The sequence below is a fragment of the Myotis nattereri genome (assembly GCF_964212035.1).
Source record: "Myotis nattereri genome assembly, chromosome: 6".
In the NCBI taxonomy this organism is placed as follows: domain Eukaryota; kingdom Metazoa; phylum Chordata; class Mammalia; order Chiroptera; family Vespertilionidae; genus Myotis; species Myotis nattereri.
This window is the reverse complement of record NC_138081.1, coordinates 33,776,036-34,275,109: the sequence shown is the minus strand read 5'-3', so window position 1 is coordinate 34,275,109 and position 499,074 is coordinate 33,776,036. Positions and strand designations below refer to the sequence as shown.

The 499,074-nt window shown below is 38.7% G+C and overlaps 2 protein-coding genes, 1 long non-coding RNA gene and 1 pseudogene across 5 annotated transcripts; 2 read left to right on the top strand and 2 right to left on the bottom strand.

Moving 5' to 3' along the window:
• Positions 1-13,893: 13,893 nt before the first annotated feature.
• On the bottom strand, positions 13,894-14,388 carry LOC308521804 (cytochrome c oxidase subunit 7B, mitochondrial-like; annotated as a pseudogene). Its single transcript has one exon. The product of its transcript is annotated as a cytochrome c oxidase subunit 7B, mitochondrial-like (transcript).
• A 68,029-nt stretch (positions 14,389-82,417) lies between these two features.
• On the top strand, positions 82,418-169,978 carry COL9A1 (collagen type IX alpha 1 chain). Of its 2 annotated transcripts, XM_081094482.1 has the most exons (34): positions 82,418-82,835; positions 94,437-94,520; positions 95,248-95,268; positions 96,723-96,797; positions 97,110-97,145; positions 97,270-97,332; positions 104,447-104,500; positions 104,764-104,799; positions 107,055-107,078; positions 108,740-108,793; positions 110,061-110,114; positions 110,741-110,773; positions 111,485-111,541; positions 113,277-113,330; positions 118,208-118,261; positions 120,951-121,004; positions 125,844-125,897; positions 127,237-127,290; positions 127,430-127,483; positions 127,615-127,668; positions 128,369-128,422; positions 129,649-129,693; positions 130,731-130,784; positions 130,888-130,941; positions 141,791-141,844; positions 142,452-142,523; positions 143,041-143,076; positions 144,296-144,340; positions 145,945-145,977; positions 149,886-150,032; positions 150,254-150,308; positions 152,004-152,192; positions 160,045-160,122; positions 168,980-169,978. In XM_081094482.1, the coding sequence occupies exons 1-34, from the start codon at positions 82,494-82,496 to the stop codon at positions 169,162-169,164; spliced, it is 2,412 nt and encodes an 803-aa protein (XP_080950608.1). In that variant the 5' UTR covers positions 82,418-82,493; the 3' UTR covers positions 169,165-169,978. The 2 variants fall into 2 exon arrangements, with proteins under 2 accessions (XP_080950608.1, XP_080950609.1); XM_081094483.1 differs by lacking the exons at positions 82,418-82,835; positions 94,437-94,520; positions 95,248-95,268 and adding an exon at positions 95,001-95,176.
• Positions 169,979-180,710: 10,732 nt separating this feature from the next.
• Positions 180,711-481,961, bottom strand: COL19A1 (collagen type XIX alpha 1 chain). The gene is made up of 52 exons (XM_081094481.1): positions 481,809-481,961; positions 466,631-466,757; positions 456,907-456,981; positions 456,113-456,212; positions 431,135-431,258; positions 429,043-429,318; positions 424,975-425,055; positions 421,661-421,786; positions 420,286-420,348; positions 416,675-416,728; positions 401,967-402,011; positions 397,385-397,429; positions 351,304-351,357; positions 342,006-342,059; positions 340,245-340,280; positions 316,064-316,117; positions 281,659-281,712; positions 259,263-259,316; positions 250,876-250,920; positions 245,614-245,676; positions 241,417-241,452; positions 240,233-240,268; positions 240,084-240,137; positions 239,367-239,420; positions 237,641-237,694; positions 236,875-236,964; positions 236,063-236,107; positions 235,877-235,954; positions 234,277-234,312; positions 234,126-234,170; positions 233,980-234,033; positions 232,644-232,685; positions 228,892-228,996; positions 228,757-228,810; positions 228,447-228,500; positions 225,503-225,556; positions 223,582-223,635; positions 220,745-220,789; positions 218,722-218,772; positions 218,602-218,646; positions 218,122-218,148; positions 215,543-215,596; positions 209,651-209,695; positions 206,284-206,328; positions 206,131-206,193; positions 201,671-201,706; positions 201,115-201,159; positions 197,876-198,046; positions 196,126-196,192; positions 188,084-188,212; positions 181,044-181,121; positions 180,711-180,871 (listed from the first exon to the last, which is right to left on the bottom strand). Exons 2-52 carry the CDS (start codon positions 466,719-466,721, stop codon positions 180,744-180,746), a joined length of 3,468 nt encoding a protein of 1,155 aa, XP_080950607.1. The 5' UTR covers positions 466,722-466,757; positions 481,809-481,961; the 3' UTR covers positions 180,711-180,743.
• LOC308521449 lies at positions 481,473-485,362 on the top strand. Its single transcript, XR_013996178.1, has 2 exons — positions 481,473-482,061; positions 483,655-485,362. It is a non-coding gene; the product is annotated as an uncharacterized lncRNA (long non-coding RNA).
• The last annotated feature ends 13,712 nt before the right edge of the window (positions 485,363-499,074 follow it).

Here is a 499,074-nt window from a genome sequence, read left to right as displayed (position 1 = left end):
CAATCTTGGTTGCTTGTGAGAGGGAAACTTGGAGGCTGGGCGTTCGGTGAGGGGAGGGAAAGGAGACTTTTATTGTATATTTTTCTGAGTGTACAATAGTAAGTGTATTAAAGAAAAATATTTGATTCCCTGACCAGTTTGGCTCAGTGGATAGAGCGTCGGCCTGCGGACTCAAGGGTCCCAGGTTCTATTCCGGTCAGGGGCATGTACCTTGGTTGCGGGCACATCCCCAGTGGGAGGTGTGCAGGAGGCAGCTGCTCGATGTTTCTCTCTCATTGATGTTTCTAGCTCTCTATCCCTCTCCCTTCCTCTCTGTAAAAAATCAATAAAGTATATTTAAAAAATAAAAATATTTGAATCTATGTAAAATGAATACAGTTTTAAAACTGTGTATACCATAGTCTTTAATAATGACATTATAGAAAAACCCTGATAGCTACATAATTGATTAAAAGGCAAATGAGTTTTTTCTATATAATGTGAAAGGGGCACTAAAGGAGTGACTTCTTGATTGCAGCTCAGGTTACCTGGATTTCCCAAAGGACAGAGTGTCTGCTCAGATCATTCTGAGAGAATCTATAAGACAGAAGGTATTTCTCCTACCACCATTCTACTGAATCATTCCTGTGAAGGATAATTATCTAGTACCAAATGACAGTAATGAAATAATTTCTGAATATGCTCTTCCTTATATGCTTGAAGCTTACCATGGTTGTTTTTAAAGTAATATTTATACTTGATTCTATTTGATGTGTGATAGCAAACATGTTAGGGCAATTATCTCTCTCTTCTAATTATCTTGATTCCTGATCTTTAAACCAACTCCAGGCACATAGCAACTGCTTCATATTAGACGCTGTTACTTAGTTTACCTGTTGACTCTTAGTCTATCCCAAATACAATTCATCCTGCTCTTCTTACCCCATTACACACAACTCCATCTCCCTCCCAACCTTCTAGTTTCTATTAATGATCCCCTCCACCCATTTACCTAAGCCCAGAAACACACAGTCATATTAGCACATAATCAAAACTTCAAAATATCTTTCTGTATCTGTGACCCTATACATTTACATAACTTTCTTTTCTAGCTTCCTGATCTGTAATGTGGATATAAAAAGAAGCTACTTCATCCAGATGTTGTGAAATTGATTATTACAAAGATCCTTTACCAAAAAAAAAGGTATTTCTGATTATTCCTGTCACTGGCAGAAGTAGTGAAAAGTAATGAGAGATTAACATAGCAATTGAACTTAGAATAAAAGACAACTATAATTAGTGCTTAAGTTCCTCTTAACAAACAAGACATACAACTCTAAATTCCTACAATTTGCAGGACTCCATAGGGAATGCAAAATTAACTTCATGTTTTAAAATCTCTTTAGCAGAAAAACTCTTCTTTAGTTTCTGCTTTGGGAATATTGATGGGAATGAAGTTAAAGGAATAAAAAACTACAATGAAGTTATTTTTCTATATTACAATTATTATCAAGCTTTATTTCTTTCAGGGTCAACTACCAAATTAATTTATACTTAGTTTTATTTGAAATGTGTAAGAGTTGCCAAATTTATCTTGGGTACAGGAAAAGAAAAACTTCTCTGTATTAGGAAATATGAATTGCATTTACTATTTCCATTATGTTTTTAAAAGCTACTTAAACCACACTTTTTTTTCAATTTACTCAGCAAAAAAAGCAATTTAAAGTGATCTTGGGGATGAGTAAATAGCTTTTGGGTGACTCTATTTGTAGGAATCTCTCCTTGAAGAGAATATATGCCTATGTGCTTGCTTTTACAAATTAAGGGAAAATATTATTGGTAGTTGCTTTTTCTGTTTTGTTACTCCATCACCATGGAGAATGTAAGAATTAGGAGTTGACAGGAGATTTTAAGTTACTACTTTAAAAATATCTTTACTATTTTTATCTTGGTTTAAATGATCATATAAATACTATATTGTCAAGATTAAAATTTGCAGATAAAAATTGTACAATGCTTTAAGCAAAACTTCATTAGATTTTAAAATAATTTGTTGAGATACAATTAACATAAGCTACACTTACTTAACATGTACAATTTGATATATTGATGCTTGTAAAATCATCACCATAATTAAGATAAGGAACATATCCATGACCATAAAAAGTTTCCTTGAGCCTCTTTGTAATCCCTATATCTTACCCCCTTCCCTACCTATGCCCATACCTAGGCAAGCACTGAACTGATTTACTTAATTATAGGTTAGATTGAGTTTTCTAGAATTTATATGAATGGAATTATACAGTACATACTCTTTTGTCTGACTACTTTCACTTAGCACAATTGTTTGGAGATTCATCTATGTTGTTGCACATACCAGTAGTTGGCTCCTTTTTATTGTTGAATAGTAAATAGTTCTTTGTATTAGTCAGCTCTGGCTACCATAACAAAACACCACAGACTCGGTGGCTTAAACAACAGAAATTTATTTCTCACAGGTTTGGAGGCTGGAAGTCCAAGATCAAGGTGCTGGCCTATTCAGTTCCTGGTCAGAGTTTTGTTCCTGGCTCTTGGACAGCTACCTTCTTGCTATGAATTCACATGATGGACAAAGGGAAAAAAGATATCGCTTTCTTCCTCTTTATAAGACCACCAATCCTATTGGATTAGGGTCCCACACTTAAGATCCAATTTAACCTTAATTACCTCATAAAAGACCTATCTTCAAATATAGTCACACTGAGGGCTAGGGCTTTAGTTTGGTCCGTGAGGGTTAGAGAAAAGGCTCAATTCAGTCTATAGCATTCATTATGTATATTACTTATTTATCCATTCACCTGATTATGGATCTTTGGGTTGTTTCCAGTTCTGGACTATTACAATTAAAGCTACCATGAACATTTTTACATGTATTTATATGGACATATGCCTTAATTTCTCTTGGATAAATACTGCCATAGCTATAGGCTATATTAAAAATGTTGATATTCTTGTTTTAATTTTCATTCTGTTCAAAATATCTTTTAATTTCCTGTTTCACTCTATCTTTGCCCCACAAGATACTTAAAAGTATGGCATTTAGCTTCAAAATATTTGAGGATATTTTAGAGATTTTTTTTATTGATTTATAATTTTATTCTATTGTGATTAGAGAATATACTTTGTATGGATGGATCCTTTTAAATTTATTATACTTTTTAAATGGATCCTATTATGAACTATTTTTGTAAATATTCTATGTGCACTTGAAAAGTCCGTATTCTGCCATTATTTCATGAAGCATTCCAGACATGTCATTTTTGTCAATTTGATTAATAGTATGTTGTTCAAATATTCTATACCCTTACTGGTTTTCTGTCCACTGTTTCTATAAATTATCAAGAATCAGATGTTGAAATTTCTAATTATAATTGTAGATTTTCTATTTCTGCCTGGGGTTTTATCAGCTTTTGTTTCATGTATTTTAGAACCCTTTTATTAAGTGTATATGTATTTAGGGTTATTGGATTTTCTACATGAATTTATCCCTTTATCATTGTGAAATGACCTTCAATTATCCCTGGTGGTATATTTTTTTGCCCTGAATCTACTTTGTCTCATTAATATAATCATTCCTACTTTCTTTTAATTCATGTTAGCATGATATATAACTTTTTATCCTTTTACTTTTAACCTATTTGTGTCGTTATAATTTAAAGTGGATTTCTTGTAAGTATCATGTAGATATGTATTGCTTTTTTATCCAAACTGACAATCTGCCTTTTAATTGGGGTGTTTACACCATTTTCATATAGTGTAATTATTGACATTGCTTGGTTTGATTAAACTTATCATTGTTCTGTTCATTTTTTATTTTTGCTATCTCTTCTTTGTCCATGACTTTTTTGTACAACCCATGCACTAGGAATAGTTTTCTCATTTTTAAATGCTTCGTTTTGTTTTTTAAATAGTATGTGATGGAAATTTTAAGTGGCCTATAAAGCCTAAAACATTTAATATCTGGCCCTTTATAGAAAAAGTTTGCTGATCCCTGTTCTAAAATTTTGTTACTGATTTTTTATATATTGCCCATATCTCTATTTAACATGTTCACTATTTCCTCTGGTTTTATGAATATATGAATATGGTTATAACTCTTTCTTTTAATCCTCACCTGAGGATATGTTTATTGCTTTTAGACAGAGATAGAGAGAGAGAGAGAATCATTGATGTGAGAGAGAAACATCAGTTGTTGTTTTCCAAATGTGCCCTGACCAAGGATCAAATCCAAAACATTTTGGTGTAGGGGATGACACTCCAAACAACTGAGCTGCCCTGCCAGGGCCAGTAGTAACTCTTTTAATACCCTGTATATTAATCTGTATCTTATCATCTGTATCATTTCTGGGTTAATTTCAATGAATTGAATTTTCTTATGATGGTTTGCATTTTCCTGCTTATTTGAATGCCTACTATTTATTTGATTGCCAATACTGTAAATTTTACCTTGTTGGGTTTGAAAATTTTTTTGTTCCTTGAACTTGTCCTGGTATGCAACTAAGTTACTTGGAAACGGTATGATTTTTTTAGGTCTTGCTTTTATGTTTTGACAGGTGGAATAAGAGCAGAATTTAGTCTAGGATTAACTTACCCTAATACGAGGTACAACCCTTTGAGTACTCTATGAAATACTGCAGATTGTGATGTGTCTACTCCGTCTGATAGGAAGAAGCATCATTCTCAGCCTTGTATTAGTTCTGGGGATTGTTAACGCTAATCTTTTTCAAGGGTTTCTTTCCCCAGCTTCAGGTGGTATTTTCACACACAAGCACTGTTCAGTACTCAGATGAAGATTTGTGAGGGACTCTCTGAAGATCCCTGGAATTCGCTATGCAGCTCTCACCTCTCCTGTACTCTACTCTGTGAGTTCTACCTACCACAGCTTCTTCGGACTCTCTATCTCCTCACTCAAGAAGCTCCCCAGGCTTTGCCTGGGGTCCTCTCCCTGATTTGCACTCTGAATACTCTCTCCATGAAATAAATTAGAGCAATTGTGGGGCTCATCTCATTTATTTCTTGTCTCTCAGGGATTATTGTCCTTTCTTGTTTGATATTCTTTTTCTTGAAAATTGTTATATATATATATACTAGAGGCCCGGTGCACGAAATTCATGCAAGGGGCTTGGCCCTCACAGCCCTGGCCGGCCCTCGCAGCCCCAGTGTTGTCCGGAAGTTTGTTCTGCTGTTCAGTCTAATTAGCATATTAGCTCTTTATTATATAGGATATTTACTTAATTGCTTTATACAGGAAGTTTTGGGTGGGCAAGGGAGTAGTAATTCCAGTCCTTGTTATCCCATTCTAGCCTAAGCAGATGTTCACTAGATATTTTAACAATATTTTTAAACTGATTTTAGAGAGAGAGGAAAGGAGAGGGAGAGAGAGCTAAAAACACTGATGAGAGAGAAATATCAACATCAATTGGCTGCTTCCTGTACACCCCTTGCTGGAGATAGAGTCCAAAACCAGGGTGTGTGCCCTGGCTGGGAATTGAACTGGTGACCTCTTGGTGCATGGGTCAATGCTCAGCCACTGAGCCACACTGGCGGGGCTCATTAGATTTTTTTAAGGCCCTTCACAATTAACATCTACTTACCTTTCCAACTTAGCCTTTGTTTTAGCTAAACTGGAGGTATTTCAGTCTTGGCATTTTGTTCACTTTCTTATCTCTGCCTGAGTTTCCTTCCACCTTTTCTAAATTCGATACAACAAGACTGCTATGGTTGAATGCTTATGTCTCCCCCTCCCCACCAACTCTTATGTTGAAACCTAACTCCCAAGATGATGTCATTAGAAGGTGGAAGTTGATTTGGTCATGCAGGCTCTATTCTCATGAATAGCATTAGTGCCCTTATAAAAACAGCCAAAGAAAGCTCCTTTGCCCCTTCTAAGTGAGAACACAATGGAACACATCTATAACCAGAACGTGGGCTCTCACCAGACATTGAATGTACCAGTGCCTTGGTCTTGGACTTTCAGCCTCTAGAACTATGAGAAATAAATTTATATTGTTTATAAGCTACCCAGTTTATGGTATTTTGTTACAGCATCCCAAACAGACTAAGACAAGAACTAGATACCACAGGGTTTTCTAGTCTGTTAGCATTAGGGGTCTTCTAGTTTCCCAGAGAACTTTTACTTTAGATTGTCCTTGCCATACCATCAGCATAGGAAAATGAAAGGCATTAAAAGTTGAAGACATTCTCTCTGAAACTCCTTTCAAAAATACTTTGCATAAAGCAGAAAAAGTTTGAGCTGGACTACACCTAAATGTAAATAATTTACTTTTTAGGTTTTTCCAAGGAGAACTATTCTACCTGTTGATTTGACACAGTGAAAAGACTATTATTGAATTACTCATCTGGAAAACTAGATTCAAACCCTAGTGTGTCACTAACTGTGTTAATCTGGACAAGCCATGTAACCACCTGCACTCTCGGTTTCTTCTGTATTGTGAGCAGAACACTAATGTCATGGGCTCTATTAGTCTGTGGTTCCCCTGTGTATGTAATCTTGTCAGTTCTGTTCAACTTGTTGTTTTCATTTCTTTCATGTTGCCTTTGACGTTTTTACAGGATATTTCACTGAACATGAAGAGGGATGAGTAAGGTAGATTTAGTGCTTATTTTGTCTGCTCAATTATTTACAAGCTCTCAGTTATAATCTGAAAAAAAATTTCTTTTGCTATAATGATTGCATTTATGGGGTAATCAGAAATGTTTCATATGTACTGTCCTGGAATAGAAATAAATTCATTTTACATTGAGTTTTTCTGGTATATATAAAAGTTTCTTTTAGGTAGAGAACATGTTTAGTTCTTATTTCTGTCTGGCATAGTACTTTATAAAGCAGACTTCAATAAATGTTGTGCGTTATATTTATACTTTTACATACTTTATCTCATTCTATGAAAAAATGATTAAGAATGCATGTTAAGATAATATTTAATTTAAAATTCTGGACCTTTGAGAAAAAAATCAAATATAACTAACATACCTTTTTTTCAATCCTTAAAGAGTTAATCTCTTATTTTTAGACTTGCTAGACATCTCTCTATATAAAAACCAAAGCGACTAATACCACCAAACGACTAGAACGACGGGGTCGACCAGTCGCTATGACGCGCTCCCACAGCCAACCTCCCGCAGCACTCCCCCTCCCCCCTGAGCTGGCCAACCTCCTGGGGTCTCTCTCCCTGGCCAGCTGGCCCCCCCCCCCATAGGCCTCGATCACCAGCCAAGCCAAGGGACCCCACCAGTGCATGAATTCATGCACTGGGCCTCTAGTAGTATAATAATAAAGTAATGAAATTAGTAATGCTTGAAATCAGTTAATGAGTTCTTTGTAAACAAATTAATAGTGCTTTTCTTACATGCAGTCAGAAAACATAAAATTGACTCTTGGATGATTTTAAATTTTAAATGAAGATATTTAGCTCATATCCTCTATCTCTGCTCTGTCTTCACGAGACAAAAACTTTGACATTGCTGAACTATGTTCAAGGCCCCTTGAACACTGTCATTTCTCATTCACTGATAGTAACGAGGCTGCTCCTCCTCCTCCTCCTCCTCCTTCTTCTTCTTCTTCTTCTTCTTCTTCTTCTTCTTCTTCTTCTTCTTCTTTCTCTCTCTCTCTCTCTCTCTCTCTCTCTCTCTCTCTCTCTCTCTCTCCTTACTCTGAATGTCTTCTGCTTTTAGTTTATGCCCCTCCAAACTACCCTCCACATTGCTGAGTAATTTTTCTAAAATGCAAAATTTATTGTTTCCATGCTTATAATGAAAATTCTTTGGCAGTTATCTAGGGTCAAGTGCAGGTTTCTTAGCAAGACTTATAAAGTCTGTATATGGGATAAGAATAATACTGGCAGAAGGAGCAAAAGGGTGCCTGGAGCAAATCAAATAGAACCAGGAAGAGTGTTCAACTAAGGTGGTCTGAGGCAGCTTTTGCAGAGTGAGAACTACTACTTGTTATCCAGTGGAGATCAAGGTTGTTATTTGGATAAGAGTATTTCCAAATTATCAAAATAATAGGATGAAGATAAAAGACAAAAAGGAGTTACATATATAAGAGAAATAGGATGCCTATTATGTAGTGATGTGTGTGTATGTTTAGGGGAGGGAGATAGACAGATATTAATCTTTGTAGTTCATAGGTTGCATGTTAAGGTAATATTTAATTAAAAATTCTGGGCCTTTGAGAAAAAATTTGAATCAAGTGTACACTAGACTATTAGGCCACATCCTTACCAGATGGAGCAAGGACATTACTTGAAGATCCCACCCATGTAGGAGGAATTCATGCACTGAGCCTCTAGTTCTATGTATAAACCACAAACTAATTCTAAGCTGTGATGTGTAACTACATGCTAGTCATGTTAGTTTTTTAAAAATTGATTTGAGAGAGAGAGAGAGATTGACCAACTCCCCCCCCCCCCCCCCCACACACACACACTGGGGAATGAGCCTGCAACCAGGGCATGTGCCCTGATCAGGAATCAAACTGGCAACTTTTTGGTGCATGGGATGACACTCAACCAAATGAGTCACACTGGTCAGGGCTAGTCACATTAGTTTTATTTAGTTAATTGCCATATAGGCAATATAATTTACTTGTCAATAATTCTGGCTCTTAAAAACAAACAAACAAACGAAACTTTGGTTTAAATTTTGGCTCAGCTGTCCTAAGCTTCTTCACCTGAAAAATGGTGAAACAATGCAATTTTATGGAGTTGTGAGCAAAAACGTGTAAGGCACTTGGCTCAGCACCTACTGTATGATAAGTTTTTAATACAGAATTAACTCATTTGATTTTAGGAGATTTTTTTTTTCCTAAAAAAGTTTAAATTTCCTGTATGTCCTTACATTTAGGAAATTAAATTCTGTTCATGGTGGTTTATAAATTAAGAGTGTCCTCAGCTCCCAAGTAGATGGGAACTGATTTTATTTGCTCCTATGAAAAAGGGGAGGTGCCCATCCTGTTGTGTCTCTTCAAATCCTCCCCTTCTCTCCTCCTCTCCAAGTTCTCTTTGAATCCGGTGTATACTGGGCTGGAGGGAGGGTGTCGCAGAAGCTGTGTCATTTGGCATTGTCCCACGACAGGCTGTGCATGGAAAACATAGCAGGGGTCTAGTGTTTCGTTTAGTGGAGAGAAGGGCATATGCTTCCAGGGCAGTTTGTCTTCCAGGTGGAGAAGGAACTGTTGAGTTTTCAGTTTTATTTCATCACCATAGACTCTCACTTTCTATTTCGTACTTCCACACTCCCCAGGTTAGGATGTGCTTTGTGTAACAGCTCACAGCTTCATCAAAGTCAAAATGAACAAATATTTCTTGCTCTTTTATAGCAAACAAGGCAACATAATTTGAAAGAACAAAAAATGATGATGTGGACAATGCATCTTTTTATCTGTTAGCCACAGTGCTTGTGTAGAACTAGAGATGACGTTCAGCCTTCAGCAGCAGTACTTAGGGCAGATGAGTGGTTTGCTGAAATATGATTATAAGAACACCTGACTCAACAAATTATTTCCGACAATAGTTAGCTGGGTGGAGGCTCACCAAGTTAATAACTAAACCCAACCCTCAAGTCTATTGGCAAAGAGCATATTTCAGCTTAATGACTCTGTATCCACCCAGAAAGATAAAGTTGACTGTGAAGAGGAACATGACTCATTAGGTGCCTGGGGCACTGAATGAGTGGCCTGTATTGGAAATATTCTGAAAGGTGAGTTGAAGTACGAAACCAGTCTTTTGGAGACTGCACCGCATCAAGCCTGAGGCAGATGATGATTCAAAAAGAGAGACAATCTTGTGCAAGAGAAACATAGGACAGAACAAATAACCTTTGCATCATGAACATTTGAGTCAAGAGTTAGAAAAAGAAAACTAAATAATGTACCCCACAAGTTTAGAACATTTCCTATCTAATTATATTATTAAATCACCTAATGTATTTAAAGCATGTAGTCCAGTGTCTGGCTGGCATATAGTGTCACTCAATATATATTTCTTCCCTTCATCTCTCATCTTTGCTTTTTTTTTTTTTTTTTTTTTTTTTTTTTTTTTTTTTTTTTTTTTTTTTAGAGAAAGAGCATTTCAAGATAATATCTCTAACAGTTTCTAAGATATTAGTGTCTAAAATCTGGCTCTCTCCAGTAGTTTTACTATTAACAGTAACCAAACATGATAGTAAGTATAGTTATCTGTATCAGATTTTTGCCATATGGCTGAGCAACTATTTGGGGGAACATTTTGGAATGAAGAACATTAGTTTACTTTGGTATACTTACTGTGATTTTGCCCCCCAAAACTACCCATGGCCAGAAAGTGAATTTTTATTTTTTTAAAAATATATTTTATTGATTTTTTACAGAGAGGAAGGGAGAGAGATAGAGAGTTAGAAACATCGATGAGAGAGAAACATCGATCAGCTGCCTCCTGCACATCTCCCACTGGGGATATGCCTGCAACCAAGGTATATGCCCTTGACCGGAATCGAACCTGGGACCTTTCAGTCCGCAGACCGACGCTCTATCCACTGAGCCAAACCGGTTTTGGCCAGAAAGTGAATTTTTAAATATCACTGGTAACTCCATGTAGATACTCATTTTTGAATGCTCAACTACTGGTGTTGACATTTTAAATTTGGAACCAATCTTTCTAGTTCTTTCCCTGAGAAAATAAATGATGCTTTGAAATAATAACAAAAAAGAGCACCTTTTCAGCTCTTCTACGATAAATTATTCCACAAGTACCATTAAAAGGCCTTGCATTCTGGCCCTGGCCCTGGCTCAGTTGGTTGGAGCATCATCTTGTATACCAAAAGGTTGTGGGTTTGATTCCCAGTCAGGGCACATACCTGGGTTAATTAAAAAGACAATATATCCTCAGGTGAGGATTAAGAAAAATGTCCTTGCATTCTGAATCAGGATGACAAACACTTTCATACATAAAAAAAAAATGTTTATAAGAAATAGACAATCTAAAATACTTGCCTCTTTTTCAACTCTACCCAGTTACTAGTTTACTTAATGTGTACAGCTACTGATTCTATATATTTAGAACTTCGTTAAATTTAAGTTTATGAAATAACCTCAAAATAATTTTTGTCAATGGTATTTAATCATATATCTCTCACTTAATGATGTTTTACTGAAGTTTTCTTTCTAGAAAATGCTAACATTGCTCTCTTCTAGAGCAAAATAGCAGGAAAAAATATCACGAGGATTTACTTGACTGAGTGTATATAGGCTGGGTTCTAACTCTCTTGAGAATCCACTTTCCTATTTCAATTCCCCCTTTTCCCTAAGTCCCTCTGATCCAACACACCCTTTTGGGCAAGTTTCACTTTACAGATACAACCTTGTTGCTGGGCCAGTCTGTCTATGGACAGGATGTAACTTGTAAGAAGCAGCCGAAGCAATAGTGTGCCAGAAAGACTGAGGCGGCCAGCAGAGGGGCAAGGCTGCCTCTTCTCTTTACTTTGCTGCCCAGTATCTGGGTTCCTGCAGAAGTCGGCCGCTGTAACTCAGGAGCATGAGGAGCTGTGACTGATAACAGGCTCTGTGTAAGGAAGAGGGGAGAATGCAGGATGCAGGATCATTGAAGGGCAGGAGGTGCTTCCAAAAGGAGAAAACAGCTATGAAAGGTGGTTTGAAGACTTCAAAGATTTGGCAACTTCTTACCTAGGGCCAGTGTGGGGTGTGTGTGTGTGTGTGTGTGTGTGTGTGTGTGTGTGTGCGTGTGCGGTGTGTGTGTGTGTGTACTTGCGCATGGGAATGAGTATACAGGATGAACTAGCATTGTGAAATATCCTTAAGCACCATTGATCACCTTGCCTGTTTTTGAAAAACAACAATAAAAAACAAATTACTTTGAATAATTTCGTAACAGGAAGTAACACACTGAAAACTGGAGAATGGTGATGTGGAAAAATCTAACAACCTAGAACAATAGGAGCTAAATAATTTATTAACATACTATATATAATTGAGGTTGAGAGTAAATAGAAAGGGAGTTTTAGGCATCCAGTTTAGTTTACTAGGCCTCAAATGAGGCAATGAAAGCAACTAAGAGTCAACCACGTGCCAGGCTCTCAAATATATTAATAGACTTTTAATATCTCCTCTTCAAATATAATTTTAACCCATGTTCTTTTTGCATTGCTGCTGTCTTAAATTCAAATAACAGTAGTAAAAATTACCAAAAGAATTGACAAAAACAAGTGTTGGTAATTAGAAAAATCTAGCTAGTAAACATGAGTGAGCTATTATAGAATAAAAAAGGCATATTTCATATTTCACTTTAGTCAAATTAGAGCAAGTTTTCCTTCTGATTATGAGCAGAGATGCCATGTGTGGCTAGTTATTTGACAACCATTGGTTTTTGTCATATAAGAATTACCAAAAATACAGTTCTAAAAATCACTTATACCCACATCTAATTTAGATGATTATAAGAGGATACTGGAAGTAATACTATACACACAAACAATATCATGATGAAGAGTGTTAAGGGATATGGTTCTTTGCCTACCAATTCTAATTCATTTATTATTTCCACAGTCTACCTCATTTCAAGACCTGTATTTTCATTTTCTTCTTTTAGACACAGAATACCTCTGTTGTCTTATCATGAATTCCTTCTTACGTGACCTTTAACTTTTCATTGACAGAATGTCAAACAAGGGAGGAAGTGGAAAGAAGGGACTTAAAGATGTGCTTCTGGTGAAAACAAATTTTATCTATTTTCCAATTCTACTAGTGAGAAGGCTCCTAATTATCATTTGCACTACACTTCCAAAGTTAGTGGATGAGGAACTAAAGTTCAGGGGCAGCTTTTCATAGGCTTATTGTTTAGAGTTGGTTTATTCTGAAGAATTTGCCTTACAGATGTTGTTTATAAAATGCACTTTACTATTCTTATATTAATTCTTTCCTTACCACTACTCTTTATCCTCACTTTTCTTATTCACCTCAGTTTGATTTATTATCCTTCAGTAAATTGTCTTGTCCCTCATTCACTGACCTATTTCAAGATGTTGTATTTTTTATATGACAATGGATTCCTTGGGAAGAGGGAAAGTAGTGATTCTATGTATTGGGAAGCTTCACTATTACTTCTATAACATAATGTTTTGTGAATAATGTTTGAGGTATTAAACAAATTCTATCTTTAAAATGATCATTGAAAAGATTGCCTATTTACACTAAAAAAAATTTACAACAAAGTACTGAATACTAAAATTGAACAAAAATGCATTTATCTACACGAACTATTCAAAATAATTAATTCTAAAATGTCTGTCATGCTGGTAGTGCACTCTATGAGAGGTTTAAACCATTCAGATGGAAGAGAAAAAGTCTTCCAGACTTACATACTAACCATGAATACTCAGGAATGAGACTAAGCCTTGTACTTTGTGTAGCTTGTTACATAATCAGTTATAATCATTTAGAGTAGTTGAAATTAAAACAATAATCTTTCCTTTCCCAATAGCTAGCTTACATGTTAACAAGTTAATTCAACCTTCCTTCTCATTAGTTTAAAAAAAATCCAGGAAATTCTTTCTATTCTATGCTATGAGAGATTTTGTTATTGGATTTAAATCTTTTCAGTAGATAATAGGGACATGAGGTAGGGTATAGGTATTCTCTATCATAAGCCAATACTACACTGCCAGGTAAATCTTAAAATGGACTAAATTTAATTATTTCTGCTTTGTTTTATAGTAAAAGTAGCCATGTTTAAATTTTGCACACACATTTCAAATTCTCCATTCTGAATCAATCTAACCACCTTGTTCTCACATTCAGGACACTGGGCAAGTTCCTTGGGGGGAAATTTCATACTTTTCTTTCTTTTTTTTTTTTCTTTTGAAGGTTTCAAATGTACTTTATTTCTCCAATCATGCCATATTTTAATGGGCACACAGTGCTTTCACTTGCCATCAATTATGAGTTGGTTTTGAAATAATTCATTATCACACCAACTGGGATGATTACTAATCTCTCCATTCCTTTGGGGTGACTCTGCCAACAGGGGACAGGTTCCATTCTATTCCAATTTGTGTTGCTGTATATGTCCATGTAGCAACACAAAAAGTGGCTCCACTAGCTAAAATAGCGTTGCCACATTTGTCATGGAAATCAGGTGTCCTTTTCTAGTCGATCTGCCTTGCCATTGTTTGCTGGATGCTTTGAACTGGGAGACGACTTAGCGCGTTTTTGGCAAATGGAAACATCGTGAAGCTGGACAACACCGCAGCAACTGCAGATGCCGGTTGCTGGAACTTTGAGTCAGGTACCCTTGCGAGGACACCTGAAAAACCCATACTTTTCATTAAATGTCTGCTGGTCTAGCCGTAACCAGTTTGGCTCAGTGGATAGAGCATCGGCCTGCGGACTGAAAGGTCCCAGGTTCGATTCCGGTCAAGGGCATGTACCTTGGTTGTGCGCACATCCCCAGTAGGAGGTGTGCAGGAGGCGGATGATTGATGTTTCTAACTATCTCCATTCCTCTCTGTAAAAAATCAATAAAATATATATTTAAAAAAATAAAATAAATGTCTGCTGGTTCTCATGTGTTTCTTTTGTTTTTTGTTTTTGAGAAGGCGCATCTCTGGCTGTCCTCCTATCATTCACTATTCCTAACCCTCGCTGCTGCACCGACTGCCCACATTTGGCAGCAGATGGCCTTGCTCTTACTTCATAGAGAAAACTGAAACACCAGTCGGGAACTTTTTCAGCTTTGCTACCATTTACAAACTTATGTGCTTCTATGCACATTCTATAGTTCCTTTTTCTGTAAGTGGAAGGGGTGTCCTCCTTTTGAGGAAGGCTAACCCATTCATCTGTGTTCTAGATCACAGGCCCTCCAAAGTCCTTGTGTCTTTGCTCCATCACTTATCCCCTCCCTCTTCTTCTTTATTTTTTACTGGTCCCTTGTCACAGACCTTGGTCCTCTGCCCGTCTACAAATGAGGATGTTCCACAGGTTCAGTTCTCACCCCTTTTCTTCTCTCATGTGTAACATCACACAGGAAATCTTACCCACATTAAAGGCATCTGCAACTGCCTCTAGCCAGACTTCTCTCCTAAGTTCTAGGTGTTCACAGAATATCTCTATCTGCCCAAAGATACTGCAATCTTCACATGTTCAAAATGAACCCTTTACAACTGGAAAATTTTATAACCTTCTCTGCTGTATTGTCCTTGTTAATGAATGGCACTACAGTTGTCTAATTTTGAAACCTAGAAATCATTTTTGTATCTTCCCTCTCTCTGATTCCTTCATATTCAGAGAATTACCAAGCTCTGTTGAATTTATTTATTTAATTTTTAATATATTTTTATTGTCTTTTGAAATTAATAATAATTAATACTTCTTAATATGGACCAGGCATTTTTCCAGGAGGATTATGTGTGCCATCTCATTTCATCTTCAGTCGCCATATTATGTGGGTGGCTATTATCTCCATTTTAAAGGTAAGAAAACTAGGCACAGTGAGGCAAAATAATTAACCCAGGTCACTGGGTAGTAAAAGATAGAGCTGGGATCTATGCCCAGGCTTAACTACAGAGCTGGTCTTTTAATAACTACACAATGCTGCCTTCCAACATGTCAGGATCCCAAATATCTCTTAAATTCATTTCCTCCTATTCTTTCTCATTTTGGTGACTTGATTCATGGTTTCCTTAGTTCTTGCTGGTGTAACTTCCTACAAATTCCTGCCCAAAATCCACTATCTAGAATGTCTGATTAATCAGTCTTAATCCAATTTTCTGGGGGTGTTGGCTAAGCTATGTCTTTTTAATCTATAGTTTTGAATCTTAATTTTAGGAACATTTTTATTCAATTATATATTGGATTTTCTTCCCATTCCATGTATTTTCTTCCAGAACAGTGGTTATTTGTATGTTGTCTATATTTATCATCTTTTTATAATTCTATCTCTTTGTTCTTATCCATTTCATTTTGTTATTCCTCAAGCCTGTCCTCTTTGTCTTTGATTATATTTTTATTCATATCTATTTTACCTTTTTTAAAAAAATACATTTTATTGATTTTTTACAGAGAGGAAGGGAGAGAGATAGAGAGTTAGAAACATCGATGAGAGAGAAACATTGATCAGCTGCCTCCTGCACATCTCCTACCGGGGATATGCCCACAACCCAGGTACATGCCCTTGACCGGAATCGAACCTGGGACCTTTCAGTCCGCAGGCCGACGCTCTATCCACTGAGCCAAACCAGTTTCGGCTATTTTACCTTTTGTTGATTCTAATGAGACGCTCACATCTGTAATAGTTTCATTTTATTCTTCTATTAATTCATTTTTCATCTTTTATTTTCTTTTCATCTTTTTAAAAAATCTCTTATTAGTCTTTCAGGCTCATTAATTTAGAAAGGCCAAATTGCTTTTAGCTTCTTTGAATCTTGGGAAAACTATTTGTTTAAAATTGACCCATTTTTCTAGGAAAGGTTCTGCAATTCTGTGTTCTTTATTTAACTTTTGTTTTTGTCTCTGCATTGTGTTTTTCTTCAATATCTATGTTTCCATCAGCAAAATGATGTTTTAGAAAGAATAAAATGTAAAGACAATTGATAACTTGGCAGATGGAAGTCAGGCTGGTATACATGGAAATGGTAAGTGTGAGGGAATATGAGGTATGCCTGGTTTTTAGTTCCCAGGTGGCAAGGATGCTGACTTCACATGACTTTTGGTTATGTGAGCCAATCAATTCCTCTGGTGGTAGGGCTCTGTGACATAAAAGCGGAGGCAGAGAGAGGACCAAGCAGAGATGTGAAGGGCTGCAGCCAGAAGGGGCAGAAAAGAGGTTGTGTCAGCAATGCCTAAGCCAGAAGAAAAAAGCGGGAATTTAAAAGCCATATCGTGTTACACCACAGCTCAGTTATGCTGAGCATATGCAATTTATTCATTTCTGTCTATAACAAATCTGGTCTTTTGCGAAGCTTCCAGCTTCTGATTAGTAGAAAAATATTAACATTTTAAGCCTATGACATTTAAAATTTGCTGTAGCATTATAACCTTCCTTTCAGATAAAGTTCAATCTCAGGGAAGCTCTTAGGTACCTTCCATTCCCTCATCTCCTACTTGTGACTCCTCCACAGGTCATGTCTAGGTACTTGGAGAGAGGTGTGCCTTACTTGACCTCCTAATGGTGAAAGAGTCACAGTCCTCAGATGTGATATTCCCTTGGCCCTCTGGTTCCCAAGTGTTTTCCTTTATATCTACGTAAGGTTAAACTAAGATACATTTTATTTAGCCACAATCCACAAGTCACAATTAGTTATAATTCTTTACTGGTTTTGCATATACTAGTGCATTATTCTCTTCTCTGGCAACAAAGTCTCTTATTCTTTGGCCACATAAGTGGTCATGGGACCTAATCAGAGTGCCTCACCTCCTAATCATAGTGATTATTTACCTAAGGAATGGTCTTGTACCTCAATTGGCCCATTCAGAGTTCTTGTCTGGAGTGTTCAATCTGGAGCTGAGAAGAAATTGGGAAGAGGTGAAGCTGGAACTACAGGCAACAATGCCCCTTCCCTGATGGAGAAGCGGCTCTGAGAGAATGAGACCAGCATTCATTGAGAAGCAGAAATGAGCACTAGAGAGAAAATCCTAATGAAATTCAAATTTTTGCTTCCAATCAACCCCCAAGGCCAAGTCTACCTTTCCCCCGTCTATTGTTTGGTTATGTGAGCCAATTATTTTCTCTTTTTAGAATTTGCTTTAATACTTGTAACTGACAATCAACAAGGGAAAGTTAAAATTGTTGCCTTATTTTAACTGTGGGAATGAAAAGTGAATTTCATACATTCAAGAATGTAAACTGTACAGCCACTTTGGAGAAACAATTTGTTATTATCCACTAAAGTTAAAGATATCCATACCTATGACCTAAGAATTCCACACCTAGATATTCACTTCTAAGAAATGTGTGCACAGGAATACCAAGAGACATGACTAAGAATGTTTACAGCATCATTAGCTCTCAAACTGGAAACAATCCAAGAGCCTTCTGCATGTATGAATATAAGAATGGATACTTTATGATATATATTAATACAATTGAATATACATTGAGAACAGATAGATTTATCAATATGGTAAGTAAAAAATACAATGGTAAAGAAAATTTATTAAAGAAAATTATTACATGATTTCAATTATTTAATTCTTAAAATGTGTAAAACTGAACAATAGGCATAATTATATGTACTGCATACATGTGGTAAAACTGCAAAGGAAAGCATGGTGTGAGATTGATGAAATTCAGGATAGTGTTTGTCTCTTAAAAAGGAGAAAGGGAACAAAGATTTGGGTTATGTGTTTTTTCTTAAGTTGTGTTGTATGTAAATGCATGTTTATCTTATTATTCTTTAAATTGTATGTATAAATTATACTCTCTTGTATGTATGATATATTTTATTAAAGAAAAACCAATTAATTAATTTGGAAGTAACACATATAGCAGGTTGGGTCCATTTTCCGTCTTCTGGTAATAAATCACAGGAAATTAGAAACATTATAAGAATTCAATGGAAGGAGTTGTTACCAACTCTGATACAAAATTGTTTTTTTAAAAATTTCTAATTATTTTATAACAAAACCAATAATAACAATACACATGGACACACTATTCAAAGCAGTCTTATCTAGATGTTAAAATAGTGCTAGCTAATTAAAATAATGAAATGGTAAAAAAAAATGATATACCATAGCTATTAACTATATTTTCATCCTTGAATATCTTGGTTTAAGTTTTAGTTTAGTCTCTGGTGAAAGACACCAAAAGCAAAATAAATGCAGGAATATTTCAAAGTGGCAAAATGTCAATGTTTGCCTTTGTAAAACTCAGAAAATGACTCATCTTCCATTTTAGGCCATATATTATTTCTTCATTTGTGGTTGGGAACCATAGAAACTATGGCTACAAACAGTGTTGGAACAAGTGAAAACAGCTATTTTTAAGACTATGATGAATTTGAATATAATCAGCACTGAACTAATAAATCATATGGAATTAGATTGGTTATATATTTAGTGTTAAGTGGATCCTGGCAACCTCTAGTCAAATGCTTTGCAATTAAACATCACAATACCTGCAGGTGTGAGTCCCCTGGGCCAGTACACAGATAAATATTAACTTAACCTGCTGCACAGCAGCTCTCTATTATCCTCATAGTCCATGTGGAGAGACAACTCAAACATCAGTAATAGGAATGTCTAGTGCCTCCTTTGGGTTTTATTTACTAAATTTATCTTTTAAAAAACCTTTTAGCCCTAACCGGTTTGGCTCAGTGGATAGAGCGTTGGCCTGTGGACTGAAAGGTCCCAGGTTCGATTCTGATCAAGGGCATGTACCTTGGTTGCGGGCACATCCCCAGTAGGAGGTGTGCAGGAGGCCGCTGATCGATGTTTCTCTCTCATTGATGTTTCTAACTCTCTATCCCTCTCCCTTTCTCTCTGTGAAAAATCAATAAAATATATATATATAAAAAACCTTTTAAAATTTGATTTTGAAATATACAGACACAGAAACGTGTAAAACAAAAATAGACAAGAATTTTAAAGGGAAGACCAATGCAACCACCACCCAGACCAAGAAATAGAAACTGGCCAGCACTGCAGAGGCCAGCAATGCGCCTTTCCGAATGGCAACCCCCTCAGTGCCTTTTACAGGGAACCACTATCTTCATGTTTTTGCTAATTCCTTGTTTTGTTCTAGTTTGGCTTCCTAACGATGTATTCCCAAACTACATAGTTTAGTCGTGTCTGTTCTTAATCTTTACAAATGGAATCATAGTGTTTATGATACTGTGTCTAGCTTCTTTTGTTTATTATTATGTTCCATTAGCTCCATCCCTGTGATTATATAGAGTTGCTCTCATAAAACTCCTTAATCTTTCTTATATCCTCTGCCATGCTTTGTAATTTCTATAGCATTCTAGTGATGAGAGGTACCAATAATTCTACTTTGGTATGTGTATAATTATAATCTCCCTGGCTCTCCAAGCATATAATAATACATATTTTAAATTATAACTTTTATTCACCATGTGCTAAGACTACATAAAACACTGTTCATATAGTATTACTATACTCAGAATAATTCTGTGTGGCATGTAGGTTTAGCCTACTGTTTTTAGATAAGAAACTGAAATTCAGAAAGGTAAGTTCTGGGCGTAGCCTTTCTGATATTTAGGTATCAGCAGCACAAATCTAGTTTTTATTATTATTGTTATTATTTGTGATTTTAGTGACATTAAGTGAATAAATGAGTAAACTTGCCATTTCATAGCAGTCTTTGTCTATCTCACCAAGCCCTTGGCATTTTGCCCTACTGTTCCATTGGTGCTTGCATTTTTTGTACTCCCTTTAACAGCTTTTTTTCTACTATTCACACAGGGGTCACTTCTTTCTGGCCTATGACACCTACAGAATATCTCTATAAACTTACTTTTGTGGCAGTACTAGAGAGGGGACTGCCTTCTTGTAGGAGTCCAGGAGGAGGTCCGTGTAAATAGGCAGGGTGTCAGGGTGGGAAGAGCACAGAGCTGAGAGGCTACACCAGTTCTACATGGGATTGTCATTAGCCGGCTGTGTGACCTTGGGTCAGTCACTTAACCACTATTGGGCTCAGTTTCATCACGTATAAGTGAGGAGGTTGGTCAGTAATTTTCAAACTGGAGTTCAAGGACCATCCTGAGTTCTGATTTTAAATGCAGATTTCTAGACCTCATAAAAACCCTCCAATGTGGGAATCCATGTATGTAACAAGCTCCCAGGTGATTCAGACACCCACCAAGAGTGAAAGCCAATGAAGCAAGAGATGTCTGTCCCAAGTCTCCTCTAATTTTAAAATTCTGGGATAGAATTTGAACTTTTGGTACCTTAGTATTTTTCATTAGTGCTAGGTGCCTACTTATTGCAAAGTGTTCTGTTTGCTTTTGTTAACAAAAATAAATACAAAGCCTTTAAAATTTAAGGTGCTAAATAAATACTGGCTATAATTGCTACGAGTAAACAATGATAGCACAGGTCTAAGGTATTAGTCATCAAATCAGCTTGGGGCTGTTTGGTATTCATAAACTGAAAAAAAAAAAGATTGCTCTGATGGAATTCTATTATATCATTAAGAACTATTAATACAGTGTAGCAGGAAAAGCAATATCGCCTGTCTATAGGACACAGCAGAGTCAAAGTGATTAACAATGAATAATATTTAGAGTGCTATATAGTCATTAAGAAAACCTAAATAGTCATTTAGACTCTCAAAACAACTTTAAGCCCAGAGGCGTGGCTCAGTGGTTGAGCGTGGACCTATGAACCAGGATGTTACAGTTCAATTCCAGGTCAGGGCACATGTCTGGATTGCAGGTTCAGTCCCTCATGTGGGATGTGCAAGAGGCAACTGATCAATGATTCTCTCTCATTGATGCTTCCATCGCCCTCTCCCTTATTCTCTCTGAAATCAATAAAAATATATTTAAAAAAACCAACAACTTTAAAAGTCAGCTTACTTAATTGTGAAATATGCTAAATATATCACTCAGCAGATTGCAGACAGTCTGTTGGCTGATTTATTTTTACTTTGATATTACATTCCTTACATATTTTTCAAATTCCCTTGCGATTACTTAGGGGAGAGGGATCTCCTTATACTAATTAATTGCTTTCATTTTTTTGTGATTTCTTTTTCACTGGGAATAACTAACCTGAAATTTCTGTCTTTTCACACCCAAAATAGTCTGCAGTCATTCTCAAACCCAAGACTCACAAACCACGGTTTCTCAGGTAGGGGGCTTAGTCCCTGAAGGAGGTGATAATGGAATCTCCAGGAATGTGTGTAATTTGGAAAAGCTCCCCGGGTATTTTTCTCTAATGCTTGAATTTCAAAGCTGGATCCCAAACCTGCCACATAGCAATTGCTCATATATTCAGTAGCAGTCTAGAAACCTTTAACACAGGAGTTGCTGTGCTGCTGTAAAAACAACATATTACTAATTGAAGTGAATAGAAAACTTCAATATCAAATGTATATAAATGCATGGACAGGAATAACACTTTTCAAAATCGTATGGTTACTGATCTCTACATTAATCTAGACATTGTTAGTTATTTTCTTAACCAATTCCCCATATCTTTCCCCCCTTTCCTTCCTTCTAGTTCACCAGAAAGGTAAAATAGACAAAATTGTTTAGTAATTATTACCACTCTTTTTTTTTTTTTCTCCCAGAAAACTTGTAAATTCATTTGGCCTTGAAGGATGGGTAGGCTTGATTACCTGAGAAAACGCAGACAGTGTATCAGTCAAAAGGAAGATGAGCGTGCTCAATGACTTGGAATTTAAGAATAGTGAAAACTCCGTTTTGTATACGGAAGACCAATCCCGGCCAAATGTCAAATTTCAGGCTAAGGAGAGTATAAGAGAGAGTGAGGAACTGTTGAAGTTTTCTTTCTTTTTTATTTTTTACTGTGTGATTCCATTTTATTTAAAAAAAAAAAATCTTTATTGTTGAAAGTATTACGTATGTTCCCCTTTTACCCCCATTGATCCCTTCTAGCCCTCCCCCTGTCCGCCTCCCATCCCAGGCCTTCACCACTCTGTTGTCTGTCTCCATGGGATATGCAGCTATGCATACAAGTTCTTTGGTTGATCTCTTCTCACTCACCTGAAGTTTTTATTAAGTGCAAAAGCAAATTTTTATTTTTCATTTATTTTTTTTCAAATTGAGATATAATTGATGTTTAACATTACATTAGCTTCAGGTGTACAACATAATGATTTAATATTTGTATATATTGCAAAATAAGCACTATGATAAATCTAGTTGATATTCATTATCACACATAGTTGCAATTTTTTTGGGCGATGAGAACTTTTAAGATCTAGTTTCCTGCTGAAGCTTTTTGAATGGGAACTCACATGAAGCAACTGATGTTCTAGAACAGTGGTTCTCAACCTTCCTAATGCCGCAACCCTTTAATACAGTTCCTCATGTTGTGGTGACCCCCAATTTCATTGTTAAAAATTGAACATAATTAAAGCATAGTGATTAATCACAAAAACAATATGTAATTATATATGTGTTTTCCGATGGTCTTAGGCGACCCCTGTGAAAGGGTCGTTCGACCCCCAAAGGGGTCGCGACCCACAGGTTGAGAACCACTGGTCTAGAAGATTAATTTGGCAGCTGGGTGGAGTATGGCTTGGAGAGAGCAGAAGCAGGGGGAGTCGTTGGGAGGGCTGAAAGCAGGTCAGAGACAAAGAAGTCTTGACAAGTAACTGCAGGAAAGAGAGGAAGAGTAAGTCTTGAACAGAATTTGAATGAAATACCAATAGTACATGTTTGTTTGCCAGACTGAGAATAAAGAAGAAACAGACGCAAGGACTTCAGTCTGGGGGCTTTCTGGGATCCTGCTTCCTTCAGAGTTGCCACTTTATTTCTTTTTTTAACTGTCAAACTTCTTTTGTTGGTGTTGTTTATTTATTTTATTATTTTTAAAAAGATTTATTCTTGAAAGAGTTATGCCCAAATGCTGTCTTTGCAAGTGACTTCTGCTCCCACGCCTCCACTGAAATTATTCTGGCAAAGATCACCGATGACTTGGCTGCTAAATGGCGCGGCCTCTTTTCAGCTCTTATTCTCTTAGCCCACTCTGGAGCATTTGGTAATGCTGACTTGTTTCTAGATTCTAAAATATTCATTTTCATTGGCTTTTATAACATTGTATTTGACTCCCCAGATTTTTTATTACTTTTCAAAATCTTTTAATGGCTCCTCTTACTCTGTCAACCAGAATTTAATTCTTAATCTTATCACCATATTCCCTGAAAACCACCCACACTACTGCCAAATTCTAACTTATCAACTTCTATAACTTGGCTTATCATCTATAACAATTCCCAATAAGTTATAACTTATGCCCATATGGCTCTCCTAAACCACAGAATTGTGTTTCCATTGCCTTCTGGATATCTCCACTTGGATGAAGCATAGATATTTCAAAATTAATGTGTTCAAAACTTAACTCAATATATTCCACTCTAAAACCTGCTTCTCCATCTCTATTTCCATCTCAGTTAATGATCTTGTTCTCCAATTATGTGGCTAAGCTAAATCTATGCATGCTTCTCCATTAATGTTTACATATGGTCTGTTTTGCATTGTCTTGTTCATTCTTTATCCTCCCTGCCACTGCCCCTGACTTTGTTCAGGTTCATGCACTTTCCCACTGAGACCCTTCCTAACTCACTCCAGTTCCTCCAGTCTCTGTCCACTCCAGTCCGTGCTCCACAGCATCACCAGAGACATTTGTCTAAAACCAATCTCTAGTCTTCTTCTGTGTACAAATAGCTCTCACTCTCTCTGGCCTTAAGATAGAGTCCAAGTTTTTCATTATGGCATTCAGGAAATGATCTGACCACAAACAGCTTTTCCAAACTTATCTCCCATCATAGCGCAAATGCTCAGTTTCTGCTTCATTTAGGTTAAAGAACTATGTGAACAAAATACTTCATTTCCTGCCTCTGTGGTTTTCACACTTTGTTCTTTCAGGTTTCCTTCTGAATTCTTCACCAGGTAAACTCTTATTCCCTTGTCAAAATCCAACTCAAATCACCTCAGAGACTGGTCTGTGACTTATGCTGGTCCCCTCTTTGCCATGGATTCAGAGCCTGTTCCTCCACTTAGCAAGAAAGAAACCTGAAGTTTTCTGAGAGGTAAGATGCAAGAGGATTGATTTATATCAGTTAGACTCATGGAATTCACATAAATACATCTTTGAACCAATTTATTAATTTTCAATGAAAATCGTAACTATCAAGCAAATTTTAAAGTTTATGATCACTAGTGTGGAACTCACTTATAGGAAAATCTTCATAGGAAGCTACATTATAATTAGGTTGCTAGTTGAGCATGAAATCAGTGCGAGAAGGCTACGGTGGGTGATACTAATGGCCGTTGACACCAACACAGCCTGATGCATCCATCTGTGTTATAAGGGTCTATGTGCCAGATGGACTAAATGTGAAAGCATGGCAGGAATTTGCCTACCTGGGATAATGTTAGAGGCAGACTAGAGAAGCCATTGCTCCCTTTTCTTAGACAGCAGTGTACACTATGTGCCTTCTGGTCCTACATCCTTTCTCTATAGCCGTGAAACTTGAACATCTCAGGCTTTTCAAGCTGTGATTATAAATGTAGTCATCGTGATTGCAAAGTCTCTGATAGATCCTTCTGTCTGTCCCCCTCAGGGACTTCTAAGAATGCTTACTTGGGTTCATGGATAAGCTTTGGTCAACCCTCTTTGGCATAAACACTGTAGCCTCAGCACTGGTATTTCCAAAGAGTAGCAGCTCCAGTTTAGAATTCTGCTGCCTATCTATAATAATAAAAGCGTAATATGCTAATTAGACCGGACAGCTGAATGACCTTCTGGAAGTCCTTCCAGATGACCTTTTGGACAAAGCCACCGTGGTGGGGGTGAGGCAGTGGTGGTTAGGGGTGATCAGGTAAGTGGGAGATCAGGCAGGCAGGTGAGTGGTTAGGGGTGACCAGACAGGTGGGCAGGTGAGCGGTTAGGAGCCAGCAGTCCAGGATTGCAAAATGGATGTCCGATGGGTCATGGATTGTGAGAGGGTACAGGCTGGGCTGAGAGACCCCACCCCTCCCATGCACAAATTTCATGCACCGGACCTCTAGTGCATTAATGAAATTGCATATCTATCACCTGGTGACTATAATTACCATCATTTCTTCCCTGAGATATAGCATCTTAGAGGTCTCTCTTAGCCCTCCTATAATCTATTTTCCATATAGTGGCCAGAGTATAGGCATAACTCAGAGATATTACAGGTTTGATTGCAGACTACCTCAATAAAGCAAATAAAAATTTTTGGTTTCCCAGTGCATATAGAAATTATTTTTATGCTACATGGTAGTCTATTAAGTATGCAAAAGCATTATGTCTAAAAAAATTTACATATGTTAATTAAAAAATACTATATTGCTAAAAAATGATAACCATCATCTGTGCCTTCAGTGAGTTGTAATCTTTTTGCTGGTGGAGGGTCTTGCCTTGATGATGATGGCTGCTGACTGATCAGGGTGGTGCTTACTGAAGGCTGGGGTGACTGCTGCAATTTCTTAAACTAAGACAGCAACGAGATTTGTCATACCAATAGACACTTACTTTCACAGCAATTTCTCCATTGCATTAATGCTGTTCTAGAGCATTTTGCACAAAGAACTTCTTTCGAGATTGGAATTAATTCTTTCAAACACAGTTGCTGCTTTATCACCTAAGTTTATGTAATATTCCAAGTTATTTGTTGTCATGTCAACAGTCTTCCCAGCATCTTCATCAGGAGTAGAGTCCATCTCCAGAAACCACTTTCTCTGCTCATCCATAAGAAGAAGCTCCTCATCCATTAGAATATTATCAGGAGATTGGAGCAATTCAATCACATCTTCAGGCTCCACTTCTAATTCTGGTTCTCTTGCTATTTCCATCACATGTACAGTTACTTTATCCACAGAAGACTTGAACCCCTCAAAGTCATCTGTGAGGGTTGGAATCAACTTCTTCTTCCTGATAATGTTGGCATTTTGACCTCTTCCCATGAATCATGAATGTTCTTAATAGCATCTAGAATGATGAATCCTTCCAGAGGATTTCAATTTACTTTGCCTAGATCCATCAGGAATTCACTCTCTCGCAGCTATAGCCTTACGAAGTGTATTTCTTAAATAATAAAACTTGAAATTAGAAAGTACTCCTTGATCCATGGGCTGCAGAATGGATGTTGTATAAGCAGCATGAAAACATTGATCTCGCCTGGCCCACATCGCTCAGTGGATGAGCGTTGACCTATGAACCAAGAGGTCAGGGTTCTATTCCCTGTCAGGGCACATGTCTGGGTTGTGGGCTCGATCCTCAGTGCGGGGCGTGCAGGAGGCAGCCAATCAATGATTCTCTCTCATCATTGATATTTCTATCTTTCTCTCCCTCTCCCTTCCTCTCTGAAATCAATAAAAATATATTTTTTTAAAAAAAAGAAAACATTAATCTTGTACATCTTTATCAGACCTCTTGGGCAGTAATATTTTGAAAGGAATATTTTATTTTTTTCCTGAGCAGTAGGTCTCAATAGTGAGCTTAAAATATTCAACAAACTATGTTGTAAACAGATGTACTGTCATCCAGGCTTTGTTGTTCCATTCATAGACCACAGGCAGAGGAGAGTTAGCATTATTCTTTAGGGCCTGAGGATTTTCAACTGGAAAATGAGCACTGGCTTCCACTTAAAGTCACCAACTGCATTAGCCCTTAAAAAGAGTCAGCCTGTCCTTTGAAGCTTTGAAGCCAGGCATCGACTTCTCCTCTCGAGCTCTGAAAATCCTAAATAGCATCTTCTTCCAATATAAGGCTGTTTCATCTACATTGAAAAATCTGACGTTGAGTGTCGCCACCTTCATTAATGATCTTAGCCAGACCTTCTGGATAACTTGCTGCAGCTTCTACATCAGCCCTTGCTGCTTCACCTTGCATTTTTATGTTATGGAACCTGCTTCTTTCCTTAAACCTCATGAACCGACCTCTGCTAGCTTCAAACTTTTCTTCTGCAGGTTCCTCACCTGTCAGCCTTCATAGAACTGGAGAGATTTAGGGCCTTGGTCTGGGTTAGATTTAGGTTTAAGGGAATGTTGTGGCTGGTGTGATCTTCTATCCAGACCCTAAAACTTTCTCAGCAATAGGGCAATTTCACCTTCTTATCATTCCTGTGTTCACTAGAGTAGCACTTTTAATTTCCTACAAGAACTTTTCCTTTGCATTCACAATTTGGCTGTTTGGCACAAGAGGCCTAGCTTTCCACCTTATCTCCGCTTTCCACATGCCTTCCTAACTAAGCTTAATCATTTCTAGCTTTTGATTTAAAGTGAGAGATATGTGACTCTCCCTTTCACTTGAACACTTAGAGACCATTTTAAGATTATTAATTGGCCTAATTTCAATATTGTGTGTCTCAGGGAATAGGGAGGCTCCAGGAGAAGGAGAGAGACAGGGAAATGACAGGTCGGCGGAGCAGTCAGAACGCACACATTTATTAAGTCAGCATCTTTCACGGTTGACTGTGCCCTAACACAATTACAATGGTAATATCAAAGATCACTGACCACAGACCACCGCAACAAATATAATAATAATGAGACAATTTGAAATATTGTGAGAATTACCAACATGTGACACAAACACACGAAGTGAGCAAATGCTGTTGTAAAAATGGCACCAATAAGCTTGCTCAATACAGGGTTCCCACAAACCTTCAATTTGTAAAAAATACAATATCTGCAAATTGAAGCACAATGAAATGAGGCGTGGTGGTAATTGTTCAAAATCATGTCAGCTTATGTTATTCCTTTGCTCAAAACCTTCTGATGGTTTTCCACGTCACTCAGAGAAGGGTTTTGTCTCCTTTCATTCTCTCCCTGGATAAGTCTGCTCCGGCCACCCTGGCCTCCTTGATATTCTATGAACACACTGGCACACCCTGACCTTGGACCTTTTGCACTTGCTGTTTCCTTGGCCTGGTATTCTTTTCCCTTGATATTCTCTTGGCCTTCCCTCTCACTAAATTTAAAAAGCAACCTTCTTTACTTATCTCCAGTTTTGGCTTTATTCTTCTTCATAGCACTTACACCATTTAGTCCACTGTGTATTTGTCTATTATCTGTGTCTGGCTACTAGATGATAAACTCCATGAGTTCTGAGGTTTTGTTTTCTTAAAATATATATATATTTTTATTGGTTTCAGAGAGGAAGGGAGAGGGAGGGAGAGAACTAGGAACATCCATGATGAGAGAGAATCATTGATTGGCTGCCTTCTGCATGCCCCCTCCTGGGAATAGAGTTTGCAACCCATGCATGTGCCCCAACGGGAAGAAAACCATGACACAAGGTCTGAGGTTTTGTCTCTTTTGTTCTCTGCTACATTCCCCCTGAGAACTGGGACAGTGCAGGGTCTGCCATGTAGCAGGTGCTCTGTAAACATCTTCTGAATAAGTGAATCCAGTCTTTGCTTTCACTCCTTTCATGAAGATACAGGTATGTAAAAGCAATAAAAGGACAGTATTTCTACTTATGTCTTTTTTTTGGTTTGTTTTCTAGGAGAAAGTGTTTCTTTTTGGCTCATTCATTAGGGTTTTTCAGAGAAACAGAACCAATAGGATGTGTATGTGTATAAAAAGATCTCTCTATCATCTATCTATCTATCTATCTATCTATCTATCTATCTATCTATCATCTATCTATTGAGATAGAGATTTGGAGGAATTTGCTCATGTGATTGTGGGGCCTGACAACTCCAAGTCTGAAAGGCTGGGCAGCAGGTGGGAGACCCAGGCAAGAGTTGATGTTGTAGCTTGAGTCCAAAGGCACACTGCACACAGAATTACGTCCTTCTCTGGGGAGCCTCAGTCTGTTTTCTCTTAAAGGCCTTCAGCTGACTGCATGAGGCCTATCCACATTATGGAGGGTAATCTGCTTTACTCCAAGTCTACTGGTTTAAATGTTAATAGCCTCTAAAAAATACTTTCACAGGAATATCCAGATGGGCACTTGTGCCATGGCCTAGCCAAGTTAGTACATAAAATTAACCATCCAGTTTCCTAGGTTTTTTTTTTCTGGCTCTTGCATTCAGCAGGGATCTACTGATAGCCATTGTTCATGCAGCCGAATATTCCTGGTAGTTTGTTGAACCTTATGGTTCTTTTATTTTTCTGTATCAGCAGAAAATTTAGTAATTTACCAGATTATTGGTTTATTCATTACTAACTTGCTCTGACCTTAGCTTACCCAATCTTTTCTTACCAATAGCTTATTATTACAGTTCCCATAGCAATGAATTCTTAACTTAGTGTCTTCTAAGCTGATTTTAATACAGATCACTTTTTGAAAGAATAAACTTTTAAAATACACATAAATAAAATTTTAGGTTTAAAAAATACATTCAAAATGATTTCATAAAAGCTATCTGAGGTTTAATGGACACAGACACCAGGGGGGTGAGAGCATGAGTAAGGGGGGGTAGTGGGGGGGGGCAATGGGGGGATAAGGACACATATGTAATACTTTAATCAATAAAGAAAAAAAATTAAAAAAACACACAAAAATACACACTTAAAAAAAAGCTATCTGAGGTTTGAAAATAACAACAAAAATGTATTTTGGACATGATGTGAAATCAGGAATTTATTTTATACTATATTTTCTTCAATAATATACTTTTGTTTTCTGAAATACTGTTCATCTCATCATTATTCTTACAAACTGCTTTTATCTGAGCAGTTACTGTTTGATTATTAACCCTCTGACTATAGCTTAGCAGATGCCAGGGTCATGGGTTCAATTCTTACATAGTCCAATTAGCCAACTTGTGTTGAGGTCTGCTGCCACACTCCTAAGGCCGCCTCCAGCCATTGTGTAAATGAATGTTTTTGGACCTACGGGAAACTGTCTAAAATAATGCATTGATGTTTGCAAAGCTGTAGTTATTCATGGAAAATCAGTTGGAAGTCCATCACCCTAGTAGTGTACACAAAAGCACTTTGGAAAAAAGGGTGCTTTATTAAATGTCTTCACAATTATTTATTTGTGTTTTCCTCCTTAAGAACAGCAGAAAAGAATTCCCAGGGAAATTCCCTTTTATATTCCTTCTCCTCGATATTCTGACGCTTTCGCTAACATTTCATGTGTTTTGTTTTTTGGGTTTTTTTTTTGCAGAGTGACCTTTTATAGTCATGTGAAATCATGATCTCACAGATTTTCCTTCTGAACATCTTCAGTGAGGTAGGTAGGACGTCTGTAAGGTATTTGGAAATAAACACAACTTTATCTTGTGCTTCCAGAACATTGTTAGATTAGATAGAAAAGCTTTTGGAAAGCTTTGAGATATCTGGCACACAAGTAAGTAAATTTCTCACCTTTTTTTCTTTTTAAAAAATAATGTTTGCAATTGTGACTAATAATACGATAGATGATTGGGGGAAATTTAGGTGGATGTTAGGCATAACATGTTAGAAATAACTTAAAGTGTTTTGAAAGGGGTGATTAAGAAATTAAAAAATGGATAATTACTTGATATTTGAACTTTAGGCTGTGCTCTTAACAGTAATTCTTAGAGAACAGATCACCAGTCATCTATCATGTCCTGTTTGTCCTCTGCTAACTTAGTACAGGTCCCTCTGACTTTAAGGGTTTGAAGTGAGGCTGCGTCATTAGTCCTAACACTTCAGCTAATCTCTGACAGAGACCTCTTTTCAGATTTTATCAAGGTCAGGTGAGAAACTGCTCAAAACGGTTTTTTTGCTGAGAACTAAAACTCCGTGGAATCTAGGATGCAGCTTTTTCATTTAGCAGTATTTAGATCTTATCCCTTCCCACGTCAGTGAAACAACTGACTTGTAGAGACTTGCAGAAAATTTGTGTCAGAATTTGGTAGCATGAATTTGTAGGCCTGTAGCCATGGTTTCCATAGATTCCCGGGTTGACAAATGGGGAACATTAGACCCCTGTCTTTTGCAACTATTTTCACATTAACACAGTTGCTTAAGATGTAGTTTTTTCTTTTCTTTTTCAAGCTTTTCTTCATATAGTAGTATTCCTTAAATAATTTAAAAACATGTTTAATTATGAATTCACAAATATACTCTTGTTGTAAGACAACAAATTCAAACACTATAGCTGAAGTCCAGGTGCCCTGTGACCACTCCTGCTCCCTGGTGCCTTATCAGCTGGGGTGTTTTTTTACAGCCCCTTCTGTATGGGGTTATATACATATATGTAGAGGATATACATACTTAGGGATGCCGTATGTGTGGAATTATGCAGTTTAAAATGTATCTTATGGTCCTTGTTTCTATTTTAGATTTTTTGCTGCCCACAATATTTATTATTCAAGGTTTTGCTGCACTTGATTAAATTTATCTGTGGACTTTGTCACATTCCAGACTTCCTTGTCCTTATCAGGGTCCCACACATTTCTAGTGATAGCCCTTTTCGTTTTCTTTTTATTTTAGCCCCATGATATAGCACAATGTGCTAACGCACTTGTAACGTTCATATACTGTATCTTATCACCAAACATATTTTAATCTCAGCGAGCAAATTAGGGCTAGAACAAATAAAATTGGCCAGGAAAAAAACTCCTTTTCTTATAGTCTTTCACTCTTAGTTTGCAGAACATGAGAGAGGTTTTGAGTGGCATGGAATATCAGTTAGGGGCTTTTTGGAAAAAGGAGTTGTAATTTTTAAACATCTTCCCTTTTCTGGAGTCACAGAGGGTTTTATGACCTTGGCAGTCCGAATCTATCTAGAAAGACTCATACTCTGAGACAGGATCGTTGTTTCATTGAAATGGAAAAGGTAGCTCAGTTAGTCAACAATATCCAACAGTGGCCACCCTACAGCCAGGACTTAGAGATTTGTTCCTCATAAAAGTTAAGGCCGAGTATTTGTACATAGCATCATAGTTTAAATCGAGTAGGAGATTCTTAGCCAGGAATTCTTGTTGCAAGATCCCAACCCAAATCACTAGAGTCTTAAATTAGGAGTCTGTACAGTCCCTTGTTTCTACTTTTTGGTCTGCAATTTTCTCCTGTCTTCAGACTGTCCTCGCCTCCGCCTTCCCCAACCGTGCCCACTACTTGCAGTTTCTGTTCCCTATAACTATAGCATGTACTCGGTTTGGTTTTGCTGTGGTATAAATTTGCTGGTTCACTTCCAGAAACGAACATAAGGGGGCTTGCTTTGTTTTTGCTCTATCAGCCTTATGGTCAGCCAATAAATTAGCCAGCCATGGGCAATCTTGGTCCAATCACGTGTGCCTTGGGGTGAGGAATGAAATTACATACTACAAACAAGGATATCCTTGGGTGGGTTATAGGTAAAGGTAGTTTGCAGAGACAGAGGCTGTGGATGGGGCAGACAGGGCTGCCACTAGGAGCAATCACAACTATTTAAATGAAAAGCCCTTTGTTGATTCTTTTTTTTTTTTTTTTTTACATAGTACATTGTTACAATAAAGTATGTATCGTTGCCAGCAAAGGCATAGTGTGATTAAAATGGTTGGAATACACAATGTGGTGGTGGTAAAATTCACCACAGGAGGAAAGAGAAAAACAGTTTCTTTTATTTTCATTTCAATCCTGTTAGGAAATTTACATTTTCTCTTCTGTTTTATAAAAATACAAGTAAAATGTTATTTTAGAATTTAAGATCTTATTTCACAAAATTAACTTTTCTGTTACCTGTACTATCTGGTACTTCAGCAAGAACTTCTGATTCTCTCCTAAAATGTATCCTGAATCTGACTGTACCCCCAGCCTTTGTTATTTCTTTGCTTAAAACCATCTAATGTCTGCTCACTAAAATTAAACTAACACCCAAACTTTTTATCATGTTTGACAAGAGCCTATATAATCTCACCTCAGCCTACTTTCCAGACTTCATCTCCTATCGCTCTCACCCATCTACTATCTCCCATTCTTTATAGCCATCTACCTCTTCCTCCAACAGCTAAGCTTATTCTCATTTCTGCATGTTTTCACTTGCTTTGTTTGTTCCCTTTGCCTGGAACTCTCTTTCCCCAGATCTTGACACAGTTTGCTCCTTCTTATCTTTTTGGCATAAGTGCAAATGCCACCTTCACATACAGACCTTTTCTGACTCTCTGAGCCAAAGCAGCCTTTCCCCATCATGACTATTTATTTCATCATCCTTTTGAATTTTCTTCATAGATTTTTTCACCATCAAAAATGAGCTGATTTTATTTTAGGTATCTGTGTTTCTTATCTGTATCTACCCACTACAAGGCAGATAGGTCCATGAGTGTAAGAATTTTGTATTGTTTATTGATGCATTTCAGTGTCTAGGATAAAGACTAATATACAGTCATTACTATCCAAATATTTGCTGAATGAATAAATAAAAGGAAGAACAAATGAATGAATACTGTCATGTTTCACATTCTGTTATATCTCTTAACTGTGTTAAGATATTAGGTGGGGCACACACTTTGAAAAAGGCAGTTTGTCTGTCCCTGGGCCTCCTTCATGTTATAACTATAAATCTAAATTCTATCTGTATGTCTACAGATACAAGTATTAAGTGTTCATTGGAAATTTCATAAATGATTACTCTCTCTAGAGGACACAATAAAGAAGCCAGAAAATTGTTCTTAGAGACAGACAGATCTGGGTTTGAATCTGGGCAAGGTTATTAGCTTACTAACTTTGCCACCTTAGGCCAGTGGTTTATCAGATGTAAAATGCCTGGTACAATGCTCAGTGTGGGTGGCAATTGCTCTCATTACATTGCACACCACTTTTATTAAATGAGTTTATGAGGCATTTTGTGTGTCATCTGCAGTTGTTATTGGCAGATTGGGGGTAAGTTTGAGAAACAGCACTCACGAGAAATAAAATTAATCTCATGCAAACTTGACCATTTGGTCAGATACTATTTCAATATAGGTAGTCTTCTAAGTAAGTTTCTTAATAGTAATGCTTTTTATCAAGAGGCAAAATAAATAGATAGAAATAAGAATTTAGTATACTTTATAGTGTCATGTCTTATGAAATTTACAAATTTTATAATTCATAAGTAAAATTTACAAAGAGAAAATGAAGGTAGAGCTACATAAACTGGTTTTTGAAAATGAAAATAATCAAGTAGATTTGTTTGTTTATTCATTAGTTTATCAAAAAAAATTTTGAGTGTCTATTTAAGCTAGGCTTGGAGTGCTATATTGAAATCACAAACTCATTTGAAATGTATAAATGAATAACCTTTGTCTGAGTTTCAATAAAGCACCTGGAGCAATACTTCTTGTTTTTACTTTAAAACATATTTAAATTATATAAAATATAATATGTTACCTGGACCAAGGCAATTCAACAATTGGGCAATAATAGTCTTTCGAACAAATAGTGCTGGGACAACTGGATAGCCACATGCAAAAGAATGACATTGGACTCCTACTTCACACATAGAAATTCATTCAAGATGGATCATTGACCTAATATAAGAACTACAACTGTCAAACTCTCAGAAGAAAACATAGGAGTAAATCTTTGTGACCTTACGTTAGACAATGGCTTTTTAGATATAACCCAAAAAGCAAAGTGACAAAAGAAAAAAGTAGAAAATTAAGTTAATTTTAAAAAACCCCCACCCTTTTGTGCTACAAAGAATGCCATTGAGAAAGTGAAAAGAAAACCTTCAATATGGGAAAAATATTTGTAAATTATATATCAGAAAAGGAACTTAAATAGAAAAAAATGTATAAAGACTTCATGGAACTCAATAATTATAAGACAACCCAATTACAAATGAGCAAAGAATTCAAATAGACATTTCATCAAAGAAAACATACAAATGGCCAGTAACTACATGAAAAAATGTTTAACATCATTAGGCATTAGGGAAGTGCAAATGAAAGCCACAATGAAATACCACTTCACACTATAACTCTATGATTGTATTAAAAAAACACAAAAACTGTACAACCTCCAGAAAATAGCACTTGGAACACTTGTGTATTGCTAGTGGGAATGTAAAATGGTGCAACCACTGTGGAAAATGGTTTGGTGGTTCTTCAGTACGTTAAACAAAGAATTATATGGCTTGCAATTACATTGCTAGGTATATATCCCCAAATTTGAAAATAGAGATTCAAACAAATGCTTGTATGCCAATGTTCATTATTTCAAGTATGCCAAGTAGCATTATTCATAATAGCCAAAAGGTGTAAACAAGTCCATAAATTGATGGAGAGAGATAAAAATGTGGTTTATACTAATAATATCTAATAATGCCAATATGGTATACAAAACATATATTTTCAGCTATAAAATGGAATAAAGTTACCATTGGGGAAACTGGTTATAGGGGTACATGAGGTCCCTTTGAATTATTTCTTTAACTGCATGGAAACCTACAATTACCTTAAATGAAAAGTTTAATTTTTTTATAAAAAGCAATGCGGTCTGATATATGCTTCTATGTGAATGGACCTTGAAAATATTATGCTAAGTGTGTGAAGCCAGTCACAAAAGAGCACATATTGTGTGATTCCATTTGCATGAAATATCCTGAATAGGCAAATCTATAGAAACACAAAGTAGATTGATGCTTGCTGAGGGGACTGGTTAAAGGGGGTGGGTGTTGATAGCCAATGGGGACAAGCTTTATTTTAAGGGAGACAAATTGTTCTACAATTAGATGGTGGTGATGGTTGTATACATTTGTGACTATTCTGGAAAATATTGAATTGTATGTACACTTTCAATGGTTGAATTGTAGAGTATGTGAATTTTATCTCAATAAAGCTGTTAAAAGTGTTGTTTGGAGTGAAAATTACCGCTGGGATTGGAAAATAAGGAGCTACATTTAAAGGCATTTAAATTACTGAATATGCCACCAGCTGGTTTCACTTAAAATTAAACTAATTTATTAATCTTTAAGTATATGTTTCTAATAGTTGCATACATATATTTATCTGAGTTGTACCAAAGTAGATGGAGGAGAGAATCATGGGTTTTAATCCCTATAGTTCTCTCTTATTGTTTTTTCATTATAATATTTATCATAGTGAAAATTAGACAAATATCAGGAAAGACATTTTTTCATTTCACCAAATTTCTTTCCTACTCTCATGTGTGCCAAATTATAAAATTCTAGTAGCTTAAATTTTCATACGGGAAACCTAAATCTAGTATAAGTAAAGACTCATTAATTCTTCTTTTCTGCTTTGACCCAAAGTAATATAAACTTTTTTTCTTTGTGCCTACCGTGTTATTTTTGTTTGCTTGCTTTTGTTAATCCTCACCGGAGGATACCTTTTCAATTGATTTTTAGAGAGAGTGGAAGGAAGGGGCAGCGGGTGAGAGGAGAGAGAGATGGGGAGGAACATCCATTAGAGAGAGATACATTGATATGTTGCTGGCCAGGTATCTAACCTGCAACCTAGGTACATACTGTTGACCAGGAATCAAACCTGTAACTTGTTGGTGTGAGGACCAACGCTCTAACCATTCAGCACACTGGTCAGGGCTGTGCCTACCATTTTTATAGGATTTTGTATTTTATGTTTTAACTTGTACTGTTAGGCCAAGACTGAGTCTCCACGTCTCTGCCATCTAGTGGCAATATTGAAGAAATACAGGCTTTCTACAAGCTTAAATGTACAAATGTTGGTAGATGTCCAACAAATGTTAAGGACCATCAACAAATTAATCACTAATCTTTATGGTTACTCTTTAATTCAAAGCACAGAACTATGTGTTTACATAAAATTTTTATGACTTTATCTGTCTTTGATCTTTTTTTGATGTTGACTGCCTGAAATACAAAACCTGGGAATTTAAGACATACTAATTTATCACTAGTTTCTAATCACTTATTATTGAGGCAGACTGGATTTCACAAAAACATTTCAGTTTGTAGTGTAAACATAAAATAATTGAAAAATTTGCTAATTTTTAAAATGTATTTTATTGATTTTTTACAGAGAGGAAGGGAGAGGGATAGAGAGTTAGAAACATCGATCAGCTGCCTCCTGCACACTCCCTATTGGGGATGTGCCCGCAACCAAGGTACATGCTCTTGACTAGAATCGAACCTGGGACCTTTTAGTCCGCAGGCCGACGCTCTATCCACTGAGCCAAACCAGTCAAGGCTAATTTTTGTTAATAATATTATCTACCTTCAATCTTAAATTCTGATATGTACACATATTAAATGTCGTTATATTCTGTTTTAAATGAAGCTTTAATTGATTGAATTTGCACACATGTGCATAGTGATAGGTCTCTACATCATGAGTGATTTACATGGTGGATAAAATTGCATTCTTTATGTTAATAGTCAAGAGTAGGATGTCTCTGCCTGGCTGGTGTTGCTCAGGGGTTGAGTGCTGACCCAGGAACCAAGAGGTCACCGGCTAGATTCCTGGTCAGGGCACAGGCCTGGGTTGTGGGCTGGTCCCCATTAGGGGGTGTGCAGGAGGTAGCTCATCGATGATGTTTCTCTTTCATGGATCTTTCTATCTCTCTATCCCTCTAAAAATCAATAAAGACATATTTTTTAAAAATCCCCTTAGAGAAATATTTAAATGAGTTTTAAACGAAAAAAGAATAGGATGTCTCATTCCTTAGAATGTATATAGTGCACTGTTGGTAATGGCTTTATCTACTGGTAACACTCTAATGAAGCTATTTTAAAGCTGTCTTATAATATGTATATTAAATTCTTATAATAATTTATCTTCAGAGGGATCAACTTTTATAAAATTTGCTTGGATCAGCTAATTGTATTCAACGACAGAAAAATACTTCTTTATTAAACGTGGAAAATGCTCATGGTTAGTTTAAAAAGTAAAATAAAGTACAATTATTTAAAATAGACATTGTTTACACTGTGGACTCATTTTAGCTCACTTCTGAATAAATGTTAATTTACTTTTAGAAAAGACGTGTCAGACATGTGGGCTACATATTCAGAAATAACTTGGGTAGGGACTTTAATAAATCCTCCTTCCAGATACTCAGCTGTAGCATTTATATTCAAATGAACCAAAATCTTATTATTATGGATGAATTTAGAGAGAATAAGCTTAGAACTTAATCCTCAATAGATCATCCCATTTGGAACTGACACTGGCAGACTGTGAATCTTTCCATCTCTTTAGGAAATAGAATAATTAACATGTGCATGTGTTCGTGAAGTATAAAGTTGTTCATTCTTAATAGGGTTGCACAGGGGAGGGAGTGCAGAGGCTGGTGAAAACAACACGGCCAGTGCATTCTCCTTTTGCCTAAGTGCATTAAGTGCTGCCATGTTCTACTGTAACATGTTTTCCACAATCCTAAAATTACGGACTGCTAGAGTTTTAAAACCGGAAGGGAACTTAACTAAGTCACCAATCAGCCCACAATATTTCTGGGCACAGCAGCATTCTGGGATGTGAGATCATCTTTTTTTGTTGACACACCCTGACTCATGGCTACATGAACTAGGATGGCAACTGCCATAGCAAACCCTTTGCCAGCACCCACGCAGAGATAATACTCCTACTTTCCATTTCGGCTTGGTTTGTCTATCTATATACTTGCCTACTTTTGGGGTGTGACTAATCATCATTTTTTTTTTTCAGTTTTGATGAATTTCCAGCAGACATTTGCTGGATGTACACATGGGAATAATTTGTTTTTTTCAGAAAGATTATACAATTTGCCACTTAGAGGCCTGGATCTTATGCTCTGGTCATTTGATGCCAGGGCCAGACAGCCAGTTAAACTACTAACTCCAGCCCAGAAATCTGTATAAGTTAGGACTATGAAATGGAAAACAGTGACTAATGTAGAAGTATAGAAAAAAAGAAGAGAGAAATGTTAGGTCTTGTAGTGGACACCTATAACTTTCATTGAAGCTGTTTGAAAAATTTCTCTTAGGAATGAATATAGGGTGTCCCAAAAATGTATACACACACTTTGAATAAGTATAAAGGCAGTATTTATTAAAATACATGTCATTTTCAAAATTGAATATATATACATTTTTTGGGACACATTATATATGAGAAAACAAGCAGCTGTCCTTACGGGAAAAGAAGCAGGTTGTCTCTTTGAAGATGCTTATTATTAATAAGAAAGAAGAGGAAATTCAGGAAAGGACTCCGGTGTCAACAGAGAAGTTATGGAAGAATCCAGAAGAGAAAGCTGTCTCTGAAGCCAGACCAGAGTACACAGCAGTTCACAGAAACACACACAGCCGGAAGGAGAAGAACAGAGCATAAAGGATTTTGAGCAAGAGAAGACTCCTGATGACTTCGGATTCCTGTCCAAAGGATGGGGCTGCCAGTCATTTCCATCACTTGATGACAGAAGGGGGCAGCAGAGAGCTGCTAGGGTGACCTGGTTGTATTAAAGTCAATTTAGAACATGAGAAATGCAAAGAAGCTGGAAGGAGAGCCAGAAAGCCTTCCCCTGATTGTTAAAGAAGTGCTGGCTATGCTGATTAGGTCAAGCATGTCAAACTCAAAGGCTAACACAGGCCAAATACACAAGGTTTAAAAGTTTATGTGGGCCGCACGAAAACGAAAGCTTCAATTTTCATAGAAACACAGGTTTATTTCGATAGAGACATGCTGAATACAAAGGGCTGAAATAAATGAGTAATCGTTATAAAATAATGGAACGTCTTAATAACAATTAATATTTTTTTCTTGAACATCAACTTACCAGACACTAAATAAATTTATAAGCGTAACGCAAATAAACCTATTTTTCTTTTTCTCTGAAAGCAAAATATTTCCTGTTGCCCACAAGTCAGTCCAAGACTAATGATGTGGCAATCAACTGCTAGTATTAGTGGACAGAAATGGTGCGACTGCGTGTAAGGCACGTAAGAGAAATGAATGCAACACGATTATAGTAATCAGTCATTAGCAGACATTGTAGTTTGTTATTAATAATTATGTATAACTGGATATTGTAAAAATTAAGTTATGAAATTTTTATTAAAATGTTTCTTACATACCGTTATATTGGCTGGGCCACAAAAATATTCATTGTGGGTCGCATGTGGCCCGCGGGGTCGGGAGTTTGACATGCTTGGATTATGTGGTTAAGGCCTATAAAGGAAGCTACCAGCACAATTCCCTAGCCCCAGAATGCCTTTTTTTAAAGGCCATTCAAATCCCCACTTTGTCATGGCTGGGTAATGAATGGCTCTGGTCCTAAGAGAGATACCAGACTGCAGCACTTTATCCAGAGCCTATTATTCGCATTTAGCCACATGAAGGGTACAATACCAGTAGTGATATTAATAGTGGTGAGTCTCTGCCTTCCTATCAGTTGCTTCCACATAGGTTCCTCTTATTACTCGGTATTGTCTCTGGTGTCACACTTGACATTGATTTCTGTGTTACTGCTGCTGAACTTCCACCTGCCTGATCTCAACATAATTTCAGAAGCAAGGCTGGACAGTTTGAGTACTCCAAAACAAATCTCTCCATTGGTTCAGGGCAATGCTTTTGTCACACCTGTTCCTGGAAAAGTGTAATGAGCAACATCACTGTTAGGACCGAGGTCAAGCTCAAGCTTGCGAGCCAAGGTAGGGAGGAGCAGGCTAGTGCTGTGCTAGGAAGGCACAATAGTTTAGTCTTCTCATAAATATATTTTTTAAGAAGTGGAGCACTTGTGAGGAAGATACGATCTGTCTTCCATAAATGGGCAGCCCTGGCTCAACCACTGACTAAAGCCAGAAGGGGGTTGAAGGCCCCATAGGTGGTGGTTGGTTGGTTGTTGATGCATTCATTAGGTGCTTATTGAGGACTAATAGAAGTGGTGCGTTTGAACCAGCTTGTACTGAGTCCTGAGAGCTAATTGTTAGCGTCTCAATAATATCACATTGGTGGCCTGAAATAGGTCATGAAGGGAATAATTACACCACAGAAATAGAAAAGCCCAACAAATGAACCTCCCACATCCTGTTGTGAAAACTGGGTGTTGGACCTTTGCCAGGACACTACTGACTAGGCACTAGGCCCAGCGTTATGTCCTAATTCAGGTATGGACAGAAATGATAGGATTAGCTCACTCTTTTCATGTCTTCTCTACTTTTTTTCTTATTAGAATCTCCAAAGCTGCTCAATATTATAAACTATTAAGTGAAAGATGACAATTTTCCCACTTACCTCTGACTTCGTAGTTGTGGATGTCTACCCATCCCCCTCCCAAATATCCCATTTCCGGTATGAGGTCAAATGGTTTGGATCAGGTCACGAGGTCATGGAGCTGGCTGTGTGGCAGAGGAGCAACATGAAATAAAGCATAGACCAGCAGACAAGAAAAGTAGTGTTCCCTTTACCATTCATTAACTTGAGTGAGACAAATATCCTCCCCAAACCTGAGTTTTATGGTCTATAAAATAGAGGGGCTTGGTCTAGTTATTTCTGCTCTGACCTTCTGCATTACAAACCTAATTTTCTTTTAAATGTCAAGTATCTATGTACTTAGAGAGGGTTATCCATCATCATCTCTAAATAATTTGCTCAGAGCCTCTATTTGTACTAAACCATCTTTTTATTCCACAAAATATGCTGTGTCAAGTCTCTCTGGGTCTTTGTATTTAATGTTCCCTTTTATGAAATGTCCTACCTTCTCCTCTGTCCATCTGACAAAACCTTGGTCCTCTCTGAATGGTCCGCTTGTGTGACCACTGCTGGAAAGCATTCCGGGACTTGTTCAGCACACTTTAATGCCTATTTTGTTGTTTCTTATCGCACCAGCAGCGCTCTTTCCCTGCACAGCTGGAGGCTGCCTATATGTGTGGGTCCTCCTGACTGTCTCCTGGCTCCATCTCCTGTTTATCCTCTTGAGTTTATTTGCTCCATTTGGCTTGGCTGAGTTTTGGATTCCATTACTGCTTGATTTTCACTTCTCTGTCCACCACTCCCCTTTGGACTTGATGTGTTAGAGGATGCCTTTTTTGCTTTTTGTTTCGTTTTGTTTTGTTTTATTAATCCTCACCCGAGGATATTTTTTCATTGATTTTTTAGAGAGAGTGGAAGGGAGAGGGAGAGACAGAAAGAAACATCGATGTGAGAGAGCACATTGGTTGGTTGCCTCCTGCACACACCCCAATCAGGGCCAGAGAACCTGCAACCAAGGACGTGCCCTTGCTCAGAATCGAACCCAGGGCCCTTCAGTCCAAGGGCCGGCACTCTATGCAGTAAGCCAAATCAGCTAGGGCTAGAGAATGCCTTTGATATAACTTCCGTTCTCCTTTTGTTCCTGACCCCTACCAGCCATTTCTCTTACCCCATACCCATGCCTTATTCCAATTCCCGAAATACTAAGCCTGGCCAGATACTTAATTCCCTACATGCCTGAGAAGGCAGTTTTGATAAGAACTTGGAAATTCTTTAGGGAAGGAACTATTCTTTCACCTATCTGTCCTCAATGCTTATAATCATGTCTGAAGCATAGAAGTGTTCAATGGATGTTTATTAAATACATGAATATGTGAATGAATATGGTGAGGAGAACTAATCTTGAAGAAGCTCCTACTTAGGGGACACTAGTGAAAAGCAGGCTTCATCTCACTTCTTGAACGTTGACCACGGAGTTTGGATTTTTCCCTGTGTGATTCTCAACCTTTTAGGAGCCTCCGGGAGGATTTTACAAAACCTGGATATTTCTACCAGCGAAATAATTTTCTACAACGTACAAAATTTGCACAGAATTTCACTGTCTTCAGAAATCCCCTTGAAGCCCATCCGTGAATGTCCAGTAAATAACCTCAGTTATACACAATGGAAAGTTTTATAGTTTTCATCATGTCTGGATATGACAAGATGAAATGATGCTTGAAGGAGGTGTTCAGAATAGACTAGAAGGCTGGGCACTCTGAAGAGCTAAAGGATCTGGGTGTAAGGTGATGAGGGGCTGAGATAATGTGAATGAAAGAAATGGGCACATATAAGAGACATTGGAAAGAAAAAACAGAGGAGCTCAATTATCAATTTAATGGAGGAACCAAATAATAATTACTCTGTGCTCTTGAAAAAAGGTCCTTAAAGAAGTTAAAGTCTGAGACAATTGATTCAACAATCATCACTTTTTAAAATGAGTGATACTGACGCATGTAAAATAAACTAATATTTCCAGATATATTGACTCATTTGTTGGGAACAGTAAATTTACCTGCCCAATGATCTGATGACCTGATCATTATTGGCTTAGAAATTTAGTGGGAGAGAGCAGAAATGGGAGGGAGGTGTAGCTTACAACTTACCAAAGTTTTAAAACTGGCACCTTTCCTTCCCTCCCTCTTTCCCTTCTTTCCTTTCTTTCTGTCTATTTCATATAAAGCAGAACGCACTTTTCTGGAAGTTAAATTTTCCCAACCATTTAAAAAAGTGAAATATACCTATTCTGTTGTTTGGTGCTCAATTAAAACAAAATGCCTTCCTGTAAAGTCTGCGCAGACTGCCGTTGGTTGTACTTGTGCATTCAGGTTGGTAAAGTCTCTCATACCTCAGCAATTGCCAGTTGTAATTTATGATGTTGCTTGTGTGCATGGAGCATGAGTAACTCTGCCTAGAAATGCGTTAAAAGCATGTAAGATTTAGAAGATATCAGGCTTAGCATAAATTAAAACTAGGTATAAAGTGTGGTCTGTGGGGATAAACCTGAATTCATGCAAGTATGTGAAAAAGATTAATACAAGCTCAGTCATTTGGAAATTCCTTTGATTACACTTCTATCAGAAGATGGGAAAAGGTGGTCATTTTGCTATTACTAGGTTTTCTACAACTTTTAATAATTTCTCCTCTAATTTCTTTTTTTTTCTTCTCCCATTTTACTTTCCTTTGCTCTTGTTTGTGAGCAAACACTGCTTTTGAGATTTATGTCTTTGTGTCTTTAATTTTAGTCTTCCGTTTCTTTTTATAAAAATGGATCCATCTATTATGTCATTTCTTCTTTGCCTCCAGTTTCTTCATTGCCTCCTCACCTATGTGCAAACAAGCTCAAATGGACTCAAATAGGCTCACTATCATTTTATGTAATTATCTTCTCTCTCTCCTTCCTTTGTCACATCCTGTGTAGCCTACTCTTTTTGCCTCACCTCCCACTATATTTTTTGCATTAATGAAGATGCATGGTAGGTTATGCTATGATAACAAATAAATGCTGAACTCTCAGAGGCTGAGCAAAACAGACATGTGTATCCCTTTACATCACAGTCTGATACAGGCTGGGAAGGCGGCTTCTCTCCCAGTGGCAACCCTGAGGCCTGGGCTATATCCAGCTCAACACTGCCCTGTTAGAGTTGAGTCCTTTGGTTCAGCCACACAGACGAGGGGGAGAATGTGCATGTAAATGAAACACTTGACTTTAACTGCCTAGACCAGAAGAACCAGCTCATTTTCCCTTTGTTACTTTGATGAGATATAGTCATATTTGGTGCATGAAGGGGGAAAATGTTGAGGAACACATGGATTTTTGATGAGCAATATGGTCTTGTCCCTTTCCCCATCCCCTCAGTATCATGTTTCTCACCTCTTCGAAGGAGTAAAAGAACAGATCGCGGCTTGATTATACCCCACGTCCCTCAGGCTGCACCTGGGCACACTCCGTGTCCTTCAGGCTGCATCTGGCCAATGCTTTGGAAGGCGAGGTTATGAATACTAAACTGAATATACGATTTGAAATGTTATACTGGCCTAGACTGGACTGGATTTTTAAAATATTCAAACTGACCGGAAAGCTATGGGGTCTGCCTGAGATGCTGTCAGGAGTCAGGAAAGGGAGATTTGACCAAACATATTAGAAAGTGGTGACTGAGAAAAATAAAATTGTTTTATGTTTGTACCTTATCAGGTTTAAGACTGTCCAATATAAAGCCTGTGTTTAGTTTAGAGAGCAATATAATTAGATAGAAATAAAACTATGCAACATTTTATTGTTAATTGTAAGCTACATGAAACAAAGTCGTTTTTTGTCTTTGAACAAGCTTAAACAATGATTTCACTTCAATTTAGATAACAAAAAAGGAAACTTAATCACATTTTAAATTAAATTCAAGGCTAGATCTTCTAAAAATAATTGAAGTTTGGTGAATGCCTTTCTGCTAAGAGTGCTGTGAAACTCTCATAATTAGATTACTGTTCAATGCCCTTGGAGCGTAGCAGCGAGTGTGAATCAGCCCTAATTGTAAAGTGCATCCCTTGTAAACAAAGCAAATGCTCTGCAATGTCCTCACAATGACCTCCTGAGTGGAGTTTTCAAATGCTAATAAATCCTCACACATGTTTTTAACTTCTAGGGACTTTAGTGTGAATTATAATTTAAAGATAGAGTTTGATTAATAAAGTATGCCCATGGGTAATGAAAAAGAACTCTTCTGTTATGGCAAATAAAATACTTTAGGTATGAAGCAAAGGACTCAGATGATATTCAGAGGGCTGGAACAGGCCTGATATGTTATCTCAACCTTCTTCTTCCTTAAGCCATCCCACCACAATCGGCTTTGTTTCTAAGGATCTCCAGAGAAAAAGATTTCCACATCACACAGCTCAGCCATCCTTCTGGTCACTCAACTAAATCTGTATATTATTGATTAAACTGAATGTTCTTAATTATAGATTTCTTAAAGCCAGGCCTATTATGTTCTTACAAGTTTTTCTTATTATTGTATCAATTCTTTGCACTTTCAAGTGCCTTTCCCCTCCTGGAAGACAAGGCATTTATTTGTTATGATATAGCAAATTGTTGGGATCCAAAATAATGTTGGGATTGAAAAGAAATTTGTTGCTTGATTTAAAAATTGGAAGGATCCTACCAGGACATCTATGGCACATATGGACATCTATTTAATTTGCAGAGTCCAAAGAACTCTGCAAGTTCATTTGATTGGTGGCAGAGCTGGGACTCAACTGATTTTTCATGCTGGTGCTTTGCGCCTTATATAATAATTTCTCCGTTCTGTGTACCTCTTTACGGACATAGAGTGGATGGAAAGATTGAGTTGGGGTCTATGCAAGCAAGATTAGTATCAATAACTAAAAATCACTATGGACAAATTGCTTAAAGGCCATAGACAAAATAAAATCAAAATTATTGTTTGTAATTATACACTAATTTGTTTGATTAATTACTATCTGCCTGACCCATTAAATTGTAAGCTCAAAAACAGCAGTAATATTTTAAATTATATCTTAAGAACAGGCATATGGTTGCCATTTCTTAAAGAGATATTTAATTTGGCAATTTGTCATTTCTCTTTAAGTATTTTCTCTAATATTATATTAGCAGTTCCACAGGTGATTTCCAAGGTCTGAAATTTGTGAATTTTATGATCCCATCTTTTTTCACAAAGTCATCCTTTAAAGTAATTGCTAAAATACTTTATATATATCTATATATATATATAAGCCTAAGCGACCAAACGACCGAATGACTGAACGACCCGTCGACTGGTCACTATGACACACACTGACCACCAGGGGACAGACACTCAACACACAGGATCAGGTTCCCTCCTGTCTGGATGGGGCCTGCAGGGATTGGGCTCTCTCCTGTCTGGATAGGGCCTGCGGGGATTGGGCTCTCCTGTCTGGATAGGGCCTGCGGGGATTGGGCCAAAACTTCTATCCAACATCCCCTGAGGGATCCTGGATTGTGAGAGGGCACAGGCCAGGCTGAGGGACCCCACAAGTGCACGAATCCGTGAACCAGGCCTCTAGTATATACATGTTTCCAAATATATATACATACATATACATACATATATATGTACTAGTATATATACATACATACATACATATTTCTAAATGTCATCAGAAAAGCCATGGTGTAGGGCTCTCTGGGAATTTTTGATATTGCTCTAAAGGATCTTTCTACTGCAATACTTGTTAATTGCATCACTTTAAAGTAGACAAATGGATCAATGAGATACCTTACAAATTGAGAGTGACTATTGATGAAGCTATCCATTGATGTCTTTCACTGATGGCTCATTCACCCTGCAGTTGGTCCAATTCTGAAGGTTAGGAGATAACTGGAAGTGTCCCTTCAAATGAATTATAGATCTCCCCCCCGCCTCTTTTTTTAAAATATATTTTATTGATTTTTTACAGAGAGGAAGGGAGAGAGATAGAGAGTTAGAAACATCGACGAGAGAGAAACATCGATCAGCTGCCTCCTGCACATCTCCCACTGGGGCTGTGCCCGCAACCAAGGTACATGCCCCTGACCGGAATCGAACCCGGGACCCTTCAGTCCGCAGGCTGACGCTCTATCCACTGAGCCAAACCGGTTTCGGCCCCCCCGCCTCTTGATTTGACTTTATTTTAAACTGTCAAAGAATACATTGATATATTCTCATACAAAAGTTAAATAAAATAGCAGTTACAGAGCAGAAACTAAAATTTTTCCTTAATAATTTTATTAGTATTTTCAGGCTGCCATAAAAACAAAACACCATAGACTGAGATGGCTTAAACAACAGAAATTCATTTTCCCACAGTTCTGTAGGCTGGAAGTCTGAGGTTATGGTGACAGCATGGCCAGGTTCTGGTGCGAGCTTTCTTACTGGCTGTGGATGGTTGCCTTCTCACTGTGTGCTCACATGGTGGACAGAGAGAGCAAGCTCTCTGGTGTCTCTTCTTGTAAGGCCACTAATCCCATGAAGAGGGTACCATAGTCTTGATCTACTGGGGCCCAATTACCTCCCAAAGGCCCCATCTTTAAATACTTATCATCTTGTGGGTAGGGCTTCAACATATAGATTTAGGAAGGATACAAGACAGTCCAGGGCAGTAATATTGATGAACATTTGTGTAATGTTTGCTAATTTATATAATGTGGATTCTGTGCCAAGCTCTGTCCTAAGCAATACTTGCATGTTATATACATTTTACAGATGAGGAAACAGGGATCTAGAGAAAACACTCAGCTAATAAGTGGTGGAGCCAGGTCTCAAATTAGGAGGTTTGACCATAAAGTCTATGCCTTAAATACTACTCCACAAGATTCTCTAAGCCCTCACTCTTTCCATATAACCCCTTCAGCAGTCGCCAACCTTTCGGACCTCACGGACCACCAGTGGTCCGCAGACCACCAGGTGGCGACTGCTGGATGGTGCTTATTTTAATTTTTTTTTGTCACTGAGTTCATGAGGAGAGTAATATAGCACGTGGCATATAGAACAGAATATGCTAAGCCTTTGGGCTGCTCTTCTTCCTGCATGCACCCTACCCCACTTACCTCATTAATGCCTAGCGGTCCTTCGGATTTCAACCTAGCAGCACTTCACTATGGAGGCTTCCCTGATTTCCCACCCCATTTATTCTAGAGAAAGAAAATGAGATCCAGAGAGGTAAAGTGATTTCCAAGAGGCTGCCTTGCTACTTGGTATTAGAGCTAGGACTAGAATTCATGCCCCTGATTTAAGAGAACTCTCTTTCAGCCTACCACTTTGATTTTCTGAAACTCAAACTCACCACTATGACTCAAGGGAGAAATTCATAAGAGTACTATAGTCCTGTGCTTTGGCGTATTTTGGAGAGGCACACTTTAGAAGTTGAATCTATAAACTGATTTTTTTTTAAAAAAAGCAGCTGCAAGATAATAGAAACCACTCTAGATTTCAGCACAAGGCACAAAATAAAAACTTGAAATTAGTCCTGTGAAAGACAAGGTCATTTAAAAAGATTTTTTTGATTATAATTTACATGAAGATATGGAGGCAGTACTACTATTTATTAGAAAAACGGAGGGGATCCAATTCTTATAAGAATTTAAATCTAACTGTATAAGTGAATATGTATTAGTTGCCTATTGTTACCAGCAAATTATAACAAATTCAGCAGCTTAAAACAAAACATTTATTATTTTACAATTGCGTAGGTCAGGAGTCTGATAAGCTTCGCCGGTTTCTTTGCTATGGGTGCCACACGGCTGAAATCAAGGTGTTGGCCAGGCTACAGGCTCTGAAGGAGAATCCACTTGCAGGCTCATTCGGATTGTTGGCTAAGGGTTATTCTCTGTTTTTAGAAGCTGCCTGCATTCCCTGGCTTGTGGGCTTCTTTCTCCATCCTTAAAGCCAGCAAAAGTAGGTTCAGTCCTTCTCATACGTATCTCTTTGATGTCATTCTCCTTTTTGCCTCAACTTTCCTGCCTTCTTTTCCGCTGCAACTCTCTGGTTAACTCTTCCATTTTCTTCTCCTACTTTTAGGCACCTTGCTTAATAATATATTGGGCCCAGCTGAATACTCCAGGATAATATCACTATTTTAATGTCCAAAATCATAATCACATTGATATCTTGCCTTATAAAGTAACATTATTCTGGGAAGTAGGGTGTGGAAATCTTTGGGAGCTCATTATTCTGCTTGCAACAGTCTATCTTCTGGCCCCGAAAGAGTCACATCCATTCCACATAACCAAATACATTCATCTCATCACAAGATCCCCACTGATCTCATCCCATTACCACATCAACTTAAATTCAAAATCGTATCAAAATTTCTTCACTACTTAAAGTCCCAGATCTAATCACCTAATTTATCTAAATCAGATATGAGTAAATCTCTGGGTATAATCCTTCTTGAAGCACAACTCCTCTCCTTTAGGCCTGTGAAACTAAAGAAATAAGTTATTTACTCCAAACATATGATGATGTGACAGGCATTGGATAATAGTTATAGACATTCTGGTTCAGAAGGGAGAAAATGAAAAGATGAAAGGAGTCACTGGTGCCAAGTAATTTTGGAATCCAGCCATGCAAATTTCATTAGATTTCAAGTTTTTTTTGGGTGGGGGGGAAATCCTCTGGGTTCTTGGCTACATCCTCTTGGGCTCTTATTTCCTTTCTCAGAGTCACACCTCCTTTTTCAAGAAAAGTAGCACAGTTTGCAACTGAGTAGTTTTGTCGGTCTGTTTTCTGCAGGTAGAATGGTGAGGGTCTGACAGCCTCTTTCAGTTCTGGCTGGCCCGGTTTCCACTGTCATAATATCCTCAAGAATTTGGTGAGTCTCCCATGTGTGCCATGGGGGTTCACCTTGTACACAGATCTTTCTTAGATAACCGTAAGCTGTTATGGCTTCTGCCAACATGACTGAACGTCTTCATGAATCACACCCATGGTCTCTCTGAATAGCCCCTGTGCAACGGAATGTTCTGAACTTCTGAACTTTCTGAGGCATCAGCAGAAGGTGTTATAGACACATGTGCCCTTTTCCTCTACAACATGGCTTCTTGACAAAGGATCTCTTCAAAGGCAGCGATGGTGGGTCAAGCCCTTCTCAAGTTCTGAATCTCTGAATTCTCCTTCTGCTTCATCTCTCCTCTGCCTCTTTTGTTTTCTTTATACCTTTCTGACTGAATCCAGCCATAGAAATTTCCCTACTTTTAAGTGCTCACATCTTCCTAATCTTCCTATTTTGGGATCCATAACGTTAGTCACATTTTCAAAGTCTGTTTTGCCCCATGACATAACATTCACAGGTTCTGTGGATAAGCATGTGGCAATCATTGGTGGGCCTTCCCCCCGCACCCCACCTACAACAGAATATAATTCCACAGATCTATCAGGTCATGGGTAGGAACATGAGAGGGGAGGTGGGAACTGAAGAGAGAATAGCTCCTGAGAGCCAAAGGAAATTGGAAAACATTCAATGTTTTATGGACCTCAGGTTTCAGAGTAGCTACATTGGTTGGTGGCTGAGATTACCAAGGAGCTGCTCAGTAGCCTGACAAACCTAGAAAAGCCTGTCTGGTTTGAACAGGAAGGTAAACTAGGCAGCAAGGAAGCCCAAGTAGAAAAAAAAATCACCTTTATCTTTAGTCATCATGAACAAGTCTGGTCATGAGTTGTACAGTGTGAGAGTAGAGAGATAGGAGAGCCTCACAGACCAACACTGAACTATGCTATTGTATGCTAAGTGTTTTTAATTTACTTCTGTGGTAAGAGTACTAGCATGCTGGTCTCATATTGCAGAGATTCTCATGAATTGGAGAGCCTGGGTGGATAACAAACCAATAACATCTAATTCCTGGAAACCCTTCGCTTGGAGCCCTCCTGTGAGGACACAGAGGCATAATCGCTTCTGTCGCTTCTCCGAGTAACGGTTTGGTAATTGTCTGTTTATTTTTTCCTGCAGTAGAATTACTCCTCTGGATCACAGGAGTCACACTCCCTCTAACCTGGCAGCTCAGCAGCAGTAGCAGATCTTCACCAGTAAATCATATTAAGATCGGCTGTGGCACTTCACTAAGAGACTCCTAAATCCTGGAAGAGTGTGCAGGCATCTATTTAAGGACTCTGCCATTTCCATCTGCTGCAATTTCAATTACATTGCCAGTGTGATGTTTAAACTGCCGCGTACTAGAAAATTAATCAGAGAACCTCATTCATTTCAGTTTGCTTTTCTGCGGTGTTGGCTCACAAGCACAGATATGTGATGAGATAACCGTATTTAGCTTAGCACTTAAATCAAGGTTACAAGTATACACAGTGACTTTAGTGTGTTAATATTCCTATCCTCGCCCTGATGGCTTGCTTTCTAAAAGGGATTCTTTCCAAATCCTCTCCATAGGGGAAGATAAAAGTAATTTAGAATACAAGCCAGTATTTAGTAGTTCACACAACATGTTTAATATGGAAGCTAAATTTTAAATTAAAATTTTATTCCAAGCATCAAGAAATTGGACGTAAGCCAGAGTAATAACTGAAAGTTCTTCCTTCCTTCTTTCCAGTTTTTTTTTTTTTGGTGGTGAAATAGAGACCATGATCAGGGAGTAACGTTGTGTGCATGTGTTTATTGTTTTTCTCATTTATATCTTTCTTAAAGACATAGTGCTTAATACTTGTATATGCTGGTACTTAAATCTTGGGATATTGCTTTTGAACTCCATCCCAGAGCACCATTCAGTCTTATGTGGAAGTGACTTTTCTTCATGTGCCACAATCACTTGGGACGGTGTGGATGGGGCAGGGGAGTTGGTGTGAGTTTGTCTTTTTGCTTACCTAAATTTATGGCCATTTACTTTTGTTTCTTCTTATCATTCTCACAGGGTGGCATACCTGCATTTCCTATCCTGTGCCACAAATAATTTGGGCCCAAAGTCCAGTTTTATTCCAAGGTGAAGGAATTTAAGGTATAGGCTTCAGAGATTTAAGAGTCATGATCAGCCCTAGCTGGTTTGGCTCTGTGGATAGAACTTCGGTCTGTGGACTGAAGGGTCCCGGGTTCAATTCCAGGTCAGGGAACATGTCTGGGTTGTGGGCTCGATCCCCAGTAGGCAGGAGGCAGCCGATCAATGATTCTCTCTCATCATTGATGTTTCTATCTCTCTCTCCCTCTCCCTTTCTCTCTGAAATCAATAAAAATATATTAAAAAAATTTATACATAAAAGTCATGATCATTGTTTAGAACTCTGTTGATGTCAAAAAGTTTCACCTGGTATCACTGGCCATCTCAGCTTGTGGCAGTGGCCTCTCCAGTAAATGTCCCCCAGTCACCTCAGGCTCACAGCCCACATCACCTTATGGCAGGAGCCAGAGACGACTTGAAAGAACAAGAAGGTAATGATAGATTTTTAAAGTTATTTGTGGAATGATGTGAGAGGTGACCTTTTCTCACCCAACCAACTCCCCACCCCTGCTACTGAAACCTTCAGTCAGTTCTATTAACCACATGAAAAATTTATTTTTCTGTCCGAATTGATGCCTAGCGAAGTAGAGACACATTTCTGGGGGCAGACACCCAAGAGCAGAGGAGGCTTTGAGAATAAATCACCAGAAATTTAGCAAAGTCCTAGGAAGGGCTTTGGACTTGCACAGACCAGGGCAATTTCATTTAGAACTCAAGGAGCAGGGAAGACCCCAGGTACTATCTGTATTGTGCATGTTAACACAATAAGGTGTTTAAATGTCACTGTCAAAACTTTTATTAGCAAATACCAGTGTTGACTGAAGAAAGTTCAGCTCAATAGGAGAATTTTTCCTTGCAAAATGACATAGTACAAGTGTGATCTTTGCCCTCCTGATATTACTCAATCTGGAAAGACTTGAAAAAGTCAGATTCGGGTCATCTTCCTAACCATCTGTATAAATCTAATTCTAACCGTCATACCGTTTATTTCCTTCCTAGACTTACTCTAATCTTACTTGAAAATGACACAAAGCCATATTACTTTGTCTCCCAGAGATGTACCCTTAATTAGAATTATCTGCTCATTAAGGGGAGGCTGCTGGTTGGACAGTCATGGTGAAATAGAAATATACTTTGCCATGTCTTTGATATTGAATTGGCAATTTCGCAAACATATTTTTTCATATGAGCAACAAAGTCAAAAATATTTCAGGAAATCTGCAAATCCAACACTGAAGGTCGGCTGTCTCTTCAAATATGTGAGCACAAGTCTGGAAGCAAGGGCTCTGCTACTTGTTTGCTTTGAGGCAGCTGTACAGTGAAAGTCATTTTAAATATAAAGGGGGCTCTGAGTTTTTAATTTCTCACTGAAAGAAACGCTTTTTGCCTCTTGCCCTGACCTACTTAGACTTTCTCAAGGAGACATTGCTGGACCAACAAGAAGTTTCCTTGTCTGCTGCTGGGATGCCAGAAATCTATGAGAAGAGCACACCAGGTCCACTTATAAAGTAAAACTGTTTTAAGCCACAAGAGCAGCATTCCTATTCCAATTTGCCACACTGCCTTCTGTAACATTTGAAGAAACATCTTTCTAACGTGTTAACAATTTCTTTAAACTCTTACATTTTAGATGTTTTATCATTTGGTACTATATTTGAGATATAAATAGAGAGGGAGTTATTTTGTGTGTGGGCATTACCAGTTTATTTGAGTATCACATTAAAAAATCTTTTGAAATGTGTAAAGCTGTGGCTATAAATATGTTGTTTTGGGAGCTGGGTATGTCATTGATGGGCTCTGCACATCTTGAAATAATTTGAAACAGGATTTCCTACAGTGATATATTTGTTCTACCTAACTTTCCTGTGCTGCCAGGTACTGAAAATAAGGAAAGAGTAGCACCATCTTAAGAAAGATAAGGTGAATACACAGTTAATTTTTTTGCTTTTGAATTTCAGTGGAATCATTCTGGGTTAAGTTTTGATGATGAGCAAATTTGATTTGGCTCAATATTATTGGATCACCCAGTACAAATCATTATAACCACACCCTGTTTAGTATTTCCTACAAGTTACAAAAATTTCTCTTGTTCAGCAAGAACTTTACTAATACTTTAGTAATAACATCTAACATGTATGTATTGAGTGCTTCCATGTGATGGGCATGTGCTCAGCACTTTAATGCATTATTTCATTTAATCCTCAGAACAACTCCATGCTGTGGTATTATTAACCCTATTTTGCAGATGAAATTGTTCAGGTTCCACGAGGTTAGGTAACTTGACCATGGGGCTGGTAAATTGTGGAACTAGGATATAATAATAATTTCTAAGATTATATAACATACAGTGTAAAACATTTCATCTTCACATTAACCCAACAATGAGGGAAAGAAGAATAACAGAATAAGTTGCGAAGCCAGAGTTTGAACCTTCTCAGTTTGACTCCAACTCTGGAGATTAAGTATTAAAACTATGAATACTAAATTATAAAGGCCTGCTGTCCATTATGATAGCCACAATTCAAATGTACATTAACATTTTTAGGAAGTTCAGCTGTTTAGTTGAACTAGCTATATTCAAGTGCTCAATAGCCATATATGGCTAGTCAGTGGCTACCATATTGGACAGCACAGATTACAGCACACTTCCATCATTGAAGAAACTTTTATTAAACAGCACTGGTCTATAGCATTTTCCCGATGAAATTTTAGTGAAATAGTGTGGACTCCAGGAAGAGATTTGGGAAACACTTTAAGTTTTATTGCCAACACATGAACTAATCATCATTTGGGGTGGACTAATTTTACTAATAACTCATCACATTTTATTTTTATTATTTTCATCATAAAATCCATGGGAGAAAAATTTCTAATCTTGCCCCTAAATTCTAGAAATTTTGTATCTGTGACTCCCTTTTCATGGGCTACATAACTCCTAATAACTCCATTTGGGAATATTTTCAAGGAGACAAGAGGTGCAGGGAGTATTGAAAATACACTCCAAAATTGGAATTCTTCCAATACATAAATTTACAGATTTCTTTGCTAAGAGAAATAATGATATTTAAAATAACCATTCCCCCCTGCCCCCATACACACATTCTCTGTTTAGTCATTTCCTCCACATTGTATTCTGCTTAGACATATGAAACATACCTTGTCTTTTCTGAATGGTGTACTTTACTCTATTTTAATGCTGTTTCAAAAGTAAAATAATTGAGAAGTAATTTCTTACTTTGAATATCTTTGTATTTTTATATATATCTAAGTTGGATTCTTCTCTTTTCATTTATTTTAAAATAATTAAATAAAATAAGAAAATGCAGCTTACTGCCTAAATGCTGACATTCTGGGTACCTTCTGGATTCATTCCAATTTATAAAGTTATTCTGAATGATAATTTCAGAACTGATTGGATGCATTTCTGATGGAGACCTGTTTCTATGGCAACACATTGGGTTTACATACTAAAAGACTATTCCAAACATCATTAAGCAAAATTGCATATGCATAGGATGAGTCCCCTCATTCCCTAGAAAAATTTATTAAAAGAAAAAAATGCCAGACCCAATTATCCAGTCACCTATAGGTTGTCTACCCAGCCCTAGAAATAGTTAATTTTATAGCCAATATCCTCTGAGGGGAGAGGGTTCCTTATCAGGGCAGTAGTAGAGTGCCAGTACTGGCAGGTGAGGAAATTGTTACTGATAGGTTACTTGTGAGGGTATCTTGCCAGGCACATAGGTCAAAGGTGAAGCTAAGAATGAGCAGTTCAGGTACCAAAGCAAAAACAAAACTGAAGTGGCCCTAACAGGTTTGGCTCAGTGGATAGAGCGTCGGCCTGTGGACTGAAAGGTCCCAGGTTCGATTCCGGTCAAGGGCATGTACCGTGGTTGCGGGCACATCCCCAGTGGGGAGTGTGCAGGAGGCAGCTGATTGATGTTTCTCTCTCATCGATGTTTCTAACTCTCTATCCTTCTCCCTTCCTCTCTGTAAAAAAATCAATAAAATATTGAAAAAAACAACAACAAACTGAAGTGAAGTACTAGACTCACTATGGAAAAACCCCTGGAGAGCAAAAAGGAGAAAATAGGGCAATTTGAGACCGGGGTAGTGAATGTAGAGTTTCTGAGGAGCATAGTGCTGTGCTGCCCTAAATAGCAACTAGAGGTCTTTATAGAAAGAACTGTGAGCTATATTTCAGCATGAAGTTTTAGTACCTAGTCAGTGCTGAGAGATAATTCTCCATGGGTCTCTGTATATCTCATAAGCAGAGGCCATAACTATGTTTATTCCAGATTTTCTTTTCAAAGACTTTTGTATAGTGAACAGCCTTGGAAGATATAGTGTCTCTGGAACAAAGTCAAGTTTGTTTACTCACCAATATAGTAAATATGTCTCCCTAAACGGCAAGGCCTGACAGGCTTACTGCCCATTATAAAAGATTAGGGTTTCCTACGCACTTCTGCAATGGGTCCCACTATGTATACAGGGATCACCTGGCCTTCTTCACATCCCCCTGTGGGCACTGGGGTTCAGGGAACATGCACACATGCTGATACTGTTTACAACTATGAATAGTAACCTGTCTTTTGTCTCTGACCCAGAAATCTCATGTCTTTTGCCAGCATCTGTGAATCTCTGCTAGCTTATCTTGTTAGCTTGCAATTAGGGTAAATTTTTAGATCCTTCCCAGTTCTCAACAATCAGTATGGTTTAGAAATGATCTTCATCTTCCTCAGCTTGAGCTCTGAAGCAACGTAAAACATACTATTATCACCTAAGGCACCAACCAATATTGGGCTTCTGCTTCCTCATGCTCTCTTCACTGAAGGGCTGGGGTGAGTAGAGAGCCCTTGGCCCTTTGACTAGGTTTCTGGCATTTCTTGCTGCCTGTTTCCAAAGGTCCTGAGTGTAAAGGGTAGAGAAATATACTCTGTCATCACACACATGTGTTGGCTGGCCCTGGATTTTGTATTTAGCAATAGTGCCTAGTTTTAACCTTACTTATCACATTTGAACATTTATGCAAAATCATTAAATAATCATTTTGTCCTTTTGTTTAGATTGCTTACTTTTTTTCTTTTATCATCTGTGGTCTCTACTATCTCACATGGATACTGACACCTACTTTGAATTGGGTTTTCACTCTTCCTTAGATTTGGCTGCTGGGAACCGCTGTTCAATACATATTATACGGCTTGCCTGGGTGTGGCAATGGTTTGATGAGTCCCTCCTAGGAGATTGCTATGATACAACTAATGTTCAGGATATGGCGAAAATATTTACATGACAAATGAGAAACATTAGAATTTTAACCATAAAGTCAAAACTCTCTTAGTAACAGGGAAGAAACATTATTAGATTCAAAAATTATTTCCTGTTTTGTACTCTTGCAGAGGATAAAAAAATAAATGTAACTCACAGTTTGCTACTGGTGGATATAAGATGCTTTTGAGAAGCTTTCAACCTGGTTTTGATTTGGTGAAAATTCCAAAAACACTTGATTGAGGATTCTTCCAGATCATCCCCTCCCCTACTTCACGCCATTACAGCTTCACACAAGGTCTAAGTTTCTGGAGAGAAAAAAAAAAAAAAGATTTGTGTAAAAGTTTCTACAAAATGAAGACTGTAAAAGCCAACTTCCCCACTCAACAACCAGCTTGAGAGTTATTTCTGTTCTTGTCACATTCAATTTCCTGTGTAACAAGGTGACCTTTTAAAAAATGCACAAATTAGTTGTTTTAATTTCATTCACACTACAGAAATTTGGGAATTCTAATGGCACTGGCAATTAACTTGTCCATTTGTGCCCAATCTTGTCACGCTAATGTATAATGATTGGTGCAGAAAAGAGCAGAGCATAGGTAAATAGGAAACATGACCTATGATTTATAATTACACATGGCTTACATTGACTTGGTATTTAGAAACAGTGCTGAGCTTTTAACCCTTTGAACTGAGTTTTTGTGCAAAAGCATTAATTATTTTAGAGACTTTTATGACTCAATTTGTATTGCTATTCAGAGTGTCCATCTGGTCTTCATGAGTTCTGGGAATTAGTGAAGCTTACGTGTTTATTTTCCCCCCAGTGGTAAAGAAGCAGAATATAACCATAGAAGGAATACATCTGCATATTTATTAGCCAAATAAAAAATACAGTACAACCATTAAGATTTTCAAGAACTTAAAGGTATTACAATGATAAAATTTGGTTTGCTTTTATTGCAGGTAATTTTTTCCCATTTTTTCCTGGTAGTACAGATGAAGCAGTTATGAGAATTAAAAAAAAAAAATTCTGGCCGAAACCGGTTTGGCTCAGTGGATGGAGCGTCGGCCTGAGGACTGAAGGGTCCCAGGTTCGATTCCGGTCAAGGGCATGTACCTGGGTTGCGGGCACATCCCCACTGGGGGATGTGCAGGAGGCAGCTGATCGATGTATCTCTCTCATCGATGTTTCTGTCTCTCTATCCCTCTCCCTTCCTCTCTCTAAAAAATCAATAAAATATATTAAAAAAAAATTCTGGCAATACTATTACTGTAGATTTTTACTAAATCCAGATAGTACTTAAAGTAAAAAGAACTAAACTGTTCTCTCTCACTCTTGATTCTTTTATGTTCCTCATCAGCTGGTTGGAGAGTTCCCAGCCCTGTCTCCTCCTGCTCATGAATATGAGCTTCAGATGCTGTGAGAACCTGTTTTAGTTTGGGCTACTATTACAAATTACCATAGACAGGATGGCTTACAAACAACAGAAATTTGTTACAGTCTGAATGCTGGGAAGTCCAAGATCAAGGCTCTAGAAGATTGGGTGTGTGACGAGGACCCGATTTCTGGTTCATAGGTGATCATCTTCTCCATATATCCTCACAAGGTGGAAGAGGAAAGAGAGCTCTCTGTGTCTATTTTATGATCCCATCTGTAAAGACTCCACACTTACGACTTAGTGACCTCCCAAAGGCCCTACCTCCTAATATTATCCCATCCAGTATAGGAATTTGGGGTAGAGGCACACAAAATTCAGTCCATAGCAGAGTCCATTTAACTTAAACATAAAGTTCAGAGGAAGTCATCCTTGTTATCAGGGACTACTGCACATCTCTTAGAGAACATCTAATCCAGAGAGAGACTACATTACATCTATTACAATGTACCAAGGCCAGTTAGTAAAAGCTGCCAGAAGATACTTGAGTCTCTAAGACATTTTATGAAACGTTTCCAGATGTCAGCAGTGTTTAGTAAATCACAACATTAGATACTTTGGAAATAATTGAGACCGTGACAACTTTAGTGCTTGCTGCTGATTCTGCCACTTGTAAATCTGATTGTCTGACCACATTTAAGAGATTTGAACCTTTTAAAATTTGCTGAACAACGTTAAGGTGGTGTGATATAAGAGCACAAATTCTAAAAAATTAGTTTAAGGTCAGCACCAAAATGGCTACCCTTCTGTCATGAGAGATTCACATTGGAGCCTGATCTCAGTTGTCACACATTGTCAAGACTCACCCTCATTAACACTGACAGATGTCAATTCTTTTTCTCCAAATGTAGCTAATAGAAGGAAATCTCCTTTGGTATGCACTTTCCCAAAGAACTAGTGCCAGGGGGCAGATGATAGGATTGACATGTAGGAAAAAATTAGGAGTATACAAGAATGTCAAGTAAAAAAACAGCAGACAAGAATTGCTTTAGGGGTATCCTTGCAATTATGTTGGTTCAAAACTATGTGCCAATTTAACTCAGATTTGTATATATGCTGAGGACAAATCCTCATAATTAATATTTAAATATAAATCAATAGTTTCTTGTCCTTTTAAGACAGTTCTTAAATAGCAGCTTTATGATTCTGTTTTTCTTTATAAGAGTGTAGGGTATGTCAAAATACAAAAATTTAAGCAAATCATATTACAGTAAACATGATTATTCACTGCGGGGAGAAATAATTAGGAACAAAATATTTACACACATGAATAGATTTTTTTTAACCTAAGGCCATAATATTTTATTTGAACACTTGAAAGAATGTTATAAAAAATCTTATGCATTTGACTTTGAGCAATTTGTAATCCATCAATTAGCTGCTGGTTGTCTTATTTATGTCCTACATTTGATTGAATTTACACAGATTGTGATATTTTGTTTATTTCCACTCTTTCTCTATTTTATTACTTGATTTTACTTTGGCTTTTATAAAATCTCCTCTATGTAGGTCTTCTTAAAATGTATTATGGTTGATGGACTTCAGAATGCAAGAGGCAGAGAGTGAAAGAGACTGAGCCTGAGCTTTGAAGTCAGAAGAACTAGGCCTGAATCTCAGCTCTACCATGTATTTCTAGTGTGGTCCTGGGCAGGTCACTTCATTTATCAGAGCCTAATTTCTTTACCTTGTAATATTGGAACAATGATGGTCATCTTCCACAATGGTTGGGAGGATTCCAGGTAATACAGATAGAGCACCGTAGTGGTTCTCACGTGGTGGCTGGTAGTATCAATCCAGCCTTCTTTGGCACACATTGTTACTATTACCAGGAAAGATGATCTGGCCCGAAAGATGGGTCCAATAGCTCAAAGTGTACTTCTGACTGGATTCTGATTCTGGTTGTTTATGGGGTAACCAACCATCTCAATTTGCCTGGATCTGAGGTGGAACGGTGGCTCTCTACACTGGGCACCAGACTTCCAGCGCTAAAACTGGGACAGTCCTGGGCAAACTGGGATGAGTTGGTCATCCCAGATCTTTGGTTTATGTATTATAGAGGCTAAAATGTGAATTCTTTGCAAAGACAATGTGTGTGTGTGTGAGTGTGTGAGTGACATGAACCTAAGCCTAGAGGTTTTATAAAACAAAGAACCACTCATACTGAGTGTCATGAGAATTAGGTCTCACTGCATATTGTATATGGCAGGGAAAAATTCTTGCACTTTGAGAAAAGGGTCTGAATCTAGTTGCCTAATCTGAAAATAAAACCAACCAGGAATGAAAGGTAACTGCAAACAAGGCCAAGCAATTGAGTTGAGGCCATTGCTGCTGTTAGCCCATTATCAAAACTTTGAAGCCTGATTTATCTTAGTTGATGCCCTCTACACTGGGGCGTGATTCTTCAACTTTCACTAGTAATCGAAGGGTGAAAGGTTTTTGTTGTTCTATATATAAACATACTGCATTTGGACTACCTGAATATCGATTTATTTTCATACTTGGAAACTAGGAATTGAAGCAAGGAATGGCTTTCCATATTCCAAAGTTCCCCCTATATCCTGGACTTCAAAGCCAGAGTTATACAATCTCTTTGACTAGATGATTGTTTTTTACAGTTCTATGTCTTGTCCTAATTACTATCAATAGTCTATGCTTCTTTGTTTTCTTGGCTCAGAGTCTTATTAGCATGTAAATATAATTTCCCCTCCCAAACAACTTTGCTGCCTCATTAGCAAGTTCAGCGAGGTCACATACAGCTGATATAAAGATAACTAAGTTATATTGCTTGGTTAGTCCCTTGAGCAGTACTGGGAGTATTTTAATTTAATATTTGTATCCATGTTTGTAGGAAAAAAAGGAGATAATTTGGTGAATAGATTTGATTCTATTTTAACCTTAGATACAATCTTTTTTTTGTTTTTGTTTTTTTGTTAATCCTCACCCAAGGATATTTTCCCACTCATTTTTAGAGAGAATGGAAGAGAGGGGGAGGGAGAGGAGAGGAGAGGAGAAGAGAGGAGAGAGAGAGAGAAGGAGGGAGAGAGAGAGAGAGAGAGAGAGAGAGAGAGAAACATTGATGTGGGAGAAACACATTGATTGGTTGCTTCCTGCATGAGCCCCAAGGAGGACTGGGGATTGAACCTGCAACCCTGGTACACTCTCTTGACTGGGAATAGAACCTGCAACCCTTCAGTGCATGGGCCAATGCTCTAACCATTTAGCACACTGGTCGTGGCACATCTTTACCATAATTAAAAAGAAACTAGCTCTAGAATGTATTCCAAATCCAGTGAGGATACATATACATTTAACAGTCCCTAAAGTTTTCAGGTTTCGGAATGGCTCTATATCAGTGGTTCTCAACCTGGCTACACTTTAGAATAACTGGAGATGAGGGTAGAGGTTGGGATGTTGGGGTGGGGAAGAGGTATTTAAGACATACAGAAGTTTCCTAACTTACGATAGTTTGACTTAGGATTTTTTGACTTTAAAATGGTGTAAAATTTCTACATATTCAGTAGAAACTGTACTTTGATTTTGAATTTTGATCTTTCCACAGGCTAGTGATATATGGAAAAACAATTAAAAGCAGGCCCTTAAAGTACTTAAGGACTGTAATGTAGAGTAGTTAGAATACAGAAAGCTAAATTTGGGGCAAAATTATCAAGATTCTGGGTTTGGTTTGGTTTAATTTTGTTTCCTGTAAACGCGCGCGCATGCGCGCGCACACACACACACACACACACACACACACACCCCAGGTGCTAGATGATAGAGGGGACAGAGAAATATGGCACCATTCCTACTTTCTGGGAGCTAACTCTCTTGGAAAGCGTATTTTTATATAGCAGAGATAAAGAAAGATTTAAAGACAGAATATAGATCACTAAAGTGACTGCCTGCTTTTATATTTAGTTTTCTGACTCTATAGGTGATAACGCCTATTGTAAAGAAGTTAGGAGTTAAAGAAAACTGTAGAAAGAAAAATGATGATCACCCCCAATCCCTGAGCACTTCCTCTTTTGAATTCCAATAGCATCTTCCTTCAGTTTCTCTCTCTGCTCTGGCTCCCTTTTCTCAGCCCACACCCTTGGTCAGCTCTCTCAGTTCCTCCTCACCACAGTGGATCATTGTACCTACCACTTAGGGCTGCTGTGCGATGAAATGAGATAATAGAGGTAAAATTCTTAAAACAGCAGTATCTGGTAAACACCATTCAATTGTTTTAAAACTTATTTTAAAACAAACAAAGAAAAAAACCTTTTGCTAAATCCTGTCCTCTCTAACTGCTGGCTTAGCCTTTCCCGTTCTTTGGTTCCCTGACCTCTGTTGACATATCCTCTCCCCGCTGTGATTCGGATTCTGAGGAGGCTTGCAGAAATTGCTAACCTTACCATCAGCTCTTACTAGGGTGTTTTCCCAGCTCTGCTGAATCTCCACGGTCACCCCTTCTTCTCATATCCATCTGCCTTATAGCACTGGTCAATCCAAAGCCAGATTTGGTCTTTTTTACCTTTTTCTGGAAAGAAAAACCCAGTCTTTGAAAACAGATTCTAAGCTCTGGTATCTTCTGTCAAACTTATCCTTGAGCATCTAGTCCTAAGCCTTCCCACGTGTCCATCTCTATAGACCTAACTCATTCCCAGGAAGCACTTTCTTTACTGTGTTTATCATCATCTACTTTGTGCTGACATTGTTGTCACGGGTCTGTCCTTCGTGCTGGGTAGGTGACAGTGACCCACCATGTTTACCTTTGTGTCTCAAAAGCCTGTCTTATGGATACTTGTTAAATTGAGTTGAAGTCCTGGGGGTATTGCTTAAGGAACTTACTATTTACTACCCTGTATTTTATGTACTAAGGTTTATGTCTTTCGTTTTTTACTATATTTTAGAAAGTCCTTGAGAATTGAGACTTTGCTTTCTTCGGTGTTCAAAACTGTGCCCTGCATGAAATAGGTACTTTCTAAATATTTCTGAAACGACAATTACCTTTGCAGAGGACTTTATACTTTACAAAGGTTTCCCGCCTATGAGTCTCTCCGTGAGCTCTCAGAAAGTCCCCGTCTGGCAGAAAAGGAAACAGACTCAGTGCTGTTACAAGACTAGTGAATGGAAGGGCACACACGGGTGGAACAAGGAAGGTCTCAAGGCCACACCTTCGGACTTAAGGTGCCCCTGCTTTCTCGACTATACTCTCCTGCCTGTGACACTTAAATGCGGCATCATTCCGTGTAAGCAGCTTTTCCTATGAGTGACCAGAATGGAGACCATCTGGCTGGAGGCCCTGGAGAGCTTTGTGGAAGAGGTGGGCCTGCTTGAGAGGGGCTGGCAAGTCTGCCTGGAAAGGGCATGCAGTATGGCCAACAGAGAGAAGAGGAATGATGTTTCAGAAGACACAGTACATGAAGACAAAGGTCCTGTATTTGAATAACTTTCACTATTCCTCACTTGAGAAAATAGCAGTACTTAGTTTTGGCAGAAAAGCATGTTTTTAAAGGAAACACATGAGTTACAACTATACAAATTACAGCTGAATTTGTCACGAGTGTAACTGGACACAGAGCAGTAGGAATGAATACGGTGGGCTCTGTAGGCAACACAGCAAAACCCTGAGGCTTTTTATAAGCTTTCAATTTCTTAAATAAGCCTTTTTATGGTTATTTATAATCCAATGAGGGTCAACTAACTTGGTGTGTGTGTTATTTTTTTTTTCTTTTTAAATAACTGCTCACAATAATGCACCAAGGGTCTGTCATTTAGCCTTGGGATATAACATCAACGTTATTTATTTCTTGCCTTCTGTGTTTATAGTGTATATTTATGGACAGCTTTATTATGGTACAAATCTGTAGCCAAATGACATTTCCTGAAGAGACAGGTTTCTACTGGTTACTCCTGTGATTCTTGTAATAACATTTTATACATTCTCTGGCTTTCTAACAGTGTCCTGCCAGATAACAAAGCTTAAAAGAACATACAGCGACGAGAGCCTTGGGAGGCCACAATTTCTCTACATCTACTTCTGAAAGCAACCCTGTGTAGCAAGTTATGCTTGGTGAGGCCAATAATTCTAGGTCATTTATTCTTTGATTGCTTCTTTACTATGTTGTTCTACTTGACTGAATAGGTCTTAGGAAACACACCACGGGCATGCTGATTTCCATTTGAGTTGCTCCAGCTACACTCTGCATTTTTCCCTGTCTTCCTTTTGAGCTCCACGCAAGAGCTCATTTCACTGTTCAGAGCAACTTCCATTTCAAATCTTTTTCTCTGCACATAACACATCTCCCATTCTTGGCTCTGTGCCTTCCTTCTTGCGGTCTGAAACGATTGCTTAGTATGTAAGCAGAATTCTCTTGGACCTTTCTTTTTGGAAGTAGTGTTATCTTTGTTTATTGATCAGCTTTCCCCCAAGGACATGAAAGCATTGCTAGCTGCTTATGCCAGTGACCCTTCCTAGCACCCGACTTTAGCCAAGCTTAGTAGCCTATTACTAGTATTGATGGAAAAAATGAATTGTAACTTAAGTGGTAGCAAATAACTTGTTTTGTCCTAGAGAAGACATCTTGTCTCTTTTACCCCTGCGGCTGCTAACAGGGCCACCTGATGTTTCCTAAGTCTTGATGGAATCCCCAAACTGAGAATCCTTTGCAGACAACAAAAAGGTTCTGCTAGAACTTGCCCCTCTATAGCTGAAGCTCTTATTTACATTTTCCACTCTGGCAAATGGATTGCTGATTTATTTTTCAGTGACAAAATACTAATGTGATAGGCAGCCCAATCAATATAAGGTAGTCATAAACATCGTGGGACTATTTATTTACTAAATGTACCTTAATGATACTATTTTTCTCCATCTCTGAGTTCACAGTGACATACAAATAATATTTTCAAAAAGTTAAATCATGCCTTTAACATAATTAAGTACATTCCACACATTATCATGCCTCTGAGGTTTTGTTCTTATTATCTCAACTGCCTTGTAACCCTTTCTGCCCTTTTCTGCCTGTCAAATAGGATTTATTCCTCAAGGTCAAGTTAAAATGTCACTTTCTCTGTGAAATGCTTTTGAATACTTCTGGACAGTATCAATTACTTTTGGTTTTCCTGTCTCTAGGACAATTTGTTTATGATCGTAAACAACTTGTTTTCTTTGGGGGTTCCTTTTAGGCCAAAGTGTCCTTTTTCCTTGAGGGCAAATAAGGCATTATTTGGCTCTGAAAATTTTCTTAGTACCCAGTACTGTGCTTTAAATATAGTGTTGGTTGAGCATTTGACTCCCAAAGAATATACAAAATAATGTCTGCAGTAGGTAATAAAAGGAAGTATGGGAGAGGGAATGAATAATTGATGTCCTTAACCGGTGAGAATTTAGAACCTGAGACAAATTTTGATATACACAGAACCACAGGAAAATATAGAAATGAACTTTCCTACTGCCTTTACTTACAAAAAGCACCACTAAGGTAAATCTTTGGACACAGCTTGCTCACTGAGGGCACCAAGTTGGTGACCAGTACAACGGTCAAAACTAATCAGCTCTTGCAGGACAGCTTGGTGGTTTATGAAAAAGAGAAAATAAGAGTGGAGGATTAGGTGCCCAGTGAAGTGGAAAACATACTTAAGCAAACTGCATTTTGGTGTGTGTATGTGTATGTGCGTGTGTGTGTGTGTGTGTGCGCGCGCGCGCGCATGAGTGTGTGCTCGCATGTGTGTATGTATGTGTGTACTCAGAAACAACACATTAGCAGCGGTTCTCAACCTGTGGGTCGCGACCTCTTTGGGGGTCGAATGACCCTTTCACAGGGGTCGCCTAAGACCATCGGAAAACACATATATAATTACATACTGCTTTTGTGATTAATCACTATGCTTTAATTATGTTCAATCTGTAACAATGAAATTGGGGGTCACCACAACATGAGGAACTGTATTAAAGGGCCGCGGCATTAGGAAGGTTGAGAACCACTGCTTTAGAGGAAGAACATTGGCTTTGATGTCAGATAAACTCAAGTTTAGCTTTGGCCTGTCATCTGCGATTCCCCTAGCAAGTTATCAAACATCTTGAAACCTCACTTACCTCACCTATAAAATGACAATGACTGTGCTAATGGTAGGGCCCTTTCAGCTTGTAAGGGCTCTAAGTTCAACCTTGAAGAACAAAGGCTCTTTATCACTTGCCCATGTGCCAGGCGCTATTGCTATTTCTGGCAGTAATCATGGTTTAGGGGGGATGTGAAATGCAGGAATGGCAGGAGACGGCACGCCTCTGTGGCTGCCCTGCCTCTGGAATGTCTACTCAGACCTCTGCTGCTTTGTGGTGAGTCAGTTCGTTGGGAGTTGACAGTCCCACGTGACTTTGGGTGAGAAAAAGAGAAGCATCTCCCCCAGTTACTCAAACATTTCTCTGGAGCTGCTTCTTTTTCAAGGTTACAGTAGTTATAGTTAAAACCCATCATCGTCACTTCAAGACAAAGTTCTTACACCGGGGCTTTGGTATTTGTGCTATATGATTGCATTTAATTTTTGTGAAAGAAAATGTGTAAGTACTTTAAGTGATGAGCATTTATGCAAGCTGTAAAACTATGAAGAGTATGACCACAACGTGTGCATAGAAAAAGGACTAGGAGAAAACGTTCTAAAATGTTAATGGTGAGCTGTCTTGCTGAGTGATCTTTTTCTTTTCTCTATGTTTACATTTTCTATAATTTCACATATTACTTCTCAAATGAAGAAAACAATTACATATGTATATATATTTATAAACAGCTGTTTCACTGTTGCTACAAAGGTTAGTAGGGTTGCCTTTTTTTTGTATCAGTTCAAGATTCAGTCAATAGACTGGAGTACCTTTTTTTGTCACCAAGTAACTATGGATTTTATACTTTTTTCCCCTCTTTCACCTAAGTTTCTTCACCAGGAAAACAGAATGATCACAACTATATTGTTGGATTGTTGTGAGGTACAAAGGAGATTATAATGATAAACATTCTTGAAAAATCATAGCATGTTATGAAAGAGAAGGTCTCATTGATGCTGAGGTAAACTTAAAGGATTTACGAGTCACAGTTTTGCAGGAGGAAAAATCAAAAGTGAAGCCAATCACCAAAGATCTGAGTATTAAAGGGAGGAGGGGGCTTTGAATTGATTGACTTTGATGTCTATAGGTGAATTTTTTCAGTAGTTTTATATTTTCTAAGAGTTTTGAGCTTCTAGCACCACCACATTATTTCTTACTAAGAAGAAATAAATACAGCACCATTTACTGCAGCAGAGTTGGGTTGAGTGGGAGAATTAAGGAGAGAGCGTTAAAATAACAAGAACATTTGTAGCTAAAATTTATTGAGTTCCAGGCACCATTTTAAGCTCCAGTTTAATTCTTATAATATACCTATCACATGGGTACTTTTATTATTCACATTTACAGGTGAGGAAACTGGGTCACAGTGAGTTTTATTATCTCTCCAGGGTCTCCCAGCTACAAAGTGTTGGTGCTGAGATTTGAACCTAAGCAGTCTGGCTCCAGAGCCCACAACATTACCCTTGGAGATAGATGCCTTAAGGCTCAAAATTGGTGGTGGTGAGGGAGGGCAGAGAGCATGGCTCATATATATCTATGAAAAACAACCAAGAATGGAATATTTGCATAAAAATCAAAGTTATCTACCTAAAGACTGGAAATCAAATTCTAGTCAGATTTCTTTGCCTACGTTTCAAATATCAGGATTACACTGCCACCTAGTGTAGACAAAACATTTCACAGAGTGTGAAAGCTAGTGAAAGCATATAGAATTTCATAGGATGCAACATAAAACAACATTTATTTTAGGGTTCTTTCATAAAAGAGAAGGAACAATTCAGAATCAAGGTTCTCTTTTACCGATAAAGGGTAGCATAGAATTCAGGAGCACACATATTTTTTGGTTGATAAATGATAATAGTGTAGAAGGGAATCCTTGGGTTTCTGCAGTTAATTCTGCCAAATAAATTTCTTAAAAAAATGTTTTTATTTATTTTAGAGAGAGAGAGGAAGGGAGAGGAAGAGAGAGATAGAAACATCAATTAGCTTCCTCTTGCACATCCCCAGCTGGGATCCAGTCAGTAACGCAGACATGTACCCTAATCGGGAATGGAACCGTGACCTCCTGGTTCATAGGTTCAAGCTCAACCACTGAGCCTCACAGGACGGGCTCCCAAGTAAATTTCTTAATACACATCCAATAATAAAATTAGTACAAGTTTTCTCATGAGCTCAAAAGTTACCAGCGGTTCTTATGAGTTCAATGGGTAATTATTTTAAAAATTAAACAAAAAGCAACAGATGAACAACAACAAAAATAAACAAACTCAGAGATACAGACCAGAGAATGAAGATTATCAGAAGAGGAGGGTGGGGGGAGGATAAAGAAGATAAAGGGGGATACATGGTGAAGGAAGGGGGCTAGACTTTGGGTGGTGAGCTCATAACAGTGTATACAAGTGTCATATATTTAAGTTGTACACCTGAAATTTATATGTTATTAACCTATGTTACTCCAATAAATATAATAAAAAATTATCCAGCAAATACTTATTAAACACTCACAGTCAGCAAGTCAATATCAGTTGTAACAAAGGAGAGGCAGCTTAACGGAGTTGAAAAGGTGACCATATGAGCAGCATTTCTCACTGGACCGCAGCACCAGGGAGCTTGTTGGAAATGTAAATTCTCAGACCCACTTTAAATCTCCTGAATCAGAAACTCCTGGGTGGAGCCAGTGCTATGTTTTTAACAAGCCATTCAGGTGATTCGGGTGAAGCTTTGGGGAGCCCTGTTGGAAAGGAAGGCTGCCTGGCCGGCGTGGCTCGGTGGCTGAGTATTGACCTATGAACAATGCCTGGGTTGCGGGCTTGAGCCCCAGTGAGGGGTGTGCAGGAGGCAGCCAATCAATGCTTCTCTCTCATCGTTGATGTTTCTGTTTCTATCTCTACCTCTCCCTTCCCCTCTGAAATCAATAAAAAAATATTATAAAAGAAAGAAAGACTTTCCACTGTGCAGAGAAACATTCAGATGGGCCAGCATGTGAAGTTTATTGGAAGAAACCAAAGAGGCTTAGGACATACATCAGTTGCTACAAACGGAAGATTCACAAAGCAGCAAATATATAGCAACAGCTCCTAGACGCACATGTGCCATGAAGGGAATTGATTTCTCTCTTCCTTGGGGAAAATGGAAAAGCTCATATTTTAGAGAAAGCACAAGTAATATGGGGGGTAGGGGGTGGTTTGTGTTAAATAACACATTCTAGTTTTAACGGTCCATGGCGAGAACACATTTATGTGTGAGTGATTTCAGAGAGAAATGGCTATCATCATGGGGCTCTATTTGCTCGCTATGTATGATTAGGCTACAATTACAAGGATAGAACCAAAATAAGCAGATTAAAAATAGAGCTTTGATTGTGGTGAAATTTCTTTACAGTAAGATTGAACCCAATGCAAAACTGTGGGAGTCCTAGTTTTAGCAACTCTCTGATTGTTAATCAGCTTCGCAGCCGGAGATTTCCATGATACATTTCAGGCTCTAGCTGTGGCTGATTTGCAGCATCCTCACACAACTGATGTGCTCCACCAGGCACTTCAGGCCTTTTATTTTTAAAACCAAGCTAGACAGAAGAAAGCTTAAAACTAGGTACTCGTAGGAAGCTAGTTTTTAGTGCCTGTTTGTTAAGCTATAAAGTAAGTCAAAATAGTACTCATGCATCTTTAATTAATGTTATTAGTTTTTGGTAACTTCCCTTCAAGAGAATACTTGCAAAATAAAATAGTCATATTAAAGCTAAGGAACTGGTCCTCCTATTTTGCGAATTCTTTGAGGCATTTCAATGGTTGTGCACTGCAAATAAAGAACTTCAGTGGAGAGGGTCCCTTTGCAAAATGCCTTTTTTCCTGTGGATCAAGGGCTGGCTTATCTTGTGTGATTTTAGGATGTCAGGGAGGACCCTGCTGCACAATTTCTCCTCTGAAGTCCCACCCTTAGAGGTTCGGTTCTTTGGGTTAATAAACTGCTCCATTTAAATAGGCCCCAGTCGACTTACAAGAATGAGCAAGACTATGACCACTTGTGACTTGGCCGAAAGGCTGCCCTCGGGAATTGGAATTCTGACAGGCGGAAGCAGAATTGAAGCATAGTGGTCCCTTCTTTGGAAAAACTGCTGATTGAAATTACTGTTCGAACGACTCTGCTGTTCTTAGTCTCTTATTCTGTAGGACAACTCTGTTATTTTTAGACTGTAGAATAACTTTGTTTTTAGCTTGAATAATAGAAAAGATAAACTTAACTGTCTGACCTTGCAAGCTAGCCATCTAAAGGGGCTGATACACTGATACTGATAATAATTCCCATATTCTCATGCCAAGTGTTCGTTCATCCAAGGTTACAGGTGTCCATATAGATATGTACTCAAGGTTACAAATTGTCTGTAAAAATAACTTACACAAGGCCCTAAAAAAGATATAAAAAGAGAATGCTTCCTCCTTTGGGTGTTCAGAATTTGACAGAGGTAATCTGCTCTGAACCTGCGTGCAATAAAGATGACTCCTAACTAATTGGCTCATTAGGTGTCTTGTCCAGCTCACTGATTAGCGATATAACAGAATGACAGGGCCTCGTGGAAAGCTCCAAATGATGTGAGGAACTGGATGTCCCTATGCCATGGAGACAGGGCCCCAACAGGTAGTTCACGACTAGTAAAAGGATGCCGAACAAATGGCACAGATGGTTCCAAGCTAATCAGGGCAAACTCCCCATCGAGCTGAGGGAGGCAGAGGAGGAAATAACATTTATGAAAATAAAAAAATAAAAAATAAGAAACAATGCTATTTATTTTTCAATTAATTTAAAAATAAAAATAATGTTCAAGGAAGCAAAACTACCTTATGCTAGATACCACAATTTATTAAGATAACTGGACCTTCTGAACCTAAATGTCCCTGTTATAGGACAGGACTCTCATATCCCCTAAGATGGAGCCAGAAGCAGGTTATCCTGAGAGGGTAGGGTGGGGTCTCTCTCTCTCTCTCTCTCTCTCTCTCTCTCTCTCTCTCTCTCTCCTTGGTTCTGGACAGAGAATGTGTATGTGTGACATGGTCCTGACAAAATCTCTCTCTACAGGTCTGTGCTCCCTGTAACCTGCTCTCAACTTCGTTATAGAGGATAATGTACTGCTTATTTCCAAAGATATTCTGCTCGGCTCTGGTAATTACCGAGTTTAAGAAGAAATAAGAACTAGGGGCCTGATGTTACATTTATCAAGCACTAAGAAGGAGCTAATATGTATTGAGTAATTAACTGTGCAACTTTGGACAAGTTACAAGTTACTTCATTTTCTGTGCCCCAGTTTTCTCATCGATAGATTAGGAAACATTTTAGTCTCACCTTATAGGGTGAGAATTAAACTCATTAAGCTTCAGGCATTTTCCACCGAGAGGCACTTAGTGAAGTATTAGCTATAATGACAGTAATATGAGGAGTAATGATTGTCCTCCTGAGGCAAGCATTCGATTCTCTGAGTTGCTATCTTGCTTAATTCTCAAAACAATTGTTTTAGGAACTACTTTCAACCTGTTTTTCAATGGAGGCAACGCCTGTGACAGGCAGATTAACTAACTTGCCAAAGGATATGTAACTAGTAAACTTCAGAACAAACGGGGATTCAAACCTAGGTTGGATGGGCGCCAAGGCTCCCAAGAGTTCCCACATCTTCCTGTGAGCTCCCCGTACCCCAGTCCTCTAAAAGGCTCACTGTGCTCGTATAGCAGTTCTAAAAGCATCCACTGTGTTCCTGTAGCAGTTTGCCTGGGTTTTTCTAGTGAATTTCTCCACATCCTGATTTTTTTTTTTTTTTTTACTTTTCAGCAAATTTTCCCTTGCAAATCCCTCCTTCAATGTAACCTTGTTAGCTTTGGGGCCACACCCCCCACCTTTCCCCACCCCTTCCTTCTCCTTTGGTTTAAAGTGTCACCAGATGGCTCTGGTTCACTCTTTTGCTTGTAGCCCTGACAGGGGCAGGAGGAACCAAGGCTGGGTCCAGAACGCCTCAGTCCTGGGGTGACAGTGAAGGGGTCTTTGGGGAGTACTGACTCCCCTATAATCCCTTCTTCATTGGGACGACTGGCAACAACAAATTGGGAAAATGAAGACCTTCTGGTAAGACCTTGACACTGGAAAGAGTGGTGGGGAGATGGCCAGGGGTGACAAGATGAGAGGAGGTAAGGGGAGAGATGAGAGGAGAGAGACAGGAACAGAGACAGAATTAGAGGGAGGCAGATGAGAAAGTGAGACATAAAAAATTAGCAAGCATGGGAGACAGAAGAGAGAGACAGAGAAAGAGGGAAAGGCAGCCACCAAAATGGAGAGGCAGAAAAACTAAGATGAAAGAGAACAGAGTCAAGGAAATAAACAGGGAGGTAGGTAGAAATGGAGACAGTGAGGTAGGAAAAACAATAAGTTAATGACTGTTTTAGAGTAGCAGCTGAAAATGTGAGAATTCATTAAATTTCTCAATAAGACCCCGAAGTCAAAATAAAAAAAATAAACTATACTGAGATTTGATCACCTACATTAATTAGGTTTTTACCATGTTTAAAAATACTAAAGTAGTCCCCAGCTGGAGGGACTTCTGTATGAGTCATTTTCTTTTCTCCTTTTCAGGAAAATTTCAGTTTTCTTCTTTGTATGCGGTTTCCTGGAACCCTGTGCATCTGCAACTGCCGTCAAGCGTCGCCCAAGTAAGGGCCACAGTGTCTAGATTTTGAAATATCACTTGTTCCCAGAAGGGATCAGGCAGGGCGGTGGCTAAGTGAGGACTGAGTGAGGCACCCATGGTCCCTCATACCCTCTCTCCAATTCTGCTTTGGCCATGGATACTCTATGGGTTTTCTGGGGTAAATGCTGGGTACAAAGCAGAAGTCGTGCTGTGATCCAAGTTGGCAGGAAAGCCAGTTTGTTCAGATGGCTAGGTGGATGGACGGATGGATGGATGTACAGAAGCCATTAAACGGGGGTCACCGGGGGATTTGTTTGATGTACTGGGATGCCTGGGCCAAAGCTTTGCAGCTGTAAGATGCTTTCGAAGTGTAGGAAGTTTCTACCATCAGGCGAGTCCCAGGGCACAAGGGTTGTATAGTTACAAAAGGCCTTCTGTGGCGGCAAAAAACACTCCTTCGCCACAACCCCCCACTTGTGTAAGGAGCACCTCATTTCATTCTAGGATTCCCTATCAAATTAAGTATTTAACCCTTTTAATTTTCTTCTTATTACTCTTCCTCATTTTAGGATCCTCAATTTAGGATCCTTATTAGATCTCTTAGAATGAGCTTCTGAAATTAAATGTGTTCTCTATATTTTATTTAAGATCAGTGAACCAGAGACTCCACCAAATCCCTCCTCTATTTGACAAAGATTCCTAAGAACTCCCCTATTCAGAACTCTCATTGAACTGGCTCAGACCGGCTTTGGATTCTCTTGGGAATTCTAAAATTTGTGGTTTTTAAGGAATATTTTCTAGCCCAAACCACCAAAAGTTTTCCAAACAGGCCTCTGACACTGTGCCATTCAGAACGCTGTGCAGCTCCACGTCCAAAAGGAACAAATTCCTAACTTCCCCCAAAGGAGCATTTTCCCAGCACAAATTATTAAAGCACCTTTGTGCCTTGCTTCCCTTCCAGGATGAGTCTAAATGAATGAGTTATAATCAGTCATAGCGTTAAAGCCAAACACACTACTTACAAGCAAGCTGCTTGGTATACTATACTGTAGTGCTTTAAATAATTGCTCAGCTCTTGTTATTATTGACACATTCCCCATGATCCCGGTAAGAGGTGAGGTAGGATGACATGTGATCTCTTTTGCAGGATTTCCTATCAATTCAGTTCCTAATGGTGAAAATGAGCTCTGTCCAAAAGTGAGAATTGGCCAAGATGATTTACCAGGTGAGTAGCAATGTTTATATTGAAAATGCATGCTTTCTGTAAACCTATCTAAAATATTATTTTATTTGGGTAGGCTGTGGAAAAGAACAAAACCAATCTCAATGTGGACTTTTAATTTTTTGTTCCCTTTTTATAGGGTTTGACTTGATTTCTCAGTTCCAGGTAGATAAAGCAGCATCTAGAAGAGCTATACAAAGGATAGTGGGATCAACTGCATTACAAGTGGCTTACAAATTGGGAACTAATGTAGACTTCAGGATTCCAACCAGGTAATATTAAAAAAAAATTAATCTACTAATCTGCCTCAAATGCATTTTTTTAAAAAAATATATTTTTATTGATTTCAGAGAGGAAGGGAGAGGGAGAGAGAGATAGAAACATCAACAATGAGAGAGAATCATTGATTCTCTAATGGGGATCAAGCCTGCAACCCAGGCATGTGCCCTTGACTGGAATCGAACCCGGGACCTTTCAGTCTGCAGGCTCTATCCACCGAGCCAAACCAGCTAGGGCCCTCCAATGCATTTTTTAAAATAAAAAGCTAGCCAATGTTAGAGAACTTTCTTGCTCAATGTTTCTTGAATTATGATTTTATTTAAATATGAATGAATTATTTACTTATCTATCTTCAGTGCCTAAATATATGAGTGCCTTTCATGTTTTCAGTATGTAATTTCCCATTCCAGGGGTGAGCGTTGTGGGTGGAGGTGGATCACTGAGACTATTATTGACTCAGGACAAGTTCTTATTACTAATGCACTGTTTTTCTATAATTTGTCTGCTTTTGACTGAAAGAAGCCTCTGTGAAAAGTGCCAGAGGTTAAGCATAAATTTAACTAGGAGCCCCTGAGTGGTTAGAGAACTCACAATGGTGCTGTTCAAACGTCCTGGTGCTGAAATGGAAACACACATGCAGTGCAGGAACCAAAGTAGATCTAAGGCCCTGAAGGAGTAGCTCAGTTGGTTAGACATAATTCTGATATACCAATGTTGTGGCTTCAATCCCTGGCCAGGGGAAATACAAGAATAAACCAATGAATGCATAAATAAGTAGAACAACAAATCAGTGTTTTTCTCTCTCTCTGAAAATCAATTTTAAAAAAATCAAAATGAAAGCAATGATACCCAGAATAATGGTAGTGATAATAATAATAAAAAAATCCCCCACTTCATTTATCTCTTTCTCTGGAACTCTTTTATCCTTCAAATCACTCATTACTGAGATGCTTTTGTGTATATGTAAGTGTTGAGTCATCCCACTGTTATAAATGAGCTTCGGGGCTTTCAGTTCGATGTCACCTAGTACCTTATATGTGACTATTATGACTATGTCTCAGTGCACTGAAAAAAAATTAAGATTCCTTTGGTAGATGAACAAGCAATTTAGGGCTTTGATAGAAATTATGGTGTAAAGGTAAATAATGATTAATTAGAACAGTAAAGAATATTATAGAAACTCTAAATGTTTATAATAATGAAAAATTTGGTCAAATTAGAATATTCTGATATAGTGCCAGATGCAGATAGAAATTTATGTTTTGAACATACTATATTTTATAAAATAACTAGAGGCCCAGTGCATGAAAATTCATGTACGGAGGGGGGTCCCTCAGCCCGACCTGCCCCTCTCACAGTCCAGGAGCCCTTAGGGGCAGGAGGCAACCTGGTGATCAGGGGAAGGCGATGCCCCCATCATACCTCTGCTGCTGCCACTGCTAGCAGCACAAGCCTCGGCTGGCCCTGGTTACCTGAGCCTTGGGCTGGCCCTGGGCAACTGGGCAGCTGCCATCTGAGGCTTTCCTGCACCTCAGGCCGGCCCTGGAGGGCTGAGGGTGGGTCCAGCTGCACTGTGTGCCTGCCACCCTCTCCCCCCCCCCCCCACGGGACTGAAAGGACTGGGGGACTCTGGTGGGGCTGAGGGGACTGGGCGCTGCCATCTTGTGGTTATGGGTGCCGCCATCTTTGTGATGGCATGACAGTCAATTTGTATATTCCCTCTTTATTAGACAGGATAACAGTGTGCTGTATACTTACTTTGATAAATTTCCCAATTAACATTAAACCTCATCCTCATCACAAACCTATGGGGAGGACATTACTATCCATATCTTATGGAGGAGGAAACTGAAGTTAAAGAGTTTAAGTTACTTGCATAAGGTCACAGGTTGGGAGGTGCTGGGAAGACTGAAACCTCAGGCAGAATGGCCCCAGAGGCTGTGCTTCTAGCCATGATTTGATACTGACCCTGGAAAACCATTCACATTTGGAAAGGTTAAAGGCATAATAACAGCAATTACGCTTTTTCTCTTATGTTTTCTTTTCATGCACAGACATGTTAGTTGTCTTCCTAAACAATTTTTTAAAATGTTCATATATTTTAATTTCTTTAATAAAATAGTAAAACATGACAAAAACCCCAATGCTGACTTAATTTTCTCTTCTACAATTTAAGGTACAATCACTGACTTTAAATACAGAGATTGAAGGGCACACAGACCCGCTGCCCCCATGCACCTTTTTTGTTGTTCCTCTCTAAGTGCCTAGAATTACTCCAAATACTTTTTAACAGGTCATAGTCAACGTCCCATATTCTCTATCTCCGTGACTCTCTGTATCCCCACAAATACTAAAAACTCCCGCTTTACTGGCAAGGCTTACTAAGTTGCAAAAAAAAAGAAAGGACATAGAAAAAAAAAGAAAGGATGAAGAAGGAAGTAGGAGAAAGAAATACAAAGAGAAAGGGGAGAGCCAAAGGCCTAAGATAGATGGAGTCCCAAATAGGTAATAACGTCCATTCTTGGGCAAGTTACTTAGATAAACTGAGCTTCAATGCCCTCAGACTGAAATTGGGAATAATAATAACTGTGTCAAGAGCTCCAGTGAGGAGCAAATGTAAACCAATGGAGAGAGCTTGGATAGAGCCCGGGACCCGGTGGTGGTTGCCGTAAGTGGTGGAGGGCACCAGAGCGGGAGAGTGTCCGCGGGTGCAAGTCTTTCCTCCTGAGTGAATGCTTTCTTTCCAGGCTGCCCTCCATGCCCTAATCATGAAAAAACCAGGTGGCAAGACAGAGGCTGGAATTGCTCTCAGGTCATGCAGGGGGTAGACTGCTTGGTGTAAAGGGAATTTCTATGCTGGAGAATATAGGCTCTGAGTGGGCAAAATAGAAGCGTAGTAGTGGGAGGGAGAGGTGAATATGGCATTTGGGATGAATGAGATAGGGTCACAGATTATTCTTACTTTTCTTTTTCAATTTTTTTGAAAGAGCATGAGACAATATTTTGCTGTTTGCATTCTTTATTTTGGGCACTATAGTTCCTCATTCTCAACTCATACTTACAAACACGCCATGTTTGTGTGCCTTAACAAATACAATCTGTACCTTTTCCTTGGGTTAAGGTCATAAACAAATGTTTCAAGGTCTAAAGACTTCTTATCTTTTATTCAAACCCTTATGGTTCTCCTTTTAAGATACTCTGTGCAGATTGTAACATAATGAAGTAAATGATTTATAGACCCAGTTTCTTTTAAATTATGTATGCTGTCAAGTTTACTTACCCATGTGCATAGCGTATTTGCAAGAACCGAATCCTAGGTGTTCAAAAAAAGACAGTGGCACTGACTGTTCTATAAATTAGTGAGGACTTCTAAAATGCTCTTAGGTCTATACAAATACATATGTATTTCATTAATTTGAAACAAAGAAATTTTCTTTTATCATATTGACATACTATTTTAGCCTACTTTAAAATATTTAATAACATTATAATCTTGATTATGTTTGTATATATAAGCATGCACAAATTATATATGTGTATATATGTATGTATGTAATCTTAATGGACGTAAAGGAAGACAGATAAATATTTTTGGTTTAACAATATGTCTATAAATGAATTGTTCTTCTAGCAAACTCACCACGACTCCATTTTTAAAAAGTTTTTGGTATAACATAACCAAGTTAGAAGTAAATGGGGACATCATGCCCTATGCTACTTTCAACATAATCCCTTTGCTCACGAAGCAGGAAAGATTGGGTGAAGCACAAATTGGGAGGATTCTTCCCTTAACCTCATGTCTTTGCAAAAGAGTTGCTCAAGCAAGTTACCATGACTTCTAAATTCAAATCAAATACATTTGTATTTTTTTTTTCTGGGACTGACGAAATTCTACATCCTCGCTCAGTACATGTGTAAGCACATAAATAGGTAATGTAGATTTTTTAAAAGCCTATAACAGTGGTTCTCAACCTTCCTAATGCCGCGGCCCTTTAATACAGTTCCTCATGTTGTGGTGACCCCCAATTTCATTGTTACAAATTGAACATAATTAAAGCATAGTGATTAATCACAAAACAATATGTAATTATATATGTGTTTTCCGATGGTCTAAGGTGACCCCTGTGAAAGGGTCGTTCAACCCCCAAAGGGGTCGCGACCCACAGGTTGAGAACCACTGGCCTATAAGAAGAATGCTTTAAGGAAGAGAAGAGGACAAAGCATTAGGATTTATCTTCCTTCTATAAAAACCTCAGACCTCAACAGTAACTGTCTTGGGCAAAAAAGAAAAACAAATTCTTTAAGCATCTAGTTAAATCCAGATTTTTAAGTGAAAATAATATTAAATAACCTATTTGTAATTTAAATGGATACTAGTCAAATTTCACCATTGAATAAATCTTTTTTTTATTTATTTTTTTATCTTGTTAATCCTCATCCCAGGATATTTTCCCATTGATTTTAAAAGAGATTGAAAGGGTGGGGAAGAGACATAGAAGAGACACATTAATTGATTGCCTCCTGCAGGGCCCAGGGCTCCAAATTGAATCTTTTAAAAATGTACTTGTTAAAACCTCCTGCACACTTCACAGACATAAAAGATATGTAGTGAGCAGAATCGAACCTGGGAACCTTCAGTCCGTGGGCTGAGGCTTTACCCACTGAGCCAAACTGGTTAGGTCTGAATAAAACTTTTAAAATTTATCTTCCAGCTCCAAATTGAGGTCAGTTAAATGAAAGGTAAAAACTTCTATGAGGTTTTATAATTATACAACAGGCAATATAGTATGTTGTCATTAATGAGTCTTAGTTTCTTTCCGAGAAGTTATTCTGAAATATGTATATTCTGAAAAATCTAAAGTTCAAGGGAAATATGACAAACAATCAATATTGAAAATATCAAAATAGATGTCGTAGACATTTTCATTCTGGGGGAATGTTTCTTATATACATGTTTTTTTCTTTAGCTCCAAATTGAATCTTTTAAAAATGTACTTGTTAAAACCTCCTGCATACTTCACAGACATAAAAGATATTTAGTGAATTGAAAGGTTTGAAATCATTTAAGAATGTGTACTGACAAAAAAATTCACCCAATATTATAAATAAAAGCCAGTTATTTTAGAAAAGAATATCTAAAAGAAGTACTTGGATGATAAAAGAGTATTCAGATGAAAAGTTTCACATTTTTATAAAACTAACACAGCAATGAAATTTGTTGACATAGTTGACCCATTTTATTGAAGGCTTGCAAAAATGTTTGCAATTAAGAGTTATATATTTGTTTATTGCTATTATTATAAGGGATGACAAAGTTTTATAATTAGAGTAAAGGTAAAAGTAAAGGCAGAAAATCTTAGCAAGTTGAGTTATTTTATGTATTGCTAAACATGCTTAGAACAGAGGAATTTTTTGGTTTAGAAATCCTTGACCCCAACAATATGTTTTGATGTAACTGGCAACAACACATATGCCAATACAATAAATTTATGTTATGAATTTTAGTTTGCAACACATTAAATCAGCATCCATTTAGATATTTATTTTTGCCTTTCTCTTTTTATTCCTCATAAGAAGCGGGCTACTAGATATACCAGGAGTTTGACTTGGAGAGAGGTTATGTGGGACTTTGGGTCTTGGTCCATAACTGTTATCAGAAATGTCAAATTTCATTATTTAGTTAGAAAAATTAATTGGCATCTATTTTTATTAGCATTTCTTCCTTACTTAGGAATATTTCTATACTTAGAAGGAAGAAGGTAGAAGGATAAAACCTTCAAGCCCTTGAAGGTGAAGTTTACATTTAATATGTCTTGATTTTTTACAAATTTGGTCCTCAGGTTCTAGCAGTTTGGTTCAACCGAAGATGATCCAGGTAGTTGTTGCAGCTACAGATCACAGTTCCCACACAGACTGGAGATGCCTTAGGGCCACTGATAGTCTTAGGCTGTCATTTAAAGCAATAAAGTAGCAATGATATAGATTCAGTTGTCAGATGGAGGAACAACTAGGTTGGAGCAGAGAATTAAGAGCTGGTCACCTTTCCCTTGTCTCACATATAGTGACAAACAACAGCTGCTAATTTAACATCACACTTCGAACTCCCTGAAAATGAAAATCAGGCTCAGGGTGAAAGAATTATTCAAGTCTGCACAATTACTGATTTTCAAAATGCTTATATGGGTGTAGGATATAATCATGGAGGGAAATACCCAGGCAATTATGAAAATAGCAAATAATCCTAACATGTTATATTAAAATAAAAAAAATTAAAAGCTGCTTTAATTAAGTGGTCTCATAAACTAGCAGAGCTGATTTGGATTCCAAATGATCTCTTCTTTCATATGTAGGAGAAATGGTGCCAAGAACTTTGTAAGAATGTGTTTCTTGGCTGAGATGAAATTGCTGAACAGTAGCTCTTTAGGCAGCATAAATAGGAATATTGTTGGGATTGTGTGGCATTGGGAACTCTCTTTAGCTTTGAGGGAGGGTTATTTTTTTTAATGTGTGTGTTAGGATGGAGCATAAATGTACATGAATAATTGAACTTCTGTGAAGGCCTTTATGGACAGTCATGAAAGAACAAATAGCGCATCGTTTTCCACACTGTAGCTTTTCTGTAGAGCTAGAACCCAAAATAGCATAAGAGAAGATGGTATTATGCATGGGTACAGAAAACAAGATTTATGTTCACTGTTTTAAAATTTACACAGGCATTTATATCCCGGTGGACTGCCTGAAGAATACTCCTTTTTAACTACTTTTCGGATGACTGGAAGCACACTTGAAAAGCACTGGAGCATTTGGCAGATTCAGGACTCCTCGGGGAAGGAGCAAGTTGGCGTGAAGATTAATGGCCAAACAAAATCTGTTGCATTTTCATACAAGGGACTGGATGGAAGTCTCCAGTCTGCAGCCTTTTCAAATTTGCCCTCCTTGTTTGACTCCCAGTGGCATAAGATTATGATTGGTGTGGAAAGGAGCAGTGCTACTCTTTTTGTTGACTGCAACAGGATTGAATCCTTGCCTATAAAGCCGAGAGGCCAAATCAATGTGGATGGCTTTGCCGTGCTGGGAAAACTTGTAGATAATCCTCAAGTTTCTGTTCCGGTAAGTATAAAATCATACACTATGGTAGATTAAATCAAAGCCAGATTGCTAAAAATGAATACCTCAGAGATCTTTAGTGATCATCTGCATGTCTTAAACAATGAACAGTTACTCATCTTCTTTTATTCACTCAAGCACTTATTAGAAAAGCCCTCGGTACTATTTTGAGTATAGCATGTACCAGATAAAATGGGGATTCAGAGGAATTTAAGTAGATGGCTCCTGGTCTTAGGAGCTTAAAGTCTACTTGGAAGTTGCTACATGTCCACCTGGAGTACCCAGAATCATTTGGAGGGGACTTAAAAGAAACCAATACTCATGTGGTATATATTGTGTATAAATAATTAATGCGAAGATTCAAAGTAAGGTTAAGATGAATGATGGATTCAGTTAGTCAAGAATTCTATGCTTCTTGAAAGCAATGAACCTTGAAATGGAAGGATTTCAATTGGCAAAAGAAGAGGAGAAAATGCATTCTAGCTTAGGGAAGAGCATTAAAGAAAAAAGAAGCAGAGAATAAGTAGACCACATTCAAAGATCTGAAGTGTGGTTGGTTTGAATGAAATGCATTTGAGAAAATGTGTGTGTGTGTGTGTGTGTGTGTGTTTGTGTGCGCGCGCGCGTGGGGGATGGAAGGGTGAGAGATACTAACAGCAGAATGTGAAAGATGTGGTTAGGCAGCCATATGGTGTCTGCTAAGCAAGAATAAAAATTGTATAGAGGACAAAATAATTGTTTATTCAGAAGTAGGTCTTGCATGGAGTATTATAAAAGTAAAGAATTTTAGAGCTCTCTTCATAATTTTATTATAGAGATCCATGGACATAAAGGTAAGAAATTATATAATGACACAATTGTTCCAACAAGTACCATATAATTCTGTCATTTTGAATTGTTAAACTCTCACTGAATAATTATTTAAAAAGATATTTTATAGCATTATGACATGAATTTAAACATATATATATATATATATATATATATATATATATATATATTAGGGGACAAGTGCTCTTTGGGGGAAACTAAAGAATTTATGGCTCAATAAAGAAATTATTGATGCCAATCTCTCCTCTCTCTCTCTCTCTCTCTCTCTCTCTCTCTCTCTCTCTCTTTCTCTCTCTCCTATTAAATTCTAGTTACCTAACTCATGTCATGGAATGTAGCAGCGGTGATACAATGATTTTGAATTGTTTCTCTACCCTTCTCCAAAGGGAGGAAAAAGGTTATCAGACATCTCAGTAATGGAATAGTTCAAATAACTTATTTCCAAGGGAAGAATTGTGATTAGTGTGAAGGGTAGTGTGAAATTTCTATATTCTGTGATGGACAGGAAACAATTTGTAACTGCCACATTGCTGGTCTGGCTTGTAGACACTTGAGAAAGTATTTCTTCAATGAATGAGTTATCACACCTCAAGTGTGCTGGGTCAGAAAGCCCATGGGACCACTGTTGTGCCATTTTGAAAGTTAGGCAGTCTAATCTTTGCAGAGGCACTGGAGTGCTTTTCAGACAACACTGAACTTCTGCAATACCAGGGATGAGGGGGAAAAAAGACCTAAGGGGACTCCCTCACTGTGATGTCTATTGATCAAGTACTTGTAAAATTAATTTATTGATTCATTAGCCTTGAAAACAGTACAAGTAATTATAATTCTGAATCCTGTTGCTAGCATGCTATTAAATTACCTGATTGCCAGAACAGTAAAGTCACAATGTTATTTCATCATATTATAGTACAGCCAATAATGTTATAGCTGTTTGTAAGTTTTCAGAGAAGTCTGGTTTTACATCACCATGGAGACCAGTTAGGACCAGTTATCTTCTACTTTATTCTTTCAAGTTCAGGAAGGCAGCAAAGAACCTGGAGGCTGCTGTTACATTTTGCTGCTGGTTCACCAAGGAGTTTGTCAGTCAGTACACTGCAGCCGTGGGCAAACTACGGCCCGCAGGCCACATCCGGCCCATTTGAAATGAATAAAACTAAAAAAAAAAGACCGTACCCTTTTATGTAATGATGTTTACTTTGAATTTATATTAGTTCACACAAACACTCCATCCATGCTTTTGTTCCGGGCCTCTGGTCTAGTTTAAGAACCCATTGTGGCCCTCGAGTCAAAAAGTTTGCCCACCCCTGGTAGCCAATGTTAAAGGTACTTGAAACAGACCTGAACAATTGTTTCTTTTGTACTCACTCTGACTCTCCAACAAGGAAACACAAGAGACTTAGTATATTAAGGGTATAAACATTTCCGTATTTGATGATACGGTGGTGGTGATGGTAGTGGCAAAAACTAAAATAGAACAGGGATATAGGCCAAAAAACTTTTACTTATATCTAAGGACTGACAGTGACAATGTCAAATTCAAACTCATCACCAAAATGTATTCCTCAACTATCACTCTGTTTAAGAAAAAGTAGAAATCTCTATGTAAGAAAAGCCCACTTATGCTTTAAAAAAACATTTTATTACCCTTAATATACCCATGTAGTGTTTTCAAAATTCTTTCATTCCCATTAACTTATTTGATCCTTGCAATACTTTTATAAGTTAACAAGCACAGATTGGATTATCTCCATTTCTCAGCCGAAGAAGTAATCTCAAGCAGGTTTCTGAGCTTGCAAGAAACAGGGTTAGGTATAAGATTTCTAATCTACCTCATTTTCTGCTATGGCAACTAACTTTCCTCTGATAAAAAACATAAATATGTGCAACAATATATACTTCCTTATAAAACTCAACATTTTTATTTTGGAAGACATTTGTGATCTGCATAGATTTTTTTCGAATTTACTTTGTAGGACAAACTTTTTTTTTTTTTTAAAGAAGGAACATGTCCTCAGACATTAAACCTACTTGTTTATTTACTTAGTGAACGTGAATGTCATCATGTGCTTATATACTGGGTGTACAAAGTTAATCTCAGCCTTTATAGTCTTCAGTCTATAGAGGGTGAGGAGTTGAGATGGTAAACAATTTCAATATAACACAATAAGGACCATGATAGTCAATGGAAGCACATGGGAAAAACTCCTCACTCAAATTAGGGCAAGGAGGCTGAGAGTGGAATTCAAGGATGTTTCCTAAAGGAGATGATGTCTAAGAGGAACCCTGGGGATGAATAAGAGTTATCCAGAAGAAGATAAGGTCTGATATTCTAGGCAAAGGGACTCTCATTTGTGAATTCTCATGTTTACCAATTCTTCCCTTTTCAAACTTTATTAGTTTTCTACACCTCTCCTCACTTTTCCAGACTAATAATCAGGGGTCCTCAAACTACAGCCCGCAAGCCACATGCAAATACAAATATCGTATTTGTTCCCGTTTTGTTTTTTTACGTCAAAATAAGATATGTGCAGTGTGCATAGGAATTTGTTCATAGTTTTTTTTTTAAACTATAGTCTGGCCCTCCAATGGTCTGAGGGACAGTGAACTGGCCCCCTGTTTTTTAGAAAGTTTGAGGACCCCTGCTAAGAATGGTCAAATACCCATACAAGTTCCCAGACAAAGCCCAGATGCCCACACGTTGTCCCTTTGCCCTCTTTTATGTCCTATGATATCACCAAACTTGGCTGAAACTGAAGTTGCTGACAATTACTGAAGATTAAGTGACTACATGTCCCTTAGAAGACTTAGAGAGTGATGAGTATTGGTATCCATCTGTTCTGGGAGGTAGAAGTACATTGATAGGGCACCCATTTCTCAATTTGCAGACAGCAAATAGTATCACTATGTGAGAAATTTAAAATTAAAATGAAATGTGCCAATAGCATGAAAACAACAAGGAACAGTGTATTTTTCAATTTTCTTTTATGAAATTGGATTCATTCTAATCTTTGACACTGCATTAATTGAACACTTTTTTCAGGATCAAAAAAAAGCAAATATTCCTTCTATAGGCAATTACAGATATCAAGAGGTAGCCCTAGGAACTACTTAATAAAAAAGGCAATTGAAAACAACATTTGATGGAGCACCAATGCTAAACGACTCATTTATATTGTACTTGTTTGTGACTTTCCCCTATCTATTGTATCTTTTGTCTCTTTCCCAGTTTTAAATTGGAAAAAGAAACCAGTTTCAGGAGGTTTTCCTAAGGCTTGCAATGCAGCTGCTCACGTGGTCTACAACTCAAACACCTTCTCATCCTTCATGGTTATTTAGTGGCCTCAGAGCATTTTATATTTTTTCCCAATGTACTGCTGTAAGACATTGTTAGTTTTATTTTAAAGCAATAAATCCCGTATTTCCTATTCTCCATTGTGCTCATATTTTAGGATGGTGCCATTTATCCCACTGCAAAGCTCAGTTTCCTGGCAGCATATCATAAAAAACATGTTACTTTATGACAGGTTCTTTATTGTTCGTTGTCAGCATGATTGCCTGGGAGAGTTATTTGGTACAGCTCTATTAGAAAACAAAGTTAGCCTTTTTCCCTTTTCAGGGATGTACACTGGGGGTTTGGGCTTGTTTGAGGGAGGATAAAAGTTTATGTGGCATTACAAATCCTGTGCATATTCCAAATAAAACAATGCGGAACAGGATTAATCAGACAGATAAGTGCTTTTAAAAGTATATTTCAAGTGTGTCACTCTATGTTATTTTTGTTAAATTAAGAGAAAATATGAAAGTAACTAGAAAGAATAAAATAAAAAACCCCACCCAAAAAAGTTGATGGAGGAGCTATCTGTCCTTTTTTCTACTCCATAGAATTAAATCATACTAACCTCCAAATGTAAAAACAGGGTAAGTGTCATAGATGATAATATAGAAAAATCAATTATGAAGTTGTGATTAATATTGTTTCTGGTATTTAAGAAACATTGCAGGAAAGTTATTAGTGATTTAGGAAATGCATAATACCTACTATGCATAGTATCTAAACTATTAAGTTTGCTTATGAAATTGTTTTTGACAAGTACACCTTTTACAAATATGCTTTCACTTGGAAGTAATAAATAAATCCAAAGAAATGGCAATGTTATTTGAACCATATTTATAGAAAATACTTTTTAAAACACTTTGATGAGACTTGATTGGAATACTTTTGAATGCTGACTGTCAGAACAATTTTTTTGGAGATAAAACCTCGCCTGCTGCATTGTAGACTATATCAACAACATCAGCTGGATTTTCCACTAGGTGGCAATGAAAGGGGAAGAACACACAGTAAAAGAGATGCCAACATAGGAGAAGCCTGACTGGGGGAAAGGACTACAGATAACTAGAATAAAAAGAAAATAATGGTCAAACTTGTTTTTAATGGAAAATTGAAAACAGTAAATATTGTTATTGGCCGTACCTGTGCCCATACTGTTGCAATTTTTTAAAATATCAGTGCTATTAGTTTTTCTATTTCTATTAAAATGTGTGTGGACTCAGGGCATAAAGAAATCTTTGTTATGTAGATTGGGCAGCTAGAAGGCAAGAAGTTAAATCAGTGGTGGTTTTCCTTCTCTTCATGTTGATTTCTGCATGGTTAGTGGTTTCGGTTACAATGTGTTGGTGTCAATAGAATCATGGGCTCTCACAGCTGGAGGAAACTGAGTGCATCTAATCCAAACCTCTCATTTTACAGGTGAGAAATTGAAACCCAGGCAGGGGAGGGGGCTTGCCCCAACTCTTCATCAAACCAGAGGAAAAATACGATTAATTCTTTTTTCACTATATTTCTTACCCACTATGCATTCACTTATTAACACTAAACAACTGTTTATTAAATATCTGCTATAAGTTATAGGCAGAAATTAAAGCTCAGATGGAGCTTACATTCATTCTGGGGAGAAGAGATGGATACAAATGAACGAATGAGTAAATGTATAGTATGCCAGGTGGTCACAAATGCTATGGAGAAAAATGAAGCAGGAAATTGTGCCTGGAGAGAGGTCCTTATTGAGAAAAATTTTTTTAGGAGAAACCTGAAAGAGTTAAGGGAATTAGCATGTGGATATCTCAGAAAGGAGAATTAAAGGAGTAGGGAACATGAGTGAAGAGAGACTGGTGTTCGAGCTGTCTGTTATGTTTGAGGACAGCATGGAGACCAGTGTGGCTAGAATGAGACTGAGAGCAGTAGGCAGTGAGGTAACAAGATAGAGTGAGGATGGAAATATTGTGTTAGTATTTTGGATCTCCTTCTGTGTAAGATGGGAAGCTATCAGATGGTTTTGGATAGATAATCAGAATGCTCTCATTTATAAAAAGGCATTTTTTTCATTGCTGTTTGACAATATACTGTAGAGGGAGAGAAGTACAGAACATTTAAGGGATCCTTAAGAGAAGAGGGTGGTAGTGGTGGATGTGGTGCACAGTGGGCAGATGCTGGTATATTTTGAGGGTATAGAAAACAGGATTTGAAGTAAATGAGAGAAAGCAGAATCAAGGATGACATCAATACTTTTGGCATGACTCGTTACGAATACAGAGTTGTCATTTACTGAGATGGGAAAGGCTGTGGTGACAGCAGGCATCAATGAGAATATTAGGAGTTAGTTTGGAACATCTAAGTTGATCACAATTTTAGACATCTAAGTGAGGACACTGAGCAGGCAGTTTGCTATGTTCTTCTGGAGTTCAAGAGACAGGTCCTGCTGGGAATAGAACTCTGGGACTTGTCAGCATGCATGTGGTATTAAGAGCTATGGAACAAGATTAAATTACTGAGAGATGAGTGTGATAGAGAAGTCCTAGCATTGAACCCTGAAACAGCCAACATTTAGAAGTTGCTGAGATGAGGAAGATTCATCTAGAGACTGAGGAAAGCAGCCTATGATATAGGAGAGAACTAGCAGATTATGGTTCTCTGAAAGTCAAGGGAAAATAGTACTTCAAGGAAGATGGAATGGCCAACCCACTCCAGTGTTGTTCATGGATAAATTAAGATGAGGACTAAGAGTGGACCATTGGATTAAAAACCAATGAGGGTAAAATTGAGAAAAGACCGATTGGAGTAATGGGAGAAAAAGCTGAGTTGGAAAGAATTCAAGAGAGAATGGAAGGGAAAGGAATTGGAGTCAATGGATATAGACAACTCTTTTGAATTTTATATGAAGAGGAGCAGAAAACACATGGCAGCTGAAGAGGGATGTGGCATGAGGAAGGGTGTTTTTGTTGTTGTTGTTTTAAGTAGGCAAATAACTCAGGATGCTTCAGCATAGTTCAGAGGATAACACTTCTTGATGCTATACTAGAGCAGCCTTCTTCTGCCTCAAAAGATCAGGCCCTTATTACCACATGAATCTCCTTGAAATGCCCTTTTCAATTAGGCTGCCTTTCCCCATTCCTATCTCTGTTGCAGACACATTTTAATAGACATCCAATAATCAGCTACCCAACAATGTTAAAATTCCTTAGCTTAGAATTCAAGGGGCAAAAATCTGTTTACTCTTTGCAACAGCAAATTTGATCTTTTTTTCTACATCACTTTCCACCCTGGTGCCTTGTTAGTGTCACCTCTCTTCAGAACTGTGTTACCCTCCTCTTCTTTGCTTATGAAAATCTCAATTGTTTCTGGACCCTACTCACATATGACATGTTATATGATGCCCTTGTTGATATCACATGTCAACTGCAATAGTATTTATTGTCAAAAACACTTTTTTTTTGGCTTAGATACTGGCTTATATACTAAATATTTTGTGTCTTCCATTGATATCAAAGTACATGAATGTATTACATAAAGATATGTTGACAAAAATGAATAAATCACTACACTCCAGGTCTGCTACCTTCAAGTCATCTGTTCTTTTGCCTTTTATCATTCTGCCTCTGCCTTTGATATGATTCAGATGATTGTCACCTATTCATATTTAACTACAATTCCTAGCACTGTGTGTGAAACTACATGGCCTAGTCTACCTAGAGTTGGGGAAATTTCTCATTTCAAGGCAGCTGAGAGCTTCCAGGAAGCTTCACTTGAAGGAGGTCCCTTATGATGGTAGAAACAAACATTTTGACATAAACTGAAAAGAAGGATGAGATCTAAGAATTCAAGTATTTCTTCAAATATATGTTGCCACTGAGTAGACAGAGGCTTAATGAAACAGCTCTCTGGTTAAAAAAATATTTGAAGAGCTAGTTGTTAGGTATTTTATACTTGCAAAATTTAATCATAATTCAGTTTGCAAACACACACACACACACAAACAAACAAACAAACACCCAAGCTTTGTGTCATTCTCATTAATATTGAGTGAAGTTCCATAGTCTGTCAATAGAATTCTCTCAGAAAGAAAAGATAGTTGTCTGCTATTAGTTTTTGTTTAGTTTTTATGAAGGAATTAAATACCTCATTAATTTTTCTCAACAACCTAGCAAAATAAGTAGAAATCACTCGTCCTATTAAAAGAGTAGAGAGTTGGGGCCAAAATTATTACTTGCTTTAATGAGTTGTCAGCTGGACACTACTTTGTCTTAGGGGCTGGAATTATACCTTAGTTTCCTAAAGAAAATAATTGGATAATGCCAAGCTGGGCATATATAAGGCACCTTACACACACACAAGTCCCTGAGACATGGCAAAGTATATAACATAAAGTATTTTATGTTGAGAAGGATGGACTGTTTTAGGGCATTTTATGTCCTATTGAACACATTTAAAAAAATCTTTTAAAATTTCTTTGCTTGGATTTTTCAAATCTTACAAACTGTAAACTCCTTGTGGGGGTGGGGGAGAATATGTCTGGTTTCCCTGGAATGTTTCCTTTGTGCCTGGCTTATACTGGGGCTTAAAGATGTTGTCTGAAGGACTAAATTAAAATATTTGTCAGATATATTTTGTCAGTGTGCATTCAAAGAGAAGAATGATTCCAGGTATGAAAATGAGAAACGTGTGGAAATCAGCATTTTAGATGTATAATGAAAGTGACTTTTACCAAGGAACTCTGCCAATCTTCCTTCAAAATAATTAACATGCAAATTGGAATTCATATTGCATGCCAAAAAATGGTTGTTGTAGAGATGATTATTAGTTCGTAGGTGGTGTTTATGTGGATGCACAGATGTGTTCAGAAACTTCTGATCTATGTCGCACTCTGAAAAACCCAGCCTGTATTCACAGATGAATTACATTTCATTCCCCCATTATCCTGTGCCACAATTGCATCTCACATATTTAAACAGGTGTGCCAATTTATCCAGAGAGAATTACATTTTTTGAGAAAACAGCTTAATGAATCATTTTGCATTTGCAATAACTATAATTAAAGCTTCTCAAGGTGATTAAGGTATAAATTATTTTTGAGAATTAAAATGTTACACATACACTCTCCATTCTAAGTCTGAGTTACCAGTTCACAAAGGATTTAGTGAATAAAATTATGTGTGGTATCTCTTATTTTGAGAGGTAGGGAATGGAAATATATCTTTTCTTATTCTGGTAATATTTTTAAAACTGCATATAGAAATAGCTGTCAGTTTTTGGAAGAACAGTAGAAATTTTGCTTCTGGATATATTTCCGTTACCAGCATGCAAATAGGAAAAGGTTTGAATTCTTATGAAAGTGTCTTAGTCTAGTTCTGAAGTTTTCTAGCAGATGTTGAAAACTAGCTTACATAGTTTTAATTTCTAGATAATTCTTCTCTATTCATCTTTAATAAATACAAATATTCAACTACCACATGCCTTGGTTACCTCCTTACAAAATTATAACTCATTCTGCATTATTTGGGGAGGCTGAGTAGAGAAAAGTCTTATTTTAGAGTCAGGCACATTTGGAATGCTAGCTCTGCTTTTTACTAGCTGTGTGACCTGTGGCAAATGATTTAACCTCTCTGCTCCACTTCACCCCAGGTGTGATCTGCTTCAAAGAGTTGTTTGAGGCAATGCCAGGTAATTATTATTCATTAATTAAGGAAAAGGTTTGCTCCATTCTTTCTTTTATCTTCCTTTTAAAATTCCCACTGCAATTTAGAATAAAACAAAACAAAATCTCTCCCAAACAAACAAAATTATTCCAATAAAAAGAGTGTTTGATGAAAGTAATTTTCTTACCTGCAAGACATTGTGTCTTTGGAAAGCCGTTCTTTTGAAGGATGCTAGTATATTATTAAATAATTCAAACCATGAAGAAACAGATAATTATCATACAATACACAGACAAATTTCCATCTTAAGACATGTCTTGATTTAGCAGCTCACTTTCTTTTCATCCTACCTAACTCATTTTTCCAGATGTCCACATTTTCTGGAGAAAAGGCATGGTAAGGTTGAGAGAAACAAGAATAATGGAGAAAGAGGACTCTAGGACATTAGAATCATGTAAGAAGAGGGATCAATGCAAAAATGTGAAAGTTTAATGCCTCATTTTGACCTTTTATAAGGGAAAACTTCATTTTGTTGAACTTTCCATTCATTGTGGGTAGAAAGGAAAGACTTTATCCTTCATCCTCTCCAATTCTGGTCTCCCATCCAGTAACTTCAACTCTGGAAGATCCGTAACAGTGAAAAAAATGTATCCAAGTTAATTCTAGGTCCAGCAGCTCTAGAGTCAACTTGGCAGGTGGGATGGAGCACAATTCATGATTGAATTAAAAAAGAGATCATGTTTAGATTTGGAACGTGGACACTTAACTAGACATCAACATAATGCTAGAAGAATCAACTGACCAAGAAATATGGGTCTGACTTGAAATGCCTAGCAAGGAACTGTCTCAGTTTAAGAGAAGCCAGCAAGGCACAGAGTGGCATGCTTCTTGTGGAATACACCTGTGTGTGTGTGTGTGTGTGTGTGTGTGTGTGTGTGTGTGTGTGTGTTTCCCTCTTGTCTCCCGAGGCTCTCAGATTCAGCTCTGGCCACTCTTCCTTTGGCCTGTGTCTTTTCTGTTCCACTCTGTTTTCTCCCTTAGCACCTGCTAAAATGTAAGAAGTTGGATTTCAAGTGCTTAGAATTTTATATCTCTGCAACCAATGACTAAAATTATACCAAACCTGAATATTTTTTTCATTTTGTTGCTTTCCCCCTGAGTCCTAGATTTCCCTCTCATTCGCACCATTTCTGGTCCTTCCTATTTCTATTTCAACCTGTGACCACTCCATGGAGGATGTCTTCTCTAGCATGCATATTTCTTCGAGGATCTGATTTTCTTTCCTCAGCGTTATTCCTGAGTGCCACCTCGTTGGCTGCCTGTCCTTAATCTTTTCCCATATTAACTCTTAGCACATATGTTCTCTGTGGAGTTCAGTAGGCCTGGGTTCCAATTCAGCCTCTAAGTCTTACTGGCTTGTGACTAGGACATTCCTTTGTTCTCTCCAGTCTCATTTTAATAGAATGGACTTCTTGGGGGAGGGGGGGGGGTTGTGGTGAGAACAGAAATAGAAAATCAGTGCCCAGCAATCGGTTTCCTGCCTAGGCTATGCTGGAGTAATGCAGAGCTAAAGACATCTGCATCCAATGATCAGAGATATTTGGGATTCCAGCCCATTTCCAGTGGAAATTTATGTTCAAGGGACAAGGAAAGTCCTGGTGCACCGAGATCAACCAGTTCAAGTTGGTCCCCAGTCACTTTGCAATTGGACCACACTTACCAACTCACCTTTCTCTTAAATGACCTGTTTCTGTTCTCCAAAAGAGCCTGCACTGACTGTCTGCTGTCTTTGTTCAGTTTGAACTTCAATGGATGCTGATCCATTGTGACCCACTTCGACCCAGCAGAGAAACTTGCCATGAGCTCCCAGTCAGGATAACGGTGAGTCCCCTTGACCATCTGCCCCTTCCACCCTGCTGATGCCTCTCCATCCTGCCTCCCATACTCTTTCTCCAAAAAGTCTGGGCTTTGCTGTACCCATCGGATAGATACTAAGGAAGCACAGCCTGGAGGGTAGAAACCAACCAGGGGTATCTGATTCTACCTTTGGTCGCTTAGTCCCTCCCAAAACGCTCCTGCAAGAAAGCTGAAAGTCTACTCGCCGCCCACCAAGGCGCACAGGCCAGCCGAGGAGGCTCTGAGGACAGCCAGTGGCAGCAGTGGGCCCGGTGGGCGGGGGCAGAGCCTGTGTGGTTGGGGAAAGGGTTAAGGGGACTGTTGTCATTTTATCCGTCCCCCGGGCCGGGCCGCAAGCTCTCCTCCAATCCCCAGGACCCTCTCCAGGGCCATTCATAAACCGGAGGAACGTACGCCTCCCCCGCCCAGGCACCTTTGCAAACGCTAATCCCGGGGGCGCTTTTTGCGGGGAAGAAGTACCACTCTGTGCGGTGGCGGGTCCCGAACCCGAGCCGGGCGGCGGAGGCACAATCGGTCTCGGGGATTAGTAGAGGGTGGTGGGCATGGCATGGACGACGCGGGACCACGGGGCCCTAGGGCTGCGACTGCTGCTGTCAGGGCTCTGCTTGTGCGCGGCTCAAGTAAGTTGTGCGAGAGTTCGGGGCGGGGGCGGGGCGCCTTCTCACTTTCTCCCCGTCTTTTTCTCCACCAGCCCAGCCAGGCTCCGGATCAGGTAAGCTGGGGGCGAAAAGTGTTTGCATTTTCCCAGCGCACACGGGGGAAGGTGGGGGCGCAGCTTTGAGGGAGCGGTAGGGAGGGCTCGAAGCATCCCCAGGGCTGAGGGCAGCGCATTAACTCCAGCCCGGAGCACCTGCAGCAAGTACCATGGGAATCGGGGACCCCAGATGACCCATCGGTCCGGGAAAGGACACCTCCTCCCACTTGGGACCTAACGCTGCGGGCTCAGACCCTAAAGGCCCTCGGTGTCTCCAGACTCGGCTTTAATTTTTAGCTTGGTTTCCTCTTACCTGCCCTTCTCTCCCCTCCCCTCTCCTGGACACAGCCAAAAGGGAGCCGGGGAAGATGGGGATTCAGGCCAGCGCCCCTAAACCACCTTCTCCCGCTCCTGCAGCCCGCGGGGGCAGCTCTAAGCCGTGCGTCCTGCGAGTGGTGCCCGTGGCCCGGGGTTTGGCACTGGGCAGCCTTGGCGCCCATAAACATTTCAGCAACTTCCCAAAGGCACCGGCGTGGCCTCCCTCCCGCGCCGGGGGCGGAGGAGTCCAGCCGAGGTTTGAGGTTTCACTTACAAAGACCCCATTGTAACCTGTCTGCTCATTGGAGTTTAGAAAAACAAAGTTTTCCTTGATGAAAGAAGCTCTTTTTTTTTCTTTTTTTAAATTTAGAAGGGTGGAACAGTCCCCCACATTCCCTAAGCAACATGCTCACACTATTTCAAACGCCACCCGTCCCTCGTCCCTCCAGCGCCCTCAAAACTTAGCTGCTTGCAAGCGATAAGCCGGGTCACTCCGTAGGGTCAGTCTGAAATTTGGTGTCATTTTGAAGCAAGGTGCAAAGACCTCATGCAAGAGGGTGTCCCTGCAGGTGAATCTGAAATGAGGCCAGGCGCTCGCTGGGTTTCAGGGACCTTCTGCCCACTCCTCCCCAATCTTTTCCTCAAGAGTATTGCCCTCAGATTTCTACGGGGCTAGAGAGATTTACAAAACGATATTGTAATCCATCTGATATAGAGTACCGCCAGTCTTAGCTGTTCCATTTTAGTCCAAACACTGACTTGCAATTGCTGATTCAATCAAGGTATCCAGTGACCACCATTTTCATGATTGAATCCTTAAAAAAAAAAAAAATAGGCATCAGGCCCTGCTTTCCTCCAGACCCCCTTTTGGTTTAGTGCACTTTTTAGGGGTGAGGCCCTAGGAACCCTCTCCCCACTTTGGGACTTCCATGCTGCTCCGACCCCACTGTTCAGCCTCGTTCAGAACGTGGCAGAGCCCAAGCAACCTGCGCAGCTTGGAAGTCTGATACATTTTGTTATATTGGGTTTCAAAACCCGGCCTCCATAGGGGGGGTGTCCCTTGCCCTGCGGAGGTGGGGGCCTCAGGACATGGCCCGGTTTCTCCTTGTTGCCTAATGTGTCCCCTGACCCGTGGTGTGTGCTGTTTTTGTCAGAGAGGTCCCCCAGGCGAGCAGGGTCCCCCGGGGCCTCCGGGCCCCCCTGGAGTTCCTGGCATCGATGGCATCGACGTAAGTTTCTATCTCCAGCCCCTCTGTCTTCCAGTCCTGCCCTTTCCTACCCTTTCTCCAGCGGCTCCCAGGTTGTGTTTTGAGGGGCAAGTTGCTCCCCAGCCAAAGGCGGGATGGGACATGGGCGACAGTTGGGGGTTGGATCGTAGAAGACTCCAGGTTTCCGGAGGGAGGAGGCAGTTGTCCCGGTGGTCACGAGCCGCCATCATTTACCTTGTTTCTGTCCCCATCTGTGTGGTGAACGTGGTGGGATTCTCTCAGAGGGTCCCAGCATCTCAGTGACGGCTCTTTCCTTCTCTCCTACCCCTCCAGGGTGACCGAGGTCCAAAGGGTCCCCCAGGCCCCCCGGTAAGTTGATCAGCGTTTGCACTCCACCCGGTCCCTTTAGATGTGGTCCAAAGGGTCTCAACGTTGCACCTTTTTCTCTCCCTGCCTCCCCCGCTCGCCCCCCCCCCCCCCCCCCCCCACGCAGGGTCCTCCTGGAGAACCTGGAAAACCGGGAGCTTCTGGCAAGCCTGGCACGCCTGGCGCTGACGTGAGTAGGCGTGTGTGTGTGTGTGTGTGTGTGTGTGTGGTGTGTGTGTGTGGTGTGTGTGTGGTGTGTGTGTGTGTGTGTGTGTGTGTGTGGTGTGTAGGGGAGGAAGGAGGAGGGAAGGAGGAAGGGGGAGACTTAGTGCTGGGGGGCGGTAGACCTAGTTGGAACAGGGCTGTGGCCCTGTATTGCCTGGCTGACTTGGAGGCAGCAGCTTTCTGCAAAGAGGCCTGCGCGGGTGGAGCTCCCGCATACCTGGAGGCTCTCTGGGGACTGCACGCAGCGCTGGCATTTCCAACTTTCAGAAAACGGCAGTGGTCCCGGGTTCCTGGCTCAGACAGTCCATTCTCGGCTCACCTTCTGCACTCTCGGCCCCACTTGAGGGCACAAGGGGTGCTGGGGGAGATGGACGCCTACTGGTCTCTGCTGTGGCTTCGCAGCACGCTGTAATTGCTCTTGTCCTTTTACTGCCACTCCCTAGATTAATTCAGAAAAACAACCGCAGGCAGGGAAAGGGGCAGAGAGAAAAAAGAAACTGGGGTTGCGGGGAGGGCCGGAAGTGCGTGGGGGTGTCTGGGGGTGGGGCAGGGGCAGGGGAATGGCCAGCACACATGGAATAGGAAATTCAAAACTAGTTATCTCTCTTTCCATGGGGGTTTCTTCGATAAAAATATGCTGGCTAGGGTCGCTTGAAGAGAAACCAGCAACCCTTCCCCAATATACCCATCTCCATACTCCCTTCCCCCATCTGCAGGAAACTCAGATACTGAGTTGTATGGTGAACCCAACCCTGAATAATATCTCTTCAGAGAAAGATTACTTCAGGACTGTCAGCTTCTTCCGTCTTTGGGCACTCAGTTCATGCTGACTGAGTTCCCAGTGCAGGCCAGTCCTGGGCTTTGTGATTGAGACACCAAGTGGAGAAGGAGATGGCATCTCTTCTCAGAGGACAGACAGTGGTGCATCCCAGTTATCCTTCAAGTTATCACTTTAGGTCGTTTCCCCAAACTAAAGACTTTCCTGACTCACAGAAAGCACCTGAAAACCTATGATTGCAATTTTCAAGAATGTTTGATTTGATTTTAAGACAAATCCTTCATTTTGAGAAAAGCATAATAGGAAGATTTCAAGTTAGTAAGATGTGCTTTCTTTATCCAGATTATCACAATGAGGACCTTTGTCTATGGCATTTATGCTTTAGGAGATAGACTTTGTTTTACATTTCAAAGCCTCTAGTTTGAACTTTCTATGTATGTAGGCAAAGTGATAGTGTGTGAGGCCCCCAAGGACGAATATTTGGAGAATGCAAACTGAATATCAAATTAATATTTGCATAATATACTAACACTCTGAATGACTTGAAATAGTCTCATAATAAAAAAGTCTAATACATATAAGACCACTAAAAAACTAGCAGCCCAATATAGGTTGGATTTATTTCTGCATTTCTTTGAAACTTTGATTTGACTTTTGTGTGAAAAGAAATTTTATGATTGAATTATTATTATTATTGCTGTTAGTATTATCATTATTAATTTTTGTGGTAGTTGAAGCACCTGAAATCTTGTCTTACTATTGAGTTGCAATAATCTCAGACAGAGGGCTAGACTTCTCTGTACCTTAGTTTTATGGTCTTATGTAGCATGCTCAACAAATTATTTTTTACCATAATGTCAGGAAGACAATACCTAGTTTTGCTTTATAATTTCCCTACATAAATAGACATTTTGGATAAACAAATGGAAGTGCTTTAAAATCTTCAAAAGTAAATGTAAATAACAATTACAAGTATATTTTTTCTGTGTCTATAATTGCAGTACTATAGTACAGAACAAACCAGATTTCCAAAGTTAAAAAATTGAAGAGTAAGGCTTCTTAGTGCCTTACTTCGCTCCTGGAAGGCCCTCAGGGAGAGTCTGATGAGGGCATTGGGTCAGTCTTCTGGGAGTGAGAAGGAAAGCAAGAGAAAAAGAGAAAGGAAGAAGAAAAAAGTAAGAAATCCATCTATGTGCCAGTATTTTAGGCATTTCTTAGAACTAAGCAAAATATTAACTATACTAATTCGCATTTTTCTCAAGCACCCTTGCAAACTTTATTTCCTTTAACGTCACAACAATCTGGAAAGCAGGTTTGGCTAATATTATTCTCCATAGATAAGGAAATTGAATTATTATGAGGACACTAGGTTCCTTAGAGACCTAGAGTTCTTTGGTGGCTAAGAAAGAAACCAGATTTCTTGAGTTTTAGACTTACTCTCTTTCTAGATAGTTTTGCTTTATTCAGATACAAATGAGGTTCTTAAATAGATGAATAATCAGAGAAAAAGAGTAACAGTGAATTTTTAGAATCTGAATTACTAATGAAAAGTGATATGGATAATAAAAATAATTTATAATTGATATTTTGTAATTATTTATAAATATTTCTATGGTTCTTATTTACCACTTTTTGAAATGGAGCCACATGAGACTTTTAAGATTCTTAGCCAAAAAATTTTCTTACTCACCCTTTGTCTCATTTGACATTTTAAACAGGTCTTTTTACTCTAAATTTTTTCTTTACATTGAGAATAAAGAAATATCAATAACTAGATCAGAGTTTGATGTTTGTTTGTCCCTGGACATAGGGGAGTAGGAAAGCGTCAATAATGTTTTCGTGATAGGTGAACCTGAGTGTAGTTGTAGGACTGTAAACTTCCAATCTCTGTCTTCTGCTGTTTGGTTCATTGCAAAGTTGTATTTTTTTTTTGCATTTAGTTAACATTACCACATGTTAACATTACCAGATGATGTTTAGAAGAATTTGAAAGGAACATGGTTAAAGGTAATGATCCTAAATTAAGTGGATTTTTAAAAATATATTTTACTGATTTTTTACAGAGAGGAAGAGAGAGGGATAGAGGGTTAGAAACATTGATGAGAGAGAAACATCGATCAGCTGCCCCCTGCACACCCCCTACTGGGGATGTGCCTGCAACCAAGGTACATGCCCTGACTGGAATCGAACCCAGGACCCTTCAGTCCGCAGGCTGACGCTCTATCCACTGAGCCAAACCGGTTAGGGCTTAAATGGATTTTTGACAGAAAAAAATAAAAAGTCATGGCAACTATTATGTCTGGAGTCTCCAGACCTGAGTCATTGGAATTCTGGAGGAAATATAATCCAGGGCTGATATTCCTTGTGCTTCCTGCCAAACAGCAGCGTGGAAGTTCAGAACATAGTCATCTTCACTGTCATCCTATATAGAACTTTATCTTTATAAACATTCATATAAAAGCAATTCTTTCTGCCACTGGTAATGTTGTTCTCTCTTATTTCTTTAATAAGTAAAAATTATTGCAAATTAAAATTGTGTGTGTGTGCATGTATGTGTGTAAATGCAAATGTGGGGGAAATATATATCTAACCGTTTTTAAAAAATATATTTTTATTGATTTCAGAGAGGAAGGGAGAAGGAGAGAGAGATAGAAACATCAATGATGAGAGAGAATCATTGATCATCTGCCTCCTGCACGCCCCCCGGGATTGAGCTGGCAACATGGGCACATGCCTCTAACCAGAATCAAACCTGGGACCCTTCAGTCCATGGGCTGATACTTTCTCCACTGAGCCAAACCTGCTAGGCTTATATATAAAATTATTTCCTTCCTGCTATGACTTTAAGTTATTTGCCCTTATAGACATGTAAAATTAGAGAAGTTGGAGCTTGGTTATAAGCTTGCACCCAAAGGACAACTATGTTATTATCTATCTTCTATATATATAAAAGGCTAAGTGACCAGCCGACTGGCCGGTAGGTATGATGTGCACTGACCACCAGGGGGCAGACACTCAACGCAGGAACTGCCGAGCGACAGCAACTTTGCAGAGTGCAGAGTGCCCTCTCGCACTCTGGGACCCCTCTGGGGATGTCTGAGAGCTTGTTTTGGCCAATCCCTGCAGGCCAGGCCGAGGGAGCCCACCTGCCGGAGGGACCCCGCTCACTCCACAGACACACTTCAAGCCCCACACCACCCCAGGTGCAGCCAGCCGGGGAGGGACCGCAGGAGGTTGGCTCCAGGGCATGTCTGGCCCATCTTGCCCAGTCCCACCCCGCCTGCCACCTTCTAATTAATTTTCTTTCAATGTGCACGGATCCATGCACCAGGCCTCTAGTCATTAATAATATTGCTAGAGACATTCTTATAGGCACTATTTGCTGTGACATGCTCAGTGAACTCTGTAAAACAGTATTTTATTTATTCTTCTAGCATACATCTATGATAGGAAGAATAATAATTATAATTAATTATAGGAATTATAGTTAAACCATGCCCTTTCTACAGGGAAGAGGTTAGAACATACTCTCAATGTATACAACTATTGTCCCTGGAAGATGTTATATGTTTAGCACAGTGAGTTATTAAGAAATTATTCTGAAAAGTCAGTATAAGTAGAACTAGTAAGGCATTGAAGAAATGTGAGAGGTCTGTGAAGTACAGTGCCTGAGGTTAGTATCTGTATTTGTTTGCAGAACCTTTTCCCAGAGAGCAGGAGACATGTCTTATGATTCATGTGAACCCTTCCCAGCATCTAGAACAGGGCTGATGATATAATAATGATGACATTAAGAGTAGCTAACATTTATTCAGATCCCACTCTGCCAGGCACTGGTGTAAGCAGTTTGTGTGTTATATCCCATTTAATCTTCAAAATTGCCACATGAGGTAGACATTATGATTACATCTATTTTACAGATTAGGACACCGAGGCACTATATAGTTAAGTAACTTGTGAATGGTCGCATAGCTAATAAGTGGCAGAGCTGGGATTTCAACAAAAATAAAGATGATGTGAAAGGGACAGGTGTAATATCCTCCCACCTACCAGGCTGACCTAAATTAATTGTACTCCATCGTCAGGTATTGGGTATGTATTAGATGCTCAAGGCAATGTTCTAGGATTGAATGGACACACAGCCCTTGTCCTCATGGAGTCTTTCTTTTTGCATTTCTAAAAATTTCAGTTACAGCTCATGGAGTTTTGTGCCTTTCTACATGGCTATTTCATAACAGAGTACACTGTAACATCTGACACCAGAATATATTTTCAGTTTAATTCAGAGAACTTCCTAGGGATAGACATCTTTATTAGGTCCTGTAGAGGATCCTAAGGAAGAAGTGGCCAGGAGGCAACCTCCAGGTTATCCAACCCTTTACTTGGTTCTGCTTTATAATTGTGCAGCTGGAATTCTCCCATAAATAGAAGCCAATGTCTTCTAATCTTATCAGTTATTCAAGTCACAGATTCAAGATGGTTAGTGGGCCGTGTGTGTGAAAATTGACCAGGATTGGACATATACACAAAGTGGGAATTAGAGGTTCCGTTAGTTAAACATGCCCTGAGGTTTAGAAAACCTATGTGCCATCTATGCTTCCAGAGAGGGTTCCGGATGTATGGTTTACTTGCTGAAGTACAAAAGCCAACGTTCCGTTACCATAGGTGCTCAGCAACTAAGATATTGGGGCTTGTTCCCAGGTTAGAGTGTTGTAATTAGACGAGGGCAATTGAAAATTAGAGACAGTCTGTCAAAAATTCTTTTGTGTGGGTTTAATATATAGTTTTCTTCATTGGCATACTTCCAGTAATTAATATTTTCAACTCATTTTTTTCTACTTCCTTTTATTCACTCTATGGAGTTATGAGGGAAATTAATTAATGTAGAGAAATGTAAAAATGGTGACCAGTGAACAAACTTTCTCTATAAATTACATGAAAGCATTTTATTGATAATTATGTAGACTATGACAGATTAAAAATGGGATTTTGGTGATCCATTTTTAAGTAGGGTTTTTATAATTTCAAGAAATCCTTCCCTCAATTAATATCACTTGAATATTTTTCAAAATCTTAATAATAGGTAGGTTTTATAAGATATTTATGTAATCATGCATATATGAGGATACACATATATAAAATTATCTTTAGCAAGGCATAATTTCCAGATTACATTATAAATGTCATCTAAAAAAGTCAGAGTAAATAAAAAATTAAAAATATAAAAATGTATCTTCACCAAATATGGAAATTCAAATAACACATAGTGTTGTCTTGCTTTAATATCTATTTTATGTTGAGAATGACAATAAAATAAGTACTGGTAAAAAATGAGCATGCTTTGGAGACATGCTTTAATAACTGCTTTAGTATTAAATATGAGAGTTATAAAGTGTTTTATAGTAAGTGGCTTAAATTTTATATACATAGTTGCACACATGAAAATATATACTTAATTATAGCTATGTTATTAAGGAAGATAATATAGAAACATTCATGCTCTCAAATGTTTCAACTTTAAAAGTTGATGTTCTTAAATAAGCAGTATTGCTAGAAGATGGCTAGAGGGCTTTAGTTTTTAATCCTCACTCGAGGATATTTTTTTTTCCCCATTGATTTTCAGAGAGAGGGAAAGAGAGAAACACCAATGTGAGAGAAACACATCAATTGGTTGCCTCCTGCACGAGCCCGGGCCTGGGCCAGGGAGGAGCCTGCAACTTAGGTACATGCCCTTAGCCGAATCGAACCTGGGACCCTCCATCCACTGAGCCAAATTGGCCAGGGCTAGAGGGCTTTATTTAGGTGGCTGCAAGGCAATAAGGAGATTGATTATTTTAAATTCCTATTGAAGAAACATTTTATTAATTCTCAAGACATTATTAGAGAGTTATAGAGACACATAGTGCTTTTATTTTATAAATGAAGTAAAGGAGGTATTAAAACATGGATAAGTCACAGAGCCAAGACCTGTTGTTCCATCAGATTTAGCTATTAGAATACTGTAGGTGCTATGTTGCATTTTTTCAAAGCAATGGCAAAAAACATTAAGTTATTGAACTCTGTGATAAACAATGTAGTTAGCAGGAAGTTAGAATGTAATAACATTTATCAATATGAAGTAACTAACAGATGGCATGTTAAACATTACCTTTGAGTAAGAATATAGAAATATATTTTTATGAATATTTGCATTATACATAGGTAACCATTCTGTACATAATTAATAAATAAAATGAAATTATCAGCTTGATGGTTTGACTAAGGATGCTATAACAATTTGAATATCATCTTGCTTTGTTAGGGATTAACAGGACCTGATGGATCTCCTGGCTCTGTGGGACCAAGAGGACAAAAAGTAAGTTTGCCATCTGGTATTACTTGTTGGTTTTAATTAAATGCTGAAGTATAATTTGATTGTAATGACTGCAAATCAACTAACAGATAAGTTGTGAAGCAGCTGAAATACATGGTTCAACTAAAATTGTGTTTTAGCTGAATTAAATTAAATTAAAAACACCCAGGTGGAGTGTTTTAATGATTTTGCTATTTATGCAGTTTGCATATTTACATATTTATGCTATAAAAAGCTAAGTACAATGAAGCTATTCTTATTTTTAGGGAGAACCTGGTGTGCCGGGATCCCGTGGATTTCCAGTAAGTGCATGTGAAGCAATACAATTGCAAATCTATCTTTAGGTAAAATTTTGCCATTGTGGAAATTTTAAATGCAGTTTTCTACATAATATACATTACAAAAAACGTGATGACTTACCTGGCATGGTAAGTATTCTGAATATGAGTGGAAACACCTTAGAGAACTGTGAATGTGCAGTAAAATACATATGTTTGTTTGCAGGTGGTATTTCCCAATGGAAAACTACCCCTCTGTCCTCATTGATAGAAACCATTTCTCGCTTAACATTGAAGTATTAAGTGTTTAGCCCATGGCATCACACTACTTTCTTCATAGCTGGTTTTTATCTCTTACTAGAAGCCCAATGCATGAAATTTTTGCAAGAGTAGGCCTTCCTTCCCCTGGCTGCCGGCACTGGCTTCCTCCCGGCTGCTGGTACCCGGGACCCAGGCTTCCCTCGCAGAGGGCAGCCTGCCGGCCAGTGGCCAGGGTCTCCCTCTGCAGGGAAATCATGGGGCAATGGCTGGGCCCCCGACCAATCATATCGCACCCGCCTTGGCTGGCCTGGCACCAGTGGGTGTCATAGTGTGGTCCTGAATGGTCATCTGGATGGTCGTCCAGATGGTCATCCGGATGGTCATCTGGATGGTTGTTCTGCTATTCGGCTGTTTGGTTGATTTGCATATTATGCTTTTATTATATAGGGTGAAATACCAGCCATCAGATGTTCTCACCTGCCTGATTCTCTGTCTATCTTTTCCTACATTGCACAATCTGGCAGATTTGCATTATTTCTATTTATAAGAGGAATAAGTTCTCAGGCTGCTTTTCCTTTATATTTTGCTCTTCATTCCTCTTTTGTTTTTGTCATTAATCTATATTTTTCCTCCTTGTTTTTTATTTGCACTGTTTTCTTTGCCATATTTCAGCAAGTGTCAGCTCTTCCAGTAAAACCTATTTTCAGAAGTGAATAGCTCACTGGTCTTCCTCCCATATTTTTCAACCAAGAGTGCAACATCTTTTAGTGATGCCTTTAAAAAATTTAGTGGAATTTATCAATCACCTAGGTCTCCGATAATGAAATAACTTATTGATTACTTTGGTATTTTAAAGCATAACACATTCCCCAAAATTGATCCACATATTAAAATGTTCAAGTAGGAGCAATTTTTCAAAGAATGCCTTGAAAAAGTTCCACTTATCATTAAACATACTGCTCGGGTGAAATTATTTTTTATTTTGGCTGCCTAAATAATTAGAAATAATAGTATCACTATCAGAGGGTATATATTGATACCATTGGATGCTTCATATATGGATTTTTTAGAAAAGGAAGTCTAGGATGAAAAGCTAACATGAATATGGTATCAGACAGAGATAGCTGTGAATAAAAGCGATTCAAGCCCGTGTAGGCGAGAAAAGAGTTATGAGGAACCCCAAGAGAGGAAAGGTGAACCTGGAAAGCAAAGAGAGAAATAAGGGATTTTAGGCAGCTGATGTGCAGTTTATTAATAAAGTTCAACATGCATATAGTTAGGGTTTATTATATACTAAGCCTTGTGCTGGGAATTGAGGCTTGGAGGATGAATATGATGTGGCTTCTACCCCTAATTTTACACAGTTTGGTGTTGCTAAAGAGATATAAAGTGTAAAGGAGAGGGGGATGGAATGCTAGTTTTAAAATCAAATGCAGCCTATTAAATTAGGATCCCATCATAGGTCATTTCAGGAGTGGCACCATTTTACTTTTAATATCTACTGGATTTGGTGTCTGGGAATGGAGTCCTGCCTGTCAAAGAGCGTGTGTTTGGACCCTTTTTCCTCCCTTGCCTCCCTGTGCTGAATATTTGCCTAGGGGAACATCCAAACGTCACATTATAAATTATAAAACATTACACTGTGTTGCTTTTAATGTAGGTTTCATATAAAACACGACAAATGAAAAGCTCTTTAAACTGTCAGGTTGTGATGTGTCTCTTTGTGAGTGATGGTAAGTTCTCTTGAGGGCAAGCATGGGTGACTTCTTTACTCTGATTTTCTTTAAAAAATTTGGAAAGAAATATTACTGGTTCGCTTAGGCATCAGAGGAGCTGGCAACAAGCTTCCACTTCCTTAGAAGCAGAGCCATGTTTGTTTTTCTTTATCCAGTGCTTTCTTTAGAATGAGCATCATATATTTATTTAGTGATATTATTTTTGAACTGGGTTAGGCCTGTGTCTGTCTTTATACTAAATATAAATCACACATCATAGTAATTTTTATTTTAATCTTTTAGGGCCGTGGTATTCCTGGGCCCCCTGTGAGTATCATCTTTTGGTTTATTTTTACACTAGGGGCCCGGTGCACGAAATTCGTGCACTGGGTGTGTGTGTGTGGGGGGGGGGGGAGTGTCCCTCAGCCCAGCCTGCCCCCTCTCACATACTGGGAGCCCTCAGGCGTTGACCCCCATCACCCTCCAATCGCAGGATCGGCCCCTTGCCCAGGCCTGATGCCTCTGACAGAGGCGTCAGGCCTGGGCAGGGGACCCTCATTTCCCCCCATCACTGGTTCTGCCTCCAGCCCAGGCCTGATGCCTCTGGCCCAGGCATCAGGCCTGGGCAGGGGACCCCCAGACCCCTCCGATTGCTGGCTCTGCCCCTTGCCCAGGCCTGATGCCTCAGCCAGAGGCGTAGACCCCCACCACCCTCTGATCACCTGATCGGCCTCTTGCCCAGGCCGGACGCCTCCGCCAGAGGTGTCAGGCTTGGACAGGGGACCCCCATCACCCCCCGATCACTGGCTCCGGCCCCCGCCCAGGCCTGAGGCCTCTGGCCCAGGAATCATGCCTGGGCAGGGGACCCCCATCTCCCTCTGATCGCTTGCTCCACCCCCCGCCCAAGCCTGACGCCTCTGACGCAGGCTTCAGGCCTGGGCAAGGGGACCATCATATCCCCCCAATCCCCGGCTCCGCCCCCCACCCAGGCCTGATGCCTCGGCCAGAGGAGTTGACCCTCATCACCCTCCGATCACCAATTACCGGATCGGCCCCTTGACCAGATCGGCCCCTTGACCAGGCCTGAGACCTCCGGCAGAGGTGTCAGGCCTGGGCAGGGGACCCCCAGCTCCCCGCGGTTGCAGGCTCCGCCCCTGCCCAGGCCTAACGCCTCTGGCCTAGGCGTCCGGCCTGGGCAGCGGGGACCCGCAGCTGCAGTGGCCCCGCGATCGTGGGCTCCGCTTTAGGCCCAGGCAAGGGACCCCTAGCTCCCGGGACTGCCAGCTTCGACCGTGTCCAGCTCCCATCGCTGGCTCCACCCCTACTTCCTGCTATCACTGGCCAGGGCGGCAAAGGTGCCTGATTCTCCGATCATGGTTGGGGGGCAGGGCAAAGGCGGCCCCAGGGCTGCCTTTGCCCTGCTCCCCAGCTCTTAGAGCCCCCTTGGGTTTCCAATCACTGTCAGTGGCAGGGGGCTTCTTCCTGCTTTCCCTTTCACCTCCCTGCATTGTGCCTACATATGGAAATTAGCCGCCATCTTGTTGGCAGTTAACTGCCAATCTTAGTTGGCAGTTAATTTGCATATAGCCCTGATTAGCCAATGAAAAGGGTATCGTCGTTCGCCAATTACCATTTTTCTCTTTTATTAGTGTAGATAGTCTATAAAAATGGCCTAGTTCTCAGATCTCAACCTTACTCTCCAACGAACATTCTACCTACTGGTGTTCATAGTGGCCCACCCACATGATCTTAGGTGGCTACTATGACAGCATCTCTATTATGCTAAACAAAATATTTTATTAACTTGAGAAATTTCTGTTCTACTTTAAGTAATTGAAATTTGGTCGGATGGCTTACTGTTTCACTGGAAACCAAAGCTAGCACAGGCACATAATTCGAAGTCAGTAGTTTATCATACTGGATATCAATTGTGCTGGATTGTTAAAATTTGCACCAATGACCATGTCCCTTTAATTTGTTGTCTTCAGGGTCCTCCTGGGGGAGCAGGTCTCCCTGGAGAGCTTGGCCGTGTTGGACCAATTGTGAGTACTACAACATCTTTTGATAGACATTTGCTGATTTAAAAGATGATGTTACTAGGGAAGGCAAATTACCCAAACTGTATATTATTCCCTGGCACATCCAAAAAAATGACAGATGAATTTCATTCAGTTCATACTATTGACGGGGACCAAAGATAATAATGCTACCTTGTTTTTGTACAGTGATTTAAAATTTTCCCCAAAGTTTTCAGCTAAAATTTTCTTCCCAACTTTCAGAATAAGTGATCAAGTCAGGAAGTTGTCACCTCTATTTTACAGACTCAGTTAGGATTGGGGCCCAATGTTTTTTCATGAAATGATAAGTGAATAGGCTACAATCATTACCGCGGGTATTTATGTTAGGGCCATTACAGTCTAATCAAATTAACAGAACAGCTTTAGGCAAGAAAGGGCTGAACTTCATAGAAGAAATTACTGGTCATAAGTGTTTGATGTTAATATTCAACACATATTTTAAACATGAAATACTGATGTTATGTAAACTCCTTGAGAGTAGGAAATCACTCTCAAAGTGTGATTATATACCTTTCTTGTTTACTGTTTGACAAATTTACTTACTGAACAACTGAATGAATATGAAATGATTATACTAGCAAAGTTAAATTAAATCTAAGATGCTTTTGACTTCTTATAGTAGAAGATTATGAAGGAAAACAGATGCCAGGAGTAAACTCTGGATATTAAATAAACTCTGGATATAATTGGAATCCATTTTCCCTGAGTGGCTTGTTTGAATTTAGCCATATTTGATCTTCTGTCTCAATTGCAAGAGAGTGCAGTGACAGAGCAAGTGATGGCTGTGGGTGACCAGCACCAGGGAGAGTCTGGCTTTGCAGAGATTAACCTTCCATTTTGTGCTTCAGGCTGGGTGCAGGCCTTCTTTTGCTGCCATTAGATGGATGGCACTAGCAGTATTGTCTGTTCAGTTCTTTTGCAAATCAGCTAGAAAAATACGTAGTGTTTCCGGAATAGAGAAAGTGATCATTCTATAGAGAATTGTCTTGCTTTCCCCCCAAGTCTTACTCTGCCCTGTTTTATTATGTTGGTGAGATTGGAACCCCTTTATTCTTCTGGTTTTGTGGAGCTGATTGGATTATGGGCAACCCATTGATTTTGGTGACAGGTCTATGCATGGCTGAGCTCTGTAGGGGTTTCTAGTAATATCATTTTCTCATGCCTCACCAGTTTTCTGCACTGTGTTTTGACATGTATGTAACCACTGTGTCACAATTTTCAAATAACTTAGGGTGACCCTGGGAAAAGAGGACCACCTGGCCCCCCTGGACCCCCAGGACCCAGTGTAAGTTATCTGTAGCTTAAATTTCTCTGTGACTGAAATTCGGGATTAAAGAAACCTAAGAACCAAAAATGGAAGTACCTGTTAATTATTCATTGTCCTAGAATTCCAAAATAGCTACCAACTTTTTGCACCCATTCAGAACACCGTTCTTTTTAGGCAAGAAAAGTAGAGGAATCACAATAAGTTTAAACGTGGTTTTCACAGGGAATGGCTAACTCATTATATTTGAAGTCCTTTGATGTTTGTGATTCTCAAGTGTTCAGAATTTGAACATATGAAAGAACATTTTCAAATGAACTAGTTTTTGCAAAGGATTTACACAGTAAGCAATTAAAAAATGGAAGCTCAAGTAGGAGATAATCCATATTTTAAGTGTATGATTCCAAGTTCCCCATATTCCCTATTCCTCTCATTTCATCTCCTTTCAATCCCCTAAAAGAAATAATCTATGCAATTTAGGGTTCTCCAAAAGATATACACCCATGAGGCAAGTTTTTAGAATAGTATATGCTCTTTGTTTCTTACATTTTTATTGAACAACTATATTTTGTCTAGTGAACTTTCTATTATTAGTAGGTTTAAGTATATTTAAGTATATTCTTAACTCTAACATTTTGTTACTTTAGGGAACAATTGGCTTTCATGATGGAGATCCGTTGGTAAGATGTTTTCCTCTGAACAAAATAGTTTGAAGTCAAAGACCATGCAATCTTCAGATGAATTCTCTTTAAACTTATCTCACTGGAACATGTTGTATTTCTGTGCTTTACTCCGATGACAGAGCAAGCTGTAGCATTAGTGGACTGGTAGCTTATATACACTCAGACTGTAACTGTTTTTCATTACAGAAATATCTTTGTTTTCTATAATCTTTTTACTTTATGTCTAAGGCATTTTTTCCCTACCAGATCACCCCCATTTTAAAAGATAGAAGTCAAAGACTTGTGTTACTTATAGACTAATTTGCAAATGATGTTGGTAAACTGCACTAAATGCAATTTTGGCACATTTGATGAGGGGATGTGACCCTCAGGCTAGAGCTAGTCCAGTGGAAGGGGGAGGGGAAAAGGATCCAGTCATGGTATTATGGGTTATCTGAAAACATTTTTTTAAAATAAATTAAATCTTAAATAAGCTTGGCAAAATATTAGCATTTATTAAATCTGGATGGTGGATACATGGGGGACAGGGTTTGCTACACTCTCTGTACTTTTCTGATTAAAAATGAAATAATAAAAAAGGAACAGGTTATTCCAAGTTATTTAATGAATTGCACTGGGGTTCTGTGGCTGGAATTCCTAAAAAAATGCCATTTTGCCACGAAGCGGGAACTCTAGTTTATGCATTGTCTGTCTCTGTCTCTCCGGCAGTGTCCCAATGCCTGCCCACCAGGTCGCTCAGGATACCCAGGCATTCCCGGCATGAGGGTAAGAGAGTAATTTCAGTGTTTTACTTTCAAGAGTGTTATCCATAGAACAAATAGAGCCTTTCCGTTAAGCACTGGACTTTCTGGTGCACAGACCCCACTTGATGGGTCAGGCAAGGCTGTGTTTGCTCATTCTGTGGCTCAGTCTGTGTCCTTATTCATCCTAGAAATTCCTGCTGGTGCCCCTACAGGTCTTCCTACTGAGACACAGATGTGTGATTATTCAGTGCTTTTGTTGTTCAGGGAAGAAATACTAATATTGTATTTCTTTGACTGAGACACTTTAGACACAAAATTAAAATTTAGAAGTTTGCCTTCTATGGATGGTGAGGGGAATTGTGAACATCATGTAGTTGAAACTATTTTAGTTTGAAAAAAGAGAAAAAAAGGAAGAAAAACAGAAAAATAGGCAAGAAAAGGGACATTCCAAAAGCATTTTTCTCTCACTCTGCCATTATAATTCAAATTTTCCATTAAAAAATAAAAAGACAAAACCAAATACTACGGTCATTTGGTTTTCTATCTCTGGTCTATGAGTCTGAAGTGATTTTGAAAAATGTCAGACCAATGGAGTTCTGCTATGATCTGAAATGCCCCCCAATTATGGTTTTCTCTAAGTTTACTTTTGGTGGATTCCCACAGCTGCCTGGATCGGTGTCTTATTACTCACAAAGGCCTGCACTCTCAGAACAAGAAAGGCTTTGAGAGTCAAAGCTCTGATACACTTACTGCTGGAATGTTCATTTCATACTTGCCTCATGTAACTGCCCAAAGCACATGCATGCGTAGAACAGCTGTCCTAACAAGAAAAGATGGGGATCTTTCCTCATGCTATGCAGCCCTCACTGACGGCTTTTTAGAGATTTCCTTTTGCATTTAAAATTGTGTATTAGAAGAGGCAGAGAGTTGTGCGTCTAGGGAAGTCCACACTTTTTTTTTTTAATTTCAGAGAGGGGGGGGGAGGGGGAGGAAGAGAGAGAGAGATAGGAGAGAGGGAGGGAGGGAGAGAGAGAGAAAGAGAGAGAGAGAGAGAGAGAGAGAGAGAGAGAGAGAGAGAGAGGAAATATCAATGATGAGAGAGAATCTTTGATCGGCTACCTACTCCACAACCTCACTTGGGATTGAGTCTGAAACTTGGGCCTGTGCCCTGACTAGGAATCGAACTGTGACCTCCTGGTTCATAGGTCGATGCTCCACCACTGAGCTACACTGGATGGAAGTCCACTTCTTATACCAGCCCTTCTTCACCTCCAGGAAGGAGATGGGTATGGAAGAGGCAGAAGGGTTTTCAGAGTAGCCCCCAGAGAGCATAGGACCCCAGTTGAGTTGGATCAGAGCTGTCACATTGGAAAGTAACTTACTGGGAAAGACAATACTCGTAACCCAACTGTGAGAGAAAGTTTGGGGTGGAGGGATCTAGGGGTCTATAGTCATTGAACCATGTTGCTGAACCAGGTTATGGAGCTTTTATTACTCTAGAACAGTGTTTTCCTATTAACTAAGACTGATACTTATCTTATGTAGCAGCCATGTAATACATGTGGCATTACTGAGGTCATTTAAGATAGTTACATAACCTTTTTCTTAGCAGCACATTGACACAGAATTGGGGAAGCAAGATCATTCAATCAGCCTTCTGACCACTTTCTGTGCCAATTCCAGTACAAGTATTCTTTTTATTTGTTTGTTTGTTTATTTTATTTATGTGTTTGTTTATTTATTTTTGCATTTGTTAGGGACATAAAGGGGCTAAAGGAGAAATTGGTGAACCTGGAAGACAAGGCCACAAGGTAAGGAAAATGAGTATTTAGTGGGTAAGTTGTAATTTGGAGGTAGTGACCATTTATTATAAGGAATTATAAGGAATGATAAAGTGTGATATTTTACTCTTCTTTTCAAGTGATAATTGACAAGTTCTCAGTAGATGTATCAATTATAAGGAATTATAAGGAATGATAAAGTGTGATATTTTACTCTTCTTTTCAAGTGATAATTGACAAGTTCTCAGTAGATGTATCAATAGTCTGGCTAAGCATAATATTCTAATGTTGTTCAATTATAAAAAAACAAAGAAAGCCAGATACTTTTTATTCTTTCCTGTATTGCTACCTCTTGGTTTTTCTTTTCAAATCAATCACACTCAGCTTTTTTTCTTGATGTTTTTAATAGTCAAATGTTATTCAGCTAGATTTTGCACTCCACTACACAAAATTTTATGACAAGTGTTTTTGAGACTATCAAATAGAGAAGTTGGTTTGATATTTCTCATCTTAAGTTCTGCAATAATTTATCTACTTTTTACCTTATTTTTTATTTCATATATATATATTATTGATTTCAGAGAGGATGGGAGAGAGAGAGAGATAGAAACAACAATAATGAAAGAGAGTCATTGATTGGCTGCCTCCCACATGCCCCCCTACTGGGGGGAATCTAGCCTGAAATCCGGGACCCTTTAGTCTGCAGGCTGACTCTACCCACTGAGCAAACCGGCTAGGGCTATTTTTTACCTTATTTTACTATAACTCAGATTTTAACTCATCTGAAAGTTAGCAATAGCAGTTATGATATTATCTGGATAAAAACATGGAATCCACAGCACAACTTGCATTGGGGCTGGCATGCTTTCCCTAAAAAATTAGGCTAAAATTTAAACAAAGGGGCTTATTTGCCCTTTTATTATCCACTAGTGTAAATCTCCTTTAAGAGTCTAAGTATTTGACTTTCTGTATAGTAGAATTTTTGTCTCTGTTAGTTCTATAATATTTTCTAAAGTCCAACTGTTATTATTAATGCAGGTTCTCTAGACTTTGTTGACTATGTCCTTCTATATTTTTATTGGGTAATAGCAAAAGATTAGTCCTTTGTTTGAATATTAAGAGCTAGAGAGACAATTTATTAGTATCTTCAAGAATTAATATCCTTGAACTCCTTGAAAATAAGAGTCTGTTGAACAACCTCAAGTAATTAGGATAAATAAGCCAAATTTCTGTACCTTATTACAGTTTGGACACTTACTTTAAAAATATTTTATTACTTAGGCTTTGACTAATTAAGGTATTTTATTTAAATGGACTATCACAGCTGGGTTCTTAATGTCTAATTGTGGAAAATATAAAAAAATGAGTACTCTGCATGCCCATTTCTCCATGGAATGTTAAAATCATAATTTAATAATTTCAACAAATATTTATTAAGTACTTGCTATGTGCCAGGGTTTATTCTGTCTGCTAGGGTCACAGAAGTAAAAAAATATGTCCAATCATGAAGGACTGGATAAATTAAGCATGACATAGCCATATAATAGAATATTATCTAAGCACAAAAAAATAGTGTGTATGAACATTAAATTGCTCCAAAAGATATTCATAAGGTAATACTCATAATAAAGCAGATGTAGACCTCTGGTATTTTTGTTGCCATGCATCCCTTCATTCTTCTTTTGGTGACTCCATTTCTCTGGGAAAATTCTAATCCCCAATCCCATGGGACTTGGGAATGGAGTTGTCAATCAGAATATCTCTCTACTCTCCCTATGAAACCAGTAATTTTGATACCTATGCAAGTTAGTTATTTGAACCCTCAAGTTTGGTTTGGCCTTCAGTGAGGAAACTTCAAATTGTTTTGGTGCATGAGGGTCAAAATTGGCCAAAATTTTCATTGGAATTGTTGAAAACTCCTCTAATTTATACATGTTTGTGTTACTTAAAACTTTCAGTGGTGTCTTTGAAAATTGACATATGAAAATAGGATGACAATTGCTCATTGAAGAATGAGCCTCAAAAGGGCTAATAGAATCATGTAACTGTAAACAGAGAGCAGAATGAAGAAGAATTGAGACTAAAGGCCTGGAGCTTGAATTCAGATTCACCATACTGCCTTGAATTTACTCAACAAATTAGTTAAAGATTTTAAAAATTGTTTATGAATATCAGATTGAATAGTCAAAATTTTTTCAGTGAAATGTTATTAAATTTCTACTTCTAAATTTGCCATTAACTTTGTGGTTATTGATTAGTTGTGTGCTATTCTTCTGCTGGTAAATATTTAAATCAACTACATTACTCTGAGGTTTATCAAAATTCCATGGGAAATACCCCAAACCCTGTTAATGAAAACTTGCTATGAACATATCAATCACTGTTGTTTTTGTAGTTAGTTAGGGAAAGACAAGCAGCATTGAAATATACCCATCTGTTGATTATCCACTCCATGAACCAGCTAATTCACTAGCTTTCCCATTGGGACTTCCTTTTCCTGCTGTCAATCATATATTCTTATGGAATATAATCCTGTCTAATAAAGAGGGAATATGCTAATTGACCCTCACGCCATTGCAGGCAGCGCCCACAGCCAATAAGGAGGGAATATGCTAATTGAATGTCCTGCCCTCAAAGATGGCAGCACCCACAGCCAATAAGGAGGGAATATGCTGACTGCCCCACCCTCAAAGATGGCAGTGCCCACAGCCACAAGATGGCGGTGCCCAGTCCCCTTATCCTCAGATGGTGGCTGCCCAGCCGCCCAGGGCCGCCCGAGGCTCAGGTAACCAGGGCCGGCCGAGACTTGCACTGCCGGCAGTGGCAGCAGCAGAGGTGTGATGGGGCATCGCCTTCCCCTGATCGCCGGGTCGCCTCCCACTCCTGAGGGCTCCCAGACTGTGAGAGGGGGCAGTCTGGGCTGAGGGACACCCCCCCCCCTCCAGTGCATGAATTTTCATGCACTGGGTCTCTAGTCTAAATATAATAATGATACTAAAATTACTATGTAAGATTCTCTTAACTCATTAAAAAATCAAGTATAAGTGATTTAGGTATATACTAATTCTTTGCATTATATGTCCAAGTTTTCTGTTAATATTTCCGTTAAATTTTTTGTATTTTCTTTTGTGTGTGTGTGTGTGTGTGTGTGTGTGTGTGTGTGTGTCTAAATATAAGGTACAGTATGTGGAGCAAGAACATTGTGAATAGAAACATGAAATAAAGAATAATAGAAATATTTACATAATATTAAAAATGAAGAATTTTTCTCATCATTAACTTAATTAATGATATCCATTACCAAAGTATTGTAAGGCAGTATACTTATTGCATAAAATAAAACTTTTTCCCCTGGAGTCAATAAAGTAATCTTTCTGTAAGAAACAGCAGTTGGATTTTCTTTTAGAATATATTAACATTTAAAAGTGCACAAGAGGTTATAAAATTAATATTTAAAAATCAAAACAATAATTAGTTAGAAAACATAATGGAAGAAGACTCCATTGATAATAGCTACCAAGACTAATATGAAGAAAAGAGCAAAACTTTATAGATGGAAAGAAAGAGAACTGGCTAAATAGGAAGATAAACTGAGTTCCAATATAGAAAGAGTCAATATTGTAAAGATTTCAATTTTCTACATATTAATCTATTAATTTAATGCAATCCTAATATGAAGCAAGTAGTATTTTTGTGAAGATTTGCCCAACAATTTCTAAAGTTCATCTGGAAGAGTACACATTTAGGAAAACTGAAAAATAAGAGTAACTATAAGCGAAAATAAGGTAAATGAATTCTCTCTACCCGAGATTGAGGTGTATTATAAAATTTCAATAATTAAAATGCTGTGGTATTGACAACATCATACAACAGATCAGTATAGCAGAATAAGAAGCCTACAAACAAGTATATTTAACAATTTAGTATATATTAAAGATGAATTATCCAACGTGTGTGGAGAGAATGTACTAGTCAATAAGTGGTATTAGAGTAAGTGGCCCATTACCAGGAAAAAGATAGATAGATTTATACCTTATATTTTACATCAACATAAATTACTGATAATTAAAGATTTCTATTATAAAATTACTAAGTGAAATATATGGATGAAATACTTATATTTTGGGGGTGGAGAAAGTTTTTTTACCACTGACATCAAAGGTATAAGCCATGAAAAGAAAGACTGATTTAAATACATTAAAAATTTGTATATGGTATCAAAATGATAATAAGAAAAGTTAAAAATAAAAATCATAATTAAATAATATTGTAGTTTATGGAAAAGTTTTCACAGTGTGATCTTATTTTTCTAGTAATACCCCCCCCCAACATATGCACATTTGAAGTATATATGCATACATGTTCTCGCTCTGTCTCTCTCCTCTCTCCCTCTCTTTTCCTCCTGCCCTCCTTTCTTTATAAAAGCATCTAAAAAGTTACTGGTATTTATAGTTGAAAGGTGAAATTTGGGTGGCTTTATTTGTATACTTCTTTGTATTTTCTTAATGTTTTATAATTAATATGGATTACTCATGTAAAATAATGGTTTAAGGCATAGTAGAGTAAGTCAGAGGATGCCTAGTAAATTTAAAGTATGCCAATTTACAGGGGCATAGAAAGGGAATGGACTGACTATTCTTGGGGGTGGAAAGGGGTGTGGGGGATGCGGGAAGAGACTGGACAAAAATTGTGCACCTATGAATGAGGACAGTGGGTGGGGAGTAAGGGCGGAGGGTGGGGTGGGAACTGGGTGGAGGGGAGTTGTGGGGGGAAAAAAGAGGAACAGATGTAATAATCTGAACAATAAAGATTTAATTAAAAAAATAAAGTATGCTGATTTAGATCAAGCCTATTTCTATGCTCATTTGCTAGAATAACAGCAGGTGTGCTTTTCGGTTGCTTTTTAGGGTGAAGAAGGTGACCAGGGAGAACCAGGAGAAGTCGGAGCTCAAGGACCTCCAGTAAAGTATTTTTAAAAAATTTAACTAGGACATGCGAATATTCTTTTTAGGATATTTGGAATATTTTCTATTTGGCATTTGGATTAATAGTGTTACAGTAACATCATATTCTCTATTTTTTTGCCAAGCCAGTCTTAGGAAATTATTATTTTTTTTCAAAATAGGAAAGATCCCCATTGTATATTCAAGCACCATTTTAACAAGAAAATTCTACATATAGCTACATATGTTCATTTACTAAATTTCAGGGCTAGGCAATCTGAAAAAAATGTTGAACACAGAGGATGATATATATTTTCTGTGTTCCATGGTACTATTTATTACATAATATAGTGAGAAAATTTTGTGTATCCTGAATATTCAGCAGGTATATCATCTGGATTTAATGTATCTTATGCCAGCATGCAATTATTTTAATTAGAACATTCTCCTCGCCCCCCTGCCCAATCCTCACCTGAGGACATGCTTAGAGAGAAAAGAGGAGAGAGAGAGAGAGAGAGAGAGAGAGAGAGAGAGAGAGAGAGAGAGAGAGATTGCCTTCCCTATGCTCCCTAACTAGGGATCAAACCTGAAACCTGGGTATGTGCTCAACCAGGAATGGAACTGGCAACCTTTTGGTGCACAGGATGACACTCAACCAACTGAGCCACACTCCGACTGGGCTAATTAGAACATCCTTAATTGCTTGTATTCATCTTTTAATAAAAAGTTGATCCCTTGTGCTTTGGCAAATTGCTGCAGTAATATGCACAGTGAGGAAATTGGGGCTATCAGCATACTTCATTTAAAAATGTTTGTTAAATCAGAATTTACATTACTTTCATATATGAAAATGGAATTGTGCCACTTTTTGGTCACAATGAATAATAACAATTATGGAAATAATAATTTCAAGATACACACTGAACATTGTAGCTAGCTAGAAAAGGCTGGGTCTTGTTCTCAGACACTAAAGAGTTAAGAAGAACAAACACGGGGCCACCCTTCATGCCCTTGCTCTGTTCTCCCTGCACAACTGGCTTTTATAAAGGGTGCAGGGAGCGTGCAGGGTAATGCTTACCAGAGCTGATGGGAAATCAAGCTAAAGGAAACGAGTCAGAGAATCTGTAAGAAATAGACTCTGCTTTTAAGCCATGTGAAAACTTTAAGGAAATCTGAGGAGTCCAAGGGTGTTTGTTCCAGAAGCTCGCCTTCCTCTAGCCTTGATATGAAACACTATTTTGTGAGTGGAAAATAGAGGTAAATAGTGTGAGAGACTTATGCTTTATTTTTTACCTGATGAAAATTTGATAGGTCTTAAAAAGTTATTTAAAAAAACCATTCCCAAAGATGCTATGAACAGGATTTTGCAAGGAGCATTTAAAAAAGTGCTCATGGATTAAGGATCTCTGTTGGCTGCTTCATGGCTCAAGCGGTGCATGGGGGCTATCATTAGTGCGTGCTGACCTTCTGGGGTTTGGGAGTGGATATGGAAAGATGTTTTTGTAAAAGTACAGATTTTCACTTTTTAAACATGTCTCTATAAAGTTATGTACAGATTTAAAAAAAAATACATTTTGGAACATTTATAAACAAGCTCTGCCCTTCAAAGTAGTCACCCTGAGGGATGATACATGGCATTGTCATGACATCGCTATGACTCAAAATTACCTTCGAAAAGAGCAATTTTAATCTGTTATGGCCACATCTCACATTATATCCTAAGCAGCTATCCTAACCTGGATCAGCCTGCATATTTGTATTTCAGGTCAATCCTAACTGATCTACATAGACTTTGTGACTGACCTGGATGCAGAGTTGGCCATGGAATTGCTCCATTTTTTCCATGTGAGAGTACAAGGGGAATAACTGGCCTTGAGCTACTTTATCTTAAGCCAGTTACAGTGGACAGTCAGCAAGTTGTTCATAAGTAGCTACCCTACTTCTTGCTGAAGCATCTACCCACTGTTGCTCCCTGGGGATTATGCTCACTCTTTACAGGATTCATTTTTGGGGCCCTCCTGCTGTGGGATCAGAGAGCCAAGAGGTAACATTTTAGTAGTGAAAGGGATACCAGAAATCACACTCCACACCCTCATTTTTAGGATTACCCACTCTGGTGCCTGGGATTGGGTGAGATGGGTTTCTACTGGACCAAACTGGAATTCAGAATGCACTTATCATGGAAATGGGTTAATGAATAGTGACTATAGGTGGCTAATGGAGACTTGAGCAGCTGCATTTATAGGTCATAAGCTTTAGTGGGTTAGCTTGGGAACCTACTTGCCTTTGATGGCATATAATGGGGAGAATAAATTATCCCAAGGTCTAAAATCAGAAGCATGTTACACGTAACCAATTTATAAACCATGAAGGAGGTGAGATGGGCAGTGTATTCTGTATATATTAAAAGCTAAGCCATATGCTTTACCATAATTCTCTTGTGCCAGTGATAGTTACTTTTGTCATCAGTAATTGTTCAAACTCCAGGGTATGTAAATCTTCAACATTTTAAATAAGGATTTACCATCAGAAGAATTCTCCTTGGATTTTTCTTTCTAAACTAGAAAAGTTCATCCATATGATGTCACTATTTGTTAATGTTACCTTAGGTTGTGATAACATCCTTCTTCTGGATCAGTTTTTATGATGAGATAAATGAGTATGTGCTTCAACTACAATAATTCACTTTTCTTTTTTACATTTCTAGGGCTCTCAAGGACTGAGAGGCATCACCGGCATAGTTGGGGAAAAGGGAGAAAAAGTAAGAATATGATGATTATCTATATATATAAAAGCCTAATAAGCAAATTGTCCCTTTGGGAGTTCGGCCAGGAGACCAGGAGTTCGATGCTCACTATGATGTGTGCTGAACACCAGGGGGCAGCACGGAATGAAGGAAGGCCTGGGCCAGCAGCTGGGAAAGGGAGGCCCTGGCCAGCAGCCAGAAGGAAGGCCCCACCTGGCAGCCGAAAGGCCCCAATAGACCCTGATTGCCAGCCAGGTCTAGGGACCATACCTGTGCACGAATTTATAATATAAAAATGTATAAATGTTTACATTTTTGGCCATTTAAAAATATCTTATCTTCAACATCACGTTTTTAATTATTATTTTTAAAATATATTTTTATTGGTTTCAGAGAGGAAGGGAGAGGGAGAGAGAGAAAGAAACATTAATGATGAGAGAGAATCATTGATTAGCTGCCTCCTGCACGTACCCTACTAGGGATCGAGCCCGCAACCTGGGGATGTGCCCTGATTGGGAATTTAACCGGGACTTCTTGGTTCCTATGTTGATGTTCAACCAATGAGGCACACCAGCTGGCCACTTTTTATTTTTTGTTTGGTGCTTTGTAGATGTTTGGTTAGAGTTTCACATTTCTGTTTATCACTTAGCTGATAAAAATGAGTAGTATGCATAATATTTGTCATATATTTTATATTTTAAATAGGCAAATAGCAATAAAGAGGGCCATTATATTTTACCTCTTAATCATTAACTAGAGGCCCGGTGCACAAAAATTTGTGCACTGGAGGGGGGGGGTCCCTCAGCCCAGCTTGCCCCCTATCACATACTGGAAGCCCTCAGGGATGTCCTACTCCCTGCTCCCTGCTCCCTGCTCCCTGCTCCCCTTGGGGAGTGGGCCTAAGCCACAGTCTGGCCTCCCTTTGTGGGAGGCGACCCAGCTGATCAGGGGAAGGCACCAGCCCCATCACTCCACTATTGCAGCCACTGCCAGCCACTGCAGCCGCCAAGGTGTTTTCATCAACACGGACTCCAGTCCCTTCAACATGAAAAAAATGACAACTTTCTTTAGGCATTTTCAAGATGTGTCTTTCATAGGATATGACATTTCTTTCTTTCTTTCTTTCTTTTTTTATCCTCACCTGAGGATATGTTTCCATTGATTTTTAGAGAATGTGGAAGAGAAAGGGAAAGACAGAGAGAAACATCACAGTGAGAGGCACACTTTGATTGGTTGCCTCCTGCATGGGCCCTGACCTGGGCCCCGGCCAGGGAGGAGCCTGCAACCTAGGTACATGCCCTTGGTCAGAACTGAACCCAGACCCTCTGGTAGGCCGAGGCATTACCCACTGAGCCAAACCAGCTAGGGCAGGATATGACATTTCTTAATCCTCCAGCAGCAGACCTTCCTTTTTGTCTCCAGGAGTGTAGTAAAAAAACCCTAGATCACCTATTTGGACTCTCATTACCCAAGTTACTAAGGATATTACCAGTGGCATACAGGGAGCTAAGCCAATGAGCAGTCAGAAAAGGTGTTTCCTCTGTAGTTCACACCAATTGCCGGCTTGGCCCCTGCCCAGTCCTAATGCCTCTGGCCGAGTCATTGGCCCTGGGCAGGGGACCCCCAGCTCCCACCATGGCCAGCTCTGCCCCTGCTATCCATGATCGCTGGCACCGCCCCTTGTGCAGTCCCACCCCCAGCTCCCACCCCCAGCTCACCGCCACCCCTGTGCAGGCACAAGGCCTCTGGCCGAGGACTTGGGCCTGGGCAGCACACCTTTAGCTCCCCGCCACTATCAACATCGCTGGGCCTAATGCCTCAGTCTGTGGCTTGGTGCCTACGTATGCAAATTAATCGCCATCTTTGTTGGTGGTTAACCACCATCTTTGTTGGCAGTTAATTTGCATATCTCCCTGATTAGCCAATGGGAAGCGTAGTGGAGGTATGGTTAATTACCCTTTTTGTCTTTTATTAGATAGGATAGTAGTTAACACTGGTAACACTGATGCAGTACTTGGAGAGGAAGGCAAGGACAGGGGAAGATGGAAAGGGAGAGTGAGAGAAGGCAAGATGCACTCAAGGACACTGGGGCCCTCAGTGGCTGTGCTGCCACGTTGATCACTAAGCTCTGTTCTTAGCAGGGATCATATCCTTGTGTCCGGAGTTCACCAACTTGTTCTTATCCTGGTCTCAGAGCCCAGGTTCTCCTAGCATTTCCATTGTAAGGTGCTCTGCGAGATGCTGGGGAGATTCAAAGAGGAATAAGGACTTCTGCAAGTTAGTTATTTATTGGGAGAAAATAGCTAATTATAATGCAAACAAGAGATATATCAACTTGAGGACAAGTGGTATGAGGGAGTGAAGACGGAATAGCTAACCTTGATGGGGAACTGGGAGGCTCCTGAAGGCGTTGGCGTCAGAAGACTGTCAGGCCTAGAAGGATGAGATATTTCTGCTGGCGGAGGATAGAGGTCAAGGGATGCCTGGCTGAGTGAATATCTTAAGCAAAAACCATGGAAACCTGAAAGTTCATGATGTTCTCAGAAGTGTCTGTCTTGCTCTGTGTGTGTGCATGTGTGTGTGTCTAGCTCAGCCATGGGCAAACTACGGCCCGCGGGCCGGATCTGGCCCGTTCGGCTGTTCTATCCGGCCCGCGGAGCCGAAAGAGCGGAGGGTTCTCTTGCTCTCCCCTCCGCTCCTTCACCAGCAGCAGTGTTAACATGTATTAGTTCACACAAACACTCCATCCATTCTTTTGTTTCGGCCCTCCCGTCCAGTTTAAGAACCCATTGTGGCCCTCGAGTCAAAAAGTTTGCCCACCCCTGGTCTAGCTTCTTTACCAGACTTTAAGAAAAACAGTTACTCCTTCTTAGAAAGTATGTTAGGAAATGCAATTTGTAGGATCCAGAAAAAAAAAAAAAAGCACTCTTGCCCCATTTTCTTTAGAACGTCTGTGGCTAATGGCTAATTTATATCATTCTACAAAGAAGCATATAGCCTTCCATTAACAACTAAACAAGAATAATTTGTACACTGTCAGTTCTCAATAAATGAAATTAAATATATTTTTAAAGAGATGCACATTATTGTGTATTGGAAGAAATGATTTTGTGAATACTTTCTTCAACTTCATTTTTTTTAGCCTCTTTTAGGTATTCTCAGTCTGGCTGATTTCCTCTTTCATTTCTTTAAAAAACAACAACACACTGCACTTTAAAAAATATTTTACATTTCTATATTCATGTTACCTTAAGTAGTATTTTGTGTGTATCTTTTCTGTTATTAAATAATAAATCCCATTTATTTCACAGTTGCTGATACCAGGCCTTTGCTTTATCTGGATTTAAATCATTTCTAGTATATGTGATCCCTCACTTTGAAACCAATTACCGATCTTGATATGCTTTTTATTTGAGGCATTTTTCTAGTTGCTATTTTTCAAAATTTCTCATTTCCTCTGGTTTCTGTCAAATTCCTACCAATTAAAAAAAAAGCCCTTCTTGTGAACTCAGGCCCATCGAGCGGTTACCTAGTAACAGCAGTTTGGGTCTGAGCTCTCCCTGAACAGCATGAAAGAGAAAGTGCATCAAAGTCATTTCTATAATGCAAGGCTGGGCGTCGCTCTCACAACACAGGCCGGATGATGAATGCAAGTTTTTCTCAGGTCTTCCAAGCCCCTTCTTCCCCGGTGAATGTAGAATGCCTACTGCTTTGTTCTGGTTTTTAGGGATCAAAGAATTTCAAGGCTCTCTGGTATTTTCTCTGTGGTGTTCTTTCTCCGATTCTACCTGTGTCTGAACCTTCTATCACAGGTTTTCTAATTTTTAATTCTTACTATGGGCACTGTCCACCTGGGTTTCTTGGCCTGACATCTATTCAATACTCTTTTGGCTGCTTTCCATTTATTTTATCGTCTCCCCATCTCAACCCTGTTCATTAGAAGATGGCCTGTTCACTTCAATTGCCTTCTCATTCACTTAATAGAAGAAAAAAAGACTTAAAGAAGGGGATTGTATTTTGTCATGCAGTGTATGTAGACAGCATTAAAAAGCACCATATTTTTGTTTTAAAATCACCTCTTGATTTTTATAATGAAAAAGAGATTATATATATATATATGTATATATATATATATATATATATATATATATATATATATATATAATATAACCAAGTGAGAGATAATTCAAGATATTAGATTTATAAAGCTTCATAGTTTTTATGCCACATCACTTGGCAGGGTGAATCTATTGTTGAGAGAATAATCAATTGCTTTATGCAAACAGAACCTAACATCTACCCAGGATGGGAGAGGGACTGCTCAAATCCATATTACAATTTATTCTTCCAAATCACATGGCTGGACTTCTGATTCTAAATCTATTTCTTTCTTGGTGGAAATCCAGAATCCCAGACACCCTCCCACAGAGTTCCTGGCAGCTATTTTTTGGGTGGCTCTTTGGTCTTCACCATTAATGAGTTCCCATAGGTATTCTGAGTGTCCTGGAGGGGGACTACCAAATCTCTTCCAATACATCTGCCAAGTTCTCTAAGTAGGTGCCAGGCTATTTATTCATGTCATCAATCAAGAATGGGTGCAGTGTTAACTTCTAATATCCAGAGTGCTATCAAAATTTTGCTGTAAGTACTTTGGTGGGATGAGAAGATGTAGACTAGAGTTTTCATATTTCAGGTGTCATATCTACTTTTTGGGGTTCACTAATGAATAGGATATATATTACACACATAAAACATCCTTTTTTTAGTGTCTATTAAAGTTGTTTAGAAAGACTGATATGCCCTTTAACATATATGACTAAACTCATTTTCATTTCTTTGTCTTGTTTTTTGCAGGGTGCTCGGGGCTTTGATGGAGAACCTGGGCCGCGAGGAATTCCTGGTGCATTTGTAAGTAGTTTTCCTTAACAAGACCCCATGATTTATTTTATTTTATTTTTTTAGCAATGATCAATGATAGATTTTTTCTATATGCATGTGTATCTGCAAGTATCCCCTACATGTGAATAATTAAAGTGGAAAAATGGGCAATAGTTTTTATACTTATTTAAAATATTTTAATTAAGATAAACATCTCATTCTTGGGTTGAGATAGGATTTTTTTTAATAGGTGAAGTAAAATTGTTACGTGTTTATCTTTACTATGTTTTCCTTTTGTTTTGGTTGTCAGCATGCTTAGAATTATAGTGACTATCTCATGTCAAGTTCTTGGGTAGTTCTATTCTTTTCTTTCTCTATGACTTCTGACCTCATTATTCCATATTTTGACTGCCATAGATGTAAGTAACAATATTGTAGGCTGCCTCACACCTTTTCCCCTTTCTGGAAGCAAATAAAAAAGGCATTTATTAATGATAACCTATACACATAGAAAGTAGAAAAGGTATAAGTAAAATAGAATTTCCAACTACAAGGTCCTCTGGTGCAGTGTGAAAGACAGAATGTAACTAAACCATTCATTATAAGATCAAACACTGGAGCATGTGGTAAAGGTAATCCAAGCAAGAGGGCCTTAGAGGAGGCGTGGTCTAGAGAGCAGCAGAGTACAGCTGAGAGGAAGCACCTTTAATGGGTGGGGTTGCTGTTGCAGACACTGCCACTGTCTGGGGTTGAGAAGATGACACTGCATAGATAAGGCAGAACCACATTGTGGAGAGTGTTTAATGCCAATCTTAGCAATAGGAACTGATCCAGTAGCAATAGGAAGCCCTTTGAAGTTTTAGAGGAGGTCAACCATCCCACAAAAGCTGTATTTTAGGAAGACACATCCTCCATCTGTTGCCACCTATACCCTACATCAACAGGAGCCTGATAATTTCTATAGAAACCATTATTATTAACTGGGGGATTAAATAATAGGGAGAAAGGTTGGCAACTAATACAAACCTTAACCCACCAGGATAATCAATGGGAGTAGCTGATATGTACACATAGTTACAAATGTCAAAGTTACTTGCAGTATGGACCTTAATTTTATTTTACCTGTACATGCAAAGAGCAAAGAAGCATATGCATTTAAAATAAAAGTAAAAGATAAGTAAGTCTCCATAATCCCAATGGAAAATCATTTTTTAAAGACAATTTTTATAAAAAGATTTCTCGAGCTACGCATCCATAATAGAGCAAAGCCATTGGGATGAAAGAGGTAAGGTGGATGGTATCTTATAATTTTAGAAGTCTATCGATAAGTAACTTTTGCTTAGAGTAACAACATTTTATTTTCTTACAGGGTGATCAAGGACAGCGAGGGCCTCCAGGAGAAGCAGGTCCCAAGGGAGACAGAGTGAGTTCAAAAGAGTGTTCATCACGACAGGCAGCGTGATTTCCAGTGTTGTCTGCTGACTGTGCTCCCCTCTTTGACATGTCCTAAGTATTGTGATAATTGAGCATGACTTGTCTGCCCTTTCCCTTTTGCCCTGCAGGGGCCTCAAGGTTCTAGAGGAATTCCCGGCCTCCCTGGGTCCAAAGGAGACACGGTATGTCTTGAGCAGTAGTCACCGAGCACATTTTTCAAAGTGATTATTAACTCAGAATAAAACTTTAGGAAATAATGAAGGGAAGGAGAATGTGTTTCTAAGAGACAGTGTGTTTCTTTGTGTGTCTTTAGGGCTTGCCAGGTGTGGATGGCCGTGACGGGATCCCTGGAATGCCCGGAACAAAGGTAGCTGTGTGATTTAGTCCAAGAGTGAATAGGGCCATCTCTGCCCTGGCCAACCAAGCATAGCATTTCCATTACTCCATTACTGGGAGATTATTTAGCTGGTTTTGACTTCTTTCCTCCTTTTAATTTTGTAATCAAGTGTCAATTCAAAATGGTTATTAGAATAGGATGCTTATTTGCTTGGTTTCAGAAACTCAGTAAAATTGTCCCATTGAGGAAAGTAGGCTGAAGGAAATTGTATATTTTGATTGAATTTATATCCCAAGTCTTATCCCACACCAACCTCTGCCCCTTATTGGGTCACATTATAAAAATGCATGTAAGGTCAGCTGCTGGAATAATCCTTTTACTCTGAGTCCTTCCTTTTCTTAAAAGTAATACAGCAGTTCGGACAAGTTCAAAGATGCAATAAAAACTTTTGCCAAAGCCGGTTTGGCTCAGCGGATAGAGCGTCGGCCTGCGGACTGAAGGGTCCCAGGTTCGATTCCGGTCAAGGGCATGTACCTGGGTTGCGGGCACTTCCCCAGTGGGGGATGTGCAGGAGGCAGCTGATTGATGTTTCTCTCTCATCGATGTTTCTAGCTCTCTATCTCTCTCCCTTCCTCTCTGTAAAAAATCAATAAAATATATTAAAAAAAAAAAGAATTAAAAAAAAAACACACAAAAAAACAAAACCAAAAAACTTTTTTTCCCTCCCCAGGGGGAACCGGGGAAACCTGGGCCTCCAGGTGATGCAGGACTGCAGGGGTTACCTGTGAGTATTTAGTTCTTTAAATGCTTATTTGTTTACATACATATATTGATTCGCATGTATAGATATGAATTTTGGGGAGAAACATATTAAGTAAATTGCTAAGTCCTGGGGGAAGATACGATGCTTTAATTTATCTTTTTTTATATTTACATGTTTATACTTTTTCTCTGAGTAGCTAGTTCTTTTTCTAATAATATACTAAGCTTTAATTTTACATTTTACATTCCTCTTTAGTTCAATCTTCCCTATATCTTTTTCCTAACCCTGAGCTGTGGGCCAGGATCATATACTTTCTCCTACTTTTTTTTTCTTTCCTTCATTGATAAGGTATTACAAATGTGTCCTTACCCCCCCAACACCCCCACTCATGCCCTCACCACCCCCCCCCCCCGTGTCTGTACCGTTGGTTATGCTCATATGCATGCATACAAGTCCTTTGGTGGATCTCTCCCCCTCAGCCCCACCCTCCCCTGTCTTCCCTCTGAGGTTTGAGCATCTGATCGATGCTTTTCTGTCTCTAGATCTATTACTTTCTCCTACTTTTAACCAGTTCTGAAGTTTTTGTTAGCAGCATTGAGCTATAAGACAGTAGAGGATAAGCTCAAGAACAATGTGAGACATAAGATATCATTTCTGAGTATGTGCTATTTTGAATGATTCAAATTGGTGTTTCCCTGCATTAATGTGGCTAGAATTTCATGTGGATTATACCAGGTGTATTCTTGGCTCTTTGGAAACAAATGTTTCAAGTTAATAAGGGATAGTTGGTAATACTGAGGACTGGCCTCGAACTTATTTTCTGACACTTTAAAAATAATCAGAGAATAAATATTAGGACTCCCAATAGTATCAAATCTTAATTAGACCCAGCATTCTCCTGCCATTCTTTTTTTAACTTAAGCTTAACTTTTTTTCAATCAGTCTTTGTTTTGTTATTCTGTACATGAAATCATGCTGATAAGAGTTCCCCTTGACAAAATGGAAGTTACAAATAACTAGTGTGGAGGTAGGCTTTGCTTTATGGGTGTTCAGACTTAACAAGACAGATACAGTAAAGCCATACCTTCTAAATTGTTCAGAGTTGGAGAACTAGGAGAATCTTCCTCGTGCGAAATCTTCGAGGTTGTCATGATTCCCTCGGTCCCTGGGCAGTGTGCAGTAGGCTGGGCACGTCACCGATTCTCAGATAAGGTGATTAAAACTATGTTCTGCCTGCATTCTTTTAGGGTGTGCCTGGAATTCCTGGTGCAAAGGGTACTGCGGGTGAAAAGGTAAAAGAGTGAGCCTTTTAAATTAATGCTTTTTTATTTTATTTTTTTTAAAAAAACTTCTTTATTTTATTAATACATTTAGTTATAATTTTTAATATTTACAACCTGCCTTTTATTTTATATTTGACCGTAAGGAGACATTAAAAAAGCTTTAAGTCTTCAAATGCTAATCTCTTTGCCAGCTGCAGAGAGAATACTTTGACAAAGTGTTGCTGATCAGATTGCCTTCTTGACAGTGTCATCTTTTGCTACAGAAAGTTTTACACAAGTAACAAAAGGAAGACATTATTAAGCCATACAAATTATACCAGAGAATATTATTATGATGGTTAAGCTTACACTGAAAAGATGTTAGGCATCTTGTTCACATACTGATCAACTAGTGCTTATATTCATGTATTATTTTTAATAGGTGAAAGAAAAAATAGATAAAATGTGAATAATGTAGAAATTGGATACTATTAGATCACATAGCTACAGCCCTCCAATCATATTGGTCCACAGTGTGCTGACCAGAGATGTGCCTTGAAAGCGGATGGTGAGAGATGGATGGGGAGATGGCGTCCCCAGAACTGTGCCTTCCTTAGAGCTTGCTGGGAGAGTTCTCAACAGCACATTCTCTCATATTTCCTCATGTTGACATAAGTGTTTATAATTATTCAAATGTCATTGTCAGGTAAAGGGCTCAAAAAGGTATATTGGAGGTTAAAATGGTAGAAGAAAGACATGTAGTTAATACAGTAAATAAAGAAAAATGCTCTCATATTCTTGTCAGGCTAAAGACATTTGACATTTGAACTTCATTTTTTTGGGACATTTTTGACACCTTCCCTACACTTCTGGGAATAACAAAACACTATCCTGCATCTAAAGAGCTGTGATGTATCCACCAAGAAGGAGACTGTACAACCTCCCACGTTCTCAATGTAAAACTGAGAAATTAATGCTGTTGAAGTGTAAGACATACCTGGACCTGGTGAGACAGATGGATGATTATGCTTACTTACTGTCTGAATTATGCTGCATTTTACCTTTAGGGCAACACAGGTGCTCCAGGGAAACCTGGCCAATTGGGGAATTCAGGCAAACCGGTAAGATGCCATAAGTTCTTCCCACACATTATAACCTGTTGTAATCACTAAACAAAGGATTGAGGAATGTTAACTTTTTCTCTACCTGCTTTCCTCATAACAGGGCCAACAGGGGCCGCCAGGAGAGGTGGGACCCCGAGGACCCCGGGGGCTTCCTGTGAGTATTCCTTTCCTAAAGACCCTCCCAAAGTGCCTTCTCAGGGCTTTGCTGGGCCCTCATTCACTCATTCATTCTTTCATCCATCCATCCATCCATCCATCCATCCATCCATCCATCCATCCATCCACCAATGCCTCCTGATGTTTGAGCATGTGCTAGTTTATATGGACAATGAAATGGGAAAGCTATTTAGAACTACAATGTGCTTGTGTTTTGAGAAAGTGGAAACAAAAAGGAACTATTTTAAAAAAGCATGACAACCTTTTCTGCTCTCATCTCATGTTAAGGAAATATTTTAGGGTGATAAAAAACTAAATCAAGAGAGAATTAATATACTATATAATTCACCCAGTTAAAGCATATAATTTATTTTTAGTATACTTATAGAATTGTGCAGCCATTGTCACAGTAAATTTCAAGACATTTTTATCACCCCCCCCAAAAGAAACTGTATTCACTTGTAGTCATTCAACTTTCCCCCTAATCCTCTCAGCCCTAGGCAATTGCTAATCTAGTTTCTACCTCTAAAGATTTGCCTGTTCTGGAAATTTCATATAAATAGAATTATGCAACATGTGGGTTTTTAAATGATTGGCTTCTCTCATTTTGCATGTTTTAAAGCTCAGTTATGTTGCACGATGTATCAATACTTCATTTTTATTGTTAAGTATTATTCAATTGTATGGCTATACCAAATTTTATTCATCCATTCATTCATTGATGGACATTTGGGTTAGTTCCACTTTTTGGCCATTACGAATAATGCTGCTATGAATATTTTTCTACAAGTTTTTGTTTAGATATTTTTTCATTTCTCTTGAGTACATACCTAGGATTAGAATTGCTGGGTCATGTGGTCACTCTGTTTAATCTTTTGAGAAACTGGCAGACTTCTTTCAGTGTGAGTTTGCAAATACCTATGTTGCAGCAAATATAGCAATGTATATATTCTCAATAGACACAAGTTAACCCTCGGAGAGAAACTGATTAAGAAATTAAACGTTATGCACTTCAATTTAACTTTAAAAAATTCTCTCTGACCTTCTAAGTCAGGGGTGGGCAACCTTTTTGTGAGTGCGTGCCAAAACCAGCAAAATCTCTGACTCAAAATTCTTCTGTGTGCCAATCCTAATTTTTTGAGAACATGTTACACCTACTTGATATCTCTTAAGGTGTATGTATGTGAAGAACCTTGAAGAAATAATAAAATTCATTCGAGCGACAAAAACACAGTATATGATGATGAAAAATACATTTATATTTAGTGTATACATGTACACTGATAAGTCTGACGAAAACTTCATGACTCCGTTTGATATTATCAGTGGGACTTTTGCTGCTGCATCACTGATGATAGAGATTTTATATCAGGTTTATATTTCGTGACCTTCAGAGATACGCACGAGCTACTTAACACAATTCATCACTGAGAACAAAGATTCACAAGCGTATGTTGGTGAAATAAAAACACTGGTTGGATCTAGGAAGGCAGGGAGAGTTAAGGCAGAGGCATAGAAATTGCTCTTCCCCTCTCTCGTCAATCCATGTCTATGGTTTTTAAGATAACTTGTTATATAAAATTATTTATTTATCTAAGATGCACTTACACTGAATTTATCTGAAAAATAAAAAAAGTCGATATTAAGAAAAAATTGTAAATGGAAGATTGTAAGAGAGGGTTTTGCGTGCCAGCAAAAGTTACTGGCGTGCCATGTTTGGCACGCATGCCAGGGGTTGCCCACCCCTGTTCTAAGTTCTTTATTTTTTTGAAAGCCTGCTGGGCAAGAAAAAGAACTCCAACTGGGAAAACAGAAACATTTTCAATCATTGTTACTTATTTCTGTTAAAGCATTTCTTGAGCATGATGAATTAGGATTTTCATGCTTTAGGAAAGTGAAATATTCCGGGAGTCTTGTGACATGCGAGTGCTCTCCCTTCTCACAGATACCTGTCAACTGACCTCTACCAGGTGGTTTCCATTAGTTCCTCTGCAGCCGCAGAAACCAGCTCCTGCTCCTCACTGTGCTCCTTGCTCTCCCACTCCTCACTTACCCTTTCCTTCTCTCTTGCTCGGAGCCTGTGAATGTCTAGTTAAAATACTTCCATTAGACTGTCAAAGCAATGAAGTTGCAGCTAGGTCACACTTCCACAGCGATGAAGATGCTATGTGACTGGTTTGGAAAGACTTAACAGTGTGGGAGAGGGCACGAGAACTTGGAGAATATTGACTCTTATGTCTAGTTTTCACTTGATAGAACGGAAAACTGTATCGAGGAACATCTGCTGTGTGCCAGCACCATGTACTGACACAAAAACTGATACAGGGAGAGAGGGCCTGGCCCATCACCAGTAAAGTGCCACAGGATGTATAAAGCAAGGAATGAGAGGCGGAACTGCAGGAGGCGGCAAGGTGGTGTGTGTGTTTAATATTCTCATGTGAGGAGCGGCAGATCCCAGAGGAAATCATGCCTGTGCAAGGTTTAAGGTTTTGATTTTTGAGTTTCTGTGAGTCCAAATTGTTCCTGTCACTGAGGCTCAAAGCTTTGGTATTCGTCTTCACATTTCCTATGTCCAGTAGGACCTTTTGCTTCTACTGCCTCCTTTTCTGAGCTCTCTTATATTCCACTCTTCCTTTCTTAGCCCTCCTTTTCCACCCTGGCTCAGATCATTCCCTGCTGGTGGGATTATTTCCATCGTCTCCTGATTGGCCTTCTCAGCTCCAGTCTTCGTCTCCCAGTGTCTCCCAACAGGGTCCTTGGTATTATGGCTGGGATGGGTCTTCGTTCTCCAGGACTCTTGCACATTGCAGGGTGTCTGCATCTCTGACCTCCACCGTACAGTTCTAGTAGTGTCCCCACAGTCATGGAACAAACAAAAGTGCCAAACACAATTCCGAAGGCCCGGGGAATGGCAGCACTCCAAGTCTGCATGCACCACCCAGCTGCTGGTCTTCCCAAAGCGCAGCCTCCATCATCCCTTCACTTAAAAGTCGGTAATGCATCTCCCCTGAAAGTAACAGAAAGTACAGCAGCCAAACCATCTGCTTATGCCTGGGTTTTACTTGCATGTCTGCCTTGCTCACAGCCTGTGCTCAAGTCCATGCTCATTGCCCTGTACTCTCTGCACTTCGCCACCCTGCCTGCTTTCTTCTGTTACACCTTTCTTCTCCATTCCTCTGGCTCAACTTCCCATGTGCCTCCTGAGGTGTAGCTGAAATGTGAATCCCACAATGAGATGATCTCTGACTGTTTCCTGCCCCCCAGAGAGAAGTGACCTCTTCTTATCCTGAACCCCGTCACCCTCGGCCATTTCCACCCCACGCTGTGGAAACTGCCGGAAGGCAGGGACGCGTCTGACCCACCTTCTGTATCTTACATCTCTTTACTCAGGGTCTGCCATAAAATAGTAAATGTTTCTTGAAAAGAGCCGAATTGGAGGTATCATAAATCTTGCTATGCTGCTTATGCAATAATTGACTTCTCACCTGCTATAAATTTTTCAGGAGTGTCATGAGAGGTTATAAATATTCCAGTTCTGGAGCAGAGCTTCTACACCAAATCTCCTTGCTGAAAGATACATTTGTTCTTTCATTTTAAATCATTAAATTCAGTTTCATAGACAAGTTCACACATTTTCAACTAGTCCTCACAAGTCTGATCAGTCTTTCTTGCAAATCTCACACCGAGAAGCTGAGTAGAAGGAATGAAAACCCATTTCTAATGTGCTCTGCTAATGGATCAGAGCTCATTGGAACCTGTCTTTGAAATTAAGTGGTATTCCCCCGTTTCCCCATCATTGTTCCATTAGTTTTGCCAATACAACAGCAAAAGATATTGAGGTTTTTTGGCATCTCCTGTGGTTATATGTGAACATATACCTTTACCACTTGGACCAAGCTTCTGGCTCTTACCACGGCACGTCACTTGGTTTATAACTGGGTCTGGGTGGCTCCTGGTTTGGAGCAGGCAAATGGTTGGGGCCTCTGGTTTGGTCCTACCATGATGTGGTTCCTGGTCCCTTCCCTCTTCCAGGCTGCTCGGAACGAGCCAGGGCCAGTTCTAATCTCATGATTCTCATGGTTCTTAATGGGAGGAGTGCCATGCTGGTCTCCTTCCAGTTTTCTAAAGATTTATATACTCCCGGGGAAGCCTGAATCATGTTTCTTTTTTTCTTTATTGATTAAGGTGTTACATAAGTGTCCTTATCCCCCCATTTTCCCCCTTTGCTCCTGCCCTCACCACCCTGGTGTCTGTGTCCATTGGTTAGGCTTATATGCATGCATACAAGTCCTTTGGTTGACCTCTTCCCCTTACCCCCACCCTCCCCTGCCTTCCCTCTGAGGTCTGATTGATGCTTCTCTGTCTCAGGATCTGTTTTTGTTCACCAGTTTATGTTGTTCATTATATTCCACAAATGAGTGAGATCATGTAATATTTATCTTTCTCTGATTAACTTATATCACTTAGCATAATGCTCTCCAGTTCCATCCACGCTGTTGCAAATGGTAAGAATTCCTTCTTTTTTACCGCAGCATAGTATTCTATTGTGTAGATGTACCACCGTTTTTTTAATCCACTCATCTGCTAATGGGCACTTAGGCTGTTTCCAAATCTTAGCTATGGTGAATTGTGCTGCTACGAACATAGGGGTGCATATATCCAATGCACCATAGGGGTGCATTGGTGTTTCTAGTTTCTTGGGATATATTCCTAGAAGTGGGATCGCTGGGTTAAATGGGAGTTCCATTTTTAGTTTTTTGAGGAAACTCCATACTGTTCTCCACAGTCGCTGCACAGTCTGCATTCCCACCAGCAGTGCACAAGGGTTCCTTTTTCTCCACAACCTCTCCAGCACTTGTCATTTGTTGATTTGTTGATGATAGCCAGTCTGACAGGTGTGAGATGGCACCTCATTGTTGTTTTGATTTGCATCTCTTGGATGATTAGTGACTTTGAGCAAGTTTTCATATGTCTCTTGGCTTTCTGTATGTCCTCTTTTGAAAAGTATCTATTTAGGTCTGTTGCCCATTTTTTGATTGGATTGTTTATCTTCCTTTTGTTAAGTTGTATGAGTTACCCTTAATGGTGGTAACATTGGCAAATATGTTCTCCCATGCAGTGGGCTTTCTTGTTGTTTAGTTGATGGTTTCTTTTGCCGTGCAGAAGCTTTTTATTTTGATACTAAAGGCCTGATTCATGAAATTTGTGCAAAAGTAGGCCTTCCTCCAACCTCCCCCCCCCCCCCACACACACACACACTGGCACCGGCTTCCTTCTGGCATCGGCTTTGTCTGAAAGGTCATTCAGAAGGATGTCCAGTCTAATTAGCATATTACACTTTTATTATTATAGATAGTCCCATTTTTTAATTTTCTCTTTAGTTTCTATTGCCCTAGGACAGTGATGGCGAACCTTTTGAGCTCGGCGTGTCAGCATTTTGAAAAACCCTAACTTAACTCTGGTGCCGTGTCACATATAGAAATTTCTTGATATTTGCAACCATAGTAAAACAAAGACTTATAATTTTGATATTTATTTTATATATTTAAATGCCATTTAACAAAGAAAAATCAACCAAAAAAATGAGTTCGCATGTCATCTCTGACATGTGTGTTATAGGTTCACCATCACTGCCCTAGGAGCTGTATCAGTGAAGATACTGCTTTGGCATAGCCGAGATTTTGCTGCCTGTGGATTCCTCTAAGATTCTTATGGTTTCCCATCTTATGTTTAAGTCCTTTATCCATTTTGAGTTTATTTTTGTGTATGGTACAAGTTAGTGGTCTAGTTTCATTTTTTTGCATGTATCTGTCCAGTTTTCCCAACACCATTTATTGAAGAGACTGTTTTGATCCCATTGTATGTTCATGCCTCCTTTGTCAAATATTAACAGAGCATAGTGGTTTGGGTTGATTTCTGGGTTCTCTATTGTATTCCATTGGTCTATATGTCTGTTTTTGTGCCAGTACCAGGCAGTTTTGAGAACAGTGGCTTTGTAATACATCTTGATATCTGGCATTGAGATCCCTCCTACTATGTTCTTCTTTCTTAGGTGAATTATGTTTCTTAAAGTGCCTCCTCTACCCTATTATCAACAGTCTCAAGCACAGAGGTCCCCATAGGGTATGTTGTTGAGTGATTTCAGCTGTCTTCCTATCCTACCCAGGCCCTGGAATATTACCCCGTCAATAATTTATGAAACAACGGTGATAGTTATAGTTTAGACAGATTTTTATCTACCTCTGTGCATGAGGGGATATTTAAACCTACACCAGAGAAAAACAGAAACTATATAATTTTGTGGAATTGAATAGATTTAAAAATATCATAGTGGCAAACCTAAAAAGTATTATTGTGGTAGGACTAATGTGAAATGAAATTTTTTTGAAGTTAATGTGTAAATGGTATGTAAAAGCAACAATTGATAGAAATTATAATTGGTCTTCTGGCTTAATCAGCATTCTTTTTGCCAAAGAGAAGCACTTAGTATAGTAATTTATATATTCCATTTCTAAAATTGGCAAGGTACTAAGGATAATGTTTATCCTTCAGCTAGTTAGCATTTTGGGTAATCAGGCAAATACAATCACCATCACAGTCTAGAATACAATGAAATAAAAATCCATTTTTTGGGGGGGGTAAAATAATTATGACAGTGCAAGTATTTTTCTGCATTATTTTAAAAGTCTAGTAGTTGCATTTTTTTTAAAGGGAGACTTCCAAATAGAATTATTTTTCTGTATTTATTGAAATGAGTATTTCTGAGTAGCTTCCACTATAGCGAGTCTTCAAATAACATCAGTTTATTCAACATCATTTCCTCATAACGTTGATGAGATGCCGTAGGAACTTAACTCTCATTCATATCAATTAGCCTATTGTAAATATCCTTTTATTATACATTGCTTCACCTAAAATTGCAGAACCTATTGATGATGTTAAGTGAGGATCTTCTGTGCTTGCTTCTAAAGAAAGTGCCCTCCTACTAATCCATGATCTTAACAGAAACTCGAGAAATGAGGACCAGAGACTCGTTTTGTGGAAGCACAACTTGTGCTTTTAAAGAAACATGGGAGAGTTGAAAGGCAAAACACATGTAATCAAACACGCAATTAAAAAACAATTTGAATGTTTTTTAAAAAAATATATTTTACTGATTTTTTACAGAGAGGAAAGGAGACGGATAGAGAGTTAGAAACATCGATGAGAGAGAAACATCGATCAGCTGCCTCCTGCACACTCCCTACTGGGGATGTGCCCACAACCAAAGTACATACCCTTGACTGGAATCGAACCTGGGACCCTTCAGTCCACAGGCCGACGCTCTATCCACTGAGAACAAACTGGTTAGGGCTTGACTGTTTTTTTAGTCTTTGGATAAAAACATAGATAAAAGTAGTAACACTTCTGTAAACCTCCTATGAGCCAGACACTGTTCTAAGTGCTCCATGCATCTAATCAATCCTCTCAGATAGGTACTGCTTTTAATCCCCACTTTCTAGATGAGGAAACCCAGGCACAAAGAGACTGCGCTGTGTGCCGGGCACTAGCTGATGCCGGGGAGCCGGACTTCAGGCCTGGCAATGTCCGCACCTCACCTCTACCTTCAAATGCCTCCCTGCTCAAATCAAGGCTCCACAGGATGGTTGTTATTGGAAGTTAGCTTGCCAGATTCCAGTGGTACAAGACATATTTAACAAATTTTAGTATTTATAGAACTTTTGTAAGTGAGCATTTATCAAAAGTCTAAGTAAAGCCTTGTAAAGACAGACAAACACAATGTAAGCCCAAACAGATTCTTAAGTCTTACCCCAAGCCTACAGGATCAGAATCTGGGGGAGAAGGGTGGAATATGAGGGGGAACGGGGAGAGGAACTGGTGGAAGATATCCAGTGAAATACATTTCTAAAAAGCCCTCCGGATTCTGATGCAGAGCCCAAGTCAGGAATCACTGATTGAGGGTCTGAATCTTTTTTTTACAGCCTTGCTTGGCTTCTTAAGGAGGGATGAACTGGCTGATGTGTCTGAACATGTCAGAGATATACTAGGATGTGGTGGCACAGAACATCCAAGAGCAAATTATAGCCTTTTATTATGGTGCTTACATTTTTAATGGTAGGATTTTGCTTTTTCCCTCCTGGTTTCTTCAATTCTCTTATAAAAAAGGTTATAACTCTTACTGTCATGGGGTGTGTAGATATTAGCCGCTGGCAGAATAACCATTTCCCTACCAGCCTCCCTCAGCCTCATCTGAGAATGTGTTTATCATCACAGCTGTTGAAATGTAGGAGATTTAGCATTTATTTAGCACACTTGTGGTTACCAGGTCAAGGTCAATTGCTCTCTGCAGAATGTGTTTAGTTTACTCTATCTTTTTAGAGATTACTGTGTATATCTTGATTATTCATGTTCATCTTAGTTACAGGTTAAATTCCAGAACTTGGAGAAAGATCATGCATGTTTTTGGAATACCTAGAAATGTTAAGAATGGCCATTAGAAAATCTTGCCCTAACACTTTGTTTGTAGCTGTTTGGTCATTGTTGTAAAAACGATCACTACTTTTTTCCCCCACAGTGAGATGATTTGCATAGAAATAAGTATGTTTAGAATGGCCAAGGATTTATAGGATGGAAGTGAAATACAAAAGAGGAACCATCTGCTATATATGTGCAGTAACAGAGGAATAAATGCCCATAATCTCACTGATCCTTACCCTGGTCCTAATTGTGTTGGGCTTTCGTGTGTACACAAGTTCAGCAGAGCAGGCTGTCTACACTAGCGTTCTGAGCCACTCATATGTATTACTAAGGGCCTGCCAGTGGTTGAAAATATTTATGAACTGACTAATAAGAGCTCACCAAAGATAGAGAAAGTAAGATTCCAGCAGAGAAAATCCTTGTCTTTGATTGGAAAGATAATTAATCTCTCCAAAAATAAATGGAAGGTTATACAATCCTTTATTTTGATTTAGCCCTTTCATTGTGAAAGAGAAAAAAGGTATTATATTCATCATCTTTATTTTGGGTAAGATGGCATAATGGCTCATTTATTTAGAAGTGAATGCTTGAGGTTGTGTCAAGAGCTGAGTTCTCCCCTTCTGATATGATTAATTATTTTCCCCACCAATGACTGCTAATTGTCCTGTGAATTAAAGTCATGTTAGCCCAGTGACATTTAGGATATCATGATACAGTTCAGAAATTATTTGAAAATGCCAAAAGAGCAGATATACTGAAGAAAATCTGTCTTAAACTTTGAAGTGCCGGGCCAAATTAATGGCTGGAACCTAATTTTCTATTTATAGATGAACAGAAGAATCTATCACAGTGACTGGTTTTCGTTTAGACTTATATCATAGGCACTGTTTCTGGCTTCCAAGCTTCTTACATGGCTAAGGACCAATGTGTTATCCAAACTCATACACTAGTCAGGTTGCTTATATAAAAGGTTTGGAAAGTATTTGCCCTGGCAGGATGGCTAAATTGGTTGGAGTGTCGTCCTGTACACCAAAAGGTGCTGGGTTCAATTCCTGGTCAGGGCACATATCTAGGTTGTGGGTTTGATCCATGGTAGGGGCTTGTACAGAGGCAACTAATTGATGTCTGTCTGTCTGTCTGTCTGTCTCTCTCTCTATATATATCTCCCCCCCCCCCCAAAAAAAATCAATAAAAAGATTGATTTTATCCTCGGGTAAGGATTAAAGAAAAGAAAAAATTTTGGAAAGTATTTAAGAGGATTTCATTTAAATCACCTATAAGTCATATGAAATTGCTGCCACAAAATAATACCTCACAGCTAGAAACCTGTAATTTGGCAAATATTTCTTAACTCCTTTAGAGAAATTGAAAATTCAGTAGGTTTATGGATCCTGACACCTTGTTCAACTTATAGATGAATGACTAGCATATGGGTCAGATCGGGATAATCTTATCAGAAGCATTTACAAATATTAAACATTAATATGAAATTGTCATGCCATTTTAAAGAAAAACAAACTTTCATTTTTAAAACACTGTCCATTGATTATCTAATTACTTCAGTGTTCAGCTTAGTTGAACATGCTTAGAAATAAAACAAGCTTTTATCAGACTGCATAAAACTGTATGAAGTTCTCAGGGAAAGAAATCGAAGAGTTCCTGTGTCTCCTCAAAGTTCTTAATGTTTCAAATAAAAATCTAAATTGGCTCAGAAAATGAAATTAGTGTGCTGCTTTTGGTGTATCTTCATTATAAATTGTACTTTTCAAAGTGTTTAATCTTTTAAGACACATTTCAGACATGAGTAGAGCAAAGAATTTTCAATTCCAGAAACTATAAATTTCTACGATCTATGTCTTTTCAAAGTTGCAATAGTAATTTAAAGGCAAACTTTTCTGTCTTTGTCTCTTTTTCACTCTTTTTAGGTTCAAGGTCATTTGCCAGATATTGCTTTAAAATGGACTGTTTACTCTGAGTTTTAGGCATTGTGTGGGATTCAAAAGTAAAGTACCTACATCTCAGGAACACATCATCTAAACGAGGGGATAAAACATGAATATCAAGATCCATAGTGTAAGTTAGGTGGTGATTTAGCTGCTGACAATGACTGAGTGCATCTCATGTCGATGGATCAGTTATTTCTAATGGTCTGTAAGCACAATGAACAGCATTGATGACGTTCGAGAGGGATGAACACCGATGAGGCGGAGGCATTTTATACAAAGGTGTCTGCCTTCAGTCGAAGATGTGAATACTTTAATGACGTATTTAAACAGAACCCTTGGTAGGATACTGTTTTATCGGCGTGGTAATTAAGCATTTGAATGTTGGCGAACGATCCAGCAGACAATCTCCTTGTGCTTTTCCAGGGCAGCCGAGGAGAGGTAGGACCCATGGGACCCCCAGGCCTGCCAGGTAAACTGGTAAGTCATGTTTTCAGCCTCCAGCAGTTCATTTGCTTCGTACAAAACACGATGCGTTTCAAAAACTAAGCAAGGAGAGAAAAACGATTTACAAAGGGCAATTTAACCATCCTTTCTTGATTTTCATTGTTATGTGAAGATGTGAAAAAAGTAAATGGGTAATTTCAAACTAGATTTGAAATACCCTCCGAGGGCGTTTTAATCAGTGTGGTTGGAAGCATACATTTTAAAACCGGGAGAGACATCAGTTGCTACGTTTGGCCCCTGGTTGTTCTTGGAATGGAAGAGAACTGTGCTGAATGCGGCCTTTTCCTCCTCCAGCTGTGCTTGTTTACACAGCGAGAGGAGCAGTGCCCTGTCAGGGCTAGACTCAAAGAGCCCACTGTTGGGAAGGAGTGCAAACTGGGGAATGAGGAGCTCAGAGGTGGGACAGAGGGGGTGGGGGAGCTGGTCTCTCTTCTCCCGCGAATGTGGGAGAGGGGCAAATGTGAGGAAGAGAATGAAACCACACAGCTCATTAATTTTAGACAGGCGTCAACACACCCAGGGCCTGTGTGCTTTCCGTGTTACAGTAACAGTGATCTGGGGACATGTGTTTGCTTTTCAGGGTTCTCCTGGCAGCCCTGGCCTCCCTGGCTTGCCTGGCCCCCCTGGACTTCCTGGAATGAAAGGTGACAGGGTAAGCTTTCTAGTCCTCCAAAAGGCCCCTTATTTGGAAGGGATTCCTACTATGCCGAGAAACCAGTCTTGCTTTTAGAAAGTTCTAAATTTTCTAGAATTTATCACAGAGAGCTATCAAGAAAAGTATTTGAAATTACTGAGAGTTGAGATTAAGAAGCCAAAAAAACCTATTAATATGATAATTTATCAGGAGGGGGGAAAAAAGGAGGAAAGTAAAAATTTCTGTTGTAATCATGCTCTCTATTTAGTTCTGAATTTGTATTCTTACTAGTCAAGTTGTACATAAATGGGATCAAAGAATGCCCCACGTTGCCCCAATGCCCTGGGTAGGACAGTTGTGTGTTTCTCTAGGTCTTACATGACTCTTGTTAGGTGGTGAGAGAGAGAGATGTTTTCTTTCACAATATTTGTATTTGTGCTTATCCACTAGCCCAATAAAGGGGGTTGATTCATTTCAAATTATATAGATAAAAATCTTAAAATACTGAAAAAGTATTATATTTTATGCATTACAGGGTGTAGTCGGTGAACCTGGTCCAAAGGGTGAACAGGTAGGTCCTATTTGAATGGTATAAAATGCAGGGTTGAATGTGCATGACTATGCTCGACCAGCAGGGGGCGCCCGCTGGTTTATGGGTGTAATTAAAACGTTGGGGGCCCGTAGTTTTTCTCAATGTGTTTTACTGTGAGTGAAACCCACAGAGTTTAGTTTGGCCTGTAGCCTTATTCACTGTTTTAATAAGCTGGAGCTAAGGATGGCTCTGCCTCCAGGGCTACACATTCTCCTTCCTTTGAAAAAAGTGGCCCTGCCTCTCTCCTTCACCGAATTGGTTTATTCTGATGAAGCTTTCCATAGCCACGTTATAATGTTTTAAGTTTCTCTGTGTCAAGGAATTAGCAAATAAACTATGCATATGAATTAGAACCAGTCCTTTCTCTGGAGATCTTTTCGTACTGTAAGAGCCCTTTGTCAAAGATTACCTAATTATAAGATTGCTGAATACACTCAGTAACCCTTAATTTTAGCAGAAACTTGGCCTCACCTTCTGGCTTTTCTCTAGGCCACTTTCTTTTTGTTTTCTTCTCACATATGGATTCTTATAAATTTTATTTTTCAATTACAGTTTACATTCAATATTATTTTGTGTTAGTTTTAGGTGTACAGCATAGTGGGTAGATAATCATATACTTTACAAAATGCTCCCCTCAATATTTTCAGTGCCCACCTGTCTAGGCCATTAAATTAAATTAATTCATTAACTAACTAATTTTTAATCTTTACCCAAGGACATGCTTAGAGAGAGGAAGGGGGAGGCAGGGAGGGAGGGAGAGAGAAAGAGAGAGAGAGGGAGGGAGGGAGAGAGAGAGAGAGAGAGAGAGAGAGAGAGAGAGAGAGAGAGAGAGAGAGAGAGAGAGAGAGAGAGAGATCAGTGTGAGAGAGAAACATCAATCAGTTGTCTTCCGTACATGCCCTATCAGGGTATTAAACCCCCAACCTAGGTATGTGCCCTGACTGGGAATCCAACTAGCAACATTTTGGTGCATAGGATGACACTCAAACAACTGAGCCACTCTGGCCAGGCTAGGCCATTTTCTGATCTGGCTTGGCCACTGACAGCTAGATTGGAAAGCCACTGAGAGCATTTTGTATTTCTGCATGACCCTGGAAGCAGTGTGGCCATTTATGAATGCTCATCAATGTTGACTGAGCCGGGGGGCTAAGAATTTTCAAATGTGACTTTTGAATTTCAAATGTGACTTAATTTTTAGGGTGCCTCTGGTGAAGAAGGTGAAGCAGGAGAAAGGGGTGAACTTGTAAGACATTTTTTTTTTCTGGTTAATGATGGAGACTTACTGATTTCAAACTGTATTACAACATACATTTTTCCTTTTCTCTGCCCATCTTATCTTTTTTGTCTTCTTGAAAAGTAAAGATGTTTCTTATACATTGTAACAAATGACTTTCTAAGATTACAGCCAAGATCAAGTAAGGCAGAGGGGAAACACCTAGATGGTGATAGACCGAACCTTAAACCTTTGGAGAACAAAGTGTTCCTGTTCCCTTAGACATGGTGAATTCTCCTGTGGGTTTACATAGACATTCAGGAGATATCTATATCTATATCTATATCTATATCTATATCTATATCTATATCTATATCTATATCTATCTATATCTAATTGATTTCAGAGAAGAAGGGAGAGGGAGAGAGATAGAAGCATCAATGATGAGAGAGAATAATTGATTGGCTGCCTCCTGCACGCTCCACACTCGGGATCAAGCCCATAACCTGGGCACATGCCCTGACCGGGAATCGAACCGTGACTTCCTGGTTCTTAGGTTGACCCTCAAGTGCTGAGCCACACTGGCCGGGATTCTTATGTGGCTATAGAAAGTCTGTGAATATTGCCTTTCATGAAAAAAACAACAACATTAAAGTTTTAGTATAGTTAGAAAGCTGTGGCTCACAAGTGTGACCATGGGCATTCTCTGCACTCTAACACCCTCCAAAGAAGTGACCTCCATCTTCACCTGCGGCTAAATCCACAGGGAGACAAGCACAAGTAATTGTTACTGCCAGGACAGCTAGATCCCTTGGCTCATCCTTACAGTTTTGATGATGTCTAGCATGATCTAGTGTGGAAGCTAAAATGTTTGGTCCTTGGGGTGGGGGTGATGGATTCCTCGTCAATTAGTTTTGGAGAGCTTTTAATGCAGGAAAAAATTCTGGTAATGTTTTTATTCAGATTTTAAGGCTTTAGAGTTAGTATAAATGTAACATCTGAATTAGGCAAAGCTTCCTAACTATTAAACAAGCTCCACAAATAATTGTTTCTGTTTTAGTTTTCTGTTAAAATTGTTCATTTTATGTACTAAGAGGATGTTTTAAATCATCTGTTTGGTAGTGGAGATGAACTTATGTGCTAAAACTTGAGTTGCATTCATATCTAGACTTGGTGGTGGGAGATGATTTTTAAGGTTGTTTTTTTTTTTTTTTTGCCTAAAATATGCATTTTTGGCTTGATAGACTTTTGGGATACATTTTAAAATATTGTTAGAGTTTGAAAAACAAAGTAATCAGGTTTAAATGACTATTAGGTTTTATAACAGAATGCTAGTTTAATATCTTTTAACATTTTAATTCTCACCACCTTGCATTTTAGATCTGGATGGGGCCTTGGATAGCTCTGATTCAACCCTGTTACTTAACAGATAAGTGAGCCAAGTTTGGGAGATTATCTGGCTCACACAGGGTTGCAAAGTTAAGTAGCAAAACTGGGAGTAGAATCCAACTTTTGAGTCTAATGGCTTTCTGTGGTGTCAGGATTCATCTCTGTTCACGGTTTTCTGTAGATTTCGGCAGCATAATATCTTTGCGAATACATTGTTCTAATATAATTTTGTTTTATTGATTTAGGGAGATATAGGATTACCTGGCCCAAAGGGAACTGTAAGTATAATGAACAGTAATGGTAAAAAATATAAAAATATCAATAATGCTGAAGAAAATGCCATGTTTTGCTTTATGAAATCATTCTGTAAATTCAATTCTTAATGGACTTATCTTCAAGGAAATGAATGTTTAAATGTATTCGTTAAGTAGTGGATTAATTCAAAGAACAAAACAACAGAGCAAATAGATCTGCTTATTGAACTAACTATTCTAAAGGATTTTTTTTTCATATGGCAAGTGGCTCAATGAATATATTACATGGTAATTTCTTCCCCAAATGGGCCATGTTTAAAGAACTGACTTGTGCTTCACGGTGATAAGAGTATAATTGAGTTTTGTTGGCAGTTGTACAATTTGTTGGCAAATATTTCAGTAATTTTCTTGATCTCCAGTGTATTCTATTTGGGGAAGTAAGATAGAGGCATAATGCATAAGAAAATGTAATAGAGAATTATTACAGCTGGAAAATGATTATCTTGTTTAATTCATCATTTTATAGAAACTAAACTAATGTCCTTAGAGATTAGATGAATTCAGAATTATAGAACCGATTAGTGGCAACCCTGGGATGATGTGTAATTTGAAAGGAATACACTAGGGCAGTGGTCGGCAAACTGCGGCTCGGCAAACCATGGCTCGCGAGCCACATGCTGCTCTTTGGCCCTTGAGTGTGGCTCTTCCACAAAATACCGACTTATGCGCATGGGCCACGAAGTTTCAATCGCACTGTGTGCCGCACGCGGTATTTTGTGGAAGAGCCACACTCAAAGGGCCAAAGAGCCGCTTGTGGCTTGCGAGCCGCGGTTTGCCGACCACGGCACCAGGGCAATAAAAATTCAGTGTAAGGAGAAAAGATGAAGCTCAGATCTCAATCTCAGATGTCACTAACCACCAGCTGCCAGCTAGTCTCCAAGTCCTTCCTGTTTCAAGAATCTCCCCCACTCCTCTCCATCCCTGTCCAACATATGATCCTGTGGCAGCCATGGACATCTAGACAGAGAAGATAGAACACACTATCCCTGCTCTGCTTAAAATCCTTCAGGAATAACATTTCATGGAGTAAAATCGGATTCTTAGCAAGGTGTGCACAGCTTCTGACAAAGTGTCTGCCTTGCCTGTCTCCTCTCTCCTCCTCCATGTCTGGAACTGCATCTGTTTGCAGTTCTTACACGGCGTGCTGTCGCCGAGCCTGCTGCCTTCTGTTTCTTTCCTTAAAACAGCTGCCTCCGCCTATGCATTCAGCCCCACTTTCTCTGGGAAGACTCCCCCAGACGTGGTCACAAAGCCCAGCCCGGGGCTCTTTACACACCACCGAGGGGGAAATTATGACTAAGTTGTATTGACTTAGCTGTTTACATACTGCCTCTAAACGCCATGGGACAGTCTCAAGCTCCAAGTAACATCTTTCTGCCTAAGACTCTTAGACGGAAATGGTTTGGGATTGAGAACCTGTAAACGAGAAACCATCTTAGAATTTGGTAATAAAGATGCTATTTCATAGTGTAGCAATAATTGCTAATGTTCAAGCCATAAAAGAAAAATGAACAATGCAGTGATCACTTCATTTAAATTTGGATGTAATACTAGGAATTAGCTCTTGATTCCTCACCTCCCTTCCTACCCCCGTCTTCTCCAACATGACCCAGGTGATACTGATGAAATTAAAGTGCACTGTTCTCGAATCAGGGGAAATAGTTACTAACAGGAAGACTGTTGCTGTCCTCAGTGATTTCAGCGTAGACAAACTTGATAGCAGGTGAAGGCTGTTTCTACTTTAGAATACCTCTCCTCACCCAAGGAATTTCCCCCCAGAGATCCAGGGTCCTTATCATGTCCTGGCGCCTTGATCTCTTCATCAAAAATTTCTTGTCTCTTATTCCAGCAATATTTTAGCATTGTCGGCAGAACCTGCACTGATTTGGCCTCCTTTGTTTTCTGCCAGTTCGCTAATGCATTTCTGCATTCACGTTGGCTTCTCCTCGGGCTTGCTTCAGAAGCTGTTACAGTTCTGCACGCCAGTCACCTGACAACTCCCCAGCAATGTCCCATTGCACATCCTTCGCTCTCCCTGTTGACACTGCCTTTCGGGAAGTCTTTTAAGCCGTAATTTCTTCCTGGGAGCAATTTTGACAGGTTGACTTAGATGAATATAATTTTTTTTTGTTTTTTTGCATAAAGAGAGATTGGAAAAAGCACACTTGCTGAGCTTTCTTTAGATGTGTCTGGTGAACGCATTGCTTCATTGCCTTCTTCCCTTCGGTTTGAGACATTTGAGTGTTTCAAAGAGCTTTTTCTAGAGAAATGTTTCATATGAAAAGGAAGCAGGATTAAGTTGCTTTATGAACATTCGTATCTTGAACTTTAGCATCCCTTGCTGCCTTCTGTTCTTTTATCTTCTCACTAGGGGCCCGGTGCACGAAATTCGTGCACTGGGTGTGTGTGTGGGGGGAGTGTCCCTCAGCCCAGCCTGCCCCCTCTCACATACTGGGAGCCCTCAGGCGTTGACCCCCATCACCCTCCAATCACAGGATCGGCCCCTTGCCCAGGCCTGATGCCTCTGGCCTAGGTGTCCAGCCCGGGCAGGGGGGACCTGCAGTGGCAGCGGGGGGGTGGGGGGGGCCGCGTCCGGCCCGGGCAGCAGGGACCCACAGCTGCAGCGGCCCCGCAATCGTGGGCTTCGCTTTAGGTTCAGGCAAGGGGCCCCTAGCTCCTGGGACTGCCAGCTTCGACCGTGCCCAGCTCCCATTGCTGGCTCCACCCCTACTTCCTGCTATCACTGGCCAGGGCAGAAAAGGCGCCTGATTCTCTGATCATGGCTGGGGGGCAGGGCAAAGGCAGCCCCAGGGCTGCCTTTGCCCTGCCCCCCAGCTCTTAGCTACCCCCTGGGTTTCAGATCACTGTCAGTGGCAGGGGGCTTCTTCCTGCTTTCCCTTTCGCCTCCCTGCATTGTGCCTACATATGCAAATTAGCCGCCATCTTGTTGGCAGTTAACTGCCAATCTTAGTTGGCAGTTAATTTGCATATCGCCCTGATTAGCCAATGAAAAGGGTATCGTCGTACGCCAATTACCATTTTTCTCTTTTATTAGTGTAGATTCTTATTCTATAAACAACAGCACATTGTAACTACTGCACCACACATTCTACCCGAGGTAGTTTAACAAAAAGTGAATTTATTCAGTCTCTTTCTAAAGCAGTTATTGTACTCGAGGACTCCATTAAATGCTTTCAGTAGTCTGCTTCCAGAAAACAAAAATCTAATGTGATTATGCTTTTGTGCCAAGGAAACAGTTTATTTCGAACTTTGTCAATATTTAGATTTTTAACTTTTCAATACTTAAATTATGGACTTAGTCTTTTTGTTTCAGTATTTTAAATGCAATGTTGTAAATGTGATGTTTTACCTGTATTGATTTAGTTCATGTTAGTATTTTATAATTGCTGGATATATCTGGCATCTTCAAATTCTCCAAAGAATCTTATAAAAGCTAAATGCCTTCTGTTCTTAGAGATATCTTTGTTTTATGCTTTCTGTATTGGTGATATACAAAGTAACATGTAAGAACTCGGTGGCCTTTTTGTGGAAAGAAAAAGTTAACAAGCCTTATTAACAGCTAACTTGCTCTTTGGAAGTGGCTTAAAGTATTAAGAATGTGGTTTTAAAGATGCATTATTTCAATTACCAATTTGAAATGGTAACTATGCAAAAAGGGAAGATTCTTTAAAAGTTCGCTTGAACTGGAATTCAGAGACGGGTGGGTGGTGCGGCACTGTGTGTCTACGCTGAGAAATTTTCACCTCGGAATGAACAGAATGTAGTAAACCTCCAAGTTTGAATATTAATATTGTATCAACCCTAAGCAGACTTGTGTTTAGTCCTGGTGTCACCCTGTGCCTTTGTTCTAGGTGGGTAACCCCGGGGAGCCGGGCCTGAGGGGGCCTGAAGGCGGTCGGGGGCTTCCCGGAGTGGAGGGACCAAAAGGACCACCGGGACCCCGAGGTGTGCAGGGAGAACAGGGCGCCACCGGCCTGCCTGGCATCGAGGGCCCTCCGGTGAGTGGCCGGCAGTGTCCACCCTTTCTCTGTGGGGACTCCATCCCACAGCACGAGGGGTCGGGGCTGCCTGGCTAGTCCGGACACCCGCTCCTGGGCAGTGTGGGCAGTTGTCCTGTTGTAAGTCCCGCCACCTGTCCCTGCCGCGTCTGTCCGTTTACCCTGTGACAGAGCCCTGTCTATGGTTCCGTGCATAACTGCCTTCTCCTTTCCTGCCGCAGGGGAGAGCACCGACAGATCAGCACATTAAGCAGGTGTGCATGAGGGTCATGCAAGGTAAATAAATCATAATGCTTGATTTTTTGTATGCTCTAAAGGAGGGACTTTTTAAATAATACTCATGTCAGTTCTGTTTTATCCAATCGGTCGTTATCACAATAGCTTATAGCTTCAAAGAAAAAAAATATTGCCTTTCTGGATTAGCCTGGGACTTCTTTTGGCCAAAGGTATTAATTTATAAGAAAACACACACACACACACACACACACACACACACACACACACTTTTCCCTGTTGAAACTACAATTCTCAGGTATCTTTCCCTTCTTCAACACCCTGCCACTCAGTGAGTGCCTAGCTCTGACCCAGGCTCTCTCTGTAGATCACGTGAGGAGTATTTGACAGACTCCAGCCGTAAGAAGCAGGAGGACAGTATGGCTACTCATGCACCACCTTTACTGAAAACCAAGAACTGGTATTTTACCAAAATGGTGACATATGTTCACATTAGTTAACCTTTACCTTAACTGCCCTGTAGCTATGGCAATTGCTGTTTGCCACAGCTGTTTCAGAATCTGCCTAGTTCTGAAATCACACTGAAAACGAGGTGTGCAAATCCTCCTGTAGCCGGAGACCTGGCCACCCTGGGGCTTTCGGGCAAGTGACTGTCTTATTCTGTTTGGAACTACTCCTAGCAGAAAGGAATACTCTTCTTTGTATGCTCATGAGATGGTCTAATTTGTCTCATAGACTTGTAGAGTTTTCCAGAACAAAACCGTCACCTCTGTATTTGAAAACCATATAATCTCTTCACTGCAGACATCTTGAAAGGATACTTCCATTTTAAACATCATGTATCCTGAAAATTGTGACTTTATACTAGCTCTTTCTTATGTAAGGCACACTTAGCATACTCAATACATTGAAACAGTTTTAAAATATTGGTTAGAAATGTGTTTCCAAATCCTATTCTCCTTTACACCCTAAAGCATGAAAACATATTCCATTAGAATTTGTTCCTTAGAGTGTTATACTGGGAACATTGCCTTGTTCTCTATGGTTTTAGTGGATGATTCTTAATCTATTTAATGGTTCCTGAAAAAGCCCACAAAGTTATTAATGTTTAAGACAGACTGTGACCATTCCCAGGAAGCGGGCTATTTTTAATGTTCGTTGTCTACTCCAAGCATGAAAAAAACTTTTGAGAAGAAGGATTCTTAAGAAGTCATGAATTCGCAAAGTATTTCAAATTACTTAGTATCTTCAAGCTAAACCTGTGAGGCGAGGCCTCAAATGGTGTCTCAATACTCATTCTGGATGCTGTCCTTGGCTTTTAAAAAGCTCTGGACATCATTCTACCTCTGCGAAGAAACTCATTTTGTGCCCATCCTGGGATTTCCGATAACAAGTCAGGATGCAGGTGACACCCTCATTCTTTTAGAGCACCACTCACCCCAGGGCCCTGCAGTTTAGTTTTTTATTTTTTATTCCCATCCCTTTGTCCCTGGTCTCACACCAGCAGGACCAAATATATCCAGGCAGAGCTGAATAGAACAGCCCCACGAAGCTTCCTGGCAGGGAGCCCCTGGGAAAATGATCCAACTTGATTCACTTCTCCCCACCAATTTTGAAGTTCTGGTGACACATTTCTTTTTTTTTTTTTATTTAAAGGCACTTGAAATACCTCTCTTTTCGTTTGTATTCCTGTCATGTCTCTGACTTCTCTGGGCTGTTTTGTTTATTATCTTTTAGAGCATCTTGCTGAGATGGCTGCTAGTCTCAAGCGTCCAGACTCAGGAGCTTCCGGCCTCCCCGGGAGGCCTGGACTCCCTGGTCCCCCGGGGCCCCCTGGAGAGAATGGCTTCCCGGGCCAGATGGGACTTCGTGGCCTCCCAGGCATGAAAGGGCCCCCTGGTGCTCTTGGTTTGAGGGGGCCTAAAGGTAAGCCTTTTTGCCCAGGTGGAACCAAGGAACACACACAGTCCCTTTTCAGGTGTATTCGCATGTCCTACCGGGCTCCAGTATTCTGTGAGCTATGATATGTTATTCTCTTTTGCGATGCTGATGGTGAGGATTAGAAAACTGTTACCTGGTATTCCCTTGACCTTGCTCTACGACAACAGCAGAGTAAACACCAGCATTGAGGTCCCTTGCCTTCCAGCACTGACCTTTTCCAATTATACGCTGCCTCAACGCCATCGTTCAAACTAAACAACAGAACCTAGAACAGGATCACCCAGCTGTTTATTACTTTTCTCAGACTCTAAAATTAGTGTAGAGGTCTCCTAAGATGACAACCAGCCTTAGGATGTTTGCATCGGTTACTGAAACGAACAAACTTGGTTGGCAGGACATAAGAAAAATTACATTATGAGTTGAAGCTGCCTCTCCCTTCTTCTAAAATGTGACCTTGGATGTTTGGTTTTGATGGACTTTTTTCCCCAGCTCTGAAGTACAATCTAACTTCATTCCTCCTTTAACGTGTGAGGGAGCATGAGAGAGTCTGTTTCTTCCCCTTCTACTTAAAGCACGTTAAGCTCTGGTATCCAGTATTTTTTTTTTTTTTTTTTCAGAAAAATAGGGTTGTGTGTTAGGTATTAAATAGGACTTGCAGAAGGACTGGTTGCCTCAAATGGCATTTGCTAGTTGAGGTGAGTATGCCATCTTGGGGTGTGTGTGTGCCCTGGATCATGTACAGAGACGACTAGATAAAATGAGGAGTTTCTATATCAGCGGTTCTCAACCTGTGGGTCGAGACCCCTTTGGTGGTCAAACAGCCCTTTCACAGGGGTCGCCTAAGACCATCCTGCATATCAGGTATTTACATTATGATTCATAACAGTAGCAACATTACAGTGATGAAGTAGCAACGAAAATAAGTTTATGGTTGGGTCACAATATGAGGAACTGTATTTAAAGGGCCAGAAGGTTGAGAACTACTGCTCTATATCATGATGAGTGACTGACAGCTCTCCGGGGAACTTCAGAAAGGTGTGGCATAAAATAAACGAGAGAAAGACTTATTTTTAAAATGGTGGTGCTCCAATTAGGATTAAATATTATGGTGTGAATGGTCAGAGGGCAAGCAAGCTGCCTTTTTGGATCTATAAATGAATTGCTGATGCATTTGGCTAACTATACCCTCAGCTGGAATAATTTCCTTAATTACATTTTTTTTGGAGTGTTCATGTTAATAGATGAGCCCTGACTGGGGCCTCTTGTAAGCCTGGCACCATTTCAGAGTTTTCAGAGGCTAGACAAAACCAGATATAGAGAGAGCTCAGAGTTTATCTTAAAGAGAACTGGAGAAAAAATTTATCTGAGAAAATCGCATCGGCAGTCATTGCTGTCCTGCTTTTAGCTGTTAGTTTAGAAACTCATGCCGTAGGTGCTTTACGGTTAGTTCGCCTTCATTCTGTAAACCATTTTAAGAAGCTCCATTACCTTGGGCGATGGCTGACTTAGTTGGCTCCGTTGTGTCGGCGCGCCTAGAATGTCTTCTTAGCTCTCGGGGGTTCACTCGGGAGCTGTGGTTGTGAAAGAGTGGCCCCAGGAGCATCGCAGCACCAGGGAGAGACCTTGTTAAGAGTGCAGGCTCTCCAGCCCACCAGACCCACTGGTCAGAACTGGAGGTGGGGCCCAGCAGTCTGCGTTCTAACAAGAGGCCGGCTTCCCATGCAGCTAAGTGCACGAGGCCCATTTTCCTGCTTTTCTGAAAAGGGACACCTGCAGGGCCTATAGAAGCCACAGCCCTGTGGTCCTTGGCTAAAAGGAAGTCTCCCTATTTGGGTAGAGCCTAACTTTGAGTTAGTAACAGAACTCTCCTCAAATCCCATCTGATTCCTTTAAAATCGCAAAGTGTAGACTTGCTCCGTTAGGAGAGGCGGCCCAGAGCTGCCCTCCACAGGCCGGGCTGCGTGCTGGGACCACCTGAGGAGCTTTAGGAATGACTCGCGTCTGGGTCCCATTCCCAGAGATTCTGATGTAATTGGTCTGGGCGTTGGAATTTAAAAATACACCGCAGGTGATTTCAATGTGCAACTAGGGCTGAGGACCACAGAAACAAAGATGAAATGTTTGAAAACGGTCCAGAAAGCCCTTTTAAAAAATATTTTTATTGATTTCAGAGAGGAAGGAAGAGAGAGAGAGTTAGAAGCATCAATGATGAGAGAGAGAGAAACATTGATTGGCTGCCTCTTGCACGACCCACACTGGGGACTGAGCTCACAACGTAGGCATTGCCCTGACTGGGAATCAAATGAACCGTGACCTCCTGGTTCATAGGTCGACTCTGAACCACTAAGCCACATTGGCCAGGCTGGAAATCTCTTAACAGCACTGACTTGTGGCTGGGCTGATTTGGCCCTAGGAGGTAAACCTAATTTTGAGGGGGAGAAAGGTACATTTCTATATTTGGAACGTGGGCAATGTCTTCCCACCACTAAGTCCATTTGTCAAGCACAGCTTGATCATATAAGGAATTTCCCCCTAATTTTCCTTCAGGATTCATGACGCAGTCTATAGTCTAGAAGTGATGCAGTCCTTTTCTTTTTTTCTAAAAGACTTTCTCTCCCAGCGCCCTCCATCTCTTTCTTGTCATTGGATTCCTTTAAAGCAGCACCTTTTCATGTTTCATTTCTTAAAACTTGGGGTGTATGCGGAAAAAGTAATCAGATTTTCTTTATCAGTCAATGCTGTCACACACTTGGGAATGTATGATTCTAGGTCACTGGCCTTGACCTCTCTTGTCCCCCCACATTCATTAACAATGGCATGTAATAGAAAGCATAGTGTTTCACCATCCAAAGGTTACAGAGCACCTTTTCCGTGAGAAGAAGCACTTCCCATTTGAGACATCAATGTTCAGCCAATTAGAGAAGAGAGATGCATTTCATATTCCGCTGTTGCCTTTCCCCATCCCTCATAAAGGTATGGAGCCTTGCTCTGCCATGTTGTCACTTTGAGATGGTTTTCCTAGAGAAATTTTCATGTAAGTAAGAAGTAAGTTTTACTAAAGCTCTTAGTAGTTCAGGCTATGTCTTAAGTAAATCACTATTTTCCTCCTAAAAATTACTCTGAAAAACACAGTAGCACACTTTCAATAGGAGCCAGTAGAAAAGGCCTCAAGTGATTCTCAGAGCTTAAGTCTTTTATACATATGTTATGTTTTTGTTTTTTATCAACATGTTTCATATAATATTATGCAAAAATCTTAGGGCCAAAGCCCATGCAAGGTGCACATTTTATGTGTGTACTCAAGCAGGAGCAAGAGAGACATCTAACGGCCTATGTTCACTTTCCTTAGTATTAAGTCAGTCTTTGGTGACATAAATACCATTTTTGAATGTTCACAGTGTGGATTCATTTTAAGTTCTTATGAGTAAAGCTGCATATTTTTCCAGATATTTCAGTGTGAGTCAGACAGGCATGTCAGTATGTGAGTGAAGGTTTGAGAAAGTACAGTCATACTGTGACCAACACTTTTTAAAATATTAAGCTGTCCCATGACGATGGGCCTTCAATAATAACTTTCAAACAAATTAAATAAAGAGCAACGATGGAATGATGAAAATTTATTTAGTTTTAGCCACTCTGTTCATAATAAGCTGTTTTTCTCTTCAAACTGTGTTCTTTGCTTCATACCTTATGTAAAGCTGATTTTATAAGCTTTTTATATGTATTTTATGACACAATAGGCTAACAAAGGTGGACCGTTAGTTCTTTAAGCTGCTCTTTGAACATCTCAGAAGAAGGCGGGCTCAGGCCTTGAAGAAGTAGATTAACCCTGGTGACAAACAGAACCAGGCTGTGGAACAGCAGTCTGCAGCATGGCTGTCTTGGAGCCCATCTGAAATTTGTTTCCTTATGACCAGTACCAGAATACAGCATCACAACTAAGACAGCAGTCTTCCTCCTTGCAAGCAACATTTTCAAGTTGTCATGGCTTCATGCTGAATGTGTTTAGCTTTCACTATCTGTGTGAAAGTTGCATTTTAATTTATAATTTCATCTCATGTATGAAAAAATACGGCACCTTTAAAGATTCTCTTCTCATTGCCAGTCTCCAGAAATGCAGTGATATGACATTTAAATTGCTAAGTTAACAAGAGTGCTTCAGCTGTTAGTTTTAAAAATGCCAATTGTCATATTTTCCTAATACAGGAAGACTAGATTAATGATGAGTGTGAAAAAAGTAGCTTATGTGAATATGAGTCCGTCCTGAGCTCTGTTCCTTACACAGTATTTACATAAATTTAAATTGCTTTGAAAATGTAGTTGTTTCAGCATAAAAATATCCACACAAGGACATTCACAGTTAAAATCAAAGTATGATAACTAAACATTCCTTCATAATGAGAGATGGTTGACTATTTACTAATATATCAATGGTTGTACATATATGCTTCCCATTTTTGTTTTATACATGCCTTTGTTTTTAAGTCATTACAGAGACTCAGTATTAAATGAGGTTGGGCTGATACAGATGTTTGGGGAAAATGATTTTGTATAGAATTCATTACAAAATACCATTGCATTTTCTAGTAGAAAATAATATAATACAATACTAATGAGAGAGTAGGATAATGCCTGCTTGTACTGGGAGCACTAGAAGTCATTCAGGACCAGTTGAGTAAGGCATCGGAACACTTTGTTAATGAGGCCGAGTTTCTGGGTTTAGTCTCTGCAGGCACCAGGATATTAAAGCAGCTTTGTTCTGTGACTGCCGATTCCCTGAATGTAATCAACTGTCATACAAATACACATGGTTGGTACCAATCCAAACCCCATTCTCTGTAAATAATGAGTCCATAGTAAAATGTAGGCACTTTTGATAGCACACTTTAACATTTGGAAATTCATTAATTTATTTTTTGGTAATACTAAACTTACATTATTTAAGAAATTTAAAATATATAGAAAATATTTAGCAGAGAGTTTTTTCTATCACTCATGTCTCCCATTTGCTGAGGTTTCTTTATTCTTCCCTTGAAGTCATCACTATTGTTAATTTCTTCTACATCCTTACTAACTATGATATGCAAGGATATATGAATATAGTGTATTTGCCCTAGATTCTTTAAAAAACAAGCCATATGGTCTTGTAGTAAGTGATCTGGACCGTGTGTTTTTCATTTAACAACGTCTTGAAGATCATTTCAAAGAGCTTCCTGATTCTTCTTCACAGCTGCGTAGTATTCCATTCTGTGGAATTACCAAAATGTATATCACTCTTTCATGGACATTCAGAGTGTTTTCAGTCTTCTGCTATTATAGTAAGGCTTCAGTGAGCACCACTGCCTATGTTTCCTTTTTGTACAAATATCAACATAGGCTCTATATCTCTAGAGTAAATTCCTAGAAGTGGACTTGCTGGGTAAAATGGTAGTTCTATTTATAATTTTGATAGATATTGTTAAGTTACCCTCCAAGAGACTGTACCAATTCACACTCTTATCAGCAATGCATGATAGAGTATTTTTCAACAGCTAGCATATATTTAATTAAACTTTGGAATTTTTGCTGATCATGTAGGTTAAAATAGCATCCTTATTTATCCTAAGTTTACATTAATTCTGTTATGAGAGTGAAGTCAGGGAATGTTTTTATATAGGTAAGAGCCTTTTATTTCATTTTACAGACTTTTTTTTTTTTTTATTGCTTAAAGTATTACAAAGGGTATTACATATGTGTCCATTTTATCACCCCGCCCTAGACAGTCCCCTAGCCTCCCCTATCCCCCAGTGTCTTATGTCCACTGGTTATGCTTATATGCATGCATACGAGTCCTTTAGTTGATCTCTTACCCCCCTACCTCCTGCCCCCCAACCCTCCCCGGCCTTCCTGCTGCAGTTTGACAATCTGTTTGAGGCAGCTCTGCCTCTGTATCTATTATTGTTCAAAAGTTTATAATGGTCTCTATTATCCATGAATGAGTGAGATCATGTGGTATGTTTCCTTCATTGACTGGCTTATTTCACTTAGCATAATGCTCTCCAGTTCCATCCATGACGTTGCAAATGGTAAGAGTTCCTTCCTTTTTAGAGCAGCATAGTATTCCATCATGTAGATGTACCACAGTTTTCTAATCCATTCATCTACTGATGGACACTTAGGCTGTTTCCAGATCTTAGCTATGGTGAATTGTGCTGCTATGAACATAGGGGTGCATATATCCTTTCTGATTGGTGTTTCTGGTTTCTTGGGATATATTCCTAGGAGTGGGATCACAGGGTCAAATGGGAGTTCCATTTTCAGTTTTTTAAGGAAAATCCATACTGTCTTCCATAGTGGCTGCACCAGTCTGCATTCCCACCAGCAGTGCACAAGTGATCCTTTTTCTCCACATCCTCTCCAGCACTTGTCGTTTGTTGATTTGTTGATGATAGCCAGTCTCATTTTACAGACTTTTTTTACTCGTGTATTTTGTTTATTATTTATTGTGTTGTTGGCCTTTTTGTATTGATTTTAGGAACTCCTCATGTTAGAGTTAGAACTCTTCATATCATACAAGAAAGGCCAACTCGAATCTGAGGTGGTAAAATAATTCTCCCTTGTTTTCTTTTGGTTCTTAAATTGCATTTAAAATATTTGACACATTAGCCATTTATTCCGGCTTGTGGTGTGAGAAATAGATCCAACATGTTTTATTTCAAGTAGGCTACTCACTTTTGCAAGACTACTTATCAAATTATTCAACTTTTTCCCACTCTGAGATGACACCTTTAAAACAACCAAATTCCTATGTGTATTTGGGCCTGTTTTTAGATTTTCTATTCTGTTTCACTGGTCTGTCTACTCATGTACCAGTCCCACAATATTTAACAGTTTAATATTTGGTAGGATTAATTCCCTTCAAGTTGCTTTTCTTTTGGGAATTCTTATGGCTATTCTGTTTTATGTGTTTTTTCTATACAAACTTCAGAATCACCTCTCTGGTTTAAAAAATCTGTATTTTTATTGGGCTCATGATGAAAATTCAGCGTAGGGTGAACTGACGACTGTTATGATGATGTCATTCCAGATGAGAACATTCCTCAGTCTTTTCACATCCTTTAGAAATATCAAGTGTTTTCATGTTGTATTTGCATATTTCTGATTAAACTTATTCCTAGTATTTACTACTTTAATTGCTATTACAGATGGTATCATTTTTCACTACCAATTACTGATTTTTTATATATGAAAATTATTGATTTATATATTCACTTTGTATCATGCCATTTTACTGAATTATCTTATTATTTGTAGTATATCTGGAGTTGATTTTCTAGGGTTTTATATATATATATATATATATATATATATATATATATATACACACACACACACACACACACACACACACAGCACCTGGAAACAGATAGTCTTAACTTGGCAAACCAAATGATAAGTTAATAGTGATACAGGAGGAATCTTTATAATGTTCTGATTGTAGTGGGGCTGCTTACCATGTTTCCCACTAAGCATCAGGCTAGCTTTTGGGTTGAGAGAAGAGAGTAGGTTTTTTTCATGTTAAGGAGGTAGACATTGATTATTATTTTATTGACTGTTGCATCAGGAATATGTGTTCAGTTTTTTCAAATGTCTTTTCAGCATCTATGACTATGGTTATTTGATTTCCCCCCTTAGATCCATTATTATAATTAACTTGATTTTTGCCTTGCTACAATCTAGTTGTGGCAATTTTATGACCTTTTGGTTTTAGAATTTGGGCTTTGATTAAAGTTTAAAATTACAGAGCTTTATTTTTTATAGATATATAGAAATATAACATTTCTCTAACACTGTGCAGGTGACCTGGGAGAAAAGGGAGAACGTGGCCCTCCAGGAAGAGGTCCCAAGGGTTTGCCCGGAGCTACAGGCCTACCAGGTAAGTGTGATGTATGGCAGGATGAGGTCGAGAAGTTGGTAGCAAATGGGATAATATTTTAAAGAATTGTTCTTTAATTAAGCATATCATGTGATACTTGAGAATGGCTGGCATCAATTTTTTCCAGACCAACTTTAATGAAGAGTTAAATGATCTCTAAAGCACATTTGTATTCTTTGTGAGGAAATACATGTCAGAACTTGAATTATTAACTTTTTAATGGATATTTTAAAAATTGTTGGTCCAGCCACATGCACTTAGTATGAAATTCTGAAGGAATGGGGTCCTCTCCATTTCAATCCCAGTGGATAGTTTCCTGTTTTGTTTTTTTTCAATTTTAACTAAAAAGTCAGAGCAACAGGAAAATTCATCCAAGTCTTCAAACGATTGCACAGAGAATAACTAAAATTTTATTTTAAAAGCTCCTATTTCAAACATCCTGACCTTCTAGCAACTCATATCCCCAAAATAAATATATAAACCTGAATATCCCTACTCATAGCCACAAAGAGCCACACACCAGCCACATATCACTGCTGTGTCAACTGAGGCCACAGAGCAGCCTGTGTGCGAGCCTGGATTCTCTCACTGGGCGTCTGCTCTCTCCTTACACACTGGTGACTCTGTCCCCCAGAGTTCAGGCTGCAGCACACTCGTCCACTGGGAAATGACTTACAGGCCCAGCCACAAAAGCCTCATAGCAGGATCGAAAACCAGCCAGTTTAAGAGCAAGAGTGAGGTGCTGTTGTACAACACACTCTCTTATCGCTGCTCAGTAAGGCTCACCAGCCCTGGAGCGGAGGGGAGGTGAGGTCAGAGGAGCTGTGCAGATAAAAGGGTGGCTCATATTTCCACAGTAGATTTGCAAAACTTGTTTAAAGGAAATTTAGAAAAAGAAATAATCATGTTCTAATTCTGCCACAGGCTTATGTATTCAATCATGGCTATAATTGCGGCCCCAAACACCATTGCTTTCTAATTATACATTTCATTGCTCCTGGGGATTGCTTTCTCATTAAAACACCTTTAAAAAATATGAATACATTTGGAGATAGCTCCAACACCGCTTCTCTAAAACTGTGGGTCCGTCAAGATATTTTCATAAATTGTTTTTGTGTGTGTGTGTGATTGGAAAAGGAAAGAATCTGCTTGGAGCTAAATGGGACCAAGAGAAGAGTATTTTAGATGAGCCTGGATTCATTGATAGGTGTTTAGAAGAGAGAAAAAAGAAATAGAATTTACTGAGTGCTTTTCTCCTTTATCAATGGCAGCAATAGGAGGCTTTAAAGCTGATAAAATACCATCATTACAAAGTACTTAATTATCTATATACATAGGATAACCTTACAATTTCTCCTCCCATTTTGTTGACAAATCACTTAACAGTTCTTGGAACAGCCACTTGCACTATTGGCAAGATTCTCCTCTAACAAAAATATATTATGGTTTCTGGTGACTCTTTCAAAAAGTCTGTTGATAAACAAAATTTTAAGCTTAAAAATGGGAAGACTGAGGAAGACTAGCTCTGTATAGGCAGTATATTAGGCTGCCACCTGGGGCGCATGATCCCCCACATGCAGTAGCCCACTGGGGTGGGGGGTGAGGGGGTGTCCCTGAGTCTGACTGGAAGGGGTTTACAAGTGTTCCCTCCCGTTGTTCTGCCAAAATAGGACTTGGCTGAATTGCTTTTTAGTACATGAGACATCCACGTATGGGCACAATGGTAAGGTAGGACAAGCTCACCATTGGCCGCTGTACCTGGCTGTCATCTTTTCTCCCTTACGAGAAACAAGTAAATTTGTTGAAGCTGGTCTTGGATCTCACACTTAAATTTGATTTGTTAAAAAATGTTATGAGCTCCCTTTTTCAGGACTCCTGAGACCCACCCTTCTCCTTTCTGCCTTTGCCAGTCCTTCCCCTGCCTTCCTGGTACCACTGAAATTCCGGTCTTTCATTTTCTGAGCTTCTCTTATATTTTCATTGAGAGGATATTTGACATTGTTTTTTAAAAACTAAGGCTAACTTTCAAAAGCACACAGGCACCAGGGGCCTTTGTTACCGCACTCTTTGAGGCGCAGGCCCTGGGCTTAGGGTTTTAGGTCATTCTCGGGTCTGCACATAATTGCACAGCTGACAGTTTCCCAAATCCATCAAGTTCCTGAACGAGAGCATTTTGGGGTATCCCTACTCTAAAGCTAGTTCCTTTTTTCTTTTTTCTTTATTGATTAAGGTATCACACATGTGTCCTTACCCTCCCTTTACCACTACCCCCCTCATGCCCTCACCCCCCTGGTGTCTATGTCCATTGGTTAGGCTTATATGCATGCATACAAGTCCTTTGGTTGATATCTCCCCTTTACCCTCACCCTCCCCTACCTTCCGTCTGCGGTTTGACAATCTGATCAATGCTTCTCTGTCTGGATCTGTTTTTGTTCATCAGTTTATGTTGTTCATTTTGTTCCACAAATGAGTGAGATCATGTGATATTTATCTTTCTCTGACTGACTCAATTTGCTTATCGTAATGCTCTCCAGGTCCATCCATGCTGTTGCAAATGGTAGGAGTTCCTTCCTTGATACAGCAGCATGGTATTCCATTGTGTAGATGTACCACAGGTTTTTAATCCACTCGTCTGCTGATGGGCACTTAGGCTAGTTCCCTGAAAGTGGGCTGTTGGGAATGTGGGCCCCATGGTTCAGACATGCTAGATTCAAGAACTGACTCGGTCACTCACTGGCTTTATGACACTGGGCAAGTTACTTAATTGCTCTGTGGCCCCATTTCTCCATTTATAAGATAGTGATAATAATATATTTGAGAAATCCCTCCATATAAAGGGATTAGGAATGTTTCTGGCCATCATAGGTGCTCAGGAAATGTTGGTTATTGTTATTCTCATGACATAACAAATCCACTTCTGTTTTCTGAGATGAAAGAGAGCTGGGCACAGCTGGGCCCAACTAGGCCCCTGCAGCCTTTTGCTCCTGCTCTCAATGGGCAGCAATCAGCTATCTCTTCCATCATGGATTTTATTTCTTCTCTCAGCCAGCACCGCCCTTACACCTCAGCCTAGCCCCCACAAAACCCTCTTCAACTCCATGTCACAAATGCAAAGCACTGGCTGGCAGTAAATTACTTCACTGATGAATTGTCCACTGAGAGGCTGGGCCATTTTAAATTTCCCTGGTGGAGCTTGGAATGTGATTAGAAATGTGATTTCTGGTCTCTCACAAAGATAATGGTAATAGGACTTTAGGGCCCTGGGGAACCTTCACATTACTCTATGCAGGAGCTCTCTGGAACCTTCTAGGTAAATACACATCTTACCTAAAAGAAAGAACCTGCAGAACCAGGTATTCTACAACCTTCTCTGTTGTCCCTTCTGTTAAATTTGGAACACAAATCCTCCTAAATGGAATAAAGGTCATTTTGGTCATTCTTCTTTCTGCTAATCTATCAGATATATTTGAAAAAAAATGCAGCCAAGGCCTTTGTTACCTATCAGTTATCAGAATTCCTTTATTCTCTATGCACAGTCTTAGCTCCGACTCCCCTTCATATCTGTCATTTTGTTCAGGGTTAAGAATTACACAGCCCTTTGGGCTGTAATGCTACATCACCTAATATGGACCATAGGTGATTATTACAACATCACATCGACTCTCATTTTGGCTGCAGCGCTCTCCTGTTCAAGAGTACACAGATATCATGTAGTTTGTTTCTTCTCACAGTCAGTAGTTGGGGCAGATTTGTAAGAAGTCCGGGCTCTGGGACCAGGCTGCCAGGTGTATGCACTGCTCTCTTACTTATTTTCAGCTCCTCTACCTCTCAGTGCTTCAGTCTCTCCCCTGCATGATGGCAATAATAACCACACCTACCCTATGGAGTTATTTAGGGGGACCTATGTATGTGTTACCGCATGTAAAACACTGAGCGTAGTGCCTGGCATATGGCACACATTCTGCGAATTTAGCTGTTATTATGACTATTTCTCTTTTTATTTTTGAGGAAATAGGGACTTTCGAAGGCCACATCTCCTGACAAAGTCCTCTCGGTAATAGATGATAGAGGCAGATCTTTATGCTTCTGCATTCAGGTGCACTTAGTAGGCAAAATGATGGGCTGGCTGTTTAGTAATAAGATGAGTTTGTTCCCGCCACCCCAGCCACCTGGCTTCGGCATGTCCCCTAACCACTTAGTGCCTTGCTTCCCTTTCTGCCTCGTTCGCATGGCTGTGTGGATCACATTAGAGACCCCTGGGACTCTAGAGCCCCCTCAATCCCTGGCCCCACCTCCAGTTTCTCACCAGAGGCCTTTAGAGGCATTACTTGATTGGGTCATCTCATTAAGTGGAACTTCCTATGCCTTCTGACATCAAACTTTGCAGTGAGTTCCTTGGCACTCTGAGGAGTTCAAAAACTATTTAATAAGGGGTCCTGGCCTCCTTCATGTGCATTCAAACTCATGAGGGAAAGGAGTTGAATGAGGACTCATAGGTATGTGGCCACCAGGCCTGTGACTTGTGAGCTGAGACTCTTTTCCCTTCTTGGATGGGGAGGGTAGAGCTGGCTATACCCTGGATGAATGGGTATTCAGGATTCTCCCAACATCTGCACATAGATGAGCTCTGCTGGTGACTATTGAGTGGGGAAAACAAAAAGCAAACCAAGGACATACTTAGTTTAGCAGTACATTTAGCAGTAGTCATTGATCTGATTTCCATTGCTGCAGTGATATTATTTGGTTGTGGGGATCTTACGCAAACAAACCACTATATACCTCCTTCTTAAACATATGTGCATAAAAAAAAGTATGCTTAGCATAAGGTGAGAAATAGAAGAAAGCCCCTGGCACATAAAACATTTTACATAAGCAGTGGATTAATATCGAACACCCTACTTAATACTTTAAATTATTTTCAGGTTTGTGTGTTTTTCCCCTTTTAAAGTCTGCATAAACAGTCCTTTCATTCTGTAGCTTGCATTAGAGTCTTCAGAATGTCCTGGCGTGGCTTGGCCTCCATCAATGTGACATGACTGCCCTCTAGTGTTTGCACAGAGAATGACAGACATTCAGTTTTAAAAACCATGAATGTTTGGCAACAGCATTTTCATAGGTCCTTGAAATTTCAGAACACTGTGTAGTCATCAGGCAGTTGGAGCTAACACATATCAGGCAGGCAGAGCAGAATGGCAACACTTTAGATCTGTGCTGTCTCTTCTTAAGACTTGAAAAGTAGTTTATACATATTTGTTCATGCAGCTCCTGGACTTTTTGAATGACTTGGACTGTGACATTGTTTTATTCCCAAATAAGCTCTTACTCAATAATTTTAGAGCACCTTTGAGAGCGAATGCCCAGTATCAGGGCTCACCAGAAACTGGCAGTCTGTTATGTGAAGGCTGGTTTATTTTTCCTCTGACCATTTCTACAGGGTAAAACCTCAGAAAAATAGCGTTAGTTTCTTATGATAGATGGAGCTCTAGAAAAATTAATACCATCTTTTGGCTATTGTGCCACTTTCTACTTTGTGGGCAATTCAGGCCCAATGAATTAAACAAAATACACTACAGTACACTACACACACACACACACACACACACACACACACACACACTCTCAGCAGAGTTAGCAAATCAGTAGGTATGGAAATACAGTTAGGTAAGGCTAGTAGGCCCTTGTTTCTAACTCCAACACTTTCTAGCTATATAATTATGGACAATTGTTTAATCTTCCTAACTCTCAGGTTGCACATGAGGAAAATGGATCAATAATGAGCCCAGTGCATGGGCAGGGTAAAGGGAAAGCACTTTGTGATGGTGATGATTGATGACGATGATGATAACATCACCCAAAGCTCTGCAGGGTGAATTGCTGTTTTTGCCAGAGGGAGAATTGGGCTGGATGAGCTTTTTATAAACTAAATCAAGGCTAGACAGGATGGCTTTGTCAACTCCTTCCTCAAAGGACAAGCAGGAATCTGAAATGAACTCAGTGAGTGGAAAGGAAAAGCCTCTCCTAGAACGTGTTGAAATGGGGAGCTAAGCATGAAAATCCATAATGCACTCCTTCTGCTTTTTAATAGTTTGAGTATTAGAGAGTTACTTTCCTTAAATTGAAGGTTTTAGGCAGGAGGCTGGCTCTGCCAATGTTAAATAAAATTTTGAATTAGTTGCTAACATTTTCAGAGCTATTTATTTAAAAACCCAGCTTCCTACCTTCTCTTGAAAATCATCAGAGGTCCTGGCAGTGCTGCTCCATGCTCCCTCCTGGCAGCTGAGCGCCGGAGCAGAGCCGCTGCCGACATCCGCTCTCCAGGTTCCCACAGGCCTCAGGCTCCCCTCAGTCCTCCCTGCTGCCTCCCAAAGCTGATCTGGAGTATCGTTATCCACTCCAGTGTTCGTCACTCGTGCCATCAGTTTTCTTCCAGAAAAGACAGTGAGGACTTTCTTAATCCAGGGCTCTTTCTTTATGACACTGGGAGTGAGCAAACTCCTTTTGTAGAGAGCATGTGCTTTGGCTTTAGGGCCATGTGTTTTCTGTTGAAGCTCCTCAGCTCTACCCTTGTCTTGCGAAAGCAGCCATAAGCAAGATATCAATGAATGGCCTTGGCTGTGCTCTAATTAGGCCACTTACAAAAATAGGACTTGGCTCATGGGCTGCCATTTGCCCAGCATGACCTACATGCCGGCCTTGTCCCTGTGGACATTTGGTTTGCAACCTTTCCCTTGGGCATTTTCTGCTCCTAATCATGATTGATTTTAGCCTAGACCTGGTATTGCTACTAATAAGGTGCATGAAAATCTCCTTTTATATGCACTGTTGTCTGGCCTATATCTTAAACCTTAAAATATCACCTTTAAGTGGCCCCAGTGTGAGGAGATGTGAACAGGCTCTGCTAAAGGCACGGTTGGGCTGGAGTCTCATTCATAGGGGCTCTGGAACTGTCTCAGGGGCCTCATCTTTGGAGGAAAACACAATCACTGGCTTCATCACAACTTAATGTAGTCAAATGAAAGCTTATGGGATAAACGAGGGGAAATTATACCGCTGCTTACCTACAGCCTTGAGATGGACATTGTCAAAGATAATTATTCTCTTGAAACTTACTAATGTTTTGTCCCATAACATTGCTTTATGTGGATCTACTTTGTAAGCTTCTTGGGGAGAGTGAGATGTTAAATGTAAAGTAGGATTTCTAACCTACTTGCCTTCTTAAAGTATATGCGTTTATGTAATAAGAGCATGTAATAAGACCAAGGAGACACATATAATAGCACCACTAAAATAGAAAAGGAAAACGAAACACCATTGAGAAGGAAGCAAATGTGTAATTGAACATGAAGATTTGGCTTTCACCTTTTGGCCGAATGGACAAATTAAGATGGCTGAGGTAGAAGGAGGGTGTCTGTAGAACTAGATAATCATCACAGATACAAGTTGTTTAACACTGATTTCTTACTGCCACCTTTGCAATAAGAGCACGAAAGCACTGCTGGTGTGATGCGGCAAACATCCGGCAGAAATCTCTCTTTAACTTCCAACACACAAAGTGAAGATATGCCCTCAGGAAGTGAGACTTGGGTGAAGTGCCCTTGGGGTTGGCCCCTGAGAAGACTGTCAGGGAGCTCTGTAGGGTGCATTGCACAGTTCTCTGAAGATATTAATCAATAATATCCTCATAATTATAGTAATAGGCCCCACTTATCAGATGCTTTCAGGCATAGAATTTAATTATAAGGAAGGCATCATCCCATGAGAAAGTGAGAAATTAGTGACTTGCTAATGACACCCTGTCTGTAAATAGCAGAGCTAGACTTAGAGCCATGTGTCTGTCTGCAGAGCCTGTTCTCCTCACCACTGTGCAATTCTTATCCTTGTCTGCATACTGACCACCTATTAGAAGTAAGGGTGCCACTACTGGAGTGCTGTGCCAAAGAAATGTGCTGGGAGCCCCCAGTGCCAGTTGCACCTGTGTGTAATTTTAAATCTTTGAAATAACTCAGATGGAAAAAGCATGTGGGTTATAAAACTGAAAGCAACAAATGAACAAATAAGACAAACAAATAAAAACTCATAGGCATGGACAACATTATGGTGGTTACCAGAGGGAAGGGTGGTGTGTGTGTGTGTGTGTGTGTGTGTGTGTGTGTGTGTAGGGGGGGGGTAGTAAAGGGTAAAAGGGGTCAAATATATGGCGACAGAAGGAGATCTGACTTGGGTGGTAAACAAACAATGCAACATACAGATGATGCATTACAGAATTATACATTTGAAGCCTGTTTAATTTTATTAACCAATGTCATCTCAATAAATTTAATAAAATAAACAATAAATAGTTTTGGGATTATGAAAAACAAACTTTAAGTAGCCACATTAAAAAAGTCTAAAGAATCAGGTGTAATTAATTTTAATAATATAGTTTCTTTAACCCGTGGTGTTCAAAATATCATACCATGTAATAAATACAAACATTATTCAAAAAATATTTTACATTTTTTTCAGCCTAAGTGAGCTTATAGTTCATTTTGTTTTGACTTAGCCTCATTTCAGTGCTCAATAGACATATGTGGCTAGAGGCTACCAACTCAGACAGCACAGCTCTACAAATGGAAATGTGGGTTCGAGTTGCTGAGATCTTACACTTTTAATTTCTAAGAAACCTAAGTCCAGAGAGGAATTTTATCATTGTCATCATCATCATCATCATCATCATCATCATCATCATCATCATCACCCATCATTTCCCAAAGCTCCTATGTACACATGCCAGGTTGCAGGGTCTGGTGCCTATGGCCAGTTTGCAGCCTTGAGTGTTCTCATGTTCACATTGCAAATTGTTTTGTGTGTGTTTCAGGTGATCCAGGTCCTGCCAGCTTTGGGAGGAATGGCCGGGATGGTGAGCGAGGCCCTCCAGGGGTGGCAGGCATCCCTGGTGTGCCCGGTCCCCCAGGACCTGCTGGCCCTCCCGGTTTCTGCGAGCCAGCCTCCTGCACCATGCAGGCTGGTCAGCGAGCCTTTAGCAAAGGGCCAGTCCAGTGAGAGGCTTAGTGCTGCATGGCTGTCTGCATAAACCACCCCTGGCAAAGGAGCTGGGAGGACAAACACCACCTGAAGCTGGGGCAAGGGACGGCAGTGTATTAACTTCAACATTATTGCAGAAGTCCTACTTGACAATCAGATTTAGATCGATGGTGCTATTCAATAAATCCTCTTTCTTTCCCTTGGAGGAGAGACAGCAGAGTCATTGGTTAAAAACAAACAAGCAAAACCTCCCTTTGAATACATTTATAATCCTGTTCCCAGGATCTTGAACCTTAGTGTGCTATACATATGTGACATATTGTGGGCCACAGTGCCAATAAACAGAAACAACTGTTTGGTTTACCTCAGTTGCAGTAGTTATTTTCATTTGTAATGAGATGTTCGCAGATTACTGTGCAGCCATATAGAGGATCTGCAGACTAGTTATGAAGAAACCCCTCTGCAGTCAATAGAATGGGTGCCTAAAATGCCCATCAGTGTGCTCTCTGGGGTGACAAGGAAGCGCTGTGCTATGAGGAATGATTTCTCCACGGCACGTGTTGGTTTCCATGGTCAGCCTGAATTTTTGTGGAATTGTACTGTATCCCAAACCTGTTAACATTTTGAGCTCTTTTATGTGAAAGTAAAGAAGGACTTTCAATATCCTGTCGTGCGCAAGACTTATTGATGAGATTATTTATTTTTAAGGTGTGAGGCAACATCTCTGGTTGTACCCAAGAAGAAATAAAAATGGTTTCTTAATCTCTTGCATGTTTTCTTGTAAATAATCATGTTCAATAAAAAGGAGTCACTGAACTTATTTAGGTGCATTAAAAATGTAAATTACTGCTATTTCTCTAAGTTTATGTTAGTGCTTTTTTTGCACAGAAAAATTAAAAAGCCCTTACTGTTCCCTTGAAGGTGCTACCCAGTGACAGAAATCCATTGTATATGGGTGTGTGGTGTAGGGCGGGCAGCTTCATAGAGCTTTTGGAAATTCTAATGAAAGCTATGGACCCAAACCCAGGAAAAATGCACAAATGCTTATGCACAAACATGTCTGCAGACTATTTCAGAGACTTGATCGACCCCTTAAGTCTAGCCTTGCATAGTCCCTTGCCTTCATTGCAATGGCTTGTTAGCTCCCGCCTAATCAGAACGTCACTGTTGCAAAATGACTACTTCACAATTTTTCTTATACATTTTATAAAGGCAGCTCCGCTAAAGCACTGGATTCTTATCAATAAGCTAGGTATTTCCTGACCAACTCAAGCACTTGATTATCATTTACGTAATCACATTGGTTTGCTATTTTATCAACATCTACATAAATGATCGATGAGACTTAATGCATTCATTCTGTGTCACAGTGCATACGAATGACTTGTCCATGGGCCCAGCACAGTGCACAAAATAGTCAATGCCTTCAGTTAGTTTATGGGACTCAATTCTCTCAAGTCAAGGGGAATGGGCCCTAATAGGATTTTTTTCTTTTGTGTACGCTCTATACATTTAAAAATGTTAGCCCTATTTATTTGGCCAAATCAATCATTGTGTAACCTGCCTTTGGGATTCTTTCACACTGCTTACAGCATCTATTCTGCACCTCCAGCACAGACTGTGCGTAAGAAGAGAGACTTCAACTTGGCTCCATAGATCATGCTCTTTACACCCACTGAGAAGGCCATCATTCCTTCCTGTGGAGTAGATATGTTTTGGAAATAGAGATACCTGTTCGAGCTACTTGAAATGATCTTTATATAAGTGGCAAACCTTTTCAGGGTCTGTGACATATAATCAAATAAATGCAAAGAAATTGCCTTGTCTTTTCACCAAGTGGTTTTATTTTAACTGGAGTGACATAATTAAATACAATAAAAGAAAAATTAGAATCCCAAATAAATATGTTTCTCAGTTCGGTAATATAATCTTCATAAGAAGATATAGGGAAAACTAAGATGGCGGCATAGATAAACACCGGGAAATAGTCGCCTCCCACAGCAATTGAAAATTATCCCAAAGGACGGAGCAAACATCGTCCAGAACAACAGGAAGGCTGGCTGAGTGTAATTTCTACAACTAGAAGACAAGAAAAGCACGCTGAGAGCCAGAGGAGCTGCGGAGGCTGAGTGCAGAGGTACGGCGGCGGCTCGGCGCGGAAAGGGGGTGGCACCTGAGGACGCGGCTGTCTTTTTGAATCACAAGCTCCCGACTGCTCTGATCTCCGGTTCTGGGAAGTCTCTGGGGACCCAGGACTCATACGGGAGAGGCTGCTCTCTCAGGCGGCAGCGGGCGAACTTGAGGGCGGATTTCCCTCAGAGGTGCTTGCAGCCATTACCGGGACACTGAGACTGAGACGCGCGACTCCGGGCGCGGAGAATCAGCCATTGCTTCTTTCTCCGGCCTTTTGACTCCCTGAGACCCCGCCCCACCCAGGCTGCAGCAGAGGCTTTTGCATGTGAATGCCCCGGCCCTTTGCAACCTGATAATTACCTAACTGCAGCCGGGCCAGCCAGACCCGGAACTTCCAAGAGAAGGCCCAAGGCCCCGCAGCGGCTTGCATTGCTTCACAGCTGAGCCTCTTCGTGGCCCGGCTGTGAAGCCTCAGGCAGGGGCTGAATTAGCACCTCCTTAGATCCAGGAGCCACTGTACCCAGTGGTCAGAGGGGGACCATTCTCCCACTTCAGACACAGCTGCTTCCCACAGCCAATTGGCCTGGAGGTCAATTCCTCCCAGTGATCCTACATCAACCAAGGCACCAAGAGTGCACCAAGAGTGTCCACCCCAGGTAACTGGGGAGGCTGAGCTACTGGGCCCTACAGGACACCTGGCGCGCAGGGACACTCTATCAACACAGGGAAGCAGCCAAAATGCGGAGACAGAGAAACAGGTCACAATTGTCAGAAACGGAGGAGGACAGATGACTGGATATAGAGTTCAAGGCCACGTTTATAAGGTTTGTCAAGAATTTTATGGAAACCGCCGATAAATTTAATGAATCCCTCAAGGAGTATAGTGAGACCATGGAGGACATGAAAAAGGACCAACTAGAAATTAAGCATACACTGACTGAAATAAAGAATATTTTACAGAGATCCAACAGCAGACAAGAGGATCCCAAGAATCAAGTCAAAGATTTGAAACACAAAGAAACAAAAAATACCCAACCGAAAAAGAAAAAAGAAAAGAGATTCAAAAAGTATGAAGATAGTGTAAGGAACCTCTGGGACAACTTCAAGCGTACCAACATCAGAATTATAGGGGTACCAGAAGGAGAGAGAGGGCAAGATATTGAAAACCTTTTTGAAGAAATAATGACAGAAAACTTCCCCCACCTGGTGAAAGAAATGGACCTACAAGTCCAAGAAGCGCAGAGAACCCCAAACAAAAGGAATCCAAAGAGGACCACACCAAGACACATCATAATTAAAATGCCAAGAGCAAAAGATAAGGAGAGAATCTTAAAAGCAGCAAGAGAAAGACAGTCAATTACCTACAAGGGAGTACCCATCCGACTGTCAGCTGATTTCTCAACAGAAACCATGCAGGCCAGAAGAGAGTGGCAAGAAATATTCAAAGTGATGAATACCAAGAACCTACAACCAAGATTACTTTATCCAGCAAAGTTATCATTCAGAATTGAAGGTCAGATAAAGAGCTTCACAGATAAGGAAAAGCTAAAGGAGTTCATCACTACCAAACCAGCATTATATGAAATGCTGAAAGGTATTCTTTAAGAAGAGGAAGAAGAAAAAGGAACTCTTACCATTTGCCACAGCATCGATGGAACTGGAGAGCAGATAAATACCACAAGATCTCACTTATTTGTGGAATATAATGAACAACATAAACTGATGAACAAGGACTGATCCAGAGACGGAGAGGCTTTGATTGGACTGTCGGGCCTTGGAGGGAAGGTAGGGGAGGGTGGGGGCAAGGGGGAAGGATCAACCAAAGGACTTATATGCAAGCATATAGGACTAACCAATGGACACGGACAACGGGGGGGGGGGGGGGTGAGGGGATGAGCGGGGGGGGGGGGTAGAGCGTACACATATGTAATATCTTAATCAATAAAAAAAAAAAGAAAAAAAAATAAGAAGATATACTGCAATGTATTTTTTTATTTCCTTACAAATAAAGGTTTAGGTTGATTAAAAAAAAAGATTGGAGGCTATGTTAAGTTGAGAACAAAATGGAGAAGAAAATATATTTCTAATTTGTTACAAATTAAATATTCAAACTTCAGTTTAAAAAAAATAATTTCATAAGAAAACAACAAAATTTCATAATAAAACAACAACAAAAAACCCTCAAAAGAACAGTTCATTCAAAGGTTTTACAAACTCGATATATAAAAGGCTACCCACCAAGCTCCACAGACATCATAAGCAATATTGGAAACAACTACACACAAATAGATTAGGTAAAACTAGCAGATCCCCAGTGGTGGGAACAATCCATGTTCAACTCAGTTAAGTGAAATAGTTTACAGAAGCAGTAAATACTTGACTGAGAAATTGCAAAGAAAACCGTCCAGCAATGCCTCTCTGTGAAAGAGTTGATAAATATTGAATTAGACCAAATATCTTTCTGTAGCAAAACAGAAATCTTCAAAACCTCTCAGATACTTTTTAAAGGTTGGATGAAGTGTTGCCTGGAGCACTTGCTGAGACAGGAGTGTGTGACTAAGGTTGGTCAGAAACTGGCATGTTATTCGGGGCAACTGATTTCCGATTTTTTTCTAGCCAGGGCTTCTGTGGCATTTTCATCTCAAATCTCAGTTTGGGTAAGAACTACGGAAATCACTTCCCCATCTGACGGAACACATAACCTCACTGGCATGGTTTGGCATAACTGGCCTCTGTCTACCAGAAGAGTATGATGAGTAGTCCTATCAGTTATGTAATTGACTTGGTTATCTACGGACACTTAATATTTCAATCTGCCTAAACACATATTGCTATTCTTAAACATCATTAGTTAAGTCTGATTTATTTATTTGCGATCTGAAATCAGCTTAATGTAAATCCCTACTTCAGAAGATCACCTCTTATTGTATTATTTAATTTTGGGATATTATGGTGTCTCTGACTTACAATAATCTTGGAATAAACCAATATAAGGGGAAGGACACTAGAGATATATAAAATCATACCAAGTATCAAGGGAATTGCTTTTAGACATGTCCTAGAAGCTAAAATAAAAGTGAAAAAGCAATAAGAACAATAATACTAGTGAACTAGTAGTTTTTCTGTTTACAAATGGGCAATGGATATAAATGATTTTGAATATATATATTTTAAAAAGGAATATTTGTGCTCAATAAATATAGGTCAAGTCTTTTCTTTCCATAGAATAAAATAAATAAATTTCAGTTGCATACTTCATCCTTTTTAATTAGCTTGTGCTCTAGGACATGGCAGTATTAAGTCCATATGCTCAGTAAACATTAAGTCAAAAGTGGTGACAATATAAATGTATGACTATGAATACACATGCTCAAATGCTCCTTAAATGATTAAGTAGAGGAAGTGCACCATATTCATTAGATTATCAGAAAGTGGATGCTGACTGCTTTATGTTTAGTCTTAATAATATTACTATTAATAGTCTTAATAAATGACAATCCATGCTAACTTTCCCTTAACATGCCTTCACATTTTGCTCTTGAGACAAGTTTTCTAAGAATAAGTAGAGAGAGAACAAATGAGAGAAATTGGCTCCAAAGAAGTAACTTTCTTTTTGAGATTCATTTGAATTTGTTTTGCCCTCCAAGTTGAAATTTTGTGTGTGAAAAGGCTTAAGAATATTTCTGAGAGAGCTCCTGGTTGGTTTTCTACATGGAAGGGGATGAGAATAGTGTCAGCAATTTATAAGTAAACATGTAAACCTATTGACATGTTTTAATGTAATTAGTTTCTGTTAAGGAAACATGGTGTGTATTAACTTTTTATTGCCTATTATCACTAATGATGATGTTTATGAGTAAGTTACTAGTAATTGTGATATTCCTGATCTTGCACCGGCCCCTCTACACCAAGGAGTCCCAAGTGACTTTAGTGAGATCACTTTGTGGGACAGAAGTTGCAAAGGCCTGCCTGCTCTCTGACTTTTGCTTCTGCTTCTAATTCTCATCTCAATCATTAGACCAGACCTTTTATGAGCTACCATGGAGATGAATTATACATGTAAGTAGCATGAACCAAGCATTGATTCGTGTGACAAACAAAACTATAATGACCAGCACAGTATAAACAAGAACTCTGCAATAGACCAATTGACAGGTATCTTGGCACCTGTGTGGCTCATGCTTGGTATGGGAGTGCTCTCAGGGCATTCCTGTCATTGCGGCCTAACAATGCAACGCAAGTGTGGCTCTTTGGCCACAAGAGGTGGTGACGAGTAGACATGGTATTGATAACTGCACCTCAGAATTCCTGGATTTAGGGTCAAATTCTTTATTGCTGAGATAAGCGACAAGCTCATTATGCATCATGAGTATATTTAGGAATCAAGGTCTCAAAGCATTACATCCACATGAAACTTAGAATAAAATTAGTGCCATTCCACTTAACATGAGTATATTGAATTCAACCTTAAACAGTTTGATGAGGTAAGAGAGAGAACAAACAAAATGGGAAAATGTTATTTTTGGCACTATTAGTTATAAAATATGCCATAAAACAATCTGAACTTAAATACAATAATACACTGACAAGTATTTAACCCTAAAATATACTTTAAATAATATAGCAAAATAAAAAGTTGTAATCACCATCTTTACACCCACAAGCTTATTATAGTCAAACAATTGGCAACCCTTTTGACACTCCTACTGACCTACCCCCTAAGTTCAGTGAAGTCTCCTATTTTACTGGTAGTACTGACTTTTGACAAATTCATGAAGTTAAGTAGCTAACTCCTTGAGTTGTACCACTCACTATGGGACCTGAACATGATTTTTTTTTTTTCCCAATGAGATTTTTCTTAGACTTGCCTTTGGTTTTATAAGCCTTTCTAATCTTTGAGGTAAATTTTTGCTGTTCTGGGTCTGTTTGTCTGAATGAGTTTTCTCTGTGTTCATCTTGTTCTTTATTCAATTTAACTAAAGTGACCAGATATTCTGGCATGATTTTATTGAGAAAAATGTCGGGGTACACCACATAATGAAAATGAAGACATCCATTTGCCTTGTTTCTTGAGACTCCTACTGGTTAAATGAATTTAATGTAATTAATACTACGTATACCAGCCAACTAATAAATAAATATAATTCAAAGGCTAAGTCACTTTGAAGTATCCAGGCATAAAACATACAAATTCAATTCTTTTCTGCATCTCCTCCTCTTAGAAGTCTGTGTAATCTCTGAGAGGAAGTCATATAAAAGGGGGGTACGTTCTTCAACACTAGAATGTTAAGAAAGAACATTGGGAAACAATAACAATACACACTGTGTCTTAAGAAGGTGAACATGAACAAATATGAAAAATAACTTAGGAACAAGAGCAATGAGCAAATCTACAAAACCTTTATGAGAATTCATTGAAAAACTTAAGCATATAACAATCTAGAAATTCTCAGTCTCAGGATAATATTACCAATGTTAGGAAAAATTAAAATGGCATTTTGAAAAATGGTGTTCCTTATTTTACTTTTGTAAATAGTGGTATAGTTCTAGAAAAAACAAAAATATTATACAAATCTAATTGTAAAATTTTAAGTACCTTGAATAATATGAAGATTTAGACAGTGTGCAATTTTATAAATGGTCAACATCTTATATTAAGCTAAATGCATTTTGCTTGTCTGTCAAAAGCAAGTATATATCCTGTATAAAAGGTAGGATGACTTCTTAGGTGTTTTCATGTTAATCACTAAAATATGAGGGTAGTGTACAAACAAATAGTAAGTCTTCAAGTTAACTAAGGTATATAAATCCACTGAAGAAATAAAATTGAAAGAGCTAACAAATCAAAGGTTATTTTGTCTGCTTCAAAGAGATACTTACAATGAGAAAATATATAAATTAACAAAAAGATTAATAAAACGCATGTTAACAAGAAATTATTTACAAAAGTAAAAAGAAAAGTGCAAAGGCAAAGGTCTGATTTAGTTGTCCACTAAATGGTTTCTACCCTTGTATTTCTGCAAGTCTGTTCAGTTATGATACAAATTGCTTTAAAACACCATCTTGTGGACAAAAGGAGGTATATCAGAGCTTCTCAACAGATGTGAGAGACTGCAGAAAGGCTAAATCTTATTTAACTCCTAAAACATACTCAAAAAAATTATTTTAAAATCTAAACATCAAATGACAATTCTTATAGAGAACATATGTTAAGATAATTATTTAAGCTCCATAATATAAGTCACTAAAATTTTAAAGTTTCAACAATGTCATGAAATATAGAAATAAGCATGTGGATTAGAATAATTGACTAAGTTAATCTGACCACAAGATGACAAATTTCAAAGGTTAAGACTGCCCGTGTTTCTGTTATGCTTAGGGAAAAAAGGTTCATGTCTTCAGTAGGAAAGAACAATGAACAAACTCATGAATGATTTTTCCTTTTTTCTTTAAATTACAGAGGCCATAAATATTAATTGATGTCATACCTTGTTTTTTGCATAGAAAGGTTTCTATTTGAAGTGCTAATTTATCTTGTTGTAAATGTTTCACTGGAATTTAAAATATGTATGTATGGCAAACACAAATTTAATTATTAATCGTCCTCATGGCCTATAATTACTTTGTATTTCAACATTTATGTTGTCTGGAGTCCAAACAAGAGATAAATTAGGAAATTTGATAATTCTTCTTCCCTGCTGTGGACATTACTGACATCTATGTGAAAGTAAACAAATATTTTGGAATGGAGTAAAATGATACAAGAGAGTTGGCAACCACCAAGTTATTTAGGAGAGAATTTTCCACCCTACTTTGGTGCCTAAATTATCCATTTTCTTTTTTATTAAAAAAATTAGACAAATGCCAAATATTCACTTTATCTGGTGTTTACATTAGCTGGACCCAGCCTTGGGTATCATTTGTCCAGAATGAGGCAGGAACAGTGTTGGAAGGTAATGCAGTAGGGTGAGAAAGGCTCATCCCATGGGGACACAGCCCCGTTTCTGTGGTTTTGCCAAAGGTATATTTAGTCATATGTGTCAGTTATAAAAAATGAGCTTGATAGCTCTACTTTGTAATACACATCATATACCATTATATACCCGCCATACTTAAATCATCTGAATAAATACAAATTCTTGAGACAGGAATAAACCAGCCCAGTATTAATGGAATTTAGAAAAAAAAAGAAGGTTCCTAAATATGCAATTCGTAAGAAAGGATGCATGACATAGTCTGTGGAATTAAAATGAACAGAAGTTATGAAACAAGGAAATGAATCGAGTCTTTTGATGTAGATGAACGGATCAATTCAAAGAAAACAAAGGAAAATACATTGATCACCATCAGCAAAAAAATTCATGAAAACATTAAAATGCTAAAATAAATACTTCTGGATTAGTAAAGAGGTATAAGGATAAACAACCTATTAATATGAAAAAATAATTTCTGAAAACAAAATATTTAGCTTCATGACAAATTCAAATAAATTAATGAAAGGCAGATGAGCTGTAAGCTTTCAGAAAAGTCAACAAATTAAAAGCTCAAGATATACACATAGCACCAGATTTAGATCTTTGTATATATATTTGGGATAAATTATCATTGTACTAAAAATGCATATGTATATTCCAATTATATAATTTTAAAACACAGCACCATTGTAAGTATTGCACAAGAAAGAGAATAAAGAACAAAATCAATTTAAAGTTAAAACCACTTGAAATAAATAAAATAACCTTGGAAAAAATAAATAAACTTGGAATTGAAATATACAACATAATTCAATATGAAATAACCAAAAGGTTGTATGTATGCACAACCATGTAGATATCCCTGACCAGCAGTTTATTAATCTACAATAAAAATTAGTTCAACTCATGGGTGCATTTGAACAAGGCCTATCTTAATCTAGGCACGCTCCCAACGCAACTCTGTTCACAGCTTTTCCAATTTCAGTGGGTTTGCCTTTCTAAACTCATTTTTCAATTAACAGCTGAAAGCTATCATCCCAGCCTGATTTGGCTAAGCTGGAATCGGCCCTGTTTCTTGAAGAGGTGAGGCCTCTTGGTTTCTGTGTCAGGAGGGCTCTGGGCAGCAAGCTCTCAGCATCGGTGGAACCCAATACTTAGATTTCAGCAACATCCTCATGCTCAACGTTCTAGAAAATGAGTTGCTTTCCACCCACAGTCTCTCAAAATAATGTATAGTTAGGCAAGCAAATATCATTTAGTGATGTGGTTGGCGATCACTGCATTTTCGTTTCCTGCCAGAAGACGTAGTGTTTTGCAGCCCCTGTGGTTCCCCCTGCAATGAGTGTTAGCTGTTTGGTCTGAGCGCTAGTTGTAGCTCCAAGTCCCATGGCTTTTTGTCGCTGCCTGTACCTCTTGCTGCAGCTTTTAGGGAAAACAGCTTCCTGGAGAAACATGATTCTCCCTAAGAGCTTCTGGGCTTCACCTTGCCCATGCGCATCTGTCACACCACAGGGAAGGGGTTTCTTTTCCAGCCGCTACTCATCTCGTCATTTGTTCTGATGGCTGGGTCTCCTCCTACAGTCTGAGAGTGATGAGGCCAGAAGGATAATGGATACAGGGGTCCGAAGTTCTTGCCAGTACCAAAGACAGCTTGGTGCCTTCACCACCGAAGACCTCTTAGGGGAAACAACTTTCTGTTTCCCAACGGAGAAACTCAGCAAAGGGACTACGGTGCTAGGCTTTTCTTGTGGAACTCACACACAATTGGACTTCATTTCTTCCTTTTCATGCCATACATATTCATGCCGGCTTTGAATTTGGCTCATTATACAGAATTAAGAAAATAATTTCAATACTTGGCTATGTTGGGTTTTTTGGGCTCCCTGATAAAACAGCCTCCTGGTAACCCCTCAAAAATATGTTATAAAGTGAAACTCTTATTGCCTATCTATGTCTCTGCATAAGTAGGATGGATATAGGATGGTAGAAGAATTCTTAAGCTATAAAAAGTAGTCAAAAAACATTCAGCAGGAGCAATGCACTATATCAAAAAAGATGACATTTTTAGCAATGACAGCAAATTTAACCACCAAGAAAACCTCAATGTAACTCTGAAACTTTAAAATTGAGAAGTCAAAGGCCAAATACAAGTTGATGAGACTACAAAAAGGACCTCACCATCAGTCTACTAAATCATAAAATGTAATTTTCTCTTGAAGAAGAGCTAATGATAAGATTTGCTTATGTATTTCAAGAAAACCCTGAATAAAAATCAGTAATGCTAAAGCAAAACATATGGAATGAATTTGGGAAAATGTCTAAAAATGCTGATATCGCAATTGCTATAGGAATAGGATTCAAATTGTTGCATTTAATGTCTGCCTACACCAAAAAAAAAAAAGCCACCCACATATCATGAGGGTTTGACCGTATTCAGATAGCTCAACAGCAAGGGGCTATCACCCCAAATCAAGTCCTCCTTACGTGTGCTTATTTTCCACCTGTCCGCTGACGGGCATGAGATACAGGATAGAGGCAATCTTCTGGGTTACATCTTCCACTAGGTCCTGGGGGTCCCTGAGGACCTGGGGCACCCGGTGAGCCTGGCGAACCCGGAGCTAGTGAAATAAAAGACGCCATCAGAATGCAGATCACGTATGGCTCTTTCTTCCTCACTCCAACCAACATTATTCAACCTCTCCTGTAGCAACACATAAGGGCATCGGGGAAAAGGCATGGCTCCTTATTTTAGAAGCTTGCTTGTGTTGTGCAGATAAATATCACTATTACCTGAAGTCCCAGGGAGACCTGGACTCCCTGGGAGCCCAATTCCAGGTTCCCCTCTTTCTCCTTTCTGTCCTCGGTAGCCTAAGGGAGAGATATATAAAAAGAGAGACACAGAAGTAAGAGCATTCTATGGTAGCACAGTATAAATAAAAGCCATGTTTCTAGTCTAGAGTATTTCTGTAATTTGTCCACTTAACACAGAGCTAATATACTACTTTAACTGTCTGTTTTGCATTAACCACATATCAAACTTACATACCAAACAGATTAGATGCGATAGGCAATGAGGAGCTTAGAAATATGCAACTACTGGCATAAAAAGTACAACTAGTCAAATGTTTGATAGTGAGACTTTGGGTACTGAAAATGATACCTAAGTAACTGAAATCAATCATTCCAATCTTCCGTCAAATAGCTATGACAAGGTGTGTGAGAGTCTTCAATAGGAATTATGACTGGAGGGTAGGTTCAGGCTAAATATAAATATACTGAGAGTTCTGCTTACTACAAGGACAAAATAATATGACAGCAAGACGCTGGACCTTAGTCTAAGAATTAAAGGAAACAAAAGGAACAAAAACTCATCATTTTAATAAATGACAGTAAGAGCGTGACCATATGCGAATTCACCCATCTCGGAGTCAGGAGAGGACAACATCGCGGGACTTGGTTCAAATGACTGTCTGTAGCAACATGATATCCTTTCTGGTAATGTTCAAACAGCAACCTCCTGTTTAACATGGCAGTTCGTAACTCCAAAGAGGAGGAACTTCAGCAGTTCCAGAACGCAAGGGAAGACTGAGGGATCCTTCTAAACTCACTTCATCAATTTAAGATACTTTAACCAAAATAAATTAGGCCTAGGATCTCTGTACATTTTAAGACAAAATCATTCTTGTTACTGAATATGCTTATTGTTACCTCAGGTAGAAAGGTACAGAGCAATCTGTGCCTCTTATCCCTGCTTTAAGAAAGCATAAAACATTTCAATCTGGGTTTTATATAATGTCTTCATCCATGTAAGACATTGAAGAGAAGGGTCTGTGGCTATAAGTTTCACAGTGATGGTAAGTAGAGTTTTAATTTCCAACTTTCTCATACTTAAACCATGGCTCCTGGTCCTGAAGGAACAGAGTGGTCATGCAGAATCATGTGGACACACAGCAAGGCTAACAGGTAGGACAGTTTCTCAGTAGGAAACAATAGGTCCTAACTCAGTTGTGCCTGTCCATAAAGGTGTGTTATTACAGCTGAACATGATAGGAGGAGAACATTTAATATTCTCTATGAACAGTATATAGGACAGATTATTTCACATTATTGCTCAGAATTAGACATCAGTTTGGGAGCAACAGTCTTGACTTGACCATACAGCGTATACATTATTATCCAAATAACATTAGCAATGTAATCAACACATCATTATTTCTTGGTTTTGGAGGTGTGACCTGACCATAAATGTGAAAATATTCAAAAAAAGGATTACATTTACGATATATCTTGAGGTGCATACTAGAAATATACCCAATGGGAAGTCTTCACACATTTATATCTGAAAACTATGTTATAGACACTCAATACAATCCTAGATCCTAGAGAGAGCAGTGGCTTGAACATGTGGCCCAGTACCCCAAGTTGATACATATGCAACTTTAAAATATTCCCAGGATTTCTTGTATATAAGTGACTTTCATTTAGTACATGTAAACAACAAGAAACGATGTTTGTACTTGGGGTCATTTTGAAAGCACCCTTTTAAATGCATTATTTAAACTTTCCTGCAGTAAAATAATATTTCATGCCTGAGGTATATTTGATAGTTCAACCTAGGTTTTACTGTTATAGAAAGATTATAAAGTTGACCCTCAAGCTACGTCTAGCCTTAAGATCATAGGCTAAAAAAAAATGAGGAAGAAAAAAATATGACTAAAGATATACAAACTTTTGATTAACAAAAGAATTAACAAGATTGTAACACAATTTCAAATGATGAATATTTCTGTTAAAATCTATATATTTAAATTCAGTTTTCAGATTTTAACTAAGGCAAAAATATATTATTCCACATGAACTTGGTGAACATGGTATCACAAAACAAGAGTTAATAATTTGTATATTTGTATAAGAGGGTGACATATACACTTCTCCTCTCAAATGTACTAATTTATTTGTACAAATCTCTCAGTTCTTTGGTTAATAACAACCTACGATTAATAGACAAAGCTGTTGAATTGCACAAGGTCCCAAACTCATCATGGATGAAGGCTGCCATAAAGTTATAGGGTCTCATTTTATAATTGCTTCACAACAAAGTTTCAGATTAGAATACTAATAAAGTCAATAACAACTTACTTTTTAGAATTAAGCTTTTCACCCACTTAAGGTAGGCCTCCCCTGAAATTTGGAAAAGACTAAAAGGTGTGTCTATTTGCAATGCACATGTATTTTCATGGCCTGGAAGTATGCAGGGTGATAGTCTGACATCACTGTAGCTTATGTAAGAAAACAGAAACCCAACAACAGCAGTGTCCTAATCTAAAGCACCGAGAGGTGTTAAGTGAAGAAATCAGGTGCTGCTGTAGTTTTTTAGGTGACAGACTTCATTTATTTCCGGTAGGGAGAATTCCATCTTAACGCCAGAGATATGCTCCCAAAGTTATAAATCTGTGCATCTATACACCCACTGTGCACATGAGATCAGCAAGGGAGTGTTCCTGGCGTTTCTCCATGTGGGGACCTGCCTCAAGCTTTATAAGCTGTTCGGCTCCCTGGTTTCGTCTACTAATGGACCGCAGCACCCTTCCGTCATTTCGACACGCACATGCCTCCCATTACTTAAGCTCCCTACTGCTGACAAATTTTAAAGGTCAAATCTATATCCGTCACATGAACTACTCTATGGGCCACTGGCTTACAAATAACAGCAAGTTTCCTTCCTATAAACCAATAACAGGTAAACTTTGAAAGTTTAAAAGTAAGAGAAATCATTCCCAACAGTGTCTTTTCAAAACCGATGGAGGTTATGTGAAATGGCTGGCCCTGTTTTCTCCTGACCCCACATCCACACAGTGGGGGGCTCGGTGGGGTTGTTTCTCCTGAATGGACAGGGCTTTCAACTGTGGCATCTGATCGTCCCAGTTTTCATAGAGGTGGAGAAATAACTGTGCTTTGGAAAAAGTTGAAATAAAGTTCTTCCTCTTGAACTCGTTCAGGAGGCTAAGGTCTGTTAGGAAAATGCGCCTCTCTTGCTTACACAGGAGAAGCCAGCTGGATGGAGGCTTCTTTGATCCTAACGTGGCACAGTCTTGCTCATCCCAGGCAGGACAAACGAGGAGGCCCCGCGCTGCAGACTGAGGTGAGAACGCACACCAAGGAAGGTGCTCTCAGTGGGCATCGGGAAGGCAACAATCAGAAACCCACGGGCTGGTTAAAATATAAGACCGTTTGGAAATGCTTCTGAATTTTAAAAAGATGCCAACAATCACCCACTTTGAGAATTTAGAAAAAACGTAAATGAGGTGACCCAACCTGAATCAGAATGATTCACTATTTTCACTGAGAGATCAGGGGGCTTCAGGAGGGTCCCCAGTTCCCACGATCACAACCTCGGCAGGAGCAGTACCTCCCTTTTCCAAGTTGGATCACGTGCTTCTAATACTCTTTCTTGTATGGATTTTATCCTTGCTTTTTACATATTTACTGCTTTTCAAAATAAACACAGGAAACTAACGAGGCAGACCCCTTCAAATTCGTGTCCTTCCCTACACATCTATAATAATAAAAGTGTAATATGCTAATTAGACCGGATGCCCTTCTGGAGGAAGCTATGGCTGCCAGGGAAACCTGGGTCCCAGGTGCCAGAGGGAAGCCGGGGGACAGAGGCCTACTCTTGCACAAATTTCCTGCATCGGGCCTCTAGTAGTAATATAATAAGGGACTCATTCTATATTGCATATTTCAAACCAAATCACTTTATTTCAAATGAAAATGGATTTATTTTCTGAAAAAACACCGAAAAGCTAATTCTTTCAGAAATTCCAGGAGAGCCACCATCAAACAGAATTCATAACTGGGCAGACACACTGCTGCTCAGCACCCACATTTCCTTTCCCTCTCTGGGCTGCGTCCTCACTGCAACCTTGTCTCAAACTCAACCATGCCCTGTGTTACGAGGACAAACTCAGCCAGCAGCACCTGAGGTTTACATAGTCACTAGGGTAGCAGTTTTACATGCATTTTTTCCTTTCCTTTTTGAGAAAACTTTTACATTGAGTGGAGCAAAGCTTTGAAGTTACATGTAAAACTTCATCTTCTGAGCACTTCATTCTATTTGTCTACCAGAGAGTAGCAATTCCTTGTGAACGCCTGGGAAGGCACCAAAAACCAAGCGGTAGCCTCTTGGTTTTCTTTTTCCAGTCAGGGTTCTCTGTGGCTTTATTTTTTAATATTTATTTATTTATTTATTTATTTATTTATTTATTTTTAGTTAATCTTCACCCGAGGATATTTTTCCATTGATTTTTAGGGAGAGTGGAAGAGAGAGAGAGAAAGACAAGAGAGAAACATTGATGTGAGAGAAACACATTGATTGGTTGCCTCCTGCATGGGTTTGGGTTGGGGAGGAACCTGCAACTAAGGTATGTGCCCTTGACCGGAATGGAACCCAGGATGCTTTGGTCTGCAGGTTGATGCTCTATCCACTGAGAAAAACTGGCTAGGGCTTCTCTGTGACTTTAGAGAGAATTATCAATATAGCTTGATGATAGGCAAATATTCCTTCAGAAATGAATCCCATAGTTTGCAAGTTTTATTTTTTCTGCTGCATTTCTGGCATTTAATAAGTACTGCAAATGAGATATCAGGTAAACCCTGGGGTGTCACCAAGCTGAATTATACTCAAGACATGTCTATTGTCAAAAACCATCAGCTGAGACCAAAGTTTTATCAACTTCACTAAACCTCGGTTTTAAAAAAATTGAAAATCATTTGGGCAAGGCTTTCAAATTCAAGAATTGCATCCGAATCATATATCAGGAGTGGAAGCAGGCTGTAAGATCTCCTCAGCAGAACTGCAGGTAGAACCCATAGAAATCCATCACAAAAGGGAAGGTAAGTCACATGGTGAATGGAAGTCTGGTTTCCAAAAGCTTTGCTGACACTGTGGACTTAGCCTTGCCTTTGAGATCCTTCCAGATGGGCCTCCCCTACACGGGAAGGGAGCCCGGAGACAGGTGCTGTGTGGACAGGTGACTCCAGTTCCAGAACGGTTCTCCTCGATGTCCTGACTTTCCACTGTCCTTGTCCTCTTAGACTGCCACTGTTTGAGGCATCTGCCCAAGGCTTTTCTCCTACAAGTGTTAACAGTCCATACTCTTCAGGTCTTTTGAGGCATCATGCATCTTCAGATGGGTTTTCAAGCTCTTTGTTCCAGTCTCATAAATTCTAACTTCAGAACAGACCCAACTAGCAAAAGATAATAATTAACCACCCTCTGGACAACAGTGTACACACAGAAGGCTGCATCTGATTCTACACTTTTCCTCCGACTACCTGCCAAACCTCTCTATTAAATAAGGGAAGGACAGAATGTACTCCAGGTAACTACAGTGATTTTACTATTGTTGTTTTACACTGGGCTCATGAAGCCAGTAGCCTTGTCACTCTGGATTGTAACTTAGGGCCCTAACAAACCCTGCAGCTGGGGACAGTTCTTGCTCTTTTCATTGAGAGAGGGCATGTCAATCTCCCTGGGGCACTTCCTGCTGAAAATGAGGCTTGATGTTACAGAGGAGCAGTAGGAAGGAAAGTGAACTAGTGGATGAAAAGTAATTCTCTGCATATATGGTATTGTGGACTATATCCCTAGGTAATTCTGTTGTGAGCTTTCTCTTTTCTCCTAAACAAACTTTCGATTATTTAACAAGGAGAGTGCTTGAGCTCCTCCATGGTAACACATGCAATATAGTTTCCCTGGTCTTATCTTTCATGGTACATACCCATTGGATTTATTGTTTTCTTGTCGGAGTTGTGAATCTTCTAAACCTGGGCCTATGTGGCCCCTTGCCTGATCGCTAATGTAATTCTAGAAAATGGCCTTCCCAGATCAATCTGGTTGAGCTACATCCAAGATCTGGTCTGTCATTTTTTTGCCAATTTAAGAAAAGTCTTGCTTTAAAATTTTTAGAAACCCTAAAAGAAATTCTTTAAAATTCAGAGTTACCATCTACAAGCTCTATTAGAGGGAGAAGGATTCTAAAATTTTTCAAAAAATATTCTGGCCCCAAATCACTACTTATAGTAATAGCTTTTTCCCCCTCAGTTTAAGATAGTAAGATGATGATTCTTATTGTCTACATACATCAACACGGTGGCAAAAACAACTCTGAGATTCTCAGATAATAATCTATACTAATAAAAGAGCAATATGCTAATTAGACCGGGTCAACTGACATCTTCCGGTTGTCCAGTCCTCCTTCCAGACAAAGCCACAGTGGTGCAGGCCAAGGCAGAGGCGGTTAGGGGCAATCAGGCCAGCAGGGGAGGGCAGTTAGGGGTGATTAGGCTCGCAGGCAGAGGGGTTAGGGGTGATCAGGCAGGCAGGCAGAGTGGTTAGGGGCAATTAGGCAGGCAGGCTGGTGAGTGGTTATGATCCAGCAGTCCTGGATTGCGAGAGGGATGTCCGACTGCCGGTTTAGGGATCAGGCCTAAACCAGCAGTCAGACATCCCCTGAAGAGTCCCAGATTGAAGAGGGTGCAGGCCAGGCTGAGGGACCCGCCCCCCTCCATACACAAATTTCGTGCACCAGGCCTCTAGTGATATATAAACACCTGTTATTACTGTTATTAGCACAACAAATATTAATTTGAAGAAGTAATAGTTAAAAATATATTTCTAGAATATCAAATATTAACAAGATATTATATACGAAATCATTTTATATATACATATATAATGAATAAATATATTGCCTAACTGTGATTAGCATGTTATAAATAGTGAGCATTAAAGAACTGGTAAACAAATATTATACCTGATGACTTACCTTGAGGTCCGGGGTCTCCTGGTGGCCCAGGTAATCCATCCTTTCCTGGTGGCCCAGGCCTCCCATGAGCTTGAGCAGCCAACATTGCCGCTGGTAGCTTGAGTTGGGAGAGGAACACAGCCATCCTCTCTGCATTTGTGAAAGGAAAAATAATACATCATGCTATAAGAATACTTTTAGGTAAAAAAAAAATGCCAAATATTTTTTACATGAAAGTCAATGAAAAAAAGATTTGGCTTTCAATTTAAGAACATCTAATTTACCAAATGGTCTGATTGCTGAGAGAGGTTTTTGATTGGTCAAATAAAATGGGTTGCACAAAGTTGTTTGAATATAGATGAGGACCAGCTGTGCTGATCACAGGATCTGAGAGAGTTCGGTGCTTCAGAGATACAGCCGATCTAGTGGACAGAACAATAACGTAGAATCTAACTAACCTCTGGCAATGACTTGTGGAGAGAATTTAGGTTCATATTAAAAAATGGTTTTAAATAAATCTAAGCTACTTTCCAATAATCTTGTGAATGTGCAGTGATTTAAAATAGGTTTACAAATTCCTTGACATGCCCTTTCAAATAGAATCAGGTGAAGTCTAATTCCTCCATTCTCCAGTGTGGCCTGGAACTTGCTTTTCATTTCTAATAAGTAGAAAAAAGCAGAATTGACAGTGTGTAACAAGGGAGACTAAGTCACCCAAGGCACTGAAGACACTCAAGATGTTCTGTGGAGAGACCCACATGGGGACGAACGAAGCCACCTGCCAGCAGCCATGTAAGTACACCTGAAAGTGGGTCTTCCAGTCCGTCAAGCTTTTAGACGACTTCCACTCTGCCTCATATCCTGACTGACTTTGTTGTAGACAGAACCACACAATAAGCAACCTTTCAAGTCTCTGACCCACAGAAAATGTGAGATAATAAAACTTTTTAAGCCACTAAAGTTTTGAGTTGTTTTTTGTTTGTTTTTTTTAAATACTCATCAGAGGATACCTTTTATTGATTTTAGAGGGAGAAAAAGAGAGAGACATCGATGTGAGAGAGAAACATCGATTAGCTGCCTCTTGTATGTGCCCCAACCAGGGATCAAACCTGCAACCTAGGTATGTGCCCTGACTGGGATTCGAACCTGCAGCCTTTCAGTGTACTGGACAATGTTCCAACCAACTGAGGCAAACCAGCCAGGGCTTGAGTTATTTTCTTATGCAGCAATAGATAACACATGTAGTATTTGAAAATTTATATCCTTGAGTGAAACTACATTATTAATAACAGATAAAACACATTTGTAATTAATATACAGTTATAATTTTGCAAATCTATACATTGAATGTAGTTATATATATTAGTATATTAAATTATAAACTGGGTATTTTATAAACAAATATGAAATTCAATTATTATAGCTTGAAACTTTGCAAACTATTTGTTGTTTTGAATTTAAAACATATATATATAAATATATGTGCATTTCAGTATAATTTTTCTTAATTTAAGACATATCTCATTGAATACCTTCAATGTCTAAGTGCAAGTATTCACAGTACTAATTTTTCCTCTCTCATGTATGAATTAAGTTTACAAGTAATTTGCTTGGGGTGGTTTTTAATATTTTCAGTAAAACAGAGAAAATTTTAGAATAATTGCTTCTAGCTGTAAATTATCTAGCGTTAAGCTATGCTCAGAAATAGCCATTTAAGTATAAGGTAATGACTTCTTCAGAACCCTACTCTAATGCTCTATTATGTAAAATAGCATGTTTCTGAGCCTCTAAATAAATTGTAAAGACCTGTATTTTTTATTGCCTTTCCTATGTTTTCAGCGATTTTTCATTAATGAAACTGTTTTTGGCTATGCTTTCTAATGAGGCAGGAAATTGAAGACTTCAGACAGGAGCTTGCACAAGCCAAACTCACATATTCCACCTGCCAAGGCAAACCCCCAGCAATCACTCTAACAAACAAGACTGATGGTTTGCTTTCCTTGGAGAAGGAGTTCAGCAATGCAATGCAGACATTCATATAAAGTAATGAGAAATTACCTATATGAAGAAGGGACACTCAGATGTCATCTAGCCCACGTTTATCTTCTATTTCACAGATAGAATTTGTAAATATTTTCAAAGAGAGAAATTCATCTTTTCCTCCTAACGCTCATTCAAATGTTTAATCGCCCATTTTCTTGGTACAGCTTCAACTTATTTTCTTTTGCTGCTCCATAATGGAAGCAGAGGGTAGCTAATGAGTATTTCTCTTAGGAAATCAGTCACATACTCAAAAATATTGTTACCTCTTAGCCTTCAGCTTAAACAACTTTTACTCGTAGGCTTGGTAATCTGTTTTGTAAATCACTTTTTGGCTCCCCTATCCCAGGGCTTTTCCATACATTGCTTAAATGTGGAAACCAAAACTAGATGCAGTTCTCTCCCGAGGGGCAAACATATCAACAGGGTAATTTCCTCTCATATTGTAGTAATTATTTTCTGATTTCATTTTAACTGCAAATTCAATAGCATTGTTTAATGAATTCATATTCATTTTTGGTTTATCATCACCCAAAGGTTGTTCCTGCTGCACTTAACTCTGGCCCAGTCCTTTGCCACCTTTGTAAACTTGTTGCTTTGAAATGTTATTGTGGGTAAAGATGGTGGGTTGAACACATGCCTCTGTTTTAACTCTTTCCTGAATCCCCGAAAAACAAGTAAGATCTTTTTAAAGGCATAAAACCAGAGGAATAGAGAGACTGTGAAAGGAGAGAGTATAACAAAATGTTGGAAACTGAGAACCAGAAAGAGGGGAATTGGGGGAATCTGGAAATGGGGGTAATGGATGGAACTAAAATAAGGAGAATTGGTTCAAAGCCTGTTTAAGAAATAGTCAGAAATCTCTGTCTCTGCTCTACACAGCTGGGCTTGCCCCTGCCCAAGCCTAGCAAATGACAGAGGTTTATTATCTGAAAAGGCTAAACAGACTGTCTCTGCACTGGGGGCCACAGACTCCATCCACTGAGACGTGGGCTTTCCTTCTGAAAGCAAGGAGAATAAATGAGCATTTACAGGTTCTGTGCTAAAGCCCCAGCTCAGCTCTCGGACGTTGCTCCCCAAATGCTGGCAGCTGGGAGGAAATGGAAGTGTTTTCGTTGGGGGATCTGATCATACTAAGAGGAAAGACTTAAAGACACTGAAATATGAGGATCCCTCAATGCAAAAGCCCAGCTAGACTGCCTTAAAGTGAAGCTCACGCTGCCATGGTGTATCAGCGGTTGAGCGTTGACCTATGAACCAAGAGTTTACCAGGTTCAGTTCCAATCAGGGCACCTGACTGGTTTGCAGGCTCTATCCCCAGTGGGGGGCCTTCAGGAAAAAGCAGATCTCTCTCTCTCTCTCTCTCTCTCTCTCTCTCTCTCTCTCTCTCTCTCAAATTAATAAAAATATATTTAAAATAAAAAAATGAAGCTCGCGATTGGCAAGCCTCTCCATTCACTCATTCACTCACAACTCTCAATTTGCTAGAACCCAGTTCGTATGCAGGAGCGGACAGCCATGGAAATCCTGAGGAAATCCTATGAACTGAATGACAGATCCAAACAAAAAAACAGGAAGAAGTAAATTGGATGAAATAGAGATTGGACTATGGAAAATATTTTTAACTGTAACTGTTTTAACATGTAAAAGTTACTCTTTGCTTTTACAGAGAAAGCTTTCTTGAAAAGGAGAACCATGACCTTGGAGCTCTATGATTTGTGAAAATGGAGTTTTCCTTTTTTCGTTTTGTAAGTAGTGTTCAGAAGCCATGGGGAAGAGACTTCTAAATGGAAAAGTAAACGGACTGAATTGGATAATCTTGAGATAAGTGAACTAAAGTGCTAAATAACTAAATTCTGGGTTTCAGGAACAATTCTGTTTGGGCGAAGAGAGTTTTGTGGGACTGGTGCCGACAGAGGTAAAAGGAGAGGGGGTATCACACATGGAGTCTGCGAGTCAAGATGTCTCAGGAAAGAATTTCCTTGCGGGCCATTTGAGAATATTGTCTTGAGGCTGAGACACCTGGGGCTTGTGAGGGAGCTGGGCTCAGGCTGGAGAGGCTGGGAGAGGTGGTGGGAGAGATGTGGTGAAGCCAGAGGAGAGCTGGGGAGACTGCACCCTGCAGATTCCAGTAGACAGGGGGGACCCTGAGAGAGGAAGAAGGGGTGGAAATGCAGAGGGGGAGCTGGAGGACTGAGAGGAGTTGACAAGCAAGTGCAAGCCAGGCAAGGCTGCCCCAAGACAGCCAAGAGTGACCAACGCCCCCTGGCCTCCTCTGCAGGAGGCAGACAGCCTCTCCTGGGAGTAACCACAGAATGATCTGGGAGTGGGCAACATGGGAGCCCGCCCAGGAAGAAGGAGCCACGTCTCCACTGCTCAAGGCACAGGGCAGGCCACCGGGGGCCAGGCCTTCCTCCAGCGTCCACAGGACTCGAAAATAAATATCTCGCAGATCTCAACACGAAACAGTTCCCTGGTAGTGCTTGGTTATATTTTCTGACATTCTTAACCAGCTTTTAAGAAAATGAGACTAATGAACTGCTGAAGTATTTCATATATATTTTTATCTAAAGTCTTTTACAAAATCGAAGTTCAACCTTAAAGCTGCTTGAGATGAAAAATAAAATAGAGATGGGCAAAGGCCAGGAGGAGATGGGGGATGTCTGTAACAGTGTCAACAATAAAAAAAATTTTTTCAGTGATCTCTTTACATTATCTATGCAGTGTGGTTTGTTTGAGTCCACACCTCCATGCCCAACAATAAAACATTAAAACCCATCATCTCAGAAATGGAACCCACTATATTTACCATCATATATAGGTATCCTGCAATGTTGAGACTTTTTTTTTTACATTGAATCTAGAAAGTATTATCAACCACCACTGCTATTTCAATAAAATACCCGTGGGCCCACCAGCCCTCATAAGAAAAAAAAAAAAAGAAGATAATTGACATGAGAAGTCATGGAAATTGAGAATTAAAGGAAAATTTTAGATTGCAATCCAAAAGCATGTATTTGCTGGCTCTCCCTCTTCTACTAAAGATGCAATGCTGAGATCCTAGCTGCCGTGCACCTGGGGCAGCTTCATGGACAGGCTACTTGTGAGTCACACAAGGCCCCATGCTCAGAAGGGCCCTATGCTTGCTATAATGTTCTGCCGCTGCTGTCTTGTAGTTATTAATGAAATGTGAACAAGCGCACTTGGGGATTTCCTTGTGCACTGCATCCTGCACATGCCTCTATGTTCTGCAGTGTCCCCCGGAGAGCCACTGTGTCTTTTCTTTGTCAGGCAGAGATACTTGAGAGATGATTGTTGAGGTGGAATGTCTGAATTGCAAAGTTTGGAGCCTAATCCATAATGCCTGATTCAAAGGTCAATAAGGGAAAATAAAAGGGGATTTTCAAATGCGGGGGCAACATTAAAATTAGAAAGAGAAAACTGGTAGCTTAAAAAAGAATGAATAGACAGTTATGTCAATAGACTATCATGTAAAGCACTGTCCAGATACTTAGTAGAGATCAACAGCATGAATTCATGAAAACATTTTTTTCCCCTTTTTTGTCACTGAAGTGGCTAAAAGTCCCCATGTTCCTCTGCTCTGTGTCCAGTGTTCATGTGAAATAAGATAATGTGCTCTCAAGCACTGAGATTTTGGTCTCTGATGCTAATTACTGCTTAAAATAACAAGAGCTTCTTGGAGAGTAGCTAACGCCATGTTTGCAGTAGAAATGTTAATAGATGAACTTGGGGCATTTTGTAATCTTATTCCTTGTAAATTCAACAATGTATTTTTAGCTTAGCAAGGGCAGGACACTCTGCAAAAGAAGCAGAAACCGTGAGAGCCAATGTGGATTTATGTTCTGACAAATAACTCCCACTTTATTAAGTTCACAGTTGAGGGGAGTGATTTTGATTTTAGCAAATCACCTGGAAAAATCATGTCATATCCTGTGGATAGATTAAAAAAATGCAGAGTAGATTTTAGGACAACTACATGGATTCAGCACTCACAAAAACAAAAGACTAACAGGGGTCCTCAAACTTTTTAAACAGGGGTCCAGGTCACTGTCCCTCAGACCGTTGGAGGGCCAGACTATAGTTTAAAAAAAAAACTATGAACAAATTCCTATGCATACTGCACATATCTTATTTTGAAGTAAAAAAACAAAACGGGAACAAATACAATATTTGTATTTGCATGTGGCCTGCGGGCGGTAGTTTGAGGACCCCTGGACTAACAGATGGCATACAAATGAGCAGGAGGGATGCAATGGAATTTAGAAAGGCCTAATCCTTGACTCTTTTTCAAATTTAAAATGTCTATCAATAATTAGAATGATAATACACTGTCCCCCCAGGAAGCATACCCGTGACATTCCTTTCCCCCTCTATTTCCCTCAAAGGAACCTATTACCCTAACCTCTAAAAGACCCCAGAAGACTTGCAACCAGGGGAACAATGGGCAGTGGCAGCTTGTCCCAGGCAACCCCGTGAACCGGTCTGCAAGGTCCTCTTTTCTCTGACTTCCTAGTGAGCCACAGCAGCCAAGCCTAGGCTCTCCTGTTGCTTCTGCTATGACTTTCTTTATTTCACCACCCTAAGTGTCAAAGTTCTGGCTGTGGTCAATGAATTCTTGCTTGCTTTTCTAAAAAACTTAGAATGATGAGATGTTTATAATTTAGAGATAACACAAAGTTATGAAGGTCGGCCAACCTGCCTTATGAGACAACATTCCAAAAGGTATCTTCAGGTTGGAACAATGTGTGAACACTAATCATTTGAAATTTAATAAGAAGCAACATAAAATAGCACACCTATATTTTAAATATGAAAACAGTGCATAATGAGAAACAGATAATTTTAAAAACTTTGTACAAGGAAGATCCAAAGTTGCTAGTTAATTAAAAACTCAATATGAATCAACAATGTGATAAGGATGCTTACCCAAAAAATGCTATCTTAGGCTGTGTCATTGAAGTGTCTCTATCAGGGGTCAGAAAACTTTCTCTGCAAAAGTAAATATTTAAGGCTTTGCAGGCTATACTATCCCTGTTACAACTACTCAATTCTGCTGCCCTAGCATGAAACTAGCCAGAGAAAATACATAAAGAAATGAGTGTGACTGTGTTTCAATAAAACTTTATTTATGGACACAAATTTGAATTTTAGGTCATTTTCACTAGTCATGAAATATTCTTTTGATTAAAAAAAAACTATTAAAAAATGTACTCCCCTGCATCTCCCCTTCAAAGTAAAACCCATTCTCATTTGGGCCGTACTAAAACAGGTGGTCGGTGGATTTGGCTGGTGGGCCATAGTTTGCTGACCCTGGCCTATGTCAAAAGACACTGCCCTGTTCAAATACTCCTGGGTGAATGAAGGACATTTAAAGATTAAGTATTTCTAAAGGGCAATGATCACGGAGCAGCTGGGCACACTCCACTGAAGAGAAAACGAAGGAGGATATTGAAAAATCCATGGGCCCTGGCTGGGTAGTTCAATTTGATTAGAGCATCGTCTGGATATGCCAAGGAAGTGAGTTTGGTCCCTGGTCAGGGCACATACAAGAAGCAACCGATGAATGCATAAATAAATGCAATTTGATTAGAGCATCGTCTGGATATGCCAAGGAAGTGAGTTTGGTCCCTGGTCAGGGCACATACAAGAAGCAACCGATGAATGCATAAATAAGCTCAACAACAATGTTTCTCTCTCTATCTCTCAAATCAATAAATAAAAAAGAGAAAATAAAAATACCCAAAGGGTGGTCACACTTGAATAGAGAAAGATATTTTACCTGTGTTGTTGCAGCAGACCAAGAATGATGATAGGAAGTTATAGTGAGGCGACTTTAACTTAGCATAAGGAAAATTTTCCTATCAAATAGAGCTTCCCATCACAAAGTGGGTTGCCTCTTAGACTTGTTTAATGACCATCTTTTGAGAATGTTGCTGCAGGGATTTTCCACAGTGGATGAGAATTGGTAAAGGATTCAGAAATGTTCATTAAGCAAATCTAACCTTCAAAAATCCTTTGTACCTCTTGATTAATATACTTCTTTATTTCTTCAAATGAAACAGCATCAGCCTAAAGAAGAAGAAGAAAAAAAGGTCTGTTAAAATAGAGCACAGGAGAAGTGAATAGAGACTAGAAATATTGGGTTGGCACGCATACTTGAAGCTTCTGTAGAGATACATTTATCAGGCAAAATGCTTTTGGCCACTGACTATATTAAGCAATACATTTCTTTTGTTTTGATCAAATGCTAGAAAGAAGTTGAAGTGCCTAATTGCTTTAAAAGCTGTGGGCTGAAATCATAACCAGTGATGTGAACATATTTCCTATTGAATGGAGAGACATGGTTTCATATAGTCAGGAAAGAAATTTCATATTACTTCATTTTCTGAAGTTACAGAATTTGAGCAGTGTTATCATGATGTTAAATATCCCAGGCACAACTAAAGTTCTAACTAATCACTGGACACTGGTACAGTTATTACCTCACTGATATTATGTATTTTCAAAGGAAGATAAGTTGGAAAAGAATTTGAAGTATTCCAGATTATTTTTTAAATGTTTTGTGCCTGGGATCAAGCTTACTAAGTTTTCCCATTTCATGGTAAAGTTTATTCTGTAATTTATACTTTGCAGGTCTATTTCCATTAAGCAGTTTTCTTTTTTAAGAGGAAATGCAAGTAGGTAAATGATGTCAGTTGAGTTTTTAACTTCTTCACATATAAATTTATGACTTTGACAAAGAATCTACCAGTATAATAGTAATGTTTTACTATAGAGCTTGATATTTCAAAAGGGAGCTATCATTTTTTCATGATGGATAGGATTTCAAAGTATTTTATTACTCTTCTTTGTATTTGGTGGTTACTATCCAGGGGTATAAAATTAAAGGCAATGTGTTGGGTTCAGATGATAATTGCTGTTAGGACTCAGTAGTTCCAAGAATGCCCTATTTCAACATTTTATTTTCACTGCAGATGGGACAAATAAATTTGAATTAATGCATCAAATACCAATTATTGACACAGAGAAGCCATTCTACAGGTTTTATTCAAGTAGAGCTCAGGGGAAGTGGGTAAAAATAAAGAAGTCTGAAAATTCTGGGGATGCTCAATTTGGCCCTCTGTCTGGCAATGACATCTGAGGACAGCATGTCCTGAACTCCCTGAGCTTATTCCCAAACTCTCCTTTCTTCCTGACATGGACATTTTCAGATGAAGTTCCTCTGTGGAATGACACCCACCATGCCTTCTGAGGATATTAATAAAGACATGGGCTTTTTAACCAAACACTCTTGGCTCAAATGGTCTCCAGTTCAGAGCACTACTCTGAGCAGATCTGCTGTTCTGATATTCATCAAAGGGAAGTTTTAATATGAAACAGACATAGTATATATTTTCTGTGTAGTGGGAGGAGGCATTATAGATAGTACTCAAGAGGAAGGCTTTGGAGTCAGTCGAACCTGGGTTTGATCCACTAAACAACTGTGACCTTGGACAAGCTGACTCCAAGTTTTTGCTTTTGTTAAGTCGGATGGAAAGGACAGCCATCCTCCCAGGCTCATTGTGAGAATGGTGTCGGGAGTGCTTAGCAGAAGGTCTGGTACATAACTTGAAACAAATGACAGCAATGTACCCTTGCAGAGGCCACTTTAGGCTCATTTCATTTATTTTGAAAGAACTATTGTTGCTTTCATGGGAAAGGGATATGTGGTCAGGACCAGCCAGGAGCTCTGGAGCTCTCAGTACCACTTACTGGAGTGCCGGGGACGCCTGGAATGCCAGGAGGGCCTTGGTGCCCGGGGGATCCCACAGAGCCTTTGTCTCCAGGCGGCCCCACAGGACCTACGGCTCCCTTCATGCCTGGAAGGCCTGGCTTTCCCTGTTCACCTTGTGGGCCTCGGTCTCCGGGAATTCCCTGATCACCCTGTTAAGGAAAAAATTAATTGTAAAGAATGATCTCTTTTACAACAGCAACAGCTATGGTTCAGACAAAGGATCGGGATAGACAATGGCACTCCCTAGCTGTGGGACCTTGGGTGAGTGAATTAAATTCTCTGTGTCCAACTTCCTCTCCCAAAAAGTGAGGGTATTAATAGTGTCCACTAAGCAGGGTGATGCTGAGAAATGAATGAGTTAACTCAAGTGATGTGCTTAGAATAATGCCTGGTATGCTGAAAGCACTCAGTGAACAGTAATGACAATGTCAGGTGTACTCAGTTTCCAGTCAAGAATAATGACAGTTTTGAAAGTCAGTAGCAGCTGTCACTTTAGGCCTGGGTCTCCTTTGCAATAATAAAGGATGATTACTCAGAGGATTTCATCACTGAGATTTTTCACTCAGAAAAACTTCAAGACACTCAAAATACCTCCTAAATCACATGCTTTTCTTTTTTCCTGCTTGCTATTATATGTTTGGTCTTTATTAGATTCTGTGAGTTGATTTCTATACAGGTGTTTGTGTGTGTGTGAGAGAGAGAGAGAGAGAGAGAGAGAGAGAGAGAGAGAGAGAGAGAGAGAGAGAGAGATTGAGGTAGATAGATAGATCATGGCAGGTGTTTCAGTTATAGATATTTCAAATATTCACTTCCACTACTCCATGAGGTAATGACCAAACCAAATATGATGAAATGGTGCACTGAGGCTGCCCTATATTTCACTGTATTATTCTTTTATTTGTTGTGGCTCCACTGCAAAAGTCCAAAGTCTATTTCTCCTTATTAAAAAACTAGAGACCTGGTGCATAAATTCATACATGAGTGGGGTTCCTCGGCCTGGCCCCTTGGCCTGGCCAGTGACCGGGTCCGGCCAGGGGAAGAGACTTCGGGAGGTCGGCTGGCTGGCTGTAGGAGGTTGGCTGTGGGATCGCAATGACCACCAGGGGGCAGCTCTTGTGTTGAGCATCTGACCCTGGTGGTCAGTGCATGTCATAGTGACTAGTTGGGTTGACTGGTCTTTTGGTTGTTTAGTTGCCATAAAGAGGTGTAGAAAGAAGCCATGTAGATCAAACATGTCAAACTCAGCCCGTGGGCCACATGTAGCTCACAAGAAATATTTTTGTGGCCCAGCCAATATAACGGTATGTAAGAAACATTTTTTTTAAAATATATTTTATTGATTTTTTACAGAGAAGAAGGGAGAGAGATAGAGAGTTAGAAACATCGATGAGAGAGAAACATCGATCAGCTGCCTCCTGCACATCTCCTATTGGGGATACGCCCGCAAACCAGGTACATGCCCTTGACCGGAATTGAACCTGGGACCTTTCAGTCTGCAGGCTGACGCTCTATCCACTGAGCCAAACCGGTTTTGGCGTAAGAAACATTTTAATAAAAATCTCGTAACTTAATTTTTATAATACCCTGTTATACATAATTATTAATAACGAACTACAATGTTCGCTAATGACTGATTACTATAATCGTGTTACATTCATTCCCTTACGCGCCTTACATGCAGGCTCACAATTTCTTTCCACTAATATAGCAGTGAATATTTTAGCATCTGATTGCCACCTCATTAGTCTTGGACTGACTTGTTTGGTGTGTGCAACATGAAATATTTCACTTTCGGAGAATAAGAAAAATAGATTTGCATTATGTTTATTTGTGCAGTTATTCAGTGTCTGGGAAGTTAGTGTTCAAGAAAAAATAGTATTTTTTATAAAAATGTTCTATTATTTTATGTTAATAATTTCTCATTTATTTCAGCTTTTTGTATTCAGAATGTCTCTATCAAAATAACCCTACATTTCTATGAAAATTGAAGCGTTTGTTTTTTTGCGGCCCACCTAAACTTAAACCTTGCTTATTTGTCCTGTGTTAGCCTTTGAGTGTGACATGCTTGATGTAGACAGACGTAATTTCAGTGCTACTGTCTTAGTTATAAAAGTGTATTTGTGCTCAACTGGCATGGCTCAGTGGGTGAGCGTCGACCTATATAACCAGGAGGTCATGGTTCAATTCCCAGTCAGGGCATATGCCCAGATTGCAGACTTGATCCCCAGTGTGGGGGTATGTGGGAGGCAGCCCATCGGTGATTCTCTTCATCATTGATGTTTCAATCTCTCTTTCTCTCTTCCTTCCTCTCTGAAATCAATAAAAATATTTTTAAAAAAGAAAAAATATATCTGCATGCAAGTATATCATTTGGAGAAATATCAGAGACTGCTAACATAAAAAAAATAAATGAAAGAAATACTAGCACACTTTGATCAATACCCTGATCATGTGCAAAATAAACACAATCTTTAATGTATTAAAATTACTTTATGATCTAGGGACAAAGATGCTCATTATAGTGATGTTTATAATATGAAAACTGGGAGAAACCTAAATACCCCCAAAAGGGGGACTGGGTAAGTGAAATAAGGTGTATCCAAACAGTGGAATAACATGTCGCCACTAACAGGTAGCTGCAACTCTATATTTACTGACATGGAAAGGAAGTCATTATATGTTATTAGGCAAAAAAAGACATTTACAAAAAATTATGAGTTCACTTTTGAAAAAAGTATATATTCTTTTGTATTGATTCATTAAATATATGTGTATGTTATGTATAAGAGTGAGAGAGATGGAAATTGGGCCAAAATATCAATAGTGCTGGTCTATAGTGGGGTAAGGTAGACTTTTTTACTATCTTCATGTTATGTCCTCTATTTTCATATTTCCTTCAGTTATTATGAATGATGTGTGGAATAATAAGTAAAAGCTATTATTCCACAAATCCTCCTATGTCTGAGACAAGAGGATGATAAAGCTTTCCAAACCAACAAGACTTAGCTGTTTAGAAAAGCCAGCCATGCAGGTGTACCTACCACGTGGCCTGCTTCTGGGTCTTCAACATTCTTGCTTTAGCAAGATCTGGGATCACATACGCCCTACCCTTTTCATGCTGAGAGATTTGCAGGGGGTCTACATTCATAACTGTGGTGTCAAATGATAGCACAGGTGTAGCAGACAGACTTAACAATCAAAATAGTAATATACATACACGTTCTCCTTTGGGGCCTCTGTCTCCAGGTTTACCCATGATTCCCTGAAAAACAGATGTCAGCATGAAAAGTCACTGCATGTCAAGATTTCCCCTCAGTCTGCTCCTCCAGGTATTCTGCTGTCGGGTATTCCACGGTTGTGCATCAGAACACTTATTTTAAAGTAGAGGCCTGGTGCATGAAATTTGTGCACTCGGGGGGGGGGGGTCCCTCAGCCCAGATTTTGAGAGGGTGCAGGCCAGCCAAGGGACCCCACCGGTGCACTATCAGGGCCAGGGAGGGATGCAGGAGGTTGGCCAGCCTGGGAGGGACCGTGGGAAGGCTCCAGGGCATGTCCAGCCTGTCTCCCTCAGTCCTGATTGGCCAGACTGTAGAAGCAAGCTAACCTATTGGTCAGAGCATCTGCCCCCTGGTGGTCAGTGCACATCATAGCGAACAGTTGAGTAACCTTAGCATATCATTAGCATATTACACTTTCATTGGTTGAATGGATGACCAGACAACTGGACATTTAGCATATTAGGCTTTTATTATATAGGATGGTATTTTCCATACCTGAGCACCTGGTAATCCATCTTTTCCATTTATTCCCTGTAAAGACAAAAAATTGACTAATATTTCTAATTCTGCGCTGACAGACATGGTTTAATACAACAAAAGGTTAGAGACCCAAGGACTCCATCATATTCCTGCAGAGATTTTGGTGATGCAGTGTGGTGAAATGGAAAACAAAATTGATAGAACCAGATAGCTCCACGTTTACATTCTGATTCTGCCACTGAAAAGTTCCATTTACTTTAGGCAATTTGCTTAACCTTAATAGCACTGGCTTCTTCACTTAGAAAGTCACGATAAAATCATGGCCTTAAAATGAAAGATTTAGTGAAAGAGCTGAAAATGCCAAGCTCACTGTGAACAGGCAACAGGGTGATTTTCCTTACTTATTCTATCAGGTACATTCTGAGAAATAAGAAGGTGCCCCATAGCGCCAGATGGCTGGTGTATGGCATTTACTGCTACCTCCTCACAATTTTTCCAGCACGAGGAGTCATTCTCAGTAAATGGTCTCCATTGCTGCTGGGGAAATTTCATAACATGGCCAGAGCTGGATCTTAATATGAAATAAACTGTCAGCCAGAGAAGGAATGTTATTTTTCAGTTGGAAAATATGAAGGGAAAGCAAGGAATCTGTAATCACGGTTTCTGAGAGTATCAAATAGTGGCTTTTTATTAGTAAACTGCAAGTTCCCTGAACTTTATAAGGGAGTTCTGGAGGTGGTAATAAAAGCTCGGGGATTTATAAGACGGTGAGAACTATCGGCCGGGAAATGTGAGAAGGAAAAGCACTTGGGGGTCAAATGAAATACCTAGAGTCCAAGAGCAGATGTGTTTTTGAGATGTGATTTGAAGAGGGAGATCAAGGTGAGGAAAATGATTTCGTAGCCAGCAGGCGATTTCATGGACATGCTCCTTTGAAAAGCCGAGGAGACTTTTATTGTGCACCTGGGAATGGATTCTATGCTGAACTGCAGACAACCCCATGTGCCCAGTGCCGTAAATTACACTAAAGTCTGTCACAGCTGAGAGCCCAGTCAAAGTCCCCCAACCTCTCTGAAAGACCCTGGGAATTGTCCAGAATATTTTTACTAAGAACATGTTACCTGAAGGGTATGGTTCAAAGAATTTATGACATCCAGAAACACAAGCAACAAAGCTAAAGCTGATTGAGCAGAGGATGTGAAAGAAACAACTGTGTCACTTGATTGAAAGAAGATAAATGTAGTGTAAACGTGTACTTCATGTCTTCGGTAGCAGTATAAGAAAGGAAATAACCCTTATAGTCTTTTGGGAGAGGCCTCATTATTCACCGAAGACTGTCCTGTGTGTTCTCTTTGGCATATGAAGGTGTTCCTAACTAGCTTTCCAAAGCAGATCCTGCTCTCAGAGATGTTTACAATAACCTAAGTGTACTGGACTTGCCGCTCCCTCCCCTCATCTCACTTCTCTGGAAGAATCCATTTCTGGTAGAGCCAACTTTCTGTCGATTGTATGTCTCATCTGAGCGTCAGACGGTGGTTGAAGAAGACCAGGAGTTCTGGCTCGCTTGTTCCAATCTAAGTGAAGGATGGCCGAGGGCAAGCAGCCCGCCTGCGTTGCCAGATCACCCTTCTGTGTTTCCTGATTTGACTCCCTTCCCTTCTCTCCAAAAATACTCTTTCACATATTTCCTATCTCTTCAAAAGTCCGGCATCATCACCCCACTCCCCATGGCCAGCTGATGACCCCGATTCTTCTTTCACTGAGGCAATAAACAGGAGAGCACCACCTTCCCTCCCCTCCGCCTGACCCACCAGCTACATGCATTTGTATTTTGACTTCTGTCCCCTGTTAAAGAGGAATGAACTGCCCCATTCTTTGTTAAGACCAATTTCCATTTGTGAGTGGAATACTAGTCTTCTCCCCCTCCCCAAAGTTATCTGCACTCTCTTATATCACCCAAATTTCCTCTCTCAATTGGACCATTCTTATCACGATGCTAGCATGCTGGAGTCTCTCCCACCATGACCTCCTCATTGCAAAATCCTGTGGCGAATGATCAGCTCTCATGTCACTTGCCAGTATGTTTATCACTCCTTTCTTTTAAAGCACTTAGTTCTCTTGACATCCAGGAAGCCTCATTCACCTGGTTCTTCTTCCCATCTGATGGGCTGCACTTTCTCAATCTTTCCGCTAGGTCCTCCTCTGCCTCACCACCGTGACTCCGTTTCATCCAGGCTCGGCTTTAAGTACCCAGACTGGTCTCTGCAGACCCAGCCTCGCCATTAACTCCAGATGCTTTCTCCACTGCTTACTTGGCATTTCCCCTTGGGTAGCTACTAGTGCTTCAAGATGAATGTGTCTAAAATAGACAATTCTTGGTTTTCCCTCCCCAAACCACCCATCTCCAGTCTTTCCCATCTCACCGAACACACCACTCTGACACGGTGGCTCATGCCCCAAACCACAGCTTTCATTTGTCTCCCTCACACTCCACAGCTGGTGCTGGTCCCTCAGCAAATCTTGTTGGCTGTCCCTTCAACCCCAACTCTTCCTCCTCATGATTTCCCTGTTCTCTCCATCTTTCTCTCTCACGGGGGCTATGGCAGTTCCTCCTCACTGCTCTGTCTGCTTTCACCCTACAGTCTGCTCTCCATACACTAGTCAGAGTGATCATTTAAAATGTAGTCCAATCATTTTACCTCCCTTCTACAAAAACCCCAGTGAGTTTCTATCAGAGCTGCAAGTGAATTTCAAGCTCTGTTCAGGACCAAGAAGTTCCTTGTGGTCTGGCCACTGCCTACCTCTACCTCAGGATCTTTTCCACTTTTCTTTAGCTTAGTTCACTCTGAACTTCATGCCTTTTGCTGTTTTTTTAAACATACCATGCTCTGCTAGCCATTTCTTTTTCTTGAAACAATGCCCCCACCCCCAAACTCCCTAGGACTTGATCTCTCACTCTGTGCAGGTCTTGATCAAATGGCATGCCTTTTGTGACCACCCTATTAAATGCTACTCTAGTACTTCACCCTGCTTAGGTCTTCTTCTACCTGAAATTGCGTGTGTTTGTTGTCTGTGTCCCTATCATAGCATGTAAATCCCGTGAGTTGCTAGCTCTCAGAACGGTGCCTAGCATATAGTAGGTGCTTAAGAAATACTTGCTGAATAAACAAATTTCTTTTTGCCTCATCCCCTAGGCACCTCTTGGTAAGCATTCAAATAAGATGGTGTTCAGGGGTTAGAAATGGGAAGTTGGTAAGAGAAAGCGAAGGGGGAGGCAGAGAATTAAACTAATATTTATTGAGCACCTCCCACGGGCAGGCACTGGAAATGCTTTCCTCATGTCATGCTACTTAAGTGACTCACAATACCCTTGGAGTTGTAATTCAAACCCAGATCTTCCTAATGCTAGACTGCAGATGCTTCCCGTTTTTTCACATTGCCTTCTCTGGGGAGGTGGCAGTCAGGGAGTGCGCCAACCCTGAATGTTTCACGAAGATACTAAGCGGCCTCATGAATTCTGTGCCGCTTGTTTACACTCAGTACCCGCTCTTCCTTATGCACACAGAGCAAATAAACAAGCAAAGGGAACGGTGACCTTCTTTGTTGTTTCTTTTTAAATGTATTTTTTTAAAAATTGATTTCAGAGAGGAAGAGAGAGGGAGAGAGAGATAGAAACATCCATGATGAGAGAGAATCATTGATTGGCTGCCTCCTGCATGCCCCCTACTGGAGATGGAGCCTGCAACCGGGCATGTGCCCTGATTGGTAATTGAACCTTGACCTCCTGGTTCATAGGTCGACGCTCAACCACTGAGTCACTGTGGCACGGCAGTAGTGACCTTCTATAAAGAAAAATACCTGAAACCGGGGTATGTCTTATTCATCTTTATATCCCCGCTCAGGGCTCAGCACATCCTTCGCAAACAGCATGAATATATGTTGAATTGAATTAGTAGGAATGACTGTTACAGTACCACAGCGGTACTATATATCAGTAGCCCAGAGCTCTTTAGGACACAGGGGGATGATATATTTGGCAGCAGTGATTTATGAAAGTGTAAGGACAAGGCCCATAGCTAAGGAAGGGATCCTGAGAAAGCAGCTTCTACTTTAATCTTTAGCTTCACACACAGGTGTTCTAACTGTGAGTCTTCAGTTTCTTTATATTTAGGATGTGAAGGGCCATTTTATTTTTAAGTCCACTGAGAACATTAGACTTAAGAAACAATGAGTCTAATTCGCTGACACTTAAAACGAAAAGAATTTCAGCTTTCTCTCTTGTGTAAGACATAAAGATACCTCATAGAGAGCCAGGACACTCAGCGAGAGCCACACCCCAGAATCCATTTGCAGAACCTCACTTACTTCCTCAGAAACGACTTACTTAAATCTCAGGTGTTCTGAGGAGATAGGAGAAGAGTCAATGCTTAGAATATTTCTCAAGCTGGCAAATTTTAAACCATGGAAGTTCTTACCGGCTTTCCTGAGGGTCCTTCCGGTCCAGGGAAACCAATGTCTCCAACAGGTCCTCTCTCCCCCTGTGGAAATGTCCACAAATATTAGTCACCAAGAAAGCTTTAAAACTGCACGCGGTGCAACACAAGTACAACTGTTAGTAACAAACTCACCGGTTCCCCTGGAACTCCTGGAGGCCCCGGGGTGCCGGGTTTCCCCTGGGAAATCAAACCAAGGAGAACTGTTAGGAGCCAAATTACTGAATGATGCCACGTGCTCAACCCCCACACTCTGCGCTTAATGTGCTGCCAGGCTGTGGTTCTGCACTCAGATGGCACTCCTGGTGGGACAGACTCCCGGAAGCCCCTACTCAACCCTGCAGGCTCCTAGGGACAGGCTGGGGAACAGTTCCCTGAAAGTGCACCCGTGTGTATGTTGGGTGGGTGAGCGGGAAGGATAGTAAGTTTTGAAAATATGAAGCAAGTGCATTTTCATTTCTGGAAATCCCTCTGGTGCCTATTTGACTGGCAGTTCGTCTTTACTTTAGGGCAGTGGTCGGCAAACTGCGGCCCCTTGAGTGTGGCTCTTCCACAAAATACCATGTGCGGGCGCACACGTACAGTGCGATTGAAATTTCGTGGCCACACTCAAGGGGCCAAAGAGCCGCATGTGGCTCGCGAGCCGCAGTTTGCCGACCACTGCTTTAGGGGGTGGGAAGGCACAGAGGGTAAACGAAATCTTTCCTACTCTTTGAGTTTCACAAGAAGGTTTCTAAGTATGTACTAGGATAGCCTGGCAAAGAGTATGTTTGATTTGAAAAGCTGTGTTTTGTTGAAAGGGCGAGGACAAGATCGATTTGTTCCAATACACATCAATAGAGGTGCCCTGGAACAGTGACAACAGAAGAATCCTGGGGTGGGGAGACCATAGGGATGATACATGTGAGGAGGATGGTCCCACAGAGTCTGGAAGTGGGAAAATGCAAGTGTCCAGAGTGGCCATAAAGATGTTGCCTTTGAGAAGGAACTGCCCTCAATCCCTTGGACCTAATGTGGTTGGGAAACACCAACTAAGTGGGGATGTAGGTGTATGGCTGAGACCGCAGAAACCACAGTAGGTTACGAGGGAATCTGAAAAGGGAGGGCTTTCCCCCTATTTGCTATCTGGAGTTTTGGGAGGAAACCCCCTCCCAGGTGAAGATATGGCTGAGCAGTGAAGATGGGCAGACGCCAGGCCTGAGAGGGCACCCTGGCTCTCCACGGCCTGTGTGGGCAAGTAGAGACTCCTGAGGTTCCTGTGGGCCCGAGTGGGGGAGCCGAGGGGTGGAGGGGAGTGTGCTGACCAGAGGCCACACCCACTGCCCATGCATACAGATACTCCCTTCTGTGTCCCCACATTCCATTCTGGCAGGGCTGGGGAGAAAGAAGGCCTGGAGAAACCCCTGGACAGGCCTGAATATGCCAGAAAGGGATAGACTGGTCTGCTCTAGGAAGGGCAGGGGTGGATTCCCTCGGTGCTCAGCAGAATGGCAGTGATGTGTCTGTCCAAGTAGGTCTCAACCAGAACAATCACCTTACATAGTTTTTTTCTTACTGTGGTTAAGATACACATGACAAAATCTACCATTGTAAACATTTTAAAGTGTAAAATTCAGGGGTATTAAGTATATTCCCACCACTGTGTAACCATCACCACTGTTTCCAGAATGTTTTAACTGTTTTATTTTCTGAGCCACCGTCAGGTCCAGTTATAAAGAACTGTCGTGTATTTACACTGCTCTATCTTTGCAGGGTGTAAAATTTCTACCCCTTCTCGATTTTTGTAATTGTCAGTTCATTCTCTTAATTATGAGGTAACAAAACTGCAATTACCCCTTATTTCAATCATGCTGCAGCCTTCAAAAACGTTTTAGGAATTCTTCATTTGGATTGAGTCTGTCACTCATTTTTTATCTTTATTTAAAAATATTTTTATTGATTTCAGAGAGGAAGGGAGAAGGAGGGAGAAATAGAAACACCAAGATGAAAATCATGGATTGGTTGCATCCTGCATGCTCCCCACTGGGGACTGAGCTGCAACCTGGGCATTCGCTCTGATTGGGAATCAAACAATGACCTCCTGGTTCATAGGCTGCCGCTCAACCACTGAGCAACACTGGCCCGGCACTCATCTTTTAAATACCTTCAGTGGTTGCCAATGTTTTTTCTCTGATGAGAGATTTAATTTTTAGGGTAATAGCCAAAAGTGATCTGTAGCACACTTGGGTGAATACAGTGGGGCATTAAGTTGCATTATACCATGTGGAAATGAAAACAGGGTGTGAGAGAATGTAAGTGGTGTAGGTTGTCAGGGGACTATGGGCAGTTCTGCAATTCTGGAAACAAAGTTCCAAATACATTTCTAGGATGGTAGTGAGGGGAGGGGAAAGGAATGGGATAAAGTGTGAACCAACTTTTAAGAAGAATACTTTCCTGTATAAAAAATTCTGTAGTGTTGCTAAAGAAAATATTTCCATGTCACTTTTCAATCACACTAATATTTTAACTTGATCTAGAACAGCTGAATAAGGAGATATCCTCTGTAAAGGATGGTTTTGTGTAGACTGTGGACAGAATTAATTGTTGTTCTTAGATTTAGCAATAAAACAGTGTGAAGTAGAGTGGCTACTGACCTTTTAAGGGACAGGGGTGGTGGGAGGTGGTGATGGAGAGCAGAGGGGTTCTGTGGCTGGTGGTAGGGGGTTCTGGGTGGTGTTGGGTAGTGGTGGGTGGTGCTGGTAGGGCTGTTTGTATCTTTCTCATGTTCAAGTGTGTGGTTTCCATTGACTTTCCTACCCTGTGCCTGCCCTGCAGGGGCACTGAGCAGGAGGATAAATGGGCTGTTATTCATAAAGCATGACCACAAAATTTTAATTAGAGATTCATGAATGAAGATCAGAACGACACCTGGGGCTCAGAGAAATGATTTCAACCTTTCCTGCAGCACTTTCTATTCATCTGAAAAGACCTTGATGAGATTAAAATATTTGACATCAGAGAGCAACAAAAATGATTGATATGATTGAAGGGCTAGTTTATGAGGAAACATTAGCAGCAGTAAAGCTGTGCTAATAATTCTGGGCTGAGGAAAATCTCGGGCAGATTGCAGTTTAATGCAAAGAACCTGAACCACATGCCTGAGGATGAAAACTTTACCTTTTGAAACCTTGACATATGACAAAAGTAGAGCAACAAAACAAACTTCTCAAAGCTGTGCTTGTACATTAATGTACCATCACGGGTAACTGGCCAGCCCTTACCCCGTCAGTGAGTTGGGAAGAAAGAAATACAACAAAAAATAAGAGAGAGGTAGAAATGAAGAAGCATTCTTCAAATGGGAGAGGGACAGGTAGTTTTATTTTTTAAACTGGAGTTTTCAGGAACCTCGTATCATAGGAGTTGCCACATTCTCCCCAGTCCTTCTCACAATCCTCAGCTGTAGGTTTACTGTCGGGACAGAACTGTTCACCTGAGAAAATAATGAGAGATAATTTGGACTCACCAAAATGCCAGCTATTCCTGGGGGACCTGCTGGGCCTCGATCTCCCTGTTGGGATTAAAGAAAAATGGTACGTATAATGATATCTATAAAATCTTTACCTATAAAATTAGTGCTCAAAAATCATTTGAATTTTGTAAAGTTTTTCTTTGAAAATGATAAGCATTATTAATGTTAGCTGGTGTGAAGCTAGAGGGTAGATGGAAAAATAACAAAATAAGTAGTCAATTGAATGTGTTAGTAAAACTAAATCAAATAATCTTAATGAAAAAAAGTATTCATCTGATCATTTCTATTGTTAATAGGACTCTATACATGCCGCTAAAATTAGTCGATATTTTTATTCCACATATTTAAAAGTAATTCATTACAGTACTTGAATTCTACTTAAAAAGCTTTCCCGGAGAACCAAGATGGCGGCATAGGTTAACGCCGGAGTTTGCTGCTTTGAACAACTACTTCAAAAGTGAAACTATAAGACTGAACGGACATCACCCAGAACCACTGGAACGCTGGCTGAGTGGAAGTCCTACAACTAGGAGGAAAGAGAAACGCATACGGACACCCAGAGGAGGCGCAGTGCTGAAGTCAAATTCTGAGGTGCGGAGTGCGCGGAGCAGGCTGGCGGCAGAGGGCGCGGTTGGCGTTTTCAATCGGGAGGGAGTCGCAGACTCTGAGCTCCAGATACGGGCGAGTCTTTAGGGACCCAGACTCAAACGGGAGAAGCGGGACTGTCTGGCTTCGGTCAGAGCGAGTGCAGCTTTCTCTCCGAGCTTTGCAGCGGGTGCTGGGACTCAGAGAGGCAGAGCCCCTGGGGACAGGACTGAGAGCCGCCATAACTGCTCTCTCCGGCCCACCCTGTTGATCCTGTGCGACCCGCCCCGCCCAAGCCCTGCACAGAGGCATTTGCCGGATAGCCTCAGGCAAACGCCAGATTAGCACCCCCCCTAGAGGACAGAAGTTCTCTCACTGCTGACACAGCTGATTCTCATAGCCACTTGGCCTGGAGGTCAAACCCTCCCTGGAATTAGCTACAACAATCAAGATTTAACTATAAGACCACGAACAAAGACCACTAGGGGGTGCACCAAGGAAGCATAACAAAATGCGGAGACAAAGAAACGGGACAAAATTGTCAATGGAAGATATAGAGTTCAGAACCACACTTTTAAGGTCTCTTAAGAACTCTCTAGAAGCCGCAGATAAATGTAGTGAGATCCTCAAGAAAACTAATGAGACCCTCGATGTTATGATAAAGAACCAACTAGAAATTAAGCATACACGGACTGAAATAAGGAATATTATACAGACTCCCGACAGCAGACCAGAGGAGCGCAAGAATCAAGTCAATGATTTGAAATGCGAGGAAGCAAAAAACACCCAACCGGAAAAGCAAAATGAAAAAAGAATCCAAAAATGCGAGGATAGTGTAAGGAGCCTCTGGGACAGCTTCAAGCGTACCAACATCAGAATTATAGGGGTGCCAGAAGATGAGAGAGAGCAAGATATTAAAAACCTATTTGAAGTAATAATGACAGAAAACTTCCCCCACCTGGTGAAAGAAATGGACTTACAGGTCCAAGAAGTGAGGAGAACCCCAAACAAAAGGAATCCAAAGAGGACCACACCAAGACACATCATAATTAAAATGCCAAGAGCAAAAGATAAAGAGAGAATCTTAAAAACAGCAAGAGAAAGAAACTCAGTTACCTACAAGGGAATACCCATACGACTGTCAGCTGATTTCTCAACAGAAACTTTGCAGGCCAGAAGGGAGTGGCAAGAAATATTCAAAGTGATGAATACCAAAAACCTACAACCAAGATTACTTTATCCAGCAAAGCTATCATTCAGAATTGAAGGTCAGATAAAGAGCTTCACAGATAAGGAAAAGCTAAAGGAGTTCATCACCACCAAACCAGGATTATATGAAATGCTGAAAGGTATCCTTTAAGAAGAGGAAGAGGAAGAAAAAGGTAAAGATACAAATTATGAACAACAAATATGCATCTATCAACAAGTGAATCTAAGAATCAAGTGAATAAATAATCTGATGAACAGAATAAACTGTTGATTATAATAGAATCAGGGACATAGAAAGGGAATGGACTGACTATTCTTGGGGGGGAAAGGGGTGTGGGAGATGCGGGAAGAGACTGGACAAAAATCGTGCACCTATGGATGAGGACAGTGGGTGGGGAGTGAGGGCGGAGGGTGGGGCGGGAACTGGGAGGAGGGGAGTTATGGGGGGGGGGAAGAGGAACAAATGTAATAATCTGAACAATAAAGATTTAATTAAAAAAATTAAAAAAAAAAAAGCTTTCCCTACACTTGTCTTGTTGGATGTAGGGTTGGAATAAAAATATTTAGAACAAGGGATTATGTAGTTCTCATTAGGCCAATCAGAAGATCCCTTTAATTGCTTTGAACAGTAGAGTGACTCATCATTTTATCCAAAGGCAATGTGGTATTTTAGATAAAGCTGACCATGCTAAAAATACTAATGATTATATATGGGATAATAAGATGGCAATTTTATTGAGCAGAACCTACATTATAAACTTCCTAACTTCCTTCAGGGACATAAAAGAAGACCTGATTAAATGGAGAGATATGTTTTGTTCTTGGAGGGCAAGACAATGTTGTAAAGGTGTCACTGCTACCCAAACTAATTTATCAATTTAATACAATTCTTAGGAAATTGAAGCTTAAACAAATAATAGTATAGTTCACTCAGGATAATAAATAGAAGAGAAGATAAAAAATATTAAAAGAAGATTAACAATACCAATATTTAAACACATATGAAAGCCTTAACAATAAAAATAATGAAATGTGGGCATAAGATTAGGCAGTATATCAATGCAAAATAACAGAAACCTCAGAAAGAGACCAATAATTATAACAGTATTTTTTTTTTTAAAAGAAAGGGATGCATTATTCAACAAATAGTGCCAATGATGGAATAATTTCTTTGAAAAAAGGTTCATTCCTCTTTTTATATTATACTCCATATAAATTTCATGTATATTATGTAAAAATACAATAAAGCATAACTAGAAGTAACTAGAAGAAAATATAAATGACTACCTGTAGTTGAGTCTAAGAACAAAAGTCATTTAGGGCATATAAGCAAAATAAGAAATCATAAAGCAAAATAGTTTTATATTTGACTATATAAAAGTTTTATTTCCATATGCAATAAGATTAAACATAAAAATAAAGGCAAAGACAAACTAGATAAAAACTCCAACATATAAGAAAGAAGTAATGTCTTTAATATATAAAGCATAACTAGAGTCAAATAGAAAAAGAACTAAGAAACATGGGCAAATAATGGAAACAGGAAATTCTTGTCAGTTTCACTGCTCTTTTTAAAATTTAGGATTTTACCCTTTTAATGAATATACTAGAACCTTTCATTCAATGGAAACATTTTCATATCAGATAAAGATGAATGTTAAGAGAACTCTCTGACAAGATGGTCCTTCGAACCATCAGGTCTTTGAACTACTCTCCTCAGTGATCTGGCTTCTTTCCTATTTCCAAAGTTATACCTGAGACCTTGTCAATAACAATCACTGCATCCCCTCCATCATCTCAATTTTGTGTATTTCAACCTTGGACCACCATCTCTTATTGTCATAATCTATTCCCTTGAGTATTTGAACTCCTGATACTGTTGATGCCACCAAGACCTCTAATCCATTAATGTACAAGTTTTCCATTATCTTTCACTCCCTAGATGCCTATTTATCTAGTTTAAACTCCATGGTCACTTGTTATAACCATTCCCTTGTGTATACTGGTAACTCTTTTGACCCATTGCTACTTCTAGTGCTCGGTTGTCAAAACTGGAACCTTGTTTAAATACAGCTCCCCTCCTATTCGGTACTTTTACCTGAGAGTCTGTACATGGCTGGAAAAGCACTCATGATTTTGCTGACTAGTCTCACTTCAGTTCATGACCATGAGTCTTAAAGGAGCCATCACTCAGCGGTCCCTGAACTCTTCCTCTCTCCTAGAAGATCTTCTCCTTAAATCTCCAACCTCTTCTCTCTACCCCACTCTCAGATGATCACCTTGCTCTCTCCATCTTAGAAAATTTAAGAAATCAGAAAAGAACTTCTATAGACTCCAACCAATTCATCTCTCTACATATCAACATGTGTACCACTATGCTTCTGCTTTCCCACCTGTTACCATAGATGAACTCTGAAGCCAAACCCTCCATTTAGGCACTAGGTCCCCAACCCTCTTAGCTATTTAGGGACAACATTTCAGCAGTTCTTCCCTTTACTCCTATATCATTCACCAAACCTTTCTACTGGGTCATTCCTTTAACATACAAAACATTCTGGTATTTCTATAGTCTTAAAATCCATTTTAGCCGACCAGCATGGCCAACGGTTGAGTGTCCACATATGAACCAGGAGGTCAGGGTTCAATTTCCAGTCATGCCACATGCCTGAGTTTCAGGCTCAATCCCTAGTGTGGGGAGTGCAGGAGGCAGCCAATCAATGATTCTCTCTCATCATTGATGTTTCTCTCTCTCTCTCTCTCTCTCTCTCTCTCTCTCTCTCTCTCTTTCTCTCTCTCTCTCTCTCTCTCTTCGTCTCTGGAATCAATAAAACCATATTTTAAAAAAGACCCCATCATTTTAAAAAATAGTTAAAAAAATCCATTTTATAAAATCTTGTCTTATTTCCTTCAGCAACCACTGGCCCATTTCTTTGCCTTTCTTTGTAGAAAAATTACTTGAGCATTGCTTATACTGTCCCTAAATCTTTTTTTCTCATTCTCTCTTAAGTCAATTCCAGTCCAGCAGTTGTTCCTAGCAATATAGTAAATTAGTAATAGTTATTCTGGTGATATATGGCCTCTATATTGCTAAAGGCAATGGTCAATATTTGGCCCCATCCCCATCACCCTTGACCTATTTGCAGTATTTGAGAAAGGTGATCACTGCCATCTCCTTGGCACCTCTGCATTGGTTTATAGGACACCAAATTGTCCTTCTTCCTCCCTGGTGACTTCATCTTAGTCCCTCTCGCTGGTTCTTCCTTTTCTTCCATATCTCCTAATGTCAGAGGGCTCAGCTCAGTCCTTGATCCTCTTCCCTTTTAAAAAAGCTTACTGTCATTCCTTTGGTGATCTTATCCCCCACACTCCCCTCACTCACTTCTTTGGGCTTCTTGGATGGAACAAGAATGCTCATGTCATTTAGACCTACTGTTCCCCCCCCCCCTTTTTAAAAAATGTATACATTTAACATGTACAACTTGATGACTTGATATATGTATATACTGTGAAATAATCACCACAGTCAAGCTAATTAACATCTCTATCACCTCACATAGCCACCACTTTCTGTGTGTGTGTGTGTGTGTGTGTGTGTGTGTGTGTGTGTGTGTGGTTGAGAACACTTAGCAAATTTCAAGTACACAGTATAGTATTGTTATCTATTGTCTCCAAGACATACAACAGATCTCTAGAACTTACTTATCTTGCCTGGGACATTCTTCCTGCAGAAGACTTGGCTAGTTCCCCCTCACCTGTTTCAAGTCTTTGATCAGCTCTTGCTATTTGATCAGACTACCCTATTAAAAAAATCACCTTGTTCCCCTTCAGCACTCCTCGATCCCTTTAACCTGCTCTTTTTTCTTCCCATTAGCACTGACCAACAATATTATTTAGTTATTTGTGCTTACTCATTTAATTTCTGTATCCTCTTCTTGGAATATAAGTTCCATGAGGGCAGGGATTTTTGCCTGTTCTGTTCCCTCATGTATTCCCAAACCTAAAATAGTTCCTGGTACAATAGTAGGTGCACAGTAAACATTAAACATGTTTGAGTGTTGAATCAGTGAATGCATTTCTAAGCCCTGTACTTACCTTTATGCCTGGAAATCCTTCCAGCCCTGGCAAACCCATTGCACCAGGTTCTCCCTGTTAAACATGAACACAAGGAACTCAGGAGCAATGATTAAATGAATTTCAAACATTGGTTTTCAAAAGCAAAGATATATTTTGCCTAAAACTACTCCCTCTAACATTGATTGGTAATCTAGCAAGTAAATGGAATGCTCTATTTTCAAGCATTTGTATTCTTGCATTTGGTGTTTGAAAACAGTTTGAGAATAAGGCCATTCCCTGGAGAAGTATGAATCTATTTTCTGATTAGTTGCTTTATTCTGATTAGGAATCTAATCAGAATGAATCCCTCTAGTCGGTGGTAATGCCAATTACAATAAGAATTAGGAGGAAAGGCTGTCTTAATAAAGTCGGCCAATTTGGGAGGTTCCTGGGCTGCTAGATTACCAGGGAGTGAGACTATGTCCTTTAAGAGCAGAAGAAGATGAGCTCTCACAGCAGAGTTTGTCATCCTCCAGTTTTCTCTGAACCTGTAGCGGGACATGAATTGTGACCCAGGGGCAGCATTCCAATGATTTTAAAAGTTGCTGATCAGCCTCAGTGATTGAGTATTGACCTAGGAACCAGGAGGTCATGGTTAGATTCCTGGTCAAGGCACATGTGCAGGTTGCTGGCTCGATCCCCAGTGTGGGGCATGCAGGAGGCTGCTGATCAATGATTTTCTCTCCCTCTGCCTTCCTCTCTGAAATCAATAAAAATATATTTAAAAAATGTTACTGATCAAGCTGATGGGTCACTGATAGAAGATGGGTAACCATTTCCATTAAAAAATCTTTTACACATTCTAGTGTGTGGTCTCAAGCTCACTAGAGACTTCCGGTCCAAAAGGAACACATTTAGAAAAGTTAAAGTGAAGGAAACTGCTCACTTTGAACACATAACCTTTAAACAATTTTTTTTCTCTAATCCTCACGTGAGGATATCTTTTCCCCCATTGATTTTAGGGAGAGTGGAGGAGAGAGGAAAAGACAGAAATATCAATTTGAGAGGAACACATTAATTGGCTGCCTCCTGCATGAGACCCAACCAGGACCCAGGCTGGGGAGGAGCCTACAAGCAAGGTACATGCCCTTGACTGGAATAGATCCTGGGACCGTTCAGTCTGACACTCTATCCACTGAGCCAAACTGGCTAGGGTGAACAAATAAACTTTTTAATCAAGAGAAATAAAGTGGGTAGCATAGGACTTGATAATATTTTTTTCTTTTCTTTTTTCAGTTTTTTTAAAAGTAATTATTTTTTTAATTAGAATTGATATTCAATATTATTTTATATTAGTTTCAGGTGTACAACATAACAGATGTTACAGATAAAGCCCTGGCTGGTGTGGCTCAGTTGGTTGAGTGTCTTCCCATGCACCAAGGGGTTGCTGGTTCAATTCCTGGTCAGGGCACATGCCAAGGTTGCTATTGCTCAATCCCCAGTAGGAGGAATAAGGAGGGAGCCAAACTATGATTCTCTCTCCTCCATATTAAAAAAAAAGTTACAGATAAAGCAAGGGCAGAATGAGTAGCAAAAGAATGTCTTGATGACATATTTAGGGCTTGAAAATGCTGGTCAAAATCATGCTTTCAGGGGAAAACAAATTGGCTTTTAATATTCAGTGCCCCATAACAAAATACACACTTTAATCCATTTTCTTTGAAAATACATTTAGATGTGAAAAGGTTACTTTTTATGGTTTGTTCTTTTGCTCATTTAAAATTTGTTCATCTAATTTTACCAAACTGTAAGGAAAGGGCCTTACATTTTCTCACATAACGATGGAAAGTGGTTTGAAAGTTTACTTCTTCAATTTTAGAGACATTTGAGTTCAAGTATATACCCTGAAGTTAAAAGGATATACAAATGGAATATAAAAGATGGAACATATGCTTATAAAGGACATGAAGGGAAAAACTGCCATCAAAGAAAGGTGATGTACCATAATTCAATTTGGCAGAACTTTCACAGTGACGCCCCCTGGTTGAGAAGGATGCTTGAGAACAATGCCCATCCTTTGGGCAGCTGAGGACAGGATCTCTTTCTGTGCTGAGTGTTAACCGCCTGATACATTACTCCTAAGAAGTGGGTTTATGACGGCACACCGCATCTCCTACAGAACAATTGCCTCACATTCAAAGCAGATCAACAGTCTCCCTGATTTCTTTTGCTGGGGAGATGGCCGACATATTAAGGGATTTCTTTCCAGTAACTATTTCTGTTCTACAATCTATTTAACATGGAATCAATCATCAAAATTGTTCTAGTAGAAGAAAGTGCCCCATTTATCAGGAGCTGTATATGTGCCTTCTTTCATCAAAGGGTGATTTTAAAACACAGCGATGAAAGAGACAAACGCCAAAGGCAGTGACCTCAGGACGGATGCGTCTAACAGATGAAGAGCACACTGCTGGCATTTCTTCAGTGGCCCGCCTGCTCCCTGCAGGATGTTATCTGATGACATCGAAGAAGGCAGGGCATCTCTGCCTGATGCTCCGTTTTCAAACTTTAATCAAGACCTATTTGCTCAATGACACAAAACATGGGAATATACATACCACTGGGCCAGGATCACCTTTTGGGCCCTATGAGAAAAAAAAAAAAGAAAAGTTATTTTTAAAAGCATGACTACAGCAAAATTACCAAATAGGAAGCATTTTTGTCTGATTTGCTTTAATACACATACAAATATTTGCAAGTTTTGTTCTGCTACAGTTTGGATTTGAAGAAAAAGATGAAAAAACATAACTTGATGAAACTGTCATGACAGCAACTGATTGGAAATTGATCTAGTTCTTAGACTTTTAATGTGAGAAGTGGCACAGCGATGCATAATGCTATTTTTCATTATTTTAGCTGTGTACGTTTTCTCAGGTTTAGTATAATTGGTTTCATTTTGTCCTCCAGCATAAAATTTTGGTAATATCTGTAACACGTATTTTTGGGTGTGCACTTAGGAGTTATTTTTGTTTGCTTTGTTTTGTTTCAGTTGTGGTTGTTCAACTAAGGTATGCTTGGTGATAAACAACTGTACTCACCGGGGGGCCGGGGGGCCCTGGATAACTGGGAACAGTCACACCTCCCTTAAAAAAAAGATGACAAGAATTATATTAATCCATAACCGGAAAACTATTTTATGTAATTATAAAGATAAATACCTGGATTTTATATAAACTGCTCATTCCATTTCCTTCAGTGAATGGCACACCCTTAGGAAAGAAATGAGATATAGAATTATTCTATCTTTTTACAAAAATATATTTTTCCTGTTCTATTTTAGAAAGTGAGTTTAATACTATAAGTAAAATAATACCGTGTTTCTATTTTTGGCTCTTCAAAAGCAAATATAGAGAAAAAAATGGAAAGGAGTGTGAACTCTACCTGGAGCACACAGACACATCCAGTAGGGGTGTGCTTAATGTTCAGGTTTGACAGGCGAGACACTAATGCACTCAGAGGAAAATATTATTGGTGCATTAAAATTCAGTTTCTGAATTGCCAATTTATGCAAACTGTTTACAGCTCGCTGACCTGCAGGCTATACCACAGTCCTGCTGATGAAGATGTGAATAGGGAACAATTTGGCTACTGAAAAGTAATTTTTTTCCAGTCTCTTCATACTAAACAGAAAATTAAGGTTAAATGGGATGATGTTACTCACAACCCTATGTGGCCGTTTCTACAGAAACATATTCCTTAGAACAACGGGGAATAAGAACTTCCTAATAAAACTGGCCTGTGATTGGAAAGTCCCAAAGTAACTAACACAGAGAACTCATTTGAGACCTTAAAAATCACACACATTGGCATTCAGAAAAAATTTGCATATGAAAATTTTACTTAGGATCTTTTATCATTTTTAAAGAAATTTCCATACAATCACTAATCTAAATTTCTCTTTTTATGACTTCCATATTTCCGGTGCAAAGTTGAAGAAGCCATCATTTCACTGTTTTAGGATAATGGTCATCATTTGAAGACTTGCATCTTCAAATAACTAGTGATGGAAGAAAAAAATGCTCCATTCATTTACGTCTTTATTATTTCACTTACTAATTTGACAATTGTTGAATGTCTACTATATGTTAGTGTGCTCAGTCCTGGACAATGAAGGATAATTTTGTCCGAGATACCCTCCCCACCCCAAAGGTGAGAGGTTTTCCCCCAAAAGACAACATTAATCTGTCTTGAAGAATAAGTAATTTTGGAGGATTCGGGGGAAGAGGAAGATTTTTTAAACCCATTATAAAATATAGGTCTCTTTTGTGTGTTCAGTTTATATTTTGCTGTTCTGTCCACTGGAGAGGGAGTGTATTTTAGGATTTGAGCCCCAAATGCTTTCTGTCCTGTTTCCCTGTCAAGGGAGAAGGTAAACAAAATGAAGACCAGGTTTAGGAAAACAGAGTGCAAATCCCTTCTGTGTGTGCAAAGTCTACATTCACATGAAGATTATCAACATATTTGTGTGGTCTTCATAAAGTCACCGAGGAATTCTGCCCCCTCTCCAGTGAGTTTGGCTTCTAAAGTATTCCTATGAGCCAGGGTGGACCAAAGTTCTGCTGCGATTTGAGCGTGGCCCCACAAGAGGGCAGACTTGCTACAGAGAGAGGTACCTCTTCTCTTTGCCTCCCGACAAAGTGCGTATCTGTCTCAATCAGAAGCATAAAAACACTGATGGCTCTTGTACATTTTATCCAGTAGGTGCTATATAAATAGAATTTCCTTGCAACTCAGACATAATGGACTGCAATGAACACATATAACATAATACCAAATCCTGCACCTACTCACATTGTTGGAAGGGATCTCTTTTTAAAGCCCACCTATTTTCTGTGAATGAGGCTCCCTGAGGTTTAATGACTTTCTCATGACCAACCCTCCCCCCCCGCCTCCCCCCCCCCCCCCCCAGGCAGGAAGTGGAAAGTCTGGGCACCTACCCAGGTCTTCTGAGTCTACAGTAAGGAGGCCTGCAGTATGCAAATCTGAGCACTTCTCATTGGAGCAGAGCTAAAGGGGAAACACCAGTTCTCCCCAAAGCTACCCTGGCTAACATTTATGTGTATACATAAAACTCAGATGACTTTTTATCTGTAAGAACATCTAAATCTAGTCTGACCTCTAAGATATGGAAGTCATAAGTAGGCACACACAACTTTAACTTTTAAACCTGAAACAACTCACAGGCGGTCCAGGAGGTCCAGGTCTCCCAGGAGGTCCTTCGCTGCCCTGCAAGGGATATTCAGACCAAAGATCAATGGTTTAGACATTTCCACCCCAAGTTTATGAACCAGATTGTACTTGCTCTGAGAACCGCATTCTGAAATCAATATGGGCTGTCATTTTGTTTTGGCCTTGCAAGGTCTTATTCAGCTTGGCTTTTCTCTTTCATCAGGAAATACATTTCTAGACCACAGGAAAGGTAAATGCCTTTTCCTGCACTCATTCAAATTCTTACTCTGGGAGCCCAGGGATGAAGCTTATTTTTAGATGGAGCCAGACAACCCAGGTAATCCCATCCTGGACTTCGAGTGCAGCTGGGGGAACTCGCCGCTTGTGGGGGTGCAGAGCAGAGCTCCTGGAAGCAGGGGACAAACCACTCACTTCAGCCTCACCTCTATACCTTCAACGTTTGGGAATCAGAGGGGTCATCTGCATAGTTTGACCAGAGTAGAAAATCGCAACCTATTTCATGTCTGCAGGAGGAGAAACCTCTCTCACTTCCTAAGTTCCTATTAGACTTTATAACCAAGTCAGGCATGTCCCACTGAACAGAAGTGACTGTGGTTCGACACTCTTTCAGATAAATGTTCTATACAATTTAAACAGCCTCAGACATTCTGTTTACAGGAGAAGCAGACTGAATAATGAATTCAAGTTGAAACTTGAAAAATGGATTTCACTTTTATTTTTTATAAAACACAGAATGCTTATCAATCCATAATGAGCAGAGATATTATGGTCCCTTTGGTGCCTTTAATAAGTTCTTCCTGTAAATTTTCTTTTAGAATCTTTTAAGTCCCGTAGGACTGTTGGCATGAAATGGTTAATTAAAAAAGAATTCAGAGAGAGTGGGATTCCTACTTACTGTGCCCCCAAATTTTGAGGGATTTCAGCCCATTTCCATAAATTTAATGAAGGATTTCATTCCAATCTCCCTATTTTTAAAGGGAAGTATCATAAAAACCCCTTTTGTTTGTATCTTTGTCAAGGAAAATAAACTGTAAAGTTTTTCTTGCAATGTGTCTGACTGAGAATGTGACAATGAGTATATTGTATCTTTGCCCAAACTGCTTTGATGGTGGCTATCTCTCCAAGACATGCCATATTCTGCTGACTGCGGGCAGTGTCCTCCCAGAATTATGTCATAGTACTCATGAGCTATGAGAGGACAACAAACAAGGAAAAATATGTGCCTGTTGAAAAGACCTTTTTTCCTGGCACAATTAAAAGACATATTTTCATCCTCGATTGCGCCCCAAAGCTCATCCAGTGTGGAATTCCCATTAACTTCAAAAGGCAAATCTCTGACTGAATAATTTCCATAGAGAACCGAGAAGAAAGGCTGGTGGGTTTGGGCAAGCTCCTTGGAATACTATCAGAAAAATATGTGTTGAGACTATTTAGAATAAGCACATTGTTCCCTTTCATATTTTTGGGGGGGATTCCTTTGTTCCTTGATGCCATTTTGTCCCATTTTGGTCATTTCAGGGTAGAAGCCACTTACGTGCCTCGTGTGGACTTTTGATTGTTACTTCTCTCATCTAGTTACTTCCCTGAAGTCTTATTTCACTCATTTTCTGGCTCTGTCTGGATTCATATTGTGGGGCCAATTTAGATCCTAAATAAGGTAAACTGCTGAAGCCCTGTGGCCTGCATTGCTGCCCCTCCCTTCTGACCACAGCAGCCTCCCCAGGAAACAAGCCTTCCTGGTGAGGAGAGAGAAGGAAGCTAGACGGTCAGGAATTGGGATCATGGGGGCGGGAAATAAAACCGGCAAACCCAGCTAAAGGAGTCACTAAGGCATCTCAACTGGGCGGGGAAGGAAGGATGCCTGTAAGAGGCATGAACTTTAAAATGTATAGATGTTGCTAAGACAGGCAGCTTGCAGATAACCAATCACAAGACAGTGAGGCATATACTAACCAATCCCAAGAATATTATTAAGGGATAATTCTTTTAAAAGACCATTTAGGAGCTAGCAAGGTGTAATCCACCCCCCCCCACACCCCCCCCCCCCCCGCCCAATTAAAAGGTGCTCGCTTCTCTCACCCTCGCTCTTCTCCCTGGCATGCAATGGGTTCCTGACATTCCTGTGTGGGGGAGCACATCCTTGCACCCACGTGGGTTATGGCCTTGTGGGCCTCTACACATGGACTAATAGACTTTAACATCCAGCTGTTATGTGGGAAGGAAGCTCTGGGCACCGGCCTGCTCCTGGGACCCCAGCTGCACCTTTTCCAGGTCTGGCTTCTCTCAAACTTTGGTTCCACTGATGGTTTTTGTCCGTGACTTCATTCTTTGATTTTGAGAGAACTCAGACTCAATGCCCCACCTTTTGGCTTCACTACTGGTTCCTTAGTAATTTCCCCTATGACTCTCAAATAACAGAACTCCCTGATTTTCTCAGCAGCCGCCCGATTATTGGACTCCTGGTCCTGATGACCAGCCTTCTTTCCGAAGCCTCGGCCCCTGTGGCTGGAACTCCCGACACAGACACGGTACCTGCACCTCTTCAGGAGGCTGCTCCCACACCCCCTTCCACAAAGCACCATGCCCAGGACCCTGGATCCAGCTTGGACTTTTGCTATATGGCACCAGTGTTCTCTTTATCTCTCCTCTAGGAACGTATCTCCTGTATTCGTTCAGGCCAATTTTTTGACCTATGTCCTTCTAAGTCCACTATCAGAATAGCTATTCCCTGACATCAGTTCTACTGTGATGCTCTCTCCGTAAATGGTCTCACCCTGCCCCGACCCCAGGCCCCAGTTCAAACACGAAGGGAGGCGTTTCCTCTGTACCTTGTCACCCTTAGTTCCAGAGGGGCCCGGATGTCCGGTTCTTCCCAACAAGCCCTGTAAAACACAAAACTAAGTTTGCTACAGGAAACAACAGCGAAGTGGCCACAGGGTATTGACAGTTAGTCTAAAAACTGATACATTTTGAAGGTCATTTAATCCTAATTAAATCAATCCTACAAGCTTCCATTTCTTCAGGCTGATGCAGCAGCTGTAGCCTGCTGATAAGCTCTTGCAAGGGTAAAATTTGTATTTGTGGCTGCTTTTCACCTTGGCCAACCACATTTAATGACCTTAATTGGAACCTTTTGATACATTTAAGAATTTAGCCTTGCTGTGTAAATGGCAATTTACATAACATTATGCCTTCCTAAATGAGCTATAATTTTGGTAGCGATCAACATTTTACATACTTCAAGACGCAGCAGAATTAACAATGTGCATATTGAGTTATGTGATCTGCAATTTACCAATGGAAAATAAAATTTAATGTTAATTCTTTTTGAAGAATAGAGTTAGCTATAATTTTCATGGTTTCTTTCACAACCCTCTCTCTTAATTTTTAATTTTAGTCTACAATTTAAAGCCAGGTTAGTTCTGCATAACTGTGGTGAAAGCAAAAATGATAAAATTTTAATTATGGCAAATCCATGATTCAAAACATTAAGGAAAGTGATTACATTCCCACTTGTGTGATAAATACCATTTGCATAGGAACTCTAAGAAGGGAAGAGTTTGAGAAGTTAATAGTGTTGCTATCTTTAGCAAATAAAAATACAATATTTGGGCCCTGGCCCCTGTGGCTCAGTTGGCTGGAATGTGGTCGCATGCATTGAAAAATCTCAGGTTTGGTTCCTGGTCAGGGCATTGCACGGGCTCAGTTTCAATCCTTGGTCCTTGGCTTGTAAGGGCAACTGATATATGCCATAGAGCAACCAATCTATGTTTCTCTCATTGACATTTCTCTCTCTCTCTCTCCCCCTCACCCTTACTTTCTCTCTAAAAATCAATGAAAAAAATATCCTTGGATGAGGATTAAAAAATACGCTATTTGGGACATTCTAAAAATATTGTTCAGATGAAATTAAAATTAAACTGTGCATCCTGTATTTTAACTGGACACACTAGACTTGAGCTTTGCCTTAATGAGAAATTGGATCTAGCAGGTGGAAAAGGAAAATATATTCTATTTTTGGAAACACAGTATAATCAAAGACACAAAGGCGATGGTGTTGTGTCTGAGGGTGAGAAAAGGTACTGAGTAAAGTAGAGGGCATTTTAATTCATAAATAGAAATGAAAATAAATTGAATCTGATGATCCATGACCAATATTTTCCCTGTAGAAAATACTTAGTTTATGGTGCTCAAGAATGTAAGGGTGCCGAAACCGGTTTGGCTCAGTGGATAGAGCGTCGGCGTGCGTACTGAAAGGTCCCAGGTTCGATTCCGGTCAAGGGCATGTACCTGGGTTGCGGGCATATCCCCAGTAGGAGATGTGCAGGAGGCAGCTGATCGATGTTTCTCTCTCATCGACGTTTCTAACTCTCTACCTCTCTCCCTTCCTCTCTGTAAAAAATCAATAAAATATATTTTAAAAAAAAAGAATGTAAGGGTGTAACCATCTAAATATCTCTTCCAAAGGTTAATGCCAAAAAATTACAATTAAAAAATAGAATGTTCTTTTCTATCCAACTTCTTTTCAAATAACTAGCTTAATCCCAGACTGATTTCTGGTCAGGTAGCAACCCTGAACAACCGTAAGTAAGACTAAATGAAAATCCGAGATGGTAGATGCTGCTTTTCTATGCAACAGGTGGATAATCTACATAGAAGTACAGAGAAAAAAAATGAAAAATATTAGTTCACCTTTCATCATTCCAGCAGATGTGAACCATGGGCAGAACAGTTCTAGCAAATACTTACAGGGGGTCCAGTTGGACCTGGAACACCCGGAATGCCTGGAATTCCTTGAAGACCCTAGAAGAGATAGTTCCTACCATAACATCTATCATATCAGTGAAAACAAGGCATTTTATTTAACCAAATAATTTTACTATTGAAAATTAAACATTTATGTTGACTAATCAAAAACCATGATATATGCCATATTACAAATACCTGATTTCAAAGAGTCTTGTGTAACGGGGAGGAGGAGATCAATGGGGGAACAAAGGGGGACATTTGTAATACTTTCAACAATAAAGATAAATTTAAATAAAACAGTCTTGGGAAAAATCTTATGTGTGTTTGTGTTAAACAATGTGGACATATTCTTTCTTCAAGATGATATCATTCTCACTGGCAATACTATGTGAGAGTGTGTGTGTGCATCCACATGTGCATGTACATGTGTGAATGGTATGAGTTAGGATATTGTTCTGACTCTTTTTATTCACCCACCATAATTTTTTTACAGGTGTATAAGTAGAAAGAAAACAAATTTTTTTTGGGGAATGGCACCTCTAAATATCTGGAAATTATAAATGCTATGCCATAAATTGCTTTATCTAAAAATACCAACATCTTTATAAAGTTCTCTCCATATGTATGTGTATAAAATATGCATTTACTTATGTATTTTTTTTTGCTACTTTTAGTTTCAGCACTGAATCAGCCTAGAGATGCTGAGTGAGTCTTTAGGCAGTCTAATTTATAAGCTTGGGACTCATTAACCTTTGATGACCACATTAAACTTTAAAATAAACCTCAGTCCATAAATAAAAAAATCATTCTTGGCAGTCTTTTTCTGAACAAGCTGAAATTTTGGAGTAAGGGTAAAAGTTACTAAGGATGCATAAAGGGCAATAAGATAATTTTAGAAGACAAGGTGGTCATTAAAGAAGATGAATACATATTAAAGAGTCGGACAGTCAATTTAGCATATAGTGCCAAGCTAAAATATAAATTAAAATTTATTGCATAGATATTCAGGGACCACTAAGTTCTTTCCCTGCTCTGATATTTTCATTTTGCAAGTCCTAGCCCAGTTGCTATAAGAAAATTTATTTATTTATTGTAATAATTTATGGCTGACAATATTTGCATGTCCTACTTATCAATTATTATCCTGAGATATTGTAGGAAGGCCTGCATTCCAAGCAAGGATTTACTTTGACTATACGATGTGTGTTCTATTTGCAACTTACAAATTGCTACCTTGAGTTGTGAAACATCTGCAAAAAACATAGAGGATAATGTCACTTTTTCTAAGACCAATAACAAACAGGCAACTCCTAAGTTCCCAGATGGAACTTAACTTTCTGGAATTCCCTATGTAATAAGAGTCTTGTTTAAAATATTGTGTACGCTGCTAAAGGTCCATCAGGTGTCCTTAAGAAAGAAAACACTAGAACAGCAGAGGAATAATAGCAATGGATTGCAATTCACCAAGAGGATAAAGTATCTATCCTGTTAAATCAATAAAAATTAACTTCTAATAAATCTGACTTGGAGTCCCTTATAAAAACCCCAAATTCCAATTATTTCCTGGTCTTTTTGTCGTTACCTTCTCAATCACCTCTGAAGCCTACCTCTCGAATCTAGGCAGTTAGCAGCTATTTGAATACTAAAATCAGATATTGTGCTTGTATTTCAATGAAACTTTCTGTGGAGCGTGAAGAAGAAAATACTCAACAACTCTTAATTTGAAAATAAAATGCCCTTACAGTTTTATTTATGAATGAAAATAAATATCATACTATATTTCTATTCTTCAATTTTTAACTTGGAAAAAAATCAAGAGGCAATCCTCAGTTTTCTAGAATAGGATCAATATTAATGAAAAAGAATAACACACAATGATCATTTATAATTTGAAATATATCTCCAACTCAAAAAATAGATCACTTCATACCGTTATGATTTTCTGCACTAATATCAAGGTTAATATATGCCAGATGGCTTACTTACTTTCATTAAGAATTATTAGCATCAAAACTGTTTAAACTAACAACAATTCATCATCCTAATAGGTTTTTCTAATAGTTAATGTGAATTATGCAAGAAAAGAATGATACCCTGAGCATCACCATGGCTTCGAGTCAGAAACTTATACCATCATCTCAAAATCATATTTGACTTTGAACCTTAGTACGGGGGTGGGCAGCTGATTTAAGCTAGTCCAATCAGGCTCTTTTCTCCCAAGAGTTTGAAAGCTGAGCAGACACACTGACAAAACAAGGTCATTGAAGTTGAGCCATATTAGAGCCAGGTTCCAGAGAAGTCCTGCTGAGTTCTGAGGCTGTTCTTATCTCTAGGTTGCTTGTTAACTATTCTTCCCATTCTACTAGCTATCTTGGGATATTTGTCAGTGAAACCCCCCCCTTCTTCAACCCCGTGCTTTTTTTAAAAATTGTCTTTTTTTTAATTTAAATTCTTTATTGTTTAAAGTATTAAGAGTCTCCTTTTTCCCCCATTGACCTCTCCCCGGCCACCCCCACCCCCAAGCATAAGCCCTCATCCCCCTACTGTCTGTGTCCATTGTTTTTGCTCATATGCATGCATACAAGTCCTTTGGTTGATCTCTTACCCTCACCCTCTCACCCCCACACCCCCAAGCCTTTCCTCATACAACCCCTGGCTTTAATTTTGGGAGAGCAGGAATTATCAACTGCTACATGAAAACAGAAACATAGCAACTGATATATTAACTTTGTGCTTTAATTTCCTTGTCTTAAAAACTGGACCATTGATAATAAACATTAACATATTAGTACATTTAAAATGTGCTAACATTTGAAAAGACCTACCTAAGTGTTTTTATTTGTTTCAGCATTAAAAATGAACTCTAGGAAAACTGATGTCTTTCTTTTGATGAGTTACTTAAAGAGAATCAATAGGACTATATTACCAGAGAATAATCTTTTACCTCATCGCCTTTCTCCCCGGGTATCCCAGGGTAGCCCCGTTCTCCTTTGCTTCCCTAAAAAGACAATAAATTCAGCAAGTACACTCAGTCACTTTGTCATCTTTCGAAACAATGACAGTGTCTCTTCTCAGGATACTTGGGCTATGTAATTTGGACAGAGTTAGGGAACAAATAAATTACATTTGCCAATGGCTTTATACCAATTTTCCAAAAATATTTTTGCAAGAAGTAGTGTATTTTAAAACAGGTTTCCTTTTTTCACACTGAGTTGGAGGTCACACAAAGGAGAGTGAAGAAGCGACTCCCTTACCTTTGGTCCCTCTCTGCCTGGGATTCCTGCAGGACCCCGTGGCCCTATGTCACCCTAGAGGACAGGGTTAACAGATCTGAGAGAAGGCACTGTGTGTCAGGAGGAAGCCCATCAACACCCAGCCTGCCCTCTTACCTTCCGGGCTATAGAATCGTACTTTCCAGGCTCACCAGTGCCTCCTTCTTCTCCTTTGTTGCTTTTCAGCCCAGGGACACTGCTTTGGCAGTTGCCACAAAAGTTCTAATGAGTAAAAAGATAAGGTGACTGAGAGATTGATGAAAGTCATCTATAAAAGGGAGGTTTGATCAAATTTGAAGCTCTAATTGAACTGTTGCCAGAGATAAGTGATAGAACAATTTCTGTATCATTACTTTCAGAAACTTAATTTATCCAATTTGAAAAGACTACTTTTTGTGAAGTAAAAACTACTTATGTACCTAGTCACTAATATCTGTTTATGATACTGGTGAGCTATTTAAGGAACGTGTCTATGATGATATTTAAAAGGAAAATTCTAAATAAATAAGCAATAGACATGTCAGTTAAGACAGACTGAGTTTCAACTGCCTAGTAGCATGTTTTAAAAAGAGGTGGGGAAATTAAGAATAAAAAGAGAGGTGGTATTATAGTTTAGAATAACCGGCAAGATTACAGAGCTCATACAGCCAGTACATAAATTCTTAAAAGAGAAATTAAGAGAAAGCTGTGAAGAAAGGATTTTTCTTTTCTGAGAGCAAAATTAGTGAGAGAACTCTCCATAGTTTACCAACATTTTATTTGTCAGTGGAAGCACTCATGTGAGAAATAATTACCTGAGTGACTTGGACCTGACTTCTATGTCAGATCCAAGTACAGATAGGAAATCTAAGTGGAATTACCTTTCCATTGCCTTCTCGGTAACCTTTAGCTGATTTGGAAAGGCTTGAATTTAAGTGTCTGAGTTCCCAAGATAAATGTCTTATCATGTATCTAAAGAAAAATTGTCTGCAAAAAGCCCTGGAAAGGCTTATTGTTAAATAAATTGTTAAATAAAAATATTATCAGGAAAGGCACAGAACAGGGACCATTGGATGGGGGAGAAAGTTTAGTTTTAACAGTTGACAGACTATAGGACACCAAAGGGAAGAATCTTTAAACATGAAGAGGGAACTAAAGCTTGCTATTGTGAAGTTAGCAAAAAACTTTGCTCTTGGCTAGTCAAGTTCAATATTTTTGACCCACTGAATATTAGCATAAGTCTGATTTCCAAATAAATTAGTTTCCTTGGAAAACCAATTTTATATGATAGTGAAAAGATTCTAAGGCAATTTGTCTTTAAAAAATGCTGGGCTAGAGTTCTCTTCATGGTGGGATATGTAAATGGGAGCGAAAGTACTCATGGTTTCTTAAACTAATTTTACCATCAGGATCTTTTTACAGAGCCAATGTGTTGGCAGAGGAGTTAAAAAAGTACATATATAATTGGAGACTACTACTTACAATGTCTGAAAAACTATAACGAGAGAAAGATGCCTGAAGACTTAAGAGAACCAAAAGTTTTTCATATTTAAAAAGTATAAAGAAAATGAATTATTGTATCTATAGACATACATATAAATGTATGTCATAGATACATCAATACAGAGCAAAACCCTGGCATATCAATATACAACAACATGTTAGAATAGAGTATTCAATTGATTATTTTAATAAAACATAAAATATGGTAATCATTAAGAGTCAATAGAATTTTCTAAGAGTCACTTCAAACTGTCCTCATTTTCTTTAGTTTAGGATTACCAGAATGCTAAATTAATGGTAAATTAATTTTTGTTAATGGTAAATTAGTTTTTATTAAGCTTCTTGAAAAAATGTCATAAGATTTCCTTATGAAGAGGAAAAGGATGCACCAATTATTAGCCAATACACAATCTCATTCAAAGAGGGAATGATGCACAGATTAACCTACACGATGGTCTTTGATAGGGTATCATTTGGGTCTGGAATTATTTCAGCTCTTTTCAATACATTAATCAAAGGTATTTTTGAAAACAGAAATCAGGATGACCAAATTTGCTAAAGACTCAAGACAGAGAAGGAACGTTAATGAGTTGAGTAACAGGGTCAGGATTTAAAATGGCATTATTAAGTTGGCCTAATAGAGCCAATCCCCAATCTAAATTCCTGTATTAGATTTTACTGGGGGAACTACATGCTTTCCTATTCTATTCAATACAGTTTGTTGGGACTATCAGTCAACATGCCCTGCCTGCCTCTTGCCAATCGGCTCTCCTGGGTCTCAGAGCCTCAGCTGAGATGCTAGGACTGGAAGAATGGCAGAGAGCATTTATTAGAGAGATGCTGCCCTGGTGAAACTGTCTAAATTCCAAGAGCCTTGTAGTCCTGGTCCCTCACCATGACAGAGCCTATTCAGTCTTTCTAAGCCAATCCATATCCCATCGGGATATTCATTTCTGCTTAAGTGTATAAATTTTTGATCCTTACAGTAAAGAACCCTAGCTATAAGGGTTGGAATGGTATAACACTTAACAATTCTTCTATTTACAACACTATTGCATTGTAAAGAACTGAGACAATGTCTGAGGACCTGTATTCCTATGTTCATGTTACACTTATGAGCTGTGTGACTCTGAGCAACTTAGTTAACTGCTGGGAACTTCAGTCTCTCATCTACAGAATGGGGATACTACCACAGCCTGAACTCACAGGATTGTTGTGAAAGTAAGTGAGATTACATTAAGTAGAGCAGCTGCCTGGCATGTAATTGTAACTCAATAAATATAAGATCTTCCTGAAAGTCCCATAAATATTCTTTTCTGATTTATTAGACAATGTTGGCCTTTGAAGTTTTTAAAAACTTCTATAATATATTTATATATATATATTCATATGGAAATTCATATTCACATTCATATTTACATTTATATATATCTATTCTCAAAAGTTTAATCACCTACCAAGTACATATACTAGAATTCCTGAGTGTTTTGAATTCAACAAATATTCCTGCCTGCCTACTACTATGTAAGTAATTGTACAAAACATTGGGTAAATGCCAGGAATATAAAATAAGTCACATATACACACACGTAGCCCAAATGTATGTGTGTCTCTCTCTGTGTATATACATATACATTGTCCATTCACACACAGACAGATAAAACACATAACATTTGCATATAATGTGAAGAAGCAGATTTTCATGTGGGTTCACTCCATCTTAGCATACCATGAAGAAATGCAAATACATAGAGTTATGGATATCCCATTATCATTCCCCCCCCATCTGTTTTACAAATAAAACACATGGAAGTATTAGGGGAAAACGGCAGCAAGATTTATTCCCTCTGAGATGGAAATAAGGAGACATACTTTTTTATTTGACAGAGTAACAGGTGTTAAGGCAATTGTTGGCTTTGGAACTTGAGAGTTCATTTTGTAAACTCCCATGATATCAAACCTCAGGCTTGCAATCGAGCTGTTTATTGAGAAGCACTGGTTTTCATCCTGGGTCTGGCCTGGGCAGATACAGGGAGAAGGATTAGGTTTCTCAGTGGTGAGCCAGGGTGAGTAAACACCCGTTAAGAGAGGAGAGAATGATCTACTCAAGGGTGTCAGTGACGGGATGCCTTCCCTGTGGTTCATCTCAGAACTATCATCTCTCCCCTTCCCTGCCCTTCAACACCTAAAATGGGAGGGTGGTGATGAAGAAGAGAGTAAAGGCTTAGTATAAAGGGCGCAAGGTACATAAAAATACGTGTCCCTTTTTTCTATCTTAAAAATTGAATTTTAGTTTAGGCTAAGCAATTAACTCAATTTCTTGTAAAGATTTCCTTTCTGATTTTTCCTGGAAATTAACATGTAATTTCTTACATAGCAACAATTACCTTGAGCAAAACACCGATGTCTCCCAAGAGAGGAAGTGCAATCTGTGGTTGAGAAAGAAGCAGATCCATATATTTGTACATATATAGGCACACAATACAATGCAAACATTCAACACAATATAGACATTTTTAAGAAATACTCATTATTCCTCTACTATGAACAACCAAACACATGCATATTATTGCTTTGATTCTGTGTCTCTATTTTATATTTTCATGACCATGGCAACCTTTATGTCAACCCTAACATATTATTAGTTTTACACTTGATCTTAGCCAAAAGGCTGAGAAGCAATTTATTGCTAACGTTTTAAATAATGCATAAAGGTAAATCATTTATTCAAAGAAAATCACTCCCCTGCCAGGAAAATTACCAAGCTATTGAAAACTATAAAAATTACAGGATGAGTTTGCCTTAAAGTTCTTTCTCACTGCCACTTAAAAGGGCCTGTATGTGACCTAAGGGATGGGCAAGACAGATCCTAAGGGAATTCAGGCAGTGTTTTGGCCTCATTTCTTAAACTGTCCCTTCAAAGAGACACTGTAAACCCAAGTAACACTTCAAAAGATTCCCAGATGATGCACCGTGATTCACTCAGTGGTGGAGTTCAAGTACGGCTGAAACGTGCCCCTGCATGTAGCTTATAAAGGCACACAGGGCCCAGCCATGTGGGAACTAGAAGGATTTGTGAGGCTTAGAACTGAGAGACCAGATTTGGATTTTATTATACAAAACTCTTAATACAATGTCATGTCCCATATGGCCTCTCAAATTATAGCTGCTGAATCTGAGGCTATTTAAAGATTTCTCTGTCCCTCAAAGCAAGATTTAAGCTAAAATAAAACTTTGGAACACACAATTAGTGCCTAAACTCATTTTGTAAGAGCCCACTCAAGACACTTTTTGTAATCTAATCACTTCAGCATTTTAAAGCCACAGGATCAATGGCTATGTACCATATTGTAAGTAACTTACCTGCAAACTTCCATTTAGAGAAATGAAATTCATTTAGTCACTAGCATTAGAAAAAAATAGAAATTGTGGCTATAGATTTTAACTCAATTTTCCATGGGATTGAGACATTATATGCCAAAGCTCAGCCTGGGGCAAAAATTGTACAGCTGAATTATACCCTTAGGAAGTAAATATTCATCACACACACAAAAATGCTGGCACAGCTTGACTTTTTCCCCCTCTACAAAATAATGGGGACAAACAAAATCACCAGGCAGGCACCGAGCATTCTAATTAGTTTGGACAGCAAAACTTGCTTGGTAGGCTGTTTGGCTTCTGGGTGTATTAAAGAAATATAAATCAGGCAGTCTGTTGACATACCGGGTCGCCTGGGGGGCCTGGCAGACCTGGCTTTCCATCCCTCCCTGGAGCTCCCTGAAAACAGAAACATGTTCACATCTTGGCACAGAGGAACAGGTGCAGATTGAACAGGTTGTTGGGGAGGAGTTGGTCAAGGCTGTCCTTACATCATTCCCTGGAGTTCCTGGCAATCCAGGGTGACCTCGAGGACCCTGGAAAAGGGGGGAAACAGTGAATTATGAGGAGGGTCTTTCAGTAATTTCCCCCAGGTCAGCAAGCTGGATTTGCTGTGCCTAATAACTTGGTTAAGCAGCTTACCTGAATACCTGGCTCTCCAGCTGGTCCTTGGGAGCCCTAAGTAGAATGAGATGCAATGATCAGAATTCTGCCAGGAATGTCCATAAGTTAGCCAAGGGGGGTAAAGGGCTAAATATGAATATTTACTTAGTGGAACCACATGGCTTGCCACCAGGCACACCCTGAAAACTGCAAAGTCAGCCCAGACTTTCGGGTGACAGGTAAACACTTCACTAGATGCCTGTTTCTGGAAACATCCACATGGTTTGGCTCAGGTGCCACATGGTTTTGCTCTCTCAGCACCATCATCTGTCCCTGTACCCTCGTGAATGCTCAAACAATGCATCCAAATTCTACCTGTTCAGAAACTGACTGCCCACAGGGTAACTGGATCAGGGCTTCCTTCTCCTTCTGCTTCTACTTTGTGTCATTTCTCTGTTTGAAGAAATTTCCAGAAACAGTGTCCAGTGACAGGAGTAGGAAGTAAAACATCAGTCAGCTGTCTGTTTCTACTTCAACAAATCGGAATTTGGGGTAACCAAAACGAGGCTGGGTGATGATCAGTGACCCTAATGATGACAGCTCTAAGCCTACTATATAACCATGGACCAGTGAATGAGGAAGTGACAACCAAGTAAGAAAAGAGCTGGTTTTCCCGAAGCTGGCTTCAGTAACTGCTCACAGACCTTTCCTTTTCTTATTTTTTATATAAATATTCACATCACAGTTATTGTCAAAGCTACTTTTGCTCCCTGTCTATTTGTACTGTGTTCTTATTTTTTATTTTTTCCTTCAACCTCCTCCACTCCCCTAATAATTTTCTGATCTACTTTCTTTTACTTTGTTTAATTTCCAGGGGTCTTTTATAGTCCTGCCCTGGAAAATCAAACAGCAGTCAACACACAACTGACTTCACTACTGACACCTCCTTTTAGCTCTCATAACTTCATTACAAGAGCAATTTCCCAAATTAACATCATTAAAATAAGCATGTATTCTACTTTTATTGGTCCAGAATCTTTGTGTTTTTAAAATAGCACATAAAAAGCTTTATTGCTTATTACTATTTAGTCAGCAAGTATGCTTACACTGGTCATTATTACCAGGCACTGTCCTTACAGCTAAAATATGTAAAAAAAACCTGCCTATTTTTGTCTTAACTATTAAAAACAACTTCTCTTCTCTATTCTTTAAGATAATACTTAGAGATGTTTGATATCATCCCATTTATACACACTCCATTCACTTTAAATATTAAATATTTTATTCTACTTAAAAGCAAACAGTAATCTATAATAACCTAGTACTAGGTATTTTTATAATCGTACAAACTTCACTTGAACTTTTTAGTATATAGAATAGAGGAATAAAAGGTTAAATAACTGTTTCTATTCCAAAATCAGCGTGTGTGTGTCAGCCCTGTAAGTCACACAGTGAGTGCCCGCTCTGTGCTCTGTAACGTAACCTCAGTGCCCTTTAATTCTCTCCCTCTGACCAGTGCTTATTGGTATTTCCTCCTGAGACCATTTTATTCTTTTCTCCTTTTCAAATTTGTCACTGTATTTTGTTTCACAATATTGGAATCAATAGGATTTCAAAAACTCAATTGAATTTCACTTACTGTTCGGCCAGGAATTCCGAGCCCTGGTGGGCCTATGTCACCTGGGGAGCCATGGACGCCAGGAAGTCCTCTTTCACCCTGGAAATGAGGTGCTTCTGTTAGTGCAGTGCCCAAGGGGTGTAAATTTTATGGCTGTATTATATTAATGGTAAATTCTTTAAAAATTGTCTATGATATTTTTTATACCTTTGGGCCCCGGGGCCCAGGTACTCCTGGGTTTCCATCTAATCCCTAAAAGAATAAAAAAGGAGGTGAATACATTTCTTTTTCTAAAAAGGTTAATAACATTTAAGAACTCATTAACTCAAAAATATGTTATTGCTCTTCATCTTTCTTGAATAAACCCTTTCCTATAAAATAATAATAAACAAGGAATACAAATTTTACTAGGGTATGGGTTTTATATAGTTACATTAAAATGTGTTTTCATCTTTAAAATAAGGCATCTGATACTGAGAACTATTTATCATTATTAATTAATATAAAAGGTCAAAGGGGATGAGAAAAATGCATATAAAACAGGCATACTGGTTAGATTTTGCCAGCTAACCAGTTTTCTATGTCCTGGAAACAGCCTGGACCAGCAGGACACTTTCTTCCAATGACCACCTGTGGCCACACCTGCAGAGCCCCAGAAAGGAAAATTCAGGCAGTTCTTCTGTTTTAACATAGTGTCCTAGGAAGGTTTATTGTTTAAAACTCGTGTTCCTTGCTAGGCTTCATAGATCCCTAATGAATCTATGCCTTCTGCAGAGAGGGCCTGTGAAGCTTCCAAAATTGGCTGTTTAGATGGTGCATGTATGTGCATTTTCTTCAGAAGAAAGGCCTTTGCTTGCATAAAATTTCCAAAGAGATTAGGTCTCTAAGCTGAAGAACACGATGAATATTTATTTTTATGCAGATCTAAACATGTTCCTGTACTTGTGATCTGAAACTGGAAGCACACAAAGGATAAACAATCTTTCCAGGGAAATATTAATAAAAGAGCTGGTACTTACTGGGTCTCCTGGCAGGCTTTTCCCTGGAGGACCAGCCTCACCTTTTGGACCTGGAAGCCCAGGAGGGCCTATAATCCCACCTGGATCTCCCTGAGGAAAACACGGTAAGAGTCTTACTTCCTTGTCCAGGTTCATGGTGGGAGGTGTGGAGGCAGTAGTTTCCATTTATTTAAATCGTCATTATAGCCAGTCAAACTTCATTCATTCACTCTTTCTACAATATTTAGTAAGAGCCTAATTCATGCTAGGCACTGTTCTAGTTATCTTAAGTGCATTTAGATTTTGTAGTGAGTTATGTTAACAATAAGTTTTGCAGTATCATGACATATGTATGTGCATAAATATATGCACAATAAAGGCATTTATTCATAAAATTTGTTAGCTAATCTTTAGGCTTTCTTGAAGTTATTCCCCAGAAATGGTTCAACACTAATATACTATTTCCACATAGACATCAAGAAACAGGTCCTGAAAGATTAAGACTTCTCAGGTCCATATCAGAGTAAGCAGCTGAATCTGAAGCAGACTTTCAAGTCCTGAGATCTTCCTCTCTGAGTTAGTTCATTTTGTCACATTGTGTTTTTATTCCAGAACCAGGGCTGTCACAAATGCACAACATCATTCACCCCATGGGTTATGTGGCTGTCACTTCCCTTCATAATCCTGAGTCCTGTTCTTTCACTCCCCCAATACCCTTTGACCTCTGCTTCTTCCTCTGCCTTAACCACTTAATACGTATGCACAATGAGTAAAATGGAAGCTATACCTTTTCTCCTTTAATGCCTTGTTTTCCTGGGATACCATGTTCTCCTGGCAACCCCTAGACAATTTAGAAGTAAAGGGGAATAGCAATTAGAACATGTTTTATTATAATGACATTTTTATCTAAGTCTTTGTCAGAAAAACAGAACTTTAATATATAAAGGGTGTGGGGATGGGTTGGTTTTGACATTTTAGAGAGGAAAAATTTTAGTGAAAATATGTTGTTTCAAGGGAAGTAACCAGGATATAATGGGAAAGAAACTAAACAAGGGAGAATTGAACCAAATATTGCCAAGAAAGGGTGGGATGATGACAGTTGGTAGCATCACATGATTCAGAAGGACAATGGGATAAATAGAAAAAGATGCTTTTACTATATTTCAGCAACAGGGGGTCTTCCCCTTTTGATTTTGTTCTCTTTTTTAACTTCAGCCACTATCACTTCCCTTTACTTCATGGGCATCTTGTGGCTCTATCTGTGCCACCAACATTTTTTCTCTTTCCATAGGATCTCTTCACTGGGGGCACCTGTAATGGTGTATTCACTGCCTTGGGGGACTAACAAAAAGCTTAGCTCTATGAACTGAATGCTCAAAGTACTAAGCAGAACAAAATGCACTATAAGATAGACCTCTGGAGCATTCAAAACAGAGCAAGAGGTCATGGAGCTGTCTCCAAGGTGATGGCCAAAGGAGAGATTCTAATACTTGTCTAGAGGGTACTGGAATTGTGGCCAAACAGAGATCAGTTTCCAAGAAGATATGGGCAAGCATTTTTCTTGTTTTGCTCAAGTGAGGACTGATGGTATGTCTCAGCTCCCAAGGTGTCAGAAGGCTAGGGAGATAGTCCAAGGGGCAAACGGCTTACTTGGAGGCATGGATAGAAAAGTGCATTTAAGAGGGATGTGTGAGTGTGTGTGTGGGGGGGAGGAGGAAGAGAAGGAGGGAGGGAAGAGGGAGGGAGGGAGGGGGGAGAGAGAGAAAGAGAGAGAGAGAGAGAGAGAGAGAGAGAGATACCACAAAAGATAGGTTACAATGCAACCTGGGGACCTTTCTCCAATTGCATTATAGAAATATTTTCAGCCAAAAGACTTGTTCTTTTTGGAGGCTCTCACAAGAAAGAACAACAGAAGCTTTGGAAATATCTTTTTTTTTTTTTTGGATGGAGAATTGAACCAGGGCCATGCATAACGGAAATGCCTGCTTTCTCTCTTGCTTTTCCTTATTTCTTTTGATGTTTCCCATCTCCTTTACTATTGGTACACCAATAACAAGCATGTAAAAATGATAATTTAGTTAACTTGTGTCCCAAAGACCATTTTATTAGGCAACTAAAGTTAAAAAAGACATCCCATGAATATATGAAGGTACTAGCCTCCACAATAGCCCTTGACATTAGCTATGATCACTTTTTTTTTTAACAAGAGAAAAAAAACCTAATTTAATTACATACATATGTATGGGAACCTCACATACATGAGTGTCAGAGACTCCACATACATGAATTATTCAGAGGCAGACAGGCAAAATGAAGTATATATAACATCCTGAGCTAAGGAATTAAGTTAGACACAGGCTGCTATGATCACTTCTAGTGGTAGAAATGACCTATGACTTTGAAAAATGCAGTGTAACTCAGTCACATGAACAGATGTCGACATTCTTTAAAACAAGTCTCAATCTCAATTTAATTTTCAAATACCAAAGACACTTGTATCTACCAGTACTTACAATATCTCCAGGTGGTCCTCTGGGTCCCAGAGAGCCTGCAGGTCCTTGCTGACCCTAGAGTCGAAGGTGACATGTACTTTTAACTTGGCTAAAAAATGTACCTGAATATATATAAAACATTTTGTGACTTAGATCTGTAGAAATGTGGACCTTCCACCCTCCTACCTTCTCTGTATAAAACTGAAATGTGCTATGGGCTTCCAAGAGAGCTTTCGTATACTCTCATTTTAATGGATGTCATCAGCAGGTGAGGCCTGGATAACTTGCCTTACCTGTTGGTGGGAGCATCTCACGTGAATCTCTCCCCCACCTCCCAACAGGGGTCTTTCTTGGGACACTCCCCCAGATCCCAGATGGGGAACTCAAGCATCTCAGGGATACACAATTTTGGCTTAGAAATTGAACACTGAATCCTACTTACTTTAAGAAAATAGTTCAGGGTCATAGATTTAGCTTATATTGTTTACTCTTGACACTTTTAGGGATGCTATTGTGAATATGTTCTGAAAAAGAATTTAAACCCTATTGTGAATCAAAAGGCACAGCTACTGTGTGTGTAATAAATGCAGCCTATGAGGGGAAATCACCATGGAAACATGTTAAGCCTCTGAGAACATTTGTGAAGAAAATGAGCAGCCCTAGATCACCTTGTTTCACAGAGAAATGGTGATAACTCCAAAATTATTTCCTCCTTTATTTCAGTTATTTCTTATATACCTTTAGTCCTGGGCTTCCTATTAAACCGGGGGGACCAGGATCTCCAGGTTCACCCTAAGAATAGGAGTGGAAAGGAAATTAAACTGGTTACTTTGATTTTCATGTTATCATTAGATTGGAGATGCAATTGAAGAATGTCAGGAGATTACCTTTATTCCTTGTGATCCTATTACCCCCGGTTCTCCCTGTAAATAAAATAATCCTATATAATAAAAGCCTAATATGCTAAGTGTCCAACCATTCATTCGACCAGTCACTATGACATGCACTGACCACCAGGGGGCAGATGCTCCGACTAGTAGGTTAGCTTGCTGCTGGGGTCCAGCTGATCGGGACTGGGCGAGACAGGCCGGACACACCCTGGAGCCCTCCCACGGCCCCTCCCCAGTCTCAATCGTGCATCGGTGTGAGGGACCCCACCAGTGCACGGATTCATGCACAGGCCTCTAGTCAGTATATATATAATGCTTAAATTCAGATGGAGATGAGCATCTCTAGTCATGAATTCATTTGCATTTCCACTAATTAGCATACAATAAAGGGGGAATTATGGAAGACATGATGAAGTCAAGGTGGGTTCATTCTAAAACACCATTTAAAATACTTATTCCTAATAAATAAACAATATTTTTCTTTTCTTTTTTTCTTTGTAAATTTTTTTCTCAATGTTGCTTTTGACACTGTAATCATCATGTTCATCACATTCCATTAGCAATGACTGCCTTCTCCACTCAGCTGGCATTGTTACAATTTTCCACCAGCTAATCTTTTATCTCAGAGAATGAAAAATTCAGATGAGGAGGTAAAGAAGAGTAGAATTGAAGTTGCTATGTCATGGTGAGTCTACTATCAGGTATATGTACTTAATTAAAAAAAACAAAGAAAAAATAAAGTTTATACACAAGACAATGATATTGGCAATACTGAGTTTGCTTTTATATTTCCCATGACTTATTATTGACCATTTTGATAAAATTATCCTGATTGATAATAAATGCAATTTATATCATTAAGAGAATTTTTGAAAAACTGTATTTTGCATTTTATATATATTAAGTGGGTATATTTCAAAAGATTCATGTCCAATCACAAATAGTAATGGGTTAAAAAAATATACCATACCAGATGTTAAAATGTCATCAGAGGATAAAATTTAACAAGGTTTAAAATTTCTCATTTATCAAAAGAGTCAAAATACACAGAGGAAAAAGTAAAATGCTTAGGGACCTCCTTTCATCAAATCTATTAGACTCCAAAGTAAACATACCAGGAATCAGAGAGAAAGAAATCAATGAAGTAGAAAACCCAAGATAGTGATAAAACATCCACTTACTTTATCTCCCTTTTCACCTTTTGTAAAAGGTTCCCCCTAGGAAAATGGGTAGAAAACAGAATCAATTACAAACACTTTTAGAAATAAACTCTCCAGAACTGAAATTGAATACCCTGCAGGCCAACCCAGACGCCATCCAGGCACCCTCTGCAATGGTCCAGAATGTCACACAGAACCCAGTACAGCTTCAAGGGAGCATATGAGAATTAGTTACAAAAACCTTCCATATTCCCAAATGAACAATAAGCTAATCATTCTAATACTATTTTGAGAATCCTGAGTGGATGACAAATTGAAATTGAAATGCTGCCCAAGGCCAAAGTTTCCTTTTGCACAGTTCACATAGAAGGTGAAAACACACACACACACACACACACACACACACACACACACACACACACACAATTTCTCTTATTAGCTTCTATTCCGGAAGTTCCATGTCCATAATCTCATATACTCTTACATCGATGCTGTGGGGGAAGATATTGTCTCATTTCAAGCATGAGGAAAGAGATTCAGAAAGTTATTTCCCCTAAAACAGCATTCACTTACTTTATGTTTCCTTATTTATCATGCCTATAAACTCAGCAAATGTAGAGATGTAGCTAATCTTGACTAACATAGCATCTCTGGTGTACACTATTGGTACCCAATAAAAGTTTAGTGAATTAGAGAATTTAAAGTTATGCAGATATTACAATAATGGCTGACATTTGTTAAATTCTTATAGTGTACCAAACACTTATAATCACATTATATGTATTAAAATATTGATCTTCATGTGTCAGTGGAGTAGGTACTAGTAACATACTCATTTACAGATGAGGAAACTGGGGCACATAGAAGTTAACCAATTTACCCAATGTCACATAGCCATCAAGAGGTCGTTCAGGGTTTCAACCCAGGCAGCCTGACTTCAATCTTTAAAGGCTTTGGTTGCTCAGTTTGTTTGATCTGATTTGTAATTTGATTTATTTATTATTTAAATTAGGTGAAGTGATAATAAGGACAAATGAAAAGACATTAAAAACATTTCATTTTCAAGAGAAGATGTGAGAACAATCATGGACTACTCTCAAAGGTCCTCTTAGCGTTTGTCATTCTCTTCAACAAATCACTAAGGAGAAATAAATGGTTACTAAATGAACGTCTGTGATTTTCACCTCATGTCCTATGAGCTAGGGACTATGGGGCTCACCTTCTCTCCCATGATTGCTAGCCCCCTTGCAGTTACATGGGCCTTACAGTTAGTTTTGGCAATGAAATGTGAGCAGAAGTGGTACTTGCAGGCTATTGCAGGGAAAGTCCATTCATGATCCCCCCAGTCCCACACTTCCGGCAGTAATGACTAAGAAGGTTGTGTATACCAGATGGCTTAGTGACATGGTGATAATCAGCCTGGAAACTGAGTGTGGTATGGAGTAGAACACCCATTCCTCCCAAAGGAACCACAATGGGCGTGCAGCCCAAGCAAGAGATAACCTTTCTTGGGTGAAGCCAGAGAAATTTCAGGGATAATTTGTTGCTTAGTTTAACCTCGCCTACCCTTACTAATATGGCCCAATATCTAGCCAACATGATTAAATCTCTTAATATTGGTTAATTTCTCACATTAGAGCAGGGCTTTATTTACATTCTTACATTTCAGCTTTAATTCTTAAACATCTACTTGATTTTTAAGATAGGAGATATAAGCAATTAGATATAAGCAACGGGTAACTCTGCTTATATAACAGTTCATTTCTGCTTATATTACCCTGCTTATGTCATTGCTCATTTAGAGCCACTATCAGGCCACATTGACTAAAGTAACTGGTTTTAAAAAACACACAAAAACAGTAAACTGCTTGTCTAGAGACTTGATGCTTTGCTCTAGCTCCCATGGCTACTGTCTGGGTCAAGTCATTTACCTTTTAGAACTTATCTTTCATTATCTACAAAATCATGGGATTCAACTAGATGACCTCTTACATATATTTTAGCTCTGATATGTTTCAGTGGACATTTAGTCAAATTCTCAATGTCCAGTAGTGGGGGACAAACTGCTATTTGAGATAGGTAGTTCGGAATTTAATTTGCCTGAATTTTTTGGATGAGTTGTTTGAACCTTCTGGTTACCATGCAAAGTCAAGTCCAGATCCTGTTCTAGAATAAACAGGTTGAGGCTATAGAAAGCTAAACTTCTCTGCATAATCATGTAAAAATGTGCTTTTTTATGTTGGGGGGTGGGGAGGTCAAGCAAAGTGGTATAAGGAGGTGGGATAATTAAGGGAGTAACAGGGAACTTGCAAGAAGACAAGTTAAAAGAAATGAAGGTTGTTCACCTGGGTAAGCCAGATAGGTGGACCGCCCCCAAATGGTGGTGGTAGGACAGAAAGCCAGAGGGAATCTCTGAGGAGCTGTGAATTCCTCCAGTCCTTGCTACCCAAAGCATGACCCATGGACCAACGGCAGGAGCCCCACCAGGGCGCTTGTGAGAAATGCAACTTCTCAGACCCCACCCAAGACCTAGCGAATTAGAACCAGCATTTCAAAAGAATCCCCAGGTGATTCAAGTGCACCTTTGAGAAGCAGGAAGTATCTCCTTTCTGCTATACACATCCCTGATTTTCCAGTAGAATTTTAGTAAGTCTTACTGCCAGGCCTGCCATCTGTCACATGGAAATTAAGGGTCAGTGTTCAAGCTGGGAGGGGAGTCAGCGGAGACCTGGAGAAGCAGTTAGGAGTTGGTAAGAGGTGCCCAGGGTGGAGCACCAGGAGTGAGTTGGCAGATGGAAGGGGCAGTGACCACTAGACTAGATTTGTGGAACATGTGAATTTCCTAGACATTCATGGGAACACCTGGTTGGGGAACCCTGTTAAAGACTGTTACTTCCTGCAGAGGGTGGGTTGGAGGTTTGGACTTGATACTAAGGGCAAGCATGACCCCTGAAGGTAGGAGAATATAGGGTACCTGGGTAAAAGCACTCATTCTAAAGCTGCCTGAAAGTTTACTGTCATTGCTAGAGATGCCTAATTTTTAAAGCTGAAGCACAGGGAACGTTTAGCTTTGTAATAGTGAATACTTTTAATAATTGTTCCTGTTTGGCATGCAGACATTTTAGTGCCTCTTCATTCATTATCCCTGGTGAACCAATATCCTTTGTTCATCCTGGCAAGGAAAGGTAGAAATGATTTTTAACAAGTATGACCTTTTTGTTTATTTATTTATTTTTAATAAGAATGAAACATTTGTTAAGTCTGATTCTTGTGAATTCATATAAAGATTGCCATAGGTTGTCTGTTTGTTTTAGCAGCATTTTAAAAAAGTTATTTTTGTAACTAGGATTCATGTAATCTCTATATGTGGTCCTATTTGAATACAAAGGATACTATAGGGTCCCCCCACCATCAACAAAATAACTGTTTTTAAAGAAACTGGCCTCAGTAATATTGAGAAGTGGCTTGAGAGGCCACTTCAATCTTACAAGAACCAAGAAAGGAAAGTAACTTCAGGAAGTATACTGAGAGCAGTTGTTTGAGCAAATAGACGCGTTTCTAATATTTTAGATAAATTAGCCCGTCTTTAGATATACTGATTTAATTATTTATTTCAGCTATAATATTTAGTTAGAGCAGGGCAGCTTAATAGTTCTTAAACCCTGGTTCTAGAGTCAGGCTACCGAAGTGGGAGTCATGGCTCCAAGACCTAGTAGCTGTGTAACCTTAGGCAAGTTACTCACCTTCTCAGTGCCACAGTTTCCTCAGATCGGGGTGATAGTAGCTTACCTCAAGTGGTTTTCTTTTGAAAGAATTAAATTCCTACAAGTAAAAGACTTAGTGCCTTGCATAGAGCACTTGCTCAAATATTGGAGCTATCATTCTAGGCCAGCCATGGGCAAACTACGGCCCGTGGGCCGGATCCGGCCCGTTTGAAATGAATAAAACTAAAAAAGAAAAAAGACCGTACCCTTTTATGTAATGATGTTTACTTTGAATTTATATTAGTTCACACAAACACTCCATCCATGCTTTTGTTCCGGCCCTCCGGTCCAGTTTAAGAACCCATTGTGGCCCTCGAGTCAAAAAGTTTGCCCACCCCTGTTCTAGGCCATGGCAAGGGCAACCAGGTATACAGAAGTGAGGCTAATTAGGAAAAACATTTTTAGTTTTACATTTTGGATATTCTTTCTTGTCTCTAAAAGCTAAAATACTTACAGATTCTCCTTTTTGACCTTTAGGGCCAATAGACCCTGGAAATCCTGGTTGTCCAGTTTCTCCCTTTCAAAAAAGAGCAGAAGAAATTTCGCATGAGGTCAGATGAGATGAGTACTGTTGTGACGATCAGAGTCAGATTAATTGCTGGAGCTGCTTCTAACCATGGAATTTACCTATTATCCTCCAAGAGACAATGACAAGCTCTGAATGGAGTTAGGCTATTTGCATAGTAATGTGTTTGTCAGCACTTTACAATGCCTTTAGGTCTTGTAGACATCCATAATATTCACTATATTAATTTAAAATTAATCTGAAACAAAAATTATTTTTCAAGAAAAGAACATCTAGAGAAAAAATTATAATTTTGCTCTGCTGTACCAAAATTTTTTTTGTGATCTTAAAGACCTCAGATTGTTTAACTGACACAATAATCCAGACTCATTTTATTTCAGACACTTCTTTCTTTTTTTAGGAGGGGGGAGATGGAGGAGTGGAGAGACAGGAAGACAATGAGTCTCTCAGCTGTTTCCAGCATTTACATTGCAACTTAAATGATTGGCTGTGGACAAAGAAGGCATTCTTGTCAATGTGGTGACAGCAACAGCTTAGAAATGTCTAAAGATGTCTTAGATCTTGAAGAGGGATTTGTACGCAATATATAATTGAAAAAATACAATTTTAGAAATAATACTTGTGGAATGGAAATATCTCACTAATCAGATTTCAGAGGAATCTTCAGCACTGTGCTTTTTAGTGTTTACCAAAATCCTTGACTATGGCATACTTGTATATCACATAAACATAGCCACTAGAAGTTATATAAGGTTGTGTTTTTTTCCCCCCAACATCAAGAGCATTTTTGCAAAATGATGTTTCTGGGCTTATACTTTTCTCACCTGTCTTGTCTATTTTTTTATTAAAAAAATAAATACAGAAAACATAAAGTTGAATTATGTCAAACCTCCATGTCCCGGGTCCTCAAAATTTAAAAAACTAATAAAAAATTTACAGTCAAAGAAGATATCTCCTATATTTCCCTCTCCATTCCTGTCCCAGGGAGAGCCACACTCTTGAATTTAGCACTCATATTTTTAGCCCATATGTTTGTACTTTTACTACATATGTGAAATCATAAACAATATATTATTCTGAATATTTAAAACAAATTACATAGATAGCTTTATCTTGTATATAACATCCTATGACTTGTTTTTTTCACTGAACATTGTTTTTAATATCCATTTCTATTGATACATATAGAGCTAGTTCATTCAGTATAAGTGTTGAATTATATAATGTTATATAGTTATAGCATTATATAATGCTAATGTACCAGAGCTTAGCCATATTCCATTTATGGGCACCTGGGTTGTCCCTAGCTTTTCTCTGTTATAAACAAGGCTTCACTGAACATCTCTATACGTGTCCCCTTGTATGGACATGTTTATTTGTTTATTTCGAAGCCTCAAACAAGAGTCTACTTGAAGTACTTCAAGTACAAACTGGTTACAGTCCTGTAATAGATGTTGGCTTATTTCTACATTTCTATCCAAATCAGTGTCTTGTGATATTAGATTAGAGGAAGAGGGAGCTTGTAATACGTAATCAATAAGACAGGATCATGTTTTTATTAAGGAGATTCCTAGATTTGTGGAATATATTTCATAAATTTAATCTTGGTTTTATTAATATAATTATTTCCTTCTAGTATCAAAATATCTAATATGCCACCAATCTTATACTTAATACAGGTGAGGAGAAGGCATTTTCCCCTTAGGGAAAATACATTCTATCCCAAGTAAAAAGAGGGAGAAATTAGTGGATACATTTTAGGGACCAACTGGTGTTGGTTTAAAAGAGGCTATAAATAGCTGTCCTAGAACGAGCACTAGGGTGTACAGTGTGACCATTTCATTACCTATCTGGTAGGTGCTAATATCCCCAGTGCACACGAGTGAAGAAAAATATGCCTAGTAGTTAGACTGATCTGCAAAAAATTAAAGTAGAATTCAGGGAAGGGGGTCTAGAAATGACTATAAAAATCACATCTGCCCAATACCAAAAGGGGAGTGGGGGGATGAACATGGAGAAAGAGTAATTATATTCATAGTTCGTATTCATTGAACTGATGTAAATAGGTCTCCATTGGAATGTAGATGAAGGACCCAACAGAGACTTTGATCCATCTCTCTGTGTGGTACATTGAAGTGGTTTGGTTTAGAAAAAGGTGGCAGGAACCAATTCTCTCATATAAAATTCTGGAAACAAAAGCATTTCATACCTGACTCTTAGACACATGTGGAGTTGTTTTTCACATTTAAAATGGATGCTCAGTGATTTGTCACTGTGGATATGAGTTGAAAGGCAAGTGATGAATTTACTTCAGAAAAGGCTGGCCCTGGACACTTTTGGTGCTATTTTTAAACTTGGTGCTTTTGTGGCTTTATCTTTTCTCTCTGACAGTGGGCCCCAAAAGACCCCTGCCAATTTCTTAGAAGTCCTTAAATATTCACCACCTTATTCTACTGTCTCTGTAGAAAAAGCAGTTCTTCTTAACCACCTTACAAACACATTATTCCTTCACCACATTTAGTTAGGCCAGACAAGTTTCAGAGCAGAGATCATCATTTCAATACTGGCAGATATATAACATGAATGGCGACTGGTATGATTTCGTGTTCCTTCCTATCTCTTAGTGCTCTTGACACTTGGTACAGGACGTGCTGCTAAACCAGGAGTGACCCATGTGTAGATTCCACTGTTGCTGTGTCTGTTCTAGTGCACCTGGGGCAGGGCTCCAAATTTGGCTGGTTTTGTGATTCCGTTTTGCCCATCAGCATATTGAGAAGTGGTAAGTCATGTAGGTGCTGAAATTATACTTCTGGTTAAATCTTTTATTCTACAACATAAATTCTGTCCCTTCTCTGTCAAAATGATGGTGGAGGATGGAATGATGACCAAGACCATGTGTTAAGGATGGTAACCCCTAGTAACATAAAAAAGAAATAGATGAGATCTCATGAGAAAAGAGAAAGTCTGGGGTGGATGAACAGGAAGGAACAAGTCTTTAGTGGGGGCTTAACATGGGTCAGGTGTTATGCTTTCAGGTAAGTTCATATCACCGCATTTATTTTTAATCTTGACATCAACTTTGTTTTGATACCATTATGCCCATTTTTCAAATGAGGAAACTGATACTTCGATAAATAAAGTGAATTTCCCAAGGAGACACAGCTGTTAATGGCACAATTAACTTTTGACCCAAAGACCATGCTCTTTCCACCACTCACTGGTATTCAACCCTGGTTGCCTGTTAGAATCATGTGCAGTGTTTTTAAATGACAGCAATATGTACCCCACCCCAGATCAACCAGAGGTGTGCCCCAAATCAGAGTCTCTCATGATGGGACCTGAACAATGGTATTTCCTAAAAACCCTCCAGGTGATTCCAGGGTGCAGCCAGGGTTTGTAACCACTGGGGTCCACCACAGGTGCAAGCAAATCTGTGCGATCAGATTGCAGGAGCTTTAAATTCTCACTACAGTGACCCTTGAACAGAATTATAATTTTAAAAACCAATGTATTGATTCAGAACAGTGATGTGTATAAGGTAGAGGTGATTTCACTCCTCTAGCAAATGCTATGCTTAACATTTTTTAGTTTATTTTATGGATTATTTATTGGCAGTCTGTCTTCTGTTAATTAAAATTCTTACAAATCATTTTATATGTACATTTACATCAGGTTTTGCATCAGGTTCCCTGCAGACTCTTCGAGAGGTTATTTCTTTGAGTGGGAGGAGGGGACAGACATGCCACTGGCTTCTGTAATTCCATTGAAGACGCTGAAGCAATTAAAGAAATTTGAGCAATAGAAAAGATCCTTAGAGCTTGAAATACACCTGTTTCACAGAATCGAATTTCTCATCATCGAGGTCTTAAGAATTTCTAAGTAACATATGTTTCCTAATGAACATAGCAAAACAGAAGCCAGCTGTTTTGTTTCAAGAAATGAATCATCATTTAAATACTTTAAAAGTGCCACAACTCCCTTCTTTGCTCAGCTGTCCTATGTGACAAGCTCTGTGGCTTTATTTTGCTCCTCCCCACTCCCCCTTAGCTTGCAGGTGTCCAGTAGTAATTGCTTCGAATGTAATGTGTTCTTTACGGTGGTACAGGAATTCTGTAAGCTATTTGGTTACAGGAAATAATGCTAATGTACTAGCAGTACAATCCACGATCACAAATGATTTGTTATTGCTGTATAATAAATATTTTGGTTGTCTTTTGAAGAATGTCAAGGTTTTATTATTTTTTTGGAGAAAATTTCATTTTCAATGGCCAGTCTCTAAGAAGCTCTGACTTTCTGTGGAAACTATCTTTTAGCAGTATTTTTTGGTGATGGATGTATGATCTCGTGAATAGATTGGCTGCACTGATTTATAAGGCACAGAAGTCATATTTCCTTGGATTCATGTCGAAATACTCTGCCCTCAATCAAGAGGATTTTTTACTGGGTGAATGAATGAAGGTAGCACTCACAGGCCACATTTCCTCAGAGTATTTTCAAACCTACTCATCTCTGTCTATAGATTTAATGTGTATGTGGGTTCCACCGCCCCGCCCCCGACAATGGCACATTCACACGGAATCCAAGGTCATCACAATTTCTGAATCAAATGGGAGTGAAACATCTTTCTGAGCGGGCAAGCGGATCTGTCATCTTCACAGCTAATATAATTAAACCTGTGAATGATGATGAGAATGCGTTGGACATTCATCAGCAGTTTAATTTTAAAACTGTTTTGAAAGAATTATTTGGTTAAACCATGACTGTACATTATAAAACCACCAAAAAGATGCTCCCACAACAGGCTATATTTGGGTACTTAAGAAGACACAAAAAGAGTGGGCCTGAGCCTGAGGCATTTTGCTAAAGGGATCTACAGATTGGTTTTGTCACCTACATGGACACATGAAGTATCTAATTATAAACGGAGGCTTGTGCCCTAACTTCATTTACCTTGTTACAGGTATTTCCCCTTCATGTGTTCCCTTCCTGTAGCAACTGCCACTCAGCCGTCTTCACCGAGGAGCTGATTTCAATCCTGCTTCCCTGGGCAGGAGGCGGGAGAGGCTGTGCCTGACAGACCTGACCGCCCCTAGACAGTACCCCTGTGGCAGCAGCACCTCCCCTGACATGTGAATGTGTGACTCTGTCTGAAACCCCAGGCGTTTTTATTCATTTTGAAAATCTGATTACCTTCTCTCCTTTTGGGCCACCAGCTCCATGTTCACCAAAGTTTCCCTAGGTAAACATAAAACAAAAAAAAACACATAACATTTATCTTTTAATACATGCAATCTCTACTTTAAAAAATATAAGTAGATAATAGTACTGTAACAGTTTCTGTGGGTACCATTTTAGTCACTTTTGCCTCTCCCACCTTCCATTAACTATTCCCGCAAAATTCCAACTTTGGGTACCCTATCTATCTTCTCTGTGATTTTCTCCTTGGAGATGATTCTGGAGAAATGTCACACTCCCAGGGGAAAACTGTCACTACTCCAAAGTAACGCCTGGAAACCTCACCATTCCATGGATATGACTCTCTAATGTTGTTGATATTTTTGTTGCTCAGTATAATGGACATTGTGTTAATTGATCTCTTGGCTGTACTTGCCAATCTCTTGACTTGTAGAATTCCTCACCTTCTTTTTCTTTCTATCTCTCTGATTCCCCCCTCCTCTTTCCCCCCCTAATTGGCAAAGGCTGAACCTCCTCAGGGCTCTGTGCAGACTTTCCCCTCCCGTAATACAACATTTTTCTCCCAGGCCTTCTTATCTACCCCCATGGCTTAGATGTCATCTACCATACAAACACAGAGAAAATTATAAACCCAGCAAATGTCTCCTTTCTGAGTTTTGACTTATCCTATATAATAAAAGGCTAATACGCAAATAGACCAAACGGGGGAACGACTGGTCGCTATGATGCACACCGAACACTGGGGGCTAGATGCTCAATGCAGGAGCTGCCCCCTGGTGGTCAGTGCGCTCCCACAGGGGAGCACCACTCAGCCAGAAGTCAGGCTCACGGCTGGCGAGTGCAGCGGCGGGGGCGGAGAGTGGGCCTAAGCCGTCAATTGGACATCCTCCGAGGGCTCCTGGACTTCAAGAGGGCACAGGCCAGGCTGAGGGATGACCCCCCCACCGAGTGCATGAATTTCAATACCGGGCCTCTAGTGTGTGTGTGTGTGTGTGTGTGTATGTATAAAATTTTCTATTTGATGTATTCGCTTGCAAAATCTAGAAGAAATTCATACTCAGCAAGTTCAAAACTGAATTTAAAAATATAAGCCCTGGCTGGCATTGCAAAGTGGTTAGAGCATCGGCCCATGCACTGAAGGGTCACAGGTTTGATTCCTGGGCAAGGGCACGGACCTGGGTTGCCAGTTCGAACACCAGCCCTGGTGCAGGAGGCAACTGATATATGTCTCTCTCACATTGATCTTTCTCCCCCTTCCTCTTCCCTTCCACTCTCCCTAAAAATCAATGGGAAAATTATCCTTGGGTGAGGATTAACAACAACAACAACAACAAAAATACAACAAATACACACACACACATATATATATAAGAGAGAAAGATGTAAAAATTATATCATCCTGTTAACTTTCGTTAGTCCAGAAGTGTGAGAATGACTAACTTCTTCCTAGTGCAGTGATGGCGAACCTATGACATGCGTGTCAGAGGTGACACGCAAACTCATTTTTTTGGTTGATTTTTCTTTGCTAAATGGCATTTAAATATATAAAATAAATATCAAAAATATAAATCTTTGTTTTACTATGGTTGCAAATATCAAAAAATTTCTATATGTGACACGGCACCAGAGTTAAGTTAGGGTTGTTCAAAATGCTGACACGCCGAGCTCAAAAGGTTCGCCATCACTGGCCTAGTGTAAGTCTTCAGTTTGACTTGTTAAAATGAGTGGTAATTTCATTTTACAATTGAAAAAAAGCCAAGGAAAGAAAGAAAATCTGAATTCATCCTCTCCCTTCCATGGAGTGCTTCCTTCTTTAATCTGCATGTCCTTCTTAACTCCACCGTACTTATTCCTCCAGGACAATCAGTCTGATGGCCTTTGTCTCCAAAATCTCTTCTCACGCTACCTGCCTTCACTCTGGGAAGGCCACCATCGTGCCTTGCCGGATCACTACAGTAGCTCTCTCGATGGCCCTCTATAATCACTCTTGCTCCCCTGCCCACACACACATTCTCTAAATAAGGTCAGAGTGAGATCTTTAAAAGACATCCTAACTTCCTTCCTTCTAAACTTTAACAAAGCCATCAAAACCCGGCATGGCCTGAACTCATTTCCCTCTCCAGCATCATCTCGGCCACTCTTCTCCCTCAGAAATTCCAGCTGTAATGGCCTTCCCTCCACTTCTCAAATGGGCCAAGATCCTTCCCATTCCACTCTCTAGATCCTCCTCTCCAACAACCTAGAGGTGTCAGAGATGCTGTGGTTGGAATGAAGAAGTGCCTCTTTAGTACTAAGTCATATTATTTTATCTATATACTCCATTATTCTAAAATGTAGATTTTCCGGGTGGCTTTTCCACCCAGAAAAACAATAGGGTCATTTACTTCCTAGAAGAGCACCACATGCTTGCTTCACTCAATAGTAAGCCAGGAAATCTATCTAATCAAGGATCCGCATGACCTCTATAAGTATTTTCCATTCTTGGGCTAACAATACTCAATGCAGAATCAAACTTGAACTTCAGGAGCATTTATTCATTGACATTTAAGATTCTCTTCTCTACTCTCTCAAGATAACTGCACCAGACAATTACTTGGCTCTACAGAAATAATAAAACATATTATTATTATTGTGAAATAATAAGACATTATTACTGTGAAATAATAAGACATATTATTATTGTGTTTCTGGGAACCTGCAAATTCTGCCTCAGATGCTATTCTAATTTTACTAGGTCATTTTTGTACCCTGGTGTCATGTTATTTGAATGCATTATTATAAGCTTTTTGAATAACTATAATAGCTGTAGAATTTGAATGTTTTTATTTAAAAGTTCCTGGTGCAGTGGTGAGGCTTATGGGGTAGAAAGTGCTAATTAGCCTGCCCATTTCAAGAATTCTGGGATGTCCTTTGTTCTCTTGTGGATTATGGTGAATAGAACTTTGAAATGTACACTCAGGCAAGTGGGAAGACTTTCAAGCTATTTCAATGGCCCTGGAGAGGGTATTCTCTGGAAAGAAGGGAACATACCTAGATGTGTATAGGTTCAACCATAAGAGATGGCCATTTTTATAGCCTAAAGAGTCAAATATCAGCAGTTTCGGTGGCTCAATATAATAAAAGAGACCAAGGACATGAACCCTCTTTCAGGATATAGGGTCATTAAAAACCCCCAGTTTAGCCCTCAGGGAATTTGCTGTAAAATCCTAAACATGAGGGAACATGACATTAAAAAACAACAACAGGTGATCTATTACAGATTGAATTGTGTTTTTCCCCACAATTCATATGCTGAAGCTTTAACACCCAGTACTTCACAATGTGACCTTATTTAGAAATAAGTTCTTTGCATAGGTAATTAATTAATGAAATCATACTAGAGTAAGGTAGACCCCTAGGTCAATATGACTGGGTCCTTATAAGAACACACTTTGAACCAGAGACATGGGAGAACGCCATGGGAAGGTGGGAGTTACGCTGCCACAAGCCAAGGAATCGCCAGGAGCCCGGAGGGAGGCCTGGAACACATGCCTCCCCACACCTTCCTAGAAAGCACGGCCATGCTGACAAGCCCAATCTTGCACTTCCAGGCTCCACAACTGTGACACAATGAATTTCTGATGTTTAAGCCACTCGGCTTGTAATATTTTGTTACATCAGTCCTAGCAAGTTAATATATAATACGTGGCCTTGAAAATAAGACCTAAAACAGGCTTCAAGTTCAACCTCTCAGTTTCTTGCAGGAAGCCATTTCACCAGCTCCAAGAGTGGCGGACTACAGAGAGGAGGGGGAAAGCCAGGAGAGCTTCGGGGTTCTCTGTAATAAAACTAAGATCCCAAACTGAGATACATCTGTGCCTTGCTTCCCAATGTTCTCCAACGCTACTGGGTCTTGCAGTACAGGGAGAGACAGGAAGTTAGGACTTAAATTTTATTTCCCATTCTTTGGACCTAGAGAGTTGCTTCTGGTGTCTCCAAGGAAGCCGCCACGTCCTGTGCCATTGTTGGGTTCAACTCACAACTTGGGAAGACCTTGAATATTTGATTTTGGAGAAAGGTTTTTTGTCCTTCCTAGTCTGTGAATATTAAAGTGAAGTTATGATTAGATACTTGAAAAGAAAAGTAGATTATTTGGCTAGCAAATTGGTGGATTTTTTTTGGATCAACAATTTGGAGAAGTGAACACCAGAATTGGCTGCTGGGGGACACAGCATCAATCTCCAACAACTGAGACTGATTCTCTGCAAATTTCACTGAGTGTGGCGAGGTTGTAAGATAGCACAACTGCACATTTTCACTGTGGATCTATAAAAACAGTATGAAATGTAAAATATGCCAGTCTGTGGCCTCCACAGATAACACTTTATCCTCCATCTACAATGTTGTAAAGGGGCTCTGGATCTGATGACTTTAGCAGTTGACAGAGCCTATCAAATTCTTCTGAAAATCCCCAGAGCTGGAGACAATGAAGAGCAGTTTGCTGGTAAGTGAGCAGATTTTCCTTACGGGGAAGAAAATGTTCAGCGTTGCTGCTTCTTTGCAAACAATCTTGCAGATTGGGAGCAGCTGTTTTGCAAATTATTTTTGTGATGGAGAGGGAAATCTTCTACCTTTTGTTCTTTGCATCCTCAAGTGGACATGAAAAAATACAGATAAACACACTTGGATAATCTCCCCGGCCTTTAGTCTCTCTCTATTCCTTACTTCCTTTTTTTCTTCCCTATTCGCTTTTGGATTTGTGTTGCAGGGAGAGGGTCTTTTAGGCATGACCTTCTCCCTCTGATGATTTAAGAAAAAATATAGGGGGGGGGTGTGGAAATCAGCACTTGAACTGGACCCAAAGGCGTGTGTAGGTAGCTGCTGCTCATCTTCCTGGGGTCGCTGCTTCAGCAGGCTGCCCGACTACTGTAGCCTCTTCGAGCTGAGGAGCTGAGGTTCAGGACTCCAGCGCAGAAATACATAAATCAATGCCAATTCAAAAGGGAAGATTATTTTAACCTTGAAATGTCACTTTTATATCTCAATCCATGGTCCATTATTTAACCTCCATGAAAGTTTCATTCCGAACCTCCCTCCCCCGCCCCCCCCCCCCGGCCTCCCCCGCTCCCTCTGTGTTCATTTGTTACAGCCAGACTATCTGGCTTGTATTGAGTGCAAAATGAAAGAACCTCAGTATCCAAAAATACGTAGATAGGGGTATGGGATGGGGTGGTGGGAGTGGGGGGAACACTGCCAAATGAAAACATACTTCTCACACATTATGGCACATCTGGCCCTGTCTTCTATGAAGCTGAGGGTGAGGAGGGGTGGCTACCTTTCAGAAACATTGGTCAGTGTAGGTACTGGAATGTTGGGCCTCGCCTCTATCCACCCATCAGTGTAGGTACTGGGATGTTGGGCATCGCCTCTATCGATGTAACAGCTCTAACTCTTTGCAGAAAGAAACAAAGTGAAGTGTTTGGGAAGTGGCCTTGCATTAATTCCCATATGGTTCTGAAGCCTTCTGATGCTAAGTGCCTAGAATGCATCATTTGGGGAAGAAAAGCTATGGTTTCTCTCTTTTCATCCAGTGAGGCTCCAGCTCTATAGCCATGTTTTAAGCACATGTGGAGTAAATACCTGGGAGCCGCTATCCTGTAATGGCAACAAGAATAGCTGGAGTTCTCTTAGGTGAATCAATTAGCTGAGTTCAAAGTACTGGCTTGCTATTGGCCATGGCAGGATAGTTCAGTTGGTTAGAGCCTCACCCTGATATGCCAAGGTTGTGGGTTCTATTCCTGGTCAGTGCACACACAAGAATCAACCAATGAGTGCATAAAAAGTGGACCAACAAATCAATGTTTCTTTCTCTCTCCCTTCCTCTATCCCCAAAAATCAATCAATAAATTTTGTTTTATGTTTTTATTAATTTTCTTTTAGAGAGAGTAAGGGGGGGGAGAGAGAGAGAGAGAGAGAGAGAGAGAGAGAGAGAGATGTCAATAGGAGAAACATTGATCTGTTGCCACCAGTATGGCACCCCCACTGGAGACCTAACCCAAAACCTGGGCACGTGCCCTGACCGGAATTGAATGGGTGATCTTTTGGTGCACAGGATGACTCTCAACTAACTGAGCCACATCAGCTAGGCCCCAAACTGCGGCTCGCGAGCCACATGTGACTCTTTGGCCCCTTGAGTGTGGCTCTTCCACAAAATACCACATGCAGGTGTGCACGTACAGTGCGATTGAAACTTCATGGCCCATGCGCAGAAGTCGGTATTTTGTGGAAGAGCCACACTCAAGGGGCCAAAGAGTCACATGTGGCTTGTGAGCCGCAGTTTGCCGACCAGTGAGCTAGAGCAATAATTTTTTTAAAAAAATATATTTTATTTATTTTTTACAGAGAAGAAGGGAGAGGGATAGAGAGTTAGAAACATCGATGAGAGAGAAACATCGATCAGCTGCCTCCTGCACACTCCCCAGTGAGGATGTGCCCACAACCAAGGTACATGCCCTTGACCAGAATCGAACCTGGGACCCTTGAGTCTGCAGTCCGACGCTCTATCCACTGAGCCAAACTAGTTTGGCTAAATTTTTTTTTTTAAATAAAAGTATTGGTTTGCTATCAGCAAGACCCTCCGACTCACTGGCTCTGGTTAGCCCCCATTTTTTGAAATATAACCTTAATGCTTAAAAATTTGTGTTCTTTAGGCTAAAATATAAATGCTTCATATATCTTCATTTCAGGGAAAACCAACTCACTGGCAAGATAAAGTAAAGATATGAGCTTTAAAAGTTTTGCAAGGGATAGCAAATATTTAAGTAGCTGAGTTGCAACTTACTAAATTTTATACTAAGAATGAAAGTAATATAGTGTGTTCTCTAGGTTTTTCTAGCTGACACTGTGACATCAGAGCCAATTAATTCTCATTATTTTGAATGATTTACGATAAATCCTATCTTATAATAGATGTCAATACAAAAAAGCATTGTATTTTTATTAATTTTAGACATGATTCACTTACTTTTTTTTACTTGTGCCAAGTCCTAATGTTTTGAAAAAGCTAGTATATATCTATTCAGAAAATGTTTAATTATACCAAAACTTTTTTCCTAATATAAGTAAATGAGAAAATGTACGATAAGCTTACTTAGGAAGTATAACAAACTTTCCACACTTTTGACTTTAAATTTATCAACCCCAAATGATGTAGGCCTTTATGTTGAACTTAATCTGATGAACAAATAATTGGGATTTAAAAAATGCATTAGCCCGTCATTTAATAAACACTTTTCTGCGTGTCTGCTATCTTTAAGGCCTCTGCGAGCACATGATGTCTCTTTGGGATTTCTAAACAAAAAGGAATAGCAGTAGTCAGGAATTTATAGGAAAGGAAAGCATAAACTAGAGGAATGTCTCGGAATTTGTGTAGAGGCACAATTATCAGCACCGTATCAATGATAAGCTACTATGTATGAAAGGGACCCTCGTCAGTGGACAGAATGCCTCACAGCAAGTGATTACACCCCCAAATATTTGTTATTGGATGATGATGAGTCAATCAATAGTCTCACACAGGTTTCTGAGTCTTACTTCATTGCCAACACATATTCTTCTCCCTCAGCTGTGCTTCCTTGGAGAAGAAGAAGCAAATCTGTCTTGCCTTATGCCTCTCAGATACTTCCATGTCAGAATTCCATCCATCCTAATTGGAATTTAAAAACCTTGGAGAAGTTAAAAGTGGCTTCTTGTTGAAAGGTGGGGGACCCCCTGTTTTGACCTATGGGATATAAGTATTTGCTTGACATTTTAGTGTAGCACCTGTTGGTTTTGATAAGAAATCTATCAGTCATTATGTTACCCAGAGCTTCAAAGTAGCAAATAACTGTCCTCAGAGAAACTAGATATATGACATTATCAATGGTGAAATATAATTTTTGCATTAATTGTTTGCATGCAAATTTTAAAAATTTGAAGTGAACTTTTTTAACTTATTAAAAAAATATCCTGGTTTAAAAAAAAGATACTGAGCAAAATACTTTTTTTTGGAAATATTTTTAGTATGGAAAGATGTTAAGAATATGTGATCATGCTTTAAGTCTGAGCAGTTAGGAATTAATGTGTGTGTTTTTGTTTTCCAGAAATATGATCACATAGCCCTGGTTGGCTCAGTTTCTTAGATTGCTATCCCGTACACCAAAAAGGTGTGGGTTCAATCCCCTTTGGGGCGCATACGGGAAGCAACCAATAGATGTTTCTCTCACATCAGTCCCCCCTCCCTTTCTCTAGCTCTAAAAATCAATAAAAACATACCTAGGGTGATGATTAAAAAAATAATAAAATTTAAAAAATGTGATCACATGAAATCTCTGTGTATATAATATGTGAAAAAAAGGCCATACCTTGTTATAATATCCACTAAGATTCTGCTGCATTTCTTGTGTTCCAGGAGGTCCCTGTATTAGAAACAAATAAAAAATAAAAACCTAAACATTTACCAAACAATGTGAATTTAAATAATATACCTAAGAACTCTTGAAAACTTAGTTAAGGAAAAGAAAGAGTATGTTTAGTCAAATATTCCAATTAATGGAGAATTACAGGAGCATTAACTCATCAGGTTCCTAAAGGTATGTCAAGGTTAAATCCTGCATGAATGCAGAGAGGTCCTTAATGGGAACATGTAACATTTCACCAGAAGGTCAGCATCAGCATATTTTTATTAAAAGGAATTGTGCCCATAAAACTCTTCAAGGGAAGAGATTTTAGCTTTAGTTTATTTTTGACACTTTTCACAGGGCTTTGATTGATGTGTTATAGAAATGTGTGGCCACTTGTTATTAACTTAGAAAATATGGGAAAATATGTTTTCTATTGCTTTACCCTTTTGAATGCGTTGCACATGACTTTCAGGCGAGGAAAAGATGTCTGCTCTAAGACCTCAGATTTAAGATATTTAAATACTCATTCTTTTCAGTTTACATGGAAACATTTGCTAAGCACTATGGTAAGAGTTGGGGAGACAGCAAAGATGTAAAGGCATTTTCCCCTAAAACTTGCAAAAAGAGAGAAAGAGAAGAGTTTTTTTAGTTTTTTCAGGGATTACATTTTGGGGAGAGGGCCATAAGACAATACAAAGCTTAGCATTATTTTAAAACAAGTAGTTCAAGCCAACAGAGAGGCCGCTATTTAAAAGAAAAAGATTGCAGTCCATCGGTGTGGCTCAGTGGTTGAGTGTCAACTTATGAACCAGGAGGTCATGGTTCAATTTTCGGTAAGGGCACATGCTCAGGTTGGAGACTCAGTCCTCAGTAAGGGGGCGTGCAGGAGGCAGCCAATCAATGACTCTCTCTCGTCATTGATATTTTTATCTCTCTCTTCCTCTCTCTGAAATAAATAAAAACATTTTTAAAATATTTCATAGATCTTTAAAATGCCCAGGAAAATATAATAGAGAAAAAATTTACATTTTACCATAGAAGATAAGACAAAGAAAGATTATGATTGCGTAAACCAAACATTACTGTTGAATAAAGATGATTCTTTAAAAAAGGTATTGAAAGCTTTAAGAAATGGAGAAAAATTTTAAGGAACAATTGCCAACTGCACTCACGGATCTAGCTAACATTGAAAAATTAACAGTTAACATTTGTGACGAGTATTTCTTAGGAAAGACTTGTGACTAATGATCTCTTCCAATATGAAACCTTTGCATTGTGCCACTAAATGTAGAGGACACAGAGATGTAGTGATGGATGTTGGAAGCAGGTTGGTATAACTCTTAAGAAAATAATAGGCCTCCTGAGTAATGGGGCCATCTGTGATTGGAAAGACAAATGATGCTGTTACCTTGCTGAAGTAAAAACAAAGCTAATGTCAGAAAAGAACTCTCATCGCATTATATATTGCTCATGTTTTTTTTTTTTCTTTCTGTGAGCCAGCTTTGTGTAAAGTACCTAGGTCAGTTAGATGAAGTAATGAGGAAAGCAATCACTGAGTTGGAGATTGCTGCACAAAGTTTCCAGCCAAGAAGATGCAAGTTAAAAACTTGTTTTTGAAACTCATGAGACATGAGATTCCATATACATTGATCCATCTGCAATTATATAATGAGGTAAGAAGTTTTAGATACCACATGTAGTATCACTAACAGGTAGCTCAGGACTATATGCTTAGTAGGTGTTTGGTAGATGGTGAATGTGTGTTAATAATGCCAGTTAGAACAAAGAATAGTGATGCGGTGGGTAAATTTTGCTTTATACATAGTCAATCTAGTTAATATGAGAGTCTTACAATTAGGGGTCCCAAATGTGGCAGAACAATTAATAACAGAGTCTCTGAAATAGAACAAAAGAATCAATAAAATAATAATAGCAAATATATAGTGCTTATTGTATGCCAGATGTTATACCAGGGGCTTTACGTGGATTAATTCATTTAATCCCCACGATGACACCATGAGGTACATACCATCATTATTTCCAATTCAACAGTACAGAAAACGAGGCTTGAAATTGTTAACTGGTCCCAGGTCACACCACTGGTAAGTGGCAGGGCTAATATTTAACATAGGCAGCCTGGGCCCAAACTCTACCATCTTAACTTAAAAGCAGACTCTCAGCCTAAAATAATTTTTGCAGTAATTTCTTTATCATGCTGACCATGCTGTTGAGAATACTAGGTGATCACTTTCCCTTGTTCTACTTCCCATATTGAAATTGGAAAAAAAAAATCAACAAAACTGGTGCTCAGCACTTCTCATGAGCCAGACCGTGCTTGATGCAGGAGGGGAAGAAATAAGAACTTTGCCTGTAGATGTAGTCCTAGTGGATAGCTGTTCCTTGCATCTCTGATCTATATGCATATAATCTCTCAAGACATGATAGGAAGATTATGCCTGAATATTACAAAAAATTCCTCTCAATCCACAACTGTACTAAAATGCATCCTATCTTTGCAGAGGTTAAGAGAGCAGGTTGTCAAAGGATATAAGTGGGCATCTTCAAAGGGGGCCCTTGGGGGAGTAAGGAGAAAGAAGCAGAACATCAAACAATATGAGAGGGGTTTCCTGGTACAGAACAGGTAAATGGATGAAAACAGTAAAAATAACAGGATGGTGATAACTTTTTAAAAAAATTGGGTGAGAATGGGTCTGATCTTTTACAGACTGGCTATCGGCCTATGGCACACAGGTGTATTCCATAAATACAGAATATATTCCTCATCTGGAATCCTGACCTGGCTGTTGAGTGTATCACTGGGGGGATAGGGTAGGAGAGCTCTAAAAACAATAGCAAGAGCATAGCTCACGGAACAGAGCCACTGGCCAATAGAAAAGTGTGAACAATATTATTCAGATATCCACAGGATTAACAAACCCTATAAAAGTTACTGCCACATTTTCATATGTTCTGTTCTTGCATTAAAATGTCATACCCACGAAGTAGTACTCCAAATGGGGTCAATCTGAAATTTCAGTCTCCACTGCTTAATCGACTGATGAGCATTTATGATGACATTTTCTTCCTGTTCTTTTAGTCACTGGGATACTTTGGGTGCCACAAATTTCAAGTTTAATGTAACAGAGATTTATAGCTAACAGCCTACCCTGCAGGCAATACTTCACACAAACTCTCCCAGGGGGCTGAAGAAACCCTACAGCGACCGAAAGAAGATACCAGCACAGAGTCCTTAGGCTGTCTACCTCTCCGCTGACTGCAGTCAGTACAGCAGCCACTCACGGGGTTGTTCTCAAACTGTCAGAGGCAAACAACCTTGATCAATGTGGAGACAGTGACCACAGAGAAACACTGCACAAAAATGCCAAGAGCAACTCTGCTTCCTGTAAGAAAAACAATGTAGACCCTGGGGTCTTGGAATTGGTGGCTGTCCTATTAACCACATTCCCCAAGAGATGTGCTATTGTGCTATTTTCTATTCTGGCACAAAAGCACAGTTGGAGAAGATCCAAAAAGCCATTTGTTTCCTCCGTTAGCAAGAGCTGTCAGTCTTGTAGACTATCAATCAACTCTGAGGGAGGAGAAGTAAAGACCTGTGATAAGTGACAGGTCTCCTGGCATCACACAGTTTTAGTAGATGCTCCAGGGCACTTGGGAGGTCACTTTCTCTGAGGTTCACAATTATAAGGACTCGTCAAAAAGATGCATAGATGACCCAGGATGAGTGGAGAAGAGAGGTCAGTTATGGAGGGCACATCAGCCTTGACTAATGCTTGCAGGAGCTCTCCTAGGAAAACCATTTGCAGGTTTATAGAAAGGAAAAATGTCCCAAATCTTGCTAAGGATGGTGACCTGCAATATAGTGATACAGAAATCATGGTCATGTAGTGTCTATCTTTTATTCATTTCTGCTTCACTCTATTTGTGCTGGGTTGGGAGACACAGGACATCTGGGTTAAAGTGATGGGTACAAAATTATAGAGCAGCTTTAAAATGAATTTCAGGGAGATATACCTGTTCAGAATCCAACTTTACTTAGGTGTAATTACTTGAGAGAGCCTGTTGTTGTTTCTTACTGCAAAGAACCATATTTAGTGTGAACAAGTGAATTAAAGTTACATTCAGTTTGGGAGTGTATACACTCATCAATAGTTTAAGGAATTTTTGTGGGGGGGGGGAGGGGGCTGAAATCTTGTTAGATAAAGATGGAAAATAGAGAAATATATCTGACACCAGCATCATCAGATGGGTAGTGTAAAAATGAGGAGTTGCTTGCATGATCAAAGATTGGAAATGTTCTCAGTTAAAAACCATACTTCCTTAGTCCTGGTCCCAGCTGCATTTTCATTTCCAGCCGGTTGATGTAGCACACTTAGTTTGAAGAACTCGACTTTTGCCTTTTTTCCCCTTCCCTGATCTTTGCTATAAACTCTGTGCAAGTCAAGGTTCAGGTCCTTTGATTCAGCTTTAGCACACTGTAGATATTCTAAATCAAGATCTCCCTGGCTCCTCAGCCAACTTTTTTATTCCCCCTCTGATCCTTCCTCCTGAACTGTTTTCCTTTCTCCCTTGCATCCTTTAGTTCTGCATATTGCTGGCTAGTCTCCTTGAGCCATCTGGGTGCCACTCTCCCGGCACCATAGCTTTTCAACCTCTTATTAGGAACTCCTTTCAGGGTTCACAAATATGTATTTTCAGGATACACATACCTGCCTCTGGCCCTGTGGGTTTCCAATTAACTTCATTAACAACCTCTGAAATACCAAAAACCTCTGTGAAGAAAGTTGTACTAGTCAACTCACTTCAAACATGCCAAAAATTGCTTTGTCATAAGAACAAATAGAAAGTTTGTTATTGTAAAGTCATTTGTGCTAATTTTCAAGAAATGGTCCCAATTTTCTAAAAGCCAGTAAAAAAAAAAAACAGTCAGAGGTCAGTAATTTCTTTTCCCTTGGTACTAAAATAAATATTATGAAGCCTAAATTCATCCACAGGAATGGGAAGATGAAGCACCTTTCAATAGACAGTCTCCTGGAAAAGCTAATGTCAGAAAGTGTTTCTCTCATATAAATTTCCATCTCTAACATTATTTATAACTTGTACTCTGACTATAGTGGCTTATGAACATGCCTGTTTTTCCTGTTGGAATGAAAATTCCTCGCAGGCAAGGAGTTTAAATTTTCTTATCCTATCATAACACAGGATGTGGTACATAGTAGCTCTCCCTTCCCCCCAAATGTCTGTTGAATTCAGTAGAATAATTACTTTCACAAGAAAAAATCTGAGGGGAAAGCCAATTTCTTGCTTGTTGGTTTTGGTTTCAGTTAGAAATGGCAGCAAACAGTGCGGAGGTCTTGCTGCTTCCAAACTCACAGACAACAGGGCCAATAGATTGAGATTGATCTAAGAATCTGCCTAAATAATTAAAAACTAGGCTTCAGTGAGCTCCAGTTAAGTAGGAAAGAGCTTATGAATGGATTTAAAAATATATATTTATTTATTTCAGAGAGGAAGGGAGAGGGAGAGAGAGAGAGAAATCTCAATGATGAGAGAGAATCATTAATCAGCTGCCTCTTGCACGCCCCACACTGAGGATCCAGCCCACAACCCTGACCAGGAATCGAACCATGACCTCCTGGTTCATAGGTCGATGCTCATTCACTGAGCCACACTGGCCAGGCTGAATGGATTTTTTTTCTTTTTACCAGAATTACAATTTAGAAAGTTGTATTCTAACTGAGAGAAAAATCAATAATACGCTTTAGATAGAAAATATTTGGGAAACCAATTCCTTTTTCTTTTAGACACAGATCCTTTTATTTATCTTAAATATCTGCTCTAAAAGAATTTTTCAATTTCTCTTGGGACTTAATTATGTAGGTTAAGCAACTGTAATTTTATAATGGGTTATTTTTCTGAGAATGCTTCTGCTACAAAATTTTTGTGACTATGGAGATGCCACAAAATTGCTGAAAATGCTCAAACTGCAAATATTTCTGAAGTCAGGAGAAAGTTCACTGATGTTCATATTATGTTTACATTTCAATACAGAGACCTAAACTTCCCCTTCAGGGATTACAATGGGAATATAGTATAGAGCTACAATGTACCACAAGTATTAGGTAAAATTTAAGGTTCCTGAGAAGGAGCTCTTGTTCCTCAAAGTATCCCACCTACTTTCTCTGGTTTATGCCTAAAACTCCATAAAGGTAGTTGGATTACTTGGCATTGGGTTTTATCATCAGCTCAAATGCAAATGTTCCTGGAAGATGTAAAACTAACCCTTCATATTTAGACAGCTCAGGATAATTCTAAAAGTGTTTTCACTTATATTTTCTTGGATGGCAGGGTGATGTCATTGCAAAACACATGATTTTATTTGGTGTTCTTAATATCTAAGTGAGGTGGATATTATTATATTCTCCATCTGACATGAAACAAAATGAGAGATCCCTTCCCCAACCCAATCGCACAATAAACAAATGGTAGAACTAAGTCTAAGAGCTGTTCCACTCTAATATATTCCTATGAAAGTCAGACCCAGGGCCCTCACTTTCAGCATGAGGGTGTCAGAAATGGAGCTACTTCTGAATCAGATGTTGAGGTTAACTTTGCTTGTAAGAGGTGGGAACTCAGAAATAAACTCTGGAAAAACTCCTATTTCAAGCTAATCAGAAGGGCATATAACATTCATTTGGCCAATACACAGACATAATCACAAAATTGGAAGTGCCCTCTTCCTTAAGTAGATGCTTTCAAGTGTTGTTGTTTTTTTCACATGGAAAATAGAATCTAATGAGTTTTTCTCGATGATGAATAAGTCAATGAAGGTATTTAGGTAACATTCTTAGATGAAGTTTTTCTATAAAGACTTGAATGGAAGAAATAGAAAGGAGAGCAAAGCAGGTGGAAGAAAACATTACATGAGAATGAGAAGGATAGAACTGGGGAAAGTATCAACACTTCTGCTTTAGAAATGGCAGGCCATGGGCCCTGGGAAAGAAATAAGGAGCAGATAGCAGAGAATGATAAAATATTAATAAATAACAATACTTTCCCTTAGAAAGTAATAACTGTACATATATTATTGCAATCCAATGAGGTAGGCATTATCATTATTTTACATGTAACAAAAGGTTAATCATCTTATTCAAGGTCATAAAACTAGTAGACAAAAGCTAGGTTTCAACTCAACTCAGCCTGACCCCATAGCTTTGATCTTTTAATTCTTTTGTTTATCTGCCTCACAGTAAGTGGGGTGACAGATTAAAAAAACAAACAAAATAGAAATCATCTTAAAGCTGCTTTAAAAAAATCATGGAGGACATTTAATAGAATCTCTTAATGAGACACAGAATCAATAGGGCCAAGCAAAGAGAGCTCTGGGACATGATATAGATACACATTTTCAAAGATATAGATGACAAGAAGAGATCAAGGGAAAGTGACTAGCATGAAAAGAAGGTAAGGAAAAGAGAACCACAGGCAGACACTGAGAACTGTTAAAATCTTGCAGGGCTTAGATTAGAGAGAGATAAGCAGAGAGGTTTCTGAGAAGGTAAAGGAAAGATGTTGGCAATTTAAAAAAATATATGTGTTTTTACTGATTTCAGAGAGGAAGGGAGAGGGAGAAAGAGGTAGAAACATCAATAATGAGAGAGAATCACTGATTGGCTGCCTTCTGCATGCCCATACTAGGGATGAAGCCCACAACCCAGGCGTGACCTGACTGGGAATCGAACCATGACCTCTTGGTTCATAGGTCCATGCTTAACCACTGAGCCATGCTGGCAGGGCGACTTGGCCATCTTAATCAGCATCTCAACTTTGAGGTTCAAATGACACCAAACAAAAGGTAAAAATTCACAGCATTTATGAGACGATAGAAGGAAAGGAAAAAGAAAAATGGACATAGTAGAAACAAGACTAGTTAACCCAGAGAATAAATTGCAAGGGGATAACTGTGATAAGCTTAAATTCCTATGGGCATGAAACTGCAGTGAAGAACAGTTAGGGGAAAATTGTCACACTTAGAGAAAATGAAATATCCTTCAAATAAGACTACAATAGCACCACTGCATTTGCTGTGGAGGAGAGATTTGTGTATTAGCATTCTGGGAATCTGAAGGATTTAAGTGATACAGCAATACACTGGTTTAAGCATTCTTCAAGGACATCTTCTGGGGACTTGAAAAGAAAGTAATAGCAGCTTTGTGGGAAGCCAGCAGCCACACACTCATTCTGGGTTAATCTCTGGAAGTCCTGAGCAGCACTGTGATCCATGATCTTCTCTCATCACAGCCAGTTTTCCCCTGACAGCGGCATCTACCTGCACCATGCTTGGAGAGATCGATAGCTCCTAAGCATCTCAGGCTAAGATATTGCCAGCATTCTTGGTTCAGAAGTTCAGAAGCAGTGCGATTAATAGGTGAGGAATTGCAGCAAAGGCAGCTTCTGAATCTTGAATGAGAATTTATCACATCTGCCACTTTGGACATTTTTCAAACGATTCCCCTGTGTGTTCCAGGAAGTGCTCACTTGAGCTGGGTTTGTCTCTTCTGGCCTGCATACTGAGCTGTGTAATTGAGGGAACTCAAGCATAGGCCGTTTATGGTTGTATGAATAAGCAAAATACTCAATATGTGACCTGATTGTTTTCCCAAACTGCACAGTCCCCGGTTTTACTTGTCATTTTGGAACAGGAGTGGGAGGATGAGACTGACAGTGAATGCATTCAGTGGGTATAATTAACCCATTTCATGAAAGCAGATTTTCTAAATTATGCTATGAAGCTCATAAAATTTTAACACTTTCTTTTCTACGGGGGGGGGGGGGTGCATATTTTTTAAAGGTGCTTATTTTTTTCCTGATCTCATGAAACAAATCAATCAAATTGACATAAAACTATTGCATTATTGATAAGAGTGGGAAACTTCTGACTGATTTCCATGACATGATGGTTAGGGAAAAAATGATTCCTCCTCTAATGCTGCCATTATACTTATCCACCCATCAAATGTTTCATACTCCTCTCTCCCCAGTGTGTCCTACAAAAGGAAAAATATTATTTGTCAGCTTCCTGCAATATGAGTAGCAGCAGGAATTTTGAGAGTGCCTTGCCATCCCACAGAAGCAGCACCATTGACCCAGCACAAAGTGATAAAGCCACAGGGGCATGAAAACTAGTAAGGATGGAAATGAGTGAAACAACTTATTTGTATCCAGGAGTGTCCCCCAAAGCTCATTACCAACAAAACCTATACCTGGTTTTGTATACCAGGTACCTCTACCTGCTTGTCTGACCTCAGGAATCTCTCAATATGCTACCTAAATCTGGAGGGAAGTTGGCCCACATAGCAGCACCTATCAATACTTTGAGTTTCCATTTACTGTAATTAAGTGATAACATTCACTCTCTTTAAAAGTGTTGGTAGAGCCCAACAGGCATGGCTCAGTGGTTGAGTGTCGACCTATGAACCAGGAAGTCATGGTTTGATTCCTGGTCAGGGCACATGCCGGGGGTTGCGGGCTCGATCTCCAGTGTGGGGTGTGCAGGAGGCAGCTGATCAATAATTCTCTCTCATAATTGATGTTTCTATCTCTCTCACTCTCCCTTCCTTCCTGAAATCAATAATATATATTAAAATGTTGGTAGAATGACAATGCTTCCTGTGCAGAGAAAATGCACTTCCCAGGGCAAATTGCTGGGACTTAGGATACCCAGGCTGATGGCCATGGCTTATGCACTGCCAGCAGTTACATAGAAGCCAAGAGCATGGGCAAAATTTGAATAGCTGGGGACATTCAGAACAGGTCTGGGGAAAAAAGCAAAATGAACAATCTGTAGGTTTTACTGGGGTGGGTATTTTGTAGTCTCCACTTTCAACTTGAATGTGTAACATCAAGATTTCTCTCTGATCTATCAGTTATACCAATGATAAATCTGCAAATGACAATTGTTAGCTCAAGTGAGCACCATCGTTATGGAGAGTATACTCAGGGCAGTTCTAGTAAAAAATACTTAATTATTTCATTTTTAAAACACCTAGGCCTAGTCCACAAAAGAGTTCAGTCAGAGGAGTAGACACTGACACTCTAGGCTGGAGAATAAGTAATTAGTGATATTAACCTTTGCTAATCCCATAAAAATGATTTTTCTACTTTTGAAAATAAATTTAGAATATTCAGTATGCTGCAAAGTATAGAAAATGATACAATAAGTATTGATGAATCCACAATCCAATGTTGTCAGATCCGAAACATCTGCCATATTTACTTCAGATCGTTTTACTTTTTAACAAACATACAGATAAAACTAAAGCTCCTGCAAATTTTTTTCTATCAAATTTCCTTCCATGTTTCAGACCCCCCAGATAATGCTGAAAACTTGCTGCTTCTCTAGTCACATAATTTCTTTCAGTATTTCCTTTGATCAGAACAGTCTCCTGCCATGTTCCAGTAGAGAAAACTGACTGTAGGGATTTAGCAAAGCCCCTTACTGTCCAAGGCCCAGAGTTTTCTTATTGTTAAAATGGACATAATCTGTTTTTGCCCACCTCACAGAACCATACAGTGGTAAAATTAAATTTCTGTAAGGAGACACTTTTGAAAACTCTATCGTCCAATACAAACTATATGGTTACTTAGGAAATAAATCTCCCTTTCTTAATATCTTCTCCAAGGCCAATCAGATGTTTTAAGACCTTAATGTCTACCCACCACAGAGAAATGGTGCATAACCCATGCCCTAGCCCAACTAATAATAAGTTTGGTGGCCATACCAAGGATTTTAAATATTCTGTTCTATCACTGCTATACAGAATACATGTCAGTTCAGATGTCTTAGTAGTTGGTTTCAATAACATAATTCAAGGTGAAAAAAGCAGGTAGTGGCTGTAAGATAAAATCCTGTTTCTCCAGAGTGGAGCTATAATTAGTAAAAAACCCAGGAAGTCAGAAAGTGGCTACTAATGTCCCACTGCTGCTATTCAGGGAGAGAAAAAGAGTAATTAGGGAATTGGACCCTAGTGCTAGCTTTCAAATTCACAACCTGATAGCCTCAGCTGCCTCACTTGCATGTCTACGTATTCTGTGGCAACACAAGGTGACAATGGAATGTTAGCAATGTTGGCAACAGCTGTCTTGTCTGGGACCATGACCCTAGTGGGGAACAAGTGGCAATAAAATGATTAACTGGCCATGTCTCCATTTTATAGATCTTATGTATCTTTATTTTTAAATCTAAGAAAGTCATCTTAATTTTAAGAAATAAAATGACTATACCCATTGATTCAAATAAATGGTTAGGTTCATTTTTTTCCAAAGATATCATCATTACAGTACATAGCCTTTGGTTATTTAATAGACCCAAGAGATTCAGATTCTCTGCTGAGAGGAACAGTGAAAAATATGACAAAACCCTGATCAGTTCAAGGCTCCTGGAAGGGTTGTTAAGAATATGAATTAAATTCCCAATTGAGACATAAGAGCCTCAAAATACATACAGTCATCTACTGGATGTTTGAACAAGAAATCAAATGTTTTAATCAGACATTTATTTTGTCATCCCTCTTATTCAGCAGACCAAAATGTTTGGGGGTACTAATTTGTTTCGGAAGTGGGCCTTGCTATATGTGGAAAACAATAACTTTGCACCTCAAGTTCGCAGTATATAATAAATAAAGTTGGAGATAGAAGGCATAAAAGTTGAGGATAGTGATAGATCATGGGGTACAGGTACAGTTCTATGGTGTTTTGAAGGCATACATGTTCATTGCTATGGCTGTTCATCTGATCCAACCCATAACTTATCAGAAAGGAAGCAACAGGACAAAATGGACTTATTATATGTGATTAGAGTCTCCATCTTTAAGGAAAAATGCAGTATCCACTGAATTAGGCAAGATTAAAATTAAATGGGCTACTAACAAAGCTTTGTCAGTTTCTTGTTTTCTCTCAGCAAACAAACCAACTCCCTGTGTATGTAAATACTAAAAATAATCTGTTAAAAATGATGTAGCCATTAGAATTATCAGTAGAAACAATGATGTTATCACATCAAAATAAAAATCTAACCTCTAAAAATCTAATCTCAGGAACAAGCACAAAGAACAAGACTTACAAAGAGAGATGTGACATGTTGACTATTTTCCTTGCCTCTTATTACCATTAATACCCCCCGACTCCCCAACTCCCATTTCTGCTCTCATTGGGCCCTACATGATAACAGCCACTCAGCTCCAAAACCTTTTCTGGTACTATTCTTCTCCTAGTTCCTTTATGTTTATTAAATACAGTCAGCTCTTTCCCACCTCAGGCCCTTTGATGCCCTGATCTTTCTGGGTGGGAAGTTCCTGCTCTGGCCCTCACATGGCTAGCTCCTTTTACTGTAATGTCATCTAATGTCACTCAGAGATACCACGAGGACCACCTTATCTAGAGCAACAACTCTTCCTTCCAAATCATTCTCACATACCCACTCATTTCCCCTATACCTATAGCTCCTCATGCTAAACTGAAATTGTTTGTCTACCTATTGAATTGCTTATTAACCACTGTGCCCCCTCCCACACAACAGTGTAAGTTCCTGAAGGTAGAGGCCTTGTCTGTAGTTTGTGTTTTGCTATGATCAATAAGTATGTGTTGAATAAGTGAATTCAATTTCACACCCTAAATTCACTCTTTTAACTGTGTACACTGTGATATAACCATGACCTTCAGGACTAGGCAATGACTCACGCTTTAAAGGTGAATGAAGCTCTATACTGAAATTAAAGCTATAATAAAAACAACAAGGTTATATATATTTCAAACCATATTGTTGTTTTAGCAAAGAAGCATAACTTCCATTGGAGTCAGCTCCCACAAAATTAACACTGTAGAGTTTTGTCAGCATTTTACAAGAGATGGGCATTAAAGACCCATGAGCTAAGGGCTTTCACTTCAAGAGAGCATCTCATTGACATTGAAAATGACTGTAATGAAACAGCATTTGTATTTAAAATACAAGATAAGCAGAAAATGCAACAAAACCCTAAAAATAAATTTTGAAAATCATGTAGATTTACAATTAAGCATCAAACACTGAAAAATTTCCATACCTTGGACATCCTTCAAAGGGCTGTGAAGTGTCATTCTTTGCTCAGAGCTTTTACAGTGAAAACAGCAGAGGGAGCTGCTGCCCCACATTACAAATTTCTTAAATTTCTGTTTTCAACAAAAATTGCTATGCACTGAAATGGGACACATTTGAGCCCACTGCTCAATTCTCATGCTGCAATAATGAAACAATGCACAAAAACAATGCCAGAAAAAAGAGAAAGGAAATCAAGAGCCCTGCCTGGAACAGAGAGAAATAATAACACATCTTAAAATTAATGTGGTTTTAAATAAACACTTTTTATAGTGATGATGAATGAGAAGTAAAGTTAATGTCAAATGGATGGGCTAATTGTAAGTCCTTTAATGGCTCATTAGTTAAAGTCTCCTGCCCTCCCTTCTGCTTTGCCTCATTCTCAGCTGCTCCCTTCTCTTTTCTAAAGCAATGAAAACCAGAATATTTTGAAATAAACTAAGACATTTCAAGTCTCAAGACTTTCCAAGTCTCATTATCATAACATAAAGCCACTATTTTCTGTTGCTTATTCTACTCAGATAACAAGAAGGCTTTAAAGAAAAAGAGAAATTTTTATTAGAGTGTGAGGGATAGTAGTTGAGACTTAGAGAAGATCACAACTAATAAAATGCAACAGCTCAGATCATGGATAAACAGCCCCACAAGCAAGGCAGAGGCTGTAAATCAGAGAAGAAAAAACACTGAATGCTTAGACCTGGTTGTTAGTACTACTACTACCTGATTGTGAGTAACTTTTATGTATCTCTTCGTGAGTAGATTTGCATATCCAGAATAAGTATTCCATGTTGAGCATATGGTCTTTCATTTTAGCAATTATTTGAAAGACTTTCAAATGTTTAATTGGATTTTGAGAAACTGGTAAGACAAAAAAATGTGTTGGCCCAGTTACAGATTCAAGACAATCTCTTATATCTACAATGCTATATGAGTGAATGGATGTTCAGAAAGAGCAATGGATTTAAGTGTATTTAGATAGAGTCTTACATTTACAAGAAAGTTCTTTCACATACTTGGCATTTGATTCTTCCAGCAACTGTGTAAAGTAAACGTGGCAGGTACTGTCATTTCAAATTTGAAGAAAAGGGAGTCTGACATGGAAATGCCAAGCGCATTGTCCAAGGACACACTTGTGAGGCGGATTCATTTCCTCACTGTCTTACACTGTCCCACTGTCCTATGGCTCTGCAGGGCCATGAGTTACCTTGGAAAAATCAAACCATTTTCTGTGTGTGGTGTGAAAAGTAAAGCTGATCTAGTCAAATTGTAAACTGGAAACTTGTCTTTCACACCTGTGATCCAGTAGAATGAAGCTGGGCTTAAGGATCAGTTCCTGGGTGTTAATTCTGGCTGCCCCCACTTACACTGGTGTGACCGTGGACATTATAAATTGAGGATAATTTCTGCTTCTCACCATAGCTGTGAGGCTGACACAGGCAGTGGCAGGAGAGTACCCTAAGCAGAGCTAGTGCAGTAATAAGCTCTCCTGAGCCATTCCTTTCTTTTGAACTTATTTCCTTGTTAGTGCTATTTCTTCCCCCAGGGAGATGCTTAATGCTTGTATGCTTCCTCTATGAAAAACTGCTCTCTACCATAATTTTAGTGTATTTGCTGGTATTAGCAATCCAAGACATCTCTACTTAATGGTTTCTCTCCAGTGAAGGATATTCATTCAAAATGAGACGGCAGAAGTTATTCAAGGACATTTGGAAGCTTTACCCCTTTATAGGTAAGATCAAAGAACAAGCTGGACCAACACTTTATAAAAAAAATACGTTCATCATAAAGTGTTGTAGCTAGCTCTGTTAACCAGTTAGGTGCTCTTCAATTACAAGCATTCCGATTAAGGATAATCCTATATAATAAAAGGCTAATACGAAAATAGACCGAATGGCAGAACAACTGAACAACTGGTTGCTATGACATGCACTGACCACCAGGGGGCATGAACAGAACATGGTGGACATCAGCAGCAGGTGGCAAAGTGTGGAACATGGTAGGCATCTGCTGGGGTGGGGACTGTGGAGCAGGTGAGTGGGGGTGGGGGATGGTGGTGCCAGACCAAGGCGGGGCACTGATTGCTGTCATCAGGGTGAGCCTCTGGTGGTTACTGAAAATTCTTTGCTCCTATGCGCCATGGTCCCACCTGATGCTCACACCCACTGCCAGCCGGGGTTCTGATGGCTCAGAGCCGTCAGCGGGTGCAAGCAGGGCCAGTGCCCTCAGTGCATGGGAGCAGCAGCAGCGGGAGTGGGGCTGCGGGCAGACAGGGGACCAGGGGCCATGGCAGATGGGCCGAAACTCACCCCCATGCCCACCACAGCCTCGTGGCCCACAGTTCCTTTCAAGGTGCACGAATTCATGCACTGAGCTCCTAATTTCATTATATTTAGATTACATATGTGTAAATTTCAATTAAGTCTTCCCCAAAGAGAGGAAAAATTGCTATTCAATGTAGGGAGATGAGGAGCTTAAATGGAGGAATATGTATGGCTTTGATGAAACACCAATTCATCAAGACAATTTAATAACATTAGTTCACTAGATCTACTTTTTGTAAGTATTTCATATAAGAATTTTTTCCCTAGGAAATATACTCTTTCAGGGGGAAAGAGGTTTTCCTCCCATAAATATATATATATACAGTATATGCTAAATGGAAAGTTGTGGGGAAAATTATTCTTTGTAAACAACATATCATTTTGGTACAAATCTTTCTTTAAAAAGTGAGAAAATACAAATTTGGCTTCAGAACCAAGATTCACAAGTAGAAAAAATTGGTTAAAATGTTTTAATTACGGGAGATGCTTCAGGCCATTCGAGATTTCTTTTAGTTCTATTTTTAAAAAATTTCTTTGACACTCCCTAAATAACAACACTGTCTTTGATTGAAGGGACATCTCTAAAGCCCCGCAGGGAAGAACATTTTCTTGAAGAAATTGAGCAAAGTATGCTGTTATCAAAGGATCCATGCCTCCTAATAACTCTTATTCTTCTTTGGTTCTTTTCAGATAACTACACTGAAGTTTTTCCCCTCTAACTGTTCTAAGGGCTAATTGCTTAAAAACACATACTAAAATTTTATACTATTCATTTGCGGCATAGTACATATTGTTTGATTGCTATTTGATAAGGTAAAATGTATATATTTTTACATTTCAAATTGTCTTAAGAAATTCTAACACGTGCTTCAGGGATCTCACACGCAAGCCACTAGGGTGAGTCATACACCATCTCCCAATCTCAACCAGAAGTGTTTTAGCTCTGACCAGCCATTCCCTCTTTCTCATATTACCTTCCTTCCTGCTGTGAAATGGGGCTCATGTCACATAGAGTCCAATGTTGAAAAAGGCAAACAAATAAAACGCAATATTTTGACTTAAAAATGTTCACAAGTGTTAAAAAATACAAATAGTGCCATGGGACATCTTAGCAGAGATAAGAAAATATTCTACTGATACTTTAAAAATAGTAAATAGACTAGAAGAGATAAACCAAAGAACCTGTACACTTAATATGCATAGCCCATGGATGTGGACAATAGGATAGTGAAGACCTGGGGGAGTGGGTAGGGACTGTGAGGAGGGGGTTAAAGGGGAAGTGGATGGGGCATATCTGTAATACTATCAACAATAAAAATATATTAAAAAAATAGTAAATAGTATGATAGCTGCAATGAATGGTGCTTATTCTCTCAACAACCCAACTCTACTGTGCCACTAGACTGTAACCTATCAATGAAATCTGGCATGGGACACTCCACTGTGGGGAGCCTCTATAGGGTTAAGCCTCGGACTGACCTGTTGGCAAAGTCACAAACAAGTCCCAGCTTAGAGGGCACAGTCCTCTTAAGCATAATTAGGCTTGAACTTATAACGCTCCCTAGATCTTACCTGGGAAGCTAATGGGCTGAGGGAAGTGCAACAAGAACAAAAACAAGTGAAACTCACAAGAACAGTGTAAACACGTGAAACTCACAAGAACAGTGTAACTTTGGTAACCACTACCTTGTTTACCTCTGACTATAAAATAAAGGCTCAGCTTGCCTCAGAATCTTTCTCTGTGGCCTCAGCCAGGCACAGGAAGATCCATGGAGACTAAAGAGAGCTAGAGAGTTCTGAACGCTGTCTCCGTGTAAAACATTCTTCGCCGACTCCGTCCACACCTTTGGGAACCCCGGGAACACTGGGGCTGGACCCCGGCACTCCACTTAGAACTCTTCACAGATTTTGTATTGCTGCATGACCGTGGGGCTTGACATGAGGTTTACCAGGACCCTACCTGGGCTTGACTTGTCAGTGCTGTGAGAGAACTGGTGGGCTATCTGCCTGCCGCCAGTCCCCAGAAATTCAGCACGTAATTGTTTTTGTTCAGGCTGTTTTCCTCTATTAACAGTACTTAGCTTGCATTCTCTTTCCCCTCTATTTACTTTACTGGAAAAACCTTGTCAACTTTTTTTTTTTTTAAATATATTTTATTGATTTTTTTACAGAGAGGAAGGGAGAGAGATAGAGAGTTAGAAATATCGATGAGAGAGAAACATCGATCAGCTGCCTCCTGCACATCTCCTACTGGGGATGTGCCCGCAACCCAGGTACATGCCCTTGACCGGAATCGAACCCGGGACTTTTCAGTCCGCAGGCTGACGCTCTATCCACTGAGCCAAACCAGTTTCGGCCCTTGTCAACTTTTAATAAACAGCTTTATCAGGTATAACTGATATAAAAAGAACTGTATATATTTAGTGCATGCAATCTGATGAGTTTGGACAAATGCACACAGTTAAGGGCAGACAATTTAAAATATAAAATGATACACATTTTATCTCTCTTATCAAATAGCAATCAAATAATAAGTAATATCCCTCAAATGAATAGTATATAATTTTAGCATGAATTTTTAAGCAATTAGCCCGTGCGACAATCACCACAGTTAGCTGACATATTCAACACCTCGTTTGTTTCCCTTAGTTTTTCTGTTTGTTTTTGTAGTAAGAACACCTAACATGAGATCTATCCTCTTAACAAATTCTCAAGTGAATATTATATTGTTAACAATAGGCACTATGCTGTATAGTACAACTCTAGGATTTATTAACCTTGCATAATTGAAACTTTATATTCATTGAATAACAACTCTCCATACCTCCCTCCCCCTGGCCTCTGGCGACCACTATTGTGTTCTCTGCTTCTATGAGTTTGACTATTTTAGGAATCTTATGTAAGTGGAATCATGCTGTCTTTGTCCTTCTGTGACTGGATTTCACTAAGTATAATGTCCTCCAGATTAATCCATGGAATTGCTTCTTTTTTCAAGGCTCAACCTTTATGCTTCAATTTTCAATTCCTGAAGGAAACCACCCCAACCATTATCTTTTCTAAACTGTCACCCTCTGTTCACATTTCTGTGAACTAAACTTGAGTCCCTAAGAGACAAGGACACTATTTTACGCATTTCTTTTTTTTTGCAAGCCCAGCTCCTAACAGGCTTTACATAAATGTTTGTGAAACTGTTAAACAAGGTGAGGGAGGAACAGTTTCATTGCTTTTATGAGCTCATTTTCTTCAAATATTAGTTAATATGATCTTGAAATGACTGATTTCAAAGAACTCTGTTCATTTCTAGCATTTGGGAAATAATAGTCAGTCCTCTTGCTAAAGTACATTATGCTTAGAAAATGAAACATGGAGGTGGCAAAGAAAAACGTTATTTTACCTTCCTGTCCAGTGCTGCCTTTAGCTAATTCTTGTAAGTATGAGTAGGTGCCTCAGAGGAATTTCTGCAGCCTGTTGGTACGCACATCATCAATTCAACCAAACATGCAAACAACTTCAGAAAAACCCAACAGCCGATATAAACTGTATCTCAAGAGACAGATTTTATAATTCTTGTAAAAGATATTTTAGTCAACTAGAGGAGTTATTTCAGAATAAAAAAAGACAAGGAGTTTCCATAAACCATAATTCTTAAGCAGAAAGTGAGCTGATGGTCTAGTCTCTTACTTTTTCTTTTAAGTAAAAGCTGACCTATAATAATAAAAAAATCTTCTCTTTTTAGCTTAGTCCCCCACCCCCTGTATTTTTGTAGTCTAACAAATAGGTTATTCTATTATAAAAAATAATAAACCATTTTTTTTAAATACTGTGGACTCAGGATTCAATGCTACTGTGTATTAGACCCATAGCTGAGTTTAAATTGTAAATCTAATATTTGCAATAAAATAAATACCTCTCTACCAAAACATGCTGGAAATTAAAACCTGTGGAACTGAATATTATACATATTTTCATATAGTTGCATATTTCTTAATCCTCTAAATTCTTTAGTCAAATCATTTGATCTATAGTTGAGAACTCGTTCCAGGATTTGGTATAATCCTTTTCTCTCTTGGACATTTGGCAAGCTTGTCATAAAGGCCTTCAAATTCAAATTCTTCCTTTGAGAAAACAATTATCCTGTCCTGACTGCAGCATCAGACATTTAGAAAACATATGAAGGTCTAATCTTGCCTGTTAGCATTCACCAGCTTTTCTTCTTTGTAGCAGAAGACAAGTATTGAAAATCCTATAATGTGTTCTCTGTTTTGCCAGAAACCTTGGAATAAAAATCAACAAAGCTGATTCCTTTGAAGACTGGATTCCAGGGTGCCCAATTCATGCCTCTTTTGTTAACCCCTGCTTACTTTTATAATCAAAATCAACGGACACCAGTACATTACTGGTAAAACAATTCCCTTGAATGGCTAAAGTGGATGAAATGACAGGACAACAATCATTTTTGGCACATGACCACATCCTACTGGAACAGTGGTTCGCAACCTTCTGGCCCTTTAAATACAGTTCCTCATGTTGTGACTCAACCATAAAATTATTTTCGTTGCTACTTCATAACTGTAATGTTGCTACTGTTACGAATCATAATGTAAATATCTGATATGCAGGATGGTCTTAGGCGACCCCTGTGAAAAGGTTGTTCGACCACCAAAGGGGTCACGACCCATAGGTTGAGAACCGCTGTACTGGAGTCTTAAAGTTCTAGATCTGGCCTGGAGCCCTCTAGTGGTGGTTCAGGTCTTTAAAAAGTTCCTTATTTTTTGGTCTTCATTTTCTCATCTACAAAATATATTAATTTGTTTACTTGTTCATTATATAATTAATAACCACATGCTATGTGCCAGAAACTTTGCTAGGCAATGGTGACAAAATAGAGGTTTAAAAAATTCACTGTGCAGTGGGCAGACAAATAAGAAAAATAACAGTTGCAAAATCATGTGTTATATCTGTAGGAGGTATAATGTTATAGGATCGTGGAAGATGACATCACACTTATTGAGAGCCCTGGCAAAGGCCACGTAGGAGAACTGATGTCTGAGCTGAATCATGAAGATAGAGGGATGCTTTCCTAGGTCTGTGGGAGAACATTTGCAAAGCATGGCATTTTTGAGATAGTAAAGGATGATTACACTGTAGATTGCAAATGAAGGAAGGGCACAGAGGAGGATAGGCAAAGATGGGTCCAGGGCAAACTATGAAGGGTCGAGAATGGCATGCATAAAATGTGTAGTCCTTCTTGAAGAAAAGAGAACTTATTAAACAACTGTAAGCCAAAGAGTTACATGATTAGGGTAATGATTTAGAAATATTCATCTGCTTGTAGAAGGTAGAGGCAACAAGACCAGCTCCAAGATGGCTACGAAGACACAAATACGAATTGACAAGGGCCTAAACTAAGGCAGTGGCAATGAGAAAAGAGAGTAGTAGGAGGAGAAGGGTCATGGGCTACTGGGATGTAGAATTGACATAATTTAGGAACTATCTTGATGTGGAAGAAGAGGGACAGAAAAAATTCCAGGATTATTATTAGTTTAGTTTGGGGCATGCTACTTTTCTGATATGTATGAGACCTCCAAGTGGAGATGCAGGAACTCAGGAGAAATGTCTGGGTTGAAATAAGACTGGGAATCTTTAATCCATGCAACAAATAGGTAGGGGAAGAGGGAATCTTGGAGAGCACATGAGACTTGGTTGGAAAGTTTGTAAGGAGGTCATTCTGAGAAAAGGGAAGTGTATGAAAGGTTGCCTGCCCTGTTTATCAGAATTCCAACTTAGGGGAGACTTAGGGGAGTGTCGAAGGTGGTGCCCCTAATTATTCCTTGACCTTTCTAAACAAGCCTGTGTATGTGCAGACCCCCAGGTGCTTACTGGAATCCTTATGCCTAATCTTTGGGTGCCCTTGTCTTGAGAACAATGCAAACAAATGTGTCCTCCAAAATTAACTCACCCTATTGATTATAACTAAAGATAAAAACTGCAATAAAAGCCTAATGAGGCAGGCAATCAGGGATGTCTGGTTGCTATAGCCAGGCAATCCCTTAGCCTCTCTTTCACAGCAAACATGTCAGAGTAATCCATTCATCCATCGCTCAGGGTCTGCTGGTCAGCCCTGGCAAGGGAATGTTGTTAATGAAGGAGAAAAATAAAAAGAATCGTTCTAGAGGTAGGAGGAAAAAATGTCAATGTCACTAAACCAAGAGAACGGAGAGTTTCAAGGGAGCAGCAGTCAACAGTGAAAATTCCTATGTAGTGGTGAAATAAGATGGAGCCTGAAAGGTGTCCTGGGAATCTCACATCGCAGAGACCATTGGTAACTACAGAGATCGCAGTCTCAGTGGAACAGCTGGGACATGAACCAGATTCTAGTGGGTTAAAGAGTCAGTAGAACCACAAGAGATGAAATACTTTTTCTAGAAGCTTGGGGTAAAGGAAAATAACAGCTAATTGGCTAGATCTTTATAGCTTTCTTTAGCAACAACATTCGATGAAATTCTACTAACAAAATAATGTATCAAGAAATGGGGCATGCTTCCCCAGAGATCTCACTACCAGCCTGGCTGTTAAAAAATTGAGGAGATGGAGTCAGGTGGGTTTGGAACATGATTCATGTATTTGGAGCCTTGACTTAGAGTGCTCATGCAGGCAGTATAGTTGTTTCTATGGTATAATGAGATGTGGGTGAGGTGTGCAGACAATTACTGGCCTCCCTTATGTTTTGGTTGATGTGGTGGTAGGAGGTATAGGCAGTACAACCATTTTAAACAGTAGAAAGATGAAAATTATTACCTACAAGGGAATAAAATAGCCCATAGATAAACACACAGAAATAAAGAGGGATTCTCCGCAAAAAACAGTCATCCTATTGTTTACTCACGGGGGGTCCTGGGGGTCCTGGTTTTCCTGGAGGACCTGTTTTTCCTCGTCTTCCCTTAAAAATCAAAGAGAAACAGACAATAAATGATGTGATTCCATTTTCTTCTAAGATGAGACAATATTAAATGGCAATGTTAAAGACAGTAAAAATTAACTAAAAGTTTAAAAAAAAATTCCAAATCCACATCACCTTTCAAGGAAGTCTCAAAGTTATGGGCCAGATATTAACAATCAAGATGAGAAAAACAGTGCCTGGAATGAATAAATCTTAATTGTTATTAGCAGTTCCTGATACTCTAATAAAGTAGCATAAAGTATCTGAAAGATGGTCTAAGATTGGCATTTTATCTGATGATTCTGTGGTTTCAGATGCAATAGTATATGCATTTGTCATCTTAAATTGGTGTTTCTGAAAGAGTGGTCTGAATTCTAATTTAATAGGAGTTGCCTGAGGGTGGGATTGGATGTTAAAAATGATATTATGGGTAAGTCCTAGACTTACTGGTTTAGAATTTCTGGAGAAGGAAGCTGTGAATCTGCATTTAAAAATCACTTTAGGTAATTCCTATACTCACTAAAGTTTGAAATGCACCTCCCTAAGTCATTTCATAATTATATATGCTGTATAAAGTACATTAACTAACTCTTTTCTTCCCTTCGGATGGTTAAGCTGTTTTATAAGTGAACTAAAACATATACTTGCTTATTAATTTTCATTATTGTAACTGAATGTTAACTCTCCCAAGTCTACAACCAGCTAAAGTCCAATTGCAAGAGTTAGAAAAATAAGATCATGCTAACATTTAAAATTGTAACTGTTTACCAAATATCCTTTAAAGAGGAAAAATTTTCCCTTTCTAATAGAAGGAAGTAAGCTTAGGTGTTGAAAACAAACATTTCGAACAAGAAACATCTCTGAGCATGTTTTCTAAATATGGCCATGCTATGTCATTGTTACTAATATCTTTTTAATTACCATATTGGTAGTATATTAATACATATTAAGGCTTGTTTCTACTGAAAAATAAACGTATTGGGTTGATCTTTTAAGGACTTTTAGGGAGAATTATAAGCATAAAAACAGAAAGGCCCATTTCATTACTCATTTTCTTGCTCTAAGTGAGGTGAAGTTTGATCACTCCGGCTTGGAGTGGAGTAGTAGGTCCAGTGCCACCTGGCCCAGTGAAGTCAGCTTTGGGAGGTAAGCAATCACATACTGCATTGTGATTTTGTGGGAAATACTTCCATTGTTGCTGAAGGCAAGTTAAGTTCATACCACCAGGGCTTATAAAAACAGCAGCTGTTTCATAAATAATCCTAGCTAACATCTTCAGAACAGATTTTAAAACATTTTATCAAAAATAAAAATACAATTAGTGGTGTTTTCATCTACCCTCTGTTTTAGAGACCTGTGAACACTGGAGTTCCTTTGGAAGATTGTAAGATTGGAATAAATATGTAATTTAATATTCTGCATCCATAAAAAATGTTATACACATGTACATCATTTTTCTAGTCCTATAGTTTAACATTCTGAAAATCAATATATTGGGTCTTTCAGTAAATATAAGTCAATTAGCCCCTGAGAATTAATCAGTGATTAAAAAAAAAGTTTACTTAGAAAGTGGAAGCACTATAATCTAATTCACAAGGGACAAAGGAACAAAATCAATGGCATTCAAGTAGTTGTGTTTTTTTTTTTTAGGTTGAGGTAAGTTAAATGCAGGATCAACGTTTGTGTGCATTCTCCTTTCTTTAAAGGAGACAGATTTATTGAGTTGGGCAGGAAGTGGGGAAAATGAGGCTGACTATTGATCAACTTTTATTGCAGAGTTAATGTTTAAGACAAACCAAGTGTCAGATATTGTGATATAGCATTGGCATGTCTTAAGATGAGGAGAGAAAAACATTCAAGATTCAGTATGGTTGGGCAAACATCCAAATATCTTGACTATCACTGCTGTTTTACACCGTCTTTTAAGTCAGTCTTGCATTGTCGGCGTGCACTGATGTGTATGTCTAGAGTGCAGGGGAATGACGATTGGGTTTATGCATCCTTGCTAAGAGTGTTCATGCAGATGATATTTTTGAGGCTGTTAAATTATTGGAACATATTATGGGCAGGTAACTTCAGCCAGCACATGGTTTCAGTTTAAGTGTGGTTTCTAGTCTTAAATTTCTAGTAATACCTAAAGCAGATTTGAAGAATTTTTTTATTTTTATTTTTTTAATTTTTAAAATATTTTTATTGATTTTTTACAGTGAGGAAGGGAGAGGGATAGAGAGAAACATCGATGAGAGAGAAACATCAATCAGCTGCCTCCTGCACACTCCCCACTGGGGATGTGCCTGCAACCAAGGTACATGCCCTTGACCGGAATCGAACCTGGGACCCTTGAGTCCGCAGGCCGATGCTCTATCCACTGAGCCAAACTGGTTAGGGTGAAGAATTTTTTTTAAAGATGTGCTTTACAAAGCAACACAGTCACCATTTTCTTAGCCATCCCACCAAATATATTTTAGGAACAGTTTGTCTTCAGTCCTCGTCTCAGCAACCTGTAGAAGAGGCTCTGACAAGACGGGGCAGAAGGGTGAATGGATGAAAAACATGGGTGGAAACTCCACAATGTAAGGCAAATATTAGGGGCCACAATTTAATAGTTCAAGCTATCAATATAATAGTTCAAGTCCATTCTCAGACATCATCCTTCCCTCCAAGAAGCCCTAGGAAGGAACTCCTTTGCCTTCTTCCCCACAATCAAGGCCCCCAGCTGCACTGAACACGGTCTCATAGATTCCTATTCCTCCAAAAGATCTCTCTTTTCACTTAAAAGCATCAGGGAAAGGCAAGACCCTACTTTAGAGACAAAGTAGATTTTTGGTAAGGTAAATTTTATAATTTAAGCTGGGATAATTTGGGGTGTATTTTATTATTAACTAGAGGCCCAGTGCATGAAATTCATGCACTTGGACGGTCCCTCAGTCCTGCCTGCACCCTCTCGCAGTCCTGGAGCCCTCTGGGGATGTCTGTCTGATGGCTTAGGTTCGGGGAGTGGGCCTAAGCCAGCAGTCAGATGCCCTTAGCGCTGCTGCAGAGGTGGGAGAGGCTCCCACCACTGCTGCTGCACTTGCCAGCCGTGAGCCGGCTCAGGGCTTCTGCCTGAGCGGCGCCCCCTGTGGGAGTGCACTGACCATCAGGAGGCAGCTCCTGCATTGAGCGTCTGCCTCCTGGTGGTCAGTGCGCATCACAGCAACTGGTCGTTCCACCAATTGGTTGATTTGCATGTTAGCCTTTTATTATATAGGATAATTGTGCTAAGTCAACAGGCATAAACTGCAACTCTCACCCTAGGGCTAAAATGAGACTCCTCCATTTTTCTGAGGAGAGTGTAACCAGTGAATCTCTGTTCTTTAGGGAACAGAGGAATTATATGAGGCGACCTGGTGCCAGGGGCTGAGGCTGGGGCTTCTGCTGATACTGATGAGAGGAATGGTTATTGCATGTTTGCTCCCCTTTCTGTCTCCTTCTACTTCAGTCCCTTTATTACAGCGCTCACTCAGGACCCATTCATTGTAATGTGAGACAAAAAGTAGGGAGTTGGCTGTGGGTGGGGATGAAAATCCTGGCAGTTTACAGACAAATGCTGAGCTGCACAAGGCCTTCCTGGTTAGGATTTCTGTTCCCAGGTCACCATTTGTTCATAAGCAAATTGGAGTCTGGCTGAATCTCCAAATGGATGGAGGCCTACTGTTTCAGCATAATTACACTTGGGGTAATCCAACACTTTTCTAAAATCTGGAACATAAAGCACAAAATACAGATTTATTATATTAGGTTGCCCTAGAAACCTCTGTGCTCAACATGTCAGTTTCCTGCTTGGCAAAAATGGAAAGGTTATTAGATAGTAGTTTAGATATTTGTGGAATGATTTAAGCCCAGTGGTGCTCAAACCTGATTGTGAATTGGCCTGGTCAAGAGGGCTGGTTAAAAAAGATTGCTGTGCCCACTTCCAGAGTTTCTGACTTAGTGGGTCTGGGGTGAGGCCTGAGAATTTGCATTTCTAACAATTTCCCAGGAAGGCAGATGCTACTGGCCTGGAGACCACACTTTGAGAACCCCTGCTCTAAATCTCAAGCTCTCATTTCACATTTAAAGTCAGCCAATCTTATAGAGTCCCTAATACAGCGGTTCTCAACCTGTGGGTCGCAACCCCTTTGGGGGTCGAACGACCCTTTCACAGGGGTCACCTAAGACCATCGGAAAACACATATATAATTACATATTGTTTTTGTGATTAATCATTATGCTTTAATTATGTTCATTTTGTAACAATGAAAATACATCCTGCATATCAGATATTTACATTATGATTCATAACAGTAGCAAAATTACAGTTATGAAGTAGCAACGAAAATAATTTTATGGTTGGGGGTCACCACAACATGAGGAACTGTATTAAAGGGTCGCAGCATTAGGAAGGTTGAGAACCACTGTCCTAATACCTTGTAAATCTTGTAGCTCAGAACTCAAGAGCTCAAGTTCTGTGATAATGTGGACCCATTGTCAAGTTCAGGAGCACCAGGACTGAAATCAGGCTTTTCTCTCTCTCTCTCTTTTTTAAAATCTATTTTATTGATTTTTACAGAGAGGAAGGGAGAGGGATAGAGAGCTAGAAACATTGATGAGAGAGAAACATCGATCAGCTGTCTCCTGCACACGCCCTACTGGGGATGTGCCCACAACCAAGGTATATGCCCTTGACTGGAATCAAACTTGGGACCCTTCAGTCCGCAGGCCAATGCTCTATCCACCAAGCCAAACCAGTTAGGGCAATCTGGCTTTTCTCTTATGGAAACTTTTAGTGTCAAGATGTCATTGCTGTGCCTGGCTGGTGTGGTTCAGTGATTGAGCATCAGCCTATGAACCAGGAGGTCACAGTTCAGTTCCCGGTCAGGACACATGCTCGGGTTGCAGGCTCAATCCTCAGTAGGACATGCAAGAGACAGCCGATCAATGATTCATTGATGTTTCTATCTCCCCCTCTCCCTTCCTCTCTGAAATCAATAAAAATGTATTTTTCATAAAAGATGTTATTGCTGTAAAACTGGTACTTATACTTTGTAACAGGTTTGTTAAGATTAAAGAAAGAGATCATATATAAAATTCCTATCACACATCCAGTAGGATGGCTACTTTTAAAAAACAGAAAATAAATATTGGTGAGGATGTGGAAAAATTAGAATGCTTTTGCACTGTTGGTGAGATTGTAAAATGGTGCAACTGCTCTGGAACACACTATACAGGTTCTTAAAAATTAAAAGCCGAACTACAATATGATCCAGAAATCCTACTTCTAAGTATATATCCAAAATAATTGAAAGGAGGGGCTTAAAGAGATATTTGCACACCCATGTTCATAACAGCACTATTTAGAACAGCCAAGAGGTGGAAGCAAGCCAAATGTGCATTAACAGGTAAATGTATAAACAAAATATGGTACACACACACACACACACACACACAATGGAATATTATTCAGCCTTAAAAAGTAGAGAAATACTGTTATGTGCTACAACATGGATGAATCTTGATAACATCATGTTAACTGCAATAAACACAGTGAAATAAGTCACTAAAGGACAAATACTGTCTGATTTCACTTACATAAGGTACTTAGAGCAGCTAAATTTATAGAATCAGACAGTAGAATAGTGGTTATCAGGGATCGTGTGGGAGGAAGGGAATTTGCTATTTTAGTTTTACAAGCTGAAAAGGTCCTGGAGACCTGTTTTACAACAATGTGAATAGACTTCACACTATTGAACTAGACACTTGAAAATGGCTAAGGTGGTACATTTTATATGTGTTTTCACCACAATTTTGTTCCTAAAAGCACTCCTACTTCAATGTCCAATACATGGTGGTAATAATAAATGTTAGTCCCTTTCTTCCCTGCCTTTCTCCATCCTGAATCTAATTCTCCATTTTTTTTTAAATTTAAAAAGATTTGAAAATATATCAAGCAAACCTTCTAAAATATGCACTATGGATCAGTTTAAAAGTGTAACCAATTCTTAACTATGCATATGGAATTTTTTCATCTAAAATAACAGTCAAGATGGCCATTGAGAGTAGAAATAAAAAAAATAAATTGTGGGTTATTCATACAATGAAATACTATATAGCAATGAAAATGAATGGAATGTAACTACCTGCAACAGTGTGGATGAATCTTTCAAAATGTAATGTTGATTCATTTAAATAAGGAATTTAAACAGGCAAAACTAACCTATTCTGTTATAACAGGTTACTGATGTAGGAGTGGGAGTGACTGAAAGAGCATGACCAGTGTTTATAGGGTTGGTGACATGGATATTTGGAATTGTGTGCTGGTTTACAGAGGTGTGCTGAATTTGCGAAAAATCATCAAGTTGTATCTTTATGGTATATATATTTTTTCTGAATATATGTTATACTTGAATAAAATTTTAAAAAATAAAACCAGATTACTACAATGAAATGATTTTATTTGAATTATCTAATGACTTTACCTATCTGCATTTACTATGTGCAAGGCCATGGAGTCTCCATTGTCAGGAAGATAAAAACAAATCAAGGTTTTTTAAATGAATAACATTGACAAATTTGCAGCAGTAAAAATAACCTGATGCTTCCAGAATGACTTGCAGGAGGAGAGCACGTGTATCTTAAATTAGCCACATGATTTATAAACATTTGGCCCCCAGGAGCATTAAGAAGGGAAGAATGCAAATAATGGATGACTGGTACTCATCTGACAGATGGTTTTTGTTGATGAGGATGAGGATGATAAGGATATAGCAGTAATCGGACTTAAATAAAGGTTGGTATGCAGACCCCAAACCCATGGAGGAGACGTGTGTAAGTAGTCTCTCTAAATTGCCTGGTCTTGCTAATACAGCTGGCTCCTCTTAAATATTTCTGTCCCCATGTGTGTATTTAGCACACTCTTAGGCATCAGCTCAGTCTGAACAAGGTATCAAGGAAATGTCAAGGAAGAGGAGACAGGGCCTTGATTGGCACGCACAACTGTGAATGAGGTGTTAATTACACAGGAAAACATTACACACTATCTGGGAAGTTTCATTTTCTTTTTTTACATTGTGAGCGGAAGTAAGATTGATGGCAGATGTTGTAAAAAGCTACCACATTTTGAAATCAGTGATATGTGAAAAAAGGGGAATGGAATACTTATGTGCGCAATGAATAATATCCTAAGTGCATTTTATTTCTTAACAGAGACTTAAAAATACACATATGACAGCCACAACACTAGTCACAAAGGTCTCATTATTTTAGGGATCAGACAAGTGGCTCTTGTAAGGACATGGGAAGAAGATGTAATTCAGCATGAGCAAACAATTTGAAATAGGTTTAGAGCTCAGGAAAAATGAATCCACACTGTGGATGCTATTCTCAATATTGCCTTCCTCATTCAGGTTGGCATGACAAAACTTCTAAATCATTCCACAATTTCTCTATCTCTGTGTCCCTTTCCTTTCTTTATCTTGGTGGAATCTACCAGTAACTAACATTGGCTTTTGAAAACAAGTTAGACATTGTGACATAATTACCTAAGCCCCCTCAGTGACAATTGAACAAATGATAATCTGAATAAATGATAGCACTACATCAAAACAAGTGGTTTGGTCTGTGGTCAGTAATGTCAACAGTCACTGTTCAGGATTTCTATTAAGTTATCATGTTGATACCAACTTGGCCATGAAAATAAGTACAGCCAAGGTTTGACCTCTTAATGTCTTCTGACTGGATGAAACCAACAATCTACTTCCCTCTTCTGCCCTGAGCCATCCATATTATGCTAGGAAAATACACGACAAGTCCATGATTAATGATTATTAGAATGGTTACCATTGATCAAATGCTTGCCGTGGTTCAGGCATGGTAAGTACCATTTACGTGATTTCATTTAATCCTTTCAAAATCACAGTGGTAGGTAGTATTGTTCCCATTTTACAGAGCAAGTTTAAACATCTAGCTCCAAATCACTCTCCTCTTACTTGGTGGGGCCAACATTTAAACCCAAGTGTATCTGATTCTAAAACCCATAATCCTCAGGATTAAGGTGTCATTGATGGGTATCTTGATCATTTACCGTTTAGGTTACTATGCTTCTGTAATTGTTGAAGTTCTCTTGTTTTCTCATAATCAAGCCAGATTTTTAAATGTCCCACTTACTACTTTGCTCTTTGAAATTTGGGTCTTACTAATTCTCACCTGCTCATCTGATTCCTGCTTGCCCTCGCCTCAGAGTCTACTCTGACTTCCGCAGGCCTGCCAACATGCCAACCACCACCTTCCATTTAGATTTGTCTGGACTCCTGGTTGCCTTGCCAAACCACCAACTCTCTCAGTCCTGATCTCTGGCTGTTTTCTGGGCCAGCCATTGTCAGTCTCTGCCAAGGCACTTGATTTGTCTCCATATTATGGGTGCGGCAGTGGTAGCGTGTGTGACTACACAACTTCCTGAACGTGCTGTGATATATTTTAACATCTTGGTGCCACATTAACAGGGTGGATGCTGGAAGTGCACTGTGAAGTGTCCTTTTCTGCATATTTGGAAGTTCCCAGCAGGCACGTCCCAGACTGGCGGAGGGGAAGCAGGCCTTATATACTGCCTTCCTCATCTGAGAATTATGCTACCAGGCTGCCACATCACCAAGCACCTTCACAATGCCTCAGGAATGCAGAATTTTCTCTTCCATTTTTATTGAGGGAATTGTTATATCTTTAACCTTAGAGTAGGTAAAATAACAGATAGAAGAACAAATAATGCATATAAACTGATAGTGTCTTATTTAATAAACATGTTAAAAGGAAAACAATGTGGTGAGGTTCCTCAACAAACTTCAGACAGGTCAGAGTCTGGGCCAGTGAAACAGGAATAAACTCAGCCTCACTCAGCACGAAACAAAATAATCACTAATGACATTTTACATTTTGATTTGAGTTAGTAAAGTTATAAAGGGTATATTTTCAGCATTTTTTTTTGAGTTGCCTACTTTAAAAGATGAAATGTATCCTCAAGGGGTACAATTTTGGAACTTCATTTTCAATGTGAAGGATCAAAATGACTAGCACCAAATGAATTCACAGGAATACATTTTGCAGCTATTCAATAACTGCTTGGTAAATGAAGAGAATTCCAGAGGATCTGTAAGATGAAACTATAAAGGTCACCCAGTTTTGAAACAGAAGAATTTTCCATGCATAATTCTCAATTCATTAATTTGAATTTAAAAAATCTTATTGTTGAAAGTATTACATATGTTCCCCCTTTCCCTGCCCCCATTAACCCCTTCTAGCCTGCCCCCACCCCCCACCCCAGGCCTTCACCACCCTATTGTCTGTGTCCATGGGTTATGCATATCTGCATACAAGTTCTTTGGTCGATCTCTTCCCACCCACCCACCCCTGCCTTCCCTTTGAGACTTAACAGTCTGTTCCATGCTTCTATGTCTCTGTATCTATTTTGTTCTAAGCAAAATAAGCTATTCAGAGAAAGACAACTATCATGTGGAATCTAATGAACAAAATAAATTGATGAACATTAATTTGAATTTAATGGATTAAACTGCATTTTGACTTTTGAATCAAACCCTATCAAAAAGGTGAATCTAATGAACAAAATAAACAACATAGAACAGACTAATCAATACAGATAACAGACTGACAGCTCTCAGGGGAAGGAGATTTGGGGGGGCTGGGTGAAAAAGATGCAGGGATTAAGCAAAGAAAAAGAACACTCATTGACAAAGACAGCAGTATGGTGATTATCAGAGAAAGGGGAAGGGATATATTAGTAGAAGAGGGTAAAGGGAGTATAAATGGTGATGGAAGAAGACTTGACTTGGGGTTGTCAGCACACAATACAATATGCAAATGATGTATTATAGAATTGTACACCTGAAATCTATATAATTTTATAACCACTCTCATCCCAGTAAAATCAATGAAAATATTTTAAAAAGATGAGTAAATTTATTCAGCAAAATTTGATGGGCTCTGTTTTACATAAGGGAAAATACATTAAAATGGTTAAGTCTGGATCTTGCCTTCAAGGTAGAAGAGGAGGGACAGTTACGCACACCAGCTATTGAAGAGACCTGTTCATTTGGTTATGGCTAAGCTCAGGAGTTCTGGGGAGGGACAGTGAGTGTTAAGTTCTTTCCCAAACTGATCATGTTCTAGCTTTCCATAACTCTCTCCAACCTTCCCTTGGGGAGGGGAAGGGGGGCAGTGGGGACATCGGATGGGAGGGAAATGTTGGCAGTGGAAGCTGTCTGTACACCTTCAGCAACAAGACGGGGGACTGAACCTTGAAAATTCCCTTCAGATAGGATGCTTCTGCGCTGACATAGACGTATGCGTCCTCTTTGGTCCTTTTCTCCTCTAAGACTTATCACCAGCCTTTCAATCAAGTGTGTTCAGAAGGTATTTCCTGGCCTGCCACTCCTTCATCTTACTTGATTGATATAAGTACTGGGAAAATGTATTAATGACCTTCAAAAACTGAACACTTGGGGACATGCCATTATACAATTACTGGTTATATTTTTTCTTGATTTGAATATTTTTCATTTCCTTTAACTTAACATTCAATGTCACTTAAAACTGTCACTGAGTAAGGCGACCTGGAGACTTCTTCATCAATCTGTCTCCACAGACTCCTTCTCCTTCAGCTCCAACCTTTTCCCAGCATAAGGTTAGGGTTTCCCAGCAGGTCTGACCAGCCCCACCAGTGGGTCCCTTGATGAATTATGTTAATGTTTTCCTTTGACTTTTCCATCCCCTGTAGGGAACTGTCTCACAGGTCAAAATCCTGGTTATATCTTGTTCTCTGCATCCTGCTACATGTAGTACACACACACATACATACAGGCATACAAACACATAAATACACACAGAGAGCCTAAACAACTCATCTTTCTCAACTGCAAAATATTTCCATTACAACTTTTAAACTCTCCATTTGTTCACCTCCAGCTCTTCACTGTGTCTTGATAGGACATTTTTTTCCTACTCTCAGCTGGCACATGCCCAAATTCATTCATTAATTCATTCAGCAAACACTTACTGAATCTCTACTGTGGCCAGACCCTTTCCTATACCCTGGAAATACCTTGTCTTTGTACAGCTTATATTCCAATGGGCATAATAATAGTAATAGATGATGCATAGTCCTTACTCTCTGCCAGATACCATCTAAGCAATTCACATCTATTCATTAAGTCTTCAAAATACCTCTGCAGTATCTCTGTTTTACAGAGGGGGAAACTGAGTGACAAAGCAACTTGTTTAAGGTTGCATGACTGGTAAGTAGCAGAGTTGGGATTTAATTCCAACTTAGCTGTATTATCTCTGATCATTACCATTTTGCTGTACTTACTGTATATCTGGTAACTCTTGGATAGCAATAAGAATCATAAAAAATTAAGTGGAGGAAAGGGCATAGAGTTATATAGAGAGGTGTGCAGTTTGAGAAAGAAAAATCAGGGGCAGACACCGGAAACAAGTATGTCTGTGGGTCATGCAAGGTCTGAGAAAGAGCATCCTTCAGAGGGGACATCAAAAACAAAGTACTGAGTATAGCTTGGTAAAGGAACAGCAAGACACATATGTGGCTAAAGAGGAGCCAGCAGTGGGTAGGTGGGAGGCAGGCCAGATTATGCTGGGCCTTATAGGTTATGGCGAGGGCTCTGAGTTTTATTATTTTCATTGTGATGAGAAGCAATTGGAAGTTTTGTCTTAAAAAGGTCATATAATACAAGCTGATCTAAGTACCTGCGTATGTAGATAATAGGCAAGGAGGTAAAACTGCAAACTCATAATTTACTGTTATGAGTTTCAATAGGCTAATTTTAGGTTATTTGACATAGATTGCTTATGGCAACATTTCCTTACATTTGTGCAGGTAACAAGAAATTTATTATCTGTATAGCATTTTGTCATGGTTTATTTTATGTGTCAACTTGGCTGGGCCATAATGCCCAGATATTTGGTCAGACATTAATTCTGGCTGGCCTAACTCAAGTGAAAAACCTTGGAGGAATCAAGAGAGGATGTTTAAACCATTATGCAGAAATATGCAAATGAAGTTTATAATCTAGAATCAAAGCTACAAAGATCCTGAAAGTAATAGTGGTCAATGTTGGATCTTGGCTGAGAAACCAACAACTAGAAAAAAGTGTAAATTTAAGTAGTTATGTCACACTTCCTCACATGTAATAAAGTATTTTTGCCTGATGATTATTTGGAGAAAATCATATTGTATAAACAAGATTCAAGTTCATTAAGAAGAGAGCACATGTGGGTGAGATCTATTTGATACTATCTCCTACGGCAAAGAGAAAAATCCAATCACTTGCATATGTGGTTCTAAACATAAAATGGTTTGGTAATATTCACACCTTCATTTGTACGTATGGACTCCTATGGACAGAATATGAATTCAAACCCTTCAGAAACATCAATAACTAAAACTAGAAGAGCTAATGTTGGAAACAGTCAAAATTACGTATTTGTTTGCTACCTTATGGAGAAAGCAACTACCAGCAAATAACACAAATGAATGGGAAAATAAGTAAACAGATAATCTTATGTCAACAATAAGCATTTGTGCTTTTATTAAGTGCTTAGATATGCTGAATACTGGGGATTAAAGAAATAATTAGACACAGATCCCATCCTTGAGGGACTTATAATCTAGTATTAGAATATTTCTCTTTTTTTCCCAGGGTAAAATCTCCCCCCCCACACACACACACAAAAAAAATTAAGGTTTCTTAAAGAGACCTAACAAAAGAGAACAGTAGTTCATCACTATTTTCAAGAGTTGGAAGTTGTATTAAACTTGGCCACAATGGCTTTGCATGCATGATTGGAGTAGCAGCATTTCTACTTTGGCATAATTTAAATAGGTGGTGCACCTGTTATCCATGGTTGTTTTTATACTATACAAAGATATGATTCAGTTATTCTAACTCATATATTTATGAAAAAATAACTGATAATTGGCTTAACAATATAAATAGGAAGGAAAAGTGTATGCATTGTATTAAGAAACCATAGACATGGCCACAACTACCTTCTCTTTTACTTACTAGCTTAGCTCATTAAACCTGTCCAAGTCAAATAATCTCTCAGCCTTAGCTGTTTCCACCTTTTAAAAAAACAAATACAAACTGCTGAAAAACAATTGTCTGGAATATATGAACACCTGAGAAGTATTTAAGATAACTCTCTAAGTTCAAAGAAAGCTCTCTGTAATATTTTTCCCATTATTAGACAGTAAACTCCTTGAAGGAAGGGCTAGTGCAGGGGTGGACAAACTTTTTGACTCGAGGGCCACAATGGGTTCTTAAACTGGACCGGAGGGCCGGAACAAAAGCATGGATGGAGTGTTTGTGTGAACTAATATAAATTCAAAGTAAACATCATTACATAAAAGGGTACGGTCTTTTTTTTTTTTTTTTTTTAGTTTTATTCATTTCAAATGGGCCGGATCCAGCCCGTGGGCCGTAGTTTGCCCACGGCTGGGCTAGTGCCTGGCATTGAGTGAGTTCTCCATGAATGCTTAACCATTCTTCTACACAGAAGTTCCAAGCTGGTCCAGAGAGGTTAAACTACATGGAGGCATGGAGAAGGTGGTCAAACACATTCAGAGGTAGAGCTAGTGGGTCAGTTACATTGGTGGCAAATACCAAAGAGAAAGACATCTCAAACACTGTTTCTAAAATTTAGTATTATTAGGGCTAACTTACTGGCCTAAAATGAAGCTGTACATAGAATGTGCTGACCGGCACTAGCATGTCAACACACTGGTACGATATGTCCACAGAAAAAAGATTTTCAAACAACGGTACTATGCAGTCATCAGCGATCTAGTTCTCATCTCCTCTGAATATTGGTAAGAATTGGCAGGATGGCTGGAAAATTACAACTGAAGTTTTTTAATATATGTAACAGTCTTTTCCTAAGGAGGCAGTATCCACAACTTTAGCCCCAGTCTCTAAATGAAATAAGTATTCTAGATTTTACAAAGGACAAAGTAGGGCCCTTATTCAGAGTAAAAGTAAAATTCCTTACACACACATACATATATGTATATATATAAATAAATAAGTAGTCTTGAGTATTTTGAAATTTGCAAAAATTATTTTTTGTATGTATTCTTTAACTAATTTTTTGGTACTCAATATTATATTTTTAAGATCAATCCTTGTTGAGGTGGGAAGAGGGAGAGAGAGAGAGAGAGAGAGAGAGAGAGAGAGAGAGAGAGAGAGAATAATATTTCCAAATGAAAATATTTACAAAGTAGCAAAATACAGAAATACAAGTGCAAGGCTGTTTATCATATTACTAGAGGCCTGGTACATGAAATTCGTGCACTCGGGGTGGGGGGGTCCCTCAGCCTGGATTGCGAGAGGGCGCAGGCCAGGCCAAGGGACCCCACCGGTGCATGATTGGAGCTGGGGAGGGACATGGAAGGTTGGCCAGCCAGAGAGGGACCGTGGGAGGGCTCCAGGGCATGTCCAGCCTATCTCACTCAGTCCCAATTGGCCAGACCCCAGCAGCAAGCTAACCTACCGGTTGGAGCATCTGTCCCCTGGTGGTCAGTGCACGTCATAGCAACTGATCGACTGGTTGACTGTCTGCTCCCTGGTGGTCAGTGCACATCTTAGCGAGTGGTTGAGTGGCCTTAGCATATCATTAGCATATTACGCTTTGATTGGTTGAATGGCCGACCGGCCGACCAGATACTTAGCATATTAGGCTTTTATTATATAGGATGAGGCAAAGTCTCAATTTTTTTTTTTTCAGGTTTTCTATTTTGGGGTCTCATGTTGCTGAAGTCTTTCACCCAAGAAAAGACCTAACAACCAGTGGACTCCAGAAATTTAGCACCATTTTATCTTCTCTGCTAGAAAAACTTTATCCTGTAAAATGTCGATTCAATTATTAACACATGGTAAGTGTTGCAATAGCACAACTCACTTCCAATATTTCAATTTATTCCGCTAAATGCTAAAATCACAAGGGACTTCCAGTTACATAAAACATCAGTGGTCTCTCTAACAGCAGCACGATGGCAAATATTTTTAAATGGCATTTAAAATGTAAACTGAGCAAGCTGAAATTAAATCTGGGTCTCCTGATCCAAAGTATCGGCTTCTTAGAGCTTTAAAATAGAGTATCCATTTACAATAAGCTTAATATATGGTGACCTTAAAAAAGACTTCTGTCATATTTCATAACATTAAGGAATGGAAGGAGAAAGAATAAATCCTTATGAAACATTTGCAGTCCATAAAACATTTCAAAAAGAACTTGTCAACCTGTTGTAGTTTACTCCTGATGTGCTGCTGAGTTTTACAAGCATCTCTACAATGACAAAGAGAAGAACCTCTCAAAACTGTTTGAGAATATCACTAGAAGTACAAATATCTTGGGAGGCAGGGAGCCAATTATACTAAAAGTTTATTCATCTAGCACTTCATTAAATGGAAAAGTTCACCAAATGACACTTCCAAGCTCCTATAGGATAGTACTGACTATTGACCCAGGAGACGGGGACATCAGTAAGGCTTTGTACTAATAACAAAAAGACACCCTGACCCTGGCTGCTAGCTCAATAGGTTAGAGCACTGTCCAATACTCCAAGGTTGCGGGTTCAATCCCTGATCAGGGCATACACCAGAAGCAACCAATGAATGCATAAATAAGTGGAACAACAAATCAATGTTTCTCTCTCTCTCTCTCTCTCTCTCTCTCTCTCTCTCTCTCAGTCAATAAATAAATTATAAATTTTAAAAAATGTAAAGAAAAAAACACCCTCCTCCTGGTGGCTTCAGCCCTACACTGGGGCACACAGTTGGTGTGTGGGGCATGGGCTGGACTTCAGCCCCCAAACACCTGTTGACTGGTTTCACTTCTTCAGGGCAATTGTGCTAAGTGACGAATCCTCAAAAGCCTCTGGAATTCTGAAAGAAACACTAAACCTTTCCCATGGCTTTAGTGCTAGCAAATTTAATTGTGCTCAAGTACTTGGAAATGAATATTGAAAGCATGATATCAGAATTTAGCAGTTATTGAGCATCTGTATGTGACAGGACTGGTACTGGTTACGTTACATGTATATTTTTCTAACCATCACTCTTGGACAGGCATCCTTAATATCATTTCTTTTGCATAACTGGGGAAACTGAGGTTCAGAAAGGCTGGGTCGCAGTCCCTGGGCTGCAGAACCAGGGCTCACCTAGGAGTCTACATGACTCCAGGACCCGTGACCTTTGAGGTGTACATTGCTGACATGATGCAGAGGTTAACATTTTATTAATAAAAAGTTCAAGGAACCAGATCTCTATACAAGGCATGAACCTATCAAATGATAAATGGCCATCCTTCCATTGGCAAGGTTTGTGGGTTGCTCTGGCTACCACCACCAAGGCCATTCTACAGCAGGAGGAATAGCATCTGTGTCACCAGCCAGCATTCATATGCTAAGTTTCAGGTCAGGGGAGAGAAGGCAAGTTGAAAGGGTTAGTAGGGAAATGAATCAAGGCAGTTCCAGACAGACAAGGGGCTGGGCAGAGACAAATAGGCAGAGAAGCTTCTGTACTAGTCTCAGGGGTGGTCTCTGACGCCACCCATTTCCCTCTACAGTGGTTACAGCTATTTTGTATATTCTATTGTATTTTTTAAAAGTCTGATTGTGACCCATGCAGTTGATTTCTGACATGCTAATAGATCATGACACATGGTTTGGCTACTGCAGAACCAGAACTTGGCAATGGACATGGGTTAGAATCTGACTACCAATTTCTTGTTCTGTGACCCTGAACAAGTCACTTTAAATTCTTTAAGCCTCAGTGTCCTTATCTGAAAAGTGGAGGTAATGCTCCTTAAGAGAGAGGGATGTTGTAAGTAACCAGGATAATATAACATTACCATAAATGATATTTTATTACTATAATATTGCATATATTAATGTTATTGCTATAATAACTGATGAGATGGTTCAATTTTTTCCGTTTTGTGACCAAGTCAGCTCTAGCCATGACAAAATTAGGCATGTTCATCTCACCTAAAGAAAGCCAGTCAGCAGGAGCCTAAGCTCAGCCATAAAGTTAGTTATCTTCACAGACCCTTATCTGGATACCTTCAACTGTGTCTTGTTTGCCTGTCTGTACACCTAAATCCAACACTTAATGGCCTTTTTCTCTGCACTCTAGGTTGTTAAATTCTTTGTGTAAAATGCATCGTCAGATCTCAAAAAGGCCAGTCAGACGTCTGTTCAGACTTTACCCATTAACTTCCATTTTATCTTCTTCCCAAGGAGAAAACTGGGAGAGGAAGGGGCTTTTTCCTTTGAGAATACTTTTTCAGACATTCCATGTACAAAATCACTTTTAGCCTCACAGGTTAAGTATCTTGACCTACGTATAGATTCCAAAAGAACAAATCTAGGTAGCCAGAAATAAAGCAATCAGAAGTAAAACAAGTTATCCTTAGCCTAAAACTGTAACAACAAATGGGTGCCTGCATTCTAAGTCCTGGGATTACATATTGCATAGCTGAGAACTCCTTTTAATAGTTAATTCTTTTTAAAAATTTATCTTTGCCCTGGCCGGTTTGGCTTAGTGGATGGAGCTTTGGCCTGCGGACCAAAGGGTCCCGGGTTTAATTCCGGTCAAGGGCATGTTCCTTGGTTGCGGGCATATCCCCAGTGGGGGGTGTGCAGGAGGCAGCTGATCTATGTTTCTCTCTCATCGATGTTTCTGACTCTCTATCCCTCTCCCTTCCTCTCTGTAAAAAATCAATAAAATATATTAAAAAAATAAAATAAAAAATTTATCTTTATTGCTGAAAGTATTACAGATGTCCCCTCCCCCCCCATTTACCTCCTCCCCCCAACTCCTCCAACTCCCACCCCCCGCCCCAGGCCTTCACTGCACTATTATCATTGTCCATGGGTTATGCATATATGCATACAGGTTCTTTGGTTGATCTCTTCCCGCCTCCCCCTCCCTCTTCCATCTTCAATTCCTCAGTCAATTCCATGCTTTATGTCTCTGGATCTATTTTTTTAAAATATATTTTATTGATTTTTTACAGAGAGGAAAGGAGAGGGATAGAGAGTTAGAAACATCAATGAGAGAAACACCGATCAGCGGCCTCCTGCACATCTCCTACTGGGGATGTGCCCGCAATCAAGGTAACATGCCCTTGACCGGAATCGAACCTGGGACCCTTCAGTCCGCAGGCTGATGCCAAACTGGTTAGGGCTCTGGATCTATTTTGTTCATTAGATTTCACATATAAGTGAGATCATGTGATACTTGTCTTTTTCTGATTGGCTCATTTCACTTAGCATAATACTCTCCAGGTCCCTCCACGCTGTCTCAAAGGGTAAGAGCTGTAAAACCCTTCTGTTTTACAGCTGCATAGTATTCCATAGTGTAAATGTCCCACAGCTTTTTTATGCACTCATCTGATGGGCACTGGGGCTGTTCCAAGATCTTAGCTATTGTAACTAGCACTGCTATGAATATAGGGGTGAATATATTCTAATTAGTGTTTCACGATTCTTAGCATATATTCCTATAAGAGTTGACATGGCTAAGTGCACATTTCTCTTAATTATTACAAAGTTAAACTATTTTTATTTTTATTAAAAAATTAAAATATGTATATATATATATCCAGAGAGAAAGGGAGAGGGAGAGAGAGATAGAAATATCAATGAGGAGAGATTGATCGGCTGCCCCCTGCATGCCCCACACTGGGGATTGAGCCAGCAACACAGGCATGTGGCCTGACCAGGAATTGAACCATGACTTCCTGGTTCACAGTTGACCCTCAACCACTGAGCCACACCGGCCGGGAACAGGTTAGACTATTTTTAAAAGCCTAGTTAGGTCCTGGACAGCTTAGCTCAGTGGACAGAGCTTTGGCCTGTGGACTGAAGGGTCTCGGGTTTGATTCCGGTCAGGGGCACATGCCCGAGTTGTGGGCTTGATACCCAGTAGGGGCTGTGCAAGAGGCAGCCAATCAATTATTCTCTCTCATTATTGATGTTTCTATCCCTCTCTCCCTCTCCCTTCCTCTGTGTAATCAATAAAAATATATTAAAATTAAAAAGAAGCCTAGTTAGTAATACTTAAATAACAGAAAATTTTCTGCTAGTGATAAAGGTTTTGTTGTTACAGTTTTAGGCTACTGTCAGTGCAATTCACTAAATTAATGCTCTATTGAAAAATTTTAAAATTTCCACTTTGCTGTGGGCTGGTACTTTAATAAAATATAATAAAACTGAATTACTAGAAAAAATGAAATATGGACATACAAATTATAAGTCCCAATGTTTATTACTACCTAACAAACTGCAGCTGGGTCAGAGAGAACCAAAACATCCAAAAGAAGGCTCAAGGCCCCACAGCAGCTTGCATTGCTTCACAGCTGGGCCTCATCTGGGCACCTCAAAACCCCAAACAAGGAAGAGAAACCTGCAGATCTCTCCGTAGCTCCTGCTGGGTAGCCTCAGGCAGAGGCTAAATTAGCACCTCCTTAGAGATCCAAGAGCCAGTGTACCCAGTGGTCAGAGTGGGACCATCCAGATTACAACTCCTCAGATCCATAAGGGACACACTCAGGGGGAAGACTCAGTGAGCACCAAAGCCCCACTGAAGCAAGTCTTACCCCAGAAGGGTGTCTCCAGCACAGAAGTTCTCCCACCATAGACACAGCTGATTCTCACAGCAAATTGGCCTGGAGGTCAATTCCTCCCAGTGATACCTACAACAATCAAGGCTTAACTACAACAAGACTGTGCACAAAGCCCACAAAGGGGTGCACCAAGAGTGTCCACCTCAGGTAATTGGGGAGGCTGAGCCACTGGGCCCTATAGGACACATAGCACAGAAAGCCACTCTATCAACACAGGGAAGCATAAAAAAATGTGGAGACAAAGAATCAGGTCACAAATGACAGAAATGGAGGAAAGCAAACTACTGGATATAGAGTTCAAAACCACACTTATAATGTTTTTCAAGAATTTTCTAGAAACCGCTGATAAATTTAGTGAGACCCTCAAGAAATCTAGTGAGACCCTCAAGGATATGAAAAAGGACCAACTAGAAATTAAGCACACACTGACTGAAATAAAGAATATTATACAGAGTTCCAATAGCAGACTAGAGGATTGCAAGAATCAAGTCAAAGATTTGAAATACGAAGAAGCAAAAAACACCCAACTGGAAAAACAAAAAGAAAAAAGAATCCAAAAATATGAAGATAGTGTAAGGAGCCTCTGGGACAACTTCAAGTGTACCAACATCTGAATTATGGGGGTGCCAGAAGAGAGAGAGAGAAAGATATTGAAAACCTATTTGAAGAAATAATGACAGAAAACTTCCCCTACCTGCTGAAAGAAATAGACTTACAAGTCCAGGAAGTGCAGATAACCCCAAACAAAAGGAATCCAAAGAGGACCACACCAAGACACATCATAATTAAAATGCCAAGAGCAAAAGACAAAGAGAGAATCTTAAAAGCAGCAAGAGAAAAACAGTCAGTTACCTACAAGGGAGTACCTATATGACTGTCAGCTGATTTCTCAACAGAAACTATGCAGGCCAGAAGGGAGTAGCAAGAAATATTCAAAGTGATGAATGCCAAGAACCTACAACCAAGATTACTTTACCCAGCAAAGCTATCATTCAGAATTGAAGGTCAGATAAAGAGCTTCACAGATAAGAAAAAGCTAAAGGAGTTCATCACCACCAAACCAGTATTATATGAAATGCTGAAAGGTATCCTTTAAGAAGAGGAAGAAGAAGAAAAAGGAAAAGATACTAATTATGAACAACAAATATACATCTATCAACAAGTGAATCTAAAAATCAAGTGAATAAATAATCTGATGAACAGAGTAAACTGGTGAATATAATAGAATCAGGGGCATAGAAAGGGAGTGGACTGACTATTCTTGGGGGGGAAAGGGGTGTGGGGGATGCAGGAAGAGACTGGACAAAAATCGTACACCTATGGATGAGGACAGTTGCGGGGGTAAGAACAGAGGGTGGGGTGGGAACCGGGTCGAGGGGATCTATGGGGGGGGGGGAAAGAGGAACAACTGTAATAATCTGAACAATAAAGATTTAATTTAAAAAAGGGAATAGTTTGTACAGGAAAAAAAAAAGTGATGAAAATACCTAAGGAACATATATGCATTTCTCATTGACACAGATAATAATCGGTAAAGGTGAAGTAAGGGGGAGGTGGGGGAGGGTGGCGGTGGGCAAAATGGAGGCAGGAGGGGGACTCCTGCTATAATGTCAACATTAACAACATTTTTTAATTTAAAAAAATCCTTTGACGCTTGTTTTGCCATTAGTTAGTTAGGGTTATAAATAAGTAAATAACAAATTTTACTTCCCTAACTTGATTAAAATAAAAATAAAGTAATAGCATAAAAATACATGATTGCATTTCCTCAGATTTTTGTGTATTACAGTTGGGAAGCTAACCTGAAAATGTTTCATGTTGTGATGTGACCCTACTGCTCATGACTTGTAGGCAGCAAGCACTGCTGTGACCCTCCATGTGAGTTCAACAACATACCACCTCATTTATAGTCTGTTCTACTGGAGGAGTCCAATAAGCATTGCTTAGATTACATAGAAATATTAAATTGCTTTAAAAGTTTCTAAACATGTATTTTAAATTTCTGTACTTATTATGGTTTGGTAACACTTTGTGCATCACACTTGAATAGGATTGTACTGCACAGCGCCCATGGTTTATTAATTCCTATCTTTTGTTGGGGACGATCATCTCCATTCTTCTGCTTCCTTTTACATCCTTTTAACTAAGTGGACAGTAGTCTATGCTTGAAAAGAAAACAATGGTAAGGAAAATGCAGATAAGGCAGGGTCTATTTTCTTTGACCCTGTCTCCCTTTCCTCTATCTCCATCACATAGATCTCCAAGGGACATTCTAGGCACATCGTCCACAATGGTCTTGTTTCACTGGATGACTTTTTCTCACTTAATTAATCACCTGTCTTAGCGTTGGTTTAGCTCATTTATGTGTCTCTAGAAAGTAATACTGCTGACATTTTTGTAACAAAATCAAATTAAGTAAAAAAAAATTCTAAGTCACAGAATATTATACAAGAATGTCCTAATTTGATTTTTCAAGGGAAGTCTATGAGAATGATAAAATCTGAATATGAACAGTAATAAGATCTGAGAAAATGTCATAAATCTGCTCATCTTTGGAACTGTGTTATTGCTAGAAAATGTGTCTAATTGTTGGAAATAATGTGGCAGAAATAGAAAGGCCATCAATTGTTTGTTTTTAAGAAAAACCATTATAGGTAATTAGATTTGAAATGGAATAGCAAGATATAAGGAAGGAGTATAGAGGTGGAGTATGAGGGAGATAATTAAGAATGTTGCATCTCTAAAGGATAAAAGATTAGAAATGAAAGCCTCATCACACTAAATGCTGTGGGGAATTCACCAATTTAATTTTTGCTCCGGTTTTTCTTATACTAGAAATTATCCAATAAAAGCATATTAGACACACTCAAGTCATGCAATTTTGATAAAATAAAAAAGAAAGGGAAGAGTGCACCATTTTAAATATTAAATTAGAAGCATAACTTCTTTTGAATTAGTAATTTTTGTGCCATCACATTTGAAAAGATTTTTATCTCTATGGTAACCATGCAGAGAAATACACCATATTCATTTCTATCAGCTCCCAGTGAAAAGTATTTTAAGCCCATAGTAAGTTAGCAGTATACCATATAAAAATTTATAACTATAATCACAAGGATTTATTGATAAAAGACACAGGCAGGACCACTTATCTGGTAAACTGGTCTCTTGACATTTCCTAGCCTGGGAATTATACTTAATTAGCATGCTTCAAAAATTTTATATCATTTGAGAAAAAATAAATGACAATTTACAGAATATGTACAGAGCTATAAAAAGTGAAAATTGCCAAAAGCAATAAAGATAAGAACAATTTAATTTTGGCAATATTTTACTCTGACATTACTTAGATTATACCAATAAAACTAAGTTTTCCAAGTTAGAACTGTATTCTAGCAAAATGGATTTATAAAACAAAATAAATGAATTCAGACAAACGGCTGATAACAGAAATGTTCTAAGATACCCTTGATAATTTACAAAAGAAAGAGGGCATAGATAGAGGAGGTAAAGAGAAATGCCTACGTTTTTACCAGCTGCTTCAAGAATCTAGGAAAAGTCTGAAATTGCAGCGGTAGGCCTTTGCTACTCCAACTGCCCTACCCCTCTCCACCATTTTCAAGTTTGCTTTCTCTACTTCTGTAATTCTCTCTGCTTTCACTTGACTAATGGGTCTTGCTGTTCATGAAGGAAGAAAGCAGTAGCCACCAGAAAACTATGAACAGTCTTGAGACTGATGCCTGTTATGAACAGCAAAAGTTTTATTGAATTATATCTACACTGAAAAATTCTTTCTGTATGAGATGACTATGCACAGAGCTTTGATTCCTACTTTGCCCCCTAAGTGAATGGCCACACCCCTTTTCTCCTCCCATGTGTCCTCAAGGTAGAGGTGGTGATCCATATTTACACGTGTGCATTTTCTAACCTTCGCTGGTACTTCTGGATTATTATTGTTTCCTGTTGCTTGCATCTTCAGTTTCTCCCTACTCATTGACTTCCTTGCCTCAGTTTACCAATGTAGTCAATTACCAGGAAAAATATTTTCCTTAACCTCTCCAAATGTGATCGGATGCCAACTCTCTTTATACCCAGCTTCTGAAAAGAATAGTCTCTAATCCCCTGACTTTCTCAATACTTACTACAATTCCCAAGACCTAACCTGTAAAATGTCCTATCCATCTCTGCGCAGAGCAGTGACTCTTAGAAACCAGCTTCATTCAAGATCACCGATGGCTTTGCCTCATACCCCAGCCTCTCTGATGCCTGAAGCATTTCCAATCAGTTGACCACCTCTCCCCTTTCAAAACTTTTCTTATTTATCCATACTTTTAACATTCTCATTCACCTCTCAACCCGCTACTTTCAAGGTTATTTTCTTAGTTATTTTCTTTCTGTAGTCTCTCTCTTGGCCATTCTACCCACGCGAGCGGCTTCGATTATCACCATAAATTGATGATTTCCTAATAGTAAACTCTGTCCCTTTCCTTATGATCTTAATCCAGATTTTAAAGGGCTGGCACATTTCTATTTGAAGATCCTTTCAGCAGATCTAATGCTATAGGCTTGGAATTGACTCCTCTTCCCCCAAAGAATGTTGCCCTCCAGGGTTTTCTACTTTGGTTAAAGCCACTATCACAATTTCAGATTTGATATGTCAGTAATCACTTTTTCCCCTGTTAATCATCACCCGAGGATATTTTTCCATTGATTTTTGAGAGAGTGGGAGGGAGGGAGGAAGGGAGGGAGGGGGTGACAGGAAGAGACAGAGAAAGAAACATAGATGTGAGAGACACACATTGATTGATTGCCTCCCACACATGCCCAGATGGGGGCCAAGGATCAAACCTGCAACCCAGGTATGTGCCCTTGACCCAGAATCAAACCTAGACCCTTCAGTACTTGAGCCAGTGCTCTATCCACTGAACCACACTGGCCAGAGCAGTAATCACTTTTGATACATAAGTCCATTGCCTTGTCTCTCTGCTCATTTTTCCTCTGATGTCTGTACCATCTTATCCCATTTCACTCTGTTGTTTACAAATGTGACCTGATTTTAGCCTTTTATTATTTACTGATTAGACTAAAAGAACAGTTCTGTCATCTACTCTAATGTAAAGACACCCCCTCTCTTTTTCTCTCTTGGTGGTGAGGTTAATATTATCAAAGTTTTCATTATGTCTTTACTTCCACTTAAAAGCCATTGTGGATGCTGCTTTGGTAATAATAGGGATTGTGTTTTATTCTGCCTCTGGTGCAGATGCTATTGGTGCCAAGTGTGGTTGGTACCCAACTACCATGGTGTTGGCTATAATGACTTCTGCCTGCACCCCTCTGCCTTAGTCTACAGGCGCTGGAGATACTGAAATGGTACTTTCCCTATCCCCACCCAGTGTGTTTTTGGGTATCAAAGCCTAGCTCCTTGCTCAAGGTAGGATAAAATCTGTGATGCTTCTGATTGCTTTGTGGGATCAGGCTGAGACTAGACTTCTGAACCTACATTTTTGCCTGCATTATTCCTCCTCCTTTTTCTTCTTTTCTCACTTTTTTTTTTTCAGGTTTCTTCTATAAATCATGTGCACAAGAATTCCATCTTAGATTATCCTTTTAGGGAAACCCAACCTAAGTCACTTCCATGGTACCTCATACAAAACAGGCACTAAATTTATTTTGCAAAATAAATTATATGTGTTTTCAATAGCTCTACTTTTCCCTGAAAAATGAAATATAACATATTGAAAAAACTAAAGTACTATCAAATTAAACTTACTTTGAGAATTCTGTGCTGTCACCGAAAGTAGCTCAAAATACTATGAAATTGCACAAAATTAAAGTCTTATATTATTTATTAGAAACATAATTTGCTAGCTTTCAAAGTCACTAGGCCATAAAATATTTCAAGTTCCAAATGTTTTGCATTTCTGAAAACTTATGTTAGTATTTCCCAAATTGATTAATAACGTGTAATCATTGGTTTTGGCAGCCACCCACACATGTATTCAGTGTGTCCAAGTGGATAAATAGCGTTGTACTTGACATTTCCAATGGTAAATGCACCAAGTAGCCACTCACGTATTCAGTGTGGTGTACTGAGTAAAAATACGGATGCAGGAGTATGAGCATATCACCACTGTGGTGGAAAGTGTCCTCTCCTTTTCCATTCTCTTTAAGTGTTTGTGTAGCTTAGTAGGTAATATTTTGACTCCTTCAGAGAACACCTGTCACCAGGGTGCTTTCAAAGCACTTGTGGCTTAATCCCATTATATACCAGAGAGCTGAATTATGATGAAACATAGATTACGATGAGAATTTTGAGTGATTTGCTGGAAGTCACAAATTAACCCAATCCTACAGCTGATAAAGAGCAGCTCTGACTCCCATCCCTGTTCCCCACTGATCAGGCAAGTCTGGTTCCCAACTGGTGCTGCCAGATAAGCAGGCCATAGGGACATAAATTGCATTCTTTACAATATGTGGAGACCTGGACAGCACCAACAGGACTTATGTACATTGTTCCTTATAATGTGTGGTCTTAATTAGAAAATAAAGTAGCTTTGGTTACATTCTCAATATCCTCCATTTTAAAGACATGCAAATCTAGACTTTGGTTTGGGACCACAAAATAAAACATGGTGCTCCTTCTCACATAGAATAACTAAGACATGAATAGCCCTGCAGCCTTGGAGAATGGCTGAATGTTTCGGGACCTCAGTTCCCTTATTTGGTGGACTGGAGTGACATTACAGTTCCCTTTCATCTCTAACATAAAAAATGTGATGTCCCTGGTATGGGCCTTCCTCTCAGGCCCCTCCCTCTGAAGTGGCTCCAGTCTCCCCAAACCTCAGGGTCTGGGTGTCTCCAGTTGGAAGGACTTCCCAAGAGATGGGATGCTATTCCCACAGCAGACACCAACCCTTAGGTCTGTTAATACAAACAAGCCATTCAGTGTCAGCATTCTATTTGAAAAACATAAAACATTGCCTCTTTACTAATCCAAATTACAGAGATAGCTTATACAGCTCTTCTGTTACACAAATAAATATTCATTTAAATGAGTGAGAACCCTAGCTCCTATGGCTTAATAATAATATATGTATTATTGAAACACAAACATTGGTTGTCATCTTTTTGTCGTGGCTGTCGTCATGGCCTTCCCAGGGTCCTTTGTCTTCTGTTTCAAGTGTGCTGCAGAGACTCACTAATTAGAGGGAAGTTTACCACGGTGGACCACAGGCACACTGTCATTAAATGGCTGTGATATTTAACTTGATCTAAGGGATGGCCTACTCTCACAAAGTCTGGGCTTCATCTCCCACGGTGTCTCTTTTTCACCAGTTCTAATTAGAGTGAGCTAGCAGTTGTCTCCCAACATCTTGTTCTTTTGATTTATTGTTCCCACCAGTCATGGAGTGTGAGGCAAAAGGGGAGGATTCTTGTCCTTGCTCCACAACTACTCCCTGGTGGACACTTGTCTGACATTAACATATTTTAGCTTCTTTCCCTTCTTCCTGCCTTACTCCATTACTTCAGAAGCTATGTTTGAGGCAGCTTTGGGGACACCAAGCTAGAATGAGCAGGAGTGTCTGGGTGGCAGGATATTAGGAGAAGATTCTGAAGTACAAATTTTCAGATAAAGCAGACCGGTGTCATTCCTTAAAATTTTGTCAATGTTTTCTGAAATTCTGATTCTATATCTCGAGGGGCATTTAACTGACAAGAACCCTGAAATGCAATTAAGAAATTTCACAAATATTAAATCACACCTAAATATGTGACACAGTAAATGGTGAAGTCACATGCTTACTACTAAATCACATGCTATTTGGGACCTCATCAGTTAGGACTAGCACAGGAAGGTAATTTGTGAATGATCTATTTTTTGCTCTGAGAAATGTATCATATGACAAAGGGACTAAGACTAGTATGTAATTCTTCTATTCTATACTGATTTCTCACTTAATCACTGAAATGAGGAATAAAACAATGGAAGCATATAGGTGACTTCATACACACATACTACATATAGCACCCAAAGCACATAAGCAAGAACTGAGTAAAGTCAGGTTACAAATATGTATAAGCTGTAAATATGATATATAGGGACACAGATACTTACAGTGTTTCAATGCCTTACATTCCTAGTACAAATGGTACTTCATACAAAGAAAATATAAATGCAAAATAAATCATTATATGATTTAAGATATGGTAGAATTTATACTACAGTGCATTTTTTCCTCTCTAGGTGATGAATTTAACTCAATAAGAGTTTTATCAATTATATAAAATCACCCTTTCATAAGTATTAATTTTAAAAGTCTCATAGGTAAACTGGAGATAGCTAGATAATCCTAAATGATGAGTTTCTAGAAAGACAACACGAGAAAGCCAGCAGTATCAGCCATTAAAACAATAGTGAAGGTTCCCCAAAGTGAGTTTTGAAGCTCTGCAAGAAGAAATGCAGTGATAATTGTAGATTTGATCATTTTTATCTTCTGACTCTCATTAGTTTTATAAATTCTAGTAAGGTATTGGGGAAAAACTGCAAATCTCTTGGGACCTGAACAGGGTACACACTTTCCCAGTTACCCATTAAAAATGTCAGATAGGATCAAAGTTGCTATCTCCTGTAAACTCTCAAGGCATCCTCAAGGACACAGCCTCAGGAAATTTCATAAGAAGTAAAGTGGAAATTTAAAACATGCAATAAACATGGATTACTCATTGTTGAATAAAGAACCTCTAAAATGTTATATAAAATATGCATATTTACACATTTATATATGGACCCAAGCAAAAACGATGCTTCCCACACCCCTCACTCCTGTTTTACCTAGGACCAGAGCAGAATTATTATTTAAAACAAATTTCCTGTTAGCAATACAAATTCTTGGTACAAGGACATTAGTCATAGCTTTAGTGAGTGAGCAGAGTTTTTGTATATGCTCACTGTGCATTTCACAGGTCAATGTCAGTTTTAATACATAAAGATAGGAAAACAATATTCTATTTTCCTCTAATTAGACTGTGCAACTAACCAAATTACTTTGTGAGCTGAAAATTTATCACTGTTCATTCTTTTCTTCATAAGGCTTCTCCCCCAAATTCAGGCCCATGTAAAAGAATTTAATTGCAACTACAGAGAATTGTTAGTGGTTCTACCAGCCCCTGAACTTGCTTCATTGAAACTCTGAGGCCATTTTATGGCTGTGGAGTTAGCACCGTGGAATAAGCTATCCTAGAGCGAGAAGAAATGCTTTTATACTATGGCGGGGGGGGGGGGGGGGGGGACAGTCCTGACCTGCTTTACTGGCTTGCTGTGTTCTACGAAGCCTTCACTGAATATGGGTAGACTATCTGGGTAAAATTTCACTTGAAAAAGATATCAAGTCCCATAAAAGCAAATAAGCTTAAGGAAAATTTTGCTTAGATGAGTTCTATAGCATGTGTTCATTTCACAGAGGCAGTGATTTTGTTGTCCTTTTTCCTAGTGAGACTGATATAACTCAGGAATTATTAGAACATTATTTATATTACTTGTGTCTTCTTAGATAAAGGATATAAATCGATCCAGAAACAAGCCAAAAGAAGAACAAGGTTTTTCCATGAACACTTGGTGAGTTTATACATGATCAGCACAATGCATGCACTAAATAAGCATGAAGGCCTCAGCTACTCCACGAAGACACCAATCCTCATCTCTGCTCCTTTAAATTAAATTTTTTTAGATATTTCATTTTATTATGAAGCTGGATCAACACTGGGCCTCATAAAGCTTCTGGGGGTATTAGAACATGGGGGAGGACATACAGAGAAAGTAAGAATTCAGGTAAGAGTTCAATGAGATGGATTCAATGGAGTGGGAGTGAAAACAGTCAATTTACTTTATATAATTTTTCTTGGCCAACTAGATATTCTCTTTGATCAACTCCTACTATTCTGAAGTTACATACTTTTTTCCTTCTATAAACAGCTTCAGGTAACTAGTCTTGGAATGAGAATCATGACAACAGGTAATTCATAACCAGCACTCTCCTTCCAACAACTCTGGGGGGCGGGTAGGGTTACTACAATCTATTTTCTAAATGAGGACACTGAGGCACAGAGAGGGTGAGGAAATTGCCTAAGGTCACACAGCTAATCAGTGGCAAAGCTGGGACTTAAATTCAGGCTGTGTGGCCCTAGAGCCTAAACATCAACCCCATGTTGCTCATATCCTAAGAAGCCAACAGGCCTCCCAGACTTTTGCAGGATTGACCATCAGATTCCTACCTGTCGAGGAAATATGACCCATTCCTTTGCCATTAAGACTGGGCTGGTGTGAATGGACACATCCTGTAAGGGTGAGAGCTACCTATGTTCAGGTTCTCTGTGCTATTTAGAATGCAGGGAATCCTGACCCCCAGACACAGGCTTCAAAGCTGGCTTTGAGCAAGCACTTCAAAGGAAAGTAAAATATTCACAAAAATGTTGGAAGGAGGGTTAGTAGCCCTGAAATGGGAAAAAAAAAAAAAAAAAAAAAAAAGAGAAGGGAATGGGAATGGTTGGAGAAAAAAAAAAAGGCACAAGTATAGAAGCTAAATTGAGAGCATAGTAGAAGGAATTTAAAACTTAAAAATTCTGTTTAGGACCCAGCAACAGAAATGCAAGAGTGAGGTGTCATTTTGGTCCAACCAAATAAATTTCTGTTTGTGGAAGTAAGTAGAGCTGATTCACCAAATGTTTGTGTGAGGTTGTTTTGTTTTGTTTTGTTTTTAAGAGACCTAGAGCGATTTCTTTTAAAAAGGCCATGGTAGTTTTATACCAACCTTAAAATTAAGATTATTCAGTCATGCACCTTATGTAACTATAAAGGAGAAATCCAAGGTTATGTTAAAATAATAACTATTTTTTTTTATATTTTGGGGGATTCTATTAGAAATATTAGCAAATCCTATAAGGAATCTATATCTTAGAAGGAATGTTTATAAATGCCAGTTCTTTTGAGATATTCATGTAAATGTCAATGAATATGCTCAGCTCTGAAATTCTTCACTTTTCACTAAGATACTTTTCTAGGGTGCCCTCTAGTTGCTGCCCTTATCCCTCCACCAGATTTCCCACTGCTGTCTCTCTTTCCTCACAATCCACCATTTCTCTCATACCTTTTCTTATAATTTATGTTTCCAACTAGAGGCCCGGTACATGAATTTGTGCACGGGCGGGGGCCGGCTGGCCTGCCCCAATTGGGGCTGATTGGGCCTGGCCGGCTGGAGGGAGGGGACGTGGGAGATTGGCCAGTAGGCTCCGCCCCCTATTGGGGTGGGGGGGGCGTCTATTGGGGGTAGGGCTGGCTGGGGGGAAGGGCTATGGCGGTTGACAGGCTGGCCCTGCCTCCTGGTCGAACTCCCGGTCGAGGGGACAATTTGCATATTAGCCTTTTATTATATAGGATGCTCTCCTGATTATCCAACTAAAGCCTCTCAGCTGGCACCAATTCCAACCACCTCTTTTCTTATCCATCATTTCTATGTTACAAATTTAAATCCTATTGAGCCCTCCTTGCATCTTGAACCTCTCTTCTGTTGACTTATTGGCCCTACAGTGTCCTGGCCCTCTGTCCTCATGATGTTTTCTATTATAAACTCCGATGAAAGGTAAAAATTACTGGCCTTACCTTTAAGTATGTGTGTATGTATATATATGCACACCCACAAATATATTTCTATGCCTAAAAGAGCTGAATTCTACCTAACTCTTGCACAGGGAAGAAATAGTGGCACTAATATGGACCTAAATGTAAATATGGAAGCATGCTCATTTCTTAAATTAATTAAGCTTGCTTTATTTCTTTTCTTTCTTTCTTTCTTTCTTTCTTTCTTTCTTTCTTTCTTTCTTTCTTTAAGTAGCTTATAAAGCAGATTATATCACTGAGAATATTTAAAAATAATCATTTGTAAATGTGATAATGTCAATAATACCTACTTCTACCTTTTCTCAATAAATAGAACACCTGTAAAAGACCAGTAATAATGACAAACCATGTCTAACAGCAGCTTTAAAGTCTGTTTTTTAGTTTCTTACACTGTGTCACTCTTGATAGAAGAGAAAACAAAGGTAATATAAAATGATCTGGACTCTGCATATTTATAAATGGAGTAAACTTGCAGAGAACAGCGGTTGAACTTTATCATTTGAATACATTTCTCCACAATTATCATGAAGAAAAGATAAGTTTAACTTATTCTTTAACCCAACTTCTGAAATGTAAGCTTTGCCAGGGTACAATCTCAATTTCAAGCATTATTATTTTTTAAAAAGCCTCATTTGAATATTTTCTTTATTTTAGCTAGTATGACAAAGACTCTCATAATTATCTTACAGGCCAAATTAAGAAATGTGGGTGGGAAAGAAGTAGAATTCAAATGTATTTGTACATAATTTGATTATCATGCCACAGGATATCAATGGTAGATAAGATGGCAGGCTTTGCTGGTGTTACATAGAGATGCCAGGCCCTGTTCTATTCAGGATTCATTAATGATTTGAATGAGTACTTAGAAGGGTGACTCATCAAAATTTGAGATATGTAAAACTGGGAGTTATTTCCCTGGGGAAACAAAACAAAACTAAAAAGCCCAACTAATAGAATGGTATTATGGACTAATCCAGAAGATGAAATTTAACAATGACATGGATCAATTTCTACTCAGTGATTCAAAAAGGCAACTATACAACAAGATGGGTGACTGACTATATGACGTGGCAGGATTTTTCATTAAAACAAAAGAGGAGGAACTGAATTGACCACATGTCTGTACGCGCAAAAGTGCAATACCATTGTACTTTTAAAAATTTGTTAATCCCTAATTGGTTTGGCTCAGTGGATAGAGCATTGGCCTGAGGACTGAGCGGTCCCAGGTTCGATTCCGGTCAAGGGCATGTACCTGGGTTGCAGGCACATCCCCAGTAGGGGGTGTGCAGGAGGCAGCTGATCGATGTTTCTCTCTCATCGATGTTTCTAACTCTCTATCCCTCTCCCTTCCTCTCTGTAAAAACTCAATAAAATATATTAAAATTTTTTTAAGAGTGTAGGTTAAATGTTCTCACATGCACATGCGCTCATGCACACACATGTACACACATGAGCTCTGCCATCTCAAATTACTTAGGAAGTATAAGTGTTTTTTTTTTTAATTAGAACTGAAAAATCTGTTTGTTATTATATTCTAGTTTATTGAGTTATTCTTGATAATTAAAAATTGCACATATGTAAGGTGTACATCTTTATGATTTGATATATAATTACATGCTGTGAAAATTTCACCACAATCAAGCTAACTTAATCCAGCCATCATTTCATGTTTACTTTTTTGTGTGTGGTGATAACACTTAAGATATACCCTCTTAGCAAATTTCAAGTATATAATACAGATTGTCAACCTATGTTGTATATTAGATCTCCATAACTTATTTATTTTGGTTAACTTAAACTTTGTATCCCTTAAGCAACATATCTCCAAATCTCTCTCCCCACCCCCACTAATCACCCTCTACTCTCTGTTTCTATTAATTAAACATTTTTAGATTTCACTTATAAGTGAGAATATACAGTAGTTGTTTTTCTGTATCTGGCTTATTTCACTTAGCATAATGTCTTCCAGGTTCATCGATGTTGTCATAAATGGCATGATTTTCTTTTTGAAAAAAAGCTGAATAATATTAAATTTTGTGTGGAAAATATATATCTTTCTTTATACATTCATCTGTCAATGGACATTTAGGCTGTTTCCAGATCTTGGCTATTGTGAATGGTGCTGTGATGAACAAGAATAAATATCCCTATATTATCTGTAGAAATTATAACATTTTGTCTTTCTGATAACAGCCATTCTAGTATATATGACATCTCACTGTGGATTTGATTTGCATTTCCCTGATGAAGAGCAATGTAGAGCACCTTTTCATATACCTGTTAGTCATTTATATGTCTTCCTTGAGAAATGTCTATTAGGTCATTTGCCCATTTTTAAATAGGATTATTGATTTCTTTGCTACTGAGTTCCTTATATATCTTGGATATAAATTAGAGAGTATAAGTTATCACTAAATTTCCAGGAAGGAGTAGTTATTAGAAGGAAAATGTTCCCTGGATGCTGAAGACTGCATTTAATTCAGAAACAGATGCAATATACACCTTGGCCATCACTGTGAGAACACAGAATAAGAAGCTCAGAAATTAACTTCATAAAGTCATTTCATCTAGTTCTCTGCCCCTATGGGTTAAATGCTTAAGACAGCCTCAAAACACAGATCTAAGATAGTAAATTTTATCACCAAGACTATTTAAATTTTGATTCAGATAGATTAATGAACTCTTAAATGGAGAGGGGCTAGAGAGTTAAAGGGGAAACTACTGTACACATTTGTGCTGCCAATCTTGAAAATATATAGAATTTTCTGAATTGTCTCTGTCAAAATCTCAAATTTCAGCTCAAAACTCAGATTTCAGCCTTCAGACAGTTGATACTCTCCTTATGCCTCTCTGCTTGCTATATTTTGGGTTTGTTTCGATTAGTGTCAGAAATAAGTAACCCCTGGATTAGCAATGCCTGCCAGTTGTTCCAAGTTTACTTACCCTCTGACCCTCCTTTCCAGGTGGGCCTTGGGGGCCTTGAATCCCCAGGGAACCCTATGAGGAAAAAAGGACGCATGTTAATGGCCTGTTTCATGTACACCTGCCTCACAAAGAATGTTGTGAAAATTAATACCTACTGTACTGTTCAAACAAAACTTTTAAAGTGATTTGAGCTCTTCCAAGATTAGACTATGTAATATATTAATAACGAAGAACTGTCCTACTCTGAATGGTCTATCTTTATAGTTAACTCCAGAAAAGAAAAAAGGTGACTCGAAACCTGGTGTGAGGCCCGATGTTCACTGCCAGTGAAAACTCCCACGTGATCAGAACCATGTTTCACCAAACTAATGTTTGCAGGCAGAAAAATATATATTTAAACACTATAACTACAACTATATTTTCAGTGGAGAGTAGCTCTGTAAGTATCGCTAAGAAAACACATGGTTATGAGAATGGCTTCAACATATGTCTATTCATAACATTTAATTTTTAGTATCGTAGACATTATTTAATACTTTCTCATAATTTTGCCAAGTGGTAGGGGAAATAACCATTTGTTCAGATCATAAAAAAGGCCCAGGAAATGCCTGTTGTTGTTAATCTGAAAGTTAAGTCTCCTGATTCTTACAGATAGTTACTGTTACACAAAAATTTCGATTCATCATGACACTCAAACTGCTGGTTATATAAAATCTTTAGCAGTTATTGCTAAATTGTTACCGCTCTGAAAGCTCATTCTTAGTATCTCCTGATCTTCCTCCTTCCTTATTCACCTGCAATTGTGGGAGATTTAGGCTCTTTTTCTCTCAGTCCACATTCTCTCATCAGTGGGCTTTGAATTCTCTAGGCTAATAATTCTAAGATTTATATTCCAAGTTTATTTTCTGAGCTGAAGATCCACATATCCAACTGTCTGCTTGACCATACCCATGGTCTCCTCTAGCTCGTGGGCATTCAAATGTAGCATGTAAAACAGCGGAGTTAGGACCCTCTCTCAAAAGTGAGATCTTCCAGCATTCCTCAACTCAATAAATCCACACAACATCCTCGTGTGCTCAATACAAAATCTAGAATGCATCCTCCATACATTCCTGTCTCAAATTTCTTTTTCACATCCAGTGATCAAGTCCTTGTGATGCATTTCCAAAGTATATTTTGGATCCATCTATACCTATTCTTAATACTCCCATTATCAATTCTTGCTTGCTCATCTGTAAGAGCTCCCTCGTTGACACTAGACACAGACTCACCATTCTCTACATCACAGCTAAATTGACCTTGAGAAAACCCAGCCTGACCTTCCCTGATTTTCCACATGAAGAGACGGCTGCCTGTTTCACAGCCTCACGGTGTCTTATACTTGTCCTTTAAAGTACTGGCCACAAGTTCATTTAAATGATTGCTCATGCAACGATCTGTTTCTCTCACAAGACTCTAAGAACCATAGCAAAATCTGTGTCTTATTCATCATGGGATGTGCCTATTAATGTCTGAGTAAAAAATAAAATTCATATAAGGAAATCAATTAACTGCTTTTGGGTAAAGGCAGTAATTTTGAAATGATTTTGCAAATATTTATGATTAATTGATCATCTATTAAATGACTTAAATGGCTTGAATAAATGAGAAGTCTAGTATTATATATTCAAACAAACCTGGAATCACCTTCATTTTAAAATAAACATTCTATTGTTACCCAATTTAAAAATAATTAGGATTCATTTTTATAATATGACCTTTTTATTTAAAAGTCATGGCTACTGTTAAACTAAAACATCAGATGTGCTTGTGATGACCTATTATTATTTATCATGTATATATTCAATTTTTCCTTTTTTTCATAAAAACTAAATTTTCATAATGTTGTAAAGCATAATTTTACTAATTTTATTTTGAATAGAAAAAGGTTATAAACAGGTTATTTTCTTTTTTTTCATTCAGTTAGGTTTAATTTGACTAAAGTTGTCAGAATTTAGTATGAATTGTTGAAACTAATTTTCTAAAAACATTAGCACAAAAAATTCTGCACATATCACCAACCCACAGTATTTCCTATAAATCTTTCAGACTCTTCCATAAAACACTAATAAAGTGTAGGTATTTATAATTTTCAATTCTCTTATCTACTTTGGAAAAAGTTACTATTACAGGGATATATGGAGCCTATGTTTTATTGATTTAGGCAGGAATAAAATCCTGAGAATGAAAAAAAGTTCTTTTTGTTGCTATGAAAGTGTTATGTAACCAAGGAAAGTTGGCTTATTAGGCCAACATAAGGTTGGTAAATTCCTAATGTGTATAGAAAACAAATGTTGAAAACCAAATATAATAAGTATTAATTACAATATAATTACAGGGAGTTGTGTCATTATTTACAAGGACATAATCTTGGCTCTAGATTAAATGCTTCCCTCTTACCCTTAGGAAACTATTATAATTTCATGAATAGTCAAACTTATATATAACATTTTTGACATCCATCCAAATGCTGACAGCCCTTTCAGTGTTTTTAAACATGAGCCACTAAAAAATACACACACCAAACATTCATCAATGGAGTACAATTATTTCTGAGCCACATATAATAAAAGTTCCACTTCTTTTACTTTCTGAAGAAGTCACATAACAAAAGCTTACATTATATAAAAATATTAAAATTGATTTAAAATGTATTCAGGAGAGTAAAAATTATATATGAGAACGTTTTGTGAGCAATGTCCAAACAGTAAGATAAAGTTCACTCACATATATAACCCACTTCTATGCCTCTTGGATCTTCGTGATTCTGAATCCTCCCTTCACCCTTAACCTCTGCTAACTCTAGGACCTATTGGAAATTATTTTTAATCTCCAATGGATTATTCATCATTTGGATTATTCATGACCAATTTTAATTGTAGCCACATTGCATTAATGTTCAGAATATTTTTGAGCTACCCTTTATCAAATATTAAATGAAATTTACAGAGAAAAATTATATGATATTGTCATTAGTAAAGCACAGGCCAACCAACTGCAGAAAAATCATATTTTTTACGATGCATTAAAATTTGGTGATGATTTATTATTTAAATTATCCAGCTCACTACTCCTCTCATTTAGTAAAGTCTAAAAATGGACTTACTTACCACACACTATGACAATTATAGATACACTGAAGCTCCAGCTTACTTAAATTAAACTTGGGTAGAGCTCAGCATTTGTCTCAGAACTCTCCCACAATCCATTCTTACTATGGTCTTGTAAATGCCATTATGCATATATTTTACTTATTTTAATTAACTAAGAGTTCTAGAGGATTACTTATATATTTGTTAATTAAATTGGGGTGATTTTGGTTAATAAAATTATATAGGTTTCAGCCCTGGCCAGTGTGTCTCAGTGGTTACAGTGTCAGCACGAGCACCGAAGGATCTTGGGTTCAATTCCTGGTCCAGGGCACGTACCTGGGTTGCAGGTTTGATTCCTGCCCCTGTCAAGGCATGTGTGGGAGGTAACCAATCCAATCCATGTGTTTCTCTCACATGGATGTTTCTCTCTCTCCCCCTTCCTCCCTTCCACTCTCTCTAAAAATTAATGGGGAAAAAAAATCCTTGAGTGAGGATTAACAAAATACAACAACAAATTATATAGGTTTCAGGTATAAAATTATACAATACATCATCTGTATACTGTATTGTGTGTTTACCTCCCCAAGTCCAGCCTCCTTCCATGACCATTTACCCCCTCTTTACCCTCTGCTACCTCCCCCACCCTCCTTCCTAGAGGACAGAGGAATATTTTTTTCTATCTTCTACCACACACAGAAGAGACTCAATAAACACCTAGTAAATGGAAAGAAAACACAGAGATGGAATAATACTACGTGGTGGTGGTAGGGAGTAGGTTTCTGCTGCCCATATAATCATATTCATTTTCAAAACTTGGACTTGGACTTTAATACCACATTGGAGAGCCTTCGGCCTCCTCTTCATTCCTCATATAAAGTGATCATTTCATTCTTTGATGCCTTACAGTTAGTTTATTTAAGAATTATCATTTACCACCTATGACATCACCTCTGTTATGGAACTTATTTAAATTTCTGACCACTACTTGAGATTTAACAGACTTATACCATTTCTCCAGTTAGAGAATCATATCTTAAGTAACTTTGTGCACATGGCACATCTGCATAATGCGTACTTTATTTTCTTTGATTTAATTGGCGAAGAACAATGCCTATCCATTTCTTTCTACTTTTTCCATCCAGTTAGTCTGCTATAAAAATAACTGTAAGTTGGTTTATTCCCAAATTCCACAAATGTAAAGTTTTATTGCTTTTTGGAAAGAGAAACTTGAGAATGTATTTAGGATAGTCATGATGTAAACATCTGCATGTGTCTATCAGGCTTTTTTTTTTTTTTACGTGAAATTCTGGACAATAAAAATGTTGACCAATAACAGAATTCATGAGGCTGTTACCTCTTTGGGTTAGGATAAAAATATGCACAAGTAGTCCAATCTAGCTAAGCCATTCTAAGTTCCACTGGATACCTATTACAGAGGGTTCCATTTCACACAGCCCTCTCTGGAAAATCGGCTGATTTTATTTAAGACAGACTAGAGCTTATCATCAGGGAAGCTCCTGTAAATATTTAACTGGGAAATTACTTAGAATTAACTGGTTCAGAACATAATTTTGAAGTGTTTAACAAATACAGCAGATGTTTAGTAGAGTTAATAGGGTAGATTAATTGCATGTGAACACATCTTCATTTGTGAAAAGAGGCAAGCTATATTCATAACTTCTCAATCAAAGAAAGGAGTTCAAGTGAACAAGGAGAGTTTCATTTTAATGTATTATTTGCACTCCCTTGCCAGGAATGTTGAGGAACATATGACACCTAAAACTGACTTCAACAAAAATGTTATGCAAGTAAGTGTATTTTAACTGTTATGATTATTGCTTTAGAATATGCTTCATAAACTTGAAACATAAGATTAAGCAAAAACTGAATAAATTCTTAACATGCCACTAAGGCATTTTCTGTGTTTCAAATAGAGTGTATAAAATTGAAGTTGAAACAGACTTTTTCAGTTTTTATAGAAAGTTTCATGCTTTAATATGAGAACAATGGGAACAAATTTTATAAGTTGGAAACATCAGAACAGACTACAAAAAAACAAATAAATAAAAATATAAAAGGTATACAGTCCAGTCATGGGAAGAGATTTTCATATTAGTTCCGAGAAGTGGGATTTAAGACTTTATGCTTGTAAATTAAAGGAGCAACCAGTTTTATGTTATTTCACAGAAGTATAATGACACAAGAAAGAATTTCCCTCAGGGTGTGTAAGTATTCAGAAAGAGAAATTCTACGTTATATTTCAAAAGCCTATCATTTTATCATAAGCAGTTGTCAGTGCATGCTAGGAAATAGATGTCTTTGAATAAAGAACAATAGGATCTCTTCCATATACTGAAAGAAGCCCTTCAAGCCTATCTAGTAACACTGACAAGAGAAAAATAAGAACTGTCACTAGAAAGAATACTCTATGAAATATCTGTGTGGACAGAAATGCTTCAATCATTATCATTTACAGTAAATAGATTTCATAACTAGATGGACAATTTTACCCTACCTTTGACAATTTAAAAAATAGAGGTCATTTGTAGTGCTTTCAAAACTTAATTTCATTCTAAAGTCCTGGCAGCATTTTAAACATGAGACATAAATGAATTATGGTCCCATGTGGATGCAGGGATAGATTTTAACAATAATCTTTTTCTATGCTTTTTGAACTCAGAAATCACATTTCTTTTTGTTATATAGATTCTGAAATAGCAAGTCCTCAGTCACTACTGATTCAGTCAATTAAACTAAATGTATTATAAATTAAGTAATAGAATATATAGTCTGTAAATTTAGATTTTGTACTTCCCTCTAACAATGATTTTTGCCCTTATTTAAGACATTCCACTTCATAAATTGTATATATTCTTGGTTCCTTTACACTTTGCATATTATCTAGCATAATGGATTGCATTTAGTAGGTGTTAAATGGATGAATGACTGCTAAGATTCTGATTCTTTACACTTTTCTTGGTACTTCTGCTCTAGTGAGAACATTAATTGTCATAACTTCAGAAATTCTGATTTAGAAACTTACATTATTCATCAAAGTAATTCAAGTATAATTCTTATACTTCTATATGGATAAGTTTGTCCTTCATTAGAGGAAGAAATACAACCTGAATTCTTTGATTTATCTCACAGTGATGAGCATTAACTACTTAGTTTTTTAAAAACAACATGAACTAAAAAGATTAAAGCATCCAACCAAACCATTTATTAATAAGAAATAGAACCAATCAAGTTACTTAAAATGTTATCATTTAAAATAATGTAGTTTCACATTTGGTAATTATTCTTGATTTACTTTCATTTATTTGTCATAAGTAATTTCACATTTTGGTCATTTCATATTTATAATTATTCTTGACTATGAAAAACTGTGTAGATTTGCTTTATTTTGATGCTAAACTAATACATGAAGTCATTTGATTTCTGTGAACTCAAAGATCTGTTGACAAGTAAAAAAAATTGAAAGGCTATGGTCTGTCAAATCTATTTGTATCATGTCTTAATGATTTATGAAGGAGAATATATATGATTGATTCAGTTTTAATGATTAGTCTGATCAAATAACAGTCTGTATTTCTGGACTGGATTTTCCACAGGTGAGTGGCCACATGGAAACATGGTCCCATTGCACAAAGAGGGAATAATCTACACACAGGCTGTTTTTAACTGTATTCTGATGTTTTCTGAGGAATGGACAGCATGATAGAAATGTAAGTCCAACTTTAATATCCTCAATAACTTTTGTGTTTGGATTATGCAACACAAGTGACCAGAATGAAGAAAACTTAATCTAGTAATTTTAGGGTTAAAACACACCTCATTACAGAGATGTTCACACATCACATGAAAGACTCAGGTATGTAATGCCGATAACTGTAATGATGATTTATACAATATCAGGCTAAGTTACAATTGAGTAAGCTGATGAAAACCGAACTTTTAAGAGGGGAAAATGCTGCATACCATAATAAAAAAAATTTCAATATTAAAAACATACATTTAAGTACTTTTTCCTATGAAGTAAGACTTAACTATACAGTGCATTTTGGTAATTTATGTACTAACTAATCAGTAAAGTAGTTGCATTACCTATCTATCAGCTTTTTATAGATATGTTTTTATATTGATAAAAAAGACTAACCCTTGAAAATGTTAGAATTGTCAGACTTAGTTAAATACATCTAAGGGATAACTTCTTTTTCCTTTTAAAAATCTTTACCTAAGGACATGCTTATTGATTTTAGAGAGAGAGAAAAGGACTGAGAATTTGATCTGTTGTCTTTTCATATTGGGGATCGAATCCACAACCTCGGTATGTGCCCTGACCAGAATCAAACCCTACAACCTTTCAGTGTACAGGACGATGCTCTAACCAACTGAGCCACAATGGCCAGGTCTCAGTAATGTACTGTATATTGTAGGTCAATGGACAAATCAGTTTTATATACATATTTCTTTAAACACAACCATTTAGAAATGGAGTAAAACATTTACCCTTCATAATCTCATCTACTTAATGATTGAATAACTTAAGGCTGTGTCAGAGTAACTTCAATTCAGTGCCAGTGGCATTAATAAGATTAGTTGTGATGTGTCATATTCACCCTTCAGGATTTTGTTCCTATGTCACTTTTCAACCTGCTGGTTTGGCAACATGGTGTGTTTTCCAAGTAAGCAGAACTGATTTATCAAAGCCAGAAACAAACCACTTCATTTTCAAGCTACCGATCAAACACTAGACTAGAAAGTTAGCATGAAAGTAAATTACAATTAATGTTTTCATAATATTTCTATAAAATGGAGGAATCAGAAAGATATTTTCAAGCTCCTGAAAAAGAATAGTGTATTAAGGGAACAAATCAAGATACTTTGAGAGTCATTGTACTAATATACAGCTATAACAAGCATACAAAGAGTAGTGAGTAAAAAGACAATACTAACAACACATAAAAAGACTTTCATACTTGCACAGAACCAAAAGGTAGAAGCCCATTGTCATGTTAACAAATCATTTGAAAACCTCCACACACTCACAATAACAGGATTTGTTTTTAAAAGATATACAATGCATAAGAGAATTGTTGAGGAAGAGGTTAGAGAATTGTCATTGAGTACCTGCTATTGTCAGAAATCCCACTAGTCATTTTACATAAGTGATTTTATTTAATTCTAACAACCCTAAGAAATAGAATTTTCCCTTTCATAGATGAGAAAAACTTCCTAAAATAACACTGCAAATAAGACAGGGACCTGAACTGAAACTCAAGTATGTCTGACCCAAAACTCTATCCCACTTTTCAATGTATTCTACTTCCACTTCCAAAGAAATATTTGGAGCATAACATTTATGTGAATATGCATCATCATAGTGCCTGAATGGAGTTTCAGGTCAATCTCACCAGATTTAAAACACAGCATCATCCTTTATGTTTTTATACATAAAGGTATTAAACTTTGCAGAATATATTAGGAAACTAAGAAGTGGTTGTAAAACAGAGTGGCATTCTATTAAAAAATGGAATGAAAAATCAACAACCTGATTGAAAGTAAAAATAGCAAAGCCCCAGAAAGTCATCTGAGGATTAGAATAGGTGGGGAGCTGAATGGGGCAGTAGTAAGGTTGGCAGTGTTATGGTAAACAAACAACCATTTGCTAGGATTTGTTTTTAAAAGGTATACAATGCATAAGAGAATTGTTGGTGACAATTCTCCATCGATTAGTTTGCATTTCTACTTGTCTTGTGTTCTGCTCTATGTTCTGAACTATCTTTTCACCCTCCAGGTAGTTGTCTATCCAAAAGGGGACCTAGAAAGTTCCAACCTAATTCTGGCTCTGCCATCTAGATGCTCTTGTCGACTTGACTGACATGGTCCTAGACTAAAAAGATAATGGCCTCTTGGTTTAGCACATTGCTCACTCAGCACCCATTTGGCTAACATGGGGGACAGAATGGGTCTCTGTAAGATTTATTAAAATGTCCATGTCCTTGTTGATGAATTTAGATTGCTGCCTCACGTCTAGGGGAAAGATCAATTCAGAAACTTAAGGAGAAAATAATATGGCTTTCTAAGGTGAATTTGGGTAATTTATAGGATTTGTTCAGCTGGTTGGGTCTGGGATCCTATAGGTTGGCCTCATCTACCTGCTTGGGGTCATTAATGGCAGCCCTCATTAAATTCCATATGAGACAAACTGAACAGTTTTGGTCCCAGCCTCTGTGTGTAGGGATAATCAGAATGGTTGATAGAGTAGCATAATCACAGGAAAATTTGTCAGAAGTCAAGACAGTAACATAGAAAAGAGGGAGGAATATTGTTCCAGGGTCTTTCATGTTCCTTCATGTCTTATGAGGGAGGTACTAAATGTTGTTTTGTTCTGAACTCTCTTTTTAAGGCTGTTTATATAGAAAAACAAAGGGCAGGTTTGCTTACTGTTCAGAGTAATAAAGAGAATGTCTCCCTCTGGGGCAAAGAGATGGTTCTCTTGTGGACCATTATGAAAGACTTGGGTTTCCTGAGCATGGAGTTCTTCAGTTGTGACACAAACATACTGCGTGTCAGTACCTATGGATTACTCCTGCGGCCTGGCAGCAAGGCAACCAATGCAAACAGGAAGCTCATGCTCCCGCTGCCATGAGTGATGCCTTTTTTCTCTCTGGCTCAGTCCATGAAACTGTGGCAGGCTAAACTGCAAGTAGGATAAAATTTCATACCTTTCACAGTTCTTGACACTGGTAAGTCAAACCTTGCTCTATAATAGGAATATATCTGATTTAATTAAACTATTCTTTATATTTAACCTCTAACCTCTTAAAATAATGTGATGAAATAGAATTTAAAGAAAAATTGTTATTAAGAAGTACAAATTGGCAGTTACAAAATAGTCACAGGGATGTGAAGCACAGCATAGGGGATATGGTCAATAATACTGTGATAACTATGAATGGTGCCAGGTGGGCACTGGAAATATCAGGAGGGCCACTTTGTAAAGTATATAATTGTCTAGCCACTATGCTGTACACCTGAAACTAATACAAAATAATATTGAAAGTAAACTGTAATGGGAAAATTGAAAGGAGTATTATTAAAGGAGTATTATTATTAAAGGAGTATTATTAAAAATTGAAAGGAGTATCTACTAGATCATAGATAAATTTCTTTAGGGAATGTAGAAAATGGAAGAATAGAATTTTAGAGTTGGAAATGACTTTTGAAACCATCTGTTTCAACCCCTAAATATTAATAGGTGACATGACCAAGGTGAATAAATAAACAAAAATAGTTGCATATCTCAGGGCAGATTTTGGGTTTCTCACAGCCATTATATCTTTATTTCTCAAAAGATGACTTTAATAATGGATTAAAATATAAAAAGCTTCTGGTTATGTCTGCAGTATATGGAACAGAAAGTAGGATTCTTCAAGTAAGGAGATAATTCCAGTTGCCCACAAACATCATGACTCTCAAAATGATAAAAAAATAAATAAATAAAATAAAAACAAAATCAGGGGTATTAAGTGACATCAGGATTGCCATTGCTGAAAACTTTTAATATAGGAGAAGGTGACTATCTGCCCTAAAACCTGCTCTTTGTTATGATGTGTAAGTCACAACTCTCAAATTATCCTCTAGATATTTTCACTGTAGGATTTAGTGATATTTTACTTTAATAATATGTTCATCAGTGAAAAATATCTGTTTCCCCTACCTATGAAGAAGAAATTTATTGAGTAGCTACACTGCACCAACTACTTTTAATCTCTGGTGGTATAGCTATACATAAGATAGACAAGGTTGCTGTTCTCCCAGAGGTTATATGAGAGTAAATGACAAAACTTAAATTTAGTTTACATTTAATAGTTTATTTCAAATGAAAGAAATAAAGAGACCCATAAAGAGACCACAATTATATAAAATTCTCTTTGAACATTTCTCAGCAATTACTTCATGAAAACCTCTAGGTTTATTTCTATCAATATATCTACCACTGAATATTAAGCATCCTATATAATAAAGAGGGAATATGCAAATTGACCATCACTCCACCACGAAGATGGCGGTGCCCACAGTGGAGGCTGAGTTCCCGTAAAGAGCCTTAACAAGCAATCAGCAGGAACCTGAGGCTGTGCCCCACTCTTCTGCCTCCATAGGGCTTGACAGGGGACCTCAGGCCATGCCCCGACCCTGGCGCCAGGCTGGGGGATCTCAGGCTGTGCCCCCCACCTGGGAGGGTTTGAAGGGGGACCTCAGGCCACGCCCTCCACCTAGTGGGGCTTGATGGGGGACCTCAGGCCATGCCCCCTGCCTGGTGGGGCTTGACAGGGGACCTCAGGCTGCACCCCCCGCCCCGGCGCCAGGCTGGGGGACCTCAGGCCATGCCCCCTACCCAGCGGTGCTTGTGGGGGACCTCAGGCTGCACACCCCCATCTGGTGGGGCTTAATGAGGAACCTCAGGCTACACTTCCCACCCGAGGCCAGGGGACCTGAGGCTGCAACCCTGCCCGGCGTGGCTTGACAAGAGTGGGGCCGGCCAAGGCTGGATCTAGCCCAACAGGGGTTGGGCCGGCCAGGTCTTGGTCTCACGCAATTTTGAGGTGCATGTGGGTGGGCGGGGACTTGACTCTGGGTCCTGCAGTGCGCCCCAGATGCTGACAGGAGGAATATTTTTATATACATTTTACTAATTTTCTTTCATCTCTGACACTTCTATTATAGAGAAAGGGCAAATAGCAATATTAAAATATTTCCTCTAATTAATTCCCTTTTAACGTGCATGAATTTCATGCACCAGGCCACTAGTAATAACATAAGAACACTAGTTCAAAGTTAAAAAGGGGCCAGTCCAATGTAACATCTGATAAAGGGTTATTACCCAAAATATATAAGGAACTCACAAAACTTAACAGAAGGAAGAAAAACAATCCAATTAAAAAATGGGCAAAGGACCTAAATAGACATTTTTCCAAAGCAAACATACAGATGGCCAAGAGACATATGAAAAAAATGCTCAAAGTCACTGATCATCCAAGAGATGCAAATTAAAATGACAGTGAGGTATCACCTCACACCTGCCAGAATGGCTACCATCAACAAAATTAACAAATAACAAGTGCTGGCGAGGATGTGGAGAAAAGGGAACCCTAGTACACTGCTAGTGGGAATGCAGACTGGTGCAGCCATTATGGAAAGCAGCATGGAGTTTCCTCAAAAAATTAAATATGGAACTGCCATTTGACCCAGTGATCCCACTTCTAGAACATATCCTAAGAAACCCAAAACACCAATCAAAAAGAATGTATGCACCCCTATGTTCATACCAGTACAATTTACAATAGCTAAGATCTGGAAATAGCCCAAATGCCCATCAGTAGAAGAGTGGATAAAAAGCTGTGGTACATTTACACCATGGAATACTATGCAGCATTAAAAAAGAAGGCGTTCTTACTCTTTGAGACAGCATGGAGGGACCTGGAGAGTATCATGCTAAGTGAAATAAATCAGTAGGAGATAGACAAGTATCACATGATCTCACTCATATGTGGAATCTAATGAACAAAATAAACTGAGGAACAGAATGGATCCAGAGACATGGAAGCATGAAGTACAGTGTGGAAACTCGGAAGAAAGGTGGGAGAGGGTGGGTGGGCGGGAGGTAATCAACCAAGGCCCTTGTTTGCATTTGTGCACGGCCCATGGACACAGACAAATGGCGGTGAGGGCCTGGGGCAGGGGACGGGGTGGACTGAAAGGGGTAAATGGGGGAAAAAGGAGACATATGTAATGCTTTCAACAATAAAGAATTATTTCTAAAAAATAAAAAGCGGCCAGTCATTGTTCAAAAAATCATACATATGCTAATTAATTTAATCATCACCACAACACTATGCCATAGGAAATATTATGCTCCCATTTTATAGACAATGAAACCAGAGCACGAAAGGTCAAGTAACATACGGTTCAAATTACCCAAGCAGTCTGAATCCAGGGTCTGTGTAACTCCAAAACTACATTTTATGCATTTTTGGTTTGTTAAAACCAGTTGAATAGTTAATTGGAATAAATATAATTCTAATCCTTTTAGAGAGCAATCATTTTTAAATTCCATTTTATAGATCAAAATATTTTAAGTTCTTAAATAAAGTGGAATTGAGTTAAAGTAATTTCTGTGTAGATTTATGACTTAAGTACACATTTTTATGCATATAATTTTTAAAAAAGTTTTATCTATTTTATAATTTTCTAATGGCATTTGAGATATATTTTAATGTTTTTTTCTAGATTGCTAAATATCATAACATGACATAAAATAGTTCTTTCATAAAAGTACCAAAATGCCAAAGTAGAGCACATTTAGGATAGAAAATTTGACTGTTAAGTTTTAAAATACATAATTTAGAATTATGATGAAAACAATTTAAAATGTCTTTTGAAACAGAAGCAAACTATAAACAGAAGGGCAGAAGGAGCTATTCTCAAATCATGCATCTGATGGAAGATATATAAATCACCTCCCTGGCAAATGAGCTGATGGTAGGTTTTCTACAATATAAATCTTCTCTCAGGCTAAACATAAATCTTTCTAGGACCTTAAGCATCAACTCCACTATATTTCTTACAGAGTCAATAAAAATAGCTTTATAGTATAGAAATGCTTTCTATTTTAATCAACAAATTCATTTATATGTCTGTTTCCCACAAAATTTAGAAAAAGGTTGGATTTTTGAAATAATTTTAACTGCCTTCCTTTTACTGGCCCACTTGTACCTTAAACATCATTGAGCTGGATCACCAGTTTCAGAAAGTTAAATTAAATGTGAATTCTGAAACATTTTAAGGCTAATAGTATTAATTCAAATTCAGGTAATTCATAGAAAGAGCATATAAATAACCCATATTTTAATATGTAAGAAATTTAAAACAATGCTAAATTGAACTGCCTATTAATTACTATGCTATAGAACATATATTTATTCTAGTCAGAACAGAAAGAGAAATTATGCTTCATGGGCATTTAACAAGAATACAATATTTCATTCACTTAAAAAGAGAAGGCCTGGGGTGGGACAGGGGCTGGGAGGAGGGGAGTAAAGGGGGGAGAAATAGGGGGACACCTGTAATACTATCAACAATAAAATAAAATTTTAAAAAGAGATGGTTATAGTTCCTTAGAAATTTTAGTAAAAAGTAATTATTTAGTAGTTGATTTAAATGTAGTTAAAATGAATAACCAAATTATAGCATAAAAATTCTAGTAAAAATTATTTTTTCAGAAATAACTAAATGTTTTTGTGTAGTACAAGCATAACTACAGTTGTACAAATACTTGTAGGATATTTATGTATTAATTTCAAATGATCAGTTTAAAAATGAGCAATTTTATAACCAACTGGTTGCTTTTTCTTAAACCCAATAGGTTCTAAGAAGGCAAAGACAGCCAGTGCTGTTTGTGTCCTGAGTACCTAGTGCAGTGTCTGACACAGTTAGAATTTGAGTAACTGGGCAGGTTAAAAGGAGGGAGGAAGGGATGGAAGGGACCATCTTATCTACTGATCATTTTTGTACCTTGTTTATGTTAATTTATAAAAAAAAACAACACTACATTGCAAGACTTCCCTTATATTAATACTGTATTGTCTCTTGTGCATTAGGGCCATCTGTTAATTTGTATGTCATCTGATTTATAAATAAGCAGCTGAGATCTCCTCTCAGTTGCTTATGGTATTTAGGTAGCTTTCATAGGGTGAAATCTGTCCTCCATCTCTGTGCCTAATTTTTCCTTAAACTGGATTTATCTGGGCCCTAAGGAACTGGCATTTAAAGTCTCATTTAGTAAGCATGTCTAAAACACTTCTGCTGTTGACTCTCTAAACCTTTGGCTTCTGTGTAAACATTTGGTGCCATCTGGATGAGTCTTTAATAACTCCCCAAAGAGACAGGGCCAGAGCAACACAGTCATTTTCCTTGGGAACTAAAATTAGTGGGTAAATTATGTGAGGTAGCGTTGTCCCACTTTTCTCCACCTGTCTCTTCTGACATGACACGCAAAGGCCAAAGGAGAAGAGAGGGAAAGAAGCATTAACCAGTTGCCTCATTTTAGTAAGGCCTTGCTTCTGAACCTTCAGGTAAGGAATTTAGCAAAACTTGACTATAAAAACAGCAGTATATTTATTTGAGGAGAAGCTGGGAACAGTGAGTAAATAGTAAGGACATAAAACATATACACAAGTTTAGGAAGTTATATGGAAAGACACACTACATTTACACAAAATTCAGATTTTTAACAACAAATGACAAAGAACCAAAGGATCTGTACTTATTATAGCTGTGTATTGAAATGTAAGGATTTATAGTTATATTTAAATGTCAAGAAAAGGTTAATGTAAAATGCCAGAATTCAAAAATACAAATAAACCATAAAATCTTTACCTTTAATAGAGCATTTTTATGTAAAAATCTTCATGACTTCAGAATAATTTATCAGAATGTATCTTTAACATAAATTTTCATTATAATCTCCGATACATTGTTTTTTAAACGAATTTGAATGTTATCATATGTTTTCCTTATTCAGTGTTGGTTTTAGTTCACATAAATATAGGGTAGTGGGCTGCCAATTGTATAAAAGTGTAGCACATAAAATTATGTACAGTACATAATACTTGATAATGATAATAAATAACTATGTTATTGGTTTATGTGTGTATATATATATGTAAACATATACACACACACACACACACATATATGTGTGTGTGTGTGTGTGTGTATACTAGAGGCCTGGTGCATGACATTTGTGCACTGGTGGGGGAGGGTCCCTCAGTCCAGCCTGTGGCCTCTCGCAGTCCAGAACCCTTCGGTGGATGTTCACCTGCTGGCTTAGTCCCGCTTGCACCGGCTGGTGGCCTGGGACTCTGTCTTTGGGGCAATCAATCGTGGAGCCTCTCGATCAATCACCCTGCAAAGGGTAGCCTGGGCGTCCTTCTTTGGGGTGATCGCGGAGGCCCCTGATTGATTGCCATGCTGGCCGGTGACCTTGGCCTCCCTCTGCAGGGTGATCATGGGGAGATAGCGGGATCCCCTGACCAATCGCATCACACCCGCCTTGGCTGGCCTGGTGCCAGTGCATGTCATAGCATGGTCAACCAGACAGTCATTCTGCTGTTCGGCTGTTTGATTGATTTGCATATTATGCTTTTATTACTATAGATAATATATATATGCATATATATTTTTTTACTGTTGACAGTATTACAGATGTCCCCTGTTTCCCCCACCTTTGCCCCTCTCCACCCAACCCCTGCCCCACCCCAGGCCTTCATGACCTTATTTTTCTGTGTCCATATATTTTTATGGTTATTTTAGAGCAGGGATGGGGAATGTCCAGCCTGTGGACCATATAAAGCCCATGAAATCATTTGGTCTGGCCCTGCCAAGGCAACCGCAGGCAGGACTCAAAATTCAATAAATCTAGGAGTTTTTTTCATAGCAACATAAATTTATATTAAGTGAATTATATTAAGCAATCCTATCTAATAATAGACAAACATGTTAATTAACTGTACCTCCAACATGCTTCCCATTGGCTAATCAGGACGATATGCAAATTAACTGCCAACCAAGATGGCGGCTGGCAGCCAGGCAGCTGAAGCCAACAGGAGGCTTGCTTGCTCCAGTGAAGGAGGAAGCCAAGGTTCCCCGCCTGCTGCTGCTGGGCTCTGAGCTTGCACTCTAAGAAACAAAGTTGTAATTATAGAAGCTAAACAAACCCCATGCTTTCAGCCAGCCAGCTGAGCTGGAGTTGCAACAGTGTTCAATTATAGAAGCCAAGAAAACCCAGATCCCTGCTTTCAGCAGCCGAGGCCTAAGAGCTGGAGCCGAGCCTCAGAGCTAAAGCCGGCTCTCAGTTCCAGTGACAGCCATAGAAGGTAAATAAATCCCAGAATAAAAAAAGAAAAGAAACAAAGGAAAGGTTGGGAGCTTCAGCTACCCGCCAGCCTGAAAATGGCCTTCAGCCCCTCACCCAGACTGGCCAGGCACCCCAGTGGGGACCCCCACTCTGAAGGGGGTGTGACAAGCTGCAAACAGCCATCATCCCCTCATCCTGGCTGGCCAGGCACCCAAGCGGGACCCCCACCCTGATCCAGGACACCCTTCAGGGCAAACCAGCCAGCGCCCACCTGTGCACCAGGCCTCTATCCTATATAGTAAAAGGGTAATATGCCTCCCAGCACTGGGATCAGCAGAGCAGCAAGGCCTCCTAGCACTGGGATCAGCAGAGCTGCGAGGCCTCCTGGCCCCTGGAGCAGCATGACAGGGGGCAGTGCCCAAACCCCCTGATCGCCCTGCGGCTCTGTGTGTGACAGGGGGAAAGGCCACAACCTCCCTATCCGCCCTGCTCTGTTCATGACAGGGGAAGGCGCCCCAACCCCCTGATTGGCTCTGCTCTGTGCCTGATAGGGGGGAGCTCCCCAACCCCCTGATTGGCCCTGCTCTGTGTGTGACAGGGTGGAGCCGCAACCTCCCCATCGGCCCTGCCTTGAGTGTGACAGGAGGGAGTGCCCCAACCCCCTGATCAGCCCTGCTCTGAGTGTGACAGGGGGGAGCTCTCCAACCCCTCGATGGGCCCTGCTCTGTGCGTGACAGGGGGCAGCGCCGCAACCTCCCCATTGACTCTGCCTTGAGTGTGACAGGGGGGAGCACCCCAACCTCCCAATCGGCCCTACCCTGAGCGTGACTAGGGTGGCATCACAACCTCCCGATCCGCCCTGCTCTGTGCATGACAGGAAGCAGCACCCCAACCCCCAAATCGGCCCTGCTCTGAGCCCGACCAGGGGTTGCACCTAGGGATTGGCCTGCCCTCTGCCACCCAGGAGCAGGCCTAAGCCAGCAGGTCGTTAACTCCCAAGGGGTCCCAGACTGTGAGAGGGCACAAGTGGGGCTGAGGGACACCCTCTCCCCCACCCCCCGCCAGTGCACAAATTTTTGTGCACCGGGCCTCTAGTGATGTTACAAATATCCAACTGGCCCTTGGCCAAATAAAGGTTCCCCACCCCTGTTTTAGAGTATAGTCTCTTTCCCTATAAAAAGAAAAGTTTGCTATATAACAGTAGGCCTTGTTACCCAGGCAGCAGTCTCATACGTCTCATACTTACTTTGTCTCTTAATTGCATCATTTTCTCTTGTACTTGATTTAATCTTATGCTGTTTGGTACAGTATCATGACATACAGCTTATAGCCCAGGAGCAATACACCATATCATATAGCACAGGTGTACTGCAGGCTATCCCACGTAGGTTTATGTAAGTGCACTCTAATATCTGCTTTGTAAATTATAAATGCCAACAGAAGAGACATTTTAAACTCAACAGTAAATCACTTTCCCCCCAGTTTTATTGGGATAAAATTGACATATGATATTGTGTAAGAGTCAGGTATACAATCTGATTTTATACACGTATACTAGTATATAGTGAGATGATTACCATAATTGGGTTAGTTAACAACTCCATCACCTCACATAAATACCTTTGTGTGTGTGTGTGTGTGTGTATGTGTTGATATCATTTAAGAGTTAGTTTGTTAGCAACTTTCAAATATCTAATACAGTATTGTTAACTATAGTTATCATGCTATACATTTGGTCCACAGAACTTACTCATAACTAGAAGTTTTTATCCTTGACCAATATTTTCCATTTCCCGTACTCTCCACCTTGACAACTCTCATTCTACTATCTGTTCCTATAGATTTGTTTCTGCATACAGGTGAGAACATTTAGTATTTGTATTTCTGATATATTTCACTTAGCATAAGACCCTCAAGGTCCATCCATGCTGTTGCAAATGGGAGGATTTTCTTCTTTTTATGGCTGAGTAATTGTATATATGTGATATATTCTTTACTCATTCATCTATCAATAGACACTTAGGTTGGTTCAATGTCCTGGCTATTGTGAATAATAGCCAGGAAGTGAACATGGAAATACAGATTGTCTCTTTGAGATAGGACTGCATTTCTTTTAGATATGTACTCAGAAGTGAGATTTGCTAGATCATATGGTAGTTCTATTTTTAATATTTTGAGTAACCTCCACACTGTTTTCCATAGTGGCTGCACCAATTTACAATCCCAGCAACAATACACAAGGGTTTCCTTTTTCTCCACATCCTCACCAACACATTTTTTCTTGTCTTTTTATAATAACCATTCTAAGAGATGTGAGATGATTTTTTATTGTGGCTTTAATTTACATTTCCCTGATGAGTAGTGATGTTGACCATCATTTTATGTACCTGTTGGCAGTTTGTATGTCTTTTTTGCAAAAAAAAAAAAAAAAAAGTCTATACAATTATTTGTGTGTGTGTGTTTGCTATTGGGTTATATGAGTTCCTTATATATTTTGGATATTAACACCTTATCAGATATATGGTTTGCAAATATTTCCTCCCATTTCATAAGTTGTCTTTCCTTATTTCTTCTACACTTGTCTTCTCTTACTCCTTTATCCATCTCCTCCATTGAGAACCAATTTTATACAACCAGTTCTCAGGAAAGTATAACTAAGAAACAAATTAACATTTCATTAAAATAGATGGATAGTTTTATATAGTGGATTTCTGAAATGAAACGGTCCTACATGATTTTTAAAATTTAAAATAATAGCCAAAGTACAGTAATCCACAGGGACATGAAAATACCAGTGATAAACACAATCCTTTTCAGAAAGTCCTATATCCAAAAGGATTACCCTGCATCAATAAACTTAGTTTTTCAGTGTGCTCAATTACTACTGCTCTCAATTTCTTATTAAGCAAAATTCAAATAAAACCAAAACAAAGATAGTGTGTATGCTTCAGAGGGGGAAAAAGTGTTCAGCATTTTTTTCTGTATTTATCCAGGGCAGTTCAGGTCTGTATGCTTGGTCTCTGGGGTTCTATGTGCTGTACTTGCCAATGCTGAGTCCTGCTCGAGACAGGACTGTTGATGGATATACAAGTGGGTTGTAAATGTGCAGATGGAAGGTCATGGTCATCCTCTAGAATCAAGTAATCAGGAACCAAATCACAGGTATTAATAAAGAGTCTGCATTTCCTGGAAGTGCTTCTGAAAGTAATCAGGTTGGGTGTTTTTGATACAAAAGTTGAAGTAACGAGTAATTCTAAAATGCTTGCTCAGACTCTGAAAGAGGAAGCTGTGGAGAAAAGTATTTGACACGCCTTCAGAGCCTTAGCTCTCATCCTTGGCTGCACATTGGAAGCGCTGGGGGAAAATTAAACCGACCAGAGATTCTCATTTTTTTTGGCATAAGGTACAGCCTGGGCATTGGAGCTTTAAAAGCACCTCACGTGGTTCTAATGTGCACTACAGGTGGAGAAGCGCTGATCTGTGGAAGGAAGCAGAGTCTGCAGCACAATTGGATGTTAAGCCCTGTGACTCCAGGTGTGGTCTGAGGACCAGTAGCATCCGCATCCTCTCACTACAAAGGTAGAATCTGAGGCCCCCACCTCAGACTTATGGAATGAAATATGCATTTAAACAAGACCCTTAGGTTCCTATGCACATTAAAGTTTGAGATGTCTTCAGTCACCTGAGCCCACAGGAGTCCTTGAATGGTTAGGTGAAGGCTATAATTAAAGATACTTTCCTAGCCCTAATTTCCTCCACTTAACCAAACAGGCTTCAGTCTTAATTTAGTTTTACTATTATGCCTCCCAAATGGAAAGAGCTATTTCTTTATTACAATACATTAAGTTGAATTTAAGATGAAAGCTAGGCTTCTTCAAAGGTCTCAAGGAATTTCCCAAGTAGAGAAAAAGCTTGTTCCATTATAGTGCCATAAACAGTGGCTTTCAACTCCCACTGCATATATAACTACCTAGAGAGCTTTTTAAATGTACTGGTTCCACATCGTATCTATTGAATTATAATTTCTCGGGGACGAGGCACACATTGGTATGTTTTAAAGCTCTCCCGTGGAGTTTAGTGTGCAGCTAGCTATGAGAACCACCGTGGCTGAACTCTAAGTTTATTGACTCCTACATATTGGTGCCTCATTTCTTTCTTTTCTTTTCTTTTCTTTTCTTTCCTTTTCTTTTCTTTTTTTTTTTTGTTAATCCTCACCCTAGGACAGTGGCCGGCAAACTGCGGCTCGCGAGCCACATGTGGTTCTTTGGCCTCTTGAGTGTGGCTCTTCCACAAAATACCACGTGTGGGCCCGCATGTACAGTGCGATTGAAACTTCATGGCCCATGCGAAGTCGGTATTTTGTGGAAGAGCCACACTCAAGGGGCCAAAGAGCCACATGTGGCTCACGAGCCACAGTTTGCCAACCACTGTCCTAGGATATTTTTCCATTGATTTTTAGGGGGGGGTGAAAAGGAGGGAGGAAAGGAAAGAGAAAAATAGAGAAACATCAATGTGAGAAAAGCACGTTAATTGGTTGCCTCCTGCCTGCTCCCCAGTTGGGGCTGGGGATCGAATCTGCAACCCAGGTATGTGCCCTTAACTAGGAATTGAATACACTCAAACCATTGAGCAACACAAGTCAGGGCTCGGTGCCTCATTTCATTCAAATATAGTGGAGTCCATCATTGTGGCTTCCTTGAGACTGTTATCAATCACTTCATTAAAATGTATCAATTTGCATTATAAGATGAATTAAATATTTATTGTGCATGGTAATTTGGCATTCATTTCAGTTCATCCCTATTTCATAGTTAACAGTTGATTATCTACATTAATAAAGTAATGCCAAGTATACCGATGGTCATATCCAAGTAGTACAGATTTATTCCTTTATGAAATAAAACATTTCCTTTCATTGTCTTTTTGCCTTGACATATCCTTAGTTAAGTATAAACATTAGCTTGTGCCCTCTCAGTATCTGCCAGCTGAATAGTGCCAAGAGACAACTATAGGGTGCTACTTGGCAGGAAGACATCAGCCGTCATTAAAAATCCACAAAACCGATACAGTCCAATACAACTTTCTGATTACAGAGTCAAAACTGCATATGCGGTGAACTGATACACATAAACTGCATTTTGCTCTTCAAACACAAGTTTAAAACAACTAGGAAATCAGACAACTAAAAGGAAGCGGTTGAGCAAATCACTTGATTGAAGATAAACAAGCAGGGGACTTAAGTAAAATGAGCAGGCTTAACCCTAAGTCACTGCCAAATAATTTTAAAAAATAAGCTCCACATAGTATAAAAATTGAATAATATACAGTTAAAGCTTCCTCTAAATACACAGATTTTATTTCCATCTTGAAAAGAAAAGCTTCAAGTACAGAATTCCATTGCAAGTTGAATTTGGTTATTCCTAAGAAAGTCATCTGTTTGGTTCCTTAGATTTTCTATTTATACTTGTCCCTTAAGTAAGCACTGCAAAGACTATTTGTGCAAGACAAGCATGTCAAACTCAAAGGCTAACACGGGCCAAATAAACAAACTTTAAGTTTATGTGGGCCGCAAAAAAACAAAAGCTTCAATTTTCATAGAAACAGGTTTATTTCGATAGTGACATGCTGAATACAAAGGGCTGAAATAAATGAGTAACTGTTAACATAAGATAATAGAACATTTTCATAAAAATTAATACTTTTTTCTTGAATATTAACTTACCAGACAATGAGTAACTGCACAAATTAATAAGTGTAATACAAATAAACCCATTTTTCTTGTTCTCCAAAAGTGAAATATTTCCTCTTGCGCACACCAAACAAGTCAGTACAAGACTAATGACATGGCAATTGGCTACTAAAAAACTAGCTGCTAGTGTTAGTGAAGAGAAATGGTGCGCCAGCGCATAAGGTGCGTAAGGGAAATGAATGCAACATGATTATAGTAATCAGTTATTAGAAAACATTGTAGTTCGTTATTAATAATTATGTATAACAGGATATTGTAAAAATTAAATTACAAAAGTTTTATTAAAACATATCTTGCCTACTGTTATATTGGCTGGGCCGCAAAAATATTCCTTGTGGGCCACATGCGGCCCGTGGGCCACGAGTTTGACATGCTTGGTGTAAGACATTACTAAAGTATTGTCCAAAATGACATTTTCCAAGTATAAAGCGATATGTAAATGTTATTAAAGCCACACACAGCCTTTGAGATTCCTGTTATGCTCTGTTGGGAAAAGCTCCATCCAGATGCTAGAAGACTTTTTTAAATGTGAGCTTTTATAACCAGGACAGGTCTTTGAAAAATGATGACTTAAATTTTTAACTTATGTCATTAGGTCATACCAACATTAAATTCGAGAGACCTCAGGCTACAAATGATCTTATTTTAAATGAAAACTTTTTTTCTTTTCTATTAGGCTTAGAGTTATTCTTAAATCAATTCTTTAAGTTAAATGAGAATCCTTAATGGCCTATGAACAAAATTTATAGTAGTAAATTGTATATAAATATAAAACGATTACATATTTATGATTAAATTCTTAATAAATGATGAACCATTTAAATGAGAATAATCCAGTTATGTGCACATTATAAACTTTTCTCATAAATCTGTTTCTGAAAGATCACCATTTTATCATTTGCAAATCTTAGAAGCAAATCATATAGAAAAAAGCAACAGTCTTGGACAGGTGTGGGGGAATGTAACAATCCACTTAAGTAGGTAGCTGTTCTTACCACTGGGTGATTATGGTTTATTTTGTTCTTTTTCAGTTTGTAGAGTATGCAGAACTGTCTCTGCTTCCATTAACTTTAAATGTCCTGTTAAGAATGTATAATCAAACATCTAAGGGGTAACATTATGAACCACATGGGAGGAAGGTAGAGAAAATTGCTCAGGACAGGTACTGCCTCCAGACTCTTCTAGTAACTACCTATGAAACCTCAGTACAAGTACTTCACTACTGTGAGCAGATGCCCCATCTTTAACATTTGGAGGTTTGGCTAAATCCACCTTGAGGTCACTATCAATTCTCAAAATAGCCTGTGGCTTAAATTCTGGTTTAGCCATGATGTAGTGTAGATAACAAATAGGATAACATATTTCAATTTTGCATCTTGATTTAAGAATACTTACAGGTAAGGCTGGTGGTCCTGGAGGTCCTGTTTCACCCTAAAATAAATTAAAGAAAAGTTGCAGTTACCAGTAGCCTCTTTTTACACATAATATTTGTAAATTAATAGATAGAAACAATATCTGAATAGATAGATAAATCCTGAAGAAAAGAAAAGTAGAAGTTTATCTTGATAAAAACACAATGAGAAATGTATCATGTGCTTTGAGCTCTCATGATATAAATATCACCTGGTGCACTCTTCTGGGTTTTTTTTTGCAGGACTTGTTTTGAAAAGCTAAAATAATCTAATTTCTATACTTTTATCCACTGAACCAAAATTAGAAAGAATATTTCTTCAAATATGACCATTTGCCAATGGAGCAGCTGGGACATGTCACAATGACGGACAATTTTTCTGACAAAGTTAGGATGAGGATCAGCAGAAATAATAAATGGATGTTCCCACTTCATGCCTCCCAGCTGCAAGAAGTGGTCCCATGGCTTCTTCTAATGCTCTGCTGAATTGGCATTGCACTTGCCATCAATTGTAAAAGGTTTTGCCCATATTTATGTATTTTTAAGTACTAACATTGCTTTGCTGATGTATGTGAATACAAATTACCAGATGGATGTATTGATAAACGAGTCAAAGTCTTTAAAAAATGGTTCATCTAAAAGTTCACTATTTTCTGATATGTAAATACTAGTGGCCTGGTGCATGAAGTTTGTGCACATTAAAAGGGAATTAGAGGAAATATTTTAATATTGCTATTTTCCCTTTCTCTATAATAGAAGTGTCAGAGATGAAAGAAAATTAGTAAAATGTATATGAAAATCTTCCTCCTGTTAGAGTCTGGGGCGCACCACGGGACCCAGAGTCAAGTCATTAAGACCAAGCATCATGGCTATAATCCTTATTTAAGTGGAGACTATGGAGAGCGTACGCTATGTGGCATGGGGCACTGGGACCTTGTATTCTCAGATTGAAACTATCTCTATAACTTTCTCTTTTCTCATCTAATATAGTCATCTCAAAAGTTAAGACAGCATTGTATATTCATTATTTGGGGGAATGACTGAATACAAATGACCAATCTTTGTTAAGAAACATTGATGTAGCCTGTATCACTCACTGAGGACCGATTTACAAGACCAGCTTTAATGCAGAGGTAAATATTGACGACAGACAAGGATTTCTAAAGCGCTGATGGTGGAGAACTACATATAATGCAAAACACCCATGCATACAATTCTCATCAAATTGGGATCATCCAATGACCTTGCGCCAAACGACTCTTGCTTTTACTATTTCTTAATTCTCTTTTCAAGGTCAATTGCCAATATGCCACTATAAAATGGCATATAAGAAAAGGTGGCAGGAAATGGAGCATTTAGACGAAGATACTAAATTAGCCTCCTTTCCCCCAAAGGCCACCTGCTTCACCATTACAGTAGCAGCTCAGTGCTACTGGCAAAGTTCCCTGATACAGGACACGGTTGCTAATTTGGTGATGGAATACCTAATGCTGTTAAGCAAGAAATAGAAAAGGGAAATCTTATAAACACAAATTAATGTTGACTAGCAATTGCGCATTTAGTCTCTTCAAACTAATTAAGTGAACCAAAAAAAGGCTTTTCTTATTCAGATGCCTTTAACATAACAGCCTTTGGTTCATTTGAACAAAATTAACTTTTGGCAGTTAAACAGGATCAATGAAAAGTCACTGCGCAGGTTCTCGGGGGTTTCTTAAGATCGGCACTTTTCTCGGTGAGCATGATACCTTTTCTCCTTTGGGGCCAGGTGCACCACGAGGACCCAAGTCACCTTTCAAACCCTGTACAAAAAATAAAACCGATGTGATTTCTATACACAGTGCACAGAAAGCTTCCATTTCTAACGAGTCATTAGTCACAAAATAAATCATAATTTACTGAGCTCCCAAACCACATTCTGCAGTGTGTGGAATGGAGAGAAATGGAGACAACTGGCAGTGAAATGACAAGCAACATCTGCGCTGCGGTGGGTATAGATATGTTAAATCAGTGTGAGTCCTCCATTGTGCATATTTGTGCAACTTTGCTTCCTGCTAAAATGACATTAATTCACCATCTGGGAGAATATCACTTAGATCTATATGAGCTTTTAAGTATCCACTTTGGATTAAATTTGGAGATGTTGTAAATACCTCTGATTTAGCATTGATTTGCCCCCAAAATTCAAGATTTAAATTTAAAAAAATATTTTTATGTCTCTATCAAGAAATCTCATTGTTGGGGGAAAAGAAATGAAAGATGTATTCTTTTCCAACCACTCACAAAGCTGAAGCTAAAATGTAATCTCTTTTCTGTTTTAAAGTGTGATTTAGTTCTTGAATTTCTCTTTTTTTTTAAACCTGGATTTATAAAGCTATCAAATGAAACTATATAAGATACAGCATATCAGACAGTAAATGTATTCATAAATCTCCTAGACTCTTGGGTGTTTTAGTGGGCCTTTAGTTGATTTGACTCAGAAATGACAGCTTTCAGAATATTACAACACATTTCACCACAGGAGATCAGTTCTACAGCCAAATGTACTCACAGTGTAAATACAAAGAAAGCTAGATAGACATACCTTGACTGTGTGGTAAATAGGAAAAAATATCTTTCCTTGTACTTAATTTAACACATTGAACGAGGGAAGAACAATAATGGAAAAAGAAATATTCGGAAGCCATACAATGCACAGCAAATCTAAGTGTCTTACTGTTCCTGAAGGGTCCAGCTATCACTGCTCAGACATTTTGTAGTAAATAAACAATGCCTAGTGCCATCACCTGTAGCTTCCTCAATGCAGAAGCTAACAATAAATTTAAAGGAACAAAAGAAACTGGATACTTAAAATCTTGTTGCAGAGAGTATGTGAAAACTGTAGTCTTATACTTAAAGGAAAAAAAAATGAATGAAAAGAGCATCTAAGTGGAAAAAGAAAACGACCCTTTGTAATTGCATAAACACAAATGTAGTTTATAGCGATGTAGTTTATAGCGATGTTTCTTTCATCATTACCTTGGAGTAGTTATAGACCAAAGATGAGTGAAAAATAAATCATCTTTGAGATGTCATATTCTCTTATTCTCTGAAATATCCATTCCTTCCCAACTCGAGCAGCACATGCTCTATTTGTACCTGCCTCTGGAGTGAAACTTTCAACCCACATATTCTGAACACTTGTGGGAACAAAACTACCAGTCCTGTAACCAGTTTTTATTGTTAATGCACTCCTTCATTCATCCACTTAGTCAATAAACATTTATTGCATGCCTGTGTGCAGTCACTCTTTCAGCCTTCAGACCTGCACTGTCCAACACAATAGCCATGAATGGCGTGTAGCTTTTGAGTCCTTGCAATGTGGCTAGTCTGAGCTGAGATGTGCTGTGAGTGTGAAATACTATTGGCTTTTTGATATTTGGTACAAAAAAAGATGCAAATTACTTATTAATACTTTCCATGTTGATTATACATATATCAAAATAATAAGCAACATTTTGGACATGGGATTCAATAAGATATGCTATTAAAATTAGTTTCACCTATTTCTTTTAACTTTCCTAATGTAGCTACTAGAAATGTTATATTTTTACATATGTCTTGAATTTGTAATATTATATTTTAAAATAATATTATATACATAACATTATGTAATACACAACATAATGTAGTTCTCTGATACAGAGGTACAAAAGAAGAGCAAGAAGTTCACAAAGACTCTCTCCTTGACCAAACTTTAGTCAGGCTCCTTTGAGCTCTCTTCTTGATGAGGCCTCAATCTTGGTCCCCAGCCTGCCCCCCATCCTTGATATCTGATCAGGCTCCTCATCCCCCATATTTGATGTCTTTGGCCTGCCGTTAGCAAGAATCCCCCTACCCTTGTTGTCTGTTCTTAGTAATTTTCCATTCACTGACTCATCACTCTGTGGGCTGGCTATAAATCCCATTTGTTCTATTTGTATTCAGCGTTGAACACAATCTCTCTTCCCTATTGTAATACCCATATAAGCAACAGTCTTGAGTAAAAAGTCTTCCTTACCATTTTAATAATTTTTTTCCTTAACAAAAATCAAGATCTCTGCCCTTATAGAACTCATGCTTTAAGATAAAGGTGACTGACAATAAATAGGTCAACCCGCTGAATGTGATAGACGTGAAGGAAGTGAGAACTACTACTTCAGCTGGGGTGGTCGGAAGCAGCCTGTGTGCGGAGGTGACATTTGTTGTTTCAAAAGATCCAGCCATGCAATGATCCCGGGGAAAGCACTGGCGTTGAGGGAACAGCTAGCACAGAGCCCCGAGGGCGAAAGGAGTGTCATGAGTAAGCAGGTCAGGAACCAGAGAGTAAGGAAAGGTTAGCCAGGGGTCATGGCACACAAATTGCTGGCCATAGTAAGAAGGATAGGGTTTGTTGTAAGTACAAATGGGAAGCCACTTATTGTTTTAAACATGGAAATGACCTGATTTGACTGTGTTTCAAAAATAAACCACTGGCTACAACATGAAAATAGACTAAAGGCAGCAAGAGTGGAAGCAGAGAAGGCGCTATAGCAGCTTTTCAGTCAAGGGAGCAGGATGGCTGAAACAGGGTGGTGGTAGAGAGCGAGAGAAACATCGATGTCTGAGAGAAATATTGACCAGTTGGTTTTGCACCTGTAATGGGGATTGAACATGCAACCTAGGTATGTGCGCTGCCTGGGAATCGAACGTGCAACCTTGTTGGTGTATGAATGACGCTCAACCAACTGAACCAACTGAACCAACCGGCCAGGCAGGAGTCACATTTTATGCATAACCTTCACTAAGTTACTTAAGCTTCCCTATAAAACACATTATAAATAATAGTTATCTGGAAGGCTTATTCTGAGAATCATATGTTGTAAGAACACTTAGCACATGGTAGGTACTTAATAAATGCTGCTTCTACTTTTCAAGTCCAAGTTGAATGGATAATTAATAGTTGAGTTTTGTACTCATGTTGATGGATATGTACAATTGTGCTTTAACTCACATAAGGATAAAATGCAATTGAGAAGTATTGCTTTCGTCAAGCTTCTGCTTTTATGGCCACTGAAGTGGGCCCATGTAACTCATGTCTTCCTGTGACAGAGTACAATGTTTTTAAGGCCGTGGCATCATAATAGGTTCTGAGAAACAGATCTGTAATGCTTTTTTCAAGTGCAATTTTTCTCCTCATGTCACACTGGTGCTGCTATCCATGGTTATTGAATACTGGGGAGAAAAAGACATAGTGCTCACCATAAAGCATAAAGAATCAAATGGAACAGACTCCGAATTCAATATTGAATAAGGTTGGCATCTATTACCAAGGTTCTCAATAAAATTCATGTGTATAAAGATTCTGAAAAGTACAGTAGTTGATTCTGTATGCGAAGCAGAGACAGAACTTCATCCAAAGGCAAGTGGAAAGCTGAAGGACGATTGTAACCACATTTATAAAAGCAGGTAGATGACTAAATTAGTTTTTATTGGAAGATCTACTCATGAAATCTAGCATTTTTGAAAATCAGAAGATGATACAAAATAATGTTATTTGTTAAAATTTTTAACCCATCGATGATGCTTTATCTATCTTCCACTGACTGCATCTTACTCCCCAGCAATGGCACCAGCTATTCGCTTTGTTATTCCAATATTTTTTTTATTCAGGATTACAGATTGCATTGGTATAAGGAGATTAACATGATTATTTTAAGGACACCAGTTGCTGTAATTCTGATAAGGAATGTTTGAAAGACAATAATAAAGATGCAGAGGAAGAGACTAAACTCAGTGATTGAAATCTACTTTTCTAAGATGATATAACCCCACACAAACAAATGAATGAATAGCTATTTCTATTAGAGGTAAGCATGTTTTATTTAACAGTTTCTAAAAACAGCAAATGTTTACATAGCTCTTACTGTACGTGAGTCACTGTTCTACATGTTTTACATAGGATAAGTCCTATAATCCTCAGCAAAAGCCTTTGAGTTAAATATTATTAATATGAAGACCCCATTGTGTAAATGAAGAGACTCGTCCAGAAAGTATAAGTAACGTACCAAGTAGTATGACAGCCAGGCAGTGGCTGAGCTGGGATCTGAGCCCAGGTAGGCTGGCTTCAAAGGCCACGTTGACAATGTTGCAAGTCTCCCTCTCAAGTCTGTTCTGAGATGCCACTGTTGAATGTGTCTCACAGTAGGCCACAATCAAAATCATTTAATTATAAACTAGAATGTCTTAAAGCTGGGGTCTTGTATTTTGAATTGCAGGCTAAATTGCAGCAATTCTAAAATTTGACAATTTCAATATATGTCTGCCATGCATTATTTAAACTATATATTTGGTATGCAATCTATAATAATAAAAGTGTAATATGCTAATTAAACCAGACAGCTGAACAACCTTCTGGACGTCCTTCTGGATGACCTTCTGGATGAAGCTGGGGCTGCGAGGGCCGAGCCCCTTGCATGAATTTTGTGCTTTAGGCCTCTAGTATTTAATATTTAAACTGTATGTGTTTAGTCAATACTGTTGGTCTAATACTCAAATATGCTAGCGATCAATCCACAGTTTATACACACACACACACACACACACACACACACACAGGGAGGGAGGAGGAGGAGGGGGAGGAGGAGGAGGAGGAGGAGGAGGAAGAGAGAGAGAGAGAGAGAGAGAGAGAGAGAGAGAGAGAGAGAGACTCAAGCTTGAACTTAAAAAGAAGTCAGGGCCTTTTTTTTGTCCTAACGACTAAGATTTGCCACTGGTATTTAGTTGGTGAGCTTCAAGGATGCTGAACATTCTGCTCTTGTAAGACAGTCCCACATGGCAAAGAAATGTCTTGCCCCAAATGCCAACATTACCCCCTTGAGAGAGATCGAACCACTGCACCCTCCCCTTTAAACAAGGCTTGCACTTTCTGAAGTGAGCTTGCACATTTTGTAGGAAATCTGGCACAGAAATTATTAAAAGATACATTTACATCAAGGTATATGTAATATGCAAGAATAAAGACTATAAAAAGGGCCTTTGGTTCATGTAGTAGAAATATTAAATTCTTCCAATTTTCTCTGACTTGGAAAGAAGCTGGAGTGAGCTGGCCCATTGATTTGATTCACTACACATCCTAACAGAATATTCCTGAAGTTATAATACCCATCATGGCTTGACTTCAATTCAAATGGAAATAGCTATTATAATAGCCTTCATTCCCTACAAATGCGTACCTGTGCTTATGGAAAGTCAAAGTCACTGTCATAAGTGCCGAGTGATTTTTAGTTTGCAGAGTCTGTTTACTTTGGCATTGAAAAATAGACAATAACATGGGTGGCATGAGTTAGTGGGAAAATAAGAGGCTTTTCAGTTAAACGTGTAGGGTGAAAGGGGCTGATTTTTACCATTTTCTAAAGGAACGTTGCTTAATTTCCCAAGCCTTTATTTCTTGACTGTGAAATAGTCTAGCTAGCCCATAAAGCTAGGGTGAGGATCGAATTTCAAATTCCTCATGAAAACAGTTGGTAAACAATAAACAACCACTACCAATGCTATAATAGCTGCACACTTGATTCTTCACTCCGATTTGTGGTAAAGGGGAAGGAGGAGAACTTCCATTACTTTCCTTATTTCTCTTTAGTCATGACTCCTAAATATCTTTGGCAAAATTAAGGAAAGGAAAATAGTATCATCTACATGTTAATTAAGTAACCAACTGTGAAAAGCTAGTCACTGTGCTTTATCATGCTTTATGGTGTACCTAATGAGCTACATTAGACAGCGATGTGGTTAAAGAAATGGCAGCCTGTGACTGGGGCATGTGAAGGACACTTCCAAGATCCTCCTCAAAGTGGAACAGTCATTGCGCTCACCAGGCTGTGGGCTCTCACGACGAGTTGATCTACTCAGGTTTGGACTCATACAATGGCGGCCAGAGTGTTTGGGCATTTAATGGGCACTCAAGTACATCTGTGTATCAGTTGATTAATTCTAAAAAGCCACGTCACCTTACTTTCAGACACCATAAAAGTTTTCCTCAAATCTTTAAGTTAATGTGAATGTATGTCAGGTTCCAATCCCTCAGGCCTCTTTCTAGCTTTATTCTCAAGTATTTGGGATAATCCTTTCTCTATTCCAATTCTAACATTATCTTAATAAACTTCTAAAAAATTTATTTTGCTTGTCTATCTCAGAAAGCCCACATAAATGTAGCTTGGTTATCTGTGCAACAATATAGTTAATTTGTTTCAACATTACTACATTTCCTGTAAGATAACATCTTTCCCATAATGAATGGTCAAAACCTTGGGTTATTTTTGAGTCTTCACTGTAATCAAGTACCATACTGTATAGTCTACCTATGCAATATCATTGTGTGTCCTCCCTTCCATCTCTGCTATTCTAATTCAGGCTCCATATACTTATATTTTAGACTATTTTAACAATCTCTCAGTTTTTAAAATGAAACATTAGCAAATATTATTGAGAATATATTCACTCCAAAAAATTTATGAAGTACTAGGGATTTCAAGAAAAGGTCTTTGCTTTCATGAAGAGTATGATAGAAGAACAAACAAACAAACAAACAAAAAACACAGGCAAAAGCCCCAACTCTCCATAAGACAAATCTTCATTTAACACAGCTTGGACCATCTCTCTTCTCTGTGCAGAGGAGGAAGGACAAGCATCCTCACATACATACTTTCCACACTGTGGCTCCAGCTGTATTACTCTTTTATTGTTCCCACAATGCCTTACATGTAGCAGGAATCCCAGAAAACCTGCGTGGATGCTTTAAATTTCCTCATGCTTTCCAAATGTACAATCTTAACCTCTTTGAAGGAAATCTTAGTTATGGGGGCTTCAGGATCTATTCGTAGTTCGTCACTTTATAGACTCTGAGAAATAATTATTCTCAGCTGGTGGCAGAGCTGGCACACAAACTGGACCCTGGCTTTCCACTCCGGAACTGGTACCACTGCATCAGGGACCTCCAATGACAGGGGAGGGAGGTGAATCAGAGGCTCCATTTAAATGTGTGGGCCCAGGGCTGTGACAGTGCAGGTCCTGATGTACAGCAGGAGGTAGAGAAGAGGCAGAGGCTCCCCTCGCTGCAAGCCACAGGTGCCGGCTCCTGTTCTCTGGTGTATAAATATGGCTTCAAAGGGGAGAGGAAAAAGAATGAGGGTCACACTGCAGATGCAAAGGTGGCTTCTCAGGAAGTAAATAACAGTGAAACCCTGGGGTCAGGCCTCATGCCAGTGTTCACCACTAACTCTCGGGGCTTTGGAGGAACCCTCCACACAACTGGGGTGAACCTCTTACTTTGTCCAGAGGCCCCAAAGACTGTCATGATCAGCCTCCCTTCCCACGCAGTGACCTGCTATAGGCAAGATGGGGTTTGCTATAGAGGGATTTGATGCCTCTATGGCATTAAGGAATCAAATCTAGCTTTGTTATTCTTTTATCCATAAAGCAGGTAGTGTGGCCCTTCAGAGCCTTTCAAAAATGTTTTTCATGCAGGTGAAAAAATAAAATTGCGGGAGAAAAATACGATTCTCATTGTGGACACTTTCCCTGGTAAAGTTAGCGGATCTGTAGTAAGTGGTGAGGTTGATGACCTCAAGTAAGATTAATCTACATTTCAGAGAAAAACCCAGATTTGGGCCCTTCAATTTCATCATAAGAATCTAAGTAAAGCTCCAGGAATAACTGTCATAAGGGGAAGGAGAGGAGATAGTAGGATCGGAGGTGTGACAGGCAAGGGTATCCATGAGGTTGAGGAACTCCGGCAGGGGGAGGGTGAGCAACACAGACACACGTTTCCCTTCCTTTCTGCCTTTTCTTTTCACCACTGTGATCTTACCTTTCCAGACCCTCCGTAGATGGAGATTTGGGGGAGGATGAAAAGTGACCCCTGGGTAAGAACACAGGCCACAGCAGAATGTAAGAAGTGAAAAGAGAGAGAAAGGAAGACTAGACAAAATGCAAGCCAGAAACAAGGAAGAAAGGGTTGTTAAGGGTAACACAACGGCTTTGAACTACACGGGTCCATGTGTACACAAATTTCCTTTTTATGTTTTTAATCTTTATTATTGAAAGTATTCCATATGTCCCTCTCTTCCCCCCACTGACCTCTTCTAGCCCGCCTCCTCCCGACCAGGCCTTCACCACCCTATTGTCTGTATCCACGGGGTATGCATATATGTATACAAGTTCTTTGGTTGATCTCTTCTCACCCACCCTCCCTCCCCTGTCTTCCCTCTGAAATTTGACAGTCTGTTCCATGCTTCTGTGTCTCTGGATCTATTTTGTCCATCAGTTTATTTTGTTCATTAGATTCCACATATGAGTGCCATCGTGTGATACTTACCTTTCTCTGATTGGCTTATTTCGCTTAGCATAATAATCTCCAGGTCTCTCCATGCTGCCTCAAAGGGTAAGAGATCCTTCTCTTTTACAGATGCAGAGTATTCCATTGTGTAAATGTACCAGAGCTTCTTTATCCACTCATCTGTTGATGGGCACTTAGGCTGTTTCCAAATCTTAGCTATTGTAAATTGTGCTGCTATGTGGATTGTTTTCAATAAATACCTGTATTATTTCTGATCTGTGGTTAGGAGCCCATGCATGTGGAGGGTCACCTATAAACATTGATCTATTCCATTTTATCCAGAGTGCTTGAGCTTCCTTGGATTTTGGTACCCACAGAGGCAGTGTGTGTGTGTGTGTGTGTGTGTGTGTGTGTGTGTGTATGTTTTGGCACGCACACACGCACACCGTGGAACCAACTAAGTTTTGGGGCAGTCAAAAGTTATATGCACATTTTCAACGGTGCAAGGTTTGATACCACATTGTTCAACAGTCAACTGTATATAAAGTCAAGGAACAACCTGTAGTGAAATTAAAACCTCTGGGTCTCTACTAAGCCATGTGAAAAAATTGCCTTTATTCTTACACTGTAGTTGAATCGTAATAGCATCAGGTAGCCAACATATTTCAGTAGCAAAATGTAAAGCCTACTAGAAAAAAGAGAGTTGGGCTTACATCTTCTCCATTAATGCCAGCCAGACCTGGATCGCCTTTTTCTCCTTGTTCACCCTAGAAAGAAACAATTTATACAATGAAAAATATTGTATATATATACCTTTACTAAGAAAAAACAAAAGAGTTACACTGTTTGGGTATTTATAAAAATGTGATTACTTTGTTAATCCCTTGAAAGAAACATTTCCTTAAAAAATAATTCTGAGATCTAGAATCAGAGAGGGGTTTAAAGGTCCAAGAAAAGCTGCATAAAAATGATTAGAGTAGAAATAAAACAAGGATTATTTATTTGCCTCTATAAGCAATAAGGAACTTTCTGGAGGGCAATCTGGCAATATATATCAGGGTCTTAAATCTGTTCATTTCATTTGGCTCAGTGATTTCACTTCTAAGATTGTATCATAAGGAAATAATACGAGAAGGAAAAAGAAATACAGACTAGGTTATATTACTACAGTGGGTATAAAACTGGTAGAGGAATGGTACCCAATGGATCAATATCTCACACTTATCAAGTTCTCTTAATCTTGGCATCATTGACAATCCTTTGTTTAGGGCTCTCCTCTCTATTGTAGGATGTTTAGCATCATCTCTGGCTTCTTTTCACTAGAGGCCAGTAGCCAGCCTCTCCCCCAGCCCCTCTACCCTCAATCTTAAAAATAAAAATATCTCCAGACATTGCCAAATTTCCCACAGAGGGCAAAATGGCCTCTAGGTGAGAATCACTAATATATTATATATCATGAAAGTATATATAACAGATTTGTAATATGAAATGCTACAACAGACTGGAATGATATACTATAATAAACAACATGGACTTTATTAAGAATAAATGTGCAGTCTTGTATTTAATTTAATTCTGTATAGGTTAGAGAGCCCACTTAGAAATGAAAATATTAAAGGAGCAGAAGAAAATATAAGTGAACATAGCTTAGAGCTCATGGTAAGTCAGAGGTCTTTAAGCATGGAACCTAGAGAAGAAATTTATAATAGAAAAAATTATATATGTGACAAAATATTAATTATACTAGAGGCCCGGTGCATGAAATTCGTGCATGGGGGGGCGTCCCCTCAGCCCAGCCTGCACCCTCTCCAATCTGGGTCCCCTCAGGGGATGTTCAACTGCTGGTTTAGGCCAGATCCTGGGGATAGGGCCTAAACCGGATGTTGGACATCCCTCTCACAATCTGGAACCACTGGCTCCTAACTGCTCACCTGCCTGCCTGTCTGATCGCCCCTAACTGCCCCCCACTGCTGGCCTGGTCAGCCCTAACTGCCTCCCCCACTGGCCTGGTCACCTCTTACTGCCCCCCTGCCAGCCTGGTCGCCCCTCACTGCCCCCCCCCCCTGCTGGCCTGGTCACCTCCAACTGCCCCCCCTGCTGGCCTGGTTGCCCCACACAGCCTGCTGTTCAGTGGTTTGGTCGCCCCTCACTGCCCCCCTGCTGGCCTGGTTGCTCCATGCAGCCTGCTGCTCAGTCATTTGGTCGGCCCTCACTAACCCCCCTGCCAGCCTGTTCGCCCCATGCAGCCTGTTTGGTCGTCCGTTCAGTTGTTTTGGATGCAATGGTAGCTTAGGCTTTTACATTATATATATATATATAGACTAGAGGCCCAGTGCACAAAAATTTGTGCACTCGGGGGGTCCCTCAGCCTGGCCTGTGCCCTCTCACAGTCTGGGGCCCCTTGGGGGATGATCACCTGCTGGCTTAGGCCAGCTCCCTGGAGTATTGGGCCTAAGCTGGCAATCAGACATCCCTCTGGCAGCCCGGCAGCCCTTGGGGGATGTCCACCTGCCAGCAGGGAGCAGGCCTAAGCTGCAGTTGGACATCCTTAGTGCTGCTGAGGAGGCTGGAGAGTCTCCCACCACCACCGCTGTACTGGCAGCCGTCACCCTGGCTTGTGGCTAAGCAGAGCTCTCCTTGTGGGAGTGTGCTGACCACCAGGGGGCAGCTCCTGCATTGAGTATCTGCCCCCTGGTGGTCAGTGTGTGTCATAGTGACCAGTCATTCCCAATCATTCTGTTGTTAGGGTCAATTTGCATATTACCCTTTTATTATATAGGATACTTGCAAGACAACAATAAATACCACAAGCTAAACTAAAAGGCAAGTGAAAAAAATGGGGAAGAGTATATGGTGGCTTACTAGTTAACACACAGTGTTTATCATACATAAGAAAAAGAATAATATCCCAATTGGTAACTGAGCAAAGGATATATCAGGTAATTTACTACAAGCAATAAAAAAGAAATGCAAGATGACATTAATATTTTAACTGGTATTAATTCATCAGGTTATATTTGGGACTAGGTGAACTCTAAAGCATCTCCATTGTAAATTCTATCATTCTTTGGGGGATAAAAAGGCAGGGGGAATTCTATATCCAGACAAAAACATAATGATATTCAAGCATTGCATACTAAATAACTCCTGAACAAAAGAAAGTTGACAATAGTAACCAGCTGTTACTTTTTTATTCACTGAGAAGAAAATGAGTAAAAACACAGCACTACAGATTTAAGGTAGAATTAAAGGAAATTTTATTTGCCACCAGAGGTTGTTGGAGAGTAGATGCATTTAGATTGCTTTTCAGTGTTTGGATAAGTTCAAAAGCAGAAAAAATTAAAAATACAAACCCAACAGAACATCTCTGAAGATTTCTTGGAAAATACAATAAATCATTCTAGACTGATAGAAACTTAAGTGCAATCCCAACCAAAGGAAAGAGGATGAATGGGAATTAGATTACATTTAAGATTTTTCCAATGCCTATTCTTTGATGAAACTAATTTCAAAACTATGTGAAAAGTTAATGTCCTTCCCAACAAAACCACAATGCTTTGGTATTTAAACTATTACATTTAGGTAAGTAGTGAAACCTTTTTATAGAGGTTGAATTAATCAATTATTATCCATTATGCAGGTACAGTAGTTATTAGCATTACTAATGTTTCAATAGATACCAGCAATAATATATTAGCTTCTGTTTTATATGCCTTACTACATGCCAGAATCCATGCGAAGTGCTTGCATAGTAAGGACTCTTTTAAATTCTAGCAGTAATTATAAGTGGGGGTTCTCATCTCCATTTACCTATGATAAATTCACATCTCAGAGGACATATGTAACTTGCACATGGTCAAAGAACTCCTATTATCTCGCGTTATTTGCTCAATTACTTTGATTCACAGGGACTTTCATTCAATTGGTCTAATTTGACCTTGTACCACATGCCCTAAGCTTCCTTCAGTTTTCTGCTCAAGTTGTGGTGTTCAGTTCCTATGGAGTCTTGGATGCTGTCCACATTTCACCTCAAGCTCAACTTTCCTTCCTATCTTTGTGTTCCTGACTTTGGTGTTTCTGAGGCTGGAGTATTTTTTCATCCCCAGAAGGCAGCCTGGAAGGGAGGTGGGGTAGGGGAGGGTATAAGATCCCTGGAAGCAGTCTTCCGCCAAAGAGTGACAGGGGTGGGTGGATTCATGCGTCCATTTCCTAGCCTATAGAGACAACTACAAGGCATGTTCCCCATGATTCCTCAGAGGATCCCCAGCATAACTCAGTCCCAGTTCCCTACAATGATAACCAGCTTAAAACATACCCTTTTATGAACTTTTTCTTGTTACTTGACTTATCCTCCCCGCCCCTTAACACCTGTTTCTTGAGATCCCTCTCAGATAAACTACCTGCCCCAAGCATTGTCTTGAACCTTGTTTCAGGGCAACCCAAGTGAAGGTGATGTCCATCAGCCCCCAGGGTCTGCATTTTTGTCCATACTCACGATCTATCCTTCAACTGCTCTGTTATCTCCACTCTATACTAGTATACCCTGGATCTTCTCCGTCTTCCCGGTGGCGCCAAGTTCAAAGAATCCAACTATCCATCTTCTCTCTTGTTCCTAAGCTGTTGACTAATTCAGGAGAAAATTATATAATGGGGCAGTGAAGCACCATTATAAATTCATGATGACTAACCTCATTCTAGGTCGTTAATCTACTCTATTCCCTTCAAATCCTTAGTATTAGGGTTTCTGCTCTTACTCTCAGATGGCCATGCTTCCTGCAGAGAAAGCAGAAGCCATCCAAGAAGCTTTTCCCTAATGCCTTGAAATCTATGAATTAACTTACATCTATACCACCATTCCCTCTATTCTTATGCATAGAAGAACTGTTTCATTCTCTCTTTAATACTTATCCCTCAACCTGTGCTTTCAATTCCATCTATTTCTTCTCATGCAATTTATGTTTAAACTAGAGGCCCGATGCACAAAATTCGTGCATTGGGGTGGGGGGGGGAGGGGTCCCTCAGCCTGGCCTGCAAAGATGCCAGCATCCCTCACCTCAGACTCTGGCCTGAGGCCCCTTGCCCTCCTCTCTCTTCACCCGGCCAAGCACACATGTTCGACTTTAGAAGTTATTTACTTACTGATGGTTAGTAAATAACTTCTAAAGCTGAACACATTGCCATGAGCCCAGTGTTCCTTGCCAGGGACTCCAGCCCCAGGCTCCTCCCCTCCCCTACTTCAGTGTGTCACAGATGCTGGGCTGGCATTGCAGTGAGCCCAGCATCCCTCGTCGTGGACTCTGGCCCAAGGCCCCTGCCCTTCCCTCCCTCTGGCCAGGGTGCGGACACGGGGCATCCCTGGAGGTGGACTCCGTGAGTCCAGCATTACTTGCTGTGAACTCCGGCCCAAGGCCTCTCCCCTCCCCTCCTTCAGCACAGACGCTAGGCTCACATTGCTGAGAGCCCCGTATCCCTCGCCTCGAACTCCAGCCCAACGCCCCTGCCCTCCCCTCCCTCCATCCGGCCAAGGCGCAGATGCTGGGCATTCCTCGAGGCTGACTCTGGCCCAAGGCCCCTCCCTACCCCTCCCTCCATGCAGCTGGGCCAGACACTGGGCAAGCGTTGCTGGGCAACACCTCCAGCGTCCCGTCCCGGCCACTATGGGCGCCACCATCTTTGTCGCGGAGTGGTGGTTAATTTACATATTACCCTTTTATTAGATAGGGTTGATGCCCTTTCCTCTGAATCCTCAACATCCTTCCTCCTACTCACATCTTTCCAACTACAGTGAAATGTGCAGTTGAACTTTTATGGAAACAAAAATCTCTCACTTGCATCTCCTGTCAGTTTCTGCTTCATCTGCCTCTGTCCATTTTCAGATAAACATTGAAGCAGACCTCCCAGACTTCTTGTCTGCATTCCATTGCCTCTAACTCACTTCAAAGTCTACTCCAGATTGCCCTGTACCCTTCCTGCTCCTCAGAAGCTGGTCATTCCAAGGTCTTAGGTGCCACCATTAGACACCTTTTGGTGTGTTTTCTTCTTTGAGCCACTTATAGCATTTAGTATCTTTTATTTTGACCAGCACCCTCTGAGCAATACTTGCTTGCTGAGACACTATAATATTTGGTGTTTTTTTTCTTTCTACTTCTATAGCCACATTTTCTCATTTTCTTTTGTGCTGGGTGCTCTAGGCATTTCTAGTCCATAGGGATCTGTACCAGGTTCTTAAATTTTCCCTTTCAATGGACTTCCTCTAGGCATCTTCTCCACTTTCATAATTATAGTGACCATGTATATGCTAATGAGTCTCAAATTCCTACTTCCAGACTAGATATCTTTTTTATTTTTAAAGTACAACTTATACACCATAATAATGACATGTTTTACATGTACAGTTCAATGAGTTTCATTACAATTATTTCATTGTGCAACCATCACCACAATTCAGGATTAAAATATTCCCATCATGCAGAAAGCTTTCTTGTGTCAAATTTGTAGTCAGTTGCACATCATATCTACAGCCCAGGCAATCACTGATACACTTTCTCTCTCTCTCTCTTTTTATTTTCTTTCTGGAAATTTCATATACAACATGCAGCCTTTCTTGGTCTGGCTTCTTTGATGCAGCATAGTGGTTTTGAAGTTTACCCATTTTGTTGCAAGGATAAGTAGTTCATTACTAATTTCTGAGCAGTATTCTTAGTATGGATATATGTGTGGCATTTTGTTTATCCATTTACCAATTTCCCATATTTAGCTATCCTATATAATAAAGGGCTAATATGCAAATCAACCAAACAGTGGAACGACCAGTTGCTATGATGCGCACTGACCACGAGGGGGCAGACATTCAATGCAGGAGCTGCCCCCTGGTGGTCAGTGCACTCCCACAGGGGGAGCGCTGCTCAGTGAGAAGCTGGGCTCATGGCTGGCAAGTACAGCGACAGTGGCGGCAGTCTCTCCCGCCTCCACAGCAATGCTAAGGATGTCCGACAGTTGGATATCCCCCGAGGACTCCTGGACTGCGAGGGGGTGCAGGCCAGGCTGAGGGACCCCACTCTTCCCCAAGTGCATGAATCTCATGCACCACGCCTCTAGTTCTAAATAAGGGTGCTACGGACAATGACATACATGTATTACAACTTCTCCTGGGTAAATAAATATCCTGGAGTATAATTACCAGATCATATAATAAGTGCATGTTTAACTTTTTAGGAAACTTCCAAACCTATTTCCAAAGTGCCTGTATCATTTTACATTACCATCATCAGCATATAAGGGTTTCAAATTTCTACTAATCCTCACCAACAGTTGGTATTGTCAGTCTTATTTTATTACAGCCACTCCAGTGGGTGCAAAGTGATACCTCACTGCAGTTTTAATTTGAGTTTTCTTAATGATTAATGATTTTTTTATGTGCTTATTAGCCATACACATATCTTCTCTGATGAAGTGCACATTCAAATCTTTTGCTCCTCTTTAATTAATTTGCCTAACTTATCATTGAGTTGTAAAAGTTTTTTACATATTATTTATACAAGTTCTTTAGATACTATCAGATATATAATTTGCAAATATTTTCTCCCAAAATATAGTTTGGCTTTTTATTTTTGTAATGGTATTTTTAAATTTTAAAATCTTCTACATCTTTATTGAGGCATAATTGACATACAATAAACTGCACATATATGATGTATATAACTTGATAAGTTTTGATATGATGTATATAACTTGATAAGTTTTGATATATGTATTTGCCCATAAAAACATCAAATTAAATAACAAACATTTCCAAGGATTTAAAACTTTTTTTGCTTTTGCATTTCCTTAATGACTAATGCTGAGTACTTTTTTCATGTGTTTATAGAGAGTGTTTATTCAAATTATTTATTAATTTTTTTAAAATAGGATTTTTTAGAGTTATTTATATATTTTGATAAAAACCCTTTAATGATATATGTAATTTGCAAAGATTTTCTCCCAATGTAGTTTGTTTTTTCATTCTTTTAGCAGAGTCTTTAAAAAATGATTTTAAATTTTTATAAACTCTAACATATCAACTTTTTCTTTTATGGATTATCTTTTTAGTATAATATCTAAGACTTTATTTATAAATAAACTTAGTTATTTTATAAAGTGGCTATATGCACCTATAATGAATAATGTGACAGATATGAATTGAAATTATTTTATTTAAAAAATAAATATTTAATTGTTCCAACAGTTTTGTTAAAAAAACTATCCATTATCTAGTGAATTGTCTTTGTACCTTTTTTAAAAGTAAGTTGTCCATCTATATGTGGGGTTATTTCTGGGCTCTATTCTTTTCCATTTGTCTATCTTTACACTAACATGACACTTTCTTTATTACTTTATCTTTATGTTAAATATTAAAATCAGATAGTATTAGTCCTTCAGATTTTTCTTTAAAAGTTGTTTTGGTTATACCAGGTTATTTGTATTTCCACATGACTTTCATTTTTATATTATTTTATTTTTATAAGAGACAAAGGAGGAAATTGTTAAAGATACCTGCTATTCCATTTTCACGTAGGGAAACAGCCTGAGACAAGACTCCCAGCCCAGTGCTAAGAGAGCCAAGCTGTTCCATCCACGACACATGATTTTCTCCTCCATGACAGAGTTGTCGTCACTGGGGCGTAGGAGATGATTTTTAGAATACTCAATACCTTTAAATGGATATCAAATTCACTAATGCATCATCTAAATACAGCCTCCTTTGATTTTTTTTTCCTCCTTTGATTCTTTCTCTACCTGTTTGGTTTAATCTGTGATTATACCACTTTGTTGGACTTAAAACTCTATCTCCCAAGAGCTTTAATCATGTCTCCACATAGCTTCTCTCACCACATAGGAGAGGATTAAAGATGAAGAGCAGCAACAGGCTTGATGAGGTTTAACCTAGTCCTGCAGAGAGCAGCTCAACTTGCCTTGGCCACGGCAAAGCCTTTCTCCCTGCCTCTCTCTCCACAGATCCCTGGGTTCCAAAGGGCCATGCTAGAATTTAAATCACCTGAGGCAGTGGTTCTCAACCTTCCTAATGCTGCAACCCTTTAATACAGTTCCTCATGTTGTGGTGACCCCCAACCATAAAATTATTTTCTTTGCTACTTCATAACTGTAATTTTTCTACTGTTGTGAATCATAATGTAAATATCTCATATGCAGGATGTATTTAGGCGACCCCTGTGAAAGGGTCGTTCGACCCCCAAAGGGGTCGTGACCCACAGGTTGAGAACCGCTGACCTAAGGAGTGGATCTGCATTCTCCTTATTCACTGGTTTATCTCTAGCTCCTAGTGCAAGAGCTAAACTATAGCACTTTCTTGCCCTGGCCAGTGTGGCTCAGTTGGTTGAAGCATTATTCTGCACACAAAAGGTGATGGGTGCCATTCCCGGTCAAGGCACATGCTCAGGTTGCAGGGTCGATCCCTGGTCAGGGCACGTGTGGGAGGCAGCCAACTGATGTTACTCTCACATTGATGTCTGTCTGTCTGTCTCTCTTTCTCTACTCCTTCCTCTTTTTAAAATCAGTTAAAAAATAAAATGAACTACTGTAGTTTCTCAATTAATGATTACTGAATGGATTCATAAATTAATAGAAAGGTCCTAGCCAGTTTGGCTCAGTCTATAGAGTGTTGGCCCGCAGACTGAAGGGTCCCAGTTTTGATTCCGATCAAGGACACATACCTTGGTTGCAGACTCGATCCCTGGTCCTGGTCATATGTGTGGGAGGTCACCAATCCAGGGTAGCCCCCATGTGTGTGTGTCTCTCTCTCTCCCCTCCCTTCCTCTCTCTCTAAAATCAATGAAAAAATATCCTCCGGTGAGGATTAACAACAACAACAAAAATAGAATGGATTTAAAAAATCTGACAAGGAAGCTTAGCTCCATTGTCCCTGAAAATTCTCTTGACTTGATGGGCCCACAGCACTGGAAGCCAAGATTTCTGAATGGCATTTTGCTCAGCTGTAGACCTCAGAAGATAGTCTCTGTCCTTCCAGCACTGGGGGGGATGGGGAGGCATTATGGTGATTGTGAATAAATACATAAATATAAATATATATAATCATAAATTCTCCTTGAATTGAAATTTAATGTACCATTAATCCCATTTTAAAGATGAAAGAAAGGCATGAACATCTAAGTCAAGCATTTAAAGCCACTCATGAGTGACTTGCAGGGTAGGTGTCCAGCTGACAGACATGGAGGCTCTACTGCCCAGTTTTCTTCTAAGAGTAGGTAAACTGCCCATATGACTTTAGATCACATTTAATGTAATTTTGGTATGGGGCTACCCATGTGCAAAAAAAAATAATAATAATAACTTCAGTCCATAAATCTCATCCTACAAGAAAACGAACTCAAATGAAATTTAGACTCAAATATAAATCTAAAACTATAAAATTTCTAGAATAAAACATAGAAGAAATCCTTTGTGACCTTGGGTAAGGTAAAGGTTTCTATTTTATTATTTAATTTCCATGTGCCTCATATCATTTTAATTCCTTTGTTCTTTTCTCACTGCCTTCATTTTATTAAAAATATTTTTAGCATGCTATTTTAGTTTTCTCTTATGATTAGCTTATGTGAGAGTTTTAAAAAGTATTTGCTCTAGCACTTACAATATGCATCTTTAACTTATCACAATCTATTTCAGCTAATACTGACTTAATTTCAGTATACTATGGCAAATTTGCTACAATTAAGCTTTATTTCCTTCCCGTTTTAGTGTATTACTATGTCACATATATTATATCCATCTGCTATAAATCTAACAGTACAGTGTTACAGTTCTGCTTTAAAATATGCTTTTAAGGAAATTAAAAGAAGAAAAGAGAATAAAAATGTATACATTTATACACACACACACACACACACACACACACATTCAGACAAACACAGAATCTTTTACATTTACCCATATATTTACAATTTCCAGTACTTTTCCTTCCCTCTTATTCATTCAAATTACTATCTCTCATCATTTATTTTCAGCCTGAAAGATTTCTTTAGTAACTCTTATAGGTCATGTCTGCTAGCAAAAATTCATTTTACTTTTTGTTATTGGAAATCTCTTTATTTTTGCCTTCATCTTTGAAATATATTTTCACTGGATATAGAATTTTTAGTTGACAATTTCTTCTTGGATATGTCATTTTTACTGTTTTCTGGTCTCCACAGTTTGTAAAGAGACATTAGCCACTATTATTATTGTGATTCCATGATGTTTTTCTCTTGGTGCTTTCAAGATTTACTGTTTGTCTTTGGCTTATCAGCAGTTTCACTATGATGTGTCTAAATGTAGTCCTCTTTGTGTTTATCCTACTTGAGTTCTATTGTGTTTCTTGGATCTAGAGACTAGTATTTTTCATCAAATTTTGGAAGTTTTTGGCTCTTGTTTGTATCTTATTTATCTCTTTCCCCTCCTCCTGGGACTCCCATGACATAAACTGATTTCCTTGGGATCACTCCTGTGTCCAAATAGTTTAGTCATCATCCAAGGGTTTAGACAGAAGTTGTGTTCTAGCACCTCAAGTTCATAAGACTCCCACCCTTTCCTGATCAATCTGTGGATGGGCTGGAGAATGAATTTAATGTTGTAGCCCTTTGTCAGATCTTTCTTTTCCCTTTACTGGTCTTATTCAGATTTCCCCTGCATATGTACATGGTTTCGCAGTCATCCTTTTACCCTGTTAGATTACATATATATTTTATGTAAAATGCAAATATATTTTATATTATTATATATGAGAGCAATACAAACTCTAAGGAAATAAATTTATAAACTTTATAAGAAGACTATGAAACATATTATTCTCAGCTATATTGGAATAGAAATAAATCTACTTAGTTTAGGAGATCAGAAACAAAACACATTTCTTTGGTGAATTATTAAGGTGTAAAGACTTAAATAAACTTACATAATTAGTTTTTCAGTAATTTAAACTATTAAAATAATTTTTTGATTATAAATACACACACATAGTATACTAGAAACCCATATATATAGATTAATCAAAGAAGTTATAAAACAGAACTTTTCTAAATAATTTTCTAAGATAAAAGTATCTGTGACTTATACCTTATAACAGATAATAATTTACTGCTTTGTTGTTGTTACTTATGATGACAAAAAATAAGTGACTAAGTATGTCTCTGGCAGCTAAATATATACTGAGAAACATGATAGATTTTCAAAAACTGTCAATCCAGAGCTTGAGGTCCTAACTGTGATCTACTGAACTGAGTCTGGCACTTGGAAACAGGAGGTCTGAGTCTAATAACACGTCTGTCTCTGCAGCTGTGTGAATCTTCATAGTCTTTCCCATTATTGGCCTTTTGGGATTTTTAACTGGCAAAAGCAACTAACTTCTTTTTTAAAAAGATATATTTTATTGATTTTTTACAGAGAGGAAGGGAGAGGGAGAGAGAGTCAGAAACATTGATCAGCTGCCTCCTGCACACTCCCCACTGGGGAAAAAACAACTAACTTCTTTTTTAAAAAGATATATTTTATTGATTTTTTACAGAGAGGAAGGGAGAGGGAGAGAGAGTCAGAAACATTGGTCAGCTGCCTCTTGCACACTCCCCACTGGGGACGTGCCCGCAACCAAGGTACATGCCCTTGACCGGAATCGAACCTGGGACTCTTCAGTCTGTAGGCTGATGCTCTATCCACTGAGCCAAACGGGTTAGGGCGCAACTAACTTCTAAACCTACCTAATTGGTAGTGTTATAATGCTGAGATAAAAAAATTATATGTAAGGTGCTATATTATGAATTACATGGAGGAGGTCAATGGGGGCGGGGGAGGAGACACTTGTAATACTGTCAACAATAAAAATAACTTTAAAAAATAAAACATGACTTAACACATACAGGATGCATAAAAATAAAGGCTGAGATAATTTTGTGTTTAGAGACCAATGCCCCTGCTTTATAAAGCTTCAAAATGACTGTCTTGATAGACTTACTTATTATGTCACAAACTGAAATTCTTTTATTTAAATGGATTACAGCCAAGATTACTCACCTAATTGCTTTTGTGACATAAATCTAATTAAGTTATCTCTCCAAGGGGAAGAACTTAATCTAACAAAATAACTTCTATAAAATCAGTCATATCAATTTCCTTTAGTAACTAAACATGCAGATATATTAATAATTAAGATTATAAACTTATTGTGGTTCATATTTTGTATATGAAGAACAAATAGTTTTTCAAGAAACACTCTCTACAACTCAACCATAGGAAGACAAACAATCCAATGAAAGAAATAGAAATAGTCCAAATGCTAGCAAGATGGTATGCTACAGCCCACCCTCCCACTTAGCTTAAAATTGTGGTCACAACTTTAGGTATGACAAATAATATGACCTAAAGTATTTTCAGATTAGCTGAGAAGGCAGTTTGGGGAGAGGAGAGATAAGGAGAGAGGAGGGGAGGGAGGGGAGGGAGAATGAATGAATCCTAGGAAATGTGAGATAACAAGAGAGTGCCTCTTTAGGAAAGCCAGGCCTAAGGTGATGTCTGAGCAGGTGAATGGAGCATGAGCAGGGAGTGGCAGGATATGAGGTATGCTGATATAGGCCCTCTCCTCATCAGTCTGGTCTGCCTCTCCTAAGATGTACATAGGCAGAGACACACATTAGGTCTCCCAAAAGTACTTCTGAATAAAACATCATCAAGAGGAATTTCGAGCCGAAACCGGTTTGGCTCAGTGGATAGAGCGTCGGCCTGCAGACTGAAAGGTCCCAGGTTCGATTCCGGTCAAGGGCATGTACCTGGGTTGCGGGCACATCCCCAGTGGGAGATGTGCAGGAGGCAGCTGATCGATGTTTCTCTCTCATCGATGTTTCTAACTCTCTATCTCTCTCCCTTCCTCTCTGTAAAAAATCAATAAAATATATATATATATATATAAAAAAGAGGAATTTCAAATTAAAAAATGGCATTTTAAATGAGAGTACTTCTGGCTGATTTGGAACTCATTCCATATCTAGAGTGAATTCTAAAAACTGCAAAGTCACCTGGGAATTAGTGTAAAAATTTCTTCATTATAATGATATATGTAATAATATTTCAGGCCCTTTTCAAAATTCTCTATGTCATTTCATTTTGCTGATGAGGAAAGAAGATGAAACTTTATACTCATCGGGGAGAGACAGTTCGTTCTGTCACGGCTGCTGCTTGGGAATCTAGTGAGAATGACCGATCTCCACACTCATCACAGGCAAATCGAAACGAGGTCCAAGGACCCATTCCTCTCATGCTGTCTGTAATTTGCTTTTTGTTTGACCAGGATGCATGGACTAGAGAGTTTTCTTCTCTGTTTGCTTTGGCATTAAATCTATAAACTTTCTACGAGGTCTCACTCAATTAGAGTCAGCAAGATTTATAAAGGGAAGAATTTAACACCAGTAAAACCTTTCAGGGCTTCTGTTTCCTTATCGATAAACTTGCCTAATAATGTCATCTATCTCTTGGCATTATTTTGAGCTGCTGCCTGAGAAATGTGTTTATAAAGTGTGCATAAGTGTTACTTATTTCTGTTAAATCAAAACATGAATTAATGTAACCTTATAAAACTGATCATTGTGATTATGTAAGAGAATATCCCTACTTTTAGAAAATACACAATGAAATATTTAGAGATAAAGGGCCATGACATAAGTAACATTCTCAAATTACTGGTATATATATTTGTTTATATATAATTATATATAGTTATACATATAAATATGAGAGGGAGGGAAGTAGGGAGAAAGAGAGAGAGAGAGAGAGAGAGAGAGAGAGAGAGGAAACACAAATGATTTATCATTTGAGTTAAAGGTTATATGGATGGCTTCTGTACTATTTTTTTACAACTTTTACTAATATTACTATTACAAAGTTTGTGGCTTAATTTAATTTTACTCATTGAATCTTGACTGAGGAAAAAAAATCCAATTATACATGCAAGACCAGAAAATGTCTTAACCGACCTTAGAATCTCAAACCCCATACTAAATAAAATTATTCCCATTAAATTCTTGAAAGGCTTATTCTTATAAGCTTACCTGACTAAGGTAGTATAAAGTAATCAGAGAAGTTGATCACATAACAACTCTATGCAATGCCTTAGCCAAGCACTGGGGACATGAGGACTCACCGCTGCTATTTAGAGAAGACCAGCCTCTGATTATTGACAAAGGAGCCCACAACTTTGAGAGCCACAGGGATTCAGTGGTGAGGTAGGTACTGTGGTCATTTGTGGTCAGAAAGTCTTCGTGTTGGACATGAAAACTAAGTTAGGCTTTGAAATATAATTAGGACTTAAATAATGTGCAGGAGCCTGGACCATGTTATCCTAAAGCAGTGGTCTGCAAACTCATTAGTCAACAGAGCTAAATATCAACAGTACAATGATTGAAATTTCTTTTGAGAGCCAAATTTTTTAAACTTAAACTATATAGGTAGGTACATTGCTATTAACTTAATTAGGGTACTCCTAAGGCTTAGGAAGAGCCACACTCAAGAGGCCAAAGAGCCGCATGTGGCTCGCGAGCCGCAGTTTGCTGACCACGGTCCTAAAGGATAGAGAAGAGTTGTCAAAGATGCCTGGTTCATGTGAAAGGGATTCAGAAGCTAAATGGAAGAGGTTCCTACTGACCAAGAGTGAGACAATTTGAGGTCAAATAGGAAAATTACAATATATTTAAATATGTTCATAATACTAAAAAATAAACAAATGAAATAAAACATAATTGGTAACCACTGAAAGATATTAGAGAATCAGCTCATTATTTTGAAAAATGGTTTATCAATGGAAAGAATAAAATATTTATCAGGACTTCCCTTTGTGAACCATACCACTGGGTAATCAGAGAATAGATGAGGGAAAGTTTGCCCTCTAGACATATTCCAGCTAATAAATGTAGTGGAAGTGATAAAATTAAAATATTGTTATTTTTCAACCCTAAGTGAGTTAATGAGTGTAGGTATTGATGATCAATGGCTGCTATCATCACAAAAAGAAATTTTCCAACGTTAGGTCACTTATGATAGAAGAATGCCACACCACTGATGAAGTAGTCTTGCCAAAAACATCATACTTAAATCTGATCTAACTACTCATTTAAAGGAAAAACAGAGATGAGGAGAACATATTAAATTACATCATGGAGAAGTAATAAAATCCAGACTGGGAAATTCTTCAAGACAAACAACACTGCTTCCTTAACAAATAATTTAATGAAAGCAAACAACAAAACAACAGAGACAGAAGAGGGTATTACAGATTAGTAGACATGTAAAACCACAGGAACCAACGGGAATGTGTGAGCCTTTATTTGGATCCTGCCTAAAGCAAATTGTTTAAAAAATTAATGACTTTTATTATACAGTTGGAAATCCAAATACCAAATGACTATTTAATGACATTAAGAAATGACTGTTAAAGAGGGAAAGGGGGGTGGGGAGGTAGGGGAGGGTAAAGGGGGGATAAGTGGTGATGGAGGGACACTTGACTTAGGGTAGTGAGCACACAATACAATGTATAGATGTAGAATTGTATACCTGAACCCTATATAGTTTTATTAACCTAAAGGATATAGATTAATAAATAAATTCAATAAAAAATTTAAGAGGAGAAACCAAGATGGCGGCATAGGTAAACACCGAAATTGCTGCCTCCTACAACAACTTCAAAAATACAACAAAAAGATAAAATGGACATCATCCAGAACTACAGGAAGGCTGGCTGAGTGGAAATTCTACAACTAAAAGGAAAGAGAAAAGCACTCTGAGACTCAGGAGCTGCAGAAGTAAAGTGCAAAGGTATGGAGGCTCGAGTGCACGTGGAAAGGGGCTGGTACCTGAGGATGCGGCTGTCTTTTTGAATCCAGAGGGAGTCACAAGCTCCTGACTGCTCTGAACTCCGGTTCTGGGAAGTCTCTGGGGACCCAGAACTCATACGGGGAGAAACTGGACTGTCTGGCAGCGGGAAGAACTCGGAACTTGAGGGCAGCTTTCCCTCAGAGGTGCTTGCAGCAATTAAATTACCAGGAGACCGAGATGCGCAGCCCCTTAGGGCAGGGCCGAGGATCAGCCATAGCTGCTTGCTCTGCCCTGTTGATTCCTTGAGACCCCGCCCCACCCAGGCTGCGGCAGAGGCTTTTGCATATGAATGCCCTGGCCCTTTGCAACCTGAAAATTACCTAACAAATTACAGCTGGGCCAGACAGACCCAGATCTTCCAAGAGAAGGCCCAAGGCTGCACAGCAGCTTGCATTGCTTCACAGCTGGGCCTCTTCTGGGTACCTCCAAACTCCAGAAAAGGAAGGGGAATCTGCAGATCTTTTCGTAGCTCCTGCTGGGTAACCTCAGGCAGAGACTAAATTAGCACCTCCTTAGAGATCCAAGAGCCAGTGTACCCAGTGGTCAGAGTAGGACCATCCAGATTACAACTCCTCAGATCCATAAGGGACACACTCAGGGGGCAGACTCAGTGAGCACCAAAGCCCCACTGAAACAAGTCTTGCCCCAGAAGGGTGTCTTCAGCACAGAAGTTCTCCCACTGCAGACACAGCTGATTCTCACTTCCAACTGGCCTGGAGGTCAATTCCTCCCAGTGATACCTACAACAATCAAGGCATAACTACAACAAAATTGTGCACAAAGCCCACAAGGGGGTGCACCAGGAGTGTCCACCTCAGGTAACTGGGGAGGCTGAGCCACTGGGCCCTATAGGACACCTAGCACACAAAACCACTCTACCAACACAGGGAAGCATAAAAAATGTGGAGACAAAGAAACAGGTCACAAATGACAGAAATGGAGGAAAGCAAATGACTGGATATAGAGTTCAAAACCACGTTTATAAGGTTTTTCAAGAATTTTATGGAAACTGCCGATAAATTTAGTGAGACCCTGGAGGATATGAAAAAAGACCAACTAGAAATTAAGCATACACTGACTGAAATAAAGAATAATATACAGAGATCCAACAGCAGACAAGAGGATCCCAAGAATCAAGTCAAAGATTTGAAATACGAAGAAACAAAAAATACCCAACCAAAGAAGCAAAAAGAAAAAAGAATCCAAAAATATGAAGATAGTGTAAGGAGCCTCTGGAACAGCTTCAAGCGTACCAACATCAGAATTATAGGGGTGCCAGAAGAATTGAGAGGGCAAGATCTTGAAAACCTATTTGAAGCAATAATGACAGAAAACTTCCCCTACCTGGTCCAAGAAATAGACTTACAAGTCCAGGAAGCACAGAGAACCCCAAACAAAAGGAATCCAAAGAGGACCACACCAAGACACATCATAATTAAAATGCCAAGAGCAAAAGACAAAGAGAGAATCTTAAAAGCAGCAAGAGAAAAAAAGTCAGTTACCTACAAGGGAGTACCCATATGACTGTCAGCTGATTTCTCAACAGAAACCATGCAGGCCAGAAGAGAGTGGCAAGAAATATTCAAAGTGATGAATAGCAAGAACCTACAACCAAGATTACTTTATCCAGCAAAGTTATCATTCAGAATTGAAGGTCAGATAAAGAGCTTCACAGATAAGAAAAAGCTAAAGGAGTTCATCACCACCAACCCAGCATTATATGAAATGCTGAAAGGTATTCTTTAAGAAGAGGAAGAAGAAAAAGGAACTCTTACCATTTGCCAAAGCATGGATGGAACTGGAGAGCATTATGCTAAGTGAAATAAGCCAGTCAGAGAAGGATAAATACCACATGATCTCACTCATTTGTGGAATATAATGAACAACATAAACTGATGAACAATGACTGATCCAGAGACGGAGAGGCATTGATTGGACTGTTGGGCCTTGGAGGGAAGGTAGGGGAGGGTGAAGGTAAGGGGGAAAGATCAACCAAAGGACTTATATGCAAGCATATAGACCTAACCAATGGACATGGACAACGGGAGGGTGAGGGCATGAGCGGGGGGGGGGGGGGGGGGGCGGGGGGGGGGGTAGAAGATAACGTGGGGATAAGGACACATATGTAATATCTTAATCAATAAAAAAATGTATTTTAAAAAAATTTAAGAACCCTAAAAAAAAGGAAATTACTCTTAAATAGTACAGAGGTTATATAGGAAAATGTTCTTACCATTTAGAGATACATATTAGACTGCCTGGAATTGCTTCAAAATCATAAAGGAAGAGCTCTAGCTGAAACAAGATTGGCCATGAGTTGAGCCAGTTGGTGTATACATAGGAATTCCTTACCCTATTCTATATACTACTGTTTGTTTGAAATTGTCTTTAACAAATTCTTTAATATGCCTGACTATAGGTTCTTTGTTTTACATAAAGATAAGTGAAGTATATTTTTCATGCCCACAAATAAAGAGATGTGTTATTTATACATATCTTCAATTAAACTTTTTAATACCTAAATAAAAACTTGCTTAAAGGGTAAAGCCCTAGAAATTAAAGTTGTTCATTCACAAATGATGTCTAGCATTAGATATTATATGCTTGAGACACTATTCTCAGAGCTTTAATTTATTTATCTCACCACAGCACCACATGTCCCCAATTTTTAGCTAATAAGTTGGCAGAGCCAGGATTTGGACCCATGCAGTTCTACTCTATGGCTCAGGCTCTTAAACTTTAGTCTACATTTAAATTATGTACCTAATTATTGGTCAAGTTCCCATGTTTTAGGCAGGATCTAGGTCAAAAGGAATGAGGGAAGGCTGTTCCAGAACAAGGGAAAGGTAAAGTAAAGGCACAAACATAAGGGCCAGCAAGTTACTTGGTTTGAGGCAAGCACAGGATTCTAAACAAGAGAAATGATGTGAAATGAAGTTGGAAAGTCAGACAAGACTGGATTGTGACCTACCATGGAGGACAAGTTAGCGGTGTCAGGACAGCCTTCTCTAACCGTTTGGGAGGCACTGACTCTTGGAGTGGAAGATTGACACTATACTTTTTGGAGGTTAATGGAGCTTAATCTGTAGGAGGAATTATTGGGAGGGTTGAGATTAGAAGTAGGAATTCAGTTAGGTTAGTCACAAGCAAGGAAGGCTGGAATTTAGGGTCATTGTGTGTGGGAATGAAAAAGGGCAACTATAAGAAATGAGATGCTACAGAAGCAAGAGGCAGAGAGAAAGAAGAGTTAACAGAAATGACAACTTTGGGGCCTGGGCAAAACTTGGGAGGATGGTGATGTCATCACCACTAACAGAAAAGAGCAAAATGCAGAAAGAGGAGCAGATGTGAGAGAAAAGAGGAATGATTTTGTTTTGAATACACTGAACTAAATGAAATAAGCCATCCAAGAAGACAGGTCTAGTAGATAAAAGGGTAAAGTGGACCGAAACCTGGAGAGAACTCAGGTGTAGGGTGTAGATTTGGGACTGAGAGGTGATGGTTGTTGAACTGATAAGACTAGTTGAGACTGCTGAAGGAAAAAGGGAAGGTAGTTTGGCTGGAGTCTCTAACAGTGTTTTGAGTCTTTTTAAGATACATGAATGCTGTCTTCTATTATATTCCATTCCTTTAGCACAGAATTCAATAAACTCTCTTGTCTGATTCATGAAGAAATATGAGGTGCTAACAATCTTTTCATAACAGTGTTTTGATCTCCCAAATGATCCCAGTACGGCATTTATTTATTAGTAGTGAGAATGGTTTGATTTCTTACTGTCCCATCTGGGAACCAACTAATAGGGAAAGGACAAATCTCAAAAGCAAGCTTGTAGTGGCGGACTAAAGACTCTTTTCAGATATTTCAGACATGTAATTCTATTTTAGATGGAGGCATCTCTATTTTCTGGCCTATATCTCTCAATAGTGATAGTGTCACAATTCACTATTGAATTGTTAGTCAAGTCTAACTAATAAGAGGAGTAGAGAAAATGACACATAAGTTTTTATTTGCCTCTAACATAATAAACCACTGATATAAATAAGGCTGTAGTTAATTGAGAACGAAACCATATAATAGGGAAAGAAAACTGTAACAATGCTGCACTTTTAAATAATTTCTAATTTAAGTTTAAATTTTTCTTAAAAACGAAAATAAAGATCTGTTTCTTACAGCAAGGCCAATAGCAAAGCATCGCTGTCTTTTGCAGAACCCATATGAGTCAGAATATTTAGTCTAAAAGCTTTAAGGATCCAAATAATTATCTTTTTTTTTCTTGGTTTATTCCTCCCATGTCAAAACTTGAAGTTCATACTTCATTTCAAACTTTTCACATTTTCCATTTACTGCAGCCTTGGGCTGAGAAAGCCCACTATTTGCCTGGATTTTGTAGGGTATTAACAACTCTATTCAGTAGGGGTTCTCTACAGCAGGAGGAAGAATATTAATCAGAGAGCTGCTAAGTATGCACAGCTGGGAACCCTTATCAACAATCAAGAACCAACCCCCACAGGGCTGTTAAACACAGCTGGGAGGCCCTCTGTCAGGTCCAAGTCTTAGCAGCCAGTAAGTGGAAGACATGACACAAATGGCCGTGCTTATGGCTTTAACTTTTGGAAAACCTCACAAGAACATGGATGATTTGCTCATTGTGAAGCAAGTAACCAGGCAATTCTTTTAAGGACTTTCAGCCAGCAGTGTGAGATTTGTTTTACTTTTTTTTCAACCATCGTAGTTGATGCTTCTCAGTAGCAAATGAATTTTCCTTCAATGTAGCCTTGTATCTGTGCCACAGACACACAAAAGGTGCAACTGTTTGTACCACTACAATGAAAGAAAACAGGGAGAGAAATGTAGAGATAGGGTTATTAGTTAATAATAGAATTCCACGTTTTCATAATTCCATTTTTGAGGAAGACTATAGAACAGTGGTTCTCAACCTTCTGGCCCTTTAAATACAGTTCCTCATGTTGTGACCCAACCATAAAATTATTTTCGTTGCTACTTCATAACTATAATGCCGCTACTGTTATGAATCGTAATGTAAATATCTTATATGCAGAATGGTCTTAGGCGACCCCTGTGAAAGGGTCGTTCGACCGCCAAAGGGGTCGCGACCCACAGGTTGAGAACCGTTGCTATAGAATGAGAATTAACATGACAAAGCGTTTTGGTTTTGCTGTCTTTTGTGTTGGTATAGCTAGTGGTGCAGTTAGATTAGAGTTCATTATAATCACGGAGTTCATCCCTAGGCCATAAGTAGTCACATCTGGGGTGATGCCTTTTGATTTTGAACCACCAAAATGATTTTTTTAAAACAGCCAAAGTCCTAGCAAGAGGAGAGGATTTCCAATAAACAACTTGTGCTCAAATCTACTCTACACATTTTAAAACTGCTACTACAAAGTTAGAATTGGGAGATTTGGCATTAGACCCACAAAGCTCAGTGGCTTCTCATGTAAATCCAACGTGGGTAGTACAGATCAGGACTGGTTTCAAAATAAGTGTTCCTGGAAGAATGTTTAAGGAGTTACAGCCACACTCTGCAGTCAGACTACACACCCAGCTAGCAGATTTCAGTCTAGATAAGACTCTGGGTGTGGACTACATTAAGTGGTTGGGTTTGTAGATTAAGATAAACACTTCTTTCAAATCTCAGTTGTTGTGCAAGAATCTCTAAGGGAGTTCATTAAAATACAAATTTCACTGCACATGCCTAGACTTCTTCTCATGTAGATCTAGGGACTTAGGAGAAACAGGCATTGCTAAACACCCAGGAGATTCTGATGTAGTTGGTCTGTAGACCACATTATGGAAAACACTGGATATAATTAATCTATGCTCAATGCCTTTCATGAAAGTATATCCATTGATAAGTAACAATGAATAACCTCAGCTTAAATTGAAACACACCTACCCTCACTCTTCTGAAACATGAAAGGAGTATTTTTTTTATACACAGTAATCTGTGTCACTAAACACTTTTACAGATGGATTATTATTATTATTTTTTTCCCCTGTGTTCCTAGGCAGCTGCATCACCCTCGACAGGTCACAGTACCCTGGGCTGTTTCTGTGGCAGACGGAAAAAGCATCTGCCTGGGACTGCATCCAGGTGCAGAGTGAGTCTGCATGACAGATAGTATTTTTAAATGACACTTTCTATATATATTCTTTGAAACAAAAAACAATGTAATTAAATTTAAAAGTTTCTTTCTTCCTGCCTTCGTAGACTATCTTACTGAAAAAAAAAACTTTCCTATTTTTATTTTTCTTAACTAAGTAAAACAAACATACCCAAGCCCTAGGTTACCAGAGCAAACTCTCTAAGTGGAATACAACATGAAGAAAATGTATGTTTTAACAAGGCCCTAAACTGTGTTTTCCAAAGATCCTAATGGGCCCATTGTAGTTGCTATAATCTATTAAATTCAATTTATGTAGGTGGAAAGCCCTTTAATATGCATTTTATGATAATATGCTTTTTAAGATGTCTCCTGATATATATTATACACACTACTGAACCATAATGACTATTAACACAGTAAAATTAATACTACGCATTTTTAAATGGCCTAAACTTTCAAAGACACTCAGGAGAGAGACACTTTTCTGAGTAAAGTTTTTGAAGTAAGAGACATTTTTACAGTTTTGTGTACAAAGAAACAGATGATGAAGGAACTTTTGAGGATGTTCAGTAATGGTGACGGGTTCCAGGACCCACGTCTCTGCTCTCCCCCCTCCATGATAAGGTCCAAGAGGTTAAGCTCTGTCTCCAACAGGTCTACGTGCAAAGCCTCTGAGCCTCCCCTCATCCTCTGTCTCCTCTTCTAATGGCGCTGAATGCCCCACTGGACCAGGGGCCTCTGGATGGCAGAAAGGGTGTTTCTACTGAGAGGAAAAAGTAGAAAATGATTCTAATGCAGCCGTGGGCAAACTACGGCCCACGGGCCTGATCCGGCCCGTTTGAAATGAATAAAACTATTGAAAAAAAAGACCGTACCCTCTTATGTAATGATGTTTACTTTGAATTTATATTAGTTCACACAAACACTCCATCCATGCTTTTGTTCCGGCCCTCCGGTCCAGTTTAAGAACCCATTGTGGCCCTCGAGTCAAAAAGTTTGCCCACCCCTGTAATCTAATGCCTCTCTGTTTGGCATTAGTCACTCTCCATTAACTCATTTAGAGTCTCTTCCAATATAAAGTCAAAACCTAGCTAACTTAAACAAGTGGAATCATTAAGCTCAAGATTCCAAAACCAACCCACACAACAAAACTCAGGTTAAATACTTCTAACTTTGTACTATCAAAATTTCAATAGCGAGCAGTTCATTTTCAAGTCTTCTACTGCCCAAGGAACTATGTCTCCTCTCAAAGACATAGTTTCAGGTATACTTTATGTGTGGACCCCAACTACAAGTACAGAGACCTGTACCCACCCAAATTAAATCTAAAAAGAAAATTTTCCTTAAATACAACCAGCTTTTAAATGAAGCCCTTAAATTAACTCAGTAAAATTAATAACATGCACAAAACATCTGATTCCTTCATTTGCTTTAATTCCATCTTTAAAGTGAAGAAAATTATTAGTCTCATATGAAAAAAAGGTAATGTTTGTTATAGTCCCTTACCATTGAAATGTTTAATTTTTATATATCTAATACAACTGTTTTATTTAGGTATACTGTTCCCCCTAGTTTGTGCATATGCAAAATATATACTTTGTTTTGAGTTTTACATAATTCCTTCATCCATCTTGAATTCATTTTTTCTATAGAATACATTTTTCATATAGATACAGTCAGTAGAGCCAGCACACTTATAATAATAAAATGGTAATATGCAATTATAATAATAAAATGGTAATATGCAAATTGACCAAATGACTGAACAGCAGAACGACTGTCTGGATGACCTTCCGGATGACCATGCTATAACACCCACTGGCGCAAGGCCAGCCAAGGCGGGTGAGATGCGATTGGTTGGGGGCCCGGCCATCGCCCCATGATTGCCCTGTAGAGGGAGGCCCAGGCCATCAGCCAGTGGGGTGACGGATCAATTGGGGAGCTCCACGATTGCCCCAAAAGGAAGGCCCAGGCCACTGACCAGCGGGCTGTGGTGAGTGGGCAGGGCCTCCCTCTATAGGGGCGATCCATAGAGGAGCCCTGGCCAAGTGGGTGGGGCCTACCTCTTTTGGGGGATTGATTGTGGGGCTCCTGCACTGTGAAAAGGCACAGGACAGGCTGAAGGACCCTCCCCGCCCCCACCACTGAGTGCACAAATTTCATGCACCGAGCCTCTAGTCTATGGAATAATCCATCCTTTCCACTGAACTGAAATACAAAATTTTAATAAATTAAATTCTCAAATTCTGTGATCAATTTCTAGATTCTCATTTTTGTTCTACCTATATTTGTACTAAATGATACAATATCTGTGTTATTGCCATGAGTTTATAGACTATTACGGTGTCTGGTAAAGCAAGTCCAACCTTACTATTGTTCTTTCTTGAAATTTTGACTATTTTCAGGTATTTATTTGTCCACATAAACTTTAAGCAATTTTATCCAACATCAAAATAAATTTTAAAACATGTCAGAATACCTATTTGTATTGCTTTAAATTTACATGTTAATTTTGAATTCATGAACTTTTATATTGTAATTTTTAAGGAAATGATATTTATGTTCATTTAATCTTATTTCAAATCCTTTGATTTTCTTTGTAGATATCATGTTTCTTATTAAAATTTTCACAAACTTATTACTTGTACTACTTTTAATAGGAAATTTCCCATTTATACCTCTAGGTATAAATCTTCTGTTTTTTCAGTATATCTCTGGTGTCTAACCAATTACCCAAATTATCAATTAAAAAAAGTTTTATCAATTAAAAAAAGTTTCCTACCAAAGTCTCTTAGGTTTTCTATCTATACAATCAGACTTATGTAAAAAGGGATAGGTTTACTCTTTTTTTCAATGCATATAAGTTATTTCATTTTCTTGTGAAGCACTGGTGATATTAATTTTACCTCCTTGGGTCTTAATTTGGTTGTTTAATTTTTAAACTAGTTCCCCTCTCCCCTTTATTTAGAATATTTGCTCTTGGACTTCAGTAAAATATTTCACTAATTCCTACTTTACTTGGAAATTTGATTATTGCATATTAACAAACTCTTTGGTATCTATCTAAATAGTCATGTAAGTTTTATACTTCAATTGGTTGATATAATGTATTATGTTGATATAACTTCTTCACTTAAATCACCCTTGACTTCCTAGTAAAATCCTGTTTGATCTTTCTTTTGCTGAGTTGTTAATTCCTATTTGATAATATTTTATATGTAAAAATATCCCATATTATAAAAGGCTAATATGCAAATTGTCCCTGCGGGAGTTCGACCACTGGCTATGAAATGCACTGACCACCAGGGGGTGGCGTGGAATGAAGAAAGGCCCCAGCTGGCAGCCAGCAGCTGGGGAGGAAGGCCCCAGCCAGCAGCTGGCAGCTGGGGGAAGGAAGGCCCTGAATGGCCCTGATCACTGGTCAGGCCTCGGGACCCTACCCGTGCACAAATTTCCTCTACTGGGCCTCTAGTATATTTATATTCATAAGTAAATTTAGTTATAGCTTTCACTTTATTTCTTATTAGATTTGATATTAAAACTTTGCTGACTTCTTTGAAGCTGTCTATATATATATATATATATATATATATATATATATAGAGAGAGAGAGAGAGAGAGAGAGAGAGAGAGAGAAAGAGAGAGAGAGAGAGAAAGAGAGAGAAAGAGAGAGAGAGATACAGATATGAGAAGCCATCAACCTAAAGGAATGAAGATATAGCAAAGCTATAGATGCCAACTCAAATTATACATGAAATTTCTATTCCTCTTCTCAAGAACCAAAAAAGGAAATGAAAGCGGCAAGACTTTATGTTAACTCACACACTGATCAGAGGTAATACATATAGAATCCCGGAGAATTCTTGTGACAATTTGAGGAGGGGGGATCATAAGAAATTCCAATAACTGACACCTGGCTAGTCAATTATTGGAATTTAACATCAGTAAAATGTGGGGTTCTTTGGTAAATATGACTATTTATTAGGAGGTAAAGCCAGGAATTCACAACTTATACTTTATAATCAAATGCTAAAACTTTGGCTATATTTCATGCTTTTTCTTTTCTTTCTTCAATCAAACAAGGGATAAAATACTTTAGATTAAGTTGCCTTAGGATCTTAACTAGAATAGAAGTCAAATCCATTTACCCTCTTACACTAAAACTTTCAGTTTTATAAATGGCAAGAATAAAGAAAATAGAGAGCTTCAGAAATTCCTGGGAAATGCCAAGCAAAAAGCTTACCTAAAGTCTCTTTAAGCCAGCATGAGTCTTTTAAAGGGACATCAGTCTCTCTAATCTTTTGTCTGGAGACTTCACATGGATCTTCTAGCAGGAATATTCTTCCAGAAATATAAAAGTTCCCTACCATAATGATTGCTTGCTTGGAGGGCAGGTGGTGCCCCTTCGGGGTGAGTGAGCTAAACATGCCATCAGCTGAACTCTCAGAGGGAACCTCTTGATGTTATTTCCTGGCAATTCTTCTGGCTGAGCGCTCTACCCGAAGCTGTGCTTCAGTTGGGTTTTTAAAAGTTCTTTTCCTTTGTTCCTCTGGTGGTCACTGCTTTTCATTTTGTTTCACAATATGCCCCCTCTGGTTCTCCCTACATCCTGCGGTTTGTCCCTCTCTGTGCCTTTGAATGAATTATTCTATTTGCTTCTTCCTTGTACTGGAGAACTACTTATCCTTCAAGATTCACTAATGAATCCTTACCGAATTAACTTCCCTCTGCCAGGCAGAGTTAAGCACCCCCTCCTCTTTCTTCTCACAGCATCCTTTATCAACCATCGGACAGTTCATGCATGCTCTTCAGAAGAATATTCTGTCCCTTTCATCTCTGTTAACCTTGTACTGAACATAGTATACAGTAGGTAGTAAGTGATCAAATAAATGGATGACTGAACAAACAACTGTGTTCTAAAACCTGGCATAAGGTTTGAAAAAAATATCAATATCACGTTGGGTTATGGGTGGCATCAAACTACTTTGAAAATAAAGTGAAGGCTTTTTTAAATTCACCAATTCTAGATAACCACTCTTGAGACAAAGACAAACATTAAGAGAGGAGAAGACATATTAGGGACAGATAATAAGAGCTCATGGAAACTAGTCACTGACATAAATTTCTGAGATTCTGGAGAAGGAAAAGCCAAAATCCAGTCATATTTTCCCAATTAAAAAATATACATGAGTAATGAGTAAGTTGGGTATTGATCCCTGGCAAAATTCTACAATTACTTATTATACAAATTGGTCTTAAGCTATTAGTAAAGAATATGATTATGAAGAGGGTATATCACGTTAAAAAATTATGCAAATGTTATGAGATTGGTTTATTTACTTCAGTTAGACATTTAATAAAAGTTCTTAAGATGTGTTGGATAAATGTGGGTTAAGCTGCAGTGAAGTGAGTAAATGGTTAAATAAAAATATTTATTTTAACTTCATTCAGGTTTAGTTGTCACCTAGAAAGAGGAGTGCAGTGGTGTGTCACAGAGCTTTGTCTTATTCAATATTTATATCAGTTGTTCACAAAGACCCAGAACTTATCTATACAAAATTCATGGCTATAACAAAGCTGAGACAAGTGAATATTGCAACAGATGTCAGAATAAAGAGTTAAAAATTGACAAGTAGAAACATGAGGTTAAACCCCAAAATAAAAGTTGGCACATATAAATGCTTACATTTTAATTCAAGAAAACAAATGTCTGACAGTAGTATAGACCATTTATATTCTGAGATTCATTCTAGCTCTAAACATTTATGATTCTAGAGGTAATATAGCCTTCTTTTTCAGGGGAATTCTTGCAATCAGTTGGAGGTGGAGCCAGGATTAAGACTCAGCTCTACTAAATCCCAGTTCCTTCACTCATTTATTCCCTGCTCAAAACACACTAGAAGAACTCTGTATACGTATGAACATCACAGTAACAGGACACTGATGAGCTGTAGTATCATGAGATTAAGGCTGTGAGGAATATAAGGATCTATAAACCAGAATCCAAGGAGCACAGTGGAGAAACCTGGGATTCTAACATGGTTTAGAAGAACACATTAGCTATCACCAGTTCTCCAAAAGGTTGTCAGTCACTTGGAAAAAGAAATAATCTGAGAATGCATTCTCCTAAAGGGTTATAACTGAGATAAATTGTGCAAAATAACATGCTTTGGATAGATTTTGGCTTAAAATAAAGAACTTAGAATAGTTGCTATTAGCCTTAATAAGCAGAGCCTAGATGACCACCTGTCAAAAGATGAATAACAAGAGAGTCAGAGTGGATTACCTCCTAAGTTCCCTCTTACCTAAGTAAGGACCCTTGATTTGACCAGAGCCTACTGGGTGCTACTGTGTGACTCAGCCCTTTGATTTTTACCAAGACGTCAATTCCATGAATCATCTGTACACACAAGTAAACCTTAAGTGGAGGAAGGATCACTATCAGAGAATCCCTGGAACACAGCCAGTGGGTGAAGCCATCTGCATTGCCACACTCCTTCCCAGGGCTGGACAAGTGCAGGTACTTAAAATAACATTCCACAAAATGTTTGCCCAAAGCATTAACGTTTAACATTTTGTCTTTATTTTTTATCTCATGGTATAATTATTGGGAAAACATGAAGAACAACAGGAGAAATGTAGAAAAGACAAACCAAATGTGAATGGCTTTCTGTATCTTGTCTCATTCATCCTTGACTGCTATTAGAACAGATCATTGAGGGGGGAATTAGTTATATGGCTTAAAGGGGATTGTGAAGATTAACAAGGAAAAATAAGAACCAAGAATAATTTCTATAAGAAATTAAACTACAAAGCAATAAGCCCAGATGAGAACTTGTCACACAGTCATTGCACAACATCCACTTAGAACAGCAGCTGCACCAACATCTCTGTTTTTCTGTGCCGTGGAATTCTGCTATTTAAGTCTGGTGGGACACACGTGTTCAGCAATTACTATACAGTGAATTGCTTTTACATTGAATGTGAAAGAAGTCCACATACCACTGGCTTCTAAATAAAAATGCACCTGTCATCTAATATTCGATGATGTTGAATTAATTATCTTCCTACCATCTGGAATGCAGCTCCTACAAAGTTTTAGTTAATCAAATATATTAACTGAGATTTAGTGAAAACCGGCAATGATGAATATTTGATGGTTATGCTGAGCACAAGCAGTTGCTATTTTAATTTAAAAATCGATTTCATTAAAATATTAAAACATTTTTATACATTAAAATCTACTACCAAATGGAGAGTTGCCTTTACCTTACTCTTAATTTAATTGATTACAAAAATCACTCAAGTCAGCTGTTCATTAATTCATTTATTTATATGAAAAATTCTCTTCTGCCCTAACCGGTTTGGCTCAGTGGATAGAGAGTCAGCCTGTGGACTGAAAGGTCCCAGGCTCGATTCTGGCCAAGTGCATGTACCTTGGTTGCGGGCACATCCCCAGTAGGAGGTGTGCAAGAGGCAGCTGATGAATGTTTCTCTTTCATCGATGTTTCTAACTCTCTACCCCTCTCTCTGCCTCCCTGTAAAAAAATCAATAAAATATAAAAAAAATTTCTCTTCCTTTCTCAGAGCTTCCTGAAATAAAAATAGAATGTACTAGTAACCTGAAAAGAGAATCAGGCATGGGTGGGATGAAAGCAAGACAGGTGGAAAAGAAAACTGTTGGGGTGGGAAGATGAAGGAGAAGCTGAGGAAAGCGGAGCCAGGGGGACGTGGAGGAAGTTGAGTCTATGGCATAGACAGACCCTGGAAAAGGGGGAAAGATGGACTACAACATAGGAGTAGAAATATGAGAGAATGCTAGAGCCTGAAGTGAAGAAACAGGATAATTGGAATAAAGATCAAAATAAAAGTAAGCCCGGCCATTGTAGCTCAGTGTTTGACCTATGAACTAGGAGGTCATCGTTCGATTCCTGGGCAGGGGCAGGGCACATGCTCATGGTTGCAGGCTTAGTCCCTGGCGGGGGGCGTGCAGAAGGCAGCCAGCCAATGATTCTCTCTCACCATTGATGTTTTTATCTCTCCCTCTCCCTTTCTCTCTGAAATAAATATTTGAAAAATTAAAGAAGCAATTTATAAACTACCCTTTTAGAATATTCAACACTAATTAATGAGAACTATCAAAAGCAGTCTTAATCATTATATAATGATTGTCTACTAAACTCTCATTGTGTGCCCCCAAATGTCCATTTCTTTGTCCCTAGATTACATAAAACAGTGACTGAATAAATTTCCTTAACAAAACCAACCTAAGATCACTATGGTCAGGGGTTCCAAAATTCTACTATAATTGCAACTAAAAATTAGGACACAACCAATAGACAACCTTTAACCCTGCTGCTACTTAGAAAGATACCATAATAGCTGGTATTAAGAGAACTGCATTATTTTATTTTATTGAATCAGGAACTAAATAGCACCTGTTAGGCACTGTGTTTCACAGATAATGAAAAATCAAAATATGCTAACTGTTCTAGTCTCTTCACATCTTATATAATAAAAGGCTAATATGCAAATAGACCAAAAGGCAGAACAACTGAACAACTGTTTGCTATGATGTGTGCTGACCACCAAGGGGTGTGCGTGGAACATGGCGGGCATTGTCTGCGGCAGATTGGTGGAGCAGGTGAGCGGGGGTGCCAGACCAAAGCAGGGTGCCGGTCGCTGTCATCCAGCAAGCCTCTGGTGGTTACTGGAAATTCTTTGCTCCCATGTGCCACAGTCGTGCCCGGTGCTCACACCTGCTACTGGCACTGGAGCTGCTGCTCACACCTGCTGCTGGTGCCGAGCACCGGCCCTGACTGCTCAGTGCCATCAGCGGTTGTAAGCAGTGGGTGTGAGCAGCGGCTGCCACCCAATCACCCCTGAGGGCTTCTCCACCTCCCGCTGCTCCTGAGGGGCGCTCGGGCAGTAGTTGCTGCTCGCACCCGGGTGCAAGTGGGCCAGCGCCATCAGCATGTGGGAGCAGAAGCAGCAGGAGCAGGGCTGCCAGCAGACAGGGGACCAGGGGCCGCAGCCGGAGGAACTGGGTGGGGGTGTGGAGGATGGGCTGAGACCCACCCCTGTGACCACCGCAGCCTCATGGCCCACAGTTCCTTTTAAGGTGCATGAATTCATGCACTGGGCCCCTAGTTTTAGTATATTACTAAATATATTAATGTTTTATGTATTGTCATTTTTGAAACACAATTCCAAGGGCCATAGCTATAAAGTTAACTTTGATCTCTAACTCTACTTCATAAATTCAATAGCAGGAATCTCAAAAAGTAGGGTTGATACTGAATCAAATGAATCAAAATAATAATTATCAAGTATTCCAGGAGGCAGAAAAGAAACACTACTTAACCTTGTCTACACTGCTCTCCTCCAGTATGGGATTAATTAATTGAATTCTTCTATGTGCTATGCATTATGCTGGCTGCTAGAGAAAAAGGTATAAACAGACACATATGGTTGCTGGTCTCATAAAGCTTTTACTCTAACAGGGGGAGGTGGAGAGAAATGGATAGATTTAAACTATAATTTGGACATAAAACTTATGGACAGAATATTGTTCAATAATATTAATGATGACACCTTTGTCATATTGTTGATTTTAATTGGAATAACTTAATATAATGTTATTACTGACATTAGTATGACATTCCTTAGGAAGTATAAGACATTTTTGACTCTCTAAGTCAGTTTGGTCTGTACTTTTCTTTTTCTTGATCAAGAATATTTCCCTATCAAGGGCCTCATGACTGCTTTGGACACTGGTGTATTAAAGTTTTCTTCAATAATCCATATCCCTACCAACTTCTGTTCTACTGCTTTTGCCCTCTTCACAGCCAGCTTTATATACATATATATATGAGAGATTTGAAAAAAACATCAACTTGTTGTTCCACTTATTTATGCATCCATTGGTTGATTCTTGTATGTGCCCTACTGGAGCTTGAACCTACAACCTTGGTGTATTGGGATCAATGCTCTAACCAACTGAGCTATCCAGCCAAGGCCATAGCCAACTTTTGAGAGAGTGTTCTGAATGCTCTCATTTGAAATTTACTTTTCAACAAATTCTAAATTGGCATTTACCCTCATTATTCCACCGAAATTACCTTTGCCAAAGTCATCAATGACCTATAGTGACAACTGATATTATTACTTTATTTGACTTTTATGTAATGTTTTGAACATTTAAACACTCACTTTCTTAAAATATTTTTTTCTACTTGGCAACACATTCTACTTGTTTTCCTTATACTTCTCCAGATGCCTCTCTTCCATACTCTTCTCCCTCCTCTACTCAACTTCAGAATGTAAGTTTCTCTACTCACAGTCATGGGCTCTATTCTACTTCCAACCTCTCCTTATGCAATCTCACCCACTCCCATGGCTAAATGCTGACTACCCCCACTTGTAACTGCAGTACAAACTTTTCTCTGAACTCCAACTTAGGTCTAATGAAATGCATTACAAGCCTCTCAAATTTGTGGTATAAACCCCTATCCAAATTTGTTCCTCCTCCAACGCATGTTGGCCAGAAATGTGACAATAATCCCTATCACCACTTTCTCTCTCATCCCCAAATCACCAAACTCAGTTGATACTATCTCCAAATTATATCTCAAATCTGTGTACTTCTTTCCATCTCCACCAAAACGGCAATCACCTCTTGCTTGACTACCGTAGAGGCCTCCTAAATAGTCACCCTACATTGACCCTTTCTGTCCTGCATCGTTCACCAATCCACAGCAAGACATAAAACAGAGAGAAAATTAAAATAATTGGAATGAAGAAGCCAAAATTACTATGTGTGTATTTCCTATAATACTATCATATATATCCCATTGCTTTCAACTAAAAAACTTACAGAATTAATAAAATTAACAAATAGAGGCAACAAGAAATTGAGTAAATGCACCAGGTACTTAACAAAAATCAAGAGCTTTTCCATATATAAGCAATACTCACAGTCCTATGACTGCCTATTATTTTCTTCTCACCCCATGCCCCATCTTAAAAATCCCATACACTGTCTGTAATTCAGCTGAGTTGGCTGCAAGGGTTTGTAGACACAGGTGATCAGACCAGAGGTGAGTCAATTAGATAATCTATATTCATGATGGGGACATGAGACCCAGTTACCACAGTTTTTATTAGCCCTGGATTTAATAAAGTTATGTAAACTGAGGGACAAGGCTGCCATTTTAGACTGGTCCTTTAATACTAAGCTTACGCATCAGCAAATAAAGTCAGATTGTAAGACAAACAAAAGAACAGAGCAGTTTCCCAGAGAAGAGGAATCATTCAGACAAAGAAAAGAGAGTGCAGAACTGTCTAGGTCAGTGATGGCGAACCTTTTGAGCTCAGCGTGTCAGCATTTTGAAAAACCCTAACTTAACTCTGGTGCCTTGCCACATATAGAAATTTTTTGATATTTGCAGACATAGTAAAACGAAGACTTATATTTTTGATATTTATTTTATATATTTAAATGCCATTTAACAAAGAAAAATCAACCAAAAAAATGATTTAGGTTCATAGGTTCACCATCACTGGTCTAGGTCAAGCATGTCAAACTTGTGGCCCACGTGCTGCATGCAGCCTACAATGAACATTTTTGTGGCCCAGCCAATATAATGGTATGTAAGAAACATTTTAGTAAAAATTTCGTAACTTAATTTTTACACTATCCTGTTATACATAATTAATAACGAACTATAACGTTCGCTAATGACTGATAACTATAATCGTGTCACATTCATTTCCCTTACGAGCAGGTGCATCATTTCTCTCCACTAATACTAGCAGCGAATATTCTAGCAGCCGATTGCCACGTCATTAGTCTTGGACTGACTTGTTTGATGTGCACAACAGGAAATATTTCGTTTTCAGAGAACAAGAAAAATAGGTTTATTTGCATTACACTTATTAATTTGTGCAGTTATTCAGTGTCTGGTAAGTTAATGTTCAAGAAAAAAATATTAATTTTTTATGAAAATGTTCTATTATTTTATGTTAATGGTTACTCATTTATTTCAACCCTTTGTTTTCAGCATGTCTCTATCAAAATAAACCAATGTTTCTATGAAATTTGAAGCTTTTGTTTTTTTGCGGCCCACATAACCCTAAACCTTGTTTATCTGGCCCATGTTGGCCTTTGAGTTTGACATGCTTGATTTAGGTTCTCAAGAGCTTTTTAAGTTCCTGATTCCAACTCCTCTGAGGCTCAAGCACGCTCTGCTACATCATGAATCAATATGTATATTTAACATAAACCAAAGTACCAATGCTATTTATATTTTGGAACTGGGTGAACTGATACTAAATTCCTAAGAAAGACAAAAATAAGAGCAAGAACTTAGCATATTACTATGTGCTGGGCACTGATTAGAATCCTTTGCTTGATGTGTTTTACACAAAGCCAATAGGTATCATATTATTCCCAGTTGGAAGTTAAAGTGGGTAACTATCCAAATACAGTATACTAGTAAATGTCTAGCAAGTTGTACTATAAATGAGTAAAAACATGCAAGGAAACATTTGAAAAGAAGAGAAGCTCCAGTGCTAGATATTAAAACATGTTTTAAAGGCTAAAGTAAAATAATGTGGTGTCAATATAGTAACCAACAGAGAGAATACATATCCCCCAAAATAATCTTAGTACATAAGAATTAGCATATAATAAAGAAAGCATCATGAACAAATGTTTAAGGAAATTATTATAAGACACAGAACTGAGGGAAAAGTTGATTTTCATTTTCATCTTAAATTAGTCACCAAAATAAGTTTTAGATTGAAGCAAGGGTTAAAATATATAAAAACAAAACTAGGAGAAAATGAGAGCGAATATTAAACTGATTGATTTCTTAAAGCATAGAAATTGAAAACCTAGAGGTAGTTAAGGAGATTTTTTAAGAAGACCCAAGTAGAATTCCTATATATTAATATACAATAAGTAATAAAAGCAAACCTTAAGATGGGAATAATATTTATAACTCAAATGACATAAGATTATTATGAGTTGTGCATGTGTGTAAATGTTTAATGTGATATAGTTAAGGAAATGAAAGATATAAAGAAATAAAAAATTAAATAGAATAATATTTATTGATTAAAAAATTGGTAAACATTTAAAAATGCAATACTTATATAGGTTAGGGTAGAATAAAGATGCAACCACTCATAAAAGTATAAACTGATTTACAAAACACACACACACAAAACCTTTCAGGAAAGTTAATTTGAATATATGTATCAAGTATCTTAAAAAAAATTTCATAATTATCAACTCAATGATTCTAATTCCTGAAATCTAATTTAAAGGAAGAACAAGAGACGTGTTCAAAGATGTTTGCCAAAGTATGCCAATTCTGCATTATATGTATTAGCTAAAACAAACAAAATTGAAAATACAACAACTAGGAAAGACTTAAATTTCCAACAATGGAATGGTTAAATAAAATATAACATACCCATATAGAGAAATATTCTGTATTTATTAAAAATAATACTTGAAAAGAAAATTTAACACTTATGAAATATTAGAGCCCTTGATGATTATTCTCCTTTGTTTTTGTCTCTTTTTTTAACACTTCATTTTTTCTATAACCACTATTAAAGATGCAGTAAAAGCCTATTTTACATCATCTACAGTTATTCACTAGCCCTATAAAGAATTTTTTTAAAAAGGCACACAATCAGTAATGACTAACATTAAGCCTCTTGTTTGGCTATGGGATCACCATTACACTGCCCAATTTCCTGCTACCATGGCTAATTAAAAGTTGGCATGGTTACTCCCATACCAATTGGCATTGGTCACAGATAAATTTCTGTGATTTTTAAAATCATAGTTATTATTCTACTCCATCTGTTCTCTTCAGTTTTCAAGTCAGCTGTCAAATTAAACAAGTAAGCCCTTCCTAAAAGTTGTAGAAATTTTATTTATAACTAGGGTAAATGAAACAATTGCATAACATGCTTTTGTTCAGTAGAATTCTACAAGGTGAACCAAGAGAGAATTCATAGGAAATAATGTGATGTGTCGACAGTGATGATGGGAAAGTGCTATATTTATAACAGTAGTTAACATTCTTGCATTAGTTTCGAATACGAGTCATAATTGCCAAGAAAGTTTTAATAGTGAAATCCTAAAAATACATCTCAACTCTGACCACCTGTTTTTTCCAGTTGTACTCTCTGTTTTACATTAGCTAAATTCAATAAGCTCAGAAGACTATGTAAAAGTACTAACTCATTTATTGGTTTAATTATTTGATATATTTCCCTACTCCCATTCCAATTAACAATTTCATTTTTCTATAATATTTTCCTATTACATACAAAGCATCTCTACCATTTTAAAGAGAAAAGTACCTTTGACACAGTCTCCAAGCCCCACTATGTAAACATAATTTTAAGAATTATACTGCAAGTCATGGGAGAAGAATAAGAATAAATATTCTAATAGCTAAATCTATTCAACCTTTTCACTCTGGCGTTTGTTATACCAAAATAAAAAAATTTATCTCATTTGTGTTCAAGTTATTACAAAAGTAGTTTCATTTTTCACCCCTTCATGTATCCTTGCAATCTTGCTGTACATATCATCAAGAGGTGGCATCTATTTTCCTACTCCTTAGATCTGGGCTGGATTTGGGATTTGTTCTAGCCACCTAGATGTGGCACAGGTGATGGGATGCTAGTTCTGAGCTGGGGGCCTCTAGAGGCCTTATATGCTTCTGCTTGTCTTATATGTTTCTCCTTGCCTTTATCTTGAGATCAAGAACCAGACACTGTAGGAGGATGAGGAGACACATTATCTATCAGAAGCCGACCTAGACCAGCCACTCTCAGCCAACCTGCCAGCTGAGAAGAGATATATAAGCAAACTGAATAAGATTGGCTGAGACCCATGAATCACTGAATTAAGGCCAGTCTAAATTGCTAATCTACAGAATCATCAGCTAGGTAAATGAATATTGTTTTTAGCCACTGTATTTTGGGGTGATTTGTTACAAACCAGTAGCCAACTAATACATTCTCTTGTCTCTTGTTTAACTTATTTAGAAAGAAAATTAGGAAGTAATATTAGCAAATAAAAAATTAGACAAAACTATATAAAATTTATTTTCCTCATGATATCAATATTTACATTTTTCATATTTTGGCTTTTGGGGATATTAACATTTATAAACACTTTTAATTTATAGGTATTATTTAACTTTTTTTATTGCTTAAAATATTACAAAGAGTAGTACATATGCCTCCTTTTTTTTCCCCCCTTGACCTTCCCCGGCCTTCCCTACACCCCAGTGTCTTGTATCTATTGGTTATGCTTATATACATACATACAAGTCCTTTGGTTGATCGCCTACCCCCACCCCTCAACCCTCCTTCGCCTTCCCGCTGTAGTTTGACAGTCTGTTCGATGCTGCTCTGCCCCTGTATCTATTTTTGTTCATCAGTTTATAATGGTCTTTATTATCCATAAATGAGTGAGATCATGTGGTATTTTTCTTTCATTGACTGGCTTATTTCACTTAGCATAATGCTCTCCATTTCCATCCATGCTGTTGCAAATGGTAAGAATTCCTTCTTTTTTACTGCAGCATAGTATTCCATTGTGTCTATGTACCACAGTTTTCTAATCCACTCATCTGCTGATGGGCACTTAGGCTGTTTCCAAATCTTAGCTATGGTAAATTGTGCTGCTATGAATATAGGGATGCATCTATCCTTTCTGATTGGTGTTTCTGGTTACTTGGGATATATTCCTAGAAGTGGGATCACTGGTCAAAAGAGACTAAAAAAGCAATCCCATTTACCATCACACCAAAAAATTTACCTAGGAATAAACTTAACTAAAGAGGTAAAAGACCTCTACTCAGAAAACTATAGGTCATTGAAAAAAGAGATAGAGGAAGACATAAACAGATGGAAGAACATACCATGTTCATGGATTGGTAGAATCAACATCATTAAAAAATGCCCATACTACCCAAAGTAATCTATAAATTCAACACACTCCCCATTAAAATACCAAAGGCATATTTCACAGACCTAGAATGAACTCTCCAAAAATTCATCTGGAATTAAAAAAAGACCCCAAATAGCTGCAGCAATCCTGAGAAAGAAGAAAAAAATAGGTGGGATCTCAATACCAGATATCAAGCTGTATTACAAAGCCACTGTTCTCAAAACTGCCTGGTACTGGCACAAGAACAGACATATAGATCAATGGAATAGAATAGAGAACCCAGAAATTGACCCGAACCAATATTTAACTCTTACAACAATACTGTGAGGTAGGAGTTATGTTTATTTTATATAAAAGGAGACTAAGGTAAAGAAAGCACAGAAAATGTCCAGATTCACACAACTATCATGACAGAGATAGATGAGAATAGAATACAGGACTATATAAATCCATGTATTCCATGAGAATCAATCTACAACCGAACTATCAAGTCCAGGCTCTTTTTGGAGTTGTATTTTAGAAACCAGACATGTTTGTTCCTTGCAGAATGACTTAGATCCTGACCCCAGAATGATCTGAAGATTAATTTATGCATATATTTACTCACTTGGGCTTTTTCTCCTTCTCTAACAAATTTTAAATGGCCAAAATGTCACAGTGATCTTTTCAAATTCTCAATTCAAGTTCTATGTGCAATTGATATAACAACACCTGAACGAAAAATGAACATATAAATAAGTAAAAATATATTCCAGTGTAAAAGCACTTGATTTATTTGAAGTCATCACTGTTGTTTCTAGTAGCAAATGATTATTATTAATTGTCTGATGGACTATAATCTAATTTAATGCTAATGGGCAATATTTAGTGATTTACTGGCAGGCAAAATCATGTATTTGTGGGACTAGTTTAAAAATAGTCTCAATTTCTAATGTTGGTTGTGTCTCAGGTGCTGATACATTTTTAATACTTAAAACAAAAAGCAATTTAGTGTTTATTTTATGTATGTTGTGTAGCTTTCTGCCTTTGATGGTTGCTTTTGAAGACGGGATAGGAGGAATGGAAAATGCTTACTAGAAAATGTCTTTTTATGATAAAGCCATAAAAAAAGCTATTTTATGGCTTTATCATTAATTTTGGTTTCTAGTCAAGTGATTACTGTAGAGCAGCAGCACTGAATCCTTTTCCTGCTATTTTTCTGTGAGATTTTGCTACTACATGTGCCTATGTGCACTTAGATATCACTACTGAATGAACTAAAATCAACAACAGTTTAGCTAGAAATTGTAGGGAAAATTTCAGAAAAAGTGTGGCATAAGTAACAGTTGCCACTTGTTTCTTTCTCATGATCTAATGATATTTAACAATAAAGTTTAATGGAATCCCACTTAACACTGAAGAAATTAGTTTTTAAACTTGAAGTTTGTTAGGGCTTCAATGACAACAGAAAAATGACTATTTTAAAAGCAAAGAAAATCATATGATTTAAATCAATTACTTAAAAATTTTGACTGTTGTAATAAAGTAGGTTTACATCTGCTTTTTAATTGCTTCTTTTTCTCATAAATGTAACTAGGTAATATTCCTATTTGCATAAAGACCTAAAGTAAAAAACTGGGTCTCAGGGTTTAGAAATGACGATCATTTCCATGACCCCTGCTAAATGGCCCTTTTCTAAGGTGATGCTCAGAGCTTAGTTCATGCATTTACATTTGGTCATATAACAAGAGTTTGACTTCATCACTGCCAGGAAGGCTGACATCAGGAGATAGCTGCTACCCAAGAATAGACCCCATTTAGTTCACTAGTAGCAGTTGCCCACACAATACCTACAAAAATACTGACGTGACCTAAGGAAACCTCCCCCCTACTCACCCCCCTCAACAAGCAGGGGTGTTTAAGATAATTCCTATGGAAGCAGAGAAGTCAGAATCTAGACCTCAGCTGTGGGACTGTCCCTTGGCCAGGATATAGACCCCATTCGTCCTGCCATGTGAACAATGATGTTAGAGTAGAAGGATGAATGAGCGATGATCACCTGACTTAGCAAGCCAGGTATGGGGCAGTAGAATGGGATCGTTCCTATACACCTGAATGATAAACCAGACCATGATAAACCTGAAAATAGCTGTGTTCTAGGAGAGTCCTGTCAGCATAAGTAACTAAATTTTGAGAGAATGAACCACCCCTTCAAGTAATTTTTACTTGAGAACTGACTTGGCTGGGTGTGTTTGCTCAGGTACTATATGAGCTTCTGTTCTGTTATATGTTGCTATCGACTGAGGAATATACTTTCAAGTGAAGTCCTCTATCCTAGTTCCAGTTCCATGGACTAAGGACAGCATGCTCAACACACGGAGGAACCACTTACTCTGACATAAGAGTTAAACTATCCTGAGGCCTAGTTTTTGAACCATAAAGAAAAGCTGCAGATTTCTCAACTTGGTTATAATGGATTATAGAAAGAACACCTGAAAATCATCACACAGTATTTTATCTTTGACAGTTAATATAATTCTTTTTGGATCAGCAGCCATCTGAATTATTTTATTTTGTAACTAGTGAATTTTGTCATTCAAAATAACCCGCCTTTCTTTTCCAATTACAGTTTACGTTCAATATTACTTTGTATTAGTTTCAGGTGTACAGAATAGTGGTTAGACAATCATACACTTTACAAAGTGGTTCCCCTGCTATTTCAAGTGCCCACCTGGCACCATACATAGTTATTAAAGTATTATTTACTATATTCACAGCCTCATGACTATTTTGTGATTACCAATTTGTACTTCTTAATCCCTTCATCTTTTTCACCTAGCCCCCCGTGCCCCTTCCCTCTGGCAACCATCAGTCTGATCTCTGTATCTATGAATCTGCAAAGCAGTCAAATTTTAAACACAGTAAAGGCCACAACAAGGTAATTAAAGAAGAAAGGTAGGTCTTCTACTAATTATATACTAAGTTTTCTACCAAAAATTGAAATTCAAATTAGTTTTTTCAGAAAACAAGTTATGCTGTAAGCAGTCCGAGAATCTCATGCTGGTGTCACACAAAAGTGAGTGCTTTACTTATTTTCTTTGTTTAACTAATCTAGAAACAAAAAGTTAATAATCTAGAAACAAAAAGACAACCTCAATTATTTATCTTATAAAAAATACATATGGTTAAAATCAGAATACATAGTGTGTAACCCTGAACACATTAATATGCAAATTGACCAAACAGCAGAAAGACTGGTCACTATGACGCACACTGACCACCAGGAGGCAGACACTCAATGCAGGAGCTGCCCCCTGGTGGTCAGTGCACTCCCACAGGAGGAGTGCTGCTCAGCCAGAAGCCGGGCTCATGGCTGGCAGGTGCAGTGGTGGTGGCGGGAGCCTCTCCAGCCTCCGTGGCAGTTGGATATCCCCCAAGGGCTCCCGGACTGCAAGAGGGTGCAGGCCAGGCTGAGGGGCCATCCCCTCACCCCAGAGTGTACAAAATTTGTGCACAGGGCCTCTAAAATATATATATCATTGTATATATGTGTGTGTGCGTGTATATATATATACATATATATATATATTTGATATGTAGCAAATGATAAATCAAAGCAGGACATATATTTTTACTTATAAGGTGTGAATCATACATCTCACTATAAACCATCTAAACTAATAATAGCCTAGGTAGTTGTCATGCCCTCATGCATCACACCCTAATGTCGTCACAAGATAGCTGTCACAAGATAGCTGCATGCACAGTGGAGGTGGGGCCTGGCAGAGGAGGCAGGCTGTGGCAGGGGAGGGCAGTTGGGGGCGATCAGGATGGCAGGGGAGGGCAGTTGTGGGCAGTCAGGCAGGGGAGGGCCATTGGGGGCAATCAGGCCAGCAGGGCAGCAGTTAGGCATCAATCAGTCTGGCATGGGAGTGGTTAGGGGGCGATCAGGCTGGCAGGCAGAAGTGGTTAGGGGCAATCAGGCAGGCAGGCAGGCAGGCAGGCAGGCAAGCGATTAGGAGCCAGTGGTCCCAGATTGTGAGAGGGATGTCTGACTGCTGGTTTTACTTATATTTTACTAGAGGTCCAATGCATGAAATTTGTGCAAGGGGCTTGGCCCTCACAGCCCCAGCTGCCTCAGCCCTCACAGCCCTGTCTGCCTCATGGCCCTGCGGCCCTGTGGCCCTGCCCACTGGTTGTTCCAGAAGGTCATTCCAGAAGGTTGTTCTCCCGTCTGGTCTAACTGGCATATTAGCTCTTTATTATATACGCTTATATATATAGATATACATTTTACACAAAGAGAATCTATATACAGTGGGGCCTTGACTTACCGAGTGTCCCGACTAATGAGTTTTTTGAGATACCAGCTGTCTCTCGGCCGATTTTTTGCATTGAGTTGATAGAGTAATTTGAGTTAATGAGCTCCTTAACGAGCTCCTTAACGAGTTCGGTCTCAGAACGAATTAAACTCGTAAGTCAAGGCCCCACTGTATATAGTAAAAAGCTGGCATTCCCTTTTAAACATGAATTTTAATTATATTAAGTGTTACTCTATTGTAACACTTAAACCGACAGTCGGACATCCCCTGAGGGGTCCCAGATTGGAGAGAGTGCAGGCTGGGCTGAGGGACACCCCGCTCCCACATGCATGAATTTCATGCACCGGGCCTCTAGTTTTAATTATAATTCTCATTCAAGGTATTGTCCTTTCTATTTGATGCTTTATTTCTTCCAGGTTTCTCAATTATTCTCCATAAATATTTTCACCTTATGGTGAAACCAACTCTTTAAAGGCAATAGTTTATTGGTATGAAAAATCAGAAAGGAAATCTTTGCAGTCAAATGTATTGAATGTTTTTCTATACCTCAGAGCCTATGAGAATCAATTTATTACTGATAAACACCAACTATATATAAAAATATCAAAATAACTAAGATTTTAGTGAGATGATGACTTTAAATTATAGATAATATAACTGTTTTTCTTGTCTATTCTCACTTATTCTTACAGGTAAAATCCCATGAAATAAAACAGGAATATGTGCAAATAAAGCATTTATTTGAAGGCATGGTCTTGCAATGACTGTCATCCTAAAGCAAAAATATTTAAGGAATTCTTTAGAAGAGAAATCCATTTTTAAAAAGAGTCATCACTTAATTATCCTCAGTTATATGATTTATATGGCTATCCTATTATCTCCCTCACAGTTCTATGAGGAAAAGTAATTACCCAGTAGCTTACGACATGCAATTTATCTTATAGTTATAACAGATGTTCATTCTGTCTATAAATACTTATTGAAGAAGCAAATAACTGATCACCATCAAGAAGACTAAATAAAGGCAATTTAATATTTGAGATTATGCTAATTTGAGGTTAACTATTCTGCTTTCTAGCCCTCCTTCTGGCTGTCCAATTTAGATGCCATTTTAGGAAACAATGCAATGGTACTCTTTTTGTTCTTTTTAAAAATAAAAGTAGACTTATCAAATGCAGAAGGATTCAAGTATTTGTCTGAAGGGATATTTTAGATAACTAATGCACTTCCTAATTTCTGTACTTTCAGTAGAAAGCTGCAAATTTGAAAAAAAAAAAAAAAGATTGCTTGTATATTGGGTTAACTGCTTTCCTCAGCTCCTATCTGACCATCTCCATATGGTCTTCTTTAACTCTGGGTCTGGTCACCAGTAACCATGTGGAAGTTAAGGAGTCCACTGTAAATTGATCTAAGATATTGCACAATCCTTGTGTTTTTTCTACACCTTGCCTATACCATTTAAACCATCCCTGTATTAAACTCTTTCAACTATTCTATTTTGAATGCTCTATCTCTTTTCTGCAGGAAAAAAGTACAGCTAGTTCTTCTTATTTATTTCCTCAGGAAAAATACCACTAATAAACAAAGCACTTATTTAAATATTTCAAAATTTAGTGCATCAATGATGTTATGACACAAAAATATAATCTATCTACACTAATAAAAGACAAGCATGCAAATTGACCATACCTTCGCTATGCCTTAAGTCATGCCCACCAGTCAATCAGAGCAACTATATGCAAATTAACCCAACCAAGATGGCGGCCGGCAGTCATGGAGCTGGAATGAGCAGGAGGCTTGGTTGCCCCAGTGATAGAGGAAGCCAAGCTTCCCGCCTGCTGCGGCCGGCTCTGAGCTCCACTCAAGGGAACAAAGTTTCAATTATAGAGGATAATAAACCCCAGATACCTGCTTTCAACGGGCCATGGCCACAGAGCTAGAGTGAGCAAGAGGCTTGGGTTGCCCCTGACGATGGAGGAAGCCAAGCTTCCCCTCTGCCCTGGCCGGCTCTGAGCTCCACTCAAGGCTACAAAGTTTCAGTTATAGAAGGTACATAAATCCCAGAATAAAAAGAAGAAAAAAAAAGGAGAGGCTGGGAGCTTCTGTCGCTGGGGGGCTTGGCGAGCCTGAAAATGGCCCTCATCCCCTCACCCAGACTGGCCAGACACCCCGGTGGAGACCCCCCACCCTAAAGGGTGTGTGGCCAGCCTGAAAACAGCCATCAGCCCCTCACCCAGGGTGGCCAGGCACCCCAGTGGGGACCCCCACCCTGAAGGGGTGTGACCAGCTTCAAACAGCCATGAGTCCCTAACCCAGGTTGGCCAGGCACCCCAGTGGGGACCCCCACCCTGAAGGGGGTGTGACCAGCCTTCAAACACCCAACAGCCCCTCACCCAGGCTGGCCAGGCACCCCAGCGGGACGCCCACCCTGATCCAGGACACCCTTCAGGGCAAACCAGCCAGCGCCCACCCGTGCACCAGGCCTCTGTACTATATAATAAAAGGGTAATATGCAAATTGACCCTAACAGCAGAACGACTGGGAGTGACTGGTCACGATGACACACACTGACCACCAAGGGGCAGATGCTCAATGCAGGAGCTGTCCGCTATTGGTCAGTGCACTCCCACAAGGGGAGCTCTGCTCAGCCACAAGCCAGGCTGATGGCTGCCAGCACAGCGGTGGTGGCTGAAGCCTCTCCCGCCTCCTCAGCAGCACTAAAGATGTCCGACTGCAGCTTAGGTCTGCTCCCTGCTAGTAAGTGGACATCCCCCAAGGGCTGCCGGGCTGCCAGAGGGATGTCTGACTGCCAGCTTGGGTCTGATCCCCCAGAAAGTGGGCCTAAGCCAGCAGGTGGACATCCTCTGAGGGGTCCCAGACTGCAAAAGAGCATAGGCCGGGCTGAGGGACCCCCCTGAGTGCACAAATTTTTATGCACCGGGCCTCTAGTATATATATAAAAGCATAAGCAACCATTCCAAACTGTTGACTGAACAACTGGTTGCTATGATATCCACTGACCACCAGGGGGCAGACGCTCAATGCAGGAACTGCCCCCTGGTGGTCAGTGCATTCCCACTGCCAACCTCCCATGGCCAGCCAACCTCCTGTGATCCCTCCCCCTGGCCAGCTGGCCCCTATTGGCCCTGATCGCCGGCCAGGCCCAGGGACCCTATCTGTGCATGAATTCATGCACCGGTGTCTAGTACTTAATAAGTGTCTAAATCATTTATATATTTATAGAATGTATTCAACTAAAAATGTCTAGATATAATGATCATCTAAACTTGTTTAGAAATATTTCTGACAAACATCAATATATAAAGTCTACCTTACTTGAAACAAGTATTTTAAATCATTTCTATAAAATTATTGAATTGCTTATGAAAGCACAAAGCAAGTTAGATATTCCACTTGAAAGTATTTTCAAGTACACAATTTATCTTTATAAATGTGTATGTCAAGGGAGATATTTACCTTTTCACCAATTTCTCCTTTGATGCCTTCAACACCTTGTTCTCCCTGTAGAAGAGAAATACAATGTGTATAATAATAGGAAAACTAGTTTTAACATATGTAATTATTATACTAATTATTATAGCATTTCTAACATTGAAAAAAACAATAATTATCAAGACTATTTCTAATATGTAAGCTCTAAACCAACACTAAGTTAAATACAATTTAAATATTCCTAACTACTAAAGGAATAATTTTCTAGGGTACAAGCTACAGCTTCACTATTTCCAATGAAATTTAATCTCCATAAAATTTAATTTCTCCATATATAGTACCTTTCTCATAGGTGTTTTGCAAATTGAATGCATCAACATATGCCCTGCACAGATTAAGTTAGTCATTATTGTTGCCATTTATATCACTAAATCTAATGGAAACAACCTTCTCAAGCTGACTTCTATGATTGCTGCTCCAGTGAGAGTTGTATGATAATCAAGTTCAGGTTTGAACCCCAGAGTTCAGGCTCCAGCTCTGATACCAGCATCATGCTCTTCATCACCCAGATCTCCTGCATCTCCGTCACAAAAGGGGGATTGGCTCTCAATCACAACATTTATTCTAAAAGGCATAAGTCCCTTGTTGTTCAACTAGACCCTCTTTGACATGACAAACTTATTTTCCCACTTATTTCTGCACAGATATTTACATTATTGATGTTTCATTCATACATTCAACAAATGTTTTACTGAACACCAAATATATGTCATACAGGCATGACAACATAGCCAACAAGTAAGTCATATGCACCCCTCCAAAAAAAAAAAAAAGGTTGCTTGAATATTGGGTTAATTGCTTTCCTCAGCTTCTATCTGGCCAAAAGAAGCACTCAGCAAATATTGTCTGAGTGCACCAAGGAAGGGATGAAGAGATTCTTAGCTCCAATTTATTTCTGCAATGCTACAATAGAGTAACATGATATAATTAAAATTAATGTTTAAAAAGGAATGCCAGCATATATATATATATATATATATATATATATATATATATATATATATATATATATTAGAGGCCCGGTGCACAAAAATTTGTGCACTAGAGGGGGGTGGGGGGTGGAGGGGTGTGTCCCTCAGCCCCACTTGTGCCCTCTCACAGTCTGGAACCCCTCGGGAGATAACCACCTGCTGGCTTAGGCCCGCTCCCCAGGTGGCAAATGGCAGGCCTGATCCCTAGGTGCCTGTCCGGGTGGCAGATGGCAGGCCGATCCTAGGTGCCTGACCCGCCTCCCAGGGTCCCGCGCAGGGCAGGGCCGATCAGGGGGTTGGAGCGCCGCCCCCAGTCATGCACAGGGCAGGGCCAATCAGGGGGTTGGGGCCCCGCCCCGGGTCACACATGGGATGCCCGGGTGGGCCGGCTGCCCTGCCTGGCCACCCCAGGTCCGGTTGCACATGGGACCAACCCCCGCCCCCCACCCCGCCCAGGATCCCAGATAACAGGCCCTGATGGCGGCAGGGCAGGCGGGATGGCGCTGTCCCGCCCTGCCTGTGGTATGCAAATTAGCCGCCATCTTTGTTGGCGGTTAATATGCATATTGCGTTGATTAGCCCATGGGAGGCGTAGTGAAGGTATGGTCAATTACCATGTTTGTCTATTATTAGATAGGATAATCAGCACGATATGCATATTAACTGCCAACAAAGATGGCGGCCAGCAACCATGCACTTGAAGTGAGCAGGAGGCTTGCTTGCTCCAGTGATGGAGGAAGCCAAGGTTCCCCACCTGCCGTGGCCCGGCTCTGAGCTCTGAAAGCAACAAAGTTTCAATGATAGAAGCTAAACAAACCCCAGATACCTGCTTTCAGCAGGCCATGGCCTCAGAGCTGGAGCAAGCAAGAGCCAGCTCTCAGCTCCAGTGACGGCAACAAAGTTTCAATTATAGAAGGTAATAAATCCCAGAATAGAAAGAAAAAAGAAAAAAAGGAGAGTCTGGGAGCTTCAGTCACCGGCCAGCCCCAAAATGGCCCTCAGCCCCTCACCCAGACTGGCCAGACACCCCAGTGGAGACCCCCCACCCTAAAGGGTGTGTGGCCAGCCTGAAAACAGCCATCAGCCCCTCACCCAGGGTGGCCAAACCTCCATGCGGTGAGGGCCCCCACTGAGGGGGGAGGGGGCTTGACCAGCCTGAAAAAAGCCATCAGCCCCTCATCCAGGCTGGCCAGGCACCCCAGTGGGGACCCCCACCCTGAAGGGGTGTGACCAGCTGCAAACACCCATCAGCCCCTCACCCAGGCTGGCCAGGCACCCCAGCGAGACCCCCACCCTGATCCGGGACACCCTTCAGGGCAAACCAGCCAGCCCTCACCCGTGCACCAGGCCTCTAGCCTATATAGTAAAAGGGTAATATGCAAACTGACCCTAACAGCAGAAAGACTGGGAATGACTGGTCACTATGACACACACTGACCACCAGGGGGCAGACGCTCAATGCAGGAGCTGTTCCCTGGTGGTCAGTGAGCTCCCACAGGGGGAGCTCTGCTCAGCAACAAGCCAGGCTAATGGCTGCCAGTACAGCGGTGGTGGTGGGAGCCTCTCCTGCCTCCTCAGCAGCGCTAAGGATGTCCGACTGCAGCTTAGGTCTGCTCCCTGCTGGCAAGTGGACATGCCCCGAGGGCTGCCGGGCTGCCAGAGGAATGTCTGATTGACAGTTTAGGCCCAATCCCCCGGGGAGCAGATCCCCCCCCCACCCCCGAGTGCACAAATTTTTGTGCACCAGGCTATATATATATATTTTCTCTTTGTGTAAAATATATATCTCTATATATAATCCTATATAATAAAGAACTAATATGCTAATTAGACCAGACAGCAGAATGACCTTCTGGAATCACCTTCTGGAACAACCAGTGGGCAGGGCTGCAGGGCCACAAGGCAGCCAGGGCTGCGAGGGCTGAGCCCCTTGCATCGGGCCTTTAGTAAAATATAAGTACATTCTGCTTCATCTACCCCCAAAAAAGGTATCAGGGAAGAAAATAGTATTTGGGTATCGCTGCCACTGAATTCATGGTCTACCTTTTTTCCCACCATTTTTCCTAAAACATAGACTTTAACTTGATCTGTTAATTCAAGCTGACATTGAAGCTGCTAAACACCCGCCTCCTCCCCCTGTACATCAGCCCCAATGACAGCATGATGCAGCCACCACAAACAGCTGCTGGAAAGTCCAAAACTATTTCCCAGCAGATAAATCTGCACATCCCTTGGCTTGTAATTTGACTTGCAGAGGCAGCACATGCTGTAGCAATGGGTTTTGTCTAGGATTGCTGTGAAGAAATTCAGAAGCTTGCTATGTCATCGCTGCCGGCTCAATCTTATCATCGTTATCAAGCCAAGTAAAGGAAGATTTTTCAAAAACTGTAACTATAAGTGTTTTTGAATGGTAATTTTTAGCCACAGAGAAAAACCTAGATGCAATAGTAACTTCTGTTGCTAATACCTGTAAAACTTCCCCAGAGCGTAGAAATGCTATGCTTGGCTTTGGTGGGCATCTACTATTGCATCTGTAATGCTCTCCCTGTGGTGGGACCATCTGGGTGGTATGACAGCTGGCCCCTCCTGAAGTGGCTCCCAGTCCCTCCAGGAAACTGGAATAGACCAGCCTTTGTGTTTCCAATCATGCTGATTACACGCAAGCATACTCCTTCCCAGGAGAAAGAAGCCCTTGGACAGGGAAGGGGTAAAAATGAGGTTCACCTCGGTTAAGAGAAAGATACTGGGCACAGAAAGAAGGCTCACCAATGCACACGTCCTTACTTATTATGAAGTTACCATTCTGAATGAAAGATATTTTGGAAGAGATTAGGTGTAGCATCTTGGCAGTATTTAATAATTTGTCATTGTAATGATTATGTTTAGCTCAATAGGGGGTATAACAAAAGGAAGATAAATAAAAAAATAACCAAACACAGTCGAAGGCGATAAACACTGTTCTGTTCTTCATTTTAGATTGTGTCAAATAGCAGTGAAAACTGCTGTGTACACTCCCAGGGCCCCTGGAAAGCACTACCATAGCAGTCTCTGGAGAAGCCGTTGCTAAATCGCTCTGATTAAGTCTCTCCTAATGCGCTGGTCCCTTGAGAAGGGACAGCTTCCATGGGTTCTCTTCGGAGAGATGGTTGAGTGAGTTGTCTTCAGAAAGATTAGTCAGTGGCTTTCTGAAGGTCTCTCAGGGAATTCAGCTTCATCGAATACACTTTCTGAATCTTCACCACATTACATACAAATTCAATGTTCAAGCTGTTAGCATTCCTAACTTATATGCAATACTCAAAAACTCATTACCCTGCCGGCCAGCGGGGCTCACCAGTTGAGCATTGACTTATGAACCAGGAGGTCAGGGTTCGATTCCTGGTCAGGGCACATGCCCAGATTGTAGGCTCGATCCCCAGTGGGTGGCGTGCAGGAGGCAGCCAATCCAGATTCTCTCTCATCATTGATGTTTCTCTCTCTCTCTCTCTCTCTCTCTCTCTCTCTCTCTCTCTCTCTCTCTCAAAATCAATAAACACATATTAAAACAACAACAAAAACAAAAAAAAACTCCTTACCTTTTGACCAGGTAAGCCTGGAGCTCCATGGAAACCATTTTCACCCTAAAGGAAGTACACAGAATAAATGCTATTAGCTACAAAAACCAAACAAATGAATATAGAACTTTCTGCAGCCTTTAATAGCTAGCGCTAATGCTGCAGGGAAAGGTAGCCTGATTCTGAATGTCAGTCGCATGCAGGGGCTTTCCTTCTATCTCTTACCTCACAAATCCAGGATCAGTACTTCCTTTTTAAAAATAGGAAAATGGAGGCTCTGAGAGGTGCAGTTACATGATAATAGCCACCCAACTACTGGCATTAACTGAGATTTGAACTGAGTTTTCTGACTCTGTAGCCCATGTTTTCCCACATGCTACTCAGTATCCCTTATTTCATTTTCTCTCTTTCAAACTTCTATGCATAATATTAAAGTCTGACATAGACTTTCTAAGGGCCAGACACTGTTCTCACAACAAACCTATCAGGTAGATACTATTATTATGACCACATATTATAAATGATTACAGAATCAATAGGAGCTAGAACTAAGATTTGAACCCATACACTTCAGCTTTGTGCACCTAACCACCACCCTACACTCTCTCATGGGAAAGATTTAATTCTGGCTTGTAAGTGATCTCTTGCCTAAAATCTGAATCAATCTATCTATCTATCTGCTTATGCATATCCTATATAATAAAAGCCTAATATGCTTAAGTGTCTGGTTGTTCGGTCGGACGTTCAACCAATCAAAGCATAATATGCTAATTGTATGCTAAAGCTGCTCAACTGCTCTCTATGATATGCACTGACCACCAGGGGGCAGAGAGTTGACCAGTTGTTGACCAGTCGCTATAATGTGCACTGACCACCAGGGGGCAGGCACTCCAACAGGTAGGTGGGGTTGCTGCTGGTGTTCGGCCTATTGGGACTGTGCAAGATGGGCCAGGCACGCTTTGAAGCTCTCCTGCGGTCCTTCCCTGCTGGCCAACCTCCTGTGTCCCTCTCTGGGCCCGATTGTGCACCAGTGGGGTCCCTGCACCCTCTCACAATCTGGGACCCCTGGGGGATGTCAGAGCCAGTTTCAGCCCAATCCCGGAGACCAGGCCAAGGGACCCCATGGTGCATGAATTCGTGCACTGGGCCTCTAATATATATATATATATTTACTTTCTCGCTTATCTGTTGATTGCCTTTGGATCAATTTTTAATTCATATCCAATGCCATTTTACTTGACACAATTACTTGGGAGAACTTTTTGTTCCTTCCATTCTTCTTGACCCTGTCTTGGGTAAAAAGGTTTCCAGCAGATGCTTATCAGTTTCCATTACTGGAATTCATGGGTCATCTCTCTGAGTTTGTTTTGTAAACAGTAAACCAGTTAGAAGGAGATACTTCTGGGAGGATCTGCATGTTCTTGACAGAGGCTTAGGAATTTAGTTGCTAATAGGAATTGACTTTGGCTCCTGAGTTTCAGATTCAGACAGCTCAAAAAAAATGAACAATTCCACTGACCTGTCATATTTCTAGCAAACATTTATAATGAATTTATAAGGCAACAGTTTTTTAAACATTTAGATATCATTTCTTAGAATTCCTTAAATAAAATTTGAATATATGAATAAAAATATTGCATCTTAAAACTTTAAAATAGCAATAATATAGTTTTCTAAATATAAAGAGGTCTTTACTCTCATTAATTAATTCATTTTGGAAAGTTTTAATCATTCGCACCAGAGGTGTACTGCTATACACGGATATACATATTACTTTAAAGACTAAGGCTTTTTATTTTTTATATCAGGTTAAATTATCTAAGTGTTCCACAGTATAACTGCTGTCATCACAGTATGTACTAAACACTAAGGCAAAACTTTGTTGCTAATGTAATTAATTGTTGAAGCAAAAATCTATAATAATAAAAGCATAATATGCTAACTAGACCAGACATCCTTCCAGATGACCTTCTGGACCAAGCCGAGGCTGTGAGGGAAGCCCGGGTCCCGGGTACCAGAGGGAAGCTGGTGCCAGCAGCCGGGGGAAGGAAGGCCTTCTCTTGCACAGATTTCGTGAATTGGGCCTCTAGTAAAATATAAAATGCTTTATCTGTGTAATAAATATATTTGTATTATTAAAATTTTTGTTGGATTTCTAGACCTCAGGCCTCACACAATATATTAGGAACTTCCAATTTCACTTGATCAAGATATAGTAAGAGCACATTAAGTATCTGATGCCAGGGAATTGTCTATAAAAATTAAGCATCTGTTACTCATCAGAGAAATATGTCCACTTGTCCATAAAGAGCAGAATTATTTTCATCTGTTGGTCCAATATAATGTTTTATATCATATTACAAGTTACACACGATAATAAGATATGGCATGTAGTCCAGTAACGGACACTGATACAGTATACACTGCCAAAAATACTTTCTGGAGAAAAAAAAAAAAGTAGTGACAGGATCTCCTCTTTTTCTTTGCTCACAGCACACTCCTACGTACCATATGCTCTGAGTACTCACACCTCAAGTCCCACTTCTGACATATGTCAGGTTAGGGTTTCACCCAGACAAACTGATAACTGGGTACCGAAATTCTCTAAAACCGTGACATAAAGAATGTTTTTTAAAAGACACCAGCTACCAGTTAGGGTTGTTTTAACCAGCTACAGTTGGCCCTGGCTGGTGTTGCTCAGTGAATAGAGCAATGGCCTGCAGACTGAAGGGTCCTGTGTTAAATTTTAGTCAAGGGCACATGCCCAGGTTTCCAGTTCAATTCCCAGCAGGAGGCAGCCGATCAATAATTCTCTCTCTTTTGCCCTCTCTCTTTCTCTCTGAAACCCATAAAAATATATTTTTTTAAAAAAAATAGACATGGGTTGTTTTTCTTTTTGTTCGAATTAAAATGTGTTTTCCTATGGCCAGTGTTGTATTTGGTTTGGGCTCTTTCTTGACTAGAAATTTGTTTTGTAAACATAATTCTAAACTCCAAGATACCCAATGAACACTTGGGGCCCTTTACTCTCATAAGAAATGAGTCAGTTTCACATGTCACAACATGTGGAAGGTTTTGAGATAGTTTAGATAGATTTTTGAAGTTTAAAGTTTGCAACTTAAGTATCAGGAACTTTGGCATTATTTTTCCTTATTTTCTTTTATTTTCTCATTGATTTTGAGAGAGAGAGAGAGAGAGAGAGAGAGAGAGAGAGAGAGAGAGAGATCCATGTGAGAGGAAAACATCCATCAGCCACCCTACCATATGCACCCAGACCAGAGATTAAACCCACAACCTAGGTATGTCCCCTGACTAGGAATCAAACCTGAAACCTTTTGGTGTAGGAATATCACTCCAACCAACTGAGCTACACTGGCCAGGGCTTTGCTGGTTTTTCTTGAAATCAGCATAGATGTCCTACTAGAAATTTATAATCATTTAAAATCTTTTGTCATTTTCTAGTCTTTATGTTCAAAAAAAGATAGATTTATTAAGTACCCTAAAAACTAAAGAAGAAAATAGTCTTTGAGAACAAAATTTTGTTTAACAGATTAATGGACAATGATGTTTCTTCCTGGACTTTATTTGAAACCTAATTTATGTCAACAGAATGAGCCCCTCTTCATGCTCACTCTGAAGTACAATTTCAAAGCACCGGTACCCGATGCAATTTGGGGCCAAATTTAATTCCATCTATCCGATAAACGCCTGTCGACAATGACTGGATGGGCAGACGTTAGCTGTTTTTTTCTGAACTCCAGTTTTCCCTCCTTCCTCCCAGTCTCAGAGCAAGAAAGAAATATGAGGCTTTTCCTTTAACTTCCAATCAATGTTTTAGCCCATTATTGAAAGAAAAATTACAATCAATGTTTACCAGAGCAACCATAAGTTTCAAAACTTATTACTGAGGCATTTGTTTTCTGCTAGGGCTGTGTACCTTTCCTGTTACAAAGTCAAGCTACAGATGGGCAAATGAATAAGTCTGCGCAATAGAAAGTGGGGCAAATTCTAACATTGCTGCTGATAGCATTGTGACCATGTTATTACTGTAACACATAGCATGTCTTCAACTTCATGGAGCAATCAAGAGCACCCTTTTCAGAATTCAAAGTAACCTCTTTGGGTGCTGTTTACCTGAAATTAATACCAGAAAAGTGTTGACTGTAAAAAAAAAAAAAAAAAAAAAAAAAAAGAAGAGAAGAAAAAGAAAAAAAAAAGAATAAAGTAGCTTCTTTGAGAAAATTTTGGGAAAAAACTAGGTGTAATTTAGGGCCAGCTGATGGCTTTCTGAAAAACTGATTCAAGTATTTTCATTTTTACTTCCTTTTCATCACTGCCCATTTCCCTGAAGCAATCACAACTATCCATAAAAGGTAAATTATTAGTTTTCCTGACTCACTTAACATTGGAATCAATGTCTTTTCTTATTATGTGGGAAATGCATGTTGTCTAAAGGGCACTTAATAAGGAATCACTTCCCAGGGCTACGGTTTGCAAACCTAGTACCAATGAGACCAAGCAAAGAAAGATAGATTATGCAAGTAAACAAAAATTTGCTAATAACTAAATCTAAGCCCAGAAAATAAAAAGTTATATACTAAAACATGTACTATGTCTTATTTTTTTCTTTAAATACTTAGGCATTCAGCCTTAGATTAAAAAATCTGAGATCTTATTATAACACTGTTTCCATATTTAAAAATCAATTTAACCTATTATTTCATTTAAAGCTTATTTATTGGGAACATAATCTTCTGTATGAATTTCGTGTACACTTAGAAATATATCAATATTTTCCCACTAATTCATATATATTGAGAGAAAATTTACTTAAATTGAATGTTGAGTGCAGTGGCTGGAAGAAATGTCTGAAATAGCATGCCAAAATTCTGGCATAGAAAACAATAAAAAAGTCGCCAAAGATAAATCTGATTTTGATTTTGTGTATTAACTTGACCTCTACATTTCTAACTATAGTCCTGCTTTATTCAGGATGTAATCTTAGGAAATTGAATTTTGATATGGTTCTTAAATTATTGGAACTCAAATATTTCAGGAAATAGAATATATACCTCCCCTTTTCTTTCCAGATATCTCATCAATCTGAGTCCTTTCATTTCAAGGAGGAGTATTTTCTCTTCTATTTTCTGGTACTTCATTCCAAGAAGTATATTTTCAAGTTAAAAAATACATATACTGCATAAGGTTTTAAACTTCAAACTTTTTGAATTATTTATATATGTTGGACCTTTAATGCAGCTAACACATGGGGATGTATTATCACATTAATGCTCAGAATAAGAAAAATTTACAACATTCTTATTTGTAAAATGAATGAGACACTATTATTACTTATTCTTATGGGTCATTTCAAAGAAGGGGACATCAGCCCACCAAAGAATGTATGGTCAATACCTGTCTTAAACATAATAAAGTGAATATGGAAAGTTAGTAAATAGCAGTTGAAGTCAACATCTATTGTCTCATAATCTACTGACCTTAGTGTATATGCATGTGTGTGTACACAAGTATATGCAGATGCACATAGCTAGAAAACAAGCTGGACAGGTGTTCTTAATTATAGGAACAAGTACAAATTCATACATTTATATTAAACACTTTCACCAAAGAATCAGTTGAGATACTGAGTCTACTGAAAGTTGATTAAAATCAGGCACTTTTGCTGTGTAAATTGCATTGTCAAGAACAAACAAAAGAATTCTAGGTGAGGATGCTGAAACAATGTTTTCTGAACCCAAACTAACTTTCCCAAATTTCTGCCCATTAGTCTTATTTCACACAGAAGAAACATCTTATGGGTCTTGTACATGACATCCCTTTGTTCCCAGTCAAGGCTTCTGTTCAGTATTGATCAAATGACAGTTTGGATTCCCTTAATAGTATGGTCACTATTCTCTAGGTAAACACTGGTTAGCCAATATGTCTTTTAAAATGTGGCACTCAGGCCTAGAAGGTGTGGCTCAGTGGTTGAGCACTGACCTAGCAACCAAGAGGTCATGGATTCAATTCCTGGTCAGGGTATTCGACCGGGTTGTGAGGTCAATCCCCAGTAGCGGTTGTGCAGGAAGCAGCAGCCTGTCAATTATGTTTCTCTCTCCCTTCCTCTCTAAAAAAATCAATGAAAACATATAAAAAAATTAAATGTGTATCATTCCAGAAATGGTCTCTCATACTCATAATAGAGAGCAGGACTGTTATACAAACACACACACACACACACACCCCACATACACCTTGTTCTGGGTACTACTATACTGTCTCTATTAATACAACATGCTTTTTAATGCTAACTTGAAGCTTATAGCACTACAACCATTAAGTTTTCCTTTCAAAGACAAATGTTTTACAATCTTTTATCAAATCAATTGAATACAAATTATACTAACTTATTTCAATTAAAAAAACTGAAGTGGTTTAGAGAGGTAAACATTTCAAGTCAAGGACTTGAGCCTTGGCCAATGCTGTAAAGCCCATTACAATACCTGGGCTTGTGTATAATTGTGGTGATTTTCTTAAAGTGAATCTGTCAAGAACAAGTGTTTGGGCTCTTCACTTTGTTTTGAGACTAGCTGTAAGACAGTTTTTTAAGTAAAGTTGAAACTTCACAAAGGTACTAGAGAAACCAAAGTATGGAAATTGACATCTGAATTAAGTATTGTAACAAGTGAAAGACGATTTAAGATATAAAGAAAAGGACAGTGTCATTGGTAAGCTCCTAACGGAGGAAAGTGAGATACCGGTAACTGCAACTATTTCCTGTCCAAAGTGTTCCTCGTGATGAGTAATTTATAGTTCTACTTCTCTACTTCATATCAATTACTTCTACTGGAGCTTAAATGCACTAAAGTCAGTGGTTAATTATCTTTAGCCTTGAAGTAAATGGTTGTTAAGATATGGAGAAATAACATTCCTTAGCACTGTTGTCAGAGACAGGAGATTTCCAAACCAAGTTTGGGAAAAAAGAAAGAGCAAGATAACTTGAACATTTATGCTTGAGAGAGAAGAGAGAGCATAGTTCCTCTAAAAGAAAATGGGAAGCAAGTTCCGGAGCTATACACATTTCTATTCTATTTCATCCTAGGAAGCAGTGTCTACAAGCTTTGCTAGATAGGTAAGAGAGTCTCTTGCCCTCCGATTTCCTCGAAGTATGCTTTTGTAGAAAATACAGAAGACGTGCACAGAGGCATCACTGCCATCTGGGCTTTTTCCAGTACCCTCTCAGGAGGGTTTTCTAACAATCATCCTCTATTTCTGAACAACATAATAAACATTTGTCCGGAATCAATCAGGTGTTATATGTTGGGCCAGGTGTTGGGGTCCCAGGGGTGAGAGAGATACCGAGTCCTTGTTCTTTGGGAGTTTATCCTGGGGACAAGGACACAAATTCTATTGATAATGTAAATGAAGTGCTATGTGAGCTGAGTGAAGGGGTTGTTAAATCTGCCTGGTGACCAGGGAGACTTCACGAAAAAGATGCAATTTGTCTTGAGCTTTGAATTTAGTCATCTGTGAAGACACAGTGAATGGTCCGTGATCACCCTCTCAAATCTTCTACCTACAATTCCATTCAGTACCTTACACTGGCCTAGCTGTCCCTGACTTGGCTGGCGAAAGGCTGTTTTAAGAAAACTCTAATATCTGAAATTTTATATGTCTATAAAATACCAGTTACCTTTAAATTCACTGTAGCTCAGCAATCGACACCAAGAATAAAACAATTAGCTGCTAATGTATGCAGAGAAACAGAGTGTGTGATATCTTTTCATGGAAATATTTTACTATTTATGTGCACGATTCTCATAGTGCATTAAACCAAATAGGAGCATTAGCAGCCTAGGTTCTTGAAATCTGGCTAACGGTTTAGCAAATAGAAGTCAAGTGCATTGGTGCCAGATCCACTGCATGTGTTGAGCTTGTCATCCATCTGTTGTGCTCTCTGCCAACTGCTCTACTTGGGGTGCAAGTGGAAGGCATTAGAATGGAATAAGAAACCATTAAGAAATGAAATCAACTGCAGAGTGAGCCAGTTTCTTTTTCTTTTTCCTGTCCTTCTATTACCTCTGTCCTTCTCGTGTTTCTGCTTATTTTAGTGCTCTATTGTATCAATGAACTACCCACAGATAAAACAATTAAGTGAGACCTACTCCATGTAAAGGCAGTAATTTTTCACTGGTAATCCAAGCTATCATTCTTGTGACTTTAGTAAGTAAAGCTAACAAGTCCCTTAACAAAACTGTTTTCTTTGCAGTCATTTTTTCCTATGATTATTGGTATAATAAGAAAGTTCAATCTTTTCTCCAGAATTGACTATACCTTCATTCATTTCAGAATTTTCTGAAACACGAAAATATATAGATGATTCTCTGTTTAATCAGCATTTTCTCTAGCATGGAGCTCATACTTGTTTTTCAACCTTGACAATCTCATAGGAAGGAAATAGCTCAATGTTACAATAAAGTTAGGTTGTCACATACAAATAAGCACTTCAACTTTCTTTTTTATCTTGGAAAGGACAATGAAATTAATTGTATTTCTGAATTTCAATGGGAAATTGAGTGAAATGAGATAATAGAGACAGTCAAATGAATTTTTAGAATTCCCTAGTTTTTTTTTTCAATAAACATTTCTAAGTTTCTGAGTCTCTGAGGCATTAATGCTACATCTGGACCAGGGCTTTTGCAGAGTTCATTATAATTCACAGCAGCTATGGGTCTTGTCTGCGCTTTCATAAACTGCAAAGCATCTGCCTTTATTTCTAGAAGCTGTAGTCTTCCCATAAAATGTCTTTTAAAGAGAAAATCAAGATTCAAAGATCACAGTCATTTCATTTTCCAACAGAAAAGAAATAAAAAGACAGTTAGGGAACAATGGATCTGCCCAATTCAGTCTCACTCCCCTGCAAAGACTGAGGCCTTCAGAGTTTATGGTGAAAAAACCCATCATACAATGCACCTCGTAATGAGGACAGTGAGCCTGACTATTTTTAAAACAAGCACTTGGCAACTCTCTCTTCATGTTCTCAGATATACCTCTTAAGTGCCCTTAATGCATATGGCTTTTTACCTCTGGAAGTTTGTGTGTGTGTGTGTGTGTGTGTGTGTGTGTGTGTGTGTGTGTGTGTGTGATAAAGCCATGGTACTAAGTTAAACACTTTTGTTTTTAATCAAATGAATATACAATTTACAAATGGCATATTTGGTGGGGATCATAGAGAATTTTCTAGGTTAGGTGCTGAGGTAAGGTTAATCTGAAGAATGTGGCCATGACTGGCCTGCTTGGAGGTGGGCATGCAGGGCAAATAAGGATCTTCAGAGAGTCAGGTACGTGTGGGAAGTTTAAAAGCCTATTTCAAATATAATTTTGAATTTGGATACCAAACAAAAAGAAACTGTATTGTTTTCATAATACTTATTTTGGAAGGTAAATCTAGACAAAATCTTTTTATTAGGTGAAAAACGTATGATGATAATTTTTAATAGGTGGACACAATTTTCTGAGGGTGGAAAGTCAGAATCCCTATAGTTAGATAGACTATATAGGAGTCAATGCATTTTTTTCTTTTCTCTTTTTAAATTAAAGTTTATATTCAATATTCTTCCCCTTCTTCCTTCTTTCTTCTTCTTTCTTCCTTCTTCCTTCTTCCTTCTTCCTTCTTCTTTCTTCCTTCTTCACTGTCCTCATTACGAGGTGCATTGTATGATGGGTTTTTTCACCATAAACTCTGAAGGCCTCAGTCTTTGCAGGGGAGTGAGACTGAATTGGGCAGATCCATTGTTCCCTAACTGTCTTTTTATTTCTTTTCACATATTCTTCCTTCTTCCTTCTTCCTTCTTCCTTCTTCCTTCTTCTTTCTTCCTTCTTCCTTCTTCTGTTTGTTTGTTTTGTTAATCCTCACACAAGGATATTTTTCCATTGATTTTTTAGGGTGAGTACAAGAGAGAGGGAAAGGCAGAGAGAAACATCGATGTGAAAGAAACACACCGATTGGTTACCTCCTGCAGGAGCCCCAATCAGGGCCTAGGCCAAGGAGGAGCCTGCAACCACGGTACGTGCCCTTGACCAGAATCAAACCTTGGACCCTTTGGTCCACAGGCTGACACTCTATTTACCGAGCCAAACCAGCTAGGGCTCAATATTATTCAGTATTAGTTTCAGACGTACAGCAAATTGGTTAGAAAAGCATGAACTTTACAAAGTGGTCAAGGGATCCATAGATTTTAAGAGAAGGGACACAGCCCTCCCTGGAGCAGAATGTAGGAATTTGTACAGTTCCCTCAGCAGGCTGCTGGCAAACAAAGTTAAGACCTAATTCAGAACTGTCTGTGCAAAGGAAATCTGGATACTTGTGGAGCTGTCCTCAGGTAATAATGGCAAAGGAGCAAGAAGTATGAATTCATATGGATAGAGATTCAAATCCTGCCTACACTATTGGTTAGATATGAAACTTTGGGGAAGTTTTAATTTTTCTATATCTCAGTTCCTTAATCTGTGAAAAAGTGATGATATAAATCTTACCTCATGGAGTTATTGTGAGGAATGAATGAAATAATGTAAAGAAGCCTCTTGACAGTGTTTACCACATAATAATTATTGTGTAAAGAGATGGCTATTAATATTTTTATGAAAGTTTATACTCATATACATTTCAGCTAAATAAAATATTTATTGGTTTGCTAACATCTAGTATGTATTAAGAGGTCAAAGTTATCTAAGATACGTGACTTTTATTTGAACATTTTTCTACTAAATATATTTTGAGAAAATAATAAAAATTTCCTTAAATGAGTTTTAATTTAGTCTCATAGTAAGCCAGAGTTTAGAATACTAGACTTATCAAACTGTTTTCTTTTAAAATTACCTATATTTTACTAAATATGTATATATCAGGCACTGAACTGGCACTTTCATGAATAATTTCATTTAATCTTTAAGACAAAACTAGAAGTAGGTACAATATAATTCCCGCTTTATAAAAGAAAAGTTAAAAGAAATCAAGAGACATGCCCTAAATTACACAGGGTGAGGCTTTGAACTGGGACTCAAACCCAGGCCGTCTAACTCTGGGTATTTAATACTTGAAGGGCATAATGGTGATGGTTGTTATTCACGGCATACCTCCTTCATGAGAAGAAAAATTAATTTAGTAAAAGTTATTTTCCCTTTAAAATAAACATTTTAGGACAAACTAGGTAATTCAACAGACAGAAAATTGGTTTTAGCACAAATTAGGTCTATATTGAATTTTTAACATCGCATCATTAGGGTAACTATTACTGAGAAATAACTACTCCTATTTTTTAAAAAGTATGCCCACTTCTCAAAAAACATATCTGATACATGATATACATAAGCAAAATGGAAAATGAAGCAATTTTTCGTTTGAAATATTCAGGTAATGAATGCAAGCATACTTTGGTCAGGATTCAATCCCAGTATCCAAATCTTCATCTCATTTTGCCACTGCTTACCAAGAGAAGGTGAACTGAGTGAGTGTGTGTGTGTATGTGCACGTGTGTGATCTCATACACTGTCATTCACTTCTCTTGGAAACTGGGCCATCCAATTTCCTGATTTTGACTGACATTGGCTTCTGTCCAACCAAGCTAACCAGAAGTCACCAGTGACTAATCACTAGTAACACCTGCTATGGAGAATAGATTTTTCTTATGTGAACCCAGAACAGACAGTTTACCAAATCTCTCAGGCACACTCCTAGCTGCGCTGCATCAATGTAAAGGGGACACTTGTTTTTCAGTGGTGTGTTGGCAGGAAGGTTGTATATATCAGGTTAGAGTGCCTAGTGCAAGTTTGTATTTGGTGACGGGTATTATAATTATAAAGCAGCATAATTAAATTCCACAGTTCATCATCCTCAAAGTCTCCATGACTCCCTATTCCATAAATTGATTTCATAATATAGTGCTGGTTAGTGAAATATTTTTCTCCCGGGCCTCAGAAGAAAAATGCTGCCTTAGTAAAGTAATACGTAGTTCAGGGACTTCACTTTTAAAAAAATTTACTGCTACCACCTAATACACTTCAAAGTGTAGGTTTACTTCAGAATAATGGGATTCATATAAAGATCACTTAATTTATTACTTCATTACATTGGAAGTAAGTACAGCTAATATACAAATTCTATTCTCCACTGATCAGAATATGTTTCACTCCATTATTATAAATCAGTTTATTAGTTTAAATATTAAACCTTAAAAAATAAAGGACTTGCCCTGGCTGGGTTGCTCAGTTAGTTGGAGCATCATCCCAAACACCAAAAGGCTGCAGGTTTGATCCCCAGTCAGGGCACATACAGGAGGCAACTGCTGGATGTTTTTCTCTCACATTGATGCTTCTCTCCCTTCCTTCCTCCCTCTCTAAAAATCAATAAAAACATATCATCAGGTGAGGATAAAATAAATAAAAAATAAAGGACTTCACTTTGAGAATATTACACCGGAGGTATATATGAAGGTATACTATATGTTCGATGTATTTTGCATATGTTCTTGCTCCAAGGAAGGCTTTTATTTTATATTTTAATAGAACTCTTACGCATTTTTATTTATAAGAAAAAGAACACCAAGAATCACAAATGCTGAAAGCAGAATCAAAGGGCAGCTCGGGGTGCTGTATGAGCACTCTGGGAGGCGCATTAAGCCAGTTGTGGGAGATACGGCTCTGAGGATACACAATACTTTAAGAACTAATGAATTTTCCTTGGAAACTTGCTTAGAAAAATTCATCAAATCAATTTCATCAGAAAACAATGGAAGTATTTTATGCAAAACATAAGTGCTCATTTTTACAACTTTAAAATTTTTGAAATTTTAGAGAAGAGTCTATTTAGGTCCTTTGCCCATTTTTAATTGGATTGTTTGTCTTCCTTTTGTTAAGTCATATGAGTTCTTTATATATTCTGGAAATTAACCCCTTATTAGATATATCATTGGCAAATATGTTCTCTCATACAGTGGGCTCCCTTTTCATTTTGTTGATGGTTTCTTTTGCTGTGCAGAAGCTTTTTATTTTGATGTAGTCCCATTTTTTTTAATTTTCTCTTTTGTTTTCCTTGCCCCTAGAAAATTATCAGCAAACATATTGCTATGAGAGATGTCAGAGAAAGACAAGTATCACATGATCTCTCTCAAATGTAGAAGCTAATGAACAAAATAAACTGATCAACAAAATAGATTCAGAGACATAGAAGCATGGAACAGACTGATGAATCTCAGAGAGGAGGAGGGGTAAGAAGAGATTAACCAAAGAACTTATGTGCATATATGCATAACCCTTGGATACAAACAACAGTGCAGTGAAGGCCCGGGGTGGGGACGGGGGAAGGAAGCAGGGAATCCATGGGGGAAGAAAATGGTGACATCTGTAATACTTTTAACAATAAAGAGATATTTTAAAATTAAAATAAAATTTCTGAAATTTTAAAACTTTTGAAAAATTTGATATATCTTGATTGTAGTCAAATATTTATAACATATTAACCATGCCCTCACATAGTATAGTAACTTTCTTGTTATTTTTATTTTGTATATATTCATTAGAGTTATTTTAAATACATGGTAACCTTGGAATTATAGAAGTAAAAACAAAAATATTGCTGAAGTGATATTTCTTCATTTGTGAGTGTTATGTCCCTTTAACACCTAAGTGAAGTGACAAGTTAGAAGCAGGTAAGGCACCACCAGGGACTGTATCTTAGGAGAGGATATGGTCAAAGACTCAATGATTCTACAGACACTGGGAGGGTATTAGCCACTAAGGAGGGTCGATGAAGATGCACGAAACCAGGATCCTAGGGCCATCATTGTTCAACATAATTTGTAGGATTGCATGGAGTCTAACAGTTACACTATTGCAGGAGTGAAATATTTGCATATCAGGCTGGGTAATTTCTAAAAGAAAAGACGCAGCATCAATAAAGCAGTCAGATATCAGAGATATATTGAAGAAGGACTCCAAAAACATCTGGATGTGGGATATAAAACTGAAACTCATAGACACAGACATCACTATGGAGGTGACCAGAGGGCAGGGCAGTGGAGGGTAGTAAAGGGTAAAAGGGGATAAATATATGATGATGGAAGATGATTTGACTTTGGGTGGGGGGCGCATGATGCAATATACAGATCAGGTAGCATAGAAATGTGCACTTGAAACCTATATGATCTTTTATGAACCTATATGAACCAATGTCACCCCAATAGATTTAACAAAAAAGAACAATATTTATCAAACTATTACAAAATCTGAATGGTAGTTTCTGAACCTTCTACCACTTCAGTTACTACTGTGACAGTTTTAGGTTAATAACCACCAGGGCCATGGCCTTCTAGATCATGAGACACAGAAGGCTTGGTGCTCTCTGAATAACGGCCAATGCTCTAGAGCAGGGGTCCACAACTTTTTCTGCAAAGGACCTGACAGTAAATATTTTAGACACTGTGGGCCATACAATCTCTGCCACAATTACTTAATGTTGCTGTGTAGCATAAAAGCAGACTTTTTATAATATGCAAACAAATGAATATGGTTGAGTTCTAGTAAAAAAATTAGAAAATCATACAGCAGTTTGTGACAGCCCCGCTGCAAGGACACAGTGTGACTTCCAGACTGGTTCTATATACTTACCCTTCCTATCTGATACAACCGTATAAAACAGCCACAAAGTTTAATCAAGTAGCAAATCAACATACCTTTTCCCCAGGAATTCCAGGAGCACCAAATTCACCTTTAATACCAACTGCACCCTAAAATATAGAAATGCCCATTAGGAGGTTTTTCAAAGTTGTATTAACTGCTAATCTTGTTGAAGAGAACCTATAACTTCTTAGATGAGTTGCTTTTGCTTGTCCCAAAGTCTGTGCCCTAAGTTCCTTCCTCATATTGTCCACAAGTTATTAAACTATATAGTTTTAATTAATATTCAAACTATTAATAATGAATAAATATCAAAGTGCTAATCAAAACTAAAACTAAGCATTCTCCACACAGACATATGCAATTTAGTTTTGCCATTTCTTTTCTATTTATCAAAGGTAAGAAATTATTCTATTGCTGTTCCCTCAACTAATACTTACTTCCAATTCAAGTAAGTCACGAAATTTCAGACTCTAAGGTACTCATATTTGTTACATTTAGTGTTCCTGACCTTCTATTACATCCTCCAGGAAAAACCCCAAGGCTGGGTCAATCCAATTCTCAGCTTCCCTGCTCTTCCACCTAAACTAGAAAAAATCTGTTTCAATGAAGCTTTGGGCTGCCTATGTCTGCCTTGATGGCTCTATTACAAATCCAGTCTATTAAATTTTCCTGAAACAGTGGAAACAATATAAACTTTTTGAATGAGTCTGTCTAACTACAACTAATGCTTGGTAGAGATTAAGAAGTATATGAGAATTTTATGAGTATAAAATACCATTATAACAATAATACTGTATGCTAATTTCAGATTTAAGGCACACAAATAACTGTCAACTTCAAGTTCCTATACATTAGCTGAGATTATATCAGATTGGGTAAAATTGATACAAAAAGAACTTGTCTAATAATCCAATATTTTCAATGCTGGATTCAAAAGGATAGAGGACTATTCTTTATTGGACAAAACCTTGAAAAGCATAACATTAAATTCTACTTCTGTAAAGTTATTATTAAGGTAAGATAGTCTTTTAAAAATTCTGAACATATTTTCATTCTACTATTTTTACTGGTGTGGTATGGCATAGAACAGGCATATGAGTAGTGTCATGTTAGAAAGTAAATACAAGGATCACTCGTAATCTCTGGGTTAACAAATTAGACTCTTCAGAATGGAAACTTCCAGGTAGTGAAATTAGAGGGTGGTGTAGTAGAAAGTTTTTTACTATAGAGTCAAGTGAGTAAACTTAAATAAATTTTAAAGTATTTTGATTTTCTGTAAAAGTATATTAGCAAAGCAATCATTTCACAAAACCTATACTTTGGGTAATTAACTGGATATGTGAAAGATAATACAAAAATGAACTAGAAAATTATTCCCAAAATAGAGCTCAGATCACACCTCCCCTTAGGTTCGGGAACATTGAATTTGAGCTGCTATTTTATAAAACTCTGAGAAAATTTCAGAGTTTTCTCTGAAGTGGGTGAGGGTATTAGCAAGGGTCTTAAAGAACTGAGAAAGGAAAGTGGTTGCTAAGTAATTAGGTTGCCAACTATACTTGCTAAGAAAGGGGGATGTGAAGATTCAGAAAATTATAATAATTGAGCCTGAAAAGAATTAATTATTTGAAATAATGTCACCCAGAGTTTAGTCTTGAACAGAGGGCATCGTTAGAATGGTTTGATTAGGTGCCTTGACATAGAATACTGATCATATCTAGGTGTTCAAACAAAAGCAGTGTTTGAATTTCAAACCATCTTACTCCATGAAAGAGGGTCATCATCTTTATCAAACATTTAAAAAGCAGTAAATCTATTTAATGTAGCATCACAGCAGGGATGAGAATATAGGCAAATAAAGATAGACATTAAATCATGCCAAAGCATGTGGCTTTCCCCCATATATTTCTGACTTTTCATTAACTGATTGGCAGTATCAACCTAAAATTAGTTAGCTCACTATGTGAAAATAATTTTTGTTTTTTAAAGGAAAAGGTGTAGTGGAATAATATTGAATAATTTAACAATCCTTTATGATTTATCTAGCTCTTTCTTTGCAAATTGACTCTGTGCTGCCTGGCAGGATCACTGAGCAATTGGAGCATTGAATTTATAGGTTCTAGAAACAGCTGAGTTATTTAGATTATAGTGCTTATTCATTCATTCAACATATTTTTAGCTCTTATTATGCACTGTTCTATGTATGGTGCTCACAGAACTCATATGCTAGTGGGGGGAATAAATAGATGCATAATAATAACATGTCAGGTGGCAATAAAAGTGCTAAGAAAGAAGATAGAGGTGGAAAGAAGGGTGATTTTCACATATAGATGTCAGAATAGGATTTTAAACTGATTTATATATATAGAAATGTCAGATTAGGATTTTAAACTGATCCCTGAGCAAGAGCCTGCATGATGTGAAGAGCACCAAATGGATATCTAGCAGAACATTCCAGGTGTAGGTAAGCTGGTGCAGAGACCTGAGAGCAGGAGTGAACAAGAGGAGAAGGTAGGAGATGATTCAGGATGTGAGGAGTGGGGTAGGATGAGTTCTACAAATTATGTGAAACCTTGAAGCCCATGGTTATAGCTTTAGTGTTTATTTGATGGAGATAGAAAGCCATGGGTGGGTTGTGACGTAGGTGGGACAGGACTTACATGATTATGCAAAATAGCTGTCAAACTTATAGCACATGGACATAAATAAAAGTAAAATTTGCTCTTATAAAGCTGCCCCAGATCACAGTAAGGTTTCTCAAAATTTTAATTAAGTAATACATATATCTTGTTATGTCAAGTCACATAACAAACTACATTCAACCTAAAGGGATCCTCTCCACCTTCCTTCAACGTGTGAACAATTACAACGTAGACAGGAAAGCAGAGAAAACATAGTTGTTGTATATCTATTATGTGCCAGTTTCTGATACTACAAGCTTGTTATATATTTTATTGTTGTATAAAATAAACCACTGACAAGGTTATTAAGGATCATTTTCAAAGCAAGTAAGAGCTGCCTAGGGCAAAATGAGCTAGGACCTTGCCTCCAGAGTGACCTTTCCTCCGCTAGCATATTGATGGTCATGCTGGTCATGCGGTTTAGGCACCCTGACCTTACATATCGCTGGTCATGAAGTTTGGACTCTTCCCTGACTTTTCCTCCCCTGGCATGTCACTAGGCCTGTAGCTGAAATACAACTGCGGCCTAGATGTTACCTCTAATAGCTTAATGCTTAAGGGGGTGGTCATGCACAGGCTTGGATAGGAGGCTGTGAGACTATTCTCTGGCTCCCTTGTTCCTCCTCTAACGGGATCTACCAAATGACTAGTGACATGACAGTGATCGGCAGTTGCCAGATGTGGGGGGAGGTAATGGGAGAGGTGAGAGTGGGTGAAGGGAATACATTTATTAAGTTAAGAAAGTTCAGCGGGGACCCATCAGCAGACTAGAGAAGCAAGAATTCAAGTATCTGAAAAAGAGAATGTTAAAGAAGGCTAGGGCACAACTGAAAACTAAACTTGCTTGCGTCAGAATTTTATTTACTGTTTATAGGTACAAAGATTTGGGTTTGAATCCAAATACAAATAGAAAAATGAGAAAATTATATTTTTAAGTCACTTTTGAACAAATCCACTTTCACCCCAACAGTATTGGGTGGTCTTACCGGTTCTCCTTTATCCCCTTTCTGACCAGGTGAGCCTGGTACTCCGGGTAATCCTGCTTCCCCCTGAGCAAAAATGAATTTCTGTGTTATCAAACAATCTGTCACATTGGGCTAAAGATAAGTGGTTTATAAATATTATGCCAACAATAGTAAGATAGAAATCCTTGCTCCCTCTGAGCTGATGCTGGGCCCTCCACTGGAGGAATGTCCTCCTTCCCTTGCTCATGAGGCTCACGGCTCTCCCTCATCAGCTCCTCCACGCGGCCTTCCATGGACTGGGACACGTGCTGCTCCTCTGTGGGGCCCTTGCACCTTGTACTGGCCTTCTGTGGAGCTTTCTATACAGCATTGGTCACTACCGGAAATATAAGATTCCTCTAAACTTACACCTAATCCCGATCCCCACTCCTCCAGCCATGGGTGAAACAGTAACAGGATGCATTAAGTCACAGTGCTAGCGACAGCCTCTCTAGGCTCTGCAGCAAGTTTTCCTTTCCTCTTTCCTTTCCTCAGCTATGGGTGGAGAGGAAAACCATACTTAGCCCACTTTTAAGCACAGGCCTCGTGACTGCCATTTACATCCACAAAAGAAGTGAATGTAGGTCCAGGAGCCCAGACATTCTGACCACAGGACCATACTGGTGCAAGCGAGACAAATTCTCTGAGTATTTCCTATACAAGTTATGACAGAGCTATAAGTCAGGGATACTGGGTAAGTAGTCGCCACACAACAAAGACATACTGTGTATTTGTGTTGAAGAGCAAGCACTGTGTTTCCTTCAACTGAGAACTCCCAGAATTGAAGCCTGTTCCTGGCACAGGTAAAGTACTCAATACTTGTGTGTTGTACAGGTTGTTCCTCCCTTCACCTTCCTATTCGTTCTAATTCATACCTGGAAAGAAGGTCTGATGGGCTCAGGACCATCCAGATAAAAACCCAGGAAATCCCCAAACCCCTGCTCTCTCTCTCTCTCTCTCTCTCTCTCTGTCTCTTTTTAATGCACACATGTATTCTTATTGATTTCAGAGAAGGGAGCGGGAGGGGTAGAAACACTAATGATGAGAGAGAATCATTGATTGGCTGTCTCCTGCACTCCCCACACTGGGGATCGAGCCTGCAACCTGGGCATGTGCCCTGCCTGACTGGGAATCGAACCGTGACCTCCTTGTTCATAGGTGGATGCTCAGCCACTGAGCCATGCTCAGTCTGGTCCAACTCCCTTCTCTTAATCAACCTCCATGGTTCAGTGGCTTAGGCATTTGATTCAACTAGCACTGAAGGACAAAACACATTCTGTGCACCAGGGCCACATTCAAGGGGCTGGCTCACTGTGTGGAGTGGCTTCTCAGTGGGCATAGATTAATATGAGCATACCTTGTTTGGAATGCACTGGCACTGGTTTGTAAGTTCCTGCTTTGCTGGCAGATATGCAGACACTTTGCTGGCATGAGCGGGTAGTGATATTGATGCATTACTTCCAATGCCATCCTGCTCTGAGCACTACAATCCAAAAAGAGGCTTTAGGAAATGGGCGAATTTCAAACATTCTGACATTCTAAACACTGGCTCCCACCAACTAGGAATGACTGAGGTTACCTGTTAGAACTACCTTCTAATTAACCAAAAGTTGACACTAGCATGTGAAAGTGTATAATGACTTTGCTCTTTCACTAGGTCCCCTATGTGTTTTATTACACTGACAACACATTAGAAATGCATCAAAATGTGGGTTTCGGTGAGACATTTTAAAGCAATCACAGGAGTTTTTATGACAAAGTACAGTAGTAAAAAACATTTACAATAATTGCATTGTTACAATAAAATAATTTACACAAATAACATCTGTAAATGTGTTTTGGGATCAAAATAAGGACACATATGTCATATATGTAATACCTTAATCAATAAAGAGAGAAAAAAACAACAAAATTTAAAACAAAATAACGTAATTAGAACTTTTAAGACATAGTTTACTTCAACAAGATGATTGTCAAGGCACGTAAAAGTAGAAAAGAAATTCTTTTTTACACTGTAAGATGCTATATATTTAATTAAAGTATATCTTCTTTGAGTCCATTGTCCTTTAAAGTTATTAAAAATCTCCACTATCACAGACATGTGGTGAATTTTATACTTATTCAGTAGGTTCAGTACATGTGGGAGAACATTAAAGACAAATTTGGTTATGAAGCAGTGAATTTTTTTCTCTCTTTCTCAAAAAAAAAAAAATCAATCCAGATGGAGAGACTAAAGAGGATAAACACATCCTTTTCTCTCAACATCATTTACCAGGCTCCTTCCTCACCACAGTTTATAACTCCGAATTTGCTTTTTAGGGGAAGGAGTTCACATGACTTTGCATTCTACAAATTAGATATGTTTGGAAAATATTGTCAGGATACAAAACTAAAAGATTGTCAATGGTTCTTTATTGTGGTACGATCATGGTTGATATTACTTTCGACTTTGAATTTGGCTATATTTGCCAAGTTTTTAATAATAAACATACATAACTTTTAAACAAAAACAAATTATTTTGAAAACTGGGTAGTACTCTAATGCTTGTGATAACAATACAAAATATAAGTAAAATAGCACCTCGAAACACTGGGACTCATTTCCTGTCTCCCCACTTGTGCTATCTCATTGACTCTTTCCAGAGTTAGTGATTAGCTACTTGGTTATCTTAATGTTTCTGAATCCATAAGTATAAAAATCACATTAAAATGAAACACGATTATCACCAAAACAGTCCACATAGCACATATGATCTGACACAATTTCTTAGCCAGTTCCTGCCCCATAGGTTCCTAGTCAGGTAACCAAGACCCAGTTAGAGATCACAATTTTGTTCTGATTCACTATATTAAATTGGGGATTTAAATGACTTTAAAAGTATGTCTCAGCCTTCGCTATAAAACTGTCCACACTCTCCAAAAAGTGCCTAAAGGAAACATAAAATGTACAAGGACCTCTTCCCTTGTAAAACCTATGGTTTTGATTTGACACATATTTAATTAATTGGCCCTCAAAATTTGAATCACATTTCTCATTTATTTTCAGCAAATGTTCCTGATTTCCTCCTTCTGCTATTTGTTCTTCATTTTATGTCTGCAGTTATGAAACTGGACTGCTTCAGATACAGAAAATTGAATCAATAGAAGCAAAGAAGTATGTCTATAGATTATTTTGAATAAATTTCACCTTTGAAATATGCTATAAAATATTAATAATAAAAAGCATGCCTGATTTGAAATTCCAGAACAAAATATTTTTAAGCAAGTACATTAAAATTTTTTAAATTCAACACATTAAAAGCACACACAAAATAACAGTTGATGTAAGAATTATAGCAGATGCACTTAAATGGCTTTTATATAATTATTTATCTTACAAACTATGCATTCCCATTTGTAAAATGTAGGTTGTTCTATTTTGTTAATCATTAACAGAATGCTGATGTCCCTCTAAATAATTATCAGCAGAAAAATAAGTGGTTTTTTTTGTTATTTTTTCCATAGTTAGAGATGAATTTCTATCTTATTTTATACTCTTTAAAACTAACTCCTAAGTGGTAATTTTAAAACATGATTAAAGTTATTTTTCATAATTAGTGAGGTCTCCACACCTATACTTGCTTAAAGAGTTTTCTCATAATTTGAGTTGGAAATGTCTATTATGTGAAAACACAGAGTAGTAACTTTTGGTCAAGAATATATTTGGGCCCAGCTGGTGTGGCTCAGTGGTTGAGGATCAACCAATGAACCAGAAGGTCACGGTTCCATCCCTGGTCAGGGTACATGCCTATGCCAGATTCCCAGTGGAGAGTCTGCAGGAAGCAATTGATCAATGATTCTCTCTCATCAATGATGTTTCTATCATTCCCTTTCCCTTCCTCTCTGAAATCAACAAAAATATATTTAAATATATATATATATTTGGATATATCAAAACATTATGTTACTTTTCAATAACGGAAAATTATTATATTAAGAGCTCTTCACAAAAGGATGATTATTTTTTAAAACTTTTGGAGAATTACCATCTTCAAGATTTAAATGTGTGACTCCAGGAAGTCTAGGTATTTCAAGGCTGTAGACTGGCATTCTAAATTATCTTTTTAGATATTTATAGAAAGACATTTGGCTGGCTTTCATTTTACTAGGAATAAAAGCCATAAGCTGGTTTGGAGATATGATTTACAAAACCAAGTTACATAAGCAAAACATAAATGTTTGAAAGACTTATCTATGCTTTGAATCAGCTGGTCACATTGTTATTCTATTATCCATAGTGAGTGATAAGAAGTTAAAAATAGTTTTTGCATTATTAAACTATTGATAAAAATTATCACATAATTTTTTTGGTAAGTGTAGAACTTCTGGGAAATCTGAGATACAAAAAAAAACATCTTCACCCCTGTAACTGGAGAATGATCGTGCTACTGTTACAGTCTTTCACTTAAGTTGAATCCAAAGTGAGGATACATAATTCTCAAAGTTCAGAACGAAACACTGGGATTAAAATATCCAACAGAACTATGGGAGAGTTCTAAGATGGGTTTCTTACTTGGAACACATTACTCACCTGGCTTCAACAGAAGCTATTAGGTGCTGCCCTACTTTTGGGCTCTATAGACTAGACAACTGGCATTCTACCATCTTCACATGCCAAGAAAATTAACTTACCTTAGTATCTGATATTTTGCAACAAGTTTCTCTAGCTATGATATTTGAGTCACAGTAGATTTTAAGTTGGTGAAGTTCAATCTATTAAAAAAATAGTAAAAGATATATCATTAATTTTTTAGAAAATTACATTTAGGCATTAAGAACTATGGTAATTTAACTGATAAGAAATAAAGAAGCCAATATAAATAAATTACCAGTAGATATTTTTTAATATTTTTATTAATGTAGGATCATGGTTTTATGGGCCATTTGAGAAATAGATTCGGTTATTGAGATGAGTCTATATATAATGGAATTCAAGGAATGAAAGCAGTTGCAAACCTCAGCTAGTTGTTTAAACAATACAAAAGAAGTATTTAAAGAGAGGCATTGCTATTCACTACAATATAGTATATGCCCACAAAATGAATATTCTGAAAAATAATAAAATCAAAAGTCTGAGCAGATGTTGGAAAAAGCTTTATCTATAGTTCCAGACCTATTTGAGAAACGGAAAAAGATGGTCACTTCCCAATAAGAAAAAAAACATATTTTGTTTTTAATCTATTTTTCGTGGATTCTGTCTAATACCTATGGACTTTATATTAAATTGGCACAGTCTTGAGAAGGATGCACAGTTTTTACAAAAATAATTGATTCCTTCTATTTGCTCACCAGATTCATGTTTTTTGGCATTTGGACATGAAATTAAAGTAGTTCCAGGAAAATACAATCATGACTTTAAATGCAAGATCAAACAACCACATAAGAGCAAGCAAACAATACAGACTATTAATAACATTTCAATATGAGAGATGCTTAAATAGGCTATTTTAAATTACTTTGTGGTTGAAAGTTTAATAATATAATTAATCATTAATCATATGATGACTAGACATATAAAATAGGGCAGGAACAATCTCATGCCTCCACTCCTCCTCCCTGCCTCTTTCTCTGCCTCTTTCTCTGGCTCCCAAGATAACAGAGCTAGATTATGCTTTACTTTGAGGTCAGTAAGTACTTTCTACAGAAAGACCCAACTGTAATATTATAATAATTATCCTATGGTAATAGAAAGCAGACATCTGCAGTTCTAAATCCTACCCCAACACAAAAAAAGCGGGGGGGAAAGAGGAAAAACACTATAACTGACAGTCTACACTGAGATAAACAAAATCAATTCAGCTCATAGGAAGCATTAAGAACTCCAGACATCTTGTGAATTCATGAGCTGCCTAAGATTTGCAACCAATGCAAAATTATGAGATTTAATTTCTTTTCTACAACTTTTTCCAAGGTTATTGCAGATACATTTTACTTATAAAGTTTAAATACACTGTCTTACATAGTCTAATGAAATACCAGGAAGCAACATATCCATTATGTCAAATGAAGAAGTGGGACAATTAATTTTCTTAACTAAACCTTATTTATCATCATTTTTATCAAAATAGTCAATAAATATTGAAATTCTATTATGTACAACTATAGTGCTAAGCCTTCCATATGAATTATTTTACTTAGCTGAAGATAATCAATTTTTATTAAACCTAATCAAGTACCCATGATACTGAAATTACAATCAAGCCAAGTTTAATCATGCTTTTGTTATTCATGAGTTACTTTAGAGTCCTTCATTGACACAGTGCTTTAGAATGAGAATGTTTAGGCTATGTCTTTTACTGACCCTTATCACACAGGATTTGTTAGGTTAAAAAAAATCCTTTCTACCAGTATTGTCACCTATCTCTTTCTCATAAAAGCACACAAGTAGCATATGTAAAATAAAACCCAATCATTAGAATTTTTTCAATAATATACGTTCTGAATAAATAAAACATTTTCAATTACAACAGATCTTATGAATCATAGAACTTGTAAGAAGATAATAAAAAATTAGTCCACTTAAAGTTTTAGCAGTTTATCTGTTATTTAGTATTAAAAGCTACATCATTGTGATATGCCTTTCATTTTATCCTTAAATGAACTGATTTCATATTGAACTATTAAACTACTATATAACACTATACTTTTCACATTATGTGTTTTTATAAGGATATACCTGATATTCTTCAGCCTCAGATTCTGGTTGAATTTTTTCCATGGGTGAGAAGTTAATGACACTCAACTTTCAGAGGGTGAGTTCTGAGCCTGGCCCCCACTCTTGCAATAACTTGTTCCTCCCTCGTTGCTGTTTCTCCCTGGAGATTATGATTTTCTTTCAGTGTACTCTCTGGAACCAGAGTCCACTTTGCTCTCACTAGTCCTATATGGACCAGATTCCAGTCCCTAACTCTGGTACATGCAGCAGGTACTACTACTACCATTTCCTACTTCTGTTGCTAGAATTCCCTGAAGCTGACTTCCAATCTACCTGTAGTCCATGTACTGCTGGGAGTCACATCTCTGTTGTTCTAGCAGCTGATCTCCAATTCCTCTCTTTGGAGAGACCTTTCTGAAAGCTCTGGCTACTACTGTTGTTATTTCAAGTAATACTGTTATCATTTACTGACATAGATTTTAATCCTTCCATTAGCTTTCAAGAACTTTGAGGGAAGGAATGGAAGATATTATTCTTCTACTTACTTTCTTATTCTAGGGTTGAATGCCATGTCTGGCCCTGAGTAATGAATTTATGGAGAGTCGATCACATATTAGGCACTACAATACATACTCTACACAATAACAAGTAATTATATCTATTGACACTCTTATAATTGAGGATACTGAGACTCAGATAAATTAACAGCTAACAAGATAAATTAGCAGTTAAGTAGATGAGATGGGATTTACGACCACAACTGTCTGATCCCCAAGCTAACACACTATCCATGATGCCATATCTTGTCCCTAGATGGTCTTCTGCTCTGCCTATTTTGCTGATCATCGTTGAACCCCCATTATGGCATTCTCACTGAGTTTTTCACTATCTCTAAGAGAAGACAGTTTAAAAATAATATTTCATTGAAAAAATGTGTGGCCCTGGCCGGTTTTGCTCAGTGGATAGAGTGTCGGCCTGTGGACTGAAGGGTCCCGGGTTTGATTCCGGTCAGGGGCATATGCCCGAGTTGTGGGCTCGATCCCCAGCAGGGAGCATGCAGTAAGCAGCCAATCGATGATTCTCTCTTATCATTGATGTTTCTCTCTCTTCCTCTTCCTTCCTCTCTGAAATCAATAAAAATATATTTTAACAAAAAGAAAAAAGAAAAAATGTGTGTGTGTGTGTGTGTGTGTGTGTTAAATTAGCTGGCCAAATATATATCTGAAAAGAATTATACTTTTGAAATAAAACTGAACTGTTCAGTGCTTTGGGTTAACAGCAATATCAATTCCTATTGGTGACCTGCATACCGATTATTTTAATATGGTTCTATGATTTCCCATGTTTCTACTCATAAGAAAATGTAAATTCATCAGTCAGATATATCTCACTTTGTAAAGATTATAGACCTACTTCTATATAGAAGTCAATTAAAAATCTTTATCATCAGAATATCAAATGTAATTTTTAAAGGAACTTTTCAGCTGAGTGTGTTTTGCTATCTAACTGTTCTCATCCAAATGACCTACTGATATAATTGGTGGCTATGTTTTTGTCCACTGGAACCCTGAAAAATCATTATAAGCTCATGAAAAATAGTCTGCAATACAAAGAAGTTGCTATTCTGAGGGTGAATAAATAGTCTATTGTACTTGATAATCTGGAACCATTTAAAGTTCATCTTTTTCCAGTCCTTTCTATTCAAAACACATAAGCCTAGACACCAGGCTTCCTTGTTGTACTACATTTTCACTTTTGCTAAAATTCAATTTTAGCAGCCTTGTATTTTAAGGCATGCCCTAATTCTTTTAAATTCACAGACTGAAAAAAAATGGGTGGAAGAAAAATGGGTGAAAATACACAGAAGATACTATATGTGAAAATATAGTACATAGCTAACCTCATATCTGATGGAAAATTAATTTCAACAGTGTTAAGAAGGCCATGTCCTACATAGTAATTAAAGAAATAAGTTTTAAATAAGATATTCTGTTTTGATTTAGAAATTTGACTACTTCTCTCTTACAATCAACATCACAACTCACGTCCACAGGCTTGCCATCTGAAGCTCGTGCGGTGATAACAGTCCTTCCTTGAATGTCCACAGCATCCTTTTCATCGGTGTGCTGGCTTGCAATTAAATTACAATCCATATACAGTGAAACGCCCCGGGATTGTATACCAATGCCAAGTTTATGCCACTGACGATCAAACAAAGAACGGAGTTCTCGATTTTTAAACATGTAGTTCAACACTTCTCCCTCAGCAGCACGGAACATAAATTCCACCACCTTCTTTCCACCATCGACTACTATAGAAACCTGCGAAAATGCAAATTATCTTTAAATATTTTAAAATCAGTGTTTGAAATTATTAAAGCACACAAATAAAAACTCGGCATGCATGTTCGTATAACTGAGGTACTTAGGAAAATGTCTCAGATAACACCTGTGTCCTCCAGATTGGTTAACATAAAAGAACAGCAAAATATCCAGCTAAATAATGGTTTAAATATGCAGTATTCTGGTGAATGTAATATGCTCCTTTCTAAACAGAACACCTAGGAACGTGTGTGTGTGTGTGTGTGTGTGTGTGTGTGTGTGTGTTTCTGTATGAGTCATTCAAGAATCAAATGCTACTAATTTAATAAGAATAAGAATATGATCACTTTGATACCACTGTAATTAACCTAGTTATTAATAACAGAAGAGGAGCAAAGAGAAGGCCAGGTATTATAGGCATGTCATTTAGACAGCTTCACTAGGAAATTGCAACTTTACACTACCTAGAGGACCAACAAAGGGGAGATAGACACATACATGTGGGAGTGACATAGGGAAGATACCTGAGAACAATGGTCATTGGCCAAAATGGGCATGGCCACTGCAAGGGCAAGAAATTGGGATATTTAACCCCCTGAACAAAAGAATTCACTCCCTTGGTTCCTCTTGCTGCTCTTGGCACTCTTGGGACTTGTGTGACTGGGCTTGTGGCACCCTCCTGCATTCGCCCACATGGCCCAGGGCCATGGGGGCCCCACACAAATGGAACAATGGACTGAAACCAGCCTGCTACTGAACTGGACCTGGCTTGAACATGGAAAGGAAACTTTGGACACTGGCTCTGATTTTAGCTTTACAGAAGGGATGTAATTCTGTGGAAATAAAGCTTTCTACCATATTTCATCCTCCCATGGGGTCCTCCGGAATGCTTATTCCAGCAGTACCCCAAGAACCCCATTTCCACTGATGACAACTTCTTGTGGCTTAGAAACTGAGATCAACTTCTTCAACCTTAGATGATTCGCATGGTGCAGAGAAAATGCATTTTCATAGAGGACAGACTCAGTTTGGTTCATCTTTTTATCATAAAATTGTAACTGTATTAATGTATTAAAAGACCATTCCAATGAATGTGTATAGAAACAATCACAGATGTATGGTGCCAACAAGTAATAGTAATGCTCATCTCCCCTCACTGGAGCACCCACAAACCATCTCTTTGACAAGTATTCCTAGATTCTTGTTCTCCCCATCCCCCATTTTGGGCAGCTGTCCTACTATAGTCTCCATCTAACTGAGCTTACCTCTATCGCTGCACTTGTCACATTGTATTATGCTCTAGTATGCTGTTTTCCTAGATGACAACCCCTTAGGCCATATGCTCCTGAGAGAAGGAATTACACTTTTTAAATCTCTTATCTTTGTCACTAACTAGCATAGAGCATGTGTTCAATAAATTTTTACTGAGGGCATCAAAACTAATATCTCCCCTCTTAGTTCACTAAAGATTTTCAGATGAAACAAGGAACAGCTTTTAAAAATAATACATAATATTAGAAATAATCACAGATAAGTTATCAGTGAAGTGGACTTAATGTCAATGAAGCAATTGTGAAGGAAGGGAAGTTTGAGTGTCTTTAGACAAAATATGAATCTAAAAGTAAATAGGAAAAATAATATTGTCTCACCTACCAGACTCCTGTATTACAGATTTCGGCAAGATCATGCTCACCGTGAGCATACCTGAATTTCTCTGTTGATGATTCCTCTAAATGACAGAATATCTGGATGCTCCCGATTTGTACACACAGTGCCAAGATTCACTTGGCCTAAGCACCACTCCATGGTTCCTTACCTGTGGCATGTTCTGCTGGTTTAAAACCTGCCATAGAAACCACCGTTCCTTCTTAGTGCTTCTTCGTACACGAAACATGGCTGCTATGGCATACTCCTCAGGAAGGCCTTTGGGAAATATCTTACTGTGAGAGGAAAACAGAAGGATTGTGGGAAAATGAAGAAGGCAAGGAAAGAAAATCTAGGTATGAAGTTCTACATAACACAATATCTTGGCCATATTTTTCTCCACAAATGTAGGATTCATTATGCATTTTTATAGGAATCTACTTAGCAGATGTATGGAAGCAACATGCTTATGTAATTGTAATTTTTGTTCTTTCCCTTTTTTATATCTTCTGGTATGATACAGTGATAGCTTGGGGTATATAAAAGCAAGCGAGTAGGCCACAGTACTACATTATGATATGGCCTTACTCAACAAGATGTTCCAACAGAGGAGACTCTCAGAACTCGCTGCAATTTGGCAAACAGTAGAGATTTATAAAGGGATAAACAGTACCTCTCGGTTTTGTCAATTTAGAGAAGTGCAGAGCATTTCAAAGGACACTGCTAACAATTAATTGTATGTTTTCCAAAGAATAAGCTTAATCATATTAAACCCCTGCAAATAAGTTCCTAATACTGACTTCCTAGTATCAATTTAAGACTGAAACACACACACACACACACACAACGAAAACAAAGAGGTTTTAGCTTACTTTTCATTCCTAAGGAAAATGAAGTAAGCAGATTCTCACTAGGTAGCAGAGAAAAGCCGAAATCCAACTATCCTTCTGACTTATCTTATTTCACTAGTCTCCCTGGACTCATGAAGAAACTCGGGGGAAAAAAATAATAATGAATATGCCTCATATCTAGACCTTCATGGGAAAAACAAGGAGAAACACATTCCTCCAAGCTGAGTTTTAAATTTATCTGTATTGTATGTAAAAACTCTGCAAGGCAGGAATTTTGCTTCTCTTTTAAAAAATCATGAGGAATAGTAGGTAAGAATTCTCTTAAGGACTACCATAGCCAGAAGCTGTTTACACAAATAAAACACCATGCACTGAGATGCCACTTTGAATATTACACTAGGGTCTACTAAAACTGCCAGCTAACTACCGAAACTGACAACCAAACTGTCATGGAGAATTCCTGACTTTCGGTTTTACTTTTTGTGTTAAAGACAAAGTCACATGTAGTTGGGCAATCAAGAAAATAATCTGAAAAAGCTGTGCTGACCTGAAGTTCTTGTTTACTTTACTGGGTTTAACACATGCACACATTTATGGACACATACATAGTATTCCAAAAATGTATACACACTTTAACAGCTGATAGCTTTATTTTGAAAGTGAAATGTATTTTAATAAACACTGCCTTTATAATTATTCAAAGTGAGTATAAACATTTTGGGGGGAATATATATATATATCCATGTATATACTATGCATGTATTCTTTAGTTTTATCATCCTCTTTGAAGGTATACTAAAAAGAGAGAGAGAAAAAGAGGTAACCAATTTTATTGCATCTACATTATTATATCCCCTCTTAAGTGAAAAATTGATTAGCAAATTATTGGTTTTCCATTGCATCAAAATAAAAGAAAGCTTCTAAAATTGTTTTTTTCTCTGAATAGACACCAGTATTAAACTAAATTTTATAATGATCATTACTGTTCTGGTTTAAGTAATATTGTTCATTAAAAATCAAACAAAACAACCAGGCAAAGTGGAAGTGAGAGGTGAAACCAAAACATAAACTTCCAAGTGGAAATTTTGAACAAGTTGCATAAAAACTCTTTTAAAAAGAAAATCTCAACCCATACAGCAGGTCCCCCAACCACCACTACCTGCAATAATAACTTGTGTCTCCACCTTGCTTCCAAGTCCTGCCTCCTGTATTCCACTCTCCACCTTGATGCTCTTAGGATCATATCTTTATCTCAAGTTTTATAAAATTTGACATACTGTTTCCTGGACTTTTTCTTCCATTCATTATATTGAGCACATCTTTCAATATGGGTTGTACATTACTAAGAAAAAAAATTTGTAAGTTTTTAAATTTTCTCCATATCATTTTCTCTTATCCCTCATTCAGGAGCTCTTCTTTTAGACAATTATTTAACATCTATATTAATGACCTAATTTTCTTACTCTTTCTCTTATATTTTTCCATCTCCTTATTTATTTTCCTTTTTGGCTACTTCCCAATTCAACATTAATTTTTGTTATTCCCCCCTCCAAAAAATTATCTTTTGTTCCCTTTTGCAAACTATCCTGACTTCAGTATTTCAAATCTCTGACGTTATCAATTTGGTGGGCTTCTACCTATTTTTCTCTGCATCCTTGAATGTCTCCATTTCATCCAAGTTAGTTTTTCCTATTTAATAGTCTGGCTCTCTCTTCCATGTTGGAAGTTATACTCTAATCCCTGATGATTCACTGTAGTCCATGTATATTTAAGAATAAAACACTGAGCCGTAACCGGTTTGGCTCAGTGGATAGAGCGTCAGCCTGCGGACTCAAGGGTCCCAGGTTCGATTCCAGTCAAGGGCATGTACTTTGGTTGCGGGCACATCCTCAGTAGGAGGTGTGCAGGAGGCAGCTGATCGATGTTTCTCTCCCATCGATGTTTCTAACTCTCTATCTCTCTCCCTTCCTCTCTGTAAAAAATCAATAAAATATATTTTAAAATAAAAGAATAAAACACTGCAAGTTCACAAAGTTTATGCATGCTGGCACAGTGTATCAATGAACCAGCCTTACTGCGAAGCATGACCAACTGATGGATATCATCGAGAATCCCTCAAATGTTAATGTAGGAAGATTATGTCTATAGGGGCATGCAGTTTCTTTATAGAGTCCTGGTATTTCCCAGGTTGATGCTTGACCACTGAGCAACACTGGCCTGGCGAGAAATAAATTTTTGTTGCTTAAGCTATCCAGTCTATGGTACCTTGTGAATCCCAAGATGACTAAGACAATTAGTGTAGCCACTCAAGATCTCTCAATTTCAGCTTTCATAATATATCTTTTTCCCTCTATGTTTTTTTATTGATATAAAATGTACTCGTTTTAAGTGTGGAATACAGAAATGTCAAGGAACTTTGAAGAAACTTTTAGTAATTTGAACCATATATCTCTATTCTTAGTGAAAAATGAAAATGCCCCATAAGAGGTTTTATGTGTAGTAAACCAGGTCTTGAAATGGTCTATATTGAAAGACCCTAACACATATCTTGTTTGGACAGCATGTAGATGTACTGTGCATTCTTTTTTATCTGTTCTGAAAATCTTTGCTTTTTTATTTAAGTGTTGAATATTTACCTATAATAATAAAAGCGTAATATGCTAATTAGACCAGATGTCCTTCCGGGAAGCCCGAGTCCTGGGTGCTGGAAGGAAGCCAGTGCTAGCAGCCGGGGGGAAGGAAGGCCTGCTCTTGCATGAATTTCATGCATCAGGCCTCTATTATTTAATATAATTGCTGCTAAAGTAGGGTGTCACACAGGTCTCTAGGGTTCTGCTCATTTTTCCTCATTCTTTTTTTCCTGTTCATCCTACTAAATCACTCAATTGGCTTATCTTCCAGTTCTCTGATTCTTTATTCTGCAACTTCAACTCTGTTCTTGAAGCCTCTCATAAAGTTTTCTTTTCTACTATTATAGTTTTTAGCTGAAAAATTTTGATTTGCTTCTTCTTAATAATTTCTATTTATTAGTATTTTCTATTTGGTGAGACAACAGTTGTATACTTTCCTTTAGTTCATCAGAAAGTTTCCTGTAGTAAATTGAACATATTTTAAATAGCTGATTTAAAGACTTTGCTAAGTAAATCCAATGTGTAGGTTTCCGCAAGAACAGTTTCAATTAAGTGCTCTTTGTATGGACCATAGTTTGTGTTTTTGCATTTCTTGTAAGTTTTTAATTAAAAAAATAGACATTGTAATTAATATAACATGGCATCTCTGGGAATCAGATTATGCTCCACCCACTGGTGATTTGCTGTTGTTGCTATTTATTTTTGTTGTCAGTGTTGCTGCTGCTTGTTTGCTTCATCATGTTCCTAAACTAATTTTTCAGAGTGTGCACTCTGTCATGTGCGACCCACTGAAGTCTCTGCTCAGTTAATACAGTGGTCAGCTAATAACTGAACAGTTAAATGCTTATGCTTAAGAACCCCAGTCTCTGCTGTGGGATTATATATGCATGTTGGAGAATGCCTTCAATGCTCAAGCAGGCAGTTTATAACTCTCCTTAGCCTTCACTTTATGCTTGTCTAGAGCTTTAAATCTGGCCAGAGCTATTCCAAATTTGGGAGTGGTGGGGAGGAGGCGGAGGGAGGCGTTGTTCCCACAAAGCCCTTACATACACATAGGTGTCTAGATTCTCACAAATATGCTGGAGCTTTCTAATGTTTTCTATGGACATTTCCTTTTAAAATCTTTTTATCATCTTCTCATTTGCCTGAGTTGTTAATTGTTGTCTTGGGCAGCTGCAATGTTACACAATCTCTATCGATTATTTTCATCAAATGCCAGAGGAAATGCTGTCCTTACTGGATAAGCTCTGAGTTAGGTCAAATAAAGATAATCCTCATGAGCAGTTACTTTCCAAGTAACTACCAGTCAGGTAAAATAATGAAAATTCTCTAGAAATGGGGTTTTTATTGACCTCCAAACCCATTCTTCCTCCTCCAATGGTTGCTAGGTTGCTAGCTTGCACTTGAGATTATAAAGCTATTGGTTTTCAAGTCTACCATTATGTAGAGGTTAGAGGAATATAAATAAGACAAGTTGAATGCCAGAAAGCTTACTTCGTTAATTTCCAGAGTTCTGGTTTGGGGCATTTTTGCCTGTGCTATCATTGTTTTTATGAATGAATGCATTTTCTAAGCTCCTTACTTTGCCATAGCTGCTGACTGCATCAGTAATACCTATTTGGACCTTTCAGTTTAGCCCAACTACAAGTTGCTTTCAGCCAAGAGAGCGACTGAGTGAACACCTCTTGAAGCAGAACATGTAGATGAATCCTATTCATATTTCTGAAGCACATGATCATGGGAAATAATACATTGTTGTTTTAAGTCACCAAGTTTTGCAGTAGTTCATTACAAAATAAAAAACAATGAAAACACCTTTCTCCTCACTTTCTACTTAAGATTATATCTATACAAGCACCTGTCACATCTTAGCAAGAGATTGCAAACTCTTCGAAGGCAAAAACAACATTAAATCTCTTTGTATCAACCACAAAACCTAAGTGCAGTGTCAAAAGGACACTCTATAACTATTTGTGAAATGAATGATTGATGCAGCAAATAAAACCAATGACAATATAGTTAATTTTGATATGATTCTTCAGCACCACCTAAATAAAACCTAATATAGTTATAGTTATTTTTCAATAATTTAAAATCTCATTCAAAAATTGAAAATACTTATATCGCATGAAAAGATTCTTTGGTGACAAAATATAATAAAGCAAAATATTAATATTAATAATGTTAATATGTATAATAGAGTATTAAGATAATACATTGAAATAAACAGTAATGTTTAAAGAAAAATTAACTCTTCTTAGCCTGTTTATAATGGATAAAAATCTTTATAATTACTATACTTCCCTTTCAGAAATTCATGATGTGTTTTCAAGGCTAAAATTGATTTTGCTTGCCAAGACTGTAATTTTTGAAGAAAAATTTCTGTTTTAAAAACAATGTTACAAAATATATCTGCTCTTACAGACTATGTTTCTAATTTATACCACACAAGCACAAACACTGTGACAGAAAGATTCTCTAGGTCTTGCCAAAGTTTCTATTATAAAAGAGGCCATATTGGATTACTGGTCTGTTACCAGAGAGATATAATGACAGCTTGCTATGTCTAAGATATCCAGGCTTGAATATTTTTCAATGGAGTGTAATTTCCTATAAGAAATTCTATCCATTGCTTATTCAGTGATACTCCCATTAACAAAAATATTGTTGATCTGTACTTGCCAAACTCATTCATATATATATTCGGGTAGAAATTCTCAATGAAATTGTTTCTACCTTCCCTTCTACTTTATACACTGTCAATGGAAAAGTCATCCATGTAAATTAATATTAATATATATATTTGAAGAGCTCAGAGTTTTGTGAAATTTAAGTGTAAATTTTTCCCCATTGTCTATTTCTCTTGTCATTAACCAAAGTCACCTAAATATTTGGTAAGGTATACCAAATTAACAAAATGTTTAATCTAAAATTGATTTTTTAAATGGGACTAACTAAACTCTTAGAGAGCCAAACTACAGACATGCCAAATTATCCAAATGTGCCAAAAAATGCCACCTGTGAAATCTTCTTTACATTACCCCTGAGAAGGCTAGTCCTAGATATAATCTGGAGTGTCTTTGAAGGCTTGCGATTCACACACTTTAAACTCCTTTGAATTTGTAACTTATTTCAATGCTGAAAATATCTAGAATGTAGTTTTCAACTGCTCTCTAATGTTCTCTGTGTATAGAAGCACTCTGTTTAATCATAAAGGAGAAGAAAACACTATTAAACTGTAGGGGAAGTGGCAGAAGATTGAAATGGGACCCCCTTACAATGACCAGCTATGGTGGAAGGCCATGTCCAGACCTAACAATCAGTACCAGTGAGACACTGACCCCAATAAAAATTTGATAGCATAAAGACCTTAAAGTTACAATGCTTCCCCTCTTGGTGTTAAAATTAAGAGAGATTTTTATTTTCTTCTTTATATTTTTTCTATTTTCAAATTCTTGCAATTTGCATAAATTGTGCTAATCATCCTTTTAAAAAACACTACTAACCTTTAAAACCACCTATTTATTAATCTTATATTCTCCCAGGACAATCATGAGGAAGAAATAACACTAAAATATTATTTTTGCTATTATGAGTAAAAAATAAATCATAAAAGTCTATAACTCCCAACTTATTATCTTCATAATGAGTAAGACATTAAGAGAAGACGATAAAAACTTCAAATGAAAATACACTTTTCCTAATATCTTCTCCATATACTTCAAATAGAATATCTGACTACAAAGTATTAGTACTTGTATTTATGGAGTTGGATAAAAATTAACATCTTATTAACAAGGAGCAAATTCACTGTATCAGACTTTAAGAATGGGTTACATCTGTAAATAGCCTATTAACTACATTTTCTAGATTTTTCTTTCTCACTTGATTAATGAAAAATCCTTTCCTGGTCAAAATTTATTTAAAATCATTAGGAAATACAATAAAATGATGATGTCTAAAAGGTATCTATATAATAAGGAAGATGTTGGCATGAGATGGAGGAAGCATACACTCTGTGTATGTATAATTGTTATTAAATAGGATTCTACATCCGTTGTCTTTTGTATATGTGGTTATAAATTCAGAGATACCGACATCCTCCCTAACCATGAAGTACTTCCACTGTCTAGCCAAAACACCTAATATTCTACTATTAGAACTTTCTTCCACTCTGGAAAATGCTTGTGTTTATAAAATAAAAGCTCTGTTACCATTAAAAACCAAAATAGTCGCTAGAAACCAGCCACACATTACTAACAAATTATCTTATCCTTAATTCTCACCATAGAAAGCAGAGAGCTGGGATCGACAGGGACTGTCACAAAGCAGGGAAGTTTAAATGGGGAATGTGTAGAGAGAGTAATAAACCAGAGCAGGAAATACACCTGAGTTAGCCAGACCAAGAGGAGATGCCATGGTTGTGAGCCCTGGGTGGCAAAAGGGTCACCTTGAGCCAGTGGAAGCATGGGAGGAAAGTTCCTGAAAAAAGGAGGTGAGGCCAAAGGGGAGGTGCTACCAAGATAAACCTTGACTTTTGTCCTTGCCTGTGCTGTGGACTCACATATCTAACTCTCCACTTGGCATCTCCACTTGGATATTAAAGGCACCTTTAAATAATTGAAATTGAACTTACTGTTTTCTATCAAACACATCCCTTTACAAGGATTCCACATCTTAATTAAAGACACGGCCATTCACCCAGGTGCTCCAGACAAACACCTAAAAGTAATTCCTGGTTCTTGCCTTTATTATCCTCCCCGCCATACAATCTACTGGCAAGTCTCATTGGACCACCGTCATAGATCCTGATTCTGCCCACGTCGCTCCAGTTCCGCTATCACTCCCTGATCCATGGTGCCACCATTCCTGGGCCCCCTGTCATAGTGTGCTCTCCCTCTGTTTGCTCCCTCAAAGTCTACCCTGCACAGAGCAGCTAGAAGGAGCTTTTAAAATGTAAAGCGGACGAGGTCCCTTCCTTACTTATAACCTTCCTACAGTGTCCCCTGGGTCCTATAATAAAAGGCACATCCAAGATCATGGCTCACAGAGCCTAATGTGTTCTGACTCCTGCCTTCCTCTGACATATCATCTCCTATTTCCGTCTTGGTGTGCCACCCACACTCCAGTTACAATGACCTGAATTTGGTTCCTTGAACACACCAGGTTCATTGAGGTCTTAGGCCTTTATACTTCCTGTTTCCTCTCCTGGGATGGCCGTTCCCAGAAGTCTTCACTTAGATGGGTCTCCTCACTACTCAGGTCTCTAAGGTCACTTCCTCTGAAAGGTCTACAGTTGTCCTCACCTCAGTCAGCATCTAGCACCTTGTTTTATTTTCTTCATAGGTTTAAAACTACGCAACATGTTTCTTAAATGTACTGGTTTATACATGTATTGCCTGTCTCCAGCAACTAAATGTGATGTCCATGAAGACAGGAACTCTGCCAGACTTGTTGCTCTAGACCAGCGGTTCTCAACCTGTGGGTCGCGACCCCTTTGGGGGTCGAACGACCCTTTCATAAGGGTTGCCTAAGACCATCGGAAAACACATATATAATTACATATTGTTTTTGTGATTAATCACTATGCTTTAATTATGTTCAATTTGTAACAATAAAATTGAGGGTCACCACAACATGAGGAACTGTATTTAAGGGTCGTGGCATTAGGAAGGTTGAGAACCACTGCTTTAGACTAACACTGGGCACATAAGAAGTACTCATAACAATTTATTCCATTCGTGGAAAGTCCATAACGATGCCTATGAGCAGTCATAATAGGTCCCAAACACTTGTATCCCATATAAACTATGTTAGCTTGCATCATGCCTTAAAGTTAAGGCCTCATGAGGCTGTGCTTCATCACACTCAGCAGGAAACAGCAGAAGGAAAAACCAAGCCCTCTGGGATTCTACAGCAGGCTAATAAAAAAGCTGAAAAGCTGACACAAAACAAGTCTGGGAACAAACGCGGTCAGTATTCTTACTTTCAAACAGAAGTTGAAAGTCTCTAGAAAATGGACTAGCTGCCCCAGGAAGACTTCACCGAAAGTGTGCTTTGGCAGAATTCTCCAGTCCTCGGAAATGTTTCAAGACACCCCACATAACAGTTCCCTGTAGTTCTACACTCCTAAAGCTAAAAGGAACCTTACTAGTGATTTAGATCAACCATCTCACTTCATAAAAGAGGAACTAAAGTCACAGTTGTCAAATAACTGCTCCACCCTCACTTCACCAGACGGAGGTCAGGATGGGACATGAACTCTTAACTCCTAATTCCAAGGTCAGTTTTTTCCGGTATATCAAGTTAATTGCATCCTCTGGGTTAAGAATAAAATTTCCTTCAATTTTTTCCAACCGGACTTAAAAGTAATGATTTGGGGACTATAAGGGAGAAAAGCAATCTATTTTTCTGAGTACTGGGTGGATTAGGGGGGAGGTAAATAAATATAAAACATTAGTTTCAAGAAATGAATAATCAAAATGTTTACAATCATACTGTAATAGAAACAACAATAAATCATATTTTGGGCTCTGAGCAAAATATGCATTGTGACATTTGCAAATCCTAGGTGACCAGTGGCCCTTGGGGATAGATTCTTACAGTTCCTTCCCCTAATGGTAGTTTGAGCACAGATCAGGAAGTATCGCAAACCACACAGTAATAACTTTAAAATAGGGGTACTGTCTGCTGGGTTTTAGGAAAGATATGCATGCTACAGAAGGTGATTACCAATCAGGGATATTTTCTACATATTCCTTAGAGGTCATTTCTCAGAAAGATTGGGATTTCTCACCAAGCATTTTTTTTAAATGAGTGCAGTTTTCAGGAAGTAGAGTGAATTATGAAAACAATTTATATACCAATAACCATGTAATGTGAAGAAAAGTTTGAAGTATTCTGATAAAAATTGCCTCTGTGTTTATCCTACTGGTGAGAAGCGATATATCAGGAAGAACATCAATTGAATGGTAATCTAACTAAAAAGACAAGTGATTCCTTAAAATGTGAAAATCACCATCACAAATGTGACTATTTCAAATGATTGTGGAAAGAAAGAGAACCCTTAGCACTGAGGCAACGTTAATATTTTCCTGGCATAGGAATTAGGGTTAGCTTCCATTCCATTCATCCCCTGAAGTGTGAAATCAATTCCTAACACAGCTGGCTAGTCACAATGCTAACTTAATGAAGGTGAAGTGTCTGCTCTCTCAGGGACAGAAGGATGTTAACTGAACAACTAATGGGCATTCCTGGCTGTCCCAATTAATGACAAACCAAGTAGAACTGCCTTAGAGGGTCAACTGCTTGCTCGCACTCCCTTCCAGATGGGGAGCAGTACAAGCACGGCAAAGCCATGGAAAACCACAAATGTTAAAAAATAATTTACTCTTTTAAAGTACATGCAAGTACTTATTAAAAAGTTGTTTTATGGAGAGATGAAATCAAGGAGTAAATCTCATTTATTCTCTACAACTAGGCCCTGGTGATTTGCTGACAAGAAAAATAAAGACCATAATGAAGCTCATACATTTCTTGATTTCTTAGTATCTCTTTCTATATAAAAGCCTAAACGACTGTCCAACTGTTCAACCATCCGACCGGTAGCTATGACGCACAATGACCACCAGGGGGCAGACACTTCAACTGGTGACTATGATACACACTGACCACCAGGGGGCAGACTCTCAAGCTGGAGCTGCCGAGCTGCAGTGACTTGGCAGCTGCGGTTCTCAGATGATGTACCCGGAACCAGAGAGGAGGGAGCCTGATTCTGGGGTGCATCACCTGAGAACCACCCTCTTGCAATCCGGGACCCCTCAGAGGATGTTGGAGAGCTGGTTTCAGCCCGATCCTCACAGGCCAGGCCAAGGGACCCCACTGGTGCACGAATCCGTGCACTGGGCCTCTAGTATTAATTGGTAATTTCATTATATTACAAGTTCAATTTGATGTATTTATTCCACATTTCTAAAAGAAGCATAGTTTGTAATGTGGCAAGTAACATGCCTGTCTCATGCATAGAAAATATAAAGAATAAAACCAAACTACATCATGAGAGGATAAGGAAGAAACACCCAGGACTACCAGTTTCTTTTTTGTTCTAAGTAATAAGAAATGTGTTGCAAGGAGTGAAATAGGTAAAAAAAAGAAATGTCTGTTAACAAACTTTCACAATGTCAGTTCTCATAAACTGAAAAGCAAGAGGACACAATTACTGTAGAGGAATTTCATTTTGTAAATGGTGTTCCAAAAATTAAGTGTAATATACATTTATTTTTAAAAAAAGTGTTTAAATAGTTTACTTACTAATTATAACAGTTCCAGAGGTAATTCTTCAAATAGCTCATAGCATAATCCTTGAAGCAAAGCCTTTTATTAAAAGTATTATTTCGGTAGAGCCGAACTGAGTTTTCCAGATCGTATTTAGCAAGCCTAACCTTTTTTTTTCTTTTAAAATGAAATTTAAAAATCTATTTTTAAACATCAAGAATTGGCTTCCAAATTAATTATTCCATTCTAAATAAGCGTGAAGCAGGGTTTATGAAGAACTTCCGTATTTACAAGTATCAATGGGGCCTTTGACTTGCTGAATATCTTCCAGGAAGAGAAATAAGATACAAGTTACATTTCCTGAGAGTGAAGTGAGAGATGCTTGGAGTTTATAGTAAGTCATTTCTTTCCCAGCTGACATCCACCATCACCTGTCACGTTACGAGCAATTTGGCTAGCAGGAGGGTTTGTCTGAAATGCCTTCCCTGCAAGCTGGGTGATGATGTTTGAGTTCCACAGCCCCAGAGACTCTGAAATCTTAGCCCTTTTGTGTTTGCTGAGTGGATACTGACAGATACATTGTTAATGGGAAAACAAAGTTTGGATGACTCTCTCATAATCTATCGCCTGTTATGATTAGCACTCATTCACTGTGACATTGTAAACGACTTCCCATTGAAAACAAGCCTTACTACTAGATAGCATTCAGGTAATAAAAATCGAGGATGGGTACACAAAGGCACTTTAGAGCAACTTTTAGATCATTTCATTGGACTCAGGACCGTGGTCACTGGTAACTTTGAAAGAGAAATTTCCAGATATGAATAAGTTAAAAGACATGTGTGTGTGAAGAAGTAACACTGGTCAGTAACATTATTCCTTTGGAAAGTTTGGGAGTAAAAGGGACTGTCAAGGGAAAATGCTTGTGGGATAGGGGAGGGTTAAGTACATATTTGTAGACTAAGAGGGCAGGATACTGTGGAGAGGGACACTGAAAACAGAAGAGCAAAGGGGATCATGGGTAAATCAATGTCTTAGAGAAGGTTGGCTAGAAGAAATTAAGAGCACACATGAAGGGGTTAATCTTTGAAAACAGGAGGGGCGCCTGGAGATAGGACAGCTGAAGCAGAGAAATTCTGTGGTGGAGAGCAGAAGGTGGATGGTTTAAATATGAGGAATAACTTGGAATAAAACATCTGGTCAATTCAATCTCCTATTCAACCAACAAGATGTTAAATTCTACAAGGCACTATCTCAGTTATACATATTAATTAAAAATTTTACCCAACCTGTGATTGCTTTCAAATTACATAGATCTAGCCATGGTGAGTAGAATTATTAAAGTCAATTATTTGAAAATTTTTTTAAATTTAAAATTATAAGAATTTCACCTAATCTGGAATAAATGCATTATAGAAATATAAGTGCTTGCTAAAATGAGGCAATGGACAAGATATACCCAGCTTATATGAGTCAATGAAATAACAAAAGCAGCTCTTTGGCTGTCAAGCTTATTTTCTGATTAGCCTTTGTGGCTAAGTTGAAAAAATTAAAATGATAATAAAGTTTATCATTAAAATCATAATTATATCTTACTATCTGATTCTGTGCCTGATAATAAGAATTAGAATACTCAATGATATTTTATGAAACAAGGACTCCTATCAATCTACAAAACATCTGTAGAACTATTATAAAGTTATACTTAAACACTAGTAGAACAAAGCATCATCATACTACAGTCAATTCTATGGCTAATTCATAAATTTGTCATGCTTATACTTATATTTATAACCATTATAAAAGCAATACATTTGCAACTGTCAAAGGCTAATAACTAGTTAATCCTCACAGTATTTCTATAGGCCAAATAAGGTTAAAGATGACTGCAGTATATTCCTCCATGCTTTCTTTTGTAAACTGAAAACCCTCAGTTCACACTCCATAGATTAGATGCATATAACCTCCACCCAAGAAAAAGCTCTCTTATAAGATTTGATTCATTGGATAAAAAAATTAGTGAAGAAAGAAAACAAATCTACACATAATATGATAGTAGATTAATCAATGCCTGTCAAGACCCAAGTAATTACCAAAATAGAATAACTTAATTGTATTACTTTATGATGATATCTGCATTATTATTACTCCTAAGTAGTACATTTAACTGGTATCTTGCTACTCTCAAGATAATGGCATAAGGACATTTTAAGATGAGATAATTTGCATGTAGTTAGCCATAATAAAATAGGAATAAACTCTACAGGTCTGCTATACCTATAATCAACAATAATATATTGTACAATTAAAAATTTGTTAAGATAGTAGATATGTTAAACAGTCTTTCGGAAATAAAACAAAATAACAGAATAAAATAAAATTGATATGTGTTAAAGAATCTATATACATATGATCAATTACTGATACTTTTTACTTTCCCCCAAGCAATCTTGAATTATATGAAATCTGAAGAAGGAAAATCACAGCTTATTCAACTTTGATGACTATAACAGTAAATGTCCCCGAAATTGATAAATGGAAATACTAAACTGATAATATTTCATATAATATTACAGTTTAGCAGTGCTTGAGGAGGTCATTGAGAGAATGTGACCTCGGTTTAATCTGGAAGCTGGACCTGGCAATCAGAGGTTCCCATCCTTCTGCCACCACTTTCACTGGAGGTCCTTGAATAATGTAATTTCATTCATTATAACATTGATGAGGGAAAAAAAAATTATTCCTAGGCAGGGCCCCTGTCTGTGGGAGTTTACACGTTCTCCCCACGTCTGTGTGGGTTTCCTCTGGTCACTCCAGTTTCCCCCCACATCCCAAAGATGTGCACATGAGGTGACTGGCCTATCTGTACTATCCTAGTCTGACTGAGTGTGGGTGTGGGTGTGAGAGTGCTCTGCAATGGAAGATGTTCTGTCCAGGGTAGATCCTGCTTTGCACCCTAAGCTGCCAGCATAGGCCCCAGCTGCCCACACCCTTAAAACTGGAATTATCAGGTTGGAAAGTAATTATCTTACTTGTTTGTATGAATCTTTCTTAAATGTATATGCAGCTCACATTCAGTTCAATGTTTAACATTATAATTGGTTTGAGTGTTTATTTAGAAGTTTGATGTTTTTGTGACCAAAATTATGTCATAGGAACTTAACTCTAGTTTATATCTATGGTAAACCTGGCTTGGCTATACATTGCTTAGCTTAAAGTTACAGTTTCCAAGACCCTATCAATGATGTTAAGTGAGGACTTAACTGTATAAACTTTTAAGATACTGGCTGACAGATAGAGAGATCTACTCGTTTTGTGGATGCCCAAGACAAACCTCATATGTAAGTGCCCTTGCTTATTAAACCTGTCACCTGCCAGTCCAGACTGGTCTGTCTCTTTCTTGGGTCTCTCCTTGCCTTCCATGTTTTGGGGGCAGTTTCAGATTTTATCCGAGGAATTTCCAATGTTGAAAACCAACTAGTAGACATTTATCTATATAAAACAATTGGTTATTAAAATACTAGAGGCCTGGTGCATGACATTCATGCACTGCGGGAAGGGGGTCCCTCAGCCTGGCCTGTGACCTCTGCAGGGAGTGGGCCTAAGCCAGCAGTCGGACATCCCCCGAGGGGTCCTTAGCGTTCCTGCAGAGGAGGGAGAGGCTTCCGCCACCGCCGCTGTGCTTGCCAGCCATGAACCTGGCTTCTGGCTGAGTGGCACTCCCCCTGTGGGAGCGCACTGACCACCAGGGGGCAGCTCCTGCATTGAGTGTCTACCCCTGGTGGTCAGTGAGCGTCATAGTGACCGGTTGTTCTGCCGTTTGGTTGATTTGCATATTAGCCTTTTTTTATATAGGATGTTAACATCTCTGAATTTTCTGGAGAAAGGATAAGTTCTTGCGATATGTTCTTATGATGGAGAAGAACATATTTTCATGCATTTTAAAACTCTATATAACAATATTCTTAAAATTCTGTTCTATCTAATCTAGTATATATAAATTAACTAAGTTGTGCTTTATAAAGAATTTAGTAAATGTGAACTTATCAGGCTTTTTTTCTTTCATCTTAAGAATGTATGACTTAATGACCCACCTCATATTTTTGGTATGCCCAACTATAACTAAGGAAATACAGTGATGATTTAAGAGTTTATATGTAACAGTCAGTCAATCTCATATAAGTAGCTGGACAGCTTTTAAATTGAGTTGCATTTCCTTACATAGGAAACTATCTACAAGATAATAGAATGTCCCAAATGAAAACCTAAGGAGTGTATAAACAGTCATTCTTTATAGTTTAACTAGAGGCCCAATGCACGAAGATTCATGCAAGAATGGGCCTTGTTCCCCAGCTGCCGGCACCGCCTTCACTCCGGCCCGAAGTGACCTGTCTGCCTTCCCATTCTGCTCAGAGGCCCGGAGCAGCTGGGGCAGTGCAGAATGCCTGCATCATCGCCATGATGATGATGCAAGTGTCCCACTCCGCCCCCGGCCACTCGGTACCTGCATATGCAAATTAACCAGCCATCTTTGTTGGGTTAATTTGCATACTTGCTCCTGATTGGCTGGTGGGGCTTCATGAAGGTACGGTCAATTTTCATCTTTCTCTTTTATTAGTGTAGATGGAATTATGAATTAATCATCCTGAAACATTCAGCAACTAGAAGCTTCACTATCACAATTTTGAGTTTTGGAATTTAACTGGTTTTTATAACTTGGAGGGGTTCCAAATGAGATCAATAAAAATGAAACCTGAGTTAGAAAACAGATCCTTAAGAGGGAAGGGATGAAACTTAAAAAATCATCCTGTGTATGATACTTAAGAAAGGTTAGCCTTTATGAGACAAGGGGTGGGATTGAGTCCCATAGCCCATGCTTGAATGATAGAAGGAAACACATCTCAGTTTCTTCTTGAGTCAAGGAAAGAGTTAAGTATAGCTTTTCCTTGCACTGTGTATCTCTCCAGCAGGGTCCAGAAGGCAAGACTAGATCCACATTCTTTCAATAATGTCATCCAGAGCTTGGGAAAGTTCCTAGTCCATACTGATGTTCAATAAATGATTGCTGAATAAAAGGATGAGCTCTAGACTAGACTCTATTCATTTCAGTGACTTACTGAATGCTACTCACCCTTCAGCAGAAGAGAATATTTCAGGAACCCCTAATACATACATAGTATTCTACAGATTTTACTTGTAATTGATGTTTTCAGTTTAAAAAACGTACTAAGTGCTTTTAAAATTAATAGAATTATAAAATCATGTCTAATGCTACTGAAAATATTGGGTAATATGCAGAAAAGATGGATAAAACAATGATGGAGCATAATTAGAAGTATATGTCAATATCTCTAAAAATGAACTAGGAATTCCACTTTGAAAAATAAATCCTATAGAAATAATCCTAAACACAGAGAGAAACAACTTTCCTGTATGTTGAACTGTTATTTAAAATAATAAAAATCCTGAGGTTAAAGGTCCAGGTAGAAAAGACAAGCCCCTGGGGTGAATCCTTCAACAGCAGCAAAGATGGGGCACAGACTGTGCTGCATTACCCACAGCAATTTTCCCCACATTCAGGATTGTTTACAAGGGAATTGTTAAGGTCCAGGGAACTTAACACCTCCAAAACACTACACATCTTCCAAATAGATAATCTGTGGCTTCCTAGTTACTGAGGATTACTTTATTTATAAAAACATAAAGTGCAGAGACAGACAAAATGAGGGCAGAATAGTCGGACGTGTCCAGAGCCTTGTCCCGGAGCAGATAGAATGAGCAACTGAATGGAATAATATCCAACCTGAATTGGCAAAGTAGACACAGCTGGTAAGAAAATTCGCAGCCAGGAGGGCAGAGGATGCCTGGAGAATGGTAAAATCAGGGATCTGGGCTGGAGAGAACTGCGAGACCTCCAAGCCCAGAGGGTCAGAGGGAAACCTCATGACACCAAGGCCTTGGGACAGGCATAGTGTCTGACTGTGGAAAGGAGGTCTGCAGGACTGCTCGCCGCAGGGGATTCTAGATCTGGGTCCACAGTCATGAAAGACTGATCACAGAGGGGGCAGCCATCAGGCTGCGCCATGCCGGGGTTGGGGGGAGAGGGGCTTGCAGTGGTGTAGCTCTTTTCCCTCTTTTTGGCTGAACCTAGTTCATAGGACCTTTCAAATATAGACACTCGTCCGTTGCTGAGGTGCATTTGGAGGTGCAGACTTGTGGAGTCTGGGGAAAGGAGAGGGTCCGGGAGAGGTGGCCGTGAATCTGGCGCTGAGTTATATCTGAGGTACCAGACCTAGGCAGCCATTTTCTCCTAAAGAGATAACCCCTCCCTGCAGTCTCCAGGCAACCAATACAGCCACACCCAGACTACACCCTGAGTGGCACAAAGGATACAAAAAAAAAAAAAAGAAAATCTGAATAGTCCCTCAGAGCCCTCAGGGACTGGCCTAAAGAGAGGTCTTCAGTCCCAGCTACAGGAAACTGAGAAGTGGCAGACAGTACCTAAGAGTGGTATCTTAAACCAGCCAAAGGAACAATACTTCACTTTTTCATTTTTTTAACTTCTTTTTTAAAAAATATATTTTATTGATTTTTTACAGAGAGGATGGGAGAGGGATAGAGAGTTAGAAACAGCGATGAGAGAGAAACATCGATCAGCTGCCTCCTGCACACCCACTACTGGGGATGTGCCCGCAACCAAGATATATGCCCTTGACCGGAATGGAGCCTGGGATCCTTCAGTCCGCAGGCCGATGCTCTATCCACTGAGCCAAACCAGTTAGAACCACTTTTTCATTTTTATTTTATTATCTATTTTTCTTTTCCTTTTTTCTTTTGTTTATTTTTTATTTCTTTTTGCATTATTTTTTCATCATTCAATTTTTTTTTATTTTATCCTATTTTTTTAATTATTTTTTTCAATTTTTTCTTTTCTTTCTCTTTCTTCTTATCCACTCATCCTCTTTCTACTTCCTCTATACTGAACTGAGGTCCTCTCCGTATTCATCCACTTCCTTAACCTTACTTTCAGAATATAAGATTCTGCACCCACCCTCTTTATTGGGTATTTGGTGTTTGTATGTTTTGGTTTATCTGTTTGTTCTCTAGTGTTTTCTCCCCATATATATTTTTTTCCCATTTTCTTCCTTTTCTTTTCTCTTATACCATTTTTACTCTCTTTGATATCATTTGTGCTCTCTTTTCTCTCCCATAATTATATTTTCTCTGGTGGTCATTTATATTGGGGTTATCAGTGTCCTGAGTACATTCGTGTTTTGTTCCCTTTGTGTCATGTCTTGTCAAGGTGAATTTTTTCCTGTTTGGCCAATGAGGTAGAGAGAAAGCCACATAACCAGACACCCAAAGAGGAGACTCCATCCACGAACAGGTCAATAACACTCCAGACCCAAGTACAGAGGCAGGAAGAAGGTGGCAGTGAGGGAGAGAGCATGAGTGAATGAGGAGCAAAAGAGGAGTATGTGGACATGTGTGGTGTGTGTGTGTGTGTGTGTGTGTGTGTGTGTGTTTATGAGGCACAGTTAGATCCTACAGGACCTTCAGGGACAGGCTGACCAGAGCAGCATTACATCAGAAAGATCATACACCATGACCAAGTAGGATTTATCCCAGGGATGAAAGGATGATATAATATCCGCAAATCAATAAACATGATACATCACATAAACAAATTGAGAGGTAAAAATCATATAGTCATATCAATTGATGCAGAAAAAGCATTTGACAAAATCCAACACCACTTCTTGATAAAATCCCTCAGCAAAATTGGAATAGAGGGATCCTACGTCAACATAACAAAAGCCTTATATAAAAAACCTACAGCCAACATCATACTTAATGGGCAAAAACTAAAACATTTCACCTAAGAATAGGAACGAGATAGGAATGCCCACTTTCACCACTCCTGTTCAACATAGTTCTGGAAGTGCTAGCCATAGCAATTAGACAAGAAGAAGAAATAAAAGGTATCCAAATTGGAAAACAAAACATAAAACTGTCATTATTCACAGATGACATGATACTGTACATAGAAAACCCTAAAGACTTCATTTAAAAAATTATTAGACTTAATAAAATGAATGTAGCAGGATACAAAATTAATGCCAATAAATAAATGGTATTTTTATACACCAATAGTGAACTTACAGAAAGAGAAATTCAAAAAGCAATCCCATTTACCATCACACCAAAAAAATTAAAATACCTAGGAATAAATTTAACTAAGGAAGTAAAAACCCTGTACTTAGAAAACTACAGGACACTGAAAAAAGAGATAGAGGAAGACATAAACAGATGGAAGAGCATACCATGTTCATGGATTGGTAGAATCAACATCATTAAAATGTCCATACTACCAAAAGCAATCTATAGATTCAATGCACTCCCCATTAAATTACCAACAGCATATTTCACAGACCTAGAACGAACTCTCCAAAAATTCATCTGGAATAAAAAAAAGACCCCAAATTGCTGCAGCAATCCTGAGAAAGAAGAACAAAGTAGGACGGATCTCAATACCAGATATCAAGATGTATTACAAAGCCACTGTTCTCAAAACTGCCTGGTACTGGCACAAGAACAGACATATAGATCAATGGAATAGAATAGAGAACCCAGAAATCAACCTGAACCAATATTCTCAATATTTGACAAAGGAGGCAAGAACATAGAATGGAGTCAAGACAGTCTCTCTAATAAATGGTGTTGGGAAAATTAGACAGATACATGCAAAAAGATGAAACTAGACCACCAACTCATACCATACACAAAAATAAACTCAAAATGGATAAAAGACTTAAACATAAGACAGGAAATCATAAAAATATTAGAGGAACCCACAGGCAGCAAAATCTCAGACATATGCTGAAGCAGTATCTTTACTGATACAGCTCCTAGGGCAATGGAAACTAAAGAGAAAATAAACAAATGGGACTACATCAAAATAAGAAGCTTCTGTACAGCAAAAGAAACCACTTCTGTACAGCAAAAGAAACCATCAACAAAACAACAAGAAAGCCCACTGCATGGGAGAACATATTTGCCAATGTTATCACCAATAAGGGTTTAATCTCCCAACATTTACAGGTAACTTATACAACTTAACAAAAGGAAGATAAACAACCTAATCATAAAATGGGCAACGGATCTAAATAGATACTTTTCAAAAGAGGACATAAGGAAGGCCAAGAGACATATGAAAACATGCTCAAAGTCACTAATCATCCAAGAGATTCAAATCAAAATGATAATGCGGTACCATCTCTCACCTGTCAGAATTGCTATCATCAACAAATCAACAACGACAAGTGCTGACAAGGATGTGGAGAAAAAGGAACCTTGGTGCACTGCCGGTGGGAATGCAGAGTGGTGCAGCCACTGTGGAGAACAGTATGGAGTTTCCTCAAAAAACTAAAAATGGAACTCCCATTTGAACCAGTGATCCCACTTTTAGGAATATATCCCAAGAAACCAGAAACACCAATCAGAATGGATATATGCACCCCTATGTTCACAGCAGCACAATTCACCATAGCTAAGATCTGGAAACAGCCTAAGTGCCCATCAGCAGATGAGTGGATTAAAAAACGGTGGTACATCTACGCAATGGAATACTATGCTGCAGTAAAAAAGAGGGAATTCTTACCATTTGCACAGCATGGATGGAATTGGAGAGCATTATGCTAAGCAAAATAAGCCAGTCAGAGAAAGAAAAATATCACATGATGTCACTCATTTGTGGAATATAATGAACAACATAAACTGATGAACAAAAACAGATCCAGAGACAGAGAAGCATCAATCAGACTGTCAAACCTTAGAGGGAAGGCAGGGGAGGATGGGGGTAAGGAGGAGAAGTCAACCAAAGGATTTGTACGCATTGTATAAGCCTAACCAATGGACACAGACACCAGGGGTGAGGGCATGAGTGGGGTGGTGGGGGCAATGGGGGGATAAGGACACATATGTAATACCTTAATCAATAAAGAAAAAATATTTTAAAAAAGAAATTGTGATAAGATGATCATAACTGACTAAAAAAAAGAAACTAAGAATTCAGAATGAAATAAAAATCAATAACCATGAAAAGCCAAAAAAAAAAAAAAGTGCAAATGAGACTATCTTCTACCAGATCTTTTTTTTTTTTTTACCATGTAAAGCTGTGAAACTGAATGGTCCTTGCTTTCAGAAAGCAACCCCCAATTTTATGAAAGAGAGAGCGATGCCTCTTCCCTGGAGATGTAGCAAAAGCTAAGGAACCATATCTGCGCATTATGCCACTGTGTCTAGCTCATAAAATCTTATTAAAATCAATCTGTGTTGGTTATCTTTTCACACATAACCTCATTTCCCCCATTCTTGGGAACTGTTTCAGCTGCAAAAGCCAACACGTTATTCACTGGAATCATTCTAAACCAGTGAAGCTACAGACGTGAAACACATATGAGCATTCCCTTCTCCCCTCTTTTTGCTAATGGATCATAGCACTCTCACCCCCCTGAACCCCAAATGGACTCAGAATCTTTCTCAACATAGTATTCCATATAGCTACTAGGTATCAATCATAGAACCTGAGAGAGAAGACTCTTTACCACCTTTGAATTCAATAATAAATCAGGGCATCCCCTTCCCTGGTGCATTCACAATTGATTGATTTCCCCCATTGGCTAGTAAAAATAGGGTGTGCAAGTTGCCCCTTCAGAATCACCAGTGTACAGAAATTCAACATTCATCAACTCTTCTAAAATATCCAACTACTAAGACATTTTTATTTTAAGTGTGTATCTATAGAAGCAACAAAAAAACCTGTAAGGACTATTTCATACTGAGAAAATAAGGTGCTCCACACTATACACATGTTTTGTGTATATTTTATCTCAAAACTTCAACATTTTGCCCTGATAAATGCCAAAACACAATTTAAAGGTAATTGGAATATGATAATCTATGGTATAGCTCTCTTTCAATATGTATAGAAATAATGAATTATTTATTTCACATAACAAGGGATATTGGAAGATACAGGAAGTCAAGGAATTGTTTTTCTTAAAATACAATTCTAGGAAACTAGGCAGCATGTACCCAGAATCTTTGAAGAACCCAAATACATACCATTTGCTATCCCAAGGAATACTGAAGAAATGGACATGAATTTAAAATAAAACCAAGCACATAAAGTCCCTCAGATGTTCCCTGAGCTCATGCCACCCTGAAGTGTATAACATTTATTTGAAGGGCCCTTGCAAGAGCAGCCTGTGGGATCACCACATTAAGCTAGGCTTTAGGTACCAAGTGTGCCCAACAGGTAGGTATCTGACCAACACACTCAGTAGATCCCTCCCTTCATAATTCTCACCTGGAAGATAAAAACAAGCTCAGGCACAGAAAGAAACCTCATTTTTCATATAAGATAGCATCTGACTGTTCCCATGCTAATTCTGCAAGGCAGCTTATTTACAAATATATAAATAGCTGCAACTTTACTCCAGTCTCATTGAAAAATCAAAATGGCATCATGCAAGAGAAGCATCCTAGCACACTTGGCTCAGTGAGTGAAATTAAGTGGAGATGTGCCAAGCTACTTGACACTTGCTAGTCAGCTTAACCAGATACCCTCCAGTTTCCTGTAGTGGATGTACCAGGGCTCTGCTGTGCAGAGTCAGAGAATTCACTTACGCTGATTGCCTAGGGATTACATAGTGATTTAGAGCCAAAAGTGGGAAAATAAATTTCTAGTTGTACCTAATATTTATTATCACACCTAGTCAAAGAGGAATAGCATTACCTAAATGGGGCAGCAAAATTTCCAATATAACTACTTACAATTAGCTAAGTTTTCCTATGTACAGGCCCCATGAATTTCAAAAAGATTTATCACTCCAATCCTGCAGCCACTCGGCCAAAATTTCAGGGGTTTAAATCATTAAGAAGTGGGCATGAAAGAAAATACATCTTAATTTTTGGAAGAGAATTTATTGACTTTCTTAAATTCATTAATTAAATTTAACTACTAGTAAAATATATATATATATATGTGTGTATATATATATATATATATATATAATATATATATGAGATACATATTAACTTGATTTTACTGCATATGACTGTCCAATCATGAAACTGCCTTGCCCTGAGGGTTTCATGCCTACATGTGAAGCCACCTAAAATCCACTCACAATAGTTACAGCTGCTGAAGTGCCCCACCTGACGATCACTCATTATACCCCTCAGTATCAAATTACTCTCTTCCTTTACGCTTAATTTTTTACTAATTAATAAGCAATTTACTTCTAACGAACCATATCGTTAAACTAAAAGTATCTAAATTACCACAAAATAAAAAGTCTAAAGAGATTTTTCTCAAAAAAATAAGCAAGTTAAAAACATGGTTTATATGGAGCATCTGAGGATAGGCAATAAGATGAGAATTCAAATGCTGAGATTCTCAACAACTGTGTCTGGCAACATAAATATTAGGCTACCCAACAGGACATGAAACATTCATATATGCTTTCACACAAGAACAGCTATGCTGCATTTTAAACCAAATAGAATTTTGATGCCTTTTTCATTGCAGTGTATTCATATACTAAAATGTTCATCTTGGACTACTAGACTAAATATCATGACCATATATGTTAGATCTGCCTTTCTGGTGGCTCAAGCTTTCTGAATTACTATTCATCCACCCTCCAATGACATATAGCTAACCATATGAGGAATTAATTATTACCCTGAATAGTTACTGACCAATTGTCAGTATTTAAATGGAAAGTGACTCTTTTTTTAATCCCAAGTTTATTGGGGGGAAAAAATAGTATAGTAAAAATAAGAAAGGAAACCTTTGATAAAACTATTTTGAAATGAAACAAGTATCAAGACCAAAAATAAAACTGAAAAACAGTTTTTCTTTACTATTTACTGTACACAACATATAAAATAAATACCTACGGGCTACATTCTTTTATTTTAATTTATTATGAAGCTTATGTACATGCATAAAACATATAGAAATAAATATAACAAATCTAAGCTTTTTGTCTCCAAGTCTACATTTTGCCTTATGTTTACATTTTAAAATCTAATGTTGGTCATGTCTACTTTAAATCAAAATATTCCTTCAAGAAACAAACTTATTGCTATTCTCTAAAGATTATGCCACTACCTGTATGTGTAAGTGGTATTTACACCATAGAGCAAGATCAGATTGCAAAGATTATTAAAAACAACAGATTTATAAACAGAACATTTATCCCAGCATTCAAGCAAGTATGATAGTAGTTTGATGTTTTATTTTTCAACAAATTATTTGGGATCCCATTAGAAAATAGTTTATGTGGTATTATTTCAATATAAAGAAAAATTTATTTTACTTACATGGTATCTCTAATAAGAAGTGCACTTCCCAATTTGAAACAGGTTTTATCACCTTCGCAAAATGCACGTCGCAAAGAAAAGCTCTCTCCTAGATCAAAACCTGTAAAATGTAACAAATGATTTAATCCAGCAGTTTTATTAAATTTAGTAAACTCACAATGATACTGATTTTTAAATAAGATATTTTTCCTTGTCCTTATCTATGCACTGATTTATTTCAACTAAAGCCCTGCTGTTTGGGATTAACAACATTTCCTTATTTCATTTTTTCTCTTTTTGGGATGTAGAAGAATAAAATATGTTTCAAAAGACTAAAATATTAATTTTCTTTGACCCAAGGAATTATCCTAAGTAAATAATCAGAATAGTTCACTGTAGCCGCTCTGATAACTAAAGACAGAACGTCAGTTAAGTAAAAATTATTACCACCATTCAACTTAAAACTAAGCAGCCTTTTAAAAAATGTAATACTTTAGAAAAATATATATTGATGTGGGGAAATGTAGAGAGATCTTCTTTCTCATAAATTTTCTTTTTTCAAAACCTCTACAATGTATACAACTATAATCTTAAATAACCTTTTTTCTCCAAAAGGTTGAGTTGTTGTTGGTCTTAAAACAATACAGAAATCTGTTTTTAGCATATTTTCTACATTATCCATCTTCTTTGCTTTTAATTTTTTATATTGATGTCATCATCTTAAATTACAATGTCAAGGAATCACCTACAATATATTACATATTTGGTGATAATTTGACCCAGCATGTGTCTTTGTAAAGGATTATAATGCTTACCTGAAACTTCAAGTTTATCTCTGTTGTCTTGGAAAAACTGATGTCCCTCTGTTCTCAGTATAGCACATTGTTTTTCTATTAAAAAGAAAAAGTACTAAGGATTTCCTATCAACTTTTTCAAATAAATTTGAATCACACAATATAACCATAAACTTAAAAGTGGGAATAAATTAAACCAATTTATTAAATCTCTTTAAAATGAGGATAAGAAAATTACCTACCTAATAGTGTGTTTGTGAAGATTACATGAAGTTATTTATGTATGTGAGGTGCTCAGAACAGTACCTGGTATGCAGTAGATGGTTGGTAGTGTTAGCTATTATTACTATTATAATTATTATTCCAACATTCTAATTGTTGCTATATACTTGACATTAGGAAATTAGCTGGCTTTATCATCATTAAATTTTCATATTCAAAGTACATTCCAATATTAAAACAAGTGAACTACCATTATATTTCTTTTCTCTTCTTTTTTCCATCACCATTTATCCCTCTATGTCAGTGACGGCGAACCTATGACACGCGTATCAGAGGTGACACGCGAATTCATTTTTTTTGGTTGATTTTTCTTTGTTAAATGGCATTTAAATATATAAAATAAATATCAAAAATATAAGTCTTTGTTTTACTATGGTTGCAAATATCAAAAAATTTCTATATGTGACACGGCACCAGAGTTAAGTTAGGGTTTTTCAAAATGCTGACACGCCGAGCTCAAAAGGTTCGCCATCACTGCTCTATGTCCACCACCTCCACCTCCACCTCCACCTCCACCACCACAATCACCACACTGTTTATTTCAACATGACTTTAATTCAGATATTGGTGTCAGGTGACATTAAACTTTAAAACAGAAGGGGACTAATATGGACAGATTGAGTGTCCAAAATTCATATGTTGAGGCATTAATCCATAATGTAATAATATTTGGAGGTAGGGCCTTAGGAGGAAATTAGTTTTTGGTGAGGTCATAGCGGTGGGGCCCCCATGATGGGATTGGTGTCCTTCTTTATCAGGGGATGGAGAGAGCTCTTTCTCTCTCTGCCTGTGAGGAAACCAGAAAGAGGACCCTCACCAGAACTTCACCTCTCTAGTGACCTGACTTTGGACTTCCCAGCCTCCAGAACTGCATGAAATATATGTTTGATGTTTAAGTCCCCCAGACTATTACCACTGCCTTAGTCAGTTCAGCTATTCCTACAAAGACGTTATTAAAATAAAATTAAAAAGCAAAAGAGTGAAGTCCTCGCCCAGCTGGCGTGGCTCAGTGGTTGAGCATCAACCTATGAACCAGGAGATCACAGTTCAATTCCCAGTCAAGGCACATGCCCTGGATGCGGACTCAATCCCCAGCAGGGGGCGTGCAGGAGGCAGCCGATCAATAATTCTCTCTCCTCATTGATGTTTCTATTTCTCTCTCCCTCTCCCTTCCTCTCTGAAATCAATAATTGTATATATTGTTCCTTTCTAAAGTGAAGGCCTCTACTATAAACAAAAGTGGCCTATAATGAGGGGTGAAAAAAAGAAAATCATTGAGAAAGTATTATGTGCTAAGACACTTAATAATATTCAAAGAAATAAAAGATACATTTTGTCTCTACTCAAAGCAAGTATACATTTTCAATAGTACCACAACACACTCAAACAGTAATGTACATGTAGACACTAGCTTTTCATTATCTGGGTATGTTTAAATCTCTTTCAGCCTAGATTCTGGAAATGTAAATCACAACCTTAATTCTCCACATCTAAGACTCATGTTTGGGTTCAATGACCTAAAAGTTTTGAATTCAGAGGGGAGATAAACTGCTTAAAACCAAATTGACCTTCTGCTCTGTGGAAAATGAAATTACTGATTCTCCAGTTCTACTTCTGGGCTCCTGAGCCCTTTCTTTAACAAATACATCACAAAGGTCAGGGCATCACCTTAATATATTTAACCAGAATAATAAATCAAATTCTAAATAGTGCTACCATTTAATCAAAAGCTTTAATACACATAAAGGAAATTACAGCACAGAATAATTATGGATATTACTTAGTTAGCTACTATGGAAATTCCTACCTTAAAGATCTAAACATAACTGCAGGTCCTATATAATAGTGAAACTGGACATTTTGTAAACATTATGAATTTTTTAAACTTGAATTCATAGTCGCTTTTTTTGTTGTTGTTAATCCTTACCTGAGGATATTTCTCCCATTGATATTTTAGGGAGAGTAGAAGAGAGAGGGAAAGACAAACGGAAACATTGAAATGATAGAAGCACGTCGATTGGTTGCCTCCTGCATGAACCCCTATCAGGGCCTGGGCCAGGGAGGAACCTGCAACCAAGGTGCATGCCCTTGACCAGAATCAAACCCAGGACCCTTTGGTCCATAGGCTAACCCTCTATTCTATTCACTGAGCCAAACCAGCTAGGGCAAGCATGTCAAACTCATGGTCCATGGCCGCATGTGGCCCACAATAATATTTTTGTGGCCCAGACAATATAATGGTATGTAAGAAACTTTTTAATAAAAATTTCATAACTTAATTTTTACAATATCCTGTTATATATAATTATTAATAACGAACTACAACATTCACTAATGACTGATTACTATAATCGTGTTGTATTCATTTCCCTTATGCGCAGGCACACCATTTCAGCCAATTGCCGGTCATTAGGCTTAGACTACTTGTGCGCAACAGGAAATACTTCACTTTTAGAGAACAAGAAAAATAGGTTTATTTGCATTACACTTATTAATTTGTGCAGTTATTCAGTGTCTGGTAAGTTAATGTTCAATAAAAAATATTAATTTTTATTAAAATGTTCTATTATTTTACGTTAACGATTACTCATTTATTTCAGCCCTTTGTATTCAGCATGTCTCTATCAAAATAAACCTATGTTTCTATGAAAATTGAAGCTTTTGTTTTTTTGCGGCCCACATAAATTTAAACCTTGTGTATTTGGCCTGGGCCATAGTCACTTTCATAAAAACCAAGCATTTCATCAAGATCTCTACACCAAAAACTAGAGAATATTGCTGAGAGACATTAAATGCCTAAGTAACTGAAGAGATTAGCCAGAGTATTTAGATGGGAAGATTCAATATTGTTAAGCTGTCAATTGTCAACTTATTTCTAGATTCAATGCAATACCAATTAAAATCCCAAATGAGTGTGTGTGAGTGTATGAGTGCATGAGTGTGTGTGTGTGTGCGTGTGTGTGTGTGTGTTTGAACTAACAAGTTGATTCTCAAATTTATATGGAACTACAAAAAAAACTAACATCGCTAAGGCAAAATCAAAGAAGAATAAGCTAGAAAATTACAGTCAGATATCAGGAATTTTTATAACATAGTGTTTGTTGGTACACATATAGATAAATAGATCAATGAAACAAAGTGTCTAAAAACAGACCTCACATATCTGATCTCCTTGTTTACCATAAAAGGGCTACTGATATACAGTGGAAAAAGAATCATCTTTCAATAAATGGTTCTGGGTCAACTGGATCTCTATGTAGGAAAACAACTAAACCTTGACCCTTACCTCACACCATGCACAGAAATTAATTAGAGATAATCTTAGACATAACTTTAAAAGGTAAAACAATAAAGAAAAAAAACCATAAAATCTTCATGAACTTGGGGTGGCAAAGATATTTTAAAGATGCAGAAAGTACTAATTATAAAAGATAAATTGAACTTCATTAAAATGAAAATATTTATTAATCAAAAGACAACATTAAAAGAGCAAAAAGGCAAGCCACAGACTAGGAACTACAGACTATTACAACACATATCCTACAAAGTATCTTATCCAGAATATACAAAGACTCTCACAAACCAATAAGAAAAATATTGAAGCCCTATTTTGAAAACACCCACACACACACACACACACAAACACAACTTAAGCATTTCACAAAAAAGAATATCCAAATTGTCAACCAGCATATGAAAGGTTGCTCAACATCTTTAGTAATCAGGGAAATGCAAAGTAAAACCACAATGAGATACAACTAAATGGCTAAAAATTAAAGAACTGACAGCACTAAGTGCTGATGAGGAGGTGGAGCAAGGAGAACTCTCCTACATTGCTGTGGGAGTAGAAACAGTACAACCACCTTAGAAAACTGTTTGGCAGCATTTACAAAAGCTAAATATACCTTAACTCTATGACCTAGATATTCAATGACCTAAGAGAAATAGGGAAAGCACATTGGACCAGAATATAACAAAAATAATACAGAAAAGTGACCAAACAAGAAAAAAGAGAGGGAGAAGAAGAAAGCTATTTTAACAGAGAAATCACAAAAGGTCACAGAATCTTCACTGCTTATTTTGTTTCCAAAGCTATTCCTCCCAAGGATAGAACACTAATGGAGGAGCGATGCCTTTACTGAACATTTGTGAAGCTTTCCTCCACTTAGTCACAAAGTGCCTTGATCAGTAGCACCATGCTTACATGGTGACATACTGAACATTAGGAATTCTTGAAAACACAAAATAATATTTTCTATATGACAGCATACTTTCTACTCTAAATTTCAGACTGCAATGTTTCAATTGGTAAAAACCAAATTTCAGAATGTTTTTTTTTCTTGAAATTAATATAAAACTAGTTTAAAACGGTTTATATCAGCGGTTCTCAATCTATGGGTCGCGACCCCTTTGGGGGTCGAATGACCCTTTCACAGGGGTCGCCTAAATACATCCTGCATATCAGATATTTACATTATGATTCAGAACAGTAGCAAAATTACAGTTATGAAGTAGCAACAAAAATAATCTTATGGTTGGGCAGTCACCACAACATGAGGAACTGTATTAAAGGGTCACGGCATTAGAAAGATTGAGAACCACTGGTTTATATGTATAGTTTGGGGCCCAAGTTTATAACCAATTCAATCTAGACACTTGAAATTTTACCATAAGTAAAAAATATATATATATGATTTAGATGGCATTCTATCATGGCTCTTTGTATTCAGTCATGTGGGTTTGTTTTTTGTTTGTTTTATTTTTGATGCTTTTCCTTATTCTGGTTTTATTCTGGTTTTAATGTTACTGTTGATGATAATTTGATATTTTATCTTAAAGGAAAGTAAGAGAAACAGAGGATCCTTTAATTAGCTATACAGTGGGGCCTTGACTTACGAGTTTAATTCATTCCGTGATGGAGCTCATAACTCAAATTACTCGTATGTCAAATCTTAAAGTGAACGAGTGAGACACGTGATGCTGGGCTGATGTTGTGGCGTTCACTGTGACATTCACTGCGCCAACTAGCGGTGGGGTATCTGAAGCTGGCTCATAACCTGAATTTTAGCTCACAACTCAAAGCAAAAAATTGGCTGAGAGACAGCTCATATCTTGAAAAACATGTTAGTCGGGACACTTCGTAAGTCAAGGCCCCACTGAATCTACACTAATAAAAGAGAAAGATGCAAATTGACCATAACCCCAACACCCTTCCCATTGGCTAATCAGGGCAATATGCAAATTAACTGCCAACCAAGATGGTGGCCGGCAGCCAAGCAGCTGAAGCGAACAGGAGACTTGCTTGCTCCAGTGATGGAGGAAGCCAAGGTTCCCTGCCTGCCGCTGCCGTCCTCTGAGCTGCAATCTAAGAAACAATGTTGCAATTATAGAAGCTAAACAAGCTCCAGATACCTGCTTTCAGCCAGCTTCAGCCTCAAAGCTTAGAGCGGCAGTGATGGCAACAGTGTTTCAATTATAGAAGCCAAACAAACTCCAGATAACTTCTTTCAGCAGCCGAGGCCTCAAGCAGGAGCCGGCCTCAGAGCTAAAGCTGGCTCTCAGCTCCAGTGACAGCCATAGAAAGTAAATAAATCCCAGAATTTAAAAAAAAAAGAAAAAAGGAGAGGGTGGGAGCTTCAGTCACCCACCAGCCTGAAAACGGCCCTCAGCCCCTCACTCAGACTGGCCAGGCACCCCAGTGGGGACCCCAACCCTGAAGGGGATGCAGGCAGCCTAAAAACAGCCATCATCCCCTCATCCAGGCTGGCCAGGCACCCCAGTGAGGACCCCACCCTGAAGGGGGTGTGACCAGCTGCAAACAGCCATCATCCCCTCATCCAGGCTGGCCAGGCACCCCAGCAGGACCCCCACCCTGATCCGGGACACCCTTCAGGGCAAACCAGCCAGCCCCACCCATGTACCAGGCCTCTATCCTATATAGTAAATGGGTAATATGCAAACTGACCCTAACAGCAGAAGGACTGGGAATGACTGGTCACTATGACACATACTGACCACCAGGGGGCAGATGCTCGATGCAGGAGCTGCCCTCTGGTGGTCAGGGCGCTCTCACATGGGAGGAGCTCTGCTCAGCCACAAGCCAGGCTGATGGCTGCCAGTACAGCAATGGGGGTGGGAGCCTCTCCTGCCTCATCAGCAACTCTAAGAATGTCCAACTGCAGTTTAGGTCTGCTCCCCGCTGGCAAGTGAACATCCCCTGAAGGCTGCCAGGCTGCCAGAGGGATGTCTGATTACCAGCTTAGGCCCAATCCCCTGGGGAGCAGGCCTAAGCCAGCAGGTGGTCCCAGACTGCAAGAGGGCACAAGCCGGGCTGAGGGACCCCCCCTCCCCCTCCCCCTGAGTGCACAAATTTTTGTGCACTGGGCCTCTAGTATATATATAAAAGCCTAAGTGACTGTTACAACCAGTTGACCAAACGACCGGTCAACTGGTAGACCAGTCGCTGTGACACACACTAACCACCTCAACGCAGCTGCCCCCTAGTGGTCAGCGCGCTCCCACAGCCAATCTCTCGTGGCCGGCCAACCTCCCGTGGTCTCTCTCTCTGATCAGGGTCCCTCCCCCCTCACCCCTCCCCTGCCCCGGCCCAGGAGCCCCACCAGTACATGCATTTGTGCACCAGGCCTCTAGTTTGATACATAAGTGGCTATCACAGAAGAAAGTTTTAAGTAACTGAGTACAGTAAGTTTTGAGTTGATCTACATGCTGTATAATTTTTAATACAATTCTCTTCCCTACTCTCTTTTGACAACTAAGTTGAAACTGCCACATTTGAACAGTTCATCTGCAGCATAAAAATACGCAAATATGCCTTATCTCACAATCTCCACATAATAGTACAATTGATGAAAAACATGAAGCAAATTCTAAATAGCCTCATGATTTTAAAATTCAAGTTGTTATTGAAGCACTCCATATTACACTTGAATTCTGTCCCAAGTAGGACAATATTCAAGTAATTATTAAACATACCACAGAGTCAAAGTAAAGCAATTAAAAGACTCAATTTATCCTTCATATATTTAGGTTTAACAGTAGACTGTTGACAACTTCAGACTCCAGAGCTGAAACCCTAGCCTCTCCCTCAGATTGGTTATATCTTATTTTTAGATGTAATCACTTCCCTCCGGTACATGGTTAGTGACCACACGCACAGGTCTGCACATGAGGGAACTGAAACTGGAACCTGCGCTGTGAATCAGCGACACAAGACACAAGAAGACGATGCCTGGCGGGTCATCATCTTCAATAATCCTTATGACAGCGCTGTGCTGACACTGTAATTAAAGCAAATGACACTTGAGGTTAAGCCATTTCCATGGCACGTGGAGTACGCACTACTTTGCGAGCACCTACTACCTAATGGCATGATAAAAATCAACTCTTCATGTTGTTCTTAATTTCTTTTAGTATTTTATGTTATGTGAATCCTGTTAGAGTTCATATTAATTTTGAATTCATACTCTTATGAAAATTTATCAGACAGATGGTAAGTTAATGGGCCAGCATACATACATTTCCGTTGTCCTACATACAATATAACCTGATTAAAGAATTGAGATACCAAAGCTGCTAAAGCAAAACATTCAGGGGAATCCCAAGCTGGAAAGTTTCAGTTATGCAAGATGATTACGTTCCAGAGATCCACTGTCCTACACTGTGCCTATAGTCAACACTGCTATATTATCGATTTAGATATTTGCTGAGGGTAGATCACATGTTAAGTGTTCTCACCATAATAAAAGAAAAGTTATTAAAAGCAAAAAAATAACAAAATAAAATAAAAGGAACCCAATAGCATAAGATGCAAGAAAACCAACGCCATTATGCTAAAAGTAAGTGTTTTCTTTTGACATGCTGCATTAGATGTACCTGGGGAGCTTGCTAAACATGTAAAAGACTGAATCCCACCCAAGGCTGTCCTGCATGAGGGGAATCTCTGAGACTGGGGCTTGCAAATAATACCCCCAATGATACATGCTCGCACTAAAATTGGAAATCCATTTATGTAGATCTTTCAAATAATTATCATCAAATTCATTTATTACACCCTAGCATGTGCCTAAAAACTGTGTCCTACTTAATCAAAGTTTCATTTTCCTTCCTAACCAAAAACAGTCCTGTTCCTTCTAAGTTTCAATTTGCATTATCTCTAGCTCTCATAAGAGAGTCATAAAGAAATCCAGAATAGTAACAACTTTGTCAGAATAAACTCCCCTGCTCCATGTACTTCTTTTTGCCATGAGTCATTCCTAATTTCTTTCTCACTGAAGAAAGAGTTTCCCCCCAAAAAAAGTATGACAGCCATAGGATGTCATTTATACAGTGGTAGGATACACAAACTTTCATGTAAATTATTTTAGGAAACATACCTCTTGCCAAATTAGTAAAAAAAAAAAAAAAAAAGTCATAAAGACTCACATAACACTCTGAGAGACTAAGATTTGTTATAGCTTTATAAGAGATTGCTTTTATTTTATGTGTGCTTCAAACTCAAAAGTTTCTACTAGAGTGTATTCATAAGTGTTAGCAAAAATTATTAAAGGATATATTTAAAAGAATAAGCACAATGGAGACTCATACTCTGTATACATCATCACATGTGACCATAATCAGAATACATTATATGTAATTGCACAGGAGAGTTGAAGTTTCTTTTTGCTTAGAAAATGGCTTTTTCAGTGTATCTAGTTCAACTTTTAATTATGACGTACATCTAGATCAGTACCTTACACAAACTCACTGTTCAAGAAAAATATTCCTAATTAGCCACATAATCATTTATAAAAATCAGAGGTAGAATTAGTTTCAAATTGCCTTCAAGCCCTTTGGAAATATTTATGAGGTTGATAATCTAACAATTACAAATAAATATTACCTAGTTAGTTCAAATCTTTTGTTCACCTCATCTGAGATATTACAAAACTGACGTATAATTTAAACGACATTTCCTTTTATATCTCCTATTCTGTTTTTCACTTTTTCCTAATTAAGATTAGATATGTCCCCAGTTAATCCTAAATGGTGATGAGTTTCTGTCCTTATAATTTGAATAACTCAAATAAAATCTACGGCCATACCACCCTGAATGCGCCCAATCTCGTTTGAATAACTCAAATAACTTAAAACTTAAAGGAGAAAGGGAGAAATATACACACACAGAAATGAACACAAATATATTTATATTTGCAAATACCAATGAGAGAAAGAAAAGGCCATTTAGACCAATATAACATGCATATGAAAAAAAATGAGATAATTTTAGGAATTCTCAATGTTCAAATGAAGGTGAATGGGGAAAACAATGTATTATTTATTTTGTCTAAATAAAGTTAATCCATGACCTCTTCAACTTTAACAAGATTTATTATCATGATTTAAAAAAATAGTTTAAAGATTATAAATAACATTTGATGACTGGAAAAAGAGGTAGCCTGGATACCTGGCTCCTCCCTGACCGTCACGGAAGTGGAAGCAGGAAGCAGGAGCAGTGCCACCCAGAGCCACAATTTCCAAGAGCCAGCGTGACTCATTGTGCCTCGAAACCACGTGAACAAGTGACCACAGATCTGCAACAGAACAAAATATTAGAATTGAGCTCATTATACAATTCCTATCATTGTATCTCCAGAAAATCCTCATCACCAAAGAGAACATAATAGATTTTTACATTATGTATAATTATATACAGTTGTCCTTTGGTATCAATGGCAGATTGATTCCAGAACCCCCAAGGATACTAAAATATTTAGGTGCTCAAGTCCCTAATATAAAATGGCATAGTAATTGCATATCCTATATAATAAAAGCCTAATATGCAAATCGAACAAACAGCTGAATGACTGGCAGAACAACTGGTTGCTATGACATGCACTGACCACCAGGGGGCAGACACAGGAGCTGCCCCCAGCCCTCAGGCCCTGACCAGCAGTGGCAGCAGGGGCAGGTGAGTGGGTGGTGCCAGGCCAGCCAAGGCAGGTGCCAGCGGGGGGCCCTGGTCACCCCCCCAGTCACCCCAAAGATCAGCCCCGATTGCCGGCCAGGCCTAGGGACCCTACCCGTGCATGAATTCCGTGCACCAGGGCTCTAGTAATCTATATTTGCAGATGGGCTACAGCAGAGTATGCCTACATATCACTTCATTTGAGTGGATTCAACACAGTGCTTGGCAAGTGTCAAATTCAAGTTTTGCTTTTTGAAACTTTCTGGGCTTTTTCCCCCTGAATATATTTATTCCAAAGTTGGTTGAATCTGTGGATACAAAACCTCCAGGTACAGAAGGCCGACTATAATTGGATATTGATTATATATGCAATTATACATAATATATCAATATATACCTTTTTAAAATTAAATCTTTATTGTTGAAAGTATATGTTCCCTTTTTTCCCCCCACTGGCCCCCTCCAGCCTACCCGCATCCCCTGCTCAGACCTTCACCACCCTATTGTCTGTGTCCATGGGCTATGCATATATGCATACAAGTTGGTTGATCTCATCCCACCCATCCGTCTCTGCCTTCCTCTGAGATTCCATGCTTATTTATCTCTAGATCTATTTTGTTCATTATATTCCACATATCTGTGAGATCATCTGATGCTTGTCTTTCTCTGACTGGCTTATTTTGCTTAGCATAATACTCTCCAGGTCCCTCCATGCCGTCTCAAAGGGTAAGAGATCCTTTTATATTTTTTTTTTTTTACTGCTGCATAGTATTTCATGGTGTAAATGTACCACAGATTTTTTTTATCCATTCATCTACTGATGGGCACTTGGGCTGTTTCCAGATTTTAGCTATTGTAAACTGCATACATTCTTTCTGATTGGTGTTTTAGGTTTCTTAGAATATATTCCTAGAAGTGGGATCACTAGGTCAAATGGCAGTTCCATATTTAATTTTTTGAGGAAACTCCATACTGTTTTCCATAGTGGCTGCACCAGTCTGCATTCCCACCAGCAGCGTACTAGGGTTCGTTTTTCTCCACATCCTCGCCAGCACTTCTCATTTCTTAATTTGTTGATATAGCCATTCTGACAGGTGTGAAGTGATATTTCATTGTTTTAATTTGTATCCCTCTGATGATCAATGACTTTGAGCATTTTTTTCATGGTCTCTTGGCCATCTGTATGTCCTCTTTGGAGAAGTGTCTATTTAGGTCCTTTGCCCATTTTTAATTGGATTGTCTGTCTTTTTTTTGTTAAGCTGTATGAGATCCTTATATATTTTGGATATTAACCCTTTATCAGATGTATTATTGAAAAATATGTTCATAATATGTAAATATATACCTTAATGTGTATGAAAGAACTCTGAATATATTTTCAGATTGATTCCTAATTATCAATGTCTGTACAGCCTCTTAAAACTTAAATTTTGTCTTCTTTAAAAAATGTTTAATGTCACACCAGTTACAATAATTTATATATTTTTATTGTTTTTTTGTTTGTTTTTTTATATTTTTTTATTGATTAAGATATTACATATGTGTACCCTCTACCCCCCCACCCCCCGCTCATCCCCTCACCCCCCCGTTGTCCGTGTCCATTGGTTAGGCCTATATGCTTGCATATAAGTCCTTTAGTTGATCCTTCCCCCTTGCCCCCACCCTCCCCTACCTTCCCTCCAAGGCCCGACAGTCCAATCAAAGCCTCTCCGTCTCTGGATCAGTCCTTGTTCATCAGTTTATGTTGTTCATTATATTCCACAAATAAGTGAGATCTTGTGGTATTTATCCGCTCTCCAGTTCCATCGATGCTGTGGCAAATGGTAAGAGTTCCTTTTTCTTCTTCCTCTTCTTAAAGAATACCTTTCAGCATTTCATATAATGCTGGTTTGGTGGTGATGAACTCCTTTAGCTTTTTCTTATCCGTGAAGCTCTTTATCTGACCTTCCATTCTGAATGATAGCTTTGCTGGATAAAGTAATCTTGGTTGCAGGCTCTTGCTATTCATCTCTTTGAATATTTCTTGCCACTCTCTTCTGGCCTGCATGGTTTCTGTTGAGAAATCAGCTGACAGTCGGATGGGTACTCCCTTATAGGTAACTGACTGTCTTTCTCTTGCTGCTTTTAAGATTCTCTCTTTATCTTTTGCTCTTGGCATTTTAATTATGATGTGTCTTGGTGTGGTCCTCTTTGGATTCCTTTTGTTTGGGGTTCTCTGCGCTTCTTGGACTTGTAGGTCCATTTCTTTCACCAGGTGGGGGAAGTTTTCTGTCATTATTTCTTCAAAAAGGTTTTCAATATCTTGCCCTCTCTCTCCTTCTGGTACCCCTATAATTCTGATGTTGGTACGCTTGAAGTTGTCCCAGAGGTTCCTTACACTATCTTCATACTTTTTGAATCTCTTTTCTTTTTTCTTTTTCGGTTGGGTATTTTTTGTTTCTTTGTATTTCAAATCTTTGACTTGATTCTTGGGATCCTCTTGTCTGCTGTTGGATCTCTGTAAATTATTCTTTATTTCAGTCAGTGTATGCTTAATTTCTAGTTGGTCCTTTTTCATGTCCTCCATGGTCTCACTATACTCCTTGAGGGATTCATTAAATTTATCGGCGGTTTCCATAAAATTCTTGACAAACCTTATAAACGTGGCCTTGAACTCTATATCCAGTCGTCTGTCCTCCTCCGTTTCTGACAATTGTGACCTGTTTCTCTGTCTCCGCATTTTGGCTGCTTCCCTGTGTTGATAGAGTGGCCCTGTGCGCCAGGTGTCCTGTAGGGCCCAGTGGCTCAGCCTCCCCAGTTACCTGGGGTGGACACTCTTGGTGCACTCTTGGTGCCTTGGTTGATGTAGGATCACTGGGAGGAATTGACCTCCAGGCCAATTGGCTGTGGGAAGCAGCTGTGTCTGAAGTGGGAGAATGGACCCCCTCTGACCACTGGGTACAGTGGCTCCTGGATCTCTATTTTTATTGTTTTTAATCCTGGTAAATTACACCTAACATAAATTTAATATTGTATATTTTAGTGGCATTAAATACCTTCACATGATTGTGTAAGAATCACTACCACTCATAACTTTTCATCTTGCAAAACTGAAATTCTGTAACTCCCCATTTTTCCTTTCCCTGGTCCCTAGCTACCACAATTCTCTTGTCTCTTTTATAGATATAACTATTCTGAGTATCTCATATAAATGGAATCACACAGTATTTATCCTTTTGTGACTTTATTTCATAATTCCTCAAGGTTTGTCTATGTTGTAGCAGGTGTCAGAATTTCCTTCTTTATTAAGGCTGAATAATATTATACGGTATGTTTATACCATATATTGTTTATCCATTCACTCTTTGATGGAAGATTGGTTTCTCCCACCTTTTGGCTATTGTGTATAATGAATATTCAAATAACATGAATATATAAATATCTGTTCAAGTCCCTGCTTTCAATTCTTTTGAGTACATACCCAGAAATGGAAATGCTGGATCACATTATAATTCTATTTTTAATTTTCTGAGGAACCATCACACTGTTTTCTATAGAAGCTGAACCATTTTACATTCCCAGCAACAATGCACAACAGTTCCAATTTCCCCATATCCTCATCAACATTATTTTCTGGTGTGTGTGTGTGTGTGTGTGTGTGTGTGTGTGTGTGTAAAAGCAGCCCTCCTAATAGGTATGAGATGGTATCTCATTGCGGTGTTAATTTTCATTTCCCTAAGGATCAGTGATATTGAACACTTTCATGTGCTTATTAGCCATTTTTGTATCTTCTTTGGAAAAATGTCTATTTAAATCTTGCCTATTTTTAAATTTGGTTTGTGTTGTTGTTGCTGAGTTGTAGGAGTTCTTTATGTATTCTGATTATTAAGGCCTTGTCAGACATATGGCTTGTAAATATTTTTTTCCACATGGTGGGTTGCCTTTTCACTCTGTTGCTTGCGGCCTTTGCTGCACAATTTTTTATTTTTATGTAGTCCAAATTAATTTTTCTTTTATTGCTTGTTCTTTAGTGTCATATATAGTTATTTATATCTTTAAAATGTAATTTTATTACTTACAATTCTATTTTCTCTTCTGAATAATAATTTTCCATATTTTGACTTAATATCACATTTTCTATAAACTTAACTATTTTGTTACTGGATTGAATAATTACTGCTACTGGAGTAATTACTGCACACATAAAAAATATCTGTCCTTCTATTTAAGTATAAAATGGATCTATGCAATGCCCACCACATCTGAGCCTGCCATTAACATCATATTTAATATTACCTCCCAAAATTATCTTTCTGAATTCAGACTATTACTTTACAGACATTACAATAAAAGATTTAGTAAATAGAATCCCTGTAATGGAAAATTTTAACATTACTTAAATTAATTTTTATAGTGCAGTAACTAACATGGAAATGAATTGCAATTAAAAATATAATGGCTCCTTCAGTGTACTTGACAAACACAGTATTATTAGAATAGCTATTCTAAGAGTTCTAAATATGCAAATAATATTATGTCATATATTTACCACCATTCAAAGTTTACTCAAGAGTCAAATATAAAATAAACCATCATACCAGTGCCTAAATGTTATCCATAGACACTCTTTAGAAGAAAACTAAAGCCACCATCTTTGGTATTTTGCATGTGCCCAAAACTCTAAGATCAGCATTTTAAAATTAACTCAAGATCTTGGATATTTCTGAGTGAATAGCTAGAAGCAGCAATTGTAATATTAAAATCATATGTGTGGTTCTAAATATCAAACACCTGGTTTTATACTTATTTCTTTTGAACTCTGTCATCTAGATATAGTCCTAATCCTAATGGGACTTTGCAAACTTATCCTAGCTATTACTTCAAATCAGTTGGTAACTGTTAAAGCAATTAATTCTATTTCAAAGAAACAAACTCACAAATATTGATCAAAATCACAAATACTGATCTAACTTTCAGTGAGATCCTTGATCACTTTCATTTTTAAACAAAGTGATTTTTATTAGTTGATAAATTAGCCGCATAATGTAGTAGCTAAAACCATGGCTTCGTGTCTGAGCTTTGCCACTTATGTATTTTCACCAAGCCTTCATTTATTCACCTGAAAACTAGGAACAATACCATTTAATACCTGGAAAGAGTAAAGCAGAGGGCCCTGAACACAATAAGTGTTCAAAAAAAGTACCTGCTATGATAATTGTTCACTCTACATATTCATAAATAGTCATCAGTAAAAATTTAGTTGCATTTCTCTTCTTAACCTGATATTAATATTGATATTTGCACAAGGAAGAAGCGCCAAGGCATCCTAAAAATTTGTTCATTGAAGTTTTAGTCCCTGTTCAGCAACAAAGAACCAGAGGGCTATATAGCCATAAGCACATGAATTCAATCTTGAGGTCTCCCAACTATTTATTTGAGCCACTTAGAGAATAATTGTACTTAGTTTCATTTATCCAAAAGGTTTGAAGAACAAGATGTTATTGTTAGTTGACTAAGCATTCTATTCACTGAAGAACTGCCATTCCACTGGAATGGTGAGATCACCATTGCCAATCTACTGAAATGTCACTGGCCAAGTTCAGCAAGATCTTGAAAGAAGAATCCTTTTCTCACCCAGCCTGGTGTAGCTCAGTGGTTGAGCATTGACCCATCAACCAGGAGATCACAGTTCAATGCCTGGTCAGGGTACATTCCCAGGTTGCCAGGCTCAATCCCCAGTGTGGGGCATGCAGGAGGCAGTCAATCAATGATTCTCTCTCATCATTAATGTTCTCTCTCTCTCTCTCTCTCTCTCTCTCTCTCTCTCTCTCTCTCTCTCTCTCTCTCTCTCTCTCCCTCCCTCCCTCCCTCCCTCCCTCTCTGAAATCAATTAAATATATATTTTTAAAAAGAATTCTTTTCTCTCCTTATCTAATTCAATTGTTGGTGTTATTTCCAATAGCTGACCACTTCCTCCTTCTTAAAACCCTCATTTTCATTGGCCTCTCTGCTCTCATACTCTCTGGGATTTCCTTCTAAATTCTCTTGTCAGATCTTTTTGTATACCTAATTTACTGACCTGGAATCTGTGGGCCCTCTTCTCCTATCTCTTTATAATGCTTCCTAGGTCATCTCACCATTCTCTTGTCTTTAAGTAGTATTTGTCAGATGATAAATCTAAAATTTACATCTCCAGCCCAATCCTCTTCTCTGAACTTTAGACTTTGCATCCACCTGCCAACTTAATCTCTCTTAGATGTCACACAGACATCTACAACTATACAAATTAAACATTTGATTCTCAAGTACAACTTGTTCCTCTCATTCTCTTCCCAATCACAATAATTAGTACCCAACAAAATGCTCAAACCAGAAACCTAAGCACACATGGATTCTTCTGTCTTCCTTATCATCTCCCACACCCAAACCATCATACCAGTTTACCCTAAACACATTTCCAATCCATTCATTGCTCTCCAGTCCTCTACCACTATCCTAGGTCATATTGTCCTGATCTAGACTCCTCAACAGTTCCCTAAACTAATTTCCCTCATGCACCATCAACTCCTGACAAAATTCACTCTCAACATAGCTTAGAGAGATTTTTTAAAAAATCAAAGTGGGATCATGTCATTTCCAGCTTTAAACCCTTTAGTGATTTCCCACTGTGCTTAAAATGCAATCCAAAAACTCCTTTCTATGGCCTAGAAGCCCTGAATAATCTGGCTCCTTACCCACCTTTCCAGTCTCATTTGGTACATTTATTTTCACTAATGTCCTATTCCTCAAATTCCCTAATTCTTTCCAACCTCATGGCTTTTGTGTATGCTTTTTCCTCATCTGGGAATATGCTGGGTCCTGCTCTCCCTTACATCTTTCAATTTAAATGTTACTAAATGGAAAAGCCAATCCCTGTCCATGCCCTGGCCCTAGGTTTCTCTAGCTCAGACTATTTTGTCTGTGTACATATGTTTATTGCTCTTACTCAATTCTAAGCTCCTTGAGGGCACGGATTATGTCTGTCTGTTCTATCACTGTATCCTGAGCACTTGGCACAGTACCTGGAAAAGCAGAGACTCAAGAAATATTTTCAGAAAAGGGGAAGGTATTGAGAACTACAAACTTTGGTAGTCACAAAATAGTCCAGGGGATGTAAACTGCACCATATAGAATACAGTTAATAATCTTACCTAATAATAGACAAACATGGTAATTGACCATACCTTCACTATGCCTCCTATTGGCTAATCAGTGTGGTATGCAAATTAACCACCAAAAAAGATGGCGGTTAATTTGCATACTAGGTTCCAAGCAGTGAAGCGAAGTCTGACGGCCTGGGGCCTAAGAGGCAAGACCTCACACCCTGGTGCCAGGCAGAGCAGCGAGGCTTCACACCCTGGCACCAGGCAGAGCAGCAAGGCCTCACGGCCCCAGCGCCAGGCAGAGCAGTGAGGCTACAGGGCTCCAGTGCCAGGCGGAGCTTAGAGGCCTCACAGCCCCGGGGCCTGCACAGCGAAGCCTGATGGCTCTGGGTGGCTCCAGTCGGAGCCCAGCCAAAGCGAAGGCCTGGGTCCCGGGTGCGGGAGGAAAGCAGTGCCAGCAGCCAAGGGAAGGGAAGGCCTATTGCACAAATCTCTTCGTGCAACAGGCCTCTAGTATTATAATAAATATATACAGTGCCAGGTGGGTACTTGAAATATCATGGGGACCACTTTGTAAAGGATATGATTGCCTAACTACTATGCCATACAGTTGAAACTAACACAACATAGTATTGTATGTAAACTGTAATTGAAAAATTTAAAAAAAATTTAAATATTCACTGAATTTTAAAAAGTAAAAAGCTGCCAATTTTCAAGTCTTGAGATACAGTAAATTATACTTACCTTTGAATCTATAGTGACAATAATTTTATCTTTATTTTATAATTCTTAAGACATCTCAGAATCTTATATTTCAAAGATTACTATAATGAACACCTTTGCTCTTTGTACATTTCTAAAATATGTTTACTATCCGATTTTCCTGTTGTCCCAACCTTATTTAAATAGAGACATACTCCACTCAGCTAGGAATATTAGAAATAGCTTTTTATCGAATTCTCAAAATGAATATTGTATATGTTAAAAAGAAGGGGAAAAAACACTTTTTTCAGATCTTTAATCTCTGCTGTAAGCTGTTGACAAGGGTTGATCCCCCAAAAATTGTTGAGGACAAAGCTTTCCTTGAGGTCTTTCTGGAATCTCCTCAGATCCTTCTCACTCTCCCCAGACACCTGCTGTTCTCAGACTGCTCCCTGCTGCCTTCCCTGGTGCCCTCCCCAGATCTCAATTCTTGGCTTTGTCCACAATCGCCTTCCTCATCAAAACTTGCCTCTTTTCTACCCTGGCCCTCAGATCCCAGCTACGTGGTTATCAAGTTCGCTTTATAAATGAATGTAGGCCAGTGTTTAATGTGTTGTTCTTCCGAGATAAGATTTAAACTTTAACACAGACCTTTAATGTTTTCCCAATGGAGTGAGTGATGTAGAACCTCAGAATAATATACGTGTATGCTAAGCTTTCTTAAAGCCTTCAAATCACTTTTTTCCAAATGTGTACAAGGATGTCTCATGATCCATTTTAAGAAGGATATGAAGAAAACTGGTCATACCTGTTGTCATTTTCTGCAGTAGAATTTCTTTTACTAGTATATATGGTATTTGATTTTAATACTCTGAATAATTTAAGAGGCAGGCATGAAGAAATGGGGTTAGGGCAAGATATCTACATACCATATGTCAAATATTAGAAAGTTAAAAATAAAGCTAATAAAACTGACAATAGATATGTTTTTGTGTTTTTTTTTTCATTTTATCTTGGTAAATAACCTAAAAGCCAACGTCAAGTTTAGAATTGACAGCGCAAACTCTAAGGAATATACTGGCCTTTGGCCTGGACCAAAGTCCAGCCCTCACTTTTTCCCATTCCTGACTCCCTGTACACTATCAGGGGCCTCAACCACACATATGAGAACATCCCAATAATTCTAAGCTCCATGCTGTGCAAATAGCCATTCCTTGACCATTCCCTTGGGCCTAGGGGTGTTCACACCTAGTAACTTGGTCTGGCCCTGGGAAGATGGATTCCAGGAGGAGAGCTTCCATATCCTGCAAGAGGACTAAAGGTGATTCAGCCAAGGAATTTCAGGATCTTGTATACCCAGAGCCTGGTCTAGATCATTCTTTGGGTGGGCAAGTCTCCTTCCTTCTCTTAACTCCTAACACTGAGAGCAGGTGCACATCCAGAGCAAGGGCAGATCAGGGCCTTCTAAAGTAGAGGACTCAGGGCAGGAACCCTTTTGCCCAGGCCTCAGGGTGGCACTGAAGACAGGCAGCAGGTCCCTGTTCTGCAGATGGGAAACGTTAAAGCTCATAGAGAAGATCCCACAGCCAGGGATTCAAGTCCAGGTCTGCTTGACTAATAAGCCTTTGCTGTTACACCATGTTTACCATCAGGAGGTGGGACAGACCTATCACATTCTATACACTTCCTTTTAAATTTTCAGCTATTCTCTATCAATATCCAAGTCAGACTTCAGACAGTTTCTTCCTGATGCTACAAAATACTAACATCATAATTGGTAGTGTGTCCAGCAATAATAGTCTTAAGCAGACAACACTGCTAGAGCCTATGAACCTCTAAAATCATCCAGACAGTCCTGCCTGTAACTGATTTCTCAGTCCCTTGTTAACAAAGAAATAAAAGCTGCCTAAAGGCCTGGTTCTGACCTCTCTCTATCTCTAACCCGTTACTCTTACCATCCTCTGCCAACCAGAATAGTTTTGGATACTGGTTGGGTTAAGGAAATTATTAAAGGGAAAATTGTCACTCTCCCTTAAACTTCCTTAATCCAGCTCTTGAAATCCTATAAGGCAACTATCAAAACTAACAATATTTGAATGAGGACATAGATTTTTTTAAAATCCCTTATTAATCTATATTTGTGTAAAAAGAGCACAAAAATGACAGAAAGGGACATTGGGGACCCTTAGTCTTTTGTTCCATTGACAGGATGAGGTTCCTACAATGTGCCACTGGGGATCCAGTAGTCATTGGGTATACAGCAGTGAGACAATGAAGGGAAATCCCTTGGTCAGCAAAACCAAAAATAAATAAACACATACATTGTCTTTGGCTTTGTATAGGCTGTTAATGAGCAACACAATATTTTGACTTTCAAAAAAAATAGGCTTGATTTGTTAAATGAAAGAACCCTTTTTCAGAGCATGCATTATAAAGAGAAATGCTATGTGGGTGGATAGAAGACAAATTTTAAAACAAACCATCTTGACTACCCTTCAGTATGTCTGTATGTAACTCCACCAAAAAAATCTGGCCATACTGTTATGAAGTGACACATCTTGTAAATGAGCAAAACAACAGGTGTCTTACATCTGTTCTTTACCAATCTTTAGAATCTATCTTTCATGAAGCTATACTAGAGTCTACAGACTATTGGAGAAAACCAACTGCAAAGCTATACCTATAGAGTTAAAACTCCAAGCCAATAATAGGACAAATATACCCTCTAAGTTTAGAACTAGATTTAGCATTATTTCACAATACTTTTCATTGACTGTAGTAATGAAACAGGTTACTTTGGGAATTCCTTTGCAGCTTAGGCAAAGTTTCTGCCCTCTATATTCTACAGATACCTCTTGACCTTCATATTTCAATTACAGGCATCATCATTAACTTAGGAGCCTAAATCAGAAATTTCAAAATCATCTTCAACCCATTCTCTACCCTCCATATCAAATTTCAAAGTTTACCAAATCTACTTTTAAAATGTCTTTGGAATCCATACCAACTTCCTCATCCTCACAGAAACTGCCTTAGTTCATGTCCTTACCATTTCTAATCTGGAAAAGGGCAATAGGCTCCTAACTAGTCTCCTTTCCTTCAGTCATTTTACAAAATACTAGAGGCCCGATGCACGAAATTCGTGCAAGAGTAGACCTTCCTTCCACCAGCTGCCACAATAGTCAGGCTCTCCTTAACTGCATCTCCTACTGCTAAATAGTTCCATTTCTAAACCAAAACTTTAATCACATTAGTGTTCTGCTTTGCTGAAGTCTCTTGGTGGCTTTTCACTGCCCAATCCTCAGAGAGGTGTATGTTCTGTCTCCTATCAATAGTCAACATCTTGGAGAAAAAATAATTGCAACTTATCATTTGGGTTTTGTTTAAACTTGGCATTTAGTAGGTACTCATTTGTTCAATTTGTGGGATCAATATAGTCTAAAGCAATACCTTTGTACTAAAATTAAACAAATGAAAGGTTGGAACTGTTGAGTAATATATCTAGATAGGGTATGGATGAAGTAAAAAATTACAGAAAAATACAGGAAAATTACTAAAAGGATCAGTGCATGCAATTTCAGTTCTTTTGGGGACAACAATATATAGTCAAGGTTGTTCTCTTCTTCAAAGAAAATATATTCCTTGGTTCTGAACATTTCTACTCCTCTAAAATTTGTCAACTTTATCACCTTTTCTCAGAGTTCCCTGTTATTTCTTCTGTTACTTCAAAACTAGTGCCTGCTTCCTATAGGATCTCTAACTTCAGGTTCCCCTTGAGAATGCTTAATCCATCCTCTCTATCCTATATGTAAACTATTCTCAATCTCAACCTTCACGACTGACCTACATTTTTTTCAGATTTCAATTCTTTAGCTCCATTTCCACAGATATATCTATGTCAATAATCCACTGCCACTTAAACTTTTAAATTTATATATATATATATATATATATATATATATATATATATATGCATAGATTTTCCCACTTTATTAACTTTTTCTGTTCTTCCATTTGAAGAGCTCTACTAGCTTTCTGATCAAATAATCTTACAATCTAGTGAGTTATATCTGATTTCTCTCAAAGAGAGAGAGATCATAAACCGGATGCATGAATAAGACAGACCTATTGTTTCACTCTTGCATTCAACATCTTTCCATCAACTTACAAATTCAATGGGCAATTTCCTTACCTGATTATCTCGCCACTTGCCTATAAAATAACACCCTAAAGAGCCCCTTGCCTCTTAGCCTCTCCTCTCCAATCTCTCCTTGGCAGGTGCTATCTGCTTTCTTCATCTCAGGTTTCACCCCAGTTTGGATTCTCTGCCTTCCCAGGCACATGACTACTCACTCCCACCTCTAAGCCTTCACACATGCCATTCCTTCTGGCTGGAATGTCCTCCCTCTCGCTCTCTTCTTCTACGCCTTGTTATTCTCTGCCTCTTTAAGATATACGTCCTCAACATGGCCTGCCTTAAATAATCCAACTCAGTCACATTCATTCTATTTTTTCCAGCATCCTTTCCAGGTTATATATTTGCATCTCTTTAAGTTCTGCTAGTTTTTATTTCTGTTTATTTTTCATTCTTCTCTTGAATTGTAGATATGACACTGATTAACAATACAATGCCCCCATATCTTCTCCTGCCTCTAAAATGGATACTCTGTGTACCCCCTGGGCATTTTTTTCTGGGGGTGGTGGTGGGGAGGGATGAACTAAAACTGCAGCAGGAGAGATTAAACTGGAAGACCAGAAAGTAGATGGAAAATTTCCATTTCTGGAGAATATCATGGGCTCCCATCTGTTTTAGATGGTTTCCTTGGGTGATGATTCAGATACAGAGATAGTGTCCAAACTGTGATAAGAATCACATTTGATTTTCTTTCACCTTCTTGCTCTTTCTCTGACCTGTTCATGTCAGGCTCAGGCTCACCTCCTTGCTCTATTGCTCATCTTCACCTTCCTTTCCCAGGAAAGGCTGCTTAGACTCCCTACCAGTTTGAGAAATCAGTCTGGACAAAGCCTCATGGAAGCACCTACCAGTTACTTTCTCCATTTTCTATCCCCTGGGGAGAAAATGAATTTTTCCACCCTTCCTTTTTGCCACTCAAGACAAATATTCCCACTCAAAGAATCCTGTCAGCTCTCCTCGAAAATAGGCTTTTAGGTGCGTTTTGCACCATCTCAACACTGGAACCTCCCAGCTCCTCCTCTACAGGCACATATCAAAGATCTGCACTTAGAGAGGGTCCTAGAGTTTTCTCGCCACGCACCAGCCAGGGGATGCGAGAAGATCACACACTTGAACAGAGCAGGTTTTAAGGACCCCTTAAAGAACTACAGGAGTGCCTGATTTGAGCAGAATAAGCAGCACCTTGTGCGCGTTCTCTGTCTCTCTCTCTCTTTGTTTTTGGTTATGGTGGAGGGCAGGGGTTTGGGGGGGGGGGCATTTCATGCCCTCCATTATCAGGCTGATAGACGTTCCTCTTGAGCTTCCTGACCATCCTCCCATCTTGCTGCTCCACAGACTTCCCTCCAAGCAGATGGGACCAAGACGTCTTGGAATTGGGGGTGGCAGGAGGCAGCACATGTTTCCCTTTACCCTTCCATTTCCAACTTCCAGTGTGGCTCATGGTCACTCGCCGCTGCAATTCCTCGGTGGTTCCATGAAACTCTAGGCATTTTCAGGATCCTTTTGACCCCCACTCCTCGCCCCAGCTACTGCCCCATGAGGCTAGCACTGTGTTCCCACACCCTCTCCACTCTCTCCCGAATCAGAGTCTCCCCGAGGCTCCCGTAACCTGGCCTGTCCACCAGCTCACCTGCCCCGCGACTGCCTGCTCCCTCCCGCCCTCAGTGTCCTGCGCGGGGCAGGTTTTGCTTACACGCCCGCCTGTCCTGGAGGAGCTGGTGCGCCCGGCGGAGGCGACATGCTTGGTTCCGGGCCAACAAACTTCTTCGGGACCCTGCAGCGCCCCAGCGGGATTGCGCGGCGCCGCCTCCCTCCTCCCCGCCTCGCCGGCAGCCCCGGCGCCCGCGCACTGACGGCCGCGGCGGCCGTTCTCGCGGCGAAGGCGGCGGAGGCGGGGGCCGCGTTCTCCGAGCGCCGGGCCGGGACGTTCCCGCGGCAGCGGCGGCGGCGTCTGCGGGGACGGGGACGGCGGGCGCGCTCGGTCCGGCCGCGCGGCGCGCGCTGCAGGGTAATTAGGGGCCGGAGGCCCCGGGCGAGCGAGGCCGGGGAGGCCGGGGAGGCCGGGGTCCCGGGGTCCCGCGAAGTAGCACTTGGGAGGAAGACCCGCGGGTCGGAATAAGTGACCCGGGTCGGAGACCCAGGCACCGGAACATGTCTTCTCGCCTCCCCGGGGTAACATCTCTAGACAGAGACCCAAAATGAACACCTAGCGGCGTGCAATGATACGGTTTGTTTGGTGCAGTTAACTCCGTGAATGATTTTTATTCTGTATTTGATGCCTGTTCTCGCCCGCATCAGCAGTGCTCATAGTTCCGCTTTGCCATCGCAGAGCCAGAAACACCACCTAGAACTAAAGTAGAACGCGTATCGCCTGCATTCGGTGCCCGTAGGACACGAGCTGCAGTATGTGGAGCTCAGGAAAGCGGCCACGTCGCGCCAAGCGTTTTTGGTCCCATCAGGAAGCTACCTCTGCGAATGCGTAATTGCAGGTGTGCGTTCTTCATCCACCCAAACAGATTCCCATGTGTAGCACCGTTTTTACGTTTTCGTGAAAAGCAGATGCACGCAAATGATCAGAAACATGAACGGGGGTGACAGAGAGGCGGCGCGGGGGCGAGAGATGAAGTGCAAGGGCCGGCGGCGGAGCTGCGCAGCTTACCTTGAACGCGTGTGCGAGCCCCTCAGGCGCAGTGGAGTCCGAGCCGGGCTGCCGCACCGCCGCGGAGTGGCCCGAGTGAGCTCCCTGCGAGTGGGGAAGGGGGACGCATCCCTGCCCTTATTAGTCTCTCCCGGTGTGACCCTCCCACTCGGCGAGGACGGAGGACTCGGCAAGACAGGACTCCGCCAACTCGTGCCCAGGTCTCCCTCAATTATAACAAGGTCGCCTTAGAGCTGGAAATCATGCATTTCAGGTTCATGTTTTATTTGCAGTTTCAACAGATAGAATGATGGTCGGATGCCAGGTGCTCAATTCCTCACTTCTGATTATGAAATGTCTTCAAAGTATTCTATTTGGTAGACATTCACAGGTAGATAATTGGCTTTTTAACAGTTGAGCTAAAAAAGGATAGCATTGATGTTTCATTTTTCACTTTTTTTTTTTTGGGGGGGGTGGGGAGTTCAGTTTACATAAAGTTAATCAAAAGAGCCTGCCTTCCAATCATGCTCTTCTCCACAGGTTTGTGTGACTTGGTTTGTCTCAGGGCGCAAAACTATTTTGTGATTTTAAATATCGTATCTTTCCTGGATTTTGAACCCGTTGGGATCGCTTTGAATATGTGAAGGTGACATTTGTCTACAGATTTGTGTGTGTAGCGTATATATAGATATACACACATACATTTGTAGATATAGATATACACATTTAGTAAATATATGTGTATATTTGTAGATATATGCATACATGTATGTATGTACATAGAGTATGTGTGCGTATATGTACATAATTGTGTGTATATATACACATACAATATATATTTGAAAAAAATAGAACCAATATCGAATTTCAAAAAGTGATCTAGTCGTTAGAAAAGAGATATACTGATTTAGTGTTTTTTAGTTCAGTATTATCCCAGTTGGGGAAAGTAGGATAAATTTTATTGATCCATAATGGTGAAAATCATTAAGCTTAAAAGTTACCTTAAAGCATAGAAATACGCTTCACCAGAAAATAACTGAAATCAATCTCACAAAAAATTAAAATGTTAAAAATTTTAGGAGGTAGCTAGCTTCCACTTCATTGAAGTGAAACTGTCTAAGAGTCAACTAGTGGTTTTTAATCCTGTCTTTCATCATAATCAAAATGCCTGCAGTTTTAGAGCTTTACATCCACAGTGATGCAAACCATGTTTATATGTCAGGAATTAAAACCCACGGATGTATTTCCTTCTTGTGTGATTTTCATCACTCATTTTTGGTTGACTATGGAAAGAGGCCAAGGAGGGAGGCTATCACATGAGTCACGCTGCTCAAATGGCCATTTGAAAACATGATCCGCAAACTTTCATCAGACTTTTGGTGATCATTTGCTAAGTTTTTAAAAAGGATTACTGCTGTTTGGATTTTTATTTTCTCTAAGCAATTGAACTTTACCTTTTAATTGTTAGTAAATTGAAATAAGAGTACCCAGGGTTTATTTCTATAATAGACTAGAAAATGCATCGTAATTGCATTTAATTGATACTATTTAAGGCAAACTATCTAACAGGAAGTCCAAAATTGTGTCTCTAATTTGTGTTTTAGTATAGGTAAACCACCTTTAAATGTAAAGCATTATTTTGAAAACATCTTAATAATTTCATAATTATTTTTAAAATAGCCAAACACTTATATTTTTGTTTGTATCTTAAGTTTGTTCCTTTTCCTACTCAAAATGTTTAAAGTTTTTGGAAGAAAGTGAGAATTGAATAAATAGGGTTTGAAATAATTATTATCTGTTGTTCGCTTTGTTCCTAGATATACCAACATCCCCCAAATCAGTAAATATTCCTGTGTTTTTCTTTTAGGAAAGGATTCCAATCTGGATCGGTTTCATGATCACAAACTATTGTATCCTTGGATATGGTCCTTTATCCAATTTTTTAAAATTGAATTTTCAAGTGACTTCATGTCTAATCAAGATCCTCTTATGTATCTAACCTAAATAAAATTGTAAATGACCAGTCTTTCCACTTGCTTCTGAAGCTATCGCTGGTGAACAATCATCTGAAAACAACAGGAAAATCTGAAAGGACTTTGAATTCCGGTGAACAGCTTGAGGGGCTTGTAACACGTGTGTGTACGTAAAAAAAAAAAATTAATTTCAAAAACAAACTGCTTTCTACATGTATAACCCATGAAAGACACGTTCAACTATTTTTATGCCAGTAAAATAAATTAGAGATAAATTCCATTTAATGCATTAAAAAAAACTGTTCCATATTTGTCGTGCCCACTTACATAATTTAAATGACTTAAAGTTAACTTGTACTGGATTTTGATAATTGCCTGATAAGAAATGTAAAGAATGTGTTTTTTCTAAGCCTCACTTCTCAATCTCTTGTTTGATAGCTATTTTTCCCTTTTCTTCTTCTTCTTTTTTTTTTTTGTGTGTGTACTTTTGTATTCCCCAGCCATGTAGTTTTTTTCCCCTTTTGTAATTTATTTCACTTTTCTCCTCCTTCATAGTTTCCATCTTCCAAGAAGAATGTCGGCATTGCCCCCAGCTAATTTGTTAGTTACCAAACCATAAAAGTGTTCATTCTTTATTGAATTTATGGGGCATAGCCATACATGACTTCCATATATAGCCCATGGAAATACTTCACTGCTTCAATAGCAGATGAACAGACGTTACTGTTCACTGTAATTACCAAATCTGACTTGTCATCACTAGCATGCACTTCGCGGTCTATTCTTTCTAGGCCAGTACTATATATGATAGTCTTAAGAGCAAAAAGAAAGTTATCATCTAAGTGGTAACTTTTTAGGCATCATCAAAAGTAAGGTAAGGCATTTTTAAAATTTAAATGCTATTTCTACTATTGTTTCTGAAAATAGTCCCCTTCATAGAGAAAATAATATTTCACTGGTTGTTATGTTTGCTTCCAGATTCCTGGAAGACATTCTAATCTAGCTCATGACATTGACTCAGCTTAGACGGGAGAGGAAGAGATGATCATAGATATGACTTTCACTCAATTTATTAGACCCTCATCTAGAGATCGGGGGTGACTCTGAAAGGAGATATGGTAAAAGGCAAACGCCTGATTGGGGAAAATGTTTATTAATACACATCCAGTTCTCAGAAATCATTTTTAAAAGGGAGGAAGAGAAATACCCCAGTAGAAAAATAAGCAAAAATTTGAAGAGGCAATTCACAAAGGAATACAAAAAACACATGAAAAAATATTCAATTTAATTAGTATCAAAGAAAAGCACATGTATAAAGGAATGATTTTTCTCCTATCCATTTTTCCAGATTAATATTAGTGATTGGCATAAATGAGGAACAGTCTCAATAACTCTAAAAGGAGTTTCAGTCTTTCTAATGAGCCATGTGTGTGAAAAGCTTTTAAAAATGCATGTAAAATCTGCTTCATAAACTCTTAAAACAGTAACTTATTTCTGAGTTAGGGTTGTGAGAGATTTTTATTTCTTCCTTTTGCTTATCTGTGCTATATGAAATTTCTACAATAAACATGTATTACTGTTGTAATAAAAATCTAACAAACATGAATAAGTGTGGAGTTTTATATATATATATCTCCAACAAATTCTTCTTAACAGTGGTGTTAAGAAGAGCCAAGAAATTCACCTTTCAGGTACTCTTTTCAATCATTCCCAGTAAGAATCTTCTAGGTAAAAATTAGTATGTAACAAAACATTTAAACTTAGTCTAGTGATTTCACTAGGAAGCAGATATTAATTAAACTGTTCACTCATTCTCCACATATTTTTTAAATCCTCGTAAACAGAGCCCTGTGAAGTATAGAAAGATGGGTTGAACATGGGCCCCACCTCCTGGACTTAACAGTTGATAAGTAAGAGAAGACATGTGTGCATATAGAATGGTAATATGAAATGAAATTACAATATGCAATAGACAAAGTAGATACAAAATATTGAAAGTTCAAAGGAGAGGGAAATTGTTCATATGTGAAAGTGTCAGGGTCAAAAAATTACAGTGAATGAAATACAGTCATTTTTTTTGTCAGTCACATACATATACTTACAAATCATCATAGAATCATAGCACTGGAAGGCCCATGGTAACTAAATATTTGTGAAGTGATGAACTTACTTTTTCTATTATAAATATTTATTGAAAGAATTAACAGAGAACAAGCCCACTTCCTCCTTATTCAGATGAGGAACATGAAATTTCTGATTTCCTACTGAATTAAATCCTTTCCCTGTAATTCAAGGCCCTAAATAGTGTAACCTCAATTTACTCTCTTCAGTTGTGCACATAATTACTTGTAACCACATAATAAACATGTCCCATGCTTTCTTCATGTTCTCATTCACATTGCTGTCTTCTTTTGAACCCCAAAGTGGCTATTAAAATCCTGCCAGTCGTTCAGGCTTATTTTAGGTGTTATCTATAACAGGATTCCTTTCCTGGCCTCCTCCCACCAAACAACCCCTCCCCTGCCTCTTAGGAGCAGAGCACAATTCACACTTTTTTAAAAACAATTTACTTCACCTTGTTTCACACACACACCTCTGTATTTGTCTCTCCGATTTGATTGTAAACTCCTTGAGGACTAGAATTGTGTCTTCTCTCTTTTAATAATACCCAAAGCACCCAATACAATAAATTAACTAATCTTTAAATATTTTGTTGATATGAGGTCTGTGAAGATTATGTAACTGAAGACATATAATTTTCTAATGACAAAGTATAGACTAAATCTCAGAGTTTGTATGGAAAAATAGTATGTTCATTTGGGGATTATACCTAAGGGAATTATAATACTGCTAAAAAAATCACAGGATAACTTGTTCTCCCCTGTAAAAAACTCCCAGAACAGACATTCTGGGGACAGCAACGTGTCAAGACAGGACTGTAATTAGTTGGAAATGTCCTCATCATAGGTACTCTTCACTCCTTTTCCAAACTTAAGGTAAATTTTCATTATTGAAAATTAGAACACAACTTTGTTTAATCTATTATTAGAATGACCTAGTAAAACTTTGTTCTAATTCCTAAATGTTTTTAAGTAACCAATCCAATATAAAAAATTATAAATGTAATTCACCATTGGTACATTATAAATGGTTAGCTAGTACATTATGTCTACAAAATTGTAATTTGTTTTTCACTCTAACCTCTTTCGGGAACATTTATTTTCAACTTAGAACTTATTTAGCTTATGCTATGAGATTCTCATGGAATCATTTACAAATCACCATGTGCTAGGTACAGTGTTTTGCATATTTCATCTATTTAAAAGCCTCCAACAATTCTATTGTCCTATTTTTACAGTTTAGGACTAAGGCTCTGAACCAAACCCTCACAGAGCCAGGATTTTTCTCCAAAGCCCATCTCATTGCATAGTCCAGGCTCTTACCCACTATGCTCTGGGACCTTGTCTACAATCACTTTTTCAACAAATATTTTTAAGTGCATGTTTTCAACCCTACATCACCATCTGAATAGATGCTCAAGGCAAAGCAGACACTTCAAAGACACCTGGTCACAAACATAATAATTACCCTTACAAGATAAAAATAGGTGAAAGAGAAAAATATGAACTAAAGCTGTCTCTGTTTCAGACAGGTATCAATTTTAATTCAGAGAAAATCATGAACTAAATTAAACAAAAAAGTATTTTATTGCCCTGCCAGCATGGCTCAGTAATTGAGCATCGACTTATGAACCAGGAGGTTAAAGTTCAATTCTGGGTGAGAGCACATGCCTGGTTGCTGGCTTGATCCTCAGTAGCGGGCATGCAGGAGGCAGCTGATCAGTGATTCTCTCTCATCATTGATGTTTCTATATCTCTCCCCCTCTTTCTTCCTTTCTGAAATTATATATATATATATATATATATATATATATATATATATATATATATATATATTCAAGTATTTTATTTATTCAGGTGCTGTGCTGTAACATGCTTTAATCTGTGCTGACCTAAAAGAAAAAAAATTCTAAGATAGCAAATGAAGTAAAGTGCTTTGACTATTCAACTAAGGCAAGGTAAGATAAATTTGGCCAGACTCTGTTCTCTATCAGAGGTGACAGATTTACCTATTTTCTGATAGTCAAGGACATTCTTGCTGTCAAATTATTTTACCATAAACCCATTTTTACCTATCTTAAATGTAAACTTCTATGTTTATAAAAGCCCTTTTAAGTCATTATGAGAAGTCATAAAACATAGCTAGTGAAGGAAATAATGATAGCTCATAAATCTATACTTATTTTTAAGCACTTCAGGAGTTAACCAAAAACTACAGAATATTTTTTTCCTTTTCCTATGTAGAGCAGTTCTTTATTTTTAATAAGAACCTCACAGCTTTTAGTGTTTGGACAGGCACGTTAAAATCCACTACCTTTTATCTAAAGACCTGCTTGCACTGGCTGCCAGACTGATACTCTCATGCTAATCCTGTCCCCAGCCATGGACACTGCTCAGCTGGTTCTGCTGTGGTGCCATCACTCAGATTTGGCCCCAGCCCTGGGACGCTGGCTACGTCAGGAGCTGGGTGCCATCTGAAGTAGAGCAAAGATCTGTTTTCTCCATCAAGGTCAGTCTAATGTTGGTGGTATCTTTTTAAAATGACAATCTCATAGTAAGTGACATAGATGGTTTTCTTAAGCGGTCTTCAGTTTATTTTCTTTCTTTTTTTGTTTGTTAATCCTCATCAAAGGATATTTTTTCCATTGATTCTTAGAGAGAGTGGAAGGAAGGGAAGGGGAAAGACACACACACACACACACACACACACACACACACATCAATTGGTTGGTTGCCTCCTGCATGTGCCCTGTCCAATGCCTAGGATGAACCTTCAACCCAGGTACATGCTCTTGACCAGGAATCAGGACCTTTCAGAGTGTAGGCTGACACTCTAACCACTGACCCCAATACCCGGGGTTGTGTTCAGTTTCTTTACTGCATTTATCACTAGCTATTGCTGCATAATATCCTTTCCCAAAACTCAGTAGTGAAAAACAATAACCATTTATTATTGCTTATGAGTCTGCTGATTGATGTTCATCAGAGATAGGCTGGGTCGGCTGCGTTTTCTCATGTGTTCACATCAGAAGGATAGGCTGGTAATATGGTGGCTCAGTTGGAACAATTCATCTCTCCTCCACATGATCACTCATCCTCCTGCAGGCTAGCCTGAACCCAGATATCACAGGGGTTGCAGACAGAGTGCAAGCGTGCAAAGGCCTCTTGAGTTTAGGCTCAGAACAGGTGCATAGTCTCCCCGACCACCATAGTCTCATTCTACGGACCAAAGCAAGTCACAGGCCAGCTCAGAGTCAAAGTTCAGTCCCATGATGGGACAAGCTTCAAAGGCCTTGCAAAGAGCCCAGACATAAGAGGATGACACCAGTAATTTTTCATGATTAGGAAGATGCCCAAGGAGTGTTTTCATTCAGCCCCCACCAATGGTATGTCCCGTATCCTCTTCTGGACACCAGTTGCCTCTAGAACTACCACTAAGCAACTGCCAGTGCAGCTCTACGAGTTCTGTCCCTCAGCTAATTCCAGCCACTCTCCCTTGGGATCATGAAAACTAAAGAGGTCCTTCACTTCACTTTCTCCCAGGGGTGCTGGGTCCTCTCCTTCTTAGAAGTCCTGCGCTGTACTTAGCACATGTCCTGCCAGTGCAGGGGAATCCAGCAAGCTTCCTGCCCTCGGAAATCTCAAGGGAAAAAGTGAGTCTTGTCCTCAGTCGTCAGAAAGTCTCACCACACCTCAGGGAAGATAGATCTAGCACCCCAATAGGGTGAAAATGAACCTGAACTGATTTGGATAAACTGAGGAAAGGAGAAAAGCAGACTGTGGGGAAAGACCAAGAGGATTCCAGAGAGAGGGAACTTAAGTAAGGGACCTCTTTGCTTTTCATGAATCATCATTATAATTATGAACACAAAGACACTTACAGGTACACAGAAAGGAAAGGAAAAACTAAACACAATATTTTAGAGTGTGTTATGGACTTGGTGAAATAAATCAAACCTAAAAATTCTATGTTGATCTAATGTTTAGGTTTCTTTTAGACTTAAGCTCCTTACATAAGACAGCAAAATACTATTTTTAATAATCCAGTGATATAAATCTTGAGTCTGTTTTTTTAAAGTTTTGTAAAGACCATATACATTCACATAATTCCCTGATAAAACAGGGAAGTTAATCAAGTGAGTGGCTGAGGCCTGTGCCACTAGTCGATGCATCATCTTCAGTCATGCTGGGTTTCTGGCTCTGTGTAAAAGACAGGGACCCTGACGATGTTACATTGCAACTAGTGAAAAAAATATAGCAGGACTCGATTTCCCAACATCCCTTCCTTTATTTATTAATCCTTCAATATTTTGGAGGCTGTGGATTTATTTTGGAAAAAGAGAAGATAAAAACCCTGTTATAATAACAACACTAGTATTTGTGTAATTTTTAAAAATATTGGGGTCCTACTACTATTTATACGAACAAGGCTAAATTTAAAGTGAAACTTATTCATATTTTAAAATCATATACATACACACAGGACTATTATTTTGAAATTATTTATTTACAAACAGCAAGATGTATTTTTTAAATGGTCAAAAGTAAATCAGTGCGTAGGCCTTTCTTGTGTCTTTCATCTTAATGAGTCTTTCCGAGAGTATGGCCTGAAAAGAGAAGGGTCTGGGATGGCTTCTGCCTCTGAGGCAAAGAATCTTTTTACTTGACTGTATACAGAGGGGTGTAAATAAATAAGCAGGGTGATCCGATAATTTCTATACAAACAGGCACACTTTCAAGAGTGAAAGGAGGCGCTATGAATATTTTAACAGCACACTGGTACATGCCCAGTGTGATGGTCCCAGGTTTAAAGCATACAATAAACCAACAAAATGTCAACAGAGAGAAGGGCCTAGTGCCTTAACTTTGTATTTAGAATTATTTTCAGGAATCAGGTCGGACCCTAAGTATTTATCGATCAGTGGAAGTCCTTGATCATCGCCACAGAATTGTAAGCTTTTGTTCGAGTATTGTTCATTCGCCACCTTCTTTCCAAGGCCTAAGACTCCCCAGTGCTTGTGCTACTGTGCTGTGTATCTCTTAGTTCTAAAACAACTCTCTAGAGAAGTGGTTCTCAACCTTCCTAAGGCCGCGACCCTTTAATACAGTTCCTCATGTTGTGGTGACCCGCAACCATAACATTATTTTCGTTGCTACTTCATAACTGCAATTTTGCTACTGTTATGAATCATAATGTAAATATCTGATATGCAGGATGTATTTTCATTGTTACAAATGGAATATAATTAAAACATACTGATTAATCACAAAAACAATATGTAATTATATATGTGTTTTCCGATGGTCTTAGGCGACCCCTGTGAAAGGGTCGTTCGACCCCCAAAGGGGTCGCGACCCACAGGTTGAGAACCGCTGCTCTAGAGGCTTGCAAGAGTTCATGTGCTTAGTTTTTTTTAGTGCCTTTTACCAGAGTGTGACTTGTCCTCTAAGGCTGAGTTGCCTGTTCTAGCATCTATTTGTTGCATATTTAAGGTAATATTATAGTTCCTAATATTATTGCCCAATTTATTTTATTTAGTTTATTTTTATAGTTGAAAGTATTTCAAATGTCCTCCGTGCCCCCCTCCCCCAGGCTTTCACCACACTATGGTTTGTGTCCATGGGTTATGCATATATGCATGTAAGTTCTTGGTTAATCTATTGTCCAATTTCTTTATGGTTTATGTTGCCACCCATATAAATGAGTTAATTAATATTATAGGTATCTTTTTATAAAGAAGTAAAAACCTCAATCCTAAATTATGTCACCACATGCTGTGTAAAAATAATGAACTTTAAAAATGAATATGTGTGTGTGTGTTCTTCAGAGAACGCTGAATGGATTGTTGGGCTTAAGGAATCTTCATAAAGATACACTGTGTCCTATAAAAAAAATTGGATGGCATGATCAAGAGAGGTCAAGTGCTATGTCAACTAAGAACGCATGCCCAAATTGACTTCTTACAAAAGAAAAAGCATTTGTGAGTTGCAGCTGACTTTGGTTAATACCTTGGTAATTTACAAGGTTGAAGCATTTGGCTTTGTGTTTTATTTGAAGATGCAAGAGAAAATAAAATCTTTCTTCATCAAATAATCAAGAGGTTCTGATGACATAGAGGAGGATAAATACACACATTCGAGAAATATTTATCGAGTCCCTCCCACTGTTTTTATTTCTTGGGAAGCAACCATTAACAGTGACGATGAGATTCCAAGTCTCTTACATAAATTGTGATGGAGAGAGTTACAATATTTCCAACAATATTTGTGATTTAACCAGTTGCAGACATGTTTAAGGATTCTTCTAGGAGAAAGGAATGCATTGCAATTTTAACATGTCATTGCTATGTTCTAACTAGCAGATCGAATTTAATTTCTGTGAATAATTATCTCTCAATTGCTTAGAAGAGTTAAAAAAAAAAAAAAAAAAACTCCTGAAAATGTTTCCTATGATGCATTCAACATTGATTTATCCAACAAATATTTATCGAGTGCCACCATGTGCCAGGCACTCTGTAGTCATCGAGACACAAAAGCAAACAAAATAAAATTTTCCCCTCGTAGAGCTTATAGCCCAAGGAAAGAGATGGAGAGTAACTGCAGAAATAAGCAATTAATTACATGGTATGGCGGATGACAGCACATGCAATAGGAGAAAATAAAGCAAAAAAGGAGATGGTGCCAGGGTGAATGCTGAGGGTAAGGCAGGGCATGGGGTCAGTCTTTTATAGAGAGTGATCAGAGGCCTCACTGGAAAGGTAACATTTAACAGAAACCTAAAAACTGTGAGGGAGTGGAATATAGAGACACATGGGGGGGGGGAGCATATTTGAGGCAGAAGGAAAAGTTAGTGCAGAAGTCCTGAGTTAAGAATGTATTCATTGTATCCATGTGTTCAATAAACACAAACCCCGTGATGCTAAAGCGGCGCCGACAAGGAGAGAGAAGTATGAGATGGGGTCTGAGAGGCTGGGTTGCCTCTAATTGCTGCATGGTCATCTATGTTGAAGATATGCTAGCCATAGAAAGAGCTGTTCATTTGAAGACTATTGGGCATTTTAGAAGAAGCTGCTCTGCTCTGTTTTAGTCTATTTATCCTTTTAAATTCTTCCTAGGCTCCTTATTTCTCATCCTTGGGATAACAATGTGTCATTTTCAGGCTATGTGTATAAAATAAGATTTCTAAAATAGCTTCACTTTCTAAGAAATTTTTTTTATGTTTTGGCAAACAATATAACATCCCTTCACTGAAGTGTCATTCAAAGGAGATTTTTTGTGGAGAATAAATCAAGAACACTTATTCCAATTCTGGAAGTCATTGTATGTTTAGTTACTAGACAAGTGAACTTGATTTTCCGGCCAATCTGCTATGTAATGGAAAAACATATTCTCTCTCTCTCTCTCTGTATACTAGTACATGTGTAACTATGTATATGTTATGTGTATGCCAATGTTTCTCAAAAATCTATTTCTAGCATGTTGATGAAACTAAAACTATTTCTAGCAAGTGAAGAAATAACCCTGTCTCAAATTGTACAAATTTTTAAAACGTTCTCTACTCATTGGCAGATGGGTTATGGATTGGTGAGGAAGATATTAGATATTTTCTTACAGAGTTAAGAAAAAACACCAAAGAAGAGAAAACATAAAATTTCCAGAAGCAAAAAAATATTTATCTCTTTTATATATATTAATCTATACCTGAATCTACCGCCATTTTCAGGTAGAAAACCTAACATCACTCTAAATGCTTACCTCACAAAGAAACTATTATTTGATATGTTGCAAATGGAACATTCAGAACAGTACCTAATATATAGCAAATGCTCAATAGAACACAATTATCATTTCTTAACTCCTCCCTATTCTTTAAGTTCCTATGTTCAGCCAATTACAATTTCATATTAATCCCTTCAGCAGGAAGACTATAAGTTCTATTTATCTAATGTCTAATACAGTTAATTAAATCACTCATTTATTTATTCAACCAGCACTTATTGAGCACATGCCCTACCCCAAGCACTGTGCTGGGAGACAAGGAGAACAGTGAAAGAGAGAGAATTGCCAATGAGCTTTCAGTTTAAAGAGCACTGCCTTGAATACTAATTTTAGATAAAATATCCCCTCCGTACCTACCCTGGTGCCAAACATTGAGGATATTCCAAAATAGCCAGAGACTTAGCCTTGTAGAATTAGAAAAGAACCTAGATATAATCCTATATAAACCTCTTACTTTTATATAAAAGTTTGTGGCTCTGCTTAGCTCAATATTGAAAGGTGATCCTTCAAGTAACATAAACAAAGTAGTTTTATTTATCACAATAACAGATCTCTTTATTTGGTAGATAAGACACAGTGATATAGAACTTTATATTGTCCAATGCTAGGAAAGTCATTAAAGTCAGAGGTGGGATTAGAATATACTACAGTTAATCAACATGTCCAAAAATTAGATGAAAAATGGAGAATATTTAACATAAACTTAATTCTATAAAAATAATCAAGTGGAAATTCTAAAAGTAAAAAAAAAAACAAAACCTACCACAATAATTGAAGTTAGCTTAATAAATTGGTTTAACAGTAAATTAGTGAAAATAGAGAAGGAGGTGGGTAAACTGGGAGAACAGTTCATAGAAATAATCATACAGATGTATGATGAAGACCACCCTTTCACTCTCTCTAAAAATCAATGGGAAAAATGTCCTCAGGTGAGGATTAATAACAAATATATATATATATATATATATATATAATGAGATATTTCATCACCAACATATCCTACCATAAAATACTGAAGGAAGTTTTACAAACAAAAGGAAAAATATCCTAGATGTCAGCCCAAAAAATCAGGAAAGAAGGAAACCAAAGGAAAAGATAAAAATAAATAGATTTTGACTGACAAGATCAAATGTAATGTATTTTTTAGTTAAAAAATATATGTATATGAAAAGAAGGAGGTAGATCAATAAGTGTATAAAGTTCATTGAATTTTTTTGAGATACAGAAAAGTGACTAAATTTTATGAAACCCTATTAATTATTCATGTTGCAATCTTTATGGTATACAATGAAAGAAATAGCAAAAGAATGTGTAATAAACAGAATAACAAGAGGAAATAGATTTTATAAATACTTTATTAATATAAAGAAGATAATAAATGATGGAATTAGAAAGAAAAAACAGAACTCTCATTTTTCATAGATAACATAAAGGAATAGTAGAAAATTCAAAAGAATTTTTATATACTACTAGAATTAATAAGTGTATGCAGTAATGTTACAATCAGTACTAGTATATAAGCATTATTTGTATTTTTAAACTGGCAATATATAATTATATAATGAAATTTTCTTTTTTTAAAAAACCATTCACAACAGCAATAAAAACAAAATACAAAGGAATAATTTTAATAAGGTTTGCAACTTCTATACAGAAAATTATAAAAAATTATAGAGTCCTAAGATTTTCAATTCTGTTCCCACAGTTAATGGCATGGCAACAGAGAATCCAGGGTTTTTCGCATTTAGAATAGAGCCTTCTTTCTTTATACATGTTAAAGTTTCTTTATACTGGAGATAAACCCAGATTTATATGATTTATGTCCAAAGTGTTAAGCATAACCAATGGATGCAAGACACTGGGGGAGGGGGTGGGGAGAGGGCATGCACCAGGGGGCTGGGGAGGAGGGGGTAGGGGAGGATGGGGAAAGGTCAATGGGGATAAAAGGGAGACATATGTACTACTATTTTTAATACTTTCTTTATACATTTCAGCCACTAGAAAGTTACAACTAAATTATAGGTAGTTGGAAAACAGAAAAAATTATATATCTTAAATACCTAAGTAAACGGTGGATATACCATGTATAAATTAATAAAATTACTATTGTATATACACCAGTTTCCCATAAACTAATTCATTTCGATGTTATCCCAATCAAAATACCAAAAGTTATATTTTTTTCAGGGTGCATCAATCAATAAGCAGATTCCAAAGTGAGTATAGAAATACAAAGAACTAAAGCAATCATGAAGAAGATGATGGAAGTTGGACTTACACTTTCAAATATTAATTTACTAGAGGCCCAGTGCACGACATCCAAGCACTGGATGGGGGTGGTTTCTCTCAGCCTGGCCTACATCATCTCACAGTCCGAGACCCCTCAGGGGATGTCTGCCTGCCGCGTAGGTGGGAGAGGCTCCTGTCACCGCTGCTGCGCTGTGAGCCCGGCTTCTGGCTGAGTGCCGCTCCCCCTGTGGGAGTGCACTGACCACCAGGGGTTGAGCGTCTGCCCCCTGGTGGTCAGTGCACGTCATAGCAACTGGTCGTTCTGCTGTTCAGTGGATTTGCATATTAGCCTTTTATTATATAGGATTATAGAGCTAAAGTAATTAAGATTGTGAGGTATGGTTGTAAAGGTAGACAAATAGACCAGAATATAGGCACTGGAGACAAACCCAGATTTATATGATTTATGTCAAAAGTGTTAAGCATAACCAATGGATGCAAGACACTGGGGGAGGGGGTGGGGAGAGGGCATGCACCAGGGGGCTGGGGAGGAGGGGGTAGGGGAGGATGGGGAAAGGTCAATGGGGATAAAAGGGAGACATATGTACTACTATTTTTAATACTTTAAACAATAAAATAAAAAAAAATTTAAGAGAAAAAAGTGGTAATCAGGGTGTTGGAGAGAGGAGCATATCAAAACATGTTTTCAAGAAGTGGTGAGGAGGTGATTCCTACATGACACTATATTTTTAAAAATTAATTTCCAACTGGGTTATGGATCTAAATGTAAATAAAATTAAAACTTTTTGAAGAATGCAGCAAAATATACTTATTACCTGATGATAAGCAAACATTTTAAATAGAATACACAAAAATATACCAATTTGAGGAAATGAAACATTGCTTTATATTTCATGTAACTTTTCATTTTTAAGTTTTATCTTGCTAATTAAATTCTCTATATATTTACTTCACAGCGATTTGCACAAAATATATATTGATAATATTTTTGTTGAGTGGTATTTAATCTTTTGCTTTTGCTTAATGAGCCTTTCTTTTTTCTATAACTTTTCCATAATTCATGAAATATTTTAAGCATCTAATAAATTTGTTAAATGCATTATTTATATTCTTGTTTATAAGCTCACCCACCAGATAGTAATGCTTCATTTCTATATAATCTTCGAAACCATATTTTGAAATAAATCTAAAACTAAATCTCTATTATACTTATTATTTATAAACCACAGATAACGTAATTTTAGAGTATCAAAGACTTGAATGAACAGATTACATTGAATGATGTCTGTAGTAAAGAACACTAGAGTCCTAAGATTTTCAATTCTGTTCCCACAGTTAATGGCATGGCAACAGAGAATCCAGGGTTTTTCGCATTTAGAATAGAGCCTTCTTTCTTTATACATTTCAGCCACTAGAAAGTTACAACTAAATTATAGGTAGTTGGAAAACAGAAAAATAATGCCTGAAACTTCCACCATTCTGACAAAATCTTGGTTTTTAATATATATTTGTTATTAAAAATAATAATCACATAAATAAAATCTTAAAATGGATTCTTTTTCTTTAAGTATTAAAAAGCACATTTTGTTTTGGTTCTAACAACTTGTATTTATAATATCTGCATAATATGCCAACAGTTGGTTGGAGTTAATCATTCTTCTACTTTGGAATGTTTAGTTGGTTTCTTCTATTTTACTGCTAAAAATTATGAATATATTTGTGAATCTAGAGTTTTCCATATTTGAAGTCACTTTTTAAAATTGTAGTCCCCCATATTTCTATCTTTTTATGACTCTTGATACACACTGCTAAATTACTAAAATGTAATAGCACCAGCAATATAAAATGTGTTATTTCATTAGTGAGAAATGGCCTTTTAATTTATATAAATTATTTGTGATTTATCTTTAACTAGAGGCCTGGTGCAAAAAATTCTGCATGGGTATAGTCCCTAGGCCTGGCCAGTGATCAGGGTCAATCTGTGGGGCAATGGTGGACACCACTGCTGCTGGTCAAGGCCTGCAGGCTGGGGACAACTCCTGCATTGAGCCTCTGCCCCCTGGTGGTCAGTGCATGTCATAGCGACTGGTCATTCCACCGTTAGGCCAATTTGCATATTAAGGTTTATTACATAGGATTACTGAAAATAAAATAAACATTTCATATGTTTCTTTTTGTTTTGTCTCCTTTATAAATTTTCTGTTTATATCCCTTTTCTATGTAATATATTTTAGTGGGGTTTTAGTCCTATGTATTATCCATCTATCAATATTGGATGTTGATATTTAATATCAATTTTATTAATATCTCATCAAATAGGATAGTAATTCTGTATCTGTTATATTTGCTGAAACATTTTTCTATTTTTTTCTTTGACCTCTACTACTATTTCCATTACTAGATATTCTAGTTATAAAAAAAATTACAATCTTTACTACATCCACTTAGAAGTAAAGGTAACTAATCCCTTTTGTAGCTAATAAATTTCCATCATTTTAAAAATTTTAGACAATGATCTAAAGGTGGTTTTGAATGTTCCTTGTGATGCATGAATTCGTGCATGGGTGGGGTCTGGCTGGCCAGCCCTGATGGGGGCTGATTGGGGCCAGGCTGGCAGGGGTGAGGGGCTGTGGGTGGTTGGCCAGCTGGCCCTGCCCCCAGTCGGGGTGGGGGAGGCCAATCAGGTGTGGGGCTGGCCTGGGGGAGGGGCTGTGGAGGTTGGCCAGCTGGCCCCACGCCTGGATCGGGCGGCAGGCGCCATAGGTCCGGTTGTTTGGGTATTTCCAGTCATTCTGGTTGTTCTGGCGTTCCCGTCGCTGGTTTTTTATATAGCATATAGATTATTCTTCAGTTATGTCATAGTAGCATTTGTGACAGTCAAGTCCACGCTTATCTTATGTTTTTGTGATATTATTATTTTTATACTAGAGGCCCGATGCACAAAATTCATGTAAGAGTAGGCCTTTGCAGCCCTGGCTTCCTTGGCCCTCGCAGCCCCAGCTTCATCCTGAAGGTCATCCAGATGATCGTTCCACTGTTTGGCCATTCAGTCGATTTGCATGTTATGCTTTTATTATTATAGATTATGATAATTTGTTATATTTTATGCTTTAACATCACAAGAGATTCCAGGCAAATGTCTATGGGTAAATTAACTGGCCCATA

What these genes read in the sequence shown, in the direction of transcription:
- COL19A1 (XM_081094481.1), bottom strand. Translation starts at nt 466,721, where the DNA reads ATGAGTCACGCTGGCTCTTGGAAATTGTGGCTCTGGGTGGCACTGCTC. An exon ending in AAGGAGAAATTGGTGAAAAG is followed by an intron (nt 351,358 to 397,384) that starts GTAAATATCTCC and finishes GTTTCTTTCTAG; the next exon opens with GGTGAACAAGGAGAAAAAGG. An exon ending in CTGGCCCCAAAGGAGAAAAG is followed by an intron (nt 340,281 to 342,005) that starts GTATCATGCTCA and finishes AATTTATTTTAG; the next exon opens with GGTGAAACAGGACCTCCAGG.
- COL9A1 (XM_081094482.1), top strand. Translation starts at nt 82,494, where the DNA reads ATGACTGGAAGCACACTTGAAAAGCACTGGAGCATTTGGCAGATTCAG. An exon ending in CTGGCACGCCTGGCGCTGAC is followed by an intron (nt 97,333 to 104,446) that starts GTGAGTAGGCGT and finishes TTGCTTTGTTAG; the next exon opens with GGATTAACAGGACCTGATGG. An exon ending in GAGGAATTCCTGGTGCATTT is followed by an intron (nt 125,898 to 127,236) that starts GTAAGTAGTTTT and finishes ATTTTCTTACAG; the next exon opens with GGTGATCAAGGACAGCGAGG.